At 40.8% G+C, this 532,500-nt stretch overlaps 26 protein-coding genes, 3 long non-coding RNA genes and 3 other non-coding genes across 75 annotated transcripts in view; 12 read left to right on the top strand and 20 right to left on the bottom strand.

Annotated features, from left to right (window-relative positions):
- Positions 1-2,789: 2,789 nt before the first annotated feature.
- dnase1l1 (deoxyribonuclease I-like 1) lies at positions 2,790-13,441 on the bottom strand. The gene is made up of 9 exons (XM_051426400.1): positions 13,334-13,441; positions 9,426-9,601; positions 8,355-8,443; positions 8,121-8,210; positions 7,725-7,837; positions 7,525-7,637; positions 5,090-5,247; positions 4,128-4,224; positions 2,790-3,976 (listed from the first exon to the last, which is right to left on the bottom strand). Exons 2-9 carry the CDS (start codon positions 9,573-9,575, stop codon positions 3,788-3,790), a joined length of 999 nt encoding a protein of 332 aa, XP_051282360.1. The 5' UTR covers positions 9,576-9,601; positions 13,334-13,441; the 3' UTR covers positions 2,790-3,787.
- A 5,267-nt stretch (positions 13,442-18,708) lies between these two features.
- On the bottom strand, positions 18,709-22,871 carry rpl10 (ribosomal protein L10). The gene is made up of 6 exons (XM_051426336.1): positions 22,724-22,871; positions 20,859-20,917; positions 20,330-20,437; positions 19,659-19,797; positions 19,254-19,416; positions 18,709-18,924 (listed from the first exon to the last, which is right to left on the bottom strand). The coding sequence occupies exons 1-6, from the start codon at positions 22,744-22,746 to the stop codon at positions 18,769-18,771; spliced, it is 648 nt and encodes a 215-aa protein (XP_051282296.1). The 5' UTR covers positions 22,747-22,871; the 3' UTR covers positions 18,709-18,768.
- LOC127378188 (small nucleolar RNA SNORA70) lies at positions 19,008-19,140 on the bottom strand. The gene has a single exon (XR_007887887.1). It is a non-coding gene; the product is annotated as a small nucleolar RNA SNORA70 (small nucleolar RNA).
- On the bottom strand, positions 20,542-20,674 carry LOC127378189 (small nucleolar RNA SNORA70). Its single transcript, XR_007887888.1, has one exon. It is a non-coding gene; the product is annotated as a small nucleolar RNA SNORA70 (small nucleolar RNA).
- LOC127378187 (small nucleolar RNA SNORA70) lies at positions 21,469-21,601 on the bottom strand. Its single transcript, XR_007887886.1, has one exon. It is a non-coding gene; the product is annotated as a small nucleolar RNA SNORA70 (small nucleolar RNA).
- Positions 22,872-42,844: 19,973 nt separating the features above from the next.
- Positions 42,845-93,246, top strand: flna (filamin A, alpha (actin binding protein 280)). Of its 3 annotated transcripts, XM_051426333.1 has the most exons (49): positions 42,845-43,102; positions 50,898-51,373; positions 63,299-63,550; positions 64,966-65,063; positions 66,016-66,163; positions 66,454-66,572; positions 66,665-66,742; positions 67,803-67,965; positions 68,097-68,297; positions 71,075-71,212; positions 72,136-72,262; positions 72,345-72,481; positions 72,607-72,803; positions 72,882-72,995; positions 73,092-73,235; positions 73,315-73,438; positions 73,748-73,908; positions 74,016-74,106; positions 74,739-74,908; positions 75,151-75,268; positions 75,765-75,877; positions 75,990-76,139; positions 76,260-76,578; positions 77,011-77,184; positions 77,285-77,447; positions 77,544-77,704; positions 78,250-78,417; positions 78,914-79,037; positions 79,137-79,293; positions 79,379-79,568; positions 80,571-80,594; positions 81,099-81,346; positions 82,543-82,617; positions 83,371-83,470; positions 83,773-83,913; positions 84,014-84,142; positions 84,435-84,608; positions 85,376-85,537; positions 85,660-85,863; positions 85,961-86,113; positions 86,236-86,358; positions 86,962-87,228; positions 87,318-87,455; positions 88,009-88,124; positions 90,025-90,157; positions 90,289-90,465; positions 90,560-90,778; positions 90,883-91,080; positions 91,700-93,246. In XM_051426333.1, exons 2-49 carry the CDS (start codon positions 51,004-51,006, stop codon positions 91,882-91,884), a joined length of 7,635 nt encoding a protein of 2,544 aa, XP_051282293.1. In that variant the 5' UTR covers positions 42,845-43,102; positions 50,898-51,003; the 3' UTR covers positions 91,885-93,246. The 3 variants fall into 3 exon arrangements, with proteins under 3 accessions (XP_051282293.1, XP_051282295.1, XP_051282294.1); XM_051426335.1 differs by lacking the exon at positions 82,543-82,617; XM_051426334.1 differs by lacking the exon at positions 80,571-80,594 and having other exon boundaries at positions 42,846-43,102.
- Positions 93,247-96,082: 2,836 nt separating this feature from the next.
- emd (emerin) lies at positions 96,083-121,573 on the top strand. 3 transcript variants are annotated; one of them, XM_051425218.1, is made up of 7 exons: positions 96,083-96,207; positions 96,619-96,697; positions 100,012-100,107; positions 100,536-100,570; positions 100,672-100,697; positions 104,339-104,398; positions 121,345-121,573. In XM_051425218.1, exons 2-7 carry the CDS (start codon positions 96,619-96,621, stop codon positions 121,532-121,534), a joined length of 486 nt encoding a protein of 161 aa, XP_051281178.1. In that variant the 5' UTR covers positions 96,083-96,207; the 3' UTR covers positions 121,535-121,573. The 3 variants fall into 3 exon arrangements, with proteins under 3 accessions (XP_051281178.1, XP_051281177.1, XP_051281176.1); XM_051425217.1 differs by lacking the exon at positions 121,345-121,573 and adding an exon at positions 112,753-112,979; XM_051425216.1 differs by lacking the exon at positions 121,345-121,573 and adding an exon at positions 104,488-105,031.
- Positions 105,794-137,102, bottom strand: si:dkey-93l1.9 (uncharacterized protein LOC562339 homolog). 13 transcript variants are annotated; one of them, XM_051425214.1, is made up of 4 exons: positions 136,928-137,102; positions 133,728-133,962; positions 131,729-131,864; positions 105,794-106,656 (listed from the first exon to the last, which is right to left on the bottom strand). In XM_051425214.1, exons 1-4 carry the CDS (start codon positions 136,988-136,990, stop codon positions 106,578-106,580), a joined length of 513 nt encoding a protein of 170 aa, XP_051281174.1. In that variant the 5' UTR covers positions 136,991-137,102; the 3' UTR covers positions 105,794-106,577. The 13 variants fall into 13 exon arrangements, with proteins under 13 accessions (XP_051281174.1, XP_051281172.1, XP_051281167.1 ...); XM_051425212.1 differs by lacking the exons at positions 131,729-131,864; positions 133,728-133,962 and adding exons at positions 114,547-114,682; positions 117,412-117,646 and having other exon boundaries at positions 136,928-137,100; XM_051425207.1 differs by lacking the exons at positions 131,729-131,864; positions 133,728-133,962 and adding exons at positions 106,739-106,874; positions 108,833-109,067 and having other exon boundaries at positions 136,928-137,098.
- An 859-nt stretch (positions 137,103-137,961) lies between these two features.
- mrpl49 (mitochondrial ribosomal protein L49) lies at positions 137,962-138,793 on the top strand. The gene has a single exon (XM_051425201.1). The coding sequence runs from the start codon at positions 137,988-137,990 to the stop codon at positions 138,531-138,533; it is 546 nt and encodes a 181-aa protein (XP_051281161.1). The 5' UTR covers positions 137,962-137,987; the 3' UTR covers positions 138,534-138,793.
- Positions 138,794-139,310: 517 nt separating this feature from the next.
- Positions 139,311-145,413, bottom strand: haus7 (HAUS augmin-like complex, subunit 7). Of its 3 annotated transcripts, none has more exons than XM_051425194.1 (9): positions 145,212-145,413; positions 142,401-142,516; positions 142,253-142,323; positions 142,037-142,101; positions 141,751-141,941; positions 141,439-141,550; positions 140,415-140,627; positions 140,216-140,324; positions 139,311-139,842 (listed from the first exon to the last, which is right to left on the bottom strand). In XM_051425194.1, exons 2-9 carry the CDS (start codon positions 142,463-142,465, stop codon positions 139,781-139,783), a joined length of 888 nt encoding a protein of 295 aa, XP_051281154.1. In that variant the 5' UTR covers positions 142,466-142,516; positions 145,212-145,413; the 3' UTR covers positions 139,311-139,780. The 3 variants fall into 3 exon arrangements, with proteins under 3 accessions (XP_051281154.1, XP_051281152.1, XP_051281153.1); XM_051425192.1 differs by lacking the exon at positions 145,212-145,413 and adding an exon at positions 143,457-143,583; XM_051425193.1 differs by lacking the exon at positions 145,212-145,413 and adding an exon at positions 143,306-143,450.
- A 112-nt stretch (positions 145,414-145,525) lies between these two features.
- On the top strand, positions 145,526-148,060 carry las1l (LAS1 like ribosome biogenesis factor). The gene has a single exon (XM_051425189.1). The coding sequence runs from the start codon at positions 145,698-145,700 to the stop codon at positions 147,423-147,425; it is 1,728 nt and encodes a 575-aa protein (XP_051281149.1). The 5' UTR covers positions 145,526-145,697; the 3' UTR covers positions 147,426-148,060.
- Positions 148,061-148,680: 620 nt separating this feature from the next.
- crebzf (CREB/ATF bZIP transcription factor) lies at positions 148,681-151,677 on the top strand. Of its 2 annotated transcripts, XM_051425195.1 has the most exons (4): positions 148,681-148,878; positions 149,738-150,575; positions 150,764-150,838; positions 151,256-151,677. In XM_051425195.1, the coding sequence occupies exons 2-3, from the start codon at positions 149,797-149,799 to the stop codon at positions 150,771-150,773; spliced, it is 789 nt and encodes a 262-aa protein (XP_051281155.1). In that variant the 5' UTR covers positions 148,681-148,878; positions 149,738-149,796; the 3' UTR covers positions 150,774-150,838; positions 151,256-151,677. The 2 variants fall into 2 exon arrangements, with proteins under 2 accessions (XP_051281155.1, XP_051281157.1); XM_051425197.1 differs by having other exon boundaries at positions 148,710-148,878; positions 149,738-150,838.
- A 5,988-nt stretch (positions 151,678-157,665) lies between these two features.
- Positions 157,666-213,033, bottom strand: atp2b3b (ATPase plasma membrane Ca2+ transporting 3b). Of its 4 annotated transcripts, none has more exons than XM_051425187.1 (26): positions 212,442-213,033; positions 206,895-207,731; positions 198,876-199,073; positions 195,795-196,049; positions 194,275-194,400; positions 192,390-192,515; positions 190,007-190,048; positions 189,724-189,888; positions 189,215-189,286; positions 188,913-189,055; positions 187,890-188,022; positions 187,477-187,586; positions 187,119-187,253; positions 185,635-185,741; positions 185,434-185,509; positions 183,509-183,667; positions 183,225-183,404; positions 180,133-180,220; positions 179,944-180,050; positions 179,121-179,312; positions 177,231-177,444; positions 176,783-176,994; positions 173,477-173,584; positions 173,009-173,191; positions 171,850-171,936; positions 157,666-164,042 (listed from the first exon to the last, which is right to left on the bottom strand). In XM_051425187.1, exons 2-26 carry the CDS (start codon positions 207,142-207,144, stop codon positions 163,521-163,523), a joined length of 3,990 nt encoding a protein of 1,329 aa, XP_051281147.1. In that variant the 5' UTR covers positions 207,145-207,731; positions 212,442-213,033; the 3' UTR covers positions 157,666-163,520. The 4 variants fall into 4 exon arrangements, with proteins under 4 accessions (XP_051281147.1, XP_051281144.1, XP_051281145.1 ...); XM_051425186.1 differs by having other exon boundaries at positions 163,992-164,042; positions 171,777-171,936; positions 212,442-213,031; XM_051425184.1 differs by lacking the exon at positions 171,850-171,936.
- A 12,534-nt stretch (positions 213,034-225,567) lies between these two features.
- Positions 225,568-234,472, bottom strand: ccnq (cyclin Q). Of its 2 annotated transcripts, XM_051425198.1 has the most exons (6): positions 234,361-234,472; positions 234,064-234,258; positions 232,971-233,154; positions 230,249-230,381; positions 229,806-230,024; positions 225,568-226,664 (listed from the first exon to the last, which is right to left on the bottom strand). In XM_051425198.1, the coding sequence occupies exons 2-6, from the start codon at positions 234,212-234,214 to the stop codon at positions 226,575-226,577; spliced, it is 777 nt and encodes a 258-aa protein (XP_051281158.1). In that variant the 5' UTR covers positions 234,215-234,258; positions 234,361-234,472; the 3' UTR covers positions 225,568-226,574. The 2 variants fall into 2 exon arrangements, with proteins under 2 accessions (XP_051281158.1, XP_051281159.1); XM_051425199.1 differs by having other exon boundaries at positions 234,064-234,472.
- Positions 234,473-234,977: 505 nt separating this feature from the next.
- cfap126 (cilia and flagella associated protein 126) lies at positions 234,978-241,358 on the top strand. Its single transcript, XM_051425200.1, has 5 exons — positions 234,978-235,081; positions 235,923-235,985; positions 236,115-236,189; positions 237,055-237,255; positions 239,627-241,358. The coding sequence occupies exons 1-5, from the start codon at positions 235,055-235,057 to the stop codon at positions 239,975-239,977; spliced, it is 717 nt and encodes a 238-aa protein (XP_051281160.1). The 5' UTR covers positions 234,978-235,054; the 3' UTR covers positions 239,978-241,358.
- A 2,720-nt stretch (positions 241,359-244,078) lies between these two features.
- Positions 244,079-253,903, bottom strand: LOC127377380 (alpha-1,3-mannosyl-glycoprotein 4-beta-N-acetylglucosaminyltransferase C). Its single transcript, XM_051425190.1, has 5 exons — positions 253,657-253,903; positions 250,670-250,765; positions 249,011-249,161; positions 247,124-247,378; positions 244,079-247,028 (listed from the first exon to the last, which is right to left on the bottom strand). Exons 2-5 carry the CDS (start codon positions 250,760-250,762, stop codon positions 246,118-246,120), a joined length of 1,410 nt encoding a protein of 469 aa, XP_051281150.1. The 5' UTR covers positions 250,763-250,765; positions 253,657-253,903; the 3' UTR covers positions 244,079-246,117.
- Positions 253,904-254,964: 1,061 nt separating this feature from the next.
- Positions 254,965-275,982, bottom strand: ap4b1 (adaptor related protein complex 4 subunit beta 1). The gene is made up of 14 exons (XM_051425188.1): positions 275,877-275,982; positions 275,484-275,614; positions 274,466-274,690; positions 274,209-274,339; positions 272,389-272,536; positions 269,475-269,760; positions 267,979-268,077; positions 264,560-264,671; positions 263,964-264,047; positions 263,690-263,793; positions 261,052-261,259; positions 260,571-260,885; positions 257,008-257,160; positions 254,965-256,885 (listed from the first exon to the last, which is right to left on the bottom strand). The coding sequence occupies exons 2-14, from the start codon at positions 275,594-275,596 to the stop codon at positions 256,389-256,391; spliced, it is 2,475 nt and encodes an 824-aa protein (XP_051281148.1). The 5' UTR covers positions 275,597-275,614; positions 275,877-275,982; the 3' UTR covers positions 254,965-256,388.
- A 1,287-nt stretch (positions 275,983-277,269) lies between these two features.
- sephs3 (selenophosphate synthetase 3) lies at positions 277,270-289,628 on the bottom strand. The gene is made up of 8 exons (XM_051425191.1): positions 289,228-289,628; positions 284,869-284,972; positions 283,591-283,698; positions 282,695-282,849; positions 280,659-280,749; positions 280,328-280,427; positions 278,547-278,759; positions 277,270-278,401 (listed from the first exon to the last, which is right to left on the bottom strand). The coding sequence occupies exons 1-8, from the start codon at positions 289,502-289,504 to the stop codon at positions 278,151-278,153; spliced, it is 1,299 nt and encodes a 432-aa protein (XP_051281151.1). The 5' UTR covers positions 289,505-289,628; the 3' UTR covers positions 277,270-278,150.
- A 6-nt stretch (positions 289,629-289,634) lies between these two features.
- On the top strand, positions 289,635-292,078 carry LOC127377392 (uncharacterized). The gene is made up of 2 exons (XR_007887675.1): positions 289,635-290,165; positions 291,504-292,078. It is a non-coding gene; the product is annotated as an uncharacterized LOC127377392 (long non-coding RNA).
- Positions 292,079-297,281: 5,203 nt separating this feature from the next.
- Positions 297,282-311,862, bottom strand: ikbkg (inhibitor of nuclear factor kappa B kinase regulatory subunit gamma). Of its 4 annotated transcripts, XM_051426028.1 has the most exons (16): positions 311,482-311,862; positions 310,058-310,198; positions 308,271-308,542; positions 307,393-307,467; positions 307,194-307,295; positions 306,425-306,610; positions 304,932-304,993; positions 304,620-304,667; positions 303,272-303,374; positions 303,036-303,151; positions 302,789-302,941; positions 301,868-301,940; positions 301,628-301,762; positions 299,318-299,454; positions 298,996-299,072; positions 297,282-298,475 (listed from the first exon to the last, which is right to left on the bottom strand). In XM_051426028.1, exons 2-16 carry the CDS (start codon positions 310,194-310,196, stop codon positions 298,285-298,287), a joined length of 1,869 nt encoding a protein of 622 aa, XP_051281988.1. In that variant the 5' UTR covers positions 310,197-310,198; positions 311,482-311,862; the 3' UTR covers positions 297,282-298,284. The 4 variants fall into 4 exon arrangements, with proteins under 4 accessions (XP_051281988.1, XP_051281990.1, XP_051281989.1 ...); XM_051426030.1 differs by lacking the exon at positions 307,194-307,295 and having other exon boundaries at positions 311,482-311,861; XM_051426029.1 differs by lacking the exon at positions 304,620-304,667 and having other exon boundaries at positions 311,482-311,861.
- Positions 311,863-312,521: 659 nt separating this feature from the next.
- Positions 312,522-317,959, top strand: tmed4 (transmembrane p24 trafficking protein 4). Its single transcript, XM_051426095.1, has 5 exons — positions 312,522-312,733; positions 313,773-313,873; positions 313,966-314,091; positions 314,457-314,603; positions 314,716-317,959. Exons 1-5 carry the CDS (start codon positions 312,601-312,603, stop codon positions 314,863-314,865), a joined length of 657 nt encoding a protein of 218 aa, XP_051282055.1. The 5' UTR covers positions 312,522-312,600; the 3' UTR covers positions 314,866-317,959.
- Positions 317,960-318,432: 473 nt separating this feature from the next.
- Positions 318,433-324,499, bottom strand: plpbp (pyridoxal phosphate binding protein). The gene is made up of 8 exons (XM_051426088.1): positions 324,340-324,499; positions 323,578-323,685; positions 323,431-323,466; positions 323,267-323,342; positions 322,320-322,460; positions 322,083-322,225; positions 321,482-321,580; positions 318,433-320,087 (listed from the first exon to the last, which is right to left on the bottom strand). Exons 1-8 carry the CDS (start codon positions 324,427-324,429, stop codon positions 319,896-319,898), a joined length of 885 nt encoding a protein of 294 aa, XP_051282048.1. The 5' UTR covers positions 324,430-324,499; the 3' UTR covers positions 318,433-319,895.
- LOC127377850 (uncharacterized) lies at positions 324,435-327,305 on the top strand. Its single transcript, XR_007887779.1, has 4 exons — positions 324,435-324,572; positions 325,912-325,960; positions 326,034-326,096; positions 326,194-327,305. It is a non-coding gene; the product is annotated as an uncharacterized LOC127377850 (long non-coding RNA).
- An 869-nt stretch (positions 327,306-328,174) lies between these two features.
- On the bottom strand, positions 328,175-330,814 carry snrpg (small nuclear ribonucleoprotein polypeptide G). Its single transcript, XM_051426112.1, has 4 exons — positions 330,568-330,814; positions 330,384-330,406; positions 329,653-329,777; positions 328,175-328,434 (listed from the first exon to the last, which is right to left on the bottom strand). Exons 1-4 carry the CDS (start codon positions 330,597-330,599, stop codon positions 328,384-328,386), a joined length of 231 nt encoding a protein of 76 aa, XP_051282072.1. The 5' UTR covers positions 330,600-330,814; the 3' UTR covers positions 328,175-328,383.
- A 1,423-nt stretch (positions 330,815-332,237) lies between these two features.
- si:ch211-148l7.4 (uncharacterized protein LOC563603 homolog) lies at positions 332,238-337,071 on the bottom strand. 2 transcript variants are annotated; one of them, XM_051426047.1, is made up of 2 exons: positions 336,869-337,071; positions 332,238-335,793 (listed from the first exon to the last, which is right to left on the bottom strand). In XM_051426047.1, exon 2 carries the CDS (start codon positions 335,771-335,773, stop codon positions 334,178-334,180), a length of 1,596 nt encoding a protein of 531 aa, XP_051282007.1. In that variant the 5' UTR covers positions 335,774-335,793; positions 336,869-337,071; the 3' UTR covers positions 332,238-334,177. The 2 variants fall into 2 exon arrangements, with proteins under 2 accessions (XP_051282007.1, XP_051282006.1); XM_051426046.1 differs by having other exon boundaries at positions 332,238-335,796.
- Positions 337,072-337,864: 793 nt separating this feature from the next.
- tbc1d22b (TBC1 domain family, member 22B) lies at positions 337,865-354,661 on the bottom strand. Of its 3 annotated transcripts, none has more exons than XM_051426049.1 (14): positions 354,377-354,661; positions 350,158-350,214; positions 349,623-349,812; positions 349,370-349,538; positions 347,934-348,101; positions 347,731-347,801; positions 347,293-347,421; positions 347,076-347,141; positions 343,249-343,363; positions 342,743-342,849; positions 342,583-342,658; positions 342,293-342,420; positions 342,038-342,133; positions 337,865-340,794 (listed from the first exon to the last, which is right to left on the bottom strand). In XM_051426049.1, exons 1-14 carry the CDS (start codon positions 354,430-354,432, stop codon positions 340,666-340,668), a joined length of 1,557 nt encoding a protein of 518 aa, XP_051282009.1. In that variant the 5' UTR covers positions 354,433-354,661; the 3' UTR covers positions 337,865-340,665. The 3 variants fall into 3 exon arrangements, with proteins under 3 accessions (XP_051282009.1, XP_051282008.1, XP_051282011.1); XM_051426048.1 differs by having other exon boundaries at positions 349,370-349,541; XM_051426051.1 differs by lacking the exon at positions 350,158-350,214 and having other exon boundaries at positions 349,370-349,541; positions 354,377-354,660.
- Positions 354,662-356,832: 2,171 nt separating this feature from the next.
- On the top strand, positions 356,833-467,196 carry myt1b (myelin transcription factor 1b). 10 transcript variants are annotated; one of them, XM_051425991.1, is made up of 25 exons: positions 356,833-356,848; positions 357,111-357,182; positions 358,757-358,872; positions 431,422-431,528; positions 436,790-436,844; positions 438,435-438,465; positions 439,552-439,614; positions 441,064-441,428; positions 442,077-443,300; positions 445,401-445,535; positions 446,573-446,663; positions 446,913-447,029; positions 449,465-449,679; positions 450,317-450,504; positions 452,572-452,829; positions 453,755-453,909; positions 454,594-454,656; positions 455,050-455,118; positions 456,242-456,304; positions 456,711-456,791; positions 457,372-457,593; positions 459,344-459,435; positions 459,746-459,849; positions 461,673-461,816; positions 461,995-467,196. In XM_051425991.1, the coding sequence occupies exons 3-25, from the start codon at positions 358,761-358,763 to the stop codon at positions 462,136-462,138; spliced, it is 4,098 nt and encodes a 1,365-aa protein (XP_051281951.1). In that variant the 5' UTR covers positions 356,833-356,848; positions 357,111-357,182; positions 358,757-358,760; the 3' UTR covers positions 462,139-467,196. The 10 variants fall into 10 exon arrangements, with proteins under 10 accessions (XP_051281951.1, XP_051281946.1, XP_051281948.1 ...); XM_051425986.1 differs by lacking the exon at positions 356,833-356,848 and having other exon boundaries at positions 357,036-357,182; positions 461,998-467,196; XM_051425985.1 differs by lacking the exon at positions 356,833-356,848 and having other exon boundaries at positions 357,039-357,182.
- A 4,690-nt stretch (positions 467,197-471,886) lies between these two features.
- Positions 471,887-483,283, top strand: LOC127377814 (protein-L-isoaspartate O-methyltransferase domain-containing protein 2). Its single transcript, XM_051426077.1, has 7 exons — positions 471,887-472,013; positions 475,784-475,944; positions 476,077-476,227; positions 478,587-478,689; positions 478,799-478,970; positions 479,877-480,000; positions 480,697-483,283. The coding sequence occupies exons 2-7, from the start codon at positions 475,789-475,791 to the stop codon at positions 481,254-481,256; spliced, it is 1,266 nt and encodes a 421-aa protein (XP_051282037.1). The 5' UTR covers positions 471,887-472,013; positions 475,784-475,788; the 3' UTR covers positions 481,257-483,283.
- Positions 483,284-486,642: 3,359 nt separating this feature from the next.
- On the bottom strand, positions 486,643-505,009 carry kif3b (kinesin family member 3B). The gene is made up of 9 exons (XM_051426020.1): positions 504,860-505,009; positions 501,810-503,320; positions 501,524-501,625; positions 494,820-494,942; positions 494,358-494,476; positions 492,587-492,703; positions 491,365-491,470; positions 490,901-491,115; positions 486,643-490,739 (listed from the first exon to the last, which is right to left on the bottom strand). The coding sequence occupies exons 2-9, from the start codon at positions 503,214-503,216 to the stop codon at positions 490,634-490,636; spliced, it is 2,295 nt and encodes a 764-aa protein (XP_051281980.1). The 5' UTR covers positions 503,217-503,320; positions 504,860-505,009; the 3' UTR covers positions 486,643-490,633.
- A 241-nt stretch (positions 505,010-505,250) lies between these two features.
- On the bottom strand, positions 505,251-512,674 carry pofut1 (protein O-fucosyltransferase 1). Of its 5 annotated transcripts, none has more exons than XM_051426082.1 (8): positions 512,536-512,674; positions 511,902-512,023; positions 511,766-511,807; positions 510,753-510,935; positions 509,866-509,978; positions 509,137-509,329; positions 507,785-508,027; positions 505,251-506,324 (listed from the first exon to the last, which is right to left on the bottom strand). In XM_051426082.1, the coding sequence occupies exons 2-8, from the start codon at positions 511,968-511,970 to the stop codon at positions 506,130-506,132; spliced, it is 1,038 nt and encodes a 345-aa protein (XP_051282042.1). In that variant the 5' UTR covers positions 511,971-512,023; positions 512,536-512,674; the 3' UTR covers positions 505,251-506,129. The 5 variants fall into 5 exon arrangements, with proteins under 5 accessions (XP_051282042.1, XP_051282043.1, XP_051282044.1 ...); XM_051426083.1 differs by having other exon boundaries at positions 512,410-512,553; XM_051426084.1 differs by lacking the exon at positions 511,766-511,807 and having other exon boundaries at positions 512,536-512,673.
- A 7,567-nt stretch (positions 512,675-520,241) lies between these two features.
- LOC127377849 (uncharacterized) lies at positions 520,242-524,225 on the bottom strand. Its single transcript, XR_007887778.1, has 2 exons — positions 524,155-524,225; positions 520,242-520,447 (listed from the first exon to the last, which is right to left on the bottom strand). It is a non-coding gene; the product is annotated as an uncharacterized LOC127377849 (long non-coding RNA).
- A 1,630-nt stretch (positions 524,226-525,855) lies between these two features.
- The window catches only part of plagl2 (pleiomorphic adenoma gene-like 2), a 47,294-nt gene continuing 40,649 nt past the window's right edge, over positions 525,856-532,500 (top strand). Inside the window, exon 1 of one of the 2 annotated variants that reach the window (XM_051426033.1) lies at positions 525,856-526,075. The gene's annotated coding sequence lies outside the window, so the exon portion shown is untranslated. Of the gene's footprint in view, positions 526,076-526,135; positions 526,293-532,500 lie in introns of those variants that run through there. The other variant, XM_051426034.1, reaches the window with a different exon arrangement.

Genomic DNA, 532,500 nt, shown 5'->3' on the forward strand with positions numbered 1-532,500 from the left:
CAGATCAAGAAGTAAACCCACCGTATTGTCTGATGTATTGTCCTGGTTGACAGAGTGTGTGTCTCTGTGCTGACATACAGCCGTCCTCTGCAGAGTCCAAACAGTAGAATCCCTCCAGTGGTTCACAAACTGTATCTGATGTTGTTGTACATGACGTCTTTATCTTCAAACCAGAACCTGTCAACACATACACAGGTTACACATGGAGATTAAAAAAAAACATTTAAAACAATTCTCTTTAACCTACTGGAGGGCTACATGCTACTTTTTCATTGTGGCAGAAAAAGAGAGATGGGGGGTAGCAGTGAGTTCAGCAAGGAGAGGTCAGTTCTATCATTACTGAAAGTCCCACTGATAAAAACATACAAACCTGTTAAACACTGAATAAAGGAAAGTCTCAGCCGATATTAACAGCTGATACCTTCACTACAAAAATACAGCTTGTCTTCATGTTGAATGTGTTGTGTCTTACTTGTGTAAGAGCCTGTTAGGACACTCACAATAATTCAGAACACATGAGGTCTTTGTTTCTGCATGTAGTCTGTTATTTCCATCAATACAAAAGCAGTAATGTGCAGCAACTCATCAAAATGAGTCTCTGGTTTATGATTTTTGCTTATATTATTGATTATTTTGACTTATAACACTACAGAAAAAGCCACTGATATGTGCTTTTGTTTAATGACAAAACATGGCTTATTTAGCAGTGACTGTGCACACTGAAAAAACATTGTACCAGTTAGCCAAAAATCCTATTTTCAACAACATTGTTGAATTATTAGACACTAACTAAAACATGAAAAGCAGAAACACAAAAAATGTGCACAGTGTCAGTCTAATACAATAAAAACAAAGCCACAATAAATAAAACATGCATGCAGGTACATAAGCAGACTGTCGATAGCAAGAGAACTCATTGTATTCCTTTAATACTTTCATATCAACTTTTATATCTCTTAAACGTTTGTGTACCTTTAGTCTGTATTTCCCTCTGTGGCATAGGTAGGGTCTCTTAGTCTTAGGGCAGACTCTGGGTTGTACTTCAGTTCTACTTTGGGTCTGACAGCACGTGTGAACAAACCAGCTTTAACCAAGAATCGACTTGTGGCCTGATTGATTTCATCTTCATGAGATCAAGAGTCTCCCACTGAGGATTACATGTACAGACAAGAGCAAACAACCCATTAGACAAGACAAGTAAGACAAAAATGTAAGTCAGCTGAGGACAAATACAGATGTGCCACCAAGAGACAGACAGACAGACAGACAGACAGCACACACACACACACACACACACACACACACACACACACACACACACACACACACACACACACACACACACACACACACACACACACACACACACACACACACACACACACACACACATTCAACCTCCCTCACACAGTTTAAGAACCAAAAAGGTAAAACTCCAAATTTCAGAGCAACACATAAAGAAAACTGAATTAAGACTGTTTAAGTTTTGAATTTGAGTTTGTTCATTGAATGGTTATATTAAACAGATCCAAATCTGATCTTTCATTTGCTACAGCATCTTTGTTGCAGTTTGGGCTTTTCCACTAGCAGCCACATTGAGACCAGCATCCCTGATATTACCTATGGCTCAAATCAATGATAAGTATGGCTGGTGTGTCAGTCTGAGGGCTGCATTTAACTGTTTTCAAATTAGAAACGAAGAAGATTTTTACTTAACCCAAATACAATGCATGTTGGGAAGAGTGTTAAGAAGTTATCTACATTTTTTACAGAATCAATCACCGTAACCTACGGTCAACACTGTGTTTGTTCAAGATCTGAGCTCATAAACTATCAAGCTATATTCAGAATGTGACATACAGGGGTGGATTTAGACAGGTGTCAAATGTACACATTCATTTAGAATAATTTCCAGAATAACATGTTAAAAAACATGAATTGAATGATCAGTTACAGCCACATTTTAGGCTCAGTGACAGGCTTAAGTGAAAAGAAAATGTGTAATTGAAAAAAATCCTCTGACATTTCAGTGACAAAAGTATTCAAAGTGGTAATAAACCCAATAAACACTTAAAAGTGGCCCTGGCCTTGCATGAGGTTAATGAAGGATTGCATTAGAACATATACCGTACGTCCAAACTAGATATGTTCACATGTATGAGAGAGAAGTCAGTCTGTTCTGGGTTATTGTGTTGCTATATTGCTAGATTTTGGAATGACAAGATTTATTTTCTCCTTTAGCTCTCTAATCCTTCTCCTTCATGTATCACAAACAGGAAATGGGGCACTGATAGATAGTTGTGTGTCCAGTGAGACACACAAGGCCCTTCCTAAAGCTAGTGTTTGCTTTGTCCATTCTGGACTACTGTTGAAACATAGCCGTTCAACATGGTGGACTGTGGAAAACACAACGATTCTTATTTTCAGGTTGTTATACACTCATGAAAACATTATATATATGCACATATAAAATATATTATAACATATTATATTCCATTTCTGTCAGTAGATCCTAGTAAATGTTACACAGTGGACCTTTAATTAGACCTGACATGAAACATGTTTATTGTAGTTTTACAGTGTAGAGTCAAGTATAAAATAAACATGGAGTCGGAGAAAACAGGAGAGAGAATATGATAGCAAACAATTAAACAGACTGCCATGAGGAGAAAAAGAGGAAGGATATACTAAAAGAACAAGAAATGTCAAGGTTTGGCCGGTGGTTATTAGACAGAATTTTTTCTTCCTCATTCTCAGAAATGTCTACTGAAAAGAAAGTCACAAGACAGTTTATGACTTGACTTGAGTTTATGACAAATTTAACATATAAAGCATTCCAAAACCAATAGAGTATTTATAAAGTGCATAGCTTATATACATGGTATGAACATTTAATAATAGTGGTAACAATTTCTATATTTTAGCACTGTTCTATAGAGAAATTGTTTGATACATTGTTCTGTCACATTAGTAATTGATGTGCTCCATATCATTATTTCAGTGGCTTTGTACTGTTGAACTACTTAATTTGTTCTCTCATCATGTGTGCCCTTGAGATACTGGATGAATTGACCCTTCCTAAGCCCCGCCCCTTTTGGATCCTGTAGGCTACTTAAAAACCTGTGCTAGGTTTGTCTATATTGAAAACCACATTTTGAAGATTGTTAAAAGATCAAAGTGTTTTGCAAATTTTTTGCTAACATTAGCTAACATATGTTGCTTTTATCTTTTAACCATCTTTAAAATGTGGTTGTCTTTTCAATATCAATATCAATATCAGTCTTTATTGTCATTTTCACCATATATACAGCATTTACAGCATTTTACAAACATAGAGAGCCTAGCACATAGCATATCTCAGTACAGTAAAGTTCAGCATTCTGGAGCACCTACTTGTTGCTCTCTACCTTCAATGCAATCTCAGGAAATTAATAAAAGGGTAAAATTTTCCTAAACTGAAGGAACAAATAAACTGCATTACGTGAACAGATAACTAATGTGTGGGAGGGATTTATCTCTGCAGTGCTATGAAGCACTGATCCATCATACTGAGGTATCTCACGCAGACACACAGGTAGATACATTGTTAAATATAGATACAACACTTAATGGTAAAGGTCAACAGTTCTGTCATTTTTTTTCTTTTACTAATCCCGAACCCCACATCAGGAGCCATTCCTGTGGAGATCAGTGATATTTGGCAAGTTGGACTCCAGTTGGGGAACTGTGAAGTTCTCATCAGTTTGTGAAGTAAGCTGTCCTGAGATTGTCCGGATATACTTTTAAACTACTGTGTTAACATTTGCAAGGCAAGGTGGCTGGCAACAAACAAGGACAAGAACTTTGATTGAGTTGTTTTCTGATTTGCAGTCTCCTGTGTTCCAGTTAATGTCAAGGAAGAAGCACCGTTGGAGGTGACTTTTGGGAGGTCCTTCAGCAGAACCTCTACCGGGTAATGGTCACTAACCTCCAGTGCCTGAACAGAAACCACAGAAGAAGCTGTTTAGCACAATTCTGTAGAACAGAATTTGGCCTTTATGTAGTTCTTTACATATTTTACTGTTTTAGTTCTGTTTGTGAAATTGTTTCACATTTACATGTTTATACACAGACACACAGCCTGTTACCTGCTCCTCTGTGAGTTGGTATTCCATTTGGAAGTTGAATGGTTTGGCTGAAGAAGGCACAATTGCTCTGTCAAAACTTTCCCCATGCACAACGATCCTGTTGTAACACACAGAATGGACGGACCCAAATATATATTTTAATTCAATTCAATTCAATTCAATTCAATTTTATTTGTATAGCGCCAATTCATAACAGAAGTTATCTCAGGACACTTTTCAAATAGAGCAGGTCTAGACCGAACTCCTTTATAACATTATTTACAGAGACCCAACAGTACCACCATGAGCAAGACCTTGGAGACAAGGGCAAGGAAAAACTGCCTGTTAAAAGGCAGAAACCTAGGACAGATCCTTCGGCTCTAGGTGGGTGGTCGTCTGTCTCGACCAGTTGGGGTGAGAGAGAGAGAGAGAGAGAGAGAGAGAGAGAGAGAGACAGAGAGAGAAGAGAGAGAGGGGAGAGACAGACAGACAGAGAGAGAGACAGAGAGAGAGAGAGCGAGAGACAGAACTTTGTGACTTCAAGTTATGTGCAGTAAGTTGCAGCGAGAAATACTTTTCAAAAACAAGAATGGTGGCTGCTAAAGATGTTAGATGCTACTAGCATTAGTTGCTGATCCTGACTGCCTTCAGTAAGAGTTTGACTACTTGATATGATTCGTCGATCTGATTGGTGGAAGTTCGCAGACAGTGAAGTATTTTTGGAAAGTGCCTGCCCTTTTCCAAAAGGTTTCCACAACGATTGCCCAGATATTGGTGTGTATCAAATGTTGAATTTTCTATTCATAATCAGCATTAAGTTAGCTCCCTGGAATGTAATCAATAGATTTGTGACACTAAAAAAGGAAGTCAGCAAATGGAAGAAAACTTTAATACATCATGTCAGATAGATAGATAGATAGATTACACGCTACTTTGTAACGTCATCAAACTACATCTAAATGACATACTCTACATGAGTTTACCTGTCGTAGGCGCAGGAGGTGGCCGCTCGCACAGTGGTGTCAGTCTTATCTGGAATGAGCCAATAGAGGTTCCTCTCTGTAATCAGGCGCACATGCTTCCTGTTCTTCTTAGCAAGGTAGCCGCAGTCAGCGTTGAAGTCTCCCAGAAGCATCACGTTCTGCTCATATACACACACTGATGGTAAGACTACAAAATCTTAAACTGGGCATATACCATATGATTTTAGAAATTTAGAAATCCTACTGTATGAATATACTGTATGTATAAATCGCAATGTAAAGCCAAAGCTCATGATTTACGTGCTCACACTGTGTAAAATCGACACAGCACCTTCAGACAGTCTGCTGGCTACTTTGTATGGAGGACTGAAAGTGCCACAATTAAATAAATAAATACACCATTAAATAATTACTTAAATGTGTCATTAATTAATTAAAATTGGAATTAAATACATAAATGTGATATTAAATGTGTCATTAATTAATTCAAATACCGATTCATTTCATGTAAAATACATATATCATTATTTCACTATTTACATTTACATTTCATGGTCCTGCGTTGCAGTGCTTCATGAATTACTTAAAACTGTCAAAGCCAGCCATCAAACTCAGAGGGTGGGGCCAACGCGAATCTAGCCTGATCCATTGCTTTGGTCTGAAGTAGAGTGCCAGGAAGATCTTCATGAACTTTCTAGGGCAGAGGTCTCTAAAGCAGGGCCCGACACCGTCCTATGCGGACCCAGACACCGTCCTATGCGGACCCAGACCTATAATCAATTCATTATTTAGGATTCTAAATTTTGATGGGGAGCTTCTATTTTAACCAGCACAGCTTTTTTAGTCTTTACGGTATTTGTTTAGCAGATCAGGAAGCTCACAGACCAATCGCATGCTAGTTAAGCCATCCCACGTGATGCTGCTCAGCCAATCAAATCTGTTTAAACAGCGCGACTGAATACAGAGATGAGAGCAATGAGAGAGGAGAGACAGACAGAAAGAGAAGTCACAGATACATGGAGAGGAAACGGAGAAATGAGTGAGCGCGAGACAACAGAAGATTTATGGCGCTCTCTAAGAAGAGAAAAGTGGATAGAAAATCGAGCTTTTAATGGACAGATTCATTCACATTCATTCTTCCCACTGGGAGCACATAACCAGTGTGTCTCATATGTTCAGAGACCGCGGCGCTGATTAAAAGTGCTAGTGTGAAACGCCACTATGAGACAAAACACAAAGTTTTCATCAAACATACCCACCCGTCTGAACAAGGTCACAGAAAATAAGCAGTCTAGGACCCCAATATGATCACTCAACCAGTATCCTGACCAGTGTTGGGAGTAACGGCGTTTAAGTATAACTGCGTTACTAACGGCGTTCTTTTTCAGTAACAGAGTAATCTAATTAATTACTTTTACCATCGTTGCAACGACGTTACCGTTACTGAGAATGTAAAGTGGCGCGTTACTTGCGTTACTACAATGTGGTTGAATGAAGCGCAGCGGTGTCAGGCTTTCTGACAGACACACATCAGCTGCCAGGAGAGGGCAGGGTAGTGATGATGACACCGTTGCAAATGCGATGATGATTGGCTGGGTGGGCGGATGTGGAAGCAGGAGCTGCTGACCCAGAGCATGTGGAGTAAGCAGAGGAACTTATTGAAGTTCTTGGAGTTATTTCCGCACTTTCCGACCGATATATTGACCACAGAGTGACTGCAGATTTAGAAGAAGTAGTCCAATAGCGCCACCCAGTGTATTGGAATGTGTTCCTAGCTCTGCATCGATCCATTATCTGGAATTGATTTGTCTTGGCTTGATGCGCAGGGTAACCAATCAGGCGTTAGGTTCGCCTACCAACTTTTGATGGGTGAGTTTGACAGATTAAAGTAATTCATGAAGCACTGCAACGCAGGACCATGAAATGTAAATGTAAATAGTGAAATAATTATATATGTATTTTACATAAAATTAATCGGTATTTGAATTAATGAATGACATATTTAATAACACATTTATGTATTTAATTCCAGTTTTAATTAATGAATGACACATTTGAGTAATTATTTAATGGTGTATTTATTTATTTAATTGTGGCACTTTCAGTCCTCCATACTTTGTGCAGGCGCAGTGAGATAAAATGCACAGACTTGGGAATTGACTCATGGCTCTGCTTCAACTGTGTGAACATGTCAGAAATTCATCTGACTGTTTATGGCTATTTGGGAGCAGTGGGTCAGTCCCAGTACTCTGCACAGCCAACAACGCCCAACAGAGCTTAAATTCAGTCTGACTCTAAAATGAGTCTTCAGCTGGGATCAGAAACAGCCAAACTGTACAATGCATGCCTATCTTCAATCGACTGAACTTTAAACTTTGTGTCATTGTTAAAGTGTCCTATAGCTCTAGTTAACATTCAGCAAAATTTGCTTTTACCTCAGTTTTCCACATTTTCCTCACACGTTGCAAAACGTCATACAGTGCATCAAGCTCCTTCGTGGTGTTGGTTGGAGTGGTGTGCTGAGGTATGAGAACAAACTCCTTTATAACTGAAGACAAGAGTGGGCACAGGGAAAGGTGTTTAAACATCACCATGATTTTCATCATCTTTAATGGGAATGTGTCAGAGCACTCACCTGTCTTGGGGGCTTTGAAGCGGACAACAAAAGGCTCTCTAGAGAAAGCATCAACATCTCCAGGCAGATCATCTGGGTACTGATACTCACCAGTGACTGTCACTGCACCGGTCCTGCAAACATTCAGACACACATATTATATACAGCCTGTACTTAAGATGTTTCAACATTTTGTTTGTTTTTATAATATATTGGGCTTTTAATTGATAGTGAAAGCTGAAGATAGACAGGAAAGGGGGACAGAGAGAGGGGATGACACACAGCAAAGGACCACAGGTCATAGTCGAACCATGGGCCAATGCAGCAAAGTACGTGGGGCCCCAGCTCTACCAGGTGAGCTACATGAGCACCTGTTGTTTTTGGTGAGTCGAGCTACAAAGTGGCTCCAGTGCTCACCTGTAAACAAACACATACTGCTCCTTGTATGATTCAGACCTGCCCAGTCTCTCACTGGCCACAGCGTCATACACATGGTCAGTGTCATACCTGAATGTTGAAGAGACACAGGCAGAAGAGTGGATACAACTGTTAATGCGGTCATGAATGACAGCTGTGTTGCACTGTAGTGATGGGAGCGTGCAGTCGCGTGGTCTCAATGTGTTTGTGTTTTGAAAGCGAGTGATGGATCACCTGTTGAGGCTGTCAAGCAGCTGTGGTAAAGCTTTCTCCTTACTGTCCCTCACTTCCTGAAGCAAACAGACATCACAGCGAGCAATGATCTGGAAAAGATATCACAGGAATGAAAAAGTGACATACATAAAAATTAATATTACATTTCGGGTATGAGGATGCTAGCTATGGTATTGCTAGTGAGTACCATGGTAGTGAGCCTAGTGGGCCATACAGCAGACTTTAGATTACTTTAGACTTTAGACTTTACATCTAAATGTAATAAGCCTTGATTTCAAGGCTAGCGATATATGTGCATAAGGCTGATATGACACCTGCCAACAACAACAACAACAACAACAACATAACCATGCTAGCTTTATGTGTTAACATTATGTTATACTGTCATACAGTATGTGGTTGGTTTTGACATTGGTTGTCATTAGACCATGCACATCCCTTTAAATAAAGTGTTACTGGGGTTTCTAACTCATCAAGCCAACAAATGAATGCTGTACATTCTACTATATTTCTTATCTGTTTTAAGTAAATGGTAAATGGACCTGTACTTGTATAACACCTTTCTAGTCTTCCGACCACTCAAAGCACTTTTACACTACATGCCACATTCACCCTTTCACACACATTCACTCAGTGATGGCACTTCCCAATATCTCTATGTAAACATATCTGTGGTGAGTGATGAGGTCGGAGCCTAGACGCCAAAATCTAACGAAGCTATACTGCTGTAATAAACATTTTAAACGTGAGTTGTCTGACTGAACTCCATCAAACAGAAACCAGCTCATTCATACACATTCACACACCGATGCACAGCATCGGGAGCAATTTGGGGTTCAGTATCTTGCTCAAGGATACTTCGACATGCAGCGAGAGGAGCGGTGATCGAACCAATAACCTTCCAATTAGTGGACGACCCGGTCTACCTCTGAGCCACAGCCACCCTTATAAGTAATAAGTTATGCTACATGTTATATATATTTAATTTAGAATTACTGTGAGAAAGGGGGTATTTCTGTAACATCACGGTCAGTTTTGATTATCAGATGGATCCATCCGTCTCTGTCTTACCCTGGTAAGAGTTTGCATGACATCGCTCTTCTTGGACTTGGAATCCCCGAAGTGATGGAGGTTGAAGGCACAGATCCTAAAACCTAAAGCCCCTTGAATATCACACACACCCACGAGGAAGGAGAGTAGGAGGAGGGAAGAGGACCTCATGGCACAGAGCTGCAAGAGATGGTAACCTTGTGTGTGAAGACAAAAGCAGAGGCCAAAGGCCATCACATTTGATCGAACAGTTGTGTGCACACAAGAACTGCAGAAGCTGCAATAACTGTAAATACACTGTGGACTGCATGTATTGGACAAAATCTGGACAAAAGTGAACACTCCATCAGAACACATGAGACAAAACTGCATGTCAGCTGAGGACAAACACAGGCCTGACCCCCAGACTCACCAAACTAACTCTCACATACACATTCTGTAGTATCCTGACATACAGTCATACACATAAGTACAGTGTATAACCTGCACATAATTGGTTGAGATAATAACGTTTAGAAAATGGTTTGTTGAGATGAAGGTCGGGATAAGGTAAGAGTATGGTGAGGTTAGGGTTGGGGTAAGAATCACGTCATTTAATTAGTGAGTTATGGCTGAACAGATGCAAAAAAGAATGCTACCATAATATAAACCCTCACTCAAGATATAGCCCACAGTACTGGAAACCTAATAGTGGTGTGATCAAGTCGTAGTTTTGCAAGTCCCAAGTAAGTCCCATATCAAGACAGACAAGTCTGAAGTCCTAAACTTTGAATTTTAAGTTCAAAACAAGTCTTAATGTGCACTTCACCAAATGTAATGGCATTTTAACGACAGTGATAATATATTAACACTGGGGTTATGTTATATGTTATCTTACGCATATATGAGCAAATGTGTAAGATATAGAGTAATACAGATGAAGATAATGCATAGGGCATATCTAACTCCGGTCAGACTAAAAAAGATGGACCAGAGCCTATCGGCTCAATGTTGGCATGGATGTGGAGAAGAGGGAACGCTCCTCCATATGCTATGGCACTGCCCAGTCATTGAGTCCCTATGGAGAGAGGTGGCACATTTCCTGTCAGGGATCCTCAAAGTTGACCTTCAGCTTTCCCCTATAACATGCCTGCTCGGGGCCCGTGCTGAGAATATCCAAAGCAATAAACACCAAAGAGTGGTTGCCCTTGCGTGCCTTTCAACAAAGCGTAGGATTTTAATGAATTGGAAGGTGAGGAAACCCTCCTGCTTCTCCAGAGATAGATGGCAGGAGGAATTCCTTTTTCTCTTAAGCATGGAAAGAGCCACCTCCATCGTTAGGGAGTTAGATGAGGATACAAGCGAGCTCTGGGTCAGCATAAGATCCTTCCTCGGTGTACAAGCACACAGATACTTTTGTCCTGTTTAATTTTATTCTATGCAGTATGCAGAAGGTTACTTTGTTCTGTACGCCAAATTACTTGCGTATGCCTAGCAGAAATAAAGAGAAAGAGTAAAAAAAAGAAAAGAAAAAAAAGCACTTCTGAAAATGCAGCATGGTGTGGAAAGAAGAATTACAAAACTTTAAACTGCATAATTCTTCTAGTGTCTTCCGCTTTCACTTGAGGGCAGAAATTATTGTAAGTGTCATTTATTCTGTAGGACAAAATGTACATGTTTTTAGACCTACAGTGTGTGTGTGAACATACTGTATGTTCTTCATATATTGGCACTTTGGGAACAAAAGCATTAGAAATCTGGTTGGGAATCCGTGGCTCAAACTTTTCCATAGTTTATGGGTAGATACAGTGATGCTTTATAAGAAATCACTGTCTCCAAACAGATTTATTTATCTTTTTTTCTATGTTTAGGGATCTAAAAAGAATCCAGCTTAGTCGACTATAACAGTTCTAATCTTTCCCTTCTGGCTGGCTAACAAAAGGGAGTTACCTGCAAGAGTGTGTTTACATGTTTTGTTGGCCAACATACTGCAGTTGCTGGGCTTGGAAAATAGTGAGGAAGGATTGTTTGAACATTGGGACAAGTTCACTGTGTGGACACGACAGACAAACAGCTTGGATTGACAGACTAAGTGGACTTTACTAAATTTAACTTACTTACTGATTTTATATTTGTAGACTAAATCAATAAATACCACAACTTTCCAAATAGTTTGATCACTCTCTCTTTTCATTAAGTCACTAGATAACCTGATGGTCCCAGCATCCTTTGCCTTGGTCCTGTGTAGTGTGTGTGTCTGTGTGTGTGTGTATCTTGGCTGGGAGGAGCTGAGTGCCATTGCACTCCTAAATTATTTAAGCCTACGTACCCAGACTAAGCTCTGTTGTTTTGTTTTGTATTGTCCTTTTTTTTTGTTTAACAGCAACAAACATGCGGCTCATATTATCCATAGCATTTGTATACTTTATTACATCACTGATTCATTGCATTTATCATTATTATTATCTTCTTTAATAAATGTTTTCGTGTTATTGCAAAAACAAACAAACAAACAAAAAAAAAACACTGGGGTTTTGTTGTCTGTGTGTCCAAAGTTAAACATTAACTGCAGAGTCGATACAGACTCAATATACTCTGGTCTCAGTCCTATGTGCCTGTGAGCCTCCTGTAGAGTCTGACTCTGCACTCACAGTAGAGGCTGTGTGGAAGCAAATGTAAGCATTTCCCCGTAATTCCTCAGGAAGAGTTAGGTCTGGAAAGTTAATAGCTAATGCTAACATTCTTGCTTCATGGTAAAAGTGACTCTCCACTTCTAGAAAATGGCAGCTTCCAAGCTGAGCTGGACCTCTGTGGAGATTTTGTTTTTGATACAAAACTGAACATTATTGTATGCCTAGACCAGCGGTTCCCAAACTGGGGGTCACCAAAGTTTTACAGGGAGTTGAGAGGCCTTTTTAATTTTAAGTTTTAAGTATGTATGACTGGTAAAAAATTCAAACAAAATTACAATACAAACAGATAATTGTATTAACAATTCCACAAAAAATATCAGGAAAACTCATCTCTGATGCAACATTAAGGCAAAGTAAGATTTTCATTGTGCGTACTAGCCTTGTGTTTATACTGTACATATGATAATAAACCTCTTGAATTTGAATTCACAGGAAATAATCTGCTCAAAATTCCCTAAAATATGTCTCTTAGAGTTTGTCAGTTTACTTAATGATAGAGAAGGAGTCCCTTAAGGAAAACCACTGTTCTAGACAGTAGAGAAATAAGAAATCAAACAAGTGCATGACAAAATGAACAAAACCAGGATAAACCGAAGCAACAAACAACAAACAAAAATTATGATGATAAAAAATATGGAGTCATTGCTGAATGGGTTGGTGCAGAAAGGTAGCTGTTGAGGAATGCATATATTCATCACTAAAATTTGTGCATGACCAGATCTGTTCTTATTACTAATTAAACGTGTTGGTGCATGTGAACAGCAGACCGTATCAGATCCCATACCAAGTTTACCCAGAACCATAAAATTTTAAAAATGTCTATCTTTGAACTTCTATTTGCTCACCACACAGACTGATACATTCATACCATACACAGTGTCCTAAAAAAACCCTTCTGTCTCGAGCTGACATGTTGTTGTGTTGCCGTATGCTGCCTGCTTATTGTTCATTTTATGATAACTTCAAACCTGTTGAAATGTACTTCTGTCAGCACACACTTAAAAGAAGCAGTTAGAAACACTCCTATGCTTTATCCTCTGGTTGACACAGTCACAGCAGAGCATGTGTTTTGTTTGTACAGTGTAGTATTCACTCTCTCTGACTTCCCTCTCTCTCTTTGTGTCTCCTTCACACACACACACACACACACACACACACACACGCTAACATACAGACATCTCAGATTACAAGTCACACAGTCCCCAGTCAATCTTTAAAAGAATAGAGGTAAGTCAAATTGAAGACAGAGCAACTTACCAGCCTGTTAGTTCTTGAGACGTGAAGGGTTTTTTGGTTGCCACTTCCTCTCTGGTGAAACTTGAAGCTGGTCCAGCCAGTGTGTTTCCTGTAGGAGGGACTTGTGGAGAGGAGCAACTGGAGGGCCAGATACTGTGCCGGCAAGAGAGTTTCTTCCATTAATAAGTCCATTAGGATATGTTTTTACTCTCTTTGTCTCATAAATTCAAATCTTTTGGCATGTCCAACAAAGTAAACCTTTCATATAAAAACGGGTTCAGCTGTAACAGCAGTCACTTATTGAGTGAATAAGGGGTGCAGATATCAACATTCATGTCAAAAACAACTGTATTTTATTTATTGTTTCTCTTAATAAACTGTAAATCCAGTGTAGCAGTTTGGAGGACTTTTGTTTCTTTTTGATTCCAGTTCTTCTCACTACAGTGTGAAAGTCAACTGCATTATTATTCTTTCCTTTCTCTCTCAGTCACACAGGTATACTGTTACAGTAAAAGTAAGTATGACATTCAGTTACTCATACCTGGTGCCGTTAAGGGTGTGTAGCGTAATTTTTCTCTTCTTTCCACCTACTGTGCAGTTTTGAAAAAATGGGTGTGAAGAAAAGGCGAGGTGAGGTTGTTAGAGGAGAAATAGGGTGGAGTGCTCCCTTTCATTCCAGGAGGAACTGAATGTATCTAAAAGTGTTTTAGATACAAAAATAGCATGAGCACATACAGTATGACTAAGCTGGAGTGCAGCAGCTGCGTGCATATAAATGTGCTTTAACATAGTTTTGTAAATTGTAAAATTGTGTAAAGGTCCAGTGTGTGGGATTTAGTGGCATCAACTCAAGAGAAAGAGAGAGAAACAATTATGGCCAGGAAACGTTTGATAACCATCCCATCTGGAGTCAATGTTTGGTTTGTTCATTCTGGGCTACTCTAGAAACATAATGATTCAAGTAATGAAAACATACTACGGTGGCCGACAAGGGCAAACGCCCCGCAAACGGCAAAGCGCTGCAAACATGGGAATGCTGCAAATCCAAAAACACACAAACACATAAAAACAAATGCAACAGAAAAATGCTGCAATCACAGAAACGAAGCAGAAGCAAAAACTTACAAACCCACAAAACAAATGCCAAAGAGAAATGCTGCAAATTTGCACCACAATACGGAGTGCCCCAGGCCACTAGGGGGACCTGACCTGAGGGATGGACCAATAGACATATGTCTATGGATGGACCAGTCCTGTGGGACCAGACCCGAAAGACATGAAGAAGAAGAAGAAGAAGAAGAAGAAGAAGAAGAAGAAGAAGAAGAAGAAGAAGAAGAAGAAAGTAATTTTGGAGAGGACAGTAAAAAGATACGTTTTCCTTTATGTCTTTTTTAAACACTTGGCCATAATCTTTTATAATATTATAATTATATTATAATTATATTATTATAATAATATTATAAAAGATTACGGCCAAGTGTTTAAAAAAGACATGAAGGAAAATGTGCCTTTTTACTCTCCTCTCCAAAATGACTTTCTTCGTCTTCTTCTTCTTCTTTAATAGACCCTCCTCAATGTTACACAGTGGATCTTTAATCCTTCAGAATTCATTTACTCAGTGGTCAGCAGTGCAGAAAAAACTTTGAAATCCAAACAGTTTTTATTTTCATGTCTTTTAAACTTACTGTACATGTCAAAGAATGTAACAGCTGATATTCAGTACTCTCCCTCTCTTGTTGTTCATTGATGAAAACAGGACAATGACTGAGCTTACTTCATCACTACAGTCACGTGTCAGGAGTAAGAGGCTGTCTTTATTGGCCTCCTCTTCTTCATGGACCTGCTGGTAGCAGCACCTTACAGCCAGTCCACTGACAAGTACTCTACAAAGGTAACATGTCCTTTAGTAACATCACAGTGTGTGTATGTGAACTGCTGTAGCTGCAGTGAGGTGAGGATGACACCTGCAGGACAGAATAATCCACCAGGCGTGTTGGAGCTTGGTAAAGCTTCTATGTGGTTGTTGCTTTATTCAGTGGAGACTGGCAGACTCTGGATGTGCTAGAGGCCCACTCAATGAGCTATGTATGAGTTTGGGAAACACTGAGAGAGCACAGTAACTACTGACTAATAATGAAAAGCAAATATGCAAATAAAAAAACAGAAAAGAATTATAAATTGTTGATGCACGTGTATTCTATAAAACAATAGAATAATGTGACCTTTGAAAAGAAGATGGTAATGGAAAAATTGTGTCCTTGCAGTATCATGTTTCAGCTTTCAAGAACTGGCTATAATGGGACAGACTGAGGGGGAGAAGACCTTGTCTCTTCATACCTCCATGTGTGGTTTCAGTTTTGATCATAACTTTCTCAAGTGGACATGAGCAATAGAAACCGATGAGCGCCACGGTCTTACCGACGAAGAACATGTAAGTGGTGGTGACAAAAGCCATGAGGAGCATGCCGGCTGAGTGGGACAGCATGCCGATGGTGATCAGAGTGAGATCCCTGAGCCACCGTGACAGGACCATGGCACTCAGGAAACTAGAGAGGATAAAAAGGAAGCCAGAGGCGTCCCCATAGCCCACCTGGAAAGGTCAGATATGGGTCAGACTCACAGCTCAGTCTGCATCCAATCAAGAGTTCACTAGCTGGAAATACATATACCAATTATATAATTCAATTCAATTCAATTCAATTTTATTTGTATAGCGCCAATTCATAACAGAAGTTATCTCAGGACACTTTTCAAATAGAGCAGGTCTAGACCGAACTCCTTAAAACATTATAATACTATACAATGGTATAGATATAGATTAATAGTATACAATAATCATACTGATTGTTTATTATTTCATTTATATAGAATGAAATAAGTCCATTGTGCAGTCATTTACTTCCTGTCATTATTAAAGCATAAACTGAGAATATAATGCACAGGCTTTAAAATCTGAACAAGTTTTTAACAGTTCACTTAATTTAAGATGTTTATTTTTGCGTGATTATACACTAATGAAAATATACCTATTCACTTAATATTCCATTTCTGACTATACATCCTCCCAAATGTTACACACTAGACCTTTCACCAGTGCCTGAATCAGTCTACAAATGTTATTTTTTGTTTGTTTTTATATATGTATAACTGTACATAGTAGTTTATCTCCATTTTGTTGAGCTTGTTGTCCTGTTTATTTATGCTTATTCTGTGTTTGTGCATTAAGTAAAATCAGAGTCAAATTCCTTGTATGTGTGCACATACCTGGCCAATAAAAGTGATTCTGCTTTCAAACAAACTAACAAAAATAACAAATAATGAGACACTGAGGGGAAAATAAATATTTATTTTCTTTTTTAAAATATTTTCTCACCCGTGTCACACTCCAGTGGAGAGGCTCCATCAGCTGAAATAAGACCAGGGTGTTTTTAGGTGCCGTAAGTGCAGTACCGTGGAGGACTCCTGCTACCTGCTCAGACTGGAGTTTGGTATTGAGCTACTTCTGGTACTCAGTGACTGGACTGACATGACATGTACCTACAGTATAGTATATGAGGTCCAGTAAAATATTCTTTTTAATTGGACTTTCTTTGTCCATTCAAGGTTTTGAAGTATCCTCCTGACATCTTACCTCTGCCACCTTGTTTTCCTTGTTTTGTATCTCTTCCCTAAAGCCTGCTATTTCTCATTATAAAAATAGTGTTATACCAGCAATTAACCTTGGTCCTTCAGACAAACAATGTCAAGTTGGGTCCTTTAAAGGACCAGTATGTAGGATTTAGTGGCATCTAGTGGTGAAGTTACAGATTGCAACTATTTGAATAACTGCTTGCCTTTGAAGCATGGAGGACAAACTACAGTGGCCGTGAAACTCAAAAAATACAAATGTGGCTCAACATGGTAGATAAAAACAGCTCATTCTAAAGTAACAGAAACAAAATGATTCTTATATTCAGGTGATTATACACTAATGAAAACTAATGAATATTATATTCCATTTCTAACAATAGAATTTCCTGAATGTTACACACTGCACCTTTAATACATGTCTGGAGGGGGTCTTTTCCCCCTGATGAGAGAACAACCTGTAGCCTTTAGGTAATGTCAGTCTGAGAAGTTGCAACTTGAAATGAATGAATTTCTGGCTCTTATTAAATTGGAATTTAAGATCAATCAGCAGCATTACAAGTCTGGACAGGATGAAGCCTATCAGGGGCACCACCCCCAACCAGGCCAGAAACAGGCCCGGGAGGATGGGCGTCAGTTGTCTCTCTATCTTGTAAGTCATGTAGAGTCTCTGGTGGCGTTGACGCAGCATCTCTACACTACCATCAGCAGAGCCGTCAAGAAGAGAATTCTGAATGCTGTCTGTGCAGTTTGACACTAGAAGGATGTTTTCACATTCCTCTGCTGAAAGAGGAAAGTTTCCCTGTGCTCATTAAGCACTCAAAATAAATTAATGCAAACTCATCCAATCCCTGTAAATGTTGTACAACCTTGCAATTTTGTCCAATCACTGCAACTTTTCCACAAATCATTGTAGTTTCCTGTGCAAAGCACTGAGCCATACATCACCAGACTCCCTTCCTTGTCTCTAGCTGTGAAGGTGCAGACATTTGCGTGTCTGTCACACACAAAAACATTTTTTTAAAGTGAAATCAGGCATTTTAGGCAGCAGAATATATTCACTGAGAAAGTATAAGGATGCCCTCATTCCACTTCTTTTAGACTAAATACTTACATGTTGGTACTTGCTGATACCGAGTACCAGTATGACTAATGATACCACTACAGTTCAAACAATGACTTTGTTTGAAATTAAATGTTGCTAATGTGGTTGTAAAAGTTGCTTACACCATCTAAAACTGCTGACATTACATCCCTTCTGCCTAACTGCTCAACTAACAAAGGTTATGTAACGTCACGCTGCTGTAAAGTGGTCTCATGAGAGCACAGGAGATTCACGTCTGTTGCAAGATGGAGCTTTCATTGTTGCCACATAGATCTCACATGGAGACGTCTGCTGCCAAGGGTGGGTTTAGTTTGTATATTGAGCCATTCCAACATGTCAAGAAAGTTAACCTTTTTATGATACCAGCTTACTGTCAATCAAATTAGGATTTGGTTAGAACAGAGAAATAAATTATACAATCATCCATCTACATGAACGTTTATTAACTTTTTAGAGTATCAGTACCAGCCATGAGAAACAGGTAGTTATGGGATGATGATAAAATTTGGGGTAAACTCAAACCTTTGGTTATTATGAACGACACTCCCCTATCTTTGTCAGACATTTATTATAAAGTTACATGCTGCAGACTTAAGTCTAACGTTACGTTCTACAGTGGCCTAATGTAGCAATCCTGTGAAATAAATCAAACCCATCACCACAGTCACTTTTGTAATCAAACCCACTTTTATTGGTAGTCTGGTCACAGAAACCTGTGGCAGTTCTAGTTGGCGTGCAGGGACTTCCAGCGGGACAGAGGTCCTCTGCTGGGGATGTACTTCACCCCGCAGCCGTCTGAGATCAGACGCTTCTCAGCCATCATGTCGTCAAAGTCGCAGGCGTTGAACTTGGTGAAGCCATACTTCTTGGAAATATGAATCTGAAGATGAGAACATAAGCACAATTTAAGGACAAGAAGCACTATAAATCTGGACAGGGCTAAATTGTGAAGCCCGATAAACTATTTGTCTCAGTGGTCCCTTAAAGCACTCAGCACCTCCCAGCTGAGGACATACACAACCAAAGAGTCACTGTCTGCAGCCATTGCACACCGGAACCACACTTCAGCGAGACCAGTCGGCTTAATAAGCTGCAGAATTGTGCCATGACAGCAATGGGGATGATACTAGATATTCTAATTGTTCAAAATGATTGACGAAAATAAAATCCCACGGTTTGAGTGTTGAGATGGATGACGTGCTCGTTTACCTTCTGGCGTCCAGGGAACTTGAACTTGGCTCTGCGCAGAGCCTCAACCACATGCTCCTTGTTCTGGGCCTTGGTACGAACAGACATGATCACCTGACCAATGTGCACACGGGCCACGGTGCCTTGGGGTTTACCAAAAGCACCACGCATTCCAGTCTGGAGCCTGACAACCAGAAGATGGAGACATGGGTGAATATAAGAGGAAAACTCTTAACAGACTACAGTCATGATTTCTAAGTCATTTGTAAAAATAAAAATCCCTCTTGGCAAAATGATTCATTCTAAATTCCAAATAATCTTTTATTTTATTATTTTGACAGCTCACTAGCCATTCAGCGATGCTGATCTCGACTATGTCCATCAGATGCTAAAGCAACCACGTACACACAGACGACAGGTCCTCACCTATCAGCTCCAGCACAGGATAACATTTTGTTGATGCGGATGACGTGGAAGGGATGCAGACGCATGCGGATGTGGAAACCATCCTTACCGCAGGTCTTCACCATGTACTTGTTAGCACAGATACGGGCAGCCTCCAGAGCTACAGAGGACAAATCACAAGAAAACTGACATCAGTGCCTCGGCTTGAGCTCGCAGGAGAGGACAATCCAAGCATTAGTTTCTGATTAGCTTTATTAGTGCACTCCTTTATACTTGCTTTTCATTATTGGGTTTTTTGGCAAGTATATCCATCCATGGACGCATTGTCCTCCAAAACCTTCCAACTAAAATAAAATGGAGTTGCACATATACTGTACATGGGGCTGCACATATTGATTTTCATTGTCAATCATTTTCTTGATTAATTGATTAGTTTGCTCGATAAAACTGTTGATCACCGAGTGACGTTATCAAATATCTTTGTTTTGTCCACAAATCAAAGATATTCAGTTTACTGTCATAGAAGACTAAACAAAGCAGAAAATATTCACATATTCACATCAAACTGAAATCAGAGAATTTGGACATTTCTTAAAAAAACAAAAAAGATAAATTATCTAAATAGTTGGAGAACAATTTAATACAGGTTTCAGGTGACATGTGGATGTATGTGTTGCATCATGGCTCCACACCTTCTGAAGACAGCTGCTCGTACTCATCAGAGACCATGTGACCACACAGGGGGAACTCATCTACCTTGGCCTTCTTCCTGCCCAAGTCGAAGATCCTGATCTTGGGATCTACACACGATGGAGGGAAAGAAATTGAAAATTGACAGGAAAGCACAGCATTAAGAAAGTATTAATTAGCAGTGGATTGAGTTACCACTCAATGGACAATGCTATTTTGTCTCAGTGGTCCCTTAAAGCACTCAGCACCTCCCAGCTGAGGACATACACAACCAAAGAGTCACTGTCTGCAGCCATTGCACACCGGAACCACACTTCAGCGAGACCAGTCGGCTTAATAAGCTGCAGCATCATCAACAACAGGAGACTGTTGTGACTTACAAGTACTTTAAAGACAAAATGCTTCTGTGAAACAAAACAAAAAAAAAAAAAAAAAAAAAAGGGCAGCCATCTTTCAAAACAGACAACACTTCTCAACCAGACTTTCTACATTTTCAGGACAATATTCATGTTAAGTATGGAAACTGCTTACCAGGCACACCCCTGCAGAAGCGAGACTTGGGGTAGGGCTTGTTCTTGCAGTAACGATAGCTGTGGAGACACACAATGTTAAATGTAACCACTTACCTATGCAAGTAAGTGAGTCGCTTTCACAGCTGCTGTAATACTACTCTATAATTCTTATCATAAGGTCCAATTAAGAAGACTAAAACTAACTTTTAGTCTGACCCTTCTTGATGAACAGATGAAGTTGCATTTTTAAAGTGCCTCAATCACTTCTTAACACAACTGCTCACTGTAGTTTAATATTACTCAAACAGGGGGAAATTGTGCATTTGTTTGACAGTTTTCAGTGGCAGTTTAATCCACATCTGATCCTCTTGTGAGTATTTGTGGCAGCAGGACATTGTCTTTGGGTTCAAACAATAAACTTTAGTGTGTGTTCATGGTAAGGAAGGAACATGTCACCCAGTGCAACAGTGTGACTCGATGTGCGATCAATAGTCGCTGGACAGGGTCCAAAATGAACGCCCGCCAAGCATCAAATGCAGGTAAGTTTAGGGTTTGGTGGAAAAATGTGGAATCACAGCGTAGGACAACGTTTACTATATCATTGTGTGTACTGGCTGGCTCGTAATAAAGTCTGTCTCAGTGGTCCCTTAAAGCACTCAGCACCGCCCAGCTGAGGACATACACAACCAAAGAGTCACTGTCTGCAGCCATTGCACACCGGAACCACACTTCAGTGAGACCAGTCGGCTTAATAAGCTGCAGAGCTGTCCAATGATTAGACGCCTTAGGGATGATACAATACTGACAGTCACGTAAATGGTAATGGTAAATGGACCTATACTTGTATAGAGCCTTTCTAGTCTTCCATCTACTCAAAGCGCTGTGCCACATTCACCCTTTCACACACATTCACTCAGTGATGGCAAAGCCCATTGAACAGAAACTAACTCATTTCACACACACACACACACACACACACGCCGAGGTCAGCATTTACGTGCATCTGAACGCAGGAGCCCTGAGCTCATGGCTAAATACACGGTAATTCTTTATCAGATATTGCATGATGCAGTTATATGGCTGGATTTCCCCAGAACACTGGAAGATTAGCTAGAGATTGTGGGCCCTGTTTCTGGACAACACTAAAGCTATATGGGACTGAGCATAAGACACATCTGGCTTTGAATAATATACACATACATATACACACACACACACTCACTGTCTTATCATGGGAATATACAGATAAGAATAAGAATATAAAACAAGAGCCTCCTTCTTAAATAATGATGCTCTGGGGAGAAAATCTGTTGGCCATAATGTCAACAGTCTCACAGCAGTTACAGTAAAGCCCAATCCGGAGCACTGAGCCACTCAGATCTCTGGGACCAACACAAACCCTCGAAATGAGTTCAAAGACCAAATCCCTCGTTCTGATGGTAACAGTCAACCACTTTAACATAAATAATAAACTAGTAACTTACTTGAACACGAATCTAAATGTAACAAAGATGATAATTTGATGAATATGGATGCATTCTACAACGTGCAGTTACAGAGATCTTTAAAGTGGCTAGGTTTGGGATTTGTGTGCTAACGCTAGCTTTATGCTAACTGACATTAGCTCAAGTGGCTTTCAACAAGCTAGCGCTTTGAGTCAATGAGATGACATGACATTTTAATAAAGACAATAAATTAACTACGGTATGCTATAACACGCGCACACACACAGGACCGAGTTCTCATACTACAGTAAAGCAGCAGTGTGTCAGCGGGCCTGCCGGTGTGCCAGCGCGGTGCACATGGTGCGAACCGGAGCGGCTGCCATTTTCCTGACAGACTGAACTGGCCCCGTTCTGATTAACGATGTAGGAGAGAACTTACCAGCGGGCTGGACGGCGGCCCATGGTTGCAATCTGTAAATTAACAAATTAAAATCAGTTATTTCGTTAAATCTGGGCTTTGATATCTTCAAAATAACTTTTATTCTGCCTATTTTATGAAGAGCCGAAGAAAACGCGCTCCCACCACGCACTCACCTAATGGAGGAAAGGAAGTTGAGGCAACTTCCGCTGCGTCACATGGACAGGGGTTGTCTGGGGAAATATATTTAATATACAGTTACGCATTATTTTTGCTCCAGGATGAGTTGCTGTAATATAAACGTCTTAATATATAGTATGTATTTAAATATCTTGTCAAAAAAATAATTTAATTGCAGTTGACAAGTTCCAAGTGAATGCTGGGAAGTGTAGTTTTCCACGCATACAGGACGATACGTACCATCCATTTTACGTCTACGTCTTTTTTACACTACAAAAAACGTGTGCATACTTAAACATTTCTGTATTTCACCACTTTATGCCTGTCTGTTATGTTATTAACATTTGGGCCTACAACATACACTGAACAGTGTAAACTGTTTTAGTTTAAAGTTCTATTAACAGAGGTAGAATAGACCTCTCTCCATCCCCTTTTCACGGATTGGCTTTTGATAGGGGGAATTATTACCATTATTGATTAGTGGAAAATAACTAAGTAGGATACATTTATTAAAACACAGTAGCATACTGAAGTATGAGATACTTTACTTAAGCATTTTAGTATTTTATGCTACTTTATACCTCCACCCCATTATGTTTCAGAGGGAAATATGGTGCTGTTGGCTCATCTTCCATTTATTTAACAACTAAATTCGCTTTTCAGATAATAACATGTGACCAGTTAATAAAACAAGAACTACACTACTGTAAACTGTAAGACTGTATAGAGTTAAAATTATATTTACCTCAAACCAACTACAACATGGAAATACTGTTTAAATAGTCTAAAACAATATTGATCCAATGGTAAAATACTACAAAATTCATAGGGGCAATTATTTAATTATTTCACTTTTTACATTTTCATGATAATATTTCTGTACCTAATACTTAGTAAAATTGGGAACTTTTACTTGCAACTGAGTATTTTGCAGGCCTTTTTCAATGAAAACAGTTAGACTTGTCACAGTAGCTATAGAATCAGTGTTAACAATGGCTCTGTTCTGTTCAAGTCCCAGGAAGCTGTGACAGTGTGACAGTGATGCCAAGATCTTCCCAAGATTATTTTTGGATCAGTGGATAAGGTTAGGGTAGGTTAGCGTAAGGTTAGGGTTAGGTTAGGGTTAGACAAGTAGTAGTTATGGTTTAGTCTCCAGGATATCAATGTAAATCTATGTAAAGCAACATAGCGACGTGTGTGTGTGGTTTTTTTTTAATAGTGCAAGATATGATTAACATGAAGACAGGAAGGCATATGACACATAACAAGACAATACAGAGAAACACTGACAGCAAGCCAAAAGAAATAACAAACAATAATGAACTAATAAAAAGTAAATAAATAAACTGGCAAAAGAAGTACAGATCAGGGTAAATCATTAACAGGATGAACTGGAGTAGAGACTCAGATGAGATTTCACATTTAGATGTTCTTATTGTACTGTGCATGAGTAGGCATGTGTGATTGTGTGAGTGGAGACAGGTGTGCTGGAGTCAGAGCAAAGTCACAGCAGCTGGATCTCATCTCATTAATCGAGACCTCTGCACGTTCTCAGCCTGACTGTATCCTCTGAGCCAGTGTTTGCTGTGCTTAAAGCCACTCACTTGCATTTATTCAGTTTGCTTGTGGTTTTATGTTTTCCCTTTCCTAACCTTGCCTCCTGTGCCCTGCAGTCCTGTCTGCCCTGACTCCAGTTCCCTTACTCTGCTTCCCTGCCTTGAATCCTTCCTCTACCCAGCTCTCAGCCTGAACCCTGAGTTTCCAGCCAACTGCTCAATTTTCCCAGGCCTGCATTAACAATAAATGGCACTTTTCATATTAAATCTCTGTCTTCTTGAGTGTCTGCACTTTGGTTCACTAAACCAGCCCTAGCAGTAAATGGAATTCACTCATCTTTGATGTTATTTATATACCTGTACTTTATCCTACTGTGACATAAGATCATTTAAGATAATACTTTATTCATCCCGATGGGAAATGCATGTTACAAGTATCTAGGTATACAATACAATATACAAGTATTTGTAAGATTATTAAATAGAATAGGCCTGACACACAATAATCTAAAGTATGTTATATATGTACAGCTTACTGTATGTATATACACACACACACACACTATACTGTAATAATACAATGCTATAAAGTGTATTTATAATAGAAATCCAACTGAGTGGGTAGGTTTTAATTCGTATATAATAGTTTTAGTGGGTTTTTTTTTTCTTCCTTGATTAATAATTGTTCATACTGGACATTAAAAAATGTTACGTCACAACACAAAATCTGCTGTGACCAGGGCTTTGTCCATATTCACCTTTGTTTGTTGTCTTGTTGTCAGTACAACCATTTGGAATGTCCTGAAGAAGAAAGAAACCACTGGTGTACTAAGTAACAGACGTCGAACAGGTAGACCAAGGAAAACAGCAGCAGTGACGACAGAAACATTGTGAGAGCTGTAAAGAAAAGATCCCTAAACTGTTAGTGACATCAGCAAGAACCTCCAGAGGGCAGGAGCGAAGGTATCGCAACCTACTGTTCGCAGAAGACTTCATGAACAAAAGTACAGAGGCTACACCAAAAGATGCAAACCACTCATTAGCAAGAATATGAAGGTCAGGCTGGAATTTGCCAAAAAGTGCAGAGACATGCCTCAAAGATTCTGGGACAAAGTTTTACGGACTGATGAGACAAAGATGAACCTTTACCAAAGTGATGGAAAGGCTAAAGTTTGAGAAAGAAAGGATCTGCTCATAATCCCAAACATACAAGCTCATCTGTGAAACACAGTGGAGGTAATGTCATGGCTTGGGCTTGCATGGCTTCTTCTGGGACGGGCTCATTAATCTTCATTGATGATGTAACACATGATGGCAGCAGCAAAATGAACAGAAACATTTTGTCTGACAATTTAAAGAAAGATGCAACCAAACTGATCCTTCATCGTGCAGCAACATAATGAGCCAAAACACACTGCCAAAACAACAAAGGAGTTCATTAGGTACAAGAAGTGGAAGGTTTTATACTGGACAAGTCAATCTCCAGACCCTATAGAGCATGCATTTTACCTGCTAAAGAGGAGACTGTAGGGAGTTAACCCCCAAAAACAAACAACAACTGAAAGAGGCTGCGGTAGAAAAGCGTCACTAAAGAAGAATGCAGAAGTTAGGTGATGTCAGTGGGTCACAGGCTTGATGCCATCGTTACAAATAATGCTATCTTCTAAGTTGTGTATCAGATCCAGATGTAAATACCTGGGGAAAAAAGGTGAAATGTTGATCTCTTGTCTCATATTCATCTTTTGATGTCAACCCCAAATGTTTTGGAGGGGAGTGTTATCACATCAGCCAACACTTATCACAGACACTTTGATAGCCCTTAACATACACATTACACATACACTGTTTTATACCTGTACCGTGCAATTATACCCCCACGTATACAAATCATTTCTTCCGCACTTTATTATACCCTGCTGTACATTCATAGCCCTATATTTATGATGTGATGTGATAACAATCACATCACATCTGTTTATAAACAGCTATATATAGTGTACATATTTAGGGTTAGGGTTAGGGTTAGGGGTTCTTATTCTTATTTTTCAATTTCGTTTATGTCTCGTTTTTTTGTTTTTTGTTTTTTATTTAATGAGCATTTTTTCATGTTATTATATATGTTTATTTCATTCCTTTTTTCTTTGAGATGAGTGCAGTTTCCTAATGCACTCTACAAAATAGTCATTAGGGGGCCCTATTGTACCACATATAGCCCCTGCCACTCTGCGCCCTGCTTTGCTAATTCTTAAAAAGGAACAATGAGCTCATATCTAAAGTCTTGATAATGCAGAACAAATGTTGCTTTCTGGCTGGGGAATGTGAGGAATCCTAACCTCATTCTGACTCTGCTCAATCTGAGAACTGCTCCGACATCTTTCAACAGAACAAGGTCTGATACACATCCTCAGGGCCCTGGTGGATGTGTGAGGGTTATTTATTTCTGTCTCATTAGTCTAGGCATCATGTCTAATGGCCTCACACCTCTTGAAGTTCGTTTCAGTCAGCTTTCACACTTTGAGCGATTTAACTCAATTCACAGTCAATACCATGTGTAGACTGCTGGAAGTGAACCTGAACCTGAAATAATGGAGTCTACAAATGAAGAAATAATATCCCCTTTGCAAACAATTTACCACAGCCCTGATTAGGAAGTAACAATACACTGCCACTCCTTAGTAAGTGACTCAAACACAAGCGGATATCTCAGTCAGGAACAGCCTTGTGTGAAGGTCAGCTATCAGCTCTGCTCTCTATCTTGTCCCGTCCTTCTGTTTTGTCTGAATCTTCTCCAGACTTTGCTGTGTCTGAGCTAAACCTTTACTGAAGGGCAAGGATGACGCCGTGACGATGGAAAAGGAGCAAGGACCAAAAATGGTCCTACAGTATGTGTGTGCCTGTTTCTGGTGACCAACGACACACACACACACACACACACACACACACACACACGCGCACACACACACACACACACACACACACACACACACACACACACACACACTCACACTCACACTCACACTCACTCACACACACATCGCAACAAAAATAGTCTACTAGTTTGGTCAGACCTAAGGCACTAAATCTCCCTAGAGCCGGTCACTGAGAATGGACTTTACAGTGAAGACATCTTGTGTCCAGCAGAAATCAACAACATTTGTATATTCAGAGATTCTGGAGGTTTTAATGAAGTAGAAGGAGGAGATGACTTTTTAAGGATTTTAATGTGGAAATTCTACTCATGTATGTATGAAGGGGATCTTTATACTAGAATATCAATTCCTTTGTCTCTCGGTCTTGGCCAGCTAATTTCACAGATTTCCTCCAATCAGAAGGTAACCATGGTAATACTCAACAACTGCTAAATGAAAAAAAATGGCATCCTGTTATATAGTAACTTTGAGAAACTAAACCTGTAATACACAATTACTCATTGTCTCCCTGGATAAGAGCATCTGTGAAATGCTTAATAAGTATGCAGATGAGCGTATTAGTGACACTAATGTGTAACACACATAGAGGCTTGAGAACAACAAACAGCCTTTGTGATGACAATGATTTCTGTGCGGTTTGAATGCTGCTCTCTTGACAACCGAAATGGAGAAATACATTGCCTTTCTCATACTGCCAACCACACCCTCTCTCACACACACATGTGCGCACACACACACACACACACACACACACACACACACACACACACACACACACACACACACACACACACACACACACACACACACACACACACAAACACCTACCCACTGACCAGTGTGATCTATGAGGGTGTGGTGAAAAACACGCTGTGTGTTACTCTGAAAAACGGAAGTGTGTCTGGGAGGTGCATGTTGTGTGTGAGTGTGTTAAGCAGGGTCTGTATGTGCAATTTGTGTACTGTGTACAGTTAAATTAACATTTAATGTTTGAGGTCAAACTTAAAATTACCGGAGGTTCAGCTCTATTTTTGTCCCCTTCCTTGCTCTGAAGAATAAACAAAAGGGATAGAGAATAAGATGAGAAAAGAGCACAACGTCTTTAGACCTGCATTAAAATAGAGCTCAGAGTGACAGAGAGTGCATGGAGAGATGGGTGGGGTTATAAAGTATTATAGTCGCACATTTCACATCGTGTCAAGTGAGCTGTTAGTCATTGAGGTTTATAATAAATTGATATATAACTAGTCTAACCATGGTGGTATTCACGATGTACTATACACCTATACAAGTTAATATCACTTTTTTAAGTTGTAACAACATCACAAAATTAAGTTTATTACCTACATTTTGAGCAAAGTTAACAAATGTACTTAAAGTAAACTTTTTCAAGGCAATCAGTTTCCAAAGTTTTTTTTAACCTTATCCTGTTGTACAGTGATATACCTCACGCCATCACCTACTGCAGTTCTCTGTATGGAACTGTGCAACAGGCTCTGGCCAGGTTTAGTCCATATTTACATTTCAGTCATTTTCTCTGAGTATCGTCTCCACTCTAAACAGCCAAGCTTCCTAGTTACAATACAACACAGCTCTGATAGGGCCAGGCAGCATTTTTATTTTTTAAACAAAGCTCAGACCTTTCAGCGTGCCTGTCACTGTCTTATTTACTGTTCCAGGATTTCTCACCATATCAGAAGTTGAGACTTGAATGTTTTTGAGTTCAAGTCAGGAGTCGTGTCTTTAGGGAGCTCCATCTCAAGTAAGTCTAAATAAATAAATCTAGTCCATTGGCTTTTAAACCGGGCTCCGGGGTTGAACAAGGGTCCCTGTGTGGGTTCTAGGGGGGGGTCCCAGCAAAAGGAGGAAAATAACATTTTAATAAACCTTTATCAAATTGTTGGAAGTTGGAACAACAAGGGAAGATATAGGGTTGGTTGATTTGACTGTAATTCGTCCCAGTAATTCGTGTCTGTTGTCTAGGTTTGTACAGAATACAGTTTTTTGTTTATGGATTATCCTGATACCAGATTGACTAGATGACAAATAACAGTGTTTAGCTTGTGTTTCTAGAGTAACATGTTTTTACAGACACATAAGGAATTGTTCAAATGAGATATTTCTTAAAGAGAGTTTGGTGCAGGGAGCTTTTGATGTAATCCTGATAATAGGTATAATTTTTGATGTTTTGTCTCCACTACAGAAACGTGGTAACTGTTAAAGTATGATAAGGCTATTAGTTATTATTTTGATTAATAGTTAATGTATGTATTGATTACTGATACCGGCTGATCTGGCCAATTATCAGTTTATTGTGCAGCAGTTTTTAAACTACTTAGCAACTACAAGACTGACCGTGCATCTATCACTGTGGTCCTTACAGCTGGGAATTCCTGATCAATAAATTCACTGAAAAGACCCAAACCAATAATTAACGTATCCTAAGAAATATACTCTGATGTGTCCTAATCCTCTGTGTCACAGAGAGACATAAGCGAATCACAGAATTAGATGATCAACCAGTCAAAAGACAATATCTGCAGGATGAAGGATGGCACACAGGGCAGTTTTCTCTGTTGGGTCAGATTGTGCAACACAGGAGGAATTTTTGCTGAATGGGCATTTGGTGCCCATACTGTTAATCAGGAAGTGAAAATGAAATGTTGCCACAGAGACCTAGGACAAGGAAAACAGACAAATGAATCTGATTCATTCCTCCTTCCTTATCTTCTTCCTTATGATTTGTTCTGTGTTTTTGTCCTTTCCTGCACATCACTTCACTGTTGTGGCCTCTCATATCAGCCACCATCAGGGAGTTCCACCAGAGGTCACCTACAGTCAACATGAAATAACCAGAGAGACATCCAGGAACAAAGCTGCCAGGATGTGCTTTCTCTTAACTTTAGCAATGTTTGAAGTAAACTGTAGATAACATACTTCTTCTGAATTCTGTTGAAACGTGTCTACCCCCAATCCCAATTTCAATTTGGTTTTACTGGTATGCAAGTACATTCATGTGTTGCCAAAGCTAAGGTAGGCTTAGGACAGATAAAAAAGACGCTAAAGAAAAGACACTAAAGACAAAGACACTAAATCACCTACAATATATAAAAGATTAACATTTTACATAATTATGCACTTTGATCTCACTGTCTGTCTCTCTGTCTGTCTGTCCCTCTCCCTCCCTCTCAGGTCGTGTCTCTGCAGGTCTGTGTGTCAGGCTCAACTGCTTCAGTAATGAGATCATATGATGTCATGCAGTTCATGCAGGAGCAGCCTTCCCATCAGTCTTGCTGGTGTGTGTGTGTGTGTGTGTGTGTGTGTGTGTGTGTGTGTGTGTGTGTGTGTGTGTGTGTGTGAGAGAGAGAGAGAGAGAGAGAGTGAGAGAGAGGGACAGAGAGAGAGAGAGAGAGAGAGAGAGAGAGAGAGAGAGAGAGAGAGAGTATGTTATTTATATAGGTCCTAACAGGAAACACACCAACTGCAGTACTAATTGTTAATAGTGAGCAAAACATTTTCATAATGATGTAATCCTATAACGTCTTTCCTATTCTGTCTCTGTTAACTTAACTTATGAGTCCATTAGACGGTGCCTCGGATAGCCCAGATTCAGTCCATCTACTAATCCATCTTCTAATTCAAGTCAGTCCCTCAACTTGTTCTTTATTCTTCACTTTCATTTTTAAAAGAAGTTTTTAACACAATCAGTCAAACTGAAACCATTCCTGAAGAAGGATCAGTCCTGTGGGTAGAATGATCTGGTGCGTCCTGTTTTATGGTGCTTTAATTACTTTGTGTCGTGTATGTTTTCTTGCTGTGATTTTTAATGTAAATATTTATTGTCCAGTACTGTCTCTGGTGTATTTGTTGAGTTTTATGTATTTTAAAAGCCCATTTATGGATGGGTACTGGAAATAAGCTTAGGCTATAAATGCATTTCTTTATGCCACATACTTGTCCCTATAGAAATGAACAATAAATAAAATAAATGTAACTGTACACATTGTTGATTCATGTCCTTCTACAATCTGTTCCTACCCAGTGAGCACCAACTGGGATTCCAATGTTATTTTCTGGTTGAAAACTGGATAATATTCGGTTTCTTTTCCCCTTATTTTCAAGCAGCTAAAATGTGGTTACGACGTTGTGTCACAAAACACAAATCAGTTTCATTATTTTGCTCATTTGTTCAGTTGTAGGGTGACAGAGAGATGATATTGATTGTTGTGAAGGTGTTTCTCCAAAGTCATATTGAACTGGTAGTCGAAAGGTATGACGATGTTTAATGTTTCATATAAAATGTTGTCATATTAAACTGTATAGCCTGTGTGCTGTCAACAAGAAGCTTTCAGGACATCATAATGGGAGAAGTTCTGTGCATTCATTTAAAATAAATTGTGAATTTAGAAATCATGAATTTGTATATTACACTGGCTTTCAACTGAGAGATCTGAATGTAATTTAAGGCTCCAAAGTGACAAAAGGTAATTATTTGCACATCGTAGACGATGAAAATGTTCACTATTGCAAATTCAAGTGAAATATGGTCTGAATGTTCAAACAGTGTCTCCAAATAGTCAGTGAAAAAACATTCATTTTTGAATCAATTTGGTAATCTTTTCACTGGTGATTTTGTTTCCTGAAAAATGTTCACTGGATGACTTTTTTCAAACAGCTCTTGCGAGGCTGTAGCCTACTTTGGCACAGCAGTGCTTTGTGCTAAAAACCTTTGTCAGCATGCTAACATGCTAACAATGGCAAGGTTAACATCCTAATTTTTAGCATGTTAACCAAGCATCTAGGGTGCCCTTCCAGTGGAGAAAATATGACAAAGTGCCCTCTAGTGTGTCCGCCACTGACGCTAGATGAAAAAAGTTAATGGTCACCAAAGTTATTACGATTCATGAGGGAAGCATGAATGTCAGAATGTTTTTCATGGCGATCCATCCAATAGCTGTTGACATATTTTATTCAAAACCACAAATATGAACCTCATAGTGATGCAATACAGGAAAAGTCAGGGTTAGTCACCATTAGGATTCATCCTCTGGGGACTATGAATGTTTCATGGCAATCAATCCAATTTAGTGTGGGCCACAGACTAAAAAGATGACAGAAGAGAGGCAGAAGGAACAGACGGGATGATGAAAGCTAGATGAGAAAGGATAGTAGAGAGGTGTCGAGCCAAAGAGAGATCATGAACCAGAAAACAGGAAATACATTTTTTATACCTCCTCCCTTTTTCTCAGCCTTCTTTTCTCTAACTAGAATTGGTTTCTGATTTCAGCCCCCCCTCCAAAAAAAAAAAAACACACACAAATTCTTTTCTATGCATCTTGCAGTAACACGCACACACAGTCACACAAGGAATGCATCACTCTCAAATACATTCGGCTGCCGTTCATCAGGGGTGACATCATCATTTGTTTCCTCCAACATCTGGTTCCAGTGAATCCAGTCCAGATGCAGGTGAAGAGGATGGCTGTCACCTTATATTTCATCATGCGATCATGCAGCAGGTCCGTCGGGCTGACTGACTGAGACACACAGTCGCACAGGAGTGATGTGTTCATGAGTGTGTGTACGCTACCTGTGTTTTTCTGCGGTGGTGATGTAATGCACATAATTCACCCGGTGTCACCTGGATGAGCAAGAGGAGCCTCACACACACACACACACACACACACACACACACACGCACACATCGTCATTCACACGTAACTGACAAGTCAGTGAGCCAGAAGGGTCACAATGATGTCATTAGGATCCCTGAAACACTACTCTGTCTGACCCAGAGGTGTGTGTGTGTTTATACAAGTATGACCCCATGCATGAGTGTATGCGTGTATATGCACCCTTAACACACATGAAAAGACACAAGAAAACTAGATTTAGGGGAGGAAAGAGGGGGCAGATGAAGGAGGGAGGGAGATCAGTCATTCATAGCTGCTCTCTTTTCACATTCCTCCCCCCTTATATGGACAAAACTACTGGAGCCCATCTCTCCATCTCTATTGCACACACACAAATGCAGAAGCCACCAAACTGCAGTCATGTTTTTCAGCCCCTGACCCAGATGTAAGAAATGTATAATCTTGCCCTAGAATCCAGTTTAATGAGAGTGTATTACTGCCCTAGTCATGTGGCCACAACACCATTTTGCACCGTCACTGGAGACAAAAACACTGCTATCCAGAGTCCATCTCCCCGCGTCGCTGCAAGCCTCTGTTTGTTTGCTTTGCTCTTTTCCTCACTCGGTCTGCTCGGCCCGCTCACCACCGTTCCCAAGCCTCCCCTCTGTTTAGATGAGTTCAAGAAAGCAGAAGACCCAAGAGAGGCTGGCCATGAGGGAATGCAGCAGTGCTCGGTCAAGGAAAGAGCCAGAGAAATAGAAAAAAATAAGATACAACGAGGGGGCAATGGCGGTGGTGGTGGTGGTGGTGGTGGTGTTAGTGGAGGCTTGGGGGTGGGTGTGTGCAGGCAGACCAAAAGAGACAGAAACTGAGTTAGTGTGAAGAGGCAAAGACAGACAGACAGACAGAGGGAGAGAGGAAGGGAGAGCTTACCTTAAAAGGCTATGTTTGTAGATGGAGAAGGGCGTCAGAGTGTTTAAATGTACTCGTGTATGTGCATTCCGGGGTTGTTAAATGTCCCTCAACCTATATTACCAGATGGGGGGGGCTTTATAGAGCAGAATATAGACAAAACTTCAGAGGGGATTCAATTGGGGAGAGACCACCCTCCTCCGAGCTGGACTTACGTCACTTTCCAGAGTGTGTCTCAGTGATGATGTAGGGTTTCTATGTGTGATTTTAGGGTGTGTGAGTTGCCAAAATGGCCAGTAGCTACTAGCAATAGATTCCTGTAGTCTTATTCATTCAGTTCAGCCAGGTCTCCTTTTAAAGACTGTGAGTGTGTTGATGCAGAGCACCCCTGTCTAATTTCAATATGCACTTGGAATGCACACACACAACAGTTACTGATAGACCCGCTCCTCACGAACTGAATTCTCCTTTCACTGTAGCTCACATGCAAAAGTGTGCATGTGCTGATTACATGAACACACACACACACACACACACACACACACACACACACACACACTCACTCATCCTACCTCAGCCTCATGTAGTCATTACCCAACAGGAACTGAAGATCTGGGAATAAGTCCAGGTTTGTCTCTTTCTCTCCCTCTCTCCCTCTCTCCCTCTCTCCCTCACGGTTTGTCGGCTCCACTCTCCTCCAATCTGAGTGATTTTCTTAATATGGCCAGAGAAGGAGTGAAAAGAGAAAGGGAGAGTTGGACATTGAGCAGAGTAACAAAAAGTAGCTAAAATGTCCCTCAGTCCATCTGTCTTCAGTCCTCACCTCACTGTCCAAAACGGTTTATTCCTTCAGCGCTCACAGGTGGGGTTTGTCACTTAGGACTAGACTAGGTTTAGACAATCAGAAGTTTATTTACTTTGACAACCACCCTCAAACTACTGTATGATGAGGTAAACCCCCTGGGTGTGGGTTAAACGGGCAATATTTGTTTTTACATAATTAAATGTTATATCTATATATTAATATTTAAGAGTTATGTAAACGTAAAAATCTGCATTTTGCAAGTCACTTAGCTAATGATTTCTATGATTATGTCATGCATATATCTATGCCCAGCCTGCATGGACTTACAAGGAACTGCAATTAAAGGTGGAGTTTTCTTGTAAAGTTGATATATAGTTAAAAACATTAATATAGCAGCAAACAACTATTAGCTATGTAAAGATGTAGTGGAGTCATGGTGTCTCACTCCCTCTGCCTGTGTTGCTATCGCAGCCTTTCTGTGGTTTGTTTCCATGCAGGTCTGCTCCGTGTGCAGCTCAGCAGAGTGACTGAAACTGCTGTTTTTATCATCTACATTGGTGAATTAAGGATTTATTTCAACCAAACCAGAGCTGGTGAACAGTGTTTTGGTGAGTTTTATAACAATCTGAGCCTGTCAGTGGCAAAACCAAGCACTTTTACTGGACATACTACAAATGGGGTTATGATGATATGCAAGTGTGTGCAAGTACGAGTTGGTAGTTCATTATATGTTCTTCAAATACACGTTAGAATTTATATATCATATGGTATGGTCTGCAGCCCCATACCAACGGTGAGACCACACAGGCCAGCCTTTTCTCCCCACGTGCATCAATAAGCCTTTGCCCCCCATGCTCCTGTCTCCGGTACTGGGAACACCCCACAAGAGCTGCAGGTTTGGAGATGCTCTGACCCAGTCGTCTAGCCATCACAATGTGGCCCTTGTCAAAGTGGCTCAGATCCTCACGCTGCCCATTTTTCCTGCTTCTAACACATTAACTCTGAGGACAAAATGTTCACTTGCTGCCTGATATATCCCACTCACTGAGAGGAGCCATGGTAACCAGATAATCAGTGTTATTCACTTCACCTGTCAGTGCTCACAATCTTATGGCTGATCGGTGGTTATAATACAACTGTTTGAGATTGGGCTTGATAAAGGCTTGGGTCTAACATGGGCCTGGCATTTCTTTGGCTCAGACTGAATGAGTTTAGATGCATTTTACCACATCTCTAGATTCTCATAAAATGCATAGAAAAATATAGTGTTTTTAGGCATAGAGAGAGAGAGATCAGAGAGAAATTAAGGTGAAACCAAATGATGCACAGTCACGTGAGTGTGTGTGTGTGTGTGTGTGTGTGTGTGTGTGTGTGTGTGTGTGTGTGTGTGTGTGTGTGTGTGTGTGTGTGTGGGTGTGTGTGTGTGTGTGGGTGTGTGTATGTGTGTGTGTGTGTGTGTGTGTGTGTGTGTGTGTGTGGTTTAAACCAGGTGAAGTCACATAGCTGTTTTCTATTTAGTCACCTTGATGTGCCTTTGGCTTTGACTAGCTGGTTAGCACACACACACACACACACACACACACACACACACACACACACTGACAATACACTTACACACATGTTTGGCATGTGAGTACATCAATGATTTCATCTCCAGGCTGGTTAAAGTAACAGACTACCACATAACGTTTAGCCTGATTACCTCACAGGCTGTACAGTGTGGGAATACACCGGGAAAAAAACAGACACACTCTTTCCACCAGAACACACACACACACACACACACACACACACACACACACACACACACACACACACACACACACAAACACACAGTCTGGCTTCCCCAGAAAGAGAGCCCTGAAAAAAAGACACGTTTTCCATTAGATTACAGCACACATGCATATTGTTCTCATATACTCATCCACCAACAAACACTTACACACAATGCACTTGCAAACATCTCATTATTCCTGAACTTCTGACGTTGTGAGTGTGTGTGACTCAGCCTGCGGCAGACATCAGAGTCTGCTGCTCGGTGAGTCAGTGTGATTACTCTGCTTGGCCCTGACTGTCTTTTATAACTTCAAATCCTCACAGTATAGTTTACTGTGCTTGTGGTAGGGGTTGATACCACACATTAAGTGTGTTGAAGGAGTGTATGTGCAGGTGTGGGAGAATTTAAGTGTTGGTTTGTGCTGTAATGACAATGAGCTCTTGTTCTGTAGTGGTCTAGCTGTGTTTGCTGTCTTGTTTCTTGTGCAGAAGGTATACATAAAGGTTTTACTGTTCAGTTTATCTCAGCTTTGCACAGGTCATTTTGTATTGTCCTGGACCATTTGGTGTTAAACTCAATTGTAATCCTCAGTCCTGATGAGGAAAAATGTAAATTCTATTCAAAATGGCCCATATTTATGAATGTACATGTGCCAAAAGTTGGGTGAGTATTCCTATGGGAGCCCAGGAGCCCTACTAATGTTGATTTTGACCCATAAATAGGCCCTCAGTGGGAATCACCATAAATCTAACCCTCTGACAGGTGACACCATTCTATAACTCTACAGTAACAAAGCTATTGATTGTCTTTGAATCATTCCCTTACGTCTACATTGTGCCTGCTTAGGCTAAACTACAATGACTGTTCCAATTGGTTTGATAAGCCAGCTTGGCTGGTACTTGGGAAGCTGTATATTAGTAATCACAGAAGGGGTGACTCTTGATTTCTACAAAAAGTTCACGTGCACCTGACCTGCGACTGAACAGCAACTGGTGAAAGATTGACACTGAAAACAGCTTGATTATTTAGCTAAATGACAATTGCTGTATGAATGAGACATGTTTGATAACAGTCCAACAGTCAAAGGCATTCTTCACAATTTGGCAACCCAGAAGTTGTTCTTATGGATGGCTTTATTGTATTCATAACTTGGTTATAACTTATAAAGGGGGCCTTATTAGAAAATGGTGCCAGTCTTTGAGATTTGTCACATCATCATTATGCTCTTTTCTTTAAGGACTGTTTCTGTGTTACTGATTTGTCTGGCTTAGCTGGTCATAAAAGCCACTCCATATTTAACATGTCTAAATATGGACTCCATTCCATTTAATGAGTAACGTTTTTCCATATTTACTCCACTTTGTCATATGGGAGCCACTTTTATGTGCATGTGCGAGCGGCGCCTTTGAGTTCGAATCCGATGGAGCAGGGAAGGGGGGATGAGAGAGCAAGCGAGTAAAGAGACAGAGGATATTTAATTACCTGCAAGTGGGATTTATTGTGCTGTTTATGGGTCTAATCTAAGTCCTCTGGCCTCGTGTCTGTGTGCAATCATGTTGGCATTATTATCATTGTTTGTGCATGAGTATAGTTTGTCAGTATCAGCATTTATGTTTAAATTTAGCTCAGTCATATTTGTGTGTAGGAGAACAAGAGGCAGAAAGTAAGTGCACGAGAACCATTTTAGACAGACATTCCTCCATCACTTCCAGTAAAACAATTTACCACTTTAGCTCCTTAACAGGCTAACAGAGAGAAGCCTTGTTATGAGGCTTTCAGCTGGGCACTGACTCCGTGATTGTTAACAATTTCTCTGAAACAATCGTGCTCTCTCTGTCATTTTCTTTGCCCTTTTACATCCCTCTTAGCACTTTAAAAGAGGCTCAGTCTCCACTGTTTGCTATCATTTAACCATCAGTCTGTTTTTTCATTACTCTCTCTCACCTTTGCACCCACTCTGTCTCAGATATCTTGTTTTATTGAAAATTACTGGGGAAAAAAGTGAACAGAAACAAATAAAGATCACTTAACTTACTTTAATAAAGTGACATATCATGTAAAGTGGTGCATTCTACTGAGTTGATGTATTACTTTATTACCTAACCATTTGTCTCTTGAAGCAGCTTACAAGTAGCTTCTATATAGTGAGTTTTTTCACTATATTTCTACTTTTACTTTTTGTATGTGTAAACACTTTTTTACTTTTCAAAATTTCAAATACAGGACTTCATAGGCCAGTCATGTGACGTTGCCTGCCAGGATCACTGCATCTGAATTTGGGGCTGAGTGGGACCACCCCTTTTTAGATTTACCCTTTTTTGCCCAATAATGTATCCTTTGTACTGACAGCTGGTTAGTGTTTAATGTTGGATTTATGCATCCTTTTTAAATCATTAAAAAAGAGAAACATCATGGGGCCACACTACATTCTTGTTTTGCACTCATCTGGTCATTAGTCACTGCTAAATAAATCATATTAACTGTAACAGGCATACATTCCACTGATAGAAAGGAAGTAATATTTACACTTTAGTTTAACCCTCTCTATTTAGCATTTACAAGCAGTATATAAGCGCTTCATAAATGTTTTTACACCCTATTATGTAGTTGTACGCAGATTTAAGGACAGTATTGTTTATTAATGTATCTGTCAACAAACAAAAGAACTCTTCTCCTAGGAAGCATCCATTGCTGATGTATATGAAATTACTCTAAATTAACGAGTGCCTCCTACGAAGAAGCATCTTAATTAGTTTTTTCCCACCCTTGTTCCTTTTTCCTAACTGACCCAAACAGTGAACACAATAACTGCAGGATGTTCATGCAAAACAAGTAATTTGGATGAATTTTAAGCAGATTGTTTTCTGTGAATATTGCATCAGAGATGAGTTTTCCTGATATTTTAGGGAACTTTTGGTATAATTATCTGTCTATATTGTGTTTTTTCTACATTTTTATCATACGTACTTACAGACTTTTTTTCTGACAAATTCAGTAATGTTGATGTGCACATTAATAAACATTTATAGGAACCTCCACTGCTTCATTTTAGGTTTAATATGACCTTAAAGTGACAGGTCAACCCAAAATTAAAAATGCATCTCCTCTTACCTATGAAATATATTGTTTCTACATATCACTGTGCAGAAGGAAACATGCATCTACTCACTAGCTCGCTTAGCACCACTGAGATAGCTAACGTTAGGTTCGTTTGGTAGAAAAGAGAATAGTTCCTACATGAAACTGCTCACAACAAGGTGTGTGGATTATCTTGAGTAACCGGGTCATGATTTCTGGAGAGAGATATTGCCAAAGTCAAGTGCCATCTGTTTACATTTCATTGTATTATATCCACTAATACAATCTAGATGGATAAAGAGGAAAAGGAGAGAAAGGGGCATTTTAGGGGTGAACTGTCCCTTTAAGAGTAACATCTGCCTCAAGCAGCAGCTAAATCAATCAAAGTTTACTTCCTTAAACTAACTTCCACCCAGAAATGGGACTCAGAAAAGGCAACGAGCTGAAAACTGTAGACTGTTTATGGCACATTAAACTCCATTTGGAGGTCATGTAGGTTTCTGGCTGCAAGTTTGATATTTGCAGAGAGAATTCATTCTGCAGAGTGGAGACAGACTTTTTAGAACCAAACACAGAAAGTTTTGGGACATCCAACCCTTTATTTCCAATAGACAATATATCCAGTGGTGTAGTCTTCGCTGGTTTGTATCGGGATGTAGATCTGGGAGTCGTCTGCATAACAATACTAGCGAATGTTGTGTGGCTGCTGCAGAGCACAGTGATGTGCATGGAATTTGTCACAACTTTATAATGTTTATTTGTTCTACTTTATCTGTCTTCCGCTCAATTACATCAAAATGTGTGTGTGTGTGTGTGTGTGTGTGTGTGTGTGTTTACCCCAACAAATAAGCCTGATGTAACTTCACCAAGCTACAGATGATGTCACTGACCGACTGGACATGCTCACAACCATAACGGCAAACATCTGTCTTTTATTAATACACACTGATTCACCCACGCATGCACACACTAACACACACACACACACACACACACACACACACACACACACACAACACATAGACAGAGCTCTATGGCTCTCGTCTCTAGAAAAATGAAACGGGGTTAAAGGGAAAAGTTGATAACTACAAGTTTTATAGTGTTTTCATAAAGATCTACTCCTTCCTTCTCCCTCACTTCTTCCTCTTTCTTCTGTCTCTCTGTCTGTTTAGCCTTCTCACCGTCTTTCCTCTTTTCTTCATCTCCTCTCTCTATCTCCCTGCCTCCTCCACTCCTCTGTCTATTCATCTCCGTCTGTCATCTATCTCTTCTCCATGCCTCCTCTCTCACACACAAAAAATAAGTTTTATGATTAAAGTTTGGTTAGGTCCAGACACTAAATTGACTTGGTTAGGATTAGGGAAAGGTTAGAGGAGCTTTGTCGCCATGGTTACAATAAGAAAGGTTGAGGCCTAGGAATGGTCGTAGTCATGCTTAAAAAAAAAACACTGACTGTTGGTTGGAAACAGCAATCTCCTGTTAAAGGTCCAGTGTGTAACATTAAGGAGGATCTATTGGCAGAAATAATATTCCTAGGTATGTTTTCATTAGTGTATAATCACCTGAAAATAAGAATTGTTGTGTTTTAGTTACCTTAGAATGAGTTGTTTATATCTACAGAGGGAGTCGGTCTGTCACCGCCATGTTGAACCGCCATGTTTCCAGTAGTCCAGACAAACCAAACACTGGCTCTAGATAGGGCCTTTCATGTTTTTTGAGAGTTTTGCAGCCCAAGTTCAGTTGAGGCAAGCGGTTTCAGTTACCTGCTATCTGCAACTTCACCACTAGATGGCAGTAAATCCTACACACTGGTCCTTTAAAGTCTGATGTTTTGGTTGACCCACCCATCCACCCTTACCTCTTTCCAACAGGAGGCATGGATGTATTAAGGGATGCTCTATGGGCCACAGCAGCCTATAGAGACTTTCATTGGCTGAACTGCTAATTTCCAGTTTAGGCCACCGAGAGGGCTTTTTTAGGCTAGAGGGCTTTGTCACATGAATGAAGGTTCTGTGGTTTTGGGTCCGTTGGCTGAAATGACTGATGCTGTCGTTCTTCTTGGGAGGACAGTCTTGACATGATAAATGTCTTTTGTTTAAATCGTATAAAAACGGAGGTGTAAAAACAACAAGCTGTGGTTTTTGTGGACTATTTCTTGGCCAGGTGCAGTGACTTCCCCAAGCCTACATTTGTTACCTGGCCGACATGTTGATTTTAATTTCTGATTAAGAATTCTTATATTTTACCAGCCTTGTTGAGAGTTAGATAGGAAGATCGATAATATACTCGCATGTTTGTACCTCTATATTAAACTAAAACCAAAAGGTGATTAGCTTGACTTAGCATAAAGCCCTGAAACCATGGGGAACCAGTTTGCCTAGCTTTGACCAAAGTTAAATAATCTGCCTAAATTTGACTAATCTGACAATTTGAAAGAAAGCTGTTTTCTAATATGTCAAACTATTCATCTGAGGTTATTAGCTTTTAATAAACCCACAATCAGACACATTAGAAGTTCATTAAGGAACATTCAAAAATAATCTGTACTCTCCTCCACTCTCACTTTAACCTCCCCAACCACTCCACCTCCACTTCCCCTCTTCTCCTCCCTCTATCCTCCCACCAGACTGATGAACTGTAAGTAGAGGGCACAGCAGAGGCCGAACATTCTTGTTTCCTGAGCCAATGCTCAGCTGGAGAGCACTCAAACACACACACACACACACACACACACACCCCTCCCAACCCGGTGTTGAGTCAGAGCAGGGTTTGACGGAGAGAAGCACAGCTCCCCATAGCCTGTCTGAACAATAACAGATAACAGGAAAGAGAGGACAGAGGGTGCAGAGAGATGTGGGGATCTACATCTCACTCACTCTCTCTCTCTCTCTCTCTCTCTCTCTCTCTCTCTCACACACACACGCACACACACACACCATAAGACACAGTAGATGATGATCTATCCACACACCACCCCAGGGTAAAATAAAAAGAAGATGGGAGAGATAGTGGCACCACATGGGCCGCTCACATCATACCTTCAAAATCCTGAAGGTGCGGTCATGACGTCACCCATGTAAAAAAAAGAGGCACAGGGCAGAGAGAGAGAGAGAGAGAGAGAGAGAGAGAGAGAGAGAGAGAGAGAGAGAGAGAGAGAGTAACACCCCCAGCACCTCTTATGCTTTACCCGTTTACCAATTAAGGCTCTCACTGTGGAGAACAGACAGAGAGAGAGAGAGAAAGAGACAGAGAGAGAGAGAGAGAGAGAGAGAGAGAGAGGCAGAAAAGAGCAAAAGAGCGGAGGGTCCATCTCTTTCTTTCCTTTACGCCGCCAGTACAACTAATACACCCATTTCCCCCCACCGGGACTGCGCGTGGGGAGGGAGGTCCGGTACCTCTGTTCAGCCACACACACACACACACACACACACTGAAGTAAGAGCAGGCTGCTGCTGCTGCGGCGCACTGACTGAGCGGAGCGGAGAGACGGCGGACGCACGCACAGAGCAGACCACCAGCTACAGCACACGTAAGTCTGGACCTGTTAGTGAGAGTGAGTGTGATGCTGGTGGCGGATTTTCTTTCTAAAATCCTACTGTGAGTGGAGTCGGTGTGATTGGTTGCACCCTGTGGATGGGTGTCATGAAGTTTTCTGTCATGTGTGATAATGTGTGACAGTTCGGCTGAGCTCGGAGGGAGCGCGGTGCAGGGACCGGCGGTGCTGGGAGTGATAGTACCGGAGGGTCCGCTGCTCTCACCGGGTGCGCCACGCCTCACGCACCGCTAACCTTTTAGGTTTTGACGCAGGTTTACTCGGTGTATGGCTGTGTGGCGGTCTGACACCGCGATGGTGAGCAGATGATGTAGACCTGGATGTGTGGCGCTGGAGCTCATCCATCCATCTCACTTCAGTCCTAAGTTAAGTTTGTTACGCGCACGAGCACGCTCTTCCGCGTGCGCTGCAGCAGCGGACTGAAGCATCTCTCCGGTGTTACAATTAGGGGCTCCACACCAAATAAGGTAATACACGGAGCTTTTTTACCGGGAGGCCGAGCTGTAGCCACTTGCGCCCTCCGCCGCCGGGAGCGGGTCTCACACCGCGAGAGGGCGGGCCACTGGGTCCATGTTCAGTGCGTTTGAACATGTTGAACTGTAGCTATTCTCTCATAAAACATAACAGGGGCTTAACATGATCTCATTGTTGAGGCTTTACTGCATATAAAGGAGAAGACTGGTAGCCCCTTACAGCCTCCCATTTATAAATATTTGACTTTTTAGACATGTTGAGGGCTAAGACTTGGTTTTAGGTTTAGGGTTAGTACAAGGTTAAGGTTAGGGTAAGGGGCTAGAGAATGCATTATGTCAATGACAGTGTTTATGTGTGTAAATGTTTCCATATGTTGTCCTGTCAGGCTTATTATAGGAAGACATGCTCAATGATGGAGATGTATTATAATGTAAAATGATGGTTGGCATCAATGTTTTAGCTGTATAACTCAGGCAATATGGACACTGGTACATTTTACTGGATAATGGGAACTTGATCGAGTGGTTTAGGTCTTTTCCTGCTAATAGTGATAGCAGTGAGCTTGAAGGCGGTGACAGTGAGGAAAAGCAGGTCTGAACATCCTACAGCTAACACACATATAAAAACACATATGTTCAGTCCTTATAGAATTACATCTTACTACAAAGAAGGATGGTCTATATTTGCTATTTATGACCGTCCAAGTGGATTTTTTGGGGGACTAGAAGTACAGAATTACATTAAGTCATACAAATGTATTCCTTAAAAAGCAGAATCCATGGTCCAAAATATCTTTTCACAACAAAACATTATTTATGCAGAAGAGAGATAAGAGCATCTTCAGGAGTCGTCTCTAGTCTGAGGGTTTGTGCATAATGCAGCCTAGTTAATTCTGACATGGGATTGCTGATATACCTGTCGTTCATGTGTATTGGCAAGAATCTGTCGATACAATACATATCACGGTACATGGGTTACAATTCAATACATTGCGATTAAAAGGAAAACTGTGGGATGCATTTGTATTCATCAAAGTCAGTGTAACATCCAACATCATATCCTTCAGTTTACATTCACAACACTGCTATCTTGCAGTTGAGGAGTTTAAACAAACACTTTTTTTCAAAGTGAATTTGTTCTTTTCTGGCAGGTAATGTCATACTGATGTCATAACATTCCTGCAGACCCTTGAAAAATGTGTGCTTTTAGATTGTAGGCTTTGCATGTTTACTGACTCTGTAGGCCCCGCTAGAGAGATTCATTGCCTTATTGCGGCTTCTCAGTGTGACAACACCTCGATGATACAGAGGTGGTGACAGTTGTGAAGACATAGGGAAGCTGTGGCTGGCATAGAAAGTAAGAGATGTAAACATGTAGAACCAACCTGTCCTTACTTAACACATGGCCTAGTTTCACCCAGCAAGTGCCATCAAAAGACACACACACACTGTCTGCAGGAGATTACGGGGAAAGCCATAACTTTGCTGTAATCTGTGCGTCTCACTTGCTCTCTCTCTCCACACCACACTATATGTGTGTCAAGTGGTTAGCGGCCCTGCCTGCAGCGTTTGTCAAACTTCCTTTGCTGAGTTCTTCTCTGCACGGCTTGATCGGGTGTGGTGAGTGATAATGAGAAGCTGCTGGCGCCAAAGGCTGGTACTGATAATAGCTATAATATGACTGGGAGGATAGACTGTTATTCATCTCAACAATGAACTAATCTAATCTAAGTGTGTTTAATTTAATATCTAATATACATCACAGGCTCTCAGCATTCTTAATATTTTAATAGGTTATCTTATGCATAAAAGGATCATTGCATCTGCTGCTCTTTAAAATAAGCTCTTAATTCAGCAGGCTTTACTTATTTGTACCTGGCATACAAATAACAAAGAAGCACTGCCCTAAATGCCCTAAAAGGTGCTTTCCACCATTTGGGATTTCTTATGTTGGTCCAGGAAATTAAGTTTACACTTCTGTTGAACTCATAAATGTGGAATAACAGCATAAGAGTTATGTCTATTACTCAGCTCACTGTTGGATTTGTCTTTCCTTTACACTGAGCTTCTTTTAATACTGGCTTAGTTCATGATTTTCTTTAAATTTATAAAGTTCTTCATGTTCATGCTCCATGCACCTGTTCCTTACATGAGGTCCAACGGCAACATTACTAGCTGTACCTTTATTAAAACCCTGATGATTTACACCTAGAGATCTACTCTGCAAACCTCTAATAACTACTTTTATATTTTTTAAAAAGCTTATATAGTTATGGATCTTCTTTGTGTGCTTGAGTGTATTTATGAGTGACGGAGCAAGTATTTGCAAATCCTTTACTTAAATGACAACTGATGGCCCAGAAAGTAAAACTCAATCTATTTTTGATTGTCAAGACAAAAACAATTTACCAAACATTACTGAAATAAAAGAAATAAGTGCAATACTCATGGCATTAGGTACACAGTAAAGAACCAATATAAATTTTAAAAAAAGAAAAAAGGAAAAGAATAGATAGGAGTAAGTCAATAAATTTCCCTCCATGATTTTGTTATTTCCCAGCTACTTGCCTAAACAAATGGCAAGTGAAAATTGCAAATATAGTTTCGATTTTTTTATTGTATTACAGGGGGAATAAAATAAACAATAATATAAACATGTACAATGATGGGTCAAATTTGTGGTGACTGAAACAAATTGCAAGATCGTGTAGAACTCACAGGGACTGGTTGAATTAATTGTTGCGACTTCCTAGAGGGACTGAAAATATATTTAAAGTACCAAAAGTAAAAATATTAATTGTCTAAAAACGGCCCTTCGAAAGTCATCATCATTATCAGCATCATCATCATCATCAACTTCATCCGCTTATCTGGGGTCGGGTCGCGGGGGTAGCAGGTCCAGCAGAGGAACACAAATTTCCCTTTCCCTGGCCGCATTGGCCAACTCTGACTGGGGGATCCCGAGGCGTTCCCAGGCCAGTGTGGAGATATAATCTCTCCACCTGGTCCTCGGTCTAACACCCTTTGAGAATGTTACAGTATATTGTATTACTGGTTATCTTTACTTAATGTTGTGTTTTTATGTGCAGGCAGTTGTAGGAACATTAAACACCATAACATCATATTTTATACGTTGAAATATGCTTTGCATGTAAAAACTACAGCTGTTAAATTGAGTACTTAGACCAATGGTTCACACCTCTTTGGTGTCAATGGCCCACAAATTGAGGGGGCTGTGGACCCGTATCTAATAAGACTGAGTCTTGAGTCTGTACTGTAGATTAACAGATTAAGAGTGAAGAGTGTGAAACCTATGAACACAAAAGTCGTTCTTATACATTCTCTCATTGGGCTTCAAATACATAACAGTGAAATTAAAATATTCCCAATTTTTCTGTGGGTCCCTGCACCCCAGGTTGAGAACCACAGACTTAGAGTCAACTGGGATTCTTTGTTGTTTGTCTAAACCACTAACTCACTAGGATGCTTCACTGTGAAACAAAATAAACCTAAATGGTCACTGTAAAGCTTCTCTAAACTGACACAAATATGAACATCTGCACATCAGCCACTGTTTGCTGTCAGTGATAATTAGAAAAATAGAATATAGAAGATTGGGGGAGCTAGAGACAAGAAGAGGTCATTAAATTTATAAAAGCAACCATGCAAAAAGGACATGAGAAAAGTTGGATTTTTGAGAGCGAGGAGAGAAAAAAGAGGAGAGGAGGAGGAGCCGAATTCAAAGAATAAATAAATGTAGTACCATAAAGAATCCCTAGAGGGAGCCAAATGACAAGCCAGAGACATGAGTGTGTTCTTCAGATCCTGAGACATTTTAATGTGTCCTTCTGTCCCCGCCCTGTGTTTTGTTTATTTGGCAAATTCCACTGAAACAATAGGCCGCTACGCAGTTAATATTTCAGCAGTTTTCTCAGCTCTCACTTACTTCCAGACAACACTTTATTCTGAAGTCCAGTATGAGTTGAACCCATGGATGATCCCTCAAAACATTCAAATGTTTTGCTTAAATGCTTATGTACCTCACTTCTCCTTGCCAGTAGATTGTGCTGCTGTTGCTGTGCTCTCCTGCTGTGCCACAGTCAGAAACCGCTGTCGTCATAAGTTACATATTTTAATTATGGCCACAGCCTGTAAACAAAAAGCCTGTGACAACTTAATGCTGTATGCGATTGTGAAATGGAGCAAATTACGCATCTATAGGGACCCGAGCTGAACCATCTAAATCTATTGTTCCATTGTTTTAAATGGGCCATGAATGTAAGAGCATGCTGGTCCCTGTGTGTGTTACATTAATAGGGCTCTTTTATTGGGGTGTTATTAAGGCCGGGGGGCTCCAGGGTTGTTAAGGGGGTGAGGGGCATTCTTCAGATTCTCCTTTGACCAGACACACACAAAACACACACACACACACATACACATTCTTGATGGCTCCTGGCCACACTGTGGCTCCTGGCACTGAGCTCCTTATTTAGTCAGAAAAGCTGCAGAGTCACATCTCTCCCTCTGTCTTTACAACCACTGCTGTTCTGGTGCTAACAGAGAGAACAAATCCATACGCATGAACTTGTGTGTGTTGTTGTTGAGATTTGCAAATTTAATAATAATTTGGAATGTTAAAGGAGTGCTCCAGGGATTTAGTAATGCATTTTCACAAAATTGAGGGACTTAAGGAAGTTGTGATATCCTGTCTTTTAGTCTGTAGTAGGAGTAAAGCTTCTCCATAGGAAGGGCAACTAAGAGGGCACTTCTGTGCCGTTTTTTCGAAGTACTGAGGTACCCCACCGATTGGACAGCGAAGTTGGCGGCAACAACAGGAACATGCACAGCTCTTTCAACTTGTCACTTGCTGTGTGACCATGGCAACCACATAAACTGCGGTGAGGGAGACGGTACACGGGCTAAGTTTACTTACTTAAATATGTAAAAGTTTCACGTCTTCGTCATCAGTGAACACACACACAGCTGCGTGATGAGATCATACGAGGTGGCTAAGCAGCCTGCATGTACAGGATATAGGATGGGAAGTAGCAGGGAGCTAGGTGGGTGAGGTTGTGCACGGTTGCCACTCAGTCAATACAGCACAACAACACAACACAGACATTGTGGCAGCATCTGTTTAAAAGCACCATAACTCTGATGACATTGTCTCCGTGTGTTCAAAACAACTTATAGAGGTGGCATGACTGATGATTAATTATGGAAGTATTATCAAAGGATGGATAGTACCCCTCATAGCTAATAAACTGAGCCTCAAGTGTAAAATTGCACGAGTGTGCCTTCAATTATTTTATTACAATATATTTCCAGAGGCTTTCTGTTGTAAAGGAGATGACAGTGTTAAAGTGATAGATGTCTGGATGATAATGTTTGTCACCTCACCCCCCTCTTCACTTCCTTTCTGTACTCTGACTCTCCATATTATGAAACAAACCTAAAAAAGAAAGTGTCTCTACTGTGCCGAAGAAGACCTGAGGAGAGATGTCAAGGCACTTTCAGTGAAAATTAAGAAAAATAAAGTTAACCTGTCCACCATTACCCTTATCATTTGTGTTCAGTGCAGGGATGCTCAAAGTGGGTACAAAGTACAATCCCTAATTATGAATTATTTGTCATAATCTGAGCACTTTGTGCAAGGGAACTTGGGATCCAAGTACCATTTTGCTTCTCAACAATACAGTACAAAAGGTGTTTGCTTTTGGCCGTGGCCTAGAATTAATTGTCAGGTTTGAAACTCTAAGGGGATATAGTGCATACTTACTGTGTGATCTCATCCATCTTTTTGGTCAGCACAGTGAAGACAAATAGAAGAGGTGGGCAAGGCCGGTGTCTAGACACTCAGTGTCTGGCTGATCCACGTTGTAACCTCTTTAAAGATAAGGCTTCACACACACTGACATGCACACAGATGAAGGCAGGCTGTTTACTCTTAAAATATTATGCATAAATAAGCACACTGTCCATGCTTGAGGACACAAACAACTGCACAGAAAAGGAAAGCTGAACAGTGCTGAGTGCAGACCAACAGACACAAACAGACATTAACTGTGTGACCTTATGAGGAGTCACTGATGTTCATATCCCTCTGGAAATCTCAAATATTTATTTCACTGCCGCCTGGGACCCATGAACATGAGCATTAGATGAGCTCATACTCTCACAGAGACCCTGAACGTGGGCCCTTCATCTCTGTACATCTGAAGAAAACAACCCCCCTTTTGTCCAATAGTCTCAGACAAATGATGGCAAGGAGGGGGACAAGGGACAGGACTGTCCCAATATAATCTGGTATACACAGGCTAAGAATGAGTTGCTAAAATACTCTTTATAGCCCCCTCCAGTCAGAAATCAGTGTCTCTTCCTGTCCCTACAGTGTGCTGTTTGAATGCTGTATGTGCAGAGTTTGACACTAGAAGGATGTTTTCACATTCATCTGCTGAAAGAGGAAAGTTTCTCTGTGCTCATTGAACATCTGATTTTAAGGGGCGGGGCCTACCAGCAGGATTTGTGACATCACAAATAGTCTGGAAGTCATCCTGGTCCAGTATGTAACTTGTACAGTGTGATGTAGAAACTTGAAGCCACCAGTGCACATCCACTGAGAATGGACTTTACAGTGAAGTAGGAGACATCTTGTGTCCAGCAGGAAAACTTTAGAAATCAACAACATTTGTATATTCTGAGATTCTGGAGGTTTTAATGAGGTAGAAGGAGGAGATGACTTTTAAGGATTTTAATGTGGAAATTCTACTTTGTTTGGCATAAAAACACATGAGACACACATTATTGTTCCAAATGGACTATTTGTATGTAGTTATACATGTCTGAAGGGGATCTTTAAGTATTGAGGTCAGTCAGGTAGGCTAAAGTCAAATGTTCTTCTTAAAATGGCTGTAAAGTTGAATTTATCAGACTAATGTCCAATATCTGGGCAGTTTTGTCCTAACATGATAACTGGAAAATAGGTTGAGAATGTGTGAGGATTATGCTGATTGTCTCTCCCCCACAGCTTCGGATAGTCTTAAATGAATGACTGCCATCTTTTAAGATTTAATTCAAATGTGAGTGAGTTTATTCTTAGTTTGGGAGACGTAAAAAGTCAGTGTTTGCCAAACGGTGCGAGCATATCACTTGTGCCATCACTTTCATCCAAACTAACTCCCTTTTCTGCTTTCCGGTGCCATAACCGCCTACTTTCTCTACAAAATCTCTGTCTCCGGGCTATAAGTCAGTCTCTCATGTTCACTCCTTTCTTTCTTTTTCTTTCCCCTCTAACACAGACGAGCCACAAAGCGAGAGAGAGAAAGAGGGAGCGGCCACGCGAAGTTGAGCAGACTCCACCCAGAAAAAAAGCCAGCGAACCGAGAGACAGTCGAGACCATAAAAATGAGTGGTTCACACCCCCGGCTCCACCAGAGCGCCGCGCCCGCTCCCAACGCTCTCTCCACGGACAAGGACGCAGAAATGCCCGCCACGGAGAAGGACCTGGCCGAGGATGCGCCGTGGAAGAAGATCCAGCAGAACACCTTCACCCGTTGGTGTAACGAGCACCTGAAATGCGTCAACAAGAGGATCGGCAACTTGCAGACGGACCTCAGCGACGGGCTGCGCCTCATCGGGCTCCTGGAGGTCCTGTCCCAGAAGAAGATGTTCAGAAAGTACAACCAGAGGCCCACTTTCCGCCAGATGCAGCTGGAGAACGTGTCGGTGGCTCTGGAGTTCCTGGACAAGGAGAACATTAAGCTGGTGTCCATAGGTGAGTGAAATAAGTTTGTGCACAGCGCAAAAACAACGCAGAGTGTAATGAATGAGTGCCAGATTGTGCGCTTTGGTTTGGCAACACATCTTCAGCTTCATCCAGGTGGCCTCTCCTCTCTTTTAGGCTGTAGTTTGTGCTTGTGTGTTTGGTTTTCTTGAAAAAAAATAGCTTGAGTGGTGCTGAGCAACAGATACATTGCACTACAATTTTAAATTGATGGTGATAATGGAAAGGACAGTGTATGTGAGCATGCCTGCAGGGGAGAATGAAGTTGAGCATGCTGCTGCCCAGTAGAAAAAATCTGTCACTTTAAAAAGAAGAAGTGGTGAAAACACACTTTTTCTCCTGCAAAGGAATGTTAGATAAATCTCCAGAACAGATGCCGTGGTAATATTACAGTGTGTGTTTCCAGTGAGAAAGCAGGCGTTTTCCTGGTGTCCAGGGGCACAGCGCTATTGTCTCCGGCTGTCCAGAGCTGAGGCGGATTGTTTTGGGAGGAGGGGTCTGACTGTGCTGAGGAGGCCCCAGGCTTTCTGTGCTCCCCTGCCGCTTCAGCCGGGCTGGGCCAGGTCCGAGCCAAGCTCTGTGGGCCGGGATGTCATTCAGGCCTAGTAGGATAGAGCAGGTCCTGTGCACACACACACACAGAGAGAGGGAGAGAGACACAGGGCTATTGTCTGTGCTCATGTCGTGCAGTGGGCTGGATCTCCATAGCATTCGACAGGACTTGGCTCACGCTCTGTGACATAAAACTGGGTTTAATGGGTTTTGCCTACATGCAGCTGCCTGCCTACTTGCTACACTGGTGAGTGTGCAGTTGTTTATCAGACTGCAAGTGAATTAAAGACATTTTTTGCTGAGCTGTGATACAAAACGTGGAGACTACAGCCTCCTTGTGTTGTGCTTTCTCACTCAGGCTCAAGGGTCCCCGATGGACTTGTTTCCACATTTAATCTCACTGTTAATTCAACCCATTGTTGAAATTGCATAGGACTGACTATCCCTCCCCCCCCGACACTCTTCTCTTTGAGACCTTTATCAACAGAGAGTCTGTGGTCGGAAGGAAAGGAAGAGGTTTGTGTGTGAATCAGACATGAGTGAGTCCCTGTCATCCCCTGCTGGGGGGTATGTCTGGCTCACTTCATGGTTTCCACACACGTGTTACTGCTCCCTGCCGCAGCCAACAGGTGAGGTGCTGGCAGTGTTTGTACCTCATGCCAAAGGCTGCTGTACCCCATATCAGGCAGGAAGAGGTGGAGCTGCTGTTGACAGATAAGATCATCAGCAGAGATTGTGATTATCAAGGTTGTGGTCGTCTTTTTAAGAATCCATCTCTGTGAGTTTCATGTTCGCATGCAGCGTGCCTCAGGAATGTTTTCTATATTGGGGGGTTGCTTTTCGGACACAGAACTCTCACTCATTCCTGAACCCTTTTAGAAAAAATCTGAAAAATGCACAAAGATCCTCTGATCTCAGTGCCAGCAGATTGTGTGTTTCATTAAGCAGCGCTCTGCTGGTATTCAGGGCGCAGTACCAGGCACCAATGAGCCATCCTAGTCAGCACTGTCTGTCCGTCTGTCTGTTCACCCAGCTGACTCACCCTCATCCTAGCAGCTCCTCTTGAGTCATTTAATCTGAAGATGAGAGAGGAGCCTGCCCTTCTCTTTTACTTCCTCTTTTTCATTGCAGAAAATGGGCACACCCAGCCAGCAACCCTTACCACAAATTACCAAACTGCGATCCACGCGGCCCCTCCCTCTTTCTTTGATTCGAAGCTCATTGCTGTCTTTCTGTTTTCACCAGAAATTCAAACTTCATTTTCACCTTCCTTTCTGTTGGATCTTCATGTCCACACCTCTTTCATTTCTCCTTTCACTTATCTTTTGTATTGAATTGATACACAACAGCACCCAGTGTAACACTCTCATGAGTTACCTAAGACAAGCCGGTAATTTGCTCACATACCACCCTCGTTTCTGTGTGGCAAGTATGAAGCTGGGGTCAGCAGCTGGTTAGCTAAGCATATAGAAAAGAAACAGGGGGAAGCCTGTCCCAAAGGCAAAAACAAATTGGGTGGTATTTCTCCTCTATCACTGATGATAAATCTCATAAAAAATAGTAATAGTAAAGTTTTAGTGAGTTTTGCGATCACCATAGTTTCTTCTACATGCTTGGAAAGCTGAGCTGTATTCAAATGGTTGCAATCTGCAACTTCACCGCTAGATGCCACGATATCCTACACTCTGGTCCTTTTAAAGTAGAAAGAGTTAGGAACTGTATAGTCAATATGCACTCTTCAATATTTGTCTATTCTTGTTTGCAGCTTTAATTGCAGTGCCCTCACTGGTGTCATTAGCATCACGGAGGTGAGGGTAAACACTTGAAAATTAACTAAATCAGCTCTAGCCTGCAGTATATCCAGCAGCCACAGTGGCACTCTCTTCACATTCCCTGCACACACTGCAGTTTAGTGTTCACTGTAATGAGGTTTCAGTGCAACAGGTAATTTCTCTCTCTCTCTCTCTCTCTCTCTCTCTCTCTCTCTCTCTCTCTCTCTCTCTCTCTGCCCTGTGCCTCTTTTTTACATGGGTGACCGCACCTTCAGGATTTTGAAGGTATGATGTGAGCGGCCCATGTGGTGCCACTATCTCTCCCATCTTCTTTTTATTTTACCCTGGGGTGGTGTGTGGATAGATCATCATCTACTGTGTCTTAGAGAGAGAGAGAGAGAGAGAGAGAGAGAGAGAGAGAGAGAGAGAGAGAGAGAGAGAGAGAGAGAGAGAGAGAGAGAGAGAGAGAGAGAGAGAGAGAGAGAGAGAGAGAGAGAGAGAGAGACGCAGACTCTCCATACGGTAGTCTCTCTCTCTGCCATTTTGACAAAATGCCACATGATCTGACTGGCACCGGCAGCAGACACGTGATAACAGAGAAGAACCTGAGCGTGTTCAGTCAGGAACACAGTTAGAGAGCGGCAAGGCTGCCATCTAGCAGGCAGTGGAGTGAATGAGGGAAGAGACACTGACTGCAGCACTGATCAGACAGGCTCTGGCTCTCCGTTATGCCTCATACGGTCAAGTTACCAAGCTGTAAACTCTCCATGTGATAAGCATGGGTCTGATTTAGTGACATTTTCCATTTACCTGATCTTTAAATCTTGAGCTTATGTGCATATTCCACTGTGCTCATCACACCCATGTTTGAACAAGCTCGATCATTTCACTTGGCGTCATCCTGTTTGTGTGTGTGATGAAGCATTAACACACACTGAATGTTAAGCAGTTTAAGACTTTTATTAATTGGATAAATGCTCTTTGTGCATTCTTTGTCAGCTTCTTCTTGTCAGCAGGATCTTCGCCGTAGTCCATCAGCAGCCCAGCCCAGATTTTAAAACACTTCTTTATCTGGACTTGACGGAGCCTGTGTGGAGTTTTTTCAAAACAGTATGATGGCAGCGATTTTGCTAAACTCCTCCCGTCCTCCACACAGGCAGGATGTGAAACAAACAGAGCTGTGGTGTAACTTTGTACCTGACTGCTCCCCTGTCTTTGCCTGGGAGCGGAGACATGCAGGTTGAGACAGACGCCTGTGTGGTAACAACTAGGTTGTCTCCTCCTGTTACATTATTACATAATCATGAAATGTGTTCTATATTACTAAAAGGAGATAAATGTGCTTTGTGCAAGTTGTGCTGTTGTACAACTAGCTCTTAGAATGCAACATATGCTTTAACGGAATTAGTTTAAAGCTCCCTCCACTCAGAAATCAGTGTTTCTTCCTGTCCTAACAGTTTGAATGCTGTCTGTGCAGAGTTTGACACTAGAAGGATGTTTTCACATTCATCTGCTGGAAGAGAAAAGTTTCTCTGTGCTCATTGAAAATCTGATTCTAAGGGGCGGGGCCTACCAGCAGGATTTATGACATCACAAATAGTTTGGACCAGTATGCAACTTCTAAAAGTGTAGTGTGTAGAAACTTGAAGCCTGAAGGAACTTGCACATACACTGAGAATGGATTACAGTACAATAGTTACAGTGAAGTAGGAGACATCTTGTGTCCAGCAGCAAATCTTTAGAAGAAACAACATTTGCATATTCAGAGATTCTGGAATATTTTGTAGATGTCTAAAGGAATTTAATGTGGAAATTATTCTCAGAACATGTAACACTTACTGCATTGGACCATTGGACTATGATCCTTTTATTTTATTTTTTTTAAGATTTTAGATTCTCCCTACAGCAAGGTTTTGCCTGCAGGCTAACTTGGTGTGTTGCAATTGTGTGTGTGTGTGTGTGTGTGTGTGTGTGTGTGTGTGGGTGGGGTGGGAATAATTCCGATTCACTATGACAGTGTCTACCTGCACTGACTTACCTTGGATTGTTAGCTTCAAACAGCTTGACAGAGCAGGTGAGGATAGCTGACAAGATGAGTGTGTCTGACTTTGATCTCTGGATGACACCATTGGCACATGGTCATGATTTCCAATTGTGCATGTCTTTTTTTTTTGATAATAACAGACAGTCAAAATACAGAGCACCAATGCAGCCATCGCAGCTGCCACCCAACAACTTTCACTTTGTCTTATCGTATTAACATACATTATATCTACTCAGAGTCTAAAAGAAAATCCTGAGACCCACTGACACAAAAATCTTGCAAATTACATATTTCAGTGAAGCAGTCCTGGTCATTCATTTACAATATATTACCAAATAAAACGGCATGCTAAAATCTCTGCTAGTTGATGGTTCCTGTATATATCCTTATATCACTAAACCCCAATTCCGAGCAAGCTTTAATTAAAGCTGTTATCGTCTATATTTTATATGAACAAAGGATCAAATGACTGTATGCAATATAAAAAGTGTCACATAGCCTGTAACTTTACTGTTTTATTTTACTCTCTTAGCTCTTTATCAGTATTGTTTCCAGCAGCAGGCAGCTGTCTTCACCAATAACCTCAAACAGACAAAGGTAGCAACTACCCAATGAACACAATGGAGCATTCAGTGTCTAAAGGATCCAATATTTCCTCCAGGAGTTTGTGGAGACCAATACAGGGCTAAAAGGAGACTGGATATTGGATCGACATAAATCAGGCCGCTAGAAACACGACTCCAAATGAATGCTAATGTTGCTGCGTTTCTGCTGGTTGTGTAACTAAGCCACTGTTTACTAACAAGTTAGCCAAATCAACTTTATGTATTTATGTATATAATATATCATTGTGTTTATAGCTTATTTCTTAAGTGGCCAAAACCTGAATTTAAACATTTAGGATAATGTAAGTACACAACTCAACTACATATAGAACATAGCTCTAGAGTTCATAGACATTTAAATACAAATATATTACATATAGAGCTTTAATGCAGGTTTATACTCAATGTGCTTGAGTAATTACAGCAATAATGCTAAGGCAACTCCCAGGACTCCTTCAACTGCAGCGTCAGTTATCAGATAATGAGAGAGCACTATACAGACCCATTGGGAAAAGTCTGTATACTGAGAGCCTGCTCGTGTTAGGGATGTCTTACAGCACCAATTTTAATCTTACATTGTCAGAAACAAGATAAAAGTGCACGAGAGAGTGGCTGCGGCGGCGTAGAGCTGAGATGAATGTTTGCCAGATAACGGAGAGTTTAGCCACTCAGCGAGGCCAAAATGGATCACTTCCTGCTGGCTCATTATCATTAGCATAACTTCCTGTCTGCACAGGCGAAAAGGGACTGGTCAAGTGGATACTGTGGATTAGCGGAGTGCACATTCCCATTCAGTACAGTGGTATTCAGGCTATTGCATTACATCAGAGTTGGAAATGTGCCCCAGCACCCCATGCCTCATGTTCAGACTGAACAAGCACACACATTCTTTTTCTAACTCACAAAAACCTGCAGTTGTTCAGTGAGGTATTTAAATAAACGGTGTATATAAACTGCAGTGACACCATATTGTGTGATGTTCAAACAAGGAAACTGCACTGAATGTAGACAGTTTTTGTTGTGTGCTTTCCTTGCTGTCATTATGTTACAAGATTTTTACCTACAAACAGATTCAGCCTGGGTTCCCGTGCCAGAAACACGTCTGGAGGGGATCTACTTCTCCAGACCTGAATCATATTTGCCAGGCCAAGAACTATCAATTACTTGGAAACCTGCACTCTGCTCTTATGGCTGATGGTAGTTCTCAGATGTTTCCAGGAAACAGACAGTTGATTAAAGCCGCATGGTATTTATTAAACCCCCTCATTCATCTTTTTATGTGGTGCTCCATGTCCTCCTCTCGCCTCTTCGGCCTCTGTCTTGGTCTATCCCTACTTGCCGCTCCCTGTTCTCCTCATGTTTTTCATTCTTCTTTCTTTGCCTATCCCTTCAAACCTGATTTTTATTTTTATTTTTATTTTTGCCTATCTGGTCTTTTTGCTCAAATGAACATATCTCAGCCCATCCTCTGTTGTCAGTGCGGGCTTTAAAAATGTCCCACACAGCACATTTCCCTGGCTTTTTTTTCTCTTTTCTTTCTTGGCCCTCCACTTTCTTTCCTGCCTCCCTTCCCCTGTCCTGCCCTCCCTCCTCCCTCCTCCCTCTGCCTGTAACCAGAGCCCAGGGAACTGGAGGGCTGCCAAGATCCAGTTTGCTTCTGCCCTTTTAAGGCTAAAAAACCAGGAGGAACTTTTTCCAGTGGAGGGAGTGAAGAGAAGGAGAGCGGAGGGAGGGAGGGAGGATGACTGGAAGGAGTAGAAAGGAAGAGGAGGAAGTGTAGTAGCTTGTTGCATGGAGTTAGAAGGGGGGGGGGGGGAAGAGAGGGGTCATAGATTTTCAGCTTTGGGATGTTTGAGGCTACATGCTGAATTCATGTCAAAGTTGTAAAGCAATAAGCAAATGTGTTTATATTTCATGTCCTATAGTTCATCTTCATGAAGGTGTGTGTGTGTGTGTGTGTGTGTGTGTGTGTGTGTGTGTGTGTGTGTGTGTGTGTGTGTGTGTGTGTGTGATAAGAGCAGTGTGGAATGTGTGACATTTCCTTGGAGTGTTCTGTCTGACTGGGTTTTGGTCACTCCAACCACTCCCCCTCTTCCAGGCATGACTTGTTTTTGTGTGTGGGCACCATTGTTCTGCTAGCCCCCATTACACTTTCACTATCTTAATGTCTGACAAAAGTAATAAAAAAAGTAATAGTCCCATTAACTCAGTGTTGTAGATTAGAGTTAAAAAAATCAGGTCTGACCTGAACCCCAAAAAATTCTGTGCAAGCCCCGAACAGAGCCTGAACTACAAAAGCAGTTTTGGGCCCGAGCCCGACCCAAACCCAAATATCTGCTTTAAATAAATAATTTCAATTTGTTTATTACAAGCTAAAGTAAACTACATTATGCATATAATACTGCAAATTATTATCAAAACTTATAAATAAACAGATTCACTCATTAATAACAGTTGGATGTATTATTGATAAAATATTTTAAATATATATACTTTTTAAATCTAACTCACCCAAGCCCCATCTACAAGAGCAGTTTTGGGCCCAATCCCGGCGGGTCTTGTCGGGTTCAGTCGGGTTCGGGCAGAAAATCAAAGCTCTACCGTACATTATACATACTGTAACAAGCTTAAAGAAGCTGTTGTGTGGGCAGTATTGGGAGAATGATGATGGTTGGGTAGGCCACCGTGGAAGACGACAATAGAAAAAACATCTATCTTTTCATATTATGCTTTGCCGTTTATTTTTCATTGTGTTGCAATCACTCTCTTTACGACAACATTTTTCACAATTTTGGACGACCGTAAAAATATTCCAGCATTTCTTAACATCAGGATTACACATTTGTATGTTACAGCCTGATATTATGAATTGATGAGTTTTAAAAACAAGGGTTTGTCGTCCAATGTTTTTTTATATATATATATATATATATATATATATATATAAATGCATCATATGAGCATGATGCCTAAATGAGCTTTTTGGACTAAGGTTTTACAGTTGTAAAGTAAAGGTCAGGGCTCTCTGGTGGATAAACTCATGTTTCTTCATTACTTCACATGTATTGCATTCCTGCACTGCAGTATCTTTGGCTGATGTACACACAGATACGAATATATCTGCCTGGCAGATAAAGGCCAGGGTCATGTATTCAGAGATGACAGTCCTGTGATTGTTTGTTATGTTCTGTTATTATATGACTAACTATGAGGAAGCTATGAGGGATGGACAGGGCAGGGAGGGAGCTCAGCTGTGCTGTTTGGTCCTTCTCCTTACAAGCTCTCAGCACTAATCTGCTCCAGATGTTGCTGTACAACCTGAATATTGTGCAGAACCTTTCCTCCTGCTGTCGCTTCTCTCTGCGCTGTACCCCACCCCCTCCTCCCTCTCCCTCCCCGAGATGCTGGGATCAGGTCAGACTTCGGGTCAGGGGGTTGCGATGATGTCATACCGGGGGGTGGGGGGGGGCATTTCAGCAACGAGCCAAATAGATGAGTCATGGGAGTTTTTGGGGCAAAAGGAGCATCAACCACAGACACGCACACTCTCCATACGGTAGTCTCTCTCTCTCTCTCACTCTCTCTCACACACACACTCTTGCAGAGGGGGGAGGGTGTGAGTCAGCAGGCAGAGGGGGGAGTCTGTGGCAGTCTGTGTCCGTATATGGGCTCTGTCAGGCTTTGTGCGCTGTGGTCTGCCGGGAATGCTGGCAGATTCCTCGCATGTTTAGTTGGTTTGTGTGTGTGTGAGAGGCATGAATCAAGGAACAACACATATACACACGTTATCAAGTGTTATATAAGTGTGAGCGAATTTATGTCATGCTTTGATTGTTGCGGACCTTTGTGTGGATCCAAGAAACAGTAAGGCACTGAAACAGCTGATGACTGTACAGGCCGGGGCAGGGTCTTGCTTTAACCCCGAAATTTAAACTTGAAATGGCAGTTTTTCACTATTTTGGACATTAGACAATAGACAAATGATTATTCAATTCTGTAGAGCTGTCAACTGTTATATTAATCACTATGGTATAAAATAAGTCTATTAATAACAGGTTAATTTTTCTGAGTAATTTCTTCAGTCAAAATGTCCAAAGTCTCTGATTTCAGCTTCTGAAATAAACTTCAGGCAGGGGCATAGCACAAACATTTTGACCCTGTACATAGGCATTGTCTGTGGGCCCCTCCCCAAATTCACAGCTATTCATTCTTGTATCTTTGTATATTCTGCCCCCTTTTTTTCCCCCACTCTGACACCTCTAGCTTTGGGAAACAGTTTTCACCATTTGACATTTTAATGGACCAAACAATTAATCGATTAATTGAGAAAATGACACAGACTAATCAACAATATAAATAATCTCTGTGACCTCTTTCGCTCCTGTTCGCGTGATGTTGTGGTCCTGTTTTGGTGTGTTTGTGCTGTGGTGGCTGACGGGCCGCTTTGTGACACACCCCTTCTTTCGCTGATGTGCATTCCTGCTGCAAGTACCAGCCTGTGGCACACATGCACACGCACCGTTCACACCCTCCTGTCAGCAAAAAAGGCAATTTATAGTTTATCAGTTTTATCTTTGTCTTCAGGCAACATTTCTCTCTTGTCCCCTCTCTCTGTTGCTCCCTGTCTCTCATGTCTCTTCCTCCTTCTTTCTTCGTCTTCCCTGTCATTCCTGAGTTGCCACTCGGTTGCTATAACGATGCAGCTAGCTCCAAAGTTCCCATGGTGATGGGTCATCCAAACAGGCCTTTGGTCTGACCCTGCTTTATCACCATGCTGGGTGTATTTTTCCAGTAGGAGCAGCTGACATGTCTTGTATTACAGTGCCGGCAGCGTGTGAGCACAGTTCGAGTAGTCCTGCATGTAGGCAAAGAACCCCTCTAATGTGAAGCACAAATGTGTTTCTGTGCCTTTTCCATGTTTTAACAGCCTTTGTTTCCTGACCGACCTGCATGAAGTTCCAACCTCCTCTACTTCCTTTTGGTTCAGACCCCCATCTGTCCTGACCTTGTCCTCAAACTCTCACTGCAGCTTTCAGACTTAAATATTTAGCCTTTTCAGTAGCCCCAGCCCCCCAGGTGCAGCCCCAGGCCAGCGCCCTTATGCAAAAACATCCAAGAAAAAAAGACTCATCCAAGACCTCATTGTTGTTGAGGTTGTGCTGCTGCTACTGACAATTATTCCAGTCTAGACAACAACAAAACAAAGTTGATAACTATGTGAGGAAGCTCTCATGTCCAAAGTCGTGTGTCATGTTTTTCTTGCAGCATCGCTCTGGTTTCATGCTCTCCTCAGCCCTTATCAGTGTTGAGAAAACTGCACACAGCTGCTGTCAGAATTGAGATTCACACGCATGTTAACAGACCAACAACTGTAACTCTGACACCCTGCAGAAGGGCTAAAGTCCCTTGAATGCCATCAGCACCTGGCCTCAGATCCTTAAAAGAACCAGAACTTTTCCTCCTTAACTACATTCTAATCACTATCAGCTGGAGAAGCACAAACACACTGCCCCACCCTTTCCTCAAAGTTGGAATTGAGGAATCATCCCTCATGATCAACTGCTGCGTGTGTGTGTGTGCGTGCGTGCGTGCGTGCGTGCGTGCGTGCGTGCGCGTGTGTGTCTCTTCCTCATGCCCGGGCTCGCTTCTGGTTGCATCACTTTCTCCTGTGTTTTCAGTCGAGCGTGTGGTTCTGTCTGAACACAGACAAATGCCTCAGGTGTCATCAAGAACAACCAGACATGTTGCTAGACGTGCTGCTGTGTCAGTCTGTTATGTTAATATGGTAAGCAAGTTAGCATCTACAATTCATTCTCCGAAACCACAACTAATACAGAGAACATTGAGGAGGATGTTGGCTGTTAAGGTGGCACATGCATGTATTGCAATTTTTAATATAGCTGTTCACACTTCTGCTCAGATGTCCCCATGTGAACATTTATATAATTCTTGCCGTATGATTCATGGGGAAATTTCCCTTGACACTCATCATGACACGCGTTCTTTCACACTTTGTCTCTATCCCTTTGGATTATCTAGAATTTGTCTGTGTTTGTCTGCCAAAGACAGTTTTACTATTTTTTTTCATGTTTGTCTTTTAACAGAATGTGTATTAGTAAAGTGGAGACACTAAAGGCAAGGTAAATTTTTTTTATCTTTTAAAAAGAGAGGCAACTCAAAGGGCTTTACGTGTTGCAAAAATAACTCAGAACAATCCTTAAGAGGACATTTAATTGCGAATCATTTTGCAATATCTGTCTAAATAATCACAATATGATGTTGTCACAATACCGTGCTGCCCTAGCCCAGTATCTGCACTGAGATCACGTAGACCACGGTTGTTTTATCTGAATTAGTATTGAGATGAATGTCATCTACCTTTATCAGTCTCAGAGCTGTGATGTGGTCTGCACCCAGATTTAAATCTGTACAAAAGGTCGTCAACATAAACCATCGTTTAGTCTCCCCAGACCAGACCACGGTGGATGATTTCTAGGTATGCACCCACTCCTCCTTAAAGACAGAGCCATACATTAGATAGCAGATAGCAGAAAGACTCTTGGGGGATTTGGAATTTGAAGCACAGATCATTACAGAGCTTCACTCCTGAAACACTGAGGTTTAAATGGAAGGTCAAAGATCCAAAAAGAGCCAGAGTCATTCCTCTTGGCGATTGCCATTTTCCCTCCTCTATTATTTCTTTATGGTTTTTAATCTGATTGTATTTTAAAGGAGAGGCTGCATCTTAACATCATCTTTGGAATTTTTCAAATGACCTTCCACCCTTTCTATACCTCGTCCTCCTTTCTTTTATTGTACAAAAACGCTGTTAAGTAAGAAGTCTGTCATCTATGATCTAGACGCCAGTTTCTTCAGGTTTTTGTGAATGTTTAAGCATGGGTGACATGACTTCAAATCCCCTCTCTCTTTCTCTGGACTCTAGACTCTAAAGCCATCGTGGATGGGAACCTGAAGCTGATCCTGGGTCTGATCTGGACCTTGATCCTGCACTACTCCATCTCCATGCCCATGTGGGATGAGGAGGAGGAGGCAGATGATGGCAGGCAGAAGACGCCCAAGCAGAGGCTGCTTGGATGGATCCAGAACAAGCTGCCCGAGCTCCCTATCACCAACTTCCACAGAGACTGGCAGACCGGTCGGGCCTTGGGTGCCCTGGTCGACAGCTGTGCTCCAGGTGAGACATCTTTGTGTTCCTGTGTCTCGGAGAAGGATTTGTGTGTATGAGCGGAGGGTGGGATCATCTTCTGTGTGTTTCAGGGGTCAGTGGAGGTGAAGGGCTAGAATGTGTGGGTGTGTGTGGTGTGCATGTGTTTCCGCCACAGCAAGGTTGTTAAATGAACACCAGCCGAGCACTAAGTGTTAGAACATCTACCTCTGAAGGTTAAGAGCTCTGATATAGCGTATTAAGAAAATACATTAGGGTTTCCCCCTAGTCGACTAGTAGCTGTTAATTCAATCCACTAGTCAACTAATTTTTTGTGTTAACAGCTGCCTGTTAAATGCTAAGAGGAAAGTGGTAATAATTCTGAATGTGACGAAACATCCTGCAAGAAGACCAGATTTCTAAAATTAATAATAATAATAAATAACTTTGCAGACTTAAAAATACAATGGATGATCTGTAAGGTTGCTTACAAATCAACAAGGTACAAACTCTCCTCCCTGCCTGAGTCCGGCATGTCTTTGTCGTCCCTGGAGTCCTGGTCAGAGCTGCTGTAAATCACATATTCCATCCCGGCTCCGTAGCAGAAAACCTCCCTTGTACTTACAAGCTCACAGTCTAGGTACAGTCAAATGGGACCGCTAACTAGTAATGATGACGAGCTGAAGGGGGATGAGGGGTAGTGCTGAACCTTTCCATTATGGCTGAATTAGGAAAGGAGACAGGAGGAGCAGGGAGATGAGGAGACAGAGGGGAGGAGGGATGTAGGTGAAGGAAAGTAAGGCAAGAAGGAGGTTTCTGTTTACATGCTCAGGATGTTTGGCATACCTGTGGATCACCAACAGCCTTGAGCCAGAGATAAGGATTCAACAAAAGCTTTAATTCCCCTCCAGCATAAGATTTCCAAAAATAACAACACCCAGACTAAAGACTCAGACACATTTTTTATTTTTTATTTTAAAATGTAGGATACGCCTGTGTGATAAGGAAGGAACAGCATAACATCCAGTGGATGAATTCAGGGGCAGACATCTTGACAAACCACAGAGACAGATGTGTGGCCCCGAACCTAATTACTGCTGCAGATTCACCTTCAAATAAAGATTAAGCATGTTTTGCGTTCTTCCTTTATCTGCTGGACGTTGTCAAGGCTGTAACTTTGGAGTCAACACATTGACAGGCTGTAACACAAGAAGCTCTCAGATTCACGTCTATGCAAATGTTTAACTATTATATACTGAATTATGATTGTGTCTGTTTTTCATAATTTTAAATTTTAGGAAACATTTTTAGGTTTACACAATCCTGTCATATTGTCATTTAAATGTCCTTATCATGATATGTTTCTACTTAAACACATTAATTGATGAGTTATTGCCCCACTGCTGCCTGTAGAAAGTCCATCTTACCTGCTTCCTTTCCTGCAGGTCTGTGTCCTGACTGGGACCAGTGGGATCAGACTAAACCAGTGGACAACGCCCGTGAGGCCATGCAGCAAGCTGACGACTGGCTGGGTATCCCACAGGTAAAATAAGTACTATTGCGATGGACCGATAAGCTTCTTGTGACATAAGAAATAACACGTTCATAAGCAACACACCCAGGAATTCTGCTATAGCCTTACTTGGTCTTGTATGGCCAAAAGCTAATGCTTGCTAATGTTAGCAAACTTGAGACTTACTGTATATTGTTGTGTAACTGAATCAGTTTGCTGACTTTGTCTTGCGTCTCTGTTCATGATACTATTACTGTGAAGCATACAAATCACATAACATCCAGTGCTGCCAACCTGGCAACTTTCTTGATAGATTGAACAACTGTATATGTGACATATCATTATTTTGGCTTGGGGATTTTTTTCATCCACCAATCACCTTGGCCCCCATGGGGCAGAATCTAATTAACATACAGTACTGGTGGATTGTCGGAGAAGAACACAGCCAAAACCTTTTATCCACTTTTGTGTTTGTCCAGAATGAAAAGCTCAACATTAAATAGAGAGGTTCACCAAACGTAGTGTCACTGCGCTGGTTGTTTTGGTCGCTCTGCTGAATATCTGACAGCAATGTGTTGGCATGATTGGCACAGTGCTGGCAGCTGGCACAGCATAGCGTGCTGACAGTTGGCTCTGTGGTCGCTGCTGTTTCCGCCTTCAGCTCTGCTTCTGCTCAGAAACTGTCTATGTCCCTTCCCCTGCCACCTTTTGTGGGTTGTTACTCAGACAATAAGGGTGTCTGTATGAGTGGCTTGCGTGTGAGTCTGTCTCAGGTACTTTCTGAGCTGAGGAAGAGGTTGGTATGTGGTTCTAATCACCAAATCACAACTCCTCAAAGTTTTGTTGAGAGTAGGCTCCATGGCAACTAAGCAAGCACAGCTTCAGACTGTACAGCTGTAGCCTCTCTTCTCTTTCATCAGCAAACATGCCACAAAAAAAAAACTGCCCTTTCATTTGGAAATTATTTCTCTCCATGTCTTAGGTGATTACCCCTGAAGAGATCGTTGACCCCAATGTGGATGAACATTCAGTCATGACCTACCTGTCCCAGTTCCCCAAGGCTAAACTGAAGCCTGGCGCACCCCTACGACCCAAACTCAACCCCAAGAAGGCCCGCGCCTATGGGCCAGGTACACACACAAACACACAAACACACACACACACACACACACACACACACACACACACACACACACACACACACACACACACACACACACACACACACACCTGCAATGAGGCTTCAACAAGGAAACAAATGTAGTTGTATTTAGCTGAGCAGCTGGATCAGTTTAGAGCAACAGGGATGATTAACTTGTAAGCTCACCCACACCTACAGTCCTGTGTGTGTGTTAGTCCAGGATCATGACATGTCATGCACAGGACATTCATTATGTACTGCGACTCCTCCTCTCTGAAGGTGTTGAGCCTATTGGTAACGTTGTGATGAAGAAGGCCGTGTTCACCGTTGAGACCATCAGTGCAGGAATGGGAGAGGTACTGGTTTACGTGGAGGACCCTGCAGGACACAGAGAGGAGGTGAGACACTGGGGACTTAAATCCTTGTGAGATACTGTCTTTGAACTGTTTTGGTCAACATGTCACACTAACATTTTGAACATTTCCTCCAGGCTAAAGTGACAGCCAACAATGACAAGAACCGCACGTACTCCGTCTTCTATATCCCTAAAGTCACAGGCATGCACAAGGTAAGTTGTTTTAGATGTTTTTGGTTCCGTTTGTGTGCATTGTCTGAGAATGGTAAGCGATCTAATTATTATGTTGTTTAAGAATCCATCTTGAAACACACACACAGACAGACACACCTAGGATGCTGCCTTGCTGCATGACATGCTCTTGTCTGTCCCCTCACATTCCCTTGCCCTTTCGTTTCACGGGTGGTGGGAGGAAAAACGTAATGAGGAAAATAGAAGAGGGATAGGAGAGTTTCAGTTTCAGTTGAAACTCAACACAGTTGCATAAGGGGCCACGTGGCCATGTAGACCATTTACAATGCAGGCCAGGGATGCTGCAAGTTGGCTTGAAAGTAACAGTACATTTACTCATCTGCTGTACTTCAATACAGTTATCATAATCATCAATAATTAAATTAAAAAGTCCCAGCCTCCAAACATTAGAGCATCTTAACGAAATACAACCTACTGTACACTGCACATAGCGACAGTAATTAAAATCTATGCCTGCTGTCTTGATTCAGCTGTACACTTGAGAAACTCCTCTAAAATACCTCTATGTTGCATGCTCTTAAAATAACTCTTAAAGAAAATTATAAAATAAATTTTAGGGGACAATATGGTGACGATAATATGTAATATTAAATAATATTATTTCGCTTTTTTTAGTGTTTCCATGCACGAAATGCAATGCAAAAATTCCTAATGATATAGTTCATAAAATTTATGATATCTGGACTTGGATGAGTCACATAAAATATATAGATGGATTAATCAATTAAAAAGCGTTTATTCTATTTTTTGCCTAGATCAACACTTTAACAGCCCATTATAAGATGATGAGCTTCCTAGCTCCTGTAGCTAGCAGTATAAGTCTCCCAACAACCCGTAATCAGATAGAAAGACATTTCAAAACTTTTATACTCATTCATTACTGCCAACAGCACAGAAAATATTGAAGACATTGTAAATTCAGAACCTTTTAATGCCTTCTGAGGCCTTTTTTAAAGACATTGACCTGCAGAGATCCTATAAATGAGAAGCGAGGGTTCACTGATTTCTTTCTGCTTTGTAGGTGACAGTATTGTTTGCAGGGCAGCACATCTCCAAGAGCCCCTTCGAGGTGGAGATTGGAATGGCTCAGGGAGACTCCAGCAAGGCCACGGCTCAGGGACCAGGCCTGGAGCCCACAGGAAACATTGCCAACAAGACCACCTACTTTGACGTCTACACAGCAGGTAATGACACAGGCAATGTGAGGTTTGGTTTCTCCGCTTACCATCAGGTTAGAAAGTCTGCATGGATGTGTTTTGTTGTGTCTTGTGACTCCTTTTATACTAAATGTCCGCTGTTTGCCTGTTTCTCTCAGGTGCTGGTGTTGGCGAGGTGGAGGTGTTGATCATGGATCCTGCCGGCAAGAAGAACACGGTGACTTGCACCATCGAGGACAAGGGCAACAGTAGCTATCGCTGCACCTACAAACCCACCCAGGAGGGCCAGCACATCATCTACGTCACCTTCGCCGGTGGTCAGATCAGCAAGAGTCCCTTCACGGTCACCGTGGGAGAGGGTAAGAGTTGTAGACTTGATTCCTTAGCAGCACTAGTCTATCACAGTATCACAGAGAAACCTTGCTTATAAGTTATTGTGTATAGGATGTTACTTGCTTACTGTTACATTCTGTGCTTTAAATTTCCCCTAACCAAAATGATATTTTCCGTGACTATTAGGACTATGTTATTTATTTGCTCACTCTGCTGGTTTTTCTTCTAATGTAATGCTTTGCTGTCTCTTCCTGCCATTGTATTGGATGCTGTGTCCTCTCTCTATCTGTCCTCCCCTCCCTTCTTCCCTTCTTCTCTTTGATAGAAGCCTGGTGGTATCTGTCCTCTCTCTGGAATGGCTTCTTCCTTCTGCTGTCATTTCCTGTTTCCTGGGATCTCTCTTGGGTACCCACTGTGTGTGTGCGGTTGCATGCATGAGTGGGTGAGCTGAGTGTCCACGTAGATACTGCACTGCGTCATCCTATAGTGTGTGTGTGTGTGTGTGTGTGTGTGTGTGTGTGTGTGTGTGACTAAGCTCGCTTTTGACTCTCCCAAATTCAAGGAAATCATCCTCCATGAATATTAATTTTGAATATAGTTGTTTTTAAACTGGAAAGAGTTTATCATTTTTTATTTTACATATAATTTGCATTTGTCTCTGTCTCGACACAAGGTCTTTATATCTAGAGTTGTTGCGGTGATGACATTTTTGCTAATATCGCGATTATATGGCAGCTAGCTACATTAGCTTTGACTTGTCACACCTATTTTTGTTTGTTTGTTGCTTTTTGTTCAGTGTTGAGTAAGTGTAGATCCGCACCTCCTGCCCGAGATGGGAAGCAAAAAAGATGGCGCTCTTATTAGCTCATTTTACACACGTGCGTGCGTGCGTGCGTGCATGCGTGCGTGCGTGTCATCTGCCTGTATACTTACTTGAAGAAATTCACAAACATGTTCTCATATTTCGATGGAAGAACACCACCATTAAGCAGCAGTTTTCTATTTGCCCAGGAAACAGATGCCTCATTTCTTCCAGCTCACTAGTGGTCTAAAGTTTACACAGTGACATAATTCCCAAAGAATATGCGCTATGACAGGCATTGTTTAAATTGTAGCTTTTGGCACAATGATTCATGTTTTCTGAGGATTAAAATAACAGATATGTGGTAGGATTGTAATTAGCTTTGCTTCTTTTAGAGATAATAACCTTTAAGTTGCATTGGGTGTGTCCAACCCAGACGACTTGTATTAAAACCACAGAATGCTTCAAAAAAGGAAATGAGAAAATATTATAACATAAATAACCAAACATTTTGGTACCACTTTTTAATAAGGCACCTTTTGTAATGGGTTTATACGTTTTAACTGTGAAACTGAGTTATTAATGGTTAATTGTTTGTAAATAGCATTGTTTCCCCTTCCTTGAAAGCGATGTCATGTAGCTTTTGCTGAACGGTGGCAACTGTGGCAACAAGTGGCACATGGGATGATGGTAAATGCTACTGATAATCAGCTCTTCTACTGCTCTAAGACAGTAGTTACCAGTGCCCAGTGGCAGCACGGTGCACATGGCCCCCCTACTCTGACTCTGATTGGCTAGTACTTGTTGCCTTCATTGGTTTTGGTTGGATGGTTAGAATGGTTATGGTGCAAATATCAGGGTACGGCAATCATTTTAGGCACTATCAGAGGAATTTCTACCAAAAATGCAGGGGATCTGACATCGGTGTGTATGCATATATGCACCCTGCTACTTCCCAGCAGCGTCCCCGTGGCCTTTTTTTTTTGCCAGGATGACAAAGTCGTTACCTGTTTATGCAGTTATAAAACAAAGTTTTATCATCAGATCTGCTCCTATATGTGTTAATAATGAATGGATTTTGGTCAACCCTTTTCTAGACATAAGTGGTCAAAGGGTCAAATTAGTCAAGGCTACCCCACCGTTGTTCTTTTAAATGGCTTATAGCTAATAAAAATATTAGTAAAAATAAAATGTATCAACCATTAATAAAGCCATTCAGTATGAACTCTTTGTGCCTTATTAGAAAGTATAGGAACTTGCTACCAATTGTGATAACCTAATAAAAAATAATTTTAACCACAAACATTAGTCTGTGTTGAGATCTGATTCAGTTTCACGTTTTTCTATTTATCCTGAAAAGAAAACTCTTCTTCTTGGTTTTAACCAAGCAGATTACGCTTCAAAAATGTGTTACAGTGGTTCAGCCAAGTATACCAGACCTGCACACATGACCTGCCAACATCAAAATAGGTTTTGATATAATGAATTATAGATTTATTATTTATCTTAGAGTGCCAAGTAGCCCACTCCCTGGAAAATATCTTGTGCTTTTGTTATTGTGGGGTTTCCTTTGCTTCCTGCAGGGCGTCTAACTGACTCAGCAGCTCCTATTTTATACACTTTTAATCAGGAGATATGAAGGATACTCCACTTCCTGTGTGAGGCTCACTTCCTTTCCTGTGGTCTCTGAATTCACTCTGCGGAATAAGATAGATGGATAAGAGGCATGGGAGGGGGGTGGAGGGTAGGAGGAAGGCGGCAAAGGACAATTGAAAAGCACCGAGAGCTTTCCAGCAACCCTTGATCCTTTTTGAAAATGATGGATGTACCGTTCAGATGGAAATTGTTTTGGTTTCATATCATTCATCCCGCACCTCATTCCTCTTCTCCCCACTGAAACCACCACTGAACTCACATGTGGTCATAATGTTGGAGTCAGAATACAGAGAGCTGCTCTCTGTGTTTGTTTTTCTCTCATTCTTTATGTGTGTCTCTCCACAGCATGTAACCCCAGCTTGTGCAGAGCTAAGGGTCGTGGGTTGCAGCCAAAGGGCCTCAGGGTGAAGGAGACTGCAGACTTTAAGGTTTACACCAAAGGAGCCGGCACCGGAGAACTCAAAGTCACCATCAAGGGACCCAGTGAGTTATATTGCAAACACTGTTTTATCGTTGCCATTTGAGTTATCTCTCTACACATCACTCTAAAAACAAAACTCTAAATATCTGGATGCTGTGTGCACCAAAGTGCAGACAAAGTTAGCTCTTAGCTGATGAACATAGTGTAGCATATAGTAGCTTCTTTATGCAAAGGTTGAATATCCTGTTAACAATTTCATTCTGCTGGTTTACACAAATATCTTCTCTACTACTGTCTAAAGACAAGAACACTTGGATTACTTATTAAGTTATTTGTGTTTTTTTTTTTTTAGTATTTGTGGCAGTTCTCAGTTGTATTGTAATGAACTAAGGTCATGTTCTACAGATGCCTGTTTGAACTAATGAGGAAAAAAAGGAAAGGGGAGAGGCAATTTTGGTGCGTGTACCCTCGCACCGGGGACACTGCACTGAGCATAAACAAAGCTTTACAGCGAGGCCCAGACATTCCTCAATTTCATCTTTAGGAGCGCATTGACCATTCACAGTCAGGCATATACTAGTTTTCAACCTAGTCTTGTTTTAATATAGCCAAAAATCACAAATTTGCTTCAAAGGGCTTTACAGTCTGTACCCATGACATCCTCTTTCCATAGACCCTCAGTTCAGATGAAGAAAAACTCCCAAAAAACCCTTTAACAGTTTAATTTATTTTAATAATACGTTGTGGTTAAAGCTTGTTGCATTGCCCCCAAGTGGTCAAAGACTAAATTATTGTAGATTTAAAGGGTAACTTTGGTATTTTTCAGCCTGGACTTTATTTTCTCATGTTTTTGTGTCAGGTTTTGAATTTGATCCAGTATTGAGAGAGTGCTGAAGGCCGCATAATGGGTTGCAGTGTAATCCTTGCAGGCAATTGAACACCGTCAAATTACGTCCATTAAAAGTGCTTGGTGCTGTGTTTACAGAGGGTCTTGAGGAGCCTTGTAAAAGGAAAGATCTCGGAGATGGTGTGTACGGATTTGAGTATTACCCCACCACACCAGGAACATACATCATCACCATTACCTGGGGCGGACAACACATCCCCCGCAGGTATAAACACTGGGATGGACACAAATACAGCAATTGAACTGCATGGACTTGTCACTGAGGCTGATCCCTCTGCTCTGTTTAGTCCCATTGAGGTCAAGATTGGCGCTGAAGCCGGCCAGCAGAAGGTGAGGGCCTGGGGTCCAGGGCTGGAGGGCGGTGTTGTTGGGAAATCTGCTGACTTTGTGGTGGAGGCCGTTGGAGACAACGTCGGTACACTGGGTAAGTAAGCCAGAGAGATGAAAGCGGTAACACACAGTAAGAATCCTGAAGTCCAAAGTTTTACCTTCTTGGACTCACCGACGGCTCTTCTAAGCTTGCTGTGTTGGTTTTTCCTCCCTGTTTAGGGTTCTCTGTGGAAGGTCCATCTCAAGCCAAAATTGAATGTGACGACAAGGGCGATGGATCCTGTGATGTGCGCTACTGGCCCACAGAGCCTGGGGAGTATGCCGTGCACGTGCTCTGCAACAACGAAGACATCCAGCATTCTCCCTTTATGGCTGAGATTGTCAACCCACCAGGCAAAGACTTCTACCCCGACAAGGTATGCAGGGACATGGACACTGGCTATTTCTTTCAGTGTAAAAATAATTTTCTTAAGATGAATGTGTGTTTGTTCCAGGTTAAGGCGCATGGTCCAGGCCTTCAAAGCAGTGGTTTGGCTGTTGGAAAGCCCACTGAGTTTACAGTCGATGCCAAGCAAGGAGGAAAAGCTCCACTGAAGATTGTTGCTCAGGTAGGGCCTGCTTCATGTTTTAAACACTTTTGACAGATCTCTTCCACTTTGGAATATTGTCTCATTTAATTCTTTTGGTTTTCCACATCTGCACAGGATGGCGAAGGTACTCCTGTGGATGTACAGGTTAAGGATAATGGCAATGGCACCTACGCCTGTACTTACACCCCACGTAAACCCGTAAAACACACTGCCATGGTCTCCTGGGGAGGAGTCAACATCCCTGACAGCCCGTTCAGGGTGAGTACACACAGAGAGTTTAAACAAAGGACATTTTATCTCAGGAAAGTCTTTTCAGCTGTTATGTTTTTGACCACAGATGAACATCGGAGCAGGCTGTCATCCAAACAAGGTGAAGGTGTCAGGACCTGGAGTTGCCAAGACCGGCCTCAAGGCCTTCGAGCCGACATACTTCACCGTTGATTGCGCAGAGGCTGGTCAAGGTAAAGCTCCATAACACTGTTGTATCCTGCACACAATAAGTCACAGCACAGTATTTTCTACCAGTGCATTACCAATGACAGAATGTTTTCTGGATCTGTAATTTTTTTGATCAATCAGAAACAGGTTGGATTTGCCAGCTGTTACTTTTTTTTAATATTGGTTCTTCTTCTTAGTAGACTCAAATGAAAATCTTTAGTGGAATGTGTTGTGCTTGTTAAAACAACCTGTAACATAAAAGAAAAGTATAAAAGTCCATACAATGGCTGAAACGATTAATGTCTTATGATGACTTTGTCTCCTGTCCTCAGGTGACATCAGCATAGGGATCAAGTGTGCCCCCGGAGTGGTGGGACCTGCAGAGGCGGACATTGACTTTGACATCATCAGGAATGACAACGATACATTCACTGTCAAGTATACTCCTCCTGGAGCAGGCAGCTACACCATCATGGTCCTGTTTGCTGACCAGGTTTGGATCTTGCGTTGTTTGTAGAAGAGTGTGCATTTGTAGGAGGAGTGTATTGTGTGTTAAAATGTGAGAGTCTGAACGCAGTATCGCTGATGTTTGTTGTTTAGGCTATTCCAATGACGCCCATCAGAATCAAAGTAGATCCCTCTCATGATGCCAGCAAAGTCAAGGCAGAGGGACCAGGACTCAGTCGCAGTGGTAAGAACACCTGTTAAGTAGGTTGTTAAATTACACACATTACACATTTTTATTTATCTTCATATTATATTTAAAGCCCCTGCATGGAACTTTCATTGTGTGTTGATTCTGGCAGCCCCTGTGGACAAAGGTGGTAGTTTTTCTACCACCTTGTGTCATTGATTTCAGGGGGATCTGACCTGGTGACAGGCATTAAGAATAACTGTATCAACATAGCTAGTCTTGTCACTGATGGTCTTATTTGTTTATGTAGTTCATATAGAGGCATCAGAAATAAGGTTTCATAACCATTTAATAACCAGTTAATTTTTATCATTATTATATTTAAATTTGCACCTGCTTCTGTCCATTTACTATAATACTATAGTGGTGATCACAGTTTTTCAATTTATTGCAATCAAGCCCAAATGGAACAAAAGAAAAACCAAAAAGCGTATTTCCTATGAGAATTATCATTTAGCAGGCATTGGATGCTTAAAAAAAAACATTCAAAGCTTTTATAAAATAGAAATTAATATAAAAATGTTGCGATTTAATACTTCATTTTTGTCCTGACCCTCAACATAGTAATTATTTTCTCTCGCTCTCGCTCTCGCTCTCTCTCTCTCTCTCTCTCTATCTCTGTGTGTCAGGTGTTGAATTGAACAAGCCTACTCATTTCACTGTGAGCACTAAAGGAGCAGGAAAGGCAAACCTGGACTGCAACTTCAGTGGCCCAACCAAAGGAGAGGCTGTCAAGGACTTTGAAATCATCAACAACCACGACAACACACACACTGTAAAATACACACCTGTGCAGCAGGTGAGATGGGAGAATCACAGCCTCTGTAGCTACCTTCTGAGTGTTACTGTCTTTTCCATAAGTCTGTCTGCACACATATTTAAAGAATATTTTACTCTCTACTTGTTTAAATTCTGCGGAGGCGTTGTAATTCTGCGGGCGCAGATTGCATGGGGGCCTGCAGCAACAGCATTATTCTGTCTACCCTTTCCAGCATAATAATTTGTGTGATCACATCTACGTCACTCCCCTTCCTGCCCCAGGGTCCTCTTGGAGTTGCCGTGACCTACGGTGGAGATCACATTCCTAAGAGTCCCTTCAACGTTGCTGTGGCACCCACACTGGACCTCAGCAAGGTCAACGTCACAGGCCTGGGAGACAGTACGTACTTTCCTGTCGTCGCTCTTGTACCTCCATACCTTTTGATTTCAACCCTCATGTAGCATCATTTTGTGTTAAACATTCATTCATAACCAGAGCTTGTCATTTTTTGATTCTGTTTGTAATACGGAGTGTGAAAATGATCTGTTGTTACTCTTGACCTAAAGCATTTCTCTTGTATGTATGGAAGCTCATTGCTGCCAGGAAGAGAAAAAGATAGATGAAAAGTTATGCATGATTGATAATAATAATTGAGATTTTAAAATGAAATTAAACAAGAAGTCATTATATTTAGATTTTTCATAATTTAAGCTAAATCTAAATTCTGACTTCATACCTTCAGGATTTTGATTACTAAGTAAAATAATTGACATTTGAGTAAAATACTATGTATTTTTGTCTTTTCATAATTTCTTCTCATTGTTGCCCATATGAAACACCTTGTCAGTTTGTTTTCAGATCTACAGTGCTCTCTTTGTTCTGTGTGTAATCGTAGAGATGACTGTAGGCAAAGACCAGGAAGTGACTGTCAAATCAAAGGGTGCTGGCGGTCAGGGCAAGGTCGCTGCCAAGGTGACAGGACCAGCAGGGAAGCCAGTGACCAGCAAGGTTTATGATTTGGATTAATTTTCTTCTGCAGAAAATGTAAATATTTGATATGTATTTTATTATGTACTATTAAAATCCTGCTATTAAAATATGTTCATATTTCTTGTTCCAGGTTGAGCCAGGGCTAAGTCCAGAGACCAGTCAGGTCAAGTTTATCCCCCGGGAGGTGGGGCCATACCAGGTTGATCTCACCTATGATGGAGTGCCAATCCCTGGATCACCCTTCACCCCCACAGCTTACCCTACCTCAGATCCCTCCAAGGTTTGTTACAGTTACTTACAGACTGTATACACATCTATGGAAAGAATAGAATATGTAAAATATTTTTGTTACCGACACACTTGTAATCATTTATCTCTCTCCTTCCTCCCTCCTTATCAGGTACGCTGCTCTGGCCCAGGCTTGGAGCGTGCCAAGGTTGGGGAGAAAGGGGAGTTCATTGTGGACTGTACCAACGCCGGCCCGGCTGACCTGACCATCGAGATCATCTCGGACAGTGGCACCGAGGCCGAGGTTCACATCCAGGACAACGGAGACGGGACCTACACCATCACCTACATCCCTCTCTACCCTGGCTCGTACACTCTCACCATCCGCTACGGTGGCCAGGATGTGCCCAACTTCCCTGCTCGGCTCAACGTGGAGCCTGCGGTTGACGCGAGTGGAGTCCGTGTGTTTGGACCAGGAGTGGAGGGCAAAGGTAAAATAACCTGCTATAGATGTGCTTTTATGTTCACAAAATTGTTATTTAGTGTTTTGGACACTATATTTAATGAATTTAGATCTATGAAAATGTTGCTTTATTCATTCTCCATATCTTGCAAGTTTTATATGACGTAATTAGGGATGCATCAATTCGATCCACTGGATTGGCATTAAGGTCAATCTTAATTTAACAGGTCTGTCTTAAGCAGACAGGTATCAGCCAGATGATATACAATTTCTTGTCATTGTAACACCGCAACCCCTGACCTCATGTTACCCTACATAAAAATTCTTAGTTACTGAGTTCCACATGATGTGGTGTGCAGATTTTACACTGGTATTGGATTGGTGCATCCCTAAAAGGGTAATCTAAGCCTGTACAAGCTTTTCAACGACATGCTGCATGTCCCCTGTCCTGTGTTTTTAGGTGTTTTCCGCGAGGCGACCACAGACTTCACTGTGGACGCCCGTGCTCTCACACAGGCCGGAGGTGACCACATCAAAACCCTCATCAGCAACCCGTCTGGCAGCCGCACAGACGCTCTGATCACCGACCTCGGAGATGGAACCTACAACGTAGAGTACACTCCTTATGAGGAAGGCAAGTTCACAAATTTTAGTTTGTGCAGCATTTGTAGGTTTGTTATCAGATTCTCCCATACATGAGTTTGAAGTGGTCTTAAATTGTGTGTATGCTTCAGGCCCACACAGTGTGGAAGTTTGCTATGATGGCTCTCCAGTACCTAAAAGTCCATTCCGCATTGCCGTTACCGAAGGCTGTGATCCAGCTCGTGTCCGCGTGCATGGTCCTGGCCTGAAAGGTGGCATCACCAACAAGCCCAACAAGTTCACCGTGGAAACCCGGTAAAGGAGAGAGAATATTGACTGGAAGGTGGAAAACGCTAATTTTACTTAAGTGTTTCCTGCTTGTATGTCTAACATCCATCCTCCCTCCTGCAGAGGAGCAGGTACTGGTGGTCTTGGTCTGGCAATGGAGGGTCCGTCAGAGGCCAAAATGTCCTGCACTGATAACAAGGATGGCAGCTGCAGTGTCGAGTACGTCCCATACGAGCCTGGCACATACAACCTCAACATCACCTACGGAGGGCAGCCCATCAAAGGTATAAATAATCAATGTAAAAAAAAATACATAATTGTCATGATGTATTCTGTATTATTTAAAAAGAATTTTAAGGTCCAGTGTGTAACATTTAGGAATATAATATAATATAATATAATATTCATTAGTGTAGAATCACCTGTAAATATGAATTATTGGATTTTTGTTACCTTGGAATGAGCCGTTTTTATCTACAGAGGAAGCTGGCTACAGAGTCTGCATCTTGAATCTCCATGTTTCTACAGTAGCCCAGAGTAGTAGCAGTAGCTCTCAATACGGGTATTTGCATTTTTCATGCATTTTGCTGCCACCGTAGTTTCTCTTTCGCACTTGGAAGTAGATGGTGAAATGAGGGAGTTGCAATCTGCAAATACACCACTAGATGCCACTAAATCTTACATAATAGTCTTTACAGGTTCATGTGAGAGGAAAAAGTAGAGGTGGAGTTTTCCATATGATAAAATGTTTAACATTTTGACTTGCTAAACTGCTAGGGCACTTTAGAATACATTTTTAAAAAACTTTTCTGATGTTTTGTCTGCGCAGGTAGTCCATTCTCGGTGCCAGTCAGTGACACAGTTGACAGCACCAAGGTGAAGTGCCAGGGTCCAGGCCTGGGCAACAATGTCAGGGCCAACATTCCTCAGGCATTCACAGTGGACGCCTCCAAAGCTGGTGTGGCCCCACTGCAGGTCCGGGTACAAGGACCCAAAGGTATGTGTCTGTTTAAATTAGAACCCAACCAATAGGGTTTTTTTGAGACTGATTTTAGAGGGGAAACATTTACCGATTACCCATATTGTGGCTGATATAGTGAGTTTTTGTACTGGAATGAGACTCTAAACAAATAACTTTATTAAATATTTAAATTAAATATCATTTAACATGATAAATAACTTAACATATTGGCTACATTGTCAACTGATCCTAGAAATAAACACTAAGAAAATAATAAAATAAAATAAAATAAATATGTAAACATCTGTACTGTAAAAAACGACATGCCTTTCTGCATTCTTTATACTGCTACCATGCCAATATGTCTGTGATAGACCAATAACCGATATATTGGGCTCTACTTCTAATGTTTCTGATCAATTCACAAATTAAATCTTGTGTTTTGTAATATACAAAAAGAAAGCTAAGCAAGAATTTTAACACTTATTTAACATCTTTCTGTTTCTACCTGTGTTTGTGTGTATTTGTTTAGGTGTGGTGGAGCCTGTGGAAGTGGTGGATAACGGTGACCAGACTCACACAGTCAACTATGTTCCCACCAGAGAGGGACCCTATTCCATTAATGTGTTGTATGCCGATGAGGAGATCCCACGCAGGTAACACACAAAGGCACACGTCAACATTTTCTAGCATCTGAACATTTTCTCCTCTTCAGTTTCTCTGTTCATACAGCTCCTCTACTCTCCCTCTGTCAGCCCCTACAAGGTGAAGGTGCTCCCCACCCACGATGCCAGCAAGGTGCGTGCCAGCGGACCCGGCCTTAACACCACTGGGGTGCCCGCCTCCCTGCCCGTCGAGTTTACCATTGACGCCAAAGACGCAGGCGAGGGACTGCTGGCAGTGCAGATCACAGTGAGTGCTCGCCTGTGATGCTCATGATAGAGTTTTATTATTTTGGTAACTGTCAAACTTTGGTAATTCTCCACCCCCCCTACAGGACCCAGAAGGGAAGCCTAAGAAGGCAAACATCCGTGACAACCATGATGGGACCTACCTGGTGTCCTATGTGCCAGACATGACTGGCAGATACACCATCCTCATTAAGTACGGAGGGGATGAGATCCCATACTCACCCTACCGTATTAGGGCCGTGCCCTCCGGAGACGCCAGCAAGTGCACTGTCACAGGTATGTAAAGGAGTGTTTGTTCTTGAATGGTGGGGATAAACCTTACTTATACAATTTGGTTTTACATTGAAGAGTTAGCAATACTTGGACTTTTATACAATTTGTTTAATTCAAAATCCATTGTATTGCTGGTCAATTTTATGCTGTCATCTCTGTACCATTGGATTGACAGTCTTTCTGCACCCAGATGTTTCATGTTGATGTGTCATGTTGACCACATTTTATGGTTCTGCAATTCTGCAAATCTGCTGTATGTCCATTAAATATGAAGCTGCAGCCGGGAGACGATTATCTTAGCTTAGCATAAGCTAACTATCAAGGGGAAACAGCTGACCATTAGCGTCTTTACGCTAAGCTAAGCTAAGCACTGCCGGCTCTGGCTTTATATGTAGAAACAGACATGAGAGTGTTATCTATCTTCTGAAACAATTCCTTTTAAAATGAACAGAGACTTATTCCCTGTTTGTTTGTTTGTTTGTTTATTTTTTATTTATTTATCTATTTTTATTAGGAAAAAATTAAAACTAATGTTCAGTTCTAATTATAATTCTTAAAGATAAATTGTATTCCCAAACTGTGATGTGTTATCACAAACAATACTCTCCCATAATAAAATAACTTTAATTATAGTAAGACTTCCTCAGAGGAGTGTGATAAAATACGGTCTCAGCCATTTAGGATTTCATCTCTCGGCGTACCTGCTGCTCACATTGTTATGTTGTGTTCCTCACGCTGTGCTCCTCATTGACACTCCCCCTCACCCAAGTCCCTGCTTTACACACACACACACACACACACACACACACACACACACACACACACACACACACACACACACCACCACCCTTCCCCTCGCTTCACACTCCACCATCACCATTTGTTTTCATCCAAGTGTTCGGAGCACAGTTATTGCCTCCCACCACCCCCACCCCCACCTGACTGTCTTTTATTTGTCACTTTTGTTTTTCTCGCTCCCCTGCTTCTCACCGTTCCTATTTTCAGTCTCAATCGGCGGTCACGGTTTAGGTAAGCCCACTAAACAAATCTAGAGGAACTACTCTACCTTTTCTTTCCTTTCTATCAGCATGGAGGATAGTGGCACCAGCTTTCTATAGGATATTCTCTCTATCTATCGCTCTCTATGTCTGTCTCTCTCTCTCTCTCTCTCTCTCTCTCTCTCTCTCTCTCTCTCTCTCTCTCTCTCTCTCTCTCTGGACATTGGACAAACTAATGGACTAACAGAGTAGGTAGGATGGCATGGTGGAAATGGCTAATCTAGCTTTCAGTTCTACATGGAAACTGTATGATGATAACATATGAGTCATTGGTAACAACATACAGTAGATGGAAATAACATGACTAGATCTCATCATACTTTAACCTGGTCTCATGGTTGTGGAATGTGCATGCTGAATATTGACATAAATATGATATGTATAATATAGTAATAAAATAACTATAATAATAAATATAATAATAATAATAATGAATAAACATCTGACCTCTGACCATTTCTTCCCAACTTTTAAGGTGCCGGTGTTGGCCCAACAATCCAGATTGGCGAACAGACAGTCATCACTGTGGACGCCAAGGCTGCCGGGAAAGGCAAAGTGACATGCAGTGTGTGCACGCCTGAGGGGGCGGAGCTCGACGTGGACGTTGTTGAAAATGAGGATGGCACGTTTGACATCTTCTACACGGCCCCGCAGCCCGGCGAGTATGTCATCTGCGTCCGCTTTGGAGGGGAGCACATTCCTAACAGTCCCTTCCAAGTCACGGTGAGTGATGTGCATTTAACCTTTACTGGCTATAAAGCTTTTAAGCTTTCTAAAAACTGTTGGTAAAAAAGGTTCAGTCTCATTCAAAGCAACCACAGACAAGCAGAGAGCAATTATAAAGAATGGTCTTGATGTTAAAGAGAGGCTAGGATATAACCACACATTCTTTGGTGTGTAGACGAACTGAAAAAGTACCAAGGCAATATAGGGTAGAAAATATCTTAAATTTGTCCTTTTTTGTTGTTGTATTGTTATTCCCTATTTATCTTAATTTATTTCGGTTTGTTAAGGAAAGCCTTAAGTGTGTTAACTTTCCAGTACCCTTGTTCAGTTTTGCCAGCTTAGTGACTTTTCAGACTGTTTTTAGGAAATCTCTAAAAAGACAGTTATTTTTCCCCATTGGAAGCTATCATATTCACTACTACTTGAAAATTCTAAATGCTAGGTGTGTTTTAATGTCCGTAAACAGTAAGCAACCAAAACTAAATGTGGAAAGGAAGGCACTATCTCAGGGGGATCACAGACTAATAAAAGTTAATTCAGATGTCAATATACTCCTCAAAACTTTTTCTTCTACAGCTCAGAGGGAAATTGTCTCTCTTTTTAAGTGCATTAAAGTAAGGTTCTGATTTCTCAGTGGCTTAATGGACAGAATCAGCAACACAGTATAAAACAGTATCATCTGCATATAGATGAATTTTTTAAATATTATTATTTTAATATTGAACAACTACATCTGGATCAAAGGCAAGTCTTAAGTCTTTAAGGGCAAGTCCAGCAGCTAAGATCATAGATTAGATTAGAAAATATTTATTATAAATTTCTCAGGCCACACGCTATAAAAGCTGATTAATGTTGACTTAGGATGCAGTGCTTTCAGCTGGGTAGTGACCAGTGATTCTAGGATTTTGACAGGCAGGATAACTTGGATGTATTATGATAACAAACACAGCAACCAACCCACACCTAGCTCTGTTTGTGTGTGGTGTAAAGGTGTGAGTGAGAGATGCTGCATGAACCAAAGATCCTTGACACTGTTTCTCCCTACAGAAGCTTCATGATAGGGTCCTGGTGGCGCAAGACATTTTCTAAATCACTCTGACTGCTGTTTTATTCCCATCCAATCCCTTCCATCTTTTTTTACCCTCTCCATCCCCTACACCACCCCTACCCACCACCTCCCACCCCCCCTTCAGGCACTGGAAGGAGCTCCATCAGACCAGCTCATGCAGCAGAGCCAAATGCCCCAGTACTACGCACAACAGCCCTGGGTACCTAAAACCTCTGCCTCCAGCCTCTCTTATCCCTCAAATCTTTGTTCCTCTATTACCCCCTTCCTCTTCCCCTTTCTCTCATCTAAATCATCATACACAGCCTCCCTTCATCAGCCTGCGTCAGTGTCTGCTGTCTCCCATTGCAGGTGTTTCATCTCTAAGGGTGCTTTTCTCTCATTTCACTCCCTCCACCTCATAAACAGGACTCCTTAAAACACATGGACAGTGCAACAGAGCTGCACAATATAAAAAAGGCACATTAATATTCCTCACTTGAGTGTTGCAAAATATATGCACATGTGTAGTATTTATTCAGCAACATAGCAATTTGGAAGTAAAATATTTAATATAACTCATTGTGCAGTGCATCTGTTCAGCAGTGCTCCATGTCAACTCGCTTGGGAGACAAAAGCAGCCATTTTGAGAATCATCAATGTGTGAATGTCAGCCGCTCCACATTTTACAAAATGGCTAACTTCTTTATTCTCCCTCGCAGTGTTTTTGTCTTCATCTCATTCTCTCTCACAGTTTGTGTCGGTGTCATCATCCTGACCATGATCACCATTGTCATCTCCATTGTCAGTCACATCATTTCATGATTGTCTCATCCCGTTTTGTTTGTTGGTGTTTGGAAGCTTTTACCCCTCTGTCCTGCACTGTTGACTGTGACATACACTGTTACTGTGACCAAACCCGTCACCGCAACCTCTTCACAGACAATGTATCTGACCTCTGACCTCTGTCTCCCAGGCAACAGACAGACCTATGGGAATGAACGGTCTTGACGTGGCAGGGCTGAGACCGTTTGACCTGGTCATCCCGTTCACCATCCAGAAGGGAGAGATCACAGGTGAGTCTGCACTATAACAAGGTCTTCAAAGTTTATATCTTAAAAAATAATCTAAACTTTAAAAGTAACAATTTTATTTCTTCACAGAAATGAACAAAATGCTGAGTTATAGGTCTATTGCCTATATTTTTTAAGTTCTTTTACACCCCTCAAAAAACACCCCCTGTAAATCTTAGGCGATCCCTAGTGGGGTCCCCAGCCCCCAGGTTGGGAACCTACAGCCTATTCAGTGCTTTTGAAACTAACAGCAGTATTTTAAATCAATTATTTGACTGACTGTATGTTTCTGCCCTCTGCTGAAGGTGAGGTCCGAATGCCATCAGGCAAGGTGGCCAAGCCTGACATCACAGATAACAAGGACGGCACCGTTACTGTCAAGTATGCCCCCACTGAGGCCGGCCTGCATGAGATGGACATCAAATACGACGGCATTCACATCCCTGGTAGAACTTAGCCTCTGAAGTGTTTGCAGAAATACAAGAGAAACTTGCATGAAAAGTGCATGAAAGTCATTCCTCTACGTCTCTCTGTTGTCATTCACAGGAAGCCCCTTACAGTTCTATGTGGACTACATGAACAGTGGTAATGTCAGTGCCTATGGCCCTGGCCTCATCCATGGTACTGTCAACAAGCCTTCTGTCTTCACTGTTAACACTAAAGATGCTGGAGAGGGTATGTAGCAGTCAAATGGCATTATACACCTGACTGTACATTTCTACACAGGCTGCTGCAGACTGAGTCCATGGAGACGCACATACTGTGTCATCTCTAACTCGAATAAGTCATGCCTGCAGCAATAACTTGCATTCATTTTACACAGCATTTAATTTTTGCAGTAACACCAGCTCGCTCAAACTTTAACACCACCACCAACTGATGAGAAAGAAAGCAGAATGCTAAAATTAACAATGAAAGACAAACATAGTCACACAGAACACCATCTGTTGGTATCATGTTCTTGTAGGTGGTCTGTCTCTGGCCATCGAGGGTCCATCCAAGGCGGACATCAGCTGTGTGGACAACCAGGATGGGACCTGCACTGTGTCCTACCTGCCCGTCCTGCCAGGAGACTACAGCATTCTGGTCAAATACAATGACAAACACATCCCAGGCAGCCCCTTCTCTGCCAGGATTACTGGTAATATCATCTATTCTCAAGTCCTTAAATGTTATTTATATATATATATATATATATATATATATGAAATTTACTGCCACTAGATTTTTGAACTACAGACCAATACAATGGGTGCTACGGCTGACCAGGCTCCATTAACAAAACCGGTAATTTTACCTTGTAGATAATCGTAAAACACATTTCAAACGGAGAGAAACAAACTAAAACCTTTTTTAATTCAGAGTTTGATGAGAAAATAGCTATTAAACAGGCTGCGATGTCTGCCATATAACATTGGCTAATCCTTGGGAACAAATGCACCATCAAAGAACATCCACTAAAAGTGCTTGTATTAACCAGTGACAGGCTCACATTGTCATTCTGTCTGACAAAATTATGGAAAGGATCCCTATAGAGATAGAGCTTCTGTTTAACCACAATACTACTCGCAACAGTTATTTTGTTGTTACTGTTTCATGAGTTTTTGCATTTAGCTGCAGTCTAGTAAAGTTTTGCCCCAACAGCTATTCATGTAATGTCTCAACTCCCGTCCCTACCTATCCCACATATATAGGTTTACTGTAAAGAGATAATGATAAGACGTAATGCAGTCAATTTACACATCAGGAAGGCATGACAGAAAGGGTTGGGCCCTAACTATGTTATAAGGAGTTCGGTCTAGACCTACTCTATTTGAAAAGTGTCCTGAGATAACTTCTGTCAGGAATTGACGCTATACAAATAAAATTGAATTGAATTAACTGGCCTGTCCCTGTGTGTGTCTTCAGGTGATGACTCCATGAGGATGTCCCATCTAAAGGTGGGCTCGGCCGCTGATATCCCACTGGACATTGGAGAGTTGGACATCAGCCAGCTGACCGCCTCCCTCACCACACCCTCAGGCCGCGAGGAGCCCTGTCTGCTGAAGATGCTGCGTAACGGGCATGTTGGTGAGTGTGTGCATCCGACATAAGCAAGGAGGAATCGACTGAAAAGATAAGTCTTGGCTGTTGTCTTTTTAATCCTTGTTTTAAATACCCCTCCTCCTGGTTTGTGCATGTGTGTGTTACAGGCATTTCGTTTGTACCCAAGGAGATTGGAGAGCACCTGGTGAACATCAAGAAGAACGGTCGCCATATTCCTAGCAGCCCCATTTCTGTTATGATCAGTCAATCAGAGATTGGTGATGCCAGCCGTGTGCGTGTGAGTGGCCAGGGCCTGAGTGAGGCCAGGACCTTTGAGCCCGCCGAGTTCATCATCGACACCCGCGACGCAGGTACATGCTCGATTAAAAACTTTTAATGTGGTAGTTTTTTACTTTTGTTCACTTTTCATTCACACTTTCTTGCTACTCACATGTTTCTTCCATACAGGCTATGGTGGCCTTAGCCTGTCAATTGAGGGCCCCAGCAAAGTGGACATCAACACTGAGGACCAGGAGGATGGTACCTGTAAGGTCACCTACTGCCCAACTGAACCAGGAAATTACATTATTAACATCAAGTTCGCTGACCAGCATGTGCCAGGTATTTACCTTAAGACAGCCAGGGATTACAGAGCAAAGCAATGTTCTGAATTACTAAACTGAATCATTGTGTGTGTGTGTGTGTGTGTGTGTGTCTGTGTGTGTGTCTGTGTCTGTGTGTAGGTAGTGCATTCACAGTGAAGGTAACAGGGGAAGGCAGGATGAAGGAGAGCATCACCAGGAAGAGGAGAGCAGCATCAGTCGCCAATGTTGGCAGCCAGTGTGACCTCAGCCTCAAGATTCCAGGTGACTGTGACAGGACATAATGACATCATTCTCGGGCCCCTTCCTGTTTAAGATTCTTGGAACCATGGTGCTATCTAGCAAACCTTGAGCCTGTTGGTGGAAAAGGCCTATTTGCAGTCATGGTAGAATTAAACTCCACATTTAGTGTTTCTCTACCAAGTTAGCTCTCTTTTTCTAAAATTTGTATTTTTTATTTACCAAATACAATGAACATTAATCCACATTGCAGTTTACACTTCAATGTAAATGTGGCGCAGTTAACTAGTTAGCTAATTTTCATCTGCTGTCCCAGGGCAGGTTATAACAAAACAAACTGGTTCTGTTCAAGATTCTTGGAACCTTCGTGTTATCTAGCAAAGCAGCCCACATTTCCACCAGTTTTTGGAAGTTGTTACCTTTGACAGACCGCGTGCTGGATCTACCTTCATATTAACTGCACATGAGTGGAATCAAACTCCTAATCTAACTTGGCTAGAAAGTGAAGTGTATTTCCCAAACTGCTGATCTCTTTCTCTAAAGCAAATGACTCCAGACAATCTTCCATTCTCATGTAAACGTTACATAGTCTCACTTCATGTGTGTTTTTTCAATGATTTTCTTCAGAGATCAGCATAGCGGACATGACCGCTCAGGTGACCAGCCCGTCTGGCCAGATCCACAAGGCTGACATCATGGAGGGGGAGAACAACACCTACTGCATTCGTTTCGTCCCCACCGAGACAGGCGTGCACACTGTGTGTGTGAAATACAACGGTGTGCACGTGCCTGGCAGCCCGTTCCAGTTTACGGTGGGCCCCCTGGGAGAGGGCGGGTCTCATAAGGTTCGTGCTGGAGGGCCGGGCCTGGAGAGAGCGGAGGCTGGAGTACCAGGTTGGTGTGGGGGCTGGATTATTAGTGCATGTGTGCTGAGATGTGTTATTTCACGCAGTGTGACTGAGTCTGTTTTGTGTTGTGTGTAGCTGAGTTCAGTATCTGGACGAGGGAGGCTGGAGCTGGAGGTCTCAGCATTGCTGTGGAGGGGCCGAGCAAGGCTGAAATCGCCTTTGAGGACCGCAAGGACGGCTCCAGTGGAGTGTCCTACATCGTGCAGGAGCCTGGTGAGAGACAGGTTATGAATGGATGAGAACTGAGAATGTGCTGCAGATTACATTTCTATACCGTACATTTCTGTTCTTTAATGCTGTGTTTCGTATACCTATATTCTTGTCCCTTTTTGGCATAAATATATTTTTATAACAAACTTCTGTACGTGCATGTTGTGTTGACCTGTCTCTCTTTTTGTATTTGTATGACTTATGGGGCTGCAACTAACAATTATTTCATTATCGAATAATCTGTCAATAATTTCCTGGATTAATGGATTAGTTGTTTGGTCCTTAAAATGCCAGAAAAAGGTGAAAACTCTGTTTCCTAAAGCCCAAGGTGACGCCACAAATATATTGTTTCGCTTACAACCCAAAGATATTCAGTTTACTGTCATAGAGGACTAAAGAAACATTTGAAAAGCTGAAATCAAAGAATTGTGGACATTTTTTCTTTAAAAAGTAGTTGGCGATTAATTTGATCGTTGACAGCTAATCAATAAATCGACTTATCATTGCAGCTCTGTTGTTTTAGTGACTTACTGACTTGAAATCTGTTCTCCTGTAGGAGACTACGAGGTGTCGATCCGTTTCAACGACGAGCACATTCCTGACAGCCCCTTCATCGTCCCTGTAGCGTCGCCGTCAGACGATGCCCGTCGCCTCACTGTTGCCAGTCTTCAGGTGAGGCTCTGAGACACACACACATCCGTGTGCACACACACCAGGCCACAGTGCACTGCCTACAATGCAGCAGCAGCAGATTGTAGTTTTCCTTGTGTGGACAGAATGTCATGAAAATGTGCAATTCAATGCAAAAGACTTAAGTTCTACCTTTTGTGAAAGTTTTTGTGCTCTTATTTAATCAATTTTACAAGTGGAATATTTAGTTTGAAGTTAAGTGTATAGCAGAGTAGTGAATGTTTTAGCAGGCCAAGATGGTTGGACTGTATAAGATGGTAGTTGAGAGGTAGAGGTGTAGGATCATCAGCTGCTGCTGCATTGTGAGGCAGTGTGAGGGCTTCTGGAATACTAGAGGACTGTGTGTGTTTCTCGTGCCTCATTCTAAAGGCTCCCAACAGCCTCCCACCCATAAAAGTGATACGGGGCGCTAAAGGGTTAAAGAGGTTTGCCACGGGCTGTTTCCCTCTCTTCTGTCTGTTCACACTCACACAAGTATATCCAACACTGTGGATGAAAGCCCATTTCTGACAGAAAAAGGAAAAAAACGGTTCTGCAGGACACACAAAAAATGAATGGCAAATGAGAGCCTAAACATTATGACATACTAAATCATAATTTTTTTTCTTTTTCTGGTGGGAATGGGCTTCCATACACACTGACATTCATACCGTAGTACATATCTTCACCTGCACACAAAAACCAAGGTCAGTGTAGTTAAAGACCCTTAGAGGAACTTTCATTTTGTGTTGATTCTGGCGGCCCTGTGGACAAAAGCGGCAGTGTTCCCACTGCCTCATTTAATTGATTTTGAGGGGAATCTGACTGAGTCCAATCCGGTGGCAGTCATTCAGAATAACTACATAGAAATAGCCAGTCTTCTCTCTGGACTTGTTTGCTTATGTAGGTCATATAGAGGCATCAGTATTAAACTGAGACTGTTTAATAACCAGTTAAAAACGCCTTGTAGTATGCCTAAGTAAAACGAAAAACTGAAACTAAAAAAATATACAGGGGCTTTAGTTTTAGCCCTTGTCAAAAACGTTTTTCAAGCCTGAAGTGGGGCATGTGCTTATTGAGACTGTGAGTCAATGTGTTTGTATTATAATACCAATTCTGAAATTCATAAGTCTTACCCCTGACAAATATTATAATAAAAAAAACTTAAACCAATACAGAAACTAATAAAAACTAAACTCAATCGAATAAACCCACTCTGGAAACTAAACTGAACTGAGAACAAAAATGTTAAATTAATGAAAAGTACAAAACTATAATAACCCTGGCGCAGACCCACCCTCACACAAGCACAGACGTTCTCACACACATATATGTAACTTACAAATACACTCACAGACACACTGTCACTTTTTCTTCTGTTTACTGTAAAACCAGATAAGTTAATTTAACTCAAAAGTTGAAACTGATTACTTCTTGACCAAGTAGCTTTAGTATTTGTAAGTGACACCTAGTTAAAAAGTACTTAATCAGGAATGTCTCTGTAACTGTTGTAACTAAGTTAGTGTTACTTAAAATTAGTAGTAAAAGGTCAAGAATCATTTTAACTTTCAAAATTGAGTTTGTGTTACTTAAAATGTTCAATGTAATCTTGTTTCAACATTTCTTAAAATAACTTATTGCATTACAGTGTTCTCTTCAGTTTCTGTTTAACTGTCCACACAAATGCCTGCTTTCATCTCCTTTTCACTGCACAGCCCTCCTCTTTAGCCTTGTTAGCGACCTCCAGGTAAGGTCAGTAGTAGCAGATGTTATGTGAATATGATACTGTGATGACCATGATGCTGTTAAGTCTCGAGTAACAGTCAGCAGGGGGGAAGTTGCATAGTTATTCGGCTTGTGTTAAATAATGGTGATACAATATTGAGTGTGTGTTGTTGAGCAGGAGTCGGGTTTGAAGGTGAACCAGCCAGCATCGTTTGCCGTCAGCCTGAACGGGGCAAAGGGTGTGATCGATGCAAAGGTCCACAGCCCGTCTGGAGCTCTGGAGGAATGCTGCGTCACTGAGATTGACCAAGGTAACCAGGGACATCATCCGAAGACCCTCAGACTGCTCATGCGATGTCACGTTTTTGGGTTGATTGGGTCAATTGTCAGTGGACTTAAGGAAACTTCTGCCTTACCTTTCCCCTCCTCGCTGTTTGTCTAGATAAGTATGCGGTCCGCTTCATCCCCAGAGAGAATGGTCTCTATCTAATTGATGTGAAGTTCAACGGAAGTCACATCCCTGGTAGTCCGTTTAAGATCCGAGTTGGAGAGACGGGCCAGGCTGGAGACCCTGGGATGGTGTCAGCCTATGGACCAGGACTGGAGGGAGGCACCACAGGTAAAACCCCACCCCTATAAACAGAACAAAATGGAAATAGTGTCTTTCCTTGTCCTACTAAACCTTACATTAATCTCCATTGTCTTGTCTCCAGGAACTGCTTGTGAGTTTGTGGTCAACACAAGCAATGCAGGCCCTGGCGCTTTAGCTGTGACCATCGACGGGCCATCCAAGGTGAAGATGGACTGTGTGGAGTGCCCCGAGGGCTACAGGGTCACATACACCCCAATGGCTCCTGGCAACTATCTCATTTCCATCAAATACGGTGGTCCTTACCACATCGTCGGAAGCCCCTTCAAGGCCAAGATCACTGGTGAGGAAGACCTTTATTTTTGTGGCAAAATCAAAATCTGAAAGCTTTATAACCGGGTGTAAATCCCTCCAAGGTTGACTTACACGTTCTTCTCTATCTTCCAGGTTCCAAGCTTGTGTCCAGCCACAGTATGCATGAAACCTCCTCTGTCATGGTTGACCCTGTGACGCGTGCCATCAGCTGTTCTCAGCAGGGTGCTCCCACCCAGTCAGATGCCAGCAAGGTTGTGGCAAAGGGCCTGGGCCTGACCAAGGGTTTCATCGGCCAGAAAAACAGCTTCAGTGTTGACTGCAGCAAAGCAGGTGTGTATGATTGTGATGTGCATGTTCTTTTCCACCACAATATCTCCTTCTTTTTAGCTACCTCGCCCATTGTTATTGTTATTGTAAAGAATTATAACTGTGTGTTCTTTCACACTACTATGTTGTTATTGAAAGAAAATGGAAAAATTATATTGCTTTTATGTATCAATGTATTTTTTCCCAAAAAATTGTTTTTTTGTAATTACTAAAAAAATGGGCAAAGAGGTGAAGCGTGAGTGGACATGAGGTGGGCTGAAAACAGCTGCCTGTGATGGCACCCACCTGTCACTCAAAGCGACCACGCCCTTAATTATGCATAACTTTAAGCCTTAATATAATTTAAACAGGTGAGTTCAATAAAAATTCAATGGAGAGTAAAACAGTTTTTTGTACCAGGCTGTAAACATGGTTATCTCTGCTGTAAAGTTGGGCATTAATATGGGGCCTTATGGAGACTGACTCACTGTTGGAGCCAGCCTCGAGTGGCCGTTGGAGGAACTGCAGTTTTTTTTTTGTTTTTTTTTTACTTCCGTATTTGCTTCATTTGTCCACAGTGCAGGTTGCTGCTGTATAATAACGCATTGATAATGACACTCATCCCTTCTGTCTCCATCCACAGGTCGTAATATGCTCCTGGTTGGCGTGGATGGTCCCAAGGTCCCCTGTGAGGAGATCCTAGTGAAACATTTGGGCAACCGCTTGTATAACGTCAGCTACCAGCTCAAAGAGAAGGGAGAGTACATCTTGGTGGTCAAGTGGGGAGATGAACACATCCCGGGCAGTCCCTACCACATCACTGTCTAAAAACCCAGCTCCACAATCAGAAACTTAAACCACTGTTTTAAATTCTATCTAGAGTCTAACCAATCATTGTTTACAGCTACAAGTCCCTCCTGTGTTACAAATTAAGATTCCTGCAACTATTTAACCAACTAGAAAACAAACTCTCACATTAGATTTCTGTTTTTTCCACAAGTGAATATAACATTGTCACTCTAACCCAGTCCAGAATCACCCAAAGATCAATGTTCCTCTTTACGGTCATTCGCTCCATTCCTCGTTTCATTCCTCCGCTAAGCACATCATTCAGTACATTTTAGGGAGGAAAAAGATGCACCTTTTTATTACTGTAAGCCAGCAGTGGACATTAGATTTGTCTGAGCTAGTGTAGAATAATAGGATAGCTTAGCATAGTGAAGCAGCAGTAGATTTCTGGCCCCGCTGAGCCCGGCATTGGATGGAAGGTTACTGTTTACACTGGAGGAGCTACTCTTACATACATACATATATAATGGATTCAGTTTTATATAAACAATCACAGGACCTGAACCAAAGGGTGTCTTTCTGACCTGTGGGTTTCTATGTAAGAATGTTACACACTATGGCACACTTTGATACAAGACCTTTTATTGTCTGTATAAAAGTCAGATGAACGGCTTTGTCCTTTACTTATAACAACAAACGCTCAGCACTGGCCCAGTCCACTCCAGCATGTGGTGTTCATGATGCTCTTTAACTAACTCTTTTACCTGCTGCTAGTGTGATCCAGTTTTAGTCACTGCTGTTCCTGAAAGCCGTAATATGGATTAGCATAGGGAAACAAAGATTAAAGGTATGGCGACATAGGTGAAAAGCCACATTTCACAGAAGCTTTCTCGTGGTTTGTCTCACACGTGCTCCCTCAACAACACTGCTGGGAAACTGCGCTTTTCGTGTGTTTTTTTTAACGTGTGACACCAACATGTGCTCTGCATGTTCATTAGGATACAGACAGCCTCTGATTCAGAATAGCATCAACATGACATGCGGTGTGGGGATTCACCTTTTGAGTATGGAACTTTTTTTTTTTCTTATAAGGCTTAAAAAGGGATGTTTCTTAAGTTGTGCTGGACAGAAGGGCTGAAGGTGATGATGTGGTTTGTCACGTCCTGAAAAAACGATGACCAAAAACAAATGAGAACAGATGTTGCTTTGTTTTCTGCTCAGTGTTTGTATCTCAGCCACCCCACCCCGCCCCACCCACTCCCTCCCTTTATCCTTCCAGCTCGCTTTGTGCGTAATCTATCTTTCAGAAAAAATCTTGTCCTAAATAAAAAGGCTTTAAAAGTGTTTGTAAGACAGTATTTTGATACACAATAAAGTTGTTTAAGTATTTTGTCAGTCTAACGCCGTTTTTTTTTTGTGTCTTCAAACTTTGATGAGAACGTTTTGTCTGGTTCATGTTGAGTATATGGTGTAAATTAACATTCTTAATCAAATATTAACCATACAATTATTCCAAAGTAATTGAGATTCTAGTAGGGACCAACAGTGTGCTGGTGTTATACTGCCCTACAATGCCAAAATGCACAAACAACATATTTGCTGAAACCTTCACTATATTCTGACAGTGGAACATAAGACGGTAATCTGTGGAAAAAAACCAGCCAGAGGAACAGGATTTTTAGCACAGATTAATAACGTTACCTACTGCAGCTTTAAAACCTTTTTAACCTTCTTTATCAGCATATGAAAAATATCATGCCATAGAAATGTCAAGTAAAAGAAAAAACCACCACAAAGACAAAGGCAGTCACAGCTAGCCTCAGCTAAAGCTAATTTACAGACTTACAGACACGTTTCCTGTGACTGAAAAACCGATTTTGATGCTCCAACATCTCAATTTGTTTACTACATATATAAAGCAGTAGATCAAATCATCATCATCATCATCCAAATATAACCAAGAAAGTGACACCAGATAAGCTAGTCCTGCTAAAAGCTGTCTAGCCTAGCTTAGATGCCCATTCGATAGACATTTTTCAAGGTATGACATGAAATAGGGCAAACAGGTGTTACCAATGATACTAGTTATTCTCCCATTCCATTTAGAGTAGCAGAGCCTTTCCAGTGGGCCAACATGCACAATAGCAGCACCCTGACTCTGACTGTTTGACCTGAATAGGGCTGGGAAAAAGGCATACACAGACTACAGTATCTTATTGGTCTGATAATTACTAAAAACATTTTACAACCTATATAGCTGTTATACACTTTCATAATTAGTCTTAACACAAACCCTCTTTTCTGAACTTCACTGTTTCTGTAGTTGCTACTGTCTGCCTTTATAAGGCAATATAGTAAGCCTTAAAAAGTAAAGTGCTCAGCTCTTTTAAGTGTTTTTATCTAAATGTGAAGGTCATTCTTCTCGTCAGTAATACTGATGTACAGAGTAAGCATGGAAGTCATGCTAAGTGTCTATCCCAGTGAGTGGGAAATGTGTACATTACTGGAGTGTGCAGCCAACGCCCTCCCTGGAAAGCCGCAACTCCTTATTAGGCCTGAATCATTGTCTACCTCCAGAGGCCGCTGCAGGAGAGGGGATCTCACTGAAAGTCTCCATGGAGCTCTTAATGCTCCAGAGCTGCGAACCCCAGGGCTACCTTTTTCATGAAGCCATTTTATTATTAATCCAATCCAATCCAACTTTATTTGTTAAGTACTTTAAAACAACCAAAGTTGACCAAAGTGCTGTACAGGAGAATAAATAAGACATCATAAATAAAAGACATAACAGCTCACATGAGGCGCAAAATAACATATAATACAACAATAAAATGAAAAGACATGAATAAAAATAATAACCATGCAATAAAAAGCAATCAAAAAGTAAAAATAACAAATACAAAAAATAAATCAAGTAAATAAAGTCGACATCTTACTAGGTGTCAAAGGCCACAGAGAAGAGATGGGTTTTAAGACTGGTTTTAAAAGAGAAGAGGCCTGTTTAACGTGCAGAGGCAGATCATTCCATAATTTAGGAGCAGACACAGCAAAGGCCCGGTCCCCTCTGAGCTTCCACTTAGTTTTAGGCACACTCAGGAGCAGCTGATCATCTGACCTGAGGGGGCGGACGGGTATATAGGGGTGTAGAAGCTCAGATAGGTAGGGCGGGGCAAGACCATTCAGGGATTTAAAAGCAAATAAAATAATTTTAAAATGGATCCTAAATTGAATAGGCAGCCAGTGGACTAAGACTAACTTGACTCTTTGTTAAGTCTAAATGCTGCTCAGGCAACCACAGAAAGAAACCATTTAGTAAAATACATTTTAAGAAGGGTACGGGGACGCTGGAAGTCAGTTAGAGTTGGAGATGCTGAGAGAAAGTTTATATAACATCACACTAAATGCTAAATGCATAACATTCACATGGTTTTGCATTCATTTGAATAGCCAGGACAATTTACACAAATTGTATTGCGTTTAACTGATAAAACGGATAAACAAACAAATACAAGTGTGTAAATGTAAATCCCAGTAAAAAAGGAGAAAGTCATCTTATGTTTAAATGTTTTTATGAATGAATGGTTTTCATTATGTCAGATTTTAGGGGGTGCTGCAGCCCCCTCAGCACCACCACTTCCAGCGCCACTGAAAGAGAACCAACAATAATTTAAGATTTCAAGTAATGAATCGGGATCATCATCATTGTTCATATTAGTAGTAGCAGGCTAATAATACATTTTCCAACTTTATTTGGTTTGGACACAGATGCCATAAAGAGTAAAAAAAAACAAATGCCTTCAAAAACAGGTCTTCAAGGTAGTGTAGATCATCACAGCCCTTTTTTTTTGATAAAGTAGAGTTTCAAAGTAAAAGTGCTCTGTTCTCATCCTTGAACGGGTTTTTTATTTATTTAAGAATCATCAATCATAAAACACTGTTTTCATAAAACACTTATATAAATATAAATAAACGTCTATGACAACATGCAATGTGTTCAGGAATGTTAGTTTTATATTTCTTTAGAAATTGTTTTGTTGGATAAAATGAATGTGGCAGTGAGCCAGCAAAAACGTGGTGGTGTAACATTAAACACTACATTATGCTATAATGCAGATAAGACCTACCACAGTTCTTTAATAATTCACTGTATAAGTGAACAAATGGCCTTCAGTAAGCAAGTGTTTTAGCAACCGAATGAAGGTTTCAGCCCATTGAGTATGCTGGTAGGCTGGTACAGTAGTAGTACAGTAGGTGTGCCAAGTTTCGTCGGCCACATTTCTTCAGGAGTTCCACCCACTCTGCTGCAGTAGCTTCCTGCTTTCAGTCACATTTCCACACACAAACTCTTGGTCTTATCCGGAGGTAAGTGAAATAATTACAACTTTAAAGCACAAACTCGGCCACTTCCTCTTTTAAACGCTTGCGTTTGTTGCTCGCGCGATTACAGTGTGTCTCTGCTCTGCCGCGCGGACGTTTTCACGAGGCATTGTGGATTATGGATAGAGCTGTAAAAGTGTTGCAACATGTAACAAACATGGAGTTATACGTCAAATGATTTACTTTGATTTTAAAACGTTACTATTAACCGACCACTGCAGAGCTTTTACTTAAAGTTTCCTGCTTTCCTGCTGGAAAAAGCCTGGTGGGCAACTTAAGAGTGTCCTCCCTCTATCTATCTCTATCTATCTATCTATCTGTCTATCTATCTGTCTATCTATCTGTCTATCTATCTATCTGTCTATCTATCTGTCTATCTATCTGTCTATCCTGCAGATGTCTTTGAGTGAGAAAAGTGATGAGGAGATCAGCGAGTTGCTTGCTGAGTATGGCATCAAACATGGACCCATAGTAGGTAAGAAAAGTACCGACATTAATTATGTAATTACCGGGTTCACAATGGAAGCCCATTTCCGGGGAAAGAAAGATTCTGTAAGTCATTAATGAATAAGTATCAGAATCAGAATCAGAATTTGGTTTATTGCCAGGTATGTTTTTACACATATGAGGAATTTGTCTGTGCATTGGTGCATATAATATACAAATCACACAAAAATATACAAATCACACAAAAATCATACAAGAATAAAGTACTTTTAAAATATAAATAAATAAAGATAGGAAAACTGTACAGAAGACGGGAGTGCATTAATGTAATGCATATATACAGGGTGGGTATAAGAGTCAGTGTCAGTGGGGGGTCCGGGCCTTGTTAATGATGCCAGCTGCAGACGGAAAGAAACTGTTTCTGTGGCAAGAGGTTTTGGTCCTGATGGACCGCAGCCTCCTGCTAGAGGGGAGTGGTCAAAGAGTTTATGCCAGGGGTGGGAGGGGTCAGCAACAATCTTGCCTGCAGGCCTCAGGGTCCTGGAGGCGTACAGGTCCTGGAGGGATGACAGATTGCAGCCGGTCACCTTCTCAGCAGATCGAATGATACGCTGCAGTCTGCCCTTGTCCTTGGCAGTGGCAGCAGCTTAGATGGTGATAGAAGAGGTAAGGATGGACTCGATGATGGCGATGTAGAAGTGTACCATCATCGTCTTTGGCAGGTTGAACTTTCTCAGCTGCCGCAGGAAGTACATCCTCTGCTGGGCTTTCTTAGTGAGGGAGCTGATGTTCAGCTCCCACTTGAGGTCCTGGGTAATGATGGTACCCAGGAAGCAGAAGGACTCCACAGAGTCAACTGGGCAGTCACACAGGATGATGGGGGTGGGTGGAGCTGGGTTCTTTGTAAAGTCCACAACTGTTTTCAGAGCGTTTAGCTCCAGGTTGTTCTGGCTGCACCAGGTCACCAGATGGTCAATCTCCCATCTGTAGGCGGAATCAGAATCGGGGTGGTGGTGTCATCTGTGAAGTTCAGGAGCCTGACATACTGGTGACTGGAGGTGCAGCTTGTCCTGTAACAGAGCTGGGATGATAGTGTTGAAAGCAGAGCTGAAGTCCACAAACAGGATCCTGGCGTAGATTCCTGGGGAGTCCAGATGCTGGAGGGTAAAGTGCAGGATTACTGCATCATATACAGACCTGTTGGCTCTGTAGGCGAACTGCATGGGGTCCAGGAGTGGGTCTGTAATGGCGTTGAGGTGGGAAAGCACAAGGCGCTCAAAAGACTTCATGACCACAGAGGTGAGGGCAACAGGTCTGTAGTCATTGAGTCCTGTGGTCCTTGGTTTTTTGGGGACAGGGATGGTGGTAGAGGCTTTGAAGCAGGCTGGCACATGACATGTCTCCAATGAGGTGTTGAAGATGTCAGTGAACACCGGAGACAGTGCTTCAGGGTGGATGGAGAGACAGAGTCTGGCTGCTTTACAGGGGTTCTGCCTCTTAAAGATCCTGTTATCGTCCCTCTCCTGAAGGCAGAAAGCCGTCACTATCTCAAAATAATGAGGAATAAACATAAATGTATTATGAGAAACCCATAATATTTTGCCATAGCATCTCAAAATAATGACTTAGTATGACAATGTTTAGACAATTGTAATTGTAAGTAGGGCTAAAGTGCAGGGAACATGCAGGTACATGACATACTGTAGCTGTAGGAATACTTCACTCAAAATGCATAATTTTATGTAGTTGTCCCACCCTATAGTCTGTGAGCCACTGTTGATTGCAAAATCTGTACTTCTTCTGTGACTACTGTTTTACATTTTATAATGATCCTTACTGCCTGAAGTAATGCTGCAGAAGTGAAGTGTCAATGTGCAAATACTACTAGCCCATTTATGGGTGAACTAAAGATGCAAGAGTAGGGCATTTATCCTTTGCTAGACGAGCTGCTTTAAAAAAGAACTGGGGCATAAATTTAGAGTACAAATTACTAATAAAATTCAGTAAAAATTGTATAGTTTCCCCACACCAAAAAAGTATTAATTACAACCTTCTTTGGTTGGCACCCCACTACTGATTTGAAATCCATCCATCCTTGGATTCATTTTGGAATTGTGGAGGAAAGATGGAAATGCTGACATTCAGCGGCAGGAAATATTCCAATACTTTGATTTTAACAAACAAAACTGGATTTTAATCGTCGTCAGTCAGAATTTTTGGGGAAAAGGACACAATTAACAATTTTTTGAGTAGCAGAAAAGTAATATAATTAGTATTGTAACTAATTACTGTTGGCAGGGAGTAATAAGTAAAGTAATACTATTAAAAGTAAGCCCAAACTAGCCCTACAGGGGTTATAAGGGTAAGAACTCTAATGTAATTAGGGCTGCACAATGAATGGAAATATTATTGAGATCGCAATATGGCCCAGTGTGCAATATCACAGAAGCTGCAATGTGTTTGATAAAGGTAAAATATGTGACAAACAGCATTATAATGAAGTACTGTAGTGCTGCAGAGACATTGTTTTTTTAAAGGCCGATATATAATGCCGATATCAAAACAGAGAAAAGTAATTTATAACTCTGCTATTCCATTTTCTTTTCTCTTTCAATTTTTTCGATAATTAATCAAAGAGAACAATACATTTGTTTATGCCGTAGATTTCAGAATGTGACTGTATTTAAGGGTGAGTGAGGTAAAGTATTTCAGAAGCCACGTCATCAGCTGCATTATTATAACATTATATGTATATATGATACTAGCCAGTAACGGTTTTGGATTAGATTTGCTGTTATTTAGAATGGGAGAAAAGTGTTCACAGCAGGATGGATTGGAGTTACAGTACAGACCTACCACCTTCCCAAAACTCACAAAGGGGAGTGCTAACATCAGTCCACAGAAGCCACACTGACAGCCTGCCTCCAGATGTGTCTGCCTGCAGATTTGTCTGCTTGCAGATGTGTCTGAAGACATTTTTTTATCATCATCCTCGTGAGCCAGACATCTGCTGACAGATTAATCAGCCTATCTGTAAATTGCTTTACTAGTTCTGCATTTGTCTATACTTGGGCTTCCCCAACTGAGTATTCATTAGTTTTAACCTTTATATTAGGATGCAATATGCTTTAATAAGATGGAATAGAATGAGATAAATACAATCCAACCTCTAACCCATAGAGATCTTCATAATACACCAATTCATTTTAACATTTAACAGGATCAAACCCAAATTCCCCCTTACACTTACACAATGCAGACAAGTCATATTTTGTATAATTTGTTGTTTGTTTACTGTGGTTAGGATATGAAAGCACTGTTAATGTGTTTGTGTGAACACAGACTCTACTAGAAAGCTGTATGAAAAGAAGCTTGAAAAGGCCATGGAGGCCACTCCACTGCAAGCCTCATCTGATAAGACCTACTACAGAGAGGAAGGTAGGCTGTGTGTTACCTGGGGGATTGTTCATGTGTGGGTCTATAAATGTCCCACAGTATGTGTGCAAATGGCAGTTTATTTTCTAGTGTCATCTTCCTTATTGTGTCACCCATAGTTTTTTGACTGTTGAAATCTCAGCCTGCATTCTCCTAAACATCATCAAAAACATCACAAATAATAGAAGAGCTGATCTTACGGGACATTGCTGTAAAACATCAATTATATTTTTCAGACATGTATTATCATTGTAAACACGCTTTAACACTGGGAGCTGTCCTTGTAAAATCTGCCATCAGCTGTTTGGTCTCTGTGAACCTGTTATTATTTCTGCTATTGCCATCTTATGATATTCTCAGACACAATGCAGTAGGTGCAGTAAATGTTTAAATGAATGAGGTCCAAAGTGTGATGATGTGTTTGTTTACAGAGGAGGAAGTCACCTACATCACATACCAGAGTCCTGTGAGTCCAGATTGTCTGCTTATTCCTGTTTGTGCCAAGTGTTTGTGCCTGCTCTGTGACTGTAAATAATCTCACAAACTATCCTTCTTTCATTTTCACAGGTTAGACATGAGGTTTATGGGGATGTGTGAGTACAGTCTTCACACACACACACACACACACACACACACACACACACACACACACACACACACACACACACACACACACACACACACACACACACAAGGTATGTTGATGCTAGATAATGCCCTGATTAACCTGTGAGGGGGGCAGAAATATGTGGCTGGGCCTGTATTAAAGGGTAACTTTGGTTACGGTAATATCACTGTTTGGTTGCTTTGAACACAGCAATATGACTTATTTATGGTTAAATAAAAAGACTCTTATTTTTTCTTAAAAAGGTCTAACTCGGTAGGGATCCTTTCCGTAATGTTGTCAGACACTTAGAATAACAATCTGAACCTGTCATGGGCAGAAACAACAACTTTTAATGGATATACTTTGATGGTTTGCCTAGGGAATTTCCCTTGTGGCGATTTAGGTTGGCTCAACATACCCACATACCTTATACCTTATGCGGTATTAAGCCATTTTTGTTGTTTTGCTTATTACTTTGTAAGGGGTACAATGGGATACTGTTTCATCCCAGTACCTGCTTGTACTATTCACTCTCCCTCTTGCTGCCCCCTGGATCTGTGACTTTGTTAACTGGAGACTTTCAGCAAAAACAAACAGTCAACAATTAGTTAACATATTTGGCTGAATGTAATCAGTTAACAGGGTCACTTGTTACTGTACTAGTACTGCTGGTGTTTGCAGAGCAAGTGAGGGAGAGGCTAGGTGACTTTGTCCTGTGGGGAACTGTAATGCTGGGCTGTGGACTGAGTGATACTGAGTAGCACTATGTTTCAGTCTCCTCAGCCTGGTTGCTCTGGGACTCTTTCCCGTCTTAAACAAATACTGAACGTGATGTAATGATGTGGCGTCACATGCGGCTGTGGTGGTGGCTTGCCATCCCCTCCAATTGGCTTGTCAATAGCGCTATATTTCATTACTTTGGTTATTGTGACAGTGCTATGTGCGCCCCATAAGGATTACGTTGCAGCCCTCTCATTCAGACAGAAAAACATAGGAAAATATGGTCCAGGGTGTAAAAAACCCACAGTTACCCTTTAACCCACCCCCTCCCCCCCTTTATGTATATCAACCCTCTCAGCTCCATGTTCCAGTTCAGTACAGTGCACACAGACACCCAGGAAACAACCAGTACCCCTTAACATTCTAACATCAGCATGTTAATATGCTTATAGTGACAATGTTGACATGTTTAGGTTAGCATAATATTTACCATCTTTACCATTTTAGTTTAGTGTGTTAGCATGCTTTAATTAGCGTTAAACACAAAGCTAAAGGCTGATGGGAATACTTACTGTTAGATTTCATGGCAATCCATCCAATAGTTGCTGAGATATTTCTGTCTGGATCCAAGAGGTGGACCAACCACCGCCATCACTAGCGCCTGCTGCTAGCAAGGATTTAATTTAAATTAAACTTGATTTTAGAAAACACTTTAAACTAGTTGATTTGCAATATTCTTACTGCAATTGCAATTTTTTCCACTTTCTGCTAAATGTGACTACGCATAGCTGTCAGATAAATGTTGTTCAGTCAGACAACTCACATTTAAAATGTTTACTACAGCAGCATAGTATATGGGGAGTGATGAGCAAATACCTTAAACCCCTAGCTGGAGCCTACAGGTGGATGCTGGGGTGGTGGTGGGGCGTACAGCGAAGCAGGCAGCAATACGGATGCAGGGCAACAGCGGCATTGACAGAGCAGAGGGAGAGCTGGGAAATTTTGCAGTTTAAATAGACCGCCGGATTGAAAGAGAGCGCTTTGTTAGTGATTATGGAGTGAAGCATGTCACGTGTATATAGCAGCGCAGCTCGAGTTGACTGCCTGAACTAGCTCACAGGCTTTGCTCCATTTGCATAAAAAGAACAATATTTCCCTCCCTATTTATTGGAGTAGTAGTGGAGTAGCATACAATGAAAATACTCAGGTAAAGTGCAAGTACCCTTACAGTGGGAGCAATAATTATTTGATCCCTTGCTGATTTTGTAGGTTTGCCCACCTACAAAGAATGGAACTGTGTATCATTTTAATCATAGGTACATTTTAACGTTGAGACACAATATCACAAAAAAATCCAGAATAACATCATACAAATTGTATATATTTATTATCATATTTCCTCATGAAATAAGTATTTGATCCATAGAACAATAGGACGTAATACTTGCTGGAGAAACCTTTGTTGGCAAGCACAGAGGTCAGACGTTGGTTGTAGTTTTTCCACCAGGTTTGCACAGATATTGGGAGGGATTTTGATCCACTCCTCTTTGTAGATCCTCTCGAAATCCTTAAGGTTCCGAGGCTGTCGCTTGGCAACTCGTACCTTCAGCTCCCTCAACAGATTTTCGATGAGATTTAGGTCTGGAGACTGCCTAGGCCACTCCAGGACCCTAATATGCTTCTTTTTGAGCCATTCCTTTGTTGCCTTGGCTGTATGTTTTGGGTCATTGTCATGTTGGAAGACCCATCCAAGACCCATTTTCAGTGCTCTCACTGAGGGAAGGTTGTCGCCCAAAATTTCCCGGTACATGGCCCCATTCATCCTCCCCTCGATACGGTGAAGTCGTCCTGTCCCCTTAGCTGAGAAAAACCCCCAAAGCATAAGGTTTCCACCTCCATGCTTCACAGTGGGGATGGTGTTCTTGGGGTTGAACTCACCATTTCTCTTCCTCCAAACACGGCGAGTCAAGTTGATGCCAAATAGCTCTATTTTGGTCTCATCTGACCACATCACCTTCTCCCAAGCCTCCTCCGGATCATCCAGGTGTCCTTTGGCAAACTTCCGACTGGCCTGTACATGTGCCTTCTTCAGCAGAGGAACCTTGCACATGCGGCAGGATTTTAATCCTTCAAGGTGTAGTGTGGTACTGATGGTTCTCTTCGTGACTGTGGTCCCAACTGCCTTCAGGTCATTAACAAGCTCCTCCTGTGTAGTACTGGGCTGATCCCTGACCTTTCTCATGATCATTGATATCCCACGAGGCGAGATCTTGCGTGGAGCCCCAGACCGAGGGAGATTGCCAGTGACTTTGTGTTTCTTCCATTTTCTAATAATTGTTAACAGTTGTTAACTTCTCATCAAGCTGCTTGCTTATTTTCTTGTAGCCCATCCCAGCCTTGTGCAGGTCTACAATTTTGTCCCTGATGTCCTTAGACAGCTCGTTTGTCTTGCTCATGGTGGAAATGTTGGAATGTGATTGATTGTGTGGACAGGTGTCTTTTATACAGCTACATAACGATGTAACGAGTTGACACAGGTGTTTTGGGTAATGAGTTGCGATTAGGAGTGCTTCTTAATGGAAAACTAACTGGTCTGTGGGAGCCAGAATTATTGCTGGTTGGTAGGGGATCAAATACTTAGTTCATGCAAAAATATGATAATAAATTTATAACATTTATATGATGTTGTTATTCTGGATTATTTTGTGATATTCTGTCTCTCAATGTTAAAATGTACCTATGATTAAAATGATACACAGTTCCATTCTTTGTAAGTGGGCAAACCTACAAAATCAGTAAGGGATCAAATAATTATTGCTCCCACTGTATATTGTTGACACCTGTGTATAAGTGCCTTGACTACATGACTACATTTCTAGATTGACATTGAAATTTTCCTCCATTCAGGCTGAAACGAAGAGGCAATGCTGAGCCAGAAGAAGACGAGGAATCAGACCAAGATACAGAGTGAGTCTTGCAGTGTGTAAACTTACGGTGACTTTGAGCAAATTAGTTTATCACCTGGGCTAAATATCACCTTCCCTCCTGTGCTTCAGGCCCCCTATCCAGGTCGCTTACAAAACTGCCAATCACAGCGCAGCAGAATCCAGGGAACCAGCCAGAAAGGCTGGAGGCAGCATGTGGAAAGCGATTCGACTGCTGCTGCTGTTAACTGTGTTAGCAGCCGTCCTCTACTATGCCTACTGCCGTGTGATAAACAATGAAGATCCTTTTGGGATTCAGTGATCTGATTTGTTGTTAGGATGTCAGGGTTATTTTCCATTCCATTGAAGGCATTTCTTGTCCATAAATGTTATTAGTGGAGAGTGCATCATTCCATATGCCCACATTCCATAAACTTTCTTAGTGTCACCAAATCTTCCGAATTGACCAAAACCAGACACATCAGTCTGTGTATGTATCAAAAACCTGATACATCTTCTTCCTCTGTCTCATTAAGCTCCATTTGGGTACTGTTGGGTCTCTGTAAATAATGTTATAAGGAGTTCAGTCTAGACCTGCTCTTTTTGAAAAGTGTCCTGAGATAACTTCTGTTATGAATTGGCGCTATACAAATAAAATTGAAATTGAAAATTGAAATTGTGTCCAAAAACTATTGAGAACAGATCAGTGAGCCACACTGTTGCACTGAGTTCCTTCATTGCCATGAACACATACTCTATAGTTTATACAGAGCAGGTGGAATAGTTCATCTGTGTGCGGCTGTGATGTTATAGAGTTGAGGCTGTGTTGTGTATTGTATGGTGCACGGGTCTGGAAGAATATACACAAAAATGTTTAGCCCCTGGGAGAATAAAGTTGGCAAACACAAGACCTGTCAAAGAGTGCAACAAGAACACCAAATGTGTATTTACGCGCCACTGAAAATAGTCCCCACTTGCTTTCCTCTGAGTATATATGTGAGTGATTGAAGATTTTCATCTTTAGCAGGAACTAGTGGGCCTGGGGCTGAGAGCCACACACAGAATACAAAGGTCAGAAAGTATTGAGAAGAGTCTAACTCATGGTTCAGCAGTTCTCTAACATGCAGTGTCTAATTTGTTCTTATTTGTGCAATGTACATGATGGCATCATGTAGGACCACAGATTCATGAACTGAGACTCTTTCATATTTCCAAGCTGTCCCCCACATCATGTCCAGTCAAAAACCAAAGGCTGTTGTCTATGTGTGTTAATAAATGTTTGAGGTTACTGTAGATTCTCCTACATGCTTTAAGAGCAAGCTGTATTCGGTTGGTTGCAATCTGCAAGTTCACCACTTGATGCCACTAAATCCTACACACTGGTCCTTTGAATATTAATTGGCAAGAGACATGTTTCCAAACACTCAACACCGTCAAATTCTCCACTGATATAAGTAATTTATTCATTTATTTAGTTACAAAATGAGCACAATTCCACCAATCTAACATTTGAACAGAAACAATAAAAAGTGCTATTATATTTACAAGATAGAAGCTTTAAATAGTTTAGCAAAAAAAGAAAATTCTGTGCATTTAGTGACTGATTGGCTCAACACTGCAGGGGTCAGCCCACTGCAGTGGAGTCACCTGTACCTGAAGGAGGATATGGCAGTGGTCATGTATTCAAACTGAAGTTTCTCGTTGTTAATCTATCAGCTGTGATCCTAAGTGAAGGTTGTGGTCAATGGTCACTGAGGTTGGGGGTTAACTGGGTGATGGATCTCAGCCCGGATCCACAAAAGCTTCACAGCACTAGAGTTTTTTTTTTTTTGTTAAATTATGCTTTTGGTCTTTTATTGCCTTTATTTGATAGAGACAGCTGAAGATAGACAGGAAAGGTGGGTAGAGAGAGGGGATGACACGCAGCAAAGGGCCGTAGCTCGGTTTCAAACCCTGGGCCGCTGCAGCAACTCCATACCTGGGTCGCCAGCTCTACCGACTGAGCTAACCGGGCACCCTTCACAGCACTAATGTGATGGCAGATCCATTAAAGTCTTTCAGTAATCAAAGGTTTGTTACTGGTGAATCTTTGCCCATGACTCATAGTTCCAGCTGATATAGACATTACAAAAAGGCAGCTGTCCGACCACAACCCTTTAAATTTAAATGCTTTGAGATAACAGGTGAACAACTCAGTGTCTTATTTTGGTCCAGAGACTGCTCTAAAGGCCACCAGTCATGTTCAGGTTGGTGGGCAGAGGTGCAAACTGAGGCTCAGGAATCACAGGGGACGCTAGTGACCTGTGAAGAAAACCAAGAGCCAGGTCAGAGGAGTTTACAGCAGTCAGAGAGCCAACTGTATATGTGTTCTGTAATGGCCTACCTGACAGAATGTCCTTCAAATCCAAGCGCTGTGATGAAGATGTTGATGAGGACGGTGAAGAAGACAAAGACTGTTGCTACATTGTTCATTCTGTTCAACTTGGCGTGTTTCCTCACGTCGTTCAGATCATACTTTACTGCCAGCACAGAATCGCACAACCACAAAAACAAAATTAGCTACATAAAAAGTTGATGAGAAAAAGAGGCAGAAAGACATACATAAGGGAAGGAAAGTACAATAGAAACTTTGAAACTTCAATTTAAAGCTGCAGTAGGTAACTTTTATTAAGATGACATTTTGTCATATTTGCTGAAACTTTCACTATATCCTGACATAAACGAGTCAAATAATCTGAAAAAATCAGGTTCCTCTGGCTCCTCCTAGTGCTCCTAATGAATAAGAATTAAGAATTTGCCATACCCAAAAGAAAAATAATTAGCAATATGTGAGGTATGGGTAAACTGAAGTGTAATAAAGAGTTAAAGGAACAGTCTGGACGACCCCCTCTTCCTCTGAGCCACATCTTCTCATCTGATGAATGAGATGATAAGATTGATACCTCTCTCATGTTTAAGACTAAAACTACAGCCTATTAGCTTAACTTAGCATAAAGACTGGAAATGGGGAGCAGTTAGCCAAAGGTCTGTCTCAACGTAACAAAATCCACCTACAAACACTAAAGCTAAAGCTCACTAATTAACATGTTAAATATTGTTTGTTTTTCATTTGCCTAAAAACTGAAGTGAAAAAACAATAAGTTTAAGTTTTAGAGGTTTTTTTGCTGGATGCATGAGAAATAATGTGTTGATCAGTGAGCTTTAGAGATGCTGGTAGGCAGATTTTGTTATCTTTGAAGTCACTAGTCACTGAATTGGCAGTTTGATCCCCAGCTCCTCCTGTCCTCATAAAGGGTCCTTGGACATGACTCTACCTATGGGCACATGGAAAAAAATGTGCCATGAAAGTGCAGTTCATTTATGCTAAGCTAAGCCAACTGGTTGCTTGTTCTAGCTTTGTATTTAGCCTACAAACATGACAATAGTATCAATCTTCTCAAGTAATTCTCAGCAAGAAAGCAATTAAGCATATTTTCCAAAATGTCTAACTATTCTTTTATGCTGACTTCATCATCTTACAGCTTTGAATGCATTAGTTATGCAAACCGGCTAACGCTAGGAAGGAAAGCATGACACACAGAAAGGCAGACACTTGGGGTTTTAGTTAGTTCTAAAGTTGGATTGAATTCTCTTGATTCATCGAATCATCAGTAAAACTATTTGTATACTTTGCTTTTATAGTTGTTGCTACCTTCCAAACATGAAGATTCCAATATCAAAATGTATGTATTTAGAGATGCAAAAAAGATGGAGAAAGGAGGAACAGTAGAATCTGTTTGCCAGCCAACAGAGCCATTTTGTGAACCTGGAAATGTATAAAGAGAACCCCAAATGTTTTATGTTAGAAATGTAGGGAAATTGGAAATATCCCAGACATTTAGAAAAACAGCCGGATGCTTACTTGACTATGTTGGGCAATTAGCATAATTAGCATTAATAAGCATAATTACCTACATGGACAATATTTCAGCAACTGCTTGGACAATTTGGACAATATAGGCGTAGTTATTGAGGAAAAGAGACCCCCAATTTCAAAGTACAAACTGTCTGATGGCTCCCTGTAAACAATGCTTATACAGTTATGCTTAAAATACTCCGCCGCAGCAAAGTTACAGCAGGCTCAATCAAAAAAAGCTACACAGCCGCCTGCCCCCTCCAAGAAGGTAAGAAATTTGGAGAAATATTACGTCTGAAAATTCACACCAATGACATCAACCTTTCATGATTCTAAATTGCAGATCCAATATATTAAGCATGTAAATAACCTCACCTGTGTGGTTTGGGGTCTGTGTTGTCCGTGGTTTTTTAAATCAACTAAAAATAATCCAAATCAGCCCACTTCCGGTTTAAAAGCTCATTTTGTACATTGAATAATATTAAACTCCGACTCCCCAAAATGTAGGGTACTCAACATTTCTGGGTTCATATTGCTGGCAAGTAGACTAATAACAATGGGGAGATGCAAAGTTTCACTTGCCAATAAAGACGAGCAGCAGCCCCACTACGACCTGTAATGTGATGGACAGAGACAGCAGGACGATGAGGGGGATGTAGAAACGGTAATGCGGCCCCACGTAGAGAACGGTCTTCAGTTGGGATGAGTTGGCCATCAGTAAGGCAACGTCTAGCATACTCTGAGCAGCAGTCTTCTTAGTGGCGTAATGATTTATGTTGATGCGGCGATACACTTTTCCAGAAGGGTCCATCATTGCCTGCGAGTATAGAGATAAAGACAAAAGGAAGATGTACTTTATTAAAGGGGGCCCATTCTAATGATTTCCAGCTCTTCTGTGTCTGAGACTGCACAGAGTAGCTTTGCGTGATTTGGCAGTGCCCGGGCGGTGAACAAGCACATAAAAAAAAGGGACATTTCAGGTTCTGTTGAAGAACAAAGTAACACAGGTACTATATCACAGACCCAAACATGCAGAGCCACCTCTGACACCAAAGGATAAAATGATTTGGGGTTCTCCTAAGAAACACTGTTATTCTTTTGTTCTCTTTCACAGGTCTGAGTGCTCTGATTGTGCATGTGTACAAGTCCATGCGTCACTATGTTTTATTCACAGACAAGTGTTAGTATTTTGTTACTATGCACTCTCAGGTGTGGCTGTAAGAGAAGTGGGAGTGGCAGAGCAAGAGGCAATGACTCACTTTGGCAAGAGAGAGAGAGACACAACAAGACTCAACAAGTGGTGGGCCATTCTCTTTCTACAACTCTAGAAACCTCACAGCCTATCACATAAACTGATACATGTGCAGAGTGGGTGACTGAGAGGCAGGTATAACAGTTGTTCTGGGTTGAAAAATCATCCTGGTCACAATGTCTATACCTTTATCTCCTTCTGCACAACTGAGAGAAAGCTGGTTTGTTTAAACCACATCAGGGGCAAAGGCTTTCCCTCAGGGCTTTGTCCAATCCTGTAGCACAAGTAGATGTGATGTCACACCTGCGTGCAACTATCTCTAAGTCACAAAGTGTTCATTCATCTCTACACACAGCTGTCAGCTATGGAAAGAAACACTGATTTCACTCGGGGACATGGCCCCACTGACATTGCTGTAGATAGGTTTCTGAAGTTCCCAACCTGGGGGTCAGGACCCCGACAAAACTGGTTCCAGCACGGAACCAACACTTTGCTGTCTAGAACCAAGAACTGCTCACAATATGGGCTGGGGGCACCTTGTGCCCTGATAGCTCTGTATATAGCTGTTCTGCACATAGATGATACAAACTTAACATTGAGCTAGCTGGCTAGCTAGCGACCGGTTGATCAGCTAACATTACCAAGCAAACCTGGCCACTTATTTCTTACATCAATGTTTCGTTCGTAACATTGTTGTAACTTGAATGCTACTTTAGCTAGTGTGGTGGCAATTTAAGAAAGCATACAAAGTATGATCTTGTCTTTCTGTAAAGTTTTATTCAAGTCATCCATGAACTGTCTCAACGCAACCGTCACACACTCTCGTATGTGAAAGTCCGAAAGAGCCCCGATTGGAAGAAGCAGTATGGTTTTATCCCTGTTGGAGCGTCACTCTAACACAGTTACACATTCCTGAGTTGTGGGACAGTAAACAGACAGATAGTGTGGTGAGATGATCATGTCCTTGGTTTCTTAGTGAAGTCTCAACATCCCGCTGTTTACTTGGACATAGAGTGTAGATAGAAACAGGACTAAAGGTTGTATGCACATAATGGCCTCTTTAACAGTTGCGTATGGTTTTACAATGACCAGGTCAAAGGGTTGTTGTGTCAATGTTACGTTTGTAACATCTATGTGCAAAACAGCTAAATACAGAGCTGGCAATACAGCCAGCTAGCCTAACCTTGGTAACAATAACTAACATTGGAGACGTGTACAGTGACGTAATGTCGTGGCTCTATAGATGAGAGCAGGCATTGGTCACTTTGTTGTAGGTTTTGTTGGCAGTAAAGTTTTAAAGCTATATTGCCAAAGCCAGAAGTACAACATAATTATCATGATTTAACATGAACATAACATAATAAATATGTCTTTGAATTTCTTATATGATAAATACAGAGACAGAGTCCCTAGATCTGCACTGTACCTTGTATTAAACCTATTAATCTCTCCTTCTGTCTGTCTGTCTGTCTGTCTGTCTCACTCTTTCCTGAACTCTCCCCAGGTGTCAAGATGGAGCTTAAAATCGTTGTATCCTTTGGATGATAAATGTTAATATTTGTAATAATTTCTGTAATGATTTTAAGATATTAAAGTAAGTAAAATGATTTATTTGTTAAGTGGATCTATGCTTATTACATTTTTTTATTTTAGAAATGCTACATCTAGAAATTAAAGGTACATAAGTACAACAACATTTATTTTTTGTATAAAACAAGCCAATAATCCTATAGGATTATAAATTATAATAATTATTAGGTCCTTTTGGACTGTTATAAGACTTAATCCTCATAAGTAGGTTTTTGAGTAGGTAATAAATCTTACTGGACTTTATCCAATAGGATTGGTTCAAAAATCAAGTAGAACTTCTAACTGGATCTATGAACCATATAGTGAGATATAGCCTAAGTCTGTATATTTTTAACATGTTGTAGCACGCTTTAAAATCAATAAGGTCTCACGACCCCCCATGAAGCGTTGGTGACATAAATGGGGGACCCGAACCACCGTTCTAAAGTAATATCTGTACTTTCACTAGTTTCTGAATCCTATCAGCTTTTTATTATTGTATTATTATTATTATTATTATTATTATTATTATTGTTATTGATCTCCTCTCACTCGTTCTTCGGCTCAGTGTGTGTATTCTGTTCTCGTTCTTCAGAGGCAGACCATTCAATTAGAACATGACAAAAAACAGCCGGCCAATCTCCGATATATTCGTCCAGTCGCCCAACACTACTGGGATACTTATACAATACAATGCAATATGTTTTGCCTATTGATCTATTCAAGGCCGTCAATGAAGATGTTTGCGTAGATAAGAGAGCAGATGAGAAACGAACAGAAAAGAACCGAGCAGAACAGACCAGAAGAGAAGAGGAGAGGGTTTGTGTGTCACTAACCTCTATATCGCCCACTTTATTCAGAGCCATGCCCTCTCCGTTCAGCCTGTTCTCCCTGTCCATTCTGCCCGCTGTGATAACTCAAACCGTCCTGCTGCTGCTGGTGTGTACAGTATGTGCTGAGCTTCAGTCTTTAGCGAGGGAGTAGACAGGACTAACAAGTCAGACAACTCCTCCAGCTACAGACACATTCAAAAGACCCCTCCCACTGTGTTAAACTAGTTGATAGGCGCTTTAGGAATTAACTATTATTTAGGAATAAATAATATGTTTTTAAGGTTTCAGTTTTAGAATAATGTAAATATGTATAATGCTGTCTCCTCTGTGTGACACTATCATGAAATGTTACTTGACATAACATTTCAATAAGAAAACTGTCTTAGGTCTCTGTTCAATTGAAGAATTATATTGATTTAAGCTGTGGCTGTGCCTTCTGATGTTATCCATCTGTTCTGGAAATGTATACATGCCCATAAACTGTTGAAGATATACACTGATTTATCCTGGATAATATTACAAGTTAACTTTGAGCTTTTACTGGAAAATGTGTTTTTTTGAAGGATCAACTCTATATTAGAGTATTTTCTGATCAATCTCATTATATTTTTTGCAAACTTTTACATAATTTAGTAACTTTTAAAACGTCACTTTCATGTTTTTAAGAAAGAAAGGGACAGCAGTGGTTCTCAAGTCTTGACTCAGCCTGGTGGACTCCATGGAAGGCGACCCACAGTGTCTTTAGATAAAAACAGCTCATTCTAAGGGAACAAACACAGAAGCATTTTATTTTCAGGTGATGAGTTTATCACCTGGACTAAATATCACCTTCCCTCCTGTGCGTCTAGGCCCCCTATCCAGGTCGCTTACAAAACTGCCAATCACAGCGCAGCAGAATCCAGGGAACCAGCCAGAAAGGCTGGAGGCAGCATGTGGAAAGCGATTCGACTGCTGCTGCTGTTAACTGTGTTAGCAGCCGTCCTCTACTATGCCTACTGCCGTGTGATTAACAATGAAGATCCTTTTGGGATTCAGTGATCTGATTTGTTGTTAGGATGTCAGGGTTATTTTTCATTCCATTGAAGGCATTTCTTATCCATAAATGTTATTAGTGGAGAGTGCATCATTCCAGTACACAGTCTGACCACATTCCATAAACTTTCTTAGTGTCACCAAATCTTTAGAATTGACCAAAACCAGACACATCATAGTCTGTGTATGTATCAAAAACCTGATACATCTTCTTCCTCTGTCTCATTAAGCTCCATTTGGGTACTGTTGGGTCTCAGTAAATAATGTTATAAAGAGTTCGGTCTAGACCTGCTCTATTTGAAAAGTGTCCTGAGATAACTTCTGTTATGAATTGGCGCTATACAAATAAAATTGAAATTGAAAATTTAAATTGTGTCCAAAAACTATTGAGAACAGATCATCATGTAGGACCACAGATTCATGAACTGAGACTCTTTCATATTTCCAAGCTGTCCCCCACATCATGTCCAGTCAAAAACCAAAGGCTGTTGTCTATGTGTGTTAATAAATGTTTGAGGTTACTGTAGATTCTCCTACATGCTTTAAGAGCAAGCTGTATTCGGTTGGTTGCAATCTGCAAGTTCACCACTTGATGCCACTAAATCCTACACACTGGTCCTTTGAATATTAATTGGCAAGAGACATGTTTCCAAACACTCAACACCGTCAAATTCTCCACTGATATAAGTTATTTATTCATTTATTTAGTTACAAAATGAGCACAATTCCGCCAATCTAACATTTGAACAGAAACAATAAAAAGTGCAATTATATTTACAAGATAGAAGCTTTAAATAGTTTAGCAAAAAAAGAAAATTCTGTGCATTTAGTGACTGATTGGCTCAACACTGCAGGGGTCAGCCCACTGCAGTGGAGTCACCTGTACCTGAAGGAGGATATGGCAGTGGTCATGTATTCAAACTGAAGTTTCTCGTTTTTAATCTATCAGCTGTGATCCTGAGTGAAGGTTGTGGTCAATGGTCACTGAGGTTGGGGGTTTACTGGGTGATGGATCTCAGCCTGGATCCACAAAAGCTTCACAGCACTAGAGTTTTGTTTTTTTTTGTTAAGTTATGCTTTTGGTCTTTTATTGCTTTTATTTGATAGAGACAGCTGAAGATAGACAGGAAAGGTGGGTAGAGAGAGGGGATGACACGCAGCAAAGGGCCGTAGCTCGGTTTCAAACCCTGGGCCGCTGCAGCAACTCCGTACATGGGTCGCCAGCTCTACCGACTGAGCTAACCGGGCACCCTTCACAGCACTAATGTGATGGCAGATCCATTAAAGTCCTTCAGTAATCAAAGGTTTGATACTGGTGAATCTTTGCCCATGACTCATAGTTCTAGCTGATATAGACATTACAAAAAGGCAGCTGTCCAACCACAACCCTTTAAATTTAAATGCTTTGAGATAACAACTCAGTGTCTTATTTTGGTCCAGAGACTGCTCTAAAGGCCACCAGTCATGTTCAGGTTGGTGGGCAGAGGTGCAAACTGAGGCTCAGGAATCACAGGGGGACGCTAGTGACCTGTGAAGAAAACCAAGAGCCAGGTCAGAGGAGTTTACAGCAGTCAGAGAGCCAACTGTATATGTGTTCTGTAATGGCCTACCTGATAGAATGTCCTTCAAATCCAAGCGCTGTGATGAAGATGTTGATGAGGACGGTGAAGAAGACAAAGACTGTTGCTACATTGTTCATTCTGTTCAACTTGGCGTGTTTCCTCACGTCGTTCAGATCATACTTTACTGCCAGCACAGAATCGCACAACCACAAAAACAAAATACATAAAAAGTTGATGAGAAAAAGAGGCAGAAAGACATACATAGGGGAAGGAAAGTACAATAGAAACTTTGAAACTTCAATTTAAAGCTGCAGTAGGTAACTTTTATTAAGATGACATTTTGTCATATTTGCTGAAACTTTCACTATATCCTGACGTAAACGAGTCAAATAATCTGAAAAAATCAGGTTCCTCTGGCTCCTCCTAGTGCTCCTAATGAATAAGAATTAAGAATTTGCCATACCCAAAAGAAAAATAATTAGCAATATGTGAGGTATGGGTAAACTGAAGTGTAATAAAGAGTTAAAGGAACAGTCTGGACGACCCACTCTTCCTCTGAGCCACATCTTCTCATCTGATGAATGAGATGATAAGCTTGATACCTCTCTCATGTTTAAGACTAAAACTACAGCCTATTAGCTTAACTTAGCATAAAGACTGGAAATGGGGAGCAGTTAGCCAAAGGTCTGTCTCAACGTAACAAAATCCACCTACAAACACTAAAGCTAAAGCTCACTAATTAACATGTTATATCTCGTTTGTTTTTCATTTGCCTAAAAACTGAAGTGAAAAAACAATAAGTTTAAGTTTTAGAGGTTTTTTTGCTGGATGCAGGAGAAATAATGTGTTGATCAGTGAGCTTTAGAGGTGCTGGTAGGCAGATTTTGTTATCTTTGAAGTCACTAGTCACTGAATTGGCAGTTTGATCCCCAGCTCCTCCTGTCCTCATAAAGGGTCCTTGGACATGACTCTACCTATGGGCACATGGAAAAAAATGTGCCATGAAAGTGCAGTTCATTTATGCTAAGCTAAGCCAGCTGGTTGCTTGTTCTAGCTTTGTATTTAGCCTACAAACATGACAATAGTATCAATCTTCTCAAGTAATTCTCAGCAAGAAAGCAATTAAGCATATTTTCCAAAATGTCTAACTATTCTTTTATGCTGACTTCATCATCTTACAGCTTTGAATGCATTAGTTATGCAAACCAGCTAACGCTAGGAAGGAAAGCATGACACACAGGAAGGCAGACACTTGGGGCTTTAGTTAGTTCTAAAGTTGGATTGAATTCTCTTGATTAATTTTTTAGGCAACATTATTAGGAATCACTCCATTAACTTTCACTTTTATGCAGATGATGCGCAGATATATCTATCGATCAAGCCCGATGAAATTAATCAATTATCTAAATTACAAACATGTCTTAAGGACATAAAATCCTGAGCTGCAATTTTCTGATGTTAAACTCAGAAAAAAACGATATTCTTGTACTTGGCACCACTGTCAGGAATCTTGGAGTTATCTTTGATCAGGATTTATCATTTAACTCCCACATAAAGCAGACCTCTAGGACTGCCTTCTTTCATTTACGTAATATTACAAAAATTAGACACATCCTATCACAGACAGATACAGAAAAACTAATCCATGCATTTGTTACTTCTAGGCTGGATTACTGCAACTCTTTATTATCAGGCTGCCCCAATAAGTCCATTAAAACGCTTCAATTAATTCAGAACACTGCAGCACGAGTACTGACAGGAACTAGAAAAAGAGATCACATCTCTCCTGTACTAGCTTCTCTGCATTGGCTCCCTGTAAAATGTAGAATTGAATTTAAAATCCTCCTCCTCACCTATAAAGCTCTTCATGGTCAGGCCCCTTCATATCTTAAAGAGCTCATAGTACCCTATTACCCCTCTAGAACACTACGTTCTCTGAATGCTGGGCTACTTGTGGTTCCTATAGTCTCTAAAAGTAGAACAGGAGCCAGAGCCTTCAGTTACCAAGCTCCTCTCCTGTGGAACCAGCTTCCAGTTGTGGTTCGGGAGGCAGACACCCTCTCCACATTCAAGAGTAGGCTTAAGACATTCCTCTTTGATAAAGCTTATAGTTAGGGCTGGATCAGGTGAGTCCTGAACCATCCCTTAGTTATGCTGCTATAGGCCTAGACTATCGGGGGATTTCCCATGGTGCACTGAGCTCCTCTCTTCCTCTCTCTTTCTGCACTCATTCATGTTCCATTAATGCATGTTACTAACTTCACTTCTTCCCCGGAGTTCTTGTGCTTTCTCGTCTCGCAGGTTCTCATGGATCCTGGTGGAGCCTCCTGCCATGGTCCTGCTTGACTGCCATTGCCAATATCACTGATATTAGTGTTATTATTATTATAAGTATTATTATAGCTATGGTTACTGTTGTTGCTGTTGTCACTGCTCATTGTCCCCCATCGTTGCTGTTGTCATGTTCATCATCATCAGTCACTACTATTAGTGTAGTTGTTGCTACTGTCGTTGCTGTGCACCTGTCTGTCTGTCTGTCTGTCTGTCTGTCTGTCTGTCTCTCTCTCTCTCTCTGTGTCTCTCTCTCACTCACCCCAACTGGTCAAGACAGACGACCACCCACCAAGAGCCGAAGGATCTGTCCTAGGTTTCTGCCTTTTAACAGGCAATTTTTCCTTGCCCTTGTCGCCAAGTGCTTGCTCATGGTGGAACTGTTGGGTCTCTGTAAATAATGTTATAAAGAGTTCGGTCTAGACCTGCTCTATATGAAAATTGTCCTGAGATAACTTCTGTTATCAATTGGCGCTATACAAATAAAACTGAATTAAAATTGAATTGAATTGAACATTTCTGGGTTCATATTGCTGGCAAGTAGACTAATAACAATGGGGAGATGCAAAACGTTTCACTTGCCAAGAAAGACGAGCAGCAGCCCCACTACGACCTGTAATGTGATGGACAGAGACAGCAGGACGATGAGGGGGATGTAGAAACGGTAATGCGGCCCCACGTAGAGAACAGTCTTCAGTTGGGATGAGTTGGCCATCAGTAAGGCAACGTCTAGCATACTCTGAGCAGCAGTCTTCTTAGTGGCGTAATGATTTATGTTGATGCGGCGATACACTTTTCCAGAAGGGTCCGTCATTGCCTGCGAGTATAGAGATAAAGACAAAAGGAAGATGTACTTTATTAAAGGGGGCCCATTCTAATGATTTCCAGCTCTTCTTAGTCTGAGACTGCACTAGAGTAGCTTTGCGTGATTTGGCAGTGCCCGGGCGGTGAACAAGCACATAAAAAAAAGGGACATTTCAGGTTCTGTTGAAGAACAAAGTAACACAGGTACTATATCACAGACCCAAACATGCAGAGCCACCTCTGACACCAAAGGATAAAATGATTTGGGGTTCTCCTAAGAAACACTGTTATTCTTTTGTTCTCTTTCACAGGTCTGAGTGCTCTGATTGTGCATGTGTACAAGTCCATGCGTCACTATGTTTTATTCACAGACAAGTGTTAGTATTTTGTTACTATGCACTCTCAGGTGTGGCTGTAAGAGAAGTGGGAGTGGCAGAGCAAGAGGCAATGACTCACTTTGGCAAGAGAGAGAGAGACACAACAAGACTCAACAAGTGGTGGGCCATTCTCTTTCTACAACTCTAGAAACCTCACAGCCTATCACATAAACTGATACATGTGCAGAGTGGGTGACTGAGAGGCAGGTATAACAGTTGTTCTGGGTTGAAAAATCATCCTGGTCACAATGTCCATACCTTTATCTCCTTCTGCACAACTGAGAGAAAGCTGGTTTGTTTAAACCACATCAGGGGCAAAGGCTTTCCCTCAGGGCTTTGTCCAATCCTGTAGCACAAGTAGATGTGATGTCACACCTGCGTGCAACTATCTCTAAGTCACAAAGTGTTCATTCATCTCTACACACAGCTGTCAGCTATGGAAAGAAACACTGATTTCACTCGGGGACATGGCCCCACTGACATTGCTGTAGATAGGTTTCTGAAGTTCCCAACCTGGGGGTCAGGACCCCGACAAAACTCGTTCCAGCACGGCACCAACACTTTGCTGTCTAGAACCAAGAACTGCTCACAATATGGGCTGGGGGCACCTTGTGCCCTGATAGCTCTGTATATAGCTGTTCTGCACATAGATGATACAAACTTAACATTGAGCTAGCTGGCTAGCTAGCGACCGGTTGATCAGCTAACATTACCAAGCAAACGTGGCCACTTATTTCTTACATCAATGTTTCGTTCGTAACATTGTTGTAACTTGAATGCTACTTTAGCTAGTGTGGTGGCAATTTAAGAAAGCATACAAAGTATGATCTTGTCTTTCTGTAAAGTTTTATTCAAGTCATCCATGAACTGTCTCAAACGCAACCGTCACACACTCTCGTATGTGAAAGTCCGAAAGAGCCCCGATTGGAAGAAGCAGTATGGTTTTATCCCTGTTGGAGCGTCACTCTAACACAGTTACACATTCCTGAGTTGTGGGACAGTAAACAGACAGATAGTGTGGTGAGATGATCATGTCCTTGGTTTCTTAGTGAAGTCTCAACATCCCACTGTTTACTTGGACATACAGTGTAGATAGAAACAGGACTAAAGGTTGTATGCATATAATGGCCTCTTTAACAGTTGCGTATGGTTTTACAATGACCAGGTCAAAGGGTTGTTGTGTCAATGTTACGTTTGTAACATCTATGTGCAAAACAGCTAAATACAGAGCTGGCAATACAGCCAGCTAGCCTAACCTTGGTAACAATAACTAACATTGGAGACGTGTACAGTGACGTAATGTCGTGGCTCTATAGATGAGAGCAGGCATTGGTCACTTTGTTGTAGGTTTTGTTGGCAGTAAAGTTTTAAAGCTATATTGCCAAAGCCAGAAGTACAACATAATTATCATGATTTAACATGAACATAACATAATAAATATGTCTTTGAATTTCTTATATGATAAATACAGAGACAGAGTCCCTAGATCTGCACTGTACCTTGTATTAAACCTATTAATCTCTCCTTCTGTCTGTCTGTCTGTCTGTCTGTCTCACTCTTTCCTGAACTCTCCCCAGGTGTCAAGGTGGAGCTTAAAATCGTTGTATCCTTTGGATGATAAATGTTAATATTTGTAATAATTTCTGTAATGATTTTAAGATATTAAAGTAAGTAAAATTATTTATTTGTTAAGTGGATCTATGCTTATTACATTTTTTTTATTTTAGAAATGCTACATCTAGAAATTAAAGGTACATAAGTACAGCAACATTTATTTTTTGTATAAAACAAGCCAATAATCCTACAGGATTATAAATTATAATAATTATTAGGTCCTTTTGGACTGTTATAAGACTTAATCCTCATAAGTAGGTTTTTGAGTAGGTAATAAATCTTACTGGACTTTATCCAATAGGATTGGTTCCAAAATCAAGTAGAACTTCTAACTGGAAATTCTTATCAGGATCTATGAACCATATAGTGAGATATAGCCTAGGTCTGTATATTTTTAACATGTTGTAGCACGCTTTAAAATCAATAAGGTCTCACGACCCCCCGTGAAGCGTTGGTGACATAAATGGGGGACCCGAACCACTGTTCTAAAGTAATATCTGTACTTTCACTAGTTTCTGAATCCTATCAGCTTTTTATTATTGTATTATTATTATTATTATTATTATTATTGTTATTGATCTCCTCTCACTCGTTCTTCGGCTCAGTGTGTGTATTCTGTTCTCGTTCTTCAGAGGCAGACCATTCAATTAGAACATGACAAAAAACAGCCGGCCAATCTCCGATATATTCGTCCAGTCGCCCAACACTACTGGGATACTTATACAATACAATGCAATATGTTTTGCCTATTGATCTATTCAAGGCCGTCAATGAAGATGTTTGCGTAGATAAGAGAGCAGATGAGAAACGAACAGAAAAGAACCGAGCAGAACAGACCAGAAGAGAAGAGGAAGAGGGTTTGTGTGTCACTAACCTCTATATCGCCCACTTTATTCAGAGCCATGCCCTCTCCGTTCAGCCTGTTCTCCCTGTCCATTCTGCCCTCTGTGATAACTCAAACCGTCCTGCTGCTGCTGGTGTGTACAGTATGTGCTGAGCTTCAGTCTTTAGCGAGGGAGTAGACAGGACTAACAAGTCAGACAACTCCTCCAGCTACAGACACATTCAAAAGACCCCTCCCACTGTGTTAAACTAGTTGATAGGCGCTTTAGGAATTAACTATTATTTAGGAATAAATAATATGTTTTTAAGGTTTCAGTTTTAGAATAATGTAAATATGTATAATGCTGTCTCCTCTGTGTGACACTATCATGAAATGTTACTTGACATAACATTTCAATAAGAAAACTGTCTTAGGTCTCTGTTCAATTGAAGAATTATATTGATTTAAGCTGTGGCTGTGCCTTCTGATGTTATCCATCTGTTCTGGAAATGTATACATGCCCATAAACTGTTGAAGATATACACTGATTTATCCTGGATAATATTACAAGTTAACTTTGAGCTTTTACTGGAAAATGTGTTTTTTTGAAGGATCAACTCTATATTAGAGTATTTTCTGATCAATCTCATTATATTTTTTTGCAAACTTTTACATAATTTAGTAACTTTTAAAACGTCACTTTCATGTTTTTAAGAAAGAAAGGGACAGCAGTGGTTCTCAAGTCTTGACTCAGCCTGGTGGACTCCATGGAAGGCGACCCACAGTGTCTTTAGATAAAAACAGCTCATTCTAAGGGAACAAACACAGAAGCATTTTATTTTCAGGTGATGAGTTTATCACCTGGACTAAATATCACCTTCCCTCCTGTGCGTCTAGGCCCCCTATCCAGGTCGCTTACAAAACTGCCAATCACAGCGCAGCAGAATCCAGGGAACCAGCCAGAAAGGCTGGAGGCAGCATGTGGAAAGCGATTCGACTGCTGCTGCTGTTAACTGTGTTAGCAGCCGTCCTCTACTATGCCTACTGCCGTGTGATTAACAATGAAGATCCTTTTGGGATTCAGTGATCTGATTTGTTGTTAGGATGTCAGGGTTATTTTTCATTCCATTGAAGGCATTTCTTATCCATAAATGTTATTAGTGGAGAGTGCATCATTCCAGTACACAGTCTGACCACATTCCATAAACTTTCTTAGTGTCACCAAATCTTTAGAATTGACCAAAACCAGACACATCATAGTCTGTGTATGTATCAAAAACCTGATACATCTTCTTCCTCTGTCTCATTAAGCTCCATTTGGGTACTGTTGGGTCTCAGTAAATAATGTTATAAAGAGTTCGGTCTAGACCTGCTCTATTTGAAAAGTGTCCTGAGATAACTTCTGTTATGAATTGGCGCTATACAAATAAAATTGAAATTGAAAATTTAAATTGTGTCCAAAAACTATTGAGAACAGATCATCATGTAGGACCACAGATTCATGAACTGAGACTCTTTCATATTTCCAAGCTGTCCCCCACATCATGTCCAGTCAAAAACCAAAGGCTGTTGTCTATGTGTGTTAATAAATGTTTGAGGTTACTGTAGATTCTCCTACATGCTTTAAGAGCAAGCTGTATTCGGTTGGTTGCAATCTGCAAGTTCACCACTTGATGCCACTAAATCCTACACACTGGTCCTTTGAATATTAATTGGCAAGAGACATGTTTCCAAACACTCAACACCGTCAAATTCTCCACTGATATAAGTTATTTATTCATTTATTTAGTTACAAAATGAGCACAATTCCGCCAATCTAACATTTGAACAGAAACAATAAAAAGTGCAATTATATTTACAAGATAGAAGCTTTAAATAGTTTAGCAAAAAAAGAAAATTCTGTGCATTTAGTGACTGATTGGCTCAACACTGCAGGGGTCAGCCCACTGCAGTGGAGTCACCTGTACCTGAAGGAGGATATGGCAGTGGTCATGTATTCAAACTGAAGTTTCTCGTTTTTAATCTATCAGCTGTGATCCTGAGTGAAGGTTGTGGTCAATGGTCACTGAGGTTGGGGGTTTACTGGGTGATGGATCTCAGCCTGGATCCACAAAAGCTTCACAGCACTAGAGTTTGTTTTTTTTTTGTTAAGTTATGCTTTTGGTCTTTTATTGCTTTTATTTGATAGAGACAGCTGAAGATAGACAGGAAAGGTGGGTAGAGAGAGGGGATGACACGCAGCAAAGGGCCGTAGCTCGGTTTCAAACCCTGGGCCGCTGCAGCAACTCCGTACATGGGTCGCCAGCTCTACCGACTGAGCTAACCGGGCACCCTTCACAGCACTAATGTGATGGCAGATCCATTAAAGTCCTTCAGTAATCAAAGGTTTGATACTGGTGAATCTTTGCCCATGACTCATAGTTCTAGCTGATATAGACATTACAAAAAGGCAGCTGTCCAACCACAACCCTTTAAATTTAAATGCTTTGAGATAACAACTCAGTGTCTTATTTTGGTCCAGAGACTGCTCTAAAGGCCACCAGTCATGTTCAGGTTGGTGGGCAGAGGTGCAAACTGAGGCTCAGGAATCACAGGGGACGCTAGTGACCTGTGAAGAAAACCAAGAGCCAGGTCAGAGGAGTTTACAGCAGTCAGAGAGCCAACTGTATATGTGTTCTGTAATGGCCTACCTGATAGAATGTCCTTCAAATCCAAGCGCTGTGATGAAGATGTTGATGAGGACGGTGAAGAAGACAAAGACTGTTGCTACATTGTTCATTCTGTTCAACTTGGCGTGTTTCCTCACGTCGTTCAGATCATACTTTACTGCCAGCACAGAATCGCACAACCACAAAAACAAAATACATAAAAAGTTGATGAGAAAAAGAGGCAGAAAGACATACATAGGGGAAGGAAAGTACAATAGAAACTTTGAAACTTCAATTTAAAGCTGCAGTAGGTAACTTTTATTAAGATGACATTTTGTCATATTTGCTGAAACTTTCACTATATCCTGACGTAAATGAGTCAAATAATCTGAAAAAATCAGGTTCCTCTGGCTCCTCCTAGTGCTCCTAATGAATAAGAATTAAGAATTTGCCATACCCAAAAGAAAAATAATTAGCAATATGTGAGGTATGGGTAAACTGAAGTGTAATAAAGAGTTAAAGGAACAGTCTGGACGACCCACTCTTCCTCTGAGCCACATCTTCTCATCTGATGAATGAGATGATAAGCTTGATACCTCTCTCATGTTTAAGACTAAAACTACAGCCTATTAGCTTAACTTAGCATAAAGACTGGAAATGGGGAGCAGTTAGCCAAAGGTCTGTCTCAACGTAACAAAATCCACCTACAAACACTAAAGCTAAAGCTCACTAATTAACATGTTATATCTCGTTTGTTTTTCATTTGCCTAAAAACTGAAGTGAAAAAACAATAAGTTTAAGTTTTAGAGGTTTTTTTGCTGGATGCATGAGAAATAATGTGTTGATCAGTGAGCTTTAGAGGTGCTGGTAGGCAGATTTTGTTATCTTTGAAGTCACTAGTCACTGAATTGGCAGTTTGATCCCCAGCTCCTCCTGTCCTCATAAAGGGTCCTTGGACATGACTCTACCTATGGGCACATGGAAAAAAATGTGCCATGAAAGTGCAGTTCATTTATGCTAAGCTAAGCCAGCTGGTTGCTTGTTCTAGCTTTGTATTTAGCCTACAAACATGACAATAGTATCAATCTTCTCAAGTAATTCTCAGCAAGAAAGCAATTAAGCATATTTTCCAAAATGTCTAACTATTCTTTTATGCTGACTTCATCATCTTACAGCTTTGAATGCATTAGTTATGCAAACCAGCTAACGCTAGGAAGGAAAGCATGACACACAGGAAGGCAGACACTTGGGGCTTTAGTTAGTTCTAAAGTTGGATTGAATTCTCTTGATTAATTTTTTAGGCAACATTATTAGGAATCACTCCATTAACTTTCACTTTTATGCAGATGATGCGCAGATATATCTATCGATCAAGCCCGATGAAATTAATCAATTATCTAAATTACAAACATGTCTTAAGGACATAAAATCCTGAGCTGCAATTTTCTGATGTTAAACTCAGAAAAAAACGATATTCTTGTACTTGGCACCACTGTCAGGAATCTTGGAGTTATCTTTGATCAGGATTTGTCATTTAACTCCCACATAAAGCAGACCTCTAGGACTGCCTTCTTTCATTTACGTAATATTACAAAAATTAGACACATCCTATCACAGACAGATACAGAAAAACTAATCCATGCATTTGTTACTTCTAGGCTGGATTACTGCAACTCTTTATTATCAGGCTGCCCCAATAAGTCCATTAAAACGCTTCAATTAATTCAGAACGCTGCAGCACGAGTACTGACAGGAACTAGAAAAAGAGATCACATCTCTCCTGTACTAGCTTCTCTGCATTGGCTCCCTGTAAAATGTAGAATTGAATTTAAAATCCTCCTCCTCACCTATAAAGCTCTTCATGGTCAGGCCCCTTCATATCTTAAAGAGCTCATAGTACCCTATTACCCCTCTAGAACACTACGTTCTCTGAATGCTGGGCTACTTGTGGTTCCTATAGTCTCTAAAAGTAGAACAGGAGCCAGAGCCTTCAGTTACCAAGCTCCTCTCCTGTGGAACCAGCTTCCAGTTGTGGTTCGGGAGGCAGACACCCTCTCCACATTCAAGAGTAGGCTTAAGACATTCCTCTTTGATAAAGCTTATAGTTAGGGCTGGATCAGGTGAGTCCTGAACCATCCCTTAGTTATGCTGCTATAGGCCTAGACTATCGGGGGATTTCCCATGGTGCACTGAGCTCCTCTCTTCCTCTCTCTTTCTGCACTCATTCATGTTCCATTAATGCATGTTACTAACTTCACTTCTTCCCCGGAGTTCTTGTGCTTTCTCGTCTCGCAGGTTCTCATGGATCCTGGTGGAGCCTCCTGCCATGGTCCTGCTTGACTGCCATTGCCAATATCACTGATATTAGTGTTATTATTATTATAAGTATTATTATAGCTATGGTTACTGTTGTTGCTGTTGTCACTGCTCATTGTCCCCCATCGTTGCTGTTGTCATGTTCATCATCATCAGTCACTACTATTAGTGTAGTTGTTGCTACTGTCGTTGCTGTGCACCTGTCTGTCTGTCTGTCTGTCTGTCTGTCTGTCTGTCTCTCTCTCTGTGTCTCTCTCTCACTCACCCCAACTGGTCAAGACAGACGACCACCCACCAAGAGCCGAAGGATCTGTCCTAGGTTTCTGCCTTTTAACAGGCAATTTTTCCTTGCCCTTGTCGCCAAGTGCTTGCTCATGGTGGAACTGTTGGGTCTCTGTAAATAATGTTATAAAGAGTTCGGTCTAGACCTGCTCTATATGAAAATTGTCCTGAGATAACTTCTGTTATCAATTGGCGCTATACAAATAAAACTGAATTAAAATTGAATTGAATTGAACATTTCTGGGTTCATATTGCTGGCAAGTAGACTAATAACAATGGGGGAGATGCAAAACGTTTCACTTGCCAAGAAAGACGAGCAGCAGCCCCACTACGACCTGTAACGTGATGGACAGAGACAGCAGGACGATGAGGGGGATGTAGAAACGGTAATGCGGCCCCACGTAGAGAACGGTCTTCAGTTGGGATGAGTTGGCCATCAGTAAGGCAACGTCTAGCATACTCTGAGCAGCAGTCTTCTTAGTGGCGTAATGATTTATGTTGATGCGGCGATACACTTTTCCAGAAGGGTCCGTCATTGCCTGCGAGTATAGAGATAAAGACAAAAGGAAGATGTACTTTATTAAAGGGGGCCCATTCTAATGATTTCCAGCTCTTCTTAGTCTGAGACTGCACTAGAGTAGCTTTGCGTGATTTGGCAGTGCCCGGGCGGTGAACAAGCACATAAAAAAAAGGGACATTTCAGGTTCTGTTGAAGAACAAAGTAACACAGGTACTATATCACAGACCCAAACATGCAGAGCCACCTCTGACACCAAAGGATAAAATGATTTGGGGTTCTCCTAAGAAACACTGTTATTCTTTTGTTCTCTTTCACAGGTCTGAGTGCTCTGATTGTGCATGTGTACAAGTCCATGCGTCACTATGTTTTATTCACAGACAAGTGTTAGTATTTTGTTACTATGCACTCTCAGGTGTGGCTGTAAGAGAAGTGGGAGTGGCAGAGCAAGAGGCAATGACTCACTTTGGCAAGAGAGAGAGAGACACAACAAGACTCAACAAGTGGTGGGCCATTCTCTTTCTACAACTCTAGAAACCTCACAGCCTATCACATAAACTGATACATGTGCAGAGTGGGTGACTGAGAGGCAGGTATAACAGTTGTTCTGGGTTGAAAAATCATCCTGGTCACAATGTCCATACCTTTATCTCCTTCTGCACAACTGAGAGAAAGCTGGTTTGTTTAAACCACATCAGGGGCAAAGGCTTTCCCTCAGGGCTTTGTCCAATCCTGTAGCACAAGTAGATGTGATGTCACACCTGCGTGCAACTATCTCTAAGTCACAAAGTGTTCATTCATCTCTACACACAGCTGTCAGCTATGGAAAGAAACACTGATTTCACTCGGGGACATGGCCCCACTGACATTGCTGTAGATAGGTTTCTGAAGTTCCCAACCTGGGGGTCAGGACCCCGACAAAACTCGTTCCAGCACGGCACCAACACTTTGCTGTCTAGAACCAAGAACTGCTCACAATATGGGCTGGGGGCACCTTGTGCCCTGATAGCTCTGTATATAGCTGTTCTGCACATAGATGATACAAACTTAACATTGAGCTAGCTGGCTAGCTAGCGACCGGTTGATCAGCTAACATTACCAAGCAAACGTGGCCACTTATTTCTTACATCAATGTTTCGTTCGTAACATTGTTGTAACTTGAATGCTACTTTAGCTAGTGTGGTGGCAATTTAAGAAAGCATACAAAGTATGATCTTGTCTTTCTGTAAAGTTTTATTCAAGTCATCCATGAACTGTCTCAACGCAACCGTCACACACTCTCGTATGTGAAAGTCCGAAAGAGCCCCGATTGGAAGAAGCAGTATGGTTTTATCCCTGTTGGAGCGTCACTCTAACACAGTTACACATTCCTGAGTTGTGGGACAGTAAACAGACAGATAGTGTGGTGAGATGATCATGTCCTTGGTTTCTTAGTGAAGTCTCAACATCCCACTGTTTACTTGGACATACAGTGTAGATAGAAACAGGACTAAAGGTTGTATGCATATAATGGCCTCTTTAACAGTTGCGTATGGTTTTACAATGACCAGGTCAAAGGGTTGTTGTGTCAATGTTACGTTTGTAACATCTATGTGCAAAACAGCTAAATACAGAGCTGGCAATACAGCCAGCTAGCCTAACCTTGGTAACAATAACTAACATTGGAGACGTGTACAGTGACGTAATGTCGTGGCTCTATAGATGAGAGCAGGCATTGGTCACTTTGTTGTAGGTTTTGTTGGCAGTAAAGTTTTAAAGCTATATTGCCAAAGCCAGAAGTACAACATAATTATCATGATTTAACATGAACATAACATAATAAATATGTCTTTGAATTTCTTATATGATAAATACAGAGACAGAGTCCCTAGATCTGCACTGTACCTTGTATTAAACCTATTAATCTCTCCTTCTGTCTGTCTGTCTGTCTGTCTGTCTGTCTGTCTCACTCTTTCCTGAACTCTCCCCAGGTGTCAAGGTGGAGCTTAAAATCGTTGTATCCTTTGGATGATAAATGTTAATATTTGTAATAATTTCTGTAATGATTTTAAGATATTAAAGTAAGTAAAATTATTTATTTGTTAAGTGGATCTATGCTTATTACATTTTTTTTATTTTAGAAATGCTACATCTAGAAATTAAAGGTACATAAGTACAGCAACATTTATTTTTTGTATAAAACAAGCCAATAATCCTACAGGATTATAAATTATAATAATTATTAGGTCCTTTTGGACTGTTATAAGACTTAATCCTCATAAGTAGGTTTTTGAGTAGGTAATAAATCTTACTGGACTTTATCCAATAGGATTGGTTCCAAAATCAAGTAGAACTTCTAACTGGAAATTCTTATCAGGATCTATGAACCATATAGTGAGATATAGCCTAGGTCTGTATATTTTTAACATGTTGTAGCACGCTTTAAAATCAATAAGGTCTCACGACCCCCCGTGAAGCGTTGGTGACATAAATGGGGGACCCGAACCACTGTTCTAAAGTAATATCTGTACTTTCACTAGTTTCTGAATCCTATCAGCTTTTTATTATTGTATTATTATTATTATTATTATTATTATTGTTATTGATCTCCTCTCACTCGTTCTTCGGCTCAGTGTGTGTATTCTGTTCTCGTTCTTCAGAGGCAGACCATTCAATTAGAACATGACAAAAAACAGCCGGCCAATCTCCGATATATTCGTCCAGTCGCCCAACACTACTGGGATACTTATACAATACAATGCAATATGTTTTGCCTATTGATCTATTCAAGGCCGTCAATGAAGATGTTTGCGTAGATAAGAGAGCAGATGAGAAACGAACAGAAAAGAACCGAGCAGAACAGACCAGAAGAGAAGAGGAAGAGGGTTTGTGTGTCACTAACCTCTATATCGCCCACTTTATTCAGAGCCATGCCCTCTCCGTTCAGCCTGTTCTCCCTGTCCATTCTGCCCTCTGTGATAACTCAAACCGTCCTGCTGCTGCTGGTGTGTACAGTATGTGCTGAGCTTCAGTCTTTAGCGAGGGAGTAGACAGGACTAACAAGTCAGACAACTCCTCCAGCTACAGACACATTCAAAAGACCCCTCCCACTGTGTTAAACTAGTTGATAGGCGCTTTAGGAATTAACTATTATTTAGGAATAAATAATATGTTTTTAAGGTTTCAGTTTTAGAATAATGTAAATATGTATAATGCTGTCTCCTCTGTGTGACACTATCATGAAATGTTACTTGACATAACATTTCAATAAGAAAACTGTCTTAGGTCTCTGTTCAATTGAAGAATTATATTGATTTAAGCTGTGGCTGTGCCTTCTGATGTTATCCATCTGTTCTGGAAATGTATACATGCCCATAAACTGTTGAAGATATACACTGATTTATCCTGGATAATATTACAAGTTAACTTTGAGCTTTTACTGGAAAATGTGTTTTTTTGAAGGATCAACTCTATATTAGAGTATTTTCTGATCAATCTCATTATATTTTTTGCAAACTTTTACATAATTTAGTAACTTTTAAAACGTCACTTTCATGTTTTTAAGAAAGAAAGGGACAGCAGTGGTTCTCAAGTCTTGACTCAGCCTGGTGGACTCCATGGAAGGCGACCCACAGTGTCTTTAGATAAAAACAGCTCATTCTAAGGGAACAAACACAGAAGCATTTTATTTTCAGGTGATGAGTTTATCACCTGGACTAAATATCACCTTCCCTCCTGTGCGTCTAGGCCCCCCTATCCAGGTCGCTTACAAAACTGCCAATCACAGCGCAGCAGAATCCAGGGAACCAGCCAGAAAGGCTGGAGGCAGCATGTGGAAAGCGATTCGACTGCTGCTGCTGTTAACTGTGTTAGCAGCCGTCCTCTACTATGCCTACTGCCGTGTGATTAACAATGAAGATCCTTTTGGGATTCAGTGATCTGATTTGTTGTTAGGATGTCAGGGTTATTTTTCATTCCATTGAAGGCATTTCTTATCCATAAATGTTATTAGTGGAGAGTGCATCATTCCAGTACACAGTCTGACCACATTCCATAAACTTTCTTAGTGTCACCAAATCTTTAGAATTGACCAAAACCAGACACATCATAGTCTGTGTATGTATCAAAAACCTGATACATCTTCTTCCTCTGTCTCATTAAGCTCCATTTGGGTACTGTTGGGTCTCAGTAAATAATGTTATAAAGAGTTCGGTCTAGACCTGCTCTATTTGAAAAGTGTCCTGAGATAACTTCTGTTATGAATTGGCGCTATACAAATAAAATTGAAATTGAAAATTTAAATTGTGTCCAAAAACTATTGAGAACAGATCATCATGTAGAACCACAGATTCATGAACTGAGACTCTTTCATATTTCCAAGCTGTCCCCCACATCATGTCCAGTCAAAAACCAAAGGCTGTTGTCTATGTGTGTTAATAAATGTTTGAGGTTACTGTAGATTCTCCTACATGCTTTAAGAGCAAGCTGTATTCGGTTGGTTGCAATCTGCAAGTTCACCACTTGATGCCACTAAATCCTACACACTGGTCCTTTGAATATTAATTGGCAAGAGACATGTTTCCAAACACTCAACACCGTCAAATTCTCCACTGATATAAGTTATTTATTCATTTATTTAGTTACAAAATGAGCACAATTCCGCCAATCTAACATTTGAACAGAAACAATAAAAAGTGCAATTATATTTACAAGATAGAAGCTTTAAATAGTTTAGCAAAAAAGAAAATTCTGTGCATTTAGTGACTGATTGGCTCAACACTGCAGGGGTCAGCCCACTGCAGTGGAGTCACCTGTACCTGAAGGAGGATATGGCAGTGGTCATGTATTCAAACTGAAGTTTCTCGTTTTTAATCTATCAGCTGTGATCCTGAGTGAAGGTTGTGGTCAATGGTCACTGAGGTTGGGGGTTTACTGGGTGATGGATCTCAGCCTGGATCCACAAAAGCTTCACAGCACTAGAGTTTGTTTTTTTTTGTTAAGTTATGCTTTTGGTCTTTTATTGCTTTTATTTGATAGAGACAGCTGAAGATAGACAGGAAAGGTGGGTAGAGAGAGGGGATGACACGCAGCAAAGGGCCGTAGCTCGGTTTCAAACCCTGGGCCGCTGCAGCAACTCCGTACATGGGTCGCCAGCTCTACCGACTGAGCTAACCGGGCACCCTTCACAGCACTAATGTGATGGCAGATCCATTAAAGTCCTTCAGTAATCAAAGGTTTGATACTGGTGAATCTTTGCCCATGACTCATAGTTCTAGCTGATATAGACATTACAAAAAGGCAGCTGTCCAACCACAACCCTTTAAATTTAAATGCTTTGAGATAACAACTCAGTGTCTTATTTTGGTCCAGAGACTGCTCTAAAGGCCACCAGTCATGTTCAGGTTGGTGGGCAGAGGTGCAAACTGAGGCTCAGGAATCACAGGGGACGCTAGTGACCTGTGAAGAAAACCAAGAGCCAGGTCAGAGGAGTTTACAGCAGTCAGAGAGCCAACTGTATATGTGTTCTGTAATGGCCTACCTGATAGAATGTCCTTCAAATCCAAGCGCTGTGATGAAGATGTTGATGAGGACGGTGAAGAAGACAAAGACTGTTGCTACATTGTTCATTCTGTTCAACTTGGCGTGTTTCCTCACGTCGTTCAGATCATACTTTACTGCCAGCACAGAATCGCACAACCACAAAAACAAAATACATAAAAAGTTGATGAGAAAAAGAGGCAGAAAGACATACATAGGGGAAGGAAAGTACAATAGAAACTTTGAAACTTCAATTTAAAGCTGCAGTAGGTAACTTTTATTAAGATGACATTTTGTCATATTTGCTGAAACTTTCACTATATCCTGACGTAAATGAGTCAAATAATCTGAAAAAATCAGGTTCCTCTGGCTCCTCCTAGTGCTCCTAATGAATAAGAATTAAGAATTTGCCATACCCAAAAGAAAAATAATTAGCAATATGTGAGGTATGGGTAAACTGAAGTGTAATAAAGAGTTAAAGGAACAGTCTGGACGACCCACTCTTCCTCTGAGCCACATCTTCTCATCTGATGAATGAGATGATAAGCTTGATACCTCTCTCATGTTTAAGACTAAAACTACAGCCTATTAGCTTAACTTAGCATAAAGACTGGAAATGGGGAGCAGTTAGCCAAAGGTCTGTCTCAACGTAACAAAATCCACCTACAAACACTAAAGCTAAAGCTCACTAATTAACATGTTATATCTCGTTTGTTTTTCATTTGCCTAAAAACTGAAGTGAAAAAACAATAAGTTTAAGTTTTAGAGGTTTTTTTGCTGGATGCAGGAGAAATAATGTGTTGATCAGTGAGCTTTAGAGATGCTGGTAGGCAGATTTTGTTATCTTTGAAGTCACTAGTCACTGAATTGGCAGTTTGATCCCCAGCTCCTCCTGTCCTCATAAAGGGTCCTTGGACATGACTCTACCTATGGGCACATGGAAAAAAATGTGCCATGAAAGTGCAGTTCATTTATGCTAAGCTAAGCCAGCTGGTTGCTTGTTCTAGCTTTGTATTTAGCCTACAAACATGACAATAGTATCAATCTTCTCAAGTAATTCTCAGCAAGAAAGCAATTAAGCATATTTTCCAAAATGTCTAACTATTCTTTTATGCTGACTTCATCATCTTACAGCTTTGAATGCATTAGTTATGCAAACCGGCTAACGCTAGGAAGGAAAGCATGACACACAGAAAGGCAGACACTTGGGGTTTTAGTTAGTTCTAAAGTTGGATTGAATTCTCTTGATTCATCGAATCATCAGTAAAACTATTTGTATACTTGCTTTTATTTGTTGCACCTTCCAAACATGAAGATTCCAATATCAAAATGTATGTATTTAAGATGCAAGAAAGATGGAGAAGGAGGAACAGTAGAATCTGTTTGCCAGCCAACAGAGCCATTTTGTGAACCTGGAAATGTTGAGAACCCCAAATGTTTTATGTTAGAAATGTAGGGTAAGGATACCCAGCATTTAGAAACAGCCGGATGCTTACTTGACTATGTTGGGCAATTAGCATAATTAGCATTAATAAGCATAATTACCTACATGGACAATATTTCAGCAACTGCTTGGACAATTTGGACAATATAGGCGTAGTTATTGAGGAAAAGAACCCCCAATTTCAAAGTACAAACTGTCTGTCTAAACAATGCTTATACAGTTATGCTTAATACACCGCAGCAGCAAAGACACAGGTCAATCAAAAAAAGCTACACAGCAAAAAGAAGAAATTTGGAGAAATATTACGTCTGAAAATTCACACCAATGACATCAACCTTTCATGATTCTAAATTGCAGATCCAATATATTAAGCATGTAAATAACCTCAAAATCAACTAAAAATAATCCAAATCAGCCCACTTCCGGTTTAAAAGCTCATTTTGTACATTGAATAATATTAATGACTCCCCAGAAAATGTAGGGTACTCAACATTTCTGGGTTCATATTGCTGGCAAGTAGACTAATAACAATGGGGAGATGCAAAGTTTCACTTGCCAATAAAGACGAGCAGCAGCCCCACTACGACCTGTAACGTGATGGACAGAGACAGCAGGACGATGAGGGGGATGTAGAAACGGTAATGCGGCCCCACGTAGAGAACAGTCTTCAGTTGGGATGAGTTGGCCATCAGTAAGGCAACGTCTAGCATACTCTGAGCAGCAGTCTTCTTAGTGGCGTAATGATTTATGTTGATGCGGCGATACACTTTTCCAGAAGGGTCCATCATTGCCTGCGAGTATAGAGATAAAGACAAAAGGAAGATGTACTTTATTAAAGGGGGCCCATTCTAATGATTTCCAGCTCTTCTTAGTCTGAGACTGCACTAGAGTAGCTTTGCGGGATTTGGCAGTGCCCGGGCGGTGAACAAGCACATAAAAAAAGGGACATTTCAGGTTCTGTTGAAGAACAAAGTAACACAGGTACTATATCACAGACCCAAACATGCAGAGCCACCTCTGACACCAAAGGATAAAATGATTTGGGGTTCTCCTAAGAAACACTGTTATTCTTTTGTTCTCTTTCACAGGTCTGAGTGCTCTGATTGTGCATGTGTACAAGTCCATGCGTCACTATGTTTTATTCACAGACAAGTGTTAGTATTTTGTTACTATGCACTCTCAGGTGTGGCTGTAAGAGAAGTGGGAGTGGCAGAGCAAGAGGCAATGACTCACTTTGGCAAGAGAGAGAGAGACACAACAAGACTCAACAAGTGGTGGGCCATTCTCTTTCTACAACTCTAGAAACCTCACAGCCTATCACATAAACTGATACATGTGCAGAGTGGGTGACTGAGAGGCAGGTATAACAGTTGTTCTGGGTTGAAAAATCATCCTGGTCACAATGTCCATACCTTTATCTCCTTCTGCACAACTGAGAGAAAGCTGGTTTGTTTAAACCACATCAGGGGCAAAGGCTTTCCCTCAGGGCTTTGTCCAATCCTGTAGCACAAGTAGATGTGATGTCACACCTGCGTGCAACTATCTCTAAGTCACAAAGTGTTCATTCATCTCTACACACAGCTGTCAGCTATGGAAAGAAACACTGATTTCACTCGGGGACATGGCCCCACTGACATTGCTGTAGATAGGTTTCTGAAGTTCCCAACCTGGGGGTCAGGACCCCGACAAAACTGGTTCCAGCACGGCACCAACACTTTGCTGTCTAGAACCAAGAACTGCTCACAATATGGGCTGGGGGCACCTTGTGCCCTGATAGCTCTGTATATAGCTGTTCTGCACATAGATGATACAAACTTAACATTGAGCTAGCTGGCTAGCTAGCGACCGGTTGATCAGCTAACATTACCAAGCAAACCTGGCCACTTATTTCTTACATCAATGTTTCGTTCGTAACATTGTTGTAACTTGAATGCTACTTTAGCTAGTGTGGTGGCAATTTAAGAAAGCATACAAAGTATGATCTTGTCTTTCTGTAAAGTTTTATTCAAGTCATCCATGAACTGTCTCAACGCAACCGTCACACACTCTCGTATGTGAAAGTCCGAAAGAGCCCCGATTGGAAGAAGCAGTATGGTTTTATCCCTGTTGGAGCGTCACTCTAACACAGTTACACATTCCTGAGTTGTGGGACAGTAAACAGACAGATAGTGTGGTGAGATGATCATGTCCTTGGTTTCTTAGTGAAGTCTCAACATCCCGCTGTTTACTTGGACATACAGTGTAGATAGAAACAGGACTAAAGGTTGTATGCATATAATGGCCTCTTTAACAGTTGCGTATGGTTTTACAATGACCAGGTCAAAGGGTTGTTGTGTCAATGTTACGTTTGTAACATCTATGTGCAAAACAGCTAAATACAGAGCTGGCAATACAGCCAGCTAGCCTAACCTTGGTAACAATAACTAACATTGGAGACGTGTACAGTGACGTAATGTCGTGGCTCTATAGATGAGAGCAGGCATTGGTCACTTTGTTGTAGGTTTTGTTGGCAGTAAAGTTTTAAAGCTATATTGCCAAAGCCAGAAGTACAACATAATTATCATGATTTAACATGAACATAACATAATAAATATGTCTTTGAATTTCTTATATGATAAATACAGAGACAGAGTCCCTAGATCTGCACTGTACCTTGTATTAAACCTATTAATCTCTCCTTCTGTCTGTCTGTCTGTCTGTCTGTCTCACTCTTTCCTGAACTCTCCCCAGGTGTCAAGGTGGAGCTTAAAATCGTTGTAAAATATTAAATGTTAATAAATGTTATAAAGAGTTCGGTCTAGACCTGCTCTATTTGAAAAGTGTCCTGAGATAACTTCTGTTATGAATTGGCGCTATACAAATAAAATTGAATTGAATTGAATTGAATTAATATTTGTAATAATTTCTGTAATGATTTTAAGATATTAAAGTAAGTAAAATTATTTATTTGTTAAGTGTATCTATGCTTATTACATTTTTTTATTTTAGAAATGCTACATCTAGAAATTAAAGGTACATAAGTACAGCAACATTTATTTTTTGTATAAAACAAGCCAATAATCCTATAGGATTATAAATTATAATAATTCCTAGGTCCTTTTGGACTGTTATAAGACTTAATCCTCATAAGTAGGTTTTTGAGTAGGTAATAAATCTTACTGGACTTTATCCAATAGGATTGGTTCCAAAATCAAGTAGAACTTCTAACTGGAAATTCTTATCGGGATCTATGAACCATATAGTGAGATATAGCCTAGGTCTGTATATTTTTAACATGTTGTAGCACGCTTTAAAATCAATAAGGTCTCACGACCCCCCATGAAGCGTTGGTGACATAAATGGGGGACCTGAACCACTGTTCTAAAGTAATATCTGTACTTTCACTAGTTTCTGAATCCTATCAGCTTTTTATTATTGTATTATTATTATTATTATTATTATTATTATTTTTTTTTTATTGATCTCCTCTCACTCGTTCTTCGGCTCAGTGTGTGTATTCTGTTCTCTTTCTTCAGAGGCAGACCATTCAATTAGAACATGACAAAAAACAGCCGGCCAATCTCCGATATATTCGTCCAGTCGCCCAACACTACTGGGATACTTATACAATACAATGCAATATGTTTTGCCTATTGATCTATTCAAGGCCGTCAATGAAGATGTTTGCGTAGATAAGAGAGCAGATGAGAAACGAACAGAAAAGAACCGAGCAGAACAGACCAGAAGAGAAGAGGAGAGGGTTTGTGTGTCACTAACCTCTATATCGCCCACTTTATTCAGAGCCATGCCCTCTCCGTTCAGCCTGTTCTCCCTGTCCATTCTGCCCTCTGTGATAACTCAAACCGTCCTGCTGCTGCTGGTGTGTACAGTATGTGCTGAGCTTCAGTCTTTAGCGAGGGAGTAGACAGGACTAACAAGTCAGACAACTCCTCCAGCTACAGACACATTCAAAAGACCCCTCCCACTGTGTTAAACTAGTTGATAGGCGCTTTAGGAATTAATTATTATTTAGGAATAAATAATATGTTTTTAAGGTTTCAGTTTTAGAATAATGTAAATATGTATAATGCTGTCTCCTCTGTGACACTATCATGAAATGTTACTTGACATAACATTTCAATAAGAAAACTGTCTTAGGTCTCTGTTCAATTGAAGAATTATATTGATTTAAGCTGTGGCTGTGCCTTCTGATGTTATCCATCTGTTCTGGAAATGTATACATGCCCATAAACTGTTGAAGATATACACTGATTTATCCTGGATAATATTACAAGTTAACTTTGAGCTTTTACTGGAAAATGTGTTTTTTTGAAGGATCAACTCTATATTAGAGTATTTTCTGATCAATCTCATTATATTTTTTTGCAAACTTTTACATAATTTAGTAACTTTTAAAACGTCACTTTCATGTTTTTAAGAAAGAAAGGGACAGCAGTGGTTCTCAAGTCTTGACTCAGCCTGGTGGACTCCATGGAAGGCGACCCACAGTGTCTTTAGATAAAAACAGCTCATTCTAAGGGAACAAACACAGAAGCATTTTATTTTCAGGTGATTATCCAGCATTATACCATTAAGAAGCACAAGAACAAAGAAGCTGTTAAAACTGTGAGAATGTATTCCCAATTTAAAGTTTTCACTAAAGTCACTTTCTATTTATTTATTTGGCCCCTAGCATGTTTTATGTTAATCTCTCTATATTTTCGTTCATCCTCTTTACTTGTTTGCATATTTACTTATATGTCTATTTAAATCGAACTAAAAATCCTAATGCCACCGGAAGTTCTTGTCTATTTCCGGGTCGGTTCTCGTTACACCAATGCACAACATGGCGGCCTGCTTCACCCTTCAGTCCGCTATGCTCCGCAGGGCACTGCCAGGAGTTTTCAGTCTCCACAGCCGGATACCGGGACCTCCTGCCGCCGCTGTCGGGCTGCGGTTTCTTTGTCAGGCTGCTCCAGAGGAGAAAAAGGCGGAGATATTAGAGTCTACGGAGGAATACAAGTTCGTAGAGAGGCTCATTCCACCGTCACGGGTCCCCGCTCCGCCTAAACACGCCGGTGTCACCCCGTCTGGCTGGACCCCTCCGGCAGACTCCCCGCCGCCTCTGCCGTACATGATCCGCCGCTCCCGCATGCACAACATCCCGGTTTACACCGACCTGACCAACGGCAGCCGCAAGACAACTCTCGTACGAAAGGTGGAGGGGGACATTTGGGCTCTGGAGAAGGACGTGAAGCAGTACCTGGAGAAGTTGACGGGGAAAGAGCTCCCTACACAGGTCAACGAGGTCACCATGACCCTGAGGGTCAAAGGTCACTTCGACCTGGAGCTGAAGGAATGGTTGGCCAGCAAAGGCTTCTGACTGAGGTGACAGGACTAGCATCGTGGACAGGGTGGCAGGGAGCCGTCTGTCCGCCCTCACTGTCAGCACCGTCGAACATTGTCCTTCAGTACTTTCAGACTTATTTCCACCCATATGGAAGGACAGCAGGCCACTACTGCTACCTTTTTGAACTTTTTCTTTTGATACCAGAGATGTTGAAGTTGTGGAATCGTTGGGTGTTGATCAGTGTGCATACTTGTGTTTAAAGAATGTGACATTAAATAGGAAAGCATAGCTAACTACCTGTTGTATGTTATTACTCTGATAAACCAGCCAGAGAAGCAGGGAAATATGTTAGGTAGGTAGTGCTTTACTTATTCTGCAGTAGAAATATCAGCGGAGATTTATAGAATGGAAAATGAATGAAAGTAAGTTTATACTAATAAAATATCTTAAAATCTATGAGAAATATATGCATTATTATAAAATGTATATAAACAGTGTAAATAGTGTCCACGAGGAGTGATGATCATGCTGTGGCCTCAGAGACCACTGAGATGGCTGAGACTGAGGTCATTACAGCAGATGTCATTTTGTAGTTTATTGGTTGTTGGTATATTGGTACATGTGCAGGACACCAGCTTTGTGTCACCTTTTGTCCAAGGCTGAACTATTCAGAATAATTGCTCATATATATCAAAAGCATCGACTTGTCAATCGACCAATTATTACGCCCCTAGAAGATTATCACAGAATGAAAGAGAAAAAAAGGAATAAATGACCCCTGAGAATAGAAAGTCTGTTGGTATAACAGTAGAGGTTTAAAACATTTACATTTATTCAGTAATACAATATGAAAATCCATATTGAGTACATCAATAATAACAACAAGCATACAAGTTGGGAGAAAGTGAGAAATGAAAAGGAAGAATGTTCAATTCTGACTATACAATTATCCCAACAAAACACTCCTCCACTGAAATCTTTCTGATCATTTCTGTAGAGCAATAATCACATGGAACACACTGCCAACATTTTGATGCGAATGATCATACAACACCTCAGTCATACTGAAGTTAGAATTATAAGCTGACTCCATCAAACAGTATCAGTTTACAGAAAGATGAGCTGTGCTGAAATGTCTGAAGGATGGTGGCTGCCACTTGTCGTTTGTGAAATTAAACAGTTCTGTTCAAAGTTTTAATACAACCACTCCTCCCATTATTACTGCATCATTTTAAGTGCTTTGCTCACATCAGGAACTTTTTGGCCAGTGTCTGTGCCCATCAGGAATGAAGCAGGGAGAAAAAGTCTCTAACTCGCCTGCTAAGTTCCTCCAGTTGGTCCTCTGAAAAGAAAAGCAAAAGACAAAAATGACCTACTTAGGTTACCTATTGTGCTAGTGAGACCCCACTGCATAAGTCACCATTCAAAGTTCTTATTAACACCCGAAAAGGCCTAATTAGCAAGGATGTATAACACTGCATGGATCTCAATATAATGCATTTCATCTGGTAAACATAAACTAGATAGAAAGATAGATAAACAGTGACTGCTTTTACATGTTACATTATATTAATTTACACTTTGGTCTCATTTAATAACAACATCCCACATTGTAACATGATGACAGAGAAGAAGAGAAGCATAATAGGTCCGCTTTAATTAAGTGCAACAAACTGTATGTGTGAGTGTGTATGTGAAAGAGATTATTCATTTACGTAAAGTAAGCTCATCTCCTCGGCTCCGGTAGCAACGCGTTTGTAGCCGGTTTACTTCCTCCTGTGTAGACACAGAGGCTTCTGATACTTCCTTCAGCATTTCTAACTCCTGAGGAAAAAGAAAGAAAGAGTATGACTTGTTTTAAAAAGGTCAGGCTTGTGCTGAGACAGAACCCATTTTCTACATATGTGTGAGTACCGTGATGAAGGCCAGCAGCAGTTGGTGTACTCTCTGGAAGACGTCGGTCTCTGTGCTGAAGCTGGGGGGATCTCTGCTGCAGTAAGTCTTCAAGTCTGTTTCGAAAACATGGCTGAAAGTAGCCATCAGCTGCTGGAGGTCACACGCTGCCACGCGAAGTGAGCTTGGAGAGAAAGTGCCGGGACTCTGCGCTGCATTGTTCAGGAATTCACACTGAGGAGAAGAGAAAACACATAGCACTCATTGCTACCATGACGTCAAGCCAAATCTACAGGTAGCCTGTGCATGATAATATTTAGAAAATGATTACTGATCTGAAGAACATTAAGCAAAATAGCTCTGAGTGTGACAAATATATAATATAATAATTCATCTGCTAGTAATTTAGCATGAACTCCCTGTTTCTGTCACTTCCTATGACCACACGCCCTTTGGTGAGAACTAAGCCCAGTAAAAGTTTGTGTTGGCACCAGTCCAAACAATACAAAAACAGTTTACTTTCTTTACTTCCCCAAAGAACAAAGGACAGTACAACATGTGTGGCCGAGACAGCCAGTATTAGTTAATGATGTTACTGAGTAAGTGACATGTGAGCCGATTGTGTCTGTAGATTGAAGTCAATCAGTAAAGAGTCTTAGTGATGGTGTAAATAATGTCACTACCATAAAACACCTGCTATTAGAATGGAGTTTGGTTTGACAGAGGGTATTATAACCTTAATAAAAAATTAAAAAAACTTTGGAATCTTAAAATCGAAATTTTAAACTACAGATAAGATAAGGCTGCTTAGGACTCTGTATAACAAGCCCAGATCCACTCACGTCACTCATCTACACAAAACGTGTAGAATCCTTTTTCCACAGTATACTAAATAAGAAGAAGGGGTCTCAGTGGTAAGACATTAGGATGTGGTGGTTTTGCCCATCACTAAAGATATGGTGTCTTTTGTAGAGATTTTCTTTTCACCCAAAAGGGGGCAGGGGCATGACGCAAGGTGCCATCACTAACCACACAAACACCATACCTCTGATTGTAGCTGCTGCAGGGCAGACTGTGTCTGCTGCAGAAGGGTGGCCACATCGGCTGCCTCCTGTCTACTCGGCTTAGAGGACGACTTGCTGCCCTTTCGTAAAGCCCTGTGAGTCAGGGAAAAGCAGCAGGGGAGGTCAGAGATGAGACTAATATCAAGATCCCGATGAAACAACAGGAACCGATGAAGATCCACCAAACTTCTACAAATCACACTCTTTTTGGAAGTCCAGTTAAAAGACAGAATGCTAATATGCAGACATAAGGGCGGGATATAGTATGTGTACAAAGGAAACAGCATGCTTACTTGATGTGTGCAGGCCAGGGGTCGAGCGCAGGGTTGAGCATTTGTGTGAGATGAGGCAGGTTCTCAGCAGCATAGAGCTCGTTTAGTAGCATCTCTGCATCCATTCTGGGCCCAGCAGTCTTCTTGCAGCCTGGAACTAGAGTTAAAAGCTGCTCTAGGAACTGAAGCTGCCTTTGAGGACTTGCACCACCCTGGGAAATTGGACAAAACGGGACATTTTTAGTTTATTGTTACAATGCGTGTCTTTATCTTTGAATCAATTAGATCGACACAAGTTTTAATCAACCTTTCCGATCAGGTCCAGGTCATCTGCTTTGCACAGCATCAGCTCCTGCCCAAGCACAGCTATTTCTGTTTGTAGAAAACAGACCACAGCAGTATAATAGGTTATTTTAGTCTGAAGGATACAGAACTATAAGTATAAACTACTCTGCATATGTGCACTCTCACTGAGATGTTTATGCTTTCATCCACAAGGTACTTTGAAAGACAACAATGTTACCTTTGCACAAAACCTCTGGGTCTTTGGATCTCACTGACATCGCCTTGGAATTGCCAAAGTTTGGGTTGATACTGTGTGACAAGGCAGAGGGATTAATACAAATTAGTTTTGATAGATGAGAGCAGGGCTGATGTTCTATGTATTTTACCTGCTGCAGATCCAGGCCAGTATGTTGGTGCGGTGCTCAGAGGGAACACACAGAAGCTGCAGCATGCTGTCTGCCTCCTGTAGGTCCACACCTTCCACCAAGGGACAAGACACAGCCTCAACAAAGACAAAACAGAGACAATGTTACCATAGGAATTTTTCATACACCGGTATATGGCTGAAACAACTGAAGCAATATTGTTTCTGCCGTGAACAGACCAGATGTGTAGCATGTATTGAGAGGGGAGCCCTATTTACAGTGTAACAGTTATAACTTTCTAATGTCATTTTATAGTGTTTATATTATACTACGGTATACTACTAACTATTTTAAAATATTTTGTTTTGAGTGTTAAAGTTCTTATTTTACTAAATTACAGTTTGCACAATAATCATTGTTTACATTCAGATTCCTTCATATTATGTATCATTTTGTTGGACCAAGATAACCCTAAAGTAATGGAAGCCTTCACTGTATACACGATGGAAAATACTGTGATGTACCATGAAACAGCCAGAATCTTATAAAGTACAGTGATACAAATTTTAGGTTCCCCAACACAAATACAGAGTAACCTAGTAATAAGCCCTGCTTTATCCATGTCACATACTGAGACTCTTTAAGGGTTTGGTTAAGGTAGACTGCTGAGTGTTTTAGTTGTAAAAAAAGTAACCTTTGCAAAAGTGTAACAGAGTGATACAAAAACGTTTACATGACAATATAGTTGTTCTGAATTGCAGGCATCATAAAGCCAAACAGTAGCTTATCTCTATAAAGTGGTGCAAACAGCTATATGTGGAGAAAGCTCCAACTCCAAAACAAGTTGTCCTTGAAAAGAGAAATGTCTTTTCTTATTTTTGTAAATAATGTTTGGTTATTAGCTTTAATCTGTGTTGTGAACTCACCCCTGTGGGTTCTGTAGGGAATGCTGTGTCTACGACTCACGTACGTTAGAAACCGAGAGCTGAACTAACCGATAGTGACCAAGAGAAAAAAATAACCTTCCGAAAAGTGCGTATTTCTAATCTTATTTCGAATTATTTTAACTTCTTTTACCTGCAGTGTAGCATAAACATGTCGTACTAGTTGTTCTTGTTTCAAAGCACCCGCCATTTTACGAACAACTCTGTTCTGCTACCGCTGCTCTGGCGAAGGCTTCTTCTTCTGCTGCTCAAATATGCGCCACACTAGACGCCACAACGGTGAATTGATGCCCTCTACAGGTCACCTGCAGAAACTCTTAAAAACAGCTATTTAACTGTGTAGGACGTCTGTATGTATATTAATATTTTATAGAGAAATCTGGCATTCATGTCTCACAAAATGAGCCTACACTGTAATGAATACATCTGGCATTATATCTTTATCACGCTGCAGCTCCAGTATCTATGGTTACTTTAAATAATTAAAAAGATTTCTGTTGATGGCAATTCCATCTTCAACAAAAAAAAAATAACAACACCTTAATCAGGAACTCACCCATCCTAAGAACAATAGTGCATGTTCAATATAAATGGACAGACCTGGCTTATGATGGTAGAACACTGAATGCTGTATTTACTCTCCTCTAAAAATACTGTATGTGTTGCCTAACAAAATCAAAGGACTATTGTTTAAAATTATACATAGCCTAGATATTATACTATAAACATATGTACCATAAACTGTCAATGGAAATATATTCCCAATATAGATGACAAAGGCTCTTCCTGTAATGATGTAGCTGAAACATTCTAACACTTGTTGGTGGTTTTTACTTAAAGGTATTAATATTAACCAATTCTAAATTATCCAGCAAAGAAAAATATATCATTAATATGTTCATTATTGGAGCTAAATTCTACATTCATATATCATATTTTTGAAGAAGATACCATCCATCCATATTACTTTAAAACAAACGGGTCTGAACAGGTATTTGCTCATTCTTTCACATTAGAAAAATTAACCAAAACTATCACCTTATATAAACTCTTTGACTCTCTGCTTAGTTAGATTTACCTCTTGTTTGTTTGTTTATTTTGTGTTTTATGCATTTCCTTTTTTTCTCATTTGTTTGTGTTTTTCAATAAAGTTTAAAAAAGAAAGAACTGCTTGCTTCTACTTCTCCAACTTTGAAGTGAGCATCATTAACGTTGCATTACTGCCCCCTTCTGGATTTATTCCCCAATGTCCGTTTCTTTTAAGTCGTGTAACGTTAATTAGTTGCCCCCAAAAGGCCTCATTAAGTTCTTTCAGAAACTAATTTAAAACATATGTTGTTCTCTACAGATATGACTGAATCTGGCATCATTTCTGGTGCTCTGACCAAGATGAAAGTTTTTGCCATCTAATTGGCTCTGCTGTAAAATGTGTATAAATATGCAAAATGCAATGTGAAAATATGGATCTGCTGTGCCTTGATGTGCCTCTAAAGATGCCATGCCTTGTAGTTGTAGTTATTCCAAATCCAACTCTGTCCTCACACTCAAATAGCATACTTCTTCATGTTGTTGTTTTCTTTTTGTTTTCTATTTTGCAAAATACACATTTAAGCATTGTAACTTCCTAGAAAAGTGCAGTTGAGACTGAGCGAGAAGAGCAATCCAGATGACAAACTTCAAATACAAGAGGAACATCTTAAAGGGAAGAGAGCCACGACATACGAAAAAAAAAAAGAATAATAAAATAAATGATCATATCAAATAAAAGGTGCAATACATTCATGTCACCTTCTGTCTGGGGTCCACTCAAATGACAACACTGACAAATACCAGTATTCATTTCATAGATCTAATCCATTCACATCCATTTAATCCAGTGGTTACCAACCTCGGAGTCGGGAATCCCACTTGGGGTCGCCAAAGCTTCACTCTGAGGCCTTCTTGAGTCCAACACATTGGTCAGTTCATCAGCTGTTCTCCACTGTTACTGTAATACATTTAATATAGTACTATATGTCACTCATCAGGGTAGTCAGTTTAGTCAATGACAGAAAATAGGTCCCTCAGGGTCCAGGGAGAAAGGTTGCGAACCACTGCTCCAGTCCAGTAGGTGGCGGTAATGCACCGGTTTGCCAACTGCCTTCAAAACCCAGTAGAAGAAGAAGAAGAAGAAGAAGAAGAAGAAGAAGAAAACATGTAATTTCCGGGATACGATACAATCGTTAGCTAGCTGCCAACGGTCTGCGGCGGTTTGTTCTTTGTAGCTGTTTCTGTGACAGTGGCTGGTCAGAGAACGGCAGTTTGTCGGCGTATAACGGCCTTATGTGTATAAGACGTTAACGTGAGTCTACCGTTCGCCTCTCCCGCCATTAAAATGAAGAAAAAGAGCTCAGCCAAAAAACGCCATGTGGTGGCATGGGTCAACAAAGCTGAGTGGGATCAGGTTCTGGAGTACCTTTACTCGAACGACCCCGCCTTACAGAGGTACGCACTGCAGAGGGTATCAGCGTGGAAAGGCCGGTATGCCAGCAGCACCCCGGTGGCGGTGGAGTGCACGGCGGACCTGGTGAGGTGCCAGGTGCTGGACAGGTCCGGGCAGCTGGACGGGGATGATCTGGTTCTGCTTTACGGAGCGGCTCTGGTGAGGTTCGTCAATCTGATCACCGAGAGACAGCAGGGGAGGACAGCCCGGCCGCTCCGGAGGCTGGCTGGGAACCTGAACATCCCAGAGTGGGTTGTGGACCTGAGGCATGATTTCACACACCGGAAGCTGCCTACCTTGAAATGGTGTCGAAAAGGATGCAAGGTGGTTCTGGAGTGGCTCCAGCAGGAGTACTGGTCCAGGCAGTTGGGGGGAGCGCCTAACGAGGACTGGGAATCCCAGTCCGATGGGGAGGATGAAGAGGTTGACCTAAAACGACAAGAGGATGAGCTCATTGCGAGGCAGAAAGGAATGGAAGCCTATAAGAGTGCACGGGAGCTTCTGATATCCTTTGAGAAGGAGCAGTACCAGGCTTTTGACGGGCTTCTTGAAGAAAAAGACAGGAGCCCATGGCCGGCCCCCTTTGCAGACATGAGCTGGTTACTTGAGGAGATCAAACAGTTTGCGTTGGAGTCGAGTGAACTGCTGATTGATGTGTTGTTGGAAGATGGATTTCTGGTTCCTACTGTTGAGCAACTGGAAACATTAGGCTGTGACACTTATGACAACACCAGTTCCACTAAAACCAGACTCCCTCAGACCTTCCTGCGTTTTTGGCTGCCCCTCCTGAAGATGCTCAACTCACCGTCCTTCATTCACCTCCTCCTGGAGAAGCTGTTTGTTGAGCTGAAGCAGCTTACCACAGAGCCCAATAATCAACGGGCGTTCTACATTTCTGCCTGGATTTCAGAAGTCCTCTACTGTAACAGCAACAAATTTGAGTTCCATTTTGAAACAAAGGGGCAGAAGAAGGCCAGGATGAAGGACAGGATTTTTGTGAACCGCATCCAGCTGAGGTGGCAGCAGCTGCTTGCAGCATGCCTGGATGCTCCCTGCGCCAGCACGCCTCACTTGCTCCAGTTAATCCTGGATGACATGGAGCACCCTCTTCCTCTAGAGACCCGGCAGAGGCTGCTCCAGCTCTGCTCCATCTACACACAGACTGCGCGTGCAGAATTTGACACTTCTCCGCGGCAGAAACCGCAGCCCATATACACACTGGAGAGTTTGCACGAGAAGCTACAGCATTCACGGCGCCACAGCCATCCCTGGCGTTCCACTGCTGACCCGGAAAGGAGCGAGTCCTCCCAGGAGTACAATGGGGCAGATGCTGAGGCTGAAAAGGCAAAGTTGCTCAAAGGTTCTCCGTGGCAGGTGTGCGTTGATAAGGTTTTGTGGAAGAACTATCCTCTTGGTAAAGTCCCTGGACAGTCAGATGACCCTTCATGCCTCATGGTGGAAAACTACTCAACAATGACTGTGTTTGACCAGCCGGTGGAGATGGAAAACAACACATCACGCAACATCCCAGGAGCGTCTGCAGCAGTGAGGACAGCGGATGGCCTTTTGTGGAACCACAGTGATATTAACAGGCTGAAATCTGGACTGCAACTATTTTGAGTTATAAGTTATAGTGCTGTAAAATATAAGCCTTAAGCTGCTGGCACATTATTAGACTGGTGCTCTCTGTTGTTGTGACACTTGGAAAGAAGAAAAAGTGTAAACTAAATTTGTTGCACGATAAAACAAAAGCAGTGGATTAATCAATAAAAAAAATGGTGTCAAATTTCCCAGAGCCAAAAGTGATGTCTTTTTATTCAACCAACAAGTTTTCACATGTTTCTGTCATTTTCTAGACAAAACAATAAAAAAAAATTGTCAGCTGATTCACTGATATTGAAAATAACTTTATTGTTGCTAATGTAAAAGCCTTCATGTGCTCCGTCTACAATATTTTTAATATGTGGCTAAGACAAAAGTGGAGCTAGTACAGACATTTAACACATAAAACAAACTGAGGAAAGAATGAGAGAATTGGGTATAGTTCATTCAATATGATTGTTTTTTTTCTTCTTACACCTGTCAAGCAAATGGTTTTGGAGAAGATGCATTTCAGTTAAAATCCCTGGCAAAAAGAATTTCTCCATTGGGGATTAATAAAAATAAATCTTCAAAGGGGATATTGTTAGCACAAGGTGGTTTTGTGTAATACATCTTTTGCGCTTTTACGTTCAATAAAACTTGTTTCTACTAAAGGAGTATGATTGTGTTCATTTAGAGTGTAAGATGCTGAATTGCAACATATAGAGAGCCTATAAAGGCACAAAAAAGATGTTTAGCCTTTCTGTTTATACACTGCATCCCCATATCTCTGTAAATGGGAACAGATAACATAGCAGCATTAGCACAAAGGAGTTGAATGACAGAGTACATATTAGTAAATACATACCAAAAGCACAATTTAACAGCAGAGATTTTGACATATTCCTGAAAAAGGTCCTAGGTTTCTGCCTTTTAACAGGCAGTGTTTCCTTGCCCTTGTCTCCAAGGTCTTGCTCATGGTGGTACTGTTGGGTCTCTGTAATTAATGTTTTAAAGAGTTCGGTCTAGACCTGCTCTATTTGAAAAGTGTCCTGAGATAACTTCTGTTATGAATTGGCACTATACAAATAAAATTGAATTGAAAATTGAATTGAATAGACTCCTTCGAAAATAGGGCACACAATGTAAACCAGATTATAATCTAATAAAAGACAAATAATAAAATAACAAAGGGGGTCTATTCTTCTTATAAAAAACACCAATAAGGTTGTGTTGTGCAATATCAGAGTGAACACTTTGGACAGTGTACTTCTTCCCACTGAGCAGAGTTCAGTAGGGCTTTTATTTTGAACAGTTTGTCCGGAAGTGTCTTTGAGCGGCTGGCAGAAGTATTCAGTGTGTTCAGTCGTTGAACGCGCCATAACTGTTGGCAAGCTGTGAGCGATTGAGAAAACATTGTGTAACCAGCCCAGTTCCATCAAAGGACTCCGTTCTGGTGCTGTATTATCGCATTCACTCTTCAAACGGGACGGTAAGTTGTTGGTTGAAGAAGTAACGTTACCGGTAAACGTTGCTGCGTCATTCGTGAGTTCTGTTCGTTAGCGCCGCATGGCTTTAGTTAACGTTAGCCAGCAGGTTTAACGTTAGTTGCTGTTAACGAAAACTGCGCGGGCACAGGCCGGTAACTTAACGTTAGTTAATGTTAGCCAGGGCAATGAAATTTAACTTGTTTAAATGCCCCACAACACCCATACATAATTTCTGTCAGCCAGTCAACTAGCGTTAGCTCGACGCTGACGCCAGTGTGCTGCCTGCACAAATAAGGCCTTGTTAGCTAGTGTAGGTCGCTAATGTTAGGTGACTTAACGTTACGAATAACTATTGTAATTCTTTGTGAGTGCACTAATGTAATCTGAATTGCTGTAGTGGCTAGGAATATGTATTGTGAGGTTTATGTGTAAGAGGGTTCATTTATTGTTAAGCATCGTATAGTGCTAGTGCTCTGGGGCCTGGCTAAAGTAGCACAGCCAGTTACGTTGGTAATACGTTCAACCAACACACATCACTGCTACTACTGCGCCTGTAAGAAAATGGTGGATGTCGAGAGGTCTAACGGATTTGAGTTATTCCAAGGAGTTTTGCTTTAGCCATAAACATTTGGTGTATCGAACATACTTTCTATTGATATGTAACGTTTCATGTCTGACTAACACTCGCTCCACATTGAGTCCATAGTTAAATTCCATAGCTTATTACTACTCTGTTTATCTTATGAACCGGTGCAATGCATTTTACAATATACATTAAACTGTTAACATCCTTTATTGTCATACACTAGACTAAAATTATAAGGATTACTCAATAAAAGTACATTTTCTTTGTCTTCACAGGTGACGAATCACAAGATATCTTCTGGACAGCACCCTTGCAGTACCACTGTTAAACCACAATGATCACCAGAAGAAGAGGCCGCACTGTGAACACAGAGGTGCAGTCTCTGGAGGTCGAAATGGTAGATAGGGTGGAAACTGATGACGATCTCCCAAGTCCATCTGAGGGGTTCCCTGCAGACGATATTGACACCGCTGGAATAGAGCTGGAGGATCTATTTGAAATTGAAGACTTTAAATGGACATTTGATAGAGATACAGCCTCTCCACTCTTTGATATTGATTTGGCAGATCTCAGTGTGCGTGGTGCCAGGGATCAAGATTCCGGGATTGAAGCCTCAATAGCCTCGTCTCCGGAGAGAATGTTGTCTGACCTGAAGATCAAGAACAGACTAAACCAGTCGAGCCACGTGATCAACAAAAATGCCATCGCTGCCAGATTGAATCGTCAAAAGAAGAAAGAATATGTCAACAGCCTGGAGAAGAAAGTTGGTATCCTGTCAACGGAAAACAACGCACTCAAACAGGAAAATTCTCAGCTGACCAAGAGAGTGGAGGAGTTGGAAGATGAGACCAGGTACCTGAGAGCTGTGCTGGCCAATGAGAGCATGTTAGCCCAGCTCTTGTCCAGGCTGAGCGGTGTGAATGGGATGAAATTATCTTCCTCGCTTTTCCAGGGGCCCGACTCAAACGACCACGACTATGCCTTACCCAGGAAGCGTGTGAAAGTGGAGGAGAAAGAGACATCTGGTGGCGTGTGTCTGCACGTGGACAAGAACCATGTCTCGGTGGAGTTCTGCACTAAGTGTGCAGAGAGTGCAAGCACGTCGCTCAAAATGTAGGGTCAAGTACTTATCTCTGTTTTCAGATATTGAGACTGAACTTGATATGGCTCAGTGTACTGAACATCATGAGGGTGGATGAACACTGTTGAATTAGTTAAAACTGCTAAGAACTGCTGAATGTGCATGTGTTTCTGTGTGATGATGGATTTGAGTACACGTTACTGCTAAACCTTGTTGACAGTTTCTTCTAGGTAATGGTTGATCCACCATGCGGGATGAGTGGCTTTCTGAACACCTTTACCTTCTTGGCTCCATGGTAAGGAATCAGACAAGAAAATCCTTTTGTTTTGTTTTACATAGGCTTGTTCAGCAGCGACTTCAGTACTTGTATTATTGTATAGTTCCTGCTTCAGTTAGTGGATTTTAAGTACTTTAATCATTTCTTTCTTTATGGTTTGTTGTTCTAGGAAATGATTGGATTTTAGTTAACATGTAACAAAGAATTAACTTGTAATTAAGTGTTAAAGCAAAGTCTCCTGAATGTTAAGATGAAGGTGAAGGTCCACAAAGAGCGATCTTAGAGTAGCCTTCAAATTGGAAATGCAATAATCTGTGGACAAAGATAAGTCTGTATATACTTTCTTTTGGGAAGAATCAAGCTCTTTGTGAACCAGCACCAGTGTACAAAAGAATACTTTTCATTTAGCGCCACCTATTTTTCTTTATGCTAAAGTGGATTCTGCTGGTGGAAGGTGAAGAGGCTGGACAAGCAACTGCCCAACGAGGCCTGGTATTTTTTTAAAGGTAGTATCGGTAACAAATGGTATACGTTAAATTCTATTTTGCCAATACTCCACAACATCTGTAGCTGTAGATCCTGTCAGCATAGCTCATACAACATTTTTGTGAGGCTGACTACAGTTGCTCCATTACTTGGAGAAAGTCTACTGGAGGCTTAATAGTCTCTTAATTATGTGTTCTATATATTGACATATTGGAATGTGTTAATTAGATACATCCAAAATGAGATGCTTTAAGTGGTGACATTGCCAGTTTTGATCAAGTGTAACAAAATGTAAATGTGTATATAACTATGTATTGTTTGAGGTAAATTCCCTTTGAGAAATGTTGGACAAATAAATCATATTTTCGTTATGTTTGAGTTACAAATATCTGTGTGTCTTGCTCTGTACTTTTGATATTAATGCATCTCTTTTTCTCTTTCTGAACAGCAAGCTCTGCCGATAAAGGTCTTACTTTTCCTGAACATTTGGGTCAAGTCTGGTAAAGGTTGTCAAAACGAATGACGAGACCTCATTTGATGGAAGTACAAAGTACGCAGTATAAGAGGTCCAACAGGGGTTAATCTTCCTGCCCACGTTTTAGCCCATTTACTTCAAATCCTACAGCCAGGCATTTATCAATGCTTTCATTTATGGGCCTGGGTCAGTCCGCTTTAAGCTGTGCCATGCCAAGCCTTGATGGCTGGAGTGCCAGTTAAGTCTATATTAAATACATAATAATGCCTATGAAATAAATCCTGAAATCAATAAATGGATATATAAATGAGTCAACATAGGTTAATAAATAAATACATTTTGGTAACACTTTATTAGGATAGTCCACCTTCAGATAGTTTGGAGTAGTTTGGATTTGTAGATGTTTCACAGACCATGGAGTATATGTGACAGTTCATGAATATACCCTAACCAAGATGTCTGTTGTGCCTAAAACAGGGGTAGACAGCCTGCAGCTCTTCAGCCCCTCTCCAGAGGCTCCCTGTGGCTTTGAAAACCAGTTAGAAGTTTAGAAGTAAATAACTTCATAATTAATTAACGTTTTCATCTATTGTTGTTGGCTTAAAGTTTTTTTCTGTGTAGCCAGTACCTCAGTCTCAGAGGAAAATGGAGAAGTTAACAATGCATGGACAGACCTGTTTGCTTTGGCCACCAACACTGCTGGCTTATCATTGTCCTCATGTTTGATCTGTGGTGAGAACTTGTACTACTCTATAAACCATCAGTAAGCATACTACCCAAATAAAGTGTTTCCCTTCACATTTATTTATTTCAGGGGACTTTAATTTGAATAATGTTGAATAGCATTTATTTATTGCCTCTTTGATTTTCATCTGTTATATTCAAATGAAAGGGGTGTGGTTATGTCACATTCAGCCCAAAGTGGAAAGACCGAACACAGCCTCTTAGACAGACGGGGTCCAGGTTGACGACAGGATGCTCCTTGCTTCATGCTCTGTGTCAATTCTCGGTGATTTCCAGAATTTTCTAATGGACAGAAAGAAAGCTCAGTTAGCCATTCAGCCAGCTGTCCTATTGGCTGACTGCCTGTGCTGGGAGCTCAGAGCACCAGGGGAGTTGGTGTTCACACCTCTATGAGGGGGCTAACTGAGCTCACTAGCTAGCAGCTACAGTTGGCAGCAGTTGGAGGTGACTTTGGCAATAGTTAAAGCTATCTGTCAGGAAACAGCAGAAATCACCAAGAGTTGAGGCAGAGCGGGATGCCAGGAGCCAGACCTAGCAAGAAAACCACCTCAGTACGGTATTCCCTGTAGTCAAACTGGCTTCCATCTGCCTCAGAGACTGTTCAGTCTAACTTCCTTAGTCTGAATCTCAGATACCACAGCCCATTCATTTGAATGTATGAGGAAAATAAAGAGCTGGGAAATAAATGTGGCAATATGGAATAAAAGTCTCCTGAAATAAATCAAATTAGTTCATTTTAAAATAAAAACTTATCTAACCTGATTGACTCATTCATATATACACACACACACTTCCTCAGTTCTATTTTTCAGTCATATTTAATATTGACTTAAATGGCATTCCATATTGATCAGTCTGACAAGTTGTGCTACAACAATCTCATTCAACCAGTCCCTGTGAATTCTGTGCTACCGTGCGATTTTGTCCAATAACAACTTTTCCACAAACTTGACCAGTCATTGTAGTTTCCTGTGCAAGACATTCGGCTTTATTTAACCAAACTTTGTATTCCCATTGGAACAAGTGGACTTGTTTTACAATTTACTTTCTCCCTCAATTTCACTGTAAACAAAAAGACCCATTGGAGCATATATCAGTGTTTTTAGGAAAGCTGTTTCACGGTTTCTAAAAGTTTATCTTCACATACTGGTTTGTGACTAGCACACTTCCAACACATACTCAAGGTGAACAACTTTACCTGTGCTGTGTGGCGCAATGGAAAAATGCATTGTCAGCACGGGTCCACTGCTCGCGGCTGGTCATGGCTTGGCGCGACTTAACCACCCCATGTGCACAGACCTACAACGCGCTTACTGTTTGGAAGTCTCCAAAAACATTTATTTTGTAGACTTTTATGAAGTTCTGATTCAGATTTAAAGGAGTAGTTAAGCCTTTTTGGAAGGCTGTCCTGGTTCTGTCCAAGGGTATCAAAAAATCTACCTACCAAAGTCTTTAAAGCTCAGCACCACATTTTTTCTTCTTAGTTTAATCTATACAGATTGCCAGGCAACCAGTGAAAGCACCCCACCTAAAACCAGAAGTTGTTTTTGGATATCAGTTTTTATCACTGATGTAGATATACACACTATGTTCACACTGCAGTGTCCCAAACCAGTGTTGTATGTATGTGACTCAGATCTGATTTGTTGATGACAGTGTGAACAGCACCAATCATGTGGAAGCAGATCGTTTCATTTCTGATTTTTGCCACTGTATGTCATAGTTCATCATGCAAGTCACTTCACTTCCTGTTCACACTGGATATGGGCCACATTTAACAAATGTACAAAATAAAACAACAGATGCATAACAGCCAGACCAAAAACTGAACTGAGCACTGAGGCCTGCAGTTTGAACAAAGCTGTAGTGAGGTAATTAGTGATTTTTTGTTTTTATAGGACAAAGCCAGGCAGAATGCCGCCCATGAGAGAAGAGTCCATAAGTTTTCAAAGACCACCAACAGTTTTGCAGATTGATTTGCTAATGAGGGTGCAAACTGTTAATTGTTTGGATTGCTCATTAAAGTCATCAGGTGCTGATTGCCAGACCTAAACAGATTCCAAAAGCTACTAAATGTTTTTTTTTTAGAAACAGAGTTACAGTGTGCATTAAATGCTGAGCCATTTGTTATGGTTTAAATGCAGTACTGCACAAACAAGTAGGCGTTCAGGGCTGAGAGTGGATCAGAGTTCACTTATATTTACATGCAATATTTTTTATGGAATATATATATATATGATCTTGGCTTGGTTTAGAAATGATTCACAGTACTGGGTTCAGACAATGAGCTCTGCAGCATTTTCAAGTGCTTAAGGTCTTGGAAGGACCTCGCACAGAGACGCACACATTATGATGCTTAACAACCAACTGTTGACAAAGTGTAGTTACAAAATGCTTCTTGGACATAAAAGATGTCCTATTCTGATCATATGTTTACATAGTATCTAATAAATTAAGTTGATTGACAATGTGGCTGGGATTTATCACTATTTGGAAGCCAATAAACTCTTGTTATTGCAGAGATTTTGGGCTGTCAAAGATGGGTACGGTAATTAATGAACACACCAGAGCCCTCTGGGGTTTCTTTCTACTGTAACAAGTCAGCATGTTCGTTGTGGAAAACCTAAAACATACCTGAATTCCAAATGGCAGTCTCCACTAACTATTTCAATGAAATAGGATTTAGAAATGGAGGAAATGGAGTTTACAGGCAGAAACGTCAGCCAACTGGAGGATCTGTGCAAGTGTAAGTGACCGGTCATCTTCCCAAAGGTTCAGGCAGGCTGGGAAATAACCAACGTTGTAAAATCCAGCCAGCAGCATGGCCTCATTGATCACAATGAATGAATAACTACCCTTTGAACAAAGCAAAGACTGTTCAAGGATATTTTGATACTCAGATTTATTCAAATGATTTACAAAAATGTATCAACATTTCTACATTGTAAAGAAAAATATGCAAATGTTTTGTGTCCGAGGACTATGAGAAACAAGTATTCATTTCATGTCTTGTTAAGTTATAGTCCTGGGCTTTTACACACACACACACACACACACACACACACACACAGAGAGAGACTACATACGAATATATACTTTAGGTATGGAGGATGATACAAGGGAAAGTGTCTTACCACAAACATAGTTTTTCACATTTTTATAGATATTAGAAAAACAGGGTGGGGAGGGTTACTTTACCATTATACCATTATTAATGTAGTCAGTAAGTATCACAATATTAAAGTGCTGTAACTTGATTACCTTCTGTTACTTTTGGATTACCTCAACACCAAATGTGTAAATAAAGACTAAAAGAAAGATCAATAAGAAAAATATTGATCAAAGTTAATTCTATATATACTATAAGATGACAGAACAATGTAACCGTAGGAAAACAAATGGAAACGGAAAGAAAACGATGTTTAGCATCACAAATGTGCCCTGTGCTCAGTACATTTATAAAGAAAGAATTATATATTTTATCATTGTAATCCTGCTAATCCCGTTTTTACTAAATATAACTAAACTGATTTTGTCTTTTTCTTTCTTGGAACTGTAATGGATTACACTTACCTTTTTTTGTATCCTGATTACGTAACTCAGTAATGCTTTCCATGAATCCCCAAGCCTGTGGAAAAATACATTTTATATATGGCTTCAAACTAACAAATAGTTCTCCAGTAACAGTTAGGCTTTTGTCAAAACAGGAAAACTAACGAGAAAACTTGTGATTAAGTTACTCAAAAAGTGCAGAGCTCCAAAACAGAAATGTACAAATGGCAACACACTGACGTCTACTTTGCTGGCAGTTATTGGGCAGCAAAGTAAAGGGGGGTATTTTAGCCTTTTCAAGCCACCCTGGAAGTAGCACACCTAAAAGTGTACACCATATAGGCTGGGTTAATGAATATTACCAGTGATTAGAACAAACGCTGAAGCTCTTTCAGACCTTTTCAGAGGTTTAACGTATAAGTCAGGGGACTCAAACTCACACTGGCTTGGGGCCACTGCTGATTATGCCATCTCATAGGGGGGCCATTGCAATGATGAAGTACTGCAACATTAAAGTTAAACGTTATACAATACTACAAGATTTATTTCTGACTTTTATGACTCATTAATAATTTTTTTGTTTTTATTAGCACAAAGGGAACCATATCTGAGTTTCTGAGTTCTACAACCTTGAATCCTTGAAACTGCAATATTTCTGTAAAGTTACTTTTTTTCCATTAATGGAGCGGTGCCTGCGAGCTAATTCAGGCTGTGCTGCTATACACATGACATGCCTCTCTATAATAACACACCTAACACACTGGTCTAGTTAAGCTGCAAAATTTCTCAGCTCTCCCTCTGTTGTGTCAATGCTGCCTGCCCCACCACCACCACCACCCCAGCATCCACCTGTAGGCTCCGCCAAATCTATGATGTACTGCTGTAACAACGAGTTCAAACATGAGTTGTCTGAACTAAAGAACTAAAGAAAATGCAAACAGCAGTTTCATTAGATGCATTACTTTTAGTGTAACTGATCATAAATATCACCTGATAAGTCATTAATCTGTTCAGCCACTGTGTTTGGCAGATAGAGAGAATCTGTTGAACCAACTCTTCTTTTCTGGACGTAGAACATCAGCAACTTGCAACATGTAATCCTTCAGCCATTGCCTTTTCTGCTTTGGCGATTAACTGATTTACCACATTCCCTTTTCTATCATTTAGTAAGTTGGCTTAGTGACATATTTTATGGTTATTTCATTTCAAACCTCTTCAATAAGCCCAAACAGTGAACTTCGTTTTTAAAACTGGGGATTTGGATGAATTTTGAGCAGATTATTTCCTTTTTTAATACAATTCTCTGTCTGTACTATGTATTATTATTTTTTATTTTTTTTACAATCATACAGGCTTAATTGGTGTTTTTGACAAATTCAGTTTTATATGGAGGGGTAGTTGAAACTGGTATGAAACAAATAGAAAAAAGAAAGTTTTGGGCAAGTTTTATCTTATTTTTAACATCATGTTTCGGGCTGGAGGGGGGGTGATTAAAGGCTGGATATGGACCCCAGGCCGACAGTTTGAGCCCTCCCAGTGTAGAAGTACAATCTTGCATCATTGTGAACAAACAACACAGGACCACACAGACTTTGTCAAAGTTATTATTGTAGAATACTTTGATGTATTTTTTCTTTCATACAGACAAAAGGTGTTGGACTTAATTCCCATTAAATTCTCTTAGATTTCCATACAGATTTAGTCTACAGTATACAGGTGTGTTCTTTCTCATATATAGATATTTATTCGCTTAAATAACAGGCAGGTAACTCTTTAATATATTCAATAGTCTTTATGGTTTTTTTTTTTTTTTTTTTGGTCTTTTTCATTTCAGCACAGTTAAGGCTGCATTTTCTGTCTGTGGAACAGCACTGCGTTGTGCAAGAAGGGGGACCATTCTACACACGATATTTACAACAGTATGTATAATGAATAATGTAAAACCTTAAGTTCTTCCCATCGTTACATGGCAGTAAATACTCGTAGCAGATCTAAAAGAGCAGCCTAAACAATGCACTGGGCGCATTGCACTACTGCAGTCTCTAGCTCTGCATAGCCTTCCAGTTCTCCATCCTCCCTGGGTCCCCACTTTGTCCAGTCCTGTAGATCATAATGAGGTACATTTGTATCTCCTGTTCTCTATTTACAGAGTGGTGTCTCTGGTCTTAAGAGACTATAAGCATCTCCACACCTCTGCACACTTCAGGGGCTGTTCAGTGGACAGAAAACACAGCCCTCAGAATATGCTCAGGAGAATGTGCAACTGTCTTTATCCATCAGTGGGAGCACCGGTGGAGAAAATCAGAAAGAATAATATTAATAATAATAATAATAATAATAATAATAATCATAATAATATACAAGCGCTTCCATTTTGTTGTTCCTCTCTTTACAAAAAGCATTAGGATTAAAAGAAAGAAACATCAAAACTTAAAAAAAGAAGTGTAACAGGAACATAGTACCTGTAAATCAAAGATGCACATGTGCACATTTGGGCGGTCTGTACAGTAGTGGTGCAGTTGTACAATTTATAATTTTGATAAATATAATATATTATTTTTCACATTGTGTTTTGCCTTCTGTGAAACTGTCTCACAACATCATGATGTAACGTGGCTGGACGGATGGACAGAGATGGCTGGAACTGGACAGTCAAATTTACACCACTGTAGATCATTCGCCTGTTGTTTACTGTGTGTGTGTGTGTGTGTGCGTGTGTGTGAGCGTGTGTGCATGTGTGCGTGTGTGTGTTTTTTTGAGGAAAGCATTGACAGAGCTGTGCTAAGAGGTGCTGAAATAGAATAGGTTAGACTTGAACAGGATATGAGTGTGTGTATGTGTGTGTGTGTGTGTGTGTGTGCGTGTTTGTGAGATAGAGAGGAAGAGAGCGGATGTGGAGAGATCATAGCACACAGTAGTGACAGTAGCCTAAATGATTTACCAACACATAAAGAGTGACATTAATGATACCAAATGCATGCTTCAAAACAGACAGACCAATACAATGTCACCACCCGCCCACTCCCACAGGTCAGGTCGGGGTGGCGGCGATGATGATGAGCATTCAAGAAGACAGAGTTCTGTACAGGTAAGGGTGTTCCCAGAGAGCCCTGCGCGCATCCTGAAACAGAACTAGCAGGACAGACATGTTCTCTCGCTGTGTTTGCATGTGTTGTCATCTCTAATCCTACGTCTGGGTACAGGTGTTGGCAGGGCAGTCTGTTGCATATTGTCTGCCCTTGCCTCCCTCTGGTGGCGGGACCAGTTGATAACTCAGGGAAGTCAACGGGGGTTAACCGAGAGGAAGGGGAGGGAGGAAGGAAGGGAGAGATAGAGAGAGAAAGAAGGGCGTGGGGGTGGGGGTGAGGGGTCGGGGGAGTTCCAGGTTTGCATTGCAGTCACGCTCCGAGGCAACATGAAGTCAGCGGTTCACCCACACCTAGTGCAACATGGGATACAGGAGGGCACTCTCACACCCGGTCTGGAATGTGATGCAGTCGTTTGGAATGTATGTTCCATGGAATGTTGAGGCGGCGTTGGAATGTGATGTCACAAGCGCTGCACCCATCAGCACATGGGCGGCTAGCCAGATGTTTTCTGTAATTTTTTTCTTCTTTTTTTTTCATTTTCATTGTTGGGGTGTGCACATGCAGTTTTATGCCCTTTTACATCGGACAGCTTCAGCGTGATATGTCTTAAAACGGTGGTTCAACATTTTGACAAATACGCTTGTTGGCTTTCTTGCTGAGAGTTTAAAGAGGAGACTGACACCGCTCTCATGCCTGTCCATTCAATGTGAAGCAGAAGCCAGTTAGCGTTAGCTTAGCATAAAGACAAAAACGGCTAGCCTGGCTCTGTTTGAAACAAAACCCTTCTACCAGCACCTCTAAAGCTATCTAATTAATATCCTATATCTCAGTAGTTAAATCCAGTTTATCAAATGGGAATAACTCTAGGGGTAGTTTGGAGTACTGCAGGGGGTGTGTGACATTTCTTTTAAATGTTAATTTAAAAATCAGTCTTGTTAAATTCCTAAAATAATTATACAATGTTCAATGTAAATGTTCGATATACCACATTTTATATTCAATATTCCTATTTTCAATGCAATTATGCAGTAAAACCTCTGGAAAGGAGTTCATTGCACTGTGAAAACTGCACTGCCTGCCACCGTGAATGACAAAGATCCTCAGTGAAGCCCATAAATTGTACAAATCATCAAAAACAATGCCATCTTAGAGTTATTGCATAATGATGACAGATGGCTGTATTATACCTCTTTATATGGGCATTTTCTTTCCACCAAAAATGTTTTGCATTGATCAGGGGGTACATGAAAAACATTTCAAAGGGGATAATTACTGAAATTAATGAAAATAGCAAAAAAGTAAAGAATCCACACAAAAACCAAAGAACAGAAAAATGGTTCTAAGAGGGTTTATGTGTCGGACTATTTTAACAAGACTCCAGAAGGTTACTGAACCCGACCAAGAAATTATTCGCAACATAACCCTCTATAAAACCACAACTTGTTGTTGGTTATGCAGTGTTCACAGAATGCAATTTAATACCTGTTTCACCATAATACCGGCCAAAGTATTAAAAAGTATGATGAAAAACCAGTAAGGACTAGACTTATTTATTCTTACATCACATTTTTCAGCACTTCCAGCAGTATATAACAATAATTCCAAATGGTTTATTTAATGAATATGGCCTGGACCCATTATAAGACAATGAGCATTCAGCTAGCAGTAGTGACGGTGTTTGCTGCAGGTCTGGTGCTGACTAAACTCTACAAAAAGGAGTGAACAGCCTCCTGCAACACAGTCCACTGTCACAATCCCCCTTTTAATCTGTAAATGCGTAATGTCGCATAATGACTTCTGTTAATGAATCAATACCTTCCAAGGCCTTTTACTAAGAAAACTGATTCAATGCTTTTTAAGACTCTTTAACACCTACAGAGACCCTGGCTTTATACGGTTTAAATTAGTGAGCTATAGAGGTGCTTTTGTTAAAGGTCCCCTCCAGACATGTATTAAGACATATGTAAAAAAATAATAATAGTCTGCTTGGAACATGTGTGTATACATGTAAGTAGAATTTCCACATTAAAAGCCTTCAAAAGTCATCTCCTCCTTCTACCTCATTAAAACCTCCAGAATCTCTGAATATACAAATGTTGTTGATTTCTAAAGTTTTCCTGCTGGACACAAGATGTCTCCTACTTCACTGTAAAGTCCATTCTCAGTGGATGGGCACTGGTGGCTTCAAGTTTCTACATCACACTGTACAAGTTACATACTGGACCAGGATGACTTCCAGACTATTTGTGATGTCACAAATCCTGCTGGTAGGCCCCGCCCCTTAAAATCAGATGTTCAATGAGCACAGAGAAACTTTCCTCTTTCAGCAGATGAATGTGAAAACATCCTTCTAGTGTCAAACTCTGAACATACAGCATTCAAACAGCACGCTGTAGAGACAGGAAGAGACACTGATTTCTGACTGGAGGGGGTTTTAAGCTTTGAGAGAGCTAAGCTAACCTGTTGCTACCTCATATTTGGTTCCCAGACGTCAAAAGTGGCAAGAAAGCAAATAAGCATATTTTTCAAAATATCAAACTGTTCCCTTAAGGTATCCCAATCAACTAATTGTACATCATGATGATGGGGAATGCGCAGTATTTGACACAAGGACATGACACATGAGCTCTCATTGGTCGTACCTGATAGATCTGATCTTTGGGCCTAAAGCTAAAACTGAACACTGACATTAGACATGGGCCTGATCGCTCAAGCGGTCTGTTGCTTTTTCAACATCAAACAGTGATCGAACATCCAACAGATCAAATGAAACAATTTCTTTGTCCACAATGCTCATGGAGAAGTACACGATGAAGATGACCCAATGGCACGTGAGCAGGAGTGGGTTTGAAGTGAGTAGTGTGTATGTTAGTCTTAAAGGGCCATCGCCTGTGCATTGTGTGTTTGATGGCGTTTAAAGGGTTAATGCTTCACAAGCATTCAGCTTCTCTTTTCCCCATAAAAAGCTGACACGTGCACACACACACACACACACACCGACGAAAGAGCAGATGGGGTGAGTCAAAGTGAACATAGGGAGCAACAGAACAGACAGAGGAACAGCAAGAGAGAAGGTGATGGAATAGAAAAGAAGAAACTGGAAGAGGATGTCACCGCGGGCGACGCCCTTCGATATTACCCACACACACTCATCATCAGTTCACCAACATGGCAGGAGGCTGTAAATTAAGGTAGTCCTGTATGGGGCTAATGTATGTGTACAATTAATGTGAGATCCCACACACTGTATCACCTCATAACAGGGTGGACACATTTATGGGGCGGCATTCAAGGACTGGGCAGGTTGGGCTGGAGAAAGAAAAGTGATCAACATATAGAGTTCTGTGTTATCGCTTCCCAAACATTCAAATTATATATACATATTCATACATATATATGTATGTAACCCCCACCTCCCACCCCCTTACTTGTTTTTTGCAGCCATTCTATTTACTATTAGGTTTGAATGAACAGTATCTTTGTTTGCAATTTCTGTTTTTGTTATGTTTTTTTTTTTTTTTTTCAGAAGAGACGAGACGATACACATACACACATTGAAAGAGAGCAAGGAATGGCGGAAAAAGAAGATTTCAGAATTTCAGAGAGAGAAAAGAAATGGATGGAAAAAATGAATGAGCACCATTATGTTGTATGAAAGAAATGAATCAGAGGGTTGATGTCTAGTTAAAGCTTTAACAGAGCATTTTACTTATATTGCAAGCAAAGAGGTGAATTAAAAGTGGCTGTGGATTCGAGCCAGACAACTGATGGGGGTGGGGGCTATGGTGCCATGGCAGGTAGGTAGGGAGGTGGCTAATGGTAACAACACTAATGATGAACACCAATAGAAACAGAGTGAGTCAGCCTCTGGTCCTGACATGGCCCTGTTCTACTGAAGGGGGTGTGGTTTTTCTTTTTGGATGTCTGTCCCCTCTCCCTCCCCAACCCACCGTCGCTCAGGACAACGCAGCGAGAGCAGACCTGTGCGTGCGTGTGACGAGTGTGCATGAGGTCTGGCAGGGTGGGGCAGTGGAGGGTGGTTCTTTAGGGGGGAGGAGGGGGTGGGGTGGGGGGGGTTGAGGGTGGAGGGGGTGTGAGGGGTCAGACTGAGAGGGCTGGAGCAAGGTCAACGGGAGGGAAAGTCGCAATGTTCTCGGGGGAGTTTGCGAGCACAAGTCTCCAGCCACTGTCCACTCCCTCCTGTGCCTCCCTCGTCCCTCGCTCCCTCTTGTTAGCTCGTCGTTCGGGAGATTGGATGAAAATGTCATGTGTGAGTCCTCAGCCCACTCCTCCGCACCCCTTTCCTCCCCCTCCCCAAGACTCTGTTCCCCTTCTCCCCCCGAACCCAGCTCAGTTATAAGGAGGTCTCCACGCAGTAGAGATGGGCCAGGTGAGGGGCGGAGGGTTTCACTGGCCTGTCCCTGCCATGATGGTTGTGGTGATGTTGGTGGCAGTGGCGGTGATGGGGGCACCGGGTGCTGGGGGTAACTGCGTTGGTGCTGTTTTTGTTGCAGTGGGTGACTGTTGAACTGATGCTGCTGCTGCTGCTGCTGCTGCTGCTGTTGTTGTTGTTGTTTCGGTTGCACGGGGTCACAGGGAGGCTGTACTGGCGGTAGGGGCGGGTGGGTCGGGTGCGGGCCGAGGGCTGGGGCTGGACGGGAGGGGGCGGTGGCTTGCGGAGGGCCGGGTGCAGGTGCTGGTATCTGCTGAGCTCTGATTCGTCGTCCACGTCAGTGTCGTCGATCAGCGGGATGTTGTGGATGAGGTCGTTGATGAGGAACTCCGGGTGGGCCATGAAGTTGTGGATGGAGTTGCGGGATTCCGGTTTCTCCCGGCCCTCGTACAGCGAACTACGGAATGCTTTCACCACTCGCATCTGCCGACAGGAAGAAATACGAGAGAGAGACCACAAGAAAGAGAGGAGAATGTCAGACATGATAAAAGAGAAAAAAGAGACATGGGAAACCCAGAGACAGACTTGTGTCCTCCAGCAGACAAACAGAGTGACAGACAGACAGACAGACAGACAGACAGACAGACAGACAGACACTCTGGGCCAGGTGGCTTCAGTATACAAGATAACTTGATATGTATAATATTGGTCATAATAATTGATTTGACACAGCTGCTCTGAAAGCTGAAGTAAAAATCTTACTGACTGGATTAAACCCAAGTGACAGCTGTCTTTTAGAGCACAAGGTAAAGGAAATTTTAAATATTTATATAAAAACATGGGCAGGGGCTAGCCTGGCTCTGTCAGAAAGCAACAAAATCTGCCTACCAATACCTCCAAAGCTCAGTAATTAACACATTATATCTCGCTTGTTTCATTTGTTTTCATTCAACATTTATGCGCCTGACTATTTCTTGGCTGTGAGTGAAGAACGCTGTCCGTGCTCCTAATACCATTTGCAAGAATACACCGGGCCTGAGTAAAAACAACCAATCAGAGCTGAGAGAGATAGAAAGACACTTTGGGTCAGTGGTTTAAAGATAGTTGATTGTTAAGTCTCATTCCCAGTGTCTGTATTTGAGGACCTGGGAATGAGACTCAGCAACCAACTATCTTTCTCTTACAAATACCATTAAGAGCACTAGGAGGAGCCAGAGGAACCTGATGTTTTCACACATTATGTGTCTCATGTTCTACACGTTTCAGCAAATATGACAAAAGGGTATTTTTAGAAAAGTTATCTACTGCAGCTTTAACCAAAAATGACTTATTTTCCAGTGTAACCAGGCCCTTGGAGGTGTTGGTAGGCGGATTTTGTCAGCTTTGGAAGATGCTGTCAGTTTGTATCGCCTCCATGTTCTTCCAGGAAGGAAATTGGATTTGTTCTCACTCATGTACACAGTACATGATTCCATTTACAGATACCAAGGTCATTTCTCAAACTTTGCAATTATATAACTTGGAGTAATTCAGCATAAATGGAGCCTCCACCTGATCCTGTGTGTCTCCAACAGACAAAAGAAAAAAAAAAAAAAAAACAGTGTTCCAAAATGAGTTGGCTAATGACATGTTTATGTCAGTTCTCACACAACAATCAGACCTCACAAGACAAGAGCATTCAGTAGCCGCCATCACAAAGACCACAGAAGCTGCAGACTGTGTGTGTGTGTGTGTGTGTGTGTGTGTGTGTGTGTGTGTGTGTGTGCCGGGGGGATGATGTGTGGGGGAAAACACTTCAGTACCTCAGCACACTGGATCACACGCATGCACACACACAGATGAGGCTGGTTATTAGGCACAGATGGAAATGAAGCAGGAATGGTGAGTGTTAGTTTAATGTACAATAAAATAAGAAATTGGCAAGAACCTATAGCAGTGACCCACACACACACACACACACACACACACAAACACATAAACATGCATGCAGCAGCAGTGTAACTGAGTAAACCCACAGTTGAGTTGTTTTCACATTGTGCAGCTTGGAGGCTGACGTCTACATGCATCGGGCAGTTGTCAATCATGGGTGCGTTTGTTAAAGAGATCTGGTTCATACACGCAGACACATCTACAGCCAGTCAGCTAGCCAGTCAACATCTCTATGCGCACACACACACACACGCACGCACACACACGCATATGTGCAAAATGTACTGCGGCCATGCAGCAGTGAGAAACAGAGGAGAGCAGAGTGATTGAAATGAAGATGATGCTGATGATGAAGTTGCTGCAGGATAGAAAAAAAACATGTCTTGCAAAAACAGAAAGGTGACATCATGGAGAATCAGCAGGTTAGAACAGCATGTGATTGGTTAGATCACTAAAAACAGAAGGTGATTGGTTCAAAGGCCGGAGCAAAGCTGGGGTGTCAGCCCTGTCACACATAGAGAGGCAGCCAGGTCATGCTGAATCAGATCTTTGTCACTTACACTCTCTTTCCTCTCTCACACATATATACACACACACAGACACACACACACACACACACATATCAAAGTGAGGTCTATGAGTGTACTTCAAGGTGGATTATGCAGTCTATGGTGTATGCGTGCGTAAACACATTCCTTTGCCATGGCAGTTGGTCCATGCACCCTTCCCCCAAGCCCAAACAGAGGAAAAGAAGCAGCATGAGCTCAAAAGAAACAGAGACAGTTCAGTGCAAATATACCGACAGGCACAGGCAGGCAGAGCACTACATAGAGACAGTTCGGCCAAATGAGATCAACACAGAAGAAGCTTTATGTTGACTGCAGCACCCACTGGAGTCCAAACTGTGAAATTATGAGGTGGATGTTCAGGCAGCTGAATGGAGATCAGTGCTGCAGTTGGCCAAACTAGGAAGTCTCTATATATCACTCTGACATACATGATAGACTGAGACAGACGTACAGACAGACACACAGACGGTCAAGCAGTAGGTTCAGTGCTTATCTGTTTTTCCAAAGAGCCAGTCAGACAGTAGAAAAACACCTCATGCAGACTGAGAAGGTTTCAGAATGTTACTTTCTCACTTCGTCAGCGCTTGGTTTGTTTTCATTTTGTCTCCGTGGAAAAGAGTAAACTTTCGAGTATATGACGCCCACAGGGTGACCAGAGAGGCCTGGAGGTCAGGGCACTGCTGTGTTACTTATTCCTCTCACCCACTTTCTCTCTCCCTCTCTCCCTGTCGGCTCTTTCAGCAGTGCTTGATGGAAAAACGATGATGGTTAAAGGAGGAAACAGGCGCTGGAAGGTAGAGAGGCTGCTGTGTGCAAAACAACTGCTGATGAGAGGAAACCGCAACATAAATACAGGGAGAAGCTGTGAGGTACATGACTGGTTAATGGCTCCCACTGAGCACCAGCACCCACCCTTCCGTATGTGATGACTGCGCTCTAATCCATAGCAACACATCAGCAACACCTTCCTCAATTCAGTGCGTACTCTCTCTGGGTGGAGGCTGAAATCGAATTTGAATATTAAGAGCTTTAGCAAAGAATTGAGGAGCTGAGGATGGATTTGAGATTCCTATTCCATTTTACCATTCCTGACCAAAGTCATCTCTTTAACTTTCCTATAACTGCAGATAGATGAAAGTAGCCCAGTCTGAAATGAAAACAAACTGGATCCATAGATCGGTTCTAAAGATCCAGAGGGATCACTAAAGTCCAGCACAGCTCAGGTGGATAAAAGCATGAAACGGAGACATCTGCTAATATCATCTTTTATATCTCTGTTTAATATTTTAGGTGTTTCTTTCAGATATCCTCGGACTCTCTTCTTACCCACTGATGATAGACGTGGCAGTAAAAGTCAACGAGGTGATGGTGTCAACGTCAGAGCTTGCGCACATTGTACTGCAATGGGGCACAGTGCCAAGTCTCAGGCCAAGAACTCTAGTGGAGTGGAGTAACGCTGCCTGAAGCTAACTGTGGACGCAGTGCATGAGGAGAGGTCAGTCTGTCTCGATAACATAATAATTTGTAGTGTGTGTGTTCGCTGCTTGGGGATTCCCATATCAGAGTATGTCATCAGACTTTAAACACTTAAAGGATAAGGCTGGTGATATTCTGTATTTGTGGTATTGTCACCAAATCCCATAAGAAAAACTCTGTGCCTCACTAATCTCTGCATGTCAATGTCATGGTTTGTGGGTGCCTCACTAATCTCTGCATGTCAATGTCATGGTTTGTGGTATTAAGTCAGAGCATGCAACATTTCCACATTAAAATGTCTCTAAACTCTGGCTCTATATGAAGTTTTATAACTAGGTTCGGGAACAAAGACCACACCCGAACTCACCTCATTTCCACTCAAAACATACTTAAGCACATCTTATCCGTTCACTTCCTCCTTGACTCATTTTCTACAACCCTCCCCCCTAACCCTTTTTTATTTCTCTCCCCATCTTATCCAAATACAGGAACCACTGGGGCTCTTGAAGAGTTAAAGAGATGGCTCCCCCACTCAGCGTCTCACCACCCACTCTGTTCCCTCTGGCCGTTTCACCGAACTTCTCCCTCCATCCACCTAATCAGTCTTCCTTCCTTTCTATCAATCCTCACCCGTCCTTCCCATACCCCCTCGACCCTTACCCCTTCATCCCTTCATCCTCTCATCCCCTCCATCCCTTAACCATTTTTCCTCCCACAGTATTCCACATTCGTTCATAACGTGTAATAAACTTTTCTTATTCCATACAGCTGTTGGCGTGGTCTTTGTTTGTGAAGTTCTATAGTTGAGTTGTGTACATCCATTATCTCAAATGTTTCCAACAATGTTTAAAATCGGTCATTTTTTTCAGGTAACCCAACGTTAACAGTGTGGGAGAAGCAGTGATTTTTAAGGTGGAACTGCTTTATTCAGTGTTTTCAGTGGTTTTAATCAGCGGGTCTGTTTGTTTTGGAGAGGAGGAGTCCTCTGTGGATAACTGGGCTCCTGGTAGAAACCTCCTGAACCATGAACATGAAGGAATCCTAACCGGGAGAAGCTGACTGCAGTGATGGCAATGGTGGTGAATACAACAACTCCCATGATCCCACACTACTTCATAAAAAATGACATACTCAGTCACTTAATCTTTTTGTTATTGTTATGTGAGAGACAGAATTTACATATTGTGAGTTGAAATGTCTCAACAACTATTGGATGGATTGTCAAGACATTTGGTATTGACATACGACTCTGGTGATTCATTTTTAATCTAACACCATAAATAAGTCAACATTTTATTTTCTCTGATGTGATACCTGCACAACTAACATTCCCACTGGCTTAACTGTACTTTAGTGCTAATTAGCAAATGTTAGCATGCTAACTCTCTAAACTATGGCAATGAACATGGTTAACATTCTACGTGCTAATTATCAGCATGTTAGCATTGTCATTAAGAGAACGCTGACATTAGCATTTAGCTCAAAACACTACTGTTTCTAAGTAAAGCCCCTCGGAGCTGCTAGCATGGCTGTGGACTCTTTGTGTTAATAGATTTTTGGACAACAGTGTACCTTTGTTACAGCAACCATTTTGACATGAAGTAGTAGGGTAAACACAGGTGTTACCAATGATACTGATTAAGGTTCCGGTTCATCCAGGTCAAGCAGAGTCAGGGTCCTGCTATTGTGCATGGTGGCTCTACTACACTAAATTGAACGAAACCATAATTAGGAAAAAGGGCAATTATTAGTCTCTTTATGGGAGTTGACAATAAGAAACCTACAGAATATCACCAGACGTTTATCTTTCACACTAAGTAAAATCAAGTCTGATTCTGTGGCTGGAAGTTTATTTGACACAATGTGAATTCTGCTTTTTGCGTAATTCCCATCCCTAAAGCTAAAGCAAACAGGAACACATCTGATTTGGCCACAGGCTGCCTCCATACAACATGAGGTGATTCAGAGAAGCAAACCTGGGTCACATTAAACTCAAAGTTAATGCTTGCTCCTTCACATTCCCTCCTCGTCCCATTTGTTTGTCCAGATCCATCCGGTCTCTCGTCAGGAACTGAACCACAAAATGCAAGTATGCGTCATACTGCTGTTGAGTAACAGATTTGGACACAACAAGCTTTTCGAATTAAGGGAAAAGATTTGAAAAAGCAAGCAATGGGCTAGCAGTGGCGGGGCCCTAGCCCTAGTTCCATACTTTGACTGTAAATCCCTCCTTCCACACCTTTGTTGATATAGGCATACATTTTATTTTACTTCCATGCCGTCGTTATGTTTTCGGTGCCACTGTCAGCAGGATTACAGAAAAACGAATGGCCCAGTTTTCATGAAACTTGATGGAAGGGTGTAGCATAAATCACAGGACAGATACACAAATTATTTTACACTTTGGTTAATAAAGATTGGTTGTAAAATACATAGAGCTTGCAGATATGCATTTCATAGAAGACTGAACTATTGGCCTTGACTGAGTGCCCCTCTAGCTACATCTTATACTGATGTTGTAAAGTGATGGAGAGAAGGATGTGTCTTCCAAAGTACTTAAACAAAGCCCATGTAACTTCTGGTGTCTGTGCAGCAGCGCTGACTTGGGCCTCTCTGTATCTACGCCTACGGGTGATGGAGCAACGTGGTGAGGAAGGCAGCTTGAAATGGAAGGAGGGAACGGAGCAAGGGAGGTAAAGGACAAGCAACTGAGAAGACGGATGAAGACAATCAAATGAAGAGACAGCACAACCACACACATGCAAGCAGGCACACACACTCACACGCAGGCACTCGCACACTAACAGAGGAACACACAGAAGTCAAACTACAGATCTCGGATATGTCAGCAAATGCACACGCATAGACACACTTGCAAACAGACACGCACAGAACTGACATACAAAGAAATCAAGAGAAAACATGAGTGGTGGACGCTACTCTAGTAAGGAAATGGGAGGATGACAAAAAGGGATGACGACAAAAAAAGACAAAAAATGAAGAGAAACCTACTAAAGAAATCTTATCAGTAGCTACACAAGAGCCTGTATTTAGATCTGGTCAAATCTAAATACCTCTACAAAAGAACAACTCTACTTATGAAGAACAATAAGACACATTTCACAGAATATTTCTGCAAACAGGGAACCTGTAATAGCTCATAAATCAAGAAGAAAGAGGAGAGAACTGTGGATGGAGAGAGGGGGGGGGGGACAGAGCGGACAGAGAGAAAAAAACAGGACTTTTTGGAGACATCAGGGGGGCCAAACTTGTGACGTCGGAGCTGGAAATACTGTTACAGAAATAACCAGTTGACAACAATTGCAGCACCGCACAAAAGTGAGAGGAGCACAAGAAGGAGAAAGAAAGCAAGAGCAATAGAGGAAGAGGGAACTTTTTTTCTTTAACTGTAGTCTTGGAAACAGCAGTGTGTTATAGGGCTTTTATACTCGAAGGTTTACAGTTTAGAGAATTGCAGATGAAAGCCATTTGGAAATGAGAGTGAATTCTGTGAAATCTAATCGTAGCATTTTCTACAGTATGGTAGGAGCATTGTTACAGCAACGCTATATTCTCTCGCTTTATAGAGAAAAGAAATGACACCACTCCTTTACATGAGAGATGTTCACAACCAGGGGTCAACCACAGTAACCACGCTTGACCTCATTCACAGACAGGAAGTAACACATGGTGCAGGAGGCGCTGCCGTTTGCTCTCTGGACTTTAGGATGTGTCCTTGTCGGAGTAAATTAGACTGTTTATTACTTAAATTTCTTTTTAAACACGAGTCACTTTGTGTCTTTACAAACAACGCTGCTCCATTTCTGTCAGGACACCTCAGACAGAGAGAGGACAGCGAGGCGCCTCCCGCACCGACCAACACTCAACAACAAAACAAACTCTGGACTGGCGCCGGGACTGGATTTGGTCCAGACCAGGATCAGACCAGAACTACACAGCCGGTCAGGACTGGGTGCTGTTTGAAAAGGGAGAATAAGAGAAGAAAAGAATAGAGGAGACATTGCACACACACGAGCAACGAGCGAGCCGGAGGGGACACAACCATAGAGTAAAAATACTGCAGTCCACGTGCCGTGCAGCAGTGTGTGTGTTTGTGTCTACGAATGAGTGTGAGAGAGAGAGAGAGAAAGTGGCTGCAAGTGTGTATGCAGGTGTGTGTGTGTGTGTGTGTGTGTGTGTGTGTGTGTGTGTTCATGTGTGTACATGCGTTCGGCGGACTCACTCCCGGGGGCTGGGCTGGTATTGGCTGTTGCGGTGGAGAGAGCTACGTGAGAGGGGGTAGAGATAGTGTTTACGTCGTGGAGCTGACTGAGCACGGAGGAGCGCCGTCTCACCGCTCCCTGAAACGAACCGCTTCGCTTGAACGTGCTCACTACCTCCATCTGCAGGACAGAGACAAAACAGCAGCACTCAGTGAGGGCAGGAGAGGCCGGTCTGAGTGTGCGGAGTGTGCATGTGGGTGTGTGTGTTGTTGTCCCTTTCAAACACTTCTTGTCCCAGCAGAAACAGCATTTAAATTCCCTTTCATGGCAAATGGGCATCAAGCCTGCTCTGTGAATGTTACTGATGTGTGTATTTGTTGTGTGCACACTCAGACCAAGCCCTCTTAATGAAAAACTGACCACTTTACGCAAAGACAGGCACTTAAGCAGAGAGTCTGGACTGGGAATTAACACTGTTTAGGAGGCTGTTGTTCATGTTGATGCCGTCTTAACGTCCATTCTCACTCAATCGATCAGTTAAAGTAATCAAGCAAGTCAACAGCCTGTCTACTTAGCGCTGGCCTGTACACAATGTGTAAACAATTGCAAACACAAGTGCCGCCGCACCGACACACACGCTCAATCACAGCATTTACCCTCTCTCATGATGTGAGCATCTAAAATACCACTTCCGAGTCAGAGAGAGCATTAGAGAGCAGAAAAGCTAGCTGCGTTGGAGAGAAAAGACTGGAATCATTATGTTTGGCACAAGTCAGAAGAAGAGCACAGACAGGATGAGAGAAAGGACTGACTTTTGAAGAGTAAGAACAAATCACTGTTTAAGAGGCAATATTATGCTCATTTTCAAGTTCATACATGTGTTTGGGGGGTTTACTATAATAGGTTTACATGCTTCAGAACACAATATCTTTAACATACTGACCACTGACACACTCAAGAAGCCTAGTCTCCTCTGATTGGTACAGACCACCGTGTAGATTCACTAGGTTTCAGTGGGTGCAAACTGTACACATTAATCATTCATATTCATATTCTTTGTAATTCACATTATATTTTGTTCCAATGTATCCTCATCATACTTTTATCACGTTCCCCTTTAACAAACTGCTCGTGTGTCATGACCATGTGAAGCTTCTGGTTGAGGCGTTGTATGTGGTGTCTGGATATCTGTGTGTGTTCCTGTGAAAGAGGTTTGGTTATTGTTTGTTTTGGTGGTCCAGTCAAACAGTACCTGAGTCTGAATGCGGTTGAGGCCTCTGAACCAGAGGATCTGTCCGCGTCGCAGCTCTCTCTCAGCGCAGTCGATCTCCTCCTCATCCTCTGCCATCTCCTCGCCTTCCTCCTCCCCGGGCTCCAGGCCTAGCCCCGCCTCTTTCAGGCAAGGCAGCCGCTCTGTCGGCACCGTGGCGATCACCTGGAGGCCGGGTTTGTCACATTGTCATTTGAGCAGAAGACGCTAGTATGGCATTGTATGTACTGAGCAGCTGTGAGCTTTTTCAGCCATCTTACTCACAGGACGGTTTGGATAATACCAGATTATGTCAATTTCAGCACAGAATAGAATAGATCAGAGGTGTTATCTAAGTCAATGTGAAAATGTTTCCTTAGCCTCACCTCAGAGAAAACTCTAGGTAAACCAGGCCTGCCAGCCTACAGTTGCTCAGTGTGGTTTGACTCAGCAGGCTGAAGAGCTGCTTACCTGCCCCCAGAGCAGCTCTCCAACTCCCACGAACAGACACCAGAGCCACTGCTCCACGTTGAGAGGGGCACAGCTGAAGGGCTTCCCTCCCCACTGCACAATCACGATCTGCAGCAGAAACACAGGGAAGGACGTCATTGTTGCCACACAGGCAAACAATGTCAAGGGAGAAACAGCCACTGCACTATCTGCTGCACGAGCCACAGTCTGCACTGTAAGAAAAATGCAGTAACACTGGGATGTGTCAACAGTCAACACCTCTATCTTCTAGTTTGTCACGATTTCAGGTATGAAATACAAGGTGGCATTATCACTGTAATCCCTACTGCATCTAATAAAGATCAAACCAGGATGTGTAAAAACACATGCAGACATTTTATGTCTGAGTTTTGTATCTAGTTATTCATCATTACCCTTGCTAAGTCTCGCCTCTTTTTGCTCTGTGATGGTTAAAAGATAAACGCGACATATATACTAGTTAACTAGTTAGCTAATCTATCAGTCGTTAGCTAGCTAGTTAGCTGTGACTATATATATATATATATATATATATATGTCGTATACGTTGTATATAATGTTTTAAAGAGTTCGGTCTAGACCTGCTCTATTTGAAAAGTGTCCTGAGATAACTTCTGTTATGAATTGGCGCTATACAAATAAAATTGAATGTTGCGTTTATCTTTTAACCATCTTGAAATGTGTTTTTCTCTTTTCAATAAAGACAGCATAGCACATCGCATATCTAAGTACAGGAAAGGAGAAAGTTAATCGAGGTTCTGACAGAGGCTTTTTTGAAGACTGTTAAAATATAAAAGGGACATATAGTCACATCTTAAGTTAGCTAATGTTAGCAAAAGTAATTTTGTTTACATTTAGTTTGTAACTAGCTATCAAACGATCAATCTTCTTATTTAACTCCTTGCAAGAAAGCAAAGTTTATTTCCCAAAATGTTGAACTACTTCTTGAAATAATTTGGAAGCTGCAACCAAATCTTAACACTTATCAACATTTATGCATGACACCAATAATTCTGACAGCTTTAAGAACAACATTTTACTCTGTGCAGCTTTATACATAGCCTACTTGTCCAGAGAACATAATGTATAATGTACATAACGCTTTATAATCTTAGCTGAGAACACATGGCCTCAGCTACATTAATCATAGCAATTATTCTCCTCCAGCTTATGTCACTGTGTAAACAAGGCATAAGAACAAAAAACATAAAAAAAACGCAGCCATGTGGCTTTAAACTTGGACCACACTAACACCACGCTCCGATAGTGGATGTAGCAGCATTTTATATAGCAACATGATCATTTACACCAGGAACAAGGCTTATCAGAGTGACACTATCATCCTGACACCAAACTGCTCTGTCATTAATCTCACTGGGAGTACGTACAGTGTATCACATACTGTAATCATATCTTTCTGCAGGGAGGAGGGATCCATCTTTCCTCTTATTCCTCTCTTTCACCTCTCTCAAGCTGTCTCCAGCCTTCAGCTCTCTCTCATCTCTTCTTTTCCAAATCCCTCTGAACTGTCTCTTTGTCGTTCTCACACTCCAAATCACTGCCTTCTCCCTCCAGCTCTCTCTCTTCTCTTGAGTACCACTGAGAACTGAAGAGCTTTGGAAAATATCCCTTTCCTTTTCTCTCTGTCACTCAGTCTGTCTTTGTTTGCCCGTCTGCGTTTTTTTGTGTACTCACAATTCCCGGCTCAGTGCATTTCTTCCGTATTCACTGTGAGCTGATTCAATAAACAGTCCTCCTGTGGTCGGTAAAGTTTGGAATCTTAAATTTGGATATCTGTCAATGCCTGAAGATGATCATATTAATTTTTGTTTTTTTACAAACTATCATCAACATCTGTAGAAGACATTCAAGCTTTGACTACCTTTGACCTTCACTACACACTGACATTTTAAAATGAGTAAAGTTTGTATACCATGGAGATATTCCGTTTGAATAAAGAGCATTTCAGGGGTATGCATTTACATGATTCTTTTCAGTCAGCCACCTGAAACTAACGTTACACATACCAAGAGCCAGTTTGTTTCTCCTAAAAGTCATCACCTAAATAAAATCTGTTCGTTTCTGAGCCATGTCCCCAGTGCCAAGGCCCCAGCCCCTTTTGGGGACAAGTACAGTGCTTTCACATACTGTACGTTAACATGAGAACCTGCAGTAAAAATAACAACAACCGTACTTGAAACCAAAGCTTTCACTGTGTGATTTAATTAAAGTTAACTTGAGAGTTGCTAACAGCTAACAGTAACATAGCAGCAGTAGCAAGCTAAACATCCTACTGAATCTCAGCCCAGATCATACGGTTGGTTATTTACAGACAACACTTACCCTAACGCTACCTGCTGATTCAAGTATGTATAAATGTCTGGATAAGCAATGTCTGCCCACTGTGTTGGACGGGGGAAGAGCAAAGGAGGATCTTTTTTACTTAGGTATCACAAATGCTCAGGTTGAGGCAAGGTGTCTATAGATGTCTCCATAAAACAAAGATTATTTAATATGAAAGGAAGGTGTACGAACTTGTCATAACTCTAATCCAAAAACATGTCAAATTGCACTGGTTCTCTATCCCTCAAAAGGGGGTGCGGTCATGATATTTTGCAAAGTACCCTTATGTGATGTCTGATGTATACTTAAACTGAGTCAGAAGGGGGGGGGGGGGAATTTATTCCAATACAATTACTAATTACCTGTTAAAAAATGTAGTCAGTAACCTAATCCAAGTATCACAATATTAAAGTAACCTAACTTCATTATTTTCTGTTTTGTTTCTTTAAGATGATGCCTATTCTATAAAATAACTGAACAATGTAACCGTAGAAAAGAAAACTGGGACCAAGATTGTTAGGATCAAGAAAAAATTGCTTTTCATGAAGCAAGTTCAGGAAGTAACCGTTCAAAACCTAATTCAAGTCAAAGTCAAAATAATGGCTATATGAAGAATGAATTGGCAGCTTTAAGATTAGCTGTGGATTCACTGGAGACCAGAATGGTGTTTTAAACCTGTAATTCTGCTAATAATCCCTATTTTTACTAATTGTAACTGTCTGATTACGTCTTTCTATATGTAACACTAATGGATTTTGATTATGGAACTTGACATGTAATCTGTTACTTCATAAGCCTGTAGACATGCGGAGTCAGGTTGAGTTCAGTACAACTAATTTACACCAACATACTGCAATGTCTCTGGTTGGTTTGCTACTACCACTATGGAATAAAAGCCATGCCAAACAAACAATCGAAAACAGGCATCACAGGGGTTAACCTTACCTGCACGGCAAAGGTCCCCACAACGATGGAGCAGAAGATGGGGTTGGAAAATATTCCGTCAAATACATTTCTCTCTCCGTGGATCTTGCGAGCGTTGATCTCGTTGAAAAGCTGCATGAGGACAAAGGTGTTGAAGATGATGGTGTAGTGCTCGGAGGGTGGGGAGTGGAGTGGAGCGTTGCGGCCGCTGTCAATGTTAAAAATGCGCTCGCCTGGAGGGTAAAGAAAGGAGGAAGAAGAGTAGATGAGAGGTGTGAAAAAAGGAAACTTTATCTGCCGTGTTGCTCATTATTTGGTTGAAATTCCAGACTAAATGTATTGATTAAAGCCAACTATTTCAGGCTGTTTCAATAGTAGATGAAATTGCGTGCTCAATGTGTCAATGTGTTTGTGTGTGTGTGTGTGTGTGTGTGTGTGTGTGTGTGTGTGTGTGTGTGTGTGTGTGCACCTATGAACAGCAGGGTGAAGATGATGACCAGCTGGTACACTCCATGGCCCAGGATGTTCTTCATCATGGTCAGTGAGATGAGCGGGTTGTTCCGGCCATAGGGTTTCCTTAGCAACAGGGCCTCGGTGGGGGGCTCGGTGGCCAGGGCCAGAGAAGCAAACGTGTCCATGATCAGATTCACCCACAGCATCTGCACCGCCTTCAGAGGAGAGTCCTGCACACAGATTTGCAAGCAGAGGCCTGTGTCACGAACCATGTTTGGATGAGTCTGGCTTCACTGACCCAGACACAGACTGTGAAAAGACTACTTCCGTCCCCTTTCACATCACCCAGAATCCCAACATTAACACTTGTTTTTGTATTTTGGGGTTTTATTTCTGTTGCACAGGGTTCTGATCTTCCTAGTTGTTCTTCTTGTGCAGATTATCTGCTCAATCAGTGACATTCAAAACCACTAAGCAGTGAGGAACTTTCCAGTGCCAAGTAAGTAGTATAAGATAGGAAAATGGGAAAAACACCCCTTACTCGGACGTGGCAGTGATATTCCAAGGTGGTTAGCCTTAATGCTATCCTCATTCACAGCAGATAAACAGCTTAAATTTGCTATTTTTTTATCGTGTTATGGGTCTGTAGCAGTTCATAGTTGTAGATTTGATTTTGATGATTTTGAGGATGACTTGAACAGTTTCTCGTACTCTGCTGCTTGTAATTATGGTTTAAGGTGAGACACTACAGGCAAAAACATAGTTTTTCATAAATTGGTCAATTTTGACCTTAATATGTCTTCTTGCAGACTAGCGGAGAGAAAACACCCAAAATACACATTTAGGGGTTTACTATATTTTGCCTATTTGCATCTGTAGATCTCAAAAGTTAGCATTAGATAATGACTCATATTTAAACAAAAAATTCTGAAAACTTGTCATACAAAAATAATTGTCTTGTAAATAATCAGAACAGGAATCATAACAATAACCTGAATATTAGATAAAGCCACATCAAAATTCTTGTTTCATATTGTTGACATGTTAGACTCAGAGGTTTTTACAGAGGGAATTCGTGATGTCCCTTTTTATCACTCAATAAATCGGAAGATACTATCAACAGCCATAAAAAATAAGTTTTTTAGTAACAAAATAATGAATAAAACAGGCTATGAATGATATATGAAGAAACCCCTCAGTAAAAACCTTAAGAATATAGATATATGTAAGTGCTACTGAAGTGGAGATTTATGAGATATTGGTAATAAAAATCATTTTGAGAAAATGGCCTTTAAAGATATGTATTGGTTAATTCATTACAGGTTAATAGGGTAAAACATTAAACAGACATCCCCATGAAACTTCCCCAGTTGATTACTTACATTAAGACACATTACAAGTTTTCTGAATTTTATCTTTAAATAAGCATATTATGCATTATCTATTGCAAATTTTTGGTGAATTTACGCAAATAGATAAAGTGTATGTATTTTGGGCATTTTTTTTTCCACTACTCAGAAAGACAACGTTATTGAAGCAAAGTAGCCCAAAATATCAAGATTTACAATGAAAAAACTATGCTTTTGCCTGTAGTGTCTCACCTCAACTCTCGTTCAATAAAAATATATTGCAAACAATATTATTATTAATAATGAGAGTTCATATTTTTTGCATATCAAAAATGTAATGGTTTCTATGTGTCAGGAGGCTTATGTTAGCTTCCAGTAAAAATACAAAAATAGCATCTGATTTGCTTTCTCTTCTTGCAGATATAGGCTGACTGATGTTTACAGAAGACATCTGTGTGTCTGTTATGTGTGTGTGTGTGTGTGTGTGTGTGTGTGTGTGTGTGTGTGTGTGTGTGTAGGAATAGACAGCATGTATGTTTATTAATAAATGTGTCTACCTGAGTGATGCAGGCCCCGGTGAAGGCCACTATGACAGCCACTACGTTGACCGTGAGTTGGAACTGCAGGAACTTGGAGATGCTATCGTAAACATTTCGTCCCCACATCACCGCCTTGACAATGCTGCTGAAGTTGTCGTCGGTCAGGATGATGTCAGATGCCTCTTTAGCCACGTCTGTCCCCGCAATACCCTGGCACAGATTGAGACAGAGTGAGGAGGAGACAGAGACTCGTGGCATGATTCATGCGAGCATTCAAGCATCCGCATTATTTTGAAGTGCTTCTGTCTCAGTATCGTGTTGTCCTGCCTCCAAGTGCAAATACTGGCCGTGAGTAAGAGCTGTGGCTTGCATTTACCATTTAGAGGAAACTATGCATTTAAACATAGTGGGCCTGGACGAAAATAACCAAGAAAGATAGTCGATTGTCAAATATCATTCCCAGGGCGTCAAATACAGACGCTTAACAATTAGTTATCTTCAAGCCAAGTGTCCTTATATTATTCTTGGCTCTGATTGGTTGTTTTTCGTTCAGGCCCGGTGGATTCTTACAAATACCATTAGGAGCACTAGGAGGAGCCAGAGTAACTGTATTTTTTCACAGATTATCTGTCTCACGTTCTACTGTTAGGATATAGAGAACGTTTCAGCAAATATGACAAAAAACGTTACTGTTACCTACTGCAGCTTTAAGGAGCATTTGTTCCCCAAAATGGATAATGGATCTATATACTTCTATGTGATAAGAACAACACATAGAACTATAGCAGAGAAAGATTTGACCACCAAGTAAAAATTAATGGTGAATAATATGTCGGGTTACCATGGCAAAGCCAACATCAGCTTTCTTCAAAGCTGGTCCGTCATTGGTTCCATCTCCCGTTACTGCGACAACCTGCCTCTGTTCTAGGACGGTGCTGTCAATGATGCCTGAAAACAGAAAAAAAAGGTAAGGTATACAGTAAGTGGGTGTGAATGAATGTGTGTGTGCACCCATGTGTTTGAGATTCACCTTTGACCAGAGTGTGTTTGTCAGTTGGCGAGGATCGGGCCAGCACACGGAGTTTGGGCCAGATTTTGTCGATGCGTTCCTGTTCAATCTGTTGGTCAAATGGAGAGAAAAAGAGGGGGAAAGAGTGTGTGATGATGAATTACATGAAGGACCTTTTAACTTTTCTTTTCTTTCACTGTTGATCCAGAGTGTTAGATAGATTTAACTGTACACAGGTGTGAGGGAGGACAAGGCATCACAGACACAGTGAATTTGCTCTCTTCTAATCAATTTACCCACACTGCACTCTTATATAATGACACACAGCATTTTAGAGTATAAATTTAAATTCACACGCCATAGAAAAGCAGAGCCACCTCACTAACGAGCAGCTATCCATCCTATTAAAGGTTATATAAGTTATTATTTAAAACATTAATATACCAGCAAATAACTATTAGCCATGTAAAGATACAGTGGAGTCAAGGTGTCAGAATGACGTCATAGTCCCTCTACCTGTGTTGTTATCTCAGCCTCTCTGTGGTTTGTGGTCTGAGTAGATGATCTATGTCAGTGAATTGAGGATTTATTTCAACCAAACCAGAGTTGGTGATTATTGAAACAGTGGGAAGACTGAGTTTCATTTTCTCTCTGTCTACTTTGAATGAAGTAACAATGTTACAATGATATGGAAGGCAAAATTAACGCTTTTGTCTGTGGTGTCTGGTGGTAAGCGAGCAATAGCAATAGCAGTTTCTGGTTAAACAAAAGATCTATCACTGTAAGGATCCTTTCCATAATGTTGTCAGACACTTAGAATAACAAGCTGAGCCTGTCAGTGGCAAAACAACTTTTAGTGGGTGTACTTTAACGGTTTAATGGATGCATTTGTCCACAAGGATAAGCTAACGTTATATGGCAGCCATAGCAGCCCATAAGGCAAATACGCTGCCCGTCCCAAAAAAAAAGTTACCACCTAGATTTAACTAAACTAATTGGTAAGACCCTTCCATTGGATAATTACTGCAGTGATCAATATGTTTCAGCTGGCAACAAGTTATTTAACCCTAGCTGATGCGGTGAGTAGCTGCATCGGTGTGTATGAATGAGTTAGTTTCTGTTGGATGGACTTTGCCATCACTGAGTGAATGTGTGTGAAAAGGGCGAATGTGCCATGTAGTGTAAAAGCGCTTTGAGTGGTCGGAAGACTAGAAAGGCGCTATACAAGTGCAGGTCCATTTACCATTTACCATATCAGAAGACATATCCTGTGGTCGTGGAAAGGATGTTAATCAGTTTCAGAAGGGTCTGCATCAAGCAAAGAAAACAACTAAGTAGATTGCTGAAACTACTAAAATTGGAAGGAAAACCTGGAAGGATAGTGGTGAACCATCCTCTTCGAGGAAGAAATGTGGTCGGAAAAAACTCTTGAATGATTGTGATCGGAGATCGCTTAAACGTTTGGTAAAATCTTATCGTAAGAAATCCACAGTAGAACTCACAGCTATGTTTAATAGTGAAAGTAAGAGCATTTCCACACGCACAATGCAAAGGGAACTCAGGATTGGGACTAAACAGCTGTGTAGCCATAAGAAAACCACTGATCAGTGAGGCTAATCGGAAAGAAAGGCTTCAACTTGCTAGGGAGCATAAAGATTGGACTTTGGAGCAATGGAAGAAGGTCATGTGGTCCGATGAATCCAGATTTACCCTGTTCCAGAGTGATAGGCGCATCAGGGTAAGAAGAGAGGCGAATGAATTGATGCACCCATCATGCCTAGTGCCTACCGTACAAGCCTGTGGGGGGCAGTGTTATGATCTGGGGTTGCTGCAGTTGGTCAGGTCTAGGTTCAGCAACGTTATGTCCCCAAAGAATGAGGTCAGCTGACTACCTGAATATACTGAATGACCAGGTCTTTCCATCTATGGAGTTTTTCTTCCCTAAAGGCACGGGCATATTCCAAGATGACAATGACAGGATTCATTGGGCTCACATTGTGAATGAGTGGTTCAGGGAGCATGAGACATCCTTTTCACACATGGATTGGCCACCACAGAGTCCAGACCTCAGCCCCATTGAGAATCTTTGGGATGTGCTGGAGAAGACTTTGTGCATCAGTGTGACTCTCCCATCATCAATACAAGATCTTGGCGCAAAATGAATGCAACTCTGGACGGAAATAAATGTTGTGACATTGTAGAAGCTTATCAAAATGATGCCCCAGCGCATGCATGCCGTACTCAAAGCTAAAGGCAGTCCAACGAAATATTACAGTGTGCAACTTTTTTTTGGGACGGGCAGTGTATTGCACATCCAACTTAGTGAAGGGTTTATTTGGACCAAACTAGTGTTAGTGAGTAGTAAGGTTTATTTTGTTTCTGTCCAGTTTGAAGTATGGTATTAGATTAACTGCTTGCTAAAATTACTGGATTTGTCAATGGAGTCTGGTTGGCCTTTCGCCCATTGTTTTGCTCTAAGATGCTGGGGCTGTAGTGTGACATCTAGTGGTGAGTGAGTTTTGTTATATATACACAAAAGTCACTTACCATCAATCAGTTCAATTGATAATATTAAATTACTTAGATCGCTTGTTCTCAAACTATGGTACATATTCCACTGATGGTATGTTAACTCTCTCTAGTGGTACGCAGAAAATCTATTTTTTTAAATTAATTTTAAAATGAAACATATAATACTATCAAAATACTACAAAATTTCAAATTCAAATACTTAAACTAGAGCAATACAAGTTAAATTGAATCTCAAACCATTAGATTACATTTTCATCAGTGAAATACAATTTCCAATTTGCATACAATATTCTGTATGAACATTTTAAATTCAAAACTATTCAATTCATTTTCAGTTTGTGCTGGCACTAAAATAACTCTATAGACATAGACCTAAATGTATCAGCATTTACCAGTACACGTTAATCTGACTGACAGTAGATATTAAAGGCTAGAAGAAACCAGTGATGTCAGTGGGATGGTCAGATGCTCCTCCCACCATAGATATATTGTTAACATCCATTTTTAGTTCATTTTAAATGAAACAGAAATAGAAAACATGAGTTCACCCTGCACTTAACCCACAAGATTGCCCAACTCACCTCTCCTTTCTCGTTCCTGATTCGTCGGTTGAAGTCTTTGCCCTCTATACAGATAAAGTCATCCCCAGGGTGGATGATGCCGCATTTAGCAGCAATGGCCCTGGCTGTGTTAATGTTATCGCCGGTCACCATCCGCACTGTGATGCCCGCACGCTGACACTTACGGATGGCATCAGGCACCTGAGAGGCACAGGGAAATACTTTTAAATAATCACATATTTTGGATGGCACACACTCACAGTATCATCTAAAACTAAAGACATACACACTCCACAGTGCCCTACCTCAGGCCGCACAGGGTCCTCTATCCCAACCACAGTGATGCAGGTCAACTCTGTCACTATTTCTGCCTCGTTTTCCCAGTCTGGCTCCGGATTGGATGGCAGGTCACGGTATGCGATGCAGATGGTCCTCAGCCCCTCGCATGCCATTGGCTCAATCACCTATTGATCAATCAATATTACAACTATGGTCAGGATGAGGTCCATAAAATCTCACAACACAGACTGTTAAGCTTAATGTATACAAAAATGACATTTACATTCCAGTATCTGATGCATAAAAACTGGATTCAATAGCTTGCAAACAGGTCTGGAAATTACTTCCAAGTGCTTCACTGCAAAAAAGGAGTCTCACATTTTCTGGAAAATTTGTCAGATTTTTGTCTAAAAATATAAATCATCTTTTTTTTAAAAAAAGGTATTTTAAGAGAGGGGGTGACATGCAGCAAAGGGCCGCAGGTCGGATTCGAACCTGGGCCGCTGCAGCAAGGACTTAGCCTTGGTACACTGGACGCCAGCTCTACCAACTGAGCTAAAAATTGGCCACATTTTTGCTCAATACAAGAAGATTTTATTATACTGTTAGATAGGGCTGTTTTTGCAGAAAAAATCTTGAAAGGGTTTGGATTTACCGAGCAACAAAGAAGTCCTTAAAAGTGCTTTGATTTAACATACCAGTCTCTCTGAGTTGAATCTTCCAATAATGGGAAATTTATATTATTATAAATGATCTAGATAATTAAATTACAGCTGATGAGGAATTAACAAATTAAGTTTCTTATTGAGCTTCATCCATCCTTGCTCACTTCATCTCAGCCTTTGTATGTAAAAAAAAGTTACGAACTTCTTTGTAAAATACAAAAATGTGAAAATATCGTTATCTTATTGGTTTTGACTATGAGAAGCAGGAAATTATTGGTTGTTGTTTTGGCTGAAAAAAAATCTATATTGTGCATCCCTACCCCAAACCCTTTCTTTTTCTCATGTGGACCCTAACTCATTCATGGTTCCTTCCCATTTTCCTGCCGCCAGACAACACTGTCCATCTCCAAACTCCTCCATCCATCCATCCACGACCACTAATTCTGCTCCCATCCCTTCATCCCTCGACCCCCAAGCCTTACTCTTCATCCCTAATTATTCATCCCTCAACCCTCTCCCCATCCCTTCATCCTACAACCATTCTAATTCCATATCCTCACTGGTGTGGTCTTTGTTGGTGAATTTGTCCTTGAGAAGTCCTTGAAATGTACCATTACAAAAGAGTGCTCTCTGAGAGAGCTGTAGGGAAAAGACCCCCAGCCTGCTGCAGACAGACAGAGGGAAGACAATATGATGGAAAGAAGAGGTGGCATGAAGCTGCCACAGTGCAAACTCAACAACTGAGCTGGAATAAAGTAGTGTAAGGAGGCAAGTTATTTGTCTCAGGGCACAAGCTGTGTGTTCATCATGCAGTCAGCCTGTCAGTCAGGGAAAAATGCTTGCTCAGCCCGCATAGGCTAATCTAGTGTGTGTGGAACAAATACATGTGTGTTGCTGCTAAATATTTCACTTACAACAAGACTGATCTGAAAGCAGTTTTATGTATAACAGACTTGGAATGTATATAAGCCTGCCAATACTGATGCCAAGTTTTTCACATTCTGTTCAGTAATGTTTATGGTGTTTAGTGTGACTGCAACTGTTGTTGCTTGTCTATAATGTGTGAAAGACACTTTTTCTGGAGGATTTGTAGGAATTGGTAGTCTCATGACAATATTGTGAGTGAGTGATTTTTGGTGGCTTGTAATGCCTGTTTTGATAGGACAGGTGAAGATTGACAGGAAAAGGAGGAGAGAGGGGACGACATGCAGCAAAGGGTTGCAGGTTGGAATCGAACCCGGGCCGCTGTGGTGAGGACTTATGCATATCAGAGCTTTAAGTCTCACCTGTTTGACCATCTCATCCCTGTCACGTGGGCGGAAGCTGCGTGGTTCTCCGTTGGCATCTAGGATGTAGGAACACCTGGAGGAAGAAAATAGTGAGAGATACATCTTTTGTCTGTCTCTTGCATCCAGACCTTTACCCCCCTAAACTATTTTTGCCTCCATTCATTTACATGACCTCCCACGTCCTCCTCCGTCACTCACTTCTTCAGCATGATCTCAGAGGCTCCTTTGCAGTAGAGGCGGAAGGAACCGTCAGGCAGCTTGATCACTGTACTCATGGATTTACGCACTGAGTTGAACGTATACACCTGAGAAAGAGAGAGAGGGAAGGACAGATGTATGATTCAGGAGAGTAAAACAAGGGGCAGACAGACATATCCCTGACTAGAAACCCAGCTCTGAGAGTTAACACCTGCATCAGTGTCATAAACAATGATGTTGGCTGGCCATCCTCGCAGGATGTAAAATCATTGTAAAGCAATTGATTGAATGATGAACTGATTTGCATTCTAATGGATCTGTACTTCATTAGCATGGCTGTACACCAGTGATTCCCAACCACCCCAGGGGGTACGTCTACAGTTGCCATGGGGTACGTTGATTTACTGAATTTTTTCTGCACATATAAAAACCAGGGTACATTGCATCTCTTTGGGATCAGCCCTTAAGGCTTTCACATATGGTTTGCACTTTACCTGGTGAGCAACCAAGGCACCCCAAGTGTGCAAAAACATTTCCCTTAAAATAACTGATAAATGGTCAAAATAGCCAACAAAAGTCAGTTAAAAAATATATAGATGATTGATGAAAATTGATAAATGGTTGAAATAGACAAGAGGACTGTATAAATAGTTGAAAAGGTTATCTAAAAATTGATAAATGGTTGACACATCTAGCTTAAATATAAATATTATATATATATATATATATATATATATATATATATATATATATATATATATATTGTAATAATATCCCCCCATATGGTCAATAGCGTTTATTAACATCCAGTTTAACATCAATTCAAATGAACACCATGGCTGGTGGCGTTGATGAAGGTCTGACAGGACAGTGGGAGTATGTCTGAACAAAAGGTTGAGAAGCACTGCTGTAAAGTTGTTCCTTTCTTATAGATTTTTGAGCATGAAACTCTGTGAAGAATTTGTTCCTGTACAATTACAGGGAAGTTGTGCTGATACGGTTGGTCCCTCCCTTCAAAAAATTTTTAAAAAATAAACCCAGTTTTTGTGGTTCTTTATAAAAAAAAAAAAACAAAAATTAATAAAAAAAAAAATTTTTAAAAAAAAAAAATAAAAAATAAAAAAAAAAAAAAAATTTTTAATTTTTTTTTTAAAATTTTTTTTTTTTTTTTTTTTTATTCATGTATTCATTCACGTATACTGGGAAATATGAATGAAGTGTGTATATCAAAGAAATATCAATATATTGTTTATATTGTATTGTATTGTAGGTTGTATAAGGGGGACAAATATCAAGCCACCTTACATATGAATATGTATATAAACAAAGAATCATGGGGCAAACAAGATGATGCAAATACAAAAAGATACATAAGTTGAAATAAACTGTGAAAGAACCTTCCGTTAAAGCTGCAGTAGGTAACTTTTATAGCTCTATAAATAAACTATAACTTGTGAAGGTGGATGTGGTGCATGGTTTCCTACCTTGTACAGTCTCTCCTCAGGGATCTGCTCTCTGACAGGGGCGTAGTCCTGCTGTAGGTCCAATACAAATCCCAGCAGGCCACACTCCGTCTTGTTGCCCACCTGCTTAGCCAGACCCCCCTCCACATCAGGCGGCTGATAGGGAGTAAGATTGAAGCAAGTTGGTAGATTAGAGAGGGTCGTGATAAAGTCAGGGAGGAGGACAGAGAGGGAGACAGAACATGAAAAAAGGATGACATTAAAACAAAGGCACGAACATTGACTGACATTAACAAAGGACTATGGAGGGTTAAAGCCAGATAAAACCAGAAAATTACTTTCTGCAAAACAGTGGCATCTCTGTCTGTGTATGACTCACTAAGATCTTGGAGGTGTAGGCACTGTTGATAGCAATAGCATTGACTAATAGATCCAGTGTCCGGGGGTTGATCTGTCCAGGGTCCGGGATCACACGGTGGGGCACGTCACCTGGGCAACAACAGTCTAACTTTAATACACATAAGTTATAATCTCTGTACATTCAGCCTTCATGCAGCCTATCTCCAGACAGATCCAGTGCCAATGGAGAGGGATTCTCTACAATTAATAAAGACTGCACAAACTCAACCTCAACAATTTGGCAACCACTGATCTAATCATAGTAAAATAAAAATTGGGCCACATGATTACCTTATGACCCTTCTTATGCTGCCATTTTTCTTAACAATCTTAGCATTACATTGTGTTTTCATTATGGTGGATCACAGACAGCACAAGTTGTTTTTCACTCACCTATGTAACTCTGCACCACAGTCATGCGATTGGTTGTGAGGGTGCCGGTCTTGTCGGAGCAGATGGCCGTGGCGTTGCCCATGGTCTCGCACGCATCCAGGTGGCGTACAAGGTTGTTGTCCTTCATCATTTTCTACATATGAGATAGCGCCGGAGAACAGAGGGATGTTTAAGGGGGTGGTGTGAATGATAATGGATAGAGGAAGGGCAGAGGAAAGAGGAAGAGCAATTAATTGACAGAAGGAAGGAGAGAAGGAGACGGAGAAAAATCACTAACTTTTCATTTAATAAAAATTCCAGGGCAGATAAAATAGGGTTTATTTAAGATATTTTTGAAGAAAACATTGCAGTGCACATAACTTGTGCAAAGGCTGACATTGACCTTGTGAGAGTAAATAATGGTAATTATTGTAGGCTAAAATGGTGCAACCAGCCACTTACTTAAACAACAAATCACTTTGTGATATACAATATATTTTCATTGAAGACTGAAAATTAAAATTACGAAAATGGATTCATAAACTACTCCATACAGTACTTCCACTGAAATCAGTGAGCACACTTTCAAGATTCTGACACTGAAGAATCTGAATGCCATTTGTTTAGTAACTGATTCCAACAAGATTTCAGTTCTATCACATTTAAGTGCTGCTTTTGACACAATTGACCATATCTTCTTGGGTCCTCTTCTATTAACATTTACATGTGTTGTTTAGGTCTCTTATTAAAAACACTATACTTAGTATACAAAACAACAACATCAACTATCATAATTACGACACCCAAATTTACCTTGCCTTGTCACTAAGCGACTACAGTCCCACAGATTCTCTCTGCAAGATACTGTTTATATTACATAAGTTTGAATTATTTAATTATTACATGCCTCCTTCGCCAGTATTTACTCCTTAACCATTTTCCCAGTGTGGTCTTTGTGCACATTGTTACATTAGTTCATATCCATTACATCCAGCAGCTCCTACATTACTATTTGCTAAATATTGTGGGTCAGTGTGGGTCTACCTTGACAGAGTAAGCCAGAGAGATGGTGACAGCGAGCGGTAAGCCCTCTGGGACAGCCACTACCAACACAGTGACTCCAATGATGAAGAACTTGACAAAGTACTGGACGTAGACCGGAGTACACTCTGGCAACCATGTGTGACCTGCAACAACAAACCATACTACATATTAAGACCCAACAACTAGTCCACTTTAAAGAGTGAGTCATACTCAGCAGAGTGGTAAACAAGTGATAGGGGTGCATTCTGAGATAGTATGTGTGTTTGTTGGGTAGCTATACACACACACACACACACACAGACCTTCAACGACAAACGTGTTGATGACAAAATACAGCACCAGGATGATGACGGTGATGGCCGACATCACCAAACCTGTGGGGAAATTCAAAGAAGGGAATATTTACCAGTGTGTCACTTTGTTCAGTCTGTTCTGACTTTTTCAGTATTTTTTTATTTCAGGTCTCAAGCACGCAGTGCTTCATCATTTACTTCACTCCTTTACCTGTGCAATCACATTTTACCAAAGTTTGTAGCACTTGATCATTTCATGAAGCACATCATCTTTTACACGTCTGTCTGTGTAGTAATAAAACAAATAATTCTAACTATGACTATTGGTACCTTACGGCAAAGTTTCACACAACTCCCACAATGCATTTCTTGTATTCATAAAGAACTTATGCTTATGCTATACATCATTGCTACAAAAACTCTGTGGGACCGAACTACCGAACCAACTAATTTTTAGTGTAGAAAGTTCCTAAACGACAGCTGAAAAAGTGTGCCCAATAGATATGACAGTTCTTTACCTGCTTTGCCAATTTGAACAGCCAGTTTGGTGAGCTTGCCCTGCAACACGCTCTTCTCTTTCTTTGGAACATTGGTCTTCTTCTTCTCTCGGTCCTCTACCTCCCCTCCCTCTGCACTCTTCAGCGGTTGCATCTCCATGGCAACACCCCCACCCTGCTTCTTGGCTGAAACACACACACAAAATACACTCTCTTTAGCAATGCACCTGCAGATGAAGTAAGCGCATCGGACATCCAAACCAAGCTTTACACATACACACATGCACATGTCATGAGCTTTTACCTTTGTTCTGATTGTTCTCCACAGCTGCATCAGGCTGTTTTCCTGAGAGAAAGGGAGGGTGGGTTAGACAGAGGTACATATAAAGATAAGGGAACATAAATATATTCATAGTAATTCATATTTTTTTTATTTTTGATTGTACAACAGCCAAAGACACACTTTCAGAAACAGAAAACGACAAAGAACAATACTAAAGGGAAGAGTAATAAAGGTACACACATCTTCAGACACTGGGTCAAGAGACTGAGAGACATTTTTATATGTATAAGTCCATCATAGGGCACTGTCACTTTCACTGCACCGTGTACTGGGGTCCATTCATTGGCTGAGGAAAGGAGCGGGGCAGGGCAGACAACTTTATGCTCACATACCATTGGTGACTGTGCTGTAACTGGCATCTGTAGAGATGAGCAACTGAGTACTGTCCTCTGTTTGGGGAATGTGTGAGGAAGGAAGGTTTTGGGGGCACATGAGAGGATTTGGCAAAAAGGGAAAACAAAAGAGAGCAAATAGGGAAGAATAAAAAATGTGTTTGTACGCACGGCTATACTAGCAGAATATTTGTAGATATAGAATGAATGAAAAAAAAAATGAATATAACCTCAATCTCAAAATGAGAGACAGATCAAAGTGAACAGCCCCATAGCAAACCCACATTGCATAAGGAAAAACTAACAAGTTATGGCATATGTAGAAGTCTTATGAATAATGTATTAGCTCCAGTAAATGACTGTCTGAATGATCCAGCCCACAGAGGCTGCTCGGAGTGCAATACATCCTAGTGCACAACTAACACTTTGGATACAGAATGAGGACAACAGGCGATAAGAGTATTTTTTCATAAAGTAAGCATCATCAACTAATTTGTTGCTGTCCATTTTTCTGCATCACAGGATGCTGCAGATGTTTTCTCCTTTTCAAGATGACAACAATGCTACACAATTCCCATGCAGAAGTGAGAACTGCAGTGGTAGAGGCATGGATGAGTGCACTGGTAATGATATCAACCTTAAGTGCTTCTGAAAGTATGTGTAGCCTCTGTTGTTGTATGGAGCTCTGCTCTGACTGCAGGGCCCTTCCAAAACAAATTTGAGCATAGACTAATGCTTCATGCGTTGACCAACCAACACTCTTCCCTGAAACTCTCCAGCTCCCTCGCTCTCCCTTGCTTTTTCAATAATTGATTCAATCTGCAGCCTCTCTCTCTCAGATTAAGGGGGGAAGGAGAAACAGGGGAGAGCAAAGGGAAAGATAGGAAAGTAAAAGAGGGCACAGGCATGGGGTAAACAAGACACGAAGTGAGAGAAAAAGAGAGAGATGGGAAACAGGGAGTGGAGAGAGGGATGGAGAGGATGTGGGCTAAATTATCAATGAGGTTAAACTGGTGTGTTTCCTGTTGAAGCTCTTATCTGAAATCAGTTAGACACCCAACTAACTACACAATAGAAGCAAGGCAAGAAAGAGACACAAAACTACTACTATGAGTCGTTTGTAGTTTGTAGCCTCTTTGTGATCATTCTGTGTCTCTTCATGGTCACAATGATTCTCTTTATGGACATTTTGTGTCTCTTTGTGATTGTTTTGCATCTCTATGTGGTCATTTTCATCAATTTATGGTCATATTGCCTCTCTTTATACTAAATTTCCATCTTTCTGGATTCATTTTGCGTCTCTTTGTACTCATTTTTTAATGTATGTAGATTCATCATCGTCTCTTCGTGGTCCATACATGCATGTCTTTGTAGCGTTTTTTTTTTATCTCTCTATAATGATTGTCACTTTGTAGTTGTTTTGTGTCTCTTTGTGGTCGTTTTGTGTCTCTTTGTGGTCCTTTAGTGTCTGTTAGTGGTCATTTTGATTTCTTTGTAGTTGTTTTGTGTCAGTGGTCGTTTTGTGTCACTTTCACATCTATTTGAGCTTGCTACGTGTCTTTTTCTGGTCACTTTGTATCTCTTTGTGGTAGTTTGGCATCTCTTTGCAGTAACTTGATTGACATTCCAACAAGAAATATAAATGGTCACTTCAAGCAGCAGCTGTACCCCTGAACCCATGGGAGCCTGGGCCTGTGCCCAGTAGGCAGGGTCAGTAATCCATCCGTGTGTGAGTACATGTTTATTGACTTGAGGGCAGTTTGAAGTATTCATCCATGGAGAGTGATGGATGAGAGAGACTGTCGTCTTTCCTGGGTTTTGTCAGAATCTTTACTTCCTTTACTTTGCACATTTCAATAACAAAACTATCTGCTTTTGTGCATCACTAAATATTCTGTTCATCTTACTATAATGGCAAAATCTTATATCTAAATATTTCTCTTATTCCAGTCCAAAACACCATTCTCCTGTAACTTTAGTGACTTTCCACTACTTTCCTCTCTTTCACTTACCTTTCTTCTCCTTCCCATCTTCCTCAATCTCTCCAGCACCCAACAAGGTGAAGATGATGCCCGTCTGCGAGTTGACACCTACAGCTGTCACCAGCATCCTGCCCGAGCCCTCCATCACATGGGTACCTTAACGTCCAAACAGATTTAGATTAAATCGAGAGACCAGTGGTGCTTGCAAAGCGGTCACAGATATGAAACAACAACTTGTGATCTTGCAAATGTTTGTAAGGTTCTTTCTCAATGTGAAAAAAGACATTTACACTGAATCCTTTGAAAGATGCTAAAATGCTTCGTACAGCTGAGGGTAACTAAGAAAGAAAGAAATAACTGTCCCCTAAAGTTCGGCCTAGCCAATAATTAAACGATTAAAACATTTAAGAAAGCATACATTTTAACACTGTTCATGATTTAATTACAGTGTTTCTATGATTGACTGATTGATTGAAGTGTCCCGCACCAAATGGTGGAACAACCACGACAATGTTGACATATTCAAGATTTCAAAAGGTCCACTTTACATAACATAATTTTTTTTTATGAAGGATACAAAGCACTCTGTCTTAACCAGCATGCCTTTTCTATAAATCTCACTATTTGACATTACCATGTGCATTTATACACATGGGCAGCATTTATATGAACTATTATGGCATTAAAAAGGTTGTCTTATGTGCAAATATTTGCAAGGAAGGAGCATCATTGAGAGACATATATCATATAACACCTGAGAGTAATGTAGTTTGTGTAGCATTAAATACTGCTACTTTATCCACCCCTTGTACATACAGGACAACATTTTGCCTAAAAGGCTACAACTGATTTGAACCAAGAACTGTCTGACAGAGCCCCAACAAAACTTTTACATTTTCAGCTTAACAAAAGTAGTATTTATTCCACTCCAAATTGTATTTTATTTTATTGCATTGTCAGGTGTTTCTGTTATTTTTCTACTCAACCTAACTCAGAAAGTTGCTCCAGGATTTAAGCAGATAGCCTATATGATGTTTCAAGAATAATTAGACTGGATTTATTCTGTTCACAAAATGTGTGCCACGATAAGAGGGTTGCAGCAATATACCATGGTAAGAAAACTGACGGTTATCCTACCAAGAACATTTGCTTATCTACAGTATTGAACATGCTAGTGTTGAAAACATTTTTTAATTCTATCCTATTACTTTGTATTAGCATAAAAAAAAAAATAGGACATAAGGTTTTGGGAAATTATAATAAAGCTTTTGTTCAACCAAAGAGACCCTTCTGTCTCATTCCTTTAAGGGACATTGTAACTGGGGCTGTGAAATGGCAAGAATCTGATGATATGATACGTATCACGATACATGGGTTACAATTCAATACATTGCTATATATTGCGATACTGTAAGCAAGGAAAACTAGAAACAAAGAAAACTGGAAAAAAAAATTGAGACATATATACACAGACATTAGATATTTAGATCTTTGCCTTAAAAGTTCCCATTCTGTTGTATTGTGTATGCCAGTTTTTAATTTCCCCCAGTAGTTTATAAAAGACAACCATTGTTGTCCCGCTTATCTTTTGCAGGGTCGCGGGGGTGAGAGGCAGGGTATACCCTGGATAGGTAACCAGTCAATCACGAACACAATCAGACAAACATTCACGCTCACATTCACCCATTAGACAATTCTGAGTCACCAGTTAACCTAACCTGCATGTCTTTGGACTGTGGGAGGAAGTACTTGGAGAAAAACAACACAGGCAAAGGGAAAACATGCACACTACCCACAGAAAGGCCCCAGCCAGCCAGGCCACCGCTCGAACCCAGATATTTGTGACAGTGATGGTGTGCAGATAACCACTGCTTCACCATGCCGCCAGAGCAAAGACCAAAATGTGAAAACAAACCTGAGAGCAGCATGGGGTCCTTATCCACAGACTTGCGTACGTGGTCAGACTCTCCTGTGAGAGAGCTCTCATCTATCTTCAGGTCGTTGGCTTGGACCAAGATACCATCAGCTGGCAGCAGGTCCCCTGAACACAGACGTGCACAGATCAGTGTTTGCTTCACCCTGCAGTTTCTGTCTTTTTCTGGTTAGGGACATGTCAATGCATGGGGGCCTAACAGGGACATTTATCTATCAGTATCTCTTTTGGACATATTAAGTAATCCATGCTACTACATGTTACAGAAACAAGCAGTACAGGTATAACAGTCAACACTGTGGGGAAAGGGCTTATGAGGCTTATCAAAGTGCTTGCTTGCTAAGAGCTAGATGAGAGGATCGATACCACTGTTATGTCTGTGCACTTAATGTTAAGTTATGTACAGCCAGGAGGTGATTAGCGTAGCTTAGCATAAAGACTGGAAGCAGGGGAAAACAGCTAGCCTGGCTCTGTTCAAAGGTTAAAAAAATGTACCTATCAACACCTATAAATTTGATTAATTAAGACATATCTTGTCCATTCAATACATACTTAACTCACTGTAAAACCACAATTTGTCATTTTTAATCTGTTTGTGCACAGATTAAAAATAGTTTATTGGTAAAATGTAGAGGTTTTAGTAAGCTGATTTTGTTACCTTTGGACAGAGTAAGCCAAGCTGTTTCCCTCTGCTTCCAGTCATTATGCTAAGATAATCGTCTGCTGGCTCTAGCTTAATATTTAGCAAGAGTGGTATTGACCTTCTGATCTATCTCCCAGCAACAAAGCAAATAAGCCTATTTCCCAAAATGTCAAACAATTTATTTTAGGACATGTAGCAAGTATGCAAGTTTGGCGAATTACAATTTTGTATGGTATTACAGTTTGAAAAAGAGTTGACTTAATTTTAAAACTTATTTTTTTCCTACACATATAGGCTAACCCCAGTTTTACCATTTTTACTTAAGGGTGAGTAATCGAATGAATGTCCAACCATAGACTGTAAAATTAAGCCGTTAAGCTCAGTGGGGTCCTCTCTGGCCATCGCCATTCGGCAGTCTTGGCTAAACCAAAAATGGCAGGCTTTATGGAGATTGACTCACTTATGGAGCCAGCCTCAAGTGGCCATGTAAGAAACTGCAATCTTTGTTACTACCGTGTTGGCTTCATTTGCCAGACACAGAGGCTGAGGCTTGTTAAAAACACTCTCAGTTCACTTTAAGAAATGTAATTTATGTTGGCAGAGTTTCTGTTGGAGACATTTGTTAAAATATTTATACAAACATATTCCTCATGATTATCATTTGCAGTTAGTTAGTAGTTTCAACTGTATAGATTTGCTTTCTCTTGAGTATTCCACTGCTTGTCAGAAAAACTCAGATCAGTTTTGCTTCTCATAGCTTGTTATGGGCATTAAACAGGGTGTACAATTAATCATTCAATTTGAAAAAAGAGAGAGTTACTGTTTTTTTTATACAGTAAGCATGTGAGGGTCTCTTTACCATATTTGACCTGGGCCATGTCCCCCACCACCATGTCAGCTACAGGGATCTGGATGACGTTTCCTTTCCGCACAACCGTGAACTTCTGTTCTTGCTCAATCCGACTCTGTAGACCGCGGAATTGCTTCTCTTTGGACCAGTCATTAAAAGCCGTAACCAAGACGACACACACGACAGACAGCAGGATGGCTGCGCCTTCAATCCAGCCGGTGTCACCCTCCTCTTCATCCTCTCCCCCCGACACGTCCCCACATGCTGAAGAAAGGGGAATGGAGGGGTGGTTGGTTAGATATTTTCTTAGCCTATCATGTTAACATGCTATTATGACCAAATAACCAAATAGCATTTAACATGCCTAGGGTTAGGGTTCACTGCAGGGTTTTTGCAGGTTAAATGACTTTTTAAGACCACTATGAAAGCAATTTAAAACCTATTTTATGTGTATACTGCCAAAAAAGGGTACGAAGTATATGAAGGAAAATTGGTATTGATTCAATGTATGTTTAATTTTGTTGTTACAGCTTGATCAATACAAATGTTTCCCAGAAACACATTTAAAAGCGAGAGTGAAAAATTTTACCTGTCAAAATAATATTTATGACATTTTAAGCCCTAAAATTCAAATTATTAGATTTTAGACTTAGACCCCACGGACACCCTGCAATATCTTTCTCTTAAGTTATTGAATGTAACATGAAAAGCAAAATGAAAGAGGGAGGATGTGCGATTCAGATCAGTAAATAAATGGGTCACCCACCAGCAAAACGTACAGATGACAGATATCAAAACTCCTGATACTTTTGGTGAGCCACAGTAAGACAATTAGGTATGAAGCAAACAATATATTGAGGTTTAAAACTGCAGTGGCTGTGGCCTTTGGCTAAAGAAAGTGTTTGTTATCATTTATTAACATTTACAAATTAAAAATAAAGTTAATGACTACAAATGCTTATATTCCACCATTCTACTTACAGAAAATAATGTGAGGATAGTTTGTGTGCTATTGTTATCTAGGTTGCACTTTGAGGTTTCAGACCTAACCACAGTGTCCTCCATCCTTTTGTTTTGCCCACTTCCTGTATACCTGTGGTAAACAGACCTAGAAAGCTAATGGCAACATTAATCCCTTTTGCTTTTTGTCTCTTCAGCGTTTGTCTGTTATAGGGGTATGCTTTCATTTTGTGCAATTTTCATGTTTGAACCATGAAAACAACAGAGATGATTAGCTTTTCTGATTTACCCAAACAAGAGAATTAACAGAAACAAAACTATAAAAAAAATCGATTAACACCATCTGCAGAATCTAAGATAAGAATCACACTTATTGTTCAAAGCAGACTATTTGTATACATGTCTTGAAGCTGCAGTAGGTAGGTTTACAAAAATAATTTTTGTCATTTTGGCATTTGGAAAAATTCACTGGGCCTGAATGAAAACAACCAATCAGAGGTGAGAAAGATAATTGATTTTTGAGTCTCATTTCCAGGGTGTCAAATACAGAACTTGGGAATGAGACTCAACAAGCTTCCAACCCAAACGATCTTTCTATCTTTCTTGGCTCTGATTGGTTGTTTTCATTCAGACCCGGTGGATTCTTACAAATACCATTAGGAGCACTAGGAGGAGGCGGAGGAACCTGATTTTTTCACAGTTTATCCGTCTCATGTACTACTGTCAGGATACAGTTTCAGTGAATATAAGAAAAGGGTATTTTTATAAAGGTTAGCTACTGCAGCTTTAATGCATGTCTGGAGGGGATCTTTTTAAGTACTTTGATTCTTAAATTTAATTTGACAATCAATATTTTTTTAATCGTGTAAGCCAGATACTGGCATTTGAATGGGAATTCAGCATGAGACTGCATTGTCTGCCACAATGAATCACAAGCTTTGAAAAAACCTGGTTCTTCTCTCTCTTGGCTCTCTGCATTGAGGTGTGCTAAAGAAAGACTTCAAAGGGAGATTGCAGATATTTTGAAATGTAACTCCCTCAACCTTCTTCCCACTGCACTTTCCTCACTTTACTTACCCATGAATCTTTCTCTAAAGCGAGACTATCAAACTTTTAAAAAATGCAATAACACATTCCCCCTCTGACAAATGAAAAGTTGAATTCATAAGTAATGAAAGCAGCAGAAGTGTTGCTCAATTCAATACACTCAGGGACTGCTGCTACAGTATTACTTGGTCTGTTGCTTAACCTAGCTTATGGTGTTAGCCAATATTGGCAAAGTTTAGATAACTGACATTACTAAATAGCTGACTCTTTACTTGTGCTACTGTCACGCTACGGTGAAGCATTTACCATTCACCCAATATTGCCAAATCAAAAGTTAATGAGCAGTAAAATCCATTTTTTAATTAAATACACAGGGGTTTTGTATGGATTTTTTAGTGCCAATACAAATTGAATCTCAATTTATTAGCTGAAATATTCAAACTGAATATTGTATGCAAAATTTGAGATTGAATCTTGTGGTTTCAAATTTTAATTTAATTCATATTGCTCGTATTGAATGTGAGTTTTTCTATTCTAGTCCCCCAGATGAGTGCCTCTAAGTTGAAACTGAATTCGAAAATTGTATTTGAAAACGGAATTCCAAACTGAAATAAAATTTTAATTATGAAATACAATTTCAAATTTTGCATACAATATTGAGTTTAAATTTAGATTCACTTTGTGTTGGCACTAAAATAACTTCATTGTTTTGTTGCTACTTGGTCTGGTATGACCACAAACACTAACCTTAGCAGAACTGATAGACATTGCTGTGTAACTAACATCACTGGGTCAGTTTGCTGATTTTATGACCCTTGAGTGTGAAAGGTCCTTCTTGTAAATGGTAGTTTGACTAAATGATCTTAACTCAAGGCCCAATTACTAGCTTTTTAGCAGTATCTTACGGTCATGAAGAGCCAAAACTGTTTTTCAACCCCTAAATTGACCCTACCTTCCTCCATCCTTCCAAAATGGTAAATAGGAAATGGTCCTGTACTTGTATAGCGCCTTTCTAGTCTTCTGACCACTCAAAGCACACTTACACTACGAAACCAATCTCCCCCCTTCTGCCCCTGTCCTTACATTCACTTTCCTTTCCAGGGGGCTGGTAGAAAGAGAGGCCGAGGGAGATGATGGCAGCGGCCTCCAAGATGATGAGTGTGACGTCCTGTAAGGCCTCCCACACAAGCTCCAGGAAAGTCTTGGCCTTCTTCGGGGGGATGAAGTTTTGGCCGAATGTTTGGCCCCGACGCTCGATGTCTACTGGGTCCCCACTGAGACCTGAGAAAAGGAGACGGAGGAAGAGACAGAGAGAGAAAGAGGTTAAAATAAGAAGGGTTGAGATGTTAGCAAATATGGCTACGTATTGGCAATAGGGATGGGACAATATACAACATTATCGTGTATTGCCATAAAAAAGATTCATAGTGAATTTCTTCCATTTTTCTCCCAGTAAACAAGGGGACATGGGGGAGCCTGCATCTTTTCAGTCATTCCAAAATCCTACGCCTATCACCCATTGTATTATCCCCCCCAAAAAAAGTTCAACTGAATGTGAGGAAACAGTATAGATTCCTAACTAAAGAACTGTCTACAGAGTGTCTTTGAGAATCGGCAAAATATCGGATACAGGATACAAAAACAAAGGATACAAAAAAAAGGTGAATGTGTTCCATTTTTCTTCAAAAATATACTTAGCAGAGGACATATTTGTGATGCTAAAATCTTCTCTTTTCTAAGGTTACATTGTTCCGTGTCTTATAGAAGATGTAAAAAGCATCAGGTCACATTACTTTAATATTGTAATACTTGGATTAGATTACTGACAAAATTTTTTAACAGGTAATTAGAAATTGTATCATAGCATTTTTTTAAAGTATCCTTCCCAACCCTGGCATATCGACATTTTCTTACACCCCTATCTGCAATTGTCTTTCTGTAAAAAAATGAATATCACAAAGAAAAATTCAAATGCCATCTGCACACACAGTGGCACATTCACCCTGCAAATCACTGCTTCATGCTGCTTTACTTAAACAGATTTATTTCATTTAAGTGAGAATTCTGTAAATCAGTAGTGTTCCAGGTTCACTTTATTTCTTTTTTTGTTTTTTACTTTTTATTTGTGCCATACAATTCATACATTCCATCAGTTAGTAAATAGTCATCTTAGCATTTTCTTATATAGCTCTATATGTAAATTCAAAAACCAACAACAGACCACAGAAATAACAAACAAACCAAAAAAAAAAACATACATAGCAATGTTTTAATTTTTTTTTATATGGCTAGTATCCATGCTGACCATACTGTATATCCATAAAAAACTTTTTTTTTGCTGTATTTTTCTGTCACCTTTCCATAATAAATAACTCTTTCACCTTTTGTTGGCATTGTTTTATGTTTGGTGGCAACCCAGGTTCACTTTCATTCATAAAAGTGTAGATTAAGTTCCATATAGCACTCTTTAGCAGGTAGTAGTTTATCACCAGGACACATGCAGACAGTAGACTCTGCAATTACACCCGGGGGGGTGTAATTGCAGAGTCTACTGTCTGCATGTGTCCCCTCCCGCCGCCAAAAAGGCCAAAACCTCCTAGACAATTTTCCCCTATCCAGTAAATACTTTAAAACCCATAAAACGCAGTGAAATACAACAAATTGTGGCTGCCAACTCCAAGTTTACTTTCCTCCCTCCAAACTCTCTCTCATCTCCGGCCTCAACGCAATCAACATCTCCATCCTCATCTTCCTCTTCCCTTCAACCTCAGCCCCAAGTGATTCTGTTTCCATGGTGACCAGGATATCAGGTCCAGGACTTCCTGTCTCTAACAGGTTTCTGCCCAGCAACAGGTGATGTCATTTCTCCAGCGTGCTGGGTTTGGAGCACAGCTTGTTTTTTTTGATTGGCTGTTGGGGAGGGGGGAACAGCAATTTGTATGCTGTGGTTGGCCAAAATCTGTGACTGTCTTTGCCTTGGTTTGCCTGTGTGTGTGTGTGTGTGAGTGACATCCTGGTCCAATGTGATTGCTGCAGGGAGTCATGTAGCTCCCGGCGTTGCTCAAGAGTTGTGTAGCAATACAACACTCAACAGGGTTCAGGCCAAGGCAAGGCAGAGAGAGACAGGGAGAGAGAGGAAACAGGTGACCTTATGCTGAGTAATCGTAGCGAGCTGCATCCTCCTTCCATTAGTCCATCCCTCCCTCTCTCCCCCTTCTCACCCATCCCTCCGTTCTCCCCTTCTTCCTCCACATCCTCTTCCACAGCCTCTCTCGTTGGCTCTCTCCTCTATTCCTCCCTCTCTCAATCTCCCCTTGATGTGTCCTTGACAATGCGGCAAGCTGTTCTAGCTTTCCTTCCTCACCCCTCACCCCCCCTCCCCCACACACACGCACACACACACACACACACACACACACCTTTTCTTTCACTCCCTCTTTCTCTTTCTCATTGTTTCACCTCCTCGTCCTTTCTGTCTTTTCAATGTGGGCATAATGGTCTCATACTGCAGTGCTGGGGTATCCATATTTGTGTGTGTCGGTGTCGGTGTGTGTGTGTGTGTGTTGTGTGTGTGTGTGTGTGAGAGAGAGAGAGAGAGAGAGAGAGAGAGAGACAGAGACAGAGATCTGTATTGGTTTAACCCCCACTCTCTGTATATTACATTACAGATGATGCTCAGCATCAACTGCATCATAATGTATAAGTGTGTGGTACGTCCACCACTGTGTGTGTCATACATACATCTATTTGTGTACTACTGTTGCAAAATATGCATTTATTTTAGCCCGGGTATTTCTCCACTGTATATATTTCCCATCTATCTATCTGATCTGCCAATTCATGTTCCTCCTCTGTGATATTGTAATCATAATAAGCAGAGGCAGCAGTCTTTGTTGTACTGTCAAATGCCTCAGATCTGGATCAGAAAATATCTCGAGCTGTGAGTTTGGAATGATCAATCACAAGTTTGAGCAGTCAGATTATGGTGTAATGACATTAGATGAAGGACGTGCACGAGGTCTTGCTAAAGTTGCCCAAGCAACAGCCCATTTGCCCTCTTTGGAGTAGCCCATAATTGCTAAAGTTAGACCAAATTAAATCACCATATCATCACAAAGTTTATTACTTTTTTGTACTGTAGGTTCAGATCCCAGTGTAGAATTATTTCTGACTCAAACAACGTCAAATCAAACAATTCCAATAACTCAGAGCATTCAGTCCAAATGTAAAAATTTATTGAAAGAAAATGGTTGTAATCAGTTCCAAAATTCAAAACAAATTTTGGCATTTCACCTTTCCAACAAATATTGTCACTGCAATCAAAAAAACATTTGCTCCCCGCTTACCACACACACTGGGAGCCACACACCTGTATCAAAGGTGCAATCTAACAACAACCCTGTGGCTCTACCTATCCACAGCCCTACACAATGCAATGAACTCATAACATGTAAATTAACACAATAAACGTCATGCAACATTTTTTATATTATGCTATGACCTAAATCAATCTCAACTAGCAAGCTAACTGGCTAACATTTAGGTAGCAGCATAGATACCTCATTGGCAGCTGCTGTAATGTCACCGCTGTACGTCTGCATGGTCGCCATATTGCGAAGTTAGTAGTTATCAATACTGAGAGATTCAGACTGCACTGTAACTCCTCTTAATTCTGAACTGATTTTCTTGACATTTGGTTTGTTATAAACGTGAGAAATTTAAAATGATGCTTGTTACTTCAATGAATGAATACAGTCAATTCAGCCGGACAGGTCTAATCAGCTCAATGCCAAAAAATGAACCTTCTGAAAAGCCACAACATCTACTGGGACATGCAGGCTGCAATCTATGAAGAGGCAACAGCAATGCAAATTATTTACAATTTTAGCTTTTGTTTCTCAGAAAATGTAAATTTGTAGCTCTATTATATTTGGTTGCTTGTTTTTATGAAATGTAAACAATAATTCAACACAGGTGAATTATTTTCCCTACACATTTTTTCTTGGCAGTTTCTTATTAGTAATTTGTAGCCTACAATGTGTTGATACTTTATGCACCAGCTCATACAGTTAGTATACATGAATTCATTGTTTTTATTTTGGCCAAAGTGATTACCAGTGGTTGGTCTGTTTAATATTTTGTCTGTTTGTACATTCAAAAATGCTGCACATTCCTGCAGCATTTGGTGACCGCGCAAATTGATTGTCATCCAACATGCTCACAGGAATTTATATACCTTGAAACTCACATCAGTACTGAGCTAGGTAAATTAGCTTTTAGCTTTTTGCAGCAAGTAAGTGGGACAAATAAGAAGAGGTATTGAAATTGGTAGGAAAAGGTAAGTGTCAGTGATGTGGATGATGTGGTTGTTTTTATCTACAGAGGGAGTGGATCCTCTTCTATGAAGTCTGCCATGTTGAACCTCCACGTTTCTACAGTAGCCCAGAACGGACAAACCAAACACTGAATCCAGATAGGGCCTTTCGCATTTTTTGACTAACAAATTAAGTGACTAATCGCTTGAGACGATTAACCAGTCTGTTTGCAAAACAAATCAGTTCTTTGTTAATGTAAACTGAATTTCTTTGGGTTTTAAATATAAACTTAAATTTGCCAGAAAATCAACCAGTATAAAGAGACATTCTTTCACCATTTTATGACACAAAATATGGCTATTTATTGTTTGTATCTGACCATTTTCTACAGTGCTCAGTCAATTTCTCTGAATACACTAACCCTGATGATTGTTGTGAAGCATCCCATGGTCTCTCATTGGTTTTACCATTAATATTATCCCTTTTTTCAGGTTATAGCAACAGCCCCTTTAAAACGTATGTGCAGTTCGGATCACTGGATCTCTACAAGGTGGGAAGTATCTTCATCTTTGGTTGGTTTGTCACACATGATGTTCCCAGGTGTAATTTGTGAAAGTCAGCACAGGGCGAAAGAAGCCCGTCCAAGAGTGTGGAGAGCGGCGTTTGTGTGTGTTGTTTGCCAACTGTGCTTTGTAGGGACAACTGCAGATACATGACTCTTTCAGAGTGTCTGTGTACTGAGTTTGTTGGGACCCACTGCACTGATTCCTGACCAGCTCACAGTATCAAATTAGCAACACTCAACACAGACTTACTGTAACTCAACACCCACCAACTCTCTCACTTTTTCTCCATCTCTTTCTCTCTCTCTCTCTCTCTCTTACACACACACTCACACACACACACACACACACACACACACACACACACACACACATCTCATAGACTTTGCTTACACTTGAACACACACCCTTCTTCCTCCATTCACTGCTCTCTGTTCCTCGCCAGTCATCTTTCTCTCTCTTGCTGACTTTCCCAGCCAACGTCCCTCTGCTGTTGTGTTGCTAGGTTACAAACTAGTTTAAGGAGTGGGCGTAGTGTGGTACCACACCCCAGAACATACAAGCGCGCACACACATACACACACACACACACATGAAAGACACCAAAACCCAAACTCTACCCTCAGTAGTAATTACAAATCTTTGATTGGCATAATTCTAAGTTTTAAGTGTGTGTGTGTGTGTGTGTGTGTGTGTGTGTGTGTGTGTGTGTGTGTGTGTGTGTGTGTGTGTGTGTGTGTGTGTGTGTGTGTGTGTGTGTGTGTGTGTGTGTGTGTATGTGTGTGTGTGTGTGTGTTTAAGTTTGCAAGTGAAATTCAATTAGATTTATGGCATCAGTGCAGAAACAATCAGTCGATCAATCAGTTCACAAATAATGAGGCATTTGCTGTTTTTCCATTATAGATGTATCTATTGATTATTTTTCACAATTAATTGTCTATAAATTGGTGATAGAATGTCTCTTTATATTGGTCATATTATCTGGCTAATTTAAATTAAATAAATATTTTAAAAAAATAAAACCTAACTCTAATTTGCAGACGGATCGGTTAATTGACTAATCGTTTCAGCTCTAGTTATTAATCTTTATTTGTCATTAAAATGACTAAATGATTTAAAGCTGAAACAATTAGTTAGTTAATTGATTAGTCAAAAAATGCAAAAGGTCCTATCTAGAGCCAGTGTTTGCTTTGTCAGTTCTGGGCTACTGTAGAAACATGGCGGCCTCCATAGAAGAGGACCCGCTCCCTCTGTAGATATAAACAACTCATTATAAGGTAACCAAAACACAATGATTCCTAAATTCAGGTGATTATACACTACTGAAAACATACCTATGGATATTATATTCCATTTCTGACAATAGATCCTCCTAAATGTTACACACTGGACCTTTAAATAATAGTCATATTCTTCAACGATGAGGATAATCGTTCAGTTCTATGACACTGTGTCTGCAATAATTACAGATGTGCTATTAGAGATTCCAATCAATCTTTGTACACTTTTACTCCATTCATCCATCTATTGATTCACTCTATCCGCTTTCCATCATTCATCCACCATAATCCCGTCATCATGTTCCCTGTTCTCCAACTCCACCAACAACTGCCTTTTGTTACAGCCAGGATTACACTAAAATGTTTCTGTTTGATGGAAGTGCTTTCACTTTCCCCTGCATCATTCTCTCTGTGACATAAAAATTGTTGCATTTTTTTAATTAAGTCTACTTCACTCAATAATGCATTGCAGTGAAATAAAATGCGAGTTGTTTTGGTGAGTTATTGAGATTAAAACATTTAGTCAGCGTGTTAGTGTTAATTTGAGGTGGTTATAGAATGACTGGTGACCATGCGTAATCTGTTTCATTTGAGCCAAACTATGATGTAGAAATCAGACAGATGATCAGGAAATAGCTCGCAGGAACAGCACTCATGCAGTGGTGTTTGTGTGCGACTCCACCCAAGAGTATGATATCATGGATCCTTCCACTCCTTCATTCATCTCATTTAAGAGTACCAGTTCATCTCCCTGCTAACCACATCTACATGTAAAGCTAGAAAAATGTCTATTGTTTATTTTGTCACAAATCACACTCTTTAAAGGAACATTTTCATCATTTGGACGACACTTTGCGCAGGAAATCTGCATCTACACAAACAATACATTGAGGAGAGTGAACGTGACACAGAATGGGTCATTCCGAACAGGAGAAGGACTCCGACAGTGGGGGACTCAGTGAGGGGCTGGGGGAAAAAAAAAAGGGCACCAGCACAGAGAAAGTTGTGATGCATTTATGGTGAAACAGCTCAGTCAGGATTAGCACCCTAGAGAGCACTTACCACAGGGGAATCTAAGAAGGCACTTTTTGAGTGTTTTTTCGAACATGGGGTCGACCCCCTGAGTCCACGAGTGGATAAGACAAAACCAGCTTGTACCTAAAAGAGGGGCTTCTTCTGTCGCATGGATGCTGTTTGGGTATGTAAAGTCTGACAGACAAGAAAACAGTACTACTACACACTAATGCAACTACAGTTGAAAAGTGTTTTCTATTTACCTTTTTACATTTTACACATTGATATTTTATATTTCGCTAAAATTTGGTTGTAATCATTAAAAATAAGAGTAAGTACTGGGACTGTGTATTGGCAAGAATCTGACCATAGGATATGTATCACGATTCAATAGTGGTTCAATATATTGCATTATATTGCTATACTCTAAACAAGCCGATGTATTGCCATTTTTAGCCCTTAGTTTACCTTTACAACACTGCTATGTAGTGGTTGGGGTTTAAACACAAAAATAAATACAAAATGTCGCAATATAATATATTCAGATATTTTCTTTTATCCCTAGTAGATACATTTTATATGTATATGAGTATATGATTCAAAATGTAATAACAGCCTTTTCATGTGGTAATTTTATCTAAACTATATAAACTATTCATTAAATTTACAGAAAATGTGCTATTGCGATATATATTGTTACCTGGATATGAAATGACATCACATCTCTATATCCATTCATCCTCAACAAATCCATCCACCCAGCAATCCAGCATCTATTCACCCATTCATGTATCCACTCATCCACCCAACCATTCCTTCATCCATTTATAGAACTATGTTTTCACCCATTCATTCATGTGCTCGTCCATTATTCATCCATCCATCCACTTTTTCACCAATTCAACCATTCGTCCTTCCATGACTGCTCACCATCAGTAGTGCTGGACTGTAGTCTCTGGCAGAGCCCCTCTGTGTCTCCGTAGCTGTCTTGGATCTTCTGCAGGGCGTCGGTCCCTCGGAGCTCCATCAGCTCCCTGAGCTCATTCACTGTGACCCCGAAGTCTCCCCCTGCTTGGCTGCCATCTGCCCTTCCTCCTCCTCCGCCCCCACCTCGAGTCCCTTTGGGATAAAACTCCACCGCGCTATTTGCCATTTCACCCATTGTGGCTGTTGTTGACATGTCAGTAAGGTTTCTTTTTTCTGTTTTGGTCCTCCGTTCTCTCCGTAGTCTGTCCTCAACTCAGTTCCCCTTCCGCTTGGTTGGTGGAGGGTTGCTCATGTGCTCAACAATCAGATTCTCGGTTCTGTCTTGATTTCGTACTTAAAAATGTGCGTTTATATTGACACACCTAAACCCTTTTTAATTTTATTAAAGGGAAATGAAGGGGTGTTGGTTGTTAATTTTATTCCTCCTCACTTTCTTGGCCTAGCCTCCCACTGCTCCTTTAATTCTCCATAACAGGAGGAGGAGGAGGAGGGTGAGGGGGATCAAGGACAGCGAGCAGGGCCACTTCAGAAGCGTGATGTCTGAATGAATCCAGCTTTCTTGTACTGCGTCTCCGCTGCAACTCTGCTCTTTCCTCGTTTCTGTCCCCCTCCCTCCAGGGTCACGGCCAGTCCATGGACGGGCAGGCTGAAGGACTTACAGACAGTGATGAAGGGATGATGGATGGATGGAGAGAGGGGCGAGCAGGGCAAAGGCGGCTGATAAATCAGAGACAGGAAGTAGATCCAGTTCAGAGGTAGCTACTGCTGCACCACCAGGACCTAAGAGAGAGCAAGGAAGAGATAAAACATTACCACTCCGTTCTATTGATCTAACTCAACGATCATTACATCAAATCATTTCTGAGGAAGAGTTGAGGCGTGCTGAGACTGGATGCAGTTGTGAAACTTTTTAATGCAGTGGCTAAAAATCTACCATTAATACATACATACAGTTTTATTCTAAATGAATATACAAGAATGACTTAAAGCATAGCTCAGCTTAACTTTATAACACTGCTATATAGCAGTTGGGGGTTCAAACACAACAATCAATATAGCGTTTTTGAGAATTGATACAATATCACAAAATAAAACATCGCAATACAATATTTTCTTACACCCAGAAACGCATTTGATTATGTACAAACTTCAGATCATTATTGGTATAATCATATCCTCGTAAACCACTGCCATTTGTTTCACTTCATGCAATATTTAAATCTGCATTTATTGATTTTTTGGCCACTTGGGGGAAAAACAACAACAAAAAAAAATGCAATATTTAAACATTAACATGGCTAACATGTTAGCAAACGGTGGCTTATTTACACATTTAGCAGCAACATTAGCATTAATTTGGAGTTCATTTGGAGCAGTTTTTTGGCCATGTGACAAAAGACCAATATTCAGTCCACCTGCTTTTTGGTGCTAGGTAGGTCGACTTGTTTGCACTTTTTGAGCTGTTGCTACAGCGCTTGCACAAATTAAAGATGCTAAAATGCTCCGAAGAGGTCAGAGGAGCTGCAGAGTTGGTGATAACTCTCTGCTGGTGACTACAAGGGACACCTCTCACATTATACTTCATTTTCTTCCTTTGTTAAAATAACAGAACAAAACAAAACACTGATTATAGCAGCTTTAAATATTCTCAAAAAAGTCAACAGGCTTGAAATATTAAATATATCTTCTAGAATGTTGCTTATGCTTTCATCCACTAATAATTAAGCACAATGGTTTCTGTAAGAAAAAAACACATGACAAAGCTATGACATTTGTCCTCTGATATTGACAGTACTGGACAGAGTGTATTAGCAAGAATCTGACAATTACAGAGGTTATATTCAGTTTACTGTGATATATTGCAATACTGTAAGAAATATATATTAGTAGGAGCAGTAAATTGGTGGCTCTAGTGCAGTGGTTCTCTACTTTTCCTTTTTGTCAAGTATTCCAAAATTGATAGACATCTAGCTGTGGACCTATATTTGATAAGATGTAGTCTCAGAGTTATTCCTGTCTAGACTGTAGATTAGCAGATTAACAGTGAGTGTGAAACCTATGAACAGAACAGTGATTCCTATACATTCTCTCAATGGGCTAACTTTTAGTCAATGAAATAACATTGAAATTAAAATATTTCCCATTTTTCTGGGGGTGCCCTGGAACACTCTCAAGGACCCCAAGTTAAGAACCACTGCTCCAGTGATTATGGACAGTGTGAGTCAAAACAAAGTAAAGTGCGTGTATGGTAATGAAGTAACATGTGTTTGGACAGCAATGGAGCTCAATGGCACATTTCATTGCTGTTTTTTTGGTCTTTTCACAGGAGTTGTTGATATTAAGAAAAATAATCACCTGCCTCTTCTTTTAGGTCACCCCCTAATGTTACATTAAACCAGCTACTACCAGTGCATCCACTTTGACACAAACCCCGCCATTCCTGGATGTGTCCACATACATGCCTTCCAGGTGCGATTAATTCATGTTCAATTTGCTCCGTCTGATAAAAAAGCTTGTGAGACCTGAAAGAGGGAAATTTCCTGAAGTGAGCTGCTCTTGTTGAATCCACTGAAAAACAATTTCCTAATCACTGAATTAACATTTCAACCCATCTCTGGAACTGATTTAATTAAAATAAATCTGACACCGATAGCGCTCAGTACCGCCGAGCAGAACAGCAACTTGCTTCCCTTCAGCGACGCTGACTGCGGAGAGGCTCCATCCCACATGAGCAATTAGCGCTGCCTGTAACTAAATATTCTCAGCATCACACATGACACAACATATTCTGATTTCCCTATCAGGCTATTTTACATAAGGACGAGCATAAAAAAACAGAAGTGAAGCTCATCATTAATTCCTTCTCTCCTCCCTCCTCTCCACTCTTCGCTCTCCCTCAGCTCCCTCTGCCTCTTGCATCTTCTCCCTCCCTCCCCTCCTCTCTCCCCTGCCATGCCTCAATCCTGACTGAGAATGTTAGTTTATGACTGAGTCACCCTGCTCTGCCTTTGAAGCTTCCTCCCGCTCTCCATCTTTTCTTATTTGCCTGCTCTCCCATCTATCTATCTGTCTATTTGGCTTTACTATCTGTTTTTTTCCTGGCACGCCTTGTCTTGTGGTGTCTCATCGCTTGTTATTATTTTACCTTTCCTCTCCTGACTCCCTCATTTTGTCGCTCTCCCTGTCTATCTGCTTCCTGCTACTGCAATCATTTATTTACTCAGCCAGTCGCGCATTTTCTTCCTAGCCCGGTCTCTTACTCACTGATTCTGTCTGATTTTATAACGCTCCAGAAAGAAAAACCTCTTCTGTTCAGCCTCCCAACTACTGCAACTAACTGTGAGCGCATCTTTCTGTTTTAGCCGGAGCTTTGATGTGTACAGTGTACATGTGTACGTGTGTGCCCGCATTACATAAATTGAATTTATTAAAAGAACACTTTGTTACTCAATTTGTTACGCCTTCCTAACTCTTACATGCACACAGATACAGTCCACTTTACAGCTCACCAATGTACAGTAAACGAACAAAGCCACTGACGCCCAGAGACATTACTTATATGATCTGTGCCACGACACACACACGCACACGTCGTACACCACAGCGCTTTCAAAATGAAAGTGAGAGAGGGGTGGGGTGGTGGGGGCTGTCCTGGCTGAAAATGTGTTTGAACATGAAAAGAGTCAGATAAAAGGTCACCACAATCCTCAGCGGCCTGCCCATTCATCCTGCACACTGGCCCTGCTTCTCCAGCAGCCCTCGGAGGTTCGAAGCAATTTGATTGTTTTTTTTGTTTTGATTTTTATTTCAAGAGAAAGTGGTCACTCTTTTCCCCTCGGGTGTTTCTTCTTTATCGCGGCAGCAAGAAGGTTGAGATGTGTACAGAACGGGGAAGACACAGGAGAGAAGGTCCTCACGGGATTTGATTCTAGGCCAGCAGGGCCTTGTATGCTTTGTGTGCGCGTGTGTGTGTGTGTGTGTATGTGTGTGTGTGTGTGTGTGTGGTGGATGGGGCAACCCAGGCTACATACACTTACACTGGAGCACACGTGACTAAACACGTATGTGTGCACTCATGTCTATGCTTCCTGTGCTCACAATTGTCATCCCAGGTGACTGCGTGTCAGTATTTGGTGTCCCCCACAGGACAGTCTGCGGTCCACCTACACCTGCAGTCCTACTTTCCGACAGGCATCTGAAGGGTCACCTCTGGCGGGGCCCTTGTATCTGGGCTGCTGCCTGCCGTCGCTGGCTCGGCGCCAGTCACACACTTCTGTAATTCCCAGTGGGAATAGCACACTTAGAATTCGACAGCCAGTGGCTGGAGCCATTAAAGGTGGGCCGCCTACAGGGCACTGCTATCTGCATTACTGTACAGCCCATTAAAGCAACTGTGTGATGCTGATGATGACGAGGATGATGATGGTGATAGTTTCACAAGTGGGGTGGGGGGCGTTTGGACGAAATAAAGTCCCAGTTAAGACTGATTGATGATGTGTATCCATCTCTCTTACATCTCACACACATGCACGCACACACGCTCTCACACTCACGGTGTCCCATGTCTTGTCCCTCCCACATGAGCCACAATCTACCTCCACCCAAAGCTACACACACTCAATTCTTGCGATTGCCAGCAACACGGAGCACTTCTGTGCAGGAATGTCCCCATGCAACAGTGTGTTTCCCACACAAAACGACCTTTCCTGGTCACCTTCAGACGTGAGCGCTTGAGCTTCATCACTCTGCTCATCCTCATCCTCATCCTCAACACACACCAGAGGAGGTCCTGATTAATGCTGAGAAACTACACTGCGCGGCTACAGAAAATGCAAGGGGAAAGAGTGTAACCCGTGGTGCGCCACTTCCCTATGTCCCTCCGCAAGGTTACCGGCCCGGTCACCGCCGGCCCGTTCTGCCCAACTCGCGCCCACCCTGCGCCGGGCGACTTGTGAAGGTCCCTTCGGCCAGAGATCCAGATCAAACCGACACCCCCGCAGCTCAGCGCTGCAGGTGCGACGCGTCGTAACCGAGACAAACAACGCAACTGACAATAGCCTATAGCCCGGTGCACAGCAGCCCGGGAAAACCAAGAGGCAAGCGACAGCCTTCAACTGACACAGGACACGGAGGGAGGGATGGATGGATGGACGGATGGATCATGGATGGATATCGTTACCTCTGCGCACGCACGCACGCGCAAGCACATTCGCGCGTGCACGCGCGCACACACATACTCCCTCATAATGTCATAGCGCTGTTTGCCAGGGTATTATGGTATGCCCTACTGTATGGGCTATTATTACAGCTGTGTCAGGCCTGTGAGGAGACACATCACATCAGGCCCCGCTCCACATTCTGCAAGTCCGGTAAAAAGCCTCTACCTGCTGTTAATGATCACAGCGCGAGCAACACATCTTCCCTAATAAAAACGGCGCTCGGGGTAAATAACAGTCACGCACGCGAGCACGCACGGACTCACCGACTCACCGTGCAGGCCGAGCTCAAGGACATCAGCATCAGCGCGCGGGCGGGGAGGCAGAATCCCCGTTAATCTGCGTGTGCGTGGAGCGGAGACTGTCCCAAACCGGATGAGAGGACACTGGGGGAGGGGGGACCGGGGCTGCGGCAGCAGCCTGGAGTCCGAAGGAGTGGAGGGATGAAAGACGACGACGGTGCTGATGAATATTCCGCTCCGCGCGGTCACCTGACGGTTGGTCGGCGGAGTTCTGCGGCGGTTGAGGAGAGAGAGAGAGAGAGAGAGAGAGAGAGAGAGAGAGAGAGAGAGAGAGAGGATGCGCCGGGTTTAAACACCTCCGTTGTGGGGAGGGGGGGCAGTCCGTGAGCCTAGACGAGGACTAGCTGCTGCCGGTGGTGGGAGCTGCTAATTTGACCGGATTCGGTGAACTGTTAAGGGCACTGGGAGAAAAAGAAAAGAAAAAAAGAAAAGAAAAGCCGCGGTGAGAGGAGAAGCTCATGCGACATCTTTGGAGGAGGAGGAGGAGGAGGAGGGGTTGAGCCGCTGACAGAGCCCGCGCGCACAGGAGCTCGGTCGCAGCATCCGCGAGAAGAACCGAGGAAGGGGGGGGTGGGGTGGGGGGGTGTTGGGGGATCACTCTATACGTCACCCCCCACCAACTCGGCGGCGTGATGACGACACCAGACACACCGCAGTGTGCGCTTCTCGTGTCCGGTATCATCAGTTGGTACTAGCTCTAACACTCCATTTGCAAGAATCCACCGGGCCTGAGTGAAAACAACCAATCAGAGCCGAGAGACACTGAAAGACACTTTAGGTTGGAGGATTGAAGATTGCTGAGTCTCATTCCCAGTGTCTGTATTTGAGGACCTGAGAATGAGACTCAACAATTAACCATCTTCAAAGTGTCTCTGGATTCTTGTAAATGCCATCAGGAGCACCAGGAGGAACCAGAGGAACCTGATTGTTTCACAGATTATCTGCCTCATGTTCTACTGTCAGGATGTAGTGAAAGTTTCAGCAAATATGACAAAAAGTGATTAAAGTTACCTACTGCAGCTTTAACTTAACTTTTTCTTTTTTTGGAGGTTAGATCAACAAAGGAAGAAACAGGTTTGAACATTTGATAATTGATTGACTATGGAGACATCACACATATGGGGTCCATGGTTTAATCTATTATGGAGCCACTGACATGAAAACGTTTGGGAACCCCTGCCATTGCCTACAGTTTAATTTAAGGAGTTAACATGGCCACAGTGAGTCAAACCAAAATATTCTATAAAGTCTATGAACCTGTGTAACATTACAGCACATTCATGAACTTTCTTTAGTCTAAAAAAACTTAACACAACAAAATAGAGAAAACAGAATACCCAGACTTAAATTGCAATTGTGCAATTCATTGTACATTTAAATCATTAGTGATGGGAAATCCCAGCTCCTTTTACTGATCCAGATCACTTGGCTCAGCTCAGCAATAAGAGTCGGCTCTTCATTTAGTCTCATTTCTTTTATATTTCAGCCAAATTGAACAATATGTTGATCTATGATAGTATGTGTGGACATCACACTTCTCACTTAAATTATTAAATGTAATTAAGCTAAACCTCATAATTTCCAGAATAACATCATTTTACATTATGCTTGATGTAAAAACATCAAACACTATTACACACATGTTGAATGTTTCATTTATATTGAATGTTTTGTATGTTGGCGACGGTGCAAAACATACAAAGGTCTCACCATGCTTTTCATTATCTTGATCATGTTTGTATTATGTTTGTCTGTTGTCTGAGTTGTTTTTTATCTGGCTTGTCTTTTGCAAACTAAATTTACCTATGGGTACAAATAAAGTAACCTTAAACTTAGCTTGAGTCTTAATGTATTTAACAAATAGGTTATAGCCTCATCCTATTATTCTGCCTTTTAATAATTTATCATTTAAAAAAAGAAAAAAATAAATCTTTAAATTGTTTTCCATCTCCAAACACATTACAACATACAATACAATACATCTTTATGTCAAATGGAACAAATATTCTAACAAACTTGTTTGACACTTGGTACTAACAGTTTGTGCATATATAAATTCCCTGACAAAGTTATATTGGTCAAATGAATTACACTTTAAAGCACACTTTTCATTAAAGTCCATCCTGGTCCAGTATGTAACTTGTACAGTGTGATGTAGAAACTTGAAGCCACCAGTGCCCATCCACTGAGAATGGACTTTACAGTGAAGTAGGAGACATCTTGTGTCCAGCAGGGAAACTTTAGAAATCAACAACATTTGTATATTCAGAGATTCTGGAGGTTTTAATGAGGTAGAAGGAGGAGATGACTTTTAAGGATTTTATGTGGAAATTATACTTTTTTGTGTAAAAAACACAACATTATTGTTCAAGCATACTATTGTATGGAATCTTTGACTTTTTAATTACTTTGGCAATTAAGGAGACAGATGCAAAATTCGAAGATGGAGGAGTTAAGAGGAGATTAAAAAGGTACATTATATGCAGATGGAGACAGTTTCATACAGGAGGCAAAATATGGAAAGTAAAGGTGCAAAGTATTTGTGACTGTAGCCAGGCAAAATTATGAAGGGAAGGAAACCTGTAATCTCACTTTTTGAGTGTGGAAACAAGAGCAGTAAAGTGTTAATCTAAAAAGTAACTAATAACTACATCTGTCAAAAACTTCTATCTGGGGTAAATAATGTTAAATACCACAACATAATAATCTCAGACCACTGTCCAGTTTCTGTCTCACTAAAGCTGCTTGAGTTGAAGAGCAATTTTAGATCCTGGAGGCTTGATCCACAATTGCTAACAAGAAAACGATTCTGTGAATATTTGGAGACTCAGATAGAATTATTTTTTGAAACAAATGATAAATTTCATATCAGTCCTAAAAAAAAACCGCAACAATCAAAAGCAGACAGATCTAGAGGAGCAGATACGAAAATTAGATGCAGAAAATGCCGCCCAGCCTTCCGCAGAGAAATACAATAAAATCTCAGCCCTCAAATATCAGCTCAATACACTTCTCTCTGAAAAACTTTTACTAAACAAACTTTTTTTGAATTCGGGGATAAGCCTCATAAACTGTTGGCAAGACAACTGCGGAAAAGGGGAAGTGATAGGGCTATTCATAAGATATCTATTATGTATTTATTTTTTGAAAGTACTTTATTTTTCTGTGTGAATTTTGTGTGATTTGAATAATTGTATATTTGTATATTTGTATTTGTATATGTGTATATTTTATGCACCAACTGCACCAGGTCACATTCCTCGTAGGTGTAAAAACCTACTTGGCAATAAACAAAATTCTGATTCTGATTCTGATTCTGATTCTGATAAGATCAGGCCCTGTCACTTCGCACAACGATATTAATAATGCATTTCGCCAATATTATGAAGTTTTATACAGCTCCCAGGCACATGCACCTGAGACTATGAAACAGTTCCTAAATGCATGTCAATTACCAACATTGTCTGAGAATGATCAGAATTCCCTAGGAATGGAAATTACAGAGGGAGATATAAGGAAAACAATCAATTCCCTGAAGAATGGCAAAAGCCCGGGACCAGACGGGATATGTAACGAGTTTTATAAGAAATTTGGCAATATAATATCTTCATTTCTTCTCAGGATGTATAAGAAGTCCTTGGAGGATGACAAATTACCATCAACACTGAATGAGGCTACAATAACACTTGTTCCGAAGAAGGGGAAGGACTTAGAGCAGGTGGGTTCATATAGACCAGTGTCGCTATTAAATTCTGATTTGAAAATCTTGGCTAAAACTCTGGCTTCAAGACTCAGTCCTCTTGTAACCAAACTGATACATCCGGATTAGACCAGGTTTATCCCAGACAGACACTTATTTCATAATGTTAGACGCCTACTTAATATTCTGTATTCCCCGAGGCATCCAGAGGAAGATCTGTTCATTCTGAGTTTAGATGCAGAAAAGGCTTTTTGATTGTGTAGAATTCCCATATTTATATGCTGTATTAGAAAAATTGGGATTTGGAACAAGATTTAAATTACTTTACTCCAATCCTAGTGCCAGAGTTCTCACTAAACAGACAATGTCAGGGACAATTAACCTATATAGAGGCACTAGACAGGGGGGCCCTCTTAGCCCCTTGTTGTTTGCACTAGCACTAGAACCCTTAGCGATGACTATCCACACAAATAAGGAGATTCATGGTTATGACAAAGATTACACCTCAAATAAAATATCGCTATATGTGGACGACATTTTGACCTTTATCACAGAGCCACAAACTTCAATGCCTGTATTATTGGAGACAATTGATTTATTTAGCTTGTTCTCCGGATACAAAGTGAACTGGACAAAAAGTGAGCTGATGCCAGAGCGATGTAGTGACCCAGGTGCACTAGAACGAACCCCATTCAGATTGGCATGGGAAAAATTCACATACTTGGGGTTAGAAATTACAAAGAAATATAATAAATTATTTGAGGCTAATTATGTGGCTGTATTAAATAAGTTTAAAAACAAACTAGAGTTCTGCAAAACCCTCCCTATTTCCTTGATAGGTAGAGTAAATGCAATTAAAATGGTCTGTCTCCCTCAGTTACTGTACCTCTTTCAAAACTTACCCATCTTCCTTAGTAAAACCTACTTTAAAAAACTAGACTCTATGATTCTTTCATTTCTCTGGAATTACAAAATGCATAGGATCAGAAAGGGGCATCTGTGCAAAAGTAAAACAAATGGTGGGTTGGCCCTCCCAGATTTTACGAGGTACTATTAGGCAGCAAATATTCGATGCATCTCCTACTGGCTGGATGAGACAGATGTGCTCGCCAGCTGGCTGGACATGGAGCGAGAGGATTGTATCCCCTATTCGATCGGTGCTATTGTGATGTCTCCCATCCACCTTAAAAAATCATATTATAGCCATAACCCAATTATACACTGCACTATTCAGATCTGGAGTCAAATATCAAAACAACTCAAACTTAGGAAGCTATCCTTTACACTCCCAATATCAGCAAATCCATCATTCACCCCTTCTATTATAGATGGAGACTTCAATAGATGGAAAGAACTTGGACTGCACAGTGTGGGAAATCTGTACGTTAGTGGTTTGTTTGGGTCATTTCAACAACTACAAGAGAAATATGGTCTGTCAAAAAGGGAATTTTTCAGATATCTCCAAGTCAGACACTTTGTTAGGACACACCAGAACCATTTTGAAAACGCCACCCCTGACAAGCTAGACAGGTGTCTCAGAGATTGCACAATGGAGAGGAATGCAATTTCAGCTATATACGATTCATTTCAAGTGCTAGACCAGGTGAACATGGAATACATAAAGGAAGGCTGGGAAGAAGAATTGGGTATGGGAATAGCGGAGGATATATGGAAGGAAAGCCTGAGATATATCAACACTTGCTCCCTGAATGCTAGACATTGCTTGATCCAGTTTAAAATTCTGCATAGGCTGCATTATTCAAGAGTAAAATTATATAGAATCTTCCCAGAAATATCGCCCATCTGTGAAAAATTTAACCAAGCGGAGGTAAACCTACTTCACAGTTACACACTATGCCCCAAACTAGAAGGTTTCTGGACAGCAGTGTTTTCATTTTTCTCAAAGGTCTTCAAGACTACATTAAGGCCAGATCCACTCTTGGTTATACTGGGGACATCAGGGAGCACTGGGAACCTGCAGAATATGCAACGCCGCCTTCTATCCTATGGTCTCCTCCAATGGAAAAAGATGGAGACACCAACTTTTAAAGCATGGTCAAGGGCACCAACTGATACCTTGCATTTTGAAAGGATTCATTATTCTCTTAGTGACAGATTGGAGGACTTCAAAAGGATGTGGCAACCAATTATTTCTTTCTTGAAACAGGATGTAGAACAACCTGAGTAGCACTGGGTGGGCGGGACGGGGTGGGATGGGGTGGGACAGGGAGGGAGTTATTTACTTATTTACTTTATTCTATTTTATTTATTTACTTATTTTTGTATACTTTTCTATTTTTTCTCCCATCTATTGTTTTTCATTTATTTACTTACTTGTAGTACACTTTTGTTACTTATGTTACAAAACAACGAAGCATTGCATAAACCAAGATGGTTGTATTTTTGATATACTGTTTGCTTCACAATAAAAATATTTGAAACAAAATAACTACATCTATTATTTTCCTCTGAAATGCTGTGGAATAGAAGCATAAAAACCATAACATGGAAATACTCTAGAAAAGAAAAATGTAGAAATGTACTTGCAGTGTACATGAGTAAATGTACTTACTTTACTTTCCACCATATGCCTTCATGTTAACTTCAACATGTGTCCAGTTTGTTTTCCATTTGCTGAACCTTCAGTGTCTGGTCCTGGGACTCAGAGAGGTACTCTGGCGTACAGGAAGAGAGGAGTTAACATGTGGTCTGGAAGCAGCAACAGCAGCAGTTTTTATAAAATGAAGAGAAATGGATGCTTTTTATGTGCAGTGAAAGAAACTAAAGACACATTTTGCCTCCTACTGAATCTGAGATTGCTGGAATGTTTGTTGACACCTTAATTCTCTGAAGTGCAGTGCACAGACTATACATTTACTTTACCTGGGGACACCAGGGAACCCACTCCAAGAGCACTGGAGGAGTGGGTCACCACTTTGGGGAGCACTTGACTGGTCCACGGCTGTGTTTAGAAGCAGCAGACCCTTCCTCTTCTTCCCTGTGCGACCAGCCCCAAGGTGCTGTCTGCTGTACTGAAAGCTAGCACACCCTAGTGCCCAAGAACAAAGAATCATGTGAACATTTCATGCAGCCCCAACAAAACTCACACAAATACACACACTGGTCCCGCACCGACATTCCCCCATCCACATGCATGCCTATACGCAACTGGCTACTGTCAAAGCTTGTTATGCAGCGAGCCAGTGTGAGGAGAAAGAGGAGAAATGTATTTATAGATGAATCAGATGAACTTATTAATAGATATCCTCTACACTGAAGGGAGATGGACCACAGACTTGCCCATCCATAGAGGCACACACACACACACACACACACACACACACACACACACACATCTTGATAAAAAGCTTTGTTGCTGATTTTATCTTTCACTCCTCTTATCTTTAACTGTTCCCCACCATCTCCCAGAGGCACATGCAAGAAAAGATGAGGATGAACATTTTTCTGTTTTATCATTGCCACAAACATACGCAAAAAATGTCCTCCTCCTTTCAAACACCCCATCTGGAAAAAAGTGGAGTCTTCTAAGAATAGGTGTTCTGTCTGATTAGTGGCCCAGTCACATGAATATTGTGCTGGGTGAAGGGACATTAGGCCTACTTAAAACAGTCCTAACTGGCATAGTTAAACATACTAAAAAAATGCTTTCACACAACATAGCTTAAAATAAATAAATAAATAACAACATAAAGTCCTTTGAGTTTACGGATGACAGAAAGTCTTTGCTGGCTCCTTTTGAAGATGTCAGTGGTGCGATTTCAATAATACTTCTATTAATTTTCCAGCCCTACTCTCAGCATGACTGACCTGTATGAGTTCTGTACTCTGTACTGTAAGACAGTACTGTACTGTATGACCACCAGAGTGCCCAGGTGGTCACAATGTTTTGGCAGATCTGTGTATATTCACTAGGGGTGGATCTATAGAAATATTCATGGGGTGGCACGGAGACTTAAAGACATTAAATGCATGATCACTGCTACCAAAACCATTGAATTTAAACAATGTATACAACAGGCCTGCAGGGTGTTCATCAGATTTATTTGCTTTATTATGAGTCACATTCCAGATAGCAGATATAGTTTGGAGTTAAACACCATGCTGTGATGAAGTTTGTTCATAAGGTCCTTGCTTATATATGACATATATCAATATTTAACAACATAGCTGCTCTGAGACCTGCTTGCCTCTGAGGTCCAGGGGTTGTTTTAGGGCATAGAGGTTATTAATGTAGATTAACACTACAGTACATATGGACATCAACTTTGCTTTCATCTTTGCCATGATAAATTCACAATTTTAAAAACCTATTATGCTCCTTACTTTCTGCCATGGATATAATGTTACATTGTTGGATGTTAATATTAAAAAACCAAAGTGTCAAATAATGAGGTGAACATATGTAAGACTGCTCAGACATTTCCAACACCTTTTTTGACTTTACTTCTTTATATGGTCAAGACGAAACCGACCATCACACTCTCCTTGCCTCAATGCATTGAGCAAGTCTAATGTCTGATTTGCATTCACAACTCTCTTTCTCTTATCCATATTGAAGGTTAGCCTATGACTTGAGATGGAGCTCTATTAGACACAGTAGTAGACATAAGGTGTTGCCAATAGCAACAAAGAATGTTTATCTAAAAGTGCAAAATTAATAGCAAAATGAAGCAATTCTAAAGAGGGTATATATATATCAATATCAATATCAGAATAATGACTCATTATCACAAAGTCATTATTTTGCTAAAGTGTCTCATTACAATGGCGTACAGAATCCCCTTTTCCCCTGTCACTTTGGTGGAAATGGGCTTCCTTGTCTTGTTATAAAATGCATTAAAACTTAAAATTATGAAAGAAACAACACAGACCTTAAATCCTCACACATATCTGCTAGCTGTGTATCTGCTTAAACTAAAGATGTTCTTTCTGAACCAATGTCAACTCAGTCAATGTTTGTATTAATGTTTCCAGTAAGAAAGGGAGCATCTTGAAAGGTCTTGATAGACTTTTGACTGATGGTTTGATGACTTTCTCTGACTGCTGACCCATCCATCTTTTCATCTCATCGTTTCCATGGAGGATGAATCAAATAGACTGCTCGCGCACACACGCACGCACACACTCGCGCGCGCACACACACACACACACAAACACACACACAAAAACACATTCACACACATACACACACACTTGTTCTCTTAAACCTATTGTCTATGCATTAGGCATTTGGAGTGTTTAGGTGGAGTGTTTAGGAGTGCTTGGTTGATGTCTAATAGGTCTGAGGCTGAAGGCTACAGAGCTTTTATCAGTTCAAGGGCACTCAGCTCGTAGACTGCGGGCCTGATGTAACGTTAACATCCCAAACTGTCATTTCTATACCAACACGCGAGCACATGGAGACACACACACACACACACACACACACACAGCTGGTTGTGTGTGTGACCTTCTGACTTCCCCTCAAGCCCAGAGTAAAGGCTGAAGTGATGTGTAAGCAGATCAGAAGCACACAGAGGAGAGGAGAGGCGATCGGAACAGGCTGCAAAGTGTTGAAGTGTGATACAAAGATTAGCTCCCCTCCTTCGATTGCCATTTTCCCTCTCCTCCTCCCATCCCTCTCCTCACCCCTTCCACCTCTCATCCATCCATGTCCCTCTCTTTTTCCCTACTCCTCAGACTCCTTCCCTCAGTACTCCTTCCCATCCGATGGTTAATTCATGAAGTCTGGCTGAACATGCACCCTCTTCATTATTAATATAACATTAGGGAGACGGAGGGAGGAGACACAGAAGAGGAGAGATGCAGGAGAAGGTGAGGAGAAAAGGAGTGGAAGGAAGACCAGGAATTTTGGAAGGAAGGAATAAAAGGGGGCAGGAACAGATCAAACGAAGAGAGATAGACAGCCAGATTTTTCTGGAGGGCTAGAGTTGGAAGGGAGTGACAAATGAGGAGAGAGAGAATGTGTCAGGAAGAGGAATATTGTATGACACATGATGCTATTGGGATGCACGCAATGTCTCTTGTCCCGTGAAGAGAGGCAGAATGTATGAGGAGAGCAAGAAGGGAGGGAGGAAAAGACAGAAAGAGACTCAGATGTGCTAGGATTGATCATGGGACTATGACTCCTTTATCCTGCGCGCGCACACACACACACACACACACACAAATGAACCTGATTTTACAAGATAAATACAAAAAGGTAAATAAGCCAAATCGCTCCTCTTCTAAAAATATCAAGTCCGGGCTGCCTAGTACACTAAAGATAAGAGAATGAATTCAACCTTTAACAGTGCTGATAAAGTGATGGCTGAGTTTTCACCACTCATACAGCTTTAACATATCTTTGCTGTCAGTATTAAAAAATCTGGTGTCCTTGAGTCACCTCAACACTCACTGTGTGCTCATGCTCCGCTCAAGCCAGTCCTATCACAGAGCTGGGGCTACCTCTGGGCTATGTGGGCTTTTAGCTCTGGGCTGTCACACTGCTGTGCTCACAGATGGACTGACTGTGAGCTCATCTACAACAGGGTTTCTGCAGGTTTTCACCAGGTTAAACTGTATTATTATGAAGACAGTTTAAGATCTATTTCCCATCTACACTGAGGGAAAAAAGTACAAAGGATATGAAGGTAAATCAGTATTGGTTTCACTCTCCCCTTCAAAGTGCAAAGGAGAAACTATGGTGGCTGTGAAATGTGCGAAAAAACGTGAACACCCCTATCTAGAGTCAGTGTTTCGTTTGTCCATTCTGGGCTACAATGGCGGTTCAACATGGCGGACTCCACAGAAAGGTACCCGCTCCCTCTGGAGATAAAAACAGCTCATTCTAAGGTAACAAAAACACACTCATTCTTATTTTCAGGTGATTATACCCTAATGAAAACATACCTATGAACAATACATCCTCTTAAATGTTACACACTGGACTTACCATTATGCATGCAATTTAATTTTGTTTTATAGTTGTTACAGCATCATCAATACACAAAAAACACATTGTTAACTTCAATAATCAATTCAATTCTAAGACCTAACTAGGACATTTTAAGGCCTACATTTCAGATTATTGGATTTGAGACTTTTTAAGAACCCAGTGAACAACAAATCAGGTCAAAAGAAAGACCGAAACCAACCAGGGATGGATCTAGAGGGGCGGCATAAAAAAGGCCATCTGGTGTCAAATGTTGTCAAATTCAACACATTAATTAATTTTAAAAATAACATGCTAAGGAAAAATAAAGGCCACTTCTGAGGCTGTGATAGGTTTCAGTTCAATGAAAAAAGACATTGTATTCTAATGCCACCTTCAGATATTTCTATTCAGTGCTTTACTGAATAGAAATATCTGATAAATAAATAAATATCTTCATTTGTGGGCTTTTCCCAAGCAGAAATTGATATATGTGATTGTTTGTGATTAAATCAGCATATACTTCTGCCAGCCCTTAAACACCCAATGAACATTTCTCTAGATCCGCCCCTGCAACCAACAATGTGAGTTTTCATAACCATTGTATTTATTCTGTTTTGTATCTATGTCAGACTCATAAAAACATGGTCAAAAGTGAAGAAAAAACCATGGAAACTATGTACACATACATAGCAATGTACACACGTACTCATAAGCAAAATAGAAAAAACAGAAACATAGGCGACAAAATTTACTAAATAAATATATTTTTAAAATCTAATAACAGCATCCAGTTTGTCCATACTTTAATTCTTGTCATAACTTCTACAAGAGTTCTTGTATTGACCAGTCCTCAGTGGGGTTATTTTTCAGGATTCCATGAATCATCCCCACATCTGTATAGTCCATGGACTTTCCCTTTATTGCAAATATTAGTTTACTTTTTTTGACACATTTTTCACAACCATGTACTCATGTGCACAAAAAGAGGCATTTAAAAGCCACAGTGCTTTTGGGCCTGAAAAACTGGCCTGTAAGTCCACGTGTACCCTTTCACATACAGGTTTAACACATCTGCACACTTACACATCTGTATCCTAGACATATAAAACCTAAATATCTATGCACACTTCTGTCTGTCAGCAGTTTTCATACTCACCCTTCTTACATATGCACATCTCGCACTCAACTAAAAATGTAACAATATACATTAGAACCAAGGGAGCTTACATGCTATGATTCCGATCAAGAACAGGGACGGAGCATGAAATGTCAGTGGAGTCAGACAGTCTGCTCGCATTGGGGTTATAAACTCCTTTTATTCCAAATCTGGTAGAATTTGTCTTTTTGGATCTTCAGAGAATAAGTCAACTTTTCCATTCTTTACATTTATTATAACCATTGCCTAATGCTTTTAGATGTATTTTCCCTAACACATAAATTGTGCTGCATATTTGACTTTGATAATAAAAATATTTTTCATATCATTCCTTATGTTACACACACAAGGAAATATACCATGGAAACTTAAACTTGGGATTTAAAGGAAAATCATACTACAAGAGAACAAAAAATAGTAGTAGTAATAGTTTTTTCCATTAATCTTAAATCTCTAAAACAGGACATTCCCATGAACAGTCACAATGCCCCTCTATTGTCCTCACACTCTATGCACTGCTCTTGAATGCCTGAAGTTATGTAACTTAAATGGAGTAAAATAGGTTCATTAACCACCTACATTGTTGTTATTGTTAAAATATGAGCCTGGTATTGATGATTAAAACAAATATGTTCACTAATATCATTACTGCAAGCTAGGGTTATACTGTACTTTGTGATGATTTGTTGGAGAGAGAAATGATTAAAGGATAGATGGTGGATTTTTTAGATTTGTTATGCTGTTTCAGCATTTTGTATTAATGATTTTTTTTTTATATCTACCTAGCTTGTCTCTCGGTACTTTTGTGCCTGTCTGTCACCCTCAGCCGAAAACAGCTGCTCACTGTAGTTTTTATCAAATGCCACGTAAACGGGAGGAAATAATGCATTTGTTGGGGACTATTTTCAGCAGTGGATTAATCCACAATTGGTACTCAATTGCAGTAGTTTTCAAACAGGGATCTGGGAACCAACACTAAGGTGCATCTATTGTGGGTGTTCTTGTCGTGAAAGAGTTTGGGAACCCGTGCTCAGTGGATGTTTCCAGCTGCAGGACAGTGTGTGTGGGATTGAGTAAAAAAAAAAAAAAACTAGTGTGTGTTCATGGTAATAAAGGAACATGTCACCCAGGGCAACAGTGTGACTCACTGATTTGGACAACAATGGAGCGCTATGGCACAGAGGAATGACATATGTCAGGCTTTGATACGGACTAAACTTGTAAGTAATGTCAATTCATTTATTTATTCATTCATTCATTATTTATGGGATGTAGTGAAGAAAATATAAAATATCACCACACATATCTTTGAAAAAGGACAGGGCAGGGTCTGTCGAGTTTATTTTACACACAGTCCAAATTAACAGCTGAAACAATCTGACACATACAGCAGATTACATCCCCCCTGTACTTTTCATCTGCTCTGTCAAATATCGATGCTGGGAATGAGACTCAACAATCAACTATCTTCAAGCCACCAGGCCAAAGCGTCTTTCTACTTTTCACGGTTCTGATTGGTTGTTTTCTTTTGGGCCCAGTGGATTTTTGCAAATTCATTCATTCATTCAGTTTGGAGGAGCCAGAGAAACCAGATCTGGAACCTGATTTTTTCATTATCTACCTTTGTACTACTGTCAGGATAGAGTTAAAAAGGTTTTTTATAAAAATTACCTACTGCAGCTTTAAAAATTAAGGACGTATTAATATCTAGTTGAGACAAGCTTATTTTCTTTGTGGCATGCAGATTTATGCAGCAAGGTGGTCTGGATTCTGAGACAATCAGGACTTAACCTCAACGACATATTTATTTTTAGTATTTTCCGAATGCATAAATGTGTTAGTATAATGCCATTCAATAATAAGTATCTAACTGAGGTCGTCATTCCCATGTATTTTTACGGATTTGCTGGTATAACTGATAGAACAACTGGGTGACGGACTTTGGTATTTGTAGTTAAAACATCTGTGTGGAGAGAGTGTTTTCTTTTCAGAATCCTGGTGCTGATGATACATTCCATCAGTATTCTGCAGCCCGAGAGATCAGAGACCAGAAAGCAAGAAATGTCTCCCCAGGGTGGCAGGAAGCGGTAGTGCAGGTGTGTTTTTTGTCACGGCTCACAGACTAACTAGGGCAATACAAAGTGTTCCTCTCTCTCACCCAAACAAGCACAGACGCATGTGCACAAACGCACCTGAACCCTGACACTTACATGCAGAGAATAGCACACACACAGGCACACGTTCATGCCGCACAGACAAACACAAGCAGCAAAAAAACAACTCTCATGTGTCTTCCATGTGTAGCATGTCCTTCAGATACACTTGGCCTCCATGTCGTAGAGCTGAAGAAGGTCTGAAATCACAGCTTCGATGTCTGCTTTGGTCACATCCTCGCACAGCACCTACAAACAAACACACACAAACACAGACTTCAGCTCCACACCTGGCCTCAATAAACAGTGGACATCAAAGGTCCACACACCATTTCAAACGACCTAGATTTTATTGCCTTGAGGACTGAAGCGGAAAACCATCCTGACTCTTCCCATTTGCATTTGGATACAGTCACTCCAACAAAAGAGGCCTCATTTGTAAAATTGTTTGACAAAGGGGAACTATAATTGCCACCAGCCTCAAATTAATACTTCACACTTACAAGAGGTTCCTCTGCTTTGAAGACTGGCTGGAGCTGAATGGTCAGCCGGTAATGTAATTTTGGTCAAAGTGCACAAATGTACAGAGCCAGAGGGTTGCTGTGGACATGACCCTAAAAGCAAAGAGACACCTATGCGAGGCTACAGCTACTGTTTGTAAGTGTAAACCCATCGTGATGTAACCTATTGGTTTGTAGACAGCCGTTTTGAAGGCTCTTATATTAGCATTATGGCTGTTATTTTTATAAAAAGTTACCAAGTGCAGCTTTAAGGCTACTCGAGAGCTACCAGGTACCCCAAGGCACCACGTTGGAGACCTCTGTTGTAAGGCAGTTTCTCAAATAGGGGTAGTGCTTTATTGCCAATTTTACTCTAAATGGGACCATCGTTTACTAAATGAACATCATGCTGTATGGAAGAAGACTGAAACTAGAGACTGAGACCAGAAACTCATTAGCAAACTGTTTACTGAGCTCATAAATCAAGTGAGAAGTTGGCTCATTTCTCCATTACAGTCCAAACAAACAAACTTATTTTTGCAGCCAGTGGAGCTGCCCCCTTCTGGCCATTTTAAAAATGCAGGTTTAAGACACTTCCTCAGTGGTCTCACTTCTCGGACCCAGAAGCTAACTAATATTCTTTCAATGAGTCAATCATGCAGTAAAATAACCGTCATGGACCAGTTTGAATACTGCAAATTCATTAATTAAATTTACTGTAAATGTGAGATAAGATCCCGACAGAATGGAGATTTGGCAGCACATTAGCAAAGAATTCAGAGAGCTTGATGTTAACCGACATTAGCACACTTTGATTCTCATTCGTTTAGTTCATTTTACAGAAACCATGAGCACCAAAGTATCAAATGATCAAATCAATGATTCCTAATTGATATGTTATTCTAATTGTTATACGGGTTTAAATAAACAGTCTGATAGTATTTGCCATCTTTGCTTAGCTAGAGTTCTGTATAAACGGAATTAAAGGGCCGTTTCATATAGAGGCCTGTTTTCCAAATAAAGGCAGGTTGAGTTCAGTTGAGTGAAGTAAAGAGAACCTGGGCTGTTAATTGATTTACGGCATTACGAACATGACAATATTCCACATTTGATAAGGGTCATGTAACAGCCTAACCGTTAGGATACTTCTTATTCAGGTTTTAGGACCATTCTCTGGACATGTAAACAACGCATTCGGAATATGCGTTTCACCTGAGGTTTTATTGCAGTTTGTGACACGCAACCTCTTGCCTCTTGGAAACAAATCAACTACCACACACGTACTTTTAAACATGGTGAAAGACTATCAACAGGTTTCTGGGTATGCGCAAATATCACAATGCTGACCTTTTGAAGAAGGTGGTTAAATGAAAGAAAGAGGAAGGCTGTGTTGCCCACTGGCAGACAACTTTGAAAAAGTCTTTCGACAAATTTTTCATGCAGTTCATCCTTCCAACAGTTTCAAACAAAATACACACCCAGGTTTATGTAGGGGAGTAAAGGGGTACAATACAATTAAAATATTTCCAGGATTTGGTCATTTTGATCTATTTCGAGGTGTTTTCATGACTGGAAAACTAGTCTCTAAACTTCCTTGTTTAGAGACAAGGACGCGTGGGAACCCTGAAAAAAGTCAATTGAGACCAGCCTTTCTTACATGCTCTGAGTTAAAACCATCCTTCTCTATTCTGTCCTTCTGCATTTGCCATCCATTCTCTGTTCGTTAAGTTGCACTTTAACATTTTCAATTAATCGTTTTACCTTGATTAAGTGGGCTCAGTAAATTGACTCTTAAATCTTCTTACTAGATATTTCTAATGAGATCCTTTTGTGATAATACCACAACCAGAGAAAATATCATTTACACACCATCAAATTCTGAATTTGGTTCAACCCTGAACCCAGAGGAGCCCCTTCCAGAGGACTCCCTTAATGTTGCCTTCACTTTTAAAAAGGTTGGAGACCCCTAGTGAAGGAGCTGGTGGAACTGGATGTAGCCAGTGGAGCCCCATGCTTTATCTTCAACTGACAGTTTAACTGCTTTCAGCCTCTGCACTTCAAGTGACACATGACACTCTTAAATTTACAGTTCAGCTTCTTCATCTGATAACTGTCACAACTCAATTTAACTACCTCGCTTAAACTTAAAATAAAGTTTGCTTCAGTTGCTTACAGTGCAAATGTCCTTTCAATGCTCTTTAAATGGCTGATTAACTGTTACACTTCAAATGCTTTCAGTGCTTACTCATTAAATCACATTTCAACTGAGTTTACTTTAGAATTACATTCAAGAGAAGGCCAGAGACATGACTCAAAATGAATGTTGCTCTAACTGCTGCATGATTCATCTGTTTTACTAACTTGTTGCCTGAACTTTATATAAGATGACAATAAGTCACATTTTATACTCAAATGAATAAATCCACATACATACAGAGCCAGTTTACACCCGGTATCAACATGCACAGCTTGAAGCTAGTACAGCTTAAAGTACACCAGTTTACTGACTCAAGAAAATCTGTAATTATTTAAGGGAGGGTGGGGATAATGCGGTTAGTAGTTTATCAGTTTTCCATTATAGTGAAGCAAATAGACAGCATGTTTTGTGTGTACTTACAGGTCACCAGTAAGCAGTCTTTCAATGTGGCCAAGGATGCATTAGTGTTTACACTACAAAATATATATGTGGTCAAATGAGTACCAGACCACCTGGGCAAGTGGTTTTGGTCTCAGTGCTTTACACTTTTATTTAAAGCTGTCCACTTGATCACCCAAGATGCATGTTAATACCAGCTGTAAACAGGCTTACACAGCCTCCCTCACATGTGCATTTTTGCTCATGTGCCTTTCTTCAGTCTGTAATTATCAACACTTTGGCGTGAACACACACCTGCCACCACTCTCTCTCTCCAACAGGCATCTCCACTCCGTAGCTGTTTAGAGCCAGGTACAGCGTTGCTATGGCAATATGTTGGGGTATGTGGCGGATGCACATGACTCCGTGGTAACAGTCTCTAAGCAAAGCCCAGGAAGTCTCAGCGACAGGGGTTCGAGACCAAGCGTGGCGGTTCACCAGCGACTTCACAGACAAAAGGTAGTGGAGTAAATACTGGAGGGAAAGAGACAAAGAGAAGACATATAATCCTGTACATTACACATGTTTGAGTCAGAAACCGATTTCATTTGTTTGAAGAGTGATCACAGACCCATTTCAGAAATACTTCAACAGCAGCTATGCACACAAACACATTGGACTGACAACATCAACAGACAGCCGACACGCAACTGAGGGGGGGCAGGAGTACGCGCACGTGGACAAACACACACACCTACCTTGTGAGGGTGCTCAAAGGAGACGTGGAAGTTGAGCTGTCGGAGGATGAGGAGCTCACACTGCACAACACTGTCCCTCAGGTCCCAGAACTCCTTGTCACATTCTAGAGGAGCACTGCTACTGTTGAAATACCTATGAGGGAGGAACGGAAGAAGAGGGGGAAGGAAGAGGTGAGAGGAGCATTCAAGGTGACCACTTTGAAGAGTGAAGAGTGATGAGCGAAAATAAGTTCTCCTGCTGTAAAACTCCTGAATCACCACTCCAGGTACTCTGAGGCCCTTTATTACCAACTATATCCAAACCACTGCAGACACATCTGATGGCAGACGGTAGACCCAGCATTGACTGGACATCAGGTTCATTGCGACGCAGAAAAGATTGCTGCAAGTCCGTTTCATGCTGTGTCTGGTGTGAACAACTAGATTGACCAACATGGCTGAAATAAAAAGAGAGCGTTTAAAGCGTTTTTCCGTTCCGTTTCATGTTTAGTTAACCCAATCTGAAGTGTCACACTGTGCAGCTACCAACTGTTGACTTTCAAACAAAATATGCAGAATATGTAGATCTGACTATGGGGCTAAATTCAGGACAACATAGATTGTTTCCAGGATATTTGGTCATTTTAATCATTTTCCAGGTGTTTCAATGACTGGAAAACTAGGCTTTATTCTATCATTTCTATTTCTATAAATTATATCTGTGATGCAAAAATGATCATTCCCACCCAAAAAGTGAATCATATCCCAAGTATTTGTCAAAATAATTGAAATTTGTCTTTACCATATTGTGCAGTACTAGATTACTCAATTCTCTAAACAATCATTAGTCGATGGATATATCCACTAATCCTTTCAGCTACAGCGTGAAGCAAGGTCATGTTCCTGGTAACTTTCTGGTGAAGATATTCAAAAGCTGCAGTAGAAGCTGGTAAGAGACTGGTTCACTGCTGTTTCAAGTGTCAAGAATCAATCGTCAAGCTCAACTTTTAAGCTAACATGAACGAGAAATGATAAAAGTGGTCAGAATAATGCAGTTTGAACATACAGCTCAGTGAAGACTGATCAAACCTGGTGGTGAAAACCATGTAATAGCATTGGCCGGTATCAAGGTATTATGGTATAAGAGTATTTAGCTATGATTTTTAGTACCGTCAAAAACACAGGCGCTCCTCTTTCTCAAACTGATCCAGAGATGCTGTATTGAGCCGATGTATTGTAGTGCACAGCTTGCTTGTCACAAAGGTATGAAAAATTAGGTACAGCTTAAGCCTGTCATGTAATACAGCTGAAAGCTCCAGCGCTAACAAGTGAGTGGACCTTGAGCAGAAATTGTTTCCAAATTGGTTCCCTCATTTTTTCAACTTTCCATTCAAAACAATATTTCTGCAGTGCTGTGCCATTGTTCAAAGACACAACATCTAAAAAATTCATTTGCAATAATTCTGATAATCATTTTTTGTTAAAGGACTAGTGTTTAGGATCTGGTGGCATCTAAGCGGTGAATTTGTGAATTGCAATTAACTGAACACCGCTTGCATCTGTATTTGACAACCAGGAGAGACTATGGTGGCTGCAAAACTCACGAAAAACATGAAAAGCCAGAGATAGTGTTTGGTCTGTAGAAACATAGTGGTTTAACCCTAACCCTCCATGGAGGGTGACCCATTTCCTCTGTAGATATAAATTCATTCTAAGGTAACAAAAACACAATGATTCTTATTTTCAGGTGATTATACACTAATGAAAACATACCTATGAATATTATATTCCATTTCTGACAATAGATCCTCTTAAATGTTACACACTGGACCGTTTAAGCAATTTAAAATAAAAAAAATTGTTGCAGCTATGCAAATGTGATGATTTGCTGCTTTTGGACTGCTGAAAACACATTTTTCACTTTTTTTTAAAAAACATTTTGCAGATTAAATGATTCATGGAATGATTGCAAAAATATTCTGCAGACTAATCACTAATGAAATTCAGGGTTCCAGCAAGTGGAAAAAAAGAAAAATTAAAACTGAGCCCTGAAAAAAATTTTGTTCGGCAAGTAGGGCGCTTCAATCGACATTAATATTTTCTTTTTTCTTATTATTACTGCATGCTTGTAAATGATTAACTTTGAAAGACTTTGTTATTTGAACCATATGTTTTTAGGTTGACTTTGTAACATCTGTCCAGGGACTACAGATGAAAAATAGCCTCTTGGCTATCTGAAGCGCATTTACAGAAATGTTGTATTAATGTGCACATTAAAATAGGCACAATGTTGTCCGCTCTTGTTGTGGCACTCCACTGGCATTTTTAAAAAAGACCCTGTCTTACCCTCAACTTGTGTCAAACTGCGCAATACGTAGTTGGACTTTGACCCACATCCTCTAACGCCACCCCACTGAACTCTCCTTTCCAGGATAGCTGAACTGCTCAAATTAATAGGTTTGTTCTATGTGATGAAAATCAGTGATGTTATTGGTTTTAATTAAATGTCCTCACCGCTGACAACAGTGTTCAGACATTCATGACAAAACTCTTTAGTTCTCAAGTAACATTTAACATCTTAAAGCTGACTGTGTTTCCATGTGAGAGGCCTGAATCTGCAATCTTTCTCACAGGACGTGAATTAAATTTGTTTACTTTATAATAGAGATAGAGAATACCTTAAGTACAGTATTTTGACTCTCAGCAGTACGATTCAAATGTGGCCATAGAGCATGCATATTACCTGTGGCTTACGTTGATGATGTCCCGGGTCCTGACGTGCTGCTCCTCCACCTTTCCAGCCAGGTACACACAGCTCATGGCCACCAAGTAGGGTTCATACGCTCGCATGTTGACACGCTCAAAGAAACGGTGGTACAACACACACGCTGTGGCCACGGGTACAGAGCGCATTCCCAGCTTCACTCCTGAGCGAGGAAGTATACTCAATTCAAAATCAAATCTGCCGTTTCACCATCAGGATCCGATGTGTGGTAAACTGAACTATACCTAAATGTTAACTAAATGATTAGAAATAGCAAACACACATTAAATTGACAAATTATATATTATCTCTTTATGTACAGAGAGAAAGATTTCAGGGGAATTGGTGATTAGTATTTTTAAATTACTAGCAGCATAGCATGTAGCTCAATTATAGATGACCTTTTTAACCTGGACAAGAATAAAAATGATAAAAATAAAAATACACATAATAAGTAAACATTATGAGAGCAGTCCAAATGTCGACCTACCATGTCAAGCTTGACATAAATCAATAATAGGGGTGCACGATAAACTATCAGGACAGATAAATTATCTACGGATAATGGGAAATGTTTATTATTATACATTTGATGATTCAGTTGTAGTGGATACATTATTGGTTGATGTTTATAATATATGCAAAATGATTGATAGGCTTTATGTTTTTTGAAAGCCAAAGTCTGTTTGTGAAGAGAGTCAGAGTCAGAACTGTTGCTTGTTTTTGTTGTGTTAACAATAGTTCGATTTGGTTAGAATAGAGCTATGAAATATTAATTAATGAATTAATACCGTCCATCTTACCCTCAGGTGTGTAAGAACTACAGGTTATGAACTTACAAAAAGTTATATCTGTTATTTTATCGGTAATCAGAAGCAGGTACACTTATATTGTGTTGGCTGAAAGAAAAAGTCTGTTATGGTTTTGCCATAATAACGCAAAACTTAGACATAGTATCTCACAATTGTATCTTAATTCTTTATATCATGCGTAACTTTTTTTACCCTGGCAGAAATGGTCTTCCATACTACACTGTTTACCCTGAGGACACGAGCAGCCCCGTGCTGGTTACCTGTCTCCATTATGAAGCGACAGACTCGGAACTGTGTCTTTATGTCCCGGGCAGGGTCAGACTCTGCATCCCTGCCGGAGTCTGTCCTGCCCGCCAGCCACAGCGGTCCGTCTTGGGTGGTGGCAGGCAGCCGAGAGGACGGACCCTCCATGGCTCGTGGACCATCAGCAGGAGGATGACCGGTACAAGAAAAGACTGTAAAGAGGCAACTAACGTTAGTTAATTAGAGCTAACTTAACGTTACACCTTCAAAAGCTGCTACACTCGGCTACGGCTGATTATAGAGAACAAACTCACAGGTATTAACGTTAGTATATAATAGAGTGCTCAAGTGAGCTGTCGTTTTCAGTATCAATTGGTGCTAGCATAGCATCTTCGGCTACATCCACAGTTACTGTGTACGCTAGCTACCGGAAGATAAATACTGGGACTTCCGGTCAACGATACCAAAATAAATGTTTCGTTTGCAAAACTTACCTTTCGAGAAGAGAGGAGATTTCTTTGTACAGGTTACTTTGTACAGTGCGCAAAACATTGAAATGGAAGCTGTGTAATAAAATTGAAGATTACTTTAATATGCTTCTAAACACGATTTTCCTTTATTATATTATATTTGTTTTATTATATTTCTTTAGCAAAGTCGCCACTACCATTTTATTAACTTTGTTTAAAAAATAACTTCCAAAATCTGAACTTATGCTCTATAGTTGTGCTGCTGAAATTAATATTTAAATGATTTAATTAAATTATCCAACAAATTAAAGAAAATTAAGACAGAAAAACAAATACAAAAAACAACAATGTTAAAAAATGTCAGTACATTTGAAAAATAAATAATCTAATAGTTTAGGCCAATTTATGATATTTTAATTTTTAAAAGTCGGCACGTATCAGATTCACTTACCGGGAAAAAAAATAACCTTCCGGTTCCGGTGTTGCTATGCAACGAGTCAACAAAGTACAGAGGCGGAGGCTGTAGACAGATGCAGAAATGTCGTCCAGTTACTCAGCAAACCAGGTAACTTAAACATCTGTATTTTGCTGATATCACAATTGATCAATGAGAGCGACGACTTACTCACAGACACTGAACTCTTAAAGACGTTTGGTATCCCTGCGCAGGAATATAACGTTAAGTTAGCACAGTATTTGATTCAAGGATTCTAACTTACTGTCATTTACAACGCAGGGTTGTATATAACTGGTTTATAGTTCCCTTTATGCTAACGTTACTCGTAAAAAAATACTATTTTGCATGATGAAGTGCAGTAGCAGTCTACATACGCCGCCGCCGTTGCCATAACAACATGCAGGTAACTGTTACATGCAAGGATGCAGTGGGTGCAAATGGACAGTCAATGTTCAAGACAGATTGAATGGCATCAACGTGAAGGATAACAACAACTGACACTGACCTGCAACTTCTTGGTTGGTTCACTTTGAGAACATTAACTGTGAATTTGGACTCACCATAACAAATACTTAACAATAAAGTTAATGGGTTTTGAAATTATACACGTAATCTATCCAACATACCACTTTCTAAAAAATATCTTATTTATTCTGTAATACGGGCACAGAAACAATTCTGCATTGTCTACAATGCTCTGAAAGGTAACTCAATATTCACCACAAGCAGGAAATAAAGGCTGTAGGCTAATTTAAACACTAAAGTAACAGTCAAATCAGAAGGCCACCAGGAAGCTCATCTATATGAAACTTTACATCAAATGTAAAAATCCATGTGCCCCCTTCTCTTCCTGTTCTTTTCTAAACATCTTTGTTCTAAAAACTGGGAGCATTGGACATTTTGCTGTTCAGTTTCACTCATACATTCTGACATAAATCTCCATCCTCAGTATGACAGTGCCTTCCGGTCGCAGAGGCTGCAGAACTGGTGTGAGACTAAGCACTTCAAAGAGGTAGTTAACATTATATCAGCAATCCTGTCCTGTTGTATTAGTTGTGTTTCACTTTGTCATGTATTTTCAAGCATTGTTAACTGGAAATCTGATGAATGAGTTCAGCTCACTGAGCCTATGTGTATGTAGAGGCCCACTGCACAGGAGGGTCACACCACCTTCATTGCCGATAATAGAGGACATCTGCTCCCAGGAGTGGTAAAGGTGAGAGCATATGAAACCATGGTAACGTTTTATATTAAGGTACACATATTCACCATTAACTAGTTGCTTATTAGCCATTATAAAACATGTATTAATACCTTATTCTGCACGGCCATATTCTACAACAACCAGGCCATTAACCAAGAGTTTTCCCTCAATAAGGGCCTTATAGGGTGGTAGTACCACAAGAATACTCATTCCCGCTTAATAACAATTAATAAATATGGTCAATTCTTATGTAAACTAAGCTTTCTCATTCTAAAGTGAGCTCTTGCTCATAACTAATATGCTTTGCTTAGTGTGGGTCAAAGTTACAAGACTTTGAACTCACTGGGGGACTCAAGAGTGGGGCAGGGTGCTTGCAAATGTGAAAAAATATAAAAGTCAAAAGTGCCCTCTTGGCTCCCCTATGGTAGACAAAACATGGTAAAGTGCCCTCTAGGGTGCCCTTCCAGTGGAGAAATCACAAGTTTTGTTACATAAAAATAGACCATATAAGTGTTATTAAGGGAGAATGACTAATATTTTGGTACTACCATCTTATAAAGCCAAAGGGCAAAGCATAATTTGATCATAATTAATGTACTATTACTAAGTGGTAATTTGGAGGTTTTTGAGAGAATACTCTTTAATTAATGGCCTAGTAGTTGTAGAATATGGTCATGTAGAATGAAGCATTAATAGATGCCCTTTAATGACTAATAAAGAGTCAATATGCTACTAATATATATGTTAATAAGCAAATAGTTAATGGTGAATATACTTTAATATAAGTTTTACCCAAAACTCTCTTCATTTAAAATATTTTTCTGTGATGGTGAATTGATGTAGGACTCCACTCCCATGTGTGTGTGTGATGCTATAGAGGGGCAGTGCATGGCCAGACTTTAAGGGGACCTGGGATCTACCTGCTCGTATCCCAGCCCACAACATCAACCCTACAGGCCGCTCTCTGGAGGGTCTCAACAGGCTGAAGTCCTGGGGCTTTGACCCACGGCACACTGGCAAGTCTCAGCCACGCAGAGGCGGAAAAACCCCAGATGGGCTGCAGAGTGTTGGTGAACAGGTTAGGCCTGAAGTCTGTTTATAGCAAACAAACTAAAATATGCATGCATGCTTGACATCCAACCTGGTGGATACACATGAAGTTTCTCAGCGAGCTCTGTTTTTTATTCTGCCTTATCTTCTTTATCTTTTTTAAAGCCTGTAAGGTTTTCACAGGGTGTGCCAGTCATCACATTTCTGAGCAGTATTGAAACAAATTGCTGAGGTTACTTACATCAACAGCTATTATCAAACATATGTCACATCAAAACAATAACAAAAGACAAAGTTTGATGATATCGTGCAGTAGTGTGTGCATGACATGTCCAGGGACTACGATCAAATTAGTTATTTAAAGGTAAAGGTTGGGCGCCCGGTTAGCTCAGTGGGTGGAGCTGTCAACCCATGTACCTAGGATGAGCCCTTGCTGCAGCGACCCAGGGTTCAATTCCGACCCGCGGCCACCTGCTGTGTGTCACCCCCCCCCCCGTCCCTCCCCAGCTGCATCCATCAAATAAAGGCAAAAAGCCCAAAAAAATAACTTTAATAAAAAAAAAAAGTATAGGTTAAAGGGCCAGTGTGTAGGATTTAGTGGTATCTAGTGGTGAAATTGCAGATTTTAACAACTGAATACCGCTGGTCTTCCAAGTGTGTAGGACAAACTACGGTGGTTGAGAAACTTCCGAAAGGCCCTATCTAGAGCCAGTATTTGGATTGTCTGTTCTGGGCTACTAAAGAAAAATGGCAGTTAAACATGGTGGACTCCGCCAGAAGAGTACCCACTCCACCTGTAGAACAAAATGGCTCATTCTAAGGTAATGTGGGTAAGTAGGTAGAGACTTTATGAATCGTCTTGGGGAAATTCAGGTATCCAATAGCTCAAACTGATTACATACAAATATAGATTAAATGACAAAAACAGACACACATTAGTAATGGGTTGAAAACAGACAAACAATAAATTAATATATATATATATATATTGTAGCAAGTCTCTACAGCTGTGGGTTCCCCAGCACATACCTAATATCCACCCATGATGCCTCCACCAGAGCCCTGGATCGAACCAGATTCTGATGATTCATAGACTGCGTACAGCCTGAATCCACCATTGTCCTGAAGTGTACCCCCTTAAATCCTTACCGGAACACTGTATGTCCCTCCTGGACCGGGAGGGGGTTGGTGGGGGCCTCTCCGGAACCTGGTCCCTGCTGTGGACAGCCAGATGAGCCTTCATTAGGGTCCTGGTCGGGAGCCCCTCCACAAACTGCTCCATTACCATCTGCTCCAGCATCTGTAGCCACCTGGAAGCAGTGACTTTCAGCGGCTGAGCATAGACCAAGGGATGGTCGGTGGGTCCCACTGTGGTGTTCCAGAACCGGCAACAGTGATCCTTGGGGGAGAAACCCATCTGATCAAGATTAACTCTCTTGATGGTTCAGAATTCCCCCCGAGAAGAAGCTGGTAGGCCGAGCGGCGCAGTCTGGTCTTCCCCTGACAGTAAGGGGAGCAGACGCACGGCCCATTCCGCTGCCAGCCAGCCAGCCATATATAAATAAGATGATAAGTACCAAAAAAACTTTTGTGGAGGATGTGTAATTCAGTTGATGGTAAGACTTTTTTCTATGTGTCCTGCTGTTTCGCAGCGTTTTGGCATTTGCGATGTTTGTGCCTTATGGCCACAGTAGCTGCTGTTCAGCAAATGTTTTCATACAGTTACTGGTTAATCCTGTACCAATGACGAGCACAGTTCTGTGTGTGAACATCGAGCCTGCCAGTGCATCTGATTCTAAATGACACATTTAAAATAATCATCATCATCTTCATCCGCTTATCCGGGATCGGGTCGGGGGGTAGCAGTTAAATAATAATATATTAATAGTAATATAATCACTGAAACAGGTTTATCAGAAGTCTAAAGGTCACAATAACCACACTTTTCCTGGCACTTCCTGATTAGCCTAATCTTAATGGTACTTGAGGACTGGAAGAAAAGCAAACAGATTAATGGACTGTCTTTGTCTTTCTTGTTCCTTACAGTATGTGTTTATTTAGTATGATTCATTTAACCTAGTTCAACAACTGTTCCTTATGCATGTAGGGGAATTGTCAAGAATAAAAGTCCTCACTGACATTTCACTGAATGTGTGTCCTCTACAAAGCAATACATCTGAAAACTTTAGTCCTCATCCAGTCACAAACCAGTGTCTCTTCCTGTCCCTACAGTGTGCTGTTTGAATGCTGTATGTGCAGAGTTTTCACATTCATCTGCTGAAAGTGGAAAGTTTCTCTGTTCAATCTCTACATTTTCTTATATATTTTGTAATATTCTTTGTGATACTATTGTATGTACACTGTACCCCCCGAACCCATGTCTGTTCTTATTATTTCAGACCAATGGCGGTGTACAGCTGGACAATGCTGCCCTGTCCTCTGCAGCTGAAGCCCGACCAGCATCTCAGAACCTCCCTGTCACTGAAGGCGAGAGATCTGCCAGCCAAAACCAGGACTTGCAGGCAGTTGTGGTTGGATCCATCGGTCAGCCCGCTGAAGAAAAACGAGCTAATCAAGCTACTGGGAAAGTCAGGCCACTGAGTCAGTGCTCTGCAGCTGAAGAGAATCCAGCTTTGAGGCCTGCTGCTGGAGAGGGGAGATCAGTGAGCCATGTGGCGGAGAAAGTAGCCAGCCAAAGAGCACCATCATCCACCAAACAAACACACAGAGATGCACAACAAGACCAGTGAATTTCTTCATTGAGTTCTTAGTGGATGAAAAAAAAACCAGACAAAAATAAATACCCAATAACTGTACCAGTTTTGACTTATTGTGGCATGGCTGAGTGTACTGAGGTAGACTAACTTGTGGGAGAGAAACAGGATTTGGGGGTAATAAAATAGATGTGCCCCTGGTCAAAGGGTTGAGTTTTATGATAGGAAGAGCCAGGGGGAAGGCACAGATGGAAGGACCATTTGGTGAGAGAGACCTGGAGTTACAGGAGTAACATTTGCAAGACACAGGGGGTTTTATTGTTTGTGATGTAATGAGATGTACTGGAATGTATATAAGGGAGAGCATTTTGGAAGTCGAGAGAGAACATCCACGACGTGACCTTCTCTCCATGCAGCATGAATTAAAGTGACTTGATTATCACACCGGCTTGAAAGTTCTTCAGAGACTTAGCACCTCTCACGTTTGAGAAGAATTTCCACTACAAACTCATTAATCATGGTCAGCAGTGAAAAAAATATAGAAAGGTTTTCTTAAAATACCTGTTTGTCATAGATGTTTGTTGTGACTACTGACTGGAAGGCTTTTCTTTTTCCAAACCCACTTTACACTGGCTATAGCCACACATCTCCTCCCTCCTCTCTTTCTCTGTGTTTTCTACCTCTTTTGTGGTTACTTTTTCTCTTGTCCCTGCGGAGTGGTTTATTTGGAGTGACCGCAGGTTCTTAAAAAGTCTAAAATCCAATCATCTGAAATGTAGGCCTTTAGATGTCTTAAATGTGATTTTGACAGACTATTGAACTTAATGTTTCTTGTATAAAAGTTGTATTTTCCAGTCTTGCTTTTAAAATTGCCCTTGGCAGCCCCTCCAGGAGGTTGCGATCAATTAGCACAAATTTAACCAATTTACGTGAATTCTGCACAACCTTGCAATTGTATCCAGTCACTGCAACTTTTCTGCAAATTTGACCAATCATTGTAGTTTCCTTTGCAAAACATTGAGCCACATGTCACCAAACTCACCTCCTTGCTTCTAGTTGTGAAGAGGACACGATAGCCTTTCAAGAAGCCTTCTCGGTTACATGGAACTCCCTACAGTGATATTTTATTCTCACTGGAACAAGTTGCCCTACATTTTTAATGAATTATAGAAAAAAAGTTTCACTTTCTCTCACAATTTAATTGCAAAAAAATGCCTAAAACATCACAATTTTTTTTTTAGAAAAGCTTTGGAGAAATCAGGCATTAAAGGCAATACCAAAAAAACCCACAAAATCCTGGAGAGACTGTTCTGGGAAAATTGTGTATTGCTCATTATCTGAAATTTAGGTATTGAAATGTCTTAGATGAATGATGATTATCGATTGGATTAATAAAGTTCATAATTACTTGTATAAAGTTGTACTTCTGGTCTCACTTTTAACTGTTTTTGGCAAACCCAAGAAGTTACAATCGCAACCAATCCCTGTGAATTCTGCGCTACCTTGCAATTTTATCCAATCACTGCAACTTTTTTGCAAATTTGACCAATCATTGTAGTTTCACTAAACTCACATCCTTGTTTGTAGCTGTGAAGCTGCAGAGCATGCACACATGTGTGATGCGAACGTCTCACATTTACCCTCATTAGCCTTTTTTGCTAAGGTTACTTGGAACAATACTTAATTTTATTCCCACAAGTTGTCTTTGATTTTTAATGAATTATACAAAACGAAAGTGACTTATTGTTCTGTGAACTCAACAAAGTAGTGATAGGATGCCATTAACAAGAATTACTGTCTCACGTTTGTTTGCCTCTGCCAACCAGTCAAGGTGCAGTTTACATCCATACCTATCCAGACTCATAATATCTGCAGTGAATACTTGTAAGGAATTATAAATAAATATAAAAAAATAAAAATAAAAGTTGGTGCAACAACAATCACCTGAAGCTCAATATCAGCAAACAGGAGGCCTCCTGTCCTGGTTGCCATCCAGGGAGAGGAAGTGAAGAGGGTCAATTAACCATGTGGTCCAAATCAATAAAAAACTGGACTAGACTCACTACACTGAAGCCCTCTTCAGGAAGGGACAGACCCGGATACTTCACTGTGTTCATCAGGCAGATCTTCGATCAGTCTGTAGGGGCCAGTGTTCTGTTCTTCGCGCTGATGTGCTGACATCAAGGTTTGCCGGTTAGCACTTTCCACAAGCTGTTAAGGAAGAGCTGCTAGGTCATCAGGTTGGACACAAACGCAGTATCTGACCAAATGTGAAATATGGCCACAATCTGCCCTAACGGAAAGATAAGGATTTTTGCAGAACATTATGCTATCACAGTGAAGTTGACTTTTAACCTTTTGGATATAAAATGTCATAATTTTATCCTATTAAACATCTGTGTGACATTTTGTCATAATTAACTTGTGAATCCTTGAGTTATGGCCTAAAACACATGACCTTTGACCACCAAAATCTAATCAGTTTATCCTTGAGTCCAAGTGGCATTCAAGGCATTCCTGAGATATCGAGTTCGAGAATGAGACAACCCAAAAACATAATGCCACAGTTGTTACCGGCACGTAGGCACAAAAATTGCAAAAGAATAAGCTGTTGTTCTCTCCTCTGTGGAAACACAAGTTGACCATAGATATATGTTTGTCAGTGGTTTGATTTGGCGGCCTTTCAAATTCTTGGAGAGACTTTCCAACATTGTACAGCATGATGGGCAGTATATACATATAGACAAGAATCTGAGAAATACAGGAGAACACATTGATGAAAAATGGGAAAAGTAAACGTGCTTCTCCAGGAACACACAGACTACAAAAGGACCAGTGTGTGGGACAGTGGTTCCCAACCTAACTGGTTCCCAACCTGGGGGTTGCCAGAGCTTCATGGGGGGGGGTGTAAAATATACACAGCAAGCCTATCTATATTTATATTACGTTAATTTCTGTGAAGAAAAGTAAATGTAAATTGTTAAGTAAATTGTCCAATAGAACTATGGCCAAGCATCAAACAGAAGCCTTATTTATTAAAATTATTAATTTAAAAAATCATAATACAGACAGAGTTGTATAAAAAGTTCTCTTAACAGGAACTATGTGCTCATTAATCCAAATCAGTTATGAATATAATATGAAATATATAGCAAATATGTCACTAAGTCGTCAGTTTACTAAATGATGAAAAAAGGGGAAAAGGTTGGGAACCACTTGTGTAGGATCTAGAGGTAAAGTTGCAGATTGCAACTAACTGAATACCAGTCCCCTTCCAAGTACGTAGAAGAGATGGCTGTAAAAACCCATGAAAAACATGAAAGGCCCTATCGGCAGTCAGTGTTTAGTTTGTCCGTTCTGGGCTACTGTAGAAACATGGTGGTTCAACATGACGGACTCTGCCAGAAGAAGACTTGTCCCTCTGTAGATAAAAACAGCTCATTCTAAGGTAACAAAAACACAATGCTTCTTAGCAGTGGAAGAGCGGGTCGTCCACTAATCAGAATTGGTTCGATCCCCGGCTCCTCCGCCCACGTCAAAGTATCCTTGAGCAAGATACTGAACCCCGAATTGCTCCCCAAAATGCTGTGCATCAGTGTGTGAATGTGTGTGAATGCGTTAGTTTCTGTTTGATGGGCTTTGCCATCACTGAGTGAATGTGGTACGTAGTGTAAAAGCGCTTTGAGTGGTCGGAAGACTAGAAAGACACTATACAAGTACAGGTCCATTTATCATTTACTTTCAGAAATGAAAACATACCTATGAATATTATATTCCATTTCTGACAATAGCTCCTCCTAAATGTTACACACTGGACCTCTGACGTAAATTGTCATACAACCATACATGCTCCCATTATATGTGTGTAATAATATTGTAATTTACAATCAAAGTGAAGGCATGAACAAAGTCATGAACACTGTAAGGCTCTAGGTGTGGTCAGACTAACGTGTTTCTTCAGATTAAGGGCATTGTGTCTTACAGTCTAACCCCCGTCTTCCATACTATGACAAATAAACCACAGCACAATCCTCTGCAACACAGAATGGCTCCTGTCTCCATGACTCATGAGCACATTAATTATTCCCTCCTCTACCTCAACATTTAAACACAGTGAACAACACAAATAACCACCTCTTGTGTGTGTCTGATACATAGTGCATTTATTGAGGTGCATAAAAAATACATAACACGTTGTTTGGTTATACTGTAGCTGATTTAAACTTATTGCAAAACTGTTATTTAATATGTTGAAGAGACACAAATTATCACAGAGCATGATCAAACATTCTTCATATCTTCTTTCTTCATATTGACAGTAGCTTCACACAGTTTCATTAAAGTTACTACAATGATTTTATTAAACTGTCTCAATGTAATTCTGATGCCTCTACAGGAGCATTAGAAGCAAATGAGATTCTGAAGCTTATATAGGAATGATTTTTATTTATGAATCACTTTTTATTGCCAATGTGTGGAAGGGCTTGTAACATAAAAAAATTAGACTTTCCCCAACTTTCTCAGTTGCATGTGGACTGATTGTTAGGCATTTCTGTGAAAATCCAAAGGATCCAAAGCGACAGCTAAAATTAGCTTATACATTTTGTCCGCTAACCACACCACAACAAGTCAAAAGTCATAGCTATTGTTACTTCAAAGCTAACACGAGCAAATGACTGTCTAGCCAATGTAACAAAATACTGTCAGCTAGCTTCATCCAGACTCCCGGTTAATAATAATAATAATAATAATAATGTTACTCAGCGTGGTTGGCTTGCTCGCTAACGATAACGCTAGCAAAATACTATTTGAGTGGATATTTTGGTAGGCTAACATTAGCTTGCAAAATTTCTTCCCCGGCTAACATGATCCATGATTTCAATGAACTTATGTATTATGCCAAACAGTGTTGATTTTAGCCAACAATAAATAATAACGGTACGAAGGTAACTATTGCTACCAGCGACTAAAAAGTGATGCACGGCAGGGGAATTCAACGAGCTGTAAGTTAGCCTAAGATAAGCGGTGGTTGGCTGCACGGTGTGGGTCTGCGGTTGGTTGCTTCGTGGGGTTGGCTGTTGAGGTGATTTGTAAACAGCAAGCTAGTTAGTAGCGTAGTAGTAGAGTCAATGGTCCAAATAAAATATGGGAACATTGCAGATATTTACATTATTCTAAATAGGATTGTCATTTATTTTACAGCTTTCAGTCTGGTGTATATCACTTTTGGCTGATGCCCAGGAAGATGCTCACTCGCGCCTACGGACTGTGGACGAAGTGTGGGCAACAGGACGCTGACTACAGTTCACTTAACACCAACTGGTGTCACTATTTAACAGTTTCATGAAAGTTACATATAAAACCTCTAATGCCTTTTACCGGGTCCAATTCCTGTGCTGATAGCTTTTTATTTTGAAGACATGACATTACACGGAAATCTTGATCATTTTAGCTTTCTCAACAAAATGACTATGACCGAGCAACCGAATCTAGGAGTTTACTTTGTTTAACAACATATCAACATATTAGTTATTCATCTTTTAGGCTTACTTCATTGCTGTGCATGTTGCAAACAGCTGTTTAAAAATGAAAAATAGTATCATAAATAAGTTTTCTTTCTTTGACCCATTTTCAAAAATGCACACGCAGACAAAGATCTGTATGACAAAGATCTTTATGACACAGGGCAGCGGAAACGCTACCGCTTTTTGTTGATTTCAAAATCAACACAAAATAAAAGTTCCTTGTAGTAACTTTAAGCACTGGATTATTGTTTCAATCAGAGAAACTGTTCAACAAGGCACACAGGTCACATGTTCAGCCTTTAATAAAGGTCCAGCAGATCAAACCAAGAGAAATGATTAATCTGGCAGGAAGAACAATTTGACAGTCCCTCCACAAAGTGCAATTAACGCAAATTCAACCAATCCCTGTGAATTCTGGGCAACCTTGTAAATTTGGCCAAGCATTGTAGTTTCCTGGGCACAAACGTGTCCCATTTACCCTGTCCAAACAGTGTGGTTTTATTCTTTCGATTTTTTAAAAAATATACAAAAATAATAGTTCTCACAACATTGCAACAGGCATTGCTATTTGTTTTGTAACGCTGCTGTGAGATGAGGCATTTTAGACCGCAACAATCCTAAAAAAGCACAAAAGATCCTGAGAGACTGAGTTTACTCCTTTGCTTGATGTGGAGGTGTACTCAGTTTTGTTGAGACCCTGATTTTCTTAATGATCAACCAATCTTTCTGCCCAGCTGTGACTTGTATCCTCAGACAGGAAGAGGCAGTGCTATACTTTTTGTCCATGTCCTGCATTTCAAACCTCCCATTCTCTAAGGTCCCCACTGACTGGAACTCTTTGCAACTCTTCTCCACTTTCTCGGTAGTAACCACTTCATGGCCTATCTCCACCTGAGCTGACTCCAGGAGGTCTTTGCCCCCTGACCCTGTTTCTACAAATATCCCTGTCACTACTACAGGGTCTTTGAACACCACAGTCAGGTAATTTCCCTTTTCTGGGGAGCGTCCCCAGAAGAATCCCTCCCCTGCATCCCAGGCCAGTTTGGGGAAGTGTTTCTGGTAGTTGGACATATCAGAGTAGACCTCAGCTGAAGGATTGGTGTAGAACCCCTCCTCAAAGTCCTTGTCCTTTAGATGGTTGTATGTCCCTTTGAACGAGGAGAAAGTGCCCATGTGTTGGAACAGTGAGGGTTTGAAGAGGATTAACTCTTTCTGAGTCAGCAGCACTCGGAAGTGAGACATCAACCAGTCGCAGGGCATTTCCTGATAGAAGAGGAAGAGGAAGCGGGCCAGGAGAGGAATATGGGCTGCTTTGTAGAGTTTCCCTATGTAGCCCAGGTTGGAGAATTCCAGCATTGCCCAGGTGGCCTTCTTCACCTCTTGTTCCTCAACACGCCTCTTGATTGTTGTAAGGAAGTTCTTAGCAGAGGAGATGTCGTCCTCCAGCTGGAGGTAGTATCTACTAAGACCAGCACTATAGTGGATCAGAAAGGCGTAATCCAGGTTCTGCTTGGACCGGAACGTTACTCTTTCTGGTGCGTCATTGTAGTTCCTCTTTAGACCTGCCGAAGAACCAGAGAGACTTATATCAGTATCAGAGCACACTTGTTGGATGTAAATGAATCTGTACAGTGGTAGACTCAAACATGCACTGCACCTGTAATAGGAGGGTACCACTGCTGAGGAACATGTATCACCACCAGCTGGCCTTGTTCCAGCTCAGAGGCAAATGCAGTTTTGATCTCCCTTACTGTTATGATTCTCCAGCTGACGTCAAAGTCTGCCAGCAGCACTACCACCACCATGGAATAACGCTCTTCAGGAGAAGACTGGGAGAAGAGCGACTGCAAGGTGGGGATTAAATAGCTGCCCTTGTTCCTCTTCACCGATGATAATCCAACTGTTAAATACCCTGAAACATGTCAGGACAGAAAAAGGAAATGTGTTTATTACTACCAAATAAAAATTCTAGGCACTTTCGCAATAGCACAAATCATTCTCTTAGTTTTATCACTTGGTGGAGAAGTGTTTGCTCAAAACTACAATGGCAGCTGCTAACGAGGTTAGCATAGATGCTGCTAGCATCAGTTCTATCAGAACTGGAGAGTATTTCTTCAGTGAAAGCAGAACAAAGAACGGCACTGAAGACTTTGGTTGGAGTTTGAGTTTGACTACGTTATACTGTTCGTTGATCTGACACCCGTGATAGATACATGGTTCATCCAATCACCTGCCATGTATTTTGTGAAAGTACCTGGCCAGTTTCCAGCAACAGTTTCCAGCAACGACTTCCCAGATGGTTCTGTGTAACAAACCCTATGGCGCAGTAAGGTTAGGATGTACTATCCTATAGAGGTTGAATGACTTATTCTAAGTCCCTTAAGATAAAAGCATCTGTCAAATTAATGTTATCCATACAAATTGTGAAATGTGCCAAAATTAGGGCTGCACAATAAATTAAAATACTATGAAAATCGCAATACTGAAATGCAAGCAATTATTATTCTTCTGCCAAAATAAACGCATTTTTGGAAGCCGCAACATGCTCAAAAACTCATTGAACACAGCACAAAATTCAACAGTGGGGGAAATGTACTGACTATATGGGTCCCACACATGGGTGTGGCAAAATGGCTCGACAGCGCCCCCCAAACTCAGCCCTTGATGTACGTTTAACCAATATGTATGACCAGAAAAACAAAAACCCTCAAGGACACATACCCCAAACCCAACAGGAAGTTGGCGATTTTGCACGTTGTATTTTAACAAACTCCTCCTAGGGAACTGATCAAATTGGTCAGGGCAATCTAAAGACCTTCATGATTAAAAGTTGTGTTCTTTGTGACTGGGCCTCAAATTAAGTGGCTTGGCGTCAAATTTCGAAGCATCACCATGAAACAAGAAGTCATAACTTTAGTGTATTTTTTCCAATCTCAACCAAACCTCCCATGTTTGATAAGATTCCAACCCTGAACACATCTACATGCCAATATTCAACAGGAAGCCCCCCCAATTGTTTGGCAATCCTACATCTGATTTATATTTTCACGGTGTGGTCCATACACGATGCTGCTGTATGACGCGTCCACAGCACACCCCAATGCGTACAAGGTGCGAGGGCCAGATCATTGCCACTTGCAACTTTAATCTTCATTTTTTTTTTCTGTGAAAATGAAAATTTGGATGCAAAAATTAGCAATGCAAAGTCAGCCCTGTCTTTTGCTGGATGACAATGAGTTGCAGCAGACCGTTGACGTTGTGGCGACGGCCATACTGCCAAACTTGAGGCTTCAAAACGAAACTCCATAAACCAATGCATGACGTCACGATAGGCACAGAGAAACAGTCATGTTAGGGATTCAGATATTAGATTTAAAGATTTTATTTGACACATGCTCATATTATAAGTGCATTACAATGCAGGGCCACAGTATGCTTTCAGTGGTCTCTTGCTGCGACAAGGTGCCAGCTTGGAAATAATCATTACATCAGTTCAGCTATGAGCTCAATATAACAAAAAGGACAGTCAAAGTGTATCACTCACTTTGTTGAGTGGATGGTGCTCCAGCAAGCAGCTGATAGGACACATTGAGAGGCAGGTAACCTCTCTGTTCGACCCAGGCTTCTTTATTGACCAACCTCTCTGCTTGCCAACTTAACTCATTTGGAATCAGTTTATGTGACCTTGATGGGCCCTGCAAAACAAACACACAGATTTAATTAGAATTAGAATATGCACATATGCTGTGCCCTGGAAGCTCACGCCCCATGTACCGCCTGTGGCCCTGCTGCATGTCACCCCCCTCTCTCTCCCATCATTCCAGGTCCAGTTGAGAACTGGTTCCAAATTGTCTGATCCATTGGATCAATGCTGGGAAGAAAAACGTATACGTCTTTAAAGAAAAGATTTTTTCTTTGAGTAAAAAATGAAAATGAATGCTGTGCAAATATTCGTTCATTTCAACTATTTTAGATGATGACAGACTGACCCTCGCAGTCAGTGCACTTTGGGGCTTGCTGTGGTCGCCAGTGGCAGAACTAGACTTTTATACAAGGGGTGACCAGCAGGTCGGACTCAAACCCGGGCCACTGCAGCAACCCCGTACATGGATCGCCAACTCTACTGACTGAGCTAACCTGGCACTGACACTGATATAATTTAACCTTAGTTAACATGCCTTCATCACTCAGGAAAAAAAGCTTTATGACGGACAGAAAGTGGCTGGAGGGAAGTTTCTGGCGCACCAATTAAACAGGCGCACCGGCATTTATTCAGAAAATTAAAAACACCCGTGGGAAAAGTCTGTGTCTTGGCAAAACAAAGAGAAGGCTTCACATCACGGACACTAGACGCAAGACTCAGCTCAAGGATCAAATAAAGACACGAGGAGAAAAACAAGGTCTGCAAATAAAAACTGAGAATTATAAGAATTAATGAATGACTTCTTGCTGTTTTCGACGTGACGTGCAGTGACCTGTCAATCAACTGGGGTGGCACCTAGGGTGTCCAATCAGGTTCCAGGGGTGGCCAATGCTACCTCGGCCACCCCTCTAGCTCCGCCCCTGGCAGTCACGTTAGGTGCCAGCATATCACATGAAGACCACACCGTGAAAATTTCACCTAAATCTAATTATGATCGCCACAAAAGCCTTACTTCCTGTTTCCAGTAGGTTGCGCTATGACTCTGACTGACTATTGGCATGTAGATGTGTTCAGGTTGGTACTATTATTAAACATGTGAAGTTTTATTGAGATTGAACAAAACACACACAAGTTAGGACAACTTCCTTTTTGGCTTGTCTGATCATGATTCATTTACATAGCAATTTTCATACAAAAATAAATGTATCATGTATAACTGGGGGCTGATTGTGGGAGGCTTGGTTAAGCCATTTTGCGACACCCATGTGTGGGACCTATATAATGTGTACATTTCTCATACCATCCAAAAATGCAATCCTTTTGGCAGAAAAATAATAATTCCTTGCATTTCAATAGGGCTTTGCAGCAGTCTGAAATAAACTGAAAACCTGTTTCTAAGGCGACATTCCAACTTTTAATAAAATTCCCTCCTCGCACTTCCTGCTCTGCTTGCAGTGCAAGTATAGTTCTCATAAAAGCTATCCCGGTAAGTTTGTTTGTAATGGGTGTATACTTTTCTATAAGCAGTTACAATGAGCATGTGCTGGTGTGTGTACTTACCTGAGTGAGGAGGGCAGAATGGCTAATGAAGTAGATTCCCAAGATAAGAAGAAGCAACAGCAAAACAACATTCTTCTTCATCAGATGTCCCATTTCCTATGATATACAGGTGGACACACACACATAATCCATCCATTGTTCTGGTGTGTTACTCAGTCAGCACATTAGTAAATAATTCAGCAAATGGTTAATTAATGTTTCAGAAGGCTCGGACACAGCAACAGGCTGGACTGTGTGTGTGTGTTGAAGGGCCTAGTTTGCCTAATTGTGCACTGCCTGTTGCTGTATGTTGTTACTGTGTGCGCTGTTCATAATATATTATCCCACAAATCAACTGTAATGCAGTGGCAAAGGATCTTCAGTCTAATGGTATTAGACAATCTTGATTCAATAAGTTGAGAACGAGTTTCAATAATACCTTTATATGGTTCAGACTTGTAGTCAATTGTTTAATTTTCTCTCCTGGTTCAGTGGTAACACAATAGTTACTGTTTCAACTTTCCTGTACTGACTCAGTGGAGACAAGTCTACACAATTACACAATGTGATGCTAGCATTCAGTTGAGATTTTGGGGATTACATGGAACTGAGTTATGCAATCATCAAGTTATGCAATCATTTATGCAATCGTGATTATGATTTATGATATGAAGTAAACTTGACCAATAAATCAGTCAGACGATATATTATGTTGTCTAATATAAACAAGTTTTTTTTTCCAGAATATAATGGAGAAAAAATAATCTTGGTAATACATTGGTGTCAGTGCAAAGTTTATCCAGCAGAGTGCGCTGTGAGTTACAACACTGTGACAAGCAGCACAGAGTAAAGGCTGTTATATACTCGCCGTTCCCGACCTGTAGCGCGACAATGTGACGCTCCACTAGTTGCAGTCTTCTCCTGAACAGAGGTGTCGCAACTGAGGAAAGGCTACCGACTTTGCTATTTCTACGCACTAGAAGAAGAAGAGAAAGATAAACAATGGCGACCTCTTTTTTGATTTTCCAAATCCGTTGCGGAGGCTCTTCCAAATTTTCCGGCATATGGCCTCCTCTTTTCCAACATTCATGGCGATTTCTGGCCATGATTTCTGGCACCTCTGTGTTCCTTCACTGAAGGATCGTACAGATGCCTGTAGAGGCGCACTTGCTCAGAAAACTTGCCCTCAAACTCGTCCATCTTCCTGTTTCTGCTTTGGTGCGCTCAGCTGAAAAAAAAAGAGTGGTGCGCGACCTGGCCTAAATCCTGGCACGCCAGTGAGATCTACGTCATTTTGATGTCAGATTGTCGCGCGACTTGGGAACGACGAGTATATAACAGCCTTATTGTGCAATGTCAACTGGAAAAGGTTGACAATGGAAATTTTAAATTATTTTACATGTAAAAGAATATTTAATTTTAATATTCTTCAATAAGGTTATTTGTTAGGAGTCATATCAGTGCAAAATCAGCGCACAATCCACATAGAAAAGTTCTATTTTCATTCCAGTTCAGAAATTCTCTATATCGGCTGCCATTTTTCTCAGAAACCCACATCGGTCGGGCTCTAATGAAAACATCCCTGTGTGTACTATATTCCATTTCAGCCTGTAGATGCCCCCAAATGTCTCTATCTCTCGCACACACAGAAATTATTGTTTATAATAATTCTTTTTACTGATTTAAACACACAACTGGATAACTGTGATGTCAAATAATGTTCACAATTTAAAGGTATACCGACAGCAGCCATTTTACACTGCAGGCTGCCTCTCTCTCTCTGTCTCTGTCTCTCTCTCAGTATTACTACCTGTTTCCATTGCTATACTGCACTGTTTGCACTGTATTTATTTAAGGACTTTATTGACCTTCACAGGAAATGTGTTAGACTGCGGTAACAGATTTCCTGTGAAGGACAATAAAGTATATTATTCTTATTATTAAAGTAATCAGGTGGTTACAGTGAATGAGAAAGGGGAAGTGCTGGAGATGGTAAATGGACAGCACTTGTCTTCCAAACACTCAGCTCATCAGAAAGAGAAACTAACTTACATACAATTTGAGCACATTGTTTTGGGGTTCAGAGTCTCGCTCAAGGACTTTTCTGACATGTGGCGAGAGAAACCGTGAATCGAACCGTTAACCTCCTGCGCCACAGCCGCCCCGCTGTACACACCGTAGAAGAGCAACTGAATGGAAGGTCACCTTTAGATTAAGACAGGCCTCTGTCCACACACAACCCACAGGTTCGATTTCATCATACTCCACATTAGTGTACGTGAGCCCCGGAGAGCGGTAGGGGCTCAGTTACATTTTCAAACTACACTTCCTGGGTTTTGTCAACAAGTACACTGAGCCTCCACTGCTGACCCTATTCCACACAGCCCTCACCTATACTTCATATCAATGCTGCTCTGGGCTTCTTCATGTCCCCACATCAAAACAATGGCCACCCCGCTTACAGGAGTGGATATTATACCGCGTTACCTAACCATGATTGACAGGACAGGTGTGTGTGTGTGTGTGTGTGTGTGTGTGTGTGTGTGTGCGTGTGTGCCTGTGTGTGTTTAAGAGTTTAGCTTTTAGTTTTTATGAATGAATATCTTCAGAATGAATAAAGAGAGCACAATGTTTCAATAAGTTACTAACTCCGTGGTGGCTGTTAGTAAAGTCTGTATGTAAAGGTTATTTAAAAGGAATAATGGGTAATATTACTCGGGTTTTTGTTCAACTGAAGCTCAGTTCCGACTGTTAACTTTCCACTGCGGACCCAGCTGACTAGTTAGTTAGTTAATAACGTTTGACTAACGCATAACCACCGAACAGCGGCCGTGCTAGCGGTATCGTTAGTATATAAGGGTTGAAAATAAACCGAGGCCGTCTCCCCTAACACCAGCACCACCATAATGAAATGAAAAAATAAATAAAGTTAGCCAAATGTATGAGGCTAATGCAGTCAGTGCTTACAGAGCAGCAGCTGTGAGTCAGATATCGTTCCTGTAACTTACTGTTAACACCGGTGGAGTCCACTTATAAGGCACGGGGAATCAAAGAAGGCATCAGCAGACAGTAAACAACGACTCTCCCGTAAACGCTGTACATCTTCCTCTCTTTATACCCCTCCTGGTTCTTCCTCCACGCTGCTGCACGCTGTGAGGGCGTGAGTGTCACCAGGTGGCCGTGGCTTCTCATGAGCCGGCGTACTGTCACTGAGGACTGACATCCCTGGGGAGAGCGGGGAGAGAGCGGGGGGAGAGCGGGGAGAGAGCGGGGAGAGAGCCGGGGGAGAGCCGGGGGAGAGCCGGGGGAGAGCCGGGGGAGAGCGGGGGGAGAGCCGGGGGAGAGCCGGGTAAGATGGGACCGTTTGTACTTATGTTGCTCCCTAGGCAAGAAAAACAATGAGACAGAGGTGCAGTAAAACATCTGTAATTCAAGAAGTCTCCTATCTATGGAAGCCCATTTCCGCCAATGTGACGCGAAAAAAAGAGATTGTGTAAGTCATTATAATGAGAAACATTCTCAAAATATTGAAAACTCTATCATTATTTTGAGTTCTCACTTATTTGTATTTTTAACTAAAGGTCAACTTTTAGTTTATATTCTTATTCTTATTGTATTTCTCTGTATATACACATATAGGCTATTTTACACTTGACTTGGCAATGTAACTGTCTGTTGGCGTGAATTACGTTAGAAGAAACTTTTACTACTCATAAAATGATAACATATCTAACAACAACAGATCCTAAATGGTGAGGAAATGCGGGGATGATGAGGCTATTCTCCTGCCTCGAGAGACAACTATTCTGGGGTTGTGTTTGGAAAAGCATGCAGCATATTCTTTGGAGACAGATTTCTTTAACATGCGTTACTTTTTTTGGGTGGCCTATCAGAAGGAATAAAAGGATATGACAGATATCTCCTGACAATGACTGTAGCACTGTCAGGGGTTACAGACCGACCCACCTACAGTACATAACTGGCTAAAGTCACCAAAGAGACCTATGAGATAGAAAGACTGTCTTGAAAACCTGAGAATAATTTAAAGAATAACCTACCTCTTATAAAAACTATCTAATAATACGTTTCCTTTACCAAATGGTATTTTTTGTTTTTCTTAAAGTTAACTTAAACATGAAAGCAACAAAATAAAGCTTAATATTCAGAATAATTTCATGTTTGGCCACTGCTGAAAGAAAATAAGTGTAACCAGTTATTCCTTCCAGTAGTTTCTCCTGTAGTTTACATTATAGTTCCTTGAACTTGTGATAACAAACCACCAGTTGGAGCCTCAAAACCACAGCATAATCAAAAACTACTTTTCAACATTATATTTTATTCTTTCTTTACCCCCTTATTTATCCAGCAGGGCTGACCCGTCACAGGTTCAGTCTTCTGCCACTGATCTAATCAGCCTGGTATCCAAAATGGCATATGAATAACACACCAATGTCACTTCACATGTTGTTATTATGAGACATTTTTGGCTTTTCTTGTGTCATTTTCTGTCCTTTAATCCCTACTGCCTTATATTATGCAGGATGCATGTCATTTCACATGATAGAGAAAAAGATGTCAGGTGACCTTGTACAAAGAGCAATAAAGTCCACAGTTGGGGTAAATGGATAGGTCAAACAATCACAGCACATTTACCCAGGAGACTGCCGTTTGTGTGAAAAGCTTAAAATGTGCTACAATATGCCGTCCCATGATATCACGTTCATCTGATGGATTTTCCATGAGATCACTGGCTACTTACTCCATTTCTTCAAGAGGTGTCCCAGTGGATTCTTCCCTTGTAGCTTCATGGCATGATACCTTTTCTATCATGTTTAACGTGCAATAAACCAAACCAGTTGTGTAACACTACACTGAAATACCATTTTATGCTTCAGAGACACAAGTTTGTGTTTGCATTAACCTTCAGCAAGCTATTATCATTACAGCCTCCAATGTACATAACAATCTGTCAAACCTAGCTCCCCCTGACAATAGCTGACTGGTGCACACAAATGAAAAAAGACTATAATACCTTTCAGTTTCAGGATCCCTGTACAGCTCTGCATCCTGTGAACAAGTAAGGTGGTTACTTCCATCAGGGCATGTGTTTGTTTTTTAACCCTATCGGACCTGAACTATTCTTTATCTACCCAACATGGCTCAACTGTGAATAAACAGCAGATGAACAGCCCCTCAGAAGTTACTTCTTTGCTGAATGCGGTCTTGTTCAATTGCATTTCACTCCTGTAAAGACTGCACTCTGATGCCAATTATTTCAGCTGATACAATTTAAAATGTGCAACGTGGGAATGGTAAGATTCACTGACTTGCTTTGGTGCACTGGCATAAAAGTTTAAAATGCGATTGCAAGCTGCTGAAGACATTAAATTAAAATATAGTTACCATAAAGACTGCATAGCATTGTGTTCTTTCACATCGCATTGTGTTGAATTAAATTGTGTCACTGCATCGCAATAGGGGGGAATCGTATCTCATTGGTAGTTACTCAATATGTATCTTTAATGTGTCGGATAGTTGGCAATGCATCAAGTAGGCTGAGAGGCTTCGTTTTTTGAAAGAGAGACTGCAGCGTGTAAGTAAGTGAAAAAGAAAACATAGACTTCCTATGTTGTCTTTTGTGCAATCTCCCTGTGTAGGTTTAACGTGTGGTTTCGCTCCTGCAAGGGCTACTTCAAATCATCTGTGTAAGGATATGCAGTCCGTACAATGTAATGTATATTTATTTTCTTTCTGAGGACAGTGTGTGCAGTACAGTGGTAAGGATGGACAGAAACCCCTTCAGAGCTTTGTCATCTCTTGGTTGCTGCTTAAGAGTCACTTTCAGTTCCTCCTCTTCGCCTTCTTTTCTCATCGACACTCTAATTCTCTGCCCGTCAGCTGTGGCTTCCTCCTCCTCTTCCACCTGCTCCTCCTCCCCTCCCTCCACCGCCAACTCTCTGTCACACACACCTTTCTTTAATACCGCTCTCTGATTTGCCTCTCCAGTGTACAGCAGCTCCCCCAGTATGAGTGTGATGTGGGGTGAATCGCCAGCATGCTGGGTGTGTGTGTATAGGTAGACCCTCCAGGGGAGTGTGTGCGGTGGAGTGAAGGCCAGAGTCTGGATGTTGACCAGCTGCATCGCAGCCTGAAGGCTTTGTGGTGAACAGTGAGGTATTGCGGGGAACTGGATCTGTTCTTCCAAGCACATATAATCCTCCTCCATTTTCTCATCACCTAGAAACAACAGCAAAGTCAGAGAAACTGATGTCAGATAGACAAAATGTCAATCAACCGCAATTCCTGTCCCACAAAGAGGAAGCTTGCAGCATTGAAAGAATCTCCTTCCATTTAATTACCTTGCTCAGAATGCAAAACCTGTCGCTGCAGCCACAGGCGCTCAAACTCCTCTGGGCTGAGAGCTGGGGAGAGGGACAAACTGAGGGGGGCTGCGATGCTGGAAGCCGGGACATCAGCTGAGGCATCCGTGCACCGACTGGCGCTGACTGAGCCTGGAGGACAAAGAGGCAAAGAAGGGGAGGACGCAGGGGAGAGGATAGGGGAGAATGGGAAAGGAGGGAGGATAAGGATCCAGCAACAGGGAGGCGAATAGGGGACAGAGGGAAGGAGGCAGACAGAGAGGGAGGATGAGATTGAAGTGGGAGGGAGAGAGTTAGGATGAGTGCCAGAGGAAGAGAATTGTGATCAAAAATGACACTGCATTCCCAGAAATGGACCTTGACCTTGGGGAGAAAGGCTTTCTCAGTCTTTGACCAAAATAGCACAACAGCTTTATCCATAGGGATGCATTTAAAGACATTTCTGACCTTCTCAGTAGTATCGCAGTGCTTCTTTAAACAAATGCGTTTATTCTCAAAACCTTTGACGGTGCAAACAACATTTTAAAAAGTTCTCCACATCTTCTCAAAGGAGTGTTACGTCTTAATAATACATTTTAATACTTTTTTCAAGCCAGAAGTTTAGCTTTAGTCAATTAACTGATTTCCCAACCTGGGCTATACTAGGTTTTGCTTATAATAAAGAGAAGGTAGTCAGACAAGAAGGTAAGTGCTATTGCACACATATACTATCTGCTGGAAAGCTTGAGTTTCACTTCCTCCACGTGCATATGAATGCAGCATGTGTGGCATGGTTAGTTTTTCCAAACACTTACCTGTTAGTGTTTATCAAACATAATAGTTTCTCACTTTTGTCAGAAACAGTCACAGAAGAGCTCAGACAGACAGACAGACAGAGAGCTGCACTACCAGCTGTTAGTGAGACAGACAGACAGACAGACGCTGCGAGCTGCTTAACGTTACTGTTATTTACTGACATCAAACTTGGAGAGAACACAAGTTTACCTGACTCATGTTCCACAGTTCACCCTCATGGTGTTTTTACTCGTTTTCTGACTCCCATCTAAGTTGTAAACATTGACACTTGCTTTGACACGAGAGAGAGACGGAGCCCTTGCAAATTTGCTGAGCCCTGCACAGCATGCGTAGTGCGCATATAGGGCAGACAGCCTGTGATAGACTATCATAAACTCTGGTCAGAGAACTTGGACAATTGTCAGCCCAAAGAATACTATAATTTATTTTAAAAATCAGTTAAATTGACTTTTTGCAATTAATTGTCAAGAAATGTAAATTGTATGTATTCACAGACTTTATCTAGTACTACTGATTCTGGAGAATAAGATATTTGAACTCAACAGTCAAACAAATATATCCATCCCTTCAGTGCTCCTTCAGAAGCTCTGCCCCCAAAGTTCATGGATTTGCATTGTAAAGGCAACTCCACTAGCAACAACCAGTGGGTGTGTCTTTCTCATAGCTGAAACAAAGCAAATATATAATGTCAAACGAATGTTGTGCAAGCACACAAACACAACTAAGTAAAAACTGTTTTTACTCTTAGTTGTGTGAGTAGCTGCTGTCAGACTCTCTGAATAAGGTATCCGCACTGGAGCTTTTACAGTCAGTAGAAGCACTTTCACAGCTGTTTGTAGTTTGTTCCTGTGAGGTACCTGTGTGCTTCCTAGCTGGAATATCAAGTTAGTGTTGTGTGGCTTAGTCTGAATGTCTGATGCAATTAAAAGTTTGGCAGTAACTTTCACCAGTGCTGTCTCCGTGCTATGATGCACTCTAAATCCAGAGTGATAATCCTCAAACAACCTATGGTTATATAGAGAATCATAACTGACTGCTTTCTTGAGCTGTGATCACAGCCAGTGGCTATGTCAAAGGGGTCCTGCGGATCTCAGACAAACTAGTGAAGGCACAGCTGTGGTTACAAAAGGGAGAGTCTCTTGTTAATGAAAGAATATTGGCAAGAAATACATCAGCATAAGAAGGACTGCTATTTAATGTGGAAAAGGAAAAAAACAAACTCAAAGCTGGCCAGACAAGCAACGTAATCTCCATCATTTTCTGTAAAGCATAGCTGAACCCATGAGAGAGCGATGCTAAACTACTGACATCAGTAGATTCAGCTACGGTAACAGTTAGGGATGTCACAAGAACCGATAATTCGGTACAAAGTCAAAAATTTGAAAGAAAAAATTAAAGGCCTGCGAACAAAAAACAAATACAAGTAATCTATTAATGTACTCTGCACAAAAGAAGTAGAGAGGAAGAAAATAAACATTCAGCAGAATCCAGTTCAGTTAGATAACTCAGGTAAAGGATGCACTGAAGCAACAAACTCTGCCGGACACTTTTAAAGGGAGACCAAAATTCCCTCTAGACAGTGACGAGCAAAAAAGATTACAGAGGGTTTGATTACTTTTTTATTAGTTACTTAGGATAAAACAATATAGAATATATTAATATTAATTAATTAAGTAAAAGAAAGAAAGAGGAGAAAATGTTTCCCTAATGCAATGCAGAGCTATTCAGCTGTATTATTAAGGCAAATACAAGTATTGATCATTTAATTAGACATTGAGAATCATGGAATTTCACTCGTATTGGTATTGACCACTAACTTTCTGGTACCGTGATCCCTTAAAAACAGCAACCAGCTTTAAGCAGGGCTGAAACACTGTTTTGTAATAATCTTGAATGTTTGTTAACTCACATTACGTCTTAATTGAGCTTTCTGCTTGGCCAGACACTGAGACTTTTATGCTCACTCAGTACGGAACAATTGACGTGTGTGCTGTAGGTGTTATGATATTAACAGCGGTACCATTTGTTGGTGCAATACTGGTTTAAAAGGGCACCAAACTATCTTTGTGCAATCAATTAATTTTGGCTATTAAGGTTGATTAATTATCAAAAGATAAAAGATATGATTTATTATTATTATTATTAGTATTATTATTATTATTATTAGTATTATATGTTGAAGTTCCTCTGGGCACCACCCTTAAATAAGGGAAACAATAGCCAATAATTGATTGATTGATTCAGTCTTATAATATACACCAAACAATTATTTTAGAAATCAGATTTAATAATAATAATAATAATAATAATAATAATAATAACCAAAATCACCATTAATAGTTTAAGTGGAAGGATCTGGAATTCTGCATAGAAGAGGTTGGTATCACCCACTCAAAATTAAATAGGCATGTAGAAACACAAGCATTTATTAAAAGGATAAGAAAAGGGTAACGAAGCTAAAAAAAGGGGTTTGTGTGTGTCTGTGTGAATACGTGCCAGAAAAGGTGTGCGTCCTGTCCTCTAACCATAGCTACATTCCAAGTCTCTTATTTGACATTTCCTCGCTCCTCGATTCTCGCTTGAACTGGAAGTTGTTCTGGTCCGCCATTTTGCAGGACATCCCAAAGCGCTTAATTCAAATATTCATTCTTAGAAATACTCTACAGCACATTCATTCATTTCACTCACTGAAGGACATGCCACTGTGTAAGATAGACTATGGAAATATTTTCACTGTGTTCACTCACCTGAAGGAACCTTCTCAACTTGGCTACAGTTCAGTGTGTCTGAGAGGTCAGTGTTAGGCTTGGGCTCAAAGGTCACATGTTCAGGGCTTCCTCTGCTGGTTGAGTCTGTCTCTACTGTGCCCTGCCTCAGGGGCTCCAGAGTGTTAAAGCTGCATGCCCACTGGCTGATGGGCTCCGAGGGGCGGCCAATCAGAACACCCAGGGAAGGGTCTGACCTTCGACCCTGGAGGACCTTTTGTGTTTCTTCAATCCCACAATGCAACAGGCGGTAGTAGAGAAGTGCCTGGTCACGTACACACATGTCCGGCTCCTCCTCTGGAAAAAACAAAAGTGTTGATAACGTCATCTCTTTTCCTCCATTTTACAGACAGACAGACAGACAGACAGACACAGACAGACAGACAGACACAGACACAGACACAGACACACAGACACACAGACACACAGACACACAGACACACACACACACACACACACACACCTATGCAGTAGTGCAGCAGTCTTCCAAGCATATCTTGTGTCTCGGCAGGCCGGCACAAAAACAGCCTCATGGTGGTCGTCAGCAGCTCCATCTTGACTCCCAGAGAGACCTCGCTCCTAACTCCATCGATGAACACCTCCAATGTGTAGGGGGCACTGGAGACTTGCTCGCCATACACACCCAGCAACCACAGCAAGGCCTGCCTGCCCTAATGCAGGATGAGGAGAATGAGCAGAGGATTAAGACTCAATTTATAGGCCCTGGACACCCACTGAGATGTTTTGAGTTACTCAAGAATGATGTGCACTGAGTCTTTGACCACTTGTAGCGAGCATGGTGACATGTGTGACACAGTCATGCTGATGGTTTCATGTTATTTTGATCAGCACCGAAAGAAGACTGCATAAAACATAAATGTATTGTGTATGTGTAATGCTTTGAAAAAAGGAATTGCATTCAACATGTTAATTAGGTAGATCAATATGTTTTTTTTATTGACAGCTAGAGTCACATGTCACCATTTTGCTGAAATAACATTTTAAATGCAGGACTTTTACTTTTAATTGAGTATTTATATATATATATATATACACGCACCCACACACACACACACACACACACACACACACACACACACACACACACACACACACACACACACACACACACACACACACACACACACACACACACACACACACACACACACACACACACACACACACACACACACACACACACACACACAAATAGTGCTGCTTTTACTTAAGTAAACATCTGAATGCTTCTTCTATTGCTGCAGACTGAGTCAGACAAACAACTGCCAAAGAAGCAACAAAGTGGTAGAAACATGCATACACATAACTACATTATAACCATATTAAGGCCATGCTTGAATGTAAACATCTTAATTGAGTTGTTGCAATTAATGTCAAAATCAGAAGAAGTATAGCAGGATTAACAGATATATACTGCTGATGTATACGACAAGCCCTAGTCTGGTTTTGCTTTCAAAATCATTTTTTTTTGCCTCCCTATCCCTTTATGATCTTGGTCATAACATAAATGGGGCCTTGTCCAGGTTACCTCTTAAAAGTTCCTATGTAGTCAAAGTTATTGAAAGCTTGGAGGTTGAATTGATTTAGAAAAAAAAGTTAATTGTATGCACCTGTGTTAATTTGTGCTAATTGGACATATTCCATTTTTGGCCAAACCCACTCTTATTCAAACTTTTTTTTATTATGATTTTGTATGGCTTCCACCTTGGCTAGGTCTCTCTTGTAAAATAAAAATTTGATCTCAATGGGAAAAAGAAAGATCATCCTCAGACACTTCTTTTGGTCAGGGTTAAAAACGGATATTGCTAAGTAGGGCCGCAGTTGCCATGTTTGCCAGCCCACAGGCAAGCCAAATCCAATGATCACTCCAGCCCCACTGTGGCCCCACTGCTCCGGATGTGGAGAAACAAATTGTTAAAGCCGGCTGTTATTTAACGAGTGGAACCGCTTCGGGGAAACGACTGGCAGATGATGGTAAATACTAATTTCTTCTTTTGGTTTGTCCACACAATCCAAACTGATCAAGACACAGGTCCTCGAAAGTGTAAACGTACATCCTAGTGTTTCCAGCACGTACCATCCCGACACTCGGGACGCATTAAAACGGTAGAACCAAGTGTCATTGGCACTCCGGGAAGACGCGAAGAAGTGTGTGCGTCACGCACCTGTTAAAAACAAGCTCTTCAAGAGAACCACCCAAAGCTAGTCCTGTTTGTGATGTCACAATAGGATCACACCGCGTCAGATCAGTAAAGCGCAGAGCACCTTATTTAATAATATATATAATACTATATATAATAGCGTAGCCATGCCCCGCGGGAGGAACACGTGCAGATCTGCAGAAGAAGTGCTCAATCGACTTGCTCATGCGTCTCTTGCGCAGAACTTAGCCAAGTATGAATTTGGAAAAACCACCATCACCTACTTAGAAGGCAGGTCGGTCGAGGCCAAGTACCCGCCATAGCAGAGTTTCGCATTCCTTCTACTTAAAGAGCCGTTCGTAGCTTCTTAGGCATGGCAGGTTACTACAGGAGTTCCACTGTTGTCCATCTTCTGACCAGTTTGCTCAGTCCTAATGTAGATTTTGTGTAGACTCCTTCGTGCCAACATGCCTTTGAAATTGTTAAGTCCTTCTTAGCCATGCCCCTGATGCTAATACTTTTGTACTTCAAAGTCAAAGTCAGCTTTATTTGTCAAATATGAATACATGCACAACATACAGCACAGATGAAATTTCAGTCCTCTCAGACCCACGGTGCAAACGTACTTCTGCTTCACTAAAACTTACCTCTAACAGAGTATATTTACATTCTAGTATTGCTATTTTCACTTAAATAAAAGATCTTCTTCTTTCACCACTGTTGTTGTTTGTTTCATATTTTACATAGTACCCTATAGTATTTTGCATATTATTTATGAGTGTCAGTATGGATGTGTTTGGAAGCTGCTGACAGCAGGACTGGCTTTTAATTGAGTATTTTTACCTTGTGGTACTAGTGATTTCACTTAAGTAAAGGATGTGTATGGTGGTGACATTTTAACATCCAGGCAGTATGTGGGTGTGGCAGCTGGGGTCTGACCTGACTATCCTGTAGCGTCTCCTCGCAGCCTTCGAGAGCCAAACACACAGTGTCGCTACACTGAGGACACACCCAGACCAGGTCACGCATTGTCTGCACTACCGCTAAGGAGTGTGGGTGGGGGGAGAGGGAGAAACTTTAGTTGTTTGAGGAGAAAGATTACATGTAAAAGCAGGTTCTGGTGACTATGACGATTAAAATGAAATGGTTCTTCTGTGTCACTTTAACAGCTGCATACTGACAGACTACTATGTATGCAATGTGTATGTTTTACCAGAAGTGATGTGCTCCTGTTTGAGTGCGAGCAGCCCAGTAAGGATCTCTAGACATCTGTCACTGTAGCTCCGCCCAATCCGACCTGCCAGTCCGCACAGGATAACACAGGATATGAATGAGAGTATGACTGTAATATATTCATATCTTGCCTTTAAACCCTTATGTTTTTAGAATCCTAAAAAAATACATTCAAAATACCAGACAATGTGTCAAAACGGATGGTGCTGAATGTTTTCCTTCTTCTATTTACTGTTCAACAAGTGTGATGAGGATAATGAGGATATTTACACTAACAGTGAAGTGGAGTTTGAAAGGAAATAAATGGACAAGCACTATCTGGAGTGAACAGATGATCAGGTGATATTACCGTAGAAACACATAGTCTGACTGATAATAGCAGCATAATCTGCCTGAGTTTATGATGTTTAATATTTGGGAATAACATGTACAATCAAGACAGTAGGATACAGATATTCTTGAGTATAGGCTGTGTTACTGTGAGCAGCTCAGCTGTTTGTTTTGTAATACAGGCACAGTGTGTACATGGTTGTGCATTATACATCCACATAATAGAGTAATTGTGTGTGTGTTTACCTATAGCTGATATTGCAGCCTGGGCGGTGTCAGTATTAACATCAGTGCAGTACCCTTTCAGCTCATCCAGTAACATTGTGACATTGTCATCATTCACCAGCTCCACCAGCACCTGCAAACACAACAGTACTGGACTGTTACTGCTAATACTAGGTAGTAACTCTGTCATATAATTGCATAGTAAAAGGTCCACTGTACAACATTTAGGAGGATCTATTGTCAGAAATGGAATAGAATATTCATAAGTATGTTTTCATTAGTGTATAATCAACTGAATATAGGAATCGTTATATTTTCGTAACCTTAGAATACGCTGTTTTTATCTACTGGTCACCCTCCCTGGACTCCACTATGTTGAACCGCCATGTTTCTGCAGGAACATAGAACGGACAAACCAAACACTGGCTATAGATGGGTTCTTTTTTTTTTCTTGTGGCACGTAGTGTAAAAAAAGACTATGAAGGCCTATATACAGGTGCATCTCAATAAATTAGAATATCATGACAAAGTTAATTTATTTCAGTAATTCAATTCAAAAAGTGAAACTCATATATTCTATAGATTCATTACACACAGAGTGAAATATTTCAAGCCTTTATTTCTTTTAATTTTGATGATTATGGCTTATAGCTAACAAAACACATTCAGTATTCAGTAATTAGAATATTTCATAAGACCAATATATTTTAATACACCTTTGGCCTTCAGCTCGTCTGCATTGTTCGGTCTGGTGTCTCTCATCTTCCTCTTGATAATAGCCCATAGATTCTCTATGGGGTTCAGGTCAGTTGAGATTGCTGGCCAGTCAAGCAAAGTAAAACCATGGTCATTAAACCAGGTATTAGTACCTTTGGCAGTGTGGGCAGGTGCCAGGTGCACCTAACTTTTTTTTTTTTTTTTTTTTTTTTTTTTGGGGTGCACCTACATTTTGTGCTGGTGCACCTAAAAAAAAAAAAAGTTAAGATTTCCATTGCGTCGCCTTTAACGCCGTAAGGTCACCTTTTTATCGCTCTCCATAACTTTCATATAATGTGAATGATTTTTAAACAAGAATAAGGTGTAAATAAATGCTTGTCTTTATTTGAAGCACAATTATATATAAAAAGAAAAATAAAGTGTTTAAAGTGCTTCACTGAGCTGAAATTGAACATTTCAAACTCAAACATTTCAAGTAAAATAATTATTAATGATAATAATAATGATTACTACTACCTGCCGCTGAAATGCAGCTGGGGGAGGGGCCACTTTCTCTACACACACTTGTCACGGCAAATCGTGTGTTTTTAGACATGTTATGTTTTTTTAAAGTTTCGATACGAAACTTTAAAAATCATTCACATTATATGAAAGTTATGGAGAGCGATAAAAAGGTGACCTTACGGCGTTAAAGGTGACACAATTGACATTTTGTGCTGGTGCACCTAAAAAAAAAAAAGTTAGGTGCACCAGTGCAACCAATACAAAAAGTTAGTCTGGAGCCCTGACATTGGATCAGGACTGCCTAGTTCTGACTGAGTTTTGCTGTGAGCCTGCTGTGTTGCACTGGACGGACCTGCAGACTGCACAATGATGGGACTTTTCAAATCTGGAACACCTGGTTACGCTCCTCAGTCAATCACTGCATAAAACCCATCCCATATTAAATAAACAGGTGTGACTGACCCGACCAGATCCAAGACGGGTGGAATTCAGTTTGAATGGAAAACAAACGCATCTGCCAGAGCAAATGAAACATGAGCTCAGTAGATACAGCACAGTACTATAGTTAATAAGAAGATGATCACCTGCAGTGGAAAGAGGAACAGAGTATACTTGAGCAAGCATGCATATTTCCTGCATGACCTCACGTTAGACTCAGCAATGTTGCCTCTTTGTTTTTTTTTGTTAAAAGAGAAAATAAATCAGCTGAAATGGATTCAAAAGTACCTGCAGCTGTGAAAAGATAAAGCAAGGCCCCTGAGTCTGAGAGTGAATGGATTAATTAAAATGAAAGAACTGTGGCATATGGATGCATTTGTAAGTAGACCATGTGTGCGCCTACCTTCTACACTGCCAAACCAGTTCTACATCATCAAGGTAATTTTCCTAATCGGATCAGTTAAAGGACAATTCCGGCGCAAAATGAACCTAGGGGTTAATATTACATGTGTACCGAGTTGGTCCGTTCTCTGGGATATGTTTTCATTCTAATCGAACAAGACCAGTTTTAGCACAAACCGCTAATTACCTTATAACGCTAGTCAATGGGGCACAGAGTAACGAGAAAAGAAATCGCTTTTTATACCACTGACAAGGCTCAAAATAGCACCACGCTTCCAGTCGAACTCTCTGAGATGTGAAGTCTCGCATGAAACGTTGTTGTCGGAAGAAAGCACCGAGTGCATAAGAGAAGCCCTGAACGCAACAGAGACTAGTGCTCCCACAGGATACACACTAAAGAGATGGCGGATTATTCAACTGAATTTGAAGACATCAGGGCTGTACTTCAACTTTTTTCCATGTCCCGAAAATAAATTGGAGGCGGCGACCCATATCGGAGGGACGAGATGGGCAGTTATCCATTGAGTAAGTACACTAGACAAGTTGTGTTTTACATCGTGCGATTATTTCTGATATATTGAGCAAATTCGACTGGTCATGTGACTGTTTTACCAAGATAACGCCCACCTGTATACGTGAACGCTACTGTTGTTCTAAACTATCTTTTTAATAAACTGTCTGTACACTTAAGTTCTCAATGCTTCGGTTTATACATAGGGGCCCTCATTATGCTACCGTGTAAGTGTGGTGCTATTTTGAGCCTTGTTAGTGGTATAAAAAGCGATTTCTTTTCACGTTACTCTGTGCCCCGTTGTCTAGCGTTATAAGGTAATTAGCTGTTTGTGCTAAAACCAGTCACGTTCGATTAGCATGAAAACATATCCCAGAGAACGGACCAACTCGGTACACATGTGTTATTAACCCCAGGTTCATTTTGCGCCAGAATTGTCGTTTAATCCCTGGGGCCAAGTGTGAAAGCATTCGAAATGGAAATACGCAGCTACGTACAGGGGAAAAAGGGCAGTTTATGACGTCATTCATTTCAACCCCAGTTTCAGTTGGACAGTACAACTTCATGGACCTTTTTCAAAGCAACCATTGTCACATGAAACAGTAACACAGGTGTCACCAGTGATACTAATTAAGGTTTGGTTCCATTTAGTGAAGCAGAGCCAACATGCGCAATAGCAGCACCCTGACTGTCTGACCTGAATGGAACAGAACCTTAATTTCATTGGTGTTTACCCTACTATTTCATCTTAAAATGACTGCTGTGACAACAGCCAACTGCAGCACAGCTGTAGTGAGAGTAGAAAAAGCACACAGTAATAAAGAAAAATGAAAGAGCTCACAATAAAAACATATTTCAAATGCATCACCTGCATCTTCCTTTGCTTGATGTAGGCCGGCTCAGCATAGCCACAGAAGAATCGCTTGTAGTGTGCCCCCATCAGGCCAGGGAGAGAACGTAACAGCAACTAGAAGAAGACAAAGACACCATTTCATTTCTCAAACTGATACCTAGAAGAATCATCACCATCCCATAAAGTTCTAATGCAATGGAAATGTTATTTACCACTCTGGTAAATAGGTCAAACCTTGGATTTCACTTGGCAATATGTTTGGCTCCGCTATGAGCCACGAGTAGCGAGCTGAATGGCGGATGGAATGCAGGAGAATTGCTTATAGAAAGTATGAGTTAGTTCAGAGGGGCAGTGTAGGGGCTTGTCTGTTACAGTCGCCATCTTGTGGTGTTCAGAGGATGAGCTACTGAAGGACTACACTTTATCAATTTATTTCAGCGCATTGATTTAAAACGTTGACAGTTTCCCTGGAACTACTTAGTAGGTGTCCAACATCAGGTATTAATGGACACCTAGCAGACAATCTGAATCCAGGTAAATGGTACTTATACTCTATAGCGCCTTTCTAGTCTTTAGACCACTCTGTACACTACATGCCACACTCACCCCATTCACACACATTCATACACTGATGGCAGGGGCTGCGAGGTGCCAACTGCTCACCAGAACGGAAACTAATCATTCACACACACTCATACACCGATGCACAGGGTCAGGAGCAGTTTGGGGTTCAGCGTCTTGCTCAAGGACACTCCAACATGCAGCAAGAAGAGCCGGGGCCTTTTTCTGTGTGGAGCATGAAGGAAATCCAAGCATTCATTTTGTTGTATAATAATAAATAAATGTCCTTAAAAAAACAGGAATACAAAGTCTTTAGGATAAAACTGTGTTTCAGGTGCTAACATTCCCACAGGCTGCATGCAGGACCTTTAAAAATAAAAGGTTCACACACACAACTGGCTTGTCAAATATATATACAGATACAAAGATATAATCAGTAGATTTCAAAACTCTAAAAAGGGATGGGCACATGTAAGTGATGGCCCTGTTAATTAACTAAAATACTTCCTGCCAGTATTTCTCCATCTTGTTTCCCCTGCTTTCCATAAACTATGGAGAACAGGAAGTCACTGTAGGAACGGTTAAAATTAAAGGTGCACCCACATGGCAGTTTAACATGGCGGACTCCGTAGAAGAGGACCTGCTCCCTCTGTAGATACAAACAGCTCATTCTAAAGTAACAAAAAAACAATGATTCTTATTTTCTGGTGATTATACAACTATAAAAAGTAAAACATAAAAGATTACACACAAAATATTATATTCCATTTCTAGAAACAGATCCTCCCGATTGTTACACACTGGACCTTTAAGTAACTGCACGTGTGATCCTGTCTGTATCTGTCTGTGGTGTAAAAAAAGACTCGAAAGGCCTATATATAAAGGCTATACAAGTACAGGTCCAGTTACCATTGACTCTCTACCTCCAAATTTGAATTTTTCACACTGACCTGTATGTGGCAGAGGGCAGTGAACCTCAGCTCTCTGGACACACTCCCACAGGCGGCCAGCAGGGGTCCACGTACTCGCTCTAGGGCCGCCAGACTGACAGCAGGCAGGCCTGAGCAGAGGCTGAGGAACAGGCTGAGGGTAGCAGCCATGACTTGGGGGTGGGGGCTGACTAGGGAGGCATCGAGCAGGGACAGGATGTCGAAGAGCTCGTCCTCTGACTGAGGCCGGTAGCGCTGGAGGATCCTGAGCACCTCACACTGACCCCAAACATCGGACTCCTTCAACCTGGGAGGACAGACGCAGAGGCTTGTAGACTTCAAACTCAAAACACTGCTGAAGTGTCTTTGAGCACTGTTTGAGGACTTTATAGGCTATTTTAGGTACATACTGAGCCACGCTAGCAGCCTGAACGAAAAACAACCAAGAAGAAGAAAGATGAGAAGTTTATTGTGAGTCTTATTCCCAGAGCATCAAACACAGATGCTTTCGGCACCCTGGGAATTACAATGAACAATCAACTATCTTCAAGCCTTGATGTGCATTAATCCATCTACTTAAGCCTGGCATCACCTAGCTGCATACTTCAGGATTGGTTTAATACTTTGTGCAAAAACCAGATACAGGGGTTTGGTGGGGTTGGGGTTGTATCGATCTTTGTGTTCTGTCATCGTTATTTTAAAGGAGTGTTTAGATTTTTCTCTTTTTTGCCTCCTGTTGTGTTACTTGCATCTTGTTTTGATCAGTATTGTTGGGAAATGTTAAATACAGAACAATTGTGCTCTGCCAGTATTTTCACCAATAAAAAGACCATTACATTAAAAAAAGAAAGCAGTTCTTCTGGGCATGCTGGAGACAAAATATCCCAGAGGAAAAGGCCTGCCTGCAGTTTCTAACTCTGAATGATTCGATGTGAAGCTTCGAAAAACTCTCCCTGCCTGTATCGGTTTCCTGGTTAAACTGGTTTGTAGAGAGATATATGGGAAGCAATTTGACTATGCTGATTTTATTCAAAATATAAATGGTTGGTGGTTACAAACAGACAGTCTAAGGCTCAGTAAGTGCAGAATAAGGCTCTGGTTAGATGTGAGATGAATACAAAAAGATGAGGAGGAAGAAGCATTCTGCTTCTATAAATACAGCATGCGACCACTCAAATCCAGGATTTAGTCCCCCTACAACATCATCTTTAAATATTTATCAAAAACTCAATGGGGTCCAACCACTGACTGAACTGATCAGCTATACTGAGTTTTCCAATGTTTTACTTCAGTCACACAGCTGTTTTTGATTTTAATTTAACTGAGTTAAACTAAGTGTTTTTTTTCCTCCTCCCCTTAATAAATATAATCATAGTTTAAAAACAGAAAAACAGATAGATGAAATTGGAATAGATCATTTGAGCAGCTGAAATACAATACATATAGAAATTTAGAATTATTTTATAATAATAATAATAATAATATATATATATATATATATATATATATAAAATACAGAAATCCAAGAAGTATTATGAATCTTTGTTAAATAAAGACCTTTAGAGATGTTTTTTTTAAATAGGGATGAGGTAGATATTGACTGTAGTGATAGAGGGAGATGGTTCCAAAGAGATTGTCCTCTGTATTTCAGTGAATACTGATTAAGGGATGTCTGATAATATGGAAGACAGAAGTCCTTAGACTGTCTTGTTGAATATGAGTGAATGTGTGAGGAAAATTTAAAGAAATTCTGGAAGGTGCTGTGTCATGACTTAGGAATACATCCTAAGTTTGTATATGAACAAACAAGTGTGATACATGGTCACATTAAATATAAATGGAAGTGTGTATTTTCAGAAGAAAGGAGAAGATGAGTTGCATCTTTTAGCATAACTTATCCAAAAATGTCTACTAAGAGTCCTAAGAATGGTATGTGAGAAACCTGAATTAATTAAGCGTTGTCAATGAATATATTGGCTGTTGCTTTTGTAAGTTTTTTATTTTTGTTACAAAATGTCATAAAATGTGATTTATATATGTTTATAGAGAGTTTGTTCATCTGAAACCATTTAGAAATTATTGATAGCTCTTCATTCATTCATTCGCTTTTCGAATCAGTGTGCTAAAATTTTCATGTGACGCAATAAGACATGTATCATCAGCAAATAACAGAACATAACAAGGCATACAAGACACTATGTTGTTCACATCCAAATGTTTTTTGCTTTTTGAACATACTAGTTTCTCAAGAACTTCAGAAGAACAGGGTAAGCCAGATATAGGATGATAATTAGTTAATATGCTGGAATCGCCTGATTTGAAGAGTGGTATGACTTTAGCTACTTTAAGATCACTTGACACAACTCTTGCTAAAACATGGGTGAGGGGCTCAACAACAGAGAAAACTACCCTCTTTATAAGACTAGACCTTATTTCATCTACCCTGAAGTGGAGTATTTCATTTCTAGAATAACATCAAGTACTTCTTTTTTGGCAGATACTCAATATTATATGACTTGGATCAGGGGCAAAAAACGTAATGAGGACATCCGTAATTGACAGTATATATAATGGACAGAGCTTTGGGGTCTAAAAAGTAAAGCCAATGCAGGAGGGACTACAGTTTTCCTTTAACCAGAACATTAATCTAGCCACAGCAAAGGCTAAAATACAATTATGATTAAAGCTGCAAGAAGCAATGATCAGGCCCTGCATGTGTCAGTGCAAAATTACCACAAAACCAACTTCCTGTTGGGTTTGGGACATGGGTCCAAGAGGCTTTTTTTGTCTTGTGCTTTTAAGTCGTGATGTCACCAATGGGTGAGTTCACACTTGGGTCCGACCCTAACGCTTCAAATCACATAAATAGAATTCCCTGTTTTTGTTCCTGTTTTTTTTCATTTCGTGACATGCTTCTCTGATGTTCTGAACTAACCTGTTGAGGAGGTGATGGGTGATAGGTTTATTAATGGCAATTCCTCCCTCCTCCTTCAGGATTTCCTCCAGAGCCCGGAGGCAGTTTACCATCACCACGGGGTCCGGGTCCCTCAGCAGGCTGTACAGCTCGTTCACCACTGCAGCATCTGGAAGAATCATGAACAATGGCAGAATATTCTTTGGCACCACAGTTTAATAATAGTACTTGATGTCTGAGAAAAAATATTTAAATTGCATGCATCTGTTCAGAGTGTTTCCCTTTTACGAACAGTTATAAAGAAAATATCAAAGAAAAGATATTTGCAAGTGTGAAGCTTTGTTAACTAAATAATGTGTTGTATCCTCAAGCTCCAGAACAAACACCAATGGACTTAATGTTTTGAAAGGTTGCATTTAGGAGATCTAAACCATTAATACAGCAGCAAACAACTATTTTGTGACGATGTCACAGATGTCACTCTCCCTTTGCCTGTGCTGCTATCTGTGCTTTTCTTTCTTTACAAGTCTGGCTCACTAACTGTTTCGGTGAGTTTTATGTATGACATAAACAACAACTTTTAGTGGACGTACTTTGTCACCAAGGATTAGCTAATGTTACATAGCAGCCCGTTGAAACTATTTTCTTATCATACTCTTTGAATTAAGGGTTTATTTCAACCAAACAGTTGGTGAAATGTTCGTGATTGTGTGAAAGACTCTGGTGAGTTATTTGTTTTATTTCGTTTTGATTCAGTTGTAAGTGTGTTTTACGATTGTCACACTTCTATCTAGATTTTGTCAGTGGAGTCTGGTCGGCTGTGGCGGCCATTGTTTTTGTCTAAGATGCTGGTGCTCTTGTGCGACATCTAGTGGCAAGGGAAATTATATATGCAAGACCGTCTCAGCTATCATGTACAACTACTATGCAACATTTGAAATGTTTGTGGCAAGAAGAATCAGGAGTAGAGATTTTGGAAGAGGAGGCACTGCAGCAGATCCATTCTTCCATACAATCCACTGCTTTAACATTACACTCTCATAACAATGTTGGACTCACAGTAGACAGTACTTTTTCTTGATGTGGGCTCATTCTTGTTCCCATTTCATCAGATGAAGTAGTGACAAAAAAAAGATGTTACTTAAACATATACATGTTTGTTTTATGACATATATATATGTCATAAAAACATGACACTACTGTAAGTGTTCAAGAACCACTCTGGTGGAAGAGGGGTCCTTCCGTCCACACTTCTCTTCCAAATAGTAACGACTGCAGTGTTTTGAACCATTCATCTGACCGCCGCTCACTATCTTACCATCACAGTTCAGCTCCTAACTGATCATAGGTGTACGCGTGTGCTATGTGCATGAACGTGACTATGTCGCAGGCTGATATTGAAGCTTTATACTACAGGAAATGCATAAACACTAGAGGGAGCTCAAGTACCACCAGTGGTACATGTGCCACAGTGTGAGAACCAATACAATGTACAATGTACAAATACAGTTCCTTATATAGATTTAATCATACTGTCAGTCATTCTCATCTGTTTTCAAAACCCCAGCCTGCACATGCATCTCACGATGACACCACTCTAGCAGCTGTCTGTACAAAAAGTCTATACACATGCATTGTCTGATGATCCTGAGGAAGACCACAAGTGTAAATGTGTCTTATCAAAGGTTGTATCAGTACTACAAATAAAGCTGGAGATTTTACACTTCTAGACTCTCTCCCTTGTCCACCGTACAAGCAGGTAAGGTTGTCAGAACTCCAGAGCTGTCACGGAGCTGCAGAGGAAGAAAAGCAGGAAGAAGAAAGACGTCCATCCACCCTACCGATCTCAGAGTTGGGTTGGAGATTGTGTAGTTTGGCCCAGCCGAGCACAGCCACTCGTCGTACACATGCTGCTCTGTCCCTCAGTCCTGCTGTCAGGGGCTGCTCCACATACTCCATCAGACTAGGTAACCTGGGACACACGGACACGGACACACACACACACACACACACACACACACACACAGTCAATAACCTCCCTCATTATTCCTGCAGTCACAGGCTGAGTGACCACTTGTACTGGGGTGTAGCTCCTCACCTGAGGTTGGTCATATTCCTCAGGGCCAGGCTGCGGACCATGGGGTTCGGATCCTGACAATCTTTTCTCAGAGTGTTGATGACTAGCAGAGACAGCTCTGGGTTTAAAGCGGCATAGGAACACAGGAAGACATAGACCAGTTTCTTCTGGACTATGTCTACTGTGGCGCACGCTTTTACCATGTCACTGAACAGGCCTGACACATCCACACCCTGTGACATGGCTCTGAGACAGGGAGAGAGGGAGAGGGAGAGAGAGAGAGAGAGAGAGAGAGAGAGAGAGAGAGAGAGAGAGAGAGCTCTGTGTGAGTAGAAAAACCCAGAACATTATAACTTTAAATGTACAATATGTAACTTCTAATAACTTAAGATCCAGACTTTCCATAGGTTTCTACCAGCAGTCCAGTTATCCACAGAGGTCTCCTCCTCTCCAAAACAAACAGACCCGCTAATTAAAACCACTAAACACACTGAATAAAGCAGTTCCAGTTTCATTTGGTCTTTTTAAAGTATATGGAATTGATAAACATCCATCTGTTATTTCATGTAAAAAAACACTGGTTCTCTAAATAAAGAAATAATGGTAAAACAATAGAAAACTCCCAAATGCTCAGGAGGTTCACAGACTGACAGACAGCACTGTGTGGGATGCTAAGGCCCAACTACAGTAAGTAGTAGCGTTGTTTTCTCGTCTATGCTGAGCTGTACAGTGTTATCTTCTAAACTATCCTTATCTTGTTCTTGTTCTGATTCTCTTCTGATCATCACACTCTACAGAGCGTTCCCTGAACAGAATGAGTGTTATGTTGGATGATGGAAGAACACAACTCAACCACAGAACATAGAGCTAGAGTTTACAGACACTTTAATGTGGACAGGTTACAGATTATAGATTTAATGGTACAACACTTTACACTACATTAGACGGATTACAGGTGTAATGTTAATTCCGACCATGCAGATGAACGGCTGTACAGGGGTTGTCCGTCTGTCTGTCTGTCTGTCTGTCTGTCTCCTACCTGATGACTTTGAGGATGGTGTTCCTGTAGCGCAGCTGGTCGGACTGGACGTTGGGGTTGGACAAAGCCCTCCTCAGCTCCCTCACCGTGTCCTCGCCGCCCAGATAAGGCATGGTTGCCGCAGACACACCCTGACACAGCAGAAAGAACCCCACGACGTTAAAGTACATGACTGTAAATATTAAAATATTAGCCTGCTGACAGAAAGCGACCACCGAGGGCCGAGGGCCGAGGGCCGTCCGACAGAGCTCAACAACAACCAACATTCATCCCAGCCCAGAGAATACACTGTTATTCACGGACATACACACCCTTTAACCTTCTTAGTCTAAAATACAACTCGCTACAATACACCATTCTTAACACAGAAGTGTTACTTTTTAAAAACATTACCGTTTGACACTACTGTAGTGAATCGCTTGTTTACACCATGGTTTCCACACTGCACATTTCCGCATTTCTTCTTCTGCTTTTAGTTTCTCTACTCACTCATACGCCGCCCTCTGCTGGCTGGGGTAGAGACAACACAACTGGCTCAATAGGCCAGAAGGAAAGGGCGAAGAAGTGCTTTAGTTGTCGAGATACCTAGGGTGGCCATTCGTCCAGCTTTAGGCCGGACAGTCCGGCTTTTAAATGCCCTGGACACTCATTTGTCCTCTTTTTGAGAAAATAACTAAAAAGGTCGCCTTTTGACACATTACCTCGTTAGTTTCATACTTATTGGCTAAAAATGTGTGTCAAAATAAGTCATTTCATTGGTCACATTTTCCTGTTCTGACCTATCAACACGTGGCTAATTTTAATATTCAAATGAGCCATGTGTTGATTCGCCAAGCAATCACCACAGTTGCTACCACCAGGCTGTCAATCAAGCCCTCATCCACAGAGAACATAAGGTGAGCTAACGTCGGTTGTTGGACTGAAATTCTGAAAATGCTCATACTCATATGTATAGGCAAAGTCTAGGCAAAGCCTATACATCTGAAACAGAAGGTGCTGTATTTTTTTTACCCTTTATCTATCCAGATAAAAACATTAAGAACAGTTTCTGTATGATGGTTATTAGACCTATGTAATCTGAATTGGAAGGCCACGTTGTCATGAGCTGTATCTTGTATATTATTATTAGCTATGTGGTATGTGTATGTACCTTTATGTAATCTGGTGGAAAAACATTACAATTTAAAACCGGATCATACCAAACAAATATCTGCTTGCTGTCCCTGTGTATGCAAAGTGTCCTCTTTGATGTGAAGGAAATGGCCACCCTAGATATACCCCGAACAAAGCACAGCAATGTTTTTATTTTCCAATAAATAAAATGCATTCTTGTATAAAAATACTTATATTGTCACACACCCCATGAATAAAATAAGTGCAAAAATAAAGCCAGTCTGAATGGGAGACGATACACCTGAACTCATGTCATTTCACAACGCAAGCTCTCATTGATTCCAGATTGGGTGTGGCAGTGGGCAGGGATTCCTCTGCATCTTTCAAAGAACAGAATGGGAATATCTTGAGCTAAATTTAGCAGTGTTTTGACCTATGGTTGGTATTTTTGCACATATATCACTCAAATTATTCAATGTAATGCTAATCCCTATTACACGTGTGTTAAACATTTTATTTCTATTGAACACTGTATGTTGGGGATGCAACATGCAAAAGTCTCACCATGGTTGGTTCTTAATGTTATTACCAAAGTGGGATCAAAATCTTTACCCACGCTGCAACATCAAAATGAAATTTGTGCACATTGTACTCACATAACATTCAAACAGTATTTCAGTGCCAGTTGATGATGGTTTTATTGATTGTGAAAAATCAGGAAATCTACAAACACAGACAGCTTCAGACCTCCAGCAACCTCAGTCCGACCCCGATCCAAAGGCCAACATCCACTCCGCCTTCCCCCGTTAGCTGGGGTTTAAAAGGCAGAGCTTCATAAAAAGGAAGGGTGGGACGGACTTGTTGCTGGACGGCCAGTCAAGCTGACACAGAAGGACATTCTGACCGCCACCCGGCCAGCCCAAAGGAAGCTGCTCAAGCCTTCCTATGGGCTGTGTGGGTGGAGCCAGATGCCAGGACTGATGAACCATTTTTTCCACATGATACATTCACCGACAATAACATCATCCACTTTCAAATCAAAGAGTCAACAAAAACCTGTTTCCACTTCCGCACCACAGTCAAACACACACACACACACACACACACACACACATTTACACTTTTTTTCAGTGGCAAGAATGATTTGGAATGTTTTCTCTTTAGAATTGAAACTAATTCTTTCCAGAAACCTTTACATTCAGATAAATTATATAAAGTCACTTTAATGTATGGATTAAGAGAGGGGGCAGGGGAGGAAAGGCAGGGAGTGCAGATGTAAATAAAAAAGGATGGGGTGGGGTAGGACAGCATTCTACCCTGAATTTAAATTTGTTTCCCCTTGTTTCAGCAGCTCTCCATCTCCTTTCCAAAGGCGGATAAATAAAAGTGTATGCTGTCCATTCCCTCTCCCACTGGAAAAGATGACAGCCATTTTGGTCTGTGTGCTCTCAGCATTTTGACTGAAAAGAGACGAGATGGACAGCAGCATAAACACACACACACACAGACAGACGCGCGCGCACACACACACACACACACACACACACACAGTGTCTATGACAGATTGGGGCTGGGAGCGGGGCTGGTGGTGCTGTTGTCCTGATTTGCTGCCTGGCTCCCACGTGGGGGAACCTCGATAATGCGGGGCTTGTCAATGATGCGAGCGCGGCGGTCGCCTTTCTCTACAATTCCGATTATCCACGCTCCGCCCGCCGCCCCCTGACCTGCAGCTCCAGAGCTCTGGCTCTTCATCTCAGAGCAAAACTTGGCCGCCTGCTCTCTGGGCAGACACACCAGCAGCCCACCTGAAGGAAAGGAGAGGAAGAGGGATTTCAGGGTACATATAGATGGCAGTTATGACAATAATATATACTTTCAAATAATCATTTAACGTTGCTGCATTCAAAGAAATACAGACGAGACAACATTTATTGCACGTTACTCTCATACCAGAAGTCTCTGCTGAAGTGCCCTGAACCAGGTTGAACAGGTTTCCACAGGCCTTACTGATGGCAGCCATCTTGGCTATGATTGGTAGGTTGTGGATGACGAAGGCCACCTCGTTTCGTTGCTGTGCTGCCAGGTTGTTTGCGTGACCTAGCAACCCGAAACCTGTCACATCTGTCGCGGCGTGGGCCTGGAACTTGTGCATTAGGCCCGCCGCTGGAGACAAAAACATACATATGAATGAGTCCGAATGGAACAACTCCAGAAACGTAATCATTAGCTAATTAGTCAGTCCGTCCAGAAAAACGCGATTATGCGATCACATAATTCAATGCATTATCAGCCAAAGTCTGCATATTTATGCGGGCCGTATTTTTTCAAATACGCCACACTTTCGCCGCATAAATTGCCGATTTCCGTATATATGAATATGCGGGGCTTGCATGATTTCATAATCCATTCATTTTCGTTGCAGAAAAGTCATATATCTTAACAGAAAGTTGAAAAATGTACTCAAGAGCAGCCATTTTCCCCTGTTGCCATGGGAACGTTCTGAAGGGACATAATTACACAACGTGACCGTCATCGTCGCAGTTATAGTTTTCATTTTCACAGTGGACTGTTGTAGTTTCATTCAGGAGTTGATAAAACTTTACAGTTTTAAGATTGCATTTTTTTGTTACCAGTGGGTTAAATCATACTAGTTTCAAAAACCTTACAGTTTTAAGTATATTAGTAGTATGTAAATTTACATTACAGTAAGAGATTGCACTTTGTGCATTGGAAGCACTTAGTTTAACAGAAGATGTCTGTTTGGTATAGCTACCTCTGGAAAACAGGAAGCACACATTTAATTTTTTTATATTTTATTTATTCATTTTTACAGAAGTTGTAGCATATTCCTTTTATAAAGCTACAGAACTTGTTTGACTCATCAATGTTTTCTAAGTTTGAGCTATGTGTTTATTAAGGTCTGAAATAAAACAAGATGAGAACTTAAATATTCCCAGCACTTTCTGTGATGTAGTATGTTTATCATACGAAGTAATAAGAAATGACTCTTTACATTAAGGTAGTAGTCTAGTGAGAACAGGGTGTTGGGGGAATCACTTTTCTCTTTTTCATCAAACCACAATTTTTGCAAGTTCCTGCAATTTCATCGCATAAAATTGCATAAATATCCCACATATTCCATCTCATTTTTTAAGAAAACGTGCCGCATAATCAAGGATTTTTGTCCACAACAATCACAAAAAAATCTGCATTTTTCTGGAAGGACTGATTAGGTAGTGTTTTATTAAGGTTGGCTATCATCGTTAGTCATTAAAGCTGCAGTAGGTAATATTTATAAAAATAACTGTCATATGAAACTTTCACTATATCCTGACAGTAGAACATGAGACAGATAATGAAACAATCAGGCTCCTCTGGCTCCTCCTAGTGCTCCTAATGGTATTTACAAGAATCCACCGGGCCTGAATGAAAACAACCAATCAGAGCCAAAAAAGCTAGTTGATTGTTGAGTGTCATTTTCAGAATCTGTATTTGATGACCTGGGTTCAGCAAAAATGACAAAAACTTATAACTGCAGCTTTAATGACAAGAAAAAGTCACAGAAAGACCTCTACTGGACCAAACCATCTTGAAAGTAGACCCAGGCCAATGCACGTTCAGATCAGACACAGCCAGTGAAAAAAGGTCTCAGCTGTATGAATCAAACAGTAAATACATTTCCTTGATCAGACTGCAGAACATCAGGCCACAATGTCCAAAGTGTAGTGTACCTGTGCGGTTTAGCGTTGCCATGGAGAACATGGCTTCCTGATAGGCCTCTTTAACGTCCTCTTTGGTGACAACTAGCTTGATCTTGTTCCACCTTTCAGGCTGGTGAGATATAAAAACAGACAGGAAGAAGTGTGAGTTCACAAATATGTCAATTGACCCTTCCTAAGCCCCACCCCCTTTTCAAAATGTGGTTGTCTTCTCAACATAGATGAGCCTAGTACATTTAAGTACAGGAAAGGAGGAAGTTGACCAGGGTTCCCAAAGGGGCGGGACTTAAGATGGGTCAATGTAATGACAACACTCCACATAATGCTGAGAGGAATCACTGACCTGATCAAGCCACTGGTGAGCGTTCACAGCCACCTGCGTGCCCAGAGGCTTAGTCAGAACCAAGACGTCGCCTGGCACAGCACCATCCGGCCTGGAAAAACCCCAACACACACACACACACACACACACACACACACACACACACACACACACACACACACACACACACACACACACACACACACACACACACACACACACACACACACACACACACACACACACACACACACACACTATTAAGATGGAGCAAATTACATATGCACTCAAAAAGTAGTTGATTCAATTCTTTTTAGGACTTTTGAGGGTTCTTTGAGTTAGTTATGCATTTGGTTTTGTCCTATGTGGCTGGGATTAATGTAAATTAGGGGGGCGATATGGGCAAAATATAATATCTCGTTATTTTGGGGGATTTTGGCGATAACGATAATCAGTCGATATCCTTTAAAATGTGATTGGAATTGTCTGAGTTAGGGCTTGTGTCCACCCAACGCGTTTTTAGCGCTGAGAGCTCAAAAACTCATTTTCTGAGCGCCCAGCGGTGTTAAAAGTTGAACAGATTTCAACTTGAAGCGCTCTGAGCGCTGCACTAAAAAAGTATTTTCGAAACCAAACCATTTCCATGCCAGAGAGGTAGACCCATGTCTCGGCACTAAATCATCTGAAGTACCGGTAGCTTCAGGGACTGGAGGTGCTTGCATTTTCTCTCTACCATCACAACGCGCTGCTAAACTGTTACAAGGAGGATGCTAGCGAGAGGCCCACTAGTCGTGTGACTGAATCCTGCCATGCTGTAGAGAGCGTTTCTGCACCGTGTATTAAGTGGATGTGAGGAGTTTCCGCATGCGTTCCAATATTTTTGCCGAAGTCATTTAAACACTCGATAATGGAAATTTGCACATCGTCAAAACAACAATGACGATATTATCGCAAACGATATATATCGGCCACCTCTAATGTAAATGCAGATGGAAATTGGACAGGGAAAATGTGTTAAAATGTGAGTATGTATTCAAATTGTACTGTACTACAGATAGCAAAACAAAAAATAAAATACAGGTTCAAAAATCATAAAAATGCATTATTAAAAAGCTGAAAACAGTGCAGTTTCTCTTTGCCTATTTGAAGCACAGACGGAAATACATGAACAGCAATGGTATGCAAATTTTAAGAGCTTCCTTATAACAATTCAAATGATTTATGCAACATTGTACTGACATGAAATATGTCCACAGGGCAAATACACTACCGTTTGACAGAAGAAAAAAAAAAGAGCAATGTGATCATGACATCAACATTAAACTTCACATACTGGTGTCAGAGACACAGAATAAAACAGTGTCTTGGGCAGTGTCATATACTGGTTTGTCCAGCAGGCATTTTGATCTGTCATAGCAGAAAAGCATAGGTGGAACTAATAAGACTGAGAATGCCTCAGCTCCAGTTTGTGTCATTTGCACACGTTATAAGTGTTGGATTTTGTGGTACAAGATGTCAAAATGACTGCAGTGAAAAGGGAACTTACAGCCACCAGAGCTGTTGTTGAGGTTTATGTTGAGGCTGTGACAGCTGTCATCAGCCTAATATTAACAAACCTAATTATTTCTATACACCCCCTACTGGCAGCACATTCTAAAATTAATACTGAAATTTGAAAAAATATGACTTTAAATACACAAAATAATTTGAAAAAAACTTTAAAAGATTTAGAGTGTATAAGAGAATATTATCCACATTTTACTGTTGACCATTATTATCATAATTTATTTTGTGTAGTATTTCAATTTTGAATCTTAAATCTATCATCTGTAACATTTTCACTTTAAAGAATGTATAAACTCTACAGCCATGTTCTGTATGTAGTTGAGTTGTGTACTTCCTGCATCCCTCAATCAAAAAGCTGTTTGTCAGTCTCTTTAAATAGCATTTTATCTGAAAGGAGCAATTTAAATCAAGCTTGACTGATACCATGAATATGATCTAATCCACAATGAAGCACAGAGGCAGAGCCACAGCAGCAGCTTTAACGGACTCACATAATGAACTCATTAGGCTGGCAGACGACTGACGCTACTCCTCCTACGATGATCCAGGGGTTGATCACCGTCTGGCCACCTGTCACAGAAGTCCCCCCTTCCTCTGCTGCGTCCCGAAACCCCCGAATCATCAGTGGCATCACCCGCTCACGGTCCTGTGTCACACATGTACATACAGATGCTACTGAATCATGAAAGGAGACCTTAGTTCACCTTAAAGCCTTCCCCCGCTCAAAAATATGTTTTTCTTCTTGTCCCTACAGTGTGATGTTTGATCTACACTGTGCAGAATGATTTATGTGCAGAGTTTGACTGGAGGGGGTCTTTGAAGACATCAACATTAAAACATAAACATAAATCCCAAGCTAAAGCTCTGTTAAAAAGACACACTGCACTCATTTTAATGTCCACAAACTGAATTAGTAGAAAACTATTGACATATAAAAGAAGGACATTATGTCTCCACTTCCTCCCACTTTACAAAAGTGAAACCAGAATATCTCGGATACGGCCACTGCCATCTTTCGCCATTCAAATCCAGGGTCCGCGCAGTACTGATCAGGGTTGGTGCCGCGGTATCAAAGTCTCACCCATATGCCCGGCAGTCTAAATCAGGAGCAGGGCTCAGCTGTCAACCATGATGTTTATAGCTTCAAATAACTAATTAAAATCATATGGATCAGAAAACATATAAGCGTGATAAGAACTACCTAAAATGCCAGAAACCATCTGCTAACATGGCAGGTTTAAGACCTAGACTACAGTCAGCCACCAGGGGGCGATCAAGAATTGGCTTCACTTATGGAGAGATGTCATGTCATCCATTTTTATATATGTCAGTGTAGAGGAAACAAAAAAGAGGCATCAACACCTAGGCACACACAACATAACGCTACCTTGTCATTCATCTTCTGGCTGACACTCAGCAGCATCAGCATGTTGTCACACTCTGTGATGCCCATGGCGTAGAGATCGCTGAGGACATTAGCACAAGCTATCCTGCCCTGAGAGACAGAGAGCAAACACTAGTCAAAACAGGCAAATAACCTAAGAGTTGTTATCAGATGTTGAAATGAATGATTTTAACATAGGAGATTTAGGTTGGAAGCACATTATACTATATAACCTCCTGAATAACATTCAGCTTAAAATGACTGGTACACCCATTGACATACTATTTTTATAAATTTCACTAACAAATAACAAAAAAAACAATTAGGTCAATCAATGGAAATATTATCAAAATTGCATCTTAATGATCTAGTCTCACTGGAAAACTTTAAGGCCATGTTAAAACTTCATGTAACTGAGAAATGCAAGCTGGTTGAGCTGGTTTTAGTCCTTTTCTTGTGTGTGTGATGTTTGTTTCCCCTATTAATTGTTTTTATTTTTTATTTTGAATTGTAACTGGGATGCTGTCTTGGCCAGGTCTCCCTCAGAAAAAGAGATTTCAATCTCAAGGGACTTACTGGTTAATTAAAGGTTTAATAATAATAATCACAATATGGCCCAGTGTGCAATATCACAGAAGCTGCAATGTGTTTGATAAAAAGGTAAAATATGTGACAAACAGCATTATAATGAAGTACTGGGGTGCTGCAGAGATACTCATACTAAAAATATTGTTATCCAGATGTAAAAAAAACAAAATCATTGTGATTTTAACTGTTTTTCAGTGAAAATAAAATTTGTGATGCAAAAATCCTCATTCACTAATCATGAATCATATTGATATCACAATATCTATCAAAATAATTAGAATATAATGTTTTTGCCATATTGTGCAGCCCTAAAAATAACATTAAACAAAATGAGGTGAATTTAGTCTGGGATACAAAACGGAAAAACTAATAGCATGTTGTTGTTTTGTGGAGGGTTTATGAAAGGAAATTGGTGGTGTGTTTTCCTGTTTCCATCTCGAAGTGGGTAATCTACTAAACACGAAAAAACAAAAGTCTTAATTTAGTTGCATTGGATTTGAAGTGTAATCATGTGCATTACTTACAGTAATACATGGACACACACACACACACACACACACACACACACACACACACACACAGTAAGCGTTGAGTATGTCACCACAAATATTTCCGTGTGCCTTACTTCCCGGATACTTTGCCAGTGAACAATGGCAGAGTGTCCATGTGTATTTGGCGACTTCACTAACTCACCATCATGTAGGGATCCTCCACCAGAGGGTAGAAGAAGTCTGTGGTCTGAACCAGTGAGAGCCCTCCATGTCTCAGGGGGATCACACAGCAGTCCATCCCAACACCTAGGAACACACCACAGGTTGCAATATTTTTCAATGCAATACAATGCTTTTTTTTTTCTCCTTTAACTTTTTAGAAGTGTTCAGTTTCTGTTGAGAGTGAGAATACTACTTTAGTGGTTTCTGTGTGTACTTTAAAATACTTTTATTGCAGTAATTTCATGGTTCCACAAAATATCCCTTATATTTACATGTTTTCGTAATTATTATTTTTATAATCTATAACTACAAATTCATATATTTATGTACAAATATATACCCATATGCATATATAAGTATTTATATGCACAAGCCTACATTCATGTGTCCCCAGTGACATGCCATAAGAATGAAAAATAAATTAGTTTATATAAGAAAGGAAATTAAAAGGGAGGGCGGAGGATGTTACAGTCTCTCCCTAGGAATGTAATTATTTTATATATTTTCTGGCACTTTTCTCCTTGTTAATCAGTCTGTGTATTTTTTGTAGTTCTATTTGTGTAAATAAACCACCTTTTCCCCTTTTATTGCCATATTATTGAATTGAACTGAATAAATGTCGTCTTCTCGAACAAAATCTGAGCACTCCAAGGCAGGCCGCACTAAGCCTTGGCAGTCACCTGAACCTGACCCCCCGGATTCAGAGGGTGCTAATGCAGCTATGTTGCGTACCATTAGGCAGATAATGGACGACCTACGAGCAGAAATAGTTGATGACTTTAACTCGATAATCTCAGAGTCGGTTAAAAGAGAGATTACGACTGCTCTGAAGCCATTTCTTCACATCGGGAGACCATTAAGGACCTAGAGGAGTCCACTACCGACCATGCTAACCAGCCCACGACCAGGTCAACTCCTTGTCCAAGAAGTGCGAGGACCTGGAAGGGCGCGCAAGGTGGAACAACATTTGTCTGGTGGGTCTGCCCAAAGGAGGTCCCACGGATTTTGCAGCCCAGCTACTGCAAGACCTACTTGGCCTTGGGGAGAAGCCTATTCTGGACCGAGCTCGCCACACTTTACGCTCCAAACCGGGGGATGGGGAACCTCCTCGCCTAATGGCCATCAGAGTAAACCTATTTAATGTTAGAAATCATATCCTATGGCGAGCCAGAGAGGCTTCCCCTCTGTCATACAAGGGCAGGAGGAAGAAGCGCGCTGCGTTTTCTAATGTGAAGAAGAAGCTGCATTTGTGTCCCAATGTTAAGTTTTGGCATCGCCATCCTGCGGTCCTTCACATCACTCTTCCTAGAGGACAAACCCACAGATTCACCGAGCCTGGCTCTGCAATAGACTTTGTTGAGAAGAATCTGAAAAAGGCTCTCAATCCAGACACCTCCTAATGGGACAGGCACCATTGGTCGCCATAGTAACGGTGAACACTCGTCTTTCACTACAGGAGAACAGGTATAAGACTTTTTTTCTTACATTCTGAGTAGACGTTTGTTTTGATCTGTTGGATTTGTTAGAACTTACTAAGGATTCATTATTAGTGTTTTGTATTAACGGTAAACCCTTAATATTGTTTGCACATTGTTACAGTGCCTTTAGGTATAAGTGCAATATTACATTCCAGGAAACACCACGAAAAGTTTAAGTTTAGCTTACTATCACTTCGGGTGAGCGTGTTTTTTTTGTAGGGGAATTTTGGCTCGGGAATTGCTTCTGCCGCATGGGAAGGGGGTGGGTTGTTCCAGTTTTTTACTCTGTTGAGGTATATGGTGTGTGTTCGTCGGTCTGTTTGGTTTTTTGTTTTTTGTTTTCTTTTTCTCCTTCTCTTTTCTTTTCTATGGCCACACCTTGCCATAAGTCACCTACAATTTGATCTTATGACCCCATCCAATGTAGTAGCAGTATCTAAACGGGGAGATATAACATTTTCTAGTCTCAACTGTAAATTAAACATAGTAAGATCTTGCATTTTCTACATCACCTGGGAGCTCAAATAATTATTTATTTACAAGAAACACATCTTAAATCTCCAGACCAAATGAAATTGAAGAGAGGTTGAATAGGTCAAATCTTCTCTTCTTTTTCTACTAAATCAAGGGGGGTAGCTATTCTGATACATACATCAGTTCCTTTCCTTCATACCAAAACTATTGCAGATTCCCATGGTAGATTTATTATTGTTATAGGTCAAATTCACAATGTCAGTATAGTATTACCAAACATTTATGCCCCTAACTGGGATGGTGATGACTTTTTCAAGCGATTCTTCTCTATGCTTCCTGACCTGTCATCTTCCCATTTAGTCTAAGGTGGAGACTTCAATTGTGGTCTGGATACTGTACTAGATCACTCCTCCATGGTCCATCACTCCTTTACATGAATTGATTTATTTTTAGTTGACAGTAGACTACTTAATTTGGTCTCATGCAAATATGACCCAATTCTTCTTTCCGACCATTCATCAGTCTCCATGAATATAAGCTTCCAGGACCCATCAGCAGGCCTTTACCATGGCGTCTCAATACTCATCTCCTCTCTGATGAGGATTTTTTCAACTTATGTTGGCACATCGCTTACGTCAGACCTGTTCTTCCGATCTCATTTTGAAGCTCAAAACTCAGGCATAACAACTGATCCGTTGGAAATCAATAAGGAATTTTATACTTAACTTTACTCATCTGAACAACAATCAACCCTCCCTGACTTTAATGTTATTTTTTTATACACTTAATCTCCCTACTCTTGGACAGAGGCTAGCAGAGCAATTAGAAAACACAGGGTGGAGTGGGATAACCTTTTCTTTGCCCTTAAAAAATTGGATTTGGGGGAGAATTTTATTTCATGGGTTAAATGGCTCTACTCCTTCCCTCAAGCCTCAGTCAGGACTAATAATATAAATTCTGATTATTTTCATATCGATCTACTAGGCAGGGCTGCCCTCTGAGTCCCTTGTTATTTGCCATTGCCATTGAGCCCCTCTTAACTGCACTTAGGACGAACCCTAGTATTCATAGCATAGCATATATACTTAGGAAGGGAGTAGAAATAAAGGTTTCCTTGTATGCAGATGATTTATTTTTATTTCTTTCCAACCTTTGTCTGTCTATCCCCACCGCTTTAGGAATACTCAATATTCTAAATGAACTAAATGAACATCATGCTGTATGGAAGAAGACTGAAACTAGCGATTGAGGCCGAAATCTCATTAGGAAACTCTTTACTGAGCTCATAAATCAAGTGAGAAGTCGGCTCATTCTCCATTAGAGTAAATGGAGCTCCCCCTACTGGCCTTTATATAGAATGCAGATTTTAAGACACATCCGCTTTGGCTTCACTTTTCAGACCCAGAAGGTCTGTCCATTATACTGTATATACTGTCAATGCTTCTAGCCAAAGTGTTTTTATATGTGTCTCAGCTCTGACTGGTGGATTCTTGTAAATACCATTAGGAGCACCAGGAGGAGCCAGAGGAAACTATTTTTTTCACAGATGATCTGTCTTTACTATCTACTGCTGTCACGATATAGTGAAAGCACAAGGAAATATGACAAAAGGTTATTTTCATAAAAGTTACCTACTGCTGCTTTAAGGTGCAGACTTCAGTTTCATTTCACAGAAAGAAATATTTAATTGTTTTGCAGTTTTTACCCTCCTTCAGAAATGAAAAAGGATTTGATAAATGTATGTACAAAATAAGAAAAAAAACTATCATTTGTAGATATTTGCCTGAGAAAATCTTTTTCAGTCATAGTTTTACTTCAATCTCATTTTGTTAAAAAAAGGTTGGGAGAAAATCGTATCATCAACCGAGTAATGCGAATTGTATCGAATGATATGAGTATCATTAGGTAACGTTACATTACTGCTACAATACTTTCTACATTGCAGCAAACTAACGTTACAGCACTTTCACTCAAGATTACAAAACTCCTCAACTTGAAGAAATGTTTGACCAACAGCCTGAACTTTGCACCCAGAGTATCAAAGATATTTCTGCTGAATCATACCTAGCGGCTGGTAATTTCACAACTCACGGAACTAGAGTCCTCTTTGTAGCCACTAAATGATCTATTATGCATTGACGATGTAGCTTAGTGATCATTTACTGCTGTAAGAGTCTTAACTACAAGGTAACAAATACGGTAGCAGAGGACTATTAAAAACAAACTGCTTTCATTCGCCTGTAGATATCCATCTGTCAAAAGAGCTGCCGTAAGAGTTAACTCAAGCTAGCATGGTTAGCAACAGTTACGCTAGCTAACTGACGTTAACCACCCAAGAACAGAAGTGTGGGCTAGCTCTGCTAGCTAACTCCGAATTTATTTCTTACCGAGTCTGGGACCGGACAGCTGTTGGCCAAACTCTGATGCTTGGTCTCCGGCCTTCCCCGTCCCGTCGGCCCGGTCCGCCTCCAGTCCCGCCAGGAGTTTGAGCAGAGCCTCCTGCGGGACCTTGCAGCCTCATCCCTTCAGGTCCGAAAAGGCTGTGAGACGGAACCCGCGCTCCAGGCCGTGCTCCTCGGGTTTGAAAGGCTTGTATCCGGGGGGAAAACACCCCTCGGTTCCCACAGCCTCTGCCGAGGGAGGCGGGGAAGTTGAGCCTGACATGCCTGCCTGAAGACCACTTCAAACACACAACGCCAGTCGCGTACACCGGTAAATAAAGACGCAGGAATGAATGGAGCGTGTGTCCGGCGACCGCTTGGAACCCGCAAGGGACTAGAGTAAAGTTAACCAAATAAAACCAGCGCGACTTCCTGTCGGAATTTTCGCCGTATAAGTCCATGGTGTTCATGTCTATGCAAGACTCACAAATCGTACATTACAGCAAATGACTTGAATATTGGACTTGGATTGCTACAGTATTAGTGAAAGGTCATTTAAACCCAAATCAAACGCAAAGTCGTCCGAGATAGCGAATCAAACGTCTTATTTTGAAGGCAGTATTTGTGACTTCCAGTCTGACTCGCTGCTGAACTTGACACAGCACAGGACGGATGTAAAGCTACCTTCAATTCCCTCTGTCAGGTGCATCATTGCCATTTATACTTTTATAGATAATCCATTGATCTGTTTTGGGATTGCAGAAGAAACTGGGGCAGATTTTGTGAATTGCTGAGGATTTAAATTAAAGCGAGTGCTTCAGACCCCAGCATAATAAATGTTTCCTTTCCTTGTAATGCCTGCTTACTGGATGGATGACCTAAGTGACTTCCTGAGACAGAGACATGTTCCTGAGGAAACAATAGCGACCTTGGAGAATGAGAAGGTACTGAACTGCAAAAGCAGAATATTTCAGTTTTTAATGTTTCTAAATGATTGTTTCTTCCAAAAATAAAACTTGTGGTACTACTGTTTCATTATATGCTAGATAGCTAAATGTTATCAACGATAAGGCTGTGTAATCAGGATTGCACTTTTTTAAACAATGCCATCGTCCATATTGAGATTGATGCCAGCACCATTCAGCTGATGACAGATAAAGACCTAAAGACTTCTTTATCTGGAGGAAAAGACCCACGACAACACTCGCAAATCAAAGCTTTTGGAGCGTCTGAGAACAAAATTGGCCAAAAGAAAACCTTGTGAAGAAGGAGACAGCAGCAAAAACCAAGGGGAACATTCACAACCGGCTCAGAGAAAAAATGCTCTGAAGACAATAAGAAAAGTAGAAATAGGATGGATGCATTATGATGATGAAAAAAAAACTTTCAAGCAAGTAAGAACAAAACAAAGAGGAGGACAAGAAAGGTTGACATTTCAAAGGATGCTCAGAAAAAGGATTTGATGCAGGAAGCAATTGGCCTGTTCTTTCCAGATGGGAGAAACAGTCATGTAGGGCCCTTAACAGAATTTGAGTTGGACCTCAAAGAGTACCAAGAGGTAGGTTTTTTAACAAAGAAGAAAACAATCGACAGTCCACACAGTCACAGCGCAGGTTTGGCTCCATCTTTGGAGGGACAAGAGAGCTCTCAGAGTCAGTCTTCCACTTCTTCTCTCAATATTGATACAGCCTGACCATCTGCTACACTTAAAAAAGTCACCCCTGAAGTGTTATTCATTGCTAGCACTCAAAGTGATGACTTTTCACTATATTCTACAGAGGGTGGGAATGTTTTTGAGAGCAGCAACGTTGTTTTTATAGGAGACTTTTCTGAAAATGAGTTGTCTTGGGACATGTAAAGAGCAATGTAGTTGAGAATTTCCTCAAATACATGCCTGAATCTGAGCGTGCAGTGTTTGAATCATGATGATCAGATTTGAACAGTGTCGACCAAGAAGAATTAATTGAGATCCTGGATTATCACAGCTGTAGGAAAATACCAACAGCAACCAATGTCAATGAAATCCTACAGGAGCTTGCTCACAAAACGCTTGTCCAAGAGCCAGCCTACGTTATTGAACCGAGGGCAAAAATGCTCAGCACCGCCAGCCACAGCCTTCAGGACCTCACAACAGTATACGAAATCCTGCAACCTACTGTGAGACAGGTTGTGAAGTCCCTCGCCTTCCCAGAGACAATTGATATCCACCAGAAGGACATTCAGAAGTATCTAACCTCATATTCGAGAAATGCCGATACTCAACATCTGTGTTTGTTCCTAAGGTTCTGCACAGGATCAGATCTATTCCTGGGGAAGAACATCATCATTGACTTTACCCAAATTCAAAGTTTCCAGAGAAGACCTGTGGCCCATACGTGTGGCTGTGTGCTAGAGCTGTCAGTCCATTATGACAGCTACCCTGACTTCAGCTCCGAGATGAACAAGGTGTTGGAGTCCAATGTGTGGGTAATGGACATAATTTAATGTACTTCATGTTGTGCGTGTTAATGCTATCTTATTTCTTTGTACAGTGTCATCGACAAAGGGTCCTCATCTTAAAACAAGATTGATAAGACAGCATAAGATTTCAATAGTTCAACACAACAATAACAAAATATTCCTCATTAATTCATTTGTTAAGGAAAACACTTTAGTATAACAGACCTAATTGCATCAAGGAAGGTAAAGATGTACATTTTAATAACTTTTGTTAGCACTATGGCTTTTTTAGTTTGTTTTGAGCTAAGGAACTGTTATGCCACGTCACAAAAACTGACTGCATATAATTTGTTTTTTTTATGAGAAATTGCCAGGTTTTTGTTTTTGTTCCTGATACCATTAAAAGTGTTGCCATGTATTCAATTCAATTCAATTCAATTTTATTTGTATAGCGCCAATTCATAACAGAAGTTATCTCAGGACACTTTTCAAATAGAGCAGGTCTAGACCGAACTCCTTAATGACTGATAAGATAACAGGTCTATGTGAGTTTTCCAAGCACACTTCCACTCCACTGATAAACAGCGCTGACCAATGGCACCCTGAGCATTTGGCCAGCCCACCAATGCAAGCATGTGACATGTCATTGTCACATCGGCAACACTATGGACAAAGGACAGGTAATACAACATAGGAAGAGCTGTGTAAATTATTTGTCACCATGGACAGCGGCCTGCACATGCACACAGGATAAATTAGTTTATGAGAATGGGAATGGAATTGCCGGTGTACTTTGATTTTATTCATTCTGTTTCATTTACCACCAGGACCACTGAAACTGGTCATCTGACTGAAAGGAACATGTAGTCACATTTAGAAATGTATTACATGTAGTAATTAATAGTAACTAACAAGTAACAACAGGCACCTTTTGGTGACTTTTTTCAGATATCTGTTCTTTACAAGCCAGCGCTGAAAGAATGTCAAGTTTCTCCACCGTCTGTGTTATCCATGTGTTATGGTGTCTCACTATTTTATCTTCCGGCCTGTTTTCCTTTGCCACATCACAACAAGGATTTACCTAGGCTACATCTTCACACATAGTGCAGTCAATTTAACAATGGCTTTAGCAGAAAAATAATAGTAATTACTATTGCAGTTTGAGAAATTAAGAAATGAAATATATGTAATTGCTTTTAAGACACTTTTAATTTTTTTATATTTTTTATATAGCCTATAATTGGCCTAATTGCTAATGCAGATCATGTTTATTTCAACCCTTATTTTATTTTATCCAGTGTAGCTATGTGTGGCATTTTTGCCTACCGTGTTTTGCTGAGAGATGCAACATAATGCAATATTTTGTACACAGATAAAAGCATGATAACAAAAAGCAATCATAAATGTTACTTTTAAATTGAGCATGTGCTGGCTAGAATTTAAAGACAAAAACTAAAATCCTACATTAAAAACTAAGCGTAAGTAAGTATTCTATCCTATATGGGTGGTATAGGGCTATTTTCATTTATTTTAAAAACTGTCACTAATTTATCAGCCCTGCATGCTTTTATTTCAGATGAATGTACAATAACCAATTCAGGGCGTCTTTTTAGATGTGCCTATAGGCTTCTTCTCAAAGCACTGTAGGCTACTTTATCCCCCCAGTCCATCAACAATTATTTGACGAAGTCTTAGATAAAGGTCAGTAATTTCATACACATCATCAGACATTACCAGGTTGTGCTCATCCATAAGTTCCATACATAACTGAAACACATCCACATTACAAGGATAGTCCTTGAAACAACAGTCTTCTCGACATATCTCTATTTTTATTTCATCAACTGGCTGCAAGAAAGCAGCATAAAGGTTGGTTACAACCTCATCAAGCTCCTCCTATATAATGGACAGAGAACGACTGAAAACATTTGTTAGAATTGTTTTATACAGTTATACAGTGGATTGTAGCCTTAATAGCCTATGGGCTCTATCTTGCACTCAGCGCAATTGACTTTGTACACTGGCGCTTGTATAATTTCTATTTTGCACTTGACGCACATTGGAATTTTCCCTCCACCGACGCACGTCCTTAAATTAGGGAATGAACTTGCGCTCCGGGGGGCGGTTCAGCGAAAAGAGGAGGCGTGTTCCGGCGCAAACGTTCCCTGGTGCTATTTTACTGTTTAAGAAAACAATTCCGCCACAGACCAGGAAAAACCTAGTCTAAAGTCAGTGGCGCTTATTCAGATGCTATTTTAAGGGCGCAGACTTGAGGGGATGCGCCTGAGAGGCAGCAGCAACATCGCCACCCCGGTCAGGACGGGCATTAATACTGTGCCGCATCCCGGACAGCTCCCGCTCCAGCATGTCAAACCCGGTTTGCTGCAGGAACGGGTGGTCCTCCGGCGTGTAGCGGGTCTGGATCCTCTGCACCTGGTGTTTGCGCTGCTCCTCCTCAGCTGGCCCTTGCGCACTGCTCGGCCCAGGCACAGGGCTCCTTTCGAGGCCAGGGTCTGCGTTACATTGTTTGATTTATGGTATGGCTGTGTTACATTTATTTCATGTCAATAATGTCACTTCTCGGTCTTTTACGGCCCTGGCGAGAACGTCGGTCTCCTCGGCTGTGAACCGCTCCTGGCGTGCGCCTGGCCAATCCGCCGTTATAATAGCAATCTGCCATGGAACAAGCGCGCCTGCTTTTAAAGGGAATGTGAGATGACGCTCTGATTGGTTTATTGCACGTTACACCCAAACCACACCTATGACTAATGTAGCTACTTCAGACCAACCCATTTTAGATTTGTGCCGGGCGCAAGAGTCATTTATCCCGCCAGCATAATAGCAACAGCGCCCGAGATCTCCCCACAAAGCTACTTGCGTTTTGCGTTTGATACTTGCGTTTGAGATCGGCAAGATAGGGCCCTCAATGGCTTAGTGCAAATTAGCCTACTTATACTCCATTACATCTCAGGCAAACATGGTACATTTTACTCCACTGTATCTGTTTCACATTTATTTACTAGAATAGACTACTTTTCAGATTACATTTTATATATCCTTCCTGTCCAGTGAAAACCATAGAAAACCTGGTGATCTGGAATTAGCATTTCACTGAAAACTCAAGGATCAGGTATATGGTCTCCTATCCTTTTAACCTCAATAAACTATCACACTAAATGCGAGGACCGTTTGAGTTTTTAGAATGCAAATATCTCGGTTATATCAGAAAGACTCATCATTATGCCTCATTCATTCACTATTCTCTCACTTTTCTAAAACAGCTGACTATTGGTGTTTACTCTTTCAGTTAAACCAATCTGATTTAGCCACAATCTCTTTCGGCCAATCACATTCTTGCTGTCAAACTTTAAATCTGTTCCCTTAGCTATGCTGCTATAGGCCTAGACTATGGGGGATTTCCCATGGTGCACTGAGCTCCTCTCTTCCTCTCTCTTTCTGCACTCATTCATGTCCCATTAATGCATGTTACTAACTCCACTTCTTCCCCGGAGTTCTTGTGCTTTCTCGTCTCGCAGGTTCTCATGGATCCTGGTGGAGCCTCCTGCCATGGTCCTGCTAGACTGCCATTGCTAATACTGTTGTTGCTGTGCACCTGTCTGTCTGTCTCTCTCTCTGTCTCTCTCTCTCTCTCTAACCCCAACTGGTCGAGACAGATGACCATCCACCTAGAGCCGGAGGATCTGTCCTAAGTTTCTGCCTTTTAACAGGCAGTTTTTCCTTGCCCTTGTCACCAAGGTCTTGCTCATGGTGGTACTGTTGGGTCTCTGTAATTAATGTTATAAAGAGTTCGGTCTAGACCTGCTCTATTTGAAAAGTGTCCTGAGATAACTTCTGTTATGAATTGGCGCTATACAAATAAAATTGAATTGAAAAATTGAATTCTCTCTGCTGCTTTCAGCTTCTTCATGATATTTAACTGCAGTCAACTACTATTGCTATATAAATTGTCTTTTAAACTAATTTATATATTATACTACGGAGATTTGTTAGTCAGGTGACCTGAATGACAATCATATCATGGAGCTACCCAGCCACTGTGTGTTCAGTGTCCTGGTGGAGACTGCATGCCCATTTTGACCACTATAACGTGTCCCTGTAACTTTTGTTGTTTTTTCTGTTGCTTGGGAGTTTATTAGAAATGACTGGCCCATTTAATTTAACATTTCCAACCCCTTTTCTTGTAAAATAAAGTTCAGAGCTCATGATAAGTGAACTTTTTAGAGACAAGTGATTCTCACTGGACAGACAGGCTGCAAACATATGATGATCCTAACCTAATATACATTACTGTAGATTTAACCACTCAACAGTAAATTAAATTAAAATGACCACAACCTTAAACAAACAGCAGTGAGAACAATAAACATCATATATTAAAAAAACAACAGTCATATATTAAAAAAAGGATTCTCTACCTGGATGGTATTTTGCAAGCAAATCTGGATCAGTGATTTGTCAATGAAGCGGTCAACAAAATAGCCTCTGCTCGAAATGGTCCATCCAAAACTGGGTGCATTCACTTCTCAAGGTGTTCCACCAACGTTCAATCCTTTGATTGCCAGTACTTGGACCTAAAGTGACACACTCCATGTCATTCTCATCCTCATGGTTGTGCAGAAACTTTTGCATCACTGCAACATGGTTATTCTCAGTACCGTAATCTAACCGGACTTTATATCCATTGTTGTCAGTCACAGCGTCTATAAAATAACCTGCGATAATACGAGGGTCATTGTTGGTTTTGTATGCTTCCAGCCATATCATTTTTCTTGAGAAGTCATCTATGCAACCACTGATACATATGCCATAAGGCTTTAATTTGTCATACCCATCTATATGCCATTCATAGTTTGGCCCTAGACTGACATACTTACACTGTCTTAAACGGTTGCGCACATGCAGACTACACCGGCCCCATCCATCCGTAGCATCAATTGACGCACAGTTTCTCTGTCAGTAATTATCCCGGCCATCCAACATTTCTGGTGCATCCATCTGTAGCCGTGCTGTCTGCCAGACATTTGTAACTGCTGGTCAATGAAGGATGCTACTTCAGCTACATCTGTCTTATTTCGTCTCCACCAGAGCTGATTCTTTTGTAGCTTTCTCTCTAGGGTCCGGAGACTTGGTTTGATATTATGGGATTCCTCCAAAACTGCTAAAATCTCACGATTTGTGAATCCACGTCCAAAGAAGTCTTCAATGACAGTATCCATTTGGTCTGCCACACTTTGTCTCATTCGCTTCTGTTGCTTTGGAACATATGAGGAAACAACACACAGGCCTATTCTAGTTTAGGCTTCTCATTATTTTGAGATACTAAGTCAATATATTTTATTTTAAAGATTTAAAGAATCCTTCTTTTTCGTTACATTGGCAGAAATGAGCCTCCATACATTTACTACTGTCAGGATACAGTGAAAGTTTCAGCATATATGATAAAAAGTTATTTTTATAACAGTTACCTACTGCAGCTTTAAATGCTGCCCTTGTGATTAAGTTTTAAAGACAATAAAAGGAAAAGAATTAGGATTTTCCCAGAATGGTTGTAAATGGTTTCTTTCCAGTCGTATTACACAGCAAAACACAATCACAAGAGCTAATGAATAACTGATTTATTTTGTAAATCTTCAACAGTTTGAAACAATATTCTTTGCACCAAATGATCTAAATTACCGACAATATTCACACAGACTGTGAAGCACCCTCCGTGTGCTTACCTTCAGTTAGATAAATAGCTAGGTGCCACAGATAAAGCTAAGACAGAATAAGGGGGACAAAAAGGGGCTATGTTGGATTACGGGTCAGGTCTAGCATCAGATATAAAGCAGTGGTGCAGTCAAAGGTGTACACAGGCACAGAACAAAGAGAATGGCTACTTTTTTCAATAATAGTAAATCCATCTCTAATACATAATAATACATGTTTTGAGGTAATGCAGACAGCAACATGTATGACCAAACATATTTGAATACTCTAGATTATTTAAAGCTCACTAGGTTATTCACATTGTCATGTGTTTTCTCCTTTGATGGGAACCTCCTAATTGTAACCTTTTTCCTTGTGCCCAAGGATTACTGATGTGTATAACATGGATGAGGCAGTCAGTGTAGTGTACACTCTTACTCCTCAGTACACCACTGAAGTGAAGAGGGACAAGAACTGACACTGAGGCAAGGGATCAGGGATCTTCTACGAATACTGATGCATCAGTGTGCCATCTCAGAGGCAAGGCGAGGGGTGGGGGAAGGCGGAAAATAAAAGGGCAGGTGTCAGAAGAAAAAAGGATGAATTGCGGAATGGAAAAGCTAGAGCAGAATTTGAATCCACGGAGCAGTTTAGGAAAATACCATACTGATTATTCTGCTGTCTTCATTCTGCCATCTGATTGCCACTTGTCTTAATTCCAACATATTAGATTTTTTTTTTTAAATAGTGAGATCCACAATATGTATTCAGGTGTGTATATGCGTGTTCGCATGGCAGAGAGCATCCAGGCTGTGCCCGGAGCTGAGAGCAGATACGCTAATCGTCAGAAAATGTAAGTATACTGTGTACATATCTGTGTGTGTTGGTGTCATGGTGTGCTGAACTATGCTCATGTTACTGTATACAGTCCATGACATGTATCTGCAGTGTGTCCATATCTGGAGCCTGGTACTGGCACTTAGGACAACATAAATCTGGCAGCTCCTCAGTTCCAGCTGCCCCTTGATCGCCGACTGGTACCAAACCTTGATTGCGGAACGAGGGGGCAGGGGGCGCTGTGTTGAAAACCGCACCAGGGAACACACCTAAGGCGAAGGAGAAAGGAAAGCATGTTAAAAGTTCTGACCAGAATTTATTTTAATTGTTATGATATATAATATATATATATATATATATATAATTATTTTAAATTATAAATAAAAGGATATGAATGAAAAAAGTAATGGTTCCATGTCTGTTTTGTTTCGTAGTTGTTACAGCATGAGCAAAAATGTTTTTTTTAATGACAGTTTAAGACATAATTAAAGCCTAAAATATTGAAACATTAAGGAATGCTGTGCAACAACTTTGAAAATAATTCTTTCTGATATTTTTGGTCTATTGTGTGGCATCTCAAATGAGAAGTGAGTTTTTATTAAAATGTGTTAAAAGTTTCCACAAAATGGACTGTACTATTCATTAGTCTATTAATGCATATTACTTGAAACTAAACACACAAATGCATGCTTCCCCTATAGTGGACACATCAACAACCATTTATGCTTGAAAGGCTTTTAAAACAATGTTGAATTTGTGCATTTGTGTATGTGAGTTGTGTTAATGTACCTTGTGGAGGGGGAATGTGTGGGGGCCGTGTTGGAAAGTCCTCCAGGTGTCGCAGCTTCATTTGCTCCATACGTGCACTGAAACAGAAGCCAACATGGATAAGCTGCTTTTGATGACGGCTGCAGTGAAGCTAAAGTCGAATCAATATGCAGCATCTGATTGGCAATTGAGATTGAGGGCAGGGAGAGAACTTCAGCACACAAGGACTACGTAACCCTGGTTCCAAAATGACTTGGGAGATTTGAACGTCCCTCGAAACCAATAAGGTCGCTGCAGTATCATTTTTTCCCCCACCTTTTAGAGATAACTTTATTTTATTTACCGTGATGTGGCTTCCTGTTTGAGCCTGTCAATCTCAGCCAGGGCCTGAGTCAGCTGATCCTGCAGCTCCTCCTTCTTCTGGTTCAGTTTCTCTCTGGCCTCTCGCTCTGCTAGGAAATCTCCCTTGTAGATCTCAGCCTAAGCAGACACAGAGGCAGTGAGAGAGAAAGAGAGATATGAATTCATGCAACAGCCATTTTGTTTCATTTTAACATTCTGTGTTATATAAAAGTGTTACATTGTGGGTGCGGATGATAAAGGCAAGTTTGTGCACAACTGACAGGTGGCTCAGAGGAAGGCCTCAATTCACTGACATGAGGCTCAGAATGGGTTTATTTATATTAAATGCATTTAAACTCTGCGTTGGGCCCCCTAAAGGCCCACGCCCACCCTGAGTAGGGCATCGGCAGCGATTTGGGGTTCATGGACATATGGGCAGGAGAAGCTGGGCATCGAACCTCCAACACCAAACATGTGACACTGGCTCACTCAGTAGCCTTTTCCATTTCAGACAGCCTGAAGTTTAGACCAGGAGTGGGCTAACTTTTTCAATTGTGGGCCACACTGAGTTCTAAAATTTGACAGGGGGGCCAGGCGAGGAGCAGATGGATGGAGTGTTTATGTGAACTAATGTATATGACACGTACAAGCCATTATATAATGGATTGGCCTTTAAGAGGCAGCAAAGCATGAATATGCAAGGCTCATTTACAAATTATTTTAGCCACCAACCTCTCAGCAGTAGCCAGCTGTTCTTGCGTTGTCTGCTTACTAGCATAGTTAGCGTGCTTCGTTGCAAAGTGATGGCTGATGTTGTATTCTTTAAAAACTGCAACAGTTTCCATCATCATCATCAACATCAGTGAAAAAATATTTTGCTGTCCACTCCTTATTAAACACTCGGCACTCACTGTCCACTTTTCTTTTCTTTGGTCTGCTCATTTTTACAGAAGGGCTCAATATGTAATGTGAAACAGTGAAGTTGAGTCATGCTGCATTCATGTGCGTTTGGAAACAAACAAGTCAGATAAATAAGTCCCGAGTTGATTCGGGAAAGATGTCATATTCATCATCTAAATGGCAGAAAACGATCTTTTGTGATTTAAAAACTTTGCCTGTCAACTTTTAGCTCAAACATTTATAATAACAACGTCCACATAAGTGATCTAGACGTGTTAGAAAAGTGCTTTATCAACACCGGCTTGGGATTCAACCCTAAATAAAGAGCCAAATCGCCAATCAAAATGACCGAATGTTCATTTAGGATAATCCAAGGAGCACCTGAATGCAGCATAATACACCACACTCCAACAAGGGTCATTGGGCGCAATCTAATGCGGAAATGTGGTAATTGCGACGTCAAAATTAATGCGATTTAATAATAATTAAATTTAATAATATAGTTTGAACAAGTCAGGCAGGCCGGATTCAAAAGCTTAACGGGCCGTATATGGCCCGCGGGCCGTAGTTTGCCCATGCCTGGTTTAGACCCTTTGCACTACAAAACCCCAAATGATAAAGCACAGCCACTGTCACCAGTTCTGGCAATAGACCAAAAACAGGTGTTCTGCAACGTAAAATGACGACAAGGTGAAGGGGTGTAAATACCACGTTTTTTGGTAAATTTTGTTCCTAGCTTTTGATTCTTGATAAAAGTTCTCGGTTTGATCGTTTTGAGCAACCACAAACATACACTGTAATGATACTTTTACTTTTGTTTCAGCACACACATACGCAGAAGAGCAGTTTTTTGTTTCTTGTTAGTAAGAGAGAGCGGAAGAGAAAAGTGAGGGAGGGAGACCCGTTAAGCTTCTTTTTGTCCCCTCCTGCTCTCTGTAATCACAAATACTGGCTTTTAAAGCAGCCAAATTCACCTAGTTGTTCGCACTTACATATTTTCTGTTGTCAGAGAATCAGTATATGTATAAGTTTCACAACATTGTCAGACAAAATAAAGATGGCTACACTGGTTCATAGCAACAAAAGGTTGTGATGTTAAAGCGCAGCCTCCAAATGTGTAAAAATTGTCAACAACAACTTTAAACTAATAATAATTTACATATTATAAGAACCGACTCTCGCTTCTATATTGTTTCCAGTCGACATTGAAACTGCGACGTCTCAACACAGCTGGAAAACAATGCAGCTGGATGCAGTGTACATATGACACAAGCTGTGAGCTCAGCTGTTATATACAGTACATTCATTTACAGTTAAAAGCTTACTGAAACCCTGAAAGTCACAGAAACAATTCTTATGTGATAGTATAACTGAATATAGCGGTTAAAACCAGCAAAAGACCAAACCTCACCTGTGCAGTGAGGACAGGAACAGTCTCCAGTGAGCCCTTCTGTTGCTCCACCTCCTCCTTCAGTTTATCAATCAGGTCCTGCTTCAGGGCCAGCGCTCGCTCTGCCTCCTCTAGTCGGCTGCACAGATCTCCTCCCTGCGAGACAAGCAAACAACACATGCAGGTGAATGTTGAGACCTGGATCTATAAGCTAAAAAGCAAAACTAATGAGGGTAAATGGATGTCTGCATGTGTTTTTACCTCAGCCTTCAGCTTAGTATCATAGTCTCTAAAAAGACATGTGTAGGCATGCTGCAGTTGTGTCAGTTTTTTCCTAAGAGGAAAAAGGGGAAACAGAGTTTTTACAGTACAGTATGCCAAATCTCAGTAATGAAGAATTTATTACCACAGTGAAACAGCTAACATTACAATGCTACAACAAAAATTGAGCATTACAACTCCAAGAGAGCCCAAAGAAAATGATGTTCTTAATCTTGTGCGCAGAAGATGAGATAATAAAGATAAAGGTGATGTAAGATTCTGTAGCATTTTATTTATTATTTGTATGTATTAATCACTTTTTACTGCTAATTTGTGAATGGGTTTGACGGTAAAACATTAGACCTTCCCCAACAGCCTGAGGAATGGTTTCTTTGTAACTTGGAGTCAATGGTCCAAATAAAATATAGGAACACTGCAGATAGTAATGTTATTCTAAATATGACTGTTATTTATTTGATAGCATTCAGTGTTCATTTCAGTGCCAGAGCGAGCAACGGAACACTGACTGCAGTTCAGTTGATGGTGATGATCAGTGTCACTATTAACAGTGGTTTTCTGAAAGTTACATATAGAACTTTTGAATTTCAATTCAAATGGAATATATGTGAAGCAGTAAATATCTTTTTTCACACAAGATAAAAATAATATATTTTTTTTTCATGACTTTGTACATGATGGTCCACACTGCTGCTGATCTGGAGTTTCCATTTTCCTTTTAACTGAATGTAAATACAATACAATGTGAGAGTGTCACCACTAATTTCTCTTATTTTGAGAAAAGCCTTTTAAAAAACAATCCGATCAGATCTTTCCAAATATTGTAATGTGTGCAGAATTATAATAACCAGTTGGGACAGTGCTATCGGTGTGTGTGTGTGTGTGTGTGTGTGTTGAACCCACTTCTCCTCTGTGACGACATGTCTCTCTGTCTTCAGGGCCTGCTCCAGGCTCTGGGTCTGCAGCAGCAGCTGGTCCATGGCCACATGATGCTGCTTCCTCTGCTGCTCCAGCTCCCGCTCTGCTACCTGCAGGACTTTCATTTTACTGCACAGCCTAGACACAAGGAAACACATCAGCAAACCTGCATGTGAACACAGACAAGTCGACATACTGTATATATTCATGCTGATCTGACATGATAACTTACTTTTCTTCCAACATTTTGCGTTCATTCTCGCTTCTGTCCAGGCAGCTCTGTCTCTCATTCAGTTCCCCTAATAGGGACGTTGCTTGAGCTTTTAGAGCCTCGCAGTCCTTAGCCAACTGAAAAGATACAGAATTACAGTTGATTTGATATTGATTTTGATATTCCAAGGCTGCTTCAAGCAAGATTTTAAATATTTGGACAATGGAGTAATAGTCACAGCTGTTCATAGTTCATACCTGGGCACAGTCCTTGTCCTTCTGTTTGAGGAGAGCTTCAGTTCTGTCCCGCTGAGCTGAACTCTTCTGCAGGTAATCAAGCTTCTCCTCCAACTCCCGATACCTACAACAGATTCATTACTAAACTGGGATTTTAAAAAGTACTAGACCCCGACTGATATATCCGTTGGCCGCAGATGGTCCTGATGATATATGTTACCTGATATGTGCCGATATGAAAACAGTTTTTTTCCGGTATATAATGTGGTAATACATTGGTGTCATTGCAAAGTTTCTCCAGCAGAGCGCACTGTGATTTATAATTCTGTGGCAAACAGCACAGAGTAAGAGAGAAGAAGCAGCTCTCACTAACGTTACCCAGAATTGGTTGACAAGCTACATTAAAGTCTAGTCTAGTCTACGTTAAATTTAACATGTTATTTGTTTAAGCAAGCAGCCTTCTGAGTACATTTGCATAAAAATAAGTGTCGGCCTCAAAAATCCCATATTGGTCAGGCTCTAAAAAGTACGAAAACACATATTTTAATCTAAATTGCAATTTGTACAATAATACAGCTACGTCAGTGAATTATGGATTTATTTCAACCAAACCCAAGTTGGTGATTATTGAAACAGTGTTCTGGTGAGTTTTATTTTGTTTCTGTCCACTTTGAACGAAGTTACAACATTCCAATAATAAGCAAGATAAAATGTATGTTTTTGTCTACGGAGTCTGGTGGTAAGCGATAGCGATATTACAGCTTGGTAGGGTTTGGTATCCTTTCCATAATGTTGTCAGACAGAATAACAATCTGAGCCTGTCTGTGGCAGAAACAACAACTTTTAGTGGACGTACTTTGACGGGTGAATTTGTCCCCTAGGATTCATGTTAGCTTACGCTGCCGCCCTTGCAGCCCTTTTCCCAAAACTGTTCACATCTCACTTGGTCAATTAAGGGTTTATTTTGACCAAACCAGGTTGGTGAAATACAGCGGAAAGACTAATAAAGAAGGTTTGGTGATTTTTATTTTGTTTTTGTCCCATTGTTTTGGTGCTGTACAATAAAGTTGAAATAATTTCGAGTCCATTTGGGTTTGTCAATACGATGTTAAAGGGGAAACTAACATGCAAGTCCTTCTGACAGAATAATACATTGTTGTGAGAGTATATATAACATATGACAGAGAAGAAATGGATGAAAACCAATCTAAAATACCAGACAGATACATACAGGAAACAAACTGAGTTCATAAATAAGAGACGGGCAGGTAGCACCAGTAACAGATACACAGTGGTGAAGAGACAGAAGTATAGAGAGAAGGCATGCACGCAGTGAGAAAGAGAAAGCCACACAGAGCTGTGGGCTCACCTGCCCTGTGTGGCCTGAAGCTGCTCTGTGAGTTTAGCCAGGCTAGAGCTAGAGGAAAAGGGAACAGAAAGAGGGAGGGAGACATCTCAAACGTGAGCAGAAGAAATGCAGAAATTAAAAAAAGCATGCTACTGGCCTTTCACCATACAGACGAACTGTCTACAGACAAATAGTATAGTTGAGATTAATTAAACAGCACTCAGTCCAAAAGCTGCTAACGACAACTGGTTAAATAAACACAGGAAGACCAGTCAGAAAGTTTAGTGGCGTTAGTTTCATCAGTGCACTCAAGTCATGGAAAATGTGACGTACCAGTCAGAGGAGTGCTGTGCCTCAGAGCGCGGTTGAACAACCTCCTCAGTCACACTGCTTGCCTGTAAAAACAATCATACAAGTCGTTTAGATCACAGACAAAGCAGCTAATTCTTGTGTCTATCCATGCACATAACATTTCTATTGTACATGCAGTTGAGTGACACACAAGATGTATCAGAGGGAAACGTCAGCCAAGAAAGGCAGTAGGAGCTCCGCAATGACTTCTACAACATATCATATTCCTTGATATAAAGTATATAAGTTAGTCTAATAAAATCAACAATGCTGTTTGTATTATTTTTATTTTATTGCCTTATTGCAGTACTGAAATGTTCAAATCCAGGTTCAGCCACATAAAGCACTTAGTAACTTCATTTTGACGGTGCTTTGTAAATAAAGTTTATAATTTATTATTATTATTATTATTATTATTACTACTGATCATTAAGGCTGTCCCCTTATAGTCGACTAAAACATTAGACACTGAGAAGAGTCTTAGTCGATGCACTTTTCATGAGTCTGACAGTCGCAGAAAAACAAAAAAACAGTTTAAAACTCTGTTTGGGGGGCACCCTGATAGTTCACCTGGTAGAGGTGGCGCCCCATGTACCAAGGCGGAGTCTGAATGTACCTGACCTGTGGCCCTTTGCTGTGTGTCATCCCCTCTCTCTCACCCTTTGCCTGTGTATCTTCTACTGTCCTATCCAATAAAGGTAAATGGTAAATGGACTGTACTTATATAGCGCCTTTCTAGTCTGTCGACCACTCACAGCGCTGTACACTACATGCCACACTCACTCCATTCACACACTGATGGCACCACTGCCACTGGCACTGCAAGGTGCCAACTGCTCACCAGAACGGAAACTAGTCATTCATACACACTCATACACCGATGCTCAGCATCAGGAGCAGTTTGGGATTCATTGTCTTGCTCAAGGACACTTCGACATGCAGCGAGAGGAGCCTGGGATCGAACCGCCTGGGATCGAACCGCCAACCTTCCGGTTAGTGGACGACCCGCTCTACCTCTGAGCCGACATGAGAGCCAAAACCGAGTGCATAACAGCCAGCTGGTTTACAGCGGCTGCGACCACGACTCTGACTCTGGGGATGAAGACACAGCAGGTTCAGTGACGGGAGAGGAGTGAAACGGAGGAAGAGGAGCCAGTTTGTAACAAGTTAATCTGTAAGTAACTGTTAATGTTATCTATCATCCCTCAAATCGATAAGCCTGCAAGTATTTGTTTTAGTGAAGTTGGAAGTTATTTATTCTATTTATTCTGGTTTCCTTGCTGATAGTGACACATTCAGAACCAATACCACTTTTTCAGGTGGCTGTTAAAAATATACATGTAAATAATTAAATAAACTAGTCGACTATTGGCTTACGACTACTAGGGTTAGGAAAATCTTAGTTGGGGGCAGCCCTCTGTTATCACAGCATACATTACTGCACTGGATTGTTGGGTACGGTCCTTGGGTGTTACCTGTGCCTGGGCCAGTTTGGCCCTTAGCTGTTCAATGCAGCGCCGCATCCGATCTCTCTCTTTCTCTCCCTCATCCCTCTCCCTCTCCAGCTCTTCGTTCTTCCTCCTCAGATCTCTCAGTCCTTCCTCAAGTTTCTCTTTGTGGCTCTTCAGGAGCTGGAGGACCTCGTTTGAACCTTCCACAGGCTGCGGAGAAAGACACGAAAGTGAAAGAACCCAGGGATGAATGGATGTAAGGAGAAATGATGGCAGGAGGGAAATGGACAGAGACCCTGTTGACCCGGGCTGGAGAACCAACACCAAGCAAAAAGTAGAAATACACCAAAGAAGGAGGTTTACTAAAGGAGACAGAAAGGGATTTTAAAGATGGATAAACTGGTGGATCACAGCTGTGAGTTAATGGCGTGCTCCATTCAAAGGAAGAGGCAGAGAAATTTCTGGTGTCAAACTACCATTCAATCCAGTATTCCTACTTGGAAGTAGAAGGAAAAACATGGATAATGTAAAACACAGTTCCCCACAACATAGCAGATGCTAAGTTTATTATGAAAACACTTTTTAAATACTGCATGGTGATTAGTGACAGGTTCTGTATTTAGAGTTCCCACTTCACAGGCAATCCCATATCATTTAGTAGAAAGTCAAGATTTCCAACCTCTGCCTGAATGCAATGACAGATAAGGTGGGGTGAAGCTTTAAACTATAGGTGTGACAGCCAGAGAGTCAGCAGCCTGATTGTTGGCAAGCAGGGTGGAGTGAGCTGGCTCACCTGGCCATTCTCCCTGCCCATTGTCTCCCCCCATACCTCTGAAAGAGAGGTGGGGGGAGAGGGGAGGGCGCTACTCAAGGAGCTATGCACACTTGCGTCACCCTGGACACACAGACATACCAGTTAGATGGAAAATAAACAAATACATCAAAACTGGAAAAAAAAAAACACCCTGACTGAACATCTTCAGACATCTTACCAGGCTGCGAGGTGGAGTGGTCTGTGTGTGTTGATCCGTCTCTTCAGCTCTCTTCCTGTCCCGCTGATCTAGAGTCTGAAGGACACAACAGACATGAGTGCTTCCAATATCCATTGTTAGAACTGGAGCATCTACTCTTCAGCATTCCCATATTTTGTGGGCCCTGTTTAAAGCATCAAGAGCGCATGGTCTAAAGTGCACAATCTGGCTGCAAAGGTGCAAAGAAATCAGAATTCTCCCATTCCCTTTAAAAGCCAGGTGTGCCTCCAGCTGACACACTGCATTTTTAATGGGGCATTCTGCAATTTGGAGAAATGAACGGTTTTCTGCTGAGGGAACAAAGCTTTAGAGCAGCACTCATCTTCGCTCAGGGGCAGGTATGTGGTCCTAGGCCAGTAGACCCCCTGCCTCTGCCATCTCCCAACCCTATGTCCCATCCACAACTCCATCTGACTGTATAGGAGCAACACCAGCATTTAACTCAGGATGTGGAGTGCTGTTGTGTGTGTCACAAGAGGAGTGAGCACGAGCTGTGAACCCACCTATGTAGGCACATCAAGGTGCCCTTGACAAAGTAGGAAAATACTGTGCCACTTTGTCTTCTTTGTTTACTTTGGTGTCTTTGTGTACATGGTGCTAACGCTTTCTGCTATGAGCTAGCCTCGTCTATGTTGAAGAATTCTGAAGATGGCTAGCTACTAACCAGTGAAAAAGAGGTGAAAGTATATATAATCTCTGCACACAGCTACATATACTAACAGGATTCTAAAATATAACAGTGGAAGCTATTCAATGGAGGACCTAATATGTTAAAATGTAAATACACCTGACAATGTGAAATTATGAAGAAGCAGATGTGTGAATCTTAGCTAGCCAACCTGTGGTCCGTCCAGCGGTCCATTCCTCGCCGGGCGTCCCTGCAGGTCTTCAGTCTGGCTGGAGCTGCAGCAGTGGTTAGAGGAGGAGGAGGATGCCGGTCCGTTCACCAAGCCCTGTAAGGAGTGGTTCTCCTGGGCTAGCCTCTCCACCAGGGCCCTGGCCTCCTGGAAACGGCAGCTGAGAAATTCTCTTTCCTCTCTCGTCCTCCGCTGCCATCCCTCCATCTCCTCACAGCGCTGACGTAGGGCTAGGTTGCTCCGCCGCAAGGCCTCTGAAGGGCATAGGGCAGAAGGTAAGAGGAGAAGTAGTAGTTTGATACATTACACGTTGCACCAATATTGTGATAAGAAACTAGATGTAGTAGAAAGTTATTCTAATTGGGTAACTTTTGAAAGATGAAGCAACACATTGCTCCTCTTACAAATAAAAGGTTGAATTCATAAGCAATAAAAAAGGCACTCTCAGTTACTGTGAATACTGTGGGACGGCAGCAGCAGAGTCTGTAGGGACTTGGCTTGGGAACCAGAGGGTTGCTGATCTAGCACGGACCACAGTATGGAGAGTGGACCGGTAGCTGGAGAGGTACCAGTTCCACCTCCTGTGCACTGCTGAGGTTCCCAAGGCAACTAACCCCTAACTGTTCCCGGACTGCTGCTGCATGGCAGCCCATCACTCCACCATCTCAGTTTATCTTTTTCTTCTTAATACACTACGCTTTACCAGTAGCTCATGGTGGCTACTGTTAGCTAATATCAGCAAACTTTTGGCAGACAACGCTGTTACTGACAATACTGAGGCAGATCATTCACTTTGTGACTCTCCCCAACTTACTTGACATGTTCAAAGAATGTATTCCTGTTTCTTGAATGTCATACTGTTCCATTTGGTATTTCACGCAGCACAAAGATGTGCAATTTTTGCGTAATAATATAATAATATAGTATCAATAATATTTGGATTATAAGTACATTTTACATTCACATTTTTTTTTTTACATTGCTCCCAGCTTAATGATTTGAAAATCTTCTTTAAAGCTATAATCTGTAACACTTCTATATTAAATTGTCTATAAACTCAAGAACTATGTATGTAGTTGAGTTGTGTAGGATTTTAGTCATTGGATGTCTGGATCTTAAGTTACTAGAGAAACAAGCTGAGCTAACGTTAGCAGCTGCTCTTGCTGCTAGTGAGAGCTAGTGGCAGAAATTACATACTGTATATTTAAAGTATGTTGCTTGGAATCATTGTTAGGTGTGTTTAATAAGCATTTATGATGCCTGTTTGTTATCTGAAGATATTTACTGAAGGTTTAAAAAAAATCATGGCTAGCTAACATTAGCAAACTTGCAATAGGTACTGCTGTGTAACAGACATTAGTGAGTACATTTTCGGACTGTTAGGCTACATTTTGCATTCACGATTAGATATAATATTCACTCGTAGGGAAGGTACAGCAAAAGTTACATAAGTCTATTAATCACAAGATTTTTGTGTCCAGATAAAACACTGCACCACAGTCCGATGGTCAACCTTCCAAATGCAGTCCACCTACAATTTAAAGGCTGCTTTACTGTCACAGAATACAATTTCCTGACCTTATGTTGTACCTTTCTTAAAGTGTTCCTTTAAAATCACTTGTGATCCTTTCAAAACTTCTGCGATGTTCTCTACCAGCATTCTATTAAAAATGTGTTTCTCATTCCACCATTAACTCCTAGCTCTAGACCACACTTTGAGTGGAGTAAATATTGCTTTATTTGTTTAAATTATAGGAATACATTCTTACCTCTAAGCTGCTGGTTGTCACCCAGCAACCTGGTCACTACTTCATTAGCGGCCAGCTCCGGTGGGACCCGGAGGGCCCCTCCACTGTCCTCTCCTGACATGTCCCACTGCATTGGGCCATCAGGCTGGGGCTGCACCATGCCTATAGAAAAAGATTATTATGCAGATTATTATGTATACACATACTCATTATAATGTTATTCTGTTAGTTATTCTGTTGAAGTATGTCTCCCTGTGCATTTCCCTTCACCCTAACTGGAACCCAGCCTTATTCCTAACTCCAACAGGGTTGACCAGCCAAACCAAGTGTGGGACAAAGAAGATGTTTGTGTGGGACAATGAGGGACATCAATGCTGTGAGGCGGTATAACATTTTGGTATCTCTATCAAACATAAAAGATAAACATTTCTCTTCTGCCACAATAGACTACGCAGGTTCCAGGTAAGGCCTTTAGCATTTGAAAGACTTAACTCCCACGCTAAGCAAATACAGTAGCATGAAAGAAAGCGTCAGTTCTTCTGGTCTCGTCTGCGATAGATGCCTTCCGCTGGCTTCACCCAGCTATAAGTAGTTTCCTAGCCTTTGTTGTAGCGGCACTTCCTTTGCTTTGTGGTAGTTTCTGTGATTGCAGCCTTTCCTGATTTGTTCACAACCATTGGATAAAAAAATGATTTTATAAAATCAAAAAAAGGGACTTTTGAAAAGTAGAGACAATCAAAATGTTAGTATTTATCGAAGTTTACTGATTATGTATTAATAATTAGTTATACTACTAGTTACCAATGAAAGTAATTCTATTACTAAACCGTAGTAGTAATTCGTTACACTACTAGTTACTGAGGAGAGCAATATCATCACTGACATGTATGAGTAATTAGTTATACACTAGTTACTTAGGAATATAATATTATTACTAGTAATGATTTAGTGGCCAACACTGACCCGCAGTCATCCTCACATGCAGACACATGGCACACCGCTCCTCGTCCCCGTTAGGCGGCCTGAGGTAACTTTCACTTTCTATTTAATGCCTACTGAAGACCCCGGCCCGGTCTGTGTCAGATGAGGCCATCGGGCCTGCTGACAGGCTTCAGGCTACAGACTCGCTGAGAGTCAATAGCACTGCTGTTTGTAACCTACATACAGGTTGAACGGCAGAAAAACATTACGTCATCCGCAATAGCAAAGAGCTCGACTGTGACACATTGCTAGCTTGTTGCTAGCATGTTGTCAGGCAGCAGTAAAGCCAGCAGTCGTCAGTTTCAGCTGCTGCTATGATCAGAAGCACATGACCAACTCATATTTATTACCGTTACAGCTAACGTTAACCTTCCAGCAGTGTTGTTTTCTTCCCCAGAGTCAGAACCCAATGTGTGTCCTGCTAACGTACGTACAACACAGCTAGGGAACTTCTCCTCACTTACCCTTTGTTCTTTTTCACTGTCGTTGTCCGGAACAGCAGACAGCCGAGCTGTCCTCCACATACAGTCTGTTAGTAAGCGTAGATATTTAACGTTAGCCAACGTTAGAAAGCTGGCTAATGCTACGTAGCTAGCGACTTAGCTTATGAGCTAGCCAACCAGGATAATGTATCCAACCAGTAACGTTAGTTAGCTGGGTAATCTGAGGCACCTGTTGACTGACATAACCAGCGACCTGCATCAACGCCCTGTACAGCTTCCGAGAGGCATTTTGTCCAATTGTGTCGCGGGATCCTGACACAGTGCGCGTGTTTGAGATGGGTTGAGGTTGTCTGTCAGAGCCGAGGCGACTGTTGTTAGCACAGGAAATGCTAAGGGCTCGTTCGCCCTGAGTAAGGCCTCGCAGGCAGCACTTCCTCTCAGGCTTCAGGTACTGTCTGCTACTGTGGAATGAATACCTGACCTGAGCTGGCGCTAAACATTAAACATAGTGTCTGCTGTATGATGTCTTTTGATCAAATAAGCAAATAAACTAACTTTGGTCAAATTCCATCCAATGATGGAGACAGTGAGTGGACTTTAAGTTGTTTTGTTGCTTTAAACTAAACTTTATCTTAACTATTTCACACTCACACTGAATTCACACAAGTCATTGCTGACAGCAGTGGTGAAATGTAACTAAGTACATTTACTTAAAGATCCCCTCCAGATATGTATAAAAAGTAAATCAAGTTTGTCTGCTTTGCAAAAAAGTTAAAATTCCTCATTAAAGTCTTTGAAACGTATCTACTCCTTCTGCTTCATAAGAAAGAGCTATGGAATATTGAATCATCCATCTTTGCTCACTAACTTACATCTCTTACCCTCAGGAATGCATACTGTGCATAATTTATTTTTAAAATACAAAAATGCGAAATGATCGGTAATCTTGTGGGTTGGGAATAACTCCATACCGTGCACCGCTAGTTTTCAGGCTGGAAGTGAGTCCTGCCTGAGAGGCTGAACTCAGGGCACAATTGAGCCCCTCCCTCAGGAAATCCCCCGTCCTTCTTCCGCAGTAGCTGCTGCCGCATCACAGCTTCTTCTGCTGATGTGCGCAAAGTGCCAGAAGCTAACGTTACGATGCTCTCTACCCCCGCTGGAGTTCTCCTACTATTAGCTTGGATTCATCCAAGTTACGCACTGTACTTCCACATAGGAGAGACAGAGAAAAAATGCTTCATTGAAGAAATCCCAGACGAGACCATGGTTATTGGTAAGCTAAGCTGCTGTGGGCTCTTGAGCTTGCCGTAGCTAAGTAGCAGTGCCCGCTAACAGCTGGCTGCAGCTAAGATGCTGAATGTGGCACTAGTAGCGACAAAAAGAGCCGACAGTTGGAAGAAAACGGCAGTATTTAGACTGCTTACAAACAGTTACTGTTTTCTGTAGCTTTCTGTAGCTGCTGGTTAGCCTTTTGCATATATTCTGTCATTGAGCGATAGCATTACAGCTGAGTTCATGTTTCATACTCAGAATGATGACTGTAATATATGAAACAGTTGGACTTGTGTCATCGTATATTTAAGAGAGAGTGTTTCCTTGTAAATGACCTCTCCTTCACGACAGCTGCTGGCGATGGTAGGTATCAGGAACTGGGAGCTTTAAAAGCTGTATATAAGCAGAGTTTTCTACCTGGAAGCAAAGGGGACGCGAGTGATATGTGTACATCCATTTAATACCATAATATTGTGATGATGAGTGACAGTTCCCAATACAAAGCTTACACCTACCATCAGTCATATAGCAATCTGTGCACCGGCCACATTGCACATCCTGTTTATTGTCTGCACAATACAGTAAATCTAAATTACTGTGCTCTTATATTTATATTATGTTTCAACATTTATGCTATATTAACTTACATATTTATATGTATTTATACATGTAAATACGTGGGATAAACAGAAAATATCCAGAGGTCAACTAGAATTCCTAGGATGATGCCAACAGTTTCACTCATTGGATCACCTCCATTGTTTGTATGCTGTGGAACTGGAGATCTGAGTGCAGTGATGGGGCTGCATTGAGTGCCATTGGTGCCCAAATCTATTCCCTCGGACTGCCAAACTTAAAGGTCCAGTGTGTTACATTTAGGAGGATCTATTGGCAGAAATTGAATATACCTAACTATGTTTTCATTAGTGTCATTATAATTTAATTCTATTACTGTTACTGGTGCGGCAGTCCCACAGAGATCCTCTTCTCTGAATGATGACCTGATGGAATGTGTCTATGTTGCTCTGCCTGTCTGACAGGAAAGTACAGGACTCAGCTGTGGGACAAGCAGACCAGTTCCTTCCTCCCATCCACCCCGGGCCTTGGGATGCATGTGGAGATCAAGGATCCGGATACAAAGGTAAGGGCAGAGGAGGTGGTATTATAAAGCACACCTGCACACACACGTGAATATAGAATCTAAAGAAGATTTTTGTCTTTTTACTCCCTCAGATTATCCTTTCTCGTCAGTATGGCTCAGACGGACGCTTTACCTTCACCTCCCACACTCCTGGAGAACATCAGATCTGTTTGCACTCCAACTCCACCAAGATGGCTCTCTTTGCAGGAGGGAAACTGGTATGACCAGTTATTTTCCCTTCACACTAAAGATACTTACTAATGACATTGACTTTCATTTCAATGTATTGATGCTAGGACCATGACAAACCCTGTATGTTTATTAGTACAAACTGAGGGCTGTTTCATAAAGCAGGATTACCCATTAATCTTTTGGTTACTCTTTTGTTACAGGGTTATGTCACACGGTGCTGTCTTCACATGTCTGTTTTCTTTCTTGTGATCTGTTCTTAAACTAGACTCGATAAACTCTGATCATATTCACTTCAAATTTGCTTCATGAAACTGCTTAATCCCGGTTCAGGTTTTTCACAGTAAGTCTTTAAACTCGTGATTTCAATCTGTCCGTGCTCCCAATGTTGCAGAGAGTGCATCTGGATATTCAGGTCGGAGAACATACCAACAACTACCCTGAAATTGCAGCTAAGGACAAACTGACTGAGCTGCAGCTGCGAGTCCGACAGCTGCTGGACCAAGTCGAACAGATCCAGAAGGAGCAGAACTACCAGAGGGTCAGTAAAAAAAAAATACACCAAGCCATGTTTGAGATGACAGGATTACTCCCAACTGTTAGATACCGTTACACCTCTCTAAAGACTTGACTGTGTATCGTGTCTTCTGCAGTATCGCGAGGAGCGCTTTCGCATGACGAGCGAGAGCACCAACCAGCGAGTCCTCTGGTGGTCCATTGCTCAGACGCTTATCCTCATCATCACCGGCATCTGGCAGATGAAACATCTCAAAAGCTTCTTTGAGGCCAAGAAACTGGTGTAATGTCTTTCTGGGCACCATTAGGAAGCAACACAAGCTGACAGACTTGCCTGAGCAGAATGGAGAGATGGCCACCCACACCCAGGAGGAGACAAGTGGTCTTAATATCAGCCCTAAACGGTACGAGGCAGTTATCAATCCCGGGCAACGTGTTTTCCTTGTAAATGTTTTAGGCTATTGTTATTTTTCCGTTAGCAACACTACAGTAGCAAAACACTTCAATTACCTTTTCTTGCTGTGTTGTTTCTTGACAACACTGAACTTGTCAATTTTCTATCTTCCTGCGCAAGAAGAAGCAGAGACAACATCAGTGAACTGAGACTGTTTCTTATGGTTATACAGGAGCGAATGGCCACTGCAATAGATATATAAGAATGAGAATGTTAAAGCTGTTACGAGTAATAACCGAGTAGTTTACTGATTTTACATAGGCCATTATTTGTCATTGTTAGTGTTGCACATTTTATTTCCAGGTTTTGTATCTTCTAACCATATGCTTTCAGCTGTGTCACACAAATATTATCCCCTAGCCTTGATTCCTTACATATCCATCTGATCATGTTCTATTCGAACTAATTTAAATTTAGCATTTATAAGCCATATATAAGCCCTTAATAAATGGTTTCTAACACACTAATATAGTTGTAAGCAGCACCGAGGACATTTTAACGTGGTTATTAATGTCTTTGTAAACAATTATAACCTCCCATGAAGCATTCATAATAAAGCTGCAATGATTAATCAGTTAGTTGTCAACTATTAAATTAATCACCAGCTATTTTTTTTACAATAGATTAAAGCTGCAGTAGGTAACTTTTATAAAAATAAGTTTTTGTAATTTTTGCTGAAACTTTCACTATATCCTGACAGTAGAACATGAGACAGATAATCTGGGAAAAAATCAGGTTCTTCTGGCTCCTCCTAGTGCTCCTGATGGTATTGGCAAGAATCCACCGGGCCTGAATGAAAACAACCAGTCGGAGCCAGAAAGATGGGTGACTGTTGAGTGTCATTCCCAGGCTGTCATATACAGACATATCATAAAGTACTACTACCAAAACACAGTAAAAATTTTAGCAAATATGACAAAAAGTTATTTTTATAAAAGTTACCTACTGCAGCTTTAATTGTTTTGACATCTGAGGACGTCACTCTGGGCTTTGGAAAACACTGACATTTTATTTTAGCATTTTATGGACCAAATTACTAATTGATTGATTGAGAAAATAATCGACAGATTAACTGAAAATGAAAGTAATGGTTATTTGCAACCCCACTTGAATAAACAGTTTATTAATCATTAATAACAGGTGTAAAACTGTTATTAAAGACATATTGAGATTCAAGATTCATTCTTGATTTCAGATACAGTAGCTCTCTAATTCTCAGCTCAAGGTCCATCCACTAATTTTCTTCCCAAGCTTTCAGGCTCATCTTCCTTAGCTAATGGAGTTTGCTCAATTGTGATGGATGGTAAAAGAATATTTGCTCAATAAAGCCAATAAATATATACAGTTAATATAATCAATCTACAATAGACAGAGGTCCTATTTCATATTTGTATAATACTGTCATTACTGTTTATAAGGCAATTACAGATACTGTATAGGAGTTGACAAATGCATTAATAAACACATAAAACTGTCCTTATAACTTTATACAACCACATTTTAAAGGATCAGTGTTAAGGATTTTGTGGCATCTAGCGTAGAGTTGCAGATTGTAACTGTCTCGGATCACCCTCCCCTTCCAAGTGTGAAGGAGAAACTACAGCGGTCACGAAGTGCGCAAAAATGCCATGCCATGGTGGCCTTTATAAAACAAAAAGGACCCGCACCCTCTGTAGATAAAAACAGCTCAGTCTAAAGTAACAAAAACTGATTCTTATATTCAGGTGATTATACACTAATGAAAACATACCTATGAATATTATATTACATTTTCTGACAATAGATCTTTCTAAATGTTACACTCTACGCTTTTAAGTGTTTATATATTGCTTATGAATGTGAAATGGAAGGTTAAAATGAAGTGTTCCCATCCTGCTGACTGTATATAGTTTCTAGCCAGAGTCCAGTTTCCTGTACATTTGACCAATGCTAGGTCTGTAGATACAGTTTGTGATACTCGTCTGTTAATAACAGGATTCTACTGTATGTTGTAAATAACAGGTATAGCTTAGTGACTGTCCTGTCCATTTTCTAATGCCTTTTACACTGATTGAATACTATTCAAGTCTTTAAGTCCTTCAGTTGTGTCACCAGGTTTTTTTTCTTTTGTTCCATCAGTGTCATAGAACTTATTTATTGATTGGTCGTAGCCTGTGTTTTATTGCCGAGATTAAGCCAAATCTGCTCTGTCATTTCATGATTTCTATCCTGGGTTCTACTTATCAACCCCATTTTAATACTTTTGCTAATTCTGTTAATTGAAGTTCTCATCATTATAAGGTAGAGCCCGACTGATATATCGGTCGGCAGATATTATCAACCAATATTGACTTGTCACAGATATATCGGTATGGTATCGGTGTAAGTGTCCTCCAATGTGCACCGATATTTTCTGAATATAACGCAGAAAAATATAATTGTGGTAATATATTTGTCACTGAAAAGTTTAACCAGCAGAGTGCGCTGTGAGTTAAAATACTGTGGCAAACGGCTCGGAGTGAGAAGAAAAAGCTTCTACCTTTCTATTAAATTATTCAACTTGTTAAAGAATATTTAACTTAAATATTCTTAACATAAATTTATTTGTTTAACAAAACAGCTCTCTGAGTACCTTTTGCAGAGTCATATTGAAAACACATAGAAAAGGTCTATTTTCAAGCTCAAACATGTACTTCATCGACCGCCATATCGGTAGTCAATGAATTTTTCCCCTCAAAGACTAATATTGTCCGGGCTCTATTATAAGGGAATACAGTGAATCAGTAGGTTAATATAGCTATTTTTTACTTCCATAGTTTGAGTCCAGCATATCTGGGTGTTGAATTCCTTTTACAGTTGTTAAATTATCACTCTAAAAATATAATTTTTTTTTACTGTGGTCCAGATGTTACCTCCGTGTGCTTAATAAAGAAACTCTGGTAAAACTCCGTCTGTCTCATATTATTTGTGCCACTTTGCCCAGCTAGAAGAAATACACAGCAAATGGCAGATATTTTCAACAAGAAAATTTATTGCTTGGCTTGCCCCAGAGCCAGATTCCAAACCAAACAATGCTGAAACGCCCCGTTAAAACAGCAACCACACGTCTAAACCACAAGTTTTTCAATCTTTTTTTTTTTTTTCATCACCGACAATGAAAGCACTTTTCATGGAGACAGAAAAAACACACTGACCTTGTGACATCTTTGAAGAAACCACTGCAACACTACGATTAGCTGCAGTGTGAAAATCTACTGGAAAACTAAAATCACCACTTTGCATAGATTCACTCCCTTTCATCTCCGACAAGACACAAGTTACACAGAAACAAAACACTCTTGGATTTGTTAATATCAAGAATAGAGATTTTGACACGTTTGGCACACCATACGAAACAATATCAAACACACAATACTATGTCTCATTATAAAGGGATAAATGATTTATTAAATCAAGTCTTTGTTTCATCTGTACAACAAAAACAGTACATCGCACTGTGTGGACTTCCGATCTGTGGGACACTGTACACAGTCGAACACATTTCAGCACTGTCACATGTCGGGTTGGAAAGGTAGAAAATATCACAACAAATCCAAACGAATCCTTGTTATCTCGGGTGAATCATTTTCCATATGTCACCGTGTTTTCAGTAGTTGTACATTTGTCTATTATCCAGTAATTTTGTATAGTCCAGATGACGTACCAAATTTTAGGTGATATGTTCCTTTTTTCATACAAGGATTAAACTTGGCACACAATCTTTGGCTTTTACTTTCTGCCATAACCAAATTAAGTATTTTGCATCATAAACCCTGAACCAATCATTGTAACACAGAAAAGGTGAAGTCTATGTCTGTTTTTATGTTCAAAGAAAAAACTGTTCTGGGACTAGTAAATGTTAAATTTAGTGACACAGAAGAAAATCATTGTACCTACCTAGAAACTTAGACTAGACTATAATATCTCTATGACTATAATGTCTGTTGCATGCATGTGTTGTTTCAAAAAGTAGGTAACTTTTATAAAAATAACTTTTTGTCATATTTTCTGAAATGTTCTATATTTGCTGCTTTGGGACCCTGGGAATGGGACTCAACTATCAACTATCTTCGAGTTTCGAACCCAAATCATCTTTATATCTTTCTTGGCTCTGATTGGTTGTTTTTGTTCGGTGGATTCTTACAAATACCATTAGGAGCACTAAGAGGAGCCAGAGGAACCTGATTTTTCTCATGTACTACTGTCAGGATATAGTGAAAGTTTCAGCAAATATGACACTTATTTTTATAAAAGGTTAACTACTGCAGCTTTAATCCTCATTACAATATTTAATATGACCTTAAAGGGGACCTATTATGCTTTCCCATGTTATAATGTCAGATGTTCATATTAAACATGGTCACTTATTGTGTGTTATCATCTCTGGTTCCGGAGATATGATGCAAAATACAGCGATTATGGTGGAAAGTAAAATGGCCCCATGGTGGCCATCACTGTGATTGCTCCATTTCTGAACACGTATCAGACCTCAAACTGTACAGTTTCGTGTTATTGTGACAAAGTGAACCTTATTTTCACCTATCACCTGGACTAGCAGGAGAGATTTCCATGAGAAGGAAGTCAGAGCACTAAAGGTTAGTAACACACTACTTTTAAAAAACGGTAGAACTAGTTCTGTACCACTTTTGAATGCTTAAAAGAGCAAGAAGGGCACACAAAAAAGTGAACAAGATTAAGCAAATACACTTTAAAATTATGCAAGAACTTTTGCAATCCTAGCTCCACATGGCTTTGTGGAAATTATCTGCTTCACTTTGCAGGTGAAGAGTGTTTTTCTTTTTCGTTTTTCTTAAAGGTATTTCAGAGGAGGAAGAAGCTCTTCTTCTAATGTCCAGACACGGTGAGGTGCTGCATCTTCTTGGCAGCCTCTTCTGACACCATCTTGGCGGATTTCTCCGGGCTAGGAGCTGGGCTGGGAGCTGGGCTGGGTTGTGGAGTGTTGGCTGCACTGTTGGGATACTCCCTGTTGCCAAATATAATGCTACCCACTCGCACGTTGGTGGCGCCCACCTCAATCTTCATGGGAGCACACAGAAAAAATAGCAAGAGTCTGAATGAGAACGATATGCTAACTTATATGCATCAATCCTTTCGTTATGGAATCAAATAATAGTTGTAATAATGAGACTCGATTTAACCTACTGAAACACCACTGCATTTACAGCATCAAAATATTTTACTTTGCAAACTATCCTGATTTTTCAGTACTAGACTGTTTTCTGTCTGTCTCATCTCTATCAATAGACCTTTTTCACAGCAGCCATTTTTACATTAAACCTTAATTAGCATCATTGGAAACACCTGTTTACCCTACTATTTCATGTCAAAATGGCTGCTGTGAAAAAGGTCTGTAAAGGCAGAACATCAAAAAAACGAAACTTCATTTTAAATGTACAGAAAGTAATTTCTGCCACTAGGGGGTCTCTCAAATCAAAACAATAACAAAAGACAAAGTCTGATGACATGGTAAAGTAGTGTGGAATCATGGGAATTGTTGTCTGAACCATCTATGCTGTCACTGCAGTCAGCTTCTCCCGGTTAGGATTCCTTCAGTGTTCATGGTTCAGGAGGTTTCTACCAGGAGCCCAGTTATCCACAGAGGACTCCTCCTCTCCAAAACAAACAGGCCCGCTGATTAAAACCACTAAAAACACTGAATAAAGCAGTTCCACCTTAAAAATAACTGTTTCTCCCACACTGTTGGGCAGACAAAGGACGTCCTGGAGGGGCTGCGAGCCGAGCTGCTGCTAACGTTAGCTCAGCTTGTTTCTCTGATAACTTAAGATCCAGACGTCCGATGACTAAAATCCTTCATCCGGTTCAAATCTAGAGTTGAAAGGCACCAAGATCTAAACAGTGGATGGTAACAATGTGGCTTCAGACTGGATAAACAGTCAATGTATGACAGCTTCTGGCAGACAACCACAACGCTGACGCAGGCACAAAGGGGATATAACGCCATCGACAGGCGACCACTAAAACGCAGCGTTACCTGAATAAAATGAGTTTTAACATTGTTGGAGACATTTGGGATGATGGAACTACACAACTCAACTACATACAGAACATAGAGCTAGAGTTTATAGACACTTCAATACAGAAATGTTACAGATTACAGCTTTGAGGTTTATTCTAGGGTTCACAAATTCAGATGTGTCAGTGTGAAATATTCTAAAAGCTATATCCATTACTCAAAATAATGAATTTGAATGAATAAACTGAATTTAAGCAATCTGAATAAGGGTTTCTTTTTAAATACCTGACACTTGAATCCGACAATAAAAATATAAACAAATAAAAATCATGTTTTTGATATTGCCTAACAGGAATTCCAGAGAGGGGAATTCAGTCCAGCTTCCATATTTGTACTTATGAAGAGTTTATGAATGCTGATAGACAGTGATACTCACCGCGTGTTCAAAGTCTGTGGACATACCCATGCTGAGCTCTACCTCCTCCAGAGGCAGCTTCAGACTGTCACACACCTCCTGCCTCCGACTCAGCAGCATCTACAAGAGGGACACGGTGAGATTACAGCCTGACGATGCTAGAGCTTTCAGCCAGAATCTGATGGCAATTTTTTTTTTAAACACAAACACAGAACATAAAGAGCAATCTTGATATGAATCCCTGAGCTTTGTATTTAATGACAAAAGATGGAAAGACGCTTTGGGTTTGGTTGTTCTGAAGATGATTGCTGAGTCTGTATTTTAAGACCTGGGAATGACATAACAATCACCCATCTCTCTCAGCTCTGATTGGTTGTTTTCATTCAGGCCTGGTGGATTCTTGCAAATACCATTAGGAGCACTAGGAGGAGCCAGAGGAACCTGATTTCTTCACAGATTATCTGTCTCATGTTCTACTGTCAGGATATTGTGAAAGTTTCAACAAATATGACAAAAACGTATTTTATGAAAATGACCTATAGCAGCTTGAAGACTCTGCGGACATGCAATACAGTTCAAACACAAAATTCAAAACACATTACTCTCAAACCTTTTTTCATACCTGAAAGTCCGGGTTGGGGCCCAGGGTGAGGTCGTAGCCGTAGCGCCCGATGGTCATGAGTCCTGAGAAGTCCAGGGCGGAGCACTGGGACACAATGTGTTTCACTGTGTTCACAGTCTCCTCAGGGGGCAGCCCATGCTTACCTACAACAAACATTTGACATCCTGTTTGTAAACAACTGACTTTGTGTGCAAACAGGACGTGCACAAATCGAGAACAGAAAAAAGTGACACCGACTCTGTTCTCCGCTGGTGTTGATCTGCACCATGACCTTTAACCTGTGGGTGCTGGCTCCCCTGATGCGCTGCCACGAGCTATTGACCTTGTCAGCCAGTTTTACCGAGTCAACCGTCTCCACGAGGAACAGGTTCTTCACGCCTGGGGACAGAAAGACAAGACTCGGTAGAAGGTTGTTGTTTTTAAAGCTGCAGTAGGTAACTTTTTTATCATATTTGTATGTCATTGTACCTACCAAGAAACTTAGACTAGACTATAATATCTCTATGACTATAATGTCTGTTGCATGCATGTGTTGTTTCAAAAAGTAGGTAACTTTTATAAAAATAACTTTTTGTCATATTTTCCGAAATGTTCTATATTTGCTGCTTTGGGACCCTGGGAATGGGACTCAACTATCAACTATCTTCGAGTTTCGAACCCAAATCGTCTTTATATCTTTCTTGGCTCTGATTGGTTGTTTTTGTTTGGTGGATTCTTGTAAATACTATTAGGAGCACTAAGAGGAGCCAGAGGAACCAGTTTGTTTCACAGATTATCTGTCTCATGTACTACTGTCAGGATATAGTGAAAGTTTCAGTGAATATGACAAAAATGTATTTTTATAAAAGTTACCTACTGCAGCTTTAATCCTCAGTACAATATTTAATATGACCTTAAAGGGGACCTATTATGCTTTCCCATGTTATAATGTCAGATGTTCATATTAAACATGGTCTAAATGTCAGATAATGAGGTAAGTGTATGTTAAAGTAGTAAAACACATCATTGTATCATTGTAATCATATTTGCTGAAACTTTCACTATACCCTGACAGTAGAACGTCTGTGATAAAAATCAGGTTCCTCTGGCTCTTCCTAGCACTCCTAATGGCAAAGTTATTTTTTTAAACGTAACCTACTGCAGCTTTAAACGCAGCTTGAGCAGGAGGACTGACAATCACTCACCCAAAAGTTTGTTGACGCTATTCTTCTGTAGGTGGCCGATAAAGTGCCACTTGATTTCTGGACATGAGCCTAAGATCTGGATGAGGAGTAAAAAAAAAAAAAAACACTGTAAAAATGTGTCACAGAGTGGAGTGGGATGAAAATCAAGCTATAAATAAACCTACCAGAGGATCTGAAGCTTTGTCCACCAGTTCATTAACCTGGCGTGGAGATAAAGGACAAGGTCAATCTCTAAGCTATTTCCTCTCACAGTTTTATGTTTATGCAGCCACACTTTGGAAAGTGTGGCCTGTGCAGTGTTCTATACTCACATAATTTTCTCCAAAGTTGCGCTGCCCCTGTCTGTAGGCCTCCACAACCATTTCTGGGGGTTTTGTCTTGCTGACAGCAACGAGGCGGGGCGGCACAGCTGGCAGCGTCTGAGGAAGGACAAAATAGGCTCATTCTTCATCTGTATCAGTGAATACATCAGGAGGAGCTCAGTGTGCGCTGCAGCGAGGTGGCCGAGCTCTTCAGGCTCTAGGTGAACAGTGACTCAGCCCTGTCAGCATCCTGCACTACAGTGTGGATTGTTTCTGTGTCCAGATGCTGCTACACATCAGCTCTACTAAGGATTTCGATTGGAAGTCACAAGCTGCTGAGAGACATCTGGATGACATTGGAAAGATGCTGTGTATTCCTACATGCTTTGACCTAGATGACCTAATAGGCGAGCACTTCATGGAAATGACATCTTCACTAGTGGACATCTTTCACTCAAGCTGTAGTGTGAGGAGAGGTTGAGCAAAAGCGTGTAAATGAATACAAACATGGCGAATAGCAGTAATAAAATCAGGCATCATGCAGACTCTCTGTAAGCTCGCACTCATATTCTGCTGCCACTATAATAAGACCATGCATGGTGTTATGAAAGTGCTGCCACAAGCCCCACCGCCTGCTCTCCCATCCAAAGGTTGAGGTGTTGGGCAGCCTTACATAACGAGTCGTGCTGCCGCAGCACGACATTTTCGGAGCCCGAGAGTGGAGCGCCGGCAGCGGTGCTCCTGAGCAGGAGACCCCCGGGCTGCAGTTACCTTGGGCCGCCGTGCCGCCGCCTGGTTCACCCGCTCCACTACCGACCGTACCGCCTTCCCAACCTCCTCCGACATTGCTACTTTCCACATACCGTCAAACGGCTACGACACACCGCGTAAAGGAACGTGTTCGCGATGACGACAATCGGCTTTCAAAATAAAAGTCCAACTGCGGAGGAGGAAGTGCGTCCTTCAGATTAGCGCCCCCTATTGTCTCCGCTTCAGCATTCCAGGTTTATAAATGTTTTTTTCTGTTTACGAGGTGTATTGCACAAAACCAAGATATGGGATTAACCCGGGATATGTTGGTTATCCTGGCTGAATTTAGCCTCAAGTCGGTTGCATGAAAGCAGGTTAAACTTATCCCGGCCAAGTTACTATGGTGATTTATTTATTAATGTGTTTTACAGCATGTCCATGGTCTTTCTTTAAAATATTACATATATATTGTCATTTCTCATTTCATTTAAATCTGTTGGCTGTTTGTAATTGCAACAGTCTTTCTATATTGATTCAAGTGGTAGTATTATTACTCAGGACAAGTGTTATATTGTTATGCTAATGAAGACTGCTTGTCAGATTGCATAAATATTTGTTTATTGCAGTAATTGAGATTACAAAACACAGCTGATGAAGTTGCAAAGGTGTTTTCAATGAAATCTGTGACAAGGGCAATAGTACATAGTGTTTTTTATTATTTCCCTACTCTTACTGTTTATTTATACTGTTTTCTCTCTATCCATTTTACTGCTGTTACATTGGAATTTCCCCATTGTGGGACAAATAAAGGAATATCTTTCTATCTATCTACCTACCTACCTACCTATCTACCCCTATCTATCTATCTATCTATCTATCCAACTCCCATTCACCTGTTCCCTCTTCATAATGGCTTGCCCTTTTTTGGAGGATGTGCTGGATGAGGAAGCCCTAATCCTCAGACGAGCATTTAGTCCTGAAAGAGTCTTCTGGGACAGGTCAGACCCATTGGCCGTTGGTATGGCCAGACAAGTTTGTTCTTTATGAATTGTTTGCACTTAATCATACTCTACATTTAAGTAACATGCACCTCTACTTGCCACATTTAAAGCAAAGTGTACAACAGTTGATTAGTGGACTTAAAATAACTCCTTTAGTCCTTTAATTGGAGCCTATGACAGTTCCAGTGGAGCACTGTTTATTATTGTACAGTTTTGGACTACTTAAGCATTAAGCCGGTCCGTTATTGTCTGCCAGGCTTTCTCTCTTTCTTTAATTATGGCATTGGTATTTGCCTTTTTTTTCTTATATCTTTCACCTCTTCATAGAACTCCATCAGGAGCTGTTTTTCAGCGGCCGTGAAATATGAAGCGCGACTCTTATTCATGTTCCCATCAATGATTCTGTGAGCGATCGCGAGGTCTAGTTCAGTATGCCGTGAACACGCACTTATCCCGACTATCTACACCTGGCTTAACATAGCCGCGCCTTTTCATCCATCCAAAAAAAAAAAATAATAAAAAAATAAATATTAAATTAGGTGGGGCACTTTTCTGGGTAATCATCAGCTGTCTAATCTTCATCTTCCACCAGTTACTGATGGTGTAATCTGTCTCGTGGAGCCTTCTTCCTCCATGCTGTTGTAAGTACTCTTAATATTCCACAGATTTGTCATAATGGGTAGAATATAACACAATCATTCTGTTTCATTACAGGAGGATGATGAAGACACCTTATCAGCTGCCACAGAGAGGGAAGATGTAGAGAGGCCTGTTGAGGTTTACACCTTTTTATTTAATTTTTTTATAAATAACTTTGGTTTCAGTTAATAGTGTTGTTCCACAATACAACTTGCAACTTCGTTCTCTCTAACAGAGAGAACAATGCTGGAAATTACAATGAAGAAGGTCCATGAACGTGTCTAACAGCTCTTCCATCTCGTGCATCAGCAGGGGGGTCAGGATTATTATCTGGATCATTGGGGGAAAGAGTAGGACATTGTTCTCCTCTAATAGTGGCAATGTTGCCCTTTCTAGGGTGACCCTGAGCCTACAAAGGCACTGGAACCGGGCCCCACTCTGGCTCGTGTCCTGCAGTGAGCCAAGTTGTGTTGGAATGTTCTGCAGCCCCATACCAACAGACTGCTCTGCACTGTGTGTTCGGACCCCTTTCTATCAGAACCAGCATTAACTGTTTCAGCAGTTTGAGCTACAGTAGCTCTTCTGTTGGATCGGACCACACGGGCCAGCCTTCACTCCCCACGTGCATCAATGAGCCTTGGCCCCCCCCATGACCCTGTCTCCGGTTCTTTTCCTTCCTTGGAGCACTTTTGATAGGTACTGACCACTGCAGACCAGGAACACCCCACAAGAGCTGATCAACTGTACAGTGAACCCAATAACTGCAGGAAGTTTGTGTAAACTAAGTGACTTGGATGAAGAAGAAGATTATTTCCTGTGAATATTGATCAAAGATGAGTTTTCCTGATATTTTAGGAACTTTTTATACAATTCTGTCTGTATTGTGTATTTTTTACATGACTTTTCAACAATCATACAGACTTAATAGTTGTTTTGGACAGATTTAGTGTTTCCTTCTCATTGTTGTTTAGCAGAGGTTTAACAGGCTGTTTAACAGAGGTCGTCCACTACTCCTTAGTGATGGCAGTTCGACACTGAAGCTTCGATACGTGCTTCAAACCCTGAACTACAATTCCATAAAACCACAGCTTCAAAGCTTGCTTTGGTGCAAAAAAAATCATGTGAGGTGGCCGTCAAAAGCAGCAACTGCTTCATTGCCTGAATGAATCGCCTGATTGGACCGCTGGCACTGCCTTGTCTCAATTCTGACAGGTGACAGGTTGAGACAGTTTTGAATTTGAGCGCCTTTAACACTTTATAACCGCAAATGTGAAGAAATTGTGAGCAAGAAAAGAAACCGGCTCAACCCAAAAACTGTTGTGAATAAATGATGTACCATAATAAAAACCTTTGAGTGTTTGCCATAGTTACACAAGCACACCCAACCTATGCCATATTTCTAAGCATTCTCTCCTCAGTAACGCAATACACACATTCATCAACTTTATTTGTAAATAGAACATGATGTAGATAAGAATTTTCAAAGCAAAGATACTTTAAATCCAAGGGTGATCAAAGCAAAGATGCTTCAGTACAAGGTGTTTTCTATGAAGTTTCTCCAACACTGCTTATTAAGGTGTGTGTGTGAGAGAGAGAGAGAGAGAGAGAGAGAGAGAGAGAGAGAGAGAGAGAGAGAGAGAGAGAGAGAGCGCATGAGCATGAATGCCTGTATGTAATTAAAAGCCTCCTGTCCACCAACCAGCCTAATTTGACTGCAGCCTTGCACTTTGCCAGGAGAGGTCACTGTAACTGAAGCTTGGAGTAATGAACCCATTTTCGAAACAATTGGCTCAAGTGGTTCAGTGCTTCATAAAAGCTTCATTTACCCATCACTACTACTCCTTACTATATAAAAAATGTCTACAATATTTAATGTTTTGTTAAGATAGCTGAACTATTAAAAAGCAAAATTAGTGTTTAAAGGACAAGGGATTTAAATTGCAAAAACCGCTTCACTGAGTTTAGTTTTACTCTTTACTCATTTTAATGTGTTGTCTATAAACAGGTATGTATATATATATATATATATATAGGATATGATTGAATTTTACATCAACAATATATATAAGCACACACAAATGCATCAGAGAACTTTACATATCAGCTGATTCTCAATCACCTGCAGGACTCCGGTTCTTGAGCATACTCATGGGAATTTATGTTTTTAAATTGTAGTGGTAATGCACTGAACATAAACTGAATGCACAAACACAAAATACAAAGAGAAACAGATTTATTAACATCACAATTCAAAACATATCCAAACAAAACATCCCTGTCAATGGAAATCTGATGGCAACAGAAGACGACGTGTTACAATTCAAAGAAGCACAACTGCTTTTCTGCTTTGAAACTGAACTAAAAAGGGATAACAGAATGTAAAAAGGTGTGGATCATTCTCTTTTCCGCCTGCAGCCTTCTCCTCTCATACTCGCTCCAAGGCCTCCAACATGATGATGCTGTTTCCCCTGATGACCTGTGAGAAATGAGAAATGGTGATGAGATTTCAAATTAGTCAGAATAGATCTTTCCAATAGCATCTTTCCAGAATAGTGCATTATCCCCAGATTTGTCTGGTATGAGCATGCATAGCAGGCATATTAAACAGTGGGGTGGCCTTAAGAGAATTTTTCACTTTGCAAATACTTGGACCAGTCACAACCACAGGTGGAACTAAGAACATTCTCACTGAAACAAGTTGCCTTCACTTTTAATGAATTTTGCAATTATCACTCCAATTTTATTGCAAAAAATGCAACATAGATCAACAATCCCCCAAAAAGTCCATGAAATCCTGGAGGGACTGACTGTCCATACAGGTCACAGAATAGCTCGCATTTACTTTACAAAGATTTTTTTCCCTACACACTAAATGTTAACTTTAGATTTTTTATTTATTTATCATGTGTATTTTATGGTTCTAAACTTTATCTGAAAGATATTGGTATGTTAAGATGATTAACTGCATGTTTTTTTATAAACAGATATGACATTATCCACCATTGGTAATAGAAAGCCTTATTTCTTCTCTAAAGACAGAAGTTCTTGTGCTATTCTTTGTGCATGCACGCAACCTGCATAACTAGAGTAATTGTGTTCTGGGTAGAGCTGCAACGATTAGTTGATTAATTAATTAGCTGTCAACTATTACATTAATCACAAAGAAAAAATGTCCAAACTCTCTAAAAATTACTGTGCCTGAACGCATCCTCTATAGACAGACAGGTAGTGTGGTAGAAGCCTGCTCCTAACACTAGTCCTCCTACATTGGGCATGTACACGTGCTATAAGTCAAAATGTCTGTGAAAGACACAGTCACAGAAATCAATGCCAGAAAAACTCACTAGAACACCAACAATGGATTAATCTGTGGTTGAAAATGGCCCCAGAGAAAAACTAGTTCACTACTCCCTATATGACAGTAAACCGTTGAAGCTATAGTGAGCATCAAAAGGATTTCTGACTGAACCTCCACATAGATAGGAGCGTACATGCTTTGGACCTCTCTCTATCATTCCGTTGTGAGAATTCTTGAGGGCACAACAAAGAGCATAACTGTCAAACTAAGCAATCAGAACATCAAACAAGAAAAAAAGCCCAATGAAGTAAACAGGGAGTAGTTTCAGACACAGCCCTGTTCTTTTCATGGATTTGCTGACAACAGAATCAGAGCAAGGCCAGCCGAGGTACTCACCACCATGCCAATGTTGTTCTGTTGTCCTCCTGGGCCCATCTCCAGAGAGTCGTCCACCACCAGGTTCATAAAGGGGTCAAACCCTCGCAGGATGCCCTGCACGTGTCTGCCTCCATTCAACTTCACTAAAGGACAACCAGACAAATAAACAAAATGAGTCAGGTTTAATCACGGTTCCTTTTCACTTCAAAGAGTCCATAGTATGAGGCAGCGGGGAGTGTCCTAGCAGCATCAGTTTGGTCATTTCCTCTCTTTAGGTTGTAGCTTACAGTTTTCTATAAATTGCAAACACTAATTTCTGTTTCCATCTTTATGCTGGAGAGCATCACACTACTGATAGCTCAATCAACTATCTTCAAGCCTCCAACACAAAGTGTCTTTCTATCTCTCTTAGCTCTGATTGGTTGGTTTCATTCAGGCCCGGTGGATTCTTGTAAATACCATCAGGAGCACCAGGAGGAGCCAGAGGAAGCAGATTGTTTCACAGATTATCTGTCTCATGTTCTAATGTCAGGATATAGTGAAAGTTTCAGTGAATATGAGAAATGATTTGAATAAATGTTACCAAGAGCAGCTTTAAGATTCACACTTATATTGCTTCAGTGGAACATTAAGAGGATATGGAACTAGTGTTTTCACATTACCAACAACACCGAAATCAGACATATGAAACGGGTTCATGTGTGCTTTAATCGGACTGTGTTTGAAGATCAGCTTTTAACTGTACTCACATGAAAGCTTCTTGTCCATGAACCTGAAAGAAGAAAAATAGCATTAGCTTAACAAAGTACTACATGCTAGCTAATGTTAGCTCCGTTTCCAATGACTACAACGATGTAGCAGGGTTACATTTACAGTACAAACCATGTTCAGACGACAGAGAACATGTTTATTTAAAAGGTATCCGCAACTTACTTCTTCAGCTCGGGTGGGTGCGCCTTGCTCATTTTGTCTTTATCTTCTAAACGCCGACAAAGTCCCTCGTTCGATATTCGTTTCACAAACCCGCGGAAGGAAAACGTGCACCGAGGGACCGGAAGTTAACCATAGAACTTCCTTTACTGTTGCGTGTAGCCTGCCGCCATGAGGCCAGGATGAGGCAGCGTTAATAATAAGGTGAGCAAAAGTAAGTCAAACTAGAAGATATTATCTTCATAGCTAATTTTCATTAATTCGGACAGGTCGGACTCGAACCCACTGCACCCAGCAGGGGCCCGGCCTTGGTACACAGGGTGCTGGCTCCACCAGGTGAGCTACCAGGGGCCCAGCATGTTTTTTCAGGCTGCCACAGGTTTCAGTGTATTTCATTAAAGGTCCAGTGTGTAACATTTAGGAGGATCTATTGTCAGAAATGGAATATAATCTTTATAGGTATGTTTTCATTACTGTATAATCACCACAATATAAGAATTGTTGTGATTTTGTTACCTTAGAATGATCTGTTTTTATCTACAGAGAGAGGAGGTCCTCTTCTGGTGGAGTCCACCAAGACCCTACAGCAGCCCAGGGACAAACCAAACACTGGCTGTAGATAGGGCCACTAGTGTGTTGATACTCCGATTTACCCAGCTCTCTTCTTCCTGTAGCTGTTTGCGGAAGAGCTTCTATTTTAATACAAACCAATGAGATTTGATGAGAGGCTCTCACTTAGAAACACCCTTTTTTTGCAACATAGAGTGGGACAGGCAGATCTAAAGGGGCAGTGGCAAAATAAAAAAAAATTTTTGTTAAACAAAAAACCCAGAGAAAAGTGTACGGGTAACGCTGTGTTTCCTATTTGCCTCTAGTCGCTGGAATTTCCGGGTATCCAGTTTACGTCAGAGTGAGGAAGGAAGTCAGCACACAACTAAACATAACGTCACTGCCTCATCTGTGAAGGGGAGTCACACCAGACAGATGTTCAGATCAGTAGTGGTGGTTGTTTAACAATGAAGACAGCAAGTCCCATGATGCCATGCTACTTCACATCATCAAACTACATTTGTTGTTGTTGTTGTTGTTGTTGTGATGATGTGAGACCACCTAGCAACACAAACGTTTAAGTTCAGTGAAAAGACCTATTTGGAAAGATTTGTGTAGATTAGGAAATAAAACAATGTATGTATTTGTAATGCCACCTTAAGATATCTCTATCCAGTGCTTCACTAATGTGTCACAATAATGTTTTTGAGTTCAAATATCTTCATTTGTGGGCTTTTCCAAGAAAATATTGATGTTGTTTGTGATTAAATCAACAAAGTCTCCCTGCCAGCCTCTGGACACCTCATGAATATTTCTCTAGTTCAGCACCTGGTGGTTCATTATATTTTATATGTGCTTCTCTCCAACCAAAAACAGTCATATTTTGCTGTAAATATGGAGGGTTGATGTTGTATTACCACTTCTCCACTAGCCAGTCATCATTTCTCCTCTGCTGTAGAATATGCTGAGTTGTAAATGTTGCAAATGTAGCATCCAAACAAATATAAACAGTGCAATAAAGTGTGCAGAAGGGAACACTTTGCAGAGAAAGAAACTATCCAGTTGACCAGTATGAAAAACCTGACTGTATTCACAAGATCATTAAAAAGACAAGAGACAAAACATCATCATGAGAATTAAGTTTTATTATGTTATCTATAAAGAGCCATATACTAATTTACAAAAGACCTCGAAAAAGTGGAAGCTTCAAAACCTATTAAATAATGTTCTACATTTTCACAGTAGCTGAAAATCCTTTAGAAAAAAAGAAAAGAAGTCCTGTTGATTCTAGTTCCTTCACCAAAGCGTACTTCTCAAGCATCACAGACATACAACAAGAAGTGCCGCTATCAGTCTGTTTGCATAGCTAGTTAATATCACCCGAGAACATGCCAGCTACAAAGACAGGCCACAACCAAAGGCATTGTATTGGGGTTAACTATACATGACAGCCATTGAAATCTATAGATTATGGCAATAACAACTACCACATGTTAGAACCTTGAAACAGCACATAAAAACACTCATGTTCACATTTCACACTTTGTGATTTCATTCATACCTTGGGACAGCACTTGAGACTCTGCAGTCATGATCAAGTGTAAATACCCAGGTTCAACACAAGACAGAGACAATCCAGAAAGTGACACACCAGACTTCCCACCAATCTATCTCTAATTACTGCCAATTTTTTAAGAGAAAAAAATAATTAAAATACAGCAGAATCTGACCTTAATTAGCTAAAGCACTCCAGATGTCTGGTGTAAAAATAGACTAACAAGATGTCTCTGGCAGTGCTTTGGCGAGAACGTATCATGGTTGTGCAGATGGCCTCAATTCCCAAAAATCACCAAGACGACCTCAGTCCCACTGTTAGGAGTACGGGCACGTCTCAACTTTGACATGTTTTTGGGAAGCACGGTCAACTGTATTAAGTAGTGGCATGACAGTAATGGCAAACTATCAAAGAAGCACACTGGTGTTTTTGCATGTTTTTTCAGGCTGCCACAGGTTTCAGTGTATTTCATTAAAGGTCCAGTGTGTAACATTTAGGAGGATCTATTGTCAGAAATGGAATATAATCTTTATAGGTATGTTTTCATTACTGTATAATCACCACAATATAAGAATTGTTGTGATTTTGTTACCTTAGAATGATCTGTTTTTATCTACAGAGAGAGGAGGTCCTCTTCTGGTGGAGTCCACCAAGACCCTACAGCAGCCCAGGGACAAACCAAACACTGGCTGTAGATAGGGCCACTAGTGTGTTGATACTCCGATTTATCTTACAGCTGTCTGCTAAACATACATGTGATCCTCTTGCAGTGGCCACATTTACTTTTTGTCTTGTTTGATTTTTACGACAACATAGCTTGTTAGTGCAATGCTGCTCTGTAAGTGACTCAGAGATGGTGGAACATTCCATAGACACATGAACACACTAAAATGTTCATTTTTTAAACGTATTAAAAAGTTCCTATTGCTGCAGATCGCCACATGCGAAAATCTGCCCTATCTACAGCCAGTGTTTGCTTTGTTCTTTCCGGGCAACTGACATGGCTCATTCTAAGGTAACTGAAATGCAACACTTCTTATTTTCAGGCAGTTATATACTGATGAAAACATACTTATGAATATTATATTCCATTTCTGACAATAGATCCTCCTAAATGTTACACACTGGACCTTTAAAATTCAGCATTAAATGTTAACTAACTCTCACAAATCAATTTACATACTGCAATGAAAAAGAAACATATGGCTGCTAGAATGTAGAAAACATTTGAAAATGTGTGGTATGCTTTAGAAAATGGTTGGCAGTGAAGTATGTATGATTTAGAGTAAAAGCAATAATTAAAACATGCAAAAACCCCAGTATGGTCCTTTAACAATCCATTCTCTTTCACCCTTGATATGTTGGTATGGATAACATTTAACCAACAGCGTGGGTTTAAAAATATGTTCAGGATGCTCAATCAATGAACTGGTTTATCAACATCATTTGTCTCTGCTCTCTAACCCTTCAAGGCAAAAAGGCAATCGTCGATGACATTCAAACTGAATCTCAGGCTTTGTTGGCCTGATGTGTGTAGCCCTCTGTGATGCTGTCCTCCTCCACCCGGACTCGCAGGTGCTCTTGACAGTGTTCTAGGAAAGAGTCTAGTGCTGAGAAGCCCTGCTGGCAGGGCACGCAGTGGTACAGCCTGTGTCTCTTTGATCCCGGCCACTTACAGGTGTCCATCTCGTTGGTGCACACGCTGCACTGTCTCCTCTTCACCGACGACTGATGGAGCTCTACGTGCTCCCTTAGCTGTGACTGCAGAGAGAAAACCTCTGCACAGGAGGGGCATGGGAACTCTCTCTCAACCTCCTCCTCCTCCTCCTCCTCCTTCACTTCAGGCACTTCTCTGCATCCCCCTGGTTCAGTCCTTTTGTTCTCTACTCTGGCCACTTTCCTGGGCCTCCCTGGACCAGCCCTAACAGTCTTGTTACCTGCTAGACTGGTTCTTTCTTTATTTGGTCTATTTTCTGATAACTTGGAGTCTTTGGTGGTGCACCCTTCAGACTGGCTTTTGCCTTTGATTGTGGTAAAGCCAGAGGCTGTGTGCTGTCTGTAATGTGCCCTAAGTGACAAATGATGGACGAAGATTTTACCGCAGATCTGACATGGATACGCACCTCCCCTCCTGCGCTTGCTGATGACTGGCCTTGGCTCTCTCCGGATGTTTTTCTCTCTGCTGTGCTTCTCCTTTCTGTGCAGGTACAGCTTAGAGGTGCTCCTGAAAACCATGTCGCAAGAGCGGCAGTTCAGAAGCTTCGTTTTGGATTTTGGCCTTTGTATTGCATCTCCATTCACCTTGGTATTCCCTCCTTTCCATGCTTCTCCACCAGTGCCTTCTCCTTTGGTCTTTTGCCCCTGTGGAGCTATCCGCTGCTCCTCTGCATGGCTGGTCTGTTTGTGGCGCTGCAGTCCAGCCTCTGTGCGGAAGCTTCGCGAACAGAACTGGCACATATTGACAGCTCCCCTGCTGGACTCCGAATCGGAGTGGGTAGAGTCTCCCTCAGAAACCGGTGGAGAATCATCTGGAAGGCTGCTGGCATCAGCCATATCTGACGGGGACGGTGGTTCGCTGCAACCAGCCTGCTGATGATGCAGCAGAGCCTGCTTCTGGCTAAAACCCCTCCCACACGGGGCACATGCATAAGGGCTACTGTCCAAGGGGTGAGGCTGCCGGTGAGGGGACTTGTCCTGCGGCCTGCCGGGATCCGTGGTGTGAGTTGAACACGCAGGACATGGAGAACCAAGCCGTGATTCTCCGTAACAAAGCTCACACAGGGAGGGATCACGATCACACTTGTGTAGCTGTAAGGACGACCTCAGGGAGAACTCCTGCCCACAAGAGGGACACCGATGAGGCTTGGGTAATGTGTGCTTCAGTTCCTGGTGGTGCAACAGATCTGTTGCATAAGGGAAGCCCTTACCACATTCTTGACAAACGTATGTGGGCAGGTGGGATGCCTGCTGCCTCTGGTTTCGTGTGTGCTGTTTGGTCTCAGCCCGTGCGATGAAACTGGCCAGCTTGGACAGAGTGTCTGCTGCTGTCCCGGATCGGCTGAATGACTCTGGGGCCCTCGTGGTGCTCCAGCTGACTCCATCCATCCTCTTTCACCAAGCTTCTCCTGCTTTAATTGAGATGATAGACAGATAGAAGGAGTGATTTATTCATCCCAGAGGAAATGTAGGCATCTAGTAGCTCATACACGACAGATACAAAATAAAACAATACACATAGGAACGTAGGGCTGTATGATATGGTAAAAAAAAAAAAAAAAAATCACATCGCGATTTATACTGCCAGATATTGTTATATGATTCATGATGAGTAGGAGTGATAATTTTTGCATCACAATTTTTCACTTAACTGAAACCCCCCCCAAAAACCAAACTTAAAATCATGATGATGTGACATTGTCTGTAACAACACACGTTTTATTACATCTGTAGGTCAGAGCATCTCTGCAGAGCTACAGTACTTCATTATAATGCTGTTTGGTCACATTTGACCTTTATCAAAACATTTCAGCTTCTGTAATTTAGAAATTGCACTTGGCCATATTGCAATTTCGATAATATTTCAATTAATTGTGTAGCACAAAAAAGAACACAGAAGTGAAGTGATGATCTGACCACCAGAACTGGAACACAGAGCTGACACTGTAACAGAGTATGTGCTGCTGCAAATGTGAAGTGATTAACAGGGCAGGTATTGCTAACAGAGCCAGCCCAGCACATGTACACGGAGGGATAATATTTAGTAAGGAGAAGTTAGAACTTGGAAACCACACAAATGCATGAGGCAAAATTAAAGCCTACGGCATTCAGCAGTGTTCTGTTAAAACGCACTGAAGCTGAACGGCACACATCTGCTATCAAGTCAACAGCTAACTATCGTTAGTCAAGTTTCGAGAGCAAAAGGGGAAACGTGCCTTCTTTTTAGCCTCTTCCTCTATCTTGCTAACGTTGTCGATAACCGCTCGCTAGGCTTAATTTTACACAAACACGTTAACTCTGTTAAATAATAACCGGGCAGCAAGAGGTCCATTTAGTGACAAATAAATGCTACAATAACACTGCAGCAACATTAGCTACCAACGCTGCTGCGCGACCACAGGCTAGCTTCGTGTCTGCTAACGTTAGCTCGCTGCTAGGTGCGCTAACGTTTTAGAAAGGCATTTTGCATTGAGAGCAGCTCACCTCGGCGCTCAGACGGACGCGGTGCGACGCTATATTCCCAGCTGCCTACACTCACACAGTGTGGTCCGTTAGCACTTTGCTTCGCTAACGAAAACCACACTGGCATGGCTGCAAAAAGTGAAACCTAAGTTTATGAGGGAGGGTTAACTTCTCTGAGCTCTCCGCATCACGTCCGGAACGTCACATCGCCACTTCAAAACAGCCTCAGAGCTCCGACGTTCAACGGGACGTTCAACGGGACGTTCTAACGTTACGTGTAGGGCGGCCTATTAGTGCCATAAACATACCTTGTTACCATGCATAACGTTACAATCATAAGTTAATATATTCTTGTTATACTCTTAACCATACATGTGGAAATTATCTTTGCCAATAATATGTTGTCACGTTAATGTGTATTTTCAGAAACTTATAATATGAAGTGTTAATTGACAGATTAATATATTTTGTTAGAATTTTAACATTAATTTCTAATATGTTGCATTCATCTTAGTGTATTTTCAGACATTAAAGTATAAAAAAGTAAAAACTTTTAAAATATTAAAATAATAGATTAATATATTCCTGTTATAACTTTTAAAGGTACATGTATTTTTGAAAAATACAAACTAGACCCCCTGCAGTAACTCTGCCCCCAGGGGTTGCAGACGTGATATTGTTTTCCCCAGGAAGGCTAAGTAATAATATAATATATAATAATATAATTTATATACAGTATAATTTATCACTTTACATTTCACATAAGATAAATAGTATATTGTTTGTATGTTGTAATAATGTGAACATATCTTATTGTAATAATAAATCTTTCACGTTATAATGTGATATAGATCTGTTTTTCTTTTTTCAGCAATATGCTTCCGTACTTTACTGAGTTGCTAATTTAATGCTATGAAAATGACTGAAGTGAGTTATTTGTTTGAGCAGACCAAAATAAACCTTTAATATCTGTGATTATATATCCCCCCCACATACACATATACACAAATGCCAAAATAAAGAATAACAATAGTTTAATATAAACAAAAAGTGAATATACAGCAGTTACTGTAATAATTTAAGTATTCTTAATTTTATGCTGAAGCCAGCACTGACTACTGAAGCACTCTAAAACAGATTATATTGGCCCAATAAATTTGGCATATTATTGTTGAAACAGCATGAACACTTTTGAAAAAAATCAACAAGTTTTCACTTTGTCAGCCTTTAGTTACTAACATCACATTTTGAGGACATACGACCTTCAGATAAAAACAGCATGGAGTGAACAAAAGCATTTCAGTAGTGACACAATCAGTTGGCGCACCTGAATGAAGAAGACCTACTTTAAGGCTAGAGGCATACTGTTACACTCACAAACACATTCAAAATGTTTCAGATGGGTTTAAAGGAGATTATATGCTGCTTAACTGAAATTAATAAACCTTTAAAAGGTATATAACAGTGTTAGATGTTTCCAAAAATTATAATGATCTATTTCACAGACTCAATTTACGTACCATAATATTTAAGATTTACTCCAATGAATATAATGCCATAGAGGACCTTCATGACATTATATTTATATATAATTCCTGGATGATGATAATATTAAGACTTATTCTAACCATGAGAGATGGTTAACCAGGGTAATAGCCAAGAATCTAGGTTGCATTAAATCCGGATTTTAAACTCTGCAACAGTGTTTGGTTCAATTCATCTAATAGGGAAACCAAAGTACCAAAGGCTCATGATTGTCATATCTTTCAAACATACACTGTGTTATAATTAGCACTGGTAATGAAGGTAGATGAGTAGTAACACACATATTCACACCCCACCCAAAAAACAAAAAACAATGCTGTTACAAATGTTTCTTGGATCAGGTCACAGACTGGAAAAAGTCTCAGACAGAATAATAAACCTAACCTGAACCTTAGACAAATACAAAACACAAGCAATAATGATAACAAAGCATTTATCCATATACATTTTAAAAGACAGGAGTACATTACAAATGCAAAGGCATTGTCATACATTGTGAGCTGCACTGTGTCCACAGGACTGTCTCAAGTAGGATGGTGTGACTAAACGTCCTTCAGTACCGGCAAGCACAGAAAATTTCATTTTAAAAATATCTTCAAGCCCATCAACAATTATTAAAATTATTCTAAACTGAGGAATCAAACAATTCAACTATTTTTTTATGCATATGCAGTTTTTACAGTGACCACAGGTATCTAATTAGATACTTCATAGATTATAACATAATTTATAAGATACTACTCTCATAGTTATGCATAATAAACAGATGTTTGCTAAAATCAACACTCAGTCCAAAACAGACCAGTTCTTACTGATCTCATTTTGTGCCAGTTATAGTGAAGTTATCCCTTTACCGATCCCCCGGAGGGAAGTTCGCTCTCTGCATTTCATCCATTCTAGGAGCAGTGGGCAGCCACTGTACGCTGTCAGTTCTACGCCAGTGTCTTAGTCAAGGTTACTGACAGGGGAACCAAACAAAACATGTTTTTGATGGAGTGGGAAACCAGAGCACCCAGAGGAGACCCACGCAGGGCTGTCCCAACCAGGATTCAAACCCAGGTGCATCTTGCTGTGAGGAGACAGCGCTTAATCACCGTGCTGCCATCAGAGTGTTAAAGCTGCAATAGTAACTTTTATAAAAATACGTTTTTGTCATATGTGCTGAAACTTTCACTATATCCTGACAGTAGTACATGAGACAGATAATCTGTGAAGAAATCTGGTTCCTCTGGCTCCTCCTAGTCCTCTGATTAGTGGTTTTCGTTCAGGCCCAGTGGATTCTTATAAATGCCATTAGGAGCACTAGGAGGAGTCAGAGGAACCTGATTTTTTCACAGTTTATCCGTCTCATGTACTACAGTCAGGATATAGTGAAAGTTTCAGCAAATATGACAAAAAGTTATTTTTATAAAAGTTACCTACTGCCGCTTTAATATGCACCACAATCTAATTAAAATAAAACAGGGGAATTTCAAAGCTACATTAACCAGAAGGTCTCCAACTTCACATTTTACCTCTGTTGATATATATGAGCTATACCCAAGAGTCTCATCGCAATGGCTACACAAAATCAGCTCCTCTACATTTAACCTAAACAGCCTGAAATAAAACACAGAATCTTGTACTATCTGCTACTCTTGGGTCAGTGCCAATTAAACTGGCTGATTCAAGTCCAAACTAAGGACTTTTATAAGTTGATTGTACAGTGCAGATTTGGTAACCCACAGCTTGACAGTGTCGGACTAAATACATTTTAAAAGAGAAAATGACAAAGTATTGCCTGATATTTTCCCCTTGTAAAACAACTACTAAAACAAATCTGGAAAAAAAACTGTAGATATCATCTTTGACTAAAAGGATGATTTCACAAACATTCATCATTCCTTTATAATACAGCAAGTTCTTCTGAGTTTACATTTCACTGCACCAATCAATGGTGCATGACCAAAAACAATAAAAGTAAACCAAGATGGCATAGCTATGTTTTTTTTTTATACTGTAACAGTCCTTTGATACAGTGCAGTACGTTGACTGCAAATAGTCTCATATTCACTGCGCTTTACAGGTACACCATAAACCCAAATCCAATGTGATATTCACTGGACTTCACTTTCACAGGATTACGATTTGTGGCTCTGAGATAACATCCTGCAGGTGTCCTGGAGCTGTGCTTGAATAAGTCTTCTCCAGGTTACCTCACTTGCAGTCTGGAGCATATTGAGATGCTGTGGGTCCATCCAGTCATAGTCGGGTAAAGGCACTCAGCCTGGGGTCTATCTCTTGTAGTGGCTGGGTGCGTCTGCAAACATGTACTTTAGTCTGTAAGCTTCAGCCAGGAGGAGACCCACTTCCTCGTTACCCCAGTGGATTGTAGGTAAGTTCTGAAGTAGCATAAGAAGGCCCTGAAGAGCAAAAGAGATTTACTTAATTGACAATGATACTATTTTGGAAGGTGGTGGTTAATAACAGAGTACATATTGCATTTCACAAATATATACAGTATGTGGTTTAGTATGTAAAACCTATCTCTGACACAATGGAATCAAAAAATAAAAAATAAAGAAATTTAAAGATTATATTTATGTAATTTAAAACATAAAAATATATCAATAAAAAACTATTTGTTATGTAAAGATGTAATGGAGTCATGGTGTCTCACTCCCTCCGTCTGTGTTGCTATCGCAGCCTCTCTGTGGTTTGTTCACATAGCCAGTCTACTTTGTATATAGTTGAGTAGATCGACTGAATCTGCAGTTTTTATCATCTATGTCGGTAAATTAAGGATTTATTTCAATCAAAAGAGAGTTGGTGATTGTTGGAACAGTGGAAAGACTAACTGAGATTGTTTTGGTGAGTTTTATTTTGTTTCTGTTCACTCTGAATGAAGTTACGATGTTACGACAATATGCAAGGTAAAATTAGTGTTTTTGTCTATGGAGTCTGGATGTGAATGATAACGATATTACCAGGTGAAATGGAAATCAGAGTTATTTGCTTCCGCACATTTATGTATTTCCTGTAAAAACAGGCAGTTAGGGAGGGACTTGTCGTGGTACCCAATAGTGCTGTGCCAGATCGGTCGGATGGGACCAGCTCCACGACGGGCACAGTTATCCCAGGAGGAGATCCCAGATCAAGCACTAGACAGAAGACCGTGTTCTGACCTGACAGAAGGCAGTATGAAAGGAGGCGGACTCTGTGTTTACATCAATAATACTTCGAGCTCAAACGCTGTCAGTGGATGGACACGGTTTCATTTTATGTGAAGATGAAATCATATTATCATCAATTTAATTATCCGTTTCAATGTGTGTAGCATGAAGGAACTGCAAACCTTCATTTTGTTATACGACCTTGTGTTGTAAATTTATATACACATTTTCTTGATTCCTTGAAAGTTATTGCAATTCAACCTGAGACAGACAGGGGCAGGAATAGGTCTGCCAAATTTCATGGCAATCTTGTCCTATAGTTGTTGAAAGTGGTGGACGACTGACAATGTCACCTCTGGAGCCTAATAAACATTTCATGACAATTTGTAAGAACATTAATTCAGAAGAATTCAAATTTATCATCTGTTGGTACGGCAGTTAATTGTTAGTGATTACGTATGTGTGGTGTGGATGACCACGAAGACACTGGTACCTGAAAGTCAACCATGGAGAGGATTTCTTTGCGCCACTCAATGAGGAAAGCAGCACAGACGTAGAGGTGGAAGTGGGAGAAACCCTCTGCTTCAGCCTGTGGAAAACAGGACAAAAGTTACAAGCAAACCCAGTCAACTTAACAAATACTGCCTAGTGAATCACAATTGCAGCAGTGTAAATTCTATAGTAGTTTTTCAGACTGTAGGTAGTGCTGCTGCTGCTGCTGATGGTGGTGGTGTACACTCTGCTCTACCTGATAGGTGTCCCAGAGACGGATAGTGCAACGAAGTGGCAGCTCCCTCATTAGCAGATTGTTCATCCACCGGAAAGCAAACTGCAGGTACTCCACCTCATATTTCTTGAAATGATTGTGAATGTCCTCTGGAGACACACATTTGCAGATGTTAAAACTGTGTGCAGCCTTCTATCACTTTCTACATGTATGAGCTCCTAGTAAAGCCCAAAGTAAAGAGGAATGAGCAGTAAAGGCAATCTAAAACCTAATGTGACACATTGATGACACATGAAAGGACTGACACTGACCATCTATCCTGCTGACCAGCTCCTCTAAAGCTTTCACTTTGTTTTGGATTCCAGGCTGAGCAAAGGTGTAGTTGTCCTGAAAGGATACCATTTTCAGTAAACCAGCACATGTACTGTTTGAAATTAAAGTTTATTGAGATGTATGTGTGTGTGAGCAGACCTGTATTCCATCCAGCAGCTTGCTCATACACCAGAAGCTGTCAGCTTCGATGTTTCTCTGGGTATCCAAAGGCAGCGCTGCCACATCAAAGTTCTCAACATCCTCCGCTGGAAAGACAAAACACATTTAATGGAACCGAAAAGGCCTGACTCATGCAGATGAAGATCCCTAGATTTGAATGAATGCTGCTTTCTACCAAAGTTGGCGGAATAAATGTTTATGGATTTGGATGTGGTAACAACTTGGGGTGCCCCATAAAAATTGATGATTGGAGTCATCAGTTGAGAAGAAGTCGACTGGCATTGTATCAATCAAATCACTGCTGGATCATTGGATACAGAGCCATGTAGAAGTCTTGTCTCAAAATGACCTAACCACAACACTAGTCGATGCTGACTGAAAATCCTGATTTGGGGACAGCCCCAGTAACAACACTGTAAAATAGAGGCACAGATTCAAAGGCTGGTCTAGTGTGAATATGACAGGGCTCTATGCAGGTAACTTACTGACAAACTCAGACAGGAAGACGACAAAGAAGGGTGTGACCAGATCGTTGATTCCCTGGACGTAACCACTGGCTGGGTGACGGATGGCCCAGATAAAGAGAATACGCTCAAACACCTGAGGAATGAAAGACAACATCAAAATGTGTTGGGTGTAAATGTCTAAACTCAGGCAAGAAAAAGGTCTGTAAATCTTGCCAACATTTGCTAAATTACATCCTTAAAAAGTACCTGTTGGCGTCACAAAAATACTCAGAAAAACGCTCTGGAGTCTGCAGAATCTGATGCGTAAGGTTATTGGAGTCAAAACACCAATGTCAAGTGCCAGACATGCAAACACCTTCTTATATACTGAATTAGAACTCTTCTCTTGCTGATCCTCCACCTATTTTTATTCAAATTAAAACCTTAAAAAATGGATTTGGAAACAATGATATGATCTCTTAAACAGTGGTTATGTTTTGTTTATGCCCAAATACACACCAGATCTAATGCCGTTTATTTCTTTACATAGCTGATCTTGTCTTGGCCTGTCTTTGGCTGCACCTTCCATGATCTCACTCCGATAAGCTGTCATTTTGGACTTTATCATTACCATGACCCTATCTCATCTTATTTTTTGGGATCTTACACACAGAGAGCTGGGTATTTCCTGTACAAAACACAGACACACATGATATTTTCACAATCTGACTTTTTGGACTGTTCTGGACATGATTATTTTCCAACCCTCTGAATTCTGTAAACATACAGTTTTAACAGCAAAATGTGAATGGATTTACTTATCCTTCTAACTTTCATGTTAGTTCAGTTGTATTTTTACATCTGTATTTGTATTTATAAGAAGATTACGACGCTAACACCAGAAAAGCTTCAACTTTCAATTCTGCTATTTTCCATATCTGGTAGGTTGTTACACAACAGAGTTTCAATGGGTAAAACTCTTGCTGCAAAGAGCCAAATTCAGGACACTTTTCAAAGAGCAGGTCTAGACCAAACTTCTTATAACATTATTTACAGAGACCCAACAGTACCACCATGAGCAAGACCTTGCTCTATTTGAAAAGTGTCCTGAGATAACTTCTGTTATGAATTGATGCTATACAAATAAAATTGAATTGAATTGAATTGAGCATGTGATGTAGTGTTTTGCTTTTTAATTTGGCTCTTTGCAGCAAGAGTTTTTAGGAAAAACTGCCTGTTAAAAGGCAGAAACCTCGGACAGATCCTTCGGCTCTAGGTGGGTGGTCGTCTGTCTCGACCAGTTGGGGTTAGAGAGAGAGAGAGAGAGAGAGAGAGAGAGAGAGAGAGAGAGAGAGAGAGAGAGAGAGGAAGGACAGAAACCGAGACCAAGGTGCACCACACTGCCTAGTTTGACAGTTTGGTCTGAGTTTGGTGCGTTGAGCTGGACAGACTCACTGAGAATGAGCTGTCAATCACAAGGTAGCCACGCCCTAAAGCATACCCTGCTTTATGGTCTATTTTACTCTAAATGGGACCATCATTTACTAAATGAACATCATGCTGTGGGGAAGGAGACTGAAACTAGAGATTGAGACCAGAAACTCATACTATTCACTGAGCTAATAAATCAAGTGGTTTGGTGCCAGTGGAGCTCCCCCTGCTGGCCATTACATAACATGCAGGTTAAGGACAACTGGCTTCACCTCACAGACCCGGAAGCTCTGACCATTATACATAGTGTCAATGGTATAGACCCACATCCTTCAAACTCCATGCCATGTTGCAAGTTTGTTACACAGGCTCTATGTTATACATTTAAAAACTAAGTTCAATTCAAGGTGATTTTCTAAGACTTAGAAAGCTCTCATCAGAGTCACAAAAGGCATTACACACTGGCTTCCACAGGCGGAGTAATACTCCTCATGGAAAGGAAACTGACTTTGATGTGTAAAATCAGTGGAGTGCTCCTTTAAACTTACAAGTAATGTAAATATCTAAAGATGGTTTGTTGAGATGCAGAAACAGTAACTTATACAGTCACACATCATTTTCTATTGGAGGGAAGTAGGATGCAATGTAGTGTAAAGTCAGACTCCAGACTATATTATCTATATTTATGGTGAAATAACATATATTCAATAAATAAAACATCTTCCTAATTGCTACTTGCGCATTCTTGAGGAAGAGACCATTGAGAACTCTGGTTACTGTTTGATGGCACTAGGTTTTTCTTTTGTGTGCAATGTAAGATCTTGTACAGCATATTGAGTTAAGAGTTCTTCTGAAAAAAGAAAAAATGAAAATGTGAGCAAAAGCAACTGTAAAGTACTGTAATAACTCAGACACTGTGCATTATTATTATTGTTATTATTATTTGAGTCTATGCTTAGGGTTAGCCATAGTGCGCAATATGGTGAAAAGGAATGTCTCATCATTAATATAAAGTAATGAAACTGATCTTCAATGCAATAACTTGTGTTCTTCGGTTATGGGTTACATCAGACAAAACTCTTCACGAGTAAAACACCACTTCCAAATGAATTCAGAATTTTGTAAAATCAGAATACCTTTACAATTAATCCTCTGAAAGTTGATACAAAGTTAAACAATTATTGCCCTGCTGTGATTACACCCCATCACAGGTTTCTGGTTATTCTGTACACAAATCTATAGTGTTTTGAAAGCCATAAAATCACCACATTTGAGGAACAAGCCACAATAAGTGAAGTTCCTTTTTACAGATAAGTTCCTCTGTAGTTTAGTAATCTGATGCAGGTTCTTCCTCAGTGGCTAGCAAATGCTCTGTCACTGTTCCAGCACAGTATCATTGACAGGGTCATGACTTATCTAAGGTATCTAACATCCAAGTCTATTAAAGTTGGTTGGATCAAACCAGGAGTGCCTTCAATCTCATCTCTGTTTGACATGAATAAAGGGATAATTCAGTTTTTTTAAGTGGGGTTGTATGAGTTACTTACTCATAGTCATTAAAAATGGTATTACAGTAGACTGCGGTAAACAAGACCCCAGTTTGGTGAAGCAGAAAGGAGTTACAAAATGCGGTTTGGCCACATAAAAAAAAAAATAAAAAATCAGCATCAGTTTACACCTGTACTTGTCAATGAGGACACCCTTGAAATGAGGGGTTGAAGGGGTTATTCCTAATAAAGAATTTCCAACACCACCTCTATTTAGAATATTTTCACTGCTTAACCTTTTCTGTCAGACAGTCCTTTCCAACAAATAACTTTCCTCCTTTGACAAAAACAGTCATTTTACTTCACAATTCCTTGAGCAAGATACTGAACCCCAAGTTGCTCCCAATGTGTGCATTGGTGTGTGAATGTGAATGAATAAGTAGGTTCCTGTTTGGCTTTGCCATCACTGAGTGAATCTGTGTGAAAGGGTGAATGTGGCACGTAGTGTAAAAGCGCTTTGAGTGGTCGGAAGACTAGAAAGGTGCTATACAAGTGCATTCCATTTACCATACAGTTAATTTCCAAGACATTTTGTTATTTTAATCAATTTCCAGGTGTTTCCAAGACCAGATTTTTCAGGACGCGTGGGAACCCTGCCAGCCAGTTTCAGAAGAACCCGAGTTAGGCTAGATAACTGACTAACCCACTGATTTTGCTTCACTTTAATTTTGACTGATGCATTAAAACAAACTGAACACAAAAATACACCAAAGTATCCCTTACTTTGGTGTATTTTTGTGTTGTCCCAACTTGGTTTACAGACAACACTAAGAGTGAACGACTCTCCAATGGTAAAACAAAAAATCACCCATGTGCACTTTGGATGAACTACTAATAGATATTTGAACTGTTTGTAATCGCACTGTTCTTCGGTAGCTTAGATCTTACCTCTTGTACTACGGGCTGCTGGAACAAAGGAATCAGAGGGTTGGTTCTTGGAATGTCGATGTGGATCTAACAGGAAGAGAGATTATTGAGATGTTACCCAAGCAAATAACACATGCATGCATGGTTCTGATAATATTTAATAAATATCATATTGTGCTGATGTTTTGACTGATGAGTAGTAGCAGTCTAAAGGTTTATCTCCATGAGTTCTCTTTACCTGTCTGTATGTGTCTTTATAGTGCTCGTCTGTTCTGGAATGGTAATACTGTTCTATGAAGCCAAAGTATTCTTCTCGCTTTCTTTTTAGCACCAGCTCTCTGCGCTCCTTGTTGGCCGGCAGGTAGCCCTGTCAGAGACCGACGAGAGAAAGTGCCAGTGAGGAGAAGCTTTGTTCTGATTATGTGAACGGTTTCAGAGGAACAGAACAGAACAGAACAGAACAGAACAGGCCGGCCATTTGAGATAAGAGAAAAGAGAGGAGATAAGGCTCCCTGCAAGGATAAGGCTTTAGACATGATGTAAGCATTTTCTAAAAAGGAATGTATTGGCTACATAGAAACTTAAAACCGTATCCAGGACTTTCAAAGAGGCTTTGAGAATGTGCAACAAGGAGCAGAGCATGTGATATTTAAAAACTGAAGGTCATGAGACTTACAGAGAGAAGTCTCCACGTGATTGGCCGGACTTCTCTTGGTATGCCCGACCAGCTGTGCTTCCGGAGCTCCTCTGTGACAGCACAGAACAAGATACAAACACACATGTCAAAACCGGCTGTAACCCAGAGTGTAGCGTCAGCTTGGAACCATTAGCTGCTCCATATCTGCCTTGTGAAGGTGTGTGGCTGTGTTGCTCTCATACCCAGGTCGGTGTTGGGACTAGCCAGCAGCTGTTTAAATTTGTCTAGACGGTTCTTTTCCCGCACGGTCATGGGTGGTGCCCCCGATGCGTTCTGGTCTGAGATGCGAGCAACAAGTGGGATGATGGGACGAACTGGGAGAGTGTGCTGCTTCTGCAGCGTGGAGCGAACTGCACAGGGCAACACAAGAGAATTGGGGAAAATCTAAAAGATTTAGTGGCATCTAAAAGTCAGGTTGCAGATTGGAACTAACTGAATACCACTCGCATTCCAAGTGTGTAGATGTTAAGGCTGCAGCAGACACTGCCCCCCATGTTTTTAACCTTTTCTCGTAGGACTGTGTGTATGTAAGTAGGATGTGTGGTCCCCAGTGCTCGATTGGCTTCAGCAGTGTGGCCTATCCTCACCTCTCCTACTCCTACCTCTTGAGCCGAAGAACTCTCCAATCCAGAGACAGCAATTTAGGGAACTGAAACTATAAAAGCCTGGGCAGCCTGAGAGTCAGGGCCGCTCGGCAACATGCTTCTTGTTGTTTAAGGTCAGGCTGATAGCTATTAATCTGGTATTAATCTGGTATTAACTTGTGAAACTAGTGCTGAGGCACTTGTTTTCTACCTGGAGACAAGTATTGATTTTAGAGACACTTTTAGGTTTAGGGGTGCCTGTTTGTAGTGTTTTTTGTCTTATTAAGCTGAGTTGGTTAGTGAGGTTTTCTTTTCATTTTTCATTTCTTAAGAAGTAAGTTATAAGCTCTTCCTCTTTTGGTTATATTAATTCCTTTGATTCAAACAGCATCCACTAGCCCTTTTCCTTAGTAGCTTTGCCTCATCTATTTTTGTCTCTAAGAACTATTCTGATCCATGTATAATAAATATATATATTTTTTATGTTACTTCCCTTCCCATTGCAAAAAATTCAAAAGGCCCTCTCTAGCGCCAGTGTTTGGTTTGTCCATTCTGGGCTACAGTAAAAACATGAAGGTTAATGATGGACTCCATAGAAGAAGACCTGCTCCCTCTGTAGATAAAAACAGCTCATTCTAAGGTACCAAAAACACAATGATTTTTATATTGAGATGTGATTGTTTGTGATTATACCCTAATCAAAACATACCTATGAATATTATATTCCATTTCTGACAATAGATCTTCCTAAATGTTACACACTGGACCTTTAAATGTGATTAATGTGCTAATAAACTCACTTGTAGTAATTTGTCTGGTCACTGAAAACACATTAGTGCCCATGGGGATAAGAGCATTTGGAGAAACATTTTTAGGACTGCAAAATGTCCTGCCAGGCTCATGCTAGTGGCCTGATATAATCCCACTAGCTCCCCCCCCGACAATGTCTGTAATTAGCTTCATTGTGAATCACTTGATAAGCTGCTCAATAGCTCTTAAACCCGAGAAACTGCTGACACATATTACCCACATACCTGAGGACGCGTTGAGGTGGGCGTCACTACTGGACTTGACAACCTTGCCGTTGACGTGCTCGCAGTCCGTGTCCTCCTCCTGCGCATCCTGGAGGTTTTGAGCTTCTGTCCTGGGAGCTGGCAGCCTGTGTGACACCCCAGTTTCTGTGACACCTGCCTGGTTCTGCTGCTGCTGAGTGGAAAGACACCTGAATATCTCCTTTCATTTCACACCAACTCAATGCCCATAATAGTTCCATGGTAAAAATGATACCTGGTTCTGCATGGATGTGGAGTGCAGGCCTGATGGCAAGGATGAAATTGGAGCGTGGGTCCCGAGAAAATCCTCGTCCTCCTCATCGTCAATGTCCCATGCATCGTTGGTGCTGCGCGCAAACTCATGGAAGCTAGAGGCCTTTTTAGACTTGAGATTGTTGAACTTGGGCTTTATGTCTTTGGGATACCTGCAGAGGGACAGATCCAGAAATCAAACAGACAGAAAAAGAAAGAATTGAACGGTCTCACTCATGGAAGCACTGGTAGCTAATATACACAGAATGGAACAAAAGGAACAAAACTACAAATCCAACAATAAAAGGCAATAAAACACTGAAAGTCTCTAAAACAGATTCAACAATGGAAATGCAAACACTGGGTCACACTGAAACAATACTGCTGCATGCAATCCACACTTGTTCAAGTACTCGAAGCATGGAACAATGTGCTGCAAAAAAATGGGAGTGACGCAAAGAAAACGCATCCATGTGGGTGACACGACGCCATGCAGTCCAGCTGGGTTTAGCACTTACGTGCGTCGCAATCGTGGGTCGAGAGGTGGATGCTGTGCTCCATAAACTGGCTGTACACTGTAGAAGATGACATGTGAAATGCAATCACCTCTGTGCAGAAAAAAGCATGCAGCTTCCCCGTCTTTGACCAGCAAGTCCTGTCCTTGTTGCCCTTGTAACACATATTTTCCTTTTGTCTCAGTAAATAGCTCACTCCCCTTAAAATCTATTTCAAATTTACTGACATGACATGTTGGATTCACCATATGGCTGCCATATATACTGTGCTCACTCAGTATTATTATAAGCCAAGAAGGTGGGTAATGTGCACATCCAACCCAAGTTCGGTATAGGTGCATGACAAAAACAGCATACAAAGGAAAAAGAGACGTTTACTGCAAACTCAAAAATAAATAAATAAATAACTCCCCAAAAAACCTTATACTGATGCACGACCCTTTGTCAAAGTCCATGTGAACAAGAAGCAAGCTATATACAGACAAAACACTCTATAAACTGTATGTCAGTGGTTCCCAACTCGGGACTCCCACTAAGGGTTACCAAAGCTTCATGGGGGGGTCGTGAGGCCTTCTTGATTTTAAGGCGTGTACAAAAACGTATATATATATATATATATATATATATATATATATATATGTCAGCATTTGGTTCACTTCTGTGAAGAAAAGTAAATGTGAAGTACATTATTTAATGGAACGGTGGTAACCAACCTTTTCCTTAAGGGACCCGTTTGCTATCATTTAGTATACTGACAATATATTTCATATTATGAACTATTCATAAAAATGATATTTTGTTGTGTCAAATCTCTCATTTAAATTACAAAATGTGTATAGATCTAAACATTTTTTCTTTTAGAGTTTTTCAGCTCAGTTGCTCCCTGCTATTAAATAACCCCTTCCTTCCCTGTCTTGCTTAGACTGGGCTTTTTTTAGTGTGTATTGAACAGAACTAGAGGACAGCTTGCACAGCCCCCGTTGTTGTCACCACCCTGTGGTGGACATTATGTTCTGCGGATGTGAGAATCTTAATGTTCTTAAAGCGTCTCTCCAAAGCAGACACAGTCAAGGGTGGTACTGTAGGATGGGACCTGGGCCAGACCCACAACTGCCAACAAAGTTCCTTTGCCTTCACAGAAAGCCAGAAGCAGCAGCCTCCTTAACCCCATTCAAAATGTAAGACTTTTTCACAAAAGAATTACTGGATAATGCTGCAACGGTTAGTTGATTATAGAAAATGAATTGCCAACTATTTTAATCTTTTTAGTCATTTTTCAAAACAAACATTCGACTTTTGATGTGAAAATAATTGGCAGAGTCATCGATATTGAAAACAATGGTTAGTTTCAGCCCCTTTTCTGGATTAATAATGCATGATGCATAACCTCAAGAATTCAATACAAGATCGCCCTCATCACCCACCTTTGTATCTACAGCAACGCCCCGCAATACCTCAAAGACCTCCTTACCCCTCACTCATCCACCTGTAACCTCCGGTCCCAAAGCACAAACCTCCTCCATCAGCCCCGCTCAAGACTCCGCACCATGGGAGACCGAGCCTTCTGCTCCGCTGCCCCTCACATCTGGAACTCCCTCCCTGAACATCTGCGAAAACCCCAGTCTGTGGACACTTTTAAAAAAGGGCTTAAAACTTTTTTGTTCAGGCAGGCGTTCTTAAGTTGTCCTTAGATTTTTCTAATTTCACTATGCACTTCAACTCCTCTTTTAGCTGCATTTTATCACTTGTATTATTATTGGTTGCTGATTTTAATGTGTTATTGCCCTCAGTGTTTTTTGTTATTTAGTTTTTTTCTTGGTTTCTGTAGCACTTCTTTTATGAAAAGTGCTTTACAAATAAAATGTATTATTATTATTATTATTATGCTCAACCCCCAAACTTCAGTTATAATTGTGGTTACACAGTGTGGGAATGGAGCCAAGCATGCACATTTGTGTGTGTTAACAGCACAAATCAGATATTAAAGTCTTGTGATCAAATAATCTGACAATAAAGCTCACTTTTCAGACAGTTTGTCAGTAGAGGGCAGCTTTTGGTCAGAGTTAGTGGGAGACGTGATGTTGCCTAAAGTGCTCTGGGTTAAGTTTATAGATTGGGAACAAAGGAATTTTCTAATCACTACTCATTTCCCACCACAGTGACAGCCTAAGACTAAATTTAATATAACTGTTTATCCAAAAAAAAGTTAGAAAGTTCAATCACGATAAGGCTTCATTGAAAGCAGTTGAGAGGCCTTTGTGTGAATATCACAAAGCAACAAAAAAAACCCTACTAGTATGTGGATTCTGTCAAGCGGTGGCTTCTCACGCCTGGGGCTAAAAGACGTCAGGCTAATTCGTGCCATTTGCATGAACAAACTGACAGTAAGCCTGTTGGCTGAGAACGGGGCCTGCTGATTATCTGGCAGTGCCAGAGTCTCTTGTTTACCCGCCTCACACTTGTTTTATCAGGAGCGGCTCAAGGACAGGCAGCAAGACTAGCTGCTCGCTTTCCTGTTCAAACATATGTTTGTGTTTGGGTTTCCAGACTTCCACCCACCGCCGTTTGTGTGTGTGTGTGACAAAGAGAGCAACGCCTGCTCCTTAGAGATCCTCTCCTCGGGCTGCTCAGAGTCGTAAAGACACGCAGGTCAATAAAGATATAAACATAGACACATGGACACAGGTCATGTCTTATCAATAAAGTCTGATGAATTTTCATTTTCCATAAGTGTGCAGGGTGAGGAGATTAAAAGAAAAGAGAGTATGGGAATGCCTACAGGTCCTCAGTGCCCATTATATCCCATTGCTATAGTGCCTATTGAGCAAGCTCTACAGGCTGGGACTAGTCTAGCCCCAGTTTGTGTCTCTCTTATTACCATTACATTTAAGTCACAGTGGCAAGCATCCGTTTTTCTGAAAGATAATTACTGTGCAATGTTTGAAAGACCCAGAGGTGCACAGCAATAAATACTTGTTACAAAGCTGTGACTCCATGTAATCCAAACAAGGATGGCAGCTGGAAATTACACATTTCAACATATGCTTAATGTATAGAGGCTGTCCGATTTAGAGAGGGGGGCAGCCAATGGCCGATAGCAAATACAGGCATGCAGGATGCATCAGTTATAGTACACGGCTTCAAACTAACTTTTTCACCACTTTCCCAAAATTCCCAAAGAGGAGTGCTAAGATCATTCCACAGCAGCCACACTGACAGCCTGCCTGCAGATATGTCTCCTTCTTGTTTATCTGCCTCATGAGCGCAGGCATGGGCCTGTGCCGATTATCTCAAAAGGCTAGATAATCCAATTAATAGGGAGACCAATTAATTGGCCTATCACTAATTTATACAATGTGAACCAAAATAAGATGTAAAATACATGAGTTACATTTGTCTGTATTGATGTTACTTTGTATTATTTTACATTGTCATTTTGAAAATCAGCACATGAGAAAAGGGTTTAAAAAAATGTTTTGTTTTAAGAAGTCCTGTTAAATGACCTTGTGGATTTATTTCTCAGATCATTTTATATTTACTGACACTGTGACTCAAATGTACTTAAATGTACTCAAAACTGGGGCTAATACTTTGTAATAACCTATTATTCCCCTATAACCTGTTGTGGGTGAGCTGCTGGTCATCAATAAAACTGCCACAAACAGAGGATGCATTTCATTCAACTTGTACCCTTATGACTCAGAGTCTTACTGCAGTGGCCCTCATCAAGACAGTGCAGTCTTCCTCCCAGTAGTCAGCCTGTGTTGAGTGTCAACAGCCAAGCATATGGCGGACGATGCGCGGACTGTGACAGCTGACACCTCAACTCTGAGCGTTAAACCACAGAGGAGAAAGAGATGGAGGTCTGTGTCTCTCAGTTGGAGGCCATCATGAAGACACACACTCAAACAAGACGGTGGAAAGGGCTGAAAAGTCCCAAAGTGGCTGAATTGAAAGCCACAACTAAAATATGGTCAACTAATGACTAATCCTGAAGTGCTTACAAATATTTTATTCGTTAAAGTCAGCTAAACAGCTCAGGTTTAAGCTAACATGCCAATATACTTCATTATGAGTGGATTCAAGCTACAACCGGCTATTACTAATGTTTCTGCACTGACTGTGGAGGACATTTTCAACAACAATCAGTCTGAGACTACTAAAGAAATGTTACGTTAGTCTTTGTTCGTTTACAAACAGAGAGTTAGCTTCAATAACCCACCTTCCGGGAACCTTTGCGTTTCTCCTCCAAAAATTGATCCTGTTGTCGGTGGCCATACTCGGATAACACAACCCCCTTTAGTCCGACACCGAAACCGGCTCCTCTCGCGAACAAAGCATGGGGAAACCGTTTCCGCGTTTCACTGGCTTCGGCTTCTTCTGCTCTGCCTCCTCGTGAGTTTAGGCGACCGGGAGATAGTAATATTTAGCTTTCAAATGCGATGATGTATGATGCAGGGCACTGGAAGCCGCCATCTTGGAGCGCACCGACCGAAGTGTGTGATTGGCGGGCGGGTCGAACAGGTGCAGTGAAAATGGCCAATAGGAGTTCCGGTCAGGGATGCTCTCTGATAAACACACACAAGAACATGAGGATACGTTTGAAAGTTCAGGCTGGTAGGAGAACGATTATTGTTCTTCTGAAGTGACATACAGTTAATTGGAAATACCGTTGCTGGCACTCTAGTCATGTTGTAATATGTTACGTTTTATACAACAAAAGGACGTGGGTTCAAACTCCTGTGTTAGCAACCGTCGACTCTCCGTCCTGACCTGGTTATATTTCTATGACTGGCAGAAGTACAAACGATTATATCATCCATTCTGTATTTCAGAGCGGAGACGACTAGTCGACTTAGTAGTTAAGCAAAAGTGGCAGACATTTTGACGTGAAATAGTAAGGTAAACATAGGTGTTAGCAACCATGTGAACTCATTAAAGCTGCAGTAGGTATTTGCTGAAACGTTCATTTTGAGACAGATAATTTGTAAAAAAATAAATAAAAAAACTGGTTCCTCTGCCTCTTCCTAGTCCAAATGGAACCTGCTAGTAATGGGAATTCCGGTTCTTTTTAGTGAGCCAGATCATTTGTCTCAGCTCACCAAGAAGATCCGGCTCTTTCGGCTCCCAAAAGGCTCTTCATTTGACCACTTATACCGTATATAATTCAGCCAAATTTAGCGCTGTTTTGATTTACGTGTACACATATATCACTTAAATTATTTTTAAGTTGCTTAACTTGTTTGTAGAACCGCTCTGCTACACAAAGCAGATAGAAACACCTATAAAAACTTAAGCATAGAAATAAAAAAAAGGACAGCTATTGACATTTTCAATTTTTATCCCTAAACCACCCCTAAACACACACATAACAAGTTAAGTACTGAAAAAAAAAGTATATTAAATACAGGACTCAAGTAAATGTGCTTTGTTAATGCCCACCCCTGACATCTGGACAAAAAATAAATAATCATAAATAAATAACATAATAAAAAGAAATATATTGCAATGTGGAAAACAGCAGCATCCAACAGTTTGATGTGTCTCTATGAACTAACCACCATCAACTATCTAAGTGTCACATCACTAGAATCTACCATGTCTGAAAGAAAACAAGCAATCAGAGCAAAGACAGATAATTGCTCGTTGAGTCTCATTCCTAGGTTGTCAAAAACCAATGCTGGGAATGAGACTCAACAATCAACTATCTTCAAGCATCCAACCCACAGCCTCTTCCTTTCTGATTGGTTGTTTTCGATAAGGCCCGGTGGATTCTGGTAAATACCATCAGGAGCACTAGGAGGAGCCAGAGGAACCTGATTGTTTCACAGATTATCTGTCTCATGTAGTACTGTCAGGATATAGGGAAAGTTTCAACAAATAGTTATTTTTAGAAAAGTTACCTACTGCAGCTTTGAGGTTAAATGACCTCTATCCTGCCTAAATCCATGTGAATGCAGCATCCGTATAGTGTAGCAGAGCATTTCCAGTGAGTCAGTATGCACAATAGCAGCACCCTGACTCTGTCTGACCTGAATGTAACTGAACCTGAATTAATATAATTGGTAAACCTGTGTTTACTCAACTCTTTCATGTCACAATGGTTATAGCTGTTAATTAAACATGTTGAGCACATAATATCTACATTGGGTTACAAATTTTGCAAAATGTAAGGAAAAAAGTGACCTGATAGATCATTTGGACAACTGTGCAGAACTGTAGTGTTTATAGTAGGTCACTTATAATCCTCTTCTCTGAAGGGTCATAAATAGTTGTAACACCTAAAGCTGTACTCTCATCTAGCTGACCTTTGACCTTACTGGAGGGTGCAAATAAAAAATGTCCGTATGTAGGTGAAAAAACCCCAACATATCCAGAGATACACAAGGCTAATCAGTTAAGTTTCAAGAAGAAGAGGGAAATTAAGAAGTCTGAAATAGTAATCCAGTGTAGTACTGCTTTACAGTGTTCTTTAAGCTCTTTAGTAGATGTTCTGTAACTATTACATGCTATACAAACCACAAACCTGCACACAAATCTTAATACTTCCTCTGCATTTTGTGTTACTTCTCTCTTTTTTCAGATGCTGCACCTCGACCCTCCATCCACATGAGGGCAGGCATTTTCTGCTACAGTGAGCGCCCCAGTCAAAATGAAACCAGCTGAACCACCTCCCGTTTACTGTAAATGAAACGTGAGTTTTCAATTGATGCTGCTGTCAACAACAGGTAGCCGATGGCACAGAAGGCCTTGTTTTGCCTGAATGATTTTGTAGTTTATGAATTGAAATAAAATCCTTTTTATTTTCATTGTTGTTGGCTTACACAGAGCATTTTGCCGTCCTTTTGCTCTATTCAAATGCAGGCAAATGAAGGATCTAGAGACATGACTGAGTTTTACTTTACATGCCAGCTTGCATTTGAATTTCAGGTGCTCTTTGGTGTCTGTTTGTTTAGGGAAATCAGTGCAGTTCCCCACCTGTCCTCAACTCCTCCAGTGTCCAACGGACTCCAACTGACAAAATCCAGGTGAGAGTTTATATTTGGGTTACTTGCTGTGCTGTTATATTTTCACAGGCTGGGAATATATGTGTGTCGTGGATCCTTATGAGTGGAGAATAGCTCCATTCACACATTTTCTAGTACTGTGTTATATATATGTATTTTTTTTTTAGATTTTAAACCTTGCCTCAAGTGGGTCTTGTGACTTTTTGCCACTACATTACTTTCGGTGTAGTCAGCTCACTGAGGAAAAGAGTGTTGTGAGAGGCTGAGAGGAGATACACTAATAGAGTCACAAGGCAGGACAATGGGCAACTGTGTGGGACTACTGGAGTTGCCTGGGGCACAACATTTTGCTAAACGATACACTTTTACTTTGAACTTGCGAGACAATCATGGCTACTTACTTATTGTCTTTTACATTCTTCTTTAAGTATAAACTAGGTCTGCTGTAAAGGCAAACATGATTTGTTTTTACTTTAAAGTCTAAAAAGATAATTTTAACGCATGCTCAGTGGACTTTAAGCCTCTGGCTGTATTTTAGTTTGTGTGACCCCCTTGTTTTGCCCTCCCTCTCACCCCTGAAAGGATACCATTGTGACTTGTTCTCTTCCTCAAATGGTTAAGTGGCAACAAAACTACTCCGAAAACATTCTTTAGGAAAAGAGGAACTTTTTTCTTTTGTTGTCCTGTCATCGTGGCAGATGTTCTATGGCTCAACACTTATTCTCAAAGTTTACAGAACGTTGTAGCTTTTGAGTATTTGAAGAAAAAGTTGCAAATAACTTTTTGAGAAGTGGGAGTTTGTTCAAAGCTTTTGTCAGAAGAGGTAAGTTTCTTACACAAACACACAAACTGAACTTTACACAAGCTAATTAATAATTATTAAGTTAAAAAAACTTTATAATTTCTATATATAATATATATATATATAACACACTATAATGTAGTTATAAGCAGATATTAGGGCATTTTAAGTTTAAGTTGTTTATTAATGTACAGTATTTGTCAGCAATTTCTCCTATGAAGACAAATTTTATATTAATACAACTTTTGTCATTCATTATCTATTTAGACATCAGCCTCCACTTCTAGGTGCCCACAGGGGGAGTTATAGTTGTTGACAAATATATCTGCTTACACATTATTTTGTGTTATAAACTATTTATTAAATGTTTATTTATGTATACTGTTTATAAATGCAAAATAGGTGGACTGCTGATAATTCTTGTTGTACATTTGTACGCTTTTTGCATTAAACGTTTGTGAAGCTACATTAGTCACATTAGAACATTGTTTTGATGTGATGGATAAAAGAAAGCACTTTTACCACAGTTTTTACCACAGTTTTTACCACAGTGAGGACTTTGTATGATGACACGACTTAGAGTGAAATGTATTTTAAAGCTGCTGTAGGTAACTTTTATAAAATCTTTTCATAAAGTCTCATGTAGTACTGTTAAGATATAGTGAAAGTTTCAGCAAATATGACAAAAAGTTATTTTATAAAAGTTACCTACTGCAGCTTTAATTTGAAAACTAAAAAGACTGCACTGTGGCAGACAAAACAACCCCCTGATCTTTTTGAGTTTGGTCTTCAGGCACATGGTGATGTATAGCCGAACTCTTTACCTCAAGTTCAGTGGGTCATCGATAGCTGTTCTCACAAGCTCTGACTGTGACCGGGCCATGAAGGATTGTGAATTAACTGAGAAAGGTAAGATAGATGCCTTACTGTGAAGATGTTTGTTTGTGTGTGTGTGTGTGTGTATGTGTGCACGCACTCTCCAAATTTACCCACTTTAACAGATATATGTAAGGGTACAATTAAATAATTTATTCAAACCAGTATGAACATTACTCCTATATATCGAATAACATATCAATTAGAAATCATTGATTTGATCATTTGATACTTTGGTGCTCATGGTTTCTGTAAAATTAACTGAATGATTGAGTTGTGGACAATCTAACTGATGTAACGATGTGCAGTATCCACATTGACAAAAGTTTATAGTTTAGACATTTATATTTGTGTAGTGATCTAAGCAGCATAGAACTCGCTCAAGCGGGTCACTCGGTGGGCTTGAAGAGGTTTTATACATCCTAGTGAAGGAGACCTGCTTCTCATTGGAATGCTGCTTTTAATTGAAGTTTTAGGTTATATATAATAATAGTCGCATGCTAAAATCTATTCCCAAATAGTCCTACACATTTTTTAATGGTGTTATTTGTGGATCACAAAACACACATTTGTCCCAGCTATTGACTCTCTCTCCGCACCGTGCTGCTGAACTGACTCTGGCCCAGGTGTTGCTGCAGGCTCACACATGGCTGATGACCTTCTGGGTGTCTAGCGGGTGACCCCAGATCAGATTGAGGTTAGCGGCATTTTACACCCCAGTGGCTGCCTATGGCACATTAATCCTCAGATAGCCCTCTTTCTAACACGGTGTGTAAATCTGTGGAGAGGAAAGCTGACCCACACTCTCCTTCAACACCAGGTGCTCAGTCCTCAGTGTTAGTGAAGACAAAACAAAAAACATTTTTATTGTGCTTGGTCTTCAAGAAAGCTTCCTTATATTAGTCATAAAATCAGTGTCTCTTCCTGTCTCTACTGTGTGCTGTTTGAATGCTGTCTGTGCAGAGTTTGACTCTAGAAGGATGTTTTCACATTCATTTGCTGAAAGTGAAACTTTCCACTTTCAGCAAATCTGTGCTCATAGAAAAGCTTACTTTAAGGGGCGGGGCCTACCAGCAGGATTTGTGACATCACAAATAGTCTGGAAGTCATCCTGGTCCAGTATGTAACTTGTACAGTGTGATGTAGAAACTTGAAGCCACCAGTGCACATCCACTGAGAATGGACTTTACAGTGAAGTAGGAGACATCTTGTGTCCAGCAGGAAAACTTTAGAAATCAACAACATTTGTATATTCAGAGATTCTGGAGGTTTTAATGAGGTGGAAGGAGGAGATGACATTTGAAGGGTCTTCCACTAATCGGAAGGTATGTCGAAGTATCCTTGAGCAAGATACAGAACTCTGAATGTGTATGAATGAGTTAGTTTCTGTTCGATGGACTTTGCCATCACTTAGTGAATGTGTGCGAAAGGGCGAATGTGGCACGTAGTGTAAAAGCGAGTGGTTGGAAGTATACAAGTACAGGTCCATTTACCATCCATCCATTACACATTATTGTTCCAAACAGACTATTTGTATATGTCATAATACATCTCTGGGATCTTTAAGTAATTTATGAATTAATTTAGCAGCAACAGTATAAATATATATGGAAATATGGACTCTCAGCTTCTTCACTTATATTATACATTATATTATATTTTTCACCATCTCCACAACTCTATGACATTTTTATAGATGATGTCTGTGCAAGGTATACAGAGTAGAGAGGGTGTAGGAGAAGGCATAGTGTGGCTGTGAAGAAATGTAGGGTGTGTGTGTGTATTTTATCCATTCAGTACATTTGCATGAATCTACATATGTTTTGTATATTTTGTGCCACACTGGGAGATAGAAGGAAGGAGAGAGCATGTAGTGTATGTTTTGTGGCGTGCACTTATCATAAAACAACTCTTAGACAAAGTGTGACAGTGTTTACTGCTGCTGTGCTTTTAGCAAATATCCATCTTTACCTCTGTGTCGTTATCACTTATTATGGATTCACAAACCACAAACCACAAACAACACACACACACACACACACACACACACACACACACACACACACACACACACACACACACAGTAAACTGCCCCTATACTCATTCCAATTGACACACTCGGTTTAGCTTTGTGAGAGATTGTGTGTTTGTATGTGCATCTGTGAGTGTGTGTGTGCATTTGCTTGTGTGTGTGTGTGAGCCCAGTAGACTGAGTTATGAGCATGAATGGAATGAATGGTATTTGACCATGTGCATTGTGTTTTATGAGATGAGCAGGCTTTAATGACTCTGTCACCAGTAAATGGGCTCTGATTTGTAGCACAGCTGTCGCTCCACACTCTGATCAACTCAGGCCTTCTGGCACACACACACACACACACACACACACACACACACACACACACACACACACAATACACACACAGAATTAGCAAATATTCAGCGCGTACCCCACACCTAAACATCCATATTAAACCATACATGCTAACGGTGCAGCTCATCTAGATTGGGATTCTGGCACAAACAGTCTCATTAACATGTGTTGTCGATACAGAAAGTAATTGCAATCTGAAGTCTAATCAGAGAGAAATTACAGCTGTTCAGATGCAGGCAGCAGTCAGACATTAGATCTCATATCCAATCAATGCACCTATTCCTCAGAGATCACACTGATCTATAACGTGGTATTGGTATGTGTGGCTTCAATCCCATTTTTTTGTGGATACAGTGCAGATGGAGTTGTGTTATTCATTAACACACTGTGTGGATGTAGCAGGGAGGCTGTGGTTGGGGTAGCAGGGTGGTGTCGCAAGGTCCTCTTCAACCAAAGAACCAATGTTTCCATGTTTCCAAACATCTACCCTGCTGAGGTATCCTCCAAGGGGTCTGTTCTATGGCTGAGTGTTTACTTTTCCTGTTGAGGAAGGGCAAATGGAAAAACAATCTGACTGTAGGAATCAATAACGTATCACAACAGTGAAGCATTGTAAGCTTGGTAATTTAATCTCTGCCTGGGTAAAGGATCTGGTGCAGGTTTAGTTTCCCATGGAAGACAGGGCCTGTTTGGTTAATAAAGAACTTTTAAAATAGAGTATTTCTTAAAGGATCAGTGTGTAGGATTCATTGGCATCTAGTGGTGAAGTTGCAGATTGCAACCAACTTGAATACCCCTTGCCTTCTAAATGTGTAGTTGCCACAAAACTCATGAAAAACGCAAAAGACCTTATCTAAAGCCAGTGTTTGGTTTGTCTGTTCTGGGCTACTGTAGAAACCATACACTATATAATTAAAAAAGGACATAGTAAACGGGAAAATTAGCTATAGAGAGCAAAACCGTGTATTTGTGGTGGGTGACTTACTGCCATAAAGCATTACATACTTGCTCCTACCTAGAGTAAAAAATTACAAAGTGCAAGAACAGGTATGTGGGCCTTGAGTTGGGAATGACAGAGCCACCATTCACCCTGTTACAAACTTCTAGTTGCAGATTGCAACTATCTGAGCACCGCTTGTGTCTGTATTTGACGACCTGGGAATAAGAATAGAATGTGAAGTTTGAGAAAGTACGGTGGCTGCAACAGTGCAGCAGTGTTTGGTTTGTCCATTCTGGGCTACTGTAGAAACATGGAAGGCAACTGTAGATAAAAACAGGTCAGTCTAAGGTAACAAAAACGCTACTAAATGAAAACATACCTATGAATATTATAGTCCATTTCTGACAAAAGAAGCATCATACACTTACATGTAACCTTTTTTTCCTTTCAGTAGCTCCTCCTATGTTTGTTTACCATCTTTTTTAAACTCTTTGGAGAATGGACTATGGGTAACTCTCTCTGGCAAAGTCTGCAGAAATAGCCCTCATAAACTTACCAGGAACGTGGCTCAAAATCCATGTGTCCATGTGGAATGTGGAGATTGTATTGGTAAATGGTAAATGGTAAATGGAGCTGTACTTGTATAGCGCCTTTCTAGTCTTCCGACCACTCAAAGCACACTATTGGGCCCTAGTTTCCAGGGCAAGCCAGATTATAGGTTACTCTATAAGGTGTGCCCCATGTAGTCCTTACTGCTGCAGCCTGGGTGCGATTCCAACCTGCGGGCCTTTGCTGCATGTCATTCCTCCTCTCTTTATCTCTCCCCTTTCCCGTCTATCGTCACCTGTTCTATCAAATACAGGCAAAAAAAGGATGGTCAAAATGGAAGCAGCAGATGCCAAGATATCCCTACTTTTAGTATGCAGCTGTTAAAATGAAAGATCCTACATTTCCCATAATGCAACTGAATAGCATTTTTTAAATCATAGACCTCTCTGCCACAAAGTATACACTACTAATTATATTACTTTTCTGCTGCTCCCCACAAAACTGGTTATGGTGTCCTTTTCCCCCAAAAAAGTAATAGAATACTTCCAGCTGCTGAATGTTTCCATCTTCCAAATTAGTTTCCTCCACGATTCCAAAATGAATCCAAGGATGGGATTGGATTGTTGGATTTCAAATCAGTAGCAGGTGAGAACAAAAGTAAGTTTGTAACCATTATTTTTGTGGTGTAACTGTAATATTATTACTGAAATGTATTAGTAATTAGTTACAGGCTTAGTCATTTTCCCAGGCTGTATGATACTCCCTGTGACAGGAAAACTAAACTTAATGTATAAATAAGCTTTATGACTTTTAGCTCAGCTAAATTGTGATTCTTTTTACATGTTTGGTAGATTTGTCGGTTTGGTTCTCTGGTGATGTCCCTGCTCAAGGCTGGGATTGAGTGTTGTTATTATAACCTCTCACCAGCAGATGTCACTGTTGCAAAGTATTTTGTGTTCCAGGCTTGGAGTCCACTGTTAGTCGTTCCTCTCCTCCTCACTTCACTGCATCAACTTGCAGACGTTCAAACGATTGCATTGATCTATCCATCCGTCTTGTTTACTCTGCAGACTTAGAGCTTGCTGACAGTGTAACAGGTGTGCCCTTTCGATTTCGGGGAAATGTCAGTTCAATCCTACGATGATGTGTATGAAGTGTGTGTGTGTGTGTGTGTGTGTGTGTGTGTGTGTGTGTGTGTGTGTGTGTGTGTGTGTGTGAACTCAAAGCTGGCCTGTACACTATCAAGTTTGAAATAATTTCCCATGCTGTGCTCTCTCTCAGTCTAACATAATTTGTGTCTTTTACTCTCTTGTCTTCTCTCTGTTCATTTAGTGGCAAGCCGCAGCAGCAATTCCGCTCCTGTACGCTGCACCTTGTTGACTTTAGCCTCATTATAAGGCCAAATGAATATGACGAGTTGTGACATTAGGCTACAGCTGGAACAAATGTGCCAGCCGCTCACTCTCCAACCTGGCCAATTTCTCTCTCTCTCAAACACACACACACACACAAACATGTGCTCACTTATTTTTCAGGGAAGGGCTTGGTGGGGTTGATGGGTTTGCAACAATATTGGAAATGTAGATGGGCCTGTGTTTTGAATTGGATTGCACGCTTTGATGCAGAGACAGATTGTAAACTGTGATTTTATTAAATCCTTCATTAGGATTCATCAGTGAGATTGGATCAGAAAAAGGTCACTGTGCAGATGCGCCCCCCACATCTCTCCTCTTTGCTCCATCCCCCCTTATATTTTCCCTCCTCCCCTTTCTCTCATGTTTACCCCCCTCTTTCCTTCTCTCTCTCTCTCTCTGCTTCCCCTCAGCAAAGCATAGGGGGCCTCGCTCTCACCCACCATCACTCCCCGATGCTCTCTCTCTTCCCTCGCAAGCCCTTGCCCGAAACAAATTTGCGATGAAAATGGGGAAAAATGATCATCATGGGCCTGCTAGAGAAACACAAGGTGAAAGTGACATTACCCCCCCCTCCTCACACACCGCCCTGAACCCCCCCCCCTCACAGCCATCTAGTCTGGCGCCAGTGGGACGCCCGTGCCACAAATCATTTGTATACTCTCATTTCTGCGAGCGGGCCACGATGTTGCTTACTGCTTAGCGAACAGATGACTTTCAGAAAGAGGAGTGAATTGGGAGGGAGGGATGAAGAGATGGGGAGATGAGAAAAGAGGAGCAGGAGGGAGGCAGGGAGGGAGCAAGGGAGGAGGGGGAGGTGTGGCAATTTGCCGGCATGCGAGGACGTCTGTGGGAGTTGGATCTGAAATTGAGAGGGAAATTGTGTGCACCATATGTCAAGTTCTGCAAAGGAGGTTTTCATTGTGCACCTATAGTGTGTGTGTGTACATGTACGTGTGTGTGTGTGTGTGTGTGTGTGTGTGTGTGTGTGTGTGTGTGTGTGTGTGTACATGTACGTGTGTGTGTTTTCTGTTTCAAAATGAAGCATCTGGGTTGTTTATTGAATCACCTTCACCATTGTCTGTATTCCCCGCTATTATCACTGAAAGAGCTGCAGCCCACCCTAACAACATGGAAATGGGAAATGTGGTGCACATATTGTCTGTAGCTAGTGTTTGGTCATCTTTGTCTGTCTCACATGTACACACACACACACACACACACACACACACACACACACACATCCTTCCCCCACCCCCGCCCAATGTGAGACATCATGATTCTTCTGGTACACTGAATACATTCTCCATGCAGTCTGAGCATTGGATCATGCAGACAAACATGTGACATAACCAGGAAAAAGAATATAATTTCACCTCCCCTACACACAAACACACACACACGCACACACACACACGCACACATGCATACACACACCTACACACACGCATACACACACACACACACACACACACACACACACACACACACACACACACACACACACGTACACATACACACACACACGTACACACACACACACGTACACACACACACACGTACACACACACACACACAAATCCCCAGGTTCATAAACTCACCTATACGTGCATGCATGCATAGGTACGCGTTCACCTTCATGTGCACACAAACACTCTCTATGTATGTGTGCCTCCAACCCCCCATACACACACAAACACACACCCAGATTCTCACACTGACACAGAAATATGCACATGCAGACACTCATGCACACACTCGTGCACACAAACATCACCTTCCTGCATAAACGTAAACAGCCTTTCACCATCTCTCTCTCATCCGCAGCCCACCCACTTACACGTACATACAAACTCACAGTCAGGTTCATGTAGAGTAAATATAGAGCGGAGACACTGTGGCACAGTGACCTGCAGAGGAACCCGCACACTTTGCCTGCTAGTTCCACAGGGCCCTGTGCTTTCAGGAAAGCCATGCAGTATTCATGGCTCAGTCACAGGGATACGCCAGGCAGGATGGTAGTAACAGCAAACATGGTGGAAGTGCGCTGCAAGCGGCTCAGCAGGGCTCTGTTACACAATACACACCACAGATATGATGTGTGTTTTTGTGTTCGCTGTGTGATCTGTGAAGAAGAATGCCTTCCTTCCACAAATATTGATATTTGATAAATCAGATTCTTTTTTTGTATGAATGTGTATTTATATAATATTACACATGTGCTTGTGTGTGTGCTGCCTGTCTTGTATGTGTGGTCAGATGTTCATGTTTCATGTGTTTGTATGTGTCCTCTTTATGCTCCACTGCCTGCTTTGAGAAATGGGTCCATTTCTCATTATTACCCCAAAGGCTGTCTGAGCAGAGACTGTCTCAAAAACACACGTACACACATACACATGCACACACACACACACACACACACACACACACACACACACACACACACACACACACACACACACACACACACACAGAGACAGACAGAGGGAGCTCCCTGTGACCCACATTCATCAGATCCAACCCCATGGGGCCTCCAGGGAGCTTTAGGGGAGTCGTGCCCTCAGCATGGTGCATCGTGGCAGGGTCTTGACTCTGAGATATGCAACCCCTTAACCCTGGTGCTTCCACCCAGAGGAGCAACTGATAAAGGATGGCTTCATATTTGTTCAAGTCTATCATAATACAGTACTCAAACATCCAAATGTACATGGAAATAGTTTTTGGTTGTTCCTTCGAACAAAATCTACTGTCAGGTTCGTCAAGTTCAGCCAAAGTTAACATGAGGCTTCAGCAGTCTGAGTACGTATAATGTTTACCAACAAATGGAAATTTTGCCCTGATGATCAGGTCAGCGGATCACCAAAGTTATTACAATTAATCCTGAGGGATGTCTACCAAATTTTGTGAAAATCCAACCCATAGTTCTTTTAGAGACTTTTAATTTAAGACTACAAATGTCAACCTCATGGTGGCACAAGAGGAAAAGTCAGGAGATCACCAAAGTAAGTAGGATTCATCCTCTGAGAACCATCCAAGTCTGTCCAATTTGCAAATCCATCTTGTAGATGATATACTTTGCTTGACCATGGATATCTGTACCAAATTTCATAGAAATCCATCATAGACTAACCAATGTTGTTATCCTTAGAGCAGGGGTACCCAAACTATTGCTCTTAATGGTGGGTCATGGGCCAACAGCAAACAACTATTGTATTGTTAAGATGCACAATGGTACTAGAATCCCAGGTTCCCTTAATTGACTTACTTACTCCCCGCTGTGCTCTTATTATTATATTATTAGCTCTTAATATATACAGCATATATATTATGTATTTTTTTTATTATTATTATTTTAGCTATAAACATCTGGCAGGCCAAATCGAACCAACTTGGGGCACCTCTGCTCTAGAGCTATGCAGCTAGCGTGGCTAAAAACTCATAGATACAGTTTTAAAGTGCAGTGCCTCTCCAAACTGAACTTAATGTAATTACGGGAGGACCTGTAAGTCCACAGAAAAACTACAGGTAACCAAGTTTGTAAGCTCGTCATTGTAAATGAGAATTGGTTATCAATTGATGTATCTGGATAAATAAAGGTAAAATAAATAAATAATTATTACATGTACATAGACACTCTGGCCCGAATAGGACTAAAAAGGTGCCAGTACCCTAATTCTGTACAACCCTAACCCTAAACACATCATAACGCTAACCCTAATTTTTGGGCATTATTCTCTTTTGTTTCTCTGTTCTTAGTATTAAGCTAGCTATGTGTTTATATGGAGATGCTGTGGCACAGGCGTTTTGGAGTCCCTCACCAGCATTGCTGTACGCAGGGTTTTAGAAATACGGTGGTCCAAACACTGAACTTGCTAGGGGAGTTTGGGGCATCAAAGCATCAAAGTAGTTATTTTTAAGCCATTATTTCACAACTTTAATAGCATACCCCTTGTAAAAAATACTGAGGTCCAGACCATGGTGACCTCAGTGGTGGGTAAGGTCGGGCTCACTAGAGGTGGCAGTACTCAATAACAAATAAGGGTACAAAAATCAGAAGAGCCGGTACTCCGGTCCATTTCAGGCACTGCTCTGAAAAGGATTAAATCCCTGATCAGTGCAGGTAATATTGAATGGTAAATGGTAAATGGACCTGTACTTGTATAGCACCTTTCTAGTCATCAGACCACTCAAAGCACTTTTACACTACATGCCACATTCACCCTTTCACACACATTCACTCAGTGATGGCAAAGTCCATTGAACAGAAACTAACTCATTCACACACATTCACACACTGATGCACAGCATCAGGAGCAATTAGGGGTTCAGTATCTTGCTCAAGGATACTTCGACATGTGGCACCAGGATCCGGGGATCAAACCCACAACCTTCCGATTAAGGAACGACCCGCTCTGCCTCTGAGTCACTGCACATCCCTTTAGGGAAATAAATCCTGTCTGAATGGGGTTTAACAGTTGAAAAGATGTTAACTACCTTTAATAAATATTTTAAACCTTGATAAGAAGGGTGTTCAGATTTTAAAAAATCATATTGCTCAGGTCAGTACCATACTAACAGAAAACCACACTACACGACCATCGTAGTTCACCAACAGAGCAGTGCCTCCATTGTCAGTGAAGTGGAAGTATGTTTGATTTGAATTTTCTTTAACACATTTCACATGAATTGGCTGTGAGTTAAAACAAAAATAACACTTATTTCCAGCAATAAAGAAGCCCAGTCAGCTAAACACAGAAATCTTTCTCCAGCAAACAAATAAACTACTGAAGCGTCATTAGAGCAATAACAAGTCATTTGTATACAGTTTTACAATAAGGGGTTCTCAGATAGAGTTGTTTTTGTAGGGTCTCCTCTCTATGAAATGCCATTTCTGGGGAAAAGTATTGTTTCCGAACTTTCCCAAAGTCTCGCTGAGTCAAAAGTGAATTGAGACAAAGTTTGTTTATGTCCTCATTATGGATGTGGAACGCATCTTCCACCAGCACACAGTGTTTTAAGAGACGCTTTGTGTGAGCTCAGGTGTCACACAAAGTTGTCTTGTTTTGCAACAGAGCGCCGCTTGTGACAAACTGCAAACTTTTCAACCAAGTTAGAGAATAGGCACTTTGATAACTTGAATCTTTAGTTTGGTGCCTTCCTTTCTCAGACCAGGTGGGCACCATTGAGAGGGAAATCTCTTCTTGGAGGGTGTAAGTTTGGGGTTGTAACTCATGAACGGGACGGCTTTGAAAACACACAGGCTGCTGAGTGAGTGAGTTTTGTAGACACTGAGCTCCTTTGCGGTTGCGTTCTTCAGCCCTCATGAATAATTCGGCAGCGGTGCTTGTCACTGTCGTCGTTGTTGTTGTTGTCGGCTGTGGTGTCACTCCTGTCTGAGAGAGACGGAGGAGACAGAGGACTCTTTACACTTCAGTCTCCTCTGCACTTCCTCTTTCATTCACAGGGAGAGGAAGCGGCAGGGCTGTGTGCTGAGTGTGTATGAGAGGAAGAGAGAGGGAGAGATAGAGAGAAATCATGTCTGGCTGTCTGGCATAATGGCCTGTTTGTGCCTCAGTAATGGTTTGAAGGAAGGAGGCGACGCAGGCAGGGAAGGAGCAACAGAGGTCCTAAGTGAAGAAAAAACTCTTGCCTTCTTGTTTTTGTATCTGCATGTGTTCATTTTCCAGCAATTTTAAAGGAATAGTTTCACATTTTAGGAACTACTCATTCGCTTTTTTTGTTGAGAGTGAGAGCGATTGATACTACTCTCATGTCCGTACATGGAATATTAAGCTATTGGTGTTTTCACTAGCACTCACTGAACCAACCAGCCATTTCTGCTGCAGTGATGGAGGCCTGGCAAGAAATAGAGACCTCTTTATGCCACTGTGACATTACAAATCAAGCTGTCCATCATTGTCAGTGTCTACAAGTCGAAAGAAGTAACTTCAGTGCAGAGGATGTTAAGTACACAACCGCATACACACATAGCTGCTGCTGCTGCTGGGTTGCTGAGAGTATATCTTTTATGAGGCCAAGACTGGCCTGTTGGAGGAGAAATGAACACCTGTGTGTGTGTATCATTTATGATTTCCACAAATGCAGCTTTCTACCTTCCTCCTCTCTCAAGTTTGCTTGTACTTAAATATCGACCAGTGTTGGACACAAAGGATTTGCCAATTCCAGTTTTTCTCCCCTCTAACCACTGCTATTTAGCATTTATAAAGGTTACTTTAACCACTACTGTTTGGCATTTATAAGCCATATATAACAACACTTAATAAATGATTTATAACACACAATAATGTAATTGTAAGAAGATATAAGAATATTATTATTATTAAGTGTTTATGAATGCATTTGTTGACAATTATAACTTCTATGAAACAGTTGTATTAAGAGTTAATTAATGATTGATAGTATAGTATAACATTCTTTTGTGATATCTTGTTGTACCTCCACTTCTGTACTCTACTTTTTTGCACTACATTCCCCTATGCTGCTGTGTCAATTTTGAATTTCTCCTAAGGGGGATCAATAAAGGTACATCTTATCTTAGCTGTAATCATATTAATTACTACACACAAACAAATCTTCACTGGCTTTAACTGTTTATAAATGTGTTCAAAACTCCTGAAGACATGTTCATGGTTCATTCTTCATATCTGAAGTAAGCTTAACAGCAGATTATTATATATATAGTCAGCGAAAATGCAAGTATTTGGAAAAATGTCTGTAGATTTATTATTATTATTATTATTATTATTATTATTATTATTATTATTATTATAATAATAACCTGCTGGGTTTGGGCCCAAAACTCCTGTTGTAGGTCAGACTCAGTTTAGGCTTGGACATAATAATGTATAATATTTGATTAATAATGCATTCAACTGCAATTAATTAATTTGTTATTTATTTGTTGTAATAATAATATGTACTATATTATATGCACAATGTAGCTAACTTTAGCTTCTAATAAACTATTCAAATTAATTATTTTAAGAGAAAATTCAGGTTCGGGTTGGGTTTAGGGCCCAAAACTGCTTTCATGGTTCGGGCTCAATTCGGACTCACCAATTTTTTTGGGGCCCGATCAAAGCTCTACTTCATCTAATCTATCTTTTTTTTTTTTTTTTTTTTTTTTTTTAAGAATTTAAAGGTTTTCCTTTCCTTCAGAGTAAAACCTCTGAAACACTATACACCCACACACACACACACACGCACACACACGCACACACATACACTGCAGTAAGTACACCTCTGAAATCAAGTGAACACAATGCAGGACAAAATGAATGAGAATAGAGAGGGGGTGATGAAAGGTGTGTGTGGCTGGGTGGGATCGAGGGGGGAGGGGGGGATGAGGTTCTATTTGCATGTAAATAGCCAAACCCACCAGTTCTCCACTACGGGGATTACACAGAGCATTCTGGGATTGCCTGGGCTTGTTTGTCATCCATCAGCAGAGAGGAGGAGAGGACGGCGGTCAGCGTGGTCAAAAACACCGGGGGGGCTGGACGGAGAGGAGAAGAAAGAGGGAGAGAGTTGTTAAATGGATTCTCCATCTTCAACAACAAAACACATATCAAGGACAGAGGACAGACAGTGAACTCACTTTCACTTCCTGCCCTCTGACTGCTACACCCCCCCCCCCGTCTCCCCCTCTTTCTCTCTCACCTCTTAATTCAAATTTTAATTCTTTCCTTGACCTTTTGCCCTTTTTTCCCTCTTCATTTTTCTTTCGTCTTCTTGAGTCCCTCCATTATTACTCTGTCCCTCACTCACTCACTCACTCACACTCTCTCTACCGCCCCCTCCCTCCATCACATCCACACTCATTCACCACTTTCCTCAGTCATTCCCTCACTCTCCCCCTCCATGTCTTCCCACCATCCCCGTCTCTATCTTCCCCATCTTTCTCCGTACTTTGCCTTCCATCTCATGCTATTTCCCATAACTCTGTTTTACACGCCCCCCTCCCCATTCCTCCACCCCCCTTTTTCTCTTTCTGTCTCTTCTTCAATTTCCCTGGTGGACTCTTACAGTAAACCGCCTGCGTAATTTAAATGCAGTGCCTTCCTTTTTCAAATAGATGGCGTGCAGGACAGGAGGAGGGATAGGAGAAAAAAGAGTGGGGGGGGGGGAGCAATGAATCCCATTATCACGTATATAGCAAAAGGGTTTAGAGGGCAGACTTTACACACAGAGGCCTCAATAAGCTAAATAATCCAACTTGGATCATGTTGTCAACCCTACAGAAGCACTTCGAGGGTCTTATTTGCTCGTAAGTTTCAGTTTGTTTGTTCTTTTTGTTCTTTTCATGCCATGCATTCTTTGCAGGATCTGTCTATCCATTGAAATACGTGTGTGTGTGCATCCAGGCCAGAGGCTCTCATCATAATGTTTTACCTTGACTTCCTGTCCAAACTGATCCCGTGTCTCAAGAGCCTTCTAGCACACAAACACATCCACATACACACACTCATGTGAACTAGAGGTGTTCATTATGTACAAAGTAATACGTTAAAGCTGCAGTAGGTAACCTTTATAAAATAACTTTTTGTCATATTTGCTGAAACTTTCACTATATCCTGACAGTAGTACCTGAGACAGATAATCTGTGAAACAATCAGGTTCCTCTGGCTCCTCCTAGTGCTCCTAATGGTATTTGAAAATATCCACCAGACCTGAATGCAAACAACCAATCAAAGCAGAATATTGTATCTATAAAATATGATCCAGTTTCACCCAAATCACTAATAAAGTAGCTTGAACCAGAAGCACACTGAGCGTACTGCTGAACTGAAGTCAGTCAGAATCAACGCCTAGCATTGTGGCGGTATGAATGGTGATGTGTTCGCTTACTGTTGTGAATATGAAGTGCAACTGAATGGAGATGTGCTGATTGACGCCGGACATGCACTGTATGATTTGAGCCTGTGTTTGACCTCACTTCTGAGCTGCACAACTCATTTTAGAGTCAGACTGAATTTCAGCTTTATGGGCATTGTTTGCGTCCGAAAGTCATCTTGTGGACGGTGGTGGTTGAGCTGTGGCAACAGCATGCAACGGAGAGTCTGTATATGCCAGAGCTTTTTTATTGAGATGTTTTGACAATCGAGGAAAGAATGACACTTGCCTTGTTAGCAATTGGTAGCAAACAAACTCTGAACTCTGCCTCTGGGCTTTCAAATGAAACCTTTTTGACAATTGTCAATAGCGGGAGTGGTCCTCCTTTTTATTTTTTATTATACATATAGTGTGAGCACATAAATGGGGAGCTTTGGCTTTACACTGCAGACTTGTTGAGTTGGAATTAAACAACACATTTTCTAAAATCATACAGTATATGCCCGGCTTAACTATCACACATACTGAAGTTCACTTGAACTGATGCATCCATGAAACAATTTGCGTGAGCAATGTGATTCATTATTTATACCTCTGTTTGTGTGACAGTTTTCACTGATGTGCCTGCTTGTGTTAGAGTCAAGTCTTACTGTCAGTAGTCCACAGCATGATTTAGTACTTCTCTTCCTGGCCTTAAAGACATTATTAATGGGACTCTGTGTGTGTTGGAGTCAGTGACCCCTCTCCCATTATTGATCTGGTTTCCCTATCTTGTCTCCCTGCATCTGTTTCTCTTTCCATCTGTTTCCTCTTTGATGTAAACACTGCCCGTCAATAACACACATCCAGCAAATGAAGAGGACTTTGCCATTTACTGTAAATAACTGGAGTCTTTTGTTTTTTTTCTCTTTCTGAAGAGCATTAGTTACTCTTGCGTCAGTCTTTTGTTGTTTTGATCATTTCACTCTGTTTCCCTTCTGTTATCACTGCATTGTATTAGTGCAGGATCATTCATTTTCTTTTACAAAATGTGATTTTCTCCCTTAAGGACTAATTAGCCTTGTTGCAACTGCAGGGCCAAACAGGCATAACCAGAGTTTACTCATTATTTATGCCACTAACTTTTCCTGTAAAACAATGTATCTGCCTTGCCATATCTTTTTTGCCAAAGGAGATGATTTATCTGCTTGGACGGTGGTTTCAAATGAGTAAACTCTTGTTATTTACTAGCGCAGGTATAAACACATGCAACAATTGGAACCTGCCGGGAGAAAAATATCCACCAAGACACTTTTCAAGGCTGTCTGGACTTACATAAAGGCCCCAGCGACTTGAAGACATAAATCCTGATGTAGTAGCTGATTGTTGATTTTCTGCACACAGAGGTAGATGCTGACGGAGTGCTCGTATTCTGTCTTTTCACACATGGAATACCTAACTTTGTAGGCTTCATCTGTCTGTTACAATGGCAGCAGAGGTGTCCATTAAAGTCCAAACATTTGTTATAGCTTTATTCAGGCATAACAGGTGATCTATGGAAAGAGACACAATGCACCATTGCGTAAGAGGGAGAGAAGCTGAAAAGTAATGATGAAGGAGGAAGAAAGTAATGAAGAGTGGAAGAGATGCTTGTTGCTTGCTCCTCAAATGTTCTCATTAATTTATGCCCCGCAAGACATTCAGTCACTCAGTAGATTTTCTAACCACCAGTAGTGCTATAGCGCAAAGTTTTTTACTAATGGGATTTTGATTGTAATGCGCATACACATATATTTGACACGACTGCCACAGTTGGTGGTGGTAACACTCAAAGAGGCCTAGCAGTGCACTAACAAAGGAAACAAAGGACGTGAAGAAGACAAACATAGATGTAAACAATGCAGGATTTCATTTTTGTTTTATGTGGAAAGAAATGCAAGAAATGTGCTAGCAGACTGTAGCTTATTTACATGTCGAGCAGACACAGAAACACGAGCATACTTTTGCTGTCTTTTTAAGCTTTGCTTTACTTCTCTGCCAACTCCTAAGAGAAATATCTGGCTCTTTGCTAAATGCTGGTTGCTAACTCTGTCTGTCTGCTGTTTTGGTGCTGTGCAAGCTGTGTACAGTGGGTAACATGAGAATGAACCAAAACATTAAAGCTAAACAATGACTTAAAAGACGCTGAAGTGGCGCTTTTGTAATATAATAATTCTCAATAATAATAAATAATAATAATTTGATAATTCTCTGTGGGTTCAACACTACAAGTGACACCTTTCATATTACACGCAGTCATTTGATCCATTGTTAATATAGAAATATTGCTTGTAGCGACTTTAATAAGGTGAACATTTATTCTCTTTGTATTAAACCTTGTGCTGCTGCAGTCTTTAATCTGACAGCATTCAGGCTTGTGCCATGTTGGAAATGTTACAGGCCCATTTAGTAAGATTGCAGTTGCAGTGACTTTTACATAGAAGTAGCTCTTATTCAAACATGGGTCAACATGTTAAATTTCCCTCACACTTACATATCCAGCATGTCTGAAAATGACTTTATGGTACCTGATGGAAGAAGATGTTGCCACTGAATTTTTGGGATTATTTATATTTAACCCCTTAAAACGACTCATCTTTGCCCTCTTCATATGGACATAAACTCTTAAATTTAAAATGCCTCCTGATGGCATCATCGCATGGACATATTGGACTGACGGCATGGGTTGACTCAGTTCTCCTCATGTGGTATGAGTAAGTCAAAGTTCCTGTAAGTAAGTGTGTGTGTGTGTGTGTGTGCGTTTAACTTCACCCCTCAGTGCTATGTATAAACCACAGTTGCCCCAACAAGCCATATGGTCCGGTCCTAATCTGAGCCTCATCCTGCTGATAGCACTGAGATTGACTTCTGTAATTAGATCTGATCTTGGGCTACTGGTCACATTGAGAGGAAACAAATTGGGCCTGGAGGTGGATTTCAAACACATTTTAGTCAAAGAAGCACTTTTGGGTAACTGGCAAAGCCAGTGCGTCCCCACAAACACATTTTCAATTTAGCATGTGCAGTTTTAAGTGAAATCTGAAGACACTGTCAAATTATTATATATATATATTTTTTTTTTTCAGTAGCATCTTTTAAGGTTTCCCTTGTCAGGGAATATTGATGGATGGGGCCCATTGTTCAGATCTAATATTCTAATGCCTCTGTAGCAGTAAACCTTTCCTCTCACATGTCATGACCGTCGAGTGATCTCTCCCTGCCCTCTAGCCATCTTTTCATTGTCTCTCCACCTTGATTGTTCCTCCATCTTTACAAGCTCTGCGGTGAATAGATAGGGTTATAGCTGTACTCTGGGGGCCTCTTCTCTCTCAGTTTCTTTCTCTTTCTCTGCTTCAGATTCTTTCTTTATGTCTATCTGCAGCTCAACTCTGCTGCTACTCTCTTTGTCACTACATCTATCTCCCCCCTCTCTCTGTCTTGTACTCTATGCCCCCCCTCCCTATTTCTTCCAGAAGGGAAGTGCCTTTCTAATTACTCTAACCCTATTGTTGTAAACTTTAGCCACTGCCTCTCCGAGGGGGGTCTGTTGTCCCTGGACGGAGTGGCTTTCAGGGACCAAAATGGCTTTTACCTCTCGTGTGTGTATGTGTGTGTGTGTGTGTGTGTGTGTGTGTGTGTGTGTGTGTGTGTGTGTGTGTGTGTGTGTGTGTGTGTGTATCATCGCCACAGATTGATCAGATAGCACACACACTACTTGGCAGAGGTGCTGTACACAGGGCAGGCGTACAGGGAGCAAGGGGAAGTGGAGGGGTGGGTGGCTGTTGAATTGAATGAAGAGGAGAAAGATGGTGGTGGTGGTGGGGGGCAGGGGTGGTAAAGGCAGGGGTGCTTATCTCCCCTGCCTGCCTCTCTTTCTGTGTCCCCCAGGGGTGGGTGAGGAGGGTGATTGTGACGCTTGAGCTTGTGTGTGTGTGTGTGTGTGTGTGTGTGTGTGTGTGTGTGTGTGTGTGTGTGTGTGTGTGTGTTCAGGGGTATGATATGTTGCTGTCCATGTCAAAAGTCACTTAACCCCTGGGGGGCTTCCTCACAGCAATCCCTTGCGTCCTTCTGGAAGTTTTGCGAGTGCAGTGGTGCATGCGTATACGCATTGTTTGAAGTCGACTGTTAGTTTCTCCCTGTGTTTGAGAGATAACGACCCCTGGGCCATAAAACCACAGCGAGAGAGAGAAAGAGAAAAACTCCCCACAACAACAAAAAAACTTCTCATCTTTCAAGGCTGGCCCCAACAAGAGCAGACCCACAGAGAGATGTGGTTTCGCCACTTGTCTTTATTGTGTTTTAGGGCTCTGTGAGGGTCCCTCTGTCAATCTCTGGGGTTTTGTCCAGAAAGACATCACTAATTCTCTAATACAATCAGCAGAACCACAGCTGCACCACCGTGAGGGCTAATTGCATCATGGAGTCAGTGATAAAGTCTGGAGTGGCCTGCTGTTCCTTTCTGGGAAGATGAGGCAGTTTTTGTGGCCTTTTAGCTTTTTTTCTGTTTTGGTTTTATCTTTAAGTTTGATGGGAAAGCCATTAATGGGTTTACAGTCAACACAAAGGTCTAAATCAGGTTTGTAAAGAGGAAAGATGGTGTGTCGTTGGGATGTAGATTGCCAAATGATCTGTTTATGCCACTGGCTCCCAACCTTTTTCCTTAAGTGACCCCTTTTCTATCTTTGAGTAAACTGAAGTGACATATTTTATGGATAGTTAGTTCAAATTATATTCAAAACTGTACAATGAACCCAAGTAGTGAACTCATATTCTAAATCTACAGCGACATCTAAGAGTGTACAAACACTCTTAAAATTAAAAAAAGGCAAACAAAGCACATTGTAAGTAATAACGGATAGCGCTGTCATAATTATATTAAACGCAAAGCATTCCCCGTAAAAAAAAGAAAATACAAAAGCATATAGCCTACATTGTAAAATCAAATTAACATACACAGCATGTTGCGTTACAGTGAACACAGTACATTAGTCATTATAGAATCTCATTCTCTCCACATTTAAAGGGGGACTTGGCAACTCTAGCCATTTCTTCGCTGGTTTTCACTTTTGTCGTCGCATGTTTTCTCAACGAGCTCCCCCTACAGCTCTGGGACGTATATTTCAAAACACTATCGTAAAAAAACTCACTTGCGGCACCCTCCTCCCCCTTTCTACCGCTGCTGATGTGCATTTGTTGCCGGGCAACTTTTTCATGTGGAGCAATGTCTACAAGGTGGGTAATACATTCATCGTCGCTTGTTCTTATAGCCGGTGTGGCTAACCGGTATTGAGGGGGGCGCGTGCGTTTATGTGGAATTGCCGTAAAGCAGTTTGTGTTTCTCGCTCGTTCTTGCTTCTCACGATACTTCCTATTTCCAACTTAACGGGACGGTAGTCCCAAAGTTGCGAGGTTGGTTTTGCGCCTGGGGACGCTAGGGGGAGCGAGGAAAGTCACCATTTTCACCGGAACACGCCATTTAACCATCCAAATGATTTCTAAACGGGTTTATTAAGTCGAAATAGTTGCCAAGTTCCCCTTTAATGTGTTCACCATTTTTCTCAACCATATCTCATACGTAGGCACAGAGTCCATTTTCCAAAAAGGCAAAAGATAATGAGCCAGTTACTTCAAGAATGCCCACTGTTTCCCAAAAGCCTCTCAGAGACAAGGAAAAACCCCACTGAAAAATGTTGTTATAATTAGTTTAAAGTCCCCCTCCAGTCAGAAATCAGTGTCTCTTCCTGTCCCTACAGTGTGCTGTTTGAATGCTGTCTGTGCAGAGTTTGACTCTAGAAGGATGTTTTCACATTCATCTGCTGAAAGAGGAAAGTTTCTCTGTGCTCATTGAACATCTGATTTTAAGGGGCGGGGCCTACCAGCAGGATTTGTGACATCACAAATAGTCTGGAAGTCATCCTGGTCCAGTATGTAACTTGTACAGTGTGATGTAGAAACTTGAAGCCACCAGTGCCCATCCACTGAGAATGGACTTTACAGTGAAGTAGGAGACATCTTGTGTCCAGCAGGAAAACTTTAGAAATGAACAACATTTGTATATTCTGAGATTCTGGAGGTTTTAATGAGGTGGAAGGAGGAGATGACTTTTTAAGGATTTTAAAGTGGAAATTCTACTTTGTTTTTGCAGAGAAACCCATCAGACACATTATTGTTCCAATCAGACTATTTGTATATATGTCTTAATACATGTCTGGAGGAGATCTTTAATAATTAGCTGTGACGAGGGGAGGGAAGAGCTTCTCGCCGACCGCTACAAGCGAATTGTTAGGTTGAGTGTTGTCTGAGACAGTGATATTCCATCCTGAGCTGATTTTCCTCCCAGCAAATGGAGGCTAAGGGGCAAGATCAAATCAGGAGATGTATTGATTTGGTCAGGAGGGACAGGATCTGGTCTCCCTCTAATCATTGAGAACGTAGAAGCTCTTTGGGCTATAGCATTTCTAATGGGGAGCAGGGCCAATCGAACAGGGCGCAGCCTCATATGAAATTCATCTTTAATCTTTATGAATTATGAATTAGGTTCTGTGGTGGAAAAAATGCATTTAAATAACCCCTCTGACCGGTGTTACATGTTTTATGTGTTCTGTTTTTTTCACCACATTTTTTCAACAGAAATCATTTACATTTCTCTCCTTATGCATACAGAAGCAATACAATGCATACAAGAGTAGACACTGAGTATTGTATATAAAATTCATATATACAGAACAGTAAAGACAAAAACTTACATCTATGATTGATATACATTCATATATGTCCTGTCTATGAATTATTCTGTGTATAATTCATGTATGTTGTTATATACAGAGTGTGGACACATACAGTATGTATGCACATGTGTGTCTTCCATTATAGTCGCTCATCCCTGTTGAATCATGCAAGTAGGCAGCGGGAGCTGAAGCCCTCTTCCCTTGGGCAGTATTTATGGCAGTGCGTGTTAAAGGTATTTTCAAACACACAAAAAAATGCTTTAAATTTCAAATGGGATTCTAGAGTGGGGTTGAAAAGGAGAAGAAGCAAATCTGTGGAGGGCTTCACTCCACTCTCTGCGCCCTCCTCCTCCTCCTCCTCCATCTCTTCTCTCTCTTGTCAACCTTTTCAAAAAGCATCTATATTCTCACACCAGGCTGTAGGGGCATGTTGTCATGTTGCTATGCTACCTGAATGTCAAGCAGAATGTCAGAGTTATGGCAGAGTGAGAATGTACAATAAAGATGGAGCTTCTTCTGACCGGAGAGCATGCTGGAGGAAGACAAAATATATGGAAGCAAAGAAAGTCTATAATCATTAGTATTTTTTAGAGGAAACTGTAATACAATATTAGCTGTGAAATCTAACCACTGAACACATAATCACGATTTGTGTTTTTAATAAAAAAAAAAAAAAAGATTTAAAATAAATTACAAAAGGTTCACACATTAGGAACACTCCAGTTTCTGAGGTTTCCATTCACTCATCTGACCTTTTCTTTCTTGGATCATGTGACTGACAGGATGTAACCTGATAGGAGAGGCTAGAGGTTGGATCGATCTAGTTTAATGCAGACGTGAGTAAAATATTTTCATTTGAGCAACATGTATTAAATGTTGTGTATCCATAAAAAAACTTGAAATAAAGTTTTTGAAATTGTACAACTTGAAAGTAAACTTCTAGAAATTCAAACGACATGTAGTCATACCATACACTGTATAAATAAAAATGGACGCAGTCTCCATGACGTCACCCTTAGGTTCCTGAAGAGCCGCTGTGGTCAGCTCTGGCCACCTTGGCAGTCCTGACCAGATAATTCAAAAATGGGCAAAGAGGTGGAGCGTGGATGAAGCCTGTTTACTGAAAACAGCTGCCTGTGACGGCACCCACCTGTCACTCAAAGCAATAGCAGTCCAGTTCAACACCACCTATAACAATATCACTAAAGACAAAATGATTTATCAACATTATTTACCTCTTAAGATAGAACGCTGCGTTTCACCGGTCGCCTGTCAATGGCGTTATATCCCCTTTGTGCCTGCGTCAGCGTTGTGGTTGTCTGCCAGAAGCTGTCATACATTGACTGTTTATCCAGTCTGAAGCCACATTGTAACCATCCACTGTTTAGATCTTGGTGCCTTTTAACTCTAGATTTGAACCGGATGAAGGATTTTAGTCATCGGACGTCTGGATCTTAAGTTATCAGAGAAACAAGTTGAGCTAACGTTAGCAGCAGCTCGGCTCGCAGCCCCTCCGGGACGTCCTTTGTCTGTCCAACAGTGTGGGAGAAACAGTGATCTTGTGGAACTGCTTTAGTCAGTGTTTTATTGTTTTTTATGGAAGCCAATTTCTGCCATTAAAATAAAAAAATAAGATAAAAAGAGAGAGACCCCTTAGCGACAGAAATTACATATTGTACATCATCAAGTATTCAATAATGATTAAATTCTTAAAATTAAGTATTCAGATGCATATAAAAGTATATTATATTATTAAAGCACGTGGCTTCCATAAAAGTATGGTGATTGAGAAGTGGAGTTGCTGCTGCTACTCACCAAAAAGACAATTTAAAAAAGATTGCAGTGTCAGGGATAGTGTTTAAATATGTTAAAATTACATTCCAGCATTCCATCAAATTACCTTATAAGTAGAGATAATTTGACTGTGATGAGGATGATGCTTGTTCCGCTGATTAATGCTGATGATTATTACCATTACAGTTATTTATTTCTTTTATTCAGTCCCCTTTAAGTATAGCGAGCTTCTTGCCATACAAGCCTACACAGCTCCTATAACATAACCCACATTTCATTTGGATTAATTGAAAAATTACCGTAACCCGCAGCCATTACAGTGATTACAGTTTGGTGAAATGGCCCTCAGAAAGGCTTGTGGATTGAGAACTCTCCTAACCCACCGTCACACTTACCCCACTTCCTCTTTCACCCCTCTCCTCCCAAACTGCCCTCTCAACCTACCCCCACCTCCTCCTCCTCTGGCCTCCTTCCCTGCCCAGGCTGGCCTGTAAAGCAGAGCAAGAGATACAGCTTACAGAGATGGAAGATGTAGAAATGCAGTACATGAAGAGCTAGATGACAAGATGGCTTGAAAGGTTTACCAGTGGTGATACAGACTGATGGAAAAAGGGAGGGGTGAGTTGACGGAGAGAAGGATTGACAGTTAAAATGACAGAGTAGGAGACGGAGGAGATATTGGTGGGGGGTGGTGGAGGGTTGCCTGTGGAGTCAGTGATGGAGTGGTGAGATGAGATGGCTGTTGTTGATTTCCGTGGACGTCTGCAGTGCGGCCAGTTGCCAATACTTGCGAGGACAGGATGAAAGCTATTGGGCCACATGTCATATACTGTAGCCGCCCTTCCAAACACACACAAACATTTACAGGAAGGACAGATTTATAGAGACGCTTGACACTGCGGCGGCTTTAAGATGGCCCCCTATGTCACATGCCTGGAGGAAGCTGTATGAATCGGATCATGATGATGTACTGCACTGGAGGAGTGCCCTAAATCCCCAAAGCAAAGTGTAGAAACCTGCAAAATGGATTCATGACACTATTTTTCACACCCATTCTTCCTGGAGTTACATAAGTACATACAGTACTGCACAGCACTATAGGCTCCTGCAGCTGGGTTACATTGGACAGCTAGATGGATGGATTGAAAACTGATTGTGCTGTGTGTGTCTGTAACACCTCCCTCTTACGCCAGACTAATTATCAACTCCTATTTCACTTCATGGACAAAATTAGAAATTTGTTTTTCGATCTTGTCTCGGCCATTGCAGTGTTGTGGGTCGTTTTTTTGGGGGGGTGGGGATTTGTTTTTCTGCAGCATCAAGGATCTCAATCTCATTTTCTGCTCTGAATTACTGTCTAATGAATGTAAGGTTTTGGATTTGGAGACAGGCAGACTAGCTAATGGGTTTGTTAGTTTGTTGAGTAGCATGCCACACTCATTATTGCTTTCAATGCTGTGATTAACTTGATTTGCAGGGCAAATCCATCGGAGAGAAGATGATGTGCTCACATATATAAATGCACGCATGCCTGTAATGTAATAATCCGATTTAATAAGTTATTAATATAGTTATGGGCTCAGTTGGAAATAGAAAAGTGGACGGCTGAAAACACTAAGGCAACTGATGATCATGTTGTGATTGATTTAATTTCATTTAGTAAGGGAACATGATGTTACAACAGTGACTAACAGGATAAGAAAGTCACTCAGGGGCACCTCTGGTAAAAAAAAAAAAAAAAGAGTTATATTATTGCCTCGCTATTGCCTTCCCTCTTAAAAGCCTCCATACCATTTCTCATTATTTTTTAAAAGATTATTTTTATGGCATTTCTGCTTTACTAGACTGCTTATAAAAGAGGAAGGCAGGAGCCATGGAGAACGAAAAAAAAAAAGATTTTGTGCAGGATTTCAGCTCACATAGCCCACTGAACCTCAAGGACATCGCACATTGTATCATTATTCTCGGATGCAATTCTTGTTGAAAGTGAGAATGTCACTTAACAAAAGCTCTTTAGAGACCTGTGAAGCATAGCTCCACAATAAGTCTATTTTGGGATGGTGCTTTGTGAGAAACATCTGAAATGAGTAAGATATGAGTAAAAGAGAGGGTGAAGTCTCTCAAGATTAATCTGCAGAGAAAGAGACAGGACGGTGATGCTCACAAGTGTTAGTCAGTGTTTAGCTTGGGAAGACGGTGCTGCTACTGTAACTGGCACACTGTAAGTGACCACGACCGGAAGCAGCTTCACAATGACGGTTAGCTGCCGGGATGAAACGATGATGTGGGCTTTCACTCGTCTCTTTCATCTTCAGATATATGTCTGAGGGAGGTCCCTAAACATCGCCTTAATGGTGTCACCGTGGTGATTATCAAGCGTCCCCGCTTCTCCGTCGAGCTCGAGGCTGTCACCAGAAATGTCAGATGCGTCCCGTGTTACTAGTCATCAAGAGAGTTACGACAGAGAGGACAGCTGTGGATTGCTGTCTTTAAGGTTAGCCATCTGGATGCAGACCCAGTCACTCTGCCTGCTCACGCATTAATGTGTGTGTGTGTGTGTGTGTGTGTGTGTGTGTATGGGTGTGTTTGTGAGACAATTTACAGTCACAGCCAGATGAGATCAACCAAGTATCATTTCAATATTAGCTGTAGTATGCCTAAACTTCCATAAGCATCTGGACGTTCTATCTGAAAATGGTACTTTACTCTATGCCAGTCCTATTCATCTACCCCAGGGTTTCTTAAAGTCCAGGTGAAATGAAAAATGACTTTATAACATTTAAAGATATCATCCTCAGTCATATTGTACCCCTATTAACAATGTAGGCCAAAACATCTCCATTTCTATGTATTTTTATTTTGAGATCCAATCATTTTGGTTTCCTGTAAAACAATATGCTTACGTAAGCATGAACTAACCAATTTCAACTTGTAATATCATGACATTCAGCCATCAATTAATCGTCAACTTTTAGTATTGTTAGATGCTGCAAGTGAGTTAGCTCGTGAAGCAAACTTTAGCTGACTTAGTGCTGGGGTGCCATGAACCAAACCTTGCACCAAAACCCACCTCAGTCTGGAAGACAAAGAAAAGATCACCTCTTGGCTCAAATATCTGAGTACTCTTGCCTTAACCTCACTGACCCAGATGGTTTGTTACACAGAACAATCTGCAAAATAGTAACACTAAATAAAGGCCTTCAGTGAAAGTTGCTTACAAAAGCTCCATGCGCACTAGAGGCCTAACACAAAAATCCTGGAAATATTTTCATACATCTCTTCAAGATCGTGATTATACAAATTAAGTATAGTTTTTCTTCATTGTTTAACCGCTGTTTTTGCTGTAGTAATGAAATCAGGCACTTAACATAATTAATGAACCTTCTAACTGACAGTTTAAAGGTCCAGTGTGTAACATTTATGTTGATCTACTGTCAGAAATGTAATAATATTTATCGGTATGTTTTCACTAGAGTATAATCTCCTGAAAATAATAATAATCATGTTTTTGTTACCTTAGAATGAGCTGTATTTATCTACAGAGGGAGTGGGTCCTCTTTTACAGAGTATGCCTTGTTTAACCGCCATGTTTCTTGGAAGTGTTACTTTAAAAATGGAATCCGATACAGTTACTAATTACAAGTTATTAAAAATGGACTCAGTAACCTATACCTCTATCACAATATTAAAGTAAAGTAGCTTTATTACTTTCCGTTACTTTTGGATTATCTCAGCACCAATATTTAAATAAAGACAAGATAAAAGAAATATCAGTATTGATGGAAGTGTATTCTATGAGACAACAAAACAATGTTATAGAAAAGAAGAAAATTGAAATGTATTTTTAGCATCAAAATTGTGACTTCTGTAATGGATTACAGTTACCTTTTATTGTATCCCGATAACGCAACTCAGTTACATGTAATCCATTACTCCCATTACTTCATATCTGTCTTACAAACAAACTGGGGGAAAGTGCACTGCTAACGTCAGGTTGCAAGCTAGCTTTACTTTTGTCCGTCCGTAAATGGTAAATGGACCTGTACTTGTATAGCTCCTTTCTAGTCTTCAGACTACTCAAAGCGCTTTTACACTACTTGCCACATTCACCCTTTCACACACATTCACTCAGTGATGGCAAAGTCCATCGAACAGAAACTAACTCATTCATACACAACCTTCCGATTAAGGAACGACCCGCTCTGCCTCTGAGCCACAGCCGCCCAGGGGGTACCAGGGGTCAGCCTGTCAACTCACTGTCTCTCAAATATGGACAACATCAACACACCCTCCAGAGGCAGAAAGTAGAAAACAAGCATTTATAAAATGTCCCTAAAGATAATTGTTGCTTCCACTTAATAGTAAAAGACTAACGGTGCATCCTGATAGCTCACCTGGTAGAGCTGGCGCACCATGTGCCAAGGCTGAGTCTTGAGCGGCCAAGGGTTCGAATCTGGCCAGTGGCCCTTTGCTGTGTGTCAATCCCCCTTTTTCTCCCCCTTTCTCTCAAGCTGTCCTCTCTAAGACAAGGGGTGAAAAAACAAAATATAGATATATAAAAAAAAAATATTAATAAAGACTATTGATGAAAATTAGCTACGACTCTGACACTCGTTTTTTTACCTCAACCAGAGACGATTACTCATAATTTGAGCTGGGCTTCATTGAATAATTGAACAAAAACACATGGCACATACTACCATTATCTGCACTAGAAACACAGCCAAAGCTGCAACAGTGTGTGTGTGCTTGTGCTGAGTTACCTGCAGCGAACAGAGTCATTTATGACGCCTGGACATGCTGATAAATAACACAGCACCATCTCCTGTTGGCCACTCACCTCAGCCCCTACAGCCTTAACACCTGCCTGCCAGGAAGTACATGAAGGTCACAGGGAGGGTATTGTGTGTGTGCATACAGTATCTGTCATGTACGGATTTGGTTATGATTCATAAACACGTGCACACACACACACAGAAACACACAATCCCTCCCTAAAAATGTAAGTTTAATGGCTAAAGTCTGGAGTGTCTCTTCTCACCTGTCACCTCTCATTAGACTGCGGCATGGCGACTGACCTTGTTCGTCTTTCCTAGGGCTACTGTGCTGAGCGGTTTGTGTGTGTGTGTGTGTGTGTGTGTCTGTGTTTGTGTGTGTTCATTCAGGGGCTGGGGCCGCCTCACCCTAATGATGTGGCTGTGAAATCGGGCTGGAGCCCAGCGCCGTCTCTCATTACGCCCCTCCAAATTCATTTGCTACGTCGGTTCTGCCTGCTCATGCATGCGCCGCACGCCACTCTGTGCATGTGGCTTTACTTGTACCTGCTGTTAGTCTACATCTAATGCATAAGCCAAAACGGTTAGTCTGACACGGGTAGCAACAGACATACATGTGTTAAATCACACTTTGATCTTCGAAAGTTGAGCGTTGTTTAATCCAGAAACCAGATTACTTTCTAATGACCTGTACTCACATAGATTTGTTTTTGTTATGTGATACTAAAGTCATAGCTTTGGGTACTGGCAGTAGGGATGATAAGGCCCTGGTGAATTTACCCACTTCATCGGGTCTGTGAGTTTCCAGAATAAAGTGGGCTATTTAATGAGGACTTATGTTATACACCACACTATATCCTGGTCTTGACCAGTTGCAAGGCAACCAACAAAGACTCTAGGAAGTTACTTGTCCGACCAAGAAACTGTTACACATAACCTTCTTTGGCAAAGAATTTCTATTACCCTTTGTTTTTTTGCATGGATAAATGAGACACAGTATGTTGATTAGTGAGGTTTAGAGGTTCTGGAAGGTGATTTTTGTGTGAATGTGTATGAATGAGTTAGTTTCTGTTTGATGGACTTTGCCATCACTGAGTGAATGTGTGTGAAAGGGTGAATGTGGCATATAGTGTAAAAGCGCTTTGAGTGGTCGGAAGACTAGAAAGGCGCTATACAAGTACAGGTCCATTTACCATTTACCATATTGCAGTTCAACAAGATTAGGGCTAGGTATCATTCAAAACTTTGATACGAGCACATATAAATTAGTTGCACTGGCTAGCTAGCAAGCAGCACAAAGTTGTCTGCTGACCGCTCACTGATGTGTTTTCCTCTGTTGGTATCGAAATTTGGTACTGGATAACAAGACACCTATCAATACTCTCGGTAAGAAAGCACATATAAAAAAAAGCAAAAAATTCACCCAAAAAAGAAACAATTATGGACATCTGATCCAATTTTTAAAGGTTCAGTGTGTAACATTTAGGAGGATCTATTGTCAGAAATGGAAGATAATATTCATAACTGTGTTGTCATTAGTGTATAATCACCTGAAAATAAGAATTGTTGTGTTTTTGTTACCTTAAACCGCCATGTCTCTACAGTAGCCCAGAACTGACGAACCAAACACTGGCTCTAGGTAGGAGTAGGAGTTTTGCAGCCACCGTAGTTTCTCTGGGCGGGTGTGGCGAGTTTGTTGCAGTCTGCAACTACGCCACTAGATGCCACACACTGGTCCCTTAAGAGGAGCATAAAGTTGGTCAAAACAGACTGAACATTAATTTTGGTCACAGACCTACAGTACACTATAAAAAATGAATAAATATCACAAAAAAACATCAACATGATAGACATCCAGTTTTGGGCACATGACTCTATATATACAAATACATACTGCATAAAGCGGGTGTGCATATGACATATGAAAAAGAGAAATACCATGGCCTTGAATGAAACTATATATATTGGATCCGGCCCGAGTTACCTTAACAGTAAATGATAAAGGTATAAAAACTGTAGAGGGGGGAGGCAGTGTCTTTGTCTAGATGGGGGATGGGATTGACACACATCCGCATCAAGCATCTCCCCTCATGACCTTGACAGGCGTGGTGTTACAGTGCGGTAGTTACAGCATGTAGTCTTTGGACAGCAAAGGAAAGCACTCTGTCCTCTGACTGCTCAGACAGCAGGAGTCTCCACTTGGATCTGAGATATAAAGCTACCTGTACTGTGTCAACTGTCACCTTTACTCTTTACAATAAGCCTGCATTAAACATGCAGCACTGTGTATGGCTGATATACAGTGCAAATGTCATAGGTTCTCTCCCCCTAAGCGTTATCTGATCCAAGGCTATCTTGTGCATGCATGTGTATGTTGCGTCTGCCATTGCAGCAAACAGATGGTATCATAATGACATCATTGCACACTGGGGTTATGTTCTCGGAGGCTCGGAGCAGGAGGAAGAAATTAGGAGGAGGCATCAGATGAGTGTTTGTCAATTAATCTAAAAGAGACACACACCAAAATAAAAACCCAGAGAGCTTTTCAAAACATTTAGTTTCAGTTTGCCCTACTAAACGCCACCCTGCTTTTCACCTCGCCTGTTCAGCTGTTACAAATGTCAGCGCTCCCAGTTAACTGGACTTGAAATGATCTGCCCCCCTCTTCCTCTGCCTCTTTCTGTCATGTTCCCCTTCATTTGTTAAGGGTGCCCTGAGCACCTGAGTTTCTTTTTAAGAGCATCTCTTTTCCCCTCCTTTTTTCTCTCTCCTCTGTTCTCCAGCTCTCTCATCTCACTGAGCAGGGAGAAACCTGTCACCACACAGCATTAGTATGCTCTTTTCATATCTGTGTGCCTCTTGCTTCTCTTTTTTCCCCTCTCCCATCCTCTCCTTTCCTCCCCCTCCTTTCTCTGTCCCTGCAAACATAAAAATAGTTTATGCCTCTGACAAGAAAATGCCTCTAATCCCGAGGTTTGTTGGAGAGCAAACAGACGCAATTGGCCACTTGTTATTCTGTGTAGAATTTTCTATGTGGGGTGTTTGTGGTATCCATGGCAACAAAGTAGGGTGCACATATCCCCCCTGTCACCGAGCAGAATGGGAGGGGAGAGGATGAAAAGAGGCGATAAAATAACACACTTACTGAAAATGCACGGGGCAAGCTATAACCTGTTAGTTCAGTAGCTGGTGTGTGTTGCACACGTGTGTGAGTGTGTGTTCAGAGTGAGTGTGTGTTTGTCAAGTATATGATGGTATTTGCACACCTGCATATAGCTGTCAGCTTTCACACAATCAGCTTTGCATTTCTCTGATTGCATACTTGTGTGCGTGCGTGTGTGTGTGTGCGTGTGTGTGGGAGTGATAGGTGGAGCTTGTGAGTGTGAGAGAGAGAGAGACAGAGACACAGGTGTACATTTGTGTCTTAATGCATGTGTGTCCACATATGGATTCAGGTGCCATTATAGGAGAAGCTTCTCTCCAGCTAGGTTGAATGGCCTGTGTGTGTGTGTGTGTGTGTGTGTGTGTGTGTGTGTGAGTGTGTGTGTGCGTGTGTGTGTGTGTGTGTGTGTGTCATGTGGAGATAATCTTTGCCATAACGAGTCTTTCACACGCGCACCTTCTTTTCATTGGCCCACACAGGCCCTGCCACTCCATCTAACACCATGGAAATCAATGAGAGCCAGTCGGAGTGGTGTGAAGATTGAGCTGCGGTCAAAATACTTTGCATGCTGAAAACTAAAGTGAGCATGGATGGTTGGGGGGGGGGATTTGTTGTGTAGCTGGGGAGGATTTGCATCATGATTTTATGTATGTGAATACATTGTGACACTTTTCTCTCCACTTGTGTGTGTGTGCAGATATGTTCAGCTATATATTTAACTGACTCCTCTGTTCCAATTTCCTGCCTCTCTTCTGCTCTTGTTTTTTGTCTTTTCATTTCTTCACTTCATTCTCTTCCCTTTTGTTCGTGGTTGATTTGTTGATTTCGTTTTGAACCCAACTGTCACTTTGTTTTTTCATCCCACAGAGATTTGCTGTCAAGGGGAATAAAACAGGATTGTAATTTTAAAAAAAAACTATTCTTGCTAACGTCTGCTCTAGTCTAATCACTTCTGTTCTGTTGCACTCTCTTCCTGTTAATCTGTCTTTTCGGCACGTGCTCGATCAATACGCTGATGACTGTTGAAGGCCTGGAGTCTGGGGTTCAGAGGTCACAGGGTTCAGAGGTCACAGGGTGTGTGGGAGTGTTGAGTGTCCAGAGAGTGACCTCTTCCCTCTGAATGCTGACCCACCTTGATTTAAAGACAGAGAAAACGCGTCGCTCACCTAATCTGAGATTAAACTACTGAGTAGGGACAAGTCTCAATTTTTGTATGTTACATTTTTTCTTAGTCCAAACAAATAGTGTTTTGGCAGTAATGTGTGTAGAAGCTCAGCAGCTACTTAGCTAATTTCAGTTGTTGGTGTTGTCACAGTTCCATCCAGCCCTTGGGGAGCATTTGTTTTTCAGCAGAACATAAAAAGCCATGAAAAGAACTTAGACTCGAGTCACTGTTTTAATGTTTTTTAACTTGACTTGACAGAAAATAAATGACTTGAGACTTGACTTGGAAGTTAAAGATGTGTGGCCTTTTATTTATTTCTTTGTATATTTTCGGGGGGTTTTATTGCCTTTAACTGATAGTGACAGCTTTAGAGTGACAGGAAAGGGAATAGAAGAGAGAGAGAGAGAGAGAGAGAGAGAGAGAGAGAGAGAGAGAGGGGATGACACGCTGCAAAAGGCCACAGTTCAGAGTCAAACCCATGTCTTGACTTTAAGGTTCAATAATAAATATTAAATATAAAAAAGTTCATGTTGTCATGGCTGAGATGTCTGGATGACGTACACTGGGAATAGCATTGTCATGATTGGATGACTACCCTGTCAGTCAAGCTCCTTGTGATGCTACCTGTTTGTGGATCAGATCATCATCATTATCTAGTCTGTGATAGTCTAAACTAAGAAAAGAATAAGCTTTTATTAAGTTATTTGTTATTTGATCAATATAAATATCAACATAAATATATAATAATACAATAATTCTAATGCAAATTCAATTCTTTGAAATAATTTTTGAACAGGTTAGATAAATTGGTCAATAAAATCAATATTAGACAGGTACTAATACTTTGTTGTTTCTCTTTATAAAGACCAGATACTGCAGGTAAGACTACAGTATTTTCGGGGGGAAAAAGTGACTTCACTTGGGACTTGACGTGCCTTAAAGCTGCAGTAGGTACATTTTCAGTTCCCATCCCTAGACTTGAGTTGACTTAAGAAAAAATGTCTTGGGACTTGCTTGAGACTTGGACCAATTGACTTGAGTGACATGTCTGCCTGCGGATGATTCCTGTAGAGCCAGTATACATATGTGTTCAATATTTAAAGCGCATGTTAAATAAAGATTTTCAGTTTCAAAGATAAGTGGCACTGAGTGTAAAATGTTTGTTTTCTGAACACCTCATGCCAAATGGGAATAGACTGAAGTCAGTGAAGAGGGGCTGGTGAGGGCGTGTGAGCAGGAGGTGTGTTTTTCTCCTTTTGAGGCTTTGTTTTCCTGGGTTTTAATAACCTAACCTAATAACCTAATCTAGAGCTAAACCAACAGAACACACAGGCAGAGCTCTATATAGGTAAAATTGGATCAAATATGAACAAATATCAGAGATTTAGGTTTTGGCTGCTTTCTGATCCCGGTGCTGCGATTAGAGAGAACATCACATAGCCTTTGAATCTGGAGTGCTACATTGCAAAAAATCAGAAGGCAGTGTCGTGTCTGCGTTCCCAGGTGACTTCCCCAGCTGTGTCTCTTATCCAGTAGCTGCACAGCATGTTCCTCTCTGTTTCCTGCTCTTCTTTTTATCTATCATCCTCTCAGCATTGTAATTGAAGATTAATAGAATCATTAGTTCTGCACCGAGTGAATGTTAAACAGCTCAGATTATTCAGTGTTGACTTGTAATCTCTGACTCTGACTCTGACTGTCCATGTCAGGGGACTATAACCCAGGCTGGAGTATGAATGCAAAAGCCTTAAAGGATACATCTGCTCATACAGTATTGTAAACATTTATCATTAGTCATCTATATATCTCCTTCCTCTGGGCCACAGAGCTCCACTGTTGTTCTAAAACTACCAAAACACATCAGTGAGCCACACTATTGGACTGGGTGACATGTTCCTTCATTATCATGAACACACACACTGTAGTTTATTTTGACTCAATCCCTCACACACCATCCTGCTGCTGTAAATACTCACTAGTGTGTGCTAAACTGTGGTTGAAAAAAGTCCCCAACTAACGTGCTATTTTCTCTTGTTTGAGTAACATTTGCTGGAAACTACAGTGCCCAACTATTTTAGCAAATTATTGACCTTTTTCATTTTTTAAAAAATGTATTGTATTTGTATATTGGCACCTATTTTTAAGGCGAAGGAAACACTAAAGGGAAACATTTTTTTTTTTAATTTTTAAATGTTGGCCTATTTTGTTTCCATAACATGGAAAACACCCTTAAATTTACCAGAAATGTGCATTAGTGAATACCTAGTTTGCATATTTATTCATTACTTTTCTGAAAATTTGTAATACAAAAAATAATTGTCTCAATGTAAGTAATCACCTTGGGAAGTTTCATGGTGATATCAGGGGCTGCTCTAGAGGGGTGTCAAAAATCCCTGGCCACCTCGATTTGGTGTAAAATTTATGGAAGCCCATTTCCGCTGTATAATGACTTTGTCAAGTCAAGTCATTTTTTTGAGATACTATGTAATTGTTTTGGGATGGTTTCTCATTATAATGATAAATAAAACAAAAATGTAAGTTATGGCCAAATTTTAGACTGATAGGCTTAAGTGCAATGAAAAAAAATATTTAGACACATTTCTGAAGATTTGCAAATGTATTGATTTCTAATGCCACCTTTAGACATTTCTTTACTAATGTACCACAATTATGTTTTTGAGTACAAATATCTTTTTGTTTTCTGTTTGTCACCCACAAATTCCGTAACCTCTTAAATACAGCTGACCCAGTACAGTACAGTATTCACTGTAGCTCATAAACACATAATGTAGTAAATATGGCAGAAAGAAAACAATGCAACCTTGTTTTGACCCACCTGCAACTGCTGCATCTGGTGGGCCCGTACCCTTATTTTCAACCCCGTTTTCAACCCAAAACCACCCACTGATTAAAGCTGTGAAGTATCCTGCAACACAGGACAGGAATCAATAAGTGAATTAGACTCCACTTTCAGCTTCCTCTCCAGCCAGCCGATCCCAAAACCAGCTGCCCGGCATAATGGGCCTGGACATGAGGGAGTGTGGGTGTTGAGTGGAGGAGGCTGGGGGACAAAGAGGCTTTAAAGTAGTGTGATATACTGCTGTGACACATTGTCACTGCACAGTTGTATATATCCAACAGTATGTGACACTAGCAGGGATGAACCACTCTAAAGCTCATACATGTCTGACATTTCCTCAAAAGTAAAGGAAGATGCTACAGATACAAGCGTACCATACTCTCAGCAGGGTGCTGCATACTCACCAGTGACAGAGCTGTTTCGTCCTGACGTGGTCATTATTTTTATCTGTTTATTTTTTCAGACTGTGGTGACATCTTTGCTACAAAGCGCTTAATACTGCAGATCTCCCCAAAAGTCATTTGTCAGGCTGTGCCTGTGATGTCGCTGTCCTTGGGTTTTCTGCCCTGTTCACTGCTCATACTAACTGCCCCTTCACTCCTTCGTATACTGTAGTAGAAAAATCAAATGCAACTTGTTTTATCAGTCACTTAGTTTTAATCTTTTAATCCATTGTAAGATTTTTTTGGGACATTTCTGATCTAGACTACAGTGGTGGAAAGTATTTAAGTACTCAAGTAATGCACTTAATTGCATTTTGAGGTACTTTTACTTAAGTGTTTCCATTTTCAGCTACTTTATACTTCTTCTCCACTATTCAGAGGGAAATACTGTACTTTTTACTCCACTATATTTATCTGATAACTTAAGTTACTAGTTACTAACTTACTCAACAAATTACACTGGCTCTAGATAGGGCCTCTCACATTTTTTAACAAGTTTCGTGCCATGCTTGGAAGATGAGCAGTATTCAGTTGGTTGCAATCTGCATTTTCACCACTAGATGCCACTAAATCCTATACACTGGACCTTTAAAGTGCCAAAGAAAAAGTACTCATTATGCCAAATGGTCCTTTTCAAAATAATGAAGATTACATTATTGGATTATAATGATTGATGCATTCATGTCTTCATGACTTTAATGTCACAGCTGATAAAGGTGGGCTGATTTTAATGAATTTATACACTCTGAATTTCCCCCAAATTTTCAATCAAGTCATATTTTATCTGATCTATATATAAGAATTGATTGATAAAATGTTTCAGTATGGGCAGTGGTCAAGCACAAAGCAAGGCTGAAAACATGACACACACGTGAGATTTTCACCCGACAACAGTGACGTGCAGTTGCACTATTATTCCCATATTTACTGATGGTGATGATCCCGTTAATTCAGGCCTGACTTGGCGTAGCGTTCCTTAGTTACACCAAGATCAGCAGCAGATGCACCGACGTGGTGGCAGAACATGGCACTGTGATATGACATCACACCCCTGCTAAGAGTGTGGCACAAACACAACCAGTCCGCTGCCAAACAGAGGGAGAAACATGGCACTAACACAAACACAAAGTAATGAGTAATGACTGTTCCTGGAGATATGAGAGAGGCTGAGACTGGGGCGGGATGCAGGATCTCTCTGTTGAGACGAGTCATTGTCTCAACAAAATATTTAATTTCCTGATATTTAAATATGTGCAAAAGTGTGATATTAAGTAGAAAGACAAAGGAACTAGCAGGGTGCCCACTAGATCTCTTGTATAGAAATTCTTAATATATTATATATCTTTCTCTGTATATATGTGTGTGTATTACTATTTTTTTGTTTTGTTTATTACCATGCACAGTAGTCGCCATTTTTAGAAAAGAATAATCTTATTTCATCTTTACGCTACATAGACATTGAAAAGGTTACCCTCTTCGTCCATTTGCTGCTACTCAGCATGGAATCACAATGCATCTACTGCAGTGGTCTCCAACTCAAAATGGCTTGGGGCCACTGCTAGAACTGCCTTCTCATTGGAGGGCTGCTTCAAGTACTACAAGAAAGAACTACAAATATTCTGAAAGCATAAAAAAAAAAATAATGGAAACCATCATAATCATAATCATTTTATATCATCTTTGTGGTTCACAGCCAAACAAGACCTGAAACGTGCTCTCTTCTTATCAGCACATTTGCCATTATTTTATGCCAAAACATTTTTTCTATTTTGTATGAAGGGTTAGTTTAAATCCATATGAAACAGCTAGAGAGAACAAAAACCATCTTGCGGGCCAGGTTATATTATATTTTTTACATCATGTTGCGTACTGGAGGGAGGGGAATGGGGGTTCCTCAGTTTGAGACCCCTGGTGTGTACAGTTATGGAATAACTCAATCTTATTAGACGGGAATCCCTGAGACTACATCTTATCAAATACAGATCTGCAGCCCGATGTCTAGCAATTTGGGGGTCCTTCACACCAAAAAGGTTGAGAACCACTATCCTATGAAGCTAGAGCCAGGAGCCAATTAACGTAGCCTAGCATAAAGACTAAAAGCAGTGGTAAAGTTTTTCTAGCTGTTTCATATCAAACCACCTCTTCATATATAATTAAAATAAAAACACAATTCTATTTTTAAAAAAACAAAGATGATATAAAATGATATTATATCATATACAAATTAAACTAACAGTGAAGAGTGTGAAATTTATGAACAGCCATTCTTAGACATTGTCTCACTGGGCTAATGTCTAGTCAATTAAATACTAGTGAAATTGAAATGCACTCTAACCATTACTGTGACCAGTTAAAATGGATGCAGTGAATAGTACTGCCACAATAATTAACAACAATTACATGAATGGACAAACCAAACACCGGCTCTAGATAGGGCCTCTCACGTTTTTCACTAGTTTTGTGCCACGCGAGCAGTATTCAGTTGGTTGCAATCGGCAGCTTCATCATTAGATGCCACTAAATCCTACACACAAGTGAAAGTACTCATTATGCAGATTACGCATTTCAGAATAATGCAGGTTACAATATTGGATTATAATGATTGATGCATTCATGTGTTCATCACTTTAATGTCGCAGCTGATAAAGGTGGGGCTGATTTTAATGACTTTATACACTGTGATTTTCAAATCAACTCCTATCTTATCTGATCTATATATCAGAATTGATTGATAAAAGGGTTCAATATGGCAACGCTGAAAACATGACACACGTGATTTTCACTGCGCATATTGAAACCTTTTATCAACCTAATACCTAGTATTTTGAAGGCACAGAGGAGGAAGTAATACTGAGAAAATGACAGACTGGAGGATGCTGGTCTTTTTTCCACTTTGTGGGAAAATCGCTGACTTTATCTGATGGTTTTTCACAGTGAGCGTTTGAAAACATGAACCCATCTTCATGCATTTTCTCTGTATCTCAAGGCCGAGCAGAGCCCCGACACAGTCACTGGGTTTTTAGGGTGCAGCAGGCAGTGGAAATACATAGCACACTTGCACTTCTGTTGTCTTTCATCCTGTGAGTCAGTTCATTCAGTCAATTTTTCATTCAATACTGACTTCACAGCAATGAGATGTAAAAGCTTCAGCATGGCTGACATTTTGCAACATGCAAACTGCTGATCATTTTCTTGTGATCTCTCAACTACTCAAAGCCTGATGTTTTTGAATGCATGCATTATATATGAAGAGAGATTTTTGAAGGACTTAGTGGAGAATCTTATAGTAATCTATCCCCTATCACACCTGTACTGTCAGACTTCACTTTAACTTCAGCTTCCTTTGGCTGTATTAGCAATAATATGCCATCCAGTCTGCTGGATTGTCACACAGCCACACGTCAGTGAACCAGTGTGTCTGCAGTTTAAATGACTTTTATGGGAGCTTGGTTCATTTGTTTCCTTACACAATATCTGCTTAGAAGACAAATCCCTGCAACAGTAAGTTAACTCTTTAGCAGTATGCAAATTGATAACTGACCATTTGGCAAACCCTCCTCCCTCAATAACGTTTGCTACCATTGTCATGCTTTTCATCCTTGCAATGAACACGGACAAAGCTGGAAGATTTACCATCCATTATCAACTTTGAGTAAACAAAAGCATGCCTCTTGTTCTTAGTTAATGGCAGATTTAATTAGTTGTAGCTAACCAAACTAGCTCTAGCACTGTAAGTTGGTTGAAAGGTCTTTCAATGAAGAAATTCTCTCTAGTTCTGATAGAACTAATGGTAGCAGCATCTATGCTAACCTCTTTAGCAGCCGCCATTGTTGTTTCTCGCTGTGTCACACTGCCAGTACCTCCTCAAAGGATGCTGATTGGTCTGGTACCACTGGAGTTTGGCCACAAATGGATAGAAACATACATTATAGCCTGGCAACATGGATTCTCGCCTTATCTCTTGATTTAAATCATTGACTTTTTGGGGCTCTGTCCTAGAAATCCTTTTTTAAAAATGAAAGATTTATGTCTTAAGGACCAATGGGTAAGGAATGTGACTCCACACTGCGCATTTCACAGAAAGAGGTGCTTTACTGCTTCATTATCAGGTTGTGTGTGACACTGATACATGCTGTCAAGCCAAAAACACAGCCGTCCTTCTGCAAACCTGCAAGCCACAGAGGAGGACTTTATGAAAGACAGGCAGGTTGTGTTTGAGAAAACCTGACTGCTGTTTTCTGTGTTCTTTCCCTCCTCTGGATGGCTCATACAGAAGCACCTACAGTGTATAATGTGCCAACCTGGCCACACAAACCTGGCTCATACCCACCCTGCTCTGCCCTGTGTGGTTGTATAAATGTTGGCATGTGTCACGTTTGCTCTTTACATGTTTGCTGTGGATGCGTGGACAAACACGATTGTGAAAACATGTCACGTAGTGTGCTCTTAGTATGCAACTATCAAGTTCCTCAATAATTCTCTCACATATCTGTATTTGTGCGTGTTTGCACTGCATGTACATCTTTGTGTGCTTTGTGTGTGAAAGCTGTTTCCATTAACAAGTGCTGTGAGTGTAATATTGTTTATTTGTCACTCTCCGGGGTGTGTCCATTTGTGTGTACATGCATATGTTCATATGTTTGTGTGCACATTATGTACACGTGTGTGTGTTTGTGTGTATAAGTGACTGTCTACATCTGCTATTTGTGTGAGTCCATGAAATCTAGATGCATGTTAGTGCTTGTTATTACTACTTTTTGGAATTTTATTTATTTATTTCTGAGTGAATATCGTTGCATGAATGTACGACCTGTGTATGTTGTTGTGCATCTCAGTGGCTGACTCAAAAATAAAAAGGCTCACAGAAAGTGACAACTTTGTCAGGGTAAGCACCCTAGAGGGCCTTTATTTTGTTTTGTCCACTGGATGGGCATTTCATCTCATTTTCACCCCTCCTGCCCCCCCTTTGAGTCCAGCAGTGGTGCCTCTATATGCACAAAACTCATTATGCACACGTGTGTTGTGATTAGTGTGTGTGCCCAGATCCATATCTGTATTCTGCGTGGTTGTTTATCTTGCCAGTCTTCATGTTCAGAGGAGGATTCAGTGCTGTTGGCTGTTTCTCTATCAGTCCTTCAACATGCAGCCACCACCCCTATTAACACTTCCATTAATACTAGATCACAGATGGAAATCATCCTCTCACCCCACAGATGCTTTTAGATTTTGATGAGTGTTTTTATTCAACTCCCAGGGAGAGAGGAGCAGCAGGACAACCAGTTTTATTGATGGCGGAGGAAAAATCTGCCGCTGCTTTCTTTCCAGTGTTCCTCTTCCGGCATTTTCCTCAGCACGCATGTTCAGTTTGCAGCGTAAGGGAAAGAAAGAGAGCCGAAAGAAAGAAAAGAAAAGAAGAAAAGATGATGGTCGGGTTGACAATGAGGAAAAAAGCTGAAGGGGATTTAGAAGGAGAAAACAAGTATATTTGTCTCATTTGCATTCAGGCCTTTCAGCTCCTCAAACTTTCAATCTTTCCAGTTGCGATCCCCATGCGCGTACTTGACAGACAAGAGACGAGCTGCATGGAATACCAAGTGGCTCTGCATGTTCATATTAGCACGGAACGTATAGGCACGTATATGCACACACACACACACACACACAAATCACCAACAAGCACAAAACACTTACACGCAATCACACACTTACACGCACATACATCCTGATTCCATTACCCAACTGCTTGTCACTCACAAACACACATATTAACATTCATGCTCACACACACCTCCCCTCTCAGATAATCACTTGAATGCACAAACATACATACATTCACACATAAACAGATGCAAATTCCCCTTCAATCTCACAAAGGCAGACAGATATCACAAACATAAACTATTCAAACATTAGGCAAAAGCATTCTTATAGATACACAGAAATGCACATATTTAAGCCCATGTTTGCAATAGTGGACACACACAGCGCTGCTGACACGTTACTGTACTGGATGTTCAAACACATCTGCACAAACAGACACACATTGTGCTAAATGATTTGTTTCCTCCTCCTCTCTGATGCTTATGAATAATACAGGAATCTCAGGGGAACTTTTTGCTTCACATAAATAAGAATTTAGATAGAAAATTGCATTATTAATCTGTGGCTTCTGGCTTGGCTTTTCCTGTAACGAATTCATACAATGTTGCAAGTTTTGCAGCCTTGCAGGAACGGAGGGCCTAAAGGGCCACCGAGTTATGAGGTAGTGAATTTCAGAGTTTGGGATGGGGGCCAGAGGTCAGTTGGACTGGATGCTTTTTTTTTAGCTCTGAAAAGACTGTTATGCTGTAAATTCTTGCTTTGACAAAAGCTGAGTGGTTTCTGAGCTACACTACATATGTGGCTAAAATGCACCCCAACTGTCATTGAGTACCATTGAAATGAGAGCTTATCAATAAATTGAGCAGGTTTAAAGTCCCCCTCCAGTCAGAAATCAGTGTCTCTTACTGTCTCTACAGCGTGCTGTTTGAATCCTGTCTGTGCAGAGTTTGACTCTAGAAGGATGTTTTCACATTCATCTGCTGAAAGAGGAAAGTTTCTCTGTGCTCATTGAACATCTGATTTTAAGGGGCGGGGGCCTACCAGCAGGATTTGTGACATCACAAATAGTCTGGAAGTCATCCTGGTCCAGTATGTAACTTGTACAGTGTGATGTAGAAACTTGAAGCCACCAGTGCACATCCACTGAGAATGGACTTTACAGTGAAGTAGGAGACATCTTGTGTCCAGCAGGAAAACTTTAGAAATCAAAAACATTTGTATATTCTGAGGTTCTGGAGGTTTTAATGAGGAAATTCTATACTGTATATATATACATATGTCTTAATAAGCACCCTGGTCACAATTCTTTAATCACCTGATTTAAGTAATCTTCATGTGTGTTAATGTTGTGTGCTTATGTAAAAAAAATGCATTTGCATTTTGACATACATTTTATTTTCTATATAAATCAAGGAAATGTATTTATCATTCTACAACATATAATTGTATAATAAAATGAGTTTTCAGTTCCTTCATGCTACACACACAGAAAATATAATTAAATTCATAGAATGACAAAAAAAACAAACAACAACAATATATACAATTATTAATATACATATATACATGCACGTATACACCCAGGAAATAATTCTGCAGTGCATCATTTGAATTTGTGTCTGGGGGAATATAAATAGCAGCAACCAGATAGTGATAATAATATGGTTTCATTTTCACATAAAAAGAAAGTGTCCATCCACTTTGTCTGTCTATGTCCACCTCCTCTCGTCCTGCACTCTGTCAGGTCGGTAGACGGTCCGCCCGTCGAGGATCCAGGATGTTGATGGAGCAGGTCTCTGTAGAGATGTGGTCACAACAGTCTCTGATTTCCTGTTGTTTAGTCAATGTATTTCGTCATGTCAACACTAGTTTCTGTTACAACTGGCATCATTTAGGTATCACCTTGTCACCACAATTGAAAACCATTTAGGATAATTTTCAAACATAATTTCTAGGAGACAGGCTTGAATAAAGGACCAGTGTGTAGGACTAGTGGCATCTAACAGTGTAGTTGCAAGTTTCAACTCCCTCGGTTCACCCTCCCCTTCCAAGTGTGTATGAGAAGTTACTGTGGCCATGAAACAGCCCTATCTAGTGTCAGTGTTTGGTTTGACCGCTCTGGGCTACTCTAGAAACATGACAATTTAACATGGCAGACGCCATAGAAGGCGACCTGCGATGTCAGCTCAATCTAAGGAACAAAATTACGAAGATTCTCATTTTCAGATACAACGTCAAAACAGAAACAACGTCTACATTGTGTTCGAAAAAGGTTTAAATGAAACATAGTCTTTGTTTAAGACTATGTACAATCGTAATTGAAAAGGAAGGAATTCTCTGCAAACACAGTAACATTCTGTACAGGCTCATAACACATTTCTGGAGATGATGCATTGATCAGCAGGTTTGATCGCAGCTGTATGGCTCTTATAAGCTGTAATAATAATGTCATGTAAAAGTTATGCTACAGAGGGTTTGTGTTGTCTTCTGAAATTGCAAATATATATTTTTACTGCAGTACATCACATTATTTAAACAGTTAATCAACACAAATTAAGTTCTCTCACTTTGAGACCTGTATTTCATTGACAGATGACAGGAAGGTTATAGTGGTGTGATTGATGCAAAGAATGTGTAAGATATTTCTGCAATTAAAACATGCATTATTTGGACACAGACTGGTACAGAGCACTACACACTGCCCTACTTTGTTCTGTTGGTTTCAGGGAAAATGTCTTTCTTTCTTCCCATCTTTTATCTCCCTTTGTGAATGAGATCAGATGAAGAAAGCCTTCCCTTGTCTTGCTCCTCTCCAGGTACAGCACACGTGTGCGTGGCCTTGGCCCTCGGGGGCCACTATAAAGAACGTGTCAGAGTAGGAGACCATCTCCATTTATATGTCTCACGTGAGTGCTGCCACACTTTTATGACTGACACTCAACCATAAAACTATACTGCCTTCATGCGTATTGAAAGGCACACATGCTCTAACACACTGAAACCTACATACACGCATGACCATGTGACTTCCTGTGACTGCATCTGACAAACAGTGAATGTAATAACGTTCACAACAGCATGAAGATGGAAAAAGAGAAATGGGAAAGTATTTTTTTTTTTTTTTGCTGCATGTTTTGAGCACTTATGCATGTTCCAGTTTTCCTTTTAGAAACAAAACCCTGGTTTGGAGAATATGTGACACAAACAAGACAAGAGCTAATGTACCCTCCAAAATATGTTCTTAAAACTCTTCATATAATCATCAAGATCACATTCTGGTGTCTAAAAAGAAAACATACATGATTGAAGTATAGTACTTACGTCCTAAATCTGGACCTTTAAGACAGATTTGGCAAATCTGTCTTAAAGGTCCAGATTTATTGTCAGAAATGGAATATAATACTCATAGGTATATTTTCATTATCAATCACCTGAAAATAAGAATCGTGTTTTTGTTACCTCAGAATTAGCCGTGTTTATCTACGGAGGGAGTAGCTCCTGTTCTGGCGGAGTCCACCATGTTGAACTAGCATGTTTCTTCAGTAGCCCAGAATGGAAAAACACTGGCTCTAGATAGGTTCGCATAGTTCACATTTCACAGACACCGCAGTTTCACCTTCATGCTTGAAAGAGGAGGGTAAAGCAAGGGACTTACATCAAAACTATTCATACTTTCAGTTATGTGAATTTTCACCACATTAAAATAAAAAAAAACTAAATCCATACACACTTACAGCAGAGCAAGAAGGACAGAGACTGGCGGAAACATGGCAGCAGCTTGCAAAGCTCCTGGGGGCCTTGGGGGGGGCACACTGTAGCACCGAATGGCGCACAGATAGGTAATACGTTAATATGTTAAAACACCGAAGACACACAAGACAAACAAACTAATGGAAGCAGTGGTAGACCATCAACTCCTGTGTTCTGTGAGGTAAAATGGTTTTGAAGAGAGCATAGATGATATAACAGCTTCAGTTCTCCGCACAGCACATTGGTTGATGCCTTTACTCGCAGCCTGAAAGCTCAGAAAAATGTACCACGATCGAAGAAAAATTACATTGCTTTTTTGCAGCATAATATTCGCGTACTCATGTTGGTGCATAGTTCCAGAAAGCTGTCCCATCTGCCTGCCAGAACTGATCGTGACAACGTCAACAATCCATCACACATTTCCAGTAAGAAAACACGTCTGCTAACGTTGCTCACATTAAGTCAACATAAACAGCAGTTCATTTTCTTATAAATTGCTTCCATATTGTTCCAGTGTGTTTTACTTTTTAATCCGTGCTGGAGGGAACTCTGCTGCCTTTACTGCTGGATGACTGTCAGATATAGAGAGCTGTGGGTTTTTGGCAGGCTGTCGTTTCTTTAAAAAGCATCTCCCAACTAATATGACACGGACAACTTAACAAGCTAACTCTGGCATAATAATGGTGCATATTTGCATCTTTACACACTCACTGCTGAATGGGTGCAACCAAACCATGAACTTTATTGATTAATCAATGATTCCACCAAAGTTCTCTTCTTTCGTAATTGTTATTGTTATGATTTTGAAGGTTTTGTCAACATTCACAAATAATTCTGTGGCACTTACAGCATTTCAACAAATGATCCATGATGTCAAGTGTTTCCAGTTTCTTCTACACCAAACAGGCATTAAACAATTGAATGTGTTCAGGGATGCTTGAAGCTGGGGGGTGGAAGGAGAACAATATGAAGCAAGAAGGTTGGGGTAATAATTTCAATCCACCTTCACCCCTGCTTGTAATTATGTAGTATGTACTGGGTGACTCAAAATACTATTATTCTTTCAGTCTAGTTGATTTCTAGGTCCCTCCTTTACACAACTGTATTCTCTTCCTCTTCCCACATACCCACCACAGTACCTACTAAGTATTACCCTTAAACAATGCAATATGTAATCTAGAACGTTATTAGTAAATGTTTGCGTATATGTGAGTATGCTGTAGGTATGTGTGTGTGTGTGTATGTGTAACTCCACTCAGTGTGCATTCGGTGGGGGGGGGGGGCTCTCAGACAGTAGTGTGTCTTATTAAGAGACACAAAGGCCTCGGCAGGTGCTCCCTCCTCTTTGTCTCTCGTGCTCTCTGCTGTTTATTTGTTCAACTCGTAGAGAAGTCCCCTCTCTCAGCCCTCTGGGAAAACAAAGAGCAGACGCACAAAGACAGGACTGCCCCTGCATCCTGGCAGAAAGGCAGCAACAAAGCCAAGCTACACATGTCGGGGATGGCATGGCATGGAATGGCAGGTGTTCCATGGACTGGAAAACTGGAAGCAAACTTTTCTCCCCCCACTTTTTTTTTCATCTCCTTGAGTCGAAGGACACAGGCCAGTCAGTGCAGAGGTGTAACCATTAACTAGCACACAATGATAGATAAGGCAAAAAAATGAGCAGATGCATGCACACGTACAGCTATCACTTCTGGCACCTGCCAAGGTGAGATGTCAAACTGTTTTGCAAACTGCAACCAGGCCTTGTATTATCAAACTGCTGAAAGTTCAATTTTGAATTCAAGTGAAAGACAGTAAATAGAGTGCTGCAGGAATGAGTCCTAAAAGCTGAAACTGCGTTAGCATTTTAGCACTCCCAGTTCTCTGTCCTTAAAGTCAGTGGGTTTTTGGTTAGATGTCTTAAATAAGGTCTGTGGTTTACACAAACTTACAACATTGTCACATTTTGCTCTATGACGTAAATACCTGTGAATTTTGAAGCTTACAGGTCTTTAAAAAGGTGGTTGGTAACAAGTGTCTAAATGAGACTGCAGAGGTTGTTGGTGACATTAAAAAACAGTGAGGCTGATCTACTCACTAGTCCAAGTATCAGAAACGTTTGTTCACCACAGAGTTTATTTTCTGCAATAATCCACGATCCAATGGAAAAATTCCATTGGCTTTTTGTGGAAGGAATCAGGGTGATGCTACACTGTAAAACCAACTTAACTGTAACTAACTGTAATTTAACTCAAATTGTTAAAACTGATTACATCAAAAGTTTTAAGTATAACTAACTCAATTTTGTCAGTTATAAAAACATTCTTGATCAATCAGCTTTAGTAAATATAGTATCAGTGACACTGACTTAATTTTGTAATATTTATTTGTACAGTGAAAACAAAATATCTTAAAAAGTATCAGGAATGTTTCTCTAACTTACAAATCTATTTGTGTCACCTAAAATTACTGGTAAAAGCTGCTTCATCAAGAATCTTTTTGAACTTACAAAAGTGAATTTGTCTTGTTTTTTTCGATTTAATCCGTTTCAACCATTTAAAGAAAAAGGTTTTTATTGTATTACAGTGTTCACAGAATTCCTGATTGGACTACAAATAGGCATCCCTGCAGCAGTGCAGTGGTAGTATCTTCACTTTTTCTCCTAGTCACAAATTTAAGAATAAAAGCTGTTTATTAAATTTTATACAACCTGAAAATATTCTTAAGTCTTAAGTTGGTTAAACATAGATATAGTACAGAGACAGGATGAGCACACTCCTTTTGATGTTTTGGAAAGCTTGTAAAATTTGTGTGTACAAACATAATTTCCTCTCTTTCCATTTCATCAAATTCACTATTATGTCCCGCTCAAATATATATTGTTCTCATTTTTATCATACTTATTTGTGATTTCTGTGTAGAATGATGTATGTGTAGAGTTTTGAAGCTCACAGTTTAACACTTGAATGTACAAGCAAATTTTTGTGACGTCACAGCTGGTTTGGAGCCAGTCGTGGTTCAATATGTAACTTGAACAAGTGTGATTTGGAAACTTGAAGCAGCAGGGGACATCCTTGTCCATAAGTTAAATCTTTGAGTAATCTATTTGCATATTCATAATTTCTGGTTTGACAGAGATGGACTAAATGTCATTTTAAAGGTCCAGTGTGTAACAAGTAGGAGGATCTATTGTCAGAAATGGAATATAATATTCATAGGTATGTTTTCATTAATGTATAATCACATGAAACTAAGAATCATTGTGTTTTTGTTACCCTAGATGCCTTCCATCAAGGCCGCCATGTTAAACCACCATGTTCCTACAGTAGCCCAGAAAGGGACAAACCAAACACTGGCAGTAGATAGGGCCTTTGTGTTTTGCTGCCACTGTAGTTTCTCCTACACGCCTGTTGTCATTCCCAGGTTGTCAAATACACAACGCGAGCGGTGTTCAGTCAGTAACAATCTGCAACCACCACCACTAGATGCCATTAAATCCTACACACTGGTCCTTTAATACTTCTTTTTTTGTAGTGGTAATTTCATTTTTTTGTGGAAAAACCATATTAGACCCAAATTCTTCAGATTATTTTCCTATGTCTTGCTTGTGTCTATATCTGCATTAGATTCTTGCAAATGTCACATATTACTGGGCACTGGAGATAATAAGAATTTCATACAAATAGCATGGCATTTATTAAAAACCAAAATGCTTTTTGTGTTGGCTGAGAGTCATAAAAGGGATTATAATGGGGATTTGTAGGGTAAATGCAATGTGATGAATTATAGTTATTAAACTATGTTAAACTTAAAGTGAGTTCCTTCATACATGTGTCCCATTCTTCACTCTGAGTGGAAAACTTTTACAACTAACATTACCAGAGATTGCAAATGCATTAAATCTTTTAACCGTAAAATATCAGGTGTCCGGGGCTTCCATGATCTTGCTTGAACTGTGGAATTTGCTTTGTTACTAATACGTCTCAGCTAATTAGGGAATTTGACGACTCGAGATTTAACATGTGGACCAGAATGATATTTCTGGCATTAGTGCCTTGTCAATATGGACCAATACACCCAGGATCAATACCTTGTCAATATTTGTTTTTCTGGCTCTGCATTGTGTGTGTGTGTGTGTGTGTGTGTGTGTGTGTGTGTGTGTGTGCATGTCTGTTTGTGTGTGGAGAGAGGGCTGCCTGCCAGCTGTGCAATCTGTTCAGTAATCTCAGGTCTGGTCTGTACACACACTCCACAATCTGCTCCGGTAAAACTGGCCCTACCCACACCCCACACACACACACACACACACACACACACACACACACACACACAATCTTGTACATATATCCTTGTGAGGACCATTGATTACGGGGTTCCAACCTTAATCCTAAATTCAAGTTAAAGCCCTAAAATCTGCTTCTTAAAAAAAAAGAAGATTGGATCAATTGACCTTCACTTTCTAAAATGTCAACCATTGGTTTTAAAAGTAAAATCTGTGTTTTAGATTAGAGCTAAAAGAACACACACGTATTAGATTTAAATTCAGTGCGTCTGTGCAGCCTCTCTACGAAAACCTGAAATCCATCAAACATTACTTCTTCACAGTCTCTGGTTGAGAGTGCTTTCTCTCCCAAAGTATACCTCAAGAATATTAAAATCACTGCTCGCCACGCACTGCTACTTCCCAGCAGCTAACCCACTCTCTTTCTGATTCACAATAACCCTTATCAGCCCAATTTCCCTCCTCTCTTCCCTTGCCCATTTTAACACGACGCCCTGTTTGTTGTTTAAATGGAAGGGAGAGAAAATTGGCCACTTTTGCCGTTCAGAAACTCCCGCAGCTGTCGGTAATCGCTGCGTGTGTGTATGTGTGTTTGCGCGCGCCACGGTAATGTGCAGTTACCACAGTAGGGGTGCGTGGGGCGGGGGCTGGGAGAGAGGGGTCATGGCGCACGGTGGAGAAAGCACTATTAGGAGAAAATGATAGGCCTGTCCCTGAAACTCCATTATACACCAAACACTTAAAAGACTGGACCGGCTTCATTACAGGGCAACATGAATCATGCAGCACTCACACACTAAACTGGCCTCTCTCCCTCTCTCTCTCTCTCTCTCTCTCTCTCTCTCTCTCTCTCTCTCTCTCTCTCTCTCTCTCTTCCACTCTCTGTATCCCACTCTCTGCCCCAGCACAGCCTTCTGTTTAAACTGGAGTTTCGCCAGGAAAGAGGGATGGAGCAAGCGAGAGAGTGGGGAGGGAGCGGAGTAAAGAGGAACAGAAGAGGCTTCAGCGTTGCCTAGGGCCAAGCCTGTTTGCCTCAGGTCTGACAAAAAGGAGGCGAGAGGGAGAGTAGAAAGCAAAAGAGAGGACAGGAGAAAAGAGCAAAGGAGAGGAAAGAAGAGCAAAGCAGGGGTGAAGAGGGGAGGAGAGGAAAGAAGAAAGGAGCATAGAAGAGGAAAGAAGAAAAGAAGGAGAGGAGAGAGGAAAATAGAGGAGAGGGGAGAAGAGCAAAGGGAAGGGGAGGAGTGGAAAGTAGAGAGGAGCATTGGAGAAGAAATAAGAAAGAAGGAGGAGATGGGAAGAGAGGAGATAAGAGGAAAGAAGAGCAAAGGTGAGGGGAGGACGTGAAGAGAGGGGAGGAGAGTAACGTAGAGAGGAGCAGAGGAGAGGAGATGAGAGGGAGAGGAGATGGGAGGAGTTGAAAAGAAATAAGAGGGGGAGAGGAGCTACTTGCTGGGGCATGCTGTAGTCTGTGTGATGGAAAATGGATGGAAGTGTGACTTCAAGTGATCTCTGTGTGTGTGTGTGTGTGTGTGTGTGTGTGTGTGTGTGTGTGTGTGTGTGTGTGTGTGTGTGTGTGTGTGTGTGTGTGTGTGTGTGTGTGTGTGTGTGTGTGTGTGTGTGCCCTCACTCTCGCCGGCTCTTCTGTCTTTGTCCATCTGTGTGACTGTACACAGTTGTGTAAAGACAGCCTGTTAGCATTTGTGTATGTCGGTAATGAGCGTTTGTGAAGTGCTAGTGCACGTCGGTGATGTGTGCACGTGTGTGTCGTAGCATGTGTTTTTGTTAGTGTGTGTGCGAAGCGGGCCATTTGTTTTTTTTTGTTCTGCGTGTGTGTGTGTGCACTCCAGAGCGTGTCGCAGCATGCTGCCAGAGGGCCGGGGCAGCGAGCCAGACCCAGGGCACAGCATGACACTGTGTCCCGATCTGTGTTGTGAGTGCCTCAATTACCCATCAGCCTGACAGAGAGAGACAGAGAGAGACAGAGAGAGGGAGTGTATAGCTGAAGACAGGGACGGATGATTCCTGATTTTTGTGTCTTTTATCTCTTGTCAACCAATGTTTCCCAAATCTCCTCTCATTTTTTTGAGGGTGCACTTCTCATTTCACAGCCACTTAAATCCAAAACTACACATCACTGTGTCCTCCATAAACCTTCTATCTCCACTGCTCTACTTTTCTGTCACACTGACACAGCAAAGATTCAGTTGATTCATTAAAGCTTTTACACAGTAGGTGCTTAATGCCATATTCCCAGTTGTAGGGCTGCACAATACGGTAAACAAATTCATATTACGGTTATTATTTTATTTTGACAAATTGCAATAAGGTTTTTGTGTCACAATTTTCATTTTTACTATCTGTTTACACAAGGACTCAGTAACATAGCTGTTTTCCCACGTGGATTCCTCCCCTACTATGGATAAGGTGATATATGATATTATCACATATGATAAAAAGATGAATTTATTGTGGTGAATTTCCATTATCTTGATAATCACTTATCATGAACATCGAATATATCGTGAAAAAGCTGTCTAGCTCTCCAGCATAAAGTCCTATATCGAGTCTGCATCTTCCCTGTCATTCCAAAATCCTAAACCTGTTACCATGGCTGAAGGCTTGGCTTGCCCGTTATGTCTCCCACAAAAAACAGTTAAACCAGATGTGTGGAAATAGTATAGATTCCAAAGTAAAGAACAGGAAGTCTATCTGTGATGCAATTAATATGTTTTATTATTATTATTATTTTCTTAACAAAATGTAAGGTAAATTGATTCCTGTATGTTTTAGTGCGAAGTATGAAGTATATTTTCCTGATTATTGTGATAATATCATGTATTGCAATTATTTTCTGTCCATGCATAAACCCTACTCTGCCTCTAAATGGCTCTGACCCTTACATTTATTTCTAACCCTAACCTATCTCACTCCTGATGCCTAAACCTAACCAACCAACCAATCCAACAAAGGCAACAAACAGAGGCAGAATAGGGCAGGTCTTCACAGAATTCGACTAGAGACAAAAATCAAGCATTACATGGGTGTGTAGGGGTGTGAACACAGTAATAAGTAAGGGGTACTGATGTGGACAAAAATGGACCTGTACTTATATAGCACGTTTCTAGTCTTCCGACCACTCAAAGCGCTTTTACACTACGTGCCACATTCACCCTTTCACACACATTCACTCAGTGATGGCAAAGTCCATCGAACAGAAACTAACATTCATACACATTCACACACCGATGCACGGCATCGGGAGCAATTTGGGGTTCAGTATCTTGCACAAGGATACTTCGACATGTGGCACCAGGAGCCGGGGATTGAACCCACAACCTTCCAATTGAGGAACGACTCGCTCTGCCTCTGAGCCACAAAGGGCAAATCTAAGGCCTCGGCACAGTTTCTTACATCTGAAGAGTTGTAGTCCAGGGCAACAGTACTAATAATGCTGTTTGTCATATATTGTGCTTATTTCAGCTTCTATGATTTGCATATAACACATTTTGATAATACTTGTATTAATTGTGCAGCCCTACCCAGTAGCAGCAAAAAAAAAACTTTATTTTGAACAAGCAGGAGAAGAAGTGGGTAGTATGAGGTGTCATGAATTCATTTTACACAATTTCACGGAACAGTTGGCTGTAATGTGCTAAGAAACGCACCAACGTGCCAGCGTAGAAGAAGACTGCTAGCTAGTTAAGATGGATGTAAACCAGGCTGTTTTTAAAATACTTGTTTCATGAGGAAGGAAATGCATTCATACTTTTGTTGGACCATAAGGATACACACAATGCGTTTGATGAGAACACTTAATGTAAACATAAATAACTTTTGTTTGTTCACAAGAAAACTCCACTGTGCTGAACAGTTGTGCTTTGCATTTAATCATTTTTTTAAATGCTGTTATCTCAAGATAAAGAAAACCATGTTTGTTTTCTCAAGATTACAGGATAATTATAGAGAACTCAAAAATGATTGTCATAACTGTCGCTTAGGATTCATTACTGAACTGAAAAGAGTTGTTACCAGAGTTAATTTAATCTATTAATTTCATAGCAATGTGATGCAGTACTGACTAAATATATCAGGAGAAGACTGAGATGTATTCCCTGCAATGTCCAGTTTCTGTTCCTGCATGGCTGCTGGCCATTGGTCAGTATGAAAATTAATATTGACTGACATGTTGCATGTCATTTCGCCATGCATTATCCATTATATTGAACCAATGCTACGTCTATAATACAACATCTACTCACGCTGACATGGCACTCCTGATCTCTTACAAACATTAGAGGTAGTAAGAGGAAACAGCATTTTTTTCTTCTTGATAACGGGTTGATTATCTCGTTATCTTGAGATAACAAAGCATGTTTTCTCTAAATAATAAAATAATTTACCTGTGATCTGGAGATAACGGCATTAAAAATGTATTGCAAGAAAGGCTGTTCTCGGCTTCTGTACCACTGGGAACCTTTAAGTAATGTTAGTACTGCCTGCTGCACAAGTTAAGACCACAAAAGTTTTAGTAAGATTAGATAAGATTTTAGTTTATTAAATTATGAATTACTGCCACTAAAGTATACTGGATACTATATTTTTTGCAAATACATCTAATATTAGACTCTCACAGTGTACACAGGTGAAGCTAAAGTCATAAAAAATTACGTCAATGCAGGATTATGTATCTGCTCATGAGAAGAGTGCAGACTTGTCTCTGATTTTTTTCTTTGTAATACTACTAGCGTAACAGTGTAATTACTTTTCCATCTAAAATCATCGTCTGCACCTGTATCAGCTGTCACTCACTAAAACACATCAAACTGATCAGCAACGCATTGATCACAGAGCCTGACAAATGTTTGCTTTTCATTAAACAGCCATAAACAGTAACAGCATGGGCTCTGGGTTACCTTGAAGCCGGCGTTTCTTCTTCACCAGTTTCTGTTAAAACTATCCACCTCTTTAGTTAGATCACTAGGTGCTAATAGCTAATTATGTGCTCTGAGCTAACAGGGAGGTTTCCTTCTTGGGATATTGAACATTTTCCACCCATCTCAGTGCTCAGCAATGAAAGAAGAAAAAGAGGACATTTTGGTGATTACTTTTATAGGAAATAAATGTTTACGTTTTTTCCTGTGGCATATTTCAACTTTATGCAAAACTGTGTTTCTTAAATGCAGCTATTTTGTCCACCAGTGGAACTGCAGAGAGCAGTGATTAGAGTAGAGCTTTGATTCTCTGCCCGAACTTGGTTGGACCCTATAAGACCCGCCATAGGCTCAAGTTGGCCTAAATATATATATTTAATTAATAATGCATGAAACTGTAATTAATGAGTGAATTTGCTATTTATTAGTTTTGTTAATAATTTGCACTAAATTATGCACAATGTAGTTTACTTCAGCTTGTGATAAACTTCGGGCTTCGCCCAAAACTGTTTCCATGCTTTGGGCTCGCATAGAATTTCTTTCAGCTTGGCCTGGTCAGGCCTGATTTTTTGGGCCTGATCAAAGCTCTAGTTTAGACCAGGGATCTCAAACTGCCCACACATGATGGCAAAAATATAATGTAATCTGGCCCACAAGATTATTATTTTTCTTGCATTTGGTGCAAAATAATGTCAAAGGCCAAAGGTAGAGAGCAGGTTTTAGGCCTTCACTTGTTATTTGGCTGATAAAAAAGTTATGATATAAAAATGTATATAAACTCCTGTTTGCATTTTTTATGTATGATGTTAAGTATGATGCTCTGCTTTCTTGTAGTACTAGAATGTTGAAGTGGCCCTCCTATGAGCTGACAATACCAGTGGTGGCCCTAAGGTTTAGACAGTGCAGCCCAGCCTCACCAAATGGTGTATGAATATCACAACTTTTGTTTTTAAATATTTTTTAGGAGCTCTTTGGCCTTTACTTGACAGGACAGCTCAAGATAGACAGGAAAGGGGGACATAGAAAGGGGATGACACACGGCAAGGTTCCACAGGTCGGACTTGAGTCAATGGCCGCTACAGCCAGGACTCAAAGTCCAATTTTGCATGCAGCAGTCCTTCCCATTAACTTCTCTGAGGTGACATAAAGAACAAGAAAATCCACATATGGAGGAAGTTAGGTTGGAAGGAAGGGTCCAACAAATCATGCGTATCACCAGTGTTACACGTACCATCGTTTGCGAACCAGTGCCTTAGAACGAGCTGTTTTTATCTCTTCTGGCGGGGTCTGCCATGTTGAACTGCCATGTTTCTACAAAACCAAACACTGGCTCTAGATAGGACCTTATGGGATTTTTGCGAGTTTTGGAAGCCACCTAGTTTGTCCTAAAGCTTGGAAGGGGTAAGGCGTGGAGGTTGTAATCTGGAACTCTGCTGCTAGATCTAAACTAACTAAATACCACACACTGGCCCTTTAAGATAGGCTACTCACAAATCCAAGACATAGGGCAGGTAAACTGTGGTTTAAAAGTTATCAGTGGCTTAATACTGTCTTACATGTTCCATGGCAAGTCTTCAAACTGTTACGCCAACAGTGCTGAGATTCTCTCAGTCAACAGGAAATGCCATTTTTCCTTATGGTTGATATTTTTTCTTCTTACTGAACATGTGCAGCAATTTAAAAAGTTTTTTTAAGTTGTAGGATTAACCAAACATTATACTACAATATATACTACACACTTACACAAGAACATATTCCACCAAAAGAAATTTTTTAGGAATCTGTAATGTTTATAGGGAGCTTTGGAAGCCCACGGTCCATAAATAATTCCATGGATGTTTGTCTCAGCTATACATGCACACTGAAAAGAACATAATGTATTGCTATATGTCCACAGTAGAGTTGTCTGTAGAGTTGTTTTTTTATTCCATTTTGCCCCTTTCATTGCCATTAGTATGGATATATGACACTGCCATTAGCAGAAGAAGGTTTGACAGGGAAGTCCTGCATACCACATGGTCCTTTAGAAACAACTGAGGAGATTGCAGCAGATGTAGTTATTCACTGGCATGGGATGAGTATTTTTCACATACTTGAAAGGCAATACATGCAGCGCACTGCGCAACACTGAGATTATTAACATTTTCTTATCTCACCGTGGAACTGAAATATCTCAATGAAGGATTTGATGTTTTATTACTATAAAAAAGTGGCCTGTGTTTCTGCAATGTGTTATCAATGTCAAGAGATGAGCGAGCAAAACAAATGCAGTGCATGAGGTTGTAGAAATGGATGAAAGATGACAGCGTCAGCGAGCCATCTTGAGTTGGATTAGTTGGTTACTATGGATACCATACATATATATCCACCAGCTCTTGACACACACACTCCTTTGGAACCTGACCTTCTTCAGTCCCTCCTTCACTATCATAACATCACTCACAGCCGGCCCCACTCCGAGCCTCCTCCCCACCAACATAATGACATTTGCATACAGATGTCTCACTTGTGCTGATAATGCATGCAACATGCCTGTGTGTGTGTGTGTGTGTGTGTGTGTGTGTGTGCGAGTCTGAGAGTGTGTATAGGCTGCAAGTTTAATCAGCTGATGTCTGAGTACAGGTTAGGGCTTGAAGGCAAAGCAGGATGTGCAACCTTGTGAAAAAATCCTCATTGCAATCATTATCACAGTCATTATCACAAGTGCGACAACTTCTTTGGCCTGGAAAAACAACACACACACACACACACACACACACACACAGTAATGTGTGCACTGAAAAGTGAGAGAATGGAGTGATGGATGAATTAAGCAAAAAAAAGAGTCCTTCTAGTTTGCTGGAACAACTGTGCCTGCCAGACACAAGCAAAAAGGGGATTGAGTTGAACTCGTCAGGGCCCCGTTCCAAATCTGTGGCCCTGCCCCCACCCTCCCCTCTTTCACTTCTTCTTCTTGTAGCGTTTTCTTCTCTTGCCTCATGAAACAAGCCACCTACACTTTAGGACATCTGCTAAGCTGATTTTCTGGAGCTTAGCAGCACCACAGTGGTATCAAAGAGATTAGGTGAAACAACATCCAACTCTGGCTTTGTGCTGTGTTTCAATAATGCAGCGCCGTGCAAACCCGGGCGCTTGTGTTTGTGCCCGCATGTTCGCCTCCAGTGCGCGTTATTTTTTTTTGCGCGTGGGTGTGTGTATTATGCTCGGTGTTACAGTGCCATAAGTCACAGAGCTGGTGTAATACAGTTGGATCAGGAGTGTGAGCGCTACAAGGACTCAGAGAGCGTAACCAAAGAGCTGCTTCAGAGGAGCTCTCACTCTTTGTTTTTGAGCCAAGCCCATTATCACCGGAGAAAAATCATCTCCAGAAAATAAACTTGTCGTTTGGTGATGCTTTAAATCCAAAATCCAGAGTGTGAGGCCTAACAATCATAAGTTTTCACCCTGTTTATTTACTTTCTATGCATTTTTCTCTGCAGAGCACATGTGTTAGTTTGTTTTTCTTCTGCCATACATTTGGTAATGAAAGGGTGCTTTATGAAGCGATGTGACTATATCTTACTGCATTATGCATGCATGATAGCTAACGCTTAGTAACTATCCACACACGTAATTAAGTAGTGAAATGTAATAATGTCATTTATCCCTCTGGGTTTAGGGTTTGAATAATTGCTGCAGAGTCAGCCTACTGTGCATTATATTTGTGAGTGTGCGTGTGTCCATGGCTACATACTTCTCCTTGAGTGTGTGTGTGTGTGTGTGTGTGTGTGTGTGTGCGCGCGCATGCAAGATCAAGAGAGGGAGTTCTCATTTAGTTTTTTTCTCTCCTTTCTTTCCAACAGCTTTCACTTTTTTGTGCTCGCTAACTAGAGAAAAAAGGAGTGGAGAGAGGGTAGAGAAGAGAGAAGGGAGGAGGGAGGGATAGAAGAGGGAGATGGGGGGGGGTTGAAAGAAGAAAAGAGAGCAAGCCAGAGAGCGTCGGGTGCTGTGTCAGTCTGATATTTTCCATAGTGACAGCTGGGCCCAGAAGCTCAGAACCTTTTCTTCTGGCACACAAAGCCCATTAAGTATGCCACTCGCTCAATGGCCCCCGCAGCCTCCAAATTGCTCCAAGCTCCTCCCTAAAGTGTGGCAGCCTTTGTCATTGTAATCAGGCCTTGTATGTGAAGTGCTGCCTGTATTTACTGCTGCTCAGGGTGCATATTTGCCCAGCCTGCTGCTGCCGGGTGAGCGCAGGAGGGAGAGAGGGGAGAGAGACACACAGAGAGAAAGAGGAGAGGCCTAAAAGACAGAAAGATAGAGTTTGAGAGCAGAGAGGATGGGGGATAGTTGCCGGCATGAGCGGAAAGAGGATAGCAGAGTGGAGAGTAGGTACAGCCACTCAGGTCAGAGAAAGGGAAGTAAAGAAATCAGCAGAAGGGAAGCCTCTAAGAATTTGACTCTTGGGAGTTGACAGGGGGGTCAGGCAGTCCCGCTCAGCAGGGGGACAGAGTGTGTGAGCACTGTGATGCTAGTCTGGACCGCGGGTGGAGAAGGAGGGGTACAACGGGAGGGCTTATTTACAGCTCCCTCGGATGCTGCATGGCCGGAGGGTCTTTGTGGTACACATTAAGAGATTGAAGTTGGAGGAAGAGAGGAAGAAAGTCTCCAAGTGAGTTTGGATGAGTCTAACTGACAGGCAGTGTGACAGAGAGGTACAGCAGACAGACAGAGCAGCAGACGACGCAGAGGAGTGGAGCGATGTGATGCCTTTTGGCAGAGCTGACCCCATTCCACGTGTCAGGCCCCCTCCCCTCGGCTGCCCCTGTGGGGAGGCCCAAGCTGTGGATTGGGCTGGGTAGGCACAGGAGGGGGGTCTCTAGAGATGACGATCATCCAAAGTGGCATCCAGACCAAACTTTGTCTGTCTCTTGGCCTTTTCCTCTCACTCTGAGTGTGTGCGCACACGCCTGTTAAAAATTCATAACTCCCACAAAAGAGACAGGAAGGAGAAGTATAATGAGTGAGTAATGAAGAGCCAGAGGCAGTTTGTGTCTTATTCGTGTTAAATAAAAACAGCAATATATTTTATATACACCACCCAAGTTGATTATGTTAAAGAAACTGACAAAAATTGTGAACAAAAAAAGCCAAACACTGACTGGGTCTAGCTCCACACACAATTTAAGATTTGCTGCTTTTCTTTGTCATACATTGTTGTAAACTGAATATCTTTGAGTGTTGGACTAACTAAACAGGATTGATTTGATGGTCCTAAATGAACTTTTTGGCTCATGCTTCAATGGCAGATAAACTGAGAGAATTTACCGGCCAAAACTAACAGTCTAACTGCATCATGGGTTATTTGACTGAAAATAAATACCTCACGTTTTGAGCCTTTTTAAACCTTTTGAGCTTCATATTTAGTAAGGACTCCACCTCTCACAAGAACGCTGACCTCTGGGGCTTTTCTCTTCATCTTTGTTTTCTTTTTGGTGGCTTATCACTGGGAATGTGCCGCCACTGTTTCTAATAAAGTTTAATGCAAAAAAAAACCCAAAATGCAATAATGAACATTCAAGTTTAGTTAGATGCATATAATGGAGTCAGCTGATTTAGTTTAGATAATTTGAACTCATAATAGTAAGTCAGCAGTCTTTTCTTTTTTTTAAATTCAGCTCACTTTACTACAGTTAGTATGTTTAGACAATAACATGGGCTAAATGAAGTTTCTTTCCGTTAGTTTAGTTTAATTCAGTTTAGTTAATTAGAGCACAATTATTCAGCTATTAGAGCGTATAAAAAAGATTGAGGATGTGGAGTTAAGAGGAATAAAGGAAGTTTAGTTTTGATAATGAATTCTTAAATAAGTGGGCAAACTTTTTTGAAAGTTTACATTTTAGTTGAATTCAGTTTACTTTAATTCAGTTTAGTTCAGTTTAATTTTTATTTAGTTTAGTTGACTTTAGCTAAATTTAGTTTAGTTTAGTTTAGTTGAATTCAGTTTAGTTTATAAGCACATTATTTGGTGACACCGGTAATGTGTTGAATCTCTACTAACATGTAATACAGATGTTTCTTATGACAAAACATAGTCAGACATTGTTTAGAAGCTCCAAATTGTAGTCAGCGGGCGTTGATTTGCTGACGCTGCTATAGGTACGGTGGACAGTGAGGATCACATTACCAGCCACCAATTCATTATCCTGCCAAAACCAAAATTGAACTACATTTGGCGCTTGCCGGGTATTCATTTTGAATCCTGAATCAAGGTTGGAAAGGATCTTTGCACCCAACAATGTGGATTTGTCACTTCCATTGGAACCATATTAGGAAGGGATCTTCTGGCATAAATTATTAGAGCAGGATTAAACTGTTACAATGTACATATGAGCAGGTGATTCAGACTAGGAAAAATGTGAATGTGTCCTTTAACAAACATACTATGTTGCAGTATGTGTGTGTATGTGTAAATGAACTACAAAGATAGATTTATTTTAATCCCTTCCTTATATAGTTGTGTGTGAAGTGTGTGCCTGTGTCTAATGTGAGCTGACAGATATGGGTATGATCACGCTGTATGGATGTTAGAGAGAAAGAGAGAGTGAGGTTGGGGGTGTGAAAGTGAGTGAGAGGGAGAGGGAGGGCAATAGAGCCATCGTGTTATGAACCTGATTGTTATCATGAGACCGGGAGCAGGACTCTGATGTCAAACGTCCATCTGTGCATGAGCCCGGAATGTGTGTGTGTGTGTGTGTGTGTGTGTGTGTGTGTGTGTGTGTGTGTGGGTGTGTGGGTGTGTGTGTGTGTGTGTGTGTGTGTCCGATACAAAAAAAGCTAAAGAAGTCTTTTTCTTATTCCATATCCCCAGATCAAGATTGTCTCCCCAAATTATAAACAACTTCCACTTTCTTTGTTACTTCAAACACACACTTATTACAGGGAGAAACTTTTCCCTTGCAGCGGAGTTGTGACCCCTTTGTCTCTCTACCAGCGCAGTCCAAAGTTGTTACCACTGGAGATGCAGAATAATGATAATGAGCGCGTAGGAGTGAACATTTAAGAGGACTTTTGAATAATGATGATGAAGATGGAGTGAAATTTCCATTAATTAGCTCACGCGGGTCAGTTTCTCAACAAGGCCCTGTTTCCTTCTCTGCAGTGTGTGTGTATGTGTGTGTATTTGTTTAAACTTTATTGTCACCAGTGTCTCCAGGACAGCTGGAGGCTATGTCATAGTTCAGCTGCTTGTTATACAGAGTAGAGAATAAGAGGAGAGAGGTGGGGGGGGGAGTGTGTATTTGTGTGTTTGCATTCATTTCTGTGCGTTTGCATATGCCTGTGAACGTGTGTGAGTGTTGGGTCCTATCTGGGTAGTGGAACAGAAGGGTGGAGGTGAATGGTGAATGGTGAAGTTAATAGGCTAATGAGAGAACCGTGCTCAGCAAGAGTACAAGAGGCTGTCTGGCATCCTCTGATAAAAAACTTGCTGTGGCATTAGTGGAGACCCAGCAGTCCTCCTCACAGCAACACCTTCTTTGTCACACACACACACACCAAAAGCCAGTTTAATAAGCAGTGAATTCATTATGTGTGTGTGTGTGTGTGTGTGTGTGTGTGTGTGTGTGTGTGTGTGTGTGTGTGTGTCTTTCTCTTTCACTGGTTTTGGGCCATGGAAGCAGGGACGGGGTTTGAGATAGTGGAGTGAAGGGATGCGGAGAGGAGATTTGTGTATGTTTAGATGTTTAGATAACTACATAATAAGAATAAAAGTGTTAAACTGTATGGTTGAAGTGATTAACTATATTTCAAACTAAACGATGTCTCAGCTTTATTAGTTTAACTGGGTTAACTCACACACAATTATGCAGAGTCAAGATGCATATAATGGAGTCATCCTGTTTAGATCATTTGAACACTTGAATTTTGGGTCAACAGAATGTTTTTTGAGTCAAATTTAGTTTCATTCAGTTTAGTGTAGTTTAGTTAATTCAGTTTAGTTTAATTAAGTTTAGTTTGGTTGTGGAGTTAAGAGGAATAAAATTAGTTGGGATGATTCTGGCTTGAATAAGTGAACTTTGATTTGTTCCTTTCAGTTTAGTTTTGTTTATCTCAGTAAAAACAGTTTGTAGTGTTGGTTGACAGTTTGGGCCTACAAAGGGGGGTTAAGTGAATTTTATTTTCTTGTTTTTTTTGTTCTGTTCTTCCTTTGTTTTCTTTCTTCAGATGAAGAAAGAGTGAGTTCAGTTTAGTTTGAACACGTGTATCTAGCACACAAGGATCAATGAATGTGGGTTTAGTTTAGTAAAAACAGTTTGGGCTTATAATAGTAGTTGCTCATTATACAGTTTAATTCAGTTTAGTAGTGAAAATGTGTCTTTTGCTTTGGTTTAAAGTAGTTTACTTAAGTAGCACACACTTCATTCAACTGTTCAAGCTTATAATAAGTGTAGTATTTAGTTTAGTTTAATTCAGTTTAATTTAAAACTCAGAATTATTCAAGCAAGAGGAGTAGTTTAGTTTAGTTTAATTTAGTTTAGTTTAGTTTAGTTTAGTTTAATTTAGTTTAATTTAGTGTAGTTTAGTTTAGTTTAGTTTAATTTAGTGTAGTTTAGTTTAGTTTAGTTTAGTTTAGTTTAATTTAGTGTAGTTTAGTTTAGTTTAGTTTAGTTTAATTTAGTGTAGTTTAGTTTAGTTTAGTTTAGTTTAGTTTAATTTAGTGTAGTTTAGTTTAGTTTAGTTTAGTTTAGTTTAGTTTAGTTTAGTTTAATTTAGTGTAGTTTAGTTTAGTTTAGTTTAGTTTAATTTAGTGTAGTTTAGTTTAGTTTAGGAGCAAACATTTCTTCAAGCTTATGATGAGAGGTAAATGATTTGGTTTGTTTTCAGTTAGTTTAGTTTAGTTTAATAGCACACAATAAGTCAGTTATTTAACTTACAGGGACATAGTAAATGGTCAGGGGGCAACTGATTTGAGTTGGTTTTGGTTAAATACCACACATTTATAAATATACATATTTACACTTTCTCACCAAAGGAGTGATTATTTTGGAATATGAAACTCTCTTAAACAGACATATAGAAAACTATGCATGAAACAAAATGAAAAAGAAAAGCAGTAGAATGCAGTGAGGTTGCTTCATCCCCCACTACATCTCGAAGAGATGGGGTTGGGGGTAATGGGAGCAAGCAATGGGAGAGCTCATTATCTGGCAGACCATCTGCTATTGGGAGGGAGGAACTGTCTGTCTGTCCCAGACACAGACACTCTGAATAGGCCTGGAGTTAGAGTGAAAATGTTCCTCTAACTTACCTAAATTAGCTGTACATCTGGTGTGTTTACTGACACCAATAACGTGAGAAAATGCCAGGAGCAGGGATTTTGTGAATTGTATGTAAAGAATAAAGCAACCTATCAGGTCTTACTGCAGTCATCCTAATATTCCTATGTTGTCTTATTTCTGTGAGTTTATGTGAATCGTTGTTTTTTTTTTGTATTATTGTGGTTTCTTTCTTTGCAACTCTAGTTTTTATGTGATGTTTGTGCATACTTTAAAGGATGTTCCTGGTCTTGTTCTTCTAAAAATAATGCAAAAATGAAATAGTTGTATTCAGCGGTATAGACAGAGCCGGGTCAGTCAGATGGCTGCTGGGGGAGCTTAGTGTGAGAAGTTGCCGGGCGCAGCAGATGCTCTTTGTTGCTGTTCAGTCTATTGTTGTTGAAAGCTGAGACTGGGGAGACTGGGATTGGGTCCAGCTCCCGGCAGCAGGAGGACATAACCCCTTCCTATTGGCTGCCCGGTGTGTCAGTCATCTTCTCGTCCCGCCCACCAGCCCTCCTCCTTCTCCGGGCCGGGGAAGTTGAAGTAAAGTTTGAGCAACTTTGTCCGGCAGAAGTAAAGTTGCCAGCAGCACTTGGCGGTCGCTGCGGGACAGAAGAGGAAGAGACAGACAAGGAGGACCGCAAATATGAAGCTGTGTCGCACTTTTTTAGGTTCGTATCTCTGATTTATTCTGACTTTACTTGTTTAAAGAAAGAAGTTTCTGCTTCGGCATCTACCCCTCTAGAGTGTGTCTGTGCGCGTTTGTCTTATCCTGCCAATACTTTATTTGCAATAATTACGCATGATATAGATGAATATTGCATTGATAAATCTTCAAACGTGCTGTTCACAGCAGTCGGAACTGTGTTAATACTCAGAATAAAAGCCATTTAAAGACACTCTGCAGGATTAAAGAGGTTTCTAGATCTGTCGGATCGCTCTAAAACTCAGACTCAGACGCTAAATAAACTTGTGAACTTCTCCCCAGCTACTAAACTTCGACCTCCGTGGTAAAATAAAAAAAGAAAGAAAAAAATGGCCAGACAAAGGACAGTTGGTTCCCTAGGGGACCGTGTGGCCCCGGTACCGTGGGGACAATGCCAAGCTGCGGGCTTATTAAAAACTTTTTTTTTGTTGTGTTAGTCTGTCGGCTTGTTCCATCTGTCGAGGGACTATAGGGGCCTCCCCCGGTCCCAACCTCAGCGCTCAGTCAGCTGCTGCCCCATGTAATATTTATACACGGCCCCGGCTCCCGCACAATGCAGCCACCACACAAGTGCTATAGTGAGGAAGAGTGAGGAAGAGCGTTAAAGTGCTGCAGGCCTCTGCCATCTGCATCTGCACACACACTTTGTGAGAAAAAAGTTTTTCCCAGCTGATGCACCGGCTGTTGGGTCACCACTGACTCATCCTTCAAGATGTAATGTGTTCACATAGTTTTGTTAGGTTCACTTTTGTTTACTACTAATAAACATATTATTATGAACTTTAGATCATTTTAGGTTAGTTTACTTAGCCTTATTGTCTTTATTAGTTATTTAAACTTATAATGAAGGGTTAAGGGAGCAGAATTCAGTTTAGTTAACACTGGCTCATCTTTTAAGTTTGTTTCACTTTATTTTAGTTTTATTTATTAGTTGCTGTTTTTTTTCATTACATCTATTCGTTTCTTTCGGTTTATTTTATTTTGACGTAGCTTTACCTTTTATTTTGAAGGATAAGATCCTTCAAAAAAAAAAGAAAGTTTAAATAACTTTAAATAATAAAGTATTGATATAGTTAAATCTTTAACTATATCAATACTTTTTTTATTTTGTTTTGACAATTCAGGCTAATTAACGTTACTTGTGTTTTGTTTATTTCAGTTTAAATTAGTAACAAAGGATGATTCAAGCTTATAATGAGGATAAAGTGAGTTTACTTTCAGTTATAAGTTTTAGCCTTCAAAATAAAAGGTAAACCAACGAAACAATTTGAAATAATAAGTATTTAGATAGTTTTTTATTTTAGTTTTGACAAGTCAGGCTAATTAACGTGACTTTTGTTCTGTTTACCGTGTTTAATTTCAAGCTGACAATCAGGATAAAGTGACTCAGCTTTCAATTGCAAGGCTTTTCCTTCACAATAAAATGTAGCAAAAAGTTAAAACTACTTGAAATAGAGTATTGAGACTTCTGATAAGTGGTGAGTATAATTACATACATGAAATAAAATGACTTTCAAAAACAGTCGTGTATGCTGCCATTAAAGTTAGCCTGCAGCTACACCTAATGAGCCACATATTTAGTGAGAACAGCACGCACAAAAAAGCCTTTGTTAGCTCAACCTTAGCTTATGTAAGGTATTGTGCAGGCCTGGGAGCCTCAGCGGGCGTCACCGGAGCTGTCCACGGTTCTGAACACACACACACACACACACACACACACACACACACACACACACACACACACACACACACACACACACACACACACACACAAACACAGGTTCAGCACTTTGGAGCTGTCCATAGTCCTGAAATCTCATCACAACACAAATAAGAGCAATCTGAGTGTATATTAGTGTATATTAGGGTTTTGTGACTTCTATCTCTCTCTATAATCTCAGGCATATGTTTGAGTCAGGCCTCGGAGCCCGGCTGCGAGCCTCACACCCGCACCTTGCCTCTAGACCCAAACTTTCCTCTCGGTCCCCTCTTGCTGGACCAGGACCCGGGATGTTTTTTTTTTCACATTTTCTCTCTTTTGTTTATTGGACTGTCGATGCTGCTGCTGCTGCCGTTGTTGTTGTTGTGTGTGTATCCTCTCTCTCTCCGCACCCACAGTCTGAAATCATACTGATGCGACGTGCACGGCCGGTGATTGATTTCAGCTCCAATGCATAACAATGGGATTGCACAAAAAGAGCCTGCTGCAAAGAGATAAGAATTTAATAGAATTTCTGAAAGCTGAAGGTTGGGCTTTTTGAATATTCCCTGCGTACGCGGCGTGGTGACAGCAGATAAAGGATGGCATTTGTGGGGACTATTCTCAAATGGCTTGTAATGAATGGTTGTCATTTCCACTAATGGTTTCAAAACAGCAAAGCAGAAGCACGGTGTGAGCAACATTTGGGAGTGACTCCAAGTTGCACTATTAAGACTAGCTGTTTGTTGTTTATGGCCGCGCTGACAGTTGGCATTATCCTCTCAATGAGCCTATCAACAAATCTGTAACTGACAGTGATCACTCTGCTTATTAAAACTCCTGCGCCATCTCAACCTGAGACTTTTCACAGCGAATTCCTTGCGGCGCATTATTTTCCAGTGATAATTCAAATTGATATCGCCCTTTGCGTCCCGTCGCCTCCCCTGAGCATAAATATATTTTACTAAAGCTCCCTCTCTGCCTATATGTCGTTAAAAGCCCCCTCTCCATACGCAGGAATTATCAGATGCTGTCAGCGCATATTCTTACTCTGCATACAACTACTACATCATTTCCCAGTCCTGAAAAAAAAGTCCCCTGAATGAATTATTGGACGGTACCACTTTGCAGGATGTGTAGGGGGGGAGTTCGGTGGGTGAAGGATTAAAGCTATAACCTCCATCTGCGGAACATGAAGAACTTGTCAGCGAGTGGAATGTATAAAACATGAGATGGTGTGTGTCCAGAGATACTTCCTCACTGTGCGGACTGTTTATGGTGTTGTTTGGAAAGTGAAGCATCATGGGGAAGTTCTTTCTGGCGATGCTGAAATCTAGTTTGAAGTTGTCAGTTTTATTGGCTCACATGATGTATGTGTGTGTGTGTGTGTGTGTGTGTGTGTGTGTGTGTGTGTGTGTGTGTGTGTGTGTGTGAGAGAGAGAGAGAGAGAGAGAGAGAGAGAAAGAAAGAGAGAGAGAGACAGGGAGAAAGTGAGAGAGGGAGAGGGAGTGTGTGCATACATATACCCATTGAGTTAGTGTGTAGTAAGGGGGGACCTCAAGCCCTGCCCATCTGATGCTGGAGGTTTTACTACAGCTTCCGTGATGTCATGGCAAAGGGCGGAGGGAGGAGACGGGGGGTGTGGAGAGGGGATGGAGGGAGGGAGGGGGGGGTACAATGGCTCATGAGGGAAAGGTAAGTCAATATTACGTTTTTTTTCTCGCTGACAAAGGCAAATGAAGCCATGTTTTTGCTTACAAACAAGTAACATCTTAACGCTTCGATCCGGAGCCGTGCGCCGGTGCGCTGTGTAGGAGAGGGCCGCCCGGAGGACCTCCGCTCGCTCTTATTACCACTCACATCTGGACGTTTATAACGGGATAGTGTTTTTTAAAAAGAAAAAGCTTTTACTCGGGATATCTTTTTAGCAAAACTACTTGACAGCGAACCTGCAACTCTCCAAACACAGCGAGGACGCAGCGCCAGAGCCCAGCGGAGATATTGTTGAATCCAGGTAATGAGACATTAACGGCGGTTATGTTTGGATGATCAGATACATATACAATTATTATCATAAAACTTCAAATCTGATCTTTGTTTTTGTTGTTTTTTTGCACAACTTTGATCTTCCTCTCGTCGCTGTAGTGTTTGAGAGCTTGTCCTCAGCGTGCTCCTGAGCAGATTAATGTTGTTTTCACATTTTCATATTTTCCTCGAATATGGTTTCGAACTTACTCACAGCTACGGTCTCTCAACAGTTTGACCCGATTTTTCTTTCTTCAAAGTGTACTTACTCGATTTATTTACGTTTTCAAACCGCACCACTGTGTTAGAAACAGAGATGATGCTGCTTTAGCCCTCATATTTACACTGATGCCTCATAATAAATAAACCAACTATGGCGCTTTCTCAGAGCCTCGCTGATGCGCGTTTACCCACATCTCTGCCGCTCTGCCTCTGTTGGACAGTTCATCAGTGTGTCGGACACACTCAGGTCTAAAAAAGGACTCTATTATATTCCTCTGAATGCTCTCTTAGCGAACTGAGACACACCTGGAGTGCATTCTCCACTCTGTCCTCTAGCTTCACCTTCTGTATGTCCAGGAATAAATCAGCCCCTGCGCTGTACTGTACTCGCCTGTCCTCTGTTTGTGCGCTGTGACAGAAAAGTGCCATATCTATCTAGAGTTCAGACCAAATTGTGTTATTACGATGCTACAGTGTGTGTGTGTGTGTGTGTGTGTGTGTGTGTGTGTGTGTGTGCGTGTGGATGCACGGACATATGGATGGATGGAAGGATGGAGTGAGTGTGTGTTGTGTGAGGGAGAGGGAGGGAGAGAGGGAGGGGTTGGCCATTTGATCCTCTGCAGCAAAAAAAACAGAGATGCTCTCTTCAAATGTCAGCCGCCTTTAGTGGTGCGCAGATAAAAAAAAAGTCCTCAGAAGCGCGCTGGAAATAAACACCGGGGCGTCGGAGGAGGGAGGGACATTTGGTCGGATTTTCAGAGTGCTCCTTGTCGGATTCAGCCCCGAAGACTGTGCTGCGGCGCAGGATGTGAGCCTGTGCGTTGTGTGTGCTTTTTTTCTTTACTACACCCCCCAACCCCCTCCCTCTTCTTGCTTTGCTTAGATGGCCACGTAATGTGCTGTGTGTGTGTGTGTGTGTGTGTGTGTGTGTGTGTGTGTGCGCGCCTCACGGTCTGTCAAAGCACCTGCGTCCTAAGATGGAGGAAAAGAGATGAGGGATGATGATACACAGAGTGTTATGTCACCCGCTCTTTAAGTTGCAGCCTATAAGACAGCTCGGTGTGGCTCCATCACTGAGTGGAAACTTCAGCGTTAGTTCAGATGTCAGAGGGCTGGAAACAGGGAGAATGAACTCACTTTATTTCCTTTATAGTCCTTTAGAAACAGCATCAGATTGGCTTTTTATCGAAGAAGTCTTTTAATTGTTAAATAAATGCTTTTAAAATCTAGAACAAACCTCTGTTAGGCTGTTTGCAACTGTCTGCTTATATTCATGAAAATTTACAGAAGGAGAAGATTGAACGCACTATAGGCAGAAATGACACCTATTGTTTTTCTTCTGTTTACTTTTCCTGTGAAATGTAGCCTAGTTTCAGGGGATTACAGAATTAGGTTATTGGTGCCTTATGCTGTCAGTGGAGGCTGCAGCAGCAGAGTACGGGATCTGTGCGTGGCACAGGCCCCCGATATGAAGTTGCTTCTGTTTTTGTAGTCACTGTGATTGGAGGAAACCTCTCTATTTGTGAAGGCTTGAATAGCCCGTGGTGAGGACAGCAGGTGCCGGAGGAGGGAGTGCAATAAACACGTCGGAGGAGCAGCTGGGGCCAAATTGCGCCCTCGTCATTCAAAGCCTATCTGAAATCTAAGCAATACAAGCAAAGGTCAGGGTCGGCCTGGCTTTCAATGGAGAGCAGGCATTTAAAACGAAAGCCTAGAAATAATGAATTTCATGCCCTGCGTTAAAAGGGAATAAATAAGTAAGAAAAGGAAATGAATTAAAAAGTAAGCCAAGTGCGGACATTCTCAGATGCGCAGAGAGAATGCAGAAATGTTTAAAACATCACAAACTGCTGCTGTAGGCGCACAGATCCCTACAGTTCTGAGCAGCAGTTTGTGTTGTTCCTCAGATGCTGAGGTCAGGGTGGCCCTCAAGGGAGCTCCTCCAAAAGCTGGTTACCATGGCGCCCTCTCTTCCACACCCCCGCCCCTAAACGCCCATCCTGTAACCGATAAGACCACACAAGCACCTCACAGACACTCCGAGCTGTCGCTGACAAAACGCTCCTGTAGCTCACTGTGTTTCATTCTGCCTTTGGGCTGAGCGTTTCCACAGCTTGTATTTTTCTGGTCCTATCTATACATCACAAATCCAATTGTCACATCTGCCTGATAATCTAGTCACTCTGGGTTTTTTTTGTCCTGTGACACAAAGAAAGCATAATAGCGCGTAATATGAGACCGTCCAGCTCCTGTAACTTTTGATTTCTCTGTCTCTTCTGCCTGGCTCACTCTAATCACACTAAGTTGTCTCTAAATCCTGCTTAACAGGACCAGGGGTGTACAGCTGGCCCTAGCCCTGTATGTACACTAATACTGTTACAGACAGTTCACCCTGGTATTTAATCTAACTATGGATTTAGGCCTCTTTGCTCCATTGTCCCAGTGCAGTAAGCCGCCTGCCTATAATGGTATTACTCCAGCCTAAACTTTGTCTGCGGCTAAAAAAGGTTTTTTTTGTATCAATTTATAGACTGAATGTTTTTTTTGTTGTTGCAGAAAACAGGAAAGATGTTCTCAACTTTGCCTCTCAGATATGCCAGTTTGGATAAAATCACAGGCAGTAAAATACCCCTTTTGAATCCATTCATTTTGTTTTCATCCGTCTCCCCCCTGGCCCCCCCTTCTCCTCTGATTAACCAAACCTCCCCGGTGAATGGCTAATTGTGTCTTACTCCTCCAATTTTCACTGCAAAATAACGAGCTGCGAGTCTTTTTAGGTGCGAACGAGCAGCATCTGATCAAAGAATGAAGAGAGCGTGCATCATGAGCACACAAGGCTCAAATTAGTTTTGTGTTTTTTTCATCTGCAAGGGAACCAGATGTTCAGGTTTTTACGTGAAACAACAGAATGTGGCGCAGACGGGGTCAATTCAGCCATCTTTCCTCTGATTAATTACCTGTGATTCTATAAAGCTCAGCGATCAGATATTTCGCGCAGTTTCTGAAGGCTCTGTGTGCAGCAGGAATCAGTGGCTCAGGACTGAACAAAGTGAGCAGGGACGCTGACACATGGCCCGAGGCGACGTGTCCTAATAGAGCGCTGTTATATATTTGGCATTTAGGAAGGGCTCTCAGCTCCTGGCCAACCCACCCCCACCACCACCCAACAAACCAACAATACAGGAGAATGCTCACTTCACTTCACTCTAATAGAAGGGGGAGAAAAGAAAGTCAGTTTGCGAGCGTGTGGAGATAGCTGAGACAGAGACAGAGATGCAGACGAACAGTATTGCTGTTGTAATCACTTTTTCGCTGAGCGTGTATGTGTGTGGGGGGGCAGTGAAAGTTGATAAACAAGCATTTTGCAGAGTGCTGGCTGGGCTTTGGCGAGGTTTGCATGTAATGGGGCAAAGTAGGGATGGGCGTGGGGGGGGAGTTTGATGGAGGGAGAGGAGGAGGAGGGAGGAGGAGGAGGGGGGGAAGGAGGGGGACGGAGGGCAGGGCTGGTCTGCTTTTGGGACCCCTCAGATACAGCCTTTTGTTGTCTCACTGACTGTTTGTCTTCAGCACGCACCGTGGTTTCACATGCAGGACAGTGAGCGTGGAGAAAATAACTCTCCCTGAAAGCAACCAGGAGGGAGATGAAAAGCTAAAGATAATAGATAGGAGGAAATGAGATAGACAGATGCATCTTGCACTCTACAAAGGCCAGGGATTTATATTCAAGTGTAAAGAGGTTGATGTTTTGTTGCATCTCAAGACCGCTGCAGGTTATTTGAAAGAGCTTCATTTAAATTTGGAACATTTATTCAATTTTCGATGTCAAAATTCAGGCATTTTGCCTTGAATTCCCACTGTATAAATCCTGATTTGTGCATGATTACCCTTCCACAATATTGCTGCTTCAATTTACATTTTCAATTGGGCATGCTGACCCAAACCTTGGTCTGTGTTAGTGTTATTTTCTCCAAGATGTTCTTGAGAAGAGACAAGGCAGGTAGCCCATACAGAAGAAGAGTCACTGCAAACTCAAGGGCACTTCCTCTTTCACAGCGTTCTGCTGTCTGCTGCAAAGACGCGCACAATCCACATAAAGGTGAAAGCTAAAGGGTATGGATGTGTATATGTATCTGAAAAAGAATCAGATTTCACCGTACCAGCTCAACGGTGCATGAAAAGAGGGAGGGAGGGAGCCACAGAGCCACGGAGCCACATCCGCTTGTATTGGAGTCCCGCAGCTGAAGTGTTTTAAAGCTACACTAGTTGAGAAGTTCAGCCTTGGGCATTGACAGAAAAAAAAATACTCTGCACTCTCCCTGAACTTGAAACTGAGGAGAATAAAAAAAATACAACCGCCGCGATTATCAGGACAACTCTCTGTTTTGTGTTAAACACCTCCAACATCAGCAGCTTCTCCGAGAGTAGGGAGAATGGAAAAGGGATTTGTAATACATTTAGTTTCTCCTGGCCAATCAGGAAGATGAAGTGAAGAGCTATTACCTTGATGAAAATAAAGGGGAGAGAGGGGTAGCAAAAAAAGAGGCATGATTTATGTATGATTCATTATTTACTGACCATTCTTCACCCCCTCTCCTCTCACATTTGCCCATCCCCCGTTCGCTTATATATGCACCCTGAAACGCTCGATAAAAATGCGCAAATTTGATTGATTCTAATAGCAGACTGACAGGGACCCCAGCTGGGGCACTTAACCATGCCGTGTGTGTGTGTGTGTGTGTGTGTGTGTGTGTGTGTGTGAAGCATACACAGTGTTCACTTAGTTAATAAAGGAGTGTCTGCAGGATGCTCGAGTGGCCCGACCCCACAGTAGCACCCCCACCCTCCCCTCTCATCCTTTATCCAAACTCCATCCATCGGTGCTGATGCTGTTGATTTCATATCTCTCTCTTTTTTCCCTTCTCTTTATTTTCCCCTAAAATCTAACACCTTCCCCACTCCCCCCTTGCTCCGTTCCCTCCTTGCGTCCTCCCTCTTTTTCTGCTGCTAGAAAATGAGTTTCGGGGCGAGCTGGTGAACCAGCGGTGGACACGAGGCGAGAGGACCAGCAGCCGCTGTCAGGCCTCCCAGAGACTGCAGAGCCGTCGACCAATCATGGTGAGTGACAAGGCCTTGCGGCCCCTCCCCCCCTCACCATTCCTGTTTATACACACACACACACACTTCCAACCTGATTCTGCTTCCTGGGCATTTCCCCAATCCCTAACTCAGCGGGGAAAGTAAAAAAGGGTGGAGGCAGAGGAGGTAGGGGAGGATGGAGGAACAGGGGGGGATGCTGGACAGAAAAACATGAATCAAACAGCACATCAAATCTCCCGCTTGGCCCTGCCCATCCTCTGCCTCGGTTCAGTTTAGTTAAGCTCAGCATGGCACAGCTCAGCATTTTCCCGCTGCTGAGTTCACTTCACTTCACAGGAAATTTTTTTTCTATTGAAACACAATGAAAAAAGAAACTCAAAAGGATGTCCTTGAGCTGCTCATACTTTTTTGTCCATGATATTCCTCCTTATCAGCAGAGTAGAAAATGCTCTCTCTCTCTCTCTCTCTCTCTCTCTCTCTCTCTCTCTCTCTCTCTCTCTCTCTGTGTGTCCTGCCAATGCTTTTAACCCTGTCATCCTAAACCTGCCTCCCTTCTTTCTCGTTCTTCACTCTAAAAACTTAGGACCCAAATTGCCTCCATTTCAGGGTTATTTCTCCATTCTGGAAACATCTGGTGCCCTCCCACCCACCCCCGCCCGTGCATCACAACTGAGAGTGTGACACTCAACAAAGAGATGGAGGGATTGAGGGGAGATTGAAAGAGAGAGGAGAGGAGGGGAGGTGGGGGTTGTTTTCCCCTGGGCCCAGTAAAAGTAGTTTTGCCTCCCCCTGATGGCTCGGGTTCATCTGAAGAGATGACTTTTATTGATTTGGTTTGATTTCTGCTGCTGAGAGAGCTGAGGAGAGGGAGGCTACATGGTCTGTTTGGCCTGGCGCTTATGATACCTGTCACACAAGCTTCTTATTAACTGTTCAGAATCGCAGCGGACTGAGGACAATGAAACGGACTGAGGATTAGAGGCGAGAAGATGTTTAGTTATGAACACTGAAATCACATCAGGATGACTCACATTGTAAATGGCAAACCTCTGACAGCACACACACTCAGATCTGACCCATTACGCAGGCACACATGCTCATGCTCTTTTTTGCATACAAAGTGAGAAACATGCCCCTCCTCCCTCCTCACTGCTCCTCCCTGCCTTGTGTGAATTATTAAAGTGAAACTGTGAAAGGGGGCTCCAACATGGAGGCTGCGTGGCGTGGTCCGCCTGTCGAGTGAACTGTGGCGATTGCGCCTCTAATTGGTGGCTTGCTGTCTGCAGGTAATTTTTTGAGATGTCAGTCTCCATCGGCCGTCGTGAATCCTCTCTCCGCGTCTCCGCCCCACCTTAACCCCCTCCTTTCCTCATCTACTCTTGTAAACCTGAAAATGAATAAAAGAGCCATTTATGTGCACCAGGGGACGAAGGGTGACCTTCTATCTGAAGTCATTGCCCCCAGCCAGCCATTTACATAGAGCTGTCAGAATGCAGAGCAGAGCTGCGGCCCTCCTGCACACAAAGAAGGACATAATTGATAATGTACAACACAGCCTGTAGGGATGAGCCGGGTCTTCCTCCTCCTCTTCCTCCTTCTCCTCTTTTTTCTTCTCACTCTGCTGCTGCTCCACACCACATTTCACACTAGTTAAACCCCAAGACACACACACACACACACACACACACACACACACACACACAACACACACACACACACACACACACACACACACACACATATAAACACATAAACACACAAGCACATGCTGCTGTGCACAGGTAAGGGTTCCTGCACAGGCAGACACACTACCTCCGTCTCTCATTTTCTGCTCTCTCTTTCTTTCTCTCCCTCTCTCTGTTCTGCATAAGTCGTTGCTGGTACTGTGTAGGCCCACCTACATACAGCTTTCAAGGAGTCTAATTAAAAGACAACAAGGTAAAGGACAAGTTCTGAACATACATTAGAAAGGGCCCTTTGAAAGAGATTATGAAAATCAGGTGAATGCCTGCCTGGCTGCATCTGGATTTGCTCGCTGTGACTTTGTGTTCATACAAATTTAATGAGCTGGAATTGAGAAAAAGGACAGGAAAAAGAGGAGAACTCAGATGTGCTTACCTATTTAAATGTGCGTAACTATGGTTACGCAAACATGAAAGCAATAGGGTCCCTTTTCAGTCCAGGTTTTGATTCATCCGATGACTGTCAATGTATAAGGAGGAAGCAAAGGAAAGAGGATGAAAAAGTACAGGAGGAACAGAGTAGTATACAATCTTTTTATGAAGGAGGAACGTGCCCTTTAGTCTCATTCACACACACACACACACACACACTTCTCTCTCTCACACACATATTCATAAACATACTCTCTCCTTAGTTACATTCAGTCTTGCAAACTGGCTCACCAGCATGATTTCAATAGTTACAATTCCACCTATGTTATATATGTTATATGCATTTGATTCATCAACATGTAGCCTTTGCTAGCTCTCTAAATCAGCATCCAGCACTGTGGCTTCTGTTTTGCTATTTTACCATCTACCCATTACTTTTAGCTAACTGTTTCAACTTCACTGGCAGTTTTCACACATTCTCAGCACGTGGTGATGTTACAGCTGACTCAATATTCAAATAGTAATTTCTGCTGCAGGAATACCCCCTGGGGTACTTGAGTACTTGTTATGCAACTCATTTAGAGTGTTGTGTTATTATATATTATATTATTATCATTATAGTTTGATTATTATTACACAATATTGCCATAACGTCTGAGCAGCATTTTAATGGGGATGATTTGAACTACTACCACTATATGTTTGTCAGCGTGATCATATGTTTTCAACCCATTAATGTCCACAGTGCAACTTTATCATTTTCTTTGCAGTGCTTCAAGTGCTAACTGAGCTAAGCACAGATCCACTGATTCATTTCAAATGGGTCAAATGTAAGTTTTTCTTGACATACTTTGTTAGTTGTTAGTAAGGTTTTGGAGGGGATTCCAGGAAAACTCCTTTAGAACAAGAGGTAATGAGTTTCAGATCTTCATAATATTTGATACACTCATATTCTGGACTGTTACAATATAGATTTGAACAGAACAATGATAATCCGTTGCCTTTTGGTCCAGTATTGCCATTTTTCAGACCTTAGAGGGATTTTATAATGCATTCCTTTGGGATAAAATGAGTAACCCCTAGTGACTGCTGAGTAAATATAGTATGATACACAAATGGCTGCATCTATAGTGTAGAGTTATATGAAATGCTACCATTGGATTCAGGACAACTTCAGTTTCAATAATATGCTTTGACCCAGTGTAAATCTGATAATTAACAGGTTAATTTTTACTGTGATTTCAACAAAAATCAACTTTGTCTACCTATTAAGATGTGAAATCTTGAAATCTTGAAAGCTCTGGATTTTGTGTTTCTACCTCTAACAAAATATATTCTGTGGGGCTTTTCCTTGACATATTAAATACAATCATTAATGGAATTATGATCTGTAAGTGCAGTCAAATGTTTAGTATTTCCCTTTGAGATAAATATAAAGTAGCATAAAATAGAAACACTCAAGTAAAGTACAAGCACCTCAAAATTGTACTTAATGACAGCACTTATACTCCACTGCCCCTTTTACACATGCATAGAAAGAAGTGGAGGCAGTTGAGTGTAAGGAAATGGACTTTGAACTATACACAGGCAGGCACACAAAGGGGAGTGTGCACACAAACACACTGACAGACAACTCTTCACTCGTCCGCTCCTCTTCCCACACGGTGCCGTGAGCGGAGCACAAGAGTCAACTGCTCCCTTCAGGCGGGGCACAACACTGCTGCTTGTTGCACGGCTCCTACATTAACAACGCTTGATCAAAAGAGTTGAGGCAAGAGTGGCGCAACAGAGAGAGAGAGGGGAGCAGGCCAAGGCGGTGGAGACTCACACAGGAAGGGAGGGGCTTGTGGCTGCACCTGTATCTCCGGCCAAACACTAGACGCTAATGAATGAAGCGCACCCTCCTCGGAGGAAAAAAAAAGGCCTTAACAACAACAACAACAGCGTGCTTCATCTTCCTCTCATCCCTCTTATACTCCTTCTTTTCATAAGTAGTCTATTAGCAGGAAAGGGGTATTGCCAAATAGAGAGAGGGAGAGGAAAAAAAGCCGAAGAGAAACAGGGCCCCCGTGTTTGAATCCCACTGTGGCGGTGCCAACTTGACTATAGAGAAGCAACAAAGCAGCTAAGTGCCTGGGCAAGGAGAAGGGGGGTGTGGACAACTGAGGGGGGGGATAAAAGGGGGAGTTTGGGGTGTACAGGAGGGAGGACAGAAAAAGAGAAAGAGAGGAACCTGTGAGATATATATATATATATATATATATATATGTAAGAGAGTCCAGTAATCAAAGCTAATGGCTCCATTGTGTCTAAAAAGCATCTGATAGCTTTAGAGTGCAGTGAGAGCAGCACGGAGCTTGGAGAGGTGGTGCCGAGGAGGTGTGCCCCGGGTTCACAACGTGTGTGTGTGTGTCGGAGGCAGCAGCGTTAACACCTGCTCCTTTGTGGCTTAAAAGCCAAGCCAGGAGTAAGCAGCGGGCATGATGCACACACACATACACACATACACAAACACACACTCCTCTTCCTAAAAGGGTTATTACCGTGGCTTTTTAGCAGCCTCTGTGTTTTTTCCTTATTATTATATTCAGCATAGTTATGATTGCCAGTCCCCTCTGCTTACAGGGGCCATGGCCTGCATACGCCGCCTGTTGCCTCTGCACAGCTTACAATCATCTGTACCATTTCAGGTGCAGGAAATTACAGGGGGAGTGATGGGAAGCGTGCGTGGGGTAAGGGAGGGGGAGGGGATTTGAAAAGTAGCTGAAACAACAGGGTTTGTTTTCTGTTAGCCTTTGCTTTGGTCTCTTTTCAAAGCGAGGAGGACAGCAGCTTCAGTATGTGTCCTTTCAGTGGTGAAAGGTGGGTGAGGAGTGGCGAGGAACGAGCAAGCGCTGTTTTGCGAGAATTAAAGATATGATCGTCTCTTTGTGTCAGTGTTACCTTTGGTGTGTTTCAATGGGAGCATTCAGACTGAGGGTTATTATAGCAGTTCTTTTGAAGCAGAGGAAGGACAATTAACTGTAGATGTGTGGTGGAAAATAGTGAGAGCACTGAGGAATTACAACTGATGGTCTCTTCTCTCTCCCCTTCTGTTCCCTCCTTCACTCCCATCTCCCTCTCCTCCTCTCTCACTTTCTCTTCTTCCTCCTCTCTCTGTCACAGATGAGTGTGGAGGGTGATGACAAGCGAACTCGCACTCGGTCCAAGGGAATCAGAGGTGAGTGTCATTTCTCTCCATCATGTCAGGCCAGCCGTTCCACACAAGCACCCTTATGTTACTATATTCAACAAACAAGTCTTGACCCATTAGACTTGTGGGGTCCAGTATTTTGGTCCCCAAAAAGCTGTTGGACCCCACAAGTATAGTGTTTTCCCAGTTTTTGGACCCCACAAATATAGTAAAACAAGCCTCAAACACACATGCATTCAAACGTTCAAAAGTTTTATATGTATAGGGATGTGTGTACTGTAATTGTGTGTTTGCCTGTGTGAAGAAAACAATTTAACACAGAAAAACAAGTAGTCTAGATGATTTCTAACCATTCCAGACCCCACCCACTTCTGCTATAATAAAAGTTTGTGTGTACATGCATGTGTAAATGTGAATATAATTTAATTTTAGTTTGTAGATGTTTGTGTATATATACATATTGGTACATGTATTTCTCCATGTGTTTATATGTGTACAAGTCTGTGTATGTGTGTGTGTGTGTGTGTGTGTGTGTGTGTGTGTGTGTGTGTGTGTGTGTGTGTGTGTGTGTGTGTTTGATGTTTTGAAGCTAGACAGCAGAGCAACAGTTCAGAGGGCGTTTAGAGCGCAGAAAGGCGTCCAGTCATTCCAACTGCATGATGAAAGACTAAGAAACTGAAGATGCTGCACATACACACAGACACACACACACACACACACACACACACACACACACACACACAGACACACACAGCGGCAGTATGTTAGATTGTGTGTATTTTCCATGCTCTTAGTGTATCTTGATACTTGGGCTCTTTCTGACATGTGATTAATGCATGTGATATGGGAGCCCAAACTGAATTCTCCAGGAGCGTATTGTTTTCTCGTTTGCTCCAAATGAAAATAGGATATTTCTCCCCACTCATTCTATCGCTCAACTCCCAATCGATGCCTATAGCCGGCCGAGAGCGATGTGTGTGTGTGTCCGTGTGTGCGTGTTGTTTGTGAGTGGAGCTTGATTTATGTTTTGAAGGCAATTACTATAAGTTGTCCCAGAAAGAAGGGCTGTTTTCCACTGATGAAGGCAGTTTTCCTTTTAATTTCATTTTCCCAATTATGATAACTAAAGTGCAACAATTAATCATGTTTTATTGCTGAAGTCTGCATATAATTGTCACATTTTTTCCAAACAGCACGATGCAATTGGACTGATTTAGGTTTTCTCCTGTGTGTGTGTGTGTGTGTGTGTGTGTGTGTGTGTCTGTCTGTGTGTGTGTACGCTTTTGTGTTTGCCATTGTGTGTCATTCATAGAGTGTGTCTATGCGGGCCGGCGCTTACACTCCTGTTTGTTTTGCGCTAGCCTTTGTGAACATGTGTTTGTGTGTATGTTTGCATGCGAGCTCAGGAGTGTGTAGGTGTGTGTTTTTCCTCCTGATCATGCAGTCAGCAGTGTGTAAGCCTCTATGAGGAAACCTCATGGGATTCATATGCATTTGTGATTTATTGATCTGAATTTCTTTTAGCAGAGCAGCTTTCTGAGCAGTCGTTCACCTTTGTTCTCCCTCCCCTTGTATCTTTCTTCTCTCCCCCCCTCCTTCTCTCCCCCTTCCTCTCAGTTCCTATTGAGATCGTAGGACAAGAGCTGAGGTAAGGAAACACCTTCATCTTTGTGCAAATCCCTTTCATAAAGTTCTTTTATGTGCACCGCTGAGCAACCCCCCGGTACTTGTAGACTCACTATCAGTGCTTCTTTAGATGATGCTGTATATTATTATTTATTTTATTTCTTATCATCAGCACCTCTCAGCTCGTGGTCAGGGCCTCCAACAGGCTGCTATTGATTTCTAACAGCCTTTTGCTATTTCCTGCTATGAGCACATACAGTAGACGCAATGAAAGGGGCGTATGATCTTTTTACAATCTGATCCAAGGATACAGCGTGAGGAGGGAGGATGGCAAAGGGTGATGATTTTGTTTTTCTCTTGCCCTATCTTCCTACATCTTTGCCTCTCCCACCCAGGTGGCAGCTTTCAGGGCCTCGCCATTGTCCTCCTTCTCTCCCTCCTTCTAAATTATTTTTTCATTCTCTCTCATTTTGTCACACTTCACCTCCGAGCATTGATCTGTGCCCGGCACTCCAAAATAACCTTTTGGTTTCTGGATTGCGAAAAGGAAAAAAAAAAGCCAGTAGGGAGGCCAGAGAGCGCCTCATTTAAAATGCAAATGCAGTATTTTTTAATAAGTGAAATTAATAATAAGGATAATTGGAGTAATAAAGGGCAATTGCTGGGGGAAGTTAATGAGAATTGAAATGAGCCGTCCTGAGGGGTCATAGCAACCTGAATCAGAAGAAAGAGAGAGATGAGAGAGAGCGAGACCTGCTGATGATGACTGGTGAGGGGAGCAGAACAGGGGAAATTACAGCAGGTCTCGGCTGATCCTTATCGCTCACACTAACAGGATATAGGCCAGGGTTGATGTACGACATACAATATTATGTTCTCCCCGGCTTGATGCCACCTGCATTCATGCAGTATGTGTGTCTGCTGGATGGATGGGGGGTGTCTTTGTGCATGTGCATTTGTATGATGTGTGCTCAGTTTGCATGTCTCTGCCTTCCTTTGTTTATCTTACTTTACTTTGTTTTTTACCTGCCGTTATCACTGCTTCTGCGTAGGGACTAAAATGCACCTTGCCTTAAACATATCTCTAACCTCCATCCATCCCATCCAGCTGCCCTACCCCTGGATGCAATGGCTCTGGCCATATCAGTGGGAGATACTCACGACACAGAAGGTAGGGCAGATTAAAAACCCACCCTCTGTCTGTCCTTCTTCTCTGTCTGTCTGTCCACCTCTCTGCCCCACAGCATCTGCTTTATTGAGAAAATAGAAAAAGATTTTTATATTACATATTACGGTACATATTCGACATTATGGAAAACACCCATTCGCTTATGTGAGTTAGATCAGAAGGATAATACCACTCTAATGCCCGTACTCTAATTTTGAAGCTACAGCCAGTTAGCATAGCTTAGCATAAAGAGTAAAATTAGTTTTTGGTTCTGTCCAAAGGTTAACAAAATCCACCTACCAGCACTTCAGAATCTCTGTCGCCTTGTGACCCCTTAAAACACCAGTTAAGTCCCGCCCCTTTTTGGTCTGATAACAGTAGAGCAAGCCCCATCCCACTCCTGTGCACCTGCCTCATGACATAGATGTGAGGAATTTTTGTATGTATTTTAAGCTAAATAGGCACCAAATCTAAATAAAAAAAAATCAGTATTATTTAAGAAATAAGGGAAGAAGTGAAGCAAATTGTCTTAAAAATTCTGCTTTATTCTTCTGTTTATCTTGTGTCCTGTCCCCCAGGTTGGGAAATACTGACTTATTTACTTAATTGAAATTGCTTAGTTTCTTGAGCAAACAATAAACACAAAGACATAAGGTTGTCAGGATTCTGCAGTTGGTGATTTTATCTTTTGTTATTATGTAAATTGCAGGTGTTCCTGATAAGTTTCAAGGATACTGAATGACCCTAAGCGCCTAAATCCAATTGACAAAAGAGCACATTAATTATGTAATCTTCACATGCCAGTGAGAAAAGCTGTTCCCGAGAACACACATGCAGTGAAATGTGATTTCTTCAGCTTTTATTCCAGCTTCATTCTCTCTCCTTCCTCCTCTGTGTCGCTGGCCCTCAGAGACCTTGCGAGACTCAGGGCAGCTCACTGGCTTGAGACTCCTCTTTATTGAGGGGCAGATATTAGCTATCTGTTTACATGTGTACTCGTTCAGCAGGCAATTTCAGATGCACTTTGTTTATAGATCGTCCCTCAATCTCCCCCGGCGTCTCCCAGGTGAGAGTAAGAGGGAGTTTATTGGATTTCACCCTCTGCTGCCTCGCCTGCCCACCTCTCCATACAAGTTGTTCATTAAACGTTCCAGTCAATTGGCTGAGATTGGTTGTGATGTCTGAGTGACTGAGCATGGCGCCCCCCCTAGGCCACATCATGAATTATACTATCTGCTGAAAGAACTGCTCCATCCTTCTTCATGTCAAAACATACACACATGCTCCATCACGCGGCTTAAATTCACTCATGGACATGACGAGACTGTGCATGAGGTTTTTTGGACGTGTAGTTGTGATTTCCGACCCTACCAACCTCGCTTGGTATTTATCATCCTCTCCTTCTTCTCTCCTCCCTCTCTCCTTCTCTCTCATTTTTTCCCCCTCATTTAGCGTTCTGGGTTGCCCCATAGCCAGAAAGCGCCGTCTGGAGGAAGCAGAGGCTGAGCAGGAGCAAGACCAGGATACAGAGCAGCCTGCCTCTAAGAGGAAGGCCCACCCCCTGAAACTGGCCCTGGACGAGGGCTTCAGTATGGAGAGTGACGCCAGCAGTGAGGCTGAGGGTGATGGAGAGAAGGATGAGGAGAAAGCAGGTGAGAGCAAGCAGGCAGAGGAGGAGAGAGAGGAGATGACAGAAGACTTGACGCAGGACGGGCAGACAAATGAACAGAAGGAGGATACACAGAAGGAGGAGGAAGAGGAGAGGGAAGAAGAAGAGACATATCAGAAGGACGAGAACATATTTGCAGCTGATGAAGGTAGGCTAATATCAACCACAGCACTTTTTGGTGAGGAAACGTTTACTGCAACTCGAGGGCTTTTCAAGCAGTACTCTGTCTATATATAATTTTTTAAAGAGGACCAGCCGATGACGAAATTATTAGTGGTTTAATTGATCAACATCAATTCTGACGACTGATGAATTCTGTAAGTTTACTCAACGAGCAAAACTGACAAACATACAATTGTGCCACCTTCTCATGTGACTATTTGCTGGTTTTTCCTCCATTCCACATCAATGTAAATGTAATATATTTTGGTTGGTTTTTTTGAGCGTCACAATCCCAGCAAAAAAAAAAACAATTTCACCTTCAGAATTTGATGTATCCAGTTCTCCTTAATACTTCCGTAATTAGATCCTTAACGCCCACCCTCACACTCCTAATGACCACTAGGGGCACGAGGACTTTGTGAATGAGTTTCTGTCTGCGTAACAAGCTGCTCTACACCTACAGACTCTGTCACAGCGGGTGTTTTTATTTCAGTTCACTGTGAATGACTTAGCAGGCAGGAAAACAATGCTATCAGTGATGATAAAGATATTGCTGACAACAGCTTTATCTCACTTCATGACTCACTTGTTCCTCCGTGTCACAGCTCTGACCTCTTCATCTCTGTTTCCACAGAAGAGGAGTGTGTAATCATTGAGCCTGAGCTCAGAGCAGCGCCACCTGCAGCCGAGTGTCAGTCTCCCTCTCAGAGCAACGAAGAGGTGGCCAACTCTCTCCTCCACCTCGGGCGAGTCTCCGACAACAATACTCCAACTGTGGCCACTCAGCAGCCTGTTGCTATGGAGACTGAGGAGGATGTCACCGTGGCAGCCAAGCAGGGTGAAGAAGTAAAGGACAAGCAGGAGGGGGACGTGAATGAGAGGGAAGAGGAAGAGGAGGAGGTGGTGCACCGAGTTCAAGTACTGGAAGAGTCATCTGTTCTGCAGAAAGAGGCGGCTGAAGTGGAGGAAGAGGAGCTGGAGGAGGAGGTGGAGGATGAGCAAGGAGAGTGCTTGGACAGCAACAACCATGTGAGCCAGGAGAACCACCAGTATCTAACCGAAGATGTCCACCACCAACAGATCAAAGGCAAAGAGGAGGAAGTGGAGGAGGAAGAAGTTGAGGAGATGGCAGGGCCAGCACAGCAGAGGCAGGGCACTCCAGCAGAGGAGGAGGAGGATGAGGAGAAAGATGACGAAGACCACGGGGAGGTGAACCACATCTTGCCCATTTCTGACGTGCCAACTGCCATCCGCACCATCACCAGCACCGCAGCAGCTCAGGGAACACACATCGAGGCTCCAGAACACAGGGCCAGTCCTCTGGAGGACTACAAATCACACAGGACCAGTCCCCTCAGAAACTTCAATACCAACAGAACCAGTCCACTTGACAAATATGACTCTCATAAACGTAGCCCACTTCAAAACTACAAGGCCAGTCCTCCTTTAATCTACAACTCCCACAGGGCCAGTCCGCTTGAAGACTACTTTCCCACCATCAGAGGTGAGAACTATAAAATCCACAAAGCCTCGTCCTCTGCCTCCCCCGACGTTATCGAGGTGCGATCGGATAAGTCAGAGGAGAAAGACTTTGATGACATAGATGGGGATGACGAGCGCGACGATGAAGACAGCCTGTCGCAGCGTTCCACGGTGACGGACGAATCGGAGATGTTCGATGTAACCCGGGGGAACCTGGGCCTGCTGGAGCAAGCCATCGCCCTGAAGGCAGAGCAGGTGAAGCCGGCCGGGCCCAGAGAGCTGCTCTGCGCCCCAGATATCCACCACCAGCGATACTTCACAATGGATGACAGGCCCAAGCACCTGGACGTCCTCCGCAAGAGCTACTTCAGCAAAGGTAGGGCACAGTGGAGAAACTGAGAGAGGTACAGCACGGGCTGAGGTACAGCACGTACTGAGGCGTGAATGTTGCTTGAGGTAGGCAATACATCAGGAAGATTTAGTCCTCCTCATTTAGTCCGTTTTTAAAGCTACATTAGCATCATGTGGTTGTGCAGCTACAAGCAGGGCTGTCATCTTGGTGGTGCATTCGAGCACACTCAAACATCTGAGAATTGATATTCACCTGCCGATTTTCACTACTAGCACTGACAAGAATAAAGGGGACAATATGGTCTCTGTGATGAAAGACAGTTTCGCATTTTTGAAAGTTAATTTAATGTCTCTACAGTGTGCTGTTTGAATGCTGTCTGTGCAGAGTTTGACACTAGAAGGATGTTTTCACATTCATCTGCTGAAAGAGGAAAGTTTCTCTGTGCTCATTGAAAAACTGATTTTTAAGGGGCGGGGCCTACCAGCAGGATTTGTGACATCACAAATAGTCTGGAAGTCATCCTGGTCCAGTATGCAACTTGTACAGTGTGATGTAGAAACTTGAAGCCACCAGTGCACATCCACTGAGAATGGACTTTACAGTGAAGTAGGAGACATCTTGTGTCCAGCAGGAAAACTTTAGAAATCAACAACATTTGTATATTCTGAGATTCTGGAGGTTTTAATGAGGTAGAAGGAGGAGAAAAATCAAGCATTAATAACACTAAGCTCCTTACAAAACATACATAAAAACACATTAACAACACGATGCATGTTGTTGACAGTTGCATGTCAATGTTTTTTTAACATGTATGTATGTATAGACCTATTTTTGTCTGTTTAAACTTGTAATGCAACAGTCAACAAACATTATTGTTCTATTGTATATAGGTCTTAATACATGTCGGGGGGGTTAGTTAAAGTCAATTTGTAATCAATCGACCTAAACATGCATATCCTCCTGTATGGTTCTTTACATAGAGATGACTGGACCGTACATCTGGTCCTACGTAGAATAGCATGCAGAAAATTCTGCCCTCAATGTGTGCTGAACTTAATGTTGGGAGCAGAGCGTACAAATAAACACAGTGTACCAATTAAACGGCGATGAGTCACTGCACTCTGTTTAGATCCTCCCTCCTCCATTGTGCTGGGGATGAAGTGGTTCCAGCTGAATAGACTTCTATGAGGAGCATGGAGGAAGTGCTTGAAGAGAGAGTGAGAAGGGACAACAGCGAGAGAGGGAGGACAAGAGAGATGACAACAAGTTAGAGAGAAAGAGGAAGAGCGCAGGTTGCTCCACAGTAAGCGGTAGACTGTTTGTTTACATGCTGCATGTGTTCGGGCCTTGTATTTCACAGTTGGCGCGCTGCCCACTTGTCATGCTCTTCTCAGTATAGCAGTAGTGTGATTACATGCCTGGTAGTGCTGCCCTCTCCTTGGCCTCAGCTCCCTCCTGCGGTGACGTTCCTGTTCTGCTCAACGCTAATTAGGAGATGCATGTCTCGTTAACATTCAATTTGAAGGCCAATAGAGCATCGCACCATCCTCTTGCTCCTTTTTCCTCTTTCCCGTGCTGCCGATACTGGCTGGCCTACCTCCAGTGGCATCAGGGAAGAGTCTTTAGTTATGTATATATTACAGCCACAGGATTTCCTCCTGATACAGCTTCAGGTGTTGTTTGGTCCGAGATCTGACCAAATCCTTGAAAATGTCAGACAAGTGCTGAAACGGAGCAGAAAATCCTCAAAGTGTACAGGATAAGTAGATCGACTTTGATGGGGTTAACTTTGTAATAATTCATACATTTTGTAGTATTTCATCCCTGAAAGCATTTAGAGAAACACACAAGTCACATCTAGACTACTGCTTGAAACACATTGTGCCTTTAGAGAGATACATAAGACATGAGGCGCAGATACAGATGGTGTTGCTTTTGTACAGTTGTCTGAAATATGTCTAGATTTCATGCTCAGCCAAGCAGACTGTCTGATGGCATTAACCACTTGCTTTTGTCCTCCTTATTCACCCCACCTTCCCCTCTTGTCTTATCTCCCCTTCCTTTTCTCCACCCCTCTCATTGCTCTTTCTCCTCTCCTCTCTCATCCGTTTCTCCTCTATCCAGAGAGCAGTAGGCCAGAGAAGAGGGAGATCAAGTGTCCCACCCCGGGGTGTGATGGGACGGGTCATGTGACCGGTCTTTACCCCCACCACCGCAGCTTGTCAGGCTGTCCGCACAAGGACAGGATCCCCCCGGAGAGTGAGTTTTCTCCAGCTGCTTAGAAGATGAAAATAAGCACAGACAGAAGAAAAGTGACAACAAAGGGCAGTGTGACAGTGATAGAAACGCACCACCTCTCCTCACTGCGGAGTTAGACAGCACAGTATATTCACAGTACCAATTTAACCAAGAGGTTTTCCTAAAGTTCATGTTACTGATATTCACCTTTTTACATTAGAATAGAATAGAATAGATCTTTGTTGTCATTGTCACAGGTACAATGAAATTTAAAGTGCTCTCCGATCAGTGCTTAATTTAGCATTATTATTATGCTGATAGAGATTACAGTAAACAAGTAACAAGTAAAAGTTGAAAGTTAAAACTACCAAACTGGCAAAAATTTAAACCAAAATTTAAAATAGATGTTTGGATTTGGCTTTCATATGCAGTGATAGTGCATTTTTCCTGCTCAACCTCATACTGTGCTTGTGACTGTAAAGATACTTCCATTACACAGAGGCCAACTAACTGTAGCCATGACCACAGTTCCATTAAATATAGACAGGTTCCCTGCTATTCTCTGATTAGGGTTCACTTCATATTCATTTATACTTAGGGACTGTACTAAAAATATTATATATACAGGCCAGAAAAGGGTGGGTTTTTTGGTAGAAGGAGCTGGGGATGGTCTGTATATTTTCCTCATCTCAAATTGATATTTTCATTTACATTTATTGCAAAAGGAGAAGCACTGAGTTGGCCATGGACTTTAACTCGTGTTTTGATATTTGACATAGCACTACTTGACACGCTATTTGGACAAAACAGACCCCTTTAATTAGTTTAGTTTTGATGGAAAGTCAGACACCTGTCCTCAAACATTTTTTTTATCATTTTGAATCTTTGGGTGGGCCAGAGTAGCTGGAATATTCACCATTTTGTTATGTTTGCCACTGACAAAAGGAAATATTTATAATGCTGGGGGCTTGCTTTTTTATTTTTATAAAAAGGATTTTATTGTTTCAATTGGATTGTGGATTTCTCTTACCGAGTGATTGTGTGTGTCTTCTCCTCAGTTCTGGCCATGCATGAGAATGTGCTGAAGTGTCCAACTCCTGGCTGCACTGGTCAGGGCCATGTTAACAGCAACCGTAACACACACCGAAGGTATTCATACACACATAACAGTACAGTATCTGTGAACATCTGTATGTGTGTTTCTGACTGTCTGTATTACTGCAGACGAGGGTGTCATGCACAGGGCTTGTATTTCCGTTTATGTATTTGCGAGTTCACATATTAATTTAGGCAGGACATTGAATGTGTCAGTCCATAGCAGTGGGATGCAGATTTACATGGTCAGCAACATGCTCTCATGTTGATATTCATCTTCTTTTTCTTCCTCCATCCCTTCAGTCTGTCTGGATGCCCCATTGCTGCTGCAGAGAAGCTGTCCAAGGGCCATGATAAGCAGCATCTCTCTCAGCCAGGCACAGAGCACCTCAAAGGTTGTCACAACGACAGGGTGTTAAGGTGGGTAATCAAAAAAGTATCCAATTATATACCTATATATATTATATATAAGTATGGAGCCAGAATGATGCCATATCAGACAGTTAAATCAATGTTGTCAGTTATTTTTCCAACTGAGAAGCTACTGTTACAAGAGTTCATACAGTGATGTAATATGCAGTATGGAAGATCAACATTGCCCATACTACTGTGGTTACATGTCAAAGTTAGCTTCAGCTTGACAGTATATTTTGGTTAGCTAGCTCTTCTCATAGTCAGATGTTGACAGGTTTTTTGACAAGACGTAGTATTCAGGCGCTACAGTAGGATTGGCCAGGCATCCGTGCTCGTCAGGTGACAGAAAACGTATTAATAAAACTTTATACTGCACGCAGTATACAGATACAGATAAAGTCGAAGACTAGCTAAAATGGGACCCATACCTGGGAAACTGGGGTTTGAGTCCCCTGTGAGAAAGTTTTTTAAACTTAGTTGACTTATTATTTATTTTTATTATTCTTATATTCAATTTTCAGTTGCAGTTTGATTAGGTTTAGGCAACAAAATCTTGATAAGGTTTAGGAAATTGTCATAATTTGGGTTAAAATAGACAGATGTAACAATGTTAACCACATGTTAAAAAGCCTCGGGCAGAAAACTTCTCCCACAGGCACAAGCATGGCCAATGCTGGTGCTTGAATGCTACGCAGGGCGTGTCTTGCCATGAAAAGCAGAGGGATCCATAATAACGCATTGACACATCCATCTTATTATAAGCGTGAGAAAGAAGGGAAATATTTGGTACGGAAAGTAGTGAATAAATAAATGATTAAAAGAAAGCATTGGAGGTTTAAGGAAAAGTATTACACTTTTAAGTTACTTTTTACACTCCATTTTAATTATTTAGCTATTGGCATTAATACTTCACATATTCAGTTTTACTTTTGACTCGTGAGAATCCTTTAATACCTTTTGTTGGTTTCGGGCCTCCATAAATATGATGGTGAATGACAAGGCAGACTGGGCATAATGAACCTTTTGCCTACATAAAAGCTGTCTCCCTACAATCCAATCCCCATACAGCTGAATCCCTCTCAAGGTTAGCTAGTTTACTACTGAGCCACACAGAAACCACAGAGACAACCCTGACCTTGGTTATTGTGCCCCTCAGGAGAGGTAAAGCCGACCAGTGAATGGCTCAATATAACGAGAAAGTCTTGAAGCATTCAGTCTGGCGGTCCAATCATTACTGTCACCTCAAACGCAGAGATCTCTTTATCTCCATTCATCTCCCCAACTGGTCAGGCGCCGTGATCATGGCCAGAAGAATGATAATTAACACAAACCAGACGCTGGTATTATGCTCAGTCCGCGCTCTTCCTCATTGGTATTTTAATTAATAATGCAGCTGATAAGCTAATTATGCAAGTTGTAGGGGCATTGCAAGAGGATAGGAAAAATAATTGCTTTCCTTGAGGAAAACCTCATCAGTGGTCGGACAAAGCATCGAGGATTAAAACATAATAAGGTTTGCTTTGTTTCTCCCTCTCAGATTGTTATTAAAATGAGCTTGGTTGTCTGTTATGTGTGGGACTGAAGAATTCCTCGTGCAATCCATGTTCTAATGGAATCCATGTTGAATGAATAAAAAGAGGAAGAATCCCCTGTGATCAGTGGTAGAAAGTTTTATTTTTTTATTGTCATGTAAACCCTCCTCCAGATGTGAGCATGTGTTTTTGGGGTGTCGCTGTGTGAAGGCTGCCCCGATAGCAGCACGCCTACAGGCCAGGTCATGTCATGTAGCTTATTAATGAGCGTATGGTTTAGAGACCAGAGACTGTGATACGGGCTTCAGTGAAAAAGATGACGAAGGTGACTCCACTCCCCCCGCCCCATTCCCCGACCCCACCGTGCCTCCCTCTTTTCACCACTCCCCCTTCTTTCTTCCCCATTCCTCTCTCCTCCTCGTCCTCGCTTCTTTCTCTCTTCCCCCACCCTCCTGCCTCTCCCTGGTCTATCAGTGGATTTACGCCAACAGGTCTGACAAAAGCCCAGGCTCTCCAGGAAAACGAGAGGGCTTAAAGCTCATAAATTCCATGCTGTACAACATGCAAATGTGCCCTCTGCTGATAAGAGAGCTTTTAATCCTGCTGCACTCCTGCTAAGTACACCATTGCCCCTATCTTTACTCTCTCTATGTTGCTCTACCTCCTTCTCTCATTCTCTCATTCTCTTATTCTCTTTTTTCTCTTCTTTTTATTTGTTTTTTATGTCGATTGTGGGACTCTTTATTGAGCCAATCCTCTTTCATATCCCATCTCTCCTGGCCTATTCTATTCTGTTCTATTGTATTCTATTCCATTCTACTTTATTTCTTCTTAATCCCTCCTCCTGCCTTCTTCTTTACCCCCCAACCAGCCCCACCCTGACGTCCTCTCTCTCGTCTCTCCTCGCAGGCCCATGTGCTTCGTGAAGCAGCTGGAGGTGCCCCAGTATGGCAGCTACAGGCCCAACATGGCACCCGCCACGCCTCGCGCCAACCTTGCCAAGGAGCTGGAGAAGTACTCCAAGGTGTCCTTCGATTATGCAAGCTTTGACGCTCAAGTGTTTGGGAAGCGCATGCTTGCTCCAAAGATGCCCACCAGCGAAACCTCACCCAAAGCCTTCAAAAGTAAGGGAGGACCGCTGGTTTCTTTTGTGTGTTTCTAGCTGGGGTGTGATATTCCAGCGTTGGCTGGCCATTCAGTTTCATATAATGCTTTTTTCTTCTTCAATTTTTTACACTTTTATCTCAGTATATTTTATTGTTGGCACTGTATTAAAGCTGCAGTAGGTAATTTTTACAAAAAAGTGTCATATTTACTGAAACTTTCACTATACAGTGACAGTAGTACACAAGACAGATAATCTGTGAAACAATCTGCTTCATCTGGCTCCTCCTGGTGCTCCTAATGGTATTTACAAGAATCCAACGGGCCTGAACGAAAACAACCAATCAGAGCAGAGGAAGATAGTTAATTGTTGAGTCTCATTACCAGGGCGTCAAATACAGATGCTCTGGGAAGTCAACAATCAACTATAATCAAACGTCTTTCTATCTTTCTTGGCTCTGATTGGTTGTTTTCAGTCAGGCCCGGTGGATTCCTGCAAATGCCATTGGGAGCACTAGAATGAGTTAAATGTTACCTTCTGCAGCTTCAATTACTTTACCACTCTAAGCATTTAAGCTACTAAGAAATATCTATATTATCCACTGCTTTAATAGTCACCAGATCTAACGTTGAGTTTTCTCGATTGTTCTCCTGCAGCTAAGCCCTCATTCCCCAAGTCATCGTCACCTAGCCTCAGTCTCCACGGTTACGGGAAGAGCTCCTCCTTGGCCTACGACTACTCCCATGATGCAGAGGCCGCTCACATGGCTGCCACTGCAATCTTGAACCTATCTACACGCTGCTGGGAGAAACCTGAGAACCTCAGCACTAAACCCCAAAACAAGGTAAACAGAGCGCCACTATCCATCTCTTTCCAGGTTAATTAGAACATAACGAAGATTGTAATTAAAGACTAACAGTAGGGGAAATGAATCACCTAGTTTTAAGGTGATCAAAAAATAGATTACAATTGGGAGATGAGTGAGTTGTTTATGGGTTTGTCATTATTGTAAAGTGTGGTGCTGTTGTCCTCTCCTGAGCACTCGGACAAAGAGATTATTAGCTGATTGTAGTGCAGATTGAAACATTGCAGGCCACAGCTGGTGAGATGAGAGGGGATGGCAGTGGGTGTGCCTTTCCTATCCTCTCCTCATTTTTTTCTCTCCTCATCAACTCTGCATGAATATATCATCAGGAGACATTGGCTTACAGCAACAGGATGGTGTTGAGATGCAGTTGCATCACCTTTCCCGTCCTCTTTCATCCTTCCATCCCTCCATCCCACACACTTTTCATGTTGTTATTGAATTTGGCTGACTGCCAGTTCCCTGGATTACTTTTCCACCAGGTAGCCTTTTTTCATTATCTGCTGGACGGATCTCCCACTCTCTATCTCCACCCCCGCTACTCTTTCTTTCATTTTCTTTTCACATCTCTTTTTTTCTCTCTTTTATCTCCCTCTCTTCCTCCCCATGCAAGTCCCACTGTTTCCCTATCTGTCTATACCTCTCTAGCTCTCACTCACTTCCTCCTTCCCCTCTCTGTGCACAGGAGGTGTAATTGGAGCACCACTTTCCCCCATATTGTGATTTTTAAAAGCCCTTTTGCCTCACAGAGGAGAGAAAGTGACTGCTTCATCATTTTTCGATTTCCTGACATGGTTTTAGGAAGATAAAAAGTGAAGATTAATGTCTCTGGCAGCACAGCAGAGCAAGGTGTTGTTCGGCAAAGCACCGATCCAAGAGCAGGCCTTAGCTGCGCAGTATGACAGTGCAGATCAACCGGAGACTGATCTGGAATCAGAGTTGGAGCCAGTTGAAATCCAATATTGAAACATTGGAACACTGAGCTCATCAACCAGGGACAGTTCTGGGAACTGTTCCCGTTTTTTTCTCCTCTTCTCCTAACCCTTTGATTTTTCTGGCCCCTGACCAGCCCATGAGCGCCATTTTAGATGAATGTTGAAAACATGGCTCATCTCCCCTCTCTGCTTCTGTTCACCTGCCAGCACCATAATAGAGCAGGAGAGATGAACCCTTGTGCTGTTGGCAAAGTATTTGCAGAGTACATTAGATGTCATTACTAGCATGCTTAAGCGATGAAGGTGGTACATGAAAAGCACTGTAAAAAAGTGCATCACACTGCTGTATGACTGTATAAATATTTGTCTGGTACAAGCTTGAGGTCAAGTAAAGGTGGATGGACAGAAACAGGAAAAAAATCTATTATTTTACCACATGAAAGTTTAGTTTAATCTGAATCTAAATTCCTCCCTGTATGTGACACTGGGTTGAAGTTATGTCTGAGGAAAATGTAGGTATGTTAATGTATGAATCTGCTCAAGAGGTTAATTAAATTAATCACAAACATCATTATCATCATACAGGACTGCCTCTCCTACACTAAGGTGCAGGGAGACTGCATTAGCCATTTATATTTGGGAATACTCAATTAGATGTAAGGCCATAGCAATGGAGTCAACATTGGGGGACCAAATTAGTCAGGAGGTCCTACCAACATTTAAAAACAAACAAACGAAAAGGGTCAGGCGCCCGGTTAGCTCAGTCGGTAGAGCTGGCGACCCATATACGGAGTCGCTGCAGCGGCCCAGGTACAAATCTGACTTGTGGCCCTTTGCTGCGTGTCATCCCCTCTCTCTCTGCCCCCTCCTGTCAATCTTCAGCTGTCAAATAAAGGCATGAAAAGGCCAAAGAAATAACAAAACAAAAAAATAATTATATATATATTTCCATTTATGTATTCATGGGATTTTTTATTTTATTTAATATTGAACACTTTTGGACTCCATAACTGTAGAGTTCAAAAAGGTTTTTTTGTTGTTGGAGATCCTCCAACAGTTGATGATGATGTGATATGGCCTCAGTCCTGACTATCTTATGTGTTCTATCCAGGAAATAGACATTGAGGTGGATGAGAACGGCACCCTGGACCTGAGTATGAAGAAGCCCATTAAACGGGAGGGCAGTATGTCCGGCACCAGCCCAGGGGTTCGTTCCCCAGACCCTTCTTCCTCCTCCTCTTCCTCGCTCCATCATGGTGGAAGCAGCGGGATGACGTCACCAAACCTACACACCTACAAACAGGAGGAGTGGGAGGGACCTCTGGATTACACCAAACCCAACCGCCAAAGGGAGGAGGAAATGGACGAGGTCAGTACAATTAGACGAGCCAAAGTACAAGTCTGGAATGCGCAGTATTTCCTGTGATATTAGTCACAGAGGAAGTATTGCAACATAAATAACAACAGACAAAATTCCCCCTAAGCTTTTTGAATAAGAAGCTACTTGTTTACATCACTATGTCTTTCTCTAATCCCCTCGCCTTATTTCCTGTCCCCTTGTCCTCCTTGTATTATTCATTTATTTCACTGAAATGCGAGAGTTACTGTACAGTTAAAACATTGCACTGTATAACAGAGGTGGTGTGTCAGGTGCATTGCACCATCCTGACTTTGGCATATGCTAATTTTTACTCCTTTGAACTTTTTCAAAAGAAATATAAAGGGCTTTGAGTATAAATTTTTTATGAGGACACTCTGCATCACTTGTCTACAAAAGAATGAGAAAGGGATCAGAATAGAGACTTGTGTGCACATGGTGGTTTGCAAAGTTTTTTTGCTTGTATACAAATATGCAAACTATTGCGAGAAAGCCATCAATCAAAAATGGTCTAAAAAATATATCAATACTGTCAATACAGTCTAAACAACAACACATTAGTGCGATTCAAAGACACCCTCCAGACATGTATAAAGACATATATACGCATATGTCTTAATAAGTAGTCTGCTGGACACAAGATGTCTCCTACTTCACTGTAAAGTCCATTCTCAGTGGATGTGCACTGGTGGCTTCAAGTTTCTACATCACACTGTACAAGTTGCATACTGGACCAGGACTGTCATCATACTCATTGGCTCCACCCCTTAAAATCAGATTTTGAGTGAGCAGGGAGAAACTTTCCACTTTCAGGAACAACATTTTTTTTTAGCAACAATTTTTGAGTGGAAAGGGTCTTTAAATGATTCTCAGAGGAATTTGTGCTCATCTTCTTTTTTTTATATTCATTTTTCAGATGGAGCACACAGGACAGTCGTTCGTCTCGTCTGACCCGGAGGACTGTGACATGATGCAGGACTGTCTGGAGGAGAGGAAGTACCCAGGAGAGGTTACAACCCCAAGCTTCAAGGTCAAGTTCCAGCCCAAGGACAGCAAGAAGGAGCTGCTCTCGTAAGTGACAAGACAAATAACCAGCTCTGTTTCCGACTATGTTCACCTTGTTAGTTTTGTTAGCATGCTAATTTGAATTTTTAGTTAGTACTAAACAAAAGTACAGTTGATGTTGAGTTGAAGCTCATGAGAATGCCACTTCTGCATGTACAGGTATTGAAATTCTTACCTGATGATGGCGCTAGATGAGAAGTTAAGGGAACAGCAATGCTGTTACAGCTGATCCTGAGGGGAACATGAATGTGTCTCAAATTTCATGGCAATCCATCCAGTAGTTGTGGACATATCTCCCTCAAAACCACAAATGGAAAAGTCAGAATCACCACAGTCATTAGAGTCCATCCTCTGGAGACCATGAATATCTGTAGAAAATGTTCATCCAGGATAATGTAGAGATATTTTACAGGATAAGTGAAAACTTTTACCTGCAGATGGTGCTAGATAAAAAGTCAGTAGATCACCAAAGTCATTAAAATCAACTTCTTGAATCATGAATGTCTTTACACAGTTTCATGGCAATCCTTTATTCTCTCTGGACCAAAGCGGTTAACCGACATTGTTATCCAAAAACAACAAAAAAGAAGGGATGGGAAACTTAACATATTTAGTCCAAAATGTTCCGTCCCCCTGTCCTCTGTCTAACTCTGTCTCTCTTTTCTCCTCTGTGTATCTCACCCTCTCCAGGTGCCCTACACCTGGCTGTGATGGCAGTGGTCACATCACTGGAAACTATGCGTCCCATCGCAGGTAGGCACCATTGCAGCAGACTTATTTGGGTGACACAGTAGTGCTCTATATATATGAAATGTTAGCTCTGCTGAGGCTGAGAGACTCCAAAGCGGACACCCTACAACTAATTCAAATATTTTATTTGATCCTGACATGCCAGAGGCAATAATGTAGCGTGAGCCCGGGAAGCAAAGACAGTCATTGACTTTGATATGCATCAGTAATTTACCTCTTGCCGTCCGTCCTCTTCTTCCTAAATGACCTTGGTATGCCTTGCATTCTTGATTTCCCTTCACTCACGTGTTTCTCCTCTCTCCTTTCAATCCCCTCACACCGGCTTTCCTCGCCGCCCCCTCCTTTTTCATCCTTCTCTTCTTCTGCCTGTCCTTCGCTCTTTCTCCTTTCTCTCAGTCTGTCTGGGTGTCCTCTTGCTGATAAGAGCCTTCGGTCCCTCATGGCGGCCCACACCCCTGAACTCAAGTATGTCTGCTCTACACCTTTTCACTGTCACTTCAATGTACTGCTACTGACACTGTTCAACGCCACAGTGCCTTATTTTGCTGAAGTTAACTACTCTTTTGTTGTTGGCTGCTGGCTCTGCTGCTGCTGATGCATCTGTCATGGTGTCTTTTCTGCATCTGGCTTGGACTATGCTTGCTTTCACTTCAGTCAGTTCATGTAAATGTGAAATGAAACTGCAATTCTATATTAAGTAGTATGCATAGCTTTTTACTAGATAACAGGGTTTTTGTGGCCCACTATAGATAGTTATAACAAGCGTTTAAACAGCAAGGAGCCTGAATGAATGTAAAGCTTATATATACAACATGTACTTGCCACTGGATGTGGCACTAGAGTACCAGAATCTAAGACCAAAACAATGGGACAGAAATAACAACTCTTTTTTAGTCTTTACAAAGTCTTTTTAACAATCTTCCATGCTAGCTTGGTTGAGATGTGAAAATATTCATGAAAATGGCCTAAACATAAGCTAACTATGCCTGTCAAAGTACATCCACTAAAAGTTGTTGGTTTTGCCACTGACAGGCTCCGATTGTTATTCTAAGTGTCTGACAACATTATGGAAAGGGTCCCTACAGAGATAGAGCTTTTCTGTAACCAGATTCAGCCGTAGGAACACTGAGCCTCCATAGACAAAAATACTAATTTTACCTTGCATAACATCATAACTTTATTCAAAGTGGACAGTAACAGAATTGTTAGTCTTTCCAGTGTTCCAACAATCACCAGCTCTGGTTTGGTTGAAATAAATCCTTAATTCACCAATGTAGATGATAAAATTACACGGCGCAGACCTGCATGGAAACAAACCACAGAGAGGCTGCGATAGCAACACAGGCAGAGGGAGTGAGACACCATGACTCCACTACATCTTTACATAGAGAATAGTTGCTGATATATTCACGTTTTAAATCTCATATATAACCTAACCTTAAAAAATGAATAGGAAAATTAGCAATGTTATTAAGCTCTCATCTGCATAATCCCATATTCTTGAAGACATTCCACTGTGAGACATCTGTAATGTTATTTTTTCTACTAACCTTGTATTAAATGTTAAACGCTGCTCTGCCTTTCCCAGATGCCCCACTCCAGGATGTGATGGCTCAGGTCACATCACAGGAAACTACGCCTCCCACAGAAGGTAACAAACAAAAAACACAAATGCTCAAAATGCACAAAAAACCGCACACAAACACACACACACACACACACACACACACACACACACACACACACACACACACACACACACACACACACACACACACACACACACACACACACACACACACATACAGTCAGTCAGAGAGGCCTAGTGACAGTTCATGGTAGAATTAGACAGGGATCATATACTCACACATTTCCACACCTTTCCATGATCCTATTTTTGGCCATATTAGGCGTTTTTAAGTTGATTTGGTTTGTAATTTGGTTGAACAACCTCTGTAAAAATATTCTTCCTTATATTGTTCTCCCTTTATTAAGCAATCACTTCACCAGACCTTTTTTCAACCCTATGTTATCAACTCCATACTTTCTGTTTTCAGTCTCTCTGGGTGCCCGCGTGCCAAGAAAAGTGGAATTAAAACTCCTACCAAGGACAACCAGGAGGACTCCGAGCTTTTAAAGTTCGTACCGCTCAGAAAGCCATAATGTCTGCTTTTAGCGAGACTGACGGTAAAAGTAAAATGCAATAAAAAGAGAAACAGAGAGAGAGAGAGAGAGAGAGAGAGAGAGAGAGAGAGAGAGAAGTCACTGTGAATCATATGCAGAGGTAGTGACCTGCCCCCGTAATTGAATCAAACAATCAGGCCCTTACTGATGGGAAAATACACTTACTGCAGATACTGATTCTGAATGTAGTTCATGGTAGAGTATCCTAGAGTAGATTGTCAATACATAAGAAATACATGGGCTTCATATTGCATTTGCACACAAAACAGTTAATTTAACATGTTGATTACTGCATGTGCTAAACCTTAATAGTTCTTGCATCAGTAATATAATTCTTTGCATTAATAATATGTCAAACACAGATGTAAGACAATGAATTTGGCCCAGTATATATCTTAAATCTTTATTCTAATATTCTGAACTGAATTTCTCTACAGTTTATATTTTTGCATTCTCCTTATCTAACCCTTCTCCCTCTCTTTATTTCTTCCCCTGTCTTTTTCTCATTTCCCTCCTTTCCTCCTCTTCCTGCAGATGCCCGGTGCCAGGCTGCGACAGCCTCGGTCACATCAGTGGGAAGTACGCCACACACCGTAGTGCCTACGGGTGTCCACTAGCAGCCCGCAGACAGAAGGAGGGTCTCCTGAATGGCACACCCTTCAACTGGAAGGCCTTCAAGACAGAGGGGCCTACTTGTCCCACCCCAGGTTGTGATGGCTCCGGACACGCTAACGGAAGCTTCCTCACACACCGCAGGTACGCCGCCATGCACACAGGCTTTTAACTATAAGAGCTGGTGGCTATTTGCAGTTCATTTAAAGAAATCATTCAACATCTTGGGAGGTTGTATTCGCTTTCTACCTAAGCTCAGTTAAATGAGAATATCGTTAGCATTGTCACGTCTGGTATAGCTTCAACAGTTGAGACACAGAAAACAGCCTCTGTCCAAAGCTGAAAAGTATAGTTTTTAATTTGAGAGAAGGGCCATTTTGCCCAATCGGTGCATTTCCATGTTGTAATTTGTCAAAATTGAACTTCATTCTTTCTCTTTTTTCAGCACTGTATCTAATAACATATACATCTATTCAATATGTGTAACTGTCAATCTCAGGCCATTTTATTTAGGAAGGAAGATTTCGATCTTATTATTTCAGTTTTTTTATGAAGGTTTTAAGGAAGCATCTTCAAATTGCAATTAAAACAAAGTGCAAGACACTCCTAATAATGTAATGTATTATACAGGTAGTTTTCATGCATATTTATGCACCATATCCGTGGAATGTAAAACAGAAATGTAAATGTTTGTGTACCTAAAAACCAAACCAGATTAGAACTCGAATTCTCTGCCCAAACTCGATTGGACCTGACCTGACATGGCCTAAAACTGCTGCTGTAGGTCAGGCTTTTTTTTTTTTGTATGAAATATTTTATTAATACTATTACTTTAAAGGGACATTGTGTAGGAATTTCTCCCATATAGCGGTGAAATAGTATTTTGCATTCAAACGAATAGTGCTCTCTAGTGCCTCGCGTTTTCAAATGCGTATTGCAACTACGGTAGCCATTATGTACCAAGAAGCCTACCTGTCGAGGAGAAAGCAGGCAAGTCTTTCTCCTTCATTAGCTCTTTCCACCTGGGGAAAGCTACCCCGATGTTGACCCTCGTTTTTTGAATTCGCTGGTCACGTGGCCTTTTTAATTCCCTTTTTCGCGTTTTTGGCGACGAGGATTCCTCTGAACAAAAACGCGTTGTGGATTAGCTCGACAGGTAGGCTAGTGCTTTATGTCCCTCTCGGCGATTGTAGTTTTTCAAAATGGCGGAACGACATGGAAGCCTCCATGGACTTGCCCGTCCAATGTATATACAGATAAGAAATTCTTCGCTTACGAGGATAAGTCAGATCATTGGCAGAGGTAATTTTACACCAATGAGCACACATTTATGAATGAAGACATTGATTTTAGCTAATAAAATACTTACAAAACACTACACAATGTCCCTTTAAATTATTATTTATTTATTTATTTTTTATTACTTATATTTATTTTACAGAATTGTTTTGGGGGTTGGGTCGGGCCAGAGTTTTTGGGGGACCCAGGCTCATTATGCTAGGCTAAGCTAACTGTCTGCATTACCAGTTGGCTGTATTAAAGGTCCACAAACAGTGGAAAGTTTCTCTGTGCTCATTAAAAACTTTCCTTTGTTTTTCATTCAAAATTTAAAAGGTCCAGTGTGTAACATTTAGGAGGATCTACTGTCAGACATGAAATATAACATTCATAGGTACGTTTTCATTAGTGTATAATCACTTGAATATAGGAATCGAGTTTTTGTGTCTTTGAATGAGCTGTTTTATCTACAGAGGGATCGGGTCCTCTTCTGTGGAGTCCGCGATGTTGAACCACCATCTTTCTACAGTAGTCCAGAAAGAACCAAACACTGGCTCTAGATAGGAGCATTTTTCATGAGTTTCGTAGTCACTAAATCCTACTCTTGTGTCTGCAGCCTCTCAGGATGCCCCAGAGCCTTGTACGCCAAGAAGAAGGCCAAGTTCCCCACAGAGGACTACCTGAGCACCAAGTTCAGAGCCAGTGATGGTAAGAGCATGTGTGTGCATAAATCATAGGTGTTGTTCTCTAGAGCACTTAACTAACAGTGTGTGTGTTTTAAAGAGTTTGGACAAAAAAAATTTAATTATATCAAAAAAACAGGAACAAATCCTTTTGTTATAGCAAAGAATGTTGGGTCAGGTATGGAGCCAAGTCCAGGTACATAGAGGGTTAGGATTCAGAATACTTCTACAGCTCAGTACATCATTTTAAGAAAAATAGCAAATATAGATATAAAATGCATTTACAGAGCAGACACTATTCTTTTCAGTTTTAATGTATCTGGCTCCTCCTTTAGTTTTGGACAACGACGAGGACATCAAGCAGCTCAACAGAGAGATTAACGACCTCAACGAATCCAACAATGAAATGGAAGCTGACATGGTCAACCTGCAGACTCAGGTGTGTGTCTCTATTTTTGTTTTATTTTTAACCTCTAAATCACTGAACCTGTTCTTACGGGACAGGGGCTGATGTGTGTTATAATATTGTATTATATTTAGAGTTATATGAAGTACTCAGTTGAGTCACTTGAGCCTGTTAAGGAATATTAGGTACAGTATAGTGTTGATGTATAACAAAGCTGTAAAACCTTCAGAATCACAGATGGAAAAGTTATTCCTTTGAAAGTATCAGCCTTTCTCTTACTCTTTTCTTACTAATGAACAGTTGACTTCATAAGCAATAGAACACAGCTTGGCTCAATTTCATAAACGTACGGGTTTTGCTGCTAAAACCTTTTAATCTAGTTTTTGGTGGCTAATGTCCGCAAACTGAAGGTAAATATTGCTTTGTATGCAGGGTGCAAACTACAGGGGAGCCAGGGGCAGCATGGCTCCTCTTAATAAGACTGAAAACATGAGTTGTGAAATTTTGGCTCTCCAAAATATTGACTTATGCCATTTTTGCCATGCATTTCTATATTTCTGCATCTTCATTATCATGTATCATACATTAAATCAGGCTATTATTGATTTATAATTGATGCACAAGTGATTCATCCCCAATTCACTTTAATAAACATACTGGCTTACATACATGCAGGCTTTTCTTACCATCACCATTATTCATTTCTATGTTTTGTTGTCATACTGTAAGTCACAAACAGTAAAAACGTGAGCTTACCTGAAAGCCATGATATAGTTCAACATGTTGGTAACTGACATTATTCAGTCAGTTTGCTGCTTTTGTACTACAGTTTAACATTTACCATTATCTGTAATCTATAATTATCACTTGTGGCCTAAGTGGCCACCATTCAACATGGGTTACATAAACTGGCTTTAAATAACAAGTGATATTCTTTATGTTTTATTGTCAATAAATCTCATGAAAAGAGCAGAACCAACAGTTCAACAACATCAATACATTCATACACCTCCCTGTCTGTGGCTCTTGTCCCCAATCCCTGAAGATGTCTGCCTTAAAAATAGCTCACAAATATTTGTTTCATTAAAACATAAAAAATATTTCCTAAAACAGCTGTCTGCTGTAATTTGTTAGAAATTTTGAATCAAACAGCAGGAAATCATTTGTCGGTGGCTATTTTTAGCTGCAGATTAATCCACATTTGGTGTTTAACACAATGTCCCCCAGTGCAGCAGTGTTACAACATATATACAAACAATCTTCTTGGAACAGTAATGTGTGTCTGAGCTGTCTGCTTCCACAAAAAAACCAAAACATTTAAAATCATCTCCTCCTTCCACCTCATTAAAACCTCCAGAATCTCAGAATATACAAATGTACAAAAGTTTTCCTGCTGGACACAAGATGTCTCCTACTTCACTGTAAATCCATTCTCAGTGGATGTGCACTAGTGGCTTCAAGTTTCTACATCACACTGTACAAGTTACATACTGGACCAGGATGACTTCCAGACTATTTGTGATGTCACAAATCCTGCTGGTAGGCCCCGCCCCTTAAAATAAGATGTTCAATGAGCACAGAGAAACTTTCCTCTTTCAGCAGATGAATGTGAAAACATCCTTCTAGAGTCAAACTCTGCACAGACAGCATTCAAACAGCACACTGTAGAGACAGGAAGAGACACTGATTTCTGACTGGAGGGGGACTTTAAAATCTTACGAATGGTTTGGTCCTTTAATGGAAAAGGTTGACAATTTCAAAAAATATCAGAATATCAGAAGACTAATTTCTTCAAATATGACTTTCTAGTTGTATATAAAAGACAAGTTACAACCTTGTTTGTTGCTGTGTTGCAGATCTCCTCCATGGAGAAGAACCTGAAGAGCATTGAGCATGAGAACAAGATGATCGAGGAGCAGAATGAGGCTCTGTTCATGGAGCTGTCTGGTCTGAGCCGCGCCCTGATCCGCAGCCTGGCTAACATACGCCTGCCACACATGGTGAGTTCTTGTCCACGGCCGCACATTCACACACACAGGGCTAGACCCCCTCACACACACACCTTTTTTGATTGATTTCATGCATTTGTTTGGAGGTGAATCTGGTGTTGTTGGCCAGCGTGTAGCCGTTGGCCTCCCTGCTCTTCTCAGTTGAGATTGGTTGTTGTTTGTGCCACAGCAGGAGCCAATAACCGAGCAGAACTTCGACAGCTACGTAAGCACCCTGACCGACATGTACACCAACAAGGACTGCTTCCAGAGTCCTGAGAACAAGGCTCTGCTGGAGAGCATCAACAAAGCTGTGAAAGGCATCAAAGTCTGAGGCTCCACACACACACTAACACACACACACACACACACACACACACACACACACAGGGAGAACGCAGGAGCGTGACGGAGGTGGAGATGAAGGAGAGATGTTGAAATACTCTACAATATATTGAAATATGATTCAAAAACAAAAAGGGAATTCAGGTTATTTAAATAAACGGCAACTTAAAAAAATCAACCCAGGGAGCACTCTGTTTGAAGAAAAGTGACGCGGACCAAAATCCAGACCATGCTGCTGCTGGGATTAGGAGGAGGAAACGGATCCTTCAGCCAGAACGGATGGAAAAGAAGAATAATGTTAAAAGAAACTGTGTCTGGGGGTTTTAACATGTTGTGTGTTTACCTGTTGTCTCTTTTGTGTCCTTAACTGTTTTTGGAGAGGGGGGTTTCACTGTCGATCCGTTCTTCACGCTTACTACAAGCTGAAACGCAGAGGAATGCAGGATTGCTCACGAGGAGCTGAGCGCAGGGACTCTTGGTGCCGTCCTGTAGCATACACTGGCGAGCGCGCACGGAAGCTCGGGAAGCTCTTGGATTCATGAATACACATAAGCGCCAGCAATATGGAGCATGCACTAAACCCAGTTTGTGTTTGCTTTGCGGTATTGCTGCAGCGAAGATGTCAACAGTGCAATGTTGACTTTAGCAAAGGGGAAATATTTTCTTCAAGCAAGGTCATGAAACAGATCCAGGAACAGCTGATATCAAGATTTAAAAAGCAGCAGATAAATTGTTTTTGTTTTTCCTTTTTTTTTGAAAACTGAAATGATAATAGTGTGCACACATTTCAAATTCAGTTAGTCATATCAATAGTATTTATCAGCATAGGAATTGCACTTCATTTCTATGAATAGTTATGTGGTACAATAATTATTGTTATATATGAATTATTTAAACTTGTGAACTTTTAAATTGTAACTTATTGCCATTTATGTTATTGAGGTTTATTTATTTGAAGCAATCTATTTATTAACTTTGTTTTGTAACACACACACAAAAATGCATCTTTACTGATTATCATGGTCAAAGCAATGTCTTACGTCAATATTTTAAGAATCTATATAGATAACTGACAAGGCATATTTTGTTTTGAGTACTTTTTAAAAACCTTTTTAAGTGCAGATGTTTTATAACTGACAAAAAAATGTTTTTGATAATTTTACAAAAAAATGTTATTTTTTTGGGTTGTCCTTTTTTGTTTGTGTTCTTTCTGTTACTGCTACATTCAGAAACCCACTGCTGAGAAAAAAGAAGAAAGTATGTATTTATTATTTATTTAATATGAAAGAAATTGACTGATATGGCTGTATATTTATTTTGTTATTTATGTGCGTGATGTGAGTCTGAGTAGTCTTAAAGCTCCACTGCTAATATTTAAATAAAGAAACAAAACCAATACAAATACTGTTTGATTACTTAGGCTTATACCTAGACATACCAGCAGCTGATTGTAAAAAAACAACAACAACCCAACAAAAGCAATCACTTTTCTGTTTCTTTCTGGTCTCTGTGTGTTTGCTTTTGTCAGGTAAAAAAAAGAATAGAGTTGAAAAATGTTACCTCTCCCAAGCGTCTTGTAGCGGCCAGCAATGGCTCACCCAAAACCTCTGTAATGTACCACAGATGCTTAAGTGATGCTTTTTATTTTTTGTCTTATTTATTACTTTCATCAGTACAATGGTACATATATAGAGCTCTATTCCAGCTGTGGTTTAGGCTGGATGTATGGGTCAAAAACAAACAAACACACACACACACACACACACACACACACACACACACACACACACACACAGAGTGACATATCCAAACCTTGAGGATACTGTAGGTTGGCCTCCTTTTGACAAACGTCTATCAGATAAACATACACACCCTTGTAGCCTTACTCTAGATTTTAATTTTTTGATGCACAAAGTGCCACAAAAAAAAAAAAAAAAACTTTCTTTCCTGATTCTTCGCATTTCTGCAATGTAACAATGTCTGGTCCCGGGAAGACCATCAAGAGAGTGGTGATTGTTTCAGATGCCTTTATTTCTCTGCCAAGATGGCCATTAGTACACTATATACATTCTGTATAAATAGATTTTAAAGATGCTATATATATGAATATAAACATACATATATTTTTCCAGTGTAATTGTTGACTTGCTCTTCTTCTCTTGTATTACCTTATCAAAGGACGACTCGCTGTCTGGAAGAGATGTGAGGGGTGTTATCAATAGGAGGCAGTTACACCTTATTTAATATCACTAAGACCTGCTGAACTGTGGCTTTAAACATACCATTCAGTCAAGCTGAAGGCAAAGTAGGCATTGATGATACAGTACAATATTTTGGAAGTGTTTTCATAGTTTTTTTTTCTTTTCTTTATTCGTCTGTCCTTGATCCAGAAATGTCAAAAACATCTACTGTATGTTGTACAACTGAATCTGAGAAATGACTGTCAATTTGAAACTAGGTGGTTGGCTCTTTGTTCCTAAGTGTCATGTGAGTTCATGTATAGTTAAAAAAAAAAAAGTTGATGCCTCTGAATAATGTTCTGCACATAGTGTTTGGCAACTTTGTGCAGTTATTGTATTGTTGCTGGTAAGGCCTGCTCGCCATGAGCCCCAAGTTAGTGTAACCTGCCTTTGAGTGACCTGTTGATCTGTTGCAGCTACTGTGGTGTACAATATGATACCCTTGTGTAACTCTGATGTCAAAGGCATGTTGTAAATGTGCTTTTAGCCAACGTAGAATGAAACTCCTTTGTGCACTTTCTGAATAATCGTCGAAAATGCCAGCATTGAGTCTCGACTTGTGAGGACCCCAATAGATCACAAGCAATAGCAAGTATTCCCCCCCCCCCACGCTGGAGGGAGCATTACAGTACAAAGCATCGTCAAACCTGTTTGTTGCTGTAGAAAACAAGTATCGTTATGTCAGATAGAGACATCTCTTGGATTCAGGGGGTTTAGCCCGTGCTGTCAAATGGAAAGGAAGCTGTACTTTCTTTTCCAAACAAAAAAAACCAAAAGAGATTGACAGGAAGCCGAATTTGGTTCTCAGGTGACTGGGGAGAGCTGCTAAAAGCAGAACAGAGCAATGCCATAGGTCAGCCAGTCAGCTGAGGCTAGAGGCGATAGCAGCGGCTGGATCAAGGCCTCGTGTGAAATGAGATGAGTGTGTGGGAGTGGGAAATTGATTTGTTAGGCTACACAATCTCCCCCTTGTTTTAGGAGGAGGCGTTTGTTGCATAAATATGTGTCCATCACTCAAAAGAATGTCAAAGTGTTTTATGACTTTTAAACCCCAGCCCCCTACCCCAACAACCCCCTTCTTCATGTCTTGTGTAACCTTTCCTCAGGAAAGATAGTTTTGATGCATTTGGTTAACAAAGTAGCATATCCTTCCTCTCTTGAAAATGCACGAGAATACTACCCAAGAGTGTTAAGACTGCAAATATTCTCCTAACTTATTTGATATGGCATGACCCCTTTTAAACTGCTTGATGAAATTGTCTACTAAAGTATGTAAATGAATAACACTGAGGCCATGAAAGCGTAGCATTTAAAAAAAATGTCAGCTGAGAAAGCGAACGCAACCCACGGTTGGTTCTGCGCCCACGCACTGTATGTTTTCTTATTTACATAGAAGTATTGAGTGATGGAGTGAGTTTTATTATTCAAAATAGCAAAGGAAATTAAAAAAACGAACTGGTCAAGGCCCATCTTCCCTAAAGCACCTGGAATGAAAATGAAAAATTGAACAGTATGACACTTTCAGGAAAAAACCAGCCCAGACCAAAAGCCAGCTATGTGTTTGAGATGTAGGGAGGGGAGGCGAGGGGAGGGGAGCACATTTTTGCATCTTGGTTCCATGTTAGCCACAGAAGCTGTGCTTGAACAGTCACACTTTGACGCGTACGGCGTATACAAAATGGACTCATGAGAAAGAGAATGTGTAGTTGAGTGGCACTTTTCATCAAGCTGAGCAAAACCAAAAGCCCCCTCCCCACCTCCCCACCTCCCCAGTCCCCACCCTCCTCCCCTTACTCCCTGCCGTAGTTACAAACTGTGTGGTCTTATCATGTGTGCCTTTTTCACTCTGCTCATTTCAAGATACGGTATGTTTACACTTGGCAAAGCTGGTTCCAATACTGTTGAAAACATATGGTCTGGTTCTAGATCTCTTAACCAATACTTAAGGGGGCGGGGGGTCTGGGGAGGAGAGTCACTTTGTGTATGGAAATAAAATAAATGTGTCTTTTACATGCAGGTAGAGGCCATTCTGTGACAGGGATACGAAACGACAAGCTTTTGTTAGGCTAAAGAAACTGTGATCTCATTCTGTCAATTCAGGTACCAAACTGCATGGACAGTTTCTGTGAAGGAATCTGGAGAACATCATCATTGTCCTCATCATCATCATCATCATCATCATCATCATCATCACCATCCCTAGATAATGCGTCAGTGTGCAGGGCATTATTTTGAAACACGTGGAAGTCTCTGTACATATTTGTATTAAGAAGAAACAGTATTATTGTTGTTGTATTGAAGACAAGTTGAAAATGGTTTAAAAAAAAATTTGTGACAAAGAAAAAAAAAATCCACAGCCAAGGGTTGTCCTGCTAGCACATTTTTACAGAGAAGAGCTATTTTTACTGGTGATTTTCTAGGCATTGATATTGATATCCTTTTAAAAAAGTACAAAACTTCCAAAATTACAAGCACTTCCACAACGATAGATTGTATGGTAATTTTTGTTACTTTTGTAGATGTGGTCGTTCCTTTGCTACTGCACCGTTTTGTAAAGTGGGACAGGCCTTGGCTGTGTGTCCTCGGGGTCTCATGTTTTTTGTTACTTTATTTTATTTCTTTTGTTCAGGAAGTAAAACACTGTAGATGGGCTGAATTTGTGACTGTGTGTTTGTGTACTTGTGTACATGTTCCCCTGTTCCTGTGTCAGTGTTATAACCCAGAGAAGTGATGTCAGTTATTGTGGGGGTATGAACCATTTTAAATGTTCTCTATGAAAAACACAAATAAAGAATCATAGACAAGTATGCCTCTGTTGACTCACTGTGTGCCTCTGTTTGACTCACTGTGTGTGAATCTGTGCTGTTGTATGTCTATCTTTGTTAGGACCAATTTGAGTTTTACCTTGGAAGTGAGGACATGTTTGCAAAATGAGGACATTTTGGCCTGTGCTCACTTTGGGTAGAGATTGAGGGTGAAGACTTGGTTAAGATTATATTTGGGTTAAGGTTTAGGGGTAGGTGAAGGGTTGGGGTTAGGCATTTAGTTGTGATGCTTAAGTTAAGTAGCTAGGGCAGGGGGATCCTGTAGCTCTTTAGCCCCTCTCCAGTGGCTCCCTGTGGCTTTGCCAAAATATTGTATGGAAATTAATTTCGGCTATTTTTTTTAACATTTTAATTTATTACTGCTGTAGGTTCTTGTTGACTCTCTTTGTCCTCCTGTCGAGGTGTCCTTGAGTAAGATACTGAACCCCAAATTGCTCCTGATGCCGTATGACTGTGTGTGAATGCTTAGTTTCCGTTCTGGTGAGCATCAGTGTATAAATAGGGTGAGTGTGTGGCATGTTGTGTACAGTACAGCACATTCAGTGGTCAAAAGACTAGAAAGTAGTACAGTCCATTTACCATTTAAGTCCTGTAAGGCAGAGATGTACACCAGTCTTTTTTTGCAAGTCCAAGTCAAGTCTGAAGTCTTTGGTCACGATTCCAAGTCAAGTCTCAAGTCTCTAAAAAATAAAAGTCATATGTCTCTTCTGGTTGTAATGAGCCTTCTGTCATCTGCTGCTATCCGGTCTACTAAGAATACTGCACAGCTATATCTAAGAAATTCAAAGCATTTACTGTATTATTATCACTCCTTTATCTATTTATTATATTATTTAGATTATATTTAATTACATTATTTACATCATATTAGTGTATATATATATATACATATTAGTTTGATTTTATTCATATTTATCTTATTTATTCCATTTATAAGGCCAGTTTAGGAGTAACCAGGATACATTTCACTGCATGTTACTCTGGGACTTCTGTATGTGACAAATAAAGTAATCTTGTAAATCTATCATTATTAGTCATGCAATAATAACTAATCATCCAATCTCAGTTATAGTTAGCTACATGCTAACTATGGACACAAAATGAATACCATTCAGATGCTGGTAAATAATGCAAGTGGCTGGTACTGTATGCTGCACTCACCAGCCAAAATAACAATGGTAATCTATTGAGTGGCTGGTAAAATTTCAACATTCACTAGTCTAGCCATTTTGCCAGTGGACAAAAAAGTTAAAGGTTTGCACTCTGCAACCGTATTGTTTAATTACACTGGGTCTCTCATGACACATTCCTCTATCCTCTCACTCAAACTCAGTGTAATGGTAACCTGGTAAACCTGTAACATTAACGTTACGTGGTTAACAATTAACCTGTAACCTGCCTGTAAGCCGACAGTAATAACTATGTATTTTTCGAGTCCCCATCTCTGTTGTGAGGTGGGGCCTCCATGGATCGAATCCTGATTGGATTGAGATCTGGGGAATTTGGAGGCCAAGTCAGCACCTTGAACTTGAACACGTTGTTGTGTTCCTCCTTGCTTTATGGAACGGTGCTTTATCAATTCCATGAAAGCGTGGTCTGCAACAATGTTTAGGTTGGTGTTATGTGTCAAATCAACATCCAAATGAATGGCAGGACACCATGTTTCCCAGCAGAACATTGCCCAAATTCACGCATTGCCCAAAGTCACACTGCTTTCGCCGGCTTGCCTTCTTCCCACAGTGCATCCTGGTGCCATGTGTTGACCCTGTTACTGGTTCCCCGCTATTCCTTCCTTGGACCACTTTTGATAGGTACTGACCACTGCAGACTGGGAACACCCCACAAGGCTGCAGTTTTGGAGATGCTCTGACCCAGTCCTGCTTCTAACACATCAACTTTAAGGACAAAATGTTCACTTGCTTCCTAATATATCCCACCCACTGACAGATACCATGATAACCAGATAATCGGCGTTATTCACTTCACCTGTCAGTGCTCACAATGTTATGGATGATCGGTGGATATATTGGTATATTGCAGATATATCAGTATAAAAAAAAAAGTGGTACTATATTGGTGTCACTGCAAAGTTTAACCAGCAGAGTGAGCTGTGATTTACAATACTGTGGCAAGCAGCACAGAGTAAGAGAGAAGAAGCATCTCTCAGAAATCTTAACTAGAATAGGTTGACAATGTATATTAAATTATTCAACATGTTAAAGCATATCTAACTTAAATGTTCTTTAATTAAATTATTTGTTTAAGAGACTAGTCTCCTGAGTACCTTTGCAGAGTCATATCACTGCACAATCCACATAGAAAGGTTTATTTTAATTCCAGCTCAAAAATTCCCTTTATCAGTAATTGGTGAATTTTTCCCCTCTAAAATCAGCATCGGTCTCAAAAATTTCATATTGGTCGGGCTATGGGATGAGTGTTTAGTTCACAAATGTGCTACATGTGAATCCATACCGTAATCCTGTGATAGATGGGGTTATTTCTCCAGTGTTTTGCTCCATTGATTTTCTACCCCAGTCAAAGAGACTAAGGGGAAATGACACAAAGTTTAAGTTATTTTAAAAGCCTATAAGATTCTGGGCTTTTGGGGCTGGGGCCCCAGAAGCCACCCCCACCCTACTTTGCCCCTGAACTCCAGTCTTGAGTCTCCCTAGTTAGGTGAATTCCAAATCCAAAAAGAGAATTTAATAATGAGTGGACATATTGCTTTCACGACCAACGCTTGGTCTGTGGTGATAAATTAGCATAATACAGCTCAAATATATAATATATATATATATTTTCTTTTTCAAAATAATTTTGACAGTAAATTTGGCTGACCCCTGGGCTAGGGGAATGCATTATGTCAATGATGCTCCTCACCTGTATAGAGAGACAAATTATAGTGAGTATGAGAGAGATATTATTAATCTTGCATTGCGGTAACACCAGGGCTTGTGAATAAGTAAACTGAAGTACACTGTATATTATTTATTGACACTAAGTATGCATGGCCTAGCAGTCACATAACACCGGCTTCCTCACTGGTGAACAAAATGGGGGAGTTCAGTGTGCAGTTAATGTGCAGTTACATGTAGTTTTTATGTTGAACAGCACTGACATCTGGTGGACTACACAGTGAATCAACATGTTGTGTATTTATCATAGAACTTTACAGTTTTCCTCAGTTGCTTTGGCACAGAATACAGATGTTTCATAGTGGTTGATCAGGAGCATCCTCAAATGTTTTTGTCTAATTTAGTTTAAAGGTGCAACTCCTCTGTTACTCAAACACACAACAAGGTGTGTCCATGATGATTCCTGAATATGGACCAGGCATTACATGACATGACATGAGAGAGGGCCAGCAGCCCATACACATACAACACGTAAAATGATGAAAATGAAATGATTAGTTTAATTTAAAGGACCAGTGTGTAGAATTTTGTAGCATCTAGCAGTGAAGTTGCATATGGCAACTAAATGAACACCACTCGCATCCGTGTATTTGTCAATCTGCGAATGAGAAGGGGCTGTGAAGTGTGTGGGGAAAAAATGCAAAAGGCCTTATCTACTCTGTTTGGTTCGTATGGAGGCCCATTTCTGCCAATGTGATGGGAAAAAAAGGGATTCTAAGAGTCATTATAACAAGAAACTTTCTGAAAAAATGTACATAGCATCTCAAAATAGTAATTGTGAGCTACTACGGATGTTCTACCAGTCTGTAGTGGCCAGTGTCATCTTCTTTGCTGCGGTGTGCTGGGGAGGAGACATCGGGATTTGTTGTGCCAACAAGCTGAGCAAGCTGGTGAGGAAAGGCCAGCTCGGTGGCGGGGATGGAGCTGGACAGTGTGCAGGCTGTGACTAAGAAAAGGATGAGAGGGAAGCAGAAAGATATCAGGGACAACCCGTCTGACCCTCTCTACACTGAGCTCAGGCAGCTCAGGAGCACTTTCAGCCAAAGACTGATCCAGCCCCGAGCCTCAAAGCGGTTTGAGGCTAATTTTAATTAAGTCAATATTTTGAGAAAGTTTCTCATTATGACTTACAGAATCCTTTTTCCCCCTGTCACATTGGTGGAAATGGGCTTCAACAGGTTTGTCTCTTCTTGGTAACTGTAGAAACATGGCGATTCAATATGACTGACTCTGTAGAAGAGGAATTCTGTTATCTCAACTGGCTTGAAAATTAGTGCATAGAGCAGTAAATGGGAAATAATCTCCCCAGGGGGGTGTGCCCTAGGTTTACAACATCTGCTAATAGCAAATTTAAAATATTCCCCATTTTTCTGAGGTCCCCTTGGAACTCCCTCAAAGAGCCCTGGTGGTCCCCAGACCCTAGGTTGAGAACCACTGATGTGGGTCATTGACCTTGTGAAGGCCCATAAGAACTAACTACCAGGGCTTATTCAATTAAAACTAAGACAGATAAAGGACTCAGGTCTGACATACCAAAATTAGCTCCATAAAGACACCAAAATTAGAAGTACATTAAATATGTCGTTGTTGACCGTTATTCAGTCGTTAATTAATTCAAATATAGTCAAAATATCGTTCATGTGTCCTCTCTCTGTCTGGTTTTAACCCACTTCCACAACATGGTCCCACTGGCCGGACTCTACAATGTAGGCCATCCTCCTCCAACGGACGTTACTTTACGTATAATACGTCTGACGTCAACGCGTCAGCTGGCCGAATGTTTACATCCAGCACTGGTGTGTTTCCGACTGGATCCCCCAACAACAAAAGGCTGAACAGAAGGAAAGCACTAAGCCAGAGAATATCAGTCGGCATTTCTCCAAGGTACAACACTATCTTTATCACAATTCAATATGGCGGCTCAGTGAAAGCCAGCGCTTTGTGTCGACGCCAGCAGCAGCTAGCTGTTGTCGTTCCTGTCTCGATCTTTCTTCTCTCCCAGCGAAGAATGCGGTTATTTCTGTTTGTGTCGACCTTCACACGGCATGACAGCCCGTTACAGATGTAATGTGTAGTTTACTTGTATATGCTGGCTGACTGTTGAACCGAGAGAGCTTCAACTGTAGCGTTTATTCGAAAGTGTAGCACCCGAGTGGCGCAAATAGCAACCGCAGCAACGTGCAGCAGCGGGGATGTAACGTTATGCGGTGAAATGAGCCCCGCTGGAGTCACAGGTCGCAGCTGGGACTTTTGACTATCCCCAAGAGCGGTTGGAATGAAAGAATGGACGTGTGAGCTACTTCACTGAATCTGCGAACGAATGGCGAACCCCGAACAGCAGTGTTTTGCTGAAAGCGTGTACCCCACTAGCCTACTAAACCACTTAGTTTGTTACAGAACGGCTTACAGCGCCCTCTGGTGCTCATTTGTGCTAACAGCATAAAGAAGCAGTTTGTATTCATTTCAGTCTGGATCCTCCTTCCTAGTGCTGGGCAGGATGACAAAAACACTGTATCACGGTATTTCTTTTATACGGTTCTGGCGGTTTCACGGTGTATCATGGTATTTATTTATTTTTGCATGGCTGGGGCTTTATATTGGTTTACAGTGGCATATCAGAATCACAGATACTTTATTGATTAGGGTTGTGTACTGCAACAATCTGGTGATACACTGTGTATCACAGTAATGGATTAAAATATGTGCATTATATTACAATATATAACAACAATATATATAGAAAATATATCAAATAATAGTGTGTAAAATATGTACATTATTCCTCAGTATATAACATTAATTGAAAATAAGGCATTCCAAATATTTATAGTGCAGTATATAACAGCAGTGTAATGAATGTATGCTAATGATGGGTATTATGATGCTAAGAACTGGATCCCTGAATAGGTGTGCTATTGTCAGGAGTACATAGAATATACAGGTATATAGGTTGGGAGGGTTACTTTAAAAATGTATCCAATTACAAATTACATGTTAAATGTAGTTGGTAACCTAATCCAAGATTGTCAATAATTGTTTCTTTTTTGTTACTGATAATTCTGTTACATGTAATCTGATACTTCCCAGCCCTGTATATACTGAATGTTTTGAATACTACAGGGTTTTCTTGCCCCCACAAAACTATATTGCTGCAAATGAGTAAAAAACAGAACTTATTAATAAAAAAGATATACCAGTAACGTTTGTAACATTGGCACAAAATATTTTACTGACATAAATACTAAATTTAAGAGATATTTCTCAAATGTTCTATTGCACTGACACCAGCAATATCTTAACTCGGCTAGCGTTAAGATACTGTCCACACGAAACAAATGAGTTCCAGCTGTTATTTCGACTATGGACTGGCGGTATATGAAAACTTCATATCATATGAGAAAATAAATCCCGGCACTACATGTGAAAACATGTATTTATTTTGGTGCAACAGCTACTGTTTGTTCCTTTATTAGTTCAGTGCCTGATAACATCCTCTTCAACTCTTCAGTGGCATCAAAGGCTGGAGGTCGTGTAATATTTAAATGCACATGCTCCTTTGTTCTTTTATAGCCTCATGACTGTGGCCAGCATTTGGCAGCCAGTGCACCCTGTGATCTCCTGTCCTTTGGCTTTGCCCTCTGGTGTTGTTTTTAACAGCACCCTGACCCAGCTGCAGCATTCACACCTACAGTTGTATTCTGCTGCCAAAAGCTTCAATTAGGCCTCTAAATTTGGTTGGCTCAGGCTTACCTGTGCACACAGTCTCAAAGAGCTTAGCAGTGGATGTATTTTGAATCAATGATCACAACTTTGTGCTGTCAAATCATGTACTGGCAGGTTGGGATCGTCTAGGAGTTTATCCAAGTTGTGCACATTTGAGACTAGTAATGTACCCTTCCATGCTGTGTTGAGGAATTTTATTTATGCGTCAATGAATTAATTCCAAAACATTTAATCACAATGGCCTTAACCCAGGGGTGGATTTAGAGGTGTGGCTAAAAAATACCTGGCCAACCCAGTTTGGTGGCAATGATGTCAAATTTAACACATTCATTCAGATTCATTTATAAATAACATGTTAAAACACAAATTTACAACTTTAATTGAAAGATCTCTTATGGCAACATTTTAGACTCTCTGATAGGCTTAAGTTCAATGAAAAAAAAACATGTATTTGTAAAAATGTCTGAAGATTTGCAAATAAAACAATGCCACCTTTAGACATTTATATTCAGTGCCTTACTGATGTGCAACAGTAATGTTTTTGAGGTCAATTATCTTCATTTGTGGGCTTTTCCAAGCAGATATTGATATATGTGATTGTTTGTGATTAAATTGGCATTTATTTCTGCCAGCCCTTAAAGCTGCAGTAGGTACCTTTTTCTTGCTGAAACTTTCACTATATCCTGACAGTAATTCATGGGACAGATAAGCTGTTCTTTTTGGCTCCTCTTGTGAAATACAGTCAAATATTAAAATGAAGCTATCACAGAAGGACATACTTAAAATAATTTTAGGGCTCAGACTACTGATTGTTTTCAATGTTGAACATTCTGCTGATTACTTTTTCAATTAATTGATTTATCAATAAAACAAAAGTTAAAGGATCAGTGCGTAAGGTTTATTGGCATCTAGTGTAGTTGCAGATTCTCTGTTGCTTCCCCCTACCCGGTATGTAGTATAAACTACGATGGCTGTGAAATGAGCGCAAAAACACCCTATCTAGAGTCAGTGTGTGGTTTGTCCATTCTGGGCTACTGTAGAAACATTGTGTCTTAACATGGTGGACTCCATCGAAGGAGACCTGTAGCATCTGTAAATATAAAAGGCTAAGGTAACAGAAACACAATGATTCTTATTTTATTTTCAGGTGATTATACACTACTGAAAACATACCTATGAATATTACGTTCCATTTCTGACAATAGATCCTCCTAAATGTTGTACAGTGGAACTTTAAATGCAGATTACAATTCCTCAGACCCCACGTTGATGTCTTCATGTTGCTTATTTTGTACAACCAACAGTCAAAAGGCCAAAGATATGATTTACTAGGAAAATCAGCATGTCTTCACATTTGAGAAGCTTGGAGCAGAGAATGAAGACATATTATATTATATATATTTATAATTGTTTCAGAAGTGGTTGCCTATGACGGGGTGGCTGTGACTCAGAGGCAGAGCAGGTCGTTCCTTAATCGGAAAGTTGTGGGTTCGATCCCCGGCTCCTGGTGCCACATGTCGAAGTATCCTTGAGCAAGATAGTGAACCCCAAATTCCCCCAAAATGCCGTGCATCAGTGTGTGAGTGTGTATGAATGAGTTAGTTTCTGTGTGATGGACTTTGCCATCTTTTAGTGAATGTGTGTGAAAGGGTGAATATGGCATGTAGTGTAAAAGTGCTTTGAGTGGTTGGAAGACTAGAAAGGTGCTATACAAGTACAGGTCCATTTACCATTTATGAATATGAGGATTGTGGGAGTTGTACCACTTAGGTGTGAAGATGACTTCTATATTTAAAACTTTTATTTTAAATGCAGAAGTATAGAATTTTGTCAACCCTGAAGTCTCCCATCTACAGAAATTGAAAAAAAAGTAAAGTTACATGTTCATCATCATTATCATCTGGGATCGTAAACTTTCTCTTTGCCCTCAGTCAAGATGGGTGGAGCTGTGAGTGCTGGTGAGGACAACGACGACTTGATTGACAACCTGAAGGAGGCCTACTACATCCGCTCAGACCTGGTGGAGCGGGCTTTTCGAGCCATTGACCGGGCTGACTATTACCTGGACGAATACAGGGATAATGCTTACAAGGTGAGCAACATGGAAGTGTGTGGAATCCCCCAAACAGGGTCCAAAGAAACTCAGAGAATACACGATAAAACTGGATATTTATCATGTTTTTTTTTAAGTTTCAAGAGTTTGATTTATCGTTGTTGTCGTTAGGATTTGGCATGGCGGCATGGAAACATCCATCTGTCTGCTCCGTGTATCTACTCTGAGGTGATGGAGGCCTTGGATCTCCATCCCGGCCTCTCCTTCCTCAACCTTGGCAGTGGGACTGGCTACCTCAGCACCATGGTTGGCCTCATACTGGGTACGTGGTTAACTGCAGCAATTCAGCATGCATGTCTTTATTATTGTTCTGGTATCTCAGAGTAAACATATTAGCAGCATGAAGGCCATCAGCAACGCACCAAGCATGAAGTGGTTCCAGTGAAGCAATCCTGCAGGGCTGATCCAGTGTGCTAACTCCCAACTGCAACATGCCTGGATTCACGTTATACTTATAATATAATAATCTGATTTATAGGCCTGAAAATGTCTTAAATATGATTTTGACAGGTCTTATAAAACAGTTGGGTTAATGAAGTTAATTTTACTTATAAAATTGCATTTTTTTCTCTTTTAAAGTTTTTGGAAAGATTTGTATTGATCATGCTGTAACAACTACAAAACTAAACCAACAAGCAGCCAGTAATGATTTTCCTTCATATCCTTTGTACTTTTTAGCCAGTATGGACGTAAAATTATCTTATATTGCATTCATAATGGTCTTAATAAGGTGTTTAAAAGTCCTAAATTGAACCTGTTGTGACCATAAAGCATAGTCTACCTTGTCACTCCCCACTCTCTGCTATGCTGTGATTGGTGTTTCCTAGTGGGTAGTGACAAAGTTGGACACCAAATATCACCGCTGTGCATATTCTACAGTCACATAAAAATCTATTATTATAACTCATCTGGTAGAGCATTGGCTGAGTCCTTACCGCAGCGGACTGGGTTTGATTCCAACCTGCTGCCCTTTGCTGCGCGACGCCCCCCCCCGTCTATCTTCAGCAGGGTTACTAAGTGCTTCTTAATAAAAGCATTCAGCAGGAAATATTAAAAAGTAAGAAACAACATAAATAACGTTAGGAAAGCTTCGATCAACTTAAAGTTGCTATATGGACACAGTGACTGACAACAGTTTTCAAATATACTTAAGTGATCGACAGGTAATAATTAAAATGTAATACTGCATTATAACACTGAAGTAATGTGCTCGCTGTGTTTTGTCTTTGCTCAAAGATGGGCTGTTGCAGTTTGGCTGAGCTTCATTCTGAGAGTAGAATGGATTAGCAAAAAAGTATTAGGGCTGTGCATTGGCAAGAATATGGCAATACAAGACATATCACAATACAGGGGTTACAAATCAGTATATTGCAATACTGTAAGCAAGATGATATATTGCGTTTAAAAATATATATAATTGCAGGATAACTGTCCTAGTATAAAGAACATCCCATCTGATGATACAACAGTATCACGATACAGGGGTTACAGTTCAGTGTATTGCTGTATATTGCGATACTGTAAGAAACTTTCATGGTATAAAGAACAAACCATCATATGCAAGAAATCTGAGTAAAAAATTTACTGGCGAGAATCTGGTGATACTATACGTATCATGATACAAGGGTTACAATTCAATACTGTACACAAGCTGATATATTGTTTTTTTTATAATCTTAATTTAGGAAAACTTCCATTGTATAAAGAACACACCAGCATATGTATAAAGTCTGAGTTAAGAAAGTGACCATAACAGCGGGATTTGCACTTGTCCTTGTAACATCCAACATCTCAGCCCTCAGTTTATGTTCACTACTTATGTTCTAGCAGTTGGGGGTTTAAACACAAATCAATAGTGGTTTTGTGAATCTATACAACATCACAAAACAAATATATTGTGATAGTCAAGTGTATCCATATTTTCAGCCCTAGAAATTTATTTCTCACTCATTTCAAAAGATACAGTATGTCTGGAATATAGAGATATTTGGGGAAACCATGGTTGCTCAACTTTCTTAATATAAATGCAAAAATCTAGAGGGTGTATAACTATGCAGCTCCAATTTAAAGAAATGTGATTAAAGCCTTGGACACATTACATGACTTGAGTTGTCAGATCTTTGTACTGTTCACACTACACAACTTTCAGTCTTGTAACTGGGAGTCTTGAAGTTTTCACACTACATGACTGATCAGCAACAGGGGGTCACACTCTGACTGGTTTCCAAACTAACTAAACTCATAACTAACAGCAGGTAATGTCAGCTAGTGTTTCTGTAGTGGTGACAAAACGTTAAGAATTATATCTATTATCAGTTTGAACTGATACACTAAAAGCTCCCTGCACCAAAATTGACTTAAACACTTTTGAACAATTCCTTATGTGTCTGTAAAAATATGTCGACAGTCCTCTTGTCAAATCGGCATCAATATAATCTATAAAGATCGTAAAGAGCGGTATTCTGTACAAAGTGTACATTTTGTTTTGAAGTGTATCGATGTTCTGAATGGCCTAATGGCCTTCATAATCATAATCACAACTGCATACTTGTGTTGAATGACATTATAAACATATGTTTTTGTCCATGTAAATGTGGGTTATGGTGTGCTAACTGTTCCAGGACCATTTGGAGTGAATCATGGAATAGAGTTACATGCCGATGTAATTGAGTATGCCTACCAGAAGCTTGACTCCTTTATCAAAACCAGCGACAGCTTTGACAAGTAGGTGTCCAAATGTGTCGGTGACATTCAATTGTGTATCGCATTTATTTTTCTCTTGTTCTCTTTCTGTCTGTACATTGTTCTCCTTCGCTCCTGTGTCTCTCCTCAGGTTTGAGTTCTGTGAGCCGTCCTTTGTTGTGGGGAACTGCCTGGAGATCCCCCCAGAGAGCCGTCAGTATGACAGGGTGTACTGTGGGGCCGGGGTGCAGAAGGAGCATGAGGATTACATGAAGAACCTGCTCAAGTTAGGGGGCATCCTTGTGATGCCTCTGGAGGAAAAGGTTTGTGTTTTCACAGAGAAACCGAGATACTTCAAATCTGTGTTTTTGCCTTCTCATTTTGCATAGGCATTTTATAAGCAACTATAAACTTTGAACAAATGGTTTACAACACATTATGATGTAGTTGTAAGCAGATGTTTATTTATAAGTGTTTATTAATGTAATTATTGAAAACTATAAGTCTTCTGTGGAAACCAGTGAGTGGAAGCTGATGTATAAATAGATAATAGACTGCTTGTAATAATAGAAAATGTCTTTATAGGAGTCAAGTTATAACTGCTGACAAACATGAACATTACTGAACATTACATAAAAAATGTAATTTATATCTCAATCTCTTATCAATTATATTAGTGTGTTTCCAACCATTGATTTAATGAAATGTTTTATATCACTGTCATCTTCTTGTCCATAATTATTCATGTGTATCTGTGTCTGGAAATCTTAGTATCTTCTTCTTTGATTGATATTATATTGTATGCAAAGCACTTTGTAAAATGATCCCAAAGATTTTCAATATTTTTGAAACATGAATGATGTGTGCCCTCAAAGATATTACAGTATATCACATTAACACACATTGTAAACACTACAATTTAGGCTATTCAAAGAAAGCTGCTTGTTTTAAGTTACCGAATTAAAGCTGCACTAGGTAACTTTTATAACAATAATTTTGTCGTATTTGATGAAACTTTCACTATATCCTGACAGTAGTACACAGGACAATAATCTGTGAAAAAATCAGGTTCCTCTGGCTCCTCCTAGTGCTCCTAATGGTATTTGCAAGAACCCACCGGGCCTGAACGAAAACAACCAATCTACTGCAGCTTTACATCAGCTGAGAAAACAATACTACACAGACAAAAACAAAAAAGCAACAACTTCACCCTGTTGTATTTTCTGCAGTTGACCAAGATCACACGTACAGGGCCAAACAGCTGGGAGACCAAAAAGATCATTTCTGTGTCCTTTGCTCCTCTGGTGCTGCCTAAACACAGCACAAATGGCAAACCCAAGACTGTCCCACTACGTGAGTCTCCTTTATTTAAATTCAAAAATACAAATAAGTATGAATATTGATACAATAATATGAAAAGTATGAATATAGATATCAGTATGTTATGTCTAATTGACCTTTCTTAAGCTCCAATAAAGTGCTGCAGGAATGAGTCCTAAAACCCAGGACTCCTTGAAGTCAGTAGATACCCCACCTGTGAATTGTGAAGCTTTTACATGTCCTAAAAAAGGTGGTTGCTAACAAGTGTCTAAATGAGATTGCATAGGTTGTCGGTGACATTAAAACACGGAAACTATCTATTCACTAGTCCGCTTTTACAGCCTTGTTGTGTTTATACTCTTGCAGACAATTAAACTTAAACTTTACAACTTGTAGATTTTAATCACAAGATTTAATTACAAGTTGGAAGTTTAGTGTTGGTGACATTGAAGTCAAGTCACGGCTTAGTTTGTTTATAGCCTGACGTTAGCTTTTTACTTTTGGTGATCGCATTTACACTTCAAACCGCAGAGCTAATTCTCTGCAATAATCCAAAAGCTTTTTTTGGAAGGAAACAGGGTGATGCTAACTTTCAGGTTGGCTGACAGAAATTACTTGTCTAGACACTACTTAAGGGTCACTGCTTCACTTTTGTTGTCTTTCCACCCTGTTCTTGCTATTTTCATTTCCATTCTGTTTTCTCATGCTCATGGTTCTCAATTTTTGCAGCCAAATATGAGGTACGGTCGTTACAGGAGCTGGCTCGTATCTGCATCCGCCACACCCTCAGAGTGACCACAGATGGAGGAGACAGCCAATCGCGCGGCCGAGGGTCCTCATTCAGCGTGGGCAGGGGCTTGGCAGTGGCTGGGCTCCACAAGTACGGCCCTCGCTTCAAACGCCGACGCGTCCACCGGCGCCACTGCAACGCTCTGGTCCTGGCCACCCGCCAGGTGGTGGCCAGCAGTGGCATCGGTCCCGCTCCTCTGGACAGCAACAACAACCAGGGAGTGAGAGAGGAGGATGAGGAGGAGGCGGGAGAAAGGGAGGTGAGGCGGCAGATGAGAGGGAGTAGGAGGCTGGGGAGGGGAGCCGGGGGGGTAGTGGAAGAGGAGGAGACGGTGGAGGAAGAGGACGAAGAGGAGGAGCAGGAGGAGGAGGAGGAGGAAAAGGAGACCGGGGAACTGCTCCGACCCCAGCCAGCCGTGAACATCCTCAGGGAGCGGATACTGGGCCTGCCACTGCCCGAGCCTCTGAAGATGTACCTGCTGTACTACAGAGAGAAGTGAGCCCCGCCGTAGCCACAGCCAGGTCCTGAGTCAGAGCCCAGAGCTGACAGCAACAACGTGACCCCACCACCACCTGTTCAAGGCAGGACCCCAGCTCCACCGTGGCTCTCTTTCTCTCTGTTCTCATCCTCTCCATCATCCATTCTCTTTCCCACTCCCTCTTTTTGCCCTGCCACCCACTGTACTTTCATTTCCTGACATTATGAAAAGTTGGTCCAATTTGTCCAGTGGAGGAGGAGGAGGAGGAGGAGGAAGGTGGGAGGGTTAAGCTGCTCTGGGAAAACAACGTTTCAGACAAGCAAACAGTCACTGATGTAAACTTTGTGTCTCCTTTGAGGTGCAAAGACATATATATTATATAGATAGTGGTACATAACACACTCAAGCTCTCAATGCCTAACAACAGCTTAACAGCCCACAGCTGCCTGAGCACCGCGGCTTATAAAACTTCTGTGGTGCTGACAAAGAGAACCATCACTTTTTAGTCTACAGCGGCATACACATTGTGACACAGTTCAGACACTGTAGAAACAAGGAGAAAGAGAGAGCTCTTTTCTGTCTGCTGATTACAGTCCAAAGTTTGACATCATACGCTAAAAGCATAGGCCGGTTCGTGCATAAGGCGGTGCGTGTTATCATCTAACGGGGGATGGTTGGCCTAAAGCTCAACTGTGTGATTGAAGAAAATGTGTATTTAATGAGTTCTCAGTCGCTCTGTCATATTTAATGATATCATAGCTGCAGCCAGTGGGCAGGATGGTGCAGCGGTTGTCATTATATCCAAATAAATATGATGATTCAGCTGAAATGATCTGCTTCTCCAAGGCCAAGGGTCAGTAATCATTTCAAGCATTTTAGGAGACTAGTTAATATAGTGGAAGGTTGTTTTTTCCCCCTTTTTCTATGCATACGTTTAATTGTACGAGTTGTCTCCGGACTTTGTCACATGGAGATGACCTAAGTCCTTCCATGTGTATCCAAAGGGCAGTGTTTCTCTACATCCCATCAAATTCTCTTAACCAAAAGAGAATGACCATAAAAGATGACATACTTACTAATATTCCAATTTACATAAATAAACCAGCATGATAAAAACAAATAACTAATGTTTTTGATGATTGACAGTGTGCAGGCTTTCTCTCGCCGTGCTATCGGTATTTTTTTTTGTTCTTGTAATATTTAGATTTTTGAATTTTATGAGACTTGAAGTGGCGTGTACATATAAAATTGTTGTATGTTTTGTTTTGTGAATCATAAAAAAAAAAAACACGAAGATACTTTGATAAGTAGAGCAAGTATCTTTTATCACAGTGTTTTCTGTTGTAGTTTCTAGTTAGATGGGGCATTATTCCTTTGTAATTTTTGCTTTTGTACCAAACTTTCTGCTCCCTTCTGTGCCAAACCTCGGTTGCATGGACTGAATTCTCGAGAGGAAGATCAACAGCAAGTCGTTCGTCTGAAGAAAAAGACTTTTTATTTCAAAAACTGCTCCACGACTGCTGAAACGATGCCGGTGGTTGTTTGTGTGCGTTTTTATCATGTAAAGCTTTAGAGTACTCCCATATGAAAATCTGTATCTGAAGAATGTCTGTGAAGAATAGCAAAGTGATCTTTGCGCCCTGCATCAGTAGACAGTTAATTATGGATGTAATCACAACAATAGGAGGACTTTGAGAACGTCCAGCTTATAGTGGGGAGGATCGTGTCCAGAAAGCAGCTTCTCATCAGGTCAGGAGACTCAAGTCTTTTCTGAGTCCTGCTGTGTGAGATGTCATGCTACACTATTTGGCCCTTCTACCATTTCTGCTGCTGCTGGATCTGCCTTTCAGTACTGTATGTACACCATTCCTGTACTCAACACGAGTACCATTCATGTTCGGTTGTTGTGATTCTCTGCTGAATGTATATGATCACGATGGGGGTTTCTTTGGCACTTAACATTATGTTTTGGTGCGAATGACTTGCTTGTTTTTAAGGTTGAGCTGTATTATTAACTGCTGTTAATAAAGTCCGTTATACAAAAGGAACTCCAGTTGCAAGTGAAATCATTTGATCAGCTCAGGCAGCCGCTGCTTGTTTGTACCCAGTGGTAGAAGAAGGATTTAGCTCATTTACTTTAGTAAGTACAAAGTGCTAATACCACACTATCAGCGTTCCAATGCATCCTGGAAAACCTGGAAATTTAGAGACTAGTTTTCCAGTCATGGTAGAGCTTTGATTCTCTGTTTTGGTTGAACACCTGCAGTGATATTTTCAACATTGAGTCTATTTTTTCCAAAGTTGTGAGCAAAATTGTCATATTTACATTTATAGCATCAATTTTCTTGTTTCTGTTACTGATAAATAGATGCACAGTGATGTTAATTGTACGTGCACTAACTTTTCTGTCAAAATAAATTCTACTGATTTGAACTGTTACTGATAGGCTGGGGCCAAATTAATGTAGTTAATGTGTTCAACTGTTTGGTGGAGCACATTTTGAGTAACTATATCTTATTGAAAAATGTTGAATTTAACTCTATACCACTTAGTTTAGGTCTATACCATTTTATACTTTCTATTCTAGAAAAATCCTTTGGCTTTAAAGAATCTGCCTGTTGTAGTTCACCTCTTACAGGAAGTTAGCGACTACAAACATGACTCTTTTTGGTGAAATTTTCAAGGATAAGCATACTTTTTCAACACATCAAAGAATCTGAAGTCTTACTGAACAGTATTATGTAACTTGATACAACACTAAAAGAGTTTGGTACAGATCATAATTTTCTAAAAACAGGCTCTACCAAACAAGTTGTTTGTCCTTTTAGGGTAAGTAAGTAAGTAAGTAAGTAAGCTTTATTTATATAGCACCTTTTTGACACAGAGATCCAAAGTGCTTTACAAACAACAAATAAACATAAGGGTATAACCATACCCAATCAAACAAACAGGGAGCATGTAAATACAAACAAAGTAAGATAAAAAAAAAAGAGGGAAAGAATAAATTAAAAGAGAGACGACAGATGAGGAAACAAACACGAGACTTGCCTGTAGAGGAGGGTTTTGAGCAGCCGCTTAAAACAGTCCAGAGATTCAGTGAATCTGAGTGATTGGGGAAGAGTATTCCACAATGTTGGGGCTAAAACAGCAAAGGCACAGTCACCTTTAGTTTTACAGTTAGAGAGGGGAACGCAAAAAAAAGGCAGAGATTTGAGGAGCGAAGTTGCCGAGGAGTGGAATGAGGAACAAGGAGATCTGAAATGTAACTGGGGGCAAGGCCATGAAGTGCCTTATATGTAATCAGTAAGATCTTATAATTGATTCTGAATTTTACTTGAAGCCAATGAAGGGATGCGAGAACTATTTTTATTACTACAGTTACTATTATTACTATAATCACTGCTCATTGTCCTCCATCGTTGTTGTCGTCGCCGTCGTCGTCGTCATCATCTTCTTCATGTTCATCATCAGTCACTACTATTAGTGTAGTTGTTGCTACTGTTGTTGCTGTGCACCTCTCTCTCTCTCTCTCTCTCTCTCTCTCTCTGTCCTTCTGTCGTTACCTCTGCTCTCTCTCTTTCTGTCTCTCTGTCTCTCTCTCTCTCTCTCTCTCAACCCAACTGGTCGAGGCAGACGACCAACCACCTAAAGCCGGGGCCGGCCGAGGTTTCTGCCTCTTAAAAGGACGTTTTTCCTTGCCCTTGTCGCCAAGGTCTTGCCCATGGTGGTACTGTTGGGTCTCTGTAAATAATGTTATAGAGTTCGGTCTAGACCTGCTCTATTTGAAAAGTGTCCTGAGATAACTTCTGTTATGAATCGGCGCTATACACATAAGATTGAATTGAATTGAATTAAAGAATCAGTACTTTGGCCACCTCTGCTTTGTGACGATGCATTTTCAATCTAATCAAAGAAAGTTTTTAAATAATTTATTTTGTTAGAAGTAGGAGAATTTTCTCATCACATAGAGGAACACTCCATCCTTCAGTTCACCATCAAACATTCACACTCATCAAATTTGGAGATACATGCTTTTCACCGGACAGGAAGGTATGAAAAATTGCAATCTGTAAAGTAACTAAAGCTGTCAGACAAATGTAGTACAAAGTAGAATACTTCCCTCTGAGATATAGTGGAGTACAAGTATAAAGTAGCATAAAATTGAATACTCAGGTAAAGTACAAGTACCTGGATTGTGTACTCATGTACTGTACATGTATGTGTCTTGAGTAAATGTACTTCCACCACTGTTGGCCTTACAAATGTTTTATCATCATGATTTAAAAACAGAATATTAAAATTACTATTATTTTTTTTTGAGGATAAGTTAAAAAAAAATAAAAAAAAAAAAAAAAAAAAAAAAAATTAAGAAAAAAAAAAAAAAAAAAAAAAAAAAATATAACCTGCTTACCACACTGGGGGGGGTTTGGAAGAAGAGAAAAAAATTTCCAATCTTATTAATTCATTACTAAAAAGCTTTAGAACAGAGACCTGATATTTAACAGCCCACATTTCATTCTCTTATTTTGTGCTACTGAGGGGGGGGTTTTAATTTTTATTATATTTTTATGTTGAAAACCCCTTTTTTTTATTTTTTTAAAAATTTAAGGGGGGGGGGGGGGGAAAAAAACCCAAGGGGGGTTGGGGGGGGGGGGGGTTTTAAAAAAAAAAAAAAAAAAAGGGGAAAAAAAAAAACCCCCCCCCCCCCCCAAACCAAAAACTAAAAAGAAAAAAAAAAAAAAAAAACAAAACAAAAAAAAAAAAAAAAAAAACCCCAAAAAAAAAAGGGGGAAGAATCACAAAAAAAAAAAAAAAAAAAAAAAAAAAAAAAAATTAAATTCCCCAAAAAAATAAATAGGATGCTTTTTCTATCATTTAGTAAACTGACAAAGTGACATATTTTATAGATATTTCATATTATATTAAATGTATTACAGTAACAGTAGAGCTGATAAACTGTACAATGAACCCAAACAGTGAAACACAATAACTGCAGGGAGTTTGTGTAAAACCAGAGATTTGGATGAATTTTAAGGCCGATTATTTCCTGTGAATATTGATCAGAGATGGGTTTTCCTGATATTTTTATACAATTCTCTGTCTGTATGATGTATTTTCTTTAACAATAATCATACAAATGTAACAATCATACATACTTAAGAGGCTTTTTTTTTCAATTTCTAAGTAAGTGGGTACTGATTTCTGGAAAAAGTTTTTCAAATGTTTTTTTTTCTTGGTGCTTTGGGGACTACTAGCCGTAGTCGAGTGCCACCTGGTTTATTATATTGGAAAGAAGGATGACGTCTTCAGAGCTCAGCAACTCACACCAAAACAGTGTAGATGGATAAATTGCACGACGCACTTGTGATTTTGGGGTGAACTTTAAATAAAACAACACAACTCAATATATATATATATAATTGAATTGTCTTTAATATTCAAAAGAAATTAAACAAGTAAAGACACAGCCAGCCAAAGACAGTGCCCCAGCAGAATGTCATTTGGCTATAAAAACAATACCAGCACATAAAAGTAGGTCACAGATATGGAGTTTGGATCCAGTGATGTAGCTATGGGATACAGATGCAGATGCATTCAATTAAATTAAGACATTCACATTTTGCTTATCAAATTCCTATGAATGATGAATACTCACACAACCAAACAAGCTAGGTCAGATCATGCGGCAGGTATACAGCATTGCAGTGATAGTTACGACAGTTAGGCCTTATTCTAAAGATTATGTTTATGAGGTTAAATGTACAGTGAACTTGTAAATACGTGCAGTCTCCACACTTCCCTAAATCAACACTGTGCAACAGTTGACCTGCACGTTCGTCTTCCACGTGGAGAACCTATCGACTAAAGCATTTTTAAGTGCACACACACACACACACACACACACTCACACTCCCTCCACCTCACACACACACACACACACACACACTCACACTCACACTCACACTCACACTCACACACTCACACTCACACACACACACACACACACACACTCACACACACACACAGAAGAAGATTAAGGACACACAGAAAAAAGGTTTTCTGACTTCTGTCTTTAAAATCAGAACTTAAATAAATGTTTCACATGTGGCCCTAATCTTCTTCGGAAGCAAAAAAGCCTTTACCTTGCTGAATAAAAAAGAAGACACGCACATGTATGATGAAAAAAAAATAACATTTCAATATTAAATTACAAAGCTAAAAAAATAAAACATTAATCTATTTTAAAGGAAAAAAACTGAATCAAAATGTATATCTACATCTGTTTATAAAAATGAAAGATTATAATAAGTTAATTTTTTTTCAACCCATTTTTTAATTTTTTTTTATATATCTGCAAAAGTGACTGAGAATTGCCTATCAACAAGACTATAATCATTGTTACATATCTAAATACATAAGGTATGCAGGCATGGGTCCAACAGCAAAAGAGCTCCTTTAACAACAGGCTGGGTGGCTCTTAAAGCTGCAGTAGGCAACTTTTCTAAAATACCCTTTTGTCATATTTGCTGAAACTTTCACTATATCCTACTCCTAGTGCTCCAAATGGCATTTTTAAGAATCCACCGGGCCTGAACAAAAACAACCAATCAGAGCCAAGAATGATAGCTGATTGTTGAGTCTCATTCCCAGGATATCAAATACAGACACTTTCAGTTCCAAAGCTTCAAGCCATCAACTCAAAGCGTCTATATTTGACGCCCTCTAGGAGGAGCCAGAGGAACCCGATTTTTTCACAGATTATCTGTCTCATGAACTACTGTCAGCAAATATGACAAAAAGTTATTTTCATAAAAGTTACCTACTGCAGCTTTAAACAGACAACTGCACAAGTCACAGGTATTTGAGAGGATTTCATTTGCTGCTGCACCACAGCCTGTTAAAATGTCACAGTGGGTTGTAAAACCCTACACAGTAGCAGCGAGCGGACAGCACACCCCTCACAGTTAGAGTATGGGGAACAGAGAGCAGCAGAGAGGCAGGCTGAACCATGGAGGTTAAACTGCATATTATTCACCTGTAGGCAAACAAAAGGAACGGTTTGTGTATTCAGATGCATTCAAGTCCATATATGTGAGTTCTGTGGCACCACTGCAGTACTGTTTAGCGCTCAGGACTCCCCTGGGGTTTTATTTAGTGTTCTGTTAGACCAATCAGTTCTTTCCAAGGACCACTCAGACCAATACAAAGCCCTCTGCTTCCCTTGCCTTCCTGTGGCCCTTACCCAGAAACCTGGGGGTGGTTGCATGCAGTGTCCAAATGCTCTGCCTCTCCATATGAGTGCACCCCTTTCTGAAAGGAACGTCGGGACCACACTAATAGCAATTCCCTGATGCCGGAATAAATGATTAGATGAGAAAAAAAAAAAAAAAAAACACTGGCCAATAAGAATGTGTGCATGCTTCATATAAAAGGAGCAGAGAATGAGGACACAGGTTAAGGCACCTTGGAACCCTGATAAATCTGAGGCACATTCCAGGACAGTAACTTTGAAGTGATCCAGGGTGTGGTTAGCTCTGATCTCCTGCTCAGGTGTCAGGTGGCCCGCTGCACTGTCGTGCACCCTAAAATGAGTCCGCAGTGGGCGTTTGTGTAAATGTGTTGAGCTCTCTCCCGTCGTTCCCCACCTCCGTCTCATATGCCCCAGGAAGAACAGCATCTACTGATTACAGCAACTTGTGACAGAGTCTGTAGTGTGCTTTACTTTCTGGCCTGTGCATTTACAAGCATACAGAGTTAAAGGAGCAGTTCCACATTTTAGGAAATTCAAAATGTTTTGATTGTGTATATGCTACATATGAAGCCAGAGCTAGCAGCTAGCCCGTCTCTGTCCATTCGCCTACTAATGAACATTGACCACAATTTATCTTGTTTGTTTAAAGGACCAGTGTGTACAATTTAGTGGCATCTAACGGTGTAGCTACCAATTACAACCCCCTTGCCTCACCCTCTTGTTCCAAGGGTGTAGGAGAAACTGTGGTGGCCGTGAAATTCGGAAAAGGCCCTGCAGTTCCTCTAACCGCCACTTGAGGCTGGCTCGAGCGTTGAGTCAGTCTAAAATGCCTAACTTTACAGCAGAAATAAACATGTTTTGGTACAAAAAACACTTTTGCTCTCTATAGCTAATTTCTCCCGTTCATGACAACTATACGGGGTTGAACTTTTATAGCACTCACCTATTTTAATTATTGGGCTTAAAGTGATGCATAATTAAGGGGCGTGGTTGGTTTGAGTGACAGGAGGGTACAGTCACAGGCAGCTGTTTTCAGTAACCAGGCTAAATTCACGCTCCAACTTTGACCATTTTTGGATTAACTGGGAGCCAGGGGAGTCAGGACTACGAGGATACCAGAGCCGACCACACTGAGCTTCACAACGGCTCGTCCATTTTTATTTACACAGTCTATGGTTTCTACCAACGGATTCTCCTAAATGTTACACACTGGACCTTTAATCCATACACAAACAGAAATGTGAAAGTGACTGTGGTTTTGGCAGGAGGCGCATGCTAGAAATATTTCATAGCTGGCCACGCTGACTTCTTGGGGTCTTATTGTCACCATGAGGTTGCCTCTACATAATACCACATGAGGGGGGTACTGGTCTTCTCATCTCACTCTCTGAAACCAAGCCAATAGGCTTATTTCCCAAAATGTTGAAGTATTCCTTTAAGACATAAACGACACATGCACAAAAGACTTATCACAAGACCAACAATGGAAGGAACAGCGCAGTTTGACATAACCCGAAATGTTCCATATTCTGACAGCGACGTAAAGACACACACAGATATGCGGCCTGACATACAACACACACACAGCCTGTTGGTGACAACTGCAGAGCTGCCCAAGTCCATGTGTCATAACGTCAACCCCACGCCCCCCACCCATGTCCACACTTACAGTAAGAGACTACAACACACAACACGGATCTGGGAAGATAGGAAGAAGTAGTGCATTGAGGATACTGCAGTCCATCAAGGGGGGATTGTAAGCCCACCTTCATTTTTTTCCTGTACATTAAGAACATTGTGACACATAGATAACATAGATAAGACATCTGTGGCATTCAGCCAAATGTAGGGAAGGATAACAGCAGTGTAGAGTGATGTGAGGCTTCATGCGTGGCTGCTGTCCTGGTGTTGTACTGACTCCCTCTCAGGATGAGGGGTTTCACATCTCGAAGATGAAAAGCTCATGATAACAGTTAATAGTGGTGTGGTTACAGTTAAAACCTACAAAGCAGCATTAGTCTTAAGTTTATCTCTATCGTCATCTTGAAACTACTCGAACAAAACAAAACCCATTCTCTCAAAGTTGAGTCCCAAAGTGGCAAGGTGCACGAGAGAGGTTGGTGGTGACATTTAGTGGTAAAAGCTGTCACTTGGGCACCAGGCCGCGGGATTGTGGGTACAGCGGGGATCCTGGGCTGGAGGGGCTGAATGGAGAGGTTGGGGTGCTCGACTTCTTGCCTGTTCTTGGCCGACTGAGGAAGCAATGACAGAGGATTAAACATATTGTTGGAACGACAGCTAGGGTTTCTTTGCTTCCTGACCAAATGTGCGAGCACCAGCCTGACCACAGTATATGCCTCTTGCAAATGAACATAATGACAGCTGGAGGAGAGCTACGAGGTGTTTGCCTTACCCAGACTTTGGTTTCTTGAGGCTGCTGCTGCTGCTGCTGGCGGGTGGGGTTTGTCCCAAGCTGCTGTGAAAGCCTGAGGCATCGACCTGGATCTCATCCTCATCCCTTAGAGCATCCTCCAGAGCTGCCGCCACCTTTGGGGCGATAACCGGCTCCTGATACTCTTTAGTGGTCCGAGCTGGCAGGTCCATGTCCAGCATCATGATGTTTTCAGCCTGGGGGAAGGGAAGCAGAACAGAAGCACACACTCACCTGAGATAAACAAGTTAATCCATCCACATACTTGATTCACTGACCAACACTGTTAATACTACACTGTACTGTAGTGTCATCAGTACATCGAAGCCCACCCATTTGGCTTAATCAGTGACAGATAATGAGTGTGTCATGAGTGGTCGTTTATATGCAGAGACCAGTCACTGGAGGGTTATCAGTGAAAAATGTGAGGAGGGTGTGAAGCTTACTTTGTATCTCATGTCAGGCCTCAACATCATGGCCATGTGAGCATGGTGACTGAGAGGCCTCTTGTAGCCAACCGCAGACAAAGGCCTGGTCATCATCTGATGGTCACTGAAGGAGACACAAACAGTGTATACAGCATCGTGGGAACATTGAACTGTTCTATAACACAGCATGCTGGTGTTAAAATTATTACCAAATTTATGAAAATGCATTTTTTTAAATTTGCTAAGTGGGAAGGAGCTAGCAGAATTAATGGGTGTAGTTAGAATTTACTCTTATTTTAATCTCTGATAATTCTTTAGATTAATCTATTAACCATTTGTCAGAAAATAGTGAAAAATGTCCATCCCAGGTGCACAAAGTCCAAGGTGATGTCTTTAAATCTATCATTTTGATGATCCATAACCCAAAAGTTATTCACTTTAATATGCTATAAAACAGAGAAAAGCTATTTTGAGAGGCACTTTCTGCCATTTTTGCACAAAAAATTACTTAAACAATTAACCGATAATCAAAAGTTGGTGATTATTATTTTTCTGGCAATTAACTAATAAATTAATTGACTAATTGTTCCAGCTCTAATCGTGTTTGGCCGTGTTCAAGGCAATCATTTCAAATGGCAAATGAATGGAGAAGAGGTAAAAACTGACCATACATTACTGGTTCCACTCCTGACTCAGTGACATGTTTTATGGATATTTCATATTAAATTCAAAACTGTACAATGAACCCAAACAGTGAACTCAGTAGTTGCGTAAACAGAGTGATTCTGATTCATTCTGAGCAGATTATTTCCTGTTTAGGGAACTTTTTATGCAATTCCCAGTCTGTATTATCACACAGACTTAATAGGCTTCTTTTCTGACAAATTTAGTGTTTTCTTGTCCCTGATGCTTGGCCACTGTTCTATTGGACAATTTACTTTACATTTACTTTTCCAAACCAAATGCTGTGAAATGTGAACCAAATGCTGAGATATAAGCCTACTATGTATACTGTCATTGAATTTTTTTACACGCCATAAAATCAAGAAGGCCTTGTGACCCCCCCCATTAAGCTTTTGGTGGGTCCCATCCCCAAGGTTGGAAACCACTGTAATAAACAATACTGCCACAAACCGTGCTCGTCCTAATTTTGACAGCTTTTACAAACGTGTATGTTCCAGTTGGAGCACTACATGAAGAATGTACAAAAAAAGCGTGTTATTAATATTCTGGAACTCACTCCTCTAAACGTGTGATGGGCTTCATTTTCCAGTATTCATCCTCCTCATCAAAGTAAGCCCTGTTTACTATTTTGTTCTTCTCCTCTAAAGGAATGAAGTTCTCGATGATAAGATGCCTGAAAAACACACAGACAAGTAATTAGACAGAGGCAGTAGCAGGCAGACAGACAGACAGACAAACAGAGAAATAAAAGCAACACAGAAAAGGTCAGATGAGACCGAACAAATATAAACACACAGACAGTATAGTCTTGTGACTCCTTCCCTCCTGTGTGTTATTATTTATTACACTGAATCAGGAAGTCTACTGGTTTGGGTCTGTGGTCAGAAATAATATGCCTAATTCAATTCAGTTCATTAATAATTATACATTTTAGAGGAATTGGGCGGAAGAGAACTAACCATCTGACCAGATCCTGAGAATGCAATAGTACAAGTTAAAAACCCTTTTCTCCTTCTTATGCACTATTTGAGCATTATGTTAGCAGGTTAGAGTTGGGCTATTGTCTATCTAACAGAGAACTAGAAAGAAGCACAACAACAATAATTACCAACATAAACCACCATGTTCTGAACAGACGCATTGCAACACAGGGTTCCCACTCTTTTTAAGAAATCGTTTTCCAGGACCTTTCCAGAACATTTTCTAGGAGTTTTCTTGACAATACAGGACAGCACTCACAAACGGTCATATAAGTTACTGGTAGGCCTAGTGTTGACACTTTAACCCCAGTTAATTACAGTTAAGTGGTCAGCATTTATGGGACAATCCACATTAGCTCACTTTTGTGCCACTCTTGGCTTTTATCACCAAAGCAGATCTGTCTACTGCAGTCTGTGGCAAAGTGACTACAGTTTACTACAGATGTTTTCTAACTGTAACATCAATGACTCGACGAAGAATAGATCGCTACAAGTCCGTTCCACTCCTCCGGTTTAGTCTCAAACAGAATACACACATAGGCTTATGTAAGTGAGCGTCTGTGGGAGTCTGTGGAGTTTGCTCCGCTTAGGTTTCAAAATGAGTATGAATGTATTATTCAGTGCCTTTTTATTGGGCATCGACCTTGCATTACATGTGTATTGTTGAAAAAATAGACTTAAAGCATAAATAAATGCTTCAAGTTGTGGTTAATTGAGCCTGCGTGGAGACGCAGCAGAGCTGCATAAATGCAAATAATGCTGCATTCACGTGGATTCAGTGAGACGGTAGGCAGACAGCACCTCACAACAAAAAAAATCTGATGAAATGGCAGCACGGCAACATGAAACACACACACAACGATATGTTGCTATGGTTGCCACTAACATGACAACCGGTTTGCCTACCTTTGTGCAGCATTCAAATTAAAAAATATAAAAGTCTGTGTGTCTGTGCAGAGTATCACAGCATTATGTTCTGTTTAACATTATTATCTTATATTTAATATCACAAACCAATCATATCCATAACGTCCACTTATGGACCACAGAGCAAGTTTTGGTGAGCAGGCATATGGATAATGAATGAAGAGATGGCAAACTGGTCTGTAATAAAGAATTTAAAATTCACTTGTCATTCGTGCCACAGATAACAGACACGCTGCTTCCCCTGACAGTAAGTTTAAAACCATAATTATTACATTGTGTCTGGGTTTGAAGCCATATGCAGTTTGGACATCACTGCAGTATATTCTCCCTCCTCTGCCAAGGCAGATGGTATCTATAATAGATATAATACTGATCAATGTCTTCCAGCCAGGCCAACAGTATGATACGCAGGCTCCATACTTGAGTTTGAGGTCCCTGGTGAGCTCGTTCTGGGTCTGTTCCAGCTCTTGGCGGTCGTTGATGTGTACCTCCTGGATGTCATGGATTTCTGCCTTCACTGCCTGCAGCTTGGCGAACAGCTAGAGGACAGACAAGGAGAGAGGAAACCAGGGTTACCATGATGAAAAGGAGAGTATTCAGCCTTTGAATTTGGCTTAGACACCTGACTTTTGTTAGGAATAATGGACTAACCAAGCAGACATAATAGTCTTTTCTTACCTGATTTGAAATAGTACCTGGCATACTTACTTGCAAGGCAGTTTATTATCAGATAAAGGTCTCACAAGAACTGAACATCAGACATGCTGTACCTATGCTTTCACAAATGATCAAACACATGCTAGCAGTGTATTTTTATATACTGTACTAGCCAGGACTGGAGGGGCATCCATTACTCAGACCACTCAAGTTTGCAGGCGCTACCTTTTTCAGCTTCTTGGTTTTGATGTCGACCTCCTGTTGCAGAGAGCTGTAGGTCTCCTTCAACTCCAGAGTCTCTTCGTCGCGACTCTCCACCTGCTGCTGCATCTCCCGCTCTCGCCGTTTCTGTAAACGCACACAAACATGTACATTCATACATTTACAGCACGGCTGCCTGTCACAAATTAAAAGTGAGATACACAATTTCTATCCTTCAGCCAAGTAAGGGCCAGTATACAGCAAAATGGTCATCATAAAAAAAAAGCCTTCCTGGGAAACAACATGGACCACCATGTAAAGTGCAGGACTGTGGGATAATGGCTAATAATGAACATAGGGACTCTGGGACTTCAATTGTGGTTTATGCTTTCTATCAAGACAAGTACAGACTACAAGACTTTCAAAATCTCAGACTTGCTTTTGCTGCTCACATTATAAGATTGTTGTCATGTTGACAGAAGGGTGCACAAACCACACAACTGATCTTGAGCTTTATTAGTATCATTGGTAACACCTGTGTTTACCCTACTATTTCATGCCAAAATGGCTGCTGTGAAAAAGGCATATAGTTACAATATTCAACGAAAACCCATGAGGCACTGTGGGGCAGATGGCAGTTTTTCAGGTGCAGATGTGATGTATCAAACAGGAGAGCAGGTGTAAAAATAGCATGGATGGGATTTACACAAGCCACAAGGAAGGTTGTGGCAGAGAAATAACCCTTAATCTGTGGAAATCTCAGTTACTGCAGACAGACTCAGACAAAAAATGTCACGTCCTCAGTCTGATTAGAAATACAAACAGGGCAGTATCAACACCATCTCCACCTTCACTGTTAACCACTGGATCTCCTGCTCCATAAGGTTCTCTCTTGCCTGCTGTCTGTGTATGTGTGTGTTTACCGTCTGTCTGTCTGTTTTGCCTTACAGGTCCCTGCTTGGTAAGCGGACTTAATCAGGGCAACAGGGAGCACCTGGCCAGTCTCCATGGGGTATTTAAAACTTGGCTGTCCAAATCTGTGTGTGTGATAACACTGTTCATGGCGATGACTTTGAGATAAATAAATACTGAAGTGTGTATATTAGCTGTACAGCTCCTATGCTATGGAGTTAGATTTGTGTCTTTATTACATGCGAGAAAATAAATGATCTGAGAGAAAAAAAGATGTTTGAGAGAAAAAGTTATCACACTGATAGCAAAAAAGCATTTTATGAGAGAAAAAAAAAATATTTGAGAAAAAGTTTTCATACCAATATCAAAAAATAATAATATTTGAGACTAAAAAAAGTTTTGAGAGAAAGTATTTTCTCATAGAACATAAAAAAATATTAATTTTTTATTTTTACAATTATTCCTGAGGAAAAAACATCTCTCTCAAAATACTTTTTTAACTCTCAAATATTTATATTTTTGCTATCAGTGTGAAAACATTTTCTCTCAAAAAAAATGTGTTTCTCTCAAAACGTTTTTTTTCTCTCTCTCAAAACCTAAGTCTTTGCTCTTGATGCAGTTTCTTGCTCTTGTGTCAGGATTTTGCTCTCGCTGTGAAAATAATGTCATGGGCGGGGCCACGTTCCTATTAGTGCAGCAGATTAGTAAAAAAATCGTTCAGATTGGTATACAAGCATGAAATTTGGCACAGATACTCTCTAAGGGCCACTATTTTGGAAAAAGGCATTGGCCACTCAAAAATTCAATATGGCGGCCATTTTTCAAACAGTGATGTAGGCATAACATTTTGTGAAAATAGTACATGTTAATTGAAAAAGATGCTTGTCCGTCAAAAATTCAAGATGGCCGCCATTTTTATAGATGGCCACCGTTCCTGTAGAACATTAAATATTTCAATTGTTCAAATGGTGATGTAAGCATAAAATTAGGCAGAAATACTCTTCAAGGAACACTGTTTTGGAAAAAAGGTATGTGCCACTCAAAAATTCAGGATGGAAACCATTTTTCAAGATGGCTGCCATTCCTGTCCTATGTTTATTGCCACTGTTTCCAAATAGTGATACAGAAACTATGCCACAAATACTCTGTTAAGACCACTTTTTGGAAAAATTGGATGGCCAATAAAAAATTCAAGATGGAGACCTTTTCCAAGATGGCCGTCATTTCGGTAGTATGTACACTGATGCACACATGCATGTTAGCAAAAATACTCTAACGGCCACACTTTTAGAAAAAGGCAATCACAAAAATTCAAGATTCATTTTTCAAGGTGGGTGTTGCTTTAATAGTTACTCTGTTGGGACTGAGTTAAAAGAAGGACAAAAAAAAAAAAGTTCTATTCACATTTTTACCAGCTCAAAGGCCTTGTGGCTGGAGTGTCCAACCTGAGATTGAGAGGTTGTGCCCTGCCGAGTCATAATAAAGACTAAAATGGTAGCCAAGGCCTCCCTGCTGGGTAGTCAGCAAGTGTTGTATTGGGGGCAACATATCCAGGAAGGTGTACATATACATCACAGGCAGAAAAAAGGAAGCCCCCCCCCCCACAACCAAAAAACCTTTTTAATAACATTTACAATTGCAATTTACAGTCAAAAAAAAAACAAAAAACAAACCCACCCAAAAAAAAAAAAAAAAACCCTGAAAAAAAAAAACTAGAGGAAGGAGAAAAAAAAAAAAAAAAAAAAAAAAAAAAAAAATAATAGTTTTATAATAATAAAAAATAAAAAAAAAAATAATTGAAAAAAAATCTCTGTGCTGACACTGGGTTGGTCACCCGCAGCCTGCCTGATATGCTAGTGTGTTGAAGAGAGTGCTCTTTTGGAGGAATGGCTTCATGGCCTCTGCCGGGCAACATGTCAAGTCTAGCCTCCTACACTAACAGCTGGCTTGATCATCATATAGCAGGACCACAACTTCTCAAGGATTTGCAGGTCACTATCGTCAGCACAGGAGGGATTGACTTAGTTTGCTGAAGATGAGAGCCTCAGAAAATGTCAGTTTTTTGCAAAATACAGTATCACAATAAAGGCGTGAAAGAATAGAATGCCTTTGGTCTTAACCAAAAATGGTTCATGAACACCAATCCACCGTAGGCTCACACCATACCCAAATGCAACCCACAGCTGCTGGAGACCAAGATCCTGGAGGGATGGGAAGATGCTCAATGCTATAACAAGAATATCAGTGTCATTGGCTTTGATCATTATGGATTTGCTGCCCTCCTCTGTGGCATGTTTGGCATGTACAAAGATGCGGCTATCAGCTTCCTTATGGAAACATTTGTCTAGACGATCAAGACAGGTTTCAGATGTACTCAAGACATTGTGTCCCTTGGTTACAACAACTATGTTTGGCACAGCCATTTGAGCAATCTTGTCAGCCAGAAAGTGGAAGAGGTCTGTTTTGTTATCATTATGTCTCAGGAAATTGCGCCAATTTGATGGAACTTTGGGACACTAAACTTATATATATAATATATAATAGCTATACTATTACTACAAGTCAAGAACTACAGTGTAAGTAAAATTAGATCAGCCGACACTGAACCCCATGCTGAGTTCCACAGCAGTGAAGTCACCAGTGTGGCCTGGTTGTGTAATGACGTTCACTCTATTGAACAAAACCTTCTTTAACACATTAAATTGAGCTCTGACAGAAATGGTGGCCATCTTGAAAATGGTCGCCATCTTGAATTTTTGAGTGTCACACACCTTTTTCCATGAGAATGTTCCTTGAAGAATATTTGTACCAAATCTCATGATAGCATCACCATTTGAAAAATGTATGTAAGGATTCAAGAGAAATGGCGGCCATCTTGAAAAATGGTTACCATCTTGAATTTTTGAGGGACATGCACCGTTTTCCAAAAAAACATTCTTGAGAGAGTATTTTCACAAAATGTTATGCCTACATCAATGTTTGAACGATTGACATAATGGGCATTTGACAGAAATAGCGGACATCTTGAAAAAATGGCCGCCATGTTGAATTTTTGGGTGGCCAACGCCTTTTTCCCAAAAAGTGACCCTTAGAGAGTATCTGTGCCAAATTTCATGCTTGTATACCAATTTGAACGATTCTCTTGAAATATGCCATTAATCTGCTGCACTATATTGGCCAGTCGGGTGAGAATCGTCTTGGGAGTCGAACTGAATCATTACACCATTGTCGATTCACCGGCATAGATGTGCTGCCTTAGTTGAGCGCGGAGACTCCAATGTTTGGGTAAGATGATGACACACACAACTCGATGGGTAGGTAGCTGAGCAAGTTGGTAATCAAAATCATTCTCATCATAGGAATGACTGTCTAGCCCTAACAGGTTAGAGAGTAACAGATCAGAGGTATTAAAGGGTGTTTAACTGGTTAGAGAATAACAGATCAGAGGTATTAAAGGGTGTTTAACAGGTTAGAGAATAACAGATCAGAGGTATTAAAGGATGTTTAACAGGTTAGAGAGTAACAGATCAGAGGTATTAAGGATGTTTAACAGGTTAGAGAGTAACAGATCGAGGTATTAAAGGATGTTTAACAGGTTGAGAGTAACAGATCAGAGGTATTAAGGATGTTTAAGGTTAGAGAATAACAGATCAGAGGTATTAAGGATGTTTAACTGGTAGTAAAGGATGTTTAACTGGTTAGAGAGTAACAGATCAGAGGTATTAAAGGATGTTTAACTGGTTAGAGAGTAACAGATCAGAGGTATTAAAGGGTGTTTAACTGGTTAGAGAGTAACAGATCAGAGGTATTAAAGGGTGTTTAACTGGTTAGTAATGTGGAGTTCAGCTCAGCTAACATCACTGAAGATTAAACATTAAATAGGCTATCCTAAATGGAAGCTAGTTTGCCATTACTGATGTGTTTGTCAGATTGTCATGGACAAAGAATAGCACTCATATTCATGAATGTGTATTATATTCACATAAATCGCTAATTAACCATCATGCTAGGTAAACTTGCAAACTCACCTGGTTTATACTATTTTTAAATCAAATGCCAAATGAATATGTTGATTTAGATAGTTTCACTCCTTATTTAGTGAGTAGTGAGCTAGTTTCTTCCCTAATTAGCGATTAGCTTTACTAGCGATTATGCTAATAATATAATACACATTCATGAATATGAGTGCTATTCTTTGTCCATGACAATCTGACAAACACATCAGTAATGGCAAACTAGCTTCCATTTAGAATAGCCGATTTAATGTTTAATCTTCAGTGATGTTAGCTGAGCTGAACTCCACATTACAACCTTAAAATTTTGATCTGTTACTCGCTAACAGTTAAACACCCTTTATACCTCGATCTATTACTCTCTAACCAGTTAAACATCCTTTAATACCTCTGATCTGTTACTCTCTAACCAGTTAAACACCCTTTAATACCTCTGATCTGTTATTCTCTAACCTGTTAGGGCTAGACAGTCATTCCTATGATGGGAATGATTTTGATTACCAACTTGCTCAGCTACCTACCCATCGAGTTGTGTGTGTCATCATCTTACCCAAACATTGGAGTCTCCGCGCTCAACTAAGGCAGCGCATCTATGCCGGTGAATCGACAATGGTGTAATGATTCAGTTCGACTCCCAGGACGATTCTCACCCGACTGGCCAATAGGAACGTGGCCCCACCCATGACATTATTTCCACAGCGAGAGCAAAATCCTGAAACAAGAGCAAGAAACTGCATCGAGAGCAAAGACTTTGAGAGAGAGAAGAAAAACGTTTTTCCTCAAATAATTTTAAAAATTTCAAATTTATATTTTTTATTTTCTATGAGAAATACTTTCTCTCAAAACTTTTGTTTGTCACAAATATTATTATTTTTTGCGATTGGTATGAAAACTTTTTCTCTCAAATATTTTTTTTCTCTCATAAAATGCTTTTTTGGTATCAGTGTGATAACTTTTTCTCTCAAACATTTTTTTTTCTCTCAGATCATTTATTTTCTCGCATGTAATAAAGACACAAATCTAACTCCATACTATGCCAGCCTGGTTGTCTTTAACTTCAGCTGGAAGTTGGAGCTGAATATCTTAAACCAAACTAAATGTTGTTTATAGAGTAGCAACAGTAATGTTCACAACAGCAAAGTCAAATCAATAACATGTCAACAAAATTGATCTCATTCCTGACATCAAAATGCTGAATAAAGTCTATAAAAAATGAATTCATCCTGTCCCCTGTCCAATGACTGCAGGTACTGCTGGTAGAGAGATGGGGGGCTAGTTAGAGCTAGACAGATTTTAAGATATGTGGCGAACTAAGATGAACAGACTACATACATACAGCTTTTAGCACAGCAACACCATGCAATGCATAAATTGGTGACCGGACTAAAGCAGCAATGTAAACAAGTGTGTAAGAGCATTTAAAATTGACATTAAAATGACCAACGTAGTACAAATACAAAGAAAATACATCTCAATATGGGCGCAGCCATCTTTGTGTTGCGAGTCGTACGTTTAACCTTGTTCAGCTCGGTGTACTCTGAGGAGCCCCGAGTGGGACGGTCGATATTACGACCAAAAGGGGGTGTGTCTCGGAGAAATGTCGCGAGATAGCAGTGACATTTACACTTTCCAACTCGGCAGGGGATTTACGAGACAAATGGATCGCAGCATAAGATTTATGGGTCAGCCCTACGGTCCTAACAAAACAGCTATCCTGTGAACATAGTATTGATTTAGGCGCTTCAAACAAACAAGAAGTTTAATTAAGAGTAGGGTTAATTTTTCAGTTGTTTGGTGGTATACCTGTTCAGCGATTTCCTGCCTCTTCTGCTCCAGCATTCTCTGTTGCTCATTGGTGTGATCCACAATGTTCTTCCCCCCTACCAGGAGCTTACTCTCCATTGCCTGGATGGAGAAAAAAAGTCACATGGGGGAGAAAAGCTGCAAGTTGCAATTGACTCTGGTATATTTCAGCAGCTGGGAACAACATGAGACAATCTGAAATATGAACCTGTACTACACCTTCTTTACAGATCAAATCAGATACATACATAACGTACAGTAATGCAGTTTGACCAATGCAGCTTACCTTCACTTTGGCTGCAAGCATCTCTCCAGCCTCCCTTTCCCTCTTCAAATCTTCCATCTTCTTTTGTTTCTCTCTAAGCAGCCGAGCTTTCTCCTCAGCCACCAGACTGTGATCCTCCATGATTTCCTTCTTCTCTGTCTCCAACTTCTCCTGCTGCTCCCGCCAGTAATCCCCTTTATCGTCCCCATCTTCGTCGTCCTCCTCCTCCGTCTCTCCTTCTTCCAGATCCTCGCCGTCGCTCCCTTCCCCGGCCCTCCTCCTCTGCCTCCTCCTTTTCTTTTTCCCAGAACGCTTTTGCAGCTGCGCCTTCAGCCTTGCGATCTCTTCCTGAAACTCCCTGAGCAGGGCATCCTTGGGATCCTCATTGATACGTGGTTTATTCTTGATGTTTTTAGCCCTGTTGGAGTAGCGCAGCGTTGTCAAGGTCTCCTCCACATTGTAGGATGCTGGGCCAATGTTGGCAACCATGACAGTGCGGGCGTTTCCCCCCAGAGAGTCCTGCAGCAGACGGGTGAGTTTTGAGTCTCGGTAGGGGATGTGGCTGCTCCTGCCATCCACAAGAGCCGATATGACATTCCCCAGAGCAGAAAGTGAAAGATTGATCTTTGTGGCTTCTTTAAGCCTCTCCCCCTGAGCGCCAGTCTTGGTCTGCCTTTCACTACCGGCTAAATCTACCAGGTTCAATTTGCCAACTCTGATATGGTTCTCCCCATCCACACCCAGCTCACTGCACTCTACGGTGATGACGAATATGGCATGAGAACGGGAGCTGTGTTCATTCATGTTAGTGGCACCCACTGAACGATTCTGGTTGCCCACATTCATGACATGTTCAATCTCGCGCACACTCTTGGTAACAAATGATGAAAGGTCTTTGACATACACACCTGTGTCAGGCCTCTCCCTGAGCTCGAGACGACGTGACTGGTCCTTAGAGAGCAGGTCTCTGATCTCCTCTTGGTAAATTTCTAGATATGATGCTCTCACCAGGTACTGCTGATTCTGGGACCGTGAAATGTGAGTGAAGATGTGCTCAAAGGAGTTAGGAATCACCCCTCTCCTCTCTGGATCGTTTCTCACCCCCTCCATAGTATATGTTTTGCCTGTACCCGTCTGCCCATAGGCAAAAATGGTCCCATTGAACCCAAGAAGAACTGAATCCACCAGGGGCCTGAAGGTTTCATCATACAGATCTATTTGTTTGGAGTTCCAGTCATAAACTGAATCAAAAGTGAAGACTTTGGGGAGTTCATTGGCTGAAGCTTCCCTGGGGTTCCTGACAATAATTTGGCCAAATTTGACGTCGACAGATACCACCCTTTCAAACTTGGCCGCCCGCTCTTTTTCATTCATAGGGCGACATCGGACCACCACCTTGACAGACTCGGGGCTCTTGCTCTTGGACATGTTGCAGAGCGGCTGCCAACCCAGGTGGCTTGGCACTTTGTATGCTCTGTCTTCCAAGTGCAGCTTCAGGAACAGTGCACCAGCACAAATGCCCACATCAGAAGCTGTTGGAGAAGACACATTTAATAATGAGTAACAACCTGCAGTGGCAACTGTAATGGTGACTCACAACCTTGACAATTGATGCATCACACACATTTATACTTACAAACTGAAAGACAAAAGAGTTCAATGTAACACAAAGCAATTGACAGACTTTAAACAATGATAGAGGTAGCTGCGTGGTGTAGGAATTATTCAGATACTTAGTTCTGCACTAAAATGTTCCTTGTCAGTGTTTTACTATTATAGCTGATGTTTTTGGATTAATGTTGATACTAAATAATGTGTATGTTGCATTTTACTGCTGTAGATGTTTAAGGTGGAGCAAATTTTAACTATGGTATATACTGTTGGGTAGTTTAATCTACAGACATGAATCATATTCTAGATGATCATCATGTTTGTAGCGTCGTGGTCCTGTGAGAACCACATATCTCTAAAAAGTTCAAAAAACAGCCCTTTTCAGAAGAAGTAGGATCATTTTCTCAACCCAAAAATACTTCAGTTTATCAGAAAAACTCAAAAATTCTCAAAATTACCAAGTTTGGACATACGTTACATGCAGGGGTGAATTTAGAGAAATATTAAAAGGGTGTCATTGAGACCTTAAGGGGTGGCAAAAATATATGCTGATTTAATCATATATCAATTATACTTGTCTCCTTTTAGAAATAAATGTAAAAAAAATAAATTAATCTGAATGAATGTGTTAAATTTGACAGCATTTGACTCCAAGAGACTTGAAGATGAATTGATTGTTGAGTTCCAAAGCATCTGTATTTGATGCCCTGGGAATGAGACTCACCAATCAACTATTATTAGACTATATTTTAGATTTATTCACTATTTACAAAAATTACCTACTAACGTTACAGCTTTAAATACAGTAACTTACACGTAACGTTACTTAACGTTACTTGGATAGCTGTTAGCTTACTGTGCTTCAACGTTCCTTTAGATTGATGACAACTTCTTGTAGCTACATGGGAACGCTATTTAACCGTAATAACACACCTGAGGTTAAAATGAACTGGTCAAAATTAATAACTCGTCTTCATAATGTTACAAGACAACGACGAGAAGCAGCATTTGACATTACACACGGCTCGAACTGTTGCCACTGGCCCAGTTTAGCTAGCTGACTTAACTAAATGTTAGTTAGCGTTTGAATGCGAGGTTGTGAAGTGACAGCCGTTGGGAACTCTCTGCCAACCGTACCATGGTCATAAACTGTCGGTTTTAGGCAAACTGCTCAATTAATGTTAGCAACGACTGGTTGAAATAGCGGATCGGCTAACCAACGTTAGCTTCTGCGAAATATAGCCCATAACGAGACCACAAGACCGGCCTAGCAACGCCAAACACACTGGTAACCTAATCTACAAGTCTGATAGCATTACCTGGCTAACGCTAGCAGCGAGGGCATACAATGAACGCAACACATCGCCATACACAAATAAAAATCACATTACACACATACGACACATGCAGTATAAACACAGCTTTCCACCAGACACACAGAAACGTCGTTAAAGACCTACCAGAGGCGGACGTTAGCTAATAGAAAACTCCCAGTCAGCCATTAGCCGCTGCTCATCCCCGCAGCGGTCCGGGTTATGGTTGCCACTTTGATGAGCAGTCCCCCCGAAGAGGTACGTGTGAAATCATCCTAACCCATATAAATGTTGTGATTCTGAGCGAGCATTTGGATTACAGTTAAACATAAACATGAAAATATACTTAATCAACTGTGAATAACGAGGTTGCAAGCCCACATACATACATTTTATATGAATAATACGATTTCAAGGTATCCTAGCATATCTGGCAACCAAGTCTCAACGAGCCTGTTCAGCATAGTTTAGGTATCAGCTGATTCAACTACTCACAGCTAAGCTTCAGTGAGGGAGCTAAACAGATCGAGGCTGTTGGTTCTTTAAAAATGAGTTAGCATCACTTTATTGGTGAAAAACATGATAGAAAACATTTTACTGCATTCACTGCTTCCACTGCTTCCACTGCTTCCACACATCCCCAACTGCATTTAATCGACACAACCAGTGCAAATCAACTCTTTTGTCTCCCTGAAACATTATGTTCACATTCACCAAGTAACAATATGATGATCCCCATGACATTCAGGACACAGTTCCACACATTTCATCAGTTTTTTGGTCCTAAAAATTTTTGGTTGTAAAATGAGAGGTGGGAAAGACTTTTTCCTTCCTATAATTAGTACGTATGGGAGGTTCGGTTACTGTGCTCTCCTTGGAATGGAGGGCAGGTAGGAAAGAGTTAGCTGGAAAGAGATGGCGGGATGGAAAGGTAGGAAGAAAAAGAGAAGGAGAACATGATCGCTGACACTGCAATCAGTCTTTTCCAGGGTTCACAGAGGTCACCAGAGGTCACCAGAGGTCCCTCTAACATGTCTGGATTGCAAAACATGGTTGCCGCTACAGAATATGGCAGGAGCTACATGAAATGTGTGCTTCCCTGATAGAAACAAAAACTGGTTTTAGTATAGTGATCTTAAGAGGGAACATACAAATACTGGATTTTCAAGCAGGGAACAGACAAAAATAAAGTGTTTCTGGCAACAGCAGTGTCTGTGTCATTATACCACTGACCTCCTATATCCTATTTTATAAGCCCTTTCTCACACAGGAAGCCCCAGCCTCAAATGGGACCGGCCTTGACACACAATGAACCATCACGTCACATATAAATGTCCTTCCACGTGCTCTCTCGCCTCCTCACTCATGACAGTCATCCAGCATTAGCGCCCCGAGGACAACCACCTGACCCTCATCCTCAGAATTCGTCTTTGTGATTTAATTTCCCAGGCTTGTCCATGCCGAAAAAGGAGGATGGAAGGCCGTGGACGTCCCGTTCTCTCTTCACGAACGCGGAAAAGGACGAGACGCAGTTGCCAATGAAGTGGTCAGCCCGGCCTAAGATGTACAGGTCCATCTGCGCCGAGTCTGGCTGAAGACTCACCACTTTCACCTGAAAACCAGAGCGAAATACACAAATAACAATCAGGTGGGGAAATACAATGCTGTAACAGTAATCAAGTGAGAGTACTTCTCATTCTCAACAATTGTACAAATCCCTTTATCATATCAAATTACTACAGTATACAGGAAGGACTGGATTCCGACTTCCGCTCTCATGGGTTAACTATAAATCTGTGTCTGTAAACTATGTGAAAACTTTGCTAATTGTGACAAAACCTGATTTTCCAAATTGTACTACAGTCAACATGTCTGTTCAGGTTTTGTTTAAGGTCACACATGACAGAAACCAAGGGGGCCAAATTTAAAGCAGATGTTACTTATGACCAGGAATGGATTTTGTTAAGATTTTAACGGCACTCTTACTGATACTGCTTATGGATCTGGTACTTTAACTGTACTGTTACTGGTTCTTTTTGTTATTCTTTAAAGGACCAGTGAGTAGGATTTAGTGGCATCTAGCAGTGAAGTTGGAGATTGCAACTAACTCAAGGTTCCCACCCTTTAAAGAAATCATTTTCCATGACCTTTCCAAGAGTTTTTAATTAAGAATACAGGACAGCACTTGCTCACAAACGGCAGGTCTAGAACTGACTTCTTGTTTGACGATGCAGGGTTCATCATGAAGAGTCTCAGGTCTATTACAAGTAGGTGGTCAGCGGTGGTTGTTCGCACCACAGCTGATTCTTCCACTGCGGTTTAAGTCTAAAGGCTGTTATATACTCGCCGTTCCCGACCTGTAGCGCGACAATGTGACGCCACTCCAGTGACGCCGCTCCAGTGACGTAACTATTTATACTTGCTTACTTACTTGGTGGTCGCGACACTAGTTGCAGTCTTCTCCTGAACAGAGGTGTCGCAACTGAGGAAAGGCTACCGACTTTGCTATTTCTACGCACTAGAAGAAGAGAAAGATAAACAATGGCGACCTATTTTTTGATTTTCCAAATCGGTCGCGGAGGTTCTTCCAAATTTTCCTACATATGGCCTCCTCTTTTCCAACATTCATGGCGATTTCTCGCCATGATTTCTGGCACCTCTGTGTTCCTTAACTGAAAAATCGTAAAGATGCCTGTAGAGGCGCACTTGCTCAGAAAGCTTGCCCTCGAACTCGTCCATCTTCCTGTTTCCGCTTTGGCGCGCTAGTGTTTGGTTTGTCTATTTTGGGCTACAGTAGAAACATGGTGGTTCAGATCCTCCTAAATGTTACACACTGGACCTTTAAGAGAAAAAAACAAATGTATAAGTTGTTGTACAGACACTGCGGGTCGCCTTCCATGGAGTTTGCCATGTTGAGTATTTCTGATTCTGATTCCGATTCTGAACCACCTAGAAGGGCTAAACCAAACACTCGCTGTAGATAGGGCCTTTAACGTCTTTTGCACGTTTTGCAGCCACCGCAATTTTTCCTAAGACACCTAAGATACATGTGCAGAGGCTTTAGAAACCCACCTTGCCCTTGAAGAGCTTTTCAATATCCCTGCTGTGGGATTCTGAGTCAGTGGCGATGTAGATGGAGCGGGCAGAGGTCTTCTTCACCCACAGCTTGACAGCCCTGCGGATCTCCGCCAGGTCAGGGAGGCACATGGTCATGGTGAGAGGCAAGGCTGTCTGGCGGTTGTAGCCAACGCACTGAGGGGAGGCCATGAAGTGAGGCCCTGTATCACCACTCTTCAGCATTTTGCATGCATTTTGCTACAAGGGTGGACAAAAAAACAAAGATTTAGATCTTGAGAAGCAAACTAGTACCACACTGACTGTACATTACTACCCACTGTAAAGTTGCCAATCTACCATGGTTCTGAATTGCGCCTTAAGGATACATCCAATGATATTCTATATTTTTCTTATTGTCAATGAATCTACATATTCATCTATGCAGTAGAGCTCCATTGTCCTCCAAAATCTATTAGAAACACATCAATGAGCCACACTGATACACTGAGTGACATATTCCTCACCAGAGCACACACACTGTAGTTTATTTTGACTCAGTCCCACACATTAAGGGACCCTTTTTCTATCACTGAGTACGCTGATAACCACTGACTTATAAACTGTACAATGAACCAAAACAGGGAACGCAATAACTACAGGAATTTTGTGTAAAAAGGCTTCTTTTCTTGACAAATCTATACTTTTAGTAATAATAATCTAAACTTTAATAATAATTTAATTCACTTTTCTTCACAGAAATTAACAAAATGCTGAGATTATATAGGCCTCCTGCATGCGCAATGCAGTCTTTACAATATAAAGTAGATATTGCTACAGGTACAACAGGTAGGAACGGTGGAAAACCATGATGTTTTTTGATTTGCAGTATACAGGTTGAACTGAGTGACTGAGCTGATCCTGGTTTCTGCAGGTTTCAACAGGTTAAACGTAAGCTTTTCTAAGACCATAATGAATGCAGTTTTAGACCTAATTTACATTCATACTGGCAAAAAAGTACTAAAGATATGAACAAAAATCAGTATTGGTTCCATGTCAGTTTTGTTTGGTAGTTGTTACAGCATGATCGAAAATTATCCAAAAACAAATTTAGAAGTGAGACAACTTCATATCAAATCAATCTTTAAGACCTGTCAAAATCATATTTAAGACATTTTAAGAAAAATTCACATTGTTGGATTTGAGACTTTTTAAGACCCCACAGACATCCTGCTGGTTTTGACTATGAGTGAACAGATATGTAATTGACCTTATGAGTGAATGAGAAAATTAAAAACAATAAGAGACAGTAAAGTAAGACAAGCCTTATGTCCAAACCCTGGCTCCATATACGCTGTAAAGCATCTCACCCAGTCAATGCCAATCCTCAGGTGAATGCCGACATACGGCCTGGTGAGCAGGGTGGCAATGTGGTCTTCTCCCTCCTTTACCATCTTGTCTGACCACACCACGTAGCGCTGCAGGCCCACATGCTCCTCTGTCACTGGGAACTGGGCAGGAGCCCCGGGCAATGCAAGGACAGGGTGCTCAGATGGAGGGAACCTATTCCAACGGAGGAAGCAAGAGGAGAGGCTGCCTGTTAGAGGAGGCACTACCTTTTCATATAAAATCAATGGAAACTTCAGTGGGTTCTATGGCCAACCAGACTCCATTGACAAAACCAGTAATTTTATCTAGCAGATAATCGGAAAACACACTTCAAACTGTTTTTGTTTAACCAGAAACAGCTGTAATATCGCTATCACTCACCACCAGACTCCAACAGTAATTTTACCTTGCATATCTTTGTAACATCATAACTTAATTCAGAGTGGACAGACCGACATAGATGAAAAAGCAGCAGTGTCAGGCGCTCCACTCAGTTGTAAACAGACAGACTCAGATGCACATGCGGCCAGACCAGCTTTGTAAACAAACCACAGAGGCTGATATAGCACAGGCAGAGGGAGTGCGGCGTCATTCTCTGCTCAGGACGCCGTGACTCCACTACTGTATATCTTAACATAGCTAATAGTTGTTTCCTGCTTTATTAATGTTCCAAATCTCATATATTTAACCTTTAAAGCTTGAAAACTCACTTCTTCATCCACTGAGGTTGGTGGTAGGCACTGAAAGAAATTCCACCAAACAAGACAGACGTGTCAAATTCCACACCGACATAGTCCCAGAAAGGACCAAATGGGTTCCCATCCTGAAAATGAATCAGAACCATCCGTCTAGAGCAATGAAACAGTAACAGTAGCATTGTAATTATGAGCTTGTGGTTCAGAATTGGTGGTGTATGGGCCACCAGAGGGTAGCATTTCACCATCATTTACTGACAAACAACCTGAGAAATGACAGTACCTAAGTGTATACTGCTTTCAAAGCAAGCTCATTTTGTGTGTCTTTACTTTCTATTTACTATTTAAAAGCTGCAGTGGGTAACTTTTTGTCATATTTCAATTCAATTTTATTTGTATAGCGCCAATTCATAACAGAAGTTATCTCAGGACACTTTTCAAATAGAGCAGGTCTAGACCGAACTCTTTAAAACATTATTTACAGAGACCCAACAGTACCACCATGAGCAAGCCCTTGGCGACAAGGGCAAGGAAAAACTGCCTGTTAAAAGGCAGAAACCTAGGACAGATCCTTCGGCTCTATATTTGTCAAATGAGGTTCCTCTGGCTCCTCCTATTGTTCCTAATGACAACTATCAACTTCTCAGCTCTGATTGGTTGTTTTCAGTCAGGCCCGGTGGATTCTTGCAATGCCATTAGGAGCACTAGGAGGAGCCAGAGGGCTGTCAGGATACAGTGAAAGTTTCAGCAAATATGATATGAAAAGTTAGTTATTTTTATAAAAGTTACCTAATGCAGCTTTAAAATCTTTCATTTATATTACTAGACTATCTGAAAGTGGTAACCAATATCTGCAGATAATCACCTATCAATCAAATGTATCTATGCCCCTGCACTCTCACCTTCATAGGGCAGGATTTTTTGTCTGCACTCCGCTGTGCAGCAGTCTCAAAGCAGTAGGCTTTCCTCTGTCCTGAGAGCCAGTGTTTAGGAGCCAGCTTCTCCATGAACTCCTCCAAGCTGACCACACGGTGGTAGGTAGACAAGGCCTCCAGTTGGAAAAACTCTCTGTAGGGAACATGGGCCTGAATAGAACAGAAAAAAATTAACAAATCAGCACTGTCCAGTTTAGCAATTATCGATAAGGCTTGTGATATTCTAACTGTTTGTTCCTCCTGAAGATTTCTTGACAATACAGGACAGCCCTTGCTTGCACTTGTCATATAATTTACCAGTAGGCCTAGTATTGCACATTTTCTAATGATGCAGGTTCATGATGAAGTGTTTCAGGTTCATTACAGGTGGTCAACCTTTATTGGACACTCTGTGTTAGCTCTCTTTTGTGTGCACTTGCCTGTTCTCACCACACCGCTAAGTGTTTTACATACAATTAATGTTTCTGTGCATGTATTTAACAACCACCACAACAAATGGGATCACTGTTATGTAGATATGAGCATTTACAGCATTTCCAATGAGCTTCTCTGAGAATTCCACTTATGGCTCCAGGCAAAATAGACTGGGAGCCTAAAAGATTGCTGCACGTCTGTTCCGCTTCATGTCTGATGTGAACCGCGAGACTGACTGACATGGGAGCCGAAATGACAAAATTATGTTTTTCTTTTCTACGATAAGTGTCATCCCCCTCAGCTTAACCCACCAACACTTTTCAGTTGTCAGTTGTCTCTGTCAGAGTTTCAAATAAAATCCATGTTTACACAGACAATCTGAGCTTAGAGCTAAAAGACTTTTACATTTTTCCAGGACAACATCAATTATTTACAGGATTTCATCATTGTACTGTGTATATTCACTGCATATTAGAGATAATATTATGGTCCTATATTTAGTCTCTATCCTAAGTTTTAATTTGATTCTGCTTCATGTTTTATTTTTGATTATATTGGTTCCTTACCTTCTTCATTTGTTCTTGTGGTGTTGTGTGGCTGCAATTTCCCTATAGGATTAAGTGCGATCCATCCATCTACCGTTACATGATAAATGATCACATGATTTGTGGTTGTCAGTGACAGTTCGCTGACTGTACTCACATTGGTGTAAGGGGGTGTGTGGTGGCGGTACACTATCCAGGGAGGGACTGCCAGGGTTCGGTTCAACATCTTTGCAAAGGCCAGAGATCCCAGGAAGTGGTCTGCCTGGTTTCCAAAGCGACCTGAACAATAACATTGGTACACTTTATGCTCCTTCTCGTGATAACAAAATGTTGGCTCGGGAAATGTAGCATAAAGTAAGTCATGCCCTGTATGTAACGCAAGTTAGTATTACTCAAGCCCACAGTTTCCTTAACTCCGCTAAGCTAGCTGCTAACTAGCTCCTGTAAGTGTTTGAATGCTGTCTGGGTTGAACGCTCCTCAACAGAAGGTTCTCCTGCTGAATGAAAAACAATATGTCGAACTGAAGAATGACTCCTGGCAGAGTTCAACACAGGCTTGGGTTCCTATTTAATCGATATGTCCCTCTGTCGATATAAACGCCGCTCTCAACTTATGAATGGGTGAAGTTTTGGACTCGCTAACAGAACAGAATGCTAACATCTACCGTTATAAAGAGGGAGTTACCCATGCACGGGCAGTACAACACGTAGCCATTCTCATCCCACTTCAACTCTTCGGCAAAAGTCCGACATGTTTGGAGCAGAAGTAATGAAAGTAAACATGTCACTACCAGATCTTGATATGCTTGTTGATTAACCGCCATTGTGTTTATTTCACATCCCAGAATGCACTGGCTTTTCGACGTCTTCTTCTTCGGGTTTATTGAAGTTTTCAAACGTGCATCAAAAATGGTTACCTCCACCTACCGCACCGGCGTCCTACTCTGCTTCTGATTGGTTTACCGTGACATTCTTACCCTAACCCAAACCAATCCCACGCCTCATGTCCAAACCTAACCAATCAAACCAATGAGGGCAACGAGTACTAGCCAATCAGAAGCAGAGGAGGGCGGGCCATGACTTCGCCTCCCTCGGGGAGAAAAAGGTGTAGTGGAAGTGGTAGAGTGTGTGTGTGGAATGTAGGTTACTTATATCCTTACTTAAAACAATAATATTGTATCAATTAACCCCGAGCAACAAAAAGTACCATATAGTATACCTACTCACCGTTCTGCTCCTGCCAGCAAAGCTGCCTTCTCCCTCTAGTTAGAGTCATTATAATGTTGTAATTTTTTATTAGTTTTTATTTTTATTTCGTTTTTAATTTTTGTTTTCAATTCAGTTTAGTTAAAGTTAGTTTCAGTTTTAATTTAGTTTTTTATTAGTTTTAGTCTTTCATTATAATACAGGAGGTACTCATCAGATGCAAGATTGAGAAGTTCAGAACAGACCTTTTTCAAAGCATCCATTTTGAGATGAAATGGTTGGGTAAACATAGGTTTCACCAGTAGTACTTATTAAGGTTCCTTTTCACTCAGGTCAAACTGAGTCAGGGTGCTGCTATTGTGCATGTTAGCTCACTGGAAAGGCTCTGCTATGGAATTGAACATTAATTGGTTTAATTGGTAAGATCTGTAATTACTCTATTTCATGTCAAAATGCTGCTGTGAAAAAGGTCTTACAGGTATTACAATACAAACACATGTCTTGACCAAATTGACAAGACTAAAAACACTTCCTATATGTACTGTAATGTATCCAAGTTTCTTCCTCTTCATGTCACAGGGGACACTTCTCTGAAGACATGACCCAGTTTGTCAAGTTGTTCCATCTCAGTTTAGCTTCCTGTAGAGACAGACTGATCTTTAACGTCCCAGAAAACTTGGTTTCAAGTCAGAAGCATTTCTACATAACACTGAATATTAGTCACTTAATAGGCAACAATGAAAGTTAACGTTTGGTTAGCCTGTGTTCATATTAACTTGTGGTCAAGCTCAGCCATGCTTTACACAATTCTAGTATATCTAGACTACCAGCTAGCTAACCCACGTAACAACCTTTGTACAGTCGATAGGGTTGAGCGATTATTCGGCTAAAACAAGTAATGTACCCTAGTTTTGTAGTTGTAAAACTTTTCAATATCCGTACTTGTAAACCACTTTTCTAAAAAAACTAAATAGTTCTCTAACTAAAAAATATTGTTGTGAAGCCCTATTCTGAGGCAGTTCTGTAAACAGTTTCTAATAAACATACTAAGGTCTGATCAACATACTAGTTAGTCCAACCCACTCCCAGTTTAAGCACCACCCATGTCTGGTTTAAGCCACGCCCATTCGAGGTACAGATACAGATAAATTAGTTGGCTGAATGGATACAGATACAGATAATGGTGTGCTTGCTCACTCATTCCCTTGGTGCACAGAAATGTGTACGATTATCTGTTTCTTAGAGTGAATCTTTGGTTTGTGGGCAAAACAAGACATTTGAGACAACACCGTGGGCTTTGGGAAACACTGATCAACGTTTTCTGACACTTTTGGAACCCAACAACAGATCGATTCATCAACAAAATGATCAAGAGATTAATCAACAATGAAAATAATTGTTAGTTGCAGCCCCTCACAATCATACAGTATAGGGATAATGTGCAAACATTGTAGCAAAATTCTTAACATTAGACAGTATATGTAGGAAATTAAAAATGTAAAATAGATGTAACTGATTGGTGCAGACAGTCGTATACAATCCTCAGAACAGCATGTAACTAATTTTGTGATTTTGTGGATGAAGTGTGAAAAGTTTAAATCCAAACTGAGACACAAACCATTGACAACTTGTCACAGCTCTTGCAAAATGAGGATGTGAGAAAACGCATCAGTTTTCTTTTCTGACATTAGGTGTTAATTTATTTTCTGCAACCAGGCAGAAGAAAAACAAGACTTAACCTTTTTACTCATTAGTCATTAGCATTAGATTTCTAAATTTTCCTGCTGGACACAAGATGTCTCCTACTTCACTGTAAAGTCCATTCTCAGTGGATGTGCACTGGTGGCTTCAAGTTTCTACATCACACTGTACAAGTTACATACTGGACCAGGATGACTTCCATACTATTTGTGATGTCACAAATCCTGCTGGTAGGCCCCGCCCCTTAAAATCAGATGTTCAATGAGCACAGAGAAACTTTCCTCCTTCAGCAGATGAATGTGAAAACATCCTTCTAGAGTCAAACTCTGCACCATTGAATTAGTTCTTCCAGGTCTGTGAAATGACCTGCATTCTTTCTAATGGCCAGCAGGGGCAGTTCCATTGGCTGCAGAAAGAAGTCTGATACTATTGAGTCTTTTGGAGAAATGAGCCAACTTCTACCTTGATTTATCAGCTCAGTAAACAGTTGTTTATGGTCCTAATGAGATTATGGTCTTAAACTCTAGTTTGAAGTATTCCATACAGCATAATGTTCATTTGGTAAATTATTGTCCTTTTTTAAAAAAAAAAAGTATTTTTTGGGGCTTTTATTGCCTTTATGATAGAGACAGCTGAAGGTAGACAGAGAGAGGGAATGACATGCATCAAAGGGCCATAGGTTGGATTGGAACGCTGGGCCGCTGCAGCAAGGACAGTACATGGGTCACCAGCGCTGCCAACTGAGCTAACCTGGCACCCTGATCATTGTCCCTTTTAATATTTAAAATACAGAGAAAGATATGCTATAGGTAGTGGCCTGTAGAAACAAGAAGGAAAACATATTTTTGTTAATGTTAAACTAACTTGCACTCATAGTAGAAAAATCCCAGTTTTTCAAGAGTCACATCACAAAGAGAAAAACATTGCATTAAGCTTCCTGCTTTGCCTGCATGAGATTCCCTGGTGGAAATGAGATGGAGCCAATCAGCGCTACGTCCAGTGATAAAGGAGCAGCATTCCCACAGGCTCTTCATTAGATGTTCACATGTGTGCTCAACATGCCCAAACCCAGTATGGCAACATGTGGTCTGGGTGCGGTCTCAAACCTTTGTTACTTTAGAGTTCAATCTGTGGACTCTCTGCCAGTCCGCCTTGTTTGACTGAACCCGCTGATAATTGCTTTAACGTGTCACATTTAAGAGATCATTATCTATTGTTAAGTGCGATACAGCTCATGTGATCTGCATTCACTTTGTTGATCATTAAGGACAATAAAGGCGATAACAGATTATTATCCCCTAAAAAACAACTTGTGGCCAAAACAACAAAATAAATGTAAATTTTTCTGTATTTAAACCAAAATCCATGACTTTTCGTTTGTCAGTTCTTCACAGTCAGCAGTTTGAGATGTTTTCTACTCAGGCCTTGGCTTTGAAGGGTTCTTAATCCCTCCACATCCTCTGGTTCAGCCGAGGCAGTCTAACGTATTCTCTCTTTGTGTTCAATCACTCTCGTTTTTCTTCCCTCTGATGCTCGACAGCTGGCTGTTCTTTTCCTCTTTTCCTGTGTCGTTCTCTGTGTCTGCTCCTCCCCCCATCCCTTGAACACACACTGTTTTTCATTGTTAGAGATGACAGCAACGATAACAATGCAAAGAACCACAACTCACAGCCTGAGAAAGAGAGAGAGAGAGAGAGAGAAAGAGAGAGACTTCTTTCAGGTGAACAAATTACATGGATCACAACAACCAAATCAAACGTAAAAGTGTACGCCCTACTTTACTAAATTCTTCACACTTTTATTGGATATTTACGAGGTCTGATCTTGTAATGGCTATCAAGAAGAAGAAGAAGAAGAAGAAGAAGAAGAAGAAGAAGAAGAAGAAGATATACTTTATTAATCCCCTAAGGGAAATTGTTCTTTTCACTCTTTTTTTTATATACACACAGACTGAAAATACACACTTCATGCACATCATATTAATCAATAATGGTAGATTTGTTAATCTATAGGATGAGATTGTACATTTTGTTTTTTTTGTGTCTCTCTGACGCACTGTTCTGTGCTCTAGCAATTTCATTTCCCTTTTTCAATCAATAAGTTCCTCAGGCACACAACGCTTTGCTTTGAGAAGCTGCAGAGGAAGAAGGTGACGCTCGCATTTCATAAAAACATCTGCAGATGAATATATGTCACTCAGTCTCACCCCTTCCTCCCTCTCTGTCTTCACCTCTGCCTCTTTCTTGCTCGCTGCTGATGCACAATAACGGGCCTGTAACGCTCTGCCTGTGTCCTGTCAGGAGAGGGAAATGTAAGGTAGTCAGCTTCAAACAACCTGCCTCCTGTTGACCTTTCTGTGTTGTTACTGACAGTCTGGCTTTCAGTTCAGCTGAAGGCTGCAAACGTGCTGTTTTTTCCAGATTTAGCATACAGAGATCTTATATATTTAATTCAATTCAATTTTTTCAATTCAATTTTATTTGTATAGCGCCAATTCATAACAGAAGTTATCTCAGGACACTTTTCAAATAGAGCAGGTCTAGACCGAACTCTTTAAAACATTAATTACAGAGACCCAACAGTACCACCATGAGCAAGACCTTGGCGACAAGGGCAAGGAAAAACTGCCTGTTAAAAGGCAGAAACCTAGGACAGATCCTCCGGCTCTAGGTGGGTAGTCGTCTGCCTCGATCAAACAATTTACAACTAAGTTCATGTTAAATCCACCTAGTTTTCCACCAAATAGCTTTTTAAACATAATAAATGGCAGTAAAAAATAATTCCTGGAAGTAATAAAAACTCAATCTAACTCATTTCGGCTCTAAATCTACCAAAACTTTATTTTTCTTGTTAGCTAGGATCTGAGTTCAGCTGGGGTTTAATTAACAAAACTCCATTCACAAAACGCCTGTTTTTAGTTTTCCTTTCAGCTAGGACCCCAGTGTAGGGCCTTAATGACGCGATGGGAAAAAAATCAGTGTAACATAAAAGACACAAAACACAAAATCATTTAGGTTTAGAGGTGTCAATGAAATCGGCCAAAACTAACAAAACTGTTGACAAAATGCCTATTTTTAGTTTTTCTCCCAGCTAGAAACGTGGATGAAAACTGAATGGAACATGTGTAGAACTCACAAATATGTAACACATTTTGGGTTAATTATGATTACTCTGCTGACAAAATACCTGTTTTTATTTTATCCCCTTTGCAGCGGTGTGCCTTAGTGACGTAAATGTAAAAGTACATTTTAACATGACATGAGGGGACAAATCAATCAAACATAAAAGAAATAGAAAAGTAACAAATCTCTGTTGACTTGATGCCTATTTTTATTTCCCCCTAGCTACAATCCGTTCAGTTTGATGGATACAAACTGAATCTAAACATAAAAGTAGTAAGTAGGTAACAAACAAAATCTATTATTTTTCTTCTCAGCTCCTCCCTTGGCAGTGACTTAATGACGTGGATAAAAAACTGAATATAACGTAAAATTAACAAAAAGTAACAAAATATTTTTTTTCCCACAGGTTTATTTAAATTTAGAGATGAAGAAAACTATCTCAAACTAACAAAATTCCTTTGGGTCACCTTTTGGCATTGACATGACTTAGTGACAAAAATGCATCTGACTTACTTACTTACTGAGTACCAAAAAAACTATATACATAATAATTTTGGCTAACAGAACTAAGTGTTCCTCTCAGCTAGGATCCCCTTTGGCAGCGGTCTGCCCTAGTGACTTGGATCTGTGGCAGGACAGGACGCTACGTGTTCCACCCTTCCACCTTATCAACCTGCTGCAGGCTGCCGCAGCCGGCTGTCTGCGACATGATACCCCACCTCAGCACAGCAAAGTCGGTCCCAGCTGAGATAGACTTCCCCACCTTTTACTCTGAGCTGCCGAGAAATGATCGCACACCAGATCCTCGCTGGTTACATCATACGCAGAGGATGTGATCACAAACCATCTTTCAGGGTTTGACATCATCTCTGCAGGCATGTTATGTAACATTTGTGTTTTGAGCAGTATTCACATAGATTTTTAGGATGTGATGTGTATTTTAATCAAGCCTCATGTACTTTGATGCTGGCTGTGCTGTTGAATTAAGGCCAAATATGACCAAACCCCTGTGAAAGAGAGTTTGGAAAATAAGTCAAAAATCCTGTCTAAATCCATGATTCTTGAGTCCTCCACCATTTAAAAATCTGTTTTTCTTCTTGTTCTTAAAATTGGATGTTTGAGCTTCACTGTGCAGAAGGATGAATGTTATACTGATGTCCATTAAGGTGCTCTGTTACTATCAAACAAATAAAATAAAAATAAATCGAGCTGGACTGACTCACTGAGAATGACTTGTCAATCACAAGTTAACCACACCCTAAAGCATACCCTACTTTATTGTCTATTTTACTCTAAATGAACCATCATGGAAGAAGACTGAAACTAGAGATTGAGACCATAAACTCATTAGGAAACTGTTAACTGAGCTAATATATTGAATCAGAAGTAGGCTCATTACTCCATAAGACTCTTATATTATTAGACTTGCCCAGAGCTGCCCCATTGGTTCCACTTCACAGACCCAGGAGCTCGGTCCACTAATTGTATACTGTCAGTGGTACAGTTTGACTCTTGAAGGATGTTTTCACATTCATCCGCTGAAAGAGGAAAGTTTCTCTGTGCTGATTGAAAACCTGATTTTAAGGGGCGGGGCCTACCAGCAGGATTTGTGACATCACAAATAGGTTGGAAGTCAACCTAGGTCCAGTATGCAACTTGTACAGTGGGTTGTAGAACTGTATTTAAAGGAAGAACACAGAGCCAAGAAATATGGGAAGATACTTTGGGTTGGTGGAGGTAGTGAAAGTTCCAGCAAATATGACAAATGTTATTTTTAGAAAAATTACCTGCTACAGCTTTAATGCATGTCGGGAGGAAGTATTTTCAGTCCATGAACCAAACAGAATAAATTAAGTCTTAGACCCATATAGACTCATAAAAACATAACATATAACAATAATAGAACCTATTATTGTAACTGTAACTTAACATAACTGTAACAAAACCGAGCAAGAAAACCATGCATGTCCACAACAGGGATGGTGGTGTCCCTCTCTCTGCGCCCCGGCGGTTCCCCCCCCCTCCTTCATCCCCATCCTTTCCTAAGCTGTTTATCGCCCATCTCTGCTAATGTAAACCACCCATCTGCTTTAAACAAAACACATAAAAACACACACATAGTCATTTCCCACCACGCCGGGCCCTGAAAGTAGGGGTTGCTGGGTATTCTGGTGGCAAGGAAATACACTCCAGATGTGAACAAATTGTCTCCCTTACTAATTGCTATTGTGTTCACTGATGCTGATTTTGGATCTCTTGGATTGGCATCGGGGCCAAAACTTGCCAGGATTTGTGTATGTGTGTGTTTGTTTGGAACCTTGAGTGTGTGTGGTCATAAGGCTGATGGCGTTAAAAGAAGAGCTGCAAGGTAAAGAGTGGGAAAGGGAAAGAGAGGTAAATTGGGATGACACTGGAGGAGCAGTTGGAGGACTGACTACCGTTATGGCTGCCATAAACAGACACAGATGTTTCTACTCAGTGCCTGATGAAGGCTTTATTTAAGGGAGCCCATTGCTTTCTTCTGTCGTGTCATCATTTCTGAGAGGCTGCCTCCCTCGTCCCTCACAGTGCATCTAATCAGGACTGATTAGGTGTGTGGTAGTCGTGCAGAGACATGCTCCGGAGGCTGCCCGCTGTTGTGCTTATAGGGTGGTTTCTGCATGCTGGAAGTTTCCTGGATCCGGGAGAAGATGAGAGAGACAGACAGAGAGGAATCAGAGGAAGTCAGTGTCTTGGCATGATGTGGCGTTTCATAAGACAGTTAAAAATCACTCCCCAGCTCTAAATAACAGACCACCACCCAATCAACCTGACTGCGGTCATGGCGACCGCACTGACATCCAAATAAACAAACAATGGCATAATGAAAGAAGTCTCCTTCTTTATGCTGGCTTCACCTCATTCATCTTCAGCCTCCTGTTTCTCTATCATCTATTCCTGTCTGTTTGTTTTACAGCATCCTCATGTGAAGAGAGTTTTTATGAGCGAGGATTTAAGAGTAAAACTTAATTTTTAGATCCTTAAAACACTTGATAGCCACAGATCATTTGTATGTACAATGAATGTAAAACAAGTTATTTTAACATTCTTGATAAAGTAGCTTCAACTAGAAATTTTAAGTGACACTGACTCATTTTGTTATCTTTATTTACTCTCAATACAAAATACCTAAAAGTATGTAAGTAAGCTAATTTCACTTCACATTTCTAGCAAAAGCTGCTTAATCAAGAATGTTTTACAAAATTGAGTTAGTCTTACTTAAAATTTTGATTGATCACTTTCAACAATATTTTTGAATTAAAATAGCTTATCACAGTAAAGACACCACAGTTTGGTGTCAATTGTTGTCAAATGTAACACATAACGCACACAAAACATGTGTTAAAAAAGGGAAATTAATTGAATGATCTGTTAGGGCCTTATTTTACACTAAATGATATCAATACATGTATTCGGAAAAATGTCTGAAGAAATATATTTAATGTATTGATTTCTAATGCCACTTTTAGATATTTCTGTTAAATGCTTTACCACAATAATGTCATTTGTTGCCTCCTTTTTCTACACAGATCATCAGGATAATTACAGTAAATCATTATGTTTTACTAGAATGTGTATGTCACTCAAACTAGGCAGAGAAATTGATTTTCTTTATATTACATGCTCAATATCTCACACAGTTATCTCCTAAAATCCGGGGCAGATCTAGAGGGGTGGCTAAAAATGGCCTTCCCACCCCAGTTCGGTGTCAAATTTAAAACATTAATTAAATTAAATAACATGTTAAAAACCGAAAGAAATAAAAGGATCTGTTATGGCCACATTTTAGACTAAGTTATAGGCTTAAGTTCAATGGAACAATGTCTGAAGATTAATAAAAATAAAGCAATGTATTGATTTCTAATGCCAGCTTCAGATATTTCTGTTCAATGCTTTACTAATGTACCAAAGTAATGTTTGTAAGTTCAAATATCTTCATTTGGGGGCTTTTCCAAGCAAATATTGATAGTTTGTCATTGTGATAAAATAAAAGCATATCATTCTGCCACCCCTCTGGACACCCCATGAATGTTTCTCTAGGACCACCCCTGCCCTTAATGAAAGTTAATGGAATGACATATTCAATCAGTTAACTGTAAAGTCATTTTTCAAGCAAAACTATTAAACAATCTCAAGTTCCAGCTTGTCAGTTATGAGGTCTTTCCTTTTTGTCTTGTGTGATAGTAAATGTTGGGTTTTCAGCAGGGCTGGAACTAATGATTAATTTCATTATCAATGAATCCGTCGATCATTTATGGATTCATGGATTAGTTGGTGGAATCAGTGCTTCCCAAAGCCCAAGCTGACATCTTTAAATGTCATTTTAACCACACCCCAAAGATATTCAGTTTACTGTCACAGATGACGAAAGAAAGCAGAAAATATTCACATCTAAGAAGCTGAAATCAGAGAATTTTATTTTTAGAAATGACAGAAAACAATTCATTGATTATCAGAATAGTTGGAATATAATGGTTGCAGCTCTAGTTTTTGGTCTGTTGCCATCTGAAGACCTTAACTAGGGCTTGAGGGAATTCAAACAGGTGTTTTTCCCTTTTTACAAACTAATGGATAAATCGAGGAAATAAGGTTACTCTTGAACAACCACAAGATGTCTGCTTAAAGCTCATAGCCGATTTCATGAAAACAGACAAATATCACCACCGGAGTGCAAGCTGCATGTCCAACGAGGAAAGACAAATCAGTAATAAATGATATCATGTTCCTGCAGTTACAGTTAGGGCCGTTATGATAATTATCAGAACAGATGAATTATCGGTTGATGATGGGAAATGTATATTATTATAAATAATCTGGACGATTAAATAACAGCAAATAAATTAACGGTCCATATTAATAATAATTTATCTTGAATTCTTATGCAGAATGATTGATGACTTCATGCTTGAATGTTTTTTGATGAACTTTATAGAAAGAATAACATCTGAAGAGTCAGAACGGTTGTTTGTTGTTGTTGTTACCAACAGTTAGATTTGGTTAGAACAGAGCTCTAAAATATTAAATCATCTATCCTTGCTCACTACATCTCAGCCTTTCTTACCCTCAGGTGATTATTGGTTATCGTATCGGCTGAAAAAAAATCCATATCGTGCGTCCCTGGTATTGATACACTCAACTCACGATTTGATACAGTGATTAAGTTAATTAAATAGTTGACAACTAGTCGATTAACTCACTAACGGTTGCAGCTCTATTATTTTATTTGCGATTTAATCAGAAAATAGAGTCCCGACCCATTACACTGTAATAATGCAACTCCAGACAAAACCTTATGTAATCTGACTTGACTGAACTGATTGAGTAGATACTGTTTTATTTTTTTATATATATATATATATAAAATGTGCAACTTGTACGTGATGTGACCTATTATACCACATGACTGTTTACTGTGGGGGCAAAACAGTGTATAGAGGACTGTCTTTATATCTTTCTTTTGAGATTCTTTGAATTTTTTAATTGATTTGTCTTCTTTTTTTAAAATTCAGACACTTTAAAATTGTTCGCAAGAGTTTAAACATGTTTGATTTCAGAGATGATTGATAAAAAAAGAGAGAGGACTCTGCAATAATTACATAAATGTGTGTATAAGAGATCAAGCTTAATTCTACAACAGAATGCAATGAAACAATCAGTCTTTCCTGTTTCACTGTGTTCCTGTAATGTATGCAGCCTCACATTTGGATGTAGTTTATTTAAATGTGTAGTAGATAGATTATTTCTTCAAATAGCTCCATGCTGAAATGCTTTTTACATTTTAAGTCCATTCTGTCATCTGAACTTTCCCAGTTTAAATATTTTATTCTTAACCATTCTTTATTCAGTTTAAAGGGGCTTCATTGGCATGGGAAACAGATGTTTAAGTTTTTTTAAAAAAAGTAAACTTGTAGTTAAAAAAACACAAATACAAAAAGTGTTTTATTGTCTTTATAATAATTCATGTATAATAAATGATACATAAGAATTAGCCTTATTCATGCACAACTTTTTGTGATTTTGATGACAAGCCATAGGCTACCTTTTTTATTAATGCATTTTTATAAATATAAAAAAATGAGTAAGCAAACCATTGACTTTGATGTGTAAAACCTGTTTTTTACATTTTTTTAAAAAAATGGTTTCACTTTTTCTGCGTTCAAAAATAAATGTTTGCTTGGAGGCAAAAACTTACTTTAAAGACTTTCAGATTTAACGATGCAGCACTCCAATAAACAAAGTCTAAAAGTCGTTTTTGGGGGTCCTGTTTTCCTCCCGGAATGTGACTGCCCAGTTAGCCATCGGATAAAAGCAAATGTCGGACAGTAATACCTGCGGACTCACCTGTCTGCTGTGAGAATAAAACCTCCGTACCACCCAGCAGGAACGCCTGCTGTGCTTTTGGCATTTCTAAGCAGCTCCTCTGTATTGAACACGCCGAAAGGCTTTTGGTGCTTTCATGTTCAGTAGGAAAAGTCGCCATTATGAGGCAGGGATCGATTATCAATCAAAATACGAATGAATACGAGTTGAGTTGTCTGTCATGTTGTAGGTTTTATTTATTTAGTGGCCGAACAGCATCTAAAGTGTTTATTTCTAATACTGTTTAATTCATAATTGAACTACAAGCACTGGCTGCAACATTATGTATCCACTTGGTTGTGTTATCTTTCAGGTTGTTTATAAAATAATTCAACAAGAATATAAATAATCATCTTTTGTTAGTGTACCAGTTCTTGTAATAGTCCTTTAAACACACAGAGAAAAGTATTTTTCTATGAGTATAAAATATGAGCAGGCGTGCGGTACTTGAAGGCAGCATTATTGAAGACTCTTGCTCCCCCACCCCCCATACTCACTCTCCCTGCACAAACACATTCACCCTGCGGGCTCGGTGGGGCAGTTGGGAAACTGTGTGTGTGTGGGGGGGCGTTAGAGTGATGAGGAAACGAGTTGATGTGCCCTGGAAGTAATTCTTCCAACCCCCTTCTCTAAGAAAAAAAAAGAAGAAACACAAGGTGGGAGAAGCGGGACCACCAGCAGCACCAGCACCGGCAGCCTTTAACACGGTGTGTGTGTGTGTGTGTGTGTGTGTGTGTGTTCCTGCTGCTGATGGGCTGCTCGTTTTCTTCCTCCATGTTGACACTTGTTGACGCTTTCACGAGAATAAAGATAAAGTGTGAAATTGCAGAATGCAGAATGCAGGATTCAAGTGCATGATTTGTTTTGTTTTTGTTTTTTTCTCCCCCAACATTTTCCGCTTAATGTGCACAAAACAAACAATAACTGAACCCAGATAAATGTAAGAAAATCTCACTATTCAATTAGAGCCATAAAAGATTGTTTTTGTTGATGGGAGAGTTTTTCTTACAGTTGCCCGTTCTTAAAAACTCTGTGAAGTTGAGATGCATTGATTCTTTCTTTTAATGCACTTTTATTTTGAGCTTTTATTTAGTTTCTTTTACAAACAACAAATGAACTTGCATTTAATAAGGAGGGAATTCTGTGTTTCTGCAGCCAATAAGTGATGACTGAGAAGTGTTTTCTCAGTTTCCTGTTCGGTTTCAGAAGCAAAGGATGACAACAAAAAGATGAATAAAACTAATCAAAATAAAGAGAGTGCAACACAAATCCTGTTATTTCAAAAAATAAAAAGTTTAATATTACAACTGCAATAAGTCTGTAAAGTTTTAGTATCTAAATATTTTCTAATTGTAGATGATGCTCCATTAAAGCTTTGATACATGTAATAATATGGGATTTATTCAAATATGAGATGATAATATGTCAAATCTTTCCCTTACAGGAAATATAATTTCATAAAAACAAATAGGCTAATATAATTTTCTAGAGAGTGTATAAGCTGGGCTGCAGGTGTATTAACTGAATGTATTGCTTGTGACTGACTAACTGGGAGGACTGGCTGAAAACCCAGTAAGCTGTCCCTGCTGGTTTGCAAAAAAAAAAAAAGAAAAAAAAAAAGTTTGTGAAAGTGGCCTGACGTCACACTCCCACAATGCTTACCGCCCCATAACTCTGCTGCAGCCTGAGGGGAGCCAGACACACTCTCAGGCCCCGAATATAGACAAATTATTGGGCAGAAATCGGAAAAAAACAACCGAAGAAGCACCCGTGAGGAGAAGGAAGGAGCGGGGAGCGGCGGCGTGGGCTCTCCCCACCGTGGGTTTCTGGTTCGGGTCCGGGGGATGGAAGGTTACCGGGGCTCCATGTGAAAGTGACTTAATGCGGTGCTGGAAACTTTTTGGTGGGTAAAAACTGCTCGTGTTTTTTTTCCTCCTAATGTGGCTGCACGTCCTGGTGTGTGTGCATGTGTGCCTTTTAAAGCGCTTTTCTACGCGCTCCCGCTGACTGACACATCGACGCAGCGGCGCAAGTTGAACTGTTGTGAACGTTACCGTCGCGCGATCGGACTTTGCGTAATTGTGCTTATTCCCGCTGGCTGGCGGCGTGGAGGGATCTGGGTATTTAATTTTTAATTATGCGATCACCTCCTCTGTCCTTCTCTCTCCCTCTCTCCCCCCTCTTTTTATTTTTTGGGTCGACAAATGTGTTGCAAACGCGAGTGTGTGAGTGCTGTACACCGCGGTGCACTTTGTCCAGCGGCCCTCGCTGTTGATGTTCTTTGCAAGTTTTCGTGCCATCCGCTGAGTTTGGAGCAATTTCCGAAGCACTTATCAAGTGTGGCACGCCGCTGCAGAGGACAGGAGGGAGACAGGGGGAACGTCCCGCGGTGTGTGTTGACCTGCGAGAGAGGAAAGTCTGATAAAAGTCGCTCTTTAAATGAGCAACTTTGAACAAACTTTTTGTGTGCGATATCCAGGAAAACCTTGAAGCCATTGTTGCTGACTGAATGTGGCCCCTCCGCAGAGTTATCATGGCTTGTGTCATGTTTGGTCGGATGTTTTGCGTCTCTTGCCCCTTATGTGTATGTGTGTGTGTGTGTGTGTTAGAGAGTGAGAGAGAAAGAGAGAGAGAGAAAGCGAGAGAGAGAGCTTTTCCTTGGAAGCGGGTAAATAACAACCAAGACCCCAGCAAAGGGGGGTTGGGGTCAGAATGTGGGGGTTCGGTTTATGCACATGCTGCAGGCTTTTTACACGTTTGTTGTCAGTCAGGAGTGTGTGAAGCAGTCAAAAGTACAAAAAGTAAGAACTATTGTGGCACAGACAGTCAGACCTGCTGCTGGAGTAGGCAGTAATAATGAGTGTACAGCCAGCTTGTTGAGTTGTGCTGTTTTAGCCTGCTTTCACTTTATTATTCCTGTTTTTAAAGGTGCTATCGTAACTTGGAATGTAAAGATAAGTCATGATACAAATATGTGAAGATTACAATCAGTCAGATGAGAAATGAATCGTGCTATGAAGGTGCAAAGACGTGAGTTTCACTTTTACAAAGAAAAGGAAATATACAGTGTTTTGCACAGTTTATACCTCAGGAAAAAAAAAAAAAAAAATTCTATAGTTTGAAAATATATTGCGTAGATTTGCTCAGTCTGAGCAATATAATATTTTGCCTTCAATCTGATTTTCTTAAAAGAAATCACATTGTGAACCCAGTATGGTGAACTATATCGAATCATAAGTTGAGCGTATCGTTACCAGGGACACACGATATGGATTGTTTTCAGCCGATACGATAACCAATAATCACCTGAGGGTAAGAAAGGCTGAGATGTAGTGAGCAAGGATAGATGATTTAATATTTTAGAGCTCTGTTCTAACCAAATCTAACTGTTGGTAACAACAACAACAAACAACCGTTCTGACTCTTCAGATGTTATTCTTTCTATAAAGTTCATCAAAAAACATTCAAGCATGAAGTCATCAATCATTCTGCATAAGAATTCAAGATAAATTATTATTAATATGGACCGTTAATTTATTTGCTGTTATTTAATCGTCCAGATTATTTATAATAATATACATTTCCCATCATCAACCGATAATTCATCTGTTCTGATAATTATCATAACGGCCCTAACTGTAACTGCAGGAACATGATATCATTTATTACTGATTTGTCTTTCCTCGTTGGACATGCAGCTTGCACTCCGGTGGTGATATTTGTCTGTTTTCATGAAATCGGCTATGAGCTTTAAGCAGACATCTTGTGGTTGTTCAAGAGTTACCTTATTTCCTTGATTTATCCATTAGTTTGTAAAAAGGGAAAAACACCTGTTTGAATTCCCTCAAGCCCTAGTTAAGGTCTTCAGATGGCAACAGACCAAAAACTAGAGCTGCAACCATTATATTCCAACTATTCTGATAATCAATGAATTGTTTTCTGTCATTTCTAAAAATAAAATTCTCTGATTTCAGCTTCTTAGATGTGAATATTTTCTGCTTTCTTTCGTCATCTGTGACAGTAAACTGAATATCTTTGGGGTGTGGTTAAAATGACATTTAAAGATGTCAGCTTGGGCTTTGGGAAGCACTGATTCCACCAACTAATCCATGAATCCATAAATGATCGACGGATTCATTGATAATGAAAATAATCATTAGTTCCAGCCCTGCTGAAAACCCAACATTTACTGTCACACAAGACAAAAAGGAAAGACAAAGTCCTCATAACTGACAAGCTGGAACTTGAGATTGTTTAGTAGTTTTGCTTGAAAAATGACTTTACAGTTAACTGATTGAATATGTCATTCCATTAACTTTCATTAAGGGCAGGGGTGGTCCTAGAGAAACATTCATGGGGTGTCCAGAGGGGTGGCAGAATGATATGCTTTTATTTAATCACAATGACAAACTATCAATATTTGCTTGGAAAAGCCCCCAAATGAAGATATTTGAACTTACAAACATTACTGTGGTACATTAGTAAAGCATTGAACAGAAATATCTGAAGCTGGCATTAGAAATCAATACATTGCTTTATTTTTATTCATCTTCAGACATTGTTCCATTGAACTTAAGCCTATAACTTAGTCTAAAATGTGGCCATAACAGATCCTTTTATTTCTTTTGGTTTTTAACATGTTATTTAATTTAATTAATGTTTTAAATTTGACACCAAACTGGGGTGGGAAGGCCATTTTTAGCCACCCCTCTAGATCTGCCCTGGATTTTAGGAGATAACTGTGTGAGATATTGAGCATGTAATATAAAGAAAATCAATTTCTCTGCCTAGTTTGAGTGACATACACATTCTAGTAAAACATAATGATTTACTGTAATTATCCTGATGATCTGTGTAGAAAAAGGAGGCAACAAATTATTAAAAAGGAGGTAAATTATGGCCTCAAGGCAGCAGTTTTTGCACGGCTGCAACACTCCAGTTCCTCACTACAGATTCATGTCAGAGTTGCAGATCAGTCTGCTGAAGTGAGTTAAGGTGGGTTTTTCCCTCCGCCCCTGCAGCAGGTCTGAGACAAGCGTGTTCCATCAAGGCCTCCAGCTACATAATAAGGAAATGGAAGTGAGTTTGTCACGAGACAATGCCTTTGTTGCTGCCAGTCACCGTGCAAGTTGAGACCCATGTGTTGATGTTTGCTACTCTCTCGCTCTAACAGCCCTGTTGGCCATGGAGTGGCTCCACGGGCTTCAGCAGATTTCATTTCCTCCAGAGATTTCTCAAACATTTGGATTGCTAACTTTGTATTATATAGCACCTGTTTTTAGATGCAGTGACAGATGTACATTGCTCATGTAATTGGCATTAATAGTATCAACATTTTAAAGATCAGAGGTAAATTGGTGAATCGTCAGAACATAAACTCTAAGTGGTAGAATCAGAGAAATGAAACCAACCTTTTCTTTAAAGGGAGCCCTTATCAATCACGGAGTAAACTGACAAAGTGACATATTTTATGGATATTTCATATTATATTCAGTGTATAACAATAACAGTAGAGAACAACTGAAACTGTACAATGAACCCAAACAGTGAACACAATAACTGCAGGAAGTTTGTGTAAAACCAGAGATTTGGATGAATTTTGAGCAGATTTTTTCCTTTGAATATTGATCAGAGGTGAGTTTTCCTGATATTTTTAGAAATGTTTTATACAATTCTGTCGGTATTATACCTTAATTCTTAAAAAAATATGTAATGTTTTTTATTTAATATTTAAATAGGCTTCTTTTTTTTGATAAATTTAGTGTTTTATTGTTTTGTTCTATTAGCTCTTTGGTTGTTATAACTACAACAATTGTTCTAATGCAGGTTGAGGCTGTTTATCGGAGAGGAAAGACTGTCATAAATAATAATATAAACTTTACTTTGTTTTTTCCCAATGAAAAGAATTACATTTGGATATATATATATTTATATATATATATTAACGCTGCAGTAGGTAGGTATGTAAAAGTAACAGTTGTACATGAGACAGATAATCAAAAATGGTTTGGCGTGGAGGCTTGAAGATAATTGATTGTTGATTCTCATTCTCAGTGTCGCAAAGCATATATATTTGACACAAGCCAAGTTGATCACCAACCAAGTATCTCACTGAGCTCTGATTGGTTGTTTTCATTCAGGCCCGGTGGATTCTTTACAAATGCCATTAGGAGCACTAGGAGGAGCCAGAGGAACCTTTGTTTTTCACAGATTATTTTTCTCATGTTCTACTGTCAGGATATATTGAACGTTTCAACAAATATGACAAAAAGTTATTTTAATAAAAGTTACCTACTGCAGCTTTGAAGTTTTCTTACGCGCCTTAAAAGTGCCTTACAACCCCCTGCAAAGTTTTGGCGGGTACTAGTGGGTGTCAGGACCCCCAGTCTAGGAACTAATGATTGAATAAATATTTGACCAAAAAGCAAGTTCAGCAAGCGTTAAACAGTTCAGGATTCAAGTTTTAGTGTGTGAACTGTCACATATACGCTATAGATAATCTGTTACACCTACAGACAAAGCCATGTTTCAAATGCTATATAAACTACTATATGTAGGTGCACTATCAAAATAAATTTTCTGTTATCTGTTAGTGATCATGCACTGAATTAAAGTTCTTCCTGCTTCTAAACATTTTTTTACAGCCATAAAGTCCCGATGATTCGTGTTCTTCTGGTGCCTGAGCATTCTTAGCTTCTCTACTCTTAAAAATATGTTCTGCTGGGTCCATTGAGCCAGCTTCTTCTCATTAACTCCCATGCATTGCTTTACATTACTTCCATGCCCCTGTGGTTGGAGGCAGCACGTTTCATGTTTGCCTTTGTGATTGAGTGAATGTGTTTGCCTGCGAGAGCTCACACACACTGCCTGTTTGTGAAATATGCGCGTGCATGTGTGTGCCTGAACTCATGGCTTGTGTGTTTGAGAGAGAGAGAGAGAGAGAGAGAAATATCCCCCCACAATTTCTTGCACCTCTGCGGGCAGCGGTGGTGGTGGCAGCAGCAGAGACGGCGGCAACAGCAGGCTGATTTCCATGAGAAAAGAGCATCAGTTGGGTTAATGGGAGGGACAGCCCTCTGAGGGGACAAATGGTAGTTAATAACCAGGGAAGAATCGGAAAAGCTCTGATCCCTTTCTTTGTACTTTTTCACCTTCTAGAGGCAGGGATGGGATGGGGTGGGTGGGGGTGCAGAGGAGAAGGGTGAGGGAACAAGGGACACCGGGTTCATGATAGAATGGATGTTTTTCACTGAGGGGCTGCAATAAGATTGTACTATTTGTTATTTTCTCAGGACAGCGGGAGAAAAAAAAGCTTAGAGCCTGAGAACTGGAACGCAATACGGGGCATCACTGGAGAAGTGTGTGTGTGTGTGTGTGTGTGTGTGTGTGGGTTCAGTTTGTGTAATTGCACTTCTTGTGTACTCACATGTATGTATCTATGTATGTATGTATGTATGTATGTATGTATGTATGTGTTTACATGTGTGTTGAGTGTCATTGGATGAGCAGGGACAGATTTATTTATTTGTGATATGTGAGGTTTCACATAGTAGCTGCTGGTCACTCAGGTCAGTTTGAGAGAGGGATGGCTGGAGAGAGAGAGAGAGAGAGAGAGAGAGAGAGAGAGATGAATACATGAATACCATGTACCAGTTGACGTTTTAGAGATGCGTGGTTCTCACAGAACAGCCATGCTACAACATATGAAGATGGTAGATTATGATGCATTGCTGTAGATTAAACTACTCAAAAAAAAAAAAAAATACTTCAAGGACCAGTGTGTAGGATTTAGTGGCATATAGGGGTGTAGTCGCAGATCGCAACTTCCTTACTTCACCCTCCCCTTCCAAGCACGAAGGAGAAACTCGGTGGACACGAAATGTGCGAAAAATCTAGAAGAAAAAAAAATCTATCTAGAGCCAGTGTTTGGTTTGTCCATTCTGGGCTACGGTAGAAACATGGTGGTTCAGCATGGCGGATTACGCCTGAAGAGGACCTGCTCCCTCTGTAGATAAAAACAGCTCATTCTAAGGTAACAAAAACACAATGATTCTTATTTTCAGGTGATTATACTCTAATGAAAACACTGACATTTTACTGCACTTTTTTCTTTGACTTTCACTCTTTATCTACATTTGTTGACATACTAACATACTTTTGATCAAGAAAGGATTTAAATGCAGGACATTTACTTGTAGAGTATTTTCACAGTGTGGTATTAATACTTTTACATAAGTAAAAGACCTGAATACTTCTTCTACTACTGGCCACTAAAGGCAACACAGCTTTCCCGTGTTTCCATCTTTTACATGATCACTGTACTAAAAT

This window comes from Dicentrarchus labrax, unplaced genomic scaffold (assembly GCF_905237075.1).
Source record: "Dicentrarchus labrax unplaced genomic scaffold, dlabrax2021, whole genome shotgun sequence".
Classification (NCBI taxonomy): Eukaryota; Metazoa; Chordata; class Actinopteri; family Moronidae; genus Dicentrarchus; species Dicentrarchus labrax.

Excerpts from the sequence above, each read along its gene's own strand:
- dnase1l1 (XM_051426400.1), bottom strand. The coding sequence starts at position 9,575 with ATGAGGTCCTCTTCCCTCCTCCTACTCTCCTTCCTCGTGGGTGTGTGT. Across the intron at positions 8,211-8,354 it reads CTGCTTGACAGCCTCAACAG|GTATGACACTGACCATGTGT; the intron begins GTGATCCATCAC and ends TTCAACATTCAG. Across the intron at positions 5,248-7,524 it reads GGAAAATGTGGAAAACTGAG|AACGTGATGCTTCTGGGAGA; the intron begins GTAAAAGCAAAT and ends GTATATGAGCAG.
- rpl10 (XM_051426336.1), bottom strand. The coding sequence starts at position 22,746 with ATGGGCCGCCGTCCAGCCCGCTG. Across the intron at positions 19,798-20,329 it reads CGAGCAGCTGTCTTCAGAAG|CTCTGGAGGCTGCCCGTATC; the intron begins GTGTGGAGCCAT and ends TGTCCTCTGTAG. Across the intron at positions 19,417-19,658 it reads TCCTGTGCTGGAGCTGATAG|GCTCCAGACTGGAATGCGTG; the intron begins GTGAGGACCTGT and ends TCTGGTTGTCAG.
- flna (XM_051426333.1), top strand. The coding sequence starts at position 51,004 with ATGAGTGGTTCACACCCCCGGCTCCACCAGAGCGCCGCGCCCGCTCCC. Across the intron at positions 51,374-63,298 it reads CATTAAGCTGGTGTCCATAG|ACTCTAAAGCCATCGTGGAT; the intron begins GTGAGTGAAATA and ends TCTGGACTCTAG. Across the intron at positions 75,878-75,989 it reads GGAAGCCAGTGACCAGCAAG|GTTGAGCCAGGGCTAAGTCC; the intron begins GTTTATGATTTG and ends TTCTTGTTCCAG.
- emd (XM_051425218.1), top strand. The coding sequence starts at position 96,619 with ATGTCTTTGAGTGAGAAAAGTGATGAGGAGATCAGCGAGTTGCTTGCT. Across the intron at positions 96,698-100,011 it reads CAAACATGGACCCATAGTAG|ACTCTACTAGAAAGCTGTAT; the intron begins GTAAGAAAAGTA and ends GTGTGAACACAG. Across the intron at positions 100,698-104,338 it reads CATGAGGTTTATGGGGATGT|GCTGAAACGAAGAGGCAATG; the intron begins GTGAGTACAGTC and ends TCCTCCATTCAG.
- si:dkey-93l1.9 (XM_051425214.1), bottom strand. The coding sequence starts at position 136,990 with ATGGACAGGGAGAACAGGCTGAACGGAGAGGGCATGGCTCTGAATAAA. Across the intron at positions 133,963-136,927 it reads ATAAAGTGGGCGATATAGAG|GCAATGATGGACCCTTCTGG; the intron begins GTTAGTGACACA and ends CTATACTCGCAG. Across the intron at positions 106,657-131,728 it reads TTTGAAGGACATTCTATCAG|GTCACTAGCGTCCCCTGTGA; the intron begins GTAGGCCATTAC and ends TTTTCTTCACAG.
- mrpl49 (XM_051425201.1), top strand. The coding sequence starts at position 137,988 with ATGCACAACATGGCGGCCTGCTTCACCCTTCAGTCCGCTATGCTCCGC.
- haus7 (XM_051425192.1), bottom strand. The coding sequence starts at position 143,513 with ATGGCGGGTGCTTTGAAACAAGAACAACTAGTACGACATGTTTATGCT. Across the intron at positions 142,517-143,456 it reads ATGTTTATGCTACACTGCAG|GCTGTGTCTTGTCCCTTGGT; the intron begins GTAAAAGAAGTT and ends GTCTTTGTTGAG. Across the intron at positions 140,628-141,438 it reads TGCAGCAGCTACAATCAGAG|TGTGAATTCCTGAACAATGC; the intron begins GTATGGTGTTTG and ends TCTTCTCCTCAG.
- las1l (XM_051425189.1), top strand. The coding sequence starts at position 145,698 with ATGAAGAAAAAGAGCTCAGCCAAAAAACGCCATGTGGTGGCATGGGTC.
- crebzf (XM_051425195.1), top strand. The coding sequence starts at position 149,797 with ATGATCACCAGAAGAAGAGGCCGCACTGTGAACACAGAGGTGCAGTCT.
- atp2b3b (XM_051425187.1), bottom strand. The coding sequence starts at position 207,144 with ATGTCAACAACAGCCACAATGGGTGAAATGGCAAATAGCGCGGTGGAG. Across the intron at positions 180,221-183,224 it reads TCAGGAACGAGAAAGGAGAG|ATTGAACAGGAACGCATCGA; the intron begins GTGAGTTGGGCA and ends TTTGACCAACAG. Across the intron at positions 180,051-180,132 it reads CAAACACACTCTGGTCAAAG|GCATCATTGACAGCACCGTC; the intron begins GTGAATCTCAAA and ends TTCTGTTTTCAG.
- ccnq (XM_051425198.1), bottom strand. The coding sequence starts at position 234,214 with ATGGAGGGTCCGTCCTCTCGGCTGCCTGCCACCACCCAAGACGGACCG. Across the intron at positions 233,155-234,063 it reads TCGCTTCATAATGGAGACAG|GAGTGAAGCTGGGAATGCGC; the intron begins GTAACCAGCACG and ends TTCCTCGCTCAG. Across the intron at positions 230,025-230,248 it reads CCTTTGAGCACCCTCACAAG|TATTTACTCCACTACCTTTT; the intron begins GTAGGTGTGTGT and ends CTTTCCCTCCAG.
- cfap126 (XM_051425200.1), top strand. The coding sequence starts at position 235,055 with ATGTCGTCCAGTTACTCAGCAAACCAG. Across the intron at positions 235,082-235,922 it reads CCAGTTACTCAGCAAACCAG|TATGACAGTGCCTTCCGGTC; the intron begins GTAACTTAAACA and ends CTCCATCCTCAG. Across the intron at positions 235,986-236,114 it reads AGACTAAGCACTTCAAAGAG|AGGCCCACTGCACAGGAGGG; the intron begins GTAGTTAACATT and ends ATGTGTATGTAG.
- LOC127377380 (XM_051425190.1), bottom strand. The coding sequence starts at position 250,762 with ATGGGACATCTGATGAAGAAGAATGTTGTTTTGCTGTTGCTTCTTCTT. Across the intron at positions 249,162-250,669 it reads ATTCTGCCCTCCTCACTCAG|GGCCCATCAAGGTCACATAA; the intron begins GTAAGTACACAC and ends TTTGTTTTGCAG. Across the intron at positions 247,379-249,010 it reads AGCACCATCCACTCAACAAA|GGTATTTAACAGTTGGATTA; the intron begins GTGAGTGATACA and ends GACATGTTTCAG.
- ap4b1 (XM_051425188.1), bottom strand. The coding sequence starts at position 275,596 with ATGCCTTATCTGGGCGGCGAGGACACGGTGAGGGAGCTGAGGAGGGCT. Across the intron at positions 274,691-275,483 it reads ACCATCCTCAAAGTCATCAG|AGCCATGTCACAGGGTGTGG; the intron begins GTAGGAGACAGA and ends TCCCTGTCTCAG. Across the intron at positions 264,672-267,978 it reads TCAAGCAAAGGAAGATGCAG|GTGCTGGTGGAGCTGGTGAA; the intron begins GTGATGCATTTG and ends TTGTGTTTGCAG.
- ikbkg (XM_051426028.1), bottom strand. The coding sequence starts at position 310,196 with ATGGTGCAGCCCCAGCCTGATGGCCCAATGCAGTGGGACATGTCAGGA. Across the intron at positions 307,296-307,392 it reads CCACTCCACCTCGCAGCCTG|GGTGACGCAAGTGTGCATAG; the intron begins GTAAGATGTCTG and ends CTGTGTGTCCAG. Across the intron at positions 304,668-304,931 it reads GCACAGCACTCCTCTGACTG|CTCTAGCCTGGCTAAACTCA; the intron begins GTACGTCACATT and ends CTTTTCCTCTAG.
- tmed4 (XM_051426095.1), top strand. The coding sequence starts at position 312,601 with ATGCTCTCTACCCCCGCTGGAGTTCTCCTACTATTAGCTTGGATTCAT. Across the intron at positions 312,734-313,772 it reads AGACGAGACCATGGTTATTG|GAAAGTACAGGACTCAGCTG; the intron begins GTAAGCTAAGCT and ends CCTGTCTGACAG. Across the intron at positions 313,874-313,965 it reads TCAAGGATCCGGATACAAAG|ATTATCCTTTCTCGTCAGTA; the intron begins GTAAGGGCAGAG and ends TTACTCCCTCAG.
- plpbp (XM_051426088.1), bottom strand. The coding sequence starts at position 324,429 with ATGTGGAAAGTAGCAATGTCGGAGGAGGTTGGGAAGGCGGTACGGTCG. Across the intron at positions 323,343-323,430 it reads ACAAAGCTTCAGATCCTCTG|ATCTTAGGCTCATGTCCAGA; the intron begins GTAGGTTTATTT and ends CTCCTCATCCAG. Across the intron at positions 322,226-322,319 it reads CAACACCAGCGGAGAACAGA|GTAAGCATGGGCTGCCCCCT; the intron begins GTCGGTGTCACT and ends TGTTTGTTGTAG.
- snrpg (XM_051426112.1), bottom strand. The coding sequence starts at position 330,599 with ATGAGCAAGGCGCACCCACCCGAGCTGAAGAA. Across the intron at positions 330,407-330,567 it reads CACCCACCCGAGCTGAAGAA|GTTCATGGACAAGAAGCTTT; the intron begins GTAAGTTGCGGA and ends TTCTTCTTTCAG. Across the intron at positions 328,435-329,652 it reads AGAACAACATTGGCATGGTG|GTCATCAGGGGAAACAGCAT; the intron begins GTGAGTACCTCG and ends CATTTCTCACAG.
- si:ch211-148l7.4 (XM_051426047.1), bottom strand. The coding sequence starts at position 335,773 with ATGGATGGAGTCAGCTGGAGCACCACGAGGGCCCCAGAGTCATTCAGC.
- tbc1d22b (XM_051426048.1), bottom strand. The coding sequence starts at position 354,432 with ATGGCCACCGACAACAGGATCAATTTTTGGAGGAGAAACGCAAAGGTT. Across the intron at positions 349,542-349,622 it reads CCACATCCATGCAGAACCAG|CAGCAGCAGAACCAGGCAGG; the intron begins GTATCATTTTTA and ends CTTTCCACTCAG. Across the intron at positions 348,102-349,369 it reads CCACCTCAACGCGTCCTCAG|TTCGCTCCACGCTGCAGAAG; the intron begins GTATGTGGGTAA and ends TGCCCTGTGCAG.
- myt1b (XM_051425985.1), top strand. The coding sequence starts at position 357,040 with ATGACTGAGTTTTACTTTACATGCCAGCTTGCATTTGAATTTCAGGTG. Across the intron at positions 441,429-442,076 it reads CATATTTGCAGCTGATGAAG|AAGAGGAGTGTGTAATCATT; the intron begins GTAGGCTAATAT and ends CTGTTTCCACAG. Across the intron at positions 459,850-461,672 it reads TGGTCAACCTGCAGACTCAG|ATCTCCTCCATGGAGAAGAA; the intron begins GTGTGTGTCTCT and ends GCTGTGTTGCAG.
- LOC127377814 (XM_051426077.1), top strand. The coding sequence starts at position 475,789 with ATGGGTGGAGCTGTGAGTGCTGGTGAGGACAACGACGACTTGATTGAC. Across the intron at positions 476,228-478,586 it reads CATGGTTGGCCTCATACTGG|GACCATTTGGAGTGAATCAT; the intron begins GTACGTGGTTAA and ends TAACTGTTCCAG. Across the intron at positions 478,971-479,876 it reads TGATGCCTCTGGAGGAAAAG|TTGACCAAGATCACACGTAC; the intron begins GTTTGTGTTTTC and ends TATTTTCTGCAG.
- kif3b (XM_051426020.1), bottom strand. The coding sequence starts at position 503,216 with ATGTCCAAGAGCAAGAGCCCCGAGTCTGTCAAGGTGGTGGTCCGATGT. Across the intron at positions 494,943-501,523 it reads GGCAGGAAATCGCTGAACAG|AAACGGCGAGAGCGGGAGAT; the intron begins GTATACCACCAA and ends GTGCGTTTACAG. Across the intron at positions 491,116-491,364 it reads GGCCTGACATGAGATACAAA|GCTGAAAACATCATGATGCT; the intron begins GTAAGCTTCACA and ends CCCTTCCCCCAG.
- pofut1 (XM_051426081.1), bottom strand. The coding sequence starts at position 512,568 with ATGGCGGTTAATCAACAAGCATATCAAGATCTGGTAGTGACATGTTTA. Across the intron at positions 510,936-511,901 it reads ACACACCCCCTTACACCAAT|GCCCATGTTCCCTACAGAGA; the intron begins GTGAGTACAGTC and ends TGTTCTATTCAG. Across the intron at positions 509,330-509,865 it reads CAACCTCAGTGGATGAAGAA|GTTCCCTCCATCTGAGCACC; the intron begins GTGAGTTTTCAA and ends CCGTTGGAATAG.